General features: G+C 47.1%; 140 protein-coding genes and 6 pseudogenes across 146 annotated transcripts, besides 6 other annotated features; 76 read left to right on the forward strand and 70 right to left on the reverse strand.

Moving 5' to 3' along the window:
- Positions 1-1,283: 1,283 nt before the first annotated feature.
- Positions 1,284-2,594, reverse strand: NCS57_00467600 (uncharacterized protein; the record flags this gene model as incomplete). The annotated part of the gene is made up of 6 exons (XM_053054630.1): positions 1,284-1,603; positions 1,653-1,823; positions 1,868-1,959; positions 2,013-2,215; positions 2,265-2,510; positions 2,559-2,594. 6 exons carry the CDS (start codon positions 2,592-2,594, stop codon positions 1,284-1,286), a joined length of 1,068 nt encoding a protein of 355 aa, XP_052916790.1.
- A 2,611-nt stretch (positions 2,595-5,205) lies between these two features.
- NCS57_00467700 (uncharacterized protein) lies at positions 5,206-6,365 on the forward strand (the record flags this gene model as incomplete). The annotated part of the gene is made up of 7 exons (XM_053054631.1): positions 5,206-5,308; positions 5,357-5,450; positions 5,500-5,637; positions 5,687-5,845; positions 5,896-5,998; positions 6,045-6,208; positions 6,260-6,365. The coding sequence occupies 7 exons, from the start codon at positions 5,206-5,208 to the stop codon at positions 6,363-6,365; spliced, it is 867 nt and encodes a 288-aa protein (XP_052916791.1).
- An 87-nt stretch (positions 6,366-6,452) lies between these two features.
- Positions 6,453-7,809, reverse strand: NCS57_00467800 (Epimerase domain-containing protein; the record flags this gene model as incomplete). Its single annotated transcript, XM_053054632.1, has 4 exons — positions 6,453-7,236; positions 7,290-7,434; positions 7,488-7,727; positions 7,779-7,809. 4 exons carry the CDS (start codon positions 7,807-7,809, stop codon positions 6,453-6,455), a joined length of 1,200 nt encoding a protein of 399 aa, XP_052916792.1.
- A 512-nt stretch (positions 7,810-8,321) lies between these two features.
- On the forward strand, positions 8,322-9,166 carry NCS57_00467900 (NAD(P)-bd-dom domain-containing protein; the record flags this gene model as incomplete). The annotated part of the gene is made up of 2 exons (XM_053054633.1): positions 8,322-8,606; positions 8,666-9,166. The coding sequence occupies 2 exons, from the start codon at positions 8,322-8,324 to the stop codon at positions 9,164-9,166; spliced, it is 786 nt and encodes a 261-aa protein (XP_052916793.1).
- Positions 9,167-9,285: 119 nt separating this feature from the next.
- NCS57_00468000 (D-ser-dehydrat domain-containing protein) lies at positions 9,286-10,721 on the reverse strand (the record flags this gene model as incomplete). The annotated part of the gene is made up of 2 exons (XM_053054634.1): positions 9,286-10,482; positions 10,530-10,721. The coding sequence occupies 2 exons, from the start codon at positions 10,719-10,721 to the stop codon at positions 9,286-9,288; spliced, it is 1,389 nt and encodes a 462-aa protein (XP_052916794.1).
- Positions 10,722-11,854: 1,133 nt separating this feature from the next.
- NCS57_00468100 (uncharacterized protein) lies at positions 11,855-12,289 on the forward strand (the record flags this gene model as incomplete). Its single annotated transcript, XM_053054635.1, has 2 exons — positions 11,855-11,857; positions 11,918-12,289. The coding sequence occupies 2 exons, from the start codon at positions 11,855-11,857 to the stop codon at positions 12,287-12,289; spliced, it is 375 nt and encodes a 124-aa protein (XP_052916795.1).
- Positions 12,290-12,646: 357 nt separating this feature from the next.
- NCS57_00468200 (Zn(2)-C6 fungal-type domain-containing protein) lies at positions 12,647-14,972 on the reverse strand (the record flags this gene model as incomplete). Its single annotated transcript, XM_053054636.1, has 2 exons — positions 12,647-14,812; positions 14,862-14,972. 2 exons carry the CDS (start codon positions 14,970-14,972, stop codon positions 12,647-12,649), a joined length of 2,277 nt encoding a protein of 758 aa, XP_052916796.1.
- A 710-nt stretch (positions 14,973-15,682) lies between these two features.
- On the reverse strand, positions 15,683-17,562 carry NCS57_00468300 (uncharacterized protein; the record flags this gene model as incomplete). Its single annotated transcript, XM_053054637.1, has 4 exons — positions 15,683-16,691; positions 16,750-16,922; positions 16,984-17,094; positions 17,146-17,562. 4 exons carry the CDS (start codon positions 17,560-17,562, stop codon positions 15,683-15,685), a joined length of 1,710 nt encoding a protein of 569 aa, XP_052916797.1.
- Positions 17,563-18,230: 668 nt separating this feature from the next.
- NCS57_00468400 (uncharacterized protein) lies at positions 18,231-19,772 on the reverse strand (the record flags this gene model as incomplete). Its single annotated transcript, XM_053054638.1, has 11 exons — positions 18,231-18,261; positions 18,313-18,732; positions 18,782-18,919; positions 18,968-19,005; positions 19,055-19,077; positions 19,128-19,250; positions 19,305-19,323; positions 19,374-19,396; positions 19,449-19,536; positions 19,592-19,633; positions 19,701-19,772. 11 exons carry the CDS (start codon positions 19,770-19,772, stop codon positions 18,231-18,233), a joined length of 1,017 nt encoding a protein of 338 aa, XP_052916798.1.
- Positions 19,773-20,441: 669 nt separating this feature from the next.
- Positions 20,442-22,929, reverse strand: NCS57_00468500 (Zn(2)-C6 fungal-type domain-containing protein; the record flags this gene model as incomplete). Its single annotated transcript, XM_053054639.1, has 3 exons — positions 22,652-22,929; positions 20,755-22,581; positions 20,442-20,706 (listed from the first exon to the last, which is right to left on the reverse strand). The coding sequence occupies exons 1-3, from the start codon at positions 22,843-22,845 to the stop codon at positions 20,442-20,444; spliced, it is 2,286 nt and encodes a 761-aa protein (XP_052916799.1). The 5' UTR covers positions 22,846-22,929.
- Positions 22,930-23,650: 721 nt separating this feature from the next.
- NCS57_00468600 (Glycerol kinase) lies at positions 23,651-25,304 on the reverse strand (the record flags this gene model as incomplete). Its single annotated transcript, XM_053054640.1, has 3 exons — positions 23,651-23,890; positions 23,947-25,105; positions 25,156-25,304. 3 exons carry the CDS (start codon positions 25,302-25,304, stop codon positions 23,651-23,653), a joined length of 1,548 nt encoding a protein of 515 aa, XP_052916800.1.
- A 1,131-nt stretch (positions 25,305-26,435) lies between these two features.
- NCS57_00468700 (uncharacterized protein) lies at positions 26,436-27,566 on the forward strand (the record flags this gene model as incomplete). The annotated part of the gene is made up of 3 exons (XM_053054641.1): positions 26,436-26,743; positions 26,798-27,338; positions 27,390-27,566. 3 exons carry the CDS (start codon positions 26,436-26,438, stop codon positions 27,564-27,566), a joined length of 1,026 nt encoding a protein of 341 aa, XP_052916801.1.
- Positions 27,567-29,069: 1,503 nt separating this feature from the next.
- On the forward strand, positions 29,070-31,160 carry NCS57_00468800 (Glycerol-3-phosphate dehydrogenase; the record flags this gene model as incomplete). Its single annotated transcript, XM_053054642.1, has 2 exons — positions 29,070-30,297; positions 30,349-31,160. The coding sequence occupies 2 exons, from the start codon at positions 29,070-29,072 to the stop codon at positions 31,158-31,160; spliced, it is 2,040 nt and encodes a 679-aa protein (XP_052916802.1).
- Positions 31,161-31,472: 312 nt separating this feature from the next.
- On the reverse strand, positions 31,473-33,725 carry NCS57_00468900 (uncharacterized protein; the record flags this gene model as incomplete). Its single annotated transcript, XM_053054643.1, has 1 exon — positions 31,473-33,725. The coding sequence occupies one exon, from the start codon at positions 33,723-33,725 to the stop codon at positions 31,473-31,475; it is 2,253 nt and encodes a 750-aa protein (XP_052916803.1).
- Positions 33,726-44,539: 10,814 nt separating this feature from the next.
- Positions 44,540-45,911, reverse strand: NCS57_00469000 (uncharacterized protein; the record flags this gene model as incomplete). The annotated part of the gene is made up of 3 exons (XM_053054644.1): positions 44,540-44,580; positions 44,960-45,102; positions 45,163-45,911. 3 exons carry the CDS (start codon positions 45,909-45,911, stop codon positions 44,540-44,542), a joined length of 933 nt encoding a protein of 310 aa, XP_052916804.1.
- Positions 45,912-46,325: 414 nt separating this feature from the next.
- NCS57_00469100 (HET domain-containing protein) lies at positions 46,326-48,507 on the forward strand (the record flags this gene model as incomplete). Its single annotated transcript, XM_053054645.1, has 2 exons — positions 46,326-46,791; positions 46,850-48,507. The coding sequence occupies 2 exons, from the start codon at positions 46,326-46,328 to the stop codon at positions 48,505-48,507; spliced, it is 2,124 nt and encodes a 707-aa protein (XP_052916805.1).
- A 990-nt stretch (positions 48,508-49,497) lies between these two features.
- NCS57_00469200 (uncharacterized protein) lies at positions 49,498-51,948 on the forward strand (the record flags this gene model as incomplete). The annotated part of the gene is made up of 2 exons (XM_053054646.1): positions 49,498-50,730; positions 50,782-51,948. 2 exons carry the CDS (start codon positions 49,498-49,500, stop codon positions 51,946-51,948), a joined length of 2,400 nt encoding a protein of 799 aa, XP_052916806.1.
- A 641-nt stretch (positions 51,949-52,589) lies between these two features.
- On the forward strand, positions 52,590-53,623 carry NCS57_00469300 (Aldo-ket-red domain-containing protein; the record flags this gene model as incomplete). Its single annotated transcript, XM_053054647.1, has 2 exons — positions 52,590-53,108; positions 53,162-53,623. 2 exons carry the CDS (start codon positions 52,590-52,592, stop codon positions 53,621-53,623), a joined length of 981 nt encoding a protein of 326 aa, XP_052916807.1.
- Positions 53,624-54,396: 773 nt separating this feature from the next.
- On the reverse strand, positions 54,397-56,277 carry NCS57_00469400 (MFS domain-containing protein; the record flags this gene model as incomplete). The annotated part of the gene is made up of 5 exons (XM_053054648.1): positions 54,397-54,587; positions 54,640-54,734; positions 54,798-55,191; positions 55,254-56,090; positions 56,163-56,277. The coding sequence occupies 5 exons, from the start codon at positions 56,275-56,277 to the stop codon at positions 54,397-54,399; spliced, it is 1,632 nt and encodes a 543-aa protein (XP_052916808.1).
- Positions 56,278-56,999: 722 nt separating this feature from the next.
- NCS57_00469500 (uncharacterized protein) lies at positions 57,000-57,923 on the forward strand (the record flags this gene model as incomplete). The annotated part of the gene is made up of 3 exons (XM_053054649.1): positions 57,000-57,630; positions 57,695-57,783; positions 57,840-57,923. 3 exons carry the CDS (start codon positions 57,000-57,002, stop codon positions 57,921-57,923), a joined length of 804 nt encoding a protein of 267 aa, XP_052916809.1.
- A 645-nt stretch (positions 57,924-58,568) lies between these two features.
- NCS57_00469600 (uncharacterized protein) lies at positions 58,569-59,614 on the reverse strand (the record flags this gene model as incomplete). Its single annotated transcript, XM_053054650.1, has 5 exons — positions 58,569-58,576; positions 58,645-58,945; positions 59,010-59,120; positions 59,176-59,486; positions 59,545-59,614. The coding sequence occupies 5 exons, from the start codon at positions 59,612-59,614 to the stop codon at positions 58,569-58,571; spliced, it is 801 nt and encodes a 266-aa protein (XP_052916810.1).
- Positions 59,615-60,150: 536 nt separating this feature from the next.
- On the forward strand, positions 60,151-61,032 carry NCS57_00469700 (uncharacterized protein; the record flags this gene model as incomplete). The annotated part of the gene is made up of 2 exons (XM_053054651.1): positions 60,151-60,503; positions 60,570-61,032. 2 exons carry the CDS (start codon positions 60,151-60,153, stop codon positions 61,030-61,032), a joined length of 816 nt encoding a protein of 271 aa, XP_052916811.1.
- A 1,313-nt stretch (positions 61,033-62,345) lies between these two features.
- NCS57_00469800 (uncharacterized protein) lies at positions 62,346-63,718 on the forward strand (the record flags this gene model as incomplete). Its single annotated transcript, XM_053054652.1, has 3 exons — positions 62,346-62,753; positions 62,847-62,900; positions 62,951-63,718. The coding sequence occupies 3 exons, from the start codon at positions 62,346-62,348 to the stop codon at positions 63,716-63,718; spliced, it is 1,230 nt and encodes a 409-aa protein (XP_052916812.1).
- Positions 63,719-64,140: 422 nt separating this feature from the next.
- Positions 64,141-65,086, reverse strand: NCS57_00469900 (Fructose-bisphosphate aldolase; the record flags this gene model as incomplete). The annotated part of the gene is made up of 2 exons (XM_053054653.1): positions 64,141-64,423; positions 64,485-65,086. The coding sequence occupies 2 exons, from the start codon at positions 65,084-65,086 to the stop codon at positions 64,141-64,143; spliced, it is 885 nt and encodes a 294-aa protein (XP_052916813.1).
- A 471-nt stretch (positions 65,087-65,557) lies between these two features.
- Positions 65,558-66,259, forward strand: NCS57_00470000 (SGL domain-containing protein; the record flags this gene model as incomplete). The annotated part of the gene is made up of 1 exon (XM_053054654.1): positions 65,558-66,259. The coding sequence occupies one exon, from the start codon at positions 65,558-65,560 to the stop codon at positions 66,257-66,259; it is 702 nt and encodes a 233-aa protein (XP_052916814.1).
- A 4,640-nt stretch (positions 66,260-70,899) lies between these two features.
- On the forward strand, positions 70,900-72,273 carry NCS57_00470100 (DUF2235 domain-containing protein; the record flags this gene model as incomplete). Its single annotated transcript, XM_053054655.1, has 1 exon — positions 70,900-72,273. One exon carries the CDS (start codon positions 70,900-70,902, stop codon positions 72,271-72,273), a length of 1,374 nt encoding a protein of 457 aa, XP_052916815.1.
- A 1,208-nt stretch (positions 72,274-73,481) lies between these two features.
- Positions 73,482-74,567, forward strand: NCS57_00470200 (uncharacterized protein; the record flags this gene model as incomplete). The annotated part of the gene is made up of 2 exons (XM_053054656.1): positions 73,482-73,815; positions 73,900-74,567. The coding sequence occupies 2 exons, from the start codon at positions 73,482-73,484 to the stop codon at positions 74,565-74,567; spliced, it is 1,002 nt and encodes a 333-aa protein (XP_052916816.1).
- Positions 74,568-75,286: 719 nt separating this feature from the next.
- Positions 75,287-77,807, reverse strand: NCS57_00470300 (Fungal-trans domain-containing protein; the record flags this gene model as incomplete). The annotated part of the gene is made up of 8 exons (XM_053054657.1): positions 77,473-77,807; positions 76,927-77,418; positions 76,787-76,866; positions 76,674-76,722; positions 76,447-76,624; positions 75,899-76,374; positions 75,607-75,837; positions 75,287-75,558 (listed from the first exon to the last, which is right to left on the reverse strand). Exons 1-8 carry the CDS (start codon positions 77,627-77,629, stop codon positions 75,287-75,289), a joined length of 1,935 nt encoding a protein of 644 aa, XP_052916817.1. The 5' UTR covers positions 77,630-77,807.
- A 54,971-nt stretch (positions 77,808-132,778) lies between these two features.
- On the reverse strand, positions 132,779-133,886 carry NCS57_00470400 (uncharacterized protein; the record flags this gene model as incomplete). Its single annotated transcript, XM_053054658.1, has 2 exons — positions 132,779-133,720; positions 133,770-133,886. 2 exons carry the CDS (start codon positions 133,884-133,886, stop codon positions 132,779-132,781), a joined length of 1,059 nt encoding a protein of 352 aa, XP_052916818.1.
- Positions 133,887-135,798: 1,912 nt separating this feature from the next.
- On the reverse strand, positions 135,799-136,802 carry NCS57_00470500 (Class II Aldolase and Adducin N-terminal domain protein; the record flags this gene model as incomplete). Its single annotated transcript, XM_053054659.1, has 3 exons — positions 135,799-135,879; positions 135,942-136,458; positions 136,510-136,802. The coding sequence occupies 3 exons, from the start codon at positions 136,800-136,802 to the stop codon at positions 135,799-135,801; spliced, it is 891 nt and encodes a 296-aa protein (XP_052916819.1).
- A 799-nt stretch (positions 136,803-137,601) lies between these two features.
- On the forward strand, positions 137,602-139,562 carry NCS57_00470600 (AA-permease domain-containing protein; the record flags this gene model as incomplete). The annotated part of the gene is made up of 6 exons (XM_053054660.1): positions 137,602-138,043; positions 138,099-138,372; positions 138,434-138,745; positions 138,806-138,864; positions 138,918-139,051; positions 139,107-139,562. The coding sequence occupies 6 exons, from the start codon at positions 137,602-137,604 to the stop codon at positions 139,560-139,562; spliced, it is 1,677 nt and encodes a 558-aa protein (XP_052916820.1).
- Positions 139,563-141,858: 2,296 nt separating this feature from the next.
- NCS57_00470700 (PKS-ER domain-containing protein) lies at positions 141,859-143,155 on the forward strand (the record flags this gene model as incomplete). The annotated part of the gene is made up of 5 exons (XM_053054661.1): positions 141,859-141,930; positions 141,984-142,113; positions 142,170-142,316; positions 142,372-142,579; positions 142,639-143,155. The coding sequence occupies 5 exons, from the start codon at positions 141,859-141,861 to the stop codon at positions 143,153-143,155; spliced, it is 1,074 nt and encodes a 357-aa protein (XP_052916821.1).
- A 1,291-nt stretch (positions 143,156-144,446) lies between these two features.
- NCS57_00470800 (Galactoside O-acetyltransferase) lies at positions 144,447-145,166 on the reverse strand (the record flags this gene model as incomplete). Its single annotated transcript, XM_053054662.1, has 2 exons — positions 144,447-144,759; positions 144,817-145,166. The coding sequence occupies 2 exons, from the start codon at positions 145,164-145,166 to the stop codon at positions 144,447-144,449; spliced, it is 663 nt and encodes a 220-aa protein (XP_052916822.1).
- Positions 145,167-145,604: 438 nt separating this feature from the next.
- On the forward strand, positions 145,605-146,636 carry NCS57_00470900 (Abhydrolase-3 domain-containing protein; the record flags this gene model as incomplete). Its single annotated transcript, XM_053054663.1, has 1 exon — positions 145,605-146,636. The coding sequence occupies one exon, from the start codon at positions 145,605-145,607 to the stop codon at positions 146,634-146,636; it is 1,032 nt and encodes a 343-aa protein (XP_052916823.1).
- Positions 146,637-147,088: 452 nt separating this feature from the next.
- Positions 147,089-147,694, reverse strand: NCS57_00471000 (uncharacterized protein; the record flags this gene model as incomplete). The annotated part of the gene is made up of 1 exon (XM_053054664.1): positions 147,089-147,694. One exon carries the CDS (start codon positions 147,692-147,694, stop codon positions 147,089-147,091), a length of 606 nt encoding a protein of 201 aa, XP_052916824.1.
- Positions 147,695-148,007: 313 nt separating this feature from the next.
- NCS57_00471100 lies at positions 148,008-149,987 on the forward strand (annotated as a pseudogene). The gene is made up of 7 exons: positions 148,008-148,249; positions 148,314-148,473; positions 148,522-148,744; positions 148,795-149,086; positions 149,142-149,326; positions 149,385-149,443; positions 149,502-149,987.
- Positions 148,008-149,987: a sequence feature.
- Positions 149,988-150,602: 615 nt separating this feature from the next.
- NCS57_00471200 (Amine oxidase) lies at positions 150,603-152,317 on the reverse strand (the record flags this gene model as incomplete). The annotated part of the gene is made up of 5 exons (XM_053054665.1): positions 150,603-150,848; positions 150,901-151,754; positions 151,812-151,958; positions 152,010-152,078; positions 152,131-152,317. 5 exons carry the CDS (start codon positions 152,315-152,317, stop codon positions 150,603-150,605), a joined length of 1,503 nt encoding a protein of 500 aa, XP_052916825.1.
- A 1,100-nt stretch (positions 152,318-153,417) lies between these two features.
- Positions 153,418-155,517, reverse strand: NCS57_00471300 (Amine oxidase; the record flags this gene model as incomplete). The annotated part of the gene is made up of 3 exons (XM_053054666.1): positions 153,418-154,253; positions 154,312-155,069; positions 155,123-155,517. The coding sequence occupies 3 exons, from the start codon at positions 155,515-155,517 to the stop codon at positions 153,418-153,420; spliced, it is 1,989 nt and encodes a 662-aa protein (XP_052916826.1).
- Positions 155,518-156,847: 1,330 nt separating this feature from the next.
- On the forward strand, positions 156,848-157,816 carry NCS57_00471400 (uncharacterized protein; the record flags this gene model as incomplete). The annotated part of the gene is made up of 4 exons (XM_053054667.1): positions 156,848-156,900; positions 156,980-157,219; positions 157,281-157,579; positions 157,632-157,816. 4 exons carry the CDS (start codon positions 156,848-156,850, stop codon positions 157,814-157,816), a joined length of 777 nt encoding a protein of 258 aa, XP_052916827.1.
- A 322-nt stretch (positions 157,817-158,138) lies between these two features.
- Positions 158,139-160,446, forward strand: NCS57_00471500 (uncharacterized protein; the record flags this gene model as incomplete). Its single annotated transcript, XM_053054668.1, has 6 exons — positions 158,139-158,154; positions 158,318-159,088; positions 159,150-159,457; positions 159,504-159,640; positions 159,699-160,338; positions 160,399-160,446. 6 exons carry the CDS (start codon positions 158,139-158,141, stop codon positions 160,444-160,446), a joined length of 1,920 nt encoding a protein of 639 aa, XP_052916828.1.
- A 603-nt stretch (positions 160,447-161,049) lies between these two features.
- Positions 161,050-161,672, reverse strand: NCS57_00471600 (Rhodanese domain-containing protein; the record flags this gene model as incomplete). The annotated part of the gene is made up of 3 exons (XM_053054669.1): positions 161,050-161,282; positions 161,336-161,450; positions 161,511-161,672. 3 exons carry the CDS (start codon positions 161,670-161,672, stop codon positions 161,050-161,052), a joined length of 510 nt encoding a protein of 169 aa, XP_052916829.1.
- Positions 161,673-162,776: 1,104 nt separating this feature from the next.
- On the reverse strand, positions 162,777-164,479 carry NCS57_00471700 (uncharacterized protein; the record flags this gene model as incomplete). The annotated part of the gene is made up of 2 exons (XM_053054670.1): positions 162,777-164,240; positions 164,297-164,479. The coding sequence occupies 2 exons, from the start codon at positions 164,477-164,479 to the stop codon at positions 162,777-162,779; spliced, it is 1,647 nt and encodes a 548-aa protein (XP_052916830.1).
- A 537-nt stretch (positions 164,480-165,016) lies between these two features.
- NCS57_00471800 (MFS domain-containing protein) lies at positions 165,017-166,724 on the forward strand (the record flags this gene model as incomplete). Its single annotated transcript, XM_053054671.1, has 5 exons — positions 165,017-165,055; positions 165,114-165,199; positions 165,255-165,455; positions 165,514-166,036; positions 166,086-166,724. 5 exons carry the CDS (start codon positions 165,017-165,019, stop codon positions 166,722-166,724), a joined length of 1,488 nt encoding a protein of 495 aa, XP_052916831.1.
- Positions 166,725-167,545: 821 nt separating this feature from the next.
- NCS57_00471900 lies at positions 167,546-168,489 on the forward strand (annotated as a pseudogene). Its single transcript has 3 exons — positions 167,546-167,731; positions 167,809-168,072; positions 168,133-168,489.
- Positions 167,546-168,489: a sequence feature.
- A 224-nt stretch (positions 168,490-168,713) lies between these two features.
- On the reverse strand, positions 168,714-170,715 carry NCS57_00472000 (Homeobox and c2h2 transcription; the record flags this gene model as incomplete). The annotated part of the gene is made up of 2 exons (XM_053054672.1): positions 168,714-168,721; positions 168,780-170,715. The coding sequence occupies 2 exons, from the start codon at positions 170,713-170,715 to the stop codon at positions 168,714-168,716; spliced, it is 1,944 nt and encodes a 647-aa protein (XP_052916832.1).
- A 1,731-nt stretch (positions 170,716-172,446) lies between these two features.
- Positions 172,447-173,333, reverse strand: NCS57_00472100 (Copper-fist domain-containing protein; the record flags this gene model as incomplete). The annotated part of the gene is made up of 3 exons (XM_053054673.1): positions 172,447-173,000; positions 173,054-173,200; positions 173,258-173,333. The coding sequence occupies 3 exons, from the start codon at positions 173,331-173,333 to the stop codon at positions 172,447-172,449; spliced, it is 777 nt and encodes a 258-aa protein (XP_052916833.1).
- A 973-nt stretch (positions 173,334-174,306) lies between these two features.
- NCS57_00472200 (Zn(2)-C6 fungal-type domain-containing protein) lies at positions 174,307-175,487 on the forward strand (the record flags this gene model as incomplete). The annotated part of the gene is made up of 3 exons (XM_053054674.1): positions 174,307-174,618; positions 174,671-174,789; positions 174,839-175,487. 3 exons carry the CDS (start codon positions 174,307-174,309, stop codon positions 175,485-175,487), a joined length of 1,080 nt encoding a protein of 359 aa, XP_052916834.1.
- A 125-nt stretch (positions 175,488-175,612) lies between these two features.
- Positions 175,613-176,806, reverse strand: NCS57_00472300 (A-deaminase domain-containing protein; the record flags this gene model as incomplete). Its single annotated transcript, XM_053054675.1, has 2 exons — positions 175,613-176,254; positions 176,306-176,806. 2 exons carry the CDS (start codon positions 176,804-176,806, stop codon positions 175,613-175,615), a joined length of 1,143 nt encoding a protein of 380 aa, XP_052916835.1.
- Positions 176,807-177,459: 653 nt separating this feature from the next.
- On the reverse strand, positions 177,460-179,611 carry NCS57_00472400 (HET domain-containing protein; the record flags this gene model as incomplete). Its single annotated transcript, XM_053054676.1, has 2 exons — positions 177,460-179,225; positions 179,281-179,611. The coding sequence occupies 2 exons, from the start codon at positions 179,609-179,611 to the stop codon at positions 177,460-177,462; spliced, it is 2,097 nt and encodes a 698-aa protein (XP_052916836.1).
- A 392-nt stretch (positions 179,612-180,003) lies between these two features.
- Positions 180,004-181,264, reverse strand: NCS57_00472500 (BZIP domain-containing protein; the record flags this gene model as incomplete). The annotated part of the gene is made up of 2 exons (XM_053054677.1): positions 180,004-181,061; positions 181,117-181,264. The coding sequence occupies 2 exons, from the start codon at positions 181,262-181,264 to the stop codon at positions 180,004-180,006; spliced, it is 1,206 nt and encodes a 401-aa protein (XP_052916837.1).
- A 443-nt stretch (positions 181,265-181,707) lies between these two features.
- On the forward strand, positions 181,708-182,703 carry NCS57_00472600 (NmrA domain-containing protein; the record flags this gene model as incomplete). The annotated part of the gene is made up of 1 exon (XM_053054678.1): positions 181,708-182,703. One exon carries the CDS (start codon positions 181,708-181,710, stop codon positions 182,701-182,703), a length of 996 nt encoding a protein of 331 aa, XP_052916838.1.
- Positions 182,704-183,016: 313 nt separating this feature from the next.
- On the reverse strand, positions 183,017-187,964 carry NCS57_00472700 (uncharacterized protein; the record flags this gene model as incomplete). Its single annotated transcript, XM_053054679.1, has 11 exons — positions 183,017-183,434; positions 183,493-183,763; positions 183,814-184,000; positions 184,051-184,433; positions 184,483-185,053; positions 185,100-185,448; positions 185,500-186,095; positions 186,145-186,632; positions 186,681-186,777; positions 186,825-187,276; positions 187,325-187,964. 11 exons carry the CDS (start codon positions 187,962-187,964, stop codon positions 183,017-183,019), a joined length of 4,452 nt encoding a protein of 1,483 aa, XP_052916839.1.
- Positions 187,965-190,000: 2,036 nt separating this feature from the next.
- NCS57_00472800 (uncharacterized protein) lies at positions 190,001-190,972 on the forward strand (the record flags this gene model as incomplete). The annotated part of the gene is made up of 1 exon (XM_053054680.1): positions 190,001-190,972. The coding sequence occupies one exon, from the start codon at positions 190,001-190,003 to the stop codon at positions 190,970-190,972; it is 972 nt and encodes a 323-aa protein (XP_052916840.1).
- Positions 190,973-191,701: 729 nt separating this feature from the next.
- NCS57_00472900 (NAD(P)-binding protein) lies at positions 191,702-192,844 on the forward strand (the record flags this gene model as incomplete). The annotated part of the gene is made up of 1 exon (XM_053054681.1): positions 191,702-192,844. The coding sequence occupies one exon, from the start codon at positions 191,702-191,704 to the stop codon at positions 192,842-192,844; it is 1,143 nt and encodes a 380-aa protein (XP_052916841.1).
- A 2,308-nt stretch (positions 192,845-195,152) lies between these two features.
- On the forward strand, positions 195,153-197,794 carry NCS57_00473000 (Beta-glucosidase; the record flags this gene model as incomplete). Its single annotated transcript, XM_053054682.1, has 3 exons — positions 195,153-195,209; positions 195,271-195,342; positions 195,401-197,794. The coding sequence occupies 3 exons, from the start codon at positions 195,153-195,155 to the stop codon at positions 197,792-197,794; spliced, it is 2,523 nt and encodes an 840-aa protein (XP_052916842.1).
- Positions 197,795-198,388: 594 nt separating this feature from the next.
- NCS57_00473100 (Lactose permease) lies at positions 198,389-200,235 on the reverse strand (the record flags this gene model as incomplete). The annotated part of the gene is made up of 5 exons (XM_053054683.1): positions 198,389-199,298; positions 199,349-199,494; positions 199,625-199,932; positions 200,003-200,108; positions 200,173-200,235. 5 exons carry the CDS (start codon positions 200,233-200,235, stop codon positions 198,389-198,391), a joined length of 1,533 nt encoding a protein of 510 aa, XP_052916843.1.
- A 5,166-nt stretch (positions 200,236-205,401) lies between these two features.
- Positions 205,402-207,187, reverse strand: NCS57_00473200 (FAD-binding-3 domain-containing protein; the record flags this gene model as incomplete). The annotated part of the gene is made up of 2 exons (XM_053054684.1): positions 205,402-206,882; positions 206,956-207,187. 2 exons carry the CDS (start codon positions 207,185-207,187, stop codon positions 205,402-205,404), a joined length of 1,713 nt encoding a protein of 570 aa, XP_052916844.1.
- A 5,482-nt stretch (positions 207,188-212,669) lies between these two features.
- On the reverse strand, positions 212,670-213,634 carry NCS57_00473300 (FAA-hydrolase domain-containing protein; the record flags this gene model as incomplete). Its single annotated transcript, XM_053054685.1, has 2 exons — positions 212,670-213,286; positions 213,349-213,634. The coding sequence occupies 2 exons, from the start codon at positions 213,632-213,634 to the stop codon at positions 212,670-212,672; spliced, it is 903 nt and encodes a 300-aa protein (XP_052916845.1).
- Positions 213,635-214,073: 439 nt separating this feature from the next.
- NCS57_00473400 (Trihydroxytoluene oxygenase) lies at positions 214,074-215,136 on the forward strand (the record flags this gene model as incomplete). Its single annotated transcript, XM_053054686.1, has 3 exons — positions 214,074-214,865; positions 214,920-214,976; positions 215,026-215,136. 3 exons carry the CDS (start codon positions 214,074-214,076, stop codon positions 215,134-215,136), a joined length of 960 nt encoding a protein of 319 aa, XP_052916846.1.
- A 1,092-nt stretch (positions 215,137-216,228) lies between these two features.
- Positions 216,229-217,186, forward strand: NCS57_00473500 (uncharacterized protein; the record flags this gene model as incomplete). The annotated part of the gene is made up of 2 exons (XM_053054687.1): positions 216,229-216,516; positions 216,605-217,186. The coding sequence occupies exons 1-2, from the start codon at positions 216,256-216,258 to the stop codon at positions 217,184-217,186; spliced, it is 843 nt and encodes a 280-aa protein (XP_052916847.1). The 5' UTR covers positions 216,229-216,255.
- Positions 217,187-220,241: 3,055 nt separating this feature from the next.
- On the forward strand, positions 220,242-220,817 carry NCS57_00473600 (uncharacterized protein; the record flags this gene model as incomplete). Its single annotated transcript, XM_053054688.1, has 2 exons — positions 220,242-220,317; positions 220,468-220,817. The coding sequence occupies 2 exons, from the start codon at positions 220,242-220,244 to the stop codon at positions 220,815-220,817; spliced, it is 426 nt and encodes a 141-aa protein (XP_052916848.1).
- Positions 220,818-227,502: 6,685 nt separating this feature from the next.
- NCS57_00473700 (Fumarylacetoacetase) lies at positions 227,503-228,834 on the forward strand (the record flags this gene model as incomplete). Its single annotated transcript, XM_053054689.1, has 2 exons — positions 227,503-228,436; positions 228,488-228,834. 2 exons carry the CDS (start codon positions 227,503-227,505, stop codon positions 228,832-228,834), a joined length of 1,281 nt encoding a protein of 426 aa, XP_052916849.1.
- Positions 228,835-228,940: 106 nt separating this feature from the next.
- Positions 228,941-229,612, reverse strand: NCS57_00473800 (uncharacterized protein; the record flags this gene model as incomplete). The annotated part of the gene is made up of 1 exon (XM_053054690.1): positions 228,941-229,612. The coding sequence occupies one exon, from the start codon at positions 229,610-229,612 to the stop codon at positions 228,941-228,943; it is 672 nt and encodes a 223-aa protein (XP_052916850.1).
- Positions 229,613-230,668: 1,056 nt separating this feature from the next.
- On the forward strand, positions 230,669-231,956 carry NCS57_00473900 (uncharacterized protein; the record flags this gene model as incomplete). Its single annotated transcript, XM_053054691.1, has 2 exons — positions 230,669-230,817; positions 230,867-231,956. The coding sequence occupies 2 exons, from the start codon at positions 230,669-230,671 to the stop codon at positions 231,954-231,956; spliced, it is 1,239 nt and encodes a 412-aa protein (XP_052916851.1).
- An 892-nt stretch (positions 231,957-232,848) lies between these two features.
- On the reverse strand, positions 232,849-234,271 carry NCS57_00474000 (uncharacterized protein; the record flags this gene model as incomplete). The annotated part of the gene is made up of 8 exons (XM_053054692.1): positions 232,849-233,082; positions 233,134-233,488; positions 233,547-233,603; positions 233,655-233,809; positions 233,858-233,902; positions 233,984-234,062; positions 234,115-234,152; positions 234,200-234,271. The coding sequence occupies 8 exons, from the start codon at positions 234,269-234,271 to the stop codon at positions 232,849-232,851; spliced, it is 1,035 nt and encodes a 344-aa protein (XP_052916852.1).
- A 2,156-nt stretch (positions 234,272-236,427) lies between these two features.
- Positions 236,428-237,980, forward strand: NCS57_00474100 (uncharacterized protein; the record flags this gene model as incomplete). Its single annotated transcript, XM_053054693.1, has 5 exons — positions 236,428-236,524; positions 236,571-236,914; positions 236,965-237,039; positions 237,096-237,701; positions 237,756-237,980. 5 exons carry the CDS (start codon positions 236,428-236,430, stop codon positions 237,978-237,980), a joined length of 1,347 nt encoding a protein of 448 aa, XP_052916853.1.
- A 4,630-nt stretch (positions 237,981-242,610) lies between these two features.
- NCS57_00474200 (uncharacterized protein) lies at positions 242,611-243,444 on the reverse strand (the record flags this gene model as incomplete). The annotated part of the gene is made up of 1 exon (XM_053054694.1): positions 242,611-243,444. One exon carries the CDS (start codon positions 243,442-243,444, stop codon positions 242,611-242,613), a length of 834 nt encoding a protein of 277 aa, XP_052916854.1.
- A 495-nt stretch (positions 243,445-243,939) lies between these two features.
- On the forward strand, positions 243,940-244,464 carry NCS57_00474300 (2EXR domain-containing protein; the record flags this gene model as incomplete). The annotated part of the gene is made up of 1 exon (XM_053054695.1): positions 243,940-244,464. The coding sequence occupies one exon, from the start codon at positions 243,940-243,942 to the stop codon at positions 244,462-244,464; it is 525 nt and encodes a 174-aa protein (XP_052916855.1).
- A 403-nt stretch (positions 244,465-244,867) lies between these two features.
- Positions 244,868-246,064, reverse strand: NCS57_00474400 (Epimerase domain-containing protein; the record flags this gene model as incomplete). Its single annotated transcript, XM_053054696.1, has 4 exons — positions 244,868-245,166; positions 245,258-245,347; positions 245,405-245,761; positions 245,812-246,064. The coding sequence occupies 4 exons, from the start codon at positions 246,062-246,064 to the stop codon at positions 244,868-244,870; spliced, it is 999 nt and encodes a 332-aa protein (XP_052916856.1).
- Positions 246,065-248,082: 2,018 nt separating this feature from the next.
- Positions 248,083-248,814, reverse strand: NCS57_00474500 (Pyr-redox-2 domain-containing protein; the record flags this gene model as incomplete). The annotated part of the gene is made up of 1 exon (XM_053054697.1): positions 248,083-248,814. The coding sequence occupies one exon, from the start codon at positions 248,812-248,814 to the stop codon at positions 248,083-248,085; it is 732 nt and encodes a 243-aa protein (XP_052916857.1).
- An 8,544-nt stretch (positions 248,815-257,358) lies between these two features.
- Positions 257,359-257,769, forward strand: NCS57_00474600 (uncharacterized protein; the record flags this gene model as incomplete). The annotated part of the gene is made up of 1 exon (XM_053054698.1): positions 257,359-257,769. The coding sequence occupies one exon, from the start codon at positions 257,359-257,361 to the stop codon at positions 257,767-257,769; it is 411 nt and encodes a 136-aa protein (XP_052916858.1).
- Positions 257,770-258,657: 888 nt separating this feature from the next.
- On the forward strand, positions 258,658-261,107 carry NCS57_00474700 (uncharacterized protein; the record flags this gene model as incomplete). Its single annotated transcript, XM_053054699.1, has 3 exons — positions 258,658-258,666; positions 258,720-259,994; positions 260,037-261,107. The coding sequence occupies 3 exons, from the start codon at positions 258,658-258,660 to the stop codon at positions 261,105-261,107; spliced, it is 2,355 nt and encodes a 784-aa protein (XP_052916859.1).
- A 2,608-nt stretch (positions 261,108-263,715) lies between these two features.
- On the forward strand, positions 263,716-264,822 carry NCS57_00474800 (PKS-ER domain-containing protein; the record flags this gene model as incomplete). The annotated part of the gene is made up of 2 exons (XM_053054700.1): positions 263,716-263,883; positions 263,932-264,822. The coding sequence occupies 2 exons, from the start codon at positions 263,716-263,718 to the stop codon at positions 264,820-264,822; spliced, it is 1,059 nt and encodes a 352-aa protein (XP_052916860.1).
- Positions 264,823-265,473: 651 nt separating this feature from the next.
- On the forward strand, positions 265,474-268,528 carry NCS57_00474900 (uncharacterized protein; the record flags this gene model as incomplete). Its single annotated transcript, XM_053054701.1, has 2 exons — positions 265,474-265,980; positions 266,033-268,528. 2 exons carry the CDS (start codon positions 265,474-265,476, stop codon positions 268,526-268,528), a joined length of 3,003 nt encoding a protein of 1,000 aa, XP_052916861.1.
- Positions 268,529-268,762: 234 nt separating this feature from the next.
- On the reverse strand, positions 268,763-269,758 carry NCS57_00475000 (uncharacterized protein; the record flags this gene model as incomplete). The annotated part of the gene is made up of 1 exon (XM_053054702.1): positions 268,763-269,758. The coding sequence occupies one exon, from the start codon at positions 269,756-269,758 to the stop codon at positions 268,763-268,765; it is 996 nt and encodes a 331-aa protein (XP_052916862.1).
- A 445-nt stretch (positions 269,759-270,203) lies between these two features.
- NCS57_00475100 (uncharacterized protein) lies at positions 270,204-271,418 on the reverse strand (the record flags this gene model as incomplete). The annotated part of the gene is made up of 1 exon (XM_053054703.1): positions 270,204-271,418. One exon carries the CDS (start codon positions 271,416-271,418, stop codon positions 270,204-270,206), a length of 1,215 nt encoding a protein of 404 aa, XP_052916863.1.
- Positions 271,419-274,513: 3,095 nt separating this feature from the next.
- On the forward strand, positions 274,514-276,625 carry NCS57_00475200 (MFS domain-containing protein; the record flags this gene model as incomplete). Its single annotated transcript, XM_053054704.1, has 4 exons — positions 274,514-274,671; positions 274,762-274,892; positions 274,945-275,736; positions 275,790-276,625. The coding sequence occupies 4 exons, from the start codon at positions 274,514-274,516 to the stop codon at positions 276,623-276,625; spliced, it is 1,917 nt and encodes a 638-aa protein (XP_052916864.1).
- An 883-nt stretch (positions 276,626-277,508) lies between these two features.
- NCS57_00475300 (FAS1 domain-containing protein) lies at positions 277,509-278,239 on the reverse strand (the record flags this gene model as incomplete). Its single annotated transcript, XM_053054705.1, has 3 exons — positions 277,509-277,634; positions 277,685-277,995; positions 278,044-278,239. The coding sequence occupies 3 exons, from the start codon at positions 278,237-278,239 to the stop codon at positions 277,509-277,511; spliced, it is 633 nt and encodes a 210-aa protein (XP_052916865.1).
- Positions 278,240-278,551: 312 nt separating this feature from the next.
- On the forward strand, positions 278,552-279,943 carry NCS57_00475400 (Alpha-galactosidase; the record flags this gene model as incomplete). Its single annotated transcript, XM_053054706.1, has 4 exons — positions 278,552-278,627; positions 278,686-278,932; positions 278,995-279,416; positions 279,465-279,943. The coding sequence occupies 4 exons, from the start codon at positions 278,552-278,554 to the stop codon at positions 279,941-279,943; spliced, it is 1,224 nt and encodes a 407-aa protein (XP_052916866.1).
- A 372-nt stretch (positions 279,944-280,315) lies between these two features.
- On the reverse strand, positions 280,316-282,805 carry NCS57_00475500 (Zn(2)-C6 fungal-type domain-containing protein; the record flags this gene model as incomplete). The annotated part of the gene is made up of 4 exons (XM_053054707.1): positions 280,316-281,204; positions 281,259-282,417; positions 282,473-282,553; positions 282,613-282,805. 4 exons carry the CDS (start codon positions 282,803-282,805, stop codon positions 280,316-280,318), a joined length of 2,322 nt encoding a protein of 773 aa, XP_052916867.1.
- Positions 282,806-283,338: 533 nt separating this feature from the next.
- Positions 283,339-284,912, reverse strand: NCS57_00475600 (uncharacterized protein; the record flags this gene model as incomplete). The annotated part of the gene is made up of 3 exons (XM_053054708.1): positions 283,339-283,563; positions 283,672-283,931; positions 283,982-284,912. The coding sequence occupies 3 exons, from the start codon at positions 284,910-284,912 to the stop codon at positions 283,339-283,341; spliced, it is 1,416 nt and encodes a 471-aa protein (XP_052916868.1).
- A 296-nt stretch (positions 284,913-285,208) lies between these two features.
- Positions 285,209-286,126, reverse strand: NCS57_00475700 (uncharacterized protein; the record flags this gene model as incomplete). The annotated part of the gene is made up of 1 exon (XM_053054709.1): positions 285,209-286,126. One exon carries the CDS (start codon positions 286,124-286,126, stop codon positions 285,209-285,211), a length of 918 nt encoding a protein of 305 aa, XP_052916869.1.
- A 381-nt stretch (positions 286,127-286,507) lies between these two features.
- NCS57_00475800 (Carboxylic ester hydrolase) lies at positions 286,508-288,358 on the forward strand (the record flags this gene model as incomplete). Its single annotated transcript, XM_053054710.1, has 4 exons — positions 286,508-286,817; positions 286,876-286,959; positions 287,011-287,379; positions 287,430-288,358. 4 exons carry the CDS (start codon positions 286,508-286,510, stop codon positions 288,356-288,358), a joined length of 1,692 nt encoding a protein of 563 aa, XP_052916870.1.
- Positions 288,359-289,140: 782 nt separating this feature from the next.
- On the forward strand, positions 289,141-291,072 carry NCS57_00475900 (GH43-C2 domain-containing protein; the record flags this gene model as incomplete). The annotated part of the gene is made up of 6 exons (XM_053054711.1): positions 289,141-289,309; positions 289,359-289,445; positions 289,513-289,920; positions 289,971-290,192; positions 290,243-290,715; positions 290,764-291,072. The coding sequence occupies 6 exons, from the start codon at positions 289,141-289,143 to the stop codon at positions 291,070-291,072; spliced, it is 1,668 nt and encodes a 555-aa protein (XP_052916871.1).
- A 773-nt stretch (positions 291,073-291,845) lies between these two features.
- Positions 291,846-293,537, forward strand: NCS57_00476000 (uncharacterized protein; the record flags this gene model as incomplete). The annotated part of the gene is made up of 5 exons (XM_053054712.1): positions 291,846-291,905; positions 291,956-292,117; positions 292,173-292,375; positions 292,431-292,695; positions 292,749-293,537. 5 exons carry the CDS (start codon positions 291,846-291,848, stop codon positions 293,535-293,537), a joined length of 1,479 nt encoding a protein of 492 aa, XP_052916872.1.
- A 682-nt stretch (positions 293,538-294,219) lies between these two features.
- NCS57_00476100 (MFS domain-containing protein) lies at positions 294,220-296,089 on the forward strand (the record flags this gene model as incomplete). The annotated part of the gene is made up of 7 exons (XM_053054713.1): positions 294,220-294,309; positions 294,368-294,561; positions 294,610-294,831; positions 294,883-294,961; positions 295,022-295,506; positions 295,561-295,780; positions 295,829-296,089. 7 exons carry the CDS (start codon positions 294,220-294,222, stop codon positions 296,087-296,089), a joined length of 1,551 nt encoding a protein of 516 aa, XP_052916873.1.
- Positions 296,090-297,227: 1,138 nt separating this feature from the next.
- NCS57_00476200 (Alginate-lyase domain-containing protein) lies at positions 297,228-298,712 on the forward strand (the record flags this gene model as incomplete). The annotated part of the gene is made up of 4 exons (XM_053054714.1): positions 297,228-297,236; positions 297,301-297,373; positions 297,448-298,058; positions 298,110-298,712. The coding sequence occupies 4 exons, from the start codon at positions 297,228-297,230 to the stop codon at positions 298,710-298,712; spliced, it is 1,296 nt and encodes a 431-aa protein (XP_052916874.1).
- A 1,314-nt stretch (positions 298,713-300,026) lies between these two features.
- On the forward strand, positions 300,027-301,262 carry NCS57_00476300 (uncharacterized protein; the record flags this gene model as incomplete). Its single annotated transcript, XM_053054715.1, has 2 exons — positions 300,027-300,578; positions 300,630-301,262. 2 exons carry the CDS (start codon positions 300,027-300,029, stop codon positions 301,260-301,262), a joined length of 1,185 nt encoding a protein of 394 aa, XP_052916875.1.
- A 983-nt stretch (positions 301,263-302,245) lies between these two features.
- NCS57_00476400 (Deuterolysin) lies at positions 302,246-303,569 on the reverse strand (the record flags this gene model as incomplete). Its single annotated transcript, XM_053054716.1, has 2 exons — positions 302,246-303,219; positions 303,281-303,569. The coding sequence occupies 2 exons, from the start codon at positions 303,567-303,569 to the stop codon at positions 302,246-302,248; spliced, it is 1,263 nt and encodes a 420-aa protein (XP_052916876.1).
- Positions 303,570-307,288: 3,719 nt separating this feature from the next.
- Positions 307,289-309,049, reverse strand: NCS57_00476500 (uncharacterized protein; the record flags this gene model as incomplete). Its single annotated transcript, XM_053054717.1, has 1 exon — positions 307,289-309,049. One exon carries the CDS (start codon positions 309,047-309,049, stop codon positions 307,289-307,291), a length of 1,761 nt encoding a protein of 586 aa, XP_052916877.1.
- Positions 309,050-313,614: 4,565 nt separating this feature from the next.
- NCS57_00476600 (uncharacterized protein) lies at positions 313,615-314,326 on the reverse strand (the record flags this gene model as incomplete). Its single annotated transcript, XM_053054718.1, has 3 exons — positions 313,615-313,713; positions 313,772-314,088; positions 314,143-314,326. The coding sequence occupies 3 exons, from the start codon at positions 314,324-314,326 to the stop codon at positions 313,615-313,617; spliced, it is 600 nt and encodes a 199-aa protein (XP_052916878.1).
- Positions 314,327-315,460: 1,134 nt separating this feature from the next.
- NCS57_00476700 (Potassium/sodium efflux P-type ATPase, fungal-type) lies at positions 315,461-318,602 on the reverse strand (the record flags this gene model as incomplete). Its single annotated transcript, XM_053054719.1, has 3 exons — positions 315,461-316,216; positions 316,273-318,142; positions 318,190-318,602. The coding sequence occupies 3 exons, from the start codon at positions 318,600-318,602 to the stop codon at positions 315,461-315,463; spliced, it is 3,039 nt and encodes a 1,012-aa protein (XP_052916879.1).
- A 6,997-nt stretch (positions 318,603-325,599) lies between these two features.
- NCS57_00476800 (uncharacterized protein) lies at positions 325,600-327,629 on the reverse strand (the record flags this gene model as incomplete). The annotated part of the gene is made up of 4 exons (XM_053054720.1): positions 325,600-326,270; positions 326,332-327,327; positions 327,397-327,450; positions 327,518-327,629. The coding sequence occupies 4 exons, from the start codon at positions 327,627-327,629 to the stop codon at positions 325,600-325,602; spliced, it is 1,833 nt and encodes a 610-aa protein (XP_052916880.1).
- Positions 327,630-328,145: 516 nt separating this feature from the next.
- NCS57_00476900 (Stress-response A/B barrel domain-containing protein) lies at positions 328,146-328,657 on the forward strand (the record flags this gene model as incomplete). Its single annotated transcript, XM_053054721.1, has 3 exons — positions 328,146-328,164; positions 328,223-328,451; positions 328,516-328,657. The coding sequence occupies 3 exons, from the start codon at positions 328,146-328,148 to the stop codon at positions 328,655-328,657; spliced, it is 390 nt and encodes a 129-aa protein (XP_052916881.1).
- Positions 328,658-329,007: 350 nt separating this feature from the next.
- Positions 329,008-330,274, forward strand: NCS57_00477000 (ATP-grasp domain-containing protein; the record flags this gene model as incomplete). The annotated part of the gene is made up of 2 exons (XM_053054722.1): positions 329,008-330,045; positions 330,101-330,274. 2 exons carry the CDS (start codon positions 329,008-329,010, stop codon positions 330,272-330,274), a joined length of 1,212 nt encoding a protein of 403 aa, XP_052916882.1.
- Positions 330,275-330,866: 592 nt separating this feature from the next.
- NCS57_00477100 (MFS domain-containing protein) lies at positions 330,867-332,523 on the forward strand (the record flags this gene model as incomplete). The annotated part of the gene is made up of 3 exons (XM_053054723.1): positions 330,867-331,076; positions 331,149-331,422; positions 331,484-332,523. 3 exons carry the CDS (start codon positions 330,867-330,869, stop codon positions 332,521-332,523), a joined length of 1,524 nt encoding a protein of 507 aa, XP_052916883.1.
- A 3,119-nt stretch (positions 332,524-335,642) lies between these two features.
- Positions 335,643-336,788, forward strand: NCS57_00477200 (uncharacterized protein; the record flags this gene model as incomplete). Its single annotated transcript, XM_053054724.1, has 2 exons — positions 335,643-335,783; positions 335,850-336,788. The coding sequence occupies 2 exons, from the start codon at positions 335,643-335,645 to the stop codon at positions 336,786-336,788; spliced, it is 1,080 nt and encodes a 359-aa protein (XP_052916884.1).
- Positions 336,789-343,527: 6,739 nt separating this feature from the next.
- On the forward strand, positions 343,528-343,893 carry NCS57_00477300 (uncharacterized protein; the record flags this gene model as incomplete). The annotated part of the gene is made up of 1 exon (XM_053054725.1): positions 343,528-343,893. The coding sequence occupies one exon, from the start codon at positions 343,528-343,530 to the stop codon at positions 343,891-343,893; it is 366 nt and encodes a 121-aa protein (XP_052916885.1).
- A 4,106-nt stretch (positions 343,894-347,999) lies between these two features.
- Positions 348,000-349,104, forward strand: NCS57_00477400 (uncharacterized protein; the record flags this gene model as incomplete). The annotated part of the gene is made up of 3 exons (XM_053054726.1): positions 348,000-348,079; positions 348,144-348,445; positions 348,509-349,104. The coding sequence occupies 3 exons, from the start codon at positions 348,000-348,002 to the stop codon at positions 349,102-349,104; spliced, it is 978 nt and encodes a 325-aa protein (XP_052916886.1).
- Positions 349,105-353,531: 4,427 nt separating this feature from the next.
- Positions 353,532-354,515, forward strand: NCS57_00477500 (uncharacterized protein; the record flags this gene model as incomplete). The annotated part of the gene is made up of 3 exons (XM_053054727.1): positions 353,532-353,884; positions 353,958-354,322; positions 354,505-354,515. 3 exons carry the CDS (start codon positions 353,532-353,534, stop codon positions 354,513-354,515), a joined length of 729 nt encoding a protein of 242 aa, XP_052916887.1.
- Positions 354,516-354,665: 150 nt separating this feature from the next.
- NCS57_00477600 (uncharacterized protein) lies at positions 354,666-358,900 on the reverse strand (the record flags this gene model as incomplete). Its single annotated transcript, XM_053054728.1, has 6 exons — positions 354,666-356,101; positions 356,159-356,642; positions 356,691-357,124; positions 357,194-357,856; positions 357,914-358,678; positions 358,732-358,900. 6 exons carry the CDS (start codon positions 358,898-358,900, stop codon positions 354,666-354,668), a joined length of 3,951 nt encoding a protein of 1,316 aa, XP_052916888.1.
- A 509-nt stretch (positions 358,901-359,409) lies between these two features.
- NCS57_00477700 (Zn(2)-C6 fungal-type domain-containing protein) lies at positions 359,410-361,265 on the forward strand (the record flags this gene model as incomplete). Its single annotated transcript, XM_053054729.1, has 2 exons — positions 359,410-359,533; positions 359,593-361,265. Exons 1-2 carry the CDS (start codon positions 359,467-359,469, stop codon positions 361,263-361,265), a joined length of 1,740 nt encoding a protein of 579 aa, XP_052916889.1. The 5' UTR covers positions 359,410-359,466.
- A 96-nt stretch (positions 361,266-361,361) lies between these two features.
- NCS57_00477800 (DAO domain-containing protein) lies at positions 361,362-362,726 on the reverse strand (the record flags this gene model as incomplete). Its single annotated transcript, XM_053054730.1, has 1 exon — positions 361,362-362,726. The coding sequence occupies one exon, from the start codon at positions 362,724-362,726 to the stop codon at positions 361,362-361,364; it is 1,365 nt and encodes a 454-aa protein (XP_052916890.1).
- Positions 362,727-363,467: 741 nt separating this feature from the next.
- On the forward strand, positions 363,468-365,299 carry NCS57_00477900 (uncharacterized protein; the record flags this gene model as incomplete). The annotated part of the gene is made up of 6 exons (XM_053054731.1): positions 363,468-363,677; positions 363,733-363,758; positions 363,817-363,922; positions 363,979-364,132; positions 364,195-364,392; positions 364,452-365,299. 6 exons carry the CDS (start codon positions 363,468-363,470, stop codon positions 365,297-365,299), a joined length of 1,542 nt encoding a protein of 513 aa, XP_052916891.1.
- Positions 365,300-366,117: 818 nt separating this feature from the next.
- NCS57_00478000 (Aldo-ket-red domain-containing protein) lies at positions 366,118-367,146 on the forward strand (the record flags this gene model as incomplete). The annotated part of the gene is made up of 2 exons (XM_053054732.1): positions 366,118-366,672; positions 366,721-367,146. The coding sequence occupies 2 exons, from the start codon at positions 366,118-366,120 to the stop codon at positions 367,144-367,146; spliced, it is 981 nt and encodes a 326-aa protein (XP_052916892.1).
- A 280-nt stretch (positions 367,147-367,426) lies between these two features.
- NCS57_00478100 (AB hydrolase-1 domain-containing protein) lies at positions 367,427-368,440 on the reverse strand (the record flags this gene model as incomplete). Its single annotated transcript, XM_053054733.1, has 2 exons — positions 367,427-368,327; positions 368,382-368,440. 2 exons carry the CDS (start codon positions 368,438-368,440, stop codon positions 367,427-367,429), a joined length of 960 nt encoding a protein of 319 aa, XP_052916893.1.
- A 2,229-nt stretch (positions 368,441-370,669) lies between these two features.
- NCS57_00478200 (Zn(2)-C6 fungal-type domain-containing protein) lies at positions 370,670-372,858 on the reverse strand (the record flags this gene model as incomplete). The annotated part of the gene is made up of 5 exons (XM_053054734.1): positions 370,670-371,443; positions 371,499-372,391; positions 372,595-372,654; positions 372,713-372,796; positions 372,846-372,858. 5 exons carry the CDS (start codon positions 372,856-372,858, stop codon positions 370,670-370,672), a joined length of 1,824 nt encoding a protein of 607 aa, XP_052916894.1.
- Positions 372,859-373,743: 885 nt separating this feature from the next.
- Positions 373,744-375,521, reverse strand: NCS57_00478300 (MFS domain-containing protein; the record flags this gene model as incomplete). The annotated part of the gene is made up of 4 exons (XM_053054735.1): positions 373,744-373,857; positions 373,908-374,881; positions 374,928-375,423; positions 375,477-375,521. 4 exons carry the CDS (start codon positions 375,519-375,521, stop codon positions 373,744-373,746), a joined length of 1,629 nt encoding a protein of 542 aa, XP_052916895.1.
- A 947-nt stretch (positions 375,522-376,468) lies between these two features.
- NCS57_00478400 (uncharacterized protein) lies at positions 376,469-379,297 on the forward strand (the record flags this gene model as incomplete). Its single annotated transcript, XM_053054736.1, has 7 exons — positions 376,469-376,602; positions 376,660-377,029; positions 377,084-377,345; positions 377,405-377,708; positions 377,762-378,192; positions 378,243-378,478; positions 378,536-379,297. 7 exons carry the CDS (start codon positions 376,469-376,471, stop codon positions 379,295-379,297), a joined length of 2,499 nt encoding a protein of 832 aa, XP_052916896.1.
- A 601-nt stretch (positions 379,298-379,898) lies between these two features.
- Positions 379,899-381,111, reverse strand: NCS57_00478500 (Mannan endo-1,4-beta-mannosidase; the record flags this gene model as incomplete). Its single annotated transcript, XM_053054737.1, has 3 exons — positions 379,899-380,110; positions 380,167-380,256; positions 380,307-381,111. The coding sequence occupies 3 exons, from the start codon at positions 381,109-381,111 to the stop codon at positions 379,899-379,901; spliced, it is 1,107 nt and encodes a 368-aa protein (XP_052916897.1).
- Positions 381,112-382,316: 1,205 nt separating this feature from the next.
- NCS57_00478600 (uncharacterized protein) lies at positions 382,317-383,025 on the forward strand (the record flags this gene model as incomplete). Its single annotated transcript, XM_053054738.1, has 3 exons — positions 382,317-382,506; positions 382,609-382,741; positions 382,797-383,025. 3 exons carry the CDS (start codon positions 382,317-382,319, stop codon positions 383,023-383,025), a joined length of 552 nt encoding a protein of 183 aa, XP_052916898.1.
- Positions 383,026-385,468: 2,443 nt separating this feature from the next.
- NCS57_00478700 (uncharacterized protein) lies at positions 385,469-386,384 on the forward strand (the record flags this gene model as incomplete). The annotated part of the gene is made up of 4 exons (XM_053054739.1): positions 385,469-385,519; positions 385,578-385,962; positions 386,026-386,191; positions 386,375-386,384. 4 exons carry the CDS (start codon positions 385,469-385,471, stop codon positions 386,382-386,384), a joined length of 612 nt encoding a protein of 203 aa, XP_052916899.1.
- A 2,352-nt stretch (positions 386,385-388,736) lies between these two features.
- Positions 388,737-390,038, reverse strand: NCS57_00478800 (uncharacterized protein; the record flags this gene model as incomplete). Its single annotated transcript, XM_053054740.1, has 4 exons — positions 388,737-389,098; positions 389,152-389,216; positions 389,276-389,799; positions 389,859-390,038. The coding sequence occupies 4 exons, from the start codon at positions 390,036-390,038 to the stop codon at positions 388,737-388,739; spliced, it is 1,131 nt and encodes a 376-aa protein (XP_052916900.1).
- Positions 390,039-390,465: 427 nt separating this feature from the next.
- Positions 390,466-391,302, forward strand: NCS57_00478900 (AB hydrolase-1 domain-containing protein; the record flags this gene model as incomplete). Its single annotated transcript, XM_053054741.1, has 2 exons — positions 390,466-390,879; positions 390,949-391,302. 2 exons carry the CDS (start codon positions 390,466-390,468, stop codon positions 391,300-391,302), a joined length of 768 nt encoding a protein of 255 aa, XP_052916901.1.
- A 1,148-nt stretch (positions 391,303-392,450) lies between these two features.
- Positions 392,451-394,512, reverse strand: NCS57_00479000 (uncharacterized protein; the record flags this gene model as incomplete). The annotated part of the gene is made up of 6 exons (XM_053054742.1): positions 392,451-392,775; positions 392,830-393,159; positions 393,215-393,918; positions 393,966-394,061; positions 394,113-394,278; positions 394,325-394,512. The coding sequence occupies 6 exons, from the start codon at positions 394,510-394,512 to the stop codon at positions 392,451-392,453; spliced, it is 1,809 nt and encodes a 602-aa protein (XP_052916902.1).
- An 877-nt stretch (positions 394,513-395,389) lies between these two features.
- NCS57_00479100 (uncharacterized protein) lies at positions 395,390-399,308 on the forward strand (the record flags this gene model as incomplete). The annotated part of the gene is made up of 3 exons (XM_053054743.1): positions 395,390-395,605; positions 395,653-398,891; positions 398,939-399,308. The coding sequence occupies 3 exons, from the start codon at positions 395,390-395,392 to the stop codon at positions 399,306-399,308; spliced, it is 3,825 nt and encodes a 1,274-aa protein (XP_052916903.1).
- Positions 399,309-399,465: 157 nt separating this feature from the next.
- On the reverse strand, positions 399,466-400,863 carry NCS57_00479200 (uncharacterized protein; the record flags this gene model as incomplete). The annotated part of the gene is made up of 1 exon (XM_053054744.1): positions 399,466-400,863. The coding sequence occupies one exon, from the start codon at positions 400,861-400,863 to the stop codon at positions 399,466-399,468; it is 1,398 nt and encodes a 465-aa protein (XP_052916904.1).
- A 917-nt stretch (positions 400,864-401,780) lies between these two features.
- NCS57_00479300 (Fungal-trans domain-containing protein) lies at positions 401,781-403,646 on the forward strand (the record flags this gene model as incomplete). Its single annotated transcript, XM_053054745.1, has 7 exons — positions 401,781-401,963; positions 402,043-402,241; positions 402,304-402,645; positions 402,699-402,759; positions 402,804-402,900; positions 402,948-403,557; positions 403,609-403,646. Exons 1-7 carry the CDS (start codon positions 401,796-401,798, stop codon positions 403,644-403,646), a joined length of 1,515 nt encoding a protein of 504 aa, XP_052916905.1. The 5' UTR covers positions 401,781-401,795.
- An 11-nt stretch (positions 403,647-403,657) lies between these two features.
- On the reverse strand, positions 403,658-404,806 carry NCS57_00479400 (uncharacterized protein; the record flags this gene model as incomplete). Its single annotated transcript, XM_053054746.1, has 4 exons — positions 403,658-403,946; positions 404,003-404,325; positions 404,387-404,669; positions 404,724-404,806. 4 exons carry the CDS (start codon positions 404,804-404,806, stop codon positions 403,658-403,660), a joined length of 978 nt encoding a protein of 325 aa, XP_052916906.1.
- Positions 404,807-405,228: 422 nt separating this feature from the next.
- NCS57_00479500 (uncharacterized protein) lies at positions 405,229-406,443 on the reverse strand (the record flags this gene model as incomplete). Its single annotated transcript, XM_053054747.1, has 2 exons — positions 405,229-405,327; positions 405,385-406,443. The coding sequence occupies 2 exons, from the start codon at positions 406,441-406,443 to the stop codon at positions 405,229-405,231; spliced, it is 1,158 nt and encodes a 385-aa protein (XP_052916907.1).
- A 713-nt stretch (positions 406,444-407,156) lies between these two features.
- Positions 407,157-409,305, reverse strand: NCS57_00479600 (annotated as a pseudogene). The gene is made up of 2 exons: positions 408,930-409,305; positions 407,157-408,880 (listed from the first exon to the last, which is right to left on the reverse strand).
- Positions 407,157-409,305: a sequence feature.
- A 925-nt stretch (positions 409,306-410,230) lies between these two features.
- On the reverse strand, positions 410,231-411,132 carry NCS57_00479700 (uncharacterized protein; the record flags this gene model as incomplete). The annotated part of the gene is made up of 2 exons (XM_053054748.1): positions 410,231-410,811; positions 410,865-411,132. The coding sequence occupies 2 exons, from the start codon at positions 411,130-411,132 to the stop codon at positions 410,231-410,233; spliced, it is 849 nt and encodes a 282-aa protein (XP_052916908.1).
- A 929-nt stretch (positions 411,133-412,061) lies between these two features.
- On the forward strand, positions 412,062-413,623 carry NCS57_00479800 (uncharacterized protein; the record flags this gene model as incomplete). Its single annotated transcript, XM_053054749.1, has 4 exons — positions 412,062-412,430; positions 412,482-412,697; positions 412,759-412,882; positions 412,932-413,623. The coding sequence occupies 4 exons, from the start codon at positions 412,062-412,064 to the stop codon at positions 413,621-413,623; spliced, it is 1,401 nt and encodes a 466-aa protein (XP_052916909.1).
- A 7,119-nt stretch (positions 413,624-420,742) lies between these two features.
- NCS57_00479900 (uncharacterized protein) lies at positions 420,743-421,293 on the forward strand (the record flags this gene model as incomplete). Its single annotated transcript, XM_053054750.1, has 4 exons — positions 420,743-420,965; positions 421,018-421,100; positions 421,158-421,202; positions 421,255-421,293. The coding sequence occupies 4 exons, from the start codon at positions 420,743-420,745 to the stop codon at positions 421,291-421,293; spliced, it is 390 nt and encodes a 129-aa protein (XP_052916910.1).
- A 582-nt stretch (positions 421,294-421,875) lies between these two features.
- On the forward strand, positions 421,876-422,958 carry NCS57_00480000 (Abhydrolase-3 domain-containing protein; the record flags this gene model as incomplete). Its single annotated transcript, XM_053054751.1, has 2 exons — positions 421,876-422,034; positions 422,086-422,958. The coding sequence occupies 2 exons, from the start codon at positions 421,876-421,878 to the stop codon at positions 422,956-422,958; spliced, it is 1,032 nt and encodes a 343-aa protein (XP_052916911.1).
- Positions 422,959-423,536: 578 nt separating this feature from the next.
- NCS57_00480100 (HET domain-containing protein) lies at positions 423,537-425,753 on the forward strand (the record flags this gene model as incomplete). Its single annotated transcript, XM_053054752.1, has 3 exons — positions 423,537-423,851; positions 423,901-425,564; positions 425,645-425,753. 3 exons carry the CDS (start codon positions 423,537-423,539, stop codon positions 425,751-425,753), a joined length of 2,088 nt encoding a protein of 695 aa, XP_052916912.1.
- Positions 425,754-428,338: 2,585 nt separating this feature from the next.
- On the forward strand, positions 428,339-429,969 carry NCS57_00480200 (Aa-trans domain-containing protein; the record flags this gene model as incomplete). The annotated part of the gene is made up of 5 exons (XM_053054753.1): positions 428,339-428,491; positions 428,544-428,805; positions 428,864-429,055; positions 429,112-429,503; positions 429,553-429,969. The coding sequence occupies 5 exons, from the start codon at positions 428,339-428,341 to the stop codon at positions 429,967-429,969; spliced, it is 1,416 nt and encodes a 471-aa protein (XP_052916913.1).
- A 390-nt stretch (positions 429,970-430,359) lies between these two features.
- On the reverse strand, positions 430,360-432,363 carry NCS57_00480300 (FAD-binding PCMH-type domain-containing protein; the record flags this gene model as incomplete). The annotated part of the gene is made up of 5 exons (XM_053054754.1): positions 430,360-430,527; positions 430,585-430,712; positions 430,781-431,417; positions 431,476-431,900; positions 431,958-432,363. 5 exons carry the CDS (start codon positions 432,361-432,363, stop codon positions 430,360-430,362), a joined length of 1,764 nt encoding a protein of 587 aa, XP_052916914.1.
- A 631-nt stretch (positions 432,364-432,994) lies between these two features.
- Positions 432,995-435,068, forward strand: NCS57_00480400 (MFS domain-containing protein; the record flags this gene model as incomplete). Its single annotated transcript, XM_053054755.1, has 6 exons — positions 432,995-433,277; positions 433,337-433,498; positions 433,560-433,815; positions 433,874-433,884; positions 433,933-434,200; positions 434,249-435,068. The coding sequence occupies 6 exons, from the start codon at positions 432,995-432,997 to the stop codon at positions 435,066-435,068; spliced, it is 1,800 nt and encodes a 599-aa protein (XP_052916915.1).
- A 427-nt stretch (positions 435,069-435,495) lies between these two features.
- On the reverse strand, positions 435,496-445,138 carry NCS57_00480500 (Carrier domain-containing protein; the record flags this gene model as incomplete). The annotated part of the gene is made up of 9 exons (XM_053054756.1): positions 435,496-435,598; positions 435,657-436,372; positions 436,432-436,662; positions 436,734-438,329; positions 438,382-443,700; positions 443,760-443,989; positions 444,042-444,337; positions 444,394-444,660; positions 444,741-445,138. 9 exons carry the CDS (start codon positions 445,136-445,138, stop codon positions 435,496-435,498), a joined length of 9,156 nt encoding a protein of 3,051 aa, XP_052916916.1.
- Positions 445,139-446,451: 1,313 nt separating this feature from the next.
- On the forward strand, positions 446,452-447,539 carry NCS57_00480600 (annotated as a pseudogene). The gene is made up of 3 exons: positions 446,452-446,958; positions 447,024-447,198; positions 447,256-447,539.
- Positions 446,452-447,539: a sequence feature.
- A 419-nt stretch (positions 447,540-447,958) lies between these two features.
- NCS57_00480700 (GFO-IDH-MocA domain-containing protein) lies at positions 447,959-449,098 on the reverse strand (the record flags this gene model as incomplete). Its single annotated transcript, XM_053054757.1, has 1 exon — positions 447,959-449,098. The coding sequence occupies one exon, from the start codon at positions 449,096-449,098 to the stop codon at positions 447,959-447,961; it is 1,140 nt and encodes a 379-aa protein (XP_052916917.1).
- An 848-nt stretch (positions 449,099-449,946) lies between these two features.
- Positions 449,947-451,261, forward strand: NCS57_00480800 (GFO-IDH-MocA domain-containing protein; the record flags this gene model as incomplete). The annotated part of the gene is made up of 4 exons (XM_053054758.1): positions 449,947-450,024; positions 450,082-450,496; positions 450,548-450,737; positions 450,814-451,261. 4 exons carry the CDS (start codon positions 449,947-449,949, stop codon positions 451,259-451,261), a joined length of 1,131 nt encoding a protein of 376 aa, XP_052916918.1.
- A 121-nt stretch (positions 451,262-451,382) lies between these two features.
- On the reverse strand, positions 451,383-452,476 carry NCS57_00480900 (NAD(P)-bd-dom domain-containing protein; the record flags this gene model as incomplete). The annotated part of the gene is made up of 4 exons (XM_053054759.1): positions 451,383-451,633; positions 451,693-452,036; positions 452,086-452,315; positions 452,372-452,476. 4 exons carry the CDS (start codon positions 452,474-452,476, stop codon positions 451,383-451,385), a joined length of 930 nt encoding a protein of 309 aa, XP_052916919.1.
- A 637-nt stretch (positions 452,477-453,113) lies between these two features.
- Positions 453,114-454,255, forward strand: NCS57_00481000 (annotated as a pseudogene). Its single transcript has 3 exons — positions 453,114-453,551; positions 453,600-453,838; positions 453,886-454,255.
- Positions 453,114-454,255: a sequence feature.
- A 537-nt stretch (positions 454,256-454,792) lies between these two features.
- On the forward strand, positions 454,793-455,872 carry NCS57_00481100 (PKS-ER domain-containing protein; the record flags this gene model as incomplete). Its single annotated transcript, XM_053054760.1, has 1 exon — positions 454,793-455,872. One exon carries the CDS (start codon positions 454,793-454,795, stop codon positions 455,870-455,872), a length of 1,080 nt encoding a protein of 359 aa, XP_052916920.1.
- A 3,086-nt stretch (positions 455,873-458,958) lies between these two features.
- Positions 458,959-460,980, forward strand: NCS57_00481200 (Peptidase A1 domain-containing protein; the record flags this gene model as incomplete). Its single annotated transcript, XM_053054761.1, has 6 exons — positions 458,959-458,968; positions 459,035-459,086; positions 459,140-459,529; positions 459,581-459,720; positions 459,768-460,278; positions 460,332-460,980. The coding sequence occupies 6 exons, from the start codon at positions 458,959-458,961 to the stop codon at positions 460,978-460,980; spliced, it is 1,752 nt and encodes a 583-aa protein (XP_052916921.1).
- A 508-nt stretch (positions 460,981-461,488) lies between these two features.
- On the reverse strand, positions 461,489-464,952 carry NCS57_00481300 (Bifunctional cytochrome P450/NADPH--P450 reductase; the record flags this gene model as incomplete). The annotated part of the gene is made up of 6 exons (XM_053054762.1): positions 461,489-462,155; positions 462,207-462,403; positions 462,458-464,521; positions 464,574-464,609; positions 464,662-464,780; positions 464,838-464,952. The coding sequence occupies 6 exons, from the start codon at positions 464,950-464,952 to the stop codon at positions 461,489-461,491; spliced, it is 3,198 nt and encodes a 1,065-aa protein (XP_052916922.1).
- A 485-nt stretch (positions 464,953-465,437) lies between these two features.
- Positions 465,438-467,857, reverse strand: NCS57_00481400 (Zn(2)-C6 fungal-type domain-containing protein; the record flags this gene model as incomplete). Its single annotated transcript, XM_053054763.1, has 7 exons — positions 465,438-465,813; positions 465,862-466,044; positions 466,092-466,666; positions 466,729-466,809; positions 466,858-467,162; positions 467,212-467,648; positions 467,697-467,857. 7 exons carry the CDS (start codon positions 467,855-467,857, stop codon positions 465,438-465,440), a joined length of 2,118 nt encoding a protein of 705 aa, XP_052916923.1.
- A 764-nt stretch (positions 467,858-468,621) lies between these two features.
- On the forward strand, positions 468,622-469,608 carry NCS57_00481500 (uncharacterized protein; the record flags this gene model as incomplete). The annotated part of the gene is made up of 2 exons (XM_053054764.1): positions 468,622-468,947; positions 468,996-469,608. The coding sequence occupies 2 exons, from the start codon at positions 468,622-468,624 to the stop codon at positions 469,606-469,608; spliced, it is 939 nt and encodes a 312-aa protein (XP_052916924.1).
- A 71-nt stretch (positions 469,609-469,679) lies between these two features.
- On the reverse strand, positions 469,680-470,108 carry NCS57_00481600 (Cupin-3 domain-containing protein; the record flags this gene model as incomplete). The annotated part of the gene is made up of 2 exons (XM_053054765.1): positions 469,680-469,932; positions 469,996-470,108. 2 exons carry the CDS (start codon positions 470,106-470,108, stop codon positions 469,680-469,682), a joined length of 366 nt encoding a protein of 121 aa, XP_052916925.1.
- Positions 470,109-470,893: 785 nt separating this feature from the next.
- On the reverse strand, positions 470,894-472,741 carry NCS57_00481700 (annotated as a pseudogene). Its single transcript has 5 exons — positions 472,188-472,741; positions 471,400-472,131; positions 471,184-471,351; positions 471,079-471,116; positions 470,894-471,024 (listed from the first exon to the last, which is right to left on the reverse strand).
- Positions 470,894-472,741: a sequence feature.
- Positions 472,742-473,269: 528 nt separating this feature from the next.
- NCS57_00481800 (uncharacterized protein) lies at positions 473,270-474,937 on the forward strand (the record flags this gene model as incomplete). Its single annotated transcript, XM_053054766.1, has 3 exons — positions 473,270-473,598; positions 473,654-474,750; positions 474,801-474,937. 3 exons carry the CDS (start codon positions 473,270-473,272, stop codon positions 474,935-474,937), a joined length of 1,563 nt encoding a protein of 520 aa, XP_052916926.1.
- A 540-nt stretch (positions 474,938-475,477) lies between these two features.
- NCS57_00481900 (Carboxylic ester hydrolase) lies at positions 475,478-477,314 on the reverse strand (the record flags this gene model as incomplete). Its single annotated transcript, XM_053054767.1, has 3 exons — positions 475,478-476,520; positions 476,578-477,053; positions 477,124-477,314. 3 exons carry the CDS (start codon positions 477,312-477,314, stop codon positions 475,478-475,480), a joined length of 1,710 nt encoding a protein of 569 aa, XP_052916927.1.
- A 565-nt stretch (positions 477,315-477,879) lies between these two features.
- On the forward strand, positions 477,880-479,500 carry NCS57_00482000 (Zn(2)-C6 fungal-type domain-containing protein; the record flags this gene model as incomplete). Its single annotated transcript, XM_053054768.1, has 2 exons — positions 477,880-477,912; positions 477,971-479,500. 2 exons carry the CDS (start codon positions 477,880-477,882, stop codon positions 479,498-479,500), a joined length of 1,563 nt encoding a protein of 520 aa, XP_052916928.1.
- Positions 479,501-480,285: 785 nt separating this feature from the next.
- On the reverse strand, positions 480,286-481,840 carry NCS57_00482100 (FAD-binding PCMH-type domain-containing protein; the record flags this gene model as incomplete). The annotated part of the gene is made up of 3 exons (XM_053054769.1): positions 480,286-480,597; positions 480,661-481,439; positions 481,510-481,840. 3 exons carry the CDS (start codon positions 481,838-481,840, stop codon positions 480,286-480,288), a joined length of 1,422 nt encoding a protein of 473 aa, XP_052916929.1.
- Between the last annotated feature and the right edge of the window lie 24,786 nt (positions 481,841-506,626).

The raw sequence follows: 506,626 nt of genomic DNA on the forward strand, positions 1-506,626 counted from the left end.
AGATACGATATGAATTTTTACAGATTATCAGCCTTTGAGCGTAACTAGTTGCAGATACCAGAGCACAGCGGCATCGCGAAGGTCACCTTTTATTTCCATTATACTCGACTGTGGCCTCGATCAACACTTGAAGAGAGTCGTTAGCGGCGATACGGGCGATACAGTCAACAGCAATACGCAACTAAGTGACCTCGAGGCCCTGTGTGGTCTTAGGGAGGGACGCATCTTCCACTTTGGAGGTGAACTCGAAATGAAACTCGACGTGACCGACTTGAGCCCAACAGAAGCAGCGAGGAGAATATGCGACCATGTTTATAAAGTTGCCCCGAACGACCTTGCTGAACCAGGGGCACAAGCTCAATCGAGTCGTCAGATATGAAGCTGGAATGCCAAGCCATTGAAACATGAACCCGGTATGAAGTACCGACGTGATTCTGCGACACCAGGGGGTTTGACACGTGCTTGCCCCATCAAGACCCAGTCAGTCGGGACATTCGCATCTGGTGTTGGCTGTTCTACGACGTCATTCCTCTTGGGACATAGCATGAGATTTCCATGTCATTTTCAAGGCAGATGGAATAGTCAATTATAGAGCAGAGCCCAGATTCCGAATCCGGAGTTGGGTCGGTTCTGCAATAGATAGCACCAATGACGACCTCATAACTCTTGCTGGCAATATTGACTCACGTTCGGAGATGCCGTTTCTTCCATTCATCATTAACACCGGACATAGAATCCTTTTCGCCTGCCAAGGCTGAAGGCTGGCTGATCCAGGATGCCGCGGGAACCTTATATCCACTCAACGGCTTACACGGCTTTCCCTCCATTCCACAACGCGGAGTCGTGCGCGCCAATTGCCCTTTGCGAGTTAGCCCAAGCGCCGTTCGGCTCAGGGCAGCTTTGAGGATTTCGACGCCCCATCTGATTTGTCGGTATACGGGGAGAGGCGTGGACGTGTCTCGCTTATAGCGGCAGTCTTTGTGCGACGGGGATCGGAGGCGAGCTCGGATGCGAAATACGAAAGTGAGATGCGGTAAACGAAGCTCTCTATTATGGCTTGGGTTAGCTTGTGTTGCCCTTGCATTGGTCTTTTGGCACTCGTGGGCGCCGAGTGGCGGCGTCCGATTAGTGATCACGACATGAAGGCCTTCAACGATTTTGTAACCAACGCACTCAATGTCACAACGAGATGGATGAGGGAATGATTGAATGTTGAAATCTAGCTCAGCCGTCGTGCTTTGGCTGGAAATATGTATTATTATGTTTCTAAGTAATTGTTGCTGTCACCGTGGTGGTAAATGCATCTGTATCAACTCGACATCACTCGCGTTATCCCTCTTTCCCTCATCCCAGATCTCCTCCGTGTACGTAAGAGAAGGATCGCGCAGGCTCGGGCCTGCTGACATTGGCGCATCTTCAAAATGTCCCATAGGTCGGGGCTCGTGCATCTTGACGCCGATCTCCGACTGTCTTCCTGCTGTTGATTTGGTTTGTGTGTTTTCGGTCGGATATCCTGAACTTCCTCGAGAGCCAAAGTATGGTCGGAGAGAGGGGAGGCAAGCGATGACGAGACCGACGTTGACGTCGAGAGAGCTCCAAAGGACTGCAAAGGATTAGAATCGGCGCGGGCGGGCTACGCTGTGAGAACGTACTAATGGTGCTGAGCGAGATGGAGTAATCTTCGCCCGCCTGCTGGATCGCAATGAAGCGCACCAGGCACACAGCAATGTTGATGGTTCCGAGAAGAAACGTAAAGTAGATACCTAGTCTGAGTGCCCTCTTGACGTTTAATGCAGGGACAATCAGCCACGGCAGAATGAAGACTGGGATATTAGCGGGCGTAGTCATTCAGGATCAGAATACTCACCGAGAAGATCCCCCAGGAAGTGCAATCCCCAGCCGACCTGGAAGAGAATGGCATAAGACGAGCCCGGGCACGATTTTTGCACGCTAAGTTCCCTATTACGAACAATCAGACATGTCGCTCGTTCCAAGACGCAGGGCCAACTCACCAGTTCCGTTCCAGAGGCAGACATATGGTGAATATTAAGGTGATGGTGACGATGTAGGCGATGACCACAAAGACAATCGTCACCCATAAAAATATCCTTCTCTTGACCATGAACTCGGGAAATACCTGCAGGTAAACGGCGAGAAGGGCGGCCTTGCAGAGGTAGAATGTGGTGTAGAAGGGAAAATTGACGGCAAAAAACAACTGGAGTCGTCAGTCGTGATTCTTGCTGCCCCTCTCCAGATGCTCTCACTTGTAGTACTAGCTGTAGGTCCTCCACGCCACCCTTGTATCCCTCCAGCGATGTATGCACGTCCGGGTCGAGGGCGCCCTTACTCGCAAAGACGGGCCCGAATGCTGCGGTGATGATTGCAAAAACCCACGCCGTGCACATGATGATATCGCTATTCAGCATTCGGCGGTTCTGGATTTTGAGTCGTAGGTATATTCGGGCGGCGATGACGGCCGTGGCGACCACGATGAGGGTCCATTGTGAAGCCTGGAGCGAAGGTTAAGAGAGTCGAGATGAGCTGTGGGTTGAACGCACAAGGATGGCCGCTGGTCCTGGATTTCCAAACGGCATTGTCCACGATGGATCCGAGAATTCGGGCTCCCAAACCCCCAGAGAGGCTGAAAATCTAGGGCGGGGGTTCGCTCAATCGCGAAAGTCGCATCACAGGAGCATCAAAGAGTCTCACTGCACCACGTGCAGGTTCTCAAGCAACCCTTTTAAACCCCTTCGGACTTGCAAGAATGCTGACACCAAGGTCGCGACCCTCTTGTGGCTGTTTACAGTTTCTGGCACGAGATGATATCAGACATGCGAGCCTTGCGCATCTCGGCGCATGCCAGTCGAGGCACGCTAGGTTGAGCCACCAAGCCAGAACCATCCAAACAAGAACCTGGAAGCGGACGAGGCGTGTTCCCATGGGGAACCTGTACTGCTAATCAGGCCCAAGTTCCGGGAGGGGCGACAGTATCTGTACTCGCCACCGTTTCGACGTTTCCAGCTTTCGCTTCGATGGTGGGAGCATCAGGCGGCTTGGCAAAGCTTTGTGTGACGAGTCAATATTTTGGGCGTATATGGGGGAATCGGTCGCGTAATGAGCAGAAATTAGGTTTTAAATTGTTTATTGATCTATTGATCTTTTCTTGTTCTGGGTGGGACAGAACCTTGTCACCTATCTATCTTACATCTTCCTTAAAGGCTCCAGACGGCTCACATCTGGCTCGAGACACCCACATGCAGTGCCCCAAACATGTGGTCAACTCAAGCCACGTGGTGTTCAAGACAAAAGTCGCAAAAGATGCACGATCGGTTTCGGACGATGTTGATGCAAGAGCAAGCGCACTGGCATCGGGGGTTAGCCATCTCGCGAATGGGGAAAGCGAGGGTGGTGGGAGCAGAGGTAGGGGAGGATGGAACCGAGTTGTCGGGGGTGGAGGGGGCCGAAAAGGCGGGGGAGGTGGTATTGATAGTGATGGGAGTAGGCTGGCACATCTTGGTGGTGTAAGTGAAAAGTGAGAGACTGTACAGTTTTAGTGTGATGGTTGTGAGTGAGTGTGATGATGTACTGCTGTGAAGACGCTGTGATGAGTGATGATGGAGGCTCCATCGCTGTAACTGACAAGAGCTTTATACTTGCTGAGAATGGATAGACGGCTCCTACTCACTGTCTAGTTCTCACAGCTTGTTGTGATTGACCATTTTGTCATTAGTATTCTTGTTCACTCCTAAACAATGGGAGACAAAGAGCTAAGAGGACTGGCCCGAGCAAAATTCTTTAAGACAGGGTGTATGGATACCTGCTGAAAGGCCTGAACAAAGCTGAGATAACACGCAGGCCGCACTCCTGAAAGAAACAAAGAGTAGGGGCCTAAGTGTCAACTATGTGTCCTGTAGAAGAGCTAGAACATCTTGTTTATGCTACGAGCAAGAGAAAAAAAAAGGAACAATGCCTTTGGAATTTGGCAATTATTAGAAAGAGCCCCGCAACTATACCGTTTACAGGAGCATGATGCACTTTGTAGGTACTCTCGCAACTCCATACTCGTCGCCTGCAACCTCTTCACCACTAAGACGACCTATCCTCCCTATCACTTGCCCTGCTAATTCAAGTGAGTAGCTAAAGGAGATTCTTCCATTGCATTAACTTGTCTTTACTTACCATCGCCTATTACAAGATTGTCATGATGTTAAAAAATGAAGACATCCTGATCAGGACTCGTCAAGTACAAATCCCATGGCATGCAAAATACCCCTGCACATTTGCCGGCGAAGTGATAGAAGATGAAAATTTATATGTTCATCGAAATCAGTCACACCTCAAGTTTTAACCAATTCTATTTCACCCTCCCCTGAGTGGCGCTCACGGAACGAACAACGGATGAGACACGAGTCAAGAGACCTTAGCTCCCGTACCGTTGGCGTGAAGCCACCCGGGTACCTAGCATTTTGATCGCCAGGGGATGTACAAGTGAGGGGAGGATTCTGGATGGAAAGAAAAGACTTGCAAACCGTCTTCAGAATGAAACTGGCTGATGAGAAGGAGTCAATTGTACACGACTGCCCTCGTAGCTGTCCTAAAAGTCAGACTGGTCTATCATAACTGGTATTTACAACGAGAAGAAAATGACCTATAGGCTAATAAGATCATATAAGCTAGAATTATTGACCTCGGTGAACAACTGCCATGTTTTGAGGAATCAACAAGAGGTGTTGCTGTTGCAGCTCGGTTGTTATGGGGAAGCATCTCGCAAGCAGCACCCAAGATGAGATGACCAACTAAGAATAAACCAGTGAACCAATCGCGCAAAAGCAAAACAAATTCTCTAGTTACACCCAAGACAATGGACAATTCCGATTTCCTCTTCTGGTCCATTCGGCAATTCCACCATTCTCATGTGGAGTCTGGCGGCATCTCGGAGGCGGGGTCGATCGGACACTTCCCCGCGTGAGATCTCTGAAAGGGAAATTTCTCCCGGCGGCGAGATGTTGCCTCTTTGAGAAGAGCGACTCCACTTGAGCTTTTGGAGGTTGGATTGGGCAAGGAACTCCGGGTGATCGCCGAGTCGTGGGCTTGGGTGAGATATAAAGGCGTTGACTTGAGAAGTTGTAACTTGGTTTCTTCAACCTGGTTTCCTCTTCAGTTGATTTTGCTCTCTTCTTTGTGTGTTTGTTGTCAGCGGCCAAAATGGTGGTTATCAAGCGGTTTAGAACTGTCTGGGGCATTGACTCCGGAGAGAACTTCGAGAAGTGGATCCCCTGGTTCACGGACTTGAAGAAGCAGGGCTACTGTGTGTTTCTAAAGATCTATCGAGGCTGCAAAAACTAATGTGATCTAGCTGGTGTCGAGGTCGACATTACTGGCCGAGATGCCGATAACCTACGACTCCTCCGAAAGCTCTTGGACGATGCTGACTTTGAGGCGACGGTGCTGTAAGTTGACTTGATGAACTAAGCCAAGAGCCGAACTCACATATTCAAGGATGCACACTGCCTGGGCAGGCTATGTCGGCGCTCGACCTACAGGTCTCACTCCTGATATTCATCTCGACGTCTACCGCAAAACTCTCGAGCTGGCTAAAATTCTGCGCCCGGTCAAGATCAACGCCCAGTCTGGAGGGTGAGCGAACCCACGGGATATAGTCCATGTGTTTTACTGACTGTGATAGCGACTACTGGACTGTGGATGAGTCCGTCTACTTTTACCAAAAGACTCTTGAGATCGACCAGGAGCTTGGCCTCACTGGCCTAGTCTCCCACGAGACACACCGCAACCGAGCTCTTTTCACTCCTTATGCCACTAAGCAAATCTTGCTCAAGGTTCCCGAGTAAGTTTGGTCTACCTTGTCCGTTTGATCATTGTTGACGTTTGTTTCAGGCTCCGCATCACGGCGGACATTTCCCACTGGGTTGTGGTCTGCGAGCGACTTCTGGATCTTGGTGAGGAGGACAAGGAGATTCTCGATCTCCTGGTTCCTCGGGTAAGTCAATTGTTCGTTTCCATACCGGAGTCTTACCATCGATTAGGTGCACCACATTCATGCCCGCATCGGCACGACTCAATCCTCGCAATGCCCCGAGCCTGAGGACCCCATCTTCAAGCCCGAGCGCGAATTCTTTGAGAAGCTCTGGCTGCGCATCGTCAAGGCGCGGAGCCAAGATGCTTTCATCACCTTTGTGCCTGAGTATGGGTAAGTTGTAAAACTCTGGTAGACCCTTATGGTTGCTGATTTCATACACAGTCCGTTCCCTTACCACCCATATGGAAGTATTAGGACCCACGGCCAGGTTGCTGATAGCGAGGGTGCACGACTACAAAAGTTGTTTGAGGACAGTCTCAAGGCGTAAAGTAGAAAAGATAGAATGAGAGAGGTACCAATTTCTAATTGTTTCTCTAAGGATTAACACCATAACCGGTTTCCAAGGTTATGCTGGTTACATCTTTGGGATGACTTTTTCCTTCTGAAGGGTATCAAAGATAGACTCCAGATTCTCCCAACTGTCAAGATACCCAGTCCACCCCAGCTTTCGAGATTTGGTCATGTTCAAGACGACGTTGTAGTCTCGACCCCAAGCGAATCCAGCAAAAGCCCACGACGCCTTGTTCAGAGCCGAGGGATCTAGTCCTTCTCGGTCCGCCATCTTCTTCCAAGCATTCTGCACTTGTTCAGTCTGAGACCACTTGACGAGATCAATGCGTTGGCGGATGTAGCTCTGAGGCACACGATCCTGTAGGCCCATTTCCTTGGCAAGGACCGACGCTGGTGGTTCTGGCTGCAGCGGCCTCTCTGACGCGAGGGGGGCATCTCGGAGGAACTGGTCAGCAGGAACTTTGAGGCCGAAATATTTTGCGACGCGAGGCCACAGGTTCATCCACGACTCCACGTCGCCATTCACGACGTTAAAGGCCTCGTTAGCTGCCCGAGGCTCCAGAGCCGCCCAACGGGAAAACCGCGCGTGTAGGCCAGCGTCAGTGAAGACGGTTGCGTTGGTGTAGAACTCTTCAGACCCAGGGAACACAAGCTCGTCCCCGAGTTCCTTGGACACGGCGGCGTAGATGGCAATTGCGCTGCCAAAGTTCATGAAATTGCCCTTGGCGAACCCAAAAACTTCGTTGGAATAAGTGACGTTCCACTCTATGCTGTGCTTTTCACAGAATTCGTGCAGAATACGCTGTTGGCGGTAGTAGAAGTTGGGAGGAAAGGGAGGTTCAGGAAGCCTAGTGACGGGTGTCAATATGGCTTCAGTAACTTTGGTTTGGTTCATACGTACCATGGATCAGTCTCTTGCATGGGAATCTTAACCCGGCCGAGATGAACGCCATAGTTCTTGGCTCCAGTAACGAGGACGAAACGCTTGATGGATGATGCACGCCCGGTAATCTCGAGAGCCTTGCAAAAGGCATTGAGCATGTCGCCTATAGGACTTCAGACACAAATAACCACTTGATCCAAGTATTGGGAATATTACCATTCACGCGGGTGCTATCTTCCTCCGAATCTTGCTGCAAATAGGCAGCAAAGAAGATATAGTCTGCGTCAACGTCCTTGAAGTCATCTGACATGGTCTCGGCTGCGGCCGTCAAGTCAAGGTGGACGTGCTTGACCCTAGGGCCAAAGTCCTCCTTCTTGGAGCGAGACATGGCGTAGATGGTGCTCCATTCTTCGGGTCTGCTGCAGAGTTCCTTGACAATCTCTCGGCCAAGGATGCCTACGTAAAGGAGCGTTAGCTGATGTTTTGAGGCAGAGAGGTGCAACTTACCCGTGGCACCGGTGACAATAGCTGAAGGCATGGTGACGGCATGAATGATGTTGAATGCTGGTTGAAAGAAGATCTCTATGCGTTGGAAGTTGATTTTAACATTGTCTCGACGTCATTGAGACACAAGAGGCTGACAAATGGGAGGCTCCGGTTTGCGGCGTGATACACGCCCTACAGACTTGGTACGCCATACGAACCATGTGGCAACGTGCCTTAAGCCCTGATCTGACATCATTAATGTCTCATAACTGGATGCTTATCTTTGCTTGACTGGATCTTGATTTGCTGTTTCCTCTGCATAGAGGGGCAGGTGGCTCTATCCTCACATAGTCTCGGCCCTTTGGAGGGTCTTGTTTGATGATTGCGACCCATAACTCGGACCGTGAGGTTAAAATAATACGACTAGTGACATGTTCTTTATAATGCCTAGGTGTCCGAATTATTCAGCCGGCCCAACTTCGAGCCGCATCCAGAGACAACAGCCCTTTATCACCCTAGGAACGTCCCAAAAAAGCTTTCCTAGGTACACTATCTCACTCGAAAATGGGTAAACACGCTCTTGTACTTGGTGGCTACGGGAAAGTGGCCCAGATTCTGACGCAGGTGCTGCTAAGAGACTCATGGACTGTTACGAGTGTTATCCGGACAAAGGATCAAGTCCCTCAGATCGAGAGCTTGGCACCTGCAGGAGAGAACAACTTGAACGTCCTTGTTCACAGCATCGAGGATGTCCAAGACGTCTCTCAGGCTAAAGGACTCCTCTCCAAAGTGAAGCCTGTCGTTGTGGTCTGGAGCGCCGGTGCCGGTGGGAAGGGTGCACCTGAACGAGTAAGTAGCAGCCAACACAACGAGTAGACCCAAGGAATTACTGATGTGGAATAACCAAGACATTTGCTATTGATCGAGATGCCGCCATCAACTTCATCAAGGCCGCTGTCGAAACGCCCACTATCAACAAGTTCATCCTCATCTCCTATCTGGCCTGCCGTCAAAGGCCCCCTCACTGGTGGAACGACTCATCATGGAAATACGCTCAAGAGATGCAAGGCGGATATCTCAAGAACTACTGCAAGGCAAAATTGGCTGCAGATGAGATTTTGCTCCAAGAAGCATCCAAGCGAGCCGACTTTGTAGGGATAAGTCTCCGACCTGGCATGTTGTCGGATGAACCAACAGGGCATGTTGAATTGGGGAAGACCAACGGATCGGAGGGCCACGTGAGTCGTGCATCAGTGGCAGAAACCATCGTTTCGCTGCTGAATCACGAAGAGGTGCAAACGTGCTGGTTGGATATGCTTGACGGTGATCAAGATGTTGAGACTGCTGTTGACAGCGTTGTGAAGAACCGAGACAACGCGGCCGAGGGTGAGGACGTTTACTTGGTGTAGAACTGTCATCTAAATGACTTCAAGGGATATTTTAGACGACAAAGAGACATATTATGTGCTTTGATATGTAACGTGGTTGATATTGTATTGCTCGGCACTACGCTTGGCCGCGTACTGGTCTACCATCCACTCGCTCTAACCCACACGTCAACAATCTTAGTCGGGTTCTCCTCATCAGACGAATCAACTACAAGATACCATCCATACAGAGCCCCGGTGATACAGGCGTGGTTCGGGAAAATGACAACTCTCTGGCCAACTTCCAAAGGAAGAGGAGGTAGATCAGCGGTATCTTCATCTTTGCCGTGCTCCCAGGCCACTATGGCGTGTTCCTGACTCACTCGGTCAATGACCAATCGCCTCTCTGAGGTTGCTTGGGACTTAAGGTGGGCTTTTTTGATGACTCCCCAGCCCGGATACGAAGGGCAAGGTTCCCTGCCTAAGCCGAGGATACCGACAGCAACCAGTGCTTCTGGCTGAGATCGCTCGTTGTCGTTGTAGACGCTGCAGACCTCAGCAACGACTGAGATTGCAATCTCATCCTCGAATGACCCTAGGGCCCTCCTTGAGTTCGTTGAGGTTTGCTGAAGATCAAGGATGGAGTACACTCCTGCATGGAGTTCAAGGGTGGTCTGAAGTCCGCCTGGTCTTCCGGCCGAGACCGTTTGAATCGCCTTGCGTAGAGACTGGGCAGCATCTGACAAATCTCCTTCGGCGTTGGTCAAGTTTTCGATGGCTGTAACTTGCGGAGAAGCCCCGACACTGATTGTGATCTCTTTATCCTTGGGGAACAAATGGGACTGGGCGTGTACGGCTTCAAGACAGCCTTGTATCTCACCCTCCAGATTAGACATAGCTTGGTCAGGGCTAGAGTCTTTGTAGCTCAGGCTACTATGCGAGTACAGTCCAATCAACTCAGCTTCCCCCTGTGCCTCAAGCTGCGCCAGAGCTTCTATCAAGCCATTCTTGTTCAAGGATGTTGGAGGTAGTCCCGCACGGTGGTAACCAGTGTCGACCTTCAAGTAAACGCGAGCGGGGAATTTCGTCTGTTGGGAAAAGCTCTTGACTGAGTCGAGTTGGGAGGGATGGTCGATCATAACCGAGATGCTTCCTTTCCCCAACTCGGAGCCAAGGGCAGCGAGTCGAGGAATTTGAGATGGTGGAAGTGGGATGCCGTAGAGGATGTCGACATGTCGGCCTGCGTCTTGATACTCCTTGAAGAGTGGGAGAAGGTGATCGATCTCCGCTAGAGTCGATACGACGAGTTTTATGTCGCCACTGCCTTGCCCAACTTGAAGCCGCGTGCCCTCGACTGTCTGGCAGGAGTCAGTTGATGATGGTCGAAGGTGCACTTTTAACTGACTTTGTGTGTCTTGACATGGGCACGGAATCTGACACCCAAAGCATCCACAGCCTCTAGCATGGATTGGCAATGTCTTCGAACTCGTGACACGTCTAAGATGACGGCCGGCTTGGGAACATCGTGGATGTCTTTTCCGACATAGAACTGGCGTAGTTCGTCGTGCGGGGGCGCGAGTCTTTGTGGAAGAGCCATTTTTGTAACTTGTACGGCGTTGCTGAGCGGTACTGTGATTGACCGAGTCGAGAGTGATCTTGAACTTGACTGAATTTCGAGAAAATGATGTATTTAACCAATTTCTACAAGTCTTGCCCGAGCGGTCCTGGTCATCGTCCCATAACTCACCAATGTTGGTGGAGATGACGCTATCCCCAATATGGTGCGCGATAGCGACACACGCCAGGACTCTCCGTTAACAATGACGGTAATGGGAAGCGATAGGTAACGCTCTTTTTTTTTGTTGCTCTTTTACGCGTGAATGTACATGATGATTCAAATATGAGTGGCTGTTGTTCGCCTGCCCATCGGCCAACCAGTGTCCTAGCATCCGTTGTATCTCTCATGCTCGAATGCCACCCTCTGCGGTTCGTCCTTCCTGTGGACTGTGTCTAGATACTTTTTGAAATCACTGGGAGGTTTGATGACGGCCTTAAAATCGTCGTCATTCACGAGAATATTGCCATCGCCGTCCTGCTCTGCGTCATACACGACGAGAAAGTCGGCGGTTTGGGAGGCTTGATGACATTACCACCAGAGGAATAAAGGGGAATAGCTGAGAAGAAATGCTGTTTCGCTTGTCGGCAAAAGGTCTGTTAGAACTGTTGCCGCTTGCCATCCTTGAAATCGGAGGAGTAGAGTTGAAATTTGAGGGTATCGACAAAGATGACCAACACTTGAGAGAAGATACTGCCACTTACCATTAAGAAGATGAGGGGCTCGCGCCGGAAGCTGGCTGACTTGATCAAGGGTCGCCTTCTGAGGCCTCAGGCTCAAGATTGGATCGATGATCAGCGTCATTATACGGTGGACCTATGTGAATGTCCTACAAAAGCCGCATGAGGCTGTTGCAAGCTGCCGTTGCAAGCTGTTACAAGCGGCTGTTGCTAGCTGTTAGAAGCTGTCGTCGTAGGCTGCCATGCGAGGCTGTTGCAAGCTGTCACTATGAGCAGTTGGAAGCTATATAAGCTACTATTGTGTCTTGCCATTTTCCAAGTCTTGAATTTCAATTAACATTTGCAGTCTTTATAAGAGATCCGCCTAGGCACCACCGTACGACGAAAACCAACCAAGAAAGCGACAATCAACAATTTCAACCTTCTCTATTGAAGATGGTAAGATCTCTTTCCATTATTTATCTTCTACGTGTCACGCGGCTAATGGTATATGCATAGTCAAACGCTATGGAGACACTGGAGCGCTTCTTCGACAGCCAAAGAATAAAGGTAATCCCCGAAGGCTTCCACAACGAATCGATCCCTGATCAAATGCTTGAGCGTGTTGAAGACTGGCTCGAGTGCGATGCTAAAGAATCCGCATTCATATGGCTTCAAGGGCCTCCGAAGTTGGCAGAGGATCATCAAAACAGCACGTCTCTCCTTGCAGCCACGCTCACCGAGTTGGGCTGGGAGTACACGTTAACACATGAAGGGTCAATGCCTCTAGTATCGTACTTTTGCAGTATCACCAGCCAAGGCCCGCGCGAGGGTAATCCTTCAAAGGAGGCCGAAGGGGTTGTGTCACTTGTCTATGCATTGCTGTATTAGTTCCTTGCTGCAATTCATTCCTTTCGCTCAACAGATGCGTCAAGGCAATCGCTACTGAGTGCGCTGGAGCACCGCATCTCGGGCTTGGACGGGACTGTACGGATGTGGAGCGAGGCGCTTTCCGCTTTCGATGAGGCGGTTCGACTTGTGACCCTGGATACGGTGTTTGTCATTGATGGGCTTCACTGGCTTGACGGACGAGATACGGATGATCTACTCTCCGATTTAATGAGACTTTGGCGGAAGACTAGCTTCAGGGTTTTGTTCACGACCAGCGGGAGATCTGGTGCTTTGTTGGAGCATATGAACCCCGAGAATTGTATTGAGATGGACGAGGAGTGATGAACCTCTTCGATATTAGACCGGAATGCTATAGGAAACCATGTTTTCGGTATCCTTCTCCTTCCCATACACCATGACAGAAGTGAGCGTCTGGCTATGGTATGAGTGAAACTTGCCCTCGCCACCTCCATCATCAACAGTCTGAAAAACAGCAAAGATGTCTCGGCCCCTGACTCGCTCATGATTGACCGCACGTAGGACTTGAAGTATCTGCAGAACAGGAAAGCTGCCTTCTTCCAGGTGACTGCTTCTTTGTCGCTCTTCTAACCAGTTTTGGATCCAGAGGCTTATGGCTGGATTTGAGGTGTGCATGGCGCAAACTAGCAGGAGGCCGGAGAAGCCGATTGCGAACGTGTTGAGGCGGATGCATTCTTCCCAGTCAATTCCAGCGGCGATCTGAAGCAGTATAAGAGCCCATCTGTCTGCTTCTTGTGCCGAGGTGGTAGATTTCTGATCCTTTAATAAATCTGCGCTCTGAATGATTCGTGCTGTAATGTAATAGGCGTAGTTCATCGCTGAATCATGAGATTGGAAGTATAAAGGTTCGACAGTCAATCTGCTATCCTCTAAGGTGGCTGGACACGCCGAGTGAAAGGATGTGATGGGTAACTGAGACAACGGCAGTTTCGTGTGCCAATCGTTCAGCTTTCTGGTTTGGGCCTTCATGAGTAGAGTATAAGGATATAAACATGCGTCGCCCTCTCGGCTTGCAGAGGAGGCTGTAGGCGTTTGTGAACCCGGCTGGCTATCCTCGTTGGTGGGGGGTGGATCGCGGAACAAGTCCCAGTAACCGACAACCGCGGAGGAGTATATGCGAAGAGACTCGCATAGCATGACCAATACTGAAGCCTTTGTGTCCCCGACAAGGTCCAAGATGAGTTCGACGTTATGGGAAATCGACACTGGGTCCTGCTTTCGTTGGAATTCCACCGTGCTGAAGTGCATCCGTCGCCACCAATTGTTCATCTGAGCTCGCACCCAAGCAGCCATGAGTCCATAACCGACAAAGCCCTGCTGCACCAAGGTACTTTCTTGAGCCTCGATGAGCTTTGTCGCACCACTTGAGTGAACGGAAAAGTCTCGGAAGTTGCCCATCGATGATTCCCAATAGCAGAAGAGAATCAGAGTCGCAAGGGTAGTAGTCGCCTGGGACGCGTTGCTGTCCTTGACCCAGTCGGATATACCCTTGATGGCGGAGTAGTAATACTTTTGGCTCCTTGTCTTGTGACTAGAGTCAGGCTTAAAGGATAACCCCAGGAGGCTGGGAAGGGTCGAGGAGCTTCTTTGAGGAAGCATTCGACTTAGGCGCCCTGCTGATAGGGCCATCATGGTGTCAGTGACCACGACAGGGAGGTCTCCGAGGATGGGAAAGTCTTTGAAAATGGGATGGAGAGCAGGGAGGCATTGATGAAGCCAGAAATCCATGTATACTACTTGGTTGTCGCTGAGTAAAAACGGGCTTGGGCTTTTGAGTATTTGGTAAGGCTGGATCGTGTTGGATGTGGTCAAGTTGGTGCCCAGGATCATGAGGTCTGTAATGGGGGAGTTTGTAGTAGGTAAATCCGATAAATCCGGCAAATCCATTACTTCTGAGACGTGGCAGTCTGGTGTAGCTTCATTCCGCAATCCACGTTCAACGAGTGGCGGCGTGTCGGCAAGCCTTGGGGTCTGGGCCGAAGTCTCCTCGCCTCCTGAGGTGCCAAGCGGAGCCCCTAGATGTGTATCCGAGCCAAATTGCGACGAATGCGCGTCATCAGCCAACGGCTTCAATGAAGCATAATCGACGTCACCAGCCCAAAGCGCGAACCCATCACCTAGAGCAGTGTTGGTAAACTCGAAGCCGGCAGCTCCCATATCCGAGAAGGGACTTATTGGGAGCGATATCATTGATTCCGAAAGCGGGGTTGAGGAAGTCGTCGCCTCGGGCGCCCGTGGGCTTGGCCTCGAAGATATCGTCAAGTTGACGGGAGATGATTCATGAGACAAGGGAGTCTGCGCGGTGACTGCCTCTGGTGAACATTCCTCCTGCTGAGCATAACGGGCTCCATTCCTGCGAGTCCCCCGTTGAGGATTTGGCGATGCATCAAAGGAAACATTTTTAAAATTGAAGCCCGCCTTGTACCTTTCACAGCGCTTTCCAAGTCTTTCACATGTGCTGCAAGCAGGCTTCTTTTCATCACACTATCAAAAGTCAATCCAGTTGCTCCTCATCGCTGACTGTTGAATGTACCTTTTTTCTTCGCTCACGGCATGTAATGCAGCCAGTTCGGGTTCGGACAATATTTGTCTTCTTTTCCCGCCGCGGGGCGGGTTTGTACATATCCGCATTCAAGGTAGGCATCATGAAAGATTGTTCAAGTGTTCTTCGTGTGGGTTGATAGAGGAGACTTGACAAGGACTCGGAGGTGAACTCCAGAACCGGCTGATAATCATCATGACTAATGGCTGTGTCTAGTTCCGATTGGTCCAAGGCTGTCAAAATCACTCAACACATGGTCTTTATCTCGCAGCATGTCACATTGATTGCTGATTAGCCATAGCATTATTCAACACCTCGCGTTGCTACATCTTAGCTGGAGGATACAAGAACAGAGGGTTATTTCGCGGATATCGTTCTTTGTCTGTTAAATATTGTGAATGCTGTTCTTTGATTATGAAGAGTTTCTGGTCTTTTGGGATCTCGTCCCGCCTTGCTCTCCCCATTTCTTCAACACCTGACTCGAATATGGGTCTGCAGAATCGCCTTTGCCTGTTTTAGTGTACGAGAGCGACGCCCGAGATCGGCAGAACCAATACAGTGGACAATGGCTTCACTAGATAAGCTTACGTTTAAAACTTTTCCTTTATAAACTCGTTAGCCAATACTTGGTGACGGATTTCGCGAGAACTTGTAAGCATGATTTGTCTTGCGTGTGGATAAATGAACACTGGGAGGGGCGTTGTTGTACCCTAGAGCACAATGAAATCGTGATATAAGTAAATCTCGTGAACAAAGCATCGCTAGGAAAGCATATGAAAATTAATGAAAACAGGCGCGCTCTATAAGTCTGATCATCTCGACACCTCCTCCATATATAAATCGTACACGCCATCCCCCACATACTGATCCTTAAAGATCCATAATGACTTGGCTGGGCCCAATGGGACAGTCTCAAACGACTGGCCGTTGATCATCTGAGGCCCTTGTTCTGTCACCATGGATTGTAAAACTCGTGCTTCAGCGAGAGGGTTCTCTTCTGGGACAACCACCTTTTCTGCCACCCAAGTCGCCAGCACCGCCAGCAGCAGCTGGAGACCGGCTGTCAGCCAGATGATGAGATGAATGATTCCCCAGTGCGATACACCTAGCTTCTGCCCGATGGTTGGTGCTCGGCCTTGGACGACAATGTCTGAGTTTGACTCGATGACGGTGCTGAGGACACCGATTGTGAAGCGAGAAAGGAGAAGCCCCATGGCTTCAGTTGAGCCGTTTACGGGGGTTCCAAAGGTGGCTGCCGATGGGTATGTCATGTACTGGAAGCTTCCATTGTTGGCATAGCCCTGCAGTGCGATTGCCGACGTCGCCAGCTGTGCAAGATTGCTCCCAAGTCTATGCTCTGGCCTAGTGGCATTAGCCACGGATCCTAGCCTTGCAGTGCAGTTATAAAACCATGGCTCCGTCGATGATGCTTCGAACGCTGAGATAATGCTGCAGCCCTCCCCGCAAGACTCGTCAGTAGATGTCATGTAGGTCGTTTGATCCGGTCCGTCCTGGTGCGGGATGGTGATATTGACTTCTCGTGAGTCAATCTTTACTCGTATGCTCGAGTCTGTGCCGTTGCCTCCTTGAAGAACCGGGTAGCTAGAGCACTGCGCGGTGGCATTGATATTGCGGTTCGTTGTTACTGTGACAGGAATCGCACGTGGGTCTCCCAATGTCTGCGTGTTTGTCTCGCGGAAAACATAGGAACAGTAGTTGATGGTGCAGAAGAGGGAGTAATCATCAGCAAACCAGAGCGTGCCGGGAATGGGCATATCCTCGGGATCGGCCCAGTTGAGGGCCAGGGAGACGGTGCCGTAACTAGTAGACAGTCAGATAATCTGCTCGGGAATAGCCTTGGTTTTGCAGTAGAACAAACCTGTTGGCAGTGTATTGCTGTGCCCTGATAGAATTGGACTGCTTGATGACTTTGTTTGTCTCGATTGTAGATAGATTGGGGATGGAGACGTTGCCAGGAACGAGCAGGGCGCGGTCTTCAGTCTTTTCTACAGAGTAGCACAGTCCGAGCGATGCATAGCCAATTTGAGAGCCCTGAAGCCTCCGTCGTCAGTACTGATGAGTATTCAGGATGTAAGATGAGAGATAGACATACAAGAAACAAAATGACCCAAGCTGCGACGCTGAGGTGGATGGACGTTCGACTGGACTTGATGGCCAGCATCAAGACCTGAGTCATACTAGTAGCGTGCAGAATTGCCTTGACCTGAGCAAAAGGGTTAGTAGATACTCTTCTGCTGCAAGTACTGATTCTCACCTTTCCTGCCGAGCGAGGTCTACGGCTAAGAATCCACCATCTCAGATCGGACACGGCGTTTGTCAACTGACTCATAGTCGTCAAACCCAACGCGATTAAAAATCCGGTAATTAATGCATTGAAATATCGCTTCTGCTTGTTGGAAATGACTTCATAATTGGAATAGCCGATCAAAATGACGTAAATGATGACAATAAAAGCCACCGTGATGAGCCATTTCCCAAGCACCCCCAGCCAGAGCTTTGGTCGTGATCGCCGCCGCGCCGGGAGGCCTCTAAACCGAGGTGTTGTCTTTTCCATTAATTCGTGCTGGTGAGGCGGGCTTGGCGTTTGGTTGCTCGGTCGACTCCCTCGCCAAGGCGTTGATGGATCGTGCGAGGGTGCGTTAGCAGGAAGAGGCCGATAACTGCCTTCCATGGTGTGGATTGACGCGAAGCGAAGTTGGAAATACTTGAAGATGGCAAAGAATTGGGCTGTTGGAGGGTTTTATCTCTGTCTGACAGTTGGCATTTTCGGCCAAGTCGCACAGCCAGGCTGGGCCTGTACTCATGTCGGCCCGTGCAAGAATGACTTTCCAAGCCTCCCTAGACACATCGAATTAAGGTATTGGCTCCCTTGCCATCTCTCGTATTTTCGCCAAGACGGCCTGGATCGCGTCGCGTCGTGATTGGCCGCGCCGTAAAGACAAGACGGATGAAACCCCGGCTTGGCCGATGAATATGGGTCTAGGCAAACTCTGTTTTTATTGACGACAGTGAGACAGTTTCTTATTTGTGGCCCTATGAGTTCAGTTGACTCACCCCGGTTATGGAGAATTCGTTGCCAAGATATGACGTGCAATTGCTGTGTCGGCTTGTCCGGTGTGATGTCGCAATGGTTTCAATTCCATCGGCCAACTGGCAAAGGCCAACAACATCTAACTTTATCTCTGGGAACCCCATGATATTGCGTATTGAGTAGAGCAGTGATTATCTTTGACGCTATCCACTAGACAGTCCGATGACCGGAAACAGACTATCATGTCTATCATTTATTCGACTTGATATACGATTATGACAATCTACTCGCCGTCATACCCAGACCTACTATTCCGGCTTCTGCCCAGTAACCACAAAACTACATCACCAGTCAGCTTCACCATCGACCAGGGGTCAAGTTGAAACTCACACTTCCCAATAAGCATGAACCCTCGGATTCCGCATCTCGGCCCTCACCTCAGAAAGGAAAAGCAAAATTTCATCCTGGCTCATACCAAGCCCATGCGCCAACAGGATCGTGCTGATGGCTTCAAGATTTCTCTCAATGTTGGCCAGAGTCCAAAGTCCAATCTCCTTGTACTTTGGATCCTTGGGCCAGGTGTTAATAGGCCACTTGAACGTCTTTCGCGTCACGTTGACAAAGCCCTGTTCTTTGAGGCGCTTTTCGTGGTTTACGCCTTCGTCAAAGGGACGCCCGAGGTTTGCGGCGCCCTTGGAGGTTAGTTCGTCCCATCTGTTCAAGGGTGAAGTGGGCTTGAGTGTTCCGTCGTCTGATTTAGCGGGGAAAGTAGGGTCAATGACTTCAAGCCAGCCTCCTGGTTCCAAGTTTCTGGGCTTGGTCAGAACGAAGCGTGCAAGTGGGGGTTTTGTGACCTTACTCAAAGCATTTGCGTGTAAACTTGTCCCAGTCGGCCAAACTGCCGACCATGAGGCGTACAAAGATGTAGTCAAACTTTTGACTCCAAGTCCAATCCTTCTCGGCATCGTCAATCTCAAAAGTGCAGTTGGGGGGGACACTGGAATATCATTAGACAATTTTCAGGCCGGTTGGGGTTGATACTCACAAGGTTGGCTGGATAGCGGCAATATCGATGCCAAAGACCTGTTTAATTGAGTCATCTACATCGAGTCTAGGCCGTCATGAATCTTACCTGAGCATGAGGATGGTCGTCGGCTTCGAAAATCAGGTCAGCCTCTACCTCAACGGGGTCTGTCTCGACATACCGAACTCGACCGCCCAAACTCCTGTGCCCGTACCGACATCAAGGACTCGCTTGGCTGTCTCAGCATTGGGAGCGAAATACCTCTTGCCACCAAATGTTAAAAGAAGTTGGTGGTTTTGAAGACCTGCCAAATTGTCATGAGTCTTCAATTCATGTGTAGAGTTTCACACTCGGTTACCTAGTCGTTCTGATTCATGCTGCAACACTGTCAGCGATGTTCTTTCATTGAATGAATGAGAGGCTGTACCTCATCGCTAGGGAGATAGTATTCTGCAAACATTAGTTAGCTGGAGATTAATCAAGCGATTCGGTCCCGACTTGCTCTCATCTCGGTGATATCCACGACCATTGATCATGTGGTATTCGCGAATGCTTGAGCGCAACGACGCAGTGGACAGTTCATCATCAGTCTAGCGGAGGCGAGTCAATCGGCATTCCTTGATAGATTAGGGCTGCAGTACTAACAACCACAATTGCCGAGCCGCCGTCAGACGGGGCTTCAGCTTCCTGAATCACGTCAGTTCCATCATCCACCATCAACCGTCTGACTGGACCGTTCCGTCGTCCCACGCACCAGAGGCGCCACCTGCTCTTCAGCGGTGTCGGCAGCCTGCGCTGGAGGAGAATGCTCAGGATCATTCGTCATCTTGCCTAGTACGCTGTTCAGTGGGTGTTCGTGAGTGTACAGAGAGTCAAGATCGCGACAAAGATTACGGGCGGGGTCATCGGTCTTTTGACAGGTGTTGTTGTCTGTTGGTTCGACCCTGGCATTTATCCGCCCGTGGTCTGATATGCAAGGTAACATTCTCTGCATGTCCGCCCGCTTGCCACACCGTAGATAAGTGTTTTTGGCGGTAAACTTTTATCGGTTCTGCGTGAGCTTTGGGGGTGCCGGAACCTCTGGCCTGAAGATGTCTGGCTTAATTCACTAACCGGACTACGTCTCTCAAAAACAAGTTCTTCAGCTCTGTCATCGGCCGTATTGCTTACAAGGTCGAGAAGAAGACCTCGGTTGAAGAGCGCATCCAAACCGAGCAGGGTTGTGTCGGCGTACATGCCGGGAATGGGGTTCTGATGAGAGGGAGATTCAGGCCGTGGAGGCAAATAGGAACAACCAGAGGGCAATCGATACGGAAGTGGTGAGGAACCCTATAAAGAATACGATCATGCTTTCTCGAACGTGCAGTCATCTTGTATTACTCTTGGTAGAACCCCAATCGTATACCTATAACACCTGGCTGAGATTTAATGATACAAGCACATAAAACTGGACAAGTGATTGTCAAAGAATTCTATATGGCTCAGGTGTTCCAGATTAGTTGAAAAGCGACCCCCCATAAGCTAACCAATCTGCCTCTGGATCAGGTATGCCGTTTCTCGTCGAGTCTCCTTGAATATTATTCATGGTCTGGGGTCGAATGACCAGGTTCGCCGTGCTCTGATTGGAAACTCTGGGATAATTGAAAAAGTCAAAGACATCAATGTTGTCGAGCTCGCTGAGAGATGTGACTTGGGTTGATGTCGGCTCTAGGCTCGAGTGTCGAGCTGTAGATGTGAGTGTCACCAGGTCATACGCGCTCCTGAAGCCATGTTAGTTCCGTTGTTAGGGGAGATTTCTAAGGACGTACCGTCTCATGGCGGCGAAGCTCATGTCACCCTGTCTTCCCCGTTGGACAAGTCGGCTCAGAATTTTGGAGTAGTTGCTTGCGACGTCCCAGTGTTGGCCGACATTGCGAAGCGTATCAATAAAGAAGTCAATCAGAGGATCAACTGGGCATCCAACCGCAGCGGCATGAACCAGCAGCAATCGACCAGCCACCCAGAGCGAAAATGCAAAAGGAGGCCCTAGAAGATTCAAGCCATCTGCTTCAGAGACGTCACGGGTAATGTCTCCAAGGCTTTGTACAGCAGACAAGCACCTCTGCATTGCGTAGTGAGAGGGTACGAATATGTGAGACCTGACGGTCGGATACGCCGCCGAAGAATGAAGCCGTACTGCAGAAGTAACGTATGCGCTATGCAACATGAACCAGTTGGCCACACGACTTGCAGGATCAGAGTGACACAGAGCAGATATCTTGCTGTATTCACTCGGTAAGCTCTGCAGCCAGCCATCCAGTGATCGGTCAAGCGTCTGGTAGGTGTTTCGCCATTCAGCCATGTCCTTTGTAGAAGACACATCAATTGGCGTCTTGAGAAACTCGTGAATCTTGCTAAGGATGATGAGAATCTCGCAATGGTAGGTAAAGCTGCCGAGGTTTTCGGGTTTGTTGACGAGGTATTCTCTCTGCTGATCGTCACTTGGGTGAAAAGCCCTCGTCTCTACCGGCACGTTCTTGGAGAACAAGTCGTATGAACAAGGGAGGAAACGTGTGACTTTCTTGCTGTCGAGCATAAAGTCAAACGTCGGCGTGGCTATTGTTGCATAACGGTCCAGGAGGTATATCATCCAGTAAAGCCGTCGCCGCCCCTCGTCTTCAATCCAGGACTCGGGCTTTCCAGCTGCAACTCTTCTCATGGAGCCGGTATGCGGAGTTTCTGACGCCTCGGCCGACAGGAAGACGGTGCTTTCTTCACATATGCCGAGTTGTCTCACGCTTTGTGATAGTAATGACAAGAGATTCCAACCACGGGGGCCGTTTGATGTTCCCAGTTCGTCCAGGGTTATTATGACGAGAGCTCTTAGAGCAGGTACACTGATATGTTCCATGGCGTATATCTGCACCGTGTGCTTAGCCACGGCATGGTAGTATGTCCGCATCTCGGATGACATCCTTGGATCTTTGAGAAACCTCAGCGTCGTTGCCACGATTGCATAGAGTAAAATCCTGTCGGCTTCCTCCATCAATGTCGGCCCGAAGAAGCTAGCAAACGTCGTTTTTCGATCAAGGATGGGACACCACGTGTTGCAGTGCTTGAAGTAGAGGTCCACGAGGGTGTAGACGACGTCGTGAGGTGGGAGATCAATGATGAAGGAGTGAAGGGAAGGGTCTTTTCGAAATCCAGAGGCATTTGGAGAACTGATCGGTTGGGTAGGGCCCTCCAAACTGGTCATCACCAGTGGCTGCTGAGGTTGGATGCCAGGTTGCCATGTTGTACTGGACAAACTCGGTGACCTGGCCTGCGAGATTGAAGAGGTTCTCGGGAGACTTGTAGGCGTAAGTCGACTACCATCTTGACTCTCGCCTTGGAGATTATTCGTGGTGGAAGACGCGAGGCTCGGTGAAGCCGCCGTGTGATCCTGCACAATGTGCTCCTCAACACGACGTCCCAGGGCCTGCAGTAACGCGTCGATGCGATTGACTTTGGCCTCGAGCTCAAGACTGAAGCCATTGCGAGCCGCCCCCGGCTTCTGTCTCTCAAGGTAGACGCAGGCGCGGTTGTGTCGGGCGCACCACGAACATGCCGGCTCAGCACGGTCGCATTTTACCTTGCGGGATTTGCACATCTCACACCTTGAACACACAAACTATTCAGATTTTTTCGTATTTTTTATCGGGTATTGTATGTCGGAAAAAAACCTACGATATCTTTTGGTGTCTCTCCCTCCTCCGCTTCCTCGTCGGGCCATTGGAGCTGGTGAGCCTGGAATCCTCGCCACTGGATCCCTCGTCATTGCTCATGGTCGAGTTGAGGTCCTCGGCCTCAATTGCCGCTGTCGAGGGCTCGCTCGTGGGGATTGTGCCGATCCCTCTCCCGAGGGTCTGGGACCTCCACATTCCCTCAGAGTTCGATTGAGTTGCGTGGAGTAGAATCTGGGGAAGAGCGATAAGCAGTAGAATAAACCATGCGCATGGATTGCTTTGGTGGAACAGGAGATCTTCGTTGACAGGAAACGTGGAGAATTGGATCCAGAGATAATATTGAGGAGAACGAACGGTTGGCGAACAATAAGGCCGAGGCTCGGTCCACCAACACCGGCGGTAAGCCGTCAATCTTTGACCAAGTTTGCCCCAGTTAGAGAGGTCCAGACCCCCCCGGTGAAACGTGGAGATTTGACACTGTCGCCATTGTCTTCTACTGCCGAGCTGAGGGGGCCACACCAAGGGTGCTACCCCCTCCCTGTCGGCGCGGACCAGGGAGCCTGTAGCAAATGACAGCCCAGAAGGTCTAGGGGCCTTCTTCTTCTGGAATCCGGCTGACGTACGTCGATGCTTGGTAGGTTACATAAAGTTCCGGTGGAGATGAGACGCTGAGCACCCGCAGCTCATGTCCTGATTCATGCTACGGCTTCGCCGGGAGGAAGATGCTTCGTTTCTCTTGTCCCCTCACCCTGGCGCCATTGAAGGATGTGACCGGCCCCAGGACGCTTTGCCTCTATTGGCATGTGGCAGACGGCAATGGCTTAGGCGATCATCACTAGTGTTAATAGTAGGTAATTCAACGGGCTTGTTTTAGCAGCCCTTGGCTTTGGCCCAGGCAGCAGTATTTCACTTGATACATATGCTACAGACACAAAAAAAAAAAAAAAAAAACGCAAGGAAAAAGAAAGCACAGACAAGAACGCTACAGACACCGCCTCGTTTAGCTCGCCCACCCCTTGGCCATCTGGACCGCCTTCTCCCACGTCTCGAAACGAGCTGCCGCTTCTTCATTAGTGATCTGGGGCTCAAAGATGGTCCGGCCCTCCGTGTTGACATTCTTGAGGTCATCAAAGTCCTTCCAGATTCCCACTGCGAAACCGGCTGCGATGGCGGCGCCAAGAGCCGTTGTTTCCCGCATGGCTGGTCGATTGACAGGGATACCAATAAGATCAGACTGCGTCTGTAAACCTTGTTAGCGTCTTCATCTCCCCCTTGTTCAGCTGGTGCTGTACGTACCTGCATGATAAGATCCGAGTTGCACATGCCACCATCCACGGCCAGCTCCGTCAGGGCGTGGCCGCTGTCCTTCTCCATCGAATCCAGGATGGCCTTCGTCTGGAAGCACGTGGCCTCAAGCGTGGCGCGAGCGATGTGGCCTCGCTGGGTGTACGCTGTGATGCCAAAGATGGTACCTCGGGCATCGTCAATCCAGTACGGCGCAAACAGGCCGCTAAAGGCCGTTACGAAAGTGCACCCACCGTTGTCCTCGACAGTCTCGGCCAGGGCGCTCAGCTTGGACGACGACTGGATGAAGCCAAAGTTGTCGACGAGGAACTTGACGCTCGAGCCCGCCACGGCGATACTGCCCTCGAGCGCGTACATGGTGTTGCCCTCGCCAAAGTCAAAGGCGACGGTGCTCAGAAGTCCGTGGGTAGACATGACGGGCTTGGACCCCACGTTGTAGAGCAGAAAGCAGCCAGTCCCGTATGTGTTCTTGGCGAGGCCGGGGGTGAAACCCTTTTGGCCGACGAGGGCAGCAGATTGGTCACCTAGGCACCCGGTGATCTTGGTGCCCTTCAAGCATGTGCCAGCCAGGGATCCGTAAGCCTTGGTGTCTGAGGACCGCACGATCCTTGGCAGGGTAATCTTTGCGGGGTCAAGACGGAACCAGTCAATGATTTCCTCGTCGTACTTGAGCGTCTCGAGGTTCATGAACATGGTGCGTGACGCATTCGAAGGATCCGACACGTAAATGTCACGCTCCGTGCCGCCGTTCAACTTGTACGTCAGCCAAGTGTCGACGGTACCGAAAGCGAGCACGCCGCGCTCATACGCATCCTTGACATCAGGAACATTCTCGAGCAGCCATAGCAGCTTGCTGACAGAGGGGTATGTGGAGAGAGGAAGACCGCATCTCGAGGGCAATTCACTGGCCCCGAGACGACGCTTCAGTCTTCGGACCAGCTCTTGAGATCGAGTATCGGTCCAGACGATGGCATTGTGCAGCGCCTTGCCCGTCGTTCTATCCCAGACAATGGTTGTCTCTCTCTGGTTTGTGATGCCCACGGCCTTGATCTGGTCGCGTGAGTTGCCTCGAGCCTCAAAGGACTCGACAGCTCCATCAATGCACTTTTCCACAGAGCTTACTAGCTCTTCTGGGTCATGCTCATGCCATCTAAGTTTGAATATTAGCCTCTGGGTCAAACAATATGCGAATCGCCTTACCCAGGATGAGGATAGATCTGCTTGAACTCGAGCTGATGCGTCGCCACAACTTCGCCACTAGTGTCGAAGATGAGGAAGCGTGAGCTGGTTGTGCCTTGATCGATGGCTCCAATGAAGGAGCCATTGGAGTTTCCATTGATGAGAGGCATGACGCTTTGAGTGAAGAGGTATCAGTAGTAAAGGATTGGGAAACAAAAGGTGGGACGAGCTTGTAATGTGATGATTAAACCGAGATAAGATGCGATAGGACGTGTCATCAGACTGCAATGGACCAGGCACTTAAGTATTCCTGTCTCGGCTTGAGCTTGGAGGTTCTAACGCGACACCATCACAAGCCATCCCCTCCTCCACGGGGAAGAAACCCCTCCTAGACCTAACCCCAGGTGACTACCCCAAGGATCAATTTGCGGGGTTTTACTTTTTGGTCGAGAAAAGAGCACGAGATCAAGATTTCGGCCGAGGATCACCGCGGTTGATTGGGGTTGCATCTTGACACGGACCAACAACACGTCTCATAATCCCTACACCTGAGAGATGGAGGTCAGAAACTCGGGTTTTGCGAACCCGAATTACATGGCCCATGACACGAGCATCGGAGGACGCCATCGGGGTTTAAGCAGCGAAGGATCAGCGTGGAGAAATTTCTTGACACCTCGGGACCTTGTGCATATCCCCACAAAGTGGGAACCCGTTCTAGAAGCTTGAATGTGACAAGGGTCTTGGCGAACGCTTATCTGCATATTCATAGTCTGCTATACTGTCTAATCAAAGTCCCTCGGACCTCCGGAGGGGCTGAGGCTCGTCGGGGAACCTGCGGAGGCGGGGGATGGGGGTCTCGAATCTCCATCTTGGAGGGTGGTGATACCTCTCGGTGTGGGCTACCGAGCTCGCATCTAGAGGTTACCCTCACCTGACTGGCAAACACCGAAGGGCCCGTCCACAAGCCATGGTTCGATTGTGTCGGGAGGGATTGGAAGTGCTACCCCTTCGGAGCTGGACTTTCCCGTTCTCTAACTAGGAGTGTACCAACAGACTTGTAAGCCACCCTCACCATAGGAAGGTGAGGGGACCGGGAGTGCGCCTCGGGAAGGGAAGCGGTGTTCGCTCGCACCGGAGCCGAACGATGGCTCAGTCGGAGAGGATACACTCGACCGTTTTGTAACCTAATCGGCTTGGTGGCTAAGAGTCTTGCTGGTCCTTGCTGAGCATAAATTGTAACCACATCCCCATGAGGTGATGACGGCATTCACACGCATCCTATCTCCAACAAGATCTTTGCAATGACCGCCTCCTTCAATCACGACTCTATCTCAGAGTCATCCATCAACAGCCCAAGCTCTCCCGCCAAAGTCGAGATGGTTCAGACCAAAGCGCTCAAGGAACTGCCCAGCGATTCGACGCTGCAGCCTCATGTTGGTGAGCGGGAGGAGGTGTTGCTTTGGAGCAGGGTCAGGGAGACCTGCCAGGATGCCTTTTCGGAATTCTTTGGCACCTTTATCATGATTCTGTTTGGCGACGGCGTTGTTGCTCAGGTTGTTCTGAGCAGAGGAACCAAGGGTGACTATCAGAGCATCTCTTGGGGTTGGGGGTAAGTCTTGAATCGCGATAGTCGACCTGTGCTTTGATTAACTTGCTCGACTAGATTGGGCGTCATGCTTGGAGTATACGTCGGTGGTAAATCAGGAGGCCATCTGAACCCCGCCGTGACTTGGGCGAACTGTCTCTTCAGAGGCCATCCCTGGCGCAAGCTCCCCATCTATGCCATTGCTCAAACCCTCGGAGCCATGGCTGCCGCTGCCGTCGTCTACGGCAACTACAAGTCAGCCATCAACGCGTACGAGGGCGGCCCAGGCATCCGAACCGTCACAGGCGAGAACGCGACGGCGGGCATCTTTTGCACGTATCCCGCTGCCTTCATGACGCGTACCGGCATGGTATTCTCCGAGTTCATCGCCAGCACGATCCTGCAGTTTGTCATCTTTGCATTGGCAGACAGCACCAACATTGGTGCTGGGCCGTTGATGCCTCTTGCCTTGTTCTTCTTGATCTTTGGTATCGGTGCTTGCTGGGGTTGGGAGACTGGCTATGCCATCAACTTGGCTCGTGACTTTGGACCGCGGTTGGTTTCGTACATGCTCGGATACGGAACTGAAGTTTGGTCTGCGGGAGGATACTATTTCTGGGTGAGTCAAGCTTTGATTGATTATGGCGCACTCAACTGACCTTGATTATAGATTCCAATGGTGATACCGTTCCTTGGTACATCTTTTGGTGGTTTCCTCTATGATACCTTCATGTACACTGGCCCTAGCCCAATGAACACTCCCTACATGGGATTCAAGCGGCTCGTAACTCCTCGTCGATCAGTCTGGTCAAACACCTATGACCGCGCTCTGGATTCGCAGGTGTAGGATTCTCTCGTTGGGCATGTTTGAGGACTCGGGCGCTTTCGAGGTGGGGCGGGGTGTTCGAGAGTCTTTGAAAAGTCAAGTTTGATGGGTGAAAGGGAAACAACAGGAAACGAAACAGAAGATGGGAAAGACAGAACCCAGATGGCGGCAATGAGAAACATATTTGGAGAACATTATAGTTAGTTACGTAGTGCGTCAATTGATAGCGTTGATCGTCTGAAGAACGTTTGCCTCAACCCCACGGTGCCCACCTCGCGATTCTCCACTGGAGTTTGTGATCAGCGCTGGTGGAACTTGGAAGTGTCAGCATTCTGAGACATTGCGAGATCGTTGTGGATATCCTTTGGAGTTGATGGCAATGTTCAACTCAATCGATGAACACTTAGTGATGAGGAAATCTTTGGTGGGATTGTTTCGAGTGCATAGCAGTTGGCCAACTCGCTGGTTATCAATGGTTTTTATCAGAACGTTTGGCTCCAGTATTTCTCCTCCACTGTATCTTGGGCATCAATAATTTAGCCTCGATATCAAGTGATATTCAAACCACATCATCCTAATTACAATGCTTAAAGCCTATCAAGCGAGAAAGTCTGCTGAGATTTGACTTGGATAACGCGATTCATCAATGCTCCAACTCCAGGGTGAGTTGACGCCGAGCCGTGATACAACGTAGCAGGATATTTGACCCACACCAGCCAAACGGAGTGGATACGTAAGAAGCTGCATGGTTTTGCGGCTCCCTTCCAGAAAGCGTACCTAGTCCGAATGGTACCAACCTGCATGCGCCTCTTACCTGAAGAACGCATCGAGCCAAGCCAACAGCATTTTCCTGTACCTCGGTGAATATCAGCACGTGGCCACCACGGAAGCCAAGTTTGCCGCCGGAGGAGGCGGGCGCAAGACGGATCCTTCGGTCGTGCTCGGTGAATTATGGTCGGTACCAAACCCCGACATGCATCTGCCAGGGGTCATGACACTAATCCCTGTATAGCTTAGCATCTCGGTGTTGAAATACCGACATGCATATGGCGGATGAGGCTGAGCGTTGGTCATGACACGGCAAGAATTGGCTCACTTGCATGTTGGAGGTTTTACGGGACGACCTCACTTGTCAGATGCGAGTTTCTGGCGGGGCAGGGGTTTCATTTCGACGGGGACTTGAGGGAGAAAATAGTCACGAGGAGAAATGTTGGAGCGTGATTTGGCGTGGCCGACATGTCCTCTCCGGTTCTTTGCCGAAGAAAGCGTCAGGTATGATATCAGAGGTGCTCGAGTGGCCCATTTTCACCCGGCAAATGATGGAATCTTTTTTTCCAATGCGACGATCATACTCAAGTTATCGTCTGTTATAAACATACTTTTCTCTTTGCTCTAAGTTGATCGACTTGACACCATACTCAAGACCTACCCTGCCACCCCAATTCCTATCGACGCGCTCAAAGCTGTCCAAGAGCCCTTGAGGAGCTCAGAACACCCCCTCGTCAAGAGCACAAGCCAACCACCATGCAGCAGCGACTTCGAACAGTCAAGCGGCCGCTGCTAGTCGCCTGCGCTGCTGCAACAGCTACCGTAGCAGCCGGCAGCATCGTCTACGCGACTCGAAACAAGACACATTCAATCGACAAGCCCATTGCTCCTCTCCAGCGCGATTCCGCCGGCCGTATCGTGCCACCTACCTTCCAAGCTCCAAAGAGCCGCGCCGAACAGCTTGCCGACCTACGCCGCAGCAGCGAACCGGACAAGAGTGCTCAATATGATCTACTCATCATCGGCGGCGGCGCAACCGGAACAGGCATCGCCCTTGATGCCGTCACACGCGGATTGAAAGTCGCACTCGTTGAGCGCGACGACTTCTCCTCGGGGACAAGCTCCAAGAGCACAAAGCTCGTGCATGGCGGTGTTCGCTATCTCGAAAAGGCAGTCTGGAACCTCGACTACGGTCAGCTCCAGCTCGTCATGGAAGCCTTGAGAGAGCGCAAGACATTTCTCAACATTGCGCCGCATCTATCAAGTTCGCTGCCAATCTTGTTGCCGTTGCAACGTTGGTGGGAGGCGCCCTACTTTTGGGCTGGTACCAAGGCTTATGACCTTCTCGCTGGCTCGCAAGGCCTTGAGAGTTCTTATTACTTGAGTAAGAGCAAAGCGCTTGCCGCGTTTCCGTTATTGCGACGAGATAATATGGTTGGCGCTCTGGTGTACTATGATGGCCAACACAACGATTCAAGAATGAACGTCGCTCTGGCAATGACGGCTTCTCAATATGGAGCCACCATTCTCAATCATGTCGAGGTCACGGGTCTTGAGAAAGACGTCAATGGTCAAATATGCGGTGCCAAGGTACGAGATGTCCTTGACGGATCGCAAGCCTTCACAGTCCATGCCAAGGGCGTCATCAATGCGACTGGTCCCTTCACCGACGCGATTGAACAAATGGATGAGCCCTCTCGAGAGCCCATCGTCGCTCCCTCATCTGGCGTCCACATCATGCTGCCAAAGAGGCTATGCCCCAATGGAATGGGAATGCTTGACGCAGCCACCTCAGACGGCCGTGTCATCTTTGTTCTTCCTTGGCAAGGCTTCACTCTGGCTGGAACGACGGACAACCCTTGCAACGTTGAGAAGGCTCCTGTCGCGCAGCAAGACGATGTGGATTTCATTCTCAATGAGGTTAGCAAGCTCTTGTCGCCAGAATCGGTGCTCTCCAGGGATGACGTACTGGCAGCTTGGTCAGGTTAGTGAACAATTTGTCTTCAACGTTTGAGCATCTACTTACACCACATAGGAATTCGTCCTCTAGTCCGCGACCCACGAGCCAAAAACACCGAATCTCTTGTCAGAAGCCATCTCATCACCGTCTCTCCCTCAGGTCTTCTCACCTGCGCAGGTGGGAAATGGACTACCTACCGACAAATGGCTGAAGACACGGTTGATGAAGCCATCAAGACTTTCAACCTCCAACCGCGTGCCATACCTCTTCCTGATATCAGCGGTGCCGGACTACCAGGGTTCACGACTAGCGGTGTCTGCTGCACACGCAAAGTACCCCTAGTAGGCGCACATGGCTACTGGTCTTCGCTTGCCTCGCGACTGATGGAGGTGTTCCCCATCGAGGCTGATATTGCCTACCACCTTGCCACCAACTACGGCGACCGAGCCTGGGCACTACTCGCCATTTCACCACGTCTAAACACTCGACTTTTGCCAAATCTCCCCTTCATCGAGGCCGAGATCACTCATGGCGTGCGCTCCGAGGCCGCTTGCACAGCCGCGGACGTCATCGCCCGCCGGACCCGTCTGTCGTTCCTTGATGCTTCAAAAGCGCTGCAGGTTCTGCCAAGGGTCATCGACATCATGGCTGCAGAGCTTCACTGGACCGCAGCCAGAAAGGAGCAAGAATTGACAGACACTATTAGATTTCTTGATTCGATGGGTCTGAAACAGGACAAGATTGCATCCGCCCAAGACGAGAAACTGCGCATCAAGGCTAGCGGTTCTGTACCTGTGCCTCAGCGGCCAACCATGGCTGGGGGCATTGAGGTGGATGTGAATGGACTTGGTGCTGGGCAGGCGCTGAGAGATACTCGGGTTATCTAGCATTGACAGCCTGAACGAAAAATGGCGGACAGAGAGGATAGAGTATAGATTGCTCGAGGGACCTGGGATTACAGATAAATTGCTACTATAAGAGGCGTGTCTTGGGGGCTGGATAGGGCGTATAGAATTGTTTATTCATGAAATGTTTTAATTTATTGCTATACCAAAACTTAAAGATGTCTGATGGCCAGTCACGTAGGACCCCTTTTATAACTCCCAGACATTCTCAAGGACTGACTTTATCTATTAAATAACTAACATCTTATGCCGATGGGCCTTTAGGTACTGCTTCCATTTAAGTCATCCATCTAATTACTGCAAAGATTTATACTGTCCCGTCACCTTGAAAGGCACTGTCAAGGTATCCCAGTCGGCCGCCACCTCCGGCCGGCCAAAGGGCACAAGGACGGCAAATCGCAATACATAATCGCCACGGGCAATCTTGGTGCCGTTGGCAAGCTTGCCAAACCACCAGTACTCGCGCTTATCGTATCCGGGCATGGCCGCTGCTCGACCAGTGTTTATCAAGGGATAATCCGTCGTCTCGTCTGGGTTCCAGCCCTGGTCATCAAACCACTTGGGAACCTGTCCCGCCCCAACCCACCATGTGCCCGAGCCCACGTACTTGTTCTTTCCCGGGACGAGGGGCCACTTCCACGCACGCTCCGTCCATCCCTTTTCGAAGATGTCGTAGCGGAGCTGACGCGTGCCCCAGCCGATGCCGGCCCAGATGACGGGGAAATCCTGGGCGGTGAGGTTGAAGGAGAAGGAGGGAGTAGAACCATTGACGCCCTGCTGAACGGGTGGATCGAGAGATTGCATACGCGGCTCGGAAAGGAACATGTTCTTGAACGCTCCCTTCAGATCAGCGCCGACGCCGACGAAGGGGACGGCAAGACGGTCGCCGTTGGAGCCCGAGACGATGATGTTGCCGCCGTATAGGGGCATGCTTGGTTTATACCAGTCGGACTTGTCGGGGTTCTGGAAGGAGACGGTGACCTCCTTGCTCTTGCCGGGCTGCAGGGTGAACTTTTTGGGAAGTGTCACATTGATGGAGTAGTCGTTCCACTGCAGGTAGCTGTACTCCTTGACAATGGTGTCGTACTCTCCGTTGCCCAGGGTGCTGACGCCCTGCGAGTCCTCCTTGGTAAGAGAGTACTCGACAGGCTTTTTGCTGTTGTTGATGACGGTGATCTTGTGGCGGCCAGAGAAAAAGCGAGTGTCGTTAAGGGCCATGGGCTCATACATCAGGTCAGTTGTTGACGCGAAGAGGCTTGTGGCGTTGATCAGGCCGCCTCCGATCTGGGCAACTGAAGCGGTCGGCTCGCTCCAGCTCCACTGATTCACCTTGCGGACATTGGACACAAGGCGATTATGCATCACCTTGGCAAACTTGGCGCCGTTCTGCGTGCCTCGGCCGCCGAATTGGCCAATGTAGAGAGCCGCGACTCCGGCGAGATAGGGTGTCGCCATCGAGGTGCCGCTGTACACAGCCCAACCGTGGTTGAAGACGGTGCTGTAGATAGATGCCCCTGGGGCGCCAACGTCGGGCTTCAGCTGCAGGTCGAAGAGGGGTCCCCACGAGGTGCTATAGTCGGGGACGGCCAGGTTTTCATCGCGGTTCGAGTATGTGTCAATGTTGGAAACAGCAAGGACGCCCTTGGCACCAGAGGGGGACAAGGCGCGAAAAGGCCCGCCGTCGCCCCCGTTGCCCACAGACACGGTGATGACCACGCCCTTGTTGGCAAGACGTGTCGCGACCTCTTCCCAGGCACCGTCGGACCAACCACCACCGAGGCCGATGCTGGCTGTGATAATGTCGACGCCAGCCTCGTATGCTGCGAGGAAGGCGTCAATGTTGATGGCCTCATCGGTGCCGTCCCGGGCATAAGTCTTGTATGCGTAGATGGTAGCCTCGGGGGCGACGCCGGACCAGTTCTTGCCCTTGCCGGCCACGATGCCGGCCACGTGCGTGCCATGGTCTTGCAGACCCATCGGGTCGTCGTCGGGTTCTCTAGGTCCCTTGGGCCAGTTCCCATCACCGGCAAAGTCGTAGCCACCGGCGACCTTGAACCCGGGACCGAAGCCGCCTCCCAGGTCGGGGTGGGTGTAGTCGACGCCAGTGTCGACGACGGCAATCTTGACGCCCTTGCCCTTGATGCCCTTCTGGTGAAGAGCCCACACGCCTGTCGCGTTGTGGACGTCGTACTCATTCGGGTTGAGATCAGATCCAGGCGGGAGGTCGGTCGAGTTATCAGTCGCCTGTCTGGCAACAACCCTCATGGGCTCGTAGAAGCGGTTGGGCCAGACATTGGCGACCTCGGGGAGGGCCAGGAGTTCCTCGGCCGTGTGCTTTTTGGCCTCGATGTTGGCGCCGTAGAAGATGTCGCTGTGGAAGTCTCGGACAACTCTGATGCTAGTATCGCGGGAGAAGATGTTGTCTCGCTTGGTGATACCGTTCTTGTACTCGACGATATAGCTGTTGGATGGCTTGACGAAGTCGAGCTCGGCACCTAAGGCGAGCCCAGCGGCCACCAATAGGTGAAGGGTGGCGTGCAATAGCATCGTTGGCTAGGAACTAAACGGGATGTCGTCTATTCCTTCTAGAAGCACTAGAAACACAGCGGCCGCCATCGCCATTTTAAATAGCATGTCTCGGCTCCATAATAACGAGCATTGCCGTAATAAAAGGAAGGTTTGCAATACGAGATTGGCATGTGGGGGGGTTTGCCCCTTTCCCGTATTGCCAGTCCTAAGATACCCATGCGCCCTATGTGAAACGCGCGTTACTAAACTGACAAACCGGTACTTAAATAAAGATCACCGTCTGCCATGACATCATGTCAACCAGGTGACTTTGTGGGCCTTAAATCTCCGATTGAGAGGCTGGTTTTACGTTCGGTTGGCCCCTCAGGAGTCGTACGTCATCTACCTAGTTCACTGCTTTGACAGGGGTCTTCTATAATCCCACATTTTACGTCAGTCTTGGGGAACCTTGTTATAAACTTAGAAAGCTTAACCTATTATTAGCTTCCCTAGAAGTTCTAGTTAAGGGGGGATTCAAGAGTTTTGTGACGGAGTAAGCACTCTACTAACCCTAACCCAACGCCGCGACTAGCAATTCGTGCGGCCCATAGTTCGCCCACTGTTTTGTTTGGGCATGTGGCTCTGCCATATCCGTTAAAATCAATAGTTTCTAAAGGCACTAGTTCATTTCACGTTATATAGAGCTACCTATGTTATGGTAAGTGCATTGCAGGCCATTGTGAGAAGGGCAAATAAAACTGGCAATGTGTCACTCCGCTGATAAAATTGCATAATGGTCGACATGCCTCGAAGTTTCATGCGATATGGTATAGCTCAAGGCGGGTGTCCAGTTCAGCCGGGCACACCGAGACGCCAGTACTGCCGATCGAGCATATAATTGACCCTCTTATTATAGTAGAGCCTGATTTCGCCCGAGGTGAAGGCGTGAGACTGATAGCGCCTATTAATTGGTCTTGGAATCAGCCCCGTTTGCCAGAAATGCCTCGATCTCAAAATTGGCCCCGTGATGGATGCATACGCTTCAGTGGCCGACAAGTTGCTAGAGCACGGCGCTGGTAGGGTCGACCTTGACCATGTGGACAAGAAGGGCCGCACACCGCTCGAACTGGCATTGGAGGCTGGAAGTGAATTGATCAAGGGCCTGCTGCTAGCGGCTGAGGCAAGGTTATCTGCAGGCTCGACAAAGGAGACGAATCACGATCGGGAGCTGCTGCTTCCCGGTACCGATTCCACGGATATCCCCCCGACAAGAGAGATTACAACAGCAGCAGCCACTCCATTCTCAACCGTGCAGTATGTTCAAGGTGGTACATCGTGTTGGGCATCAAGCTGAGTGTTCAAGGGGAGGAGGATTGCCAAGGTGTGGACAACGAGGAGGAACTTTGTGCGCAATGCGATGCTCTCGACATTGACCGTCTGTTTTCGCGGTGCCCATTGGGCATCTCCAAGGGAATTTTAGTATCCAAAGTAGGCAATATGGACAAGAGGCCGAGGTCGTGTCCCATGTGCCGGCTGATGGCAGCTGTTAAGCCCGTCCTCGACGACGATTTGGATGCAGCCGACTGCGAGCTACGGGCCTTCTCGAGCAACCGCAAGTGGCTGGAGATCGACCAGCAGACCGACCTCTCGCCTAACTGGGTCGACACGGTGTTTCTTGGTGTCGTGCCTCCCGGGATCCAATGACGAGTACCGCGAAAATTCCCTCACGGTGAATCGGCTGCGGACTGACGCCATCGACTACTGCAAGATTCGTAGCTGGATCGACCGCTGCGAGGTATATCACGGCCGGCCATGCAACACACCCACCTCCCGGCAAATCCCCCACTAATGCCTCATTGACTGCAAGTCACCCGAGCTGGTCATCGTGGCCCCATTAGAGACCGTCTCATTCGTCGCCTTGAGCTGTGTCGGGGGAGGGGGGGGTGCAAGGATGGACCTGATAAGACCGACTACGCCCTCATTCGGGATGCCATTACCGTTACTCTTCGGCTCGGGTATAGGTACCTTTGGGTTGACCGATACTGCACACTCAAATCGGACCCTAAAGCCTTCTCTAGCCAACTGCAGGCCATGAACACCGTGTGTGAAAAAGCACAGGTGGCCATCGTCGCCGCCGCCTGCGATGACACAACCTCCGGACTGCCCGGGGTCAGCGACCGTCCGATGATCCGTCAACCTGCTTTCGTGTCAAGGGCCATGTGCTGACGGCTATCCCGCCCGATCCATGCTACGACGTGCGCAAGTCGACCTGGCGGACGCGGGGGTGGACGTTCCAGGAGGGCATCCTGTCACGAAGGCGACTGGTCTTTACAAAGAAAGAGGTCCTCTACGAGTGCCAGGGCATGGTCATCCGCGAGGACGTCGAGGTTCCTCTCCGTTTCCACAAGGTAGTCGCCTCGTCGCCGTCAAGCCGACTATTGAAGCACCAGGAGCGGGGGTTTCCCCGCAAAGGCATCAAGACATCTCGCATGAAATATGAGGGTATTTGGCCTCTGATTGCTGAATATACGACTCGTCAACTCGCATACGACTCAGATATCTTCAGCGCTATGCTCGGCATTTTCGACGGGCTTTCCGAGCGAGAGCCGCCCATCCATCACATGTGTGGTGTCCCGGTTCTGGTCGAGAACGACAGTTTGCTGGAAGGGTTCACGAGAGGCCTTTGTTGGGCGCTGTTGGAACCTGGAACTTGTCGCTAAGAGTTTCCGAGCTGGTCCTGGACGGGCTGGCGCGGGTTGGTTGACGGGTTTTCCTCGTCGACTACGGCCCTTAAGGAGGGATATTCGATCAAGGTGGATATTATCAACCCACTAGCAGACACATCAGCCCAGATGTTGTCCTGGACAGAGTTTGAAAGACTGGATCCATCTGGAAGAGCGAACCTGCTTCAGTCATGCCATCTCCAAATCACAGGTGCTGCCATTGAGGTTGACCTCTGGCAAGGAGAGAAGAACTTGGACTCTGTGAGGAGCCTCGACGAACACAAAACTGGCTGGCACGCCATGATATAATGGAAATGATGCGATCCACGGCACTCTGTACCTATGCAAAGACCCTGCGGGCGATGCCGAGTTCGCTCGAAGACTGATTGAAGAGCGCTGGCTTGCTATTGTATTAGGGAATTCGGGTGCTTACACTGACTAGAGACCTATGCTGATTCTGGTTGAGAAAATACAGAGTTGCTGGGAAAGGATTGGTTTAATTGAAGCGCGTGGTTGCTACTCAATGGATTTGAAAAGTTTAAAGGAACAGACATTTATCTTAAATTAATAGATATAAAATATAATTTGGAACAATATACTAAGGAAATCATTAATAACAGCTCATTTGGTATGAGAAACTGTCACAAATTTGCCTGTGTATTTTGAAAAGCCGCCAGTCTCCCTGGTCATGAGTGCTCAGAGCAAGACGCCCAACATCGCAACACACAGGCATTCCGGGCGAATGGTTTAGTGGTATAATACTCCCTTAGCAAGTTTCTTCCGAAAGATCCTCGCATCTGGGAGTGGTCCAGGGTTCGATTCCCTGTTCGTCCATTAGAGGTGGTTTGAATCCACCATTGTCCACTCTTTTTGCCACTTGCTACCTTTTTTGCGCTACCAGAGGGGCCAAGAGGCTAGTGCCCTCAAGTAATTAGTTCAAGCACCTCAAGGAAAGCAAGCCTTTATGTGTGACTACGAAGCTAGAGGCGGGCTATCGCCTATCAAGACATAATGGCTTGGAACTGTGCAAGGGGAACCGATCCGGACCAATCTTCTCCCCTAACGACGGTATAGCTTCATCTACGAAACATTTCATTTGTCAAGAACTACCAATAAGAAGACTGCTAGCCCGTTTGCAACGGTGTATTGAGAAATGGGTGTCCAGCAAGGGTCCTAGGCTATTGGAGGAGATTTTGGGTGTGACAGACGGAGAAGTTCGCTGAGGACCCAGAAAAGGCCGACACACTGCCTGAGGAGACATGGACAAGTAATGATCAACCGAAAGCGGAGCGTCTATCCGGGCTTTGGGCTTCACGAACTTAGTTAGTGCCTTGGTTCGTGACAGAATTAGGCTTGGGCAGAAGGCCTTGGGTTTCATTAGCCATTCTGCCAGTCTCCGCCAGTGCTGTGGTTTAGGGCAGGCCCACCATCCTCGCAGACAACTCAAGTTGCTATTGCACCGAGAAGCCTAGCCATCTAGCCGCGTTGTCTATCCGTCGGTGGACTTGCGAGGGAATAAGGGTTATGAGTGTCGCTTTATGCTTCACTGGAATGCGGGCATAGATGTACAGCTTAGAGGTTGGGCTAGACCAAAAAAGTTCACTGTGTGTCCATGCTACCAGTGTTTTTTTCGGTATAGTTGAAGCCCGGCCCTTGATGGAATAACTGAGCCAAAAGATAGCTACCAGTGCTCGGGAGGGAGGGTCAAGAGCACTCTATCACTTGGAGTCATATTTGTTGATAAAGTAGTGCGCATGCCAGACACTGAACGGCATTGGGTGGCACCATGTTTACCCATGTTGACTTTTCCATAACAGCCGCAATGCATAAACCGCTCCAGATTCCTTTCTATCTCTGCTTCCTGCAACGATCTACTTCTTTTCATTCCAACGCACTAAATACGCTCAGCCTAACTCAGCAGCTTTAACGAACCATAGTCAACACCCGTAAGAGCCCTCCGGTCCTTTGACCTCAACAAGGATGTTTGGTATGACTGGAAGATCACCCTGAGTCAAGGGAATGTGTTAACTTACGAATTGACGGATGTCCTACTGTGGCGGGATGAGTTTTTATTCTGTCCATTGCGATGAGAAGCTGTAAAGCGGCAAAAGTCAGAAGAATGGGACCTCACGTTTAACGGGGCAGCGATTGGGCGCGCAGCATTCGGAGAGGGACCTGGTGACGCCTGTCTATAACGGGTTCGCTCCAAGCATGTCGTAGGTGTGCGAAATCCGGAACTGCCACGATATACTCGAGACTCCCTGATGATATGCCTGGTGGTGTGACCGGAGAATTATCTGCCGGCACCGAGGCCTCTAAATCATGACGCCGCTGCCTGAAGGCATACGCAGCCCGGTACGCAAACCAAAGGCCCACCATAGCAACTAGGAAACTCGGAGCGCCGAAAATAATGGCTATGATGACCTCTGGTGAGAAAAATGCCATCTTTTTCTAGTTCATGAGAGAGATACTTGGTTCCGTAGCAACGCTCGTAAACCAAGGCGAAGTGTGATGTTTCAAGGCGACGCAAAGTTGCTGATGACCAAGTTGCGAATTGCTGAGGAGGTTCGGATCGTATCTGCGTGTGGGTTCAGGAAGGGGAAATAGTTTTGTGCTGGCAAGATGGCATGACTTGGTCCACAATTGGCGTGCTATAGAAATTCAAGTGAAGGAAACTTTGCAGAAGCTGAAGAAATTTGTGAGTTTGATAGACAAATTGTTGTTTTTAACTAAACCGTCATCATCATAGCCAAAGACCTTGCTGCTTCTTTAATAGCTGTTGGTCATTTCTATCTGCCATGGCAGCTGACGGGGCCAATTCACTTGGACTGTACTGGACATTTGAGCTGATTTGACGTTGTCCCTAAGCAATGAGGCCATGTAATGTGTCCCGTGAAGGGGCCGATTTTCACTGGGATGAGTCGTGGCTAGCTCGGCCCCCGAAAAGGGGGCAATTTTCCTTGAGCAGTGAAATTCGGGATTACAAATTGACCCTCTGATCTTGGTGAAAAGCTCCCAGCGCAACAGGCTGGGTAGAGAAAAATGGCCCCGTCTCACGCCCCAACGTGCTTCAAGATGACATGAACCGTCGAGAAAATCAACCCCGCGAGTTGCACCGCCTCGTTTGTTCCCAACCACTCGCCAGGGCGCACTTTTTTGCGGTTGGCTAGAATAATCAGCCCCGCGCCCAGGCGGAATCAAAACATCCCTGTTTGGTACCACGCCAAGTTGGTATCAGTTTTGTACTTTCCCCATCTTTCAGGTCGGGCTTCTGCGCTTCTGGGGGGCACCGCAGATTCTTCAACTACTTAGTCACAGCGTCAGTTCACAATAGGCCCGACATCAGCGACGTTTCCCCATGCCAGCGGACAAGCCAGCAGCGAAGACGTCGAGGCATGACATCTTATGGCGTTACACAGTGTGGGGTTGCCAGTTCTCTACCCCTCAGCCCAGTTCTCTCTCCAGACCACCAGGGTGTCAAACCTCATTCATCTTCTGATAAGACCATAGAGCAGGAGACCGAACCATCCCCACCTAAAACTATTGGGGTTTCCAAGAAAGCGAAACGGGAAAAGAAGCGCGAGAAAGGAAGACTGAAGAGGGCTTCAAAGCGTGCTGCAAAGGAGATTGGTCAGGACAACACCGACGTGTCTAAGAAGATGCGCCACCGTCCAAGCCCAGCACAGAGGAGCGCGTCGACGTTGATGCGACTGAAACACTTATCCTGTCTGTTTCCCAAACCCTCGCTGCGCTCCGCTCTATCTCTGGATCGTGCAACAACAGAAGCCATGCTAAAAGCAGTAGAGAAAACCTGGGGTAGCAAGACGAACCTTTCGTTCAACACAAGAACTGGATCGCTTTGTGTCTCTCAAAGACAGTGAGCTACGCTACCTCAAGACTACTTTACACCGCGTCTCCGTGCTGCAACAATTACCGTCCAAGAGCTATGACCCAAGGGCCCGCGAAGCATTCATCTCCTCCTTAGGACCTCTTTTTCGGGCTTGGGAACTTGGGAAGCTTATGAGGGCATGGAGCTTGAGAAGCATGAACTCTTTGAGGAGGCTGTTGAATTCTATACCGATATTATCACTCCCCGTCTCGAGGCTCAATTGGCTCAGTTACGCCAGAGATTAGGCTTGGCGTGCATCCTGAAAGAAAGACTAGATAAAGCGGAAGCTAAGTTGGCTGACTGGGAGGGGATAGAGCATCGCTTGCTAGCTTTGGTGGAAGATCGAACGTACATTCTGCCGACCTGACCACCTTGGGGCCATCTGGGCAAGAAGATGGAGGAAATTCGGAGGACTCTGGATAAATCAGAAAGTCCGTCGGACCTGCGAAAGGAGCGGGAGCATATCATGGTCGAGTATAAGCGGTCTTTGGAGTGGGAGTAAAACAAGCAAACGAGACTGGATACGGGTCGCTTCACATATAAAGAATCACGACAAACGGAACTGGTAGCATATTGATAGTGTTCTTACGAGGTAGCGAGCAAGGAACATTCCTTGGGAATATGTTCTACTGGAGTCAGCTGCATTCAATACTTGCGTCTTCTGCTCAGAGACGAGGCATCAGCGTATTGAAATGAAAGTATTTGTATTGATTAAAAGGTCAAGGCTTAGAACGCATTGTGTGTGTGAGAGAAATCTCAGTCCAAGTGGATCGGATTAATAAAGTTTCCGTCGGTTACGACATTAAATGGGGTAATCTTATTGTACGGATTTTTCTTACGAGATATATTCCTTCGCTTCCTGCTTTGACTTACTATCTATATCTTTATCGTCTCCCTTCTCTTTCTTCATCAAAATGGCCACTTTCATACAAAGAGCCCCGATCTCCCAAGTGGGAAGATCGCACAACCCGTTGGCTCATGTGGGTTTGGTGACGGTGCTGTTCGGCTAATCCCTGTGTTGCTCCCAATTAGAATAGGCTTTGACTTTCACCTATCCTAATTGGGAGCAGCACAGTCGGATAAGCCGAACAGCACCGTCGCCAAATCCACATGAGCGGGCCGTAATTTCGATAAAGGCATTCTTAGCCCTCCCAAAGGAAATACCCCTCGGCCTTTATCGACAGCGCAACCCCCCGTTGCCCATTCCAGGGCCAAACCAGCATGGGCATCGTCACAGAAATAGCACTCAGCGTCCTTGCTAAGATAACTTAGGGAGTTTCTGACCCCCCTTAGCTTCTGACCTCCCTTAGCTTCTGACTCCCCTTAGCTTCTGACCCTCCAAGCGTTCTGGAGAAATGCAAGGTCTACCGATCAGTTAACTAAACATGGAAGTTTTGACAGCCAAACAGTAGACTTTGCCTTTCTCCAGAGCACTTGGAGGGGTCAGAAGCCAAGGGGGGTCAGAAGCTAAGGGGGGTCAGAAACCCCCTAAGTTATCTTAGCTTTTTAACATGACCCATGAATCCTTCACTACCACACATGAAATTAGTCCTTGTTCATACGTCGCAGCCGGTTAGTAGTAAGGAGACAAACAATGCTCCTCACATCGCCCATACCGGACGACGAAGTGGGAGCGGTCTCATCCGTATTCCTCTCCCTCGTGGTTGACCTCCTGTCGTGGTTGCTTTCGAGGGCGTCCTGCCTTCCGTAATTCTGTTTTGTGATGCGCTTCAAATAGTTCGATACTGGCCAGAGCCAGTCCACATTGGCAAGCATATGAGCTTCCAGGTAGAGACTTGCAGGTGCGTCGGCGATGATGAGCCACAAACTTGTCCCATCGTGCGAAGGTCTTGTGGCAGACGCACTTGTAGCTCGAGGGTGGCTGGTTGCGTTCGATATGTCGGCACTCTTTTTCATGGCGCTTCAGGCTACCCGCGTCGGAATAATACTTGCTGCAGCCAGTCGCCAAACAACGATGGCGCTTGCAAAGCTTAGTGTGGGATCTGAAGCGGTCTGCGCTGAACTGCTTGCCACAAATCACACACCCTTGGTGCTGCGGTGGGGCCAAATGGAAGTTGAGCTCGAAAGACGGCGCACTGGATACAGAATTTGGCGTGTCGGTAGGAAGAAGTGGAGGACAGGAAGAAATTGTCGAGGAGGGAGAGCGAGAAGACTGAGATTCCATACAAGGACCAAGGCTATTTGGAGGCGCAGGAGTCAATTCAGAACCCGAAGTTCCCAAGGGCACCTCCTCAGACAAGGGAATGCCCGAGGAGATTGGGGGACTGAGTCTTGATATCCACTCCAGATCGTCTTCGTTCCAAAAGCGAATTTCAGCGCAGCGAATGTCGGAACTTGATGGCCATGTCAGAGAGTCAAGTGCGCTGATGTGCGAAGACTGATTTATTCGATGTCCATCGTCTTGTCCAGAGATGGCGAGAGCGCGGAAGCCTGTTCCGCACTGCTCGACAAGCTACTGGACTTTCAATAATGGGCGGTAGCCCTCCGAGTAGTTACGAGGGAAGACCTAACAACAGGGGATAATTAGGGATAATCGTCAAGAGAAAAGATAAAGCAGCACTTACTATTCTTCGATATTTCGCTGGAGCGACTCCAGCATGAGAGATCCGTGGAATCGGGACAGTGTCGTACAGGGGGTTAAAGCTACCTAGCCTTGGGGCATGAAAACGGTACTTGAAAGGGCCTTGTTCTTGTGAAATGAGCCCCCCTAAAGCGGGGTCGCTCTAAGCAACACATAGGTAGAGGAAAGGCCGAAAGGGAGAGAGCGAAAGACTGAGGGGTATTTATGATCGTTCAGGCTTCGGGGACAATTACAACTCCCGACTAAGCGGGGCCAATTTCTGAGACCTATAACTGTGAATCAGGCTGTAAGCTACAGACTTGATTTTCCAGCCAGGCTCTGAACGAAGGGGCAAATTTCTTGCGCCACGTCATAAAGGCGATGTTAAACTTCGCTCAAAATCTTTCAGCTGGCTAATGAAAACAACTCTGCACCACAGTAGGAGACTTGGCTGGATAATCCAGACACGTTTCAACCCAGTTTTTGTGCCTGTGGCCTACTGGCAACTAAAGCACGCACGGGGCCAATTTTGAGATCCAGGCGATTCGGGTCAACGGGGCAAATTTCTAAGGCCAATCAATGAGCACTGTCAGCCTTAGGCATTCACTTTTGGCCAAATCAGGCTCTGGCTGGGCGAGGGGGCCAATTTTGTGCTATGCTGATGTCTCAGGATGCACGTCTGGGCTGACCACCTGACTTAAGCGATGCCATATCGCACGAAACTTTGAGACCTATCGAAAATTAGACAATTTTAGCAGCTAAATGACGATCTGGGCTTCGCTTCTGTTCTTGGCGGCCCGCGATCGCTGCGTCAGGCTCCGATCTCAATGTCAACCTCGTCCGCCTTCTTCAAAATGCCCATAACGCGCCTGCTATCTATACCTCTACATAACGTATTCTACGTAGGCAAGTTAGTCGCGAGACTATTACAGGAATGGGTTATGGTCGAGAACATGCCAACCTCTGGGCAGAGCCTCATCCCAAGACAAGGCAGCGGGCGAACCCTAGACCGCACGGGTTGGTGGGGCGGGGTTGGATCACTTCGAGAAGGGCTTCTAGGGATGGTAATAATACGTTAAACTTTTCAAGTTCACTCGCCTTTGATACCTATACCGTATCCTTTTAACAAATTGAGACAGGGATAAGACATAGTTTGCCCCTGCTCCTCATTCCCCCCAATTACCCGTCATAATAATATCTCTAGTCAAAAGGACTGGCGTATAACTATTGCATTGGGTTTGTGTAAGCTCTGTCTGGCTTAGTTGAGTGCCTATGGCATTCCATTTGGCTATTTTCCACGCTACCCATCGACCAGGTCTCGTCCGATATAGCTGATTCCTCATCTTCTGTGGAACACAAAAAAACTACCATGCCAATAGGAAAAGTGCATAATACCTGTGATAATGTACCGAGACAGTTTGGGCCACATACGCTGCGACGCATTTTCCCTCAGCAAGGCAGGGGATGAGGAGTTTGCCTATGTTAGTGGTTTTTTTTTCTTTGCATTTTTTATCATTACTTGTTCAAAAGAATACACAACGGCATTGTAGCCCCAAACCGTCAAGCACTGTAACCTACAAATCAGTATCTGTTGGGGATGCCCCTTGCCGTCCCCTTCCATAATATCGCTCTTCGGACATCGGCCCAGAACGCCTGAATCTTAGAGCACGATAGCTTGGGCGTGATTGTTGAAGAAGATCACTGAGCCATGGCCAAAAGACATCCTCTGCCCACTCTCTCAGAAGATGCAGGCAGGCAATTATTTGGTAAACCCCCTGCATGCTTGACGTGGATCCCATCTTGATCTGGTGCCAGATAGTCGTATTTTTCCTCTCGTGCGTGGTCACCACAAGGTTCCAGTCGTCGTCTTCAACAAGGATTGCCGGGAGAAATTCAGGCAGGCAGGGCTTTGGTTCTCCTTCCCAAGCATCGACGGTGCAATCCTTGATCAACTTTCGTAAGCACGCCCACCGTGCAGACTCCCACGCCCCGAGGTTCAATATATCACCCCCAGTGTTAATGCTTAGAGCTATTGGGAAATGTGTAAGGGGTTCAAAATTCGTGTGGTTAATTCTGGTACCCCCAGGGCTTTCATAAAGCCGATCAATCTCATTCCTTTCCTTCGCGTAGAGTTTGCTGTCGAGGTGTAGGTAGATGCAGAAGTCGGCCATTCCTTTGTCGCCAAAACCTGCATTGAACTTGTCAGAAATAGATGCCATGGAACTATACAACATAGGACAGTTAGATGTGTGACAAGGTCATTGAGGCATGGGAGGTTCTCACATCTGAAGAGAATTCGACATGGTGAGGTAGCCATCCGGTCGCTCAAAGGCTAAGGCAAGGACTCGGCTGTTGACTCCCATGTCCATGTTGGCCCTCCAGCCATCAGAATCCTCGATGTGGGTATATTGGATATTTTTGGAAACGATCTTCCGGACTTCTTCTGGGGCGACAATCTCTCCAAGAGCCTGTCGTTCTTTAGAGTAGTATTTGTTACTCTTGGACCCTTGTCTGGCCCACTCCATCCCTTCGTCTTTGAGCTTGTTGAAGCGGCGTCGAGCCGAAGTCGGTAAAATGCCTACCCCGTTGCTGAATTGTCGGATTTGCTTGAGCAGGCTTTTTAGGGATGGTGGTATTGGATCGAGCTTGTCGAATTCGCGCTTCTTTACCCTAAACAACTGATCATCCGCGCTACCTATCCAGGAGTCGTCCGATAAGTCCGATTCGTCATCCTCTCTCGGCAGGGCAGGGGAAGGAGAGCTTGACTCTATTGGTGCTGTCTGCTCGCGGTCGTTGCTGTGAGATCCAGTCTGGGGCTCTTCATGAGTGTCGGGTAGGTGGTGAGTGGGTCTTTCTATTCCGGACGCAACGGGAGTGCCATCATCAGTCCTCGCGGTGGGTGATTCGGGTGTCGATGGCTGAAGTCGACGCCGCTTAGGAGGTGGGCTAGAATCTGCCACCACAGGGTCCGGGTGGTTGTCACGATCTGATAGCACCGTGTCGAGCCAGCTAGTAGCTAGATGGCCTGACATTGGGATAGTAGCATCCGGGCTTGAACTGATTCATGGAGCCCCTGATGCTAGACTGGCGCTTGGGGAAGAGTAGATTGTTCTCCACAAAGCGGGGTGGAATCAAATCTCGCTTAAGGCACCGGCTCACGTGATTGACGTTCACGTTTACGGGAGTCGGGATGAATACATACCGAGTCCAGGGAGCCTATTAAAGGTATCTTTTGCTTTCGTTATCTAGATTCTATTTATTAAAATCTTTAATATTGTAACTAATGCCTCCCTGCTAGGTCTACATAGTAATAAAAAATAGGTACCCTCTGACATAAAAATACAAATGGAATGACAAAGACAGAATTTATATGCATGCCACTCCATTAGGCATAATGCATGGCTGACAAGGCGGATTTAGTCCCAACCCAACCAACGATAAAAGCCATGCAGATCCCAACTGCGGTTTGGATTTACACTTGCCTCCCTCTACAGCCTATTGAGTTTACAATGGCAATTTGCACCATCTGCAGCAACGTGGTCGTGGCGTTATATCCCAAACCTGACGGACTAGAGCCCCAGCAGAGCACTAAGGCGACTTATCCATCGTACGATGCAGCTGCAGTACAGAGTTGCTGGATCTGCTCCAAGTTCGCCGACTGGCTGAAGGATGACGATGACGAAGCTTGGCAAGCGTGGTTTCAAGGCCCTCTGACGAATGTATTCCAGGTCGAAACAGGCGCTTTGATTGGAGATGGATCCTCTGATCCTAGTTCTGTTGACATGGAAGAGGATCTCCCCGCTGACAGTATCGGCCGGCGCAAACTTCGCATCAGTAGCATGTTCCTATGGCGCTGCCTTGATGACGAAGAAGTTGGATGTGAAATCCAGCTAAACTTCCTCAGAGATACAGGTAAAACTCCTGGCGTAATAGACGTCGATAATGAGAACGATAGCTAAGCAATGCGCAGATTTTCAGGGCCCGGATATGTATGTCAACCAGAGGAGCACACCCGGCGTGGATATCGGAAGGGTCCGTGAATGGATCAAGGGATGCGAGAAAGACCATAAAAATTGCGTCTTATCCCATCAAATCTGGTACCCAACCAGACTGTTGGATTTGGGGAAGCCAGGAGCCACCATGAGACTCATCATCGCCAAAGAGACCTCACCTACCGGACCGTACATGACACTGAGTCACAGATGGGGGAAACATGTCTATGAGCAGCTCACTTCTCAGTCGGAAGGCCGCTTTAAGGCGTCTATCGACATTTCGACACTGCCACGAGTTTTCCAAGATGCAATCGACATGACCCGCAAACTCAATGTTCGATACTTGTGGATCGATTCGCTGTGCATCAAGCAAGATAAAGAGTGTGGAGACTGGAAGGTTGAGGCCTTGCAGATGGGCAATGTGTATGCTCACTCATACCTAAACTTGTCAGCGTCATATGCAACCGAAGGCAATGACCCCCCGCTCTTCGCCCCCGGGCCGTTGGACAACACTTATCCATGCCAGCTGGCAGTGGAATGTGATGGGCCGTTGAAGAAGGACTATGTGCTAGACGGAGACCTCTGGGCGGATGAGGCTCTTGAGGCGCCATTGATGGGCAGAGGCTGGGTCTTCCAAGAACGGTTTCTTGCCCCGAGAGTTTTACACTTTGGTAAACGGCAGCTGGCCTGGGAGTGCAATGGACTGGACGCGCTGGAGATGTTTCCTCACGGCTTGCCCAAGGGCTTGGGAACGTTTTCGAAGCAGCAAGTGCACCTAGCCGTAACTCTCCCAAAGGAAAGTACTAGACAGGCTGATTTCTGTCGAGTTTGGCACGACCTGGTCTCAAAGTACTCGGCTTGTTCTCTCACCTTCCCATCGGACAAGTTGGTGGCTTTTGCAGGCGTCGCCAAGATGATAGAAGCCAACCGGAGAGACGAGTACATTGCTGGTGCATGGCAGAGCACCTTCTTGGTCGACTTGGCTTGGTTTCTTACCGAGTATAGAGAAGGTTTGACTCCAGTCAGTGAGACAGCAAGCCGCGCCCCCAGCTGGTCATGGCTCTCCCTGGATGGGGAGATATGCTTCTATCCCAAGATTCCTGGGGCTGACAAACTTACTACATTTGCCAGCGTTCTGGACACACCAGCTTCCGATAGCGTGGGAAGCTCGGCGTTGGTTGCCCACGGAGCCATTCGTTTGGAAGGGCTGCTGCTTCAAGTTGAAGACGTAATCTATGGGGAGTCGGAAAATGTGGTCAGGAAGTTCACTGTGTGCGGGCACGAGTTTGAACAAGGACCTAGCCCAGAATCTACGCGCCTGGACCCGGACGGACCCAAGTCTGACATTGAACGCCTTATCGGGAATGAGAATTTGTGGTTTGTTCCCTTGTACGCGAGCCAAGTCGCCATAGTCGCCATCCTGGTTTCTGCAGTTGGTACAGCGGGCGATTATCGTCGTGTCAGTGCAGCTCAGATCCAGTGCCTCAAGATCCCGCACAAGAGTGAAGGACCCCATTTGGATGGTTGGACGCCACTTAGTGGGAGCTCTGCTGTTGTTCATAAGGTTGCTGCGACACTGTATCATGGCATAGAGAAGGAATTGGAAGACGACGAAGATGTATTTGATCTGATCTGAATACCACAGTTTGGCGCGCGGTTTTTCTTTATTTTTTAGTTGATGCTTATTCCATTTAACGAGCTGTCGATAAAAGACCCAATTCACCTGATCGATGACTCGGGTGCAGAATGCGATCACATTGTCGAAATGAAGGGTTTTCTGGTTCAAATGCACGCAAGCCTAGGGTTTAAGACTACAGACGTCGAGATATCTGCCTTGCAAAATTTATCAACCCTTTCCAGGTTCAGGCACACACTTGACTGCTGGACGACGCGTATGTAGCATCCCTGAAACGTGATAAATTAACCTAGGGTCAGCCATGTAAACGGCCCTTTATGCTACGCGACTCCAAACATAGAACCCTGATTGCTGGAAATACCGTGCACGAGCCCAGGGAAAAGTTTTATCCTCTCCACTCTGTAGATGCACAGATAAACTGGTTTCAGATATACAATTCCTCCATCGTGCCATGAGGCCCAAGCTGGTTTGGCCTTGTGCCTGTAACGAGGTCCACCAACCTCGGCACCAATAATGGCTCCGCGATAAAGGCTTACGCCCATTCCTCCTTGTCGCGAGGATATTACCATGGGGCATTGGGCACGGAGAATATCGTGCTAAGTTTCTCCGGAGAGTTTGTGGATATAATGTTCCACCGTCGCTGAAACAAGGAGTCGGGATATGGTCGATTTCGAGTCAACGCCATTGGGTCCTTGTTTCGTGTTCAGGATGAGGTCCCGAAGATTCGGGATTGAAGTGCCGTTGGCCAAGAATAGGGAATTGCTTCTAGAATTTATATAACACGGGGCATGCTGCTCTTCCGTTGCATTAGGTAGTTTGCTTGCTCACTTCATTCTGGCCTGGCTTGCCCTTCATTCTTTTTTAGCACTGGTTGCTTGTATTCCACGTTCTTTTCTCGCTGGTAGAGATTCATTCACCAGCACTTACGTTCCTTATTGGTCACTCTTTTTTCTTCAAGCTTACCCAGACACTCTCTCGCCGTCCGACACGATGCAGTTCAAGTCTCTCCTTTCATCAGCGGCTCTGCTGCTTGCTGGATTCGCCCAGGCCCAGTCAACCGCCTACACCGACGCCAACTCTGGCATCACGTTCCAGTCATGGACCGACCCTAAGAGCAACGCCACCTTTGGTATTGCCCTCCCTGAGAACCCCACCACCGACTTCATCGGCATGTTCTCTGCCCCCATCACCAAAGGCTATGCTTCCATGTCTCTGGGTTCGTCCATGGCCAAGAAGATCCTCATCGTAGCTTGGCCCAACGGTGACGCCGTTGTCTCGTCGCTGCGAAAGGCATCTGGATACTCCAACCCCGACGTCCTTGACGATAGCTCTGTTGTCCTCTCGCCCATCGAGAAGGGAACCACTGTGGGCGCATCTTCCTTCACCTTCACCTTTTTGTGCAAGGGCTGCATCAAGGACGACGGATCTTCTTTCAAGGCAAGCGATTCCCCTGGTATTTTGGGATTTGCTGTGAGCGACACTGCCCTCTCCAGCCCCGAGTCCGCCGACGGTGCGCTCAACTATCACGGCGCCGGCTTTGGTGGTTTCTCTCTGGACCTCGCCGCTGCCAAGTCATCAAAGTTCAGCTCCTGGGCCGAACTTGCTTCTGATGGCACATCCAACACCGGCCCCAGCACCGGTGGTGGCTCCGCTGGCAACGTCACCACCATCGTCTCCAACGCAACCTACGACTACATCGTGGCAGGTGCCGGTGCTGCCGGCTTGATCGTTGCCGAGCGATTGGCAGAGAGCAAGAAGTCCGTCCTTCTCCTCGAGCGTGGCAAGGCCTCTTTCTACTCTTCCGGTGGCCGCGCCGTCATGGACTGGAATGACACCGTGACCCAGTACGATGTTCCTGGAATGGGTTACTACCTCACCACTGCCGCTGATACCAGCGCCTACTGCACAGACACTGCAAGCATGGCTGGCTGCATCCTTGGAGGCTCGACTTCTATCAACGCCATGATGTTTGTTAGGCCCCAGCCCGTCGACTTCGATGACAAGTGGCCCACAGGCTGGAAGTGGGAAGATGTCCAGGCTTCAGCTGAGAAGCTGTACGAGCGCACACCCGGTACTACATCCCCAACCAAGGACGGCAAGTTGGTGGACCAAGGAACTTGGAATGTGCTGAGCAAGTGGCTCTCTGGGAACAACTTTGTTGAGGTCGACGGCATCGAGCAGTCGGACAAGAAGCGGTCCGTCTTTACTCACCCGCCTATCATGGTAAGTAACCAATGACCCTGTATGCGCAAGAGCAAACACTAACATAACTAGGTCAATAATGGTCTGCGTGCTGGCCCTGTTCGCGACTACCTTCCCCTCGCTCAGGCTCTTCCCAACTTCAAGCTTCAGCTCAACACCAAGGTTCTCCGCGTTATCCGAGAGGGAAGCACCGTCACCGGTGTCGAAGTCGAGACTGGGCCTACCACCCGCCAGATCATCAACCTCAAGGCCAACGGTGCCGTGATCCTCGCCTCCGGTGCCCTTTCTACGCCTCGAGTCCTCATCAACAGTGGAATCGGCCCCTCGGATCAGATCGCGACCGTCTCCAACGGCACCACCCGCATCACCCTGCCCGCCAAGAATGACTGGATCAACCTCCCCGTTGGAAAGCACCTCATGGACCACCCTATCTTCACCGCCACGTTCAAGACCAAGCAGTCCCTCGCGGCTCTGCCCAGCACTGAGTTCACCGACCCTAGCCAGACCAACATTGACCTCTACGCTCAGGGATCCGGTCTGATGGCACAATCTGGTCAGCGCCTCATCTTCTGGTCCTCCGTCAAGAGCGAGGCTGACGGAATCGAGCGATATGTTCAGGGAACTTGCAACTCTCCTTCCAACGACACTATCAAGATGAAGATTTACCTTACTCACGGTGCCACTTCGACTGGATCCTTGGGTATGACCAGTGCCGGAGCTACCAAGCTAATCTCTGAGCCGTATCTGAAGACCGAGGGTGACAAGGAAGCCATCATCACCTTCCTCAACCAGCTCATCTCTTACGCCCAGAAGCCCAACAGCACCCTGACCATCGCCTCAAACACGACTGCCGAGTCCATCATCTCCGACTACACCACTGGCTCCCACTTTGTAGGAACCGCTAAGATGGGCACCGAGAACGACGGCTCCAGTGTTGTGGATGTCGACACCAAGGTTTGGGGCACCGACAACCTCTTTGTTGTCGACGCCAGTATTCACCCTGATCTGCCGACGGGTAACACCCAGGCCATGGTCATGGTGGTCGCTGAACACGCTGCGGACAAGATCATCAACCGAGGCGGAACAGTCGTCACACCTACCGTTCCCACAAACGGCACTGGTTCATCTGGCACCGTTGGCGGAACTGCTTCGTCTGTCACAACTCCTTCCGCTGCGACCAAGACGTCTGGCTGCGGAGGTCGTAGACGTCGACGATCACTCCGACACCGTCACTGGTAGGAAAAGGGCATGGTTAGTCAGTCAGGCTGAAGGTCCTCTACCGGCGACATGAATTTCGTGAAGTAAATATTAGAATTCACTGTATCAATGGACCCGAGACCAGTTGGTTGAATAGGGATTGTAAATATGTGTTAAATTTAAGTCAATAAATAACAGCATTGAGAACCAATGACTTCACGCACAGTAAGCCATACCACTGATATACGTGAACCAGAGTCAAAGTCCTCTGCATCAAGTTACCCCAACCCAGGCGCCAAGACCTTACCCACTAAACACAACTTATCCCTCGTCACGAGGGACACAGGCCAATCCTCGATCTCAACTCGACACAGCGAGCTAGTCTACCCCACAGACAGTCTGTTCGCGTGATCGTGTCGAGGGAGTATGAGCTTGCCAGGTCAGTCGGCCACTAGCATATCTCCCCCCGCGGTATGAGTTGAGCCCATAAGAGACTCCCTCTTGCTAGGTTGGAAATCAGGAGACGACGCATCTATTGCGACACCACTGGCACCGGGAATAATCAGCTAGGTACCACCATGCATTCTACCACGTCTCTGCTACGGCGCTTCACGGCTGCCCCCCTGCGACAGGCGACCTGGACTGGCCTTGCTTGCCCACACCATCAGCAAACGAGAAGTATCATGACTCAACAGACACGATTCAAGCTCAACACAGGCGCCTCAATTCCCGCTATTGGCTTCGGAACGTTTCAGGACCCAGATGCTCAAGAGGACGCCGTGTCGCGAGCTCTCGAGGCGGGCCTGCGCCTCATCGACACTGCACGCGTGTACGATGTGGAAAAGCAGGTTGGAAGAGGCATCAAGAAGAGCGGGGTTTCGCGAGAGGACATCTTCCTTGGTACCAAGCTGTGGTGCAACGACTTCCACCCGGATGATGTCGAAAGGGCTCTGGATGCGTCACTGGCGGATCTCGACACTCCATATGTGGACCTGCTCATGATGCACTACCCCTGTACTTTTGCTAGGGGCGAGGAGCGGTTCCCAAGAGACGGCAATGGTAAAATGATCCACGGCGAAACCACGTTTGTGGACACTTGGAAGGCTATGGAGAAGCTTGTCAAGACAGGCAAGACGAGGGCCATCGGCGTCTCCAACTTCAGCAAAGCAGAGCTCGAGACACTCATCGGAGAGTGCTCAGTGGTATGTTCTGCAGTGACCTAATGGATAGACCCTTGGCTAACATGGATGCGCAGGTCCCGGCCGTTCACCAAATGGAGGTTCATCCCTACCTGCAACAGAAGAGTTTCAACCAGTGGCTTCGCTCGCAGGGTATTCATGTCGTGCAGTTCAGCCCTCTGGGGAACATGAATGGCTTTTATCGTGCGACAGGCTGGAGCAAGGAAGTCTCTCACATGAAAAGGGTCATCGACCAGCCTCTTCTCCAAGACCTTGGGCGCAAGTACGGCAAGAGCGCGGTCCAAATCGTGTTGGCGTGGGGTGTTAACAATGGCCGTTCCGTCATTCCGAAGAGCACCATCGACTGGCAGATCAAGGAAAATGTCGAGGCCGACTTCAAGCTCGACGCCGAGGATATCAAGGCGATTGAGGAGTTGGATATCAAGGCGCGGTTCAACGATCCTAGTCTCGACTACCAGTGGAGACTGTACGCCGACCTCGAGGGTATTGAGGGGACAAAGGACGGGCGAACTCATTGATTTGGTAATGGAAGCGGTGAAGGCCAAGTATGACGGGACACTCGATCAATAGCAAGGGCCTGCTGGGGGAACTTGAGCAGCCCTGAAGTGTTGCTAGCTAAATACATTTCCCGTCAAGTACTACCTGCGTATTGGAGAGTGACCTTGTCTTGAAGTCAAGTCGTGGCAGTGCTCTAAGAGAACGGATGAAAGCAACCTGTCATGCAGCATAAAAGGTTTTATTGCATCGGTGCCTGTTAGAATGTATCTTCTGCCTTTGCCGATGGCATGGTGGTTTATTGTGTTCCTCACAACTCAAGAGTGGGAAGTCAGTCATCTTAGCCATCAATACTTGCTAAGTTCTATTGTCTGGTAGGAAAGCTAAGAACGACTAGGCAGGTAGCTTCCGATATATTGCAGAGTAAACCGGAATTGAAAAGCGTCAAGACAACTGCGTTAACATATGATGACAAGAGCTTGCATGGTAAACATTTTTCCCCGACATCAAGAGCGGAACCATCAAGGCGCGCATTTTTAACTAGGGCTGAGGAAACCGACCTTTAGATGCTGAGAGTTATTACAGCTAATAGATCTACTCTAACACTTGGGCAGTAGTAACACAGAATACCGAACATCGATTCATAAGAGAGATGGAGAAAAGATTCAGTCATATTTACCAACGAAAAAGCGTACTACTGAAAGTAAGCATCAAGTCACTCCGTCTCGTCCTTCTCCCTTGACATCAGTTGGCCATTCCTAGCTGCATGTCCGACCTGGCCACTCTCATGAATCCCTCACACACTCTCCACAAACTCGGCAGGGGTTTCGCTGTTCTTGTCTTTGACCCCTTCACCAGCTGCATCTCTTTCCTCCTTGAGCCTCGCAAAGATCTTCTCGGCGTCCCATGCCCAAGGAGTTGGAGCTGCAAACAGGAGATCCATCTCTTCCAGTGTGCGCTGGTTGGACTCGGGATAAAGGGCATAGACTATTGTTCATTAGCATATGGAAGCCCCTGCGTTTCAATGATTGGTACATACCGATGGGGATACTGAGGACATTGACAACAGCAAAGATGTACATCATCTTTTCGTTGATGGCGCTCACAATGTACGGGAGCAAGAGAGTAAGCGTCCTGAGGAGTTGTGAGCCACAGAGCACAGATACGAGGTAAGCAAACGCATGCTGAAGTACTCACCCGTTTCCAATACTCCATCCAACAACACCCCACGAGTTCCCCTTTGCTCTGATATGGATAGGGAAGATCTCGGCTGGGTAGAGCCAAGGAACCGTAAGCCAGGTAGCGCCAAAGATGAAGGTATACAGATAGACCATGGACGCAGCGGCAGCGCCCCATTGGTTCGCAGTGTCGATATTGCCGTCTGCCCTCGCGTTGAGGCCGCCACGGGATAGCCCACCGACGAGGAACATGGCGATTCCTTGTCCAACTGAGCCCCAGTAGAGAGTCCATCGGCGCCCGATGCGATCAATGGTGTACACGCAGATCAAGGTGGCGAACATGTAGAAGATGTTATTGAGGCCTGCAACCCACTGCGTCTTGCTGGGGCCAAAGCCAGCAATGTGGAAAATCGCTAAGGAGGCAATGTCAGCATCCAGAACGGTTAGGCAAGCAGGGTGTTCGTCAACAACTTACTAGGTCCGTACATGGTTACACCGGCAATACCAGTCCAGCACTGTATGATTTGGAGCCAAATGACCAGCTGCACCCGGCGACCAGTATGAAGTTTTCCAGACTTCCAACCGAAGAGCATATGGATATAGGAAGTGGATTCGGAGCTCCTCTCAAGCTCAATAGCTCTCCGAATATCGTTACATTCGGTCTCGGCAAGGCCGGCATCTTCACCCTCCGTGCCCCGAAGGCGTCCTAGGATATACAGTGCCTCCTCGTTGCGGCCGGCTTTAACTAGCCATCGAGGGGACTCGGGGAAGGCCCAGCATCCTGCAAGGAGGCATAGCAGTGGGAGGATCTGGAATGCGATTGGGAAGCGCCAACGGATCTCAGATTCGCCATTGTCGATGAAGCTCACACCGTAGGCAAGCCAATAAGCCACGACGACACCAAAGATGTTGAGTGTGAACTCCATAGCGATAAAGGTTCCTCTGCTAGTGTAGTCGGAGAGTTCCGAGGCCCAGGCTGGGACGATGCCGTTCAAGATACCAGTCCCGATGCCATTGACAAACCGAGAACCGAGCATCCATGATGGGTTCATGGCGGACGATTGAAGAGCAGCGCCGAAGATGGCCCAAGCTGCACCAAGGCCGATGGTTCCGATTCGGCCGTACCGGTCACCAAAGGAACCACCAGCGAGACAACCGACGAGTGTTCCAAGATAGAATATCGCCATGATGCCTCCCTGAAGGAGAGTTTTGGTTATGACAGGGCTCCCATCTTCAGCGAGATGACCTAGGCCCATGCGACGGATATAGTCGGTGCTCTGGTTCACACCTCCCATGAGTCCCTGATCATAGCCTGTGCGATTCAAGCGTGGTTACTAAATGTTGCTGTGCATCTGGCAGATATAGATGGACGTTCTGAACATACCGAAGAAGAAGATGGACATGCCAGCCAGGGCGTTGACAGCCACCAGAAGCGATCGCTTCTGCAAGTGGGCTGCAACCATCCACGACCGAGTCTGGTCGACTGTGAGGAATGCCATTGGGGTGTATCTTTGCAAGAATTGCGATGGTTTGAAGCATTGATGTTGGCGAATATGAATGAACTTTGAGGGAGAGGAAGTTGGATCGCAGACATATATAGGGCTCGTGAGACCATGAACGACACCCCATGCCACTCCTCGAGGCTAGGATTCTGAGGATACGGGGGAATTGACGCGATGTTTCCTGTGATCCGGGGTCCCCGGATTGATGTCACGCTATAGGTATCCAAAGCTGGGGTCTGGGACTTGGATTCGGAGGGCATTTCCGAGTGACCACCTAGTGTCTCCAGACACAAGAGCACGGTTCATGCCGGCTCACCATCAGATCTCTGGTCTTGTCCGTGCATTGGGCAGTCATTCCCTCGAGACGAGCAGCATGAACTAATCGAGGAGAGCCAAGGCTAGCTTACAACAGAATGTGGAGAGGCTAGCGTTACTCGCCAAGACCATTCCCTCTTGCCGACGCCGACGGACAAGGACCACCACATGATGTTGAATTCACTCTACAGTGCAGGCTCAGGTGGCATGAGATGGAAAGTCTCAACAGCCTCAGGCAGGCTTGTTGCGATGGAACATTGTCGACTGCCCATGCTTTATCAAGAGCTCGGCATAAATAAATCCAAGGGGCATTGGTTTGGAGGGCGTCGATAGTTGAGCCACTACCATCTTAACCATTATACAACCCTGACGAGGCATCGAAATCTTTCCCAACAATCATCACCATGCCTCTCAATCTACCGGAGAACCTGGACGCCCCAGTCCTCTCCCAGTTCTCCCTGGCCGGTAAGATCGCCATCGTCACAGGTGGCTCCCGGGGTATCGGTCTTCAGGTCGTCACCGCGCTCGCCGAAGCTGGGGCAGATGTTGCCTTCATCTACCACAGCAGCACGAATGCCCATGAAGTGGCTTCCGAGATTAGCGCAAAGACTGGCCAGAGGGTCCAAGCCTACCAGTCTGACGTGACAGACCGAGCAAGGATAGCAGACACGATCCAGGAGATTGCCAGCTCTTTTGGAGGAGGCAGGCTTGACATCATGGTCGCCAACGCAGGTGTCTGCCAGAACGTCAAGTCACTCGAGTACACGGAGGAAACCTGGGACTACATTAACAAGGTCAACTACGACGGTGTCATGTGGACGGCCATCCCGGCGGGCAAGATCTTCAAGCAGCAGGGCAAAGGCAACCTCATCATCACGGTGTCTGTGAGCGCAGGCCTGGTCAATGTCCCCCAGACCCAGGCCGCCTACAATGCATCCAAGGCAGGGGCTTTGCTGCTCGCCAAGTCGCTAGCTGTCGAGTGGGCTGACTTTGCCCGGGTTAACTGTGTCTCGCCAGGATACGTGCACACGGAGAGTAAGGAGCCGAACTTTATGGAACCTAGTTAAAGTCTTTAGTTAATGTTGCTGACATCGGCCAGTGATTACGACCCAGCCAGAGGAGTTGATGGAGAAATGGCTAAGCATGATTCCAGGCGGCCGCACTTGTCTGCCCCAGGAGCTGAAAGGCGTAAGATTACTCTCCTAACCTCCAATTTTGGTGATGCTAACATGGAGGCGATGTAGCTGTACACGTTCTTGGCCAGTGATGCTTCGACATACATGACAGGTTCGAATGTGATAATTGACGGAGGCTTTACGTTACCATAGATGATTTTTCCTCGTGGGTGAATAGATAGCCAGCACCTAAGATGAGAAATAGACTGGATACGCATCCATCTGTATCACCATGTTTAACCATGCTTTCCTTGTCCTCGACCATTTCGTGACAAGCCAGTGTGGCTGCTGAATTTTGCGAAGGACACTCCCTCAGTCAACCAAACATAAAACCCACAATGCCAAGAAACAAACGTGTAAAGACTTGACTTCAGTCATGGCGTTCGGTAGTATTGTTCCTGTGGCAGCACGAGAGAGATGACAGTTACAGACAGACAAAGAGTTGTGGTAGATGCCTTTAGTTGCAAGTGGGCAAGTGGGCAGGGAGAAGTTTACGGGCTATTCCCGAGTTATCCCATAGAGGACTAGGCCTCAACTATGGCAAAGAATACGATTGCGGTTTACAGCCATAGCTGATTTTGGACCCCTTTTCGCGGGTTTTATGTGCATGAACGTGTTTTTACCCATTCACGCAAATGGACAGACAACGAAGGAAGTCTACGAGGAGCCAACTTGGTTGATTGAATGATATTGGATTGCACAGCCAAGAGAAGACACATTTTCATTTGCCTAGACATCTATCAAGTTTCTTCCGCTGCGATACCTACCAAATGACACATGTTTTTGGTCATTTCTTGATTAGCAAACTAAGAAATTGTTAGCTGCTGATGGTCAAGTATTCCTGGATTATCTGGTCATTCGACTAGGCACTTACTTCCAATAACACCGTTGACGGGAATGTCAATCGATGTAGTATAGCTCGCGGCATCACTCAGCAGGTACACGTATGCGCCGCCGAGCTCCTGGATCTGTGCCAGCCGCGGCATGCCACCATAGTACTTGAGCTGCTGCTCCCAGTCAGGTTGCTGCGGTACCCAGTAGGTCATGGCCGTTTCAACGAGACCAGGAGACACCGAGTTGACACGGATGCCATATTTAGCCCACTCCATCGCGAGCGTGTGGGTCATGTTTCGAACACCGGCCTTGGTCGCACCGTACGGAGCCGAAGGCACGCGCTGAAGATTAGACCACGGTCAGCAACTGTGCTAGGGCTGTCTGCAAAAAGAGGATGAAGCTGACCTTGTTGGGGCGGTAGGAAGCCATCGAGGCCGTGAAAACAACGGCACCCTTAATACCGAGCTTGATGTAAGCTCGAGCGGCGGCTCGAGCGCAGTAAAAAGCACCAAAGAGCTGATGTCATCAGTGGGCATCACACCTAATGGAGGAAGCGGATTGGTATACGCACGTTGATATTGAAAAGGGCGTGGATTTCCTCCTCGGTGAAATCCAACGCAGCCTTGTGGTTTGTACGACCCGCATTGACAACCATGCCGTGCAAAGCACCGCTTTCTTCAACGATGCGATCAACGGCAGCAGTGACGGTGGACTCCTTTGTGACGTCGGCCTGAATGGCCTTTAGCTTCCCCGGCCATCTCTTTTGGGCGGCCGCAAACTCCTCGCCGGGTTCGGCGTAGTCGATCGAGTAGACGAGAGCGGCGTCGTTGTCAAGACAGGACTCTGCTACGCCGAGGCCGATGCCGCGGTTCGCACCCGTGACTGTGACATGTTTCTGTTAGCGAATGTTGGGGAGGCTGCTTTCGTGAGATAGGCGTACCCGCGATGATCTTGCCGGTCAAGGCGACCTTGGTTTGGTGCTGTTGGGCAGCTGTCGTGGCTGGGGTCATGGTAACTGTTTGCTCGGCCGATGGACTCATTATTGCTGCTGCTGCTATAATATTAGGTAGCTAGGGTGAAATGGAGCAAGGGGATTCACGTTCGGTCGTGTAGATATATATCGACTCTCCATAATTAGGTGCAGGCCAATACATAGGATCGGGAGATGCATTCCGCGGCTCCAGGGTGCAATACTGCGGGCCTCAAGACGACCATGTTGGCCATTCCTGCTTTAGAGGTGTGCTTTGAGCTACTGCGGCTAAGGCATGATCGGCGAAGAAGTTGTCCTGGACTCATGAACGTCGGAGCACTATGGGCTTTGCCCTCGTCTCGAGGGGAGATGCGCCATTATGTCTCCACGCCTCCACGTCCCCACATCTCCACGGGTGAACCATCCTTGTGCTGCCCGCACGATTCATGACTACCAGGTACAAGGCAATACGAAAAGCTTCTTCTAGTCACCAATCGATGGGTGGCATCTATCCTCCCCTCAACCATCTCTTGTCGTCAGGCATCCGTCCTTTGCGCAACACGCTATTTGACAAACATGAGTTCAGTCGTTCGATTACTCACCGGCAAAACGGCTGCAATTACAGGCGGTACTACAGGAATCGGACGAGCCATCACCCTCGAGTACCTCCGCCAAGGCGCAAATGTCGCCGTCAACCATCTAGGTCTCTCCAAGGACGAACCGCTTCGTCGAAGCCTTGTCGACGAGGCCAAGCGTCTGAGCAGAGAGGCACCTGAGGGAGCACCAACTGGAGAGCTGCTGGAGATTGCTGGAGATGTGACAGATCCAGAGACGGGGAAGGCTCTGGTAGCAGAGGCAGTCAAGAAATGGGGAGCTTTGGACGTGTTTGTTGCGAATGCAGGCATTTTCAAGGCCAACGCGTTTCTCGAGTAAGTTCTGCCAATACCTTTGTCAACAGCATAGTCGATGCTCATCATCCGTGTCTCATGTCACAGTATCGAAAAGGAGACGTTTGACAATTCTATGCGAGTCAACGTCAACGGAGCTTTTTACACGTGCCAGGCCGCAGCTCGACAGATGGTCAAGCAGGGTAACGGGGGCTCCATCATTGGCATCTCGTCCATCAGCGCACTGGTCGGCGGCGGGCTCCAAGTGCACTACACACCGACCAAGGCTGCTCTCCTTTCCATGACCCAATCAATGGCGATTGCCCTTGCCAAGGACAAGATCAGAGTCAATGCCCTCCTTCCTGGCACGATCCATACCCAGCTGGCTGATGCCGACATGGCCAACGAAGAGAAGCGCAAGTACTTGGAGCACCGCATTCCGTGGGGCCGGGTCGGGAAGCCTGAGGATCTGGCTGGACCAGCTGTGTTCCTCGCTTGTGAGAAGATGAGTGGTTTTGTTACGGGGGCTCAGTTACTGGTGGATGGTGGAATGTTTGTACATCTTCAATAACGGGAGTGGAACACAGGTGAGACCTACGAGAATGAGGGAGTGTCACGAGGATGGTAATAGACATTGAAGGGACCATAAAGAGGAATCGGCGTCCGATATTCAATTTAATAGCCCCTTGTTAAAAAGTAAATGTTCTTGTCTGAGTTGCTAACAGCTGAAACTGGCCATCTACCTCACCATGTAAGAGGCGTCATAGAGATGCTTATCTTTATTTGAAAAGGACTATCTATACTATTTATCACGTTATACGCGTAATTTATCGTGAAGAACATGATTTACCTTAGGACGCCGTCTAGGATAGTTATGGATCCTGGAGTTATAAGCCTCGTGCTGCAGACAAGGTAGCGTAGGGTAGGTAGCCCGGGGACCATGACTTGAGTGTTTACCTCCGTGGGGAACTACGAACCAAGCGGTGGTCTAGTCCGATTTCGCTCTAGGCAGTTTTGGTACGTGCGGAGAAGCTCCAGTAACTTATTAATAGAACCAGGGCCAATGACTCGGCCCTCAAGGCTCTTCATCGCTTCATCCTCAGACTTCCCCATCGACATTGGCAAACGGCATCCAAGCACAAGCGCAGGCATCAGTAAGGTCATTGGTTCAACTGCGCCTTACCAACTCTCCCTTTATGCATGGAGGACAACCAGGAACCTCGTCGCTTCACCCGGGGCCGGCTGTCACGTGGGAAAGGCTTACGCAGGACTACGGGCTGGTAAGATGAGTCGTCTTCAGGGCCTGACGTACAGGAGCTATCGCTAATAAGGATTTGCAGCTTGACCTGCCGTCGGCGACATATCAAGTGCGACGAGGTCAAGCCGCGTTGTGGGCCATGCGACCGCATCAGTGCCGTCTGTTCCTATTCAGGTCCTAAGAAAGCTGCACGGAGGACTACGAGACACTCCTTGGAGCTTAGCGATCAAGATGAGACTTCAATCTCTCGGCCAGCCCTGGTCGAAGACACTACGCAGACCGAGGGTGGCCAAGCCAATCAAGACAGCCCCAGCGCCACCCAAGCATCGTCTCCCCCCTCTGGTGACAACCAGGAAGGGCTTCAACCTTCCGATGGGGCTCAAGAGGAAGAGCAAGCACCAGAGACTGAGTCAGTACCACGCGAGGCGGCAGAGCATGGACTTGATGACTGCCAGGGCTATTCTGTTCTAGAGGACGTTCTTGAGCTTAGTGCAAGAGACGGCGGACTCTCCACTACTACCCAAGGGGAGGCAACCGGTTGGCAGATGGGGTGCGAAGCCATGGTATCATCCGGAACAAGTCTCGGCACTCAGAATTGTTACACCTTCCCACACGCGCACCCAGAAATGCTGTCGCCAACTCAGGCTGCCTTCCAAACGGCCGCTCTAGCATACCATAGCACCCCAGACTCGGGAGTCAACCCTGGGAATGGATCACTCACGCTTAGATGGCTCGATCTACTCATTGGTGACGCGACTCTCAACTACGGGCCGCTTCCAGAGCTTGAAATTGGTCAAGACGTATTCGGCAACGCTGTCACCCAGACGCCAACCAGCCTCGACGAAGCAGCTACGCCGGCAAACAATGATGGCGGCTCCGGTATTACAACACAGAGTACTTACCTGCAGGAGCGGCTTCCCGACAGAAGGGGTCCCTCTGGGGATAAACAGCTCTGGCAGGCCTCGGAGGCGATAGCCTTGCAGCCGCAGGAGCATATCCTGTTTCGACACTTTACAGAACATATCAGCCGGTGGGTACGTGTCACCTGGCCTGACAGGCCATGCCATTGTTTTGCTTCAAGACGTGAACCTGCGATGCCGTTTTGCTGACTCCTCCCTCTGTTTTAGATGGACCTTTTTGAGCCGCAGAGACCGTTTGGAACTCTGGTCCCTCACCTCGCTGTACGTTTCGCTCCCGATGATTACTCTTTCAAGGCCTAACAAGCACAAAGCTCCACAACATTGGGCTGATGAACGCCGTCTTGGCCTTGTCGGCTCGTCATCTGCGCATCGTCAACAGCGATTCCCCATGCCACGCCGCAGGATACCGGCCAGACCCCAACGACACCATCCGCTACTACTGGAAAACACTCCATTACAGCCAAAAAGCCATGAAGTATGAGACCTACCAGACCAGCCTGGAACTCTTGGCGAGTGCCATCATTATCTCGTCGTACGAGATGCTGGACGGCGCGAGCACGGACTGGGAGAAGCATCTCAAGGGCGTCTTTTGGATTCAGCGCTCGCAGGTCATACACGGTGACTCTGGCGGCTTGCGGCAGGCTGTTTGGTGGGCGTGGTTGTGCCAGGATGTGTGGGCGGCGTTTCGAGAGAAAAGGAAGCCATTCACCTTCTGGCAGCCCACTCGCTCCCTCGCGGAGCTGGATCCGAATCACCTGGCTGCTAGAGCCGTCTACAACTTTGCTCACATTGTCGGCTTCTGTGCTGAAGAGAGTGAACCGGGCAATGCCACTCTCAACACTCAAAAAGCAGCCCTTCTCCTGCAGCGACTGGAGACCTGGAAGTCTTATCTAACCGTAGAGTTCAACCCCCTTCCAGGCCCAGATTCCGAGTATGACAAGGACTTTCCACTTCTTTGGATCCAGCCCGCCGCATTCGGTAAGCACATCATCGCCTTCTGCCAGTCTCGGGGTAGGCAAATCGTCTGGCTGACCAGCACCTGGCAGGGGTTGCCATGCAACTATACTACTGTTCTCTAATACTACTGCACCTGCATCAGCCGTGCTACGGGGGCTTCAAAGAGTATCTGGAGAGGCAGAAAACTTTGAAGAAATGGGCGAGGATGGTGTGCGGCATCGCAATGACCTGCACCGACTACGCGGCCAGCGTCATGTCCTCGCAGTGTGTATTTATAGGTAACCTGGCAACTCTGGCGTCGTTTACAGCTTTCATGTGACTGATAATCTTGAATGAGTAGCGGGAATGGTGATCGAAGACGACGCCCAACGAGCCGCGGTTCTCGAATACCTCGATACATGTAACAAGCGCGCAGGCTGGCCGGGATACTCACTAGGCCGTGAGCTGAGCGACATATGGCGAGCGGACTAGACACCTCGATCGACTGCAATTTTGCCAGTTGACGTTGATGCGGGTCTAAGGCAAGTTGTCTTCTTCTACTCGTCTATGAAGAGGGCGCTTTACTCGCTGAGCCAACAATCTCCATCCACTCAATCGTCTGGTTCATCACCTTCTCCACACCTTCCTCCATGAGAACAGTATGCGGTTTCACCCTTGCATTCTCGGCTCTGAGGTGAGCGTAGTAGTCGTCGAGGACGGCCCTGTTGACATTGATCTTGGTTGCCCCAGCTCTGATGCATTGGCGCATTAAGTCGGGCGGAAAGCCGTTGGTGCCATGGAGAGCAACATGTGCCCTCTTGTTGAGCTGTGCTTTGATTGAATAGAACCTAAAAACCAGTGAGTTCCTTGTCCGGCTCTCGCTCGGCTGTCTTTCTTTGCGCCACTGACCTCTCAAAGTCCAGCTGAGGCCCTTGCGGCCCATACTCGCCATGCACGTTACCAAACGCAGGAGCCAGAACATCTACACCCGTTGCAATGAATTGTTCAACCTCTTCTGGAGTCGTCTTGCTGGCCTCAAGCCCTGCCGTGTCGGTAACGCCGTCTTCACCACCCTCGATCCTGCCAGGCTCGGCCTCGGTCGCAATCTGCCTGTCGTTGCAATACAACACCCACTTGGCCGTCTTTCTCAGATTCTCCTCCTTGTCGTAATGAGACATGTCGACCATGATGCTGTCGAACGGCAACGTATCTGCCGCAAGCTTGATGACGGCCTCATCTTGCGCGTGGTCAAGATGGACAGACACGGGCACACTAGCTCGTCTGGCAGCGTCCGCAGCTGTCCGTATCAAGAGTCCATCTGAAAACCGGATGGCCCATGGAAAGAACTGGAGGATGAGGGGGGATCGAGCCTTTTCGGCTGCTCGGACGAGACCAAGGATTTGCTCGATGTTGTAGGCGATGGCGGCAATGACACCGTAGTGACCTTCCTCAGCAGCCTTTAGGATCTGGAGGTGGCGGTTTGATGCCTTCCAGTCCTTTGTTTGGCTCATATTGGAAATATTGGAGCTATATGGGGGATGAGAGTAGCTTGATACAGGACTGTGGCACGCTGTGGAAGAGGTAGCCAAAGAGTTTTCTGGCAATCTTGCATTTACAAGGGTCTTTAGGCATTTTATAGGAGATTCATGAACAAAACTACTATTTTTAGCCGAAACCCCCTCGCTTGCCTCGAGGAATACAATTTCTGGGCAATTTTCGACCGAGACGGGCTCTGTTTTTTGCTCGTCTCGAGGGCAGAGTGCGGGCTCCAGCCACCGTTGGTGGGCCCAAACAGGTCAAGGGGATCTTTGTCAGGAGGAATTGTGTATGGTAGAGTTGAGATTTATTTTTGTACTACTTGGGACAGACCCCTGCCTTTGTCATACGTTGAGTTGCTGCTGATTCTCCATCTCTCATCGCTTCCCCCAAGCCAGATTCACATTCAAGCTCACCCTGGGATGCTCGCCATCGCTCCCATCATAATGACAAACACAAGCGACCCTGCCAACACCTGGCGCATCTTCCAAGATGAATTCAGGGACATACTGGGACCAGAGCCTTCAATCCAAATGCTCCTTCAAATCAACGAGTTCCCCTTTGCCCATGAGGCTGGCGTCTTCCTGCCCGATACGAATGAACTCTTTGTCACGAGCAACCAGTTCAAGGGTCATGCCGGCGAGAAGACAGTCCAGGTCTCCAAGATTTCCCTAGACACTGACGGCGGCCCGGTCAACTTGGAAAAGATTAAGTGCGACCTCATTCACATGGCAAACGGCGGTGTCAATTATGAAGATGGGATTCTCATATGCGCCCAAGGCTCTGCGACACATCCCAGTGGCCTCTTCAAGATGCAGACCACTTACCCCTATGAAGCAGAGCCTGTCATCACAAGTTACATGGGGAGGCCTTTCAATGCTGTCAATGACGTTGTCGTACATCGTGACGGAAGTATCTGGTTTACAGACCCGCCATACGGCCATGACCAGGGCTATAGACCTATGCCCAGCCTCCCCAATGTTGTATATCGCTATGATCCTGCTACTGAGAATATCAGGGCTGTAGCTGATGGGCTAGGAAGACCTAATGGCATATGCTTCTCGCCTGACTATTCAACCATATACATCACTGATACGGACCAGGTGCGTGGCCAGTCGGTCGATTATGCTAGGGCAGCTTCCATGTGAGTCTCACCTGAGCAATCATATGGCATTTTTGCTTGCCTGTGATACCTTTTCTCCATGTATTGACTGCCGATAGATATGCATTTGACGTAATTCAGCGACACGGGCAACCGTTCCTGGCCAACAGGCGCTTATTCGCTCTCGCCGACACAGGGATCCCGGACGGTATCAAGTGCGACACACTGGGAAATGTGTACAGCGGTTGTGGCGATGGTATCAACGTATGGTCGCCTGGAGGTGCCCTTCTGGGCAAGATCATTATTCCAGGGGGCGTGGCTAACTTCTGCTTCGGATCCGAGGGTCAACTCTTTGCACTGAATGAACACCGGCTGTGGCGGGTACAGCTCGATAGATGTGTGAGAGGAGCTTTGCTGCATGGTTGAACAGATCTAGAAACTGGTGTTGAGATATGATTAATACTTGGTTAACAGCTATCTGATGTCCAAGCCTCCAACATTGATACGAACTGACTTGATGTTGTGTTATTTGGTGTAGTTGAAGCCCGACCCTTGGTGAGATAACTAAGCCAAAAGACTGTAGGAACTGCGTTGTTCACAAATACGCATTTATTGGCCCTTAGCACCGATCGAAATAGACAATACCGCAGCCGTGAAGGCTAGAACCGAGATAGACCCGAGAGAGTATACCACGCTGAGGATAGCTCCTAAAGCAAAGAAGAACTTAGGGAAAATAATAAGAATATAATTTACTACGCTAAAGTCATAGACTATAAAGAAAAATCCTATATCATAATAGAAATAAAATAAGTAATATATTGTGACGAGAGGGTGATTCCCAAGGGATAAACCGGTCATGCTGGGTTTATATTAGCAGAGGACCAAGTTACATACTCTAAGGCAGAGGGTACAAGTCACGTTTAGTAAGATACTCAAAGGTATCAAGTATAACCAAGTCATATTAATAGCTAAGGTAGCTAGTACATAAGAAAGCGCAATGAGTATATCCTATATACTAAGTGGCTCACTAAGGTCTAGGTGAGCGATTCACGATCGCTCACTATCCTCATAGTAAGTGGTAACTTATGTATCGGCTCACGGCTGTGGGAGTGAGCGATTTAATCACATATTCGGATTAGTCGCATATTGTGGGGCGCTAATCGGCATATGACCCTGGATTTGTCCAGGTCGTGACAACTAGATATAACTTATACACCTATTACTTAGACTATGCCTAGTACTTCCTACTAATATAAACCTAGTATGACTAGTTTATCCCTTGGGAATAATATAATTGTTACAGCTTTTTCCTTAGTTAAGCGCCCCCCATGCTTAGTCTTCCAGTCATAACGGAGTTGCGGAAGACCAAGTCACGGGAATAGGCCGGACTATAGGCCCCCTTAAGTAACCGAAAATGCTAAATCTAACCAGATTCAGCTAGATATCTAGTCAACAGGGCACATAACCTACAGAAGCTTAAGCGCAAAGAAAAATACCAAAGCTATAGCAGATAGTGTTACAATAAAGAGAACTATAACAGAGGCGTAAAAATTAGTAAAAGATCCGATACCATTATAGAGAAGCTCCTATAAATAATCTTTACTTACTTAGCGGATCGATGACCGTTTGGGCAATAAGGTGCGAAAGGTCTCTAATAGGAACCCTTCTTAATGTGTCGATCATCGTGTGGTAAATCGTATTGACAAAGGTACTGGCGATTTCCTGAGAAATGGTTCTTGCGAAGTCGAGGATCTTCTTCTTAATATTCCGTGGGACTTGGATAGGCAGCCCAGCCAACCTTCGACAGATTCCGGTAGCGGCACTAGCGGTTCTAGTCATGACATGGGCTGTAAGGCCGGCGCTTTCCTGTATGGCCGTCGCTGGGAGGTTAGTAACCATTCGGATGGTGTCGGCGGCCCCACCACCACCGTTTCTCACAACCGCGGCGGCAGAACCAACGGGTTGCTCTATGAACTGTCTGGGGAGTCCAACAATTTGTCCAATTTCAGCGCTGACGGCACCAATTACCGTCATACTGCCGGCTGCAAAACCAGTAGTTTCCTGTATGGCCGTCGCGGGCAGCTCCCCGGTTCCTCGAATGACCTCGGCGGTCATGCGACCGCCGTCTCTGACAACGTTGGCGGAGAATCTGGCGACTTCATCAAAGACCCCAGTGGTAAGGTTGACAACGTCTTGGAAAGCCTGCAGAGGGTTCATTCCGATAAAGTTGGTGGGCATGCAATGAATATGACTTGTCGAAAAATCGTTGACCGGCGAAGATTTTCTTCGGGTCCCTCACTAGAAGAAAGAGAAGCCGGGTCAAGGGCTGTTTGTGTTGCATTCACTCCAAACTTAGAGATATGAAAGATTTCCACCAATACTCAGGATGGGGATATTCTCCTCGGGCGCTGATATACGGTAGTCGTTCCCGTCGTCTGACAAATGCTTTGCGATGGTTTGTCAAACTGAATGCGAAGGAATTGATGAGAGAGCAGCTCTTGATTTCTAGCTATTCTGACTAGAAAAGGAATGACTTTATATACGTAACATGACAGCTAGGAAATTGAAGGGACGGAAAGGAAACGTGCCCTTTGAAGCAGGCAGCGGCCTAACAGGAAGGTTCGACTTCCTCAGCTGCCTCGACTGCCTGGAAGGGTTTGTTGAGTGGCTCCTCGTGTCATGGCTTTGTCTGGTCTTTATGCTTTCATGGATTTGCAACCTAAATGCTGGTGCGCTGGGTGGGTGATGAGAGTTCCATTATCAATCATAACAGAGTTCTAGTTTGAAGCCAAGATCAACGTTGCACCCACGCCTGCGTTGTGTGTCATTGATGGCACGGGGGGCAAAATACCACAAGCTAATCGAACTGCTAGACCAACTCCCATCATTTCTCTGGCTGGTTCTCCACCCTAGCGGGAATGTATGTCTGCTGGACGATGCCGTCTACGGGTCAGGGTAGATTTGTTGAGATGCGGGTGATGTTCAATGAAGCAGAGTCCATGACTAGTATGAGACGTTTTTGTGGCTTATAACAGGCATTCTTTGCGAACGTATGTACACTGATGCAACCGAGGAGTTGTATATCTTGGTCTGACGGTAAGACAATAGCCTCACGGTTGCATGCGTGTTCAAGGACTGGAACATACGGCATAAGTGGGACTTCCCACCCCTAGGCCATCACATGTCAGCACATCCACTTGTAACGCAGTACACCCCATCAATTGACGAGCCGCAATCTGCGGCTAGAACCTTGAAAGTCTGAACAGCAGTTCGAACTCGATGTTCAAAGGCAATCCAATTGAACCTGCAGCCACCAAGGCTATCATTACAGACGTTGACGTGACGGCCAGACTAAAAATTAAGAAGACTTGTTGTGATGGGTGATTTAGAACCAAGACAAGGCATGTCAGCCCACCTCACGTTTACTGTGCCACCACCAGCTGGCGTAAGCCATGTGTCGCACTGAGCGTGCTAAAAGGATCAAGGGTCAGATAAATGATAATGAGTAGCAGCAGTGTGTTGATTGATTGATGTCTAAAGTGTGAGGTACTCCCACGAGACATAGTGCATAATGGACGGGAAGTAATGGCTACATTTCAAGCGCCCAGGCGGCATTCTCCTAACTTGTGTGATAATTGCCAACGAAGCCGGGTCGGCCGTAGATGTTGATTCCCGGTTCCTTCGGCTCAGAAAGCAATGTGTCTATTTTCATGGCAACGTCACCTTCACCTGGACTCCTTCGATCAGCTGATTTGGTTTGATATCTTGAAGCTTCACTACCCTACCATTAGTTATGTTCAGCTCTCCCAGCCGTGGCGTAGATTCACATGCTTCAGAATAACTTGCGATAATGCCACCAATCACCTTTTCTATTTGCTGACTTGGGTCTAAATGAAAGACACGTCATTATGAATTAATCTGACAGCCTCTAATACCTTCTCCAGCGCTCCATAGTTTGGCTTCGGTATTACCACCTCGAGACACGTTATTTGGTCGTCATGAAATCGATCTGATCAGTCCCATGAGTTTCAATAACCTTGATTCCAGTTCACGATCCATCCTATTCCTTGTTTACAAGGGCAAAGACTAATCAAGGTTCAATACTAATTAAGATTTCAGGCCGCCAGCTGCCTTGCCGATGTACCATGTAAGCGCCAGAGGGCATGGATCCGTGCGCAGGCAATTGTCATGCCCCAAAAGGCCCGGGCGTAAACTCCATCCACCCATCCAATTTCAAATGCAACTACGGAGGACCGTTTCGTAGCCCTTCAGCTCGTCCAGCAAAAAAAAGAGACAGCCATATCAAAAACTTCGTCCTACGCCAAGAAAACGCCACATCAGGTCATCCCTGTTGATCACAAGGGCACAAACAGTGCTGTACAGCACCGCTAATTTGCTTTCGATGCTCGCAGCTACAGTAGAGAGCACATCCACTACGAGCTCTCGATAGGTACTACTTAATCGGTGCTTCTAGCGGGAGCTACTCTAGAGCCTAGCCCAAAGTAAGTATCTTTTAGTCAGGCTGATACTGATGCTCGTCGATATGTCTGAACTAACAGAATTTTTAATATATTCCTCAGTATAAGAAGCGCGGACTTTCTCCCTTATCTATTTAGTCTAGCTTCGTGTTTCTTACACTGGCATTTTCTTTCTACTACATCTTATCTTTACAAGACCTGGATCGGAATGGCAACGACAAGAAGAGTTATCGTCCTGTGCGACGGTACCTGGTGCGGTCGAGAAACGAACACCAAGAGCAACATCAATTTCCTTGCGCAAATGGTTGGAATCAATTTGGCCGCGAATCCTGCTGTCTATAACTCACCAACTCACGACGTTCGTGCTAGATATTTCGACGGGGTCGGTTTGGGTGGTGATTTCATGAACTATCTCTGGAACGGCGCTTTTGCGACCCAGGCGGAAAAGGAGTGTACCGAGGTTTACGACTTCATCGTACAGAACTTCACTTGGAATGAGGATGTGCGCACGGAGGTGTGGATGTTCGGGATTAGTAGGGGTGCCTACATCGTCAGGTCGGTCGGCGGCATGATCAATACCTGCGGAATCATCCGAAACAGGGGAAACGCGGTGTTGATCAAGCAGGTCTATGGCATCTATCGGAGCCCGCATGCCGTTCATCACCCTTCGTCACCCGAGATGGACCAGTTCAGAACAAATGCCAGCTTTGCGGTGCGGTCGCCAATCAAATTCATGGGCATATTTGACACTGTTGGAAGTCGCGGCGTGCCGAGGCTAAACTATCACACCGGGTCCGGATTCGAGTGGCCCGAGTTCTATGACAACTTGGTATCGACCGCTGTGAAGAAGGTCTACCATGCCTTGGCAATGCATGACCGTTTTTGGGCATTTCAACCATGCCTAGCGTCGAGGAACCCGAGCCATGCCGACAATCCAGATCTTGCTGACCTCGAGATACACCAAACATGGTTCCCGGGCTGTCATTACGACCTTGCTAGACAGGAATTCCAGTTCCTCCGAGAAGGAGGCACGATGCTGGAAAGTGCCTTGTTCCCTATACTCAACATATTCAGTAACACGGTCTACCCCAACGAGAAGCTCGCAGATCTGGTCCTGTTGTGGATGCTTGAAGGCATACAAGCAGAAGGAGGGGGAGCTATTGTCAGTCAGGACACGGCAGGCAACCCTTCCAGCATCGCGGCAGAAATAAACAGCATCCAGCAGCTCATCACGACGAACAGCAAGGGCACTGGCGACGTATACTCCAATATCCTCAGCTACCTTCCTGGGGGGAGGCTCTTCTCCGCTCCGCTAGCCTGGTGGAAGAATCTTAACAAAACCGCATACGCTATCCTGTTTCAACCAGTGGACAGATCGATACCCGATCCGGGTATCGGTAATGGGAATGTCTCTCATGTGTGGAATGAGGTCTATCACTATATGAACGCCGATAATAACATTGGAGAGAATATCATTGAGGAAATTGCTGATGTCCGACCGCCGCGATATCCGTCGCAGACTTACCAGAAATATCTCACGTACATGGCGGCGGTTGGACGGCCACCGGTTGGACCACCCTAGAAAACGGCGACTGTACAGAGCTGCCGATCTTTGGCAGATGCCCTCATTCAGCAAAGTAAAATGTATGACGAGAGTATGGGGAGTCGCAAGTCAAACGCGCGTGGCGGACGCGCTTTGGAGGGGTTCCTGTCTGGATATGCACTTGAGTATTCCGGCTAGTAGTTTCCGCTTTCGTGATATTTAGTTTTTTCCGAATATTGCCTTGATGTCATCGATTTGCCGCATACATGGACAGTCTCATGGTGATAGTATCGGGCCACCCTTACCACTCCTTGGGTAGTCGCCTCGCGTAGCAATTCACCTTCCTAATCAAGTTCCAAGTATTGCCATGAGTCTTAATAACGAGCGGTGCATGTGAGTCTCTCTCTGAATGGGCTTTCTAATATGGTGTTTGCCTGCAGAAGATGTTCGCATTAAGTGTGAGTTTGAGAAAAATCGGATTGAGAGAGAATTGTGGACCGAATATGGCCAAATCGACAGATATCAAATATAGCCAGGGAAATGTGTTTCCAGATCCCGGCTACCCCGTCCCGAAAGTTAATGTAATATCTTTGGTTAGTATTCTTGAGGGTGGTGGGCGGGTAAAGCGTACCCCGCGTTCCGGATCTGGTGAACTTGGGGAAACAGGGGCAATGTCTCGGGATCTACCCAACCGCGTTTCCGAGACCTATCCGCTATCCCCGATAGCTATCTTGCGTCGGCCCGAGGCCTCAGCATTTGCCAGGACCAGAACAAGCCTTCCTTTATCCCCGATGGGGCATTGTCATTCGCTGGTTTCCTCGGATTCGACGGAAGCCACATCGTGTGGGTATGATTTGACGAAATCGCATTCATCTACTTCTTGAAACGTATAATATTCGGCGCTTCTGCATAGCCAAAGCCCATCGTTCAATCACAACTTACACTTGCCCGAATTACGAACTCACTTCCAAAATTATGGGTGCCTTGATCAATTCTCAACTTTTGGATCAGCATACTCCGGCCTCCTTGCTGGGCTATGGCCTAGTGGCGCTCGTTTCATCCACAGTGAATAATTTTACACAGACATTTACCTGAAAATGAACTAATCCATACTTGCACAGATCATAGGGCAAATCGTCTTTTTCCTGACCTCGAAGATTCGCCATATCCCGGGACCATTCTGGGCTAAAATCTCTTCTCTTTGGCTCGTGTCGCAATGCCGCCAAACTCGTCGGTCGGTAGCCGTCATGGAGCAACATGATAAGTACGGCAGTTTTGTCAGGATTGCTCCTAATCATGTTTCTATCAATGACCCCTCTGCTGTTACTCAGATTTATGGTCATAAGACTGGCTTTACGAAGAGCGACTTCTATGACGCCTTCGTACAAGTGAGGCCGGTTCTTTTCAATGCTCGCGATGGCGCAACGCACACGAGAAAGAAGAAATACATGAACCCAGCCTTTTCCGCGAGAGCACTAACCGAATTTGAGCCTCACATGAACGTTGAACTGCTAGCCTGGAAGCGCCAGCTACTTAGGTTCCACAAAGAGGTAGAGGGACGTGTTGACTTTGTGGTGTGGAGTAAGGAAACCTTTCATTTGTTTTTAATCGCCTTGCGCCCTGGTTTGTTCTCTCATTCATGAACCCGCTAATAGCATATATTAGCAAATTATCTTGCCTTTGATGTTATCGGAAGTTTTTCTTTTGGCAGGCCGTTCGGCTTCATCGAGAAGGGTAACGACCCGTACAATCTAATTCGGACTATCGATATGCGTGGAGAAGTCCTCAACGCCCTTGGTTCTTTAACTCCCTGGCTAAGGCCATTCATGAAATATTACTTTCTGGATCCATTCTGGCCTTCTGGATTGAAGGCTACCGCTAATCTGGAAAAGATTGGTCGCGAGGCATTCCTCCTGCGTAAGGAAAGTGCGGATGATCGTCGTGATCTTCTCAGCTATCTCTTCGCAGCAGCAGATGCAAAGAACAAAGATCCAATAGACGAAAACGAGATCATTGCGGAATCCATCAGCTTCATCGTTGGAGGTAGCGACACCACCAGCAGCACCATGACCAACTTCATTGACATGGTCTCCCGCGATCCTACAATACAGTCGCGACTTCAGCAGGAACTCGACGAGGGATTTCCAGGTGAACAGGCTGATGACTGGGTTCCTGAAGAGGGTCAAGTTGCCAAACTTCCGTATCTGGTTGCAGTTTTGCGAGAAGTAATGCGACTCCGACCTACGAGTGCAACTGGCCTAGAACGAATAACTCCTGCGGGAGGGAAAATGGTGGCAGGAAAGTTTATCCCCGAAGAGGTGAGGGCAGATTGACTTCCAAATCATAACCTTGGAACGTGTGCTAATCATCTGGTATCTTGGTAGACAGTCATCAGCGTGCCAACTTGCGGGGTGATGATGAATCCACAGATATTCAAATGTCCCACAGAGTTCATGCCTGAAAGGTGGCTTGACGGAGACTCTAGCAACCTTATCGACCATTTCTTTCCATTCTCTACCGGACCTCGAGCCTGCATCGGAAGAAAGTATGTGCTCTACGGCTCCAGCCATGTTGCAATCGTGGGCTAATGACAGTAGTTTCGCATGGATGGAGATTTTGAAAGCCATGGCATTGCTATTCAAGCTCTTTGACGTTGAAAGACTCAACGACAAGTCAACTATGATAAGGGAAGGCTTCTTCAATAAAGCTGCTGAGTGTGAAGTGAAATTACGAAAACGTCAATAAGCGAGGTGCCCAGTTCTCAGAATAGCAGCCCCACAGACAGTTATATACCTTGAAAGCTAAATAGGCACGCAGTTGGATATATATAGCCCTTAGAAACCAGAGAGAAGTGACAAATGGTAATGACCAACGGTGATAACTCCAATGAGCCTGGACTGTTGTGGATTGAGCTTAGCGGGGAGCACCACAGTCATTGATGATCGAGTCGCAATTCGCTAACTACAACGTACGCGAACTATTGACTTGGATATCTAAGTCTTATTATGAACATGTACAGCGCAATGCACCTTGAGGCCAGCATCCATAGCCTTCACATTGTCATCAAACTGACAAGACCAGGATCAACACCAATGATGTCCCCCAGTTCTTCAAGATTCCCTGCCGCCCACCATTGAGACAAGTTCTCGAGAGGATCAAACATGTGGGTTGGTGCTGGTGCCAGTGGCTCTTGTGGGTTGGATGGTATTCCAACAGCCACACCTTCACCCGAGCCGAGGGAGGTTGATGGTTCTAAAGGATTTGGTGAGCTTCTGGCGCAGAGCGTGGACAAGATAGAAGGCCCATTCTTAGGGTCGTATTTTCCTATACAATTCTCAGCAACAACATGGCATACTGCAGTTTTTGACTGACCTAGTATTAGACAGATTCTGACAAGTTTTGCTAGAATCGCCAGCACCCGCCTAGCTGGTTTTGCATCCTTGCCGATTCGCTCAGTGGCTTCAATAGCCCGTGTTAATCTGGTCGTCAACTCGGAAACAAGCTTTGGATCTGCTTGAGGGTCTGTCGCCCTGGATGAGGCGCTGTTGCGCGTGTCCAGTAATAGAAGAATGCGGCTGAAGATAACAAGTGCCGCATTGAAAGCTAGTGAACTTGTTCAATATCACCACCGCTAGGGATGAATCCAACATGCAGAGACACTCACTGAAATATACTGAGTACCACCAAGCGCCCAGAAGATCCATCGACTCAGTCACGCGGTGGATAATGTCAATAATTTGCACCGCTGAGTCCTGGCAGATGATGACGCTCAAGTTCCATGTCTGCTCGGTAAAGGTCTTCTCTCTATTTCTTTCCCAAGATGGAGTCCTTTTACTCCAGGGCAGATGACTTAGCACCGGGCGGTGGAGTAGAATCCTTACGTTGAGATATCGCAGCTGAGTCACAACACTGAGACGGGCGAATACTGGATGGTAATGTGGCTGGGACCATTCGCTCAACCCAAAGTTTTCCCAAGGTCGTAGCCGTAGCTTCTCGGGTAGGCTCATTTTCCAGCTGCTCAGATCCTCTTCGATGAGAAATATGTCCTGCATCCGAACTGCAGTGTTTTCTGCAATTTCTTCATCCAGATTCTGTCCATACAGTTTAGTAACAACCGTGCCCATAATCTCGTAGAGCTTTCTGCCATGCAATTATGTCAATACAAAGAGGCTTTCCAGCTGCAACTGCTGATAACTCTGAAGGTGCACTTACAATGTGGCGATGAAGAAACAGGTCGTGTTGGTTTGTCCAGACTCGCTGTACTCACCAACCTGGTTTGCCGTGTGTGAAGGACCATCTAGACTGGCATCAAGTGGAAGTTCAAGATTCATGTGTTCGTTTTGAATAATAGGTGGCCGTCCTAACGTCATACTGAGGGCTCTAAGGTTTTCTAATAAGTCTAGGCGGGACTAGATTGGAGAGGAAACCTGGAGACGTACCTATCCACCACGAAGCAGCCAAACCACAGTCGCTTCCGAATCTCTCTCTCTAACCCTTGCGATTGGTTCAGTCTTGAAGGTGAGTGTAGGCCTAGTCTGAGTCCGGCTTGTACGGCCAGACCATGTAGAGTGCATGCCTCTTCGGGACGCTGAGTACCCTGGCAGTACAGGCTCAGAAGGAGCAGAGATTGTACTGAGGTGTAAGTCAGCATCTATGATCGCCATACGGGAGAAAGGAGGCCTTTCTACTTACTTTCTTCCAAGTCATTTGACTGTCGAGCCCCACTCGACCGCAGGGCGAGTGCACGGTTGAAAAAAACGTCAGCTTCCGTAGCACATTTTGTGATTGCCTGCTCTGGTTTTGCACTGATATAAGTAGCAAAGGCAAAGATTGCATTGAAGAGACATAACAAAGAATGACGAAGACCAGAGAATTGCTTGTCTTTGGAAGCATAGTATGATGCTAGGACTTGCTTCTCGCTAACAAAAGGAAACATAGTTCCGGTGTCTGAGAAATAGAGTTTTATCAAACAGACGGCTCGAGACTCGACGGGAAGCACCTGAGGACTTATGGAGGCGGGGCTGTCGGGAGTTGACGGCGCAGTACTAGCAATGGGTGATTGCAGGCGTGCGATAGACTCTTCGGGTATTGATTGATTCAGACGATGTGAAGGTCCAACAGTCCTTAGAGCGGCCGATGTTGCCCGTGAGACAATACGCAGGAACGAGATATTTGACGAAGGGCCTCCGGAAACGGGCAATGAGCTCCGAGAACATGATGGTGGGCAATCTAACTCACCAAAAAATCGCGTATCCGTATCACCGCTATGCATGGCTGCCAAGCCGTCAACAGTATCCACCTCCGTATCCTCAGCTTGAGCTTCATTTGTAGGTCCTAGAAAGACTTCTTGGGATGTGTCGGGCGCTTCCCAGGCTGTGCATGGGCGTCGATGCATTGGCCTACCTTGAGCCGTCTCTTGATTCTGCACTAATTGCCGGAGTGTCCATTCAATCGCTCTCAGACGTTCACCATAGTCATTCTGTACTCTTTTCACAGCAGTCAATAAACATTCGATCATTCATGATACGGGCGGGGATAACTGACTTCTTCTGGCTCTCTTTTTGAAGGGGTTCCTCATACACACATTGAAGGCCTCCGTCAGCACAAAAGGCACAAGATGGTCGGGCGCCATCACACTATAATAGTTAGATCATCATATATCTGTTTTTTTTTTCTTGCAGGATTTTACTCGTGTCTTTCTATGCCGGCATGAAGTGCATGCGACCGCAATACGACGTCGCTTGAAGGCTGACTGTTCACCTCCTGCGGACCCAGTCGTCGATGGGGCAGGCAGAGATTGAGCCGCGGAATTGGTGGCGACCGTGCTATTGGGGGATGCGAGTGGCATGAGGGAACAAATAGTATAGCTGGAGACGAACTTAACTCAGGTTTGAGAGTTTAAGAGAATCTAAATAAATGGGAACTTGGGCATTATGTTGCTTGCAGCTGAACGGTCACATGACAAGTCAACTTCCGGGGTAGCATCGGTAGGCCCGCCCGACATACCCGATGCTTGATGGCGCTAATGGAAATCGGGTTTGGCATTAATTTACCCCGCTTTGTCTGAGAAATCTAGTAGGCCTGCTGGATGCGATACGATCGGCTCTAACAATGACCCTCCCGATATCGATTGGTTCTGGTTTTGAGTGAGCGGCAAACACTAGAAGCCAAGGGGATCACTAGTTGTTCCTGAAAGCGACCGCTTCGATTAGACTTCTTTCACCCCTTAAGACACTACAAGGCCCCTAGCCACTCAACAATCATAGTACCAAGACCCACACCATCTTCTTGCGCTACCCAGTGTCTAGTTGCCAAAATTTTCGTAGATGCCCGGGCGAGAAGGCTCGACGTTATGCCGGCTGCTTCTTGAGGAACTGCAGGATCAAACTTCCCAAGAATGGTCAAAAATGGTGTCTGGATAATAGCCACGGGATCCAACTCCTTTTCATCCTCGAACTTCTCTAGGAAGGCTTTGTACCAGTTCATCGGAGCCTCCCAGCCGCCGCGCCAGTACGTATGCAAATAGTTCTCGTTCGCAGCATCGTCCCAAATCTGTGGCTTCCTCAGCCAGTCCAGGGGCACTTGGCCGGTCAACAACCTCGGCTTGAGTTCTCGCATTGGGATGGCAGTCTCGGCCGCACCGCGGACGACGGCATTCTAAAAAACCGGCAATTTCTCCCTCATGAGGCTTGGCGTCCCGTCAGCGGTGAAGAATTTCCAGTAGGAGAAATTAGGGTGCTGCTGGATGAACTCGTCCATCGTGATTCCTTTCTGCAAAGGAGGGATGTAGGTCCCAGTGATGCTGATGCATGCCGACACTCTTGCTTGATGGTGCAACATGACACGAGAGGCCAGCTGGCTGCCCCAATCATGGCCGATTACAATGAACTGGGCCACAACATTAATATCTGGGCTCAGTCTTGCCACTGTAGGTTTTGTACCTTCTCGTTATCTGCCACTCCGGCATGGGATAGGATCTCCATCATGTCTTGGGCCATGGCCTTCAGCCGATACATGCTGTGGTTTACAGGTTTCGACGATTCACCGAACCCAAGTAGGTCAGGTATGATGCATCGAATATCGCGGGAGAGTAAGACAGGAACGATGTAACGCCAGCCGTACGAATAGTCCCCATGGCCATGTAGAAGAAGAGCAATTTTCTTTGCGGGAACGGAAGTTGGCCCTGCGTGGTAATATTTGTAGACGAGATGGCTTGTCGTCACGCAGGTCCGCTGGGTGCCATTATCGTAGTCGTATGTCTCCATCGAGTCGGCTCGTATTTCTCGTTGCTTAAAGTAACCGTAAAATATAGAGTAGAGGTTTCCCTACACAAAGGCAAGGCTGAATGGTCGGGTATGGAGGTGAATCCGGACGATAAATATTGGTTTCTCCCAAACTCAAGGCAGCTTGACCCGTGCGGTCCTTTCCTCCACGGGCGGGACACTCTGGTCCTTCGTTTACCCCACGGGACGCTCCCGTGGAGTGAGTGGTCCTCAAGCCTCTCAATCCTCACAGAAAGATGGCCACGCCGCCATCCCCCGATCAAGGCCGGCTAGTGCCAGATCCAAGATAAAGGCACCAAGGTCTCCCAAGCAAGAATGAATCCAAGCTAGGGCACAAATACTGAGCTCGCGCGATTAAAGATAGAATTGTTGAAGTAGGGGAGTAGTCACGTGCAGCTTTGGGTTTGAAGATTGGATGTGGATGCTGTCTGTCGGATACGTAGTACGTGCCTTGTCTTTCATGTCAGGGTGGATGTAGTAGATGAATGTTGGATATGAGATTTGTCCGTATTGACCAGTCAAACAAACGTTCAATTCCATGATAAGGTCGATATATTGACGATGAGGCTGGTGATTTTATTGCTCTTGTTGAAGTTGTGTTGTGATGTTGATGTGCCTGAGCTTGGTTTGTAACCCGGCGATGTCCTTGTGTACGAGTTGTATTGTCTGATTTTGTCGCATTGGGCTTGGGTTCGTTCCTCGTCTAGGTGAGCCCCTAGCGCCTTGATGATTCGGGAGACGAACATTACTTCGTTTGCTGCCTGAGAGAGGGCAAAGGAGCTCTGCCTCCGTGGCGGAAGTCGTGTCGGTCGTTTGTTTGTTAGCCCTCCATCTGAACGTTCCCCAAACAATCCTATGACGTAGGCTTGTGAGCAGTATGGTATGGCAGTGGAGCGCTAGCTCCCTTGGATTGGTCTGGCTTTTGGGTACGGGATATACTTATTTGGCTTTCCCGGTGCTTGCAGGAATTACGTTTAGCTACGCCATCGACTCCTGTACCTCGGAAGAAATGGCAAGGCAGCGGTGTTAAAAAGCGTTGTACCCGCCTCGATCTCGTTTGGATTTGCGCATTATATGCCTAATTAGACGATCCGAGTCGGGCCTGGGACTGTTTACTCGGTGCTGGCAGCCATTGTTTGGGCGCTTCTGTTGTTTGGAATTCCCATGTTCTACTTTGGGCCCAAGTTAAGAGACCTAACGAATCGCTACATCTGAACGCATCTATCTAGATGGACGAAACCGTCGCGGAAAGCGCACTCTAGCATCCCTAGACGCGACATTAAACGATTCTGGGCCCTGATTTCTATTTATGTTGTCCAACTCAGTTGATGAGGCATGGTGTATTACTTGTAGCATGTTGGAAAAGCGTATCAGACGGACAGGGCATTGCAAGGAGCCTTCATGGAACTATCTCACCATAAACCAAGCATGAACGCCATACCCGTCATGGATTCTCTCAAGCTTGCATTGCTGTGAGAGATACGTGGTAAAGAGCGCCAGTGCAGGAGACGTGGCGATAGGTACAGGTAGTAGTAGAAATTGATCGCTGGCCTCTGTCCCGGAGCAGGCCAGCTCTGGCCCATTTTAAGCTCTCCAGGACCCTTCTTGGGCCCAAGCTCGGCCCTAGTGCTGAGTAGATCGAGATCGTACCTAACGCTGCAATTGGCTCGCTGTTTGGTAAGACAATTCGCTGGTGACGTTTGGTTTTGTGCCTTGAGGAACGAGGAACGAGGTGACGAAAGGGGCCTACGAAGCAGAGTCCGTTATCACAAGCTAGTTCTATACGTTCTAGGTTTAGCCCATATAAGGTATTTCCTTATACCTATTCCTATTTCTTAGATTAATTAGTATTATTCTTATTTCCCTAAATTTATCTTTTATTAGATTTCTTTATATAATATTTAAAATATTAAGTATTAATCTTAATAGCTAATATACTTAATAACTAAGTATCTTAAATAAATAAGTATCTTAAAAATCTCTTAACTTTTATTATTATTACCTAACTAACTACTTAATATAGTATAAAATAATTATAAAGCTAAAACACTTTTTATTTTTTAATTCTTTTAAAAAAAGCTAAGATTAAGTCTTTAATATACTATAAGTATATATATTTTACTAAAGAAATAAAATATACTAATTATATAGCTAAACTTCTAATATATTTTTCTTTTTAATATCCTTTTAAAAAAAGATATTATATACTTTTTTTTAAACTTAATATTATAAAAAATAATAAAAGTAATTAATTAACTAATCGTAATAATAATTATACTAAGGAAAAAAGCCTAAAGGTCTCTTTTCTTATTATAATTAATTAAAATAATAATAATAATAATAATTAAAGGCTATAGCATTTAACCCTGTTTATATATAAGAAATTACCTAATAGCCTAAAATAGCTTAATATTTATTTCTCTTAACTTATAGCTCTATAAAATAATAAGCTTTAATAGCTAGATTAGGGTAAAATTATAGATTAAAGATAGGTCTCTAATATATATAAGACTTTAATTTACTAAGTCTTAAATAATAGCTTAACTATAGAGCTTTTAGGAGGTCCCTATATATATAATATTAATCCGGGGTTATCCTAATTAATTAATAGCTTTAATAGCCGCCTTATATCTTTATAATTACCTCCCCTCTAGATATCTTAATCCTTAAGATCTTTAAGTAAATAAAAAAGCTTTAAAATATTTCCTTTAAGTTCTTTAATTTATAAATAAAGCCATAATAAAAAGATTTTAATATATTACCTTTATTATTTAAAATTAATTTTTATTTTTCCTTTATTATATTATAAATAATTAAAAATATTTTATTAATTCTTTAATATTATTAGCTTTATTAAGGTCTTATTTTTATTTTAGCTTATTAATATTTATTACTTAATATATAATATTTTAATCTTTTTTATTATAATAATAATTTATTTTTTTATTATAGTTTTTTTATATATTTTATTTCTTTTTTATAATATTTATTTTTAATACTATTATTTATATCTTTAGGCTTTATTATATTTAGAGATATAATATTATAAGTTTTTTTTAGCTAATTTATTAATTGTATATTATTAACCTCTAGCTTAGATTTTTAATAAGCTCTTTAATATTACTTAGTAATATTAGAATTTTTATATTATTTTCTAAGAGTATTACTTAAATAATATTAATTCTTTAATAAATATTAGCTTAATAACCTTTTATATTAATATTTAGTATGATATTATTATTTTTAATAATTATAATATTACTTAAAATACTATTAAGGATTAATATATTAACCTAGCTAAGAATATTAATAATTAAATAATAACTAGCTATTAGCTTACTAAGCTTATTTTTATTTATAAGCTTTAATTTATTTATATCCTTATAAGTATAAGTTTCTTTTTCTTTTATTTTATATTTCTTATTAATTTAATATATAAGCCTAAGTCTATATTAATAAGATTAAGATTTATAATATTATTAATATTACTTAGCTTATTTATACTTATAATAATATTAAGCTTTATTTCTTTTATTATATATTAATTTACTTTTAGTTTCCTAAGATTATATCTATTTTTAATAAAAAAAAACTTATTTTTTTTAATATAATTTATCTTAGCTATTTATTATATATATCCTTATTATTATATTTACTAATATTTTTATTATTATTTATATTATACTATATATTAGTATTTTTTTTATTCCTTATAATATAAAATACCTTATTAATAATAATAATAATAATAATAATAATAATAATAATAATAATAATAATAATAATAATAATAATAATAATAATAATAATAATAATAATAATAATAATAATAATAATAATAATAATAATAATATAAGCTCTAATAGTAATTTATTTTTTATTTTTTTTATTCTTAAGAAAGCTTATATTATTTAGGCTATTACTTAACGTAAGGCTAAGGCTGAGAGTAAGGAGCTAATAAACCCTTAGCCTTTTAATACTAATAGCTTTAATATTAGGCTTTTTAATTTATAAGTAATTATTCTTAGTTACAATTTATTTTTTATAGTTTTTAGCTTATATTTAATAATAGCTTAATAATAATTATTTTCTTATAATTTTATTAAGTTATAAGTTTTATTATTTATTTTTCTTATTTAAGTTTTTATTATAATTAATATTTTTATTTTTTATAAATATCTTATTAAGATATTAATTATGTATTATTTTATTTCTTACAATTCTTTTTTATAACCTTATAATATTTCTTAATTATTATTTTTGTTTTTTTTAAGTAATAATTAAGTTTTTATATTTTATATTTTATTAGCTAATCTTTTTATTTATTAAAATAAAATAATATTTTATTAATATCTTTATAATTTATTATTTTTTTTATTTCTTATTTATTAAACTTAGCTTTAAGCTCTAATAAGATTTTTAATATTATAATATTATTTAGCTAATTATTTTATAACTTGAAAAGTAATATATAAAATATATTTTATAAATCTTAATAAGTTTCTAATTATTTTATTATATAGGCTTATTTATTATACCTTATAAAAATTTTAATCTTAATAAATCTTAGGGCTAATTTAGGGTATTTAAACCTCTAATTTTTTATAAATATTTTAATATATTATCCCTAATAATATATTTATAGCATATATTTAATATTATAATATTTAAATTAAAATTTTATATATAATATTAATAGTCTCTTATTAGCTTATATATTTAGCTAAATATCTCTAAATACTTAATAATACCTTAGATATTTATTTTTACCTCTAAGGGAGTATATTTAATATACCTTAGGTAATATATATATAACATCTTATTAAGAGAGACCTTAATTATTAAGTATTAGCTATTATTATATATAAAGGTAGCTCCTAAGAGTTATATTCTATAATTAATAAGCTTATTTTTTATATATATCCTTAGGTATTTCTCTAAGGTCTAATATATTTATTTTATTTATTTATTTATTTATAAATAATAAATAATTAATAAAATATTATTTTCTTTTATTAAGCTTATTTAGAATTTATTAATAATAAGCTTATTTTTATTACTTATAATACCTTTAGGTATATTAAAACAGCTTTTTTTATATTTATATAATACTATTATTAGGCCTATAGCTTTAAGCTTTTTTATTATTAAAATAAATAATATATATTTTATTATAAAATATATAATAATTAATATAATATTATACCTCTTATTATTATTATATATATTTTTTAATAAGCTAATTATAAAATTAAAACGAATTTCTTAAAATAAATATAGTAAAAATAAAAATAATTAAAGTTTATTATATAATTTATATTATAATATATAAATACCTTAATATATTAAATAGCTCTTAATACATTTATAAATATTATTTATTATACTTAGTTATAAAATTTATTTTATTAAATTTAAGGTTTTTTTAAATACTTATATATATTACCCTTAGATTATTATAATATTAATAAAATACCTTTAATCTTAAGGCTTTTTATTTTAAAATAATTAATTAATATATATATTATAATAATTTAAATCTATTAATAATATAGCCCTTATATTTATTACTATTTTTATATATTATATTTTTTAGCTTTTTATATTATTAATCTTAGTTTTATAATTTCTTAATTAATATTTTAAGCTTTTTAAAAAATATTAAAAAAAATATTATTTTATTTTCTATAAGCTATTTTATAATAAGGCATAAGATATATTACTTTAAAATAATAAGTATAGCTATAAGTAATTTCTTAGAGACTTAATTAAAGATTTTTACCTTTTAAGTAATTTATTATATAATAATCTTTTCTTACTTAGCCTTTTAGCACCTAGTAATAATTATAAATATAATATAATAAGTATTATTCTTTAGTATGTATTTATTATAAGGGATAAGGCTCCTTAATATAGCTCTAATAATATATATATATATAGCTATAATTAAGGTTTTACTGAGTTGGGGAAAATGAGTGCTAAGCCGTTTTGGGCCGTTGGGCAATTTCTTATACATAGAAAAAGGTCAGAGGCCGCGGCCTCTGATTATTATTATCTTCTTTATCGGTCATAATAAGAAAGGGGAGCTTCAGGCTTTCTTCCACGGCGTAATCATCATTGCTATTAATTAATTATTTGCCCTTCCTATTTTCTATGTTATTAAGATCACGAGACAGTGTGTGAGATCCCTCTTTTGAAAAGGGTTACGAAAGGGATACGAGAAGATCTAGCTATGTGGTGTGGTGTATTTTATTTCTTTAATAAATTACTCTTAAGGTTAATAATAATATATTAAAGCTTTAATTATAATATATTTATAAAGGCTAGCTTTTTAATTAATATAAGAAATATATCCTTATATAATATTTCTCTCTTTATATAATCTAGCCGCCTTAATAAGATATTAATAAAGTTATTCTTTTTAAATTAATATTAAATATTAAAATTAAAATAAAAAAGTTATAAATTTATCTTATTAGCTTATTTCTTAATTTCTATAATAATACTTTTATATTATTTATAAAAGCTTAATAATTAATATAATTTAAGAATTTTTTTAAAAGGCCTTATAAATAATAATCTTAATATTTAAGGTTATTAATTATAGCTAATAATTTTTATTACCTTATTACCTAGTATTATTTTATACCTAAAGCTAAAGATCTTAATAAGCTTAAATTAATAAGATTTATCTATATAATTCTTTATAGCTTTAATAATTTATTAAAGCTAGCTCTATTTATAATAAATAGCTTATATATTAATTAATTAAAGAAATTAAAATCTAATCTCTTTATACAATAAATCTCCCCTCTAATATTAATTTTTTAATTATAATTCTTAATTACTTAAGGAGTTTAAAATTATATTTATTATTCTTATAAAAAGAGATTTAATTATAATTAATAATAATTATAATTAATTAATAATATATTAATAAAATTATAATAATTACTTTTTATAAAAGCCTTTAAATAAATAATTAAAATAATATAGCTAATACTTATTAATATACCTTTTTATATAATTAAAATAATTTTAATAAAAAGGTTTATAAGATTTATAAAAATATAAAAAATACTTATAATAAATTATAAGTAATATATTTTATAAGTAAGTATAATAAATAAGTAAATATAATAAAAATCCTAACTTTCTTATTAGAGATTATAAAAAAAATATTATAAATTATTTAATTAATTAAAACTACTTATTATATTCTTCCCTAGATATCTTAATTACTACTTAATAAGTCCTTATATTATAGCTAGGTTTATTATATATATTATAGCGCTAAATACTTAGTCTAATTAACCTTTCTTAATTATTACTCCTCGACGATTTAGCTATTACCTATGCATTAATATCTATCTAATTAATTACTTATTTACCTTTTTCTATTATTATTATCCCTCTTTGCTATAATTTAGTTCTTTTTGCCCTTTAGCGCTAACTTAATATTTTATTTACCTTTTAAAGATCTTTAACCTTAGTAATTAATAAGGCAACCTTATATATAATAGCCTTTATTCCTTTTATAAGGGATTATAGAGCTTTAAGGATTAACTCTAGAGAGCTATTTTAATGCCTTTTAATCTATCTTTTAAGGTATTTAGACTAAGATTTAGCCTTAAGTATAGTCTTTAGGGTCCTTAAGATCTAAGGGGTTAAGGGTTTAGCCCCTTCCTTAGTAGGCATTAGAGTCTATAGCTATATATTAAGCTTTAAGATTATAGTTTCTAGGTTAAGAAAAATAAGGCTAGCTCCTTTAAAAGCCCCTTTAATATTTCTTTTAGTTATAATAGCTTTATATATTATATAAAAAATTAAAAAGAACTTAGTTTTTAAAATATAAGTTATAGAGTATTTAATTAATTATTTTATTTTTTAATTATAAGCTTACTTTAATATATTAAAGTATTTAATATTAAGATATTAAAATAAATAAAATAAATAAAGTAATATATAAAGCTAGATAATTTTTTTTTTCTTATAATATCTCTTAAATTTAATAAATTAATAGCTTTTATAGTTATTAAGGATTAAGAAATAATAAGAATTAATTAATTAATTAATTATATATTAATTAAAGTGCTTAAGCTACTTAAGACTAATCTTATTATTAGTCTAGCTATTTTAGGTTATCGCAATAGCCTAATCGCCCGGGAGGTTACTTTCTTAGTACTAATTAGCGAGGTAATATTAGCCCGCACTAATAATAAATAATTAGATCGCCTAGTCTTCCGCATTAATTACTTAAATAATTATAATCTATTCCCGGTTTTTAGGCTATATTAATTTTAGCTTTAAATACCTTTTTAAGCCTATAATAACTATTTTACTTATAATTATACCTATAAAGAAGCTAATCTTATTAAAGTTATAAATATTATCTAATTAAATACTATATTTCGCGATTATATTTACTATAAGCTAAAACTAATTACGGATAATAGTTAGATCTTCGCACTTAGCTCTCTAATAATTATATTTCTAAAAACAACGCGTCTTAAGCTCTTAGTATTACTTAACGAAGTTTAAAGCCTAATATGTGCCAATAGGTAGCATATCGCAGTCAGTAAGTAATTAATTAGCTATTTCCTTTATACCACGAAGCCAAGGGGGAAATCCTCGCGAATCTAAGTCGAGAATAAAATAAATAAGGATTTATTCCTCTAGATTAGATAGCTAATATGATTTCTAGATAGTATTATATCGAGATTAAATACCTTACTATCGGCGATATAAGGTTTAATAATAAACTTTATAAATAATAATAGCCTATTAGAGACTTAATTTTAAGTTATTTTAAATAGCTTAAAGTACTAGAAGTATTCTAGTCTTATTATTAGGGCTTAATATATTAGGTAATTATAAATTAATTAATTAAATAGAGAGGATATAAGGTAAGGGATTTTTATTATACTTACTTATTTATTGCACTTGCGCATAAAATATATTAATAATATTAAATAAAGGCCTTAAGAATATTAATATAATAAAAGATTTAGTTTTCTTAAAAGAAAGCTTTTTTTATTAAAGGCTTTTAAAAAAAAAGCTATAAGAAAAAGAATATTTTATTAATAAAGATATTAAATTTCTTAAGGACTTAAAAAATAATACTTAATATAAGGTATAAGTTATAATATTTAGAATAATTATAAAGACTTTTTATATTACTAAATAAGAAAATTAAAAGAGTCTTATAACTAGCTAAGATCTAGCTATATAGCTATAGGTATAATCTTAGGAAATAAGAGTTATAAATATTAAAAGTTTTAAAGGGATTATTTCTTAGTATTAGTATTAGAATTTTATAAACCTATATAGAATTAGCGCTAAGGCTTAATATTAGACTTAGAGGTAAATAGAGGTTTATAGGATTAATTAATTAAATTTATCTAATTAAATATATAATATATATACCTTAGCTTATATAAATATATAAATAATAATAATTTTAATAATAATTTTAATAATAACTTAATTAAATAATAAAATTAAAAATTTTTTAATATTTTAAGCTTATTAAGATTAATTAAATCTTAGTTTTTAAAATATTATAAAGATTTATAAAATTAATTATAATATATTTTATAATTAATATATAAATATTTAAGCCTAAATAGATTTTATCTTAAAATAATATTAATTATTTAAGTTAAAAAAATAAATTTTTTATAATCTTATTTTTAACTTAGCTTTATAAGAATTTCTTTTTAAGCTTTATAATATTAAAAAAATAATTAATTAATTAATTATTAATTATAATATATTATTTTTTAATATAATATATATATATAATAAGTAATAGAATTAAGTAAGTAATATATTTTTTTTTACCCTAAGATTAAAAATTCTAATAAAAATACTATAAATTATTTAATTAATTAAAACTATTTATTATATTTTTCCTTAAATATTTTAATTATTATTTAATAAGTCTTTATATTATAACTAAGCTTATTATAAATAATATAATATTAAATACCTAATTATATTAACTTTTTTTAATTATTTTATCTTAATAATTTAGCTAACGTACATGTATAGCGAGCCGGACAGCAAGCGAACCGGACAAAAAATCCCTCAACCTACATTATCTCTATTTGATCAATTGATTCTTAACCACCCAGCATGTCACAGTCTAATAAAGAGGCTAGAATCCTTCTTGCACTTCAAGCCCATCAAAATACACCAAAACTAAGTCTTAGAGGTGCCGCAAAGCTCTACCAAGTCAAGCATTCAACACTATTTGACCGATATAATGGCATCCAAGCCCGAGTCAATACTATTCCTAATTCACGCCGACTATCTGATCTAGAGGAACAGATCCTTATTCACTTTATTCTCGACCTAGATTCGCGAGGATTTCCCCCCCGGCTTCGTGGTGTGAAGGAAATGGCTGATCAATTACTTGCCGACCGCGACGCGCCACCAGTTGGCGCGCGCTGGGCTTCAAACTTCGTCAGGCGACACCCAGACCTCAAGACGCGTTTTTTTTTCGGAAGTACGACTACCAGAGAGCCAAGTGCGAAGATCCAGCTATTATCCGTAATTGGTTTACGCTTGTGGCGAATACAATCGCGAAGTACGGCATCCGATCAGATGATTTCTACAACGTTGATGAGACTGGCTTTATGATGGGCATAATTCAGAGCGGAATGGTCGTCACAGGCACAGATAGGCGTGGAAAGCCAAAATCAGTGCAGCCCGGAAACCGGGAATGGATTACGGTCATTCAGGCGATCAATGCGGATGGCCAAGCGATCTCGCCGTTCATCATCGGTGCGGGCCAATATCACCTCGCCAACTGGTACCGGGATAGTAACCTCCCGGGCGATTGGGCTATTGCAACGACCCAAAATGGCTGGACCGATAACGAGACCGGTCTCGAGTGGCTCAAGCACTTTGACCGGTGCACAGCCAAGCGATCAAATAGTCGCTATCGTCTTCTAATCCTTGATGGCCACGAAAGTCACCACTCAATCGAATTCGAGAGATATTGTGAGGAGAAGAAGATCATCAGGCTTTGTATGCCACCTCATTCATCTCATATACTGCAGCCCCTTGACGTCGGGTGCTTTAGCGTGCTTAAGAACGCTTACGGCCAAAGAAATAGAGCATCTGATCAGATGCTCTATAACTCACGTTTCAAAGACTGAGTTCTTTCCGGCCTTCTACGCCGCATTTCAGGCCACCATGACGGAAAAGAATATTAAGTCAGCCTTCAGAGGGGCCGGGCTTGTTCCTCTTGACCCGGAAAGTGTGGTCTCGAAACTTGATGTGCAGCTACGGACTCCAACACCGGCTGAGGAGGTGGCTAAACCGTCGACCCCTTGGGTTTCAAAGACCCCAAAGACCGTGCTTGAGGCTCAATCTCAGTCAGATTACCTCGAGAGACGAGTTATAAGGCACAAAAGTAGCTCCCCAGAGTCAATTCTAGAAGCTATACGGTCTTCTTCTAAGGGAACAAAGATAGTTATGCATAAGGTTGCCTTACTTGAGGCTAGGGTTAAAGAACTTGAACAGGCAAATGAGATACTAAGCCGGCGCCGGAGGGCAAAAAAGGACCCGACTACAGAAAAGAGGGGTAATGACAGTAGAGGAAGGAAGGCAAGCAATTGATCAGATGGATATAGATGCGCAGGTAGTGGCAGAATCGTCGAGAAGTGGTAATCAAGGGAGGTCAGCGCGACCGGGGGTTCGGCATTGTGGTGTCTGCGGCAAGCCCGGTCATAATGCAAGAACATGTCAGGTAGTGATTGAGACATCTGGGGAAGAGTATAGCGAGTAATTTCAATTGATTAAATGGTTTGTTGTGTTTTTATAGTGATTTCTATCTTAAAGGTTAAAAAAAAGTGTCCGGTTCGCTTGCTGTCCGGCTCGCTATACATGTACGTTATTACCTATATATTAATATCTATTTAATTAATTACTTATCTTTTTTCCTTTACTATTATAACCCCTTTTTTTTATAATTAGGTTCTTTTTGCCCTTTAGCGCTAACTTAATATTTTATTTACCTCTCGAAGGTCTTTAACCTTAGCCCTTAATAATATAATCTTATATATATTTCCTTTTATTACCTTTATAAGAGACTTTATAGCTTTTATAATTAACTCTAAGGAGCTATTATAATACTTTTTAATTTATCTTTCGAGGTATTTAGGCTAAGATCTAGCCTTAAGTATAATCTTTAGGGTCCTTAAGACCTAAGGGATAAAAGGTTTAACCCCCTCCTTAATAGGTATTAGAGTCTATAGGTATATATTAAGCTTTAAGACTATAGCTTTTAGGTTAAGGGGAATAAAATTAGTTTTTTTAAAAGCCCTCTTAATATTTCTTTTTATTATAATAGCTTTATATATAATATAAAAGGCTAAAAAAAACTTAATCTTTAAAATATATATAATAAAATATTTAATTAGATATTTTATTTTTTAATTATAAGTTTATTTTAATATATTAAAGTATTTAATATTAAGAGGCTAAAATAAATAAGAAAAATAAAGTAATATATAAAGCTAAATAATTTTTTTTTTATAATATCTCTTAAATTTAATAAATTAATAGCTTTTATAATTATTAAGGATTAAGAAATAATAAGAATTAATTAATTAATTAATTATATATTAATTAAAGTATTTAAATTACTTAAGACTAGTCTTATTATTAATCTAGCTATTTTAAGTTATTATAATAACTTAATTACCTAAGAGGTTATTTTTTTAATATTAATTAATAAAGTAATATTAGCTTATATTAATAATAAATAATTAGATTACCTAGCCTTTTATATTAATTACTTAAATAATTATAATTTATTTTTAGTTTTTAAGTTATATTAATTTTAGCTTTAAATACCTTTTTAAGCTTATAATAATTATTTTGCTTATAATTATATCTATAAAGAAACTAATCTTATTAAAGTTATAAATATTATTTAATTAGATATTAGATTTTGTAATTATATTTATTATAAGCTAAAACTAATTATAAATAATAATTAGATCTTTATATTTAGCTCTTTAATAATTATATTTCTAAAAAAAATATATTTTAAGCTCTTAGTATTACTTAATAAAATTTAAAGCCTAATATATATTAATAAATAATATATTATAATTAATAAGTAATTAATTAGTTATTTTTTTTATATTATATAGCTATAGGGGAAATCCTTATAAGTCTAGGTTAAGAATAAAGTAAATAAGTATCTCTTCCTCTAGATTTAATAGCTTATATAAATTTATAGTAATATTGTATTAAGATTAAAGATTATTTTATCACTAATATAGCCTTAGCTTAAAGACTTAGTAAGTCTTTATAGCCTTTTAGATACTTAGATATAGATTATTTTAAAGGGCCTAAAAGGTAAGAAGGGTTTTAGCCTTAATATTTAATTATAATATATTTTATAATTAGGAATTAATTAATTAAATAAAAAGTTAGATATAAGAGGGAAAAGTATATTACTTACTTAACTATATCGCTCGCTATATATATATATTATATTAAGCTTTTAATTTTATTAAATAATACTTAAAGCTTAAGATATATTTTTTTTTTAAAATATAATTACTAAATAACTAAATATAAAAATATAATTATTTTTTATAATTAATTTAAGTTTATAATAAATATAATTATAAAATATAATATTTAATTAAATAATATTTATAATTTTAATAAAATTAGGTTTTTTATAAATATAATTATAAATAAAATAATTATTATAAGCTTATAAAGAAATTTAAAGCTTAAGTTAATATAGCCTAAATATTAAAAATAAATTATAATTATTTAAGTAATTAATATAAAAAGCTAAGTAATGTAATTATTTATTATTAATATAAAATAATATTAATATATATATATAATAAATATATTAAATAAATAAATATATTAAAAATCTTAGCCTTTTTAATAAAAATCCTAATAAAAATACTATAAATTATTTAATTAATTAAAATTATTTATTATATTTTTTCTTAAATATCTTAATTATTATTAAATAAGTCTTTATATTATAATTAAACTAATTATAAATATTATAATATTAAACCCTTAGTTATATTAACCTTTTTTAATTATTATATCTTAATAATTTAGCTATTACTTATATATTAATATTTATTTAATTAATTATTTATTTTTTTTTTATTATTATTACTTCTCTTTTTTATAATTTAATCCTTTTTACCCTTTAGCGCTAGCTTAATATCTTATTTATTTCTTAAAGGTCTTTAACCTTAGCCCTTAATAATATAATCTTATATATATTTTCCTTTATTACCTTTATAAAAGATTTTATAGCTTTTATAATTAACTCTAGGGAGCTATTATAATACCTTTTAATTTATTTCTTAATATATTTAAATTAAAATCTAGCCTTAAGTATAATCTTTAAGGTTTTTAAGACCTAAGGGGTAAAGGGTTTAATCCCCTCCTTAATAAGTATTAAAGTCTATAGCTATATATTAAGCTTTAAGATTATAGCTTCTAGGTTAAAAAGAATAAAGCTAGTTTTTTTAAAAGCCCCTTTAATATTTCTTTTTATTATAATCTTATATATAATATTAAAGATTAAAAAAAACTTAGTTTATAAAATATAAATTATAAAATATTTAATTAAATATTTTATTTCTTAATTATAAGCTTATTTTAATATATTAAAATACCTAATATTAAGAAATTAAAATAAATAAAAAAATAAAATAATATATAAAGTTAAATAATTTTATTTTTTTATAATATTTCTTAAATTTAATAAATTAATAATTTTTATAATTATTAAAAATTAAAAAGTAATAATAATTATTTAATTATTTAATTATATATTAATTAAAATATTTAAGTTATTTAAAATTAATCTTATTATTAATTTAGCTATTTTAAGTTATTATAATTATTTAATTACTTAAGAGGTTATTATCTTAGTATTAATTAATAAAATACTATTAGCTTATATTAATAATAAATAATTAAATTACTTAGCTTTTTATATTAATTACTTAGATTATTATAATTTATTCTTAGTTTCTAAGCTATATTAATTTTAATTTTAAATACCTTTTTAAACCTATAATAATTATTTTATTTGTAATTATATTTATAAAAAAGCTAATCTTATTAAAGTTATATAAATTATTTAATTAAATATTGAATTTTATAATTATATTTATTATAAATATAAATTAATTATAAATAATAACTAGATTTTTATATTTAGCTTTTTAATAATTATATTTCTAAAAAAAATATATTTTAAGCTCTAAGTATTATTTAATAAAATTAAAAGCCTAATATATATTAATAAGTAATAACATATATAATAAGTAAGTAAAATAAATAAGTAAGTAAGATAAAAATCCCTTAACTTATATTATTTCTATTTAATTAATTAATTTATTATTAAAAAAGATATCTAGCTTAAATACTAAGACTAAAATCCTTTTTACTCTTTAAGCCCTTTAAAATAACCGAAAACTAAGCCTCTAGCGCGCTATAGAGATATATAATATTTATTATATAAAGCTCTAGCGCTAATAATAAGGCATCTAGTCTTAATATAATATTATCCCTAAATTATATAAACTATTAGATCTAAAAAAATAAATTCTTATTTATTTTATTCTTAATTTAGATTCGCAAGGATTCCCCCCCTAGCTTTATAATATAAAAGAAATAGCTAATTAATTACTTATTAATCGCGATATATTACTAATTAATATTTATTAGGCTTTAAACTTTATTAAGTAATACCTAGCCCTTAAGATATATTTTTTTTATAAATATAATTATTAAAAAGTAAAATATAAAGACTTAATAATTATTTATAATTAGCTTTAGCTTATAATAAATATAATTATAAAATATAATATCTAATTAGATAATATCTATAACTTTAATAAGATTAGTTTTCTTATAGGTATAATTATAAGTAAAATAGTTATTATAAGCTTAGAAAGGTATTTAAACCTAAAATTAATATAGCCTAGGAATTAAGAATAAATTATAATTATTTAAGTAATTAATATAAAAGACTAAGTAATTTAGCTATTTATTATTAATATAGGCTAATATTACCTTATTAATTAATACTAAAATAATAACCTCTTAGGTAATTAGGCTATTATAATAACCTAAAATAATTAAATTAATAATAAGATTAATCTAAAGTAATTAAAATACTTTAATTAATATATAATTAAATAATTAAATAATTATTATTATTTTTTAATTCTTAATAGCTATAAAAATTATTATTTTATTAAATTTAAATAATATTATAAAAAAAAATATTATTTAGCTTTATATATTATTTTATTTCTTTTATTTATTTTAGCCTCTTAATATTAAATACTTTAAGTTATTTAAAAAAGCTTATAATTAAGAAATAAAATATTTAATTAGATATTTTATTACTTATATTTTAAAAATTAAGTTTTTTTTAGCCTTTTATATTATATATAAGGCTATTATAATAAAAAGAAATATTAAGGGGGTTTTTAAAAGAGCTAGCCTTATTCCTCTTAACCTAGAAATTATAGTCTTAAAGCTTAATATATAGCTATAGATACTAATATTAATTAAGGAGGTAATTAAATTATTAACCTCTTAGGCTTTAAAGACCCTAAAGATTATATTTAAGGCCTAATCTTAATTTAAATACTTTAAAAGATAAATTAAAAGGTATTAAAATAGCTCTCTAGAGTTAATTCTTAAAATATTAAAGTCTTTTATAAAGGAAATAAAGGTAATTATATATAAAATAGCTCTCATAAGGGTAAAGGTCTAAGACCTTTAATAAATAAATAAGATATTAAGCTAATATTAAAGAGTAAAAAAGATTAAATTATAAAAAAGAGAGGTAATAATAATAAAAGAAAAAAAATAAATAATTAATTAAATAAATATAGATATATAGGTAATAGCTAAATTATTAAGGAGTAATAATTAAGGGAGGTTAATTAAATTAAGTATTTAGTGATATAATATTTATAATAAGCCTAGGCATAATATAATAACTTATTAAATAATAATTAAGATATCTAAGGAAGAATATAATAAGTAATTTTATTTAATTAAATAATCTATAGTATTTTTATAATAGTTTTTAATCTTAGGGGTAAAAAAAAGTATTTTACTTGCTTATTTATCTTATTTGCTTATTATATATATTATATTATAATTAATAAGTAACGTACTTGATAAGCAAGCGCCGCAGTCATGTAAGCGCCGCACTTTTCTACCTTACACCTAACTTTTCATTTGATCAATCGATTCTCAACAACCTAATATGCCAGCTATTACTATTGAAGCTAGAACCCTTCTTGCCCTTCAGGCCCTTCAAAATAACCCAAAACTAAGCATCCGACGCGCCGCAAGCACCTATATAGTCGATGAGCGACGACTACGTCGCCGCCAGCAAGGCATCCAGTCTCGACGCGATACCATCCAGAAATCACGTCGGCTATCTGATCTAGAGGAACAGATCCTTATTCACTTTATTCTCGATCTAGATTCGCGAGGATTTCCCCCCACGGCTACGTGGTGTGAAAGAAATGGCTGATCAATTGCTTGCCGACCGCGACGCGCCACCAGTTGGCACGCGTTGGGCTCATAACTTCGTGAAGCGGCACCCAGACCTTAAGACGCGTTTCTTTCGTAAATACGATTACCAGAGAGCCAAGTGCGAAGATCCAACCATTATCCGCGATTGGTTTCGGCTTGTGGCGAATACAATCGCGAAGTACGGCATCCGATCAGATGATATCTATAACTTTGATGAGACTGGCTTTCTTATGGGCATGATTGCAAGCGGAATGGTTGTCACAGGTGCAGAAAGGCGTTCAAAGCCAAAATCAGTGCAGCCTGGAAACCGGGAATGGATTACGGTCATTCAAGCGATTAATGCGGAAGGCTGGGCGATCCAGCCGTTTATCATCGGTGCGGGCCAATATCACCTCGCCAACTGGTACCGAGAAAGCAACCTCCCGGGCGATTGGGCTATTGCGACGACCCAAAATGGCTGGACCGATAATGAGACCGGTCTAGAGTGGCTAAAACACTTTAACCGATGCACAGCCAAACGATCAAATAGTCGCTATCGTCTTCTGATCCTTGATGGCCACGAAAGTCACCACTCTATCGAATTCGAGAGATATTGTGAGGAGAATAAGATCATCCGGCTTTGTATGCCACCTCATTCCTCTCATCTACTCCAGCCCCTTGACGTCGGGTGCTTTAGCGTGCTAAAAGCAAGCTTATGGTCGAGAAATAGAGCGATTGATCAGATGCTCTATAACCCACGTTTCAAAGACCGAGTTCTTTCCGGCCTTCCACGCAGCACACGAGGCCACTATGACGGAAACAAATATCAGGGGGGGCTTTTTAAAGGAGCTGGCCTTATTCCTCTTGACCCAGAAACTGTGGTCTCAAAGCTTGATGTTCAGCTGCGGACGCCAACGCCGGTTGAGGAGGCAGCTGAACCATCGACCCCTTGGGCTTCAAAGACCCCAAAGACTGTGCTTGAGGCCCAATCTCAGTCTGAATACCTTGAAAGACGGATTAGAAGGCATCAAAGTAGCTCTCCAGAGTCAATTCTTGAAGCATTAAAGTCTCTTGCGAAGGGAACAAAGGCAGTTATGCATGAGATGGCTCTCATGAGGGCAGAGGTCCAAGACCTTCGACAGGCAAATGAGATACTAAGCCGGCGCCGGAGGGCAAAAAAGGACTAGACTGCAGAAAAGAGGAGTAATGACGGTAGAGGAAGGAAGGCAAGCAATTGATCAAATGGATATAGATGCGCAGGTGGTGGCGGAATCGTCGAGGAGTGGTGGTCAAGGAAGGTCAGCGCGACCAGGTATTCGGCGTTGTGGTGTCTGCGGTAAGCCCGGCCATAATGCAAGGACCTGTCAGGTAGTGATTGAGACGTCTGGGGAAGAGTATAGTGAGTAGTTTTAATTGATTACATGGTTTATGGTGTTTTTATCGCGATAACTATAGAGGGGGTTAAAAAAAGTGCGGCGCTTACATGACTGCGGCGCTTGCTTATCAAGTACGTTAAGTAAGTATTATAGATAAGTAAGTATTATAAAAATCCCTTATCTTATATCTTCTTTATTTAATTAATTAATTCTTAATTACTAAGTATATTAAGGCCTAATACTAAGGCTAGAATCCTTCTAGCTTTTTAAACCCTCTAAAATAACTTAAAACTAAGTATCTAATGCGCTATAATAATATATATAGTTTATTATTATACCTTATATCGCCGGCAATAAGGTATCTAGTCTCGACGCGATATTATCCCTAATTTATATAAGCTATTTAATCTAAAAAAAGATATCTTTATTTACTTTATTCTTAACCTAGATTCGCGAGGATTCCCCTTATAGTTATATAATATAAAAGAAATAGCTAATTAATTACTTATTAATTATAATATATTATTAATTAGTATATATTAGGCTTATAATTTTATTAAGTAGTATTTAAACCTTAAGATATATTTCTTTTATAAATATAATTATTAAAGAGCTAAATATAAAGACCTAATTATTATTTATAATTAGTTTTAGCTTATAGTAAATATAATCGCGAAGTATAATATTTAATTAAATAATATTTATAACTTTAATAAGATTAGCTTTCTTATAGATATAATTATAAATAAAATAATTATTATAAGTATAAAAAGGTATTTAAAGCTAAAATTAATATAGCTTAAAAACTAAGAATAAACTATAATTATTTAAGTAATTAATATAAAAGGCTAAGTAATTTAGCTATTTATTATTAATGCGGGCTAATATTACCTCGCTAATTAATATTAAAAAAATAACCTCTTAGGCGATTAAGATATTATAATAACTTAAAATAATTAGATTAATAATAAGATTAATCTTAAATAGCTTAAATACTTTAATTAATATATAGCTAATTAATTAATTAATTCTTATTATTTCTTAATCCTTAATAGCTATAAAAGTTATTATTTTATTAAATTTAAGAGATATTATATAAAAAAAAAAATTATCTAGCTTTATATATTACCTTATTTATCTTATTTATTTTAACCCCTTAATATTAAATACTTTAATATATTAAAGTAAGCTTATAATTAAAAAATAAAATAATTAATTAAATACTTTATAATTTATATTTTAAAGATTAAGTTCTTTTTAGCTTTTTATATTATATATAAAGCTATTATAATAAAAAGAAATATTAAGGGGGCTTTTAAAAGAGCTAATTTTATTCCTCTTAACCTAGAAATTATAATCTTAAAGCTTAATATTTAATTATAGATATTAATATTAATTAAGGAAGTAACTAAATTATTAACCCCTTAGGCTTTAAAGACCTTAAAGATTATATTTAAGGCCTAATCTTAATCTAAATACCTTAAAAGATAAATTAAAAGGTATTAAAATAGCTCTCTAGAGTTAATTCTTAAAGTATTAAAGTCTCTTATAAAAGAAATAAAGGCAATTATATATAAGATAGCTCTTATAAGGGCAAAGATTTAAGACCTTTAATAGGTAAATAAGATACTAAGCCAGCGCTAGAGGGTAAAAAGGACTAAATTATAGAAAAGAGGGGTAATAATAATAGAGGAAAGAAGGTAAGTAATTAATTAAATAGATATAAATATATAAATAATAGCCGAATTATTAAGGAATAGTAATTAAGGGAGGTTAATTAGACTAGGTATTTAGCGCTATAGTATTTATAATAAGCCTAGGTATAATATAAGGACTTATTAAATAATAATTAAGATATCTAAGAAAGAGTATAATAAGTAGTTTTAATTAATTAAATAATTTATAATATTTTTATTATAATATTTTTAAAAAGAGTTAAGATTTTTATAATACTTATTTATTTATAATACTTACTTATTATATATATTATATATTAAAAAAGATTTTAATTTTAAAACTTATAATAAAAATAATATTAATAAGAAATAATATAAAAATATTTAATCTTATCTTAAAAAAAAATATAAATTTATAAATAAGATTATATAAGAATATATTATATATATTTAAATAAAAGACCTTAAAAATATTTATTTAAAAAAGTTATTATTATTAAAATATAATTTTTTAACTTAATTTTATATTACTTAAAATAAAAATTAAAGTATTTTAATTTTTATTTTAGTAATCTTAAGAATAAAGACTTTATATTTAAAGCTAAAAGTCTTAATAAGCTTAAATTAATAAGGTTTGTTTATATAATTATTAATAGCTTTAATAATAAACTAAAGCTAGCTCTATTTATAATAAATAGCTTATATCTTAATTAATTAAAGAGGTTAAAATCTAATCCCTTTATATAATAGCTCTTTTTTTTAATATTAATCTTTTAATTATAATTATTATATACTTAAAGAATTTAAAATTACTTTTATTATCCTTATAAAAACAGATTTAATTATAATTAATAATAACTATAATTAATTAATAATATATTAATAAAATTATAAGAATTACTTTTTATAAAATCCTATAAATAAATAATTAAAGTAATATAATTAATATTTATTAATATATTCTTTAATATAATTAAGATAACCTTAGTGATAAGGTTTATAAGCTTTATAAAGATATAAAAAATACTTATAATAAGCTATAAATAATAATATTAAATAAAGGCCTTAAGAATATTAATATAAATATATAATATAGCGATTTATTATTAATTAAATATATTATCTTATATTATCTTTTTTGTACTTAGCCTCTTTTTACTTAATTATAATTTTAATAAAAGGTTTAATTTTCTTAAAATAAAGCCTTTTTTATTAAAGGCTCTTAAAAAGAAACTATAAGAAAAGAAATATTTTATTAATAAAGATATTAAAGTTCTTAAGGACTTAAAAAATAATACTTAATATAAGATATAAGTTATAATACTTATAATAATTATAAAGACCTTTTATATTATTAAATAAAAAAATTAAAACAGTCTTATAACTAGCTAAGATCTAGCTATATAGCTATAGGAGTAGTTTTATTAGGAAATAAGAGTTATTAATATTATAGGTTTTAGAGGAATTAGTTCTTAGAGTTAGTATTAGAGTTTAAACCTATAAAAAGTTAATACTAGGGCTTAGCACTAGACTTAGAGGTAGATAGAGGTCTATAAGTTTAATTAATTAAACCTATCTAATTAAATATATAATATATATATCTTAGCTTATATAAATATATAAATAATAATAATTTTAATAATAATTTTAATAATAATTTTAATAATAACTCTCTTATATAATAATATATTTAAGAAATTTAATATTTTATTAATAAAAATTATATTTAAATAATTTTTTATAAAATTATATTTTAATAAGTTATTATAAAACCTCTTATAAATAATAAATATATCTTTTTTAAGTCTAAGAATATATAAAGATATTATTTATATATAAGATATAATATATATTAAATAACTTAATAAGTAATTAATAAATATATATTTAAAAAATACTTAATATATTTATTAATTTAAATAATATAATAATATACTTAAAGTAATTATATCTTATATAAAAAATACTTTTTTAATAATCTTTTATATTAATCTTAATTTTATAATAAATATTATAAATATTAATCCTAGATATATAATTAGCTCTATAGAGATTATTTGATAAGTTATTAATAAATAAAAAGATATAATAATTCTTAATTATTACTTTATTTAATCCTCTTAATTTATATAATACTTTTGACCTTTATTTTTCTTAGGGATAAAAAATATTAAGGCTTTAGCCTTATTTATAAAATATTATATATATTTATTTTTTAAGTTTTTTATAATATATTCCTAAAGGGCTTAATATTATACCTTATTTATAAGATATAGTAAATTATATAAAAGCTTTTTACTTTTAATTAAGTTAATCTTATATATAGCCTCTATAAGTATTAATATATTTTTTATTATTTATTTATTAAAAAACCAGTTTAATTTTTTTAATTATCTCTTTTAATATAAGAAATATTATAATATAATATATATATATATATATATTTATTTTTAATAATCTCTTAGGTAAAAGATACTAAATTAATAATAATAATTATAATATAATATTACTTATTAATAATATAATTAATTATTATATTTTTATATTTTATTAATAATTATAATAAGATATTATTATATAAATTATCTTTAAATTTTAATTTAATTAATATTTATTATATTTTTTATAATTTATTATATAAATTAATAAAAAAAAAGATAATTAATAGGTATTTCTTAGGTATATCTTTTTTCCTCTAAAGGACTTAAGCCTAAGGGCTATATAATCTCTTATTAGCTTAAGGCTAAGTTTTTATATAAGTTTTATATTAATAATATTAATCTTTATACTAATATTTATAAGAACTTTAATTTCTTTTTAATTATACCTTAGAGTATTAATATAAAAGTTATAATCATTTTTCTAATTAATATTTATTTTAATATAAATAGAAATAAAAGTTTAAGTATAACCTTTGTTTTTTTTAGTTTTTTAATAAATTAAGCTCTTAGGCTTTAATCTTATTAATCTTTATTAATAAATTATATTTATTTTTAAGAAAGGCTTAATTTATAAAGGGATTATAATTATTTATATATATCTTAGTATAATATACTTAGGTCTTATAGCCTAGATAGCTATACTTAGTATATTTTAATAATAGCTTATTTTTTACTTTTCCTTAATATACTATTAATATAAGTATACTTAAATTACTTATATTATAATAGCTTTATTTTAATATATAATATAAGGGATATTTATTAAAAGAATTTCTTTTAAAGCTTTCTTTATAACTTAAATTACTAAGGGAATAATACCTTTTATTTAGCTATTTAATATTATCTTAGAGTTATTTTCTATTAAAATAATTATTTTAATTAATAATTTAAATCTAAAAATATTTAGTTTTTTATATAATATAATAAGCCTTTTATAAAAAATATTTTTATTTTTTAAGCTTTTTTTTTATTATATAAGTTATAAAAAAAATAATAAGCTATAATTTTAGTATTTATTTATTTTTTTAATAAGCTTTTATAAAATATATACTATTAGGCAAAGTATTATATTAATGCCTTATTAGGGTTTAGCTTATAATTATAAGTTAATTTATTATTTATCTTTCTTAGAGCTTTAAGTTAATATATTATTTTTATATAAATACCTTAAATCTTTTTATATAAATTCTTTTATTAAGGTAATAATATAATTATATTAATTAGTTTATAATAAATAAATAAGCTTATTTATTATTTATTTAATTTATTATTTTAATATTATTTTTATATAAAATTAATTATTTATATTAATTACCTTAAGCTAATTATTAATATTAATAATAATAATCTCTTTAATTAATAGCTTATAATTATATCTAAGTAGCCTATTATAATCTTTTAGCTAATTAATAGCTAATTAACTTATAAGGTATTTTAAGATTTTTAATATAAGGTTTTTTTATTTTTTTTTATTTATTTATTTTTTTTATTTCTTATACTTATAGCTCGTTTTTAACTTATTTAATAAGATTAAAGTTAAAAAGATAAGATTATTAAGATTAATTTTTATTTCTTTATTAATAAGATATCTCTCTTAATATAAGACCTTATTAATTATAATAATTTTAATATTTATAGCTATTTTATATTAAAAAGGTTTATAATATTTACCTTATTTATTAAAGATAAGCTACTATAGGGTTAGCCTATAAGTAATAATAAATTATAATATCTTATGGTTTCTTAGATTAGCTCTTTAAAGTCTTTTAAGTTAAGAAGGTTTAATAAGATATTTCTTAGGTTATTTTTTATAATAACCTATAGAGTAGATAGCTATCCTAGAGAGTAATATAATTCTCTTAACCCTTTTATCTTAATTTTATACTAATTATTTATTAAGAAGAAATTAAAGAATTATAAAATAATAGGCCTTAATAACTAAATTAAGATAAAATAATAAATTAAAAATAAGTCTTTAATATATATATAAGACTTTAATTTATTAAGCCTTTAATAATAGCTTAGCTATAGAGCTTTTAAGAGGTCTCTAGATATATAATATTAATTTAGGATTATCCTAATTAGTTAGTAGCTTTAATAGCTGCCTTATATCCTTATAAGCTCTTTATAAGGCTTTTATATTTATTTTTATACTTTTTAAAAAGCCTTAGTAAATTTATTTCTTAATTTTATATATTATTTTTATTATATTTTATTTAATACTATACTTATTATATAAATATTATAAATTAATTAATTAAATATCTTTATATTTTTATTATATTTTTATTTTTTATATTAGCTTTTTTTGAATATTATACTAAATATTTATAATTAAATAATAATAGCTAAAAGCTTATTTTATTATAAAAGTCTTATTATTATATTAAAAAAGTATATAATATATTTATTAATTATTATATATTATATAAGTTAAGTATATTATTAGGCCCCTGTGGCTTATAGCCCTATAGGGCCTAATTATGCTATGATTTATTAACTAAGATAAGCGTAGTAGACCTTTTGGCTTATTTAGCCTAGAGGTATAGGCTATTAGGGCCTATATTCTCTTTTGCGTAATATATATATTATATTAACTTAAACTTTTTTCTTAAATTACTTAATATAATTTTTATTTTTATTTTAATAACTTTATATTTTAATATTATTTCTTTATTAATCTTATAATCTAAGTAAATAAAATATTAAATATTATAAATATAATTTATTTAAGAAATAAAATATACTAATTATATAACTAGAACTTCTAATATGCTTTTCTTTAATAACTTTTTAAAAAAAGGATCTTATATATTATCCCGTGATCTTAATATTATAGAAAATAATAATAGTAAATAATTAATTAATAGTAATAATAATTATACTAAGGAAAAAAGCCTAAAGCTCCTCTTTCTTATTATAACTAATAAAGAAAATAATAATAGTTAAAGGCTATTTCCTTTAATCTTTTTCTATATATAAAAAATTACTTAATAGCCTAAAATAGCTTAGTACTTATTTCCCTTAACTTAATAAGGTCTTTTATAATAATATTAAAAAACTTATTTTTATTTTAGCTTTATTTATAATTAATAATTATTTAATTAAAAAACTTAATAATATATTTAATAAGTAAGTAAACTAATTAAATAAGTAAATTACCTTTTTTTACTTTTTTAAATAGAAATTATAATAAAAATACTATAAATTATTTAATTAATTAAAATTACTTATTATAGGCCTTTATAGATTTTTATTAATTAAAGAAGTAATTATCCTTAATACTTAGTAATTATAATAATTACTATACTAATTACTTTAATTACTTATATAATTACTATAATTAAGGTTAATAAATAAAGTAATTATAATTAATCTTAAAAATATATAAAATATCTTTATTATATTTTCTTATATAATAGCTACCTTAGCTATTAATATAACTTAATTATACTTAATAACCTTAAGTATATTATTAAATATAATTTATATATTACCTTAAAGTATATTACTTAATTTTTTATTAATATAAACTTAATATAATATATATATATAATAAATATATTAGATAAGTGAGTATATTAAAAATCTCTTAATTTTTATCTTCCTTATTTAATTAATTAATTCCTAATTATTTAATATATTATTTAGTAATTATAAGGCTAGATTACTTCTTATACTTTAAGCTCTTTAAAATAACCTAAGTTTAAAGCTCTAATTAATTATAAGGGTTTACTAAGTTAATTATTATACCTTATATTACCGCTAAAATAATATTTAATCTTAATATAATCTTATCCTTAATTTATATAAACTATTAGATCTAAAGAAAGAGATTCTTATTTATTTTATTTTTAACTTAGATTTATAAAGATTCCCCCCCTTATTTTATAATATTAAAAAAATAATTAATTAATTAACGTACTTGATAAGCAAGCGCCGCAGTCATGTAAGCGCCGCACTTTTTTTAACCCCCTCTATAGTTATCGCGATAAAAACACCATAAACCATGTAATCAATTAAAACTACTCACTATACTCTTCCCCAGACGTCTCAATCACTACCTGACAGGTCCTTGCATTATGGCCGGGCTTACCGCAGACACCACAACGCCGAATACCTGGTCGCGCTGACCTTCCTTGACCACCACTCCTCGACGATTCCGCCACCACCTGCGCATCTATATCCATTTGATCAATTGCTTGCCTTCCTTCCTCTACCGTCATTACTCCTCTTTTCTGCAGTCTAGTCCTTTTTTGCCCTCCGGCGCCGGCTTAGTATCTCATTTGCCTGTCGAAGGTCTTGGACCTCTGCCCTCATGAGAGCCATCTCATGCATAACTGCCTTTGTTCCCTTCTGCAAGAGACTTTAATGCTTCAAGAATTGACTCTGGAGAGCTACTTTGATGCCTTCTAATCCGTCTTTCAAGGTATTCAGACTGAGATTGGGCCTCAAGCACAGTCTTTGGGGTCTTTGAAGCCCAAGGGGTCGATGGTTCAGCTGCCTCCTCAACCGGCGTTGGCGTCCGCAGCTGAACATCAAGCTTTGAGACCACAGTTTCTGGGTCAAGAGGAATAAGGCCAGCTCCTTTAAAAGCCCCCCCCTGATATTTGTTTCCGTCATAGTGGCCTCGTGTGCTGCGTGGAAGGCCGGAAAGAACTCGGTCTTTGAAACGTGGGTTATAGAGCATCTGATCAATCGCTCTATTTCTCGACCATAAGCTTGCTTTAGCACGCTAAAGCACCCGACGTCAAGGGGCTGGAGTAGATGAGAGGAATGAGGTGGCATACAAAGCCGGATGATCTTATTCTCCTCACAATATCTCTCGAATTCGATAGAGTGGTGACTTTCGTGGCCATCAAGGATCAGAAGACGATAGCGACTATTTGATCGTTTGGCTGTGCATCGGTTAAAGTGTTTTAGCCACTCTAGACCGGTCTCATTATCGGTCCAGCCATTTTGGGTCGTCGCAATAGCCCAATCGCCCGGGAGGTTGCTTTCTCGGTACCAGTTGGCGAGGTGATATTGGCCCGCACCGATGATAAACGGCTGGATCGCCCAGCCTTCCGCATTAATCGCTTGAATGACCGTAATCCATTCCCGGTTTCCAGGCTGCACTGATTTTGGCTTTGAACGCCTTTCTGCACCTGTGACAACCATTCCGCTTGCAATCATGCCCATAAGAAAGCCAGTCTCATCAAAGTTATAGATATCATCTGATCGGATGCCGTACTTCGCGATTGTATTCGCCACAAGCCGAAACCAATCGCGGATAATGGTTGGATCTTCGCACTTGGCTCTCTGGTAATCGTATTTACGAAAGAAACGCGTCTTAAGGTCTGGGTGCCGCTTCACGAAGTTATGAGCCCAACGCGTGCCAACTGGTGGCGCGTCGCGGTCGGCAAGCAATTGATCAGCCATTTCTTTCACACCACGTAGCCGTGGGGGAAATCCTCGCGAATCTAGATCGAGAATAAAGTGAATAAGGATCTGTTCCTCTAGATCAGATAGCCGACGTGATTTCTGGATGGTATCGCGTCGAGACTGGATGCCTTGCTGGCGGCGACGTAGTCGTCGCTCATCGACTATATAGGTGCTTGCGGCGCGTCGGATGCTTAGTTTTGGGTTATTTTGAAGGGCCTGAAGGGCAAGAAGGGTTCTAGCTTCAATAGTAATAGCTGGCATATTAGGTTGTTGAGAATCGATTGATCAAATGAAAAGTTAGGTGTAAGGTAGAAAAGTGCGGCGCTTACATGACTGCGGCGCTTGCTTATCAAGTACGTTATTATATATATTATTTTATTTATTTATAAGTAACTAAGAGTTATTATTTATATTATAAGTATATTCTTTTATAATATAATATAAGTTTTATATTAAGATAACATACTTAATAAGCGAGTAAACCATCCAAGCAAGTAAACCACTTTTCCCTCTTATACCTAACTTTCACTTAATTAATTGATTTATTAACCACCAAGCATATCAGACCCAAATTATGAAGCTAGAATGCTTCTTGCACTTTAAGCTATTCAAAATAACCCTAAATTAAGCCTCCGACGCGCTGCGGATATATATAAGGTCAATCGCATAACCTTACGTCGCCGGCAGCAAGGCATCCAATCTCGACGCGATGCCATCCCAAATTCGCGCCGACTATCTGATCTAGAGGAATAGATCATAGTTCAATTCATTATCGACCTAGATTCGCGAGGATTTCCCCCTCAATTGCGTATAGTTAAAGAAATGGCCAATCGATTGCTCGCTGACCGCGACGCGTTACCCGTCGATAAGCGCTAGGCTCATAACTTCGTCAGGCGATAAGAAAAGCTAAAGACGCATTTTTTTCGTAAATATAACTACTAGAGGGCCAAGTGCAAAGATCTAACCATTATTCACGATTAGTTTTGGCTTGTGGCGAACGTGATCGCGAAATATGGCATCCGATCAGATAATATCTATAACTTTGATGAGACTAGCTTCCTTATGGGCATGATTATAAGCGGAATGGTTATCATAGGTTTAGAAAGACGTGGATGATTAAAATTAGTATAGCCTAGAAACCGGGAATAGATCACGGTGATTCAGGCGAGCAATGCAGAAGGCTGGGCGGTTTAGCCGTTTATTATAGGCGCGGGTTAATATTACCTCGCTAATTAGTACCGAGGTAATAACCTCCCGGGCGATTAGGCAATTATAACCTCTCAAAATGGCTAGACCGATAACGAGATAGGCTTTGAGTGGCTAAAGCACTTTGATCGGTATATAGCCAAGCGATTAATTAATCGCTATCGTCTCCTAATCCTTAATAGGCATAAAAGTCACTACTCCGTCGACTTTGAGAGATATTGTGAGGAGAACTAGATCATTATGCTCTGTATGCCGCCTTATTCGTCTTATCTATTTTAGCCTCTTGACGTTAGGTACTTTAGCCTACTAAAGAAGGCGTATGGTCGAGAAATAGAGCATCTGATCAGATGCTTTATTACCCACGTTTCAAAGACTGAGTTCTTCCCGGCCTTTTATGCCGCTTACTAAGCTACCATGACGGAATACAATATTAGGTCATCTTTCAGAGGGGCCGGGCTCATCCCTCTTGACCCAGAAAGTGTGGTCTTAAAGCTTGATATATAGTTATGGACCCCAACGCCGGTTGAGGAGGAGGCCGGGCCCTTAACCCCTTGGGCTTCAAAGACCCCAAAGATAATACTCGAGGCCGGTTCTCAGTCTGAATACCTCGAGCGACGAATCAGAAGACATCAAAGTAGCTCCCCAGAGTTAATTCTAGGTGCTCTTAAGTCTCTAACCAAGGGAACATTAAGTATATTATATGAGAATGCCTTATTGAAGGCTAAGGTATAGGATCTTTGATAGGCGAATGAGATATTAAGCCGGCGCCGGAGGGCAAAAAGAAGCCGGCTACAGAAAAGAGGGGTAATGACAGTAGAGGAAGGAAGGCAAGCAATTGATCAGATGGATATTAATGCGTAGGTAGCTGCGGAATCGTCGAGAAGTGGTGGTCGAGGAAGGTCGGTTGGACTGGGCGTTTGGCGCTATGGAATATGCGGTAAGCCCGGATATAATGCAAGAATGTGTCAGGTAGTGATTAAGACCTCTGGAGAAGAGTATAGCGAGTAGTTTTAATTGATTAATTGATCTGTTGTATTTTTATTATAGTTTAGAGTTATAAGGGCTAGGAAAAGTGGTTTACTCGCTTAGATGGTTTACTCGCTTATTAAGTATATTAGCTCTTATTAAGTATTTCTTTTTATCTTATTATAGCTTATTATATTATAATAATAATTTAGTATTTTAAGCTAATAGTTCTTTACTTAATAATATAAAATTATATTATAATAATATTAAGTCTTTTATATTATTTCTTTATCTTATATTAAAAGGTTTTTATATTAGGCTAATATTATTAAGTTAAAAAATAATTATTTTATTATTTACTTATAATATATATATTATAGTAATAGTCCTTATATAATACCTAAGAGATTTTTTATATTAGAAGTATATAAATATTATTTAAAAGTTATTTTTTATATTATATTAAGGTTTAAGTTATTTTTAATTTATAATTAATTCCTTATAATATACTTATATATAAATATTTCTTATATTATTTATATATTCTTATTTCTTAATTAATTAAATATATTAAGTTATTTTTTTTAGTTAATTATATTTATTAATCCCTTTATAAGCTAATCTCTTATAATTATTTTCTTAAAGTATTATATATTATTTATATTATTATTTATAGATTTATATAGTATTTTATTCTTATTATATTTATACTTTTATAAAGTATTAGTTATTATTAATAGGTTTATAATATTTATTTAGCTAAGTAATAGTAATAATTTATTACTTATTAATAGGCTTTTCTTTCTTATTATTTAGCTTTAATAAGAGGTTTTAAATACCTAGGTTAATAAGATATAATTAATAAACCTTAAGGGGCTTAATTAGTTTATATAATTATTTTCTTATAATATTATTAATTATATAATTATGTTTTACTTAGCCTTTTATTAAATAGGTAATTTAATAAGGTATAATAACTTTTCTTAATTAAAATCTTATTTTATTATATCCTTAATATAATATTTTAAGGGTCTTTATAAGATAAATAGCTATCTAGGGGTTATTATCTTAGTTAATTAAATTTAAGTATTTTTTATTTTCTAAGAGGATTTATTATAGCTTTAGCTAGTAATATATTTTCTTAATATTTTATTATTTTTTTTTATATTTATTAGCCTTATAGCTTTTCTTATAATAATAATAATACTTAATATCTTTTTATTTCTTTTAAGTAGCCCTAAGCTCTATAAGCCCTAGGGTAGTCTTATATAAGATATTTCTCTTTTATTTTTATTTCTTTAACTAATTAGTATTATTTTTATTTTCTTAGATTTATCCCTTATTAGACTTTTTTATATATTATTTAAATTATTAATTATTAATCTTAATAGCTATACTAATATTATCTTAGAGGTTAGTTAGTCTATTTCTTTTTATAAAATTTATTTTTAATTTTATTTTTAAGTCTTTTATAGAATATAATTTAAATAGTATTTAATTTCTAATTAAGAAATAAAATAATTTATATAAACTTAGCTATATAGGTTAAAGTATTTTTAGTTTATTATAAGTTCTTAAGTTTTTATATAACTTATTATTCTTTATTAATAGTTTTAAAATTTCTTTATATACCTTCTTTAAATTATTTATATTTATTAAATAAGAATTAGGTTTTTTTTAAATATATATATTATAAGGTATATATATAATTTAGGCTTAAAGTAAATAAGTATACTTCTTAAAAGGTATTAATTAATAAATAAAACTTTATTTTTAATACTAGCTATTCTATTTAAGAAATACTATTAATATACTCTAAGAGATATTAAAAAAGACTTAACTTAATAAGCTTATTTACTAAATAGCTTTAAATCTTTTAATTTAAGGATTTTATTAATATCTTATTAAGTAATATTAATATTATAATAACTTATTATAAGGTTATTAATATCTTAGATTTATTACCTAGCTAAGTTATTTTATTACTCTTAGAGCTATATAAGCTAAGTTATAGTAAAATTTCTTAGGAACTATATAATAAGAAAGGCTAAGGAATTCTTAGGAAATTCCCCTAAGATTCCCTTAGGGAAATTTAAGAAAATTCCTAGGGAATTTCTTATAAGAACCCTTAGATCTTTTAAGTAAAATAATTATTAAATTTTAATCTTATTTTTTTTCTTTTTAGAAATCTATAATTTATTAAGGACTTAGAATTTCAAAGAGGTGCCTTAGAGAATTAAAATTAAAAGCCTTTATTATTTTTCCCTTATAAATAATAATAATTAATAATTTTATTACTTATTAATAAAGACCTTATTATTTATAAATTAAGTAATAATAAATTAAATAAATTAAATAAAAATTTTATTTTTATAAATAAATTAATTTAAAAATATTTATAAGAGCTTAATATATTAATAAATTAATTAATTCTAAATATAATTCTAAGTAAAGCTTAAAAGGGAGCTTAAGAAATATAAATAACTCTTAATTAACTTAGAATTTACTTCCCTAGGATATTACTTATCCTCTAAGCTCGACTCCTTAGAAATAAATTATTAATATATATTATAAGAAATTAATAATTCCCTTATAAATAAATTAATATAACTAATATTAATACCTAATAGTCTAATTTTTATTTATTTTAATTAACTTATTAAAATCTATTTATTAGCTTAAGCTCTAAGATTAATAATTTATTTTAAAGAAGCTAGTTATTATAGATATTTAATAATCTTCTTATTTCTCTTAAAAGGCCTATCCTAGCCTATATAATTAAATATATCCCTAGCTACTAGGCCTAGAATTAAATAAATATTATTAAAATCTATTAAAATTAATATTATAACCTAAATATTAATAACCTTTATTTTAATAAGTAATTCTAATTAAGGCCCCCCTAGTAGAGATATAAGAATATTAATAGCTTAACTAAGCTAATAAAATATAGCCTTATATTAGGCCTTAGTAATAAATATAAGTAATTTAATAAAAAATAAAATACCTTTAGTTTAATATAATAAATATATATTTATAAATAACCTAGAGAATTATAAATATATAAAATTTATATTACTTAAATAGCTTTAAAAAGAATATAAGTTAATCTTAAATAATAAGGCTAATATTTTATAATAACCTACCCTAGCTCTATATATAATTAAACCTAATTAACTTAAGGACTTTTTTTTTATAATTTAAGAATTATAATACCCTTAGGTTTAACTTTATATAAAAGATATAAGAAAGTTTTAATTAATAAGTAAATATAATTAAACCTATAATAAATTTATAATCTAAGGTATTTATATTATATTTTAAAATATAAAGTAATTTATTAATATATTAGATTATTATTACTTATAGAACTTAGAATATATAAAAGCCTTAATATTAAATATCTTAACCCTTTTATAAAAAGCTACCTTAATATAATATATTAATAATATTAATAATACTAAAAGATATAAGCTCTAAGATATATAAAGCTTCTTAAAATAAAAAAAGCTCTTATAAAAATAATTTAGACCTTAACTTAAAGCTATTTTTTATATATTCTTAAATAAATATGTTATTATTAAAAATATCTAAAATAAGAGAGATTTTTAAAGCTAAGTAACCTCTTTAAAGAAGATAAATAATAAAGCTAAGTACTTAGAAAAATAATTAATAATCTAAGTATATATCTTACTTAATAATTACCTTAAAGAAAGCTTTTCTTAGCCCTAAGTAATAAACTCTTTTAATAATTAAATTAAGAATTATAAATAAAAGATCCCTAATATATATATTTATATAATAATAAGAGATTAAAATAAGTAAAGAAATAGGCTTAATTAGAAACCCTAGGAATTAACTTAAACCTCTTAATTTCTTAATATAATAATTATTAATAAAAATCTTAGCTAAGGCTAAGAAATAAAATTATACCTAAGGTTTAATACCTCTTAGTTCTCTAGATAATTAGCTAGGCTTATTTAATATTAATTTTATAATAAAATTACTTAAATTACCTTAATAAATCTAAGTAATAATTAATATAATTTATCTTAGGTATTAATCTTAGTAATATAAGCTTTTATTATTATTAAGGCTAATTAAGAAAATATTAAAAAAAAGAATTTTTTTATTAAAAAATAATAAACCTTTTTATATATTATAATAAAAAGAAAAAAAAGAATTAATTTATTTAATTACCTTAATCTAAGATAAGTCTAATTAAAATAATATAAATAAACCTAAGAAATAAATAAATTACTAAATTATAAAAGCTTATTTTATTATTAATATCTTAGAAATTATTAATTTTATTTTTATTAAATAAAAAATAAATTTATTTATAGAAATTTATTTAAAGTTTTTATTATACTTATAATAAAATATATTTTAAAATATATTATATTTAGACTTAGCTAATTTATTATATATTTATTTACTTAGATAAAAATAATAAATAATTTAAATAAAATAATATAAAGAGAAATTTATATTAATATTAATATTAATTAATTAATTATTACCTAGGAATTATTATTATTTTTATTAAATATATAGCTAAATCTTATTAAGATTATTACCTTATATAATATAAAAAGCTTATAAATAATAAGATAAATAGATTTTATAATATATTTCCTTAAAATTAAAAATAAAAAGAGTATTATAAGAAATATACTTAATAAGTAAACTAATTAAATAAATAAACAAATTATAAATCTTAAACTACTTTAATAAAAATTATAATAAAAATACTATAAATTATTTAATTAATTAAAATTACTTATTATATTTTTCCCTAGATATCTTAATTACTACTTAATATATTCTTATATTATAACTAGGCTTATTATAAATATTATAATACTAAATACCTAGTTATATTAACCTCCCTTAATTACTACTCTATAATAATTTAATTACTACCTATATATTAATATTTATTTAATTAATTATTTACCTTCCTTTCTCTATTATTATTATCCCTCTTTTCTATAGCTAGGTCCTTTTTACTCTTTAGCGCTAACTTAATATCTTATTTATCTATTAAAGGTCTTAGACCTTTGCCTAAATAAGAGCTATCTTATATATAATTATTTTTATTCTCTTTATAAGAGATTTTAATATTTTAAGAATTAACTCTAGAGAGTTACTTTAATACTTTTTAATCTATTTTTTAAGGTATTTAAATTAAGATTAGGCCTTAAGTATAATCTTTAGGGTTCTTAATACCTAAGAGGTTAATTACTTAAAAGCCTCCTTAATTAGTATTAATATCTATAGCTATATATTAAGCTTTAAGATTATATTTTTTAAATTAAGAGAAATAAGCTTAGCCCTTTTAAATAATATCTTAATATTCTTTTTTATTATAATAATTTAAAATATAATATAAAAGGCTAAAAAGAATTTAGTCTTTAAAATATATATATTAAAGCTTCTAATTAAAGACTTTATTTCTTAATTATAAGCCCTCTTAAGTATATTAAAGTATATAATATTAAAAAGCTAAAATAAATAAGATAAATAAAATAATATATAAAGTTAGATAATTTTTTTCTTTTTATAATATTTCTTAAACTTAATAAAATAATAACTTTTATAATTATTAAGAATTAAAAAATAATAAGAATTAATTAATTAATTAATTATATATTAATTAAAGTATTTAAGTTACTTAAAATTAGTCTTATTATTAATTTAGCTATTTTAAGTTATTATTATAGCCTAATTACCTAGGAGGTTATTTTCTTAGTATTAATTAGCGAGGTAATATTAGCTTATATTAATAATAAATAGCTAAATTACTTAGCCTTTTATATTAATTACTTAAATAATTATAATCTATTCCTAGTTTCTAGATTATATTAATTTTAACTTTAAATACCTTTTTATACCTATAATAACTATTCTATATATAATTATATCTATAAGAAAGCTAGTCTTATTAAAATTATAGATATTATTTAATTAGATATTATATTTTATAATTATATTTATTATAAGCTAAAACTAATTATAAATAATAATTAAGTTTTTATATTTAGCTTTTTAGTAATTATATTTATAAAAGAAATATATCTTAAGGTCTAAATATTACTTAATAAAATTATAAGCCTAATATATATTAATTAATAATATATCGCGATTAATAAGTAATTAATTAATTATTTCTTTTATATTATATAGCTATAAGGGGAATCCTCGCGAATCTAAGTTAAGAATAAAATAAATAAGGATATCTTCTTTTAGATTAAATAATTTATATAAATTAAGGATAATATCGCGTTAAGACTAAATGCCTTATTATTAGCGATATAAGGTATAATAATAAACTATATATATTATTATAGCGTATTAAATACTTAGTTTTAAGTTATTTTAGAGGGTTTAAAGAGTTAGAAGGATTCTAGCCTTAGTATTAGGCCCTAATATATTTAGTAATTAAAAATTAATTAATTAAATAAAAAAGATATAAGGTAAGGGATTTTTATAATACTTACTTATCTATAATACTCGCTTATTATATATATTATATAATAAGTATATTAAATAAGTAAGTATATTAAAAATCCCTTAACCTCTATTTTCCTTATTTAATTAATTAATTCCTAATTATTTAATATATTATCTAGTAATTATAAGGCTAAATTACTTTTTATATTTTAAGCCCTTTAAAATAACCTAAATTTAAAGCTTTAATTAATTATAAGGGTTTATTAAATTAGCTATTATACCTTATATCACTATTAAAATAATATTTAATCTTAATATAATCTTATCTCTAATTTATATAAACTATTAGATCTAAAAAAAGAAATCCTTATTTATTTTATTTTTAATTTAGATTTATAAGGATTTCCCTTTTAGCTTTATAATATTAAAAAAATAGCTAATTAATTACTTATTAATTATAATATATTATTTATTAATATATATTAAGCTTTTAATTTTATTAAGTAATACTTAGAACTTAAAATATATTTTTTTTAAAAATATAATTACTAAAGAGCTAAGTATAAAGATTTAATTATTATTTATAATTAATTTATATTTATAATAAATATAATTATAAAATATAATATTTAATTAAATAATCTATATAATTTTAATAAGACTAGCTTTCTTATAAGTATAATTATAAATAAAATAATTATTATAAGTTTAAAGAGATATTTAAAGCTAAAATTAATATAACTTAAAAATTAAAAATAAATTATAATAATCTAAGTAATAAATATAAAAAGCTAAGTAATCTAATTATTTATTATTAATATAAGTTAATATTACTTTATTAATTAATACTAAAATAATAACCTCTTAAGTAATTAAGCTATTATAATAATCTAAAATAATTAAATTAATAATAAAATTAATTTTAAGTAGCTTAAATACTTTAATTAATATATAATTAAGTAATTAAATAATTATTATTACTTTTTAATCCTTAATATTATAGCTAATATATTTTACCGGCATATAATTAAAGACCCTACCTACTATACTAACTAATTACTAAAGGATTAATTTAGATTATACTAAGCTATTATAATTTATTTATAATCCTCTATAGGATTATAACTAGATTATAGCTAATACTCTATAAGCTATTATAATCTAATTAGATTAGCCTAATATATAAAATATACTTATTATACTTTTATATATATTAGCTACCTTAGCTATTAATATAACTTAGTTATACTTAATACCTTAAGTATATTACTAAATATAACTTATACCCCTCTATTTAAGATAATACTAATAACCCTCTACTAATATAAACCTAATATAACTAGTTTATCTCTTAGGAATAATATAATTATTATATATTAATAGCTCTTATTTAGTAGATTACTTATATTACCTTAAATAATATTAAATATAATAATTACTTAGGCTACTCCCGCTAATAACTACTAATAGGTTCCACTTACTAACTACCTAGTAGTACTTATTGCCCCTATCTCTATTAACCTAGATAAGGAAATAAATAATATAGATAGCTCTAATAATAAGGATATTAAATAATTTTAGGCTTAAATTACCGCTATAAGCGCTAAGATAAATAATATACATAACCTTATTAAAAGAATAAATAAAAATTAATATATTTAGAATATAAAATACCTTAATAATATCTAAATTATTAGTAATATAATAGCTATAGCTATAAATAAAAGAGATATAAGAAAAATCCTAAAATTAAACCCTTTAAAACCTTTTAATAAAACCGCCTATAAGCTACTTATATTCTTTGTTTACCTAAGGGTATTTATAATATATTACTTAATATAATTTACCCTAGCTATTAATAAAGTCTAATATACTATAGGGAGACTTCAGGGCTATATTATAATATAATTTAAACCTATTATAAGGGAATACCTTATAATTCTAGCTAGCTAGTATTTACCCTATACTTATTACTTCTACTTAGACTATAAAGCCTTTAAGGCGATATTTTAATAAGCCTTTAAAATAATTAATAAAAAGATATAAGCTAAAAGAGAAATTAAGGCCCTCTAATAGGTTTAATTTACCTCAGGGTATAAAACTAAGTACTTTTAGCTCGCCTTAAAGCTTAATTAGAATTAGGAACCCCTAATATCTCTTTTTTTTAATAGACTTAAGAAGGAAATATAAGCTAAGCTTTATAAAGAAAAATAATTAGATACCTTTATTAATTATATTAATAAGGTAATTAAAATTAATAATTAATAATTCTCCTAGAAGAAGCTATAAAACCCTAAGTTTAGTAATAAAAATAATAACCCTTATTTTAATATTAACTAAAATAAGAAGAGATAAAATAATACCTTATATAATATTAACCTAGGACCTATAGAGCTTAGAGTAACTTAATAAAGACCTAAGGATATTAAATATTACTATTATTATAAAAAGGGCTATAAGGCTAATAAATATAAGAAGAAATAATAAGATATCTAAGAAGGGCGCTATAAACCCTATAAGTAATAAATACTCTTAGAAAATAAGAAATAAATAAGAATTATCTAGGTAGATAATAAGCTATAAATAGCTATCTATACTATTAAAATACTTAAAATAATATAAAAAGGATATAATAAGATAGGCTTATAACTAAGGGAGATTATTATGTCTTATTAATCCGCCTACCTAATAAAGAAATAAGCTAAAAGAAACTATATAATTAGTAATACTATAGGCTAATAACTTTATAAACTAATATTACCCCTAAAAGCTAAATAATTATATCTTATAGACCTAATAGCCTAGAAGCTATTATTAAAACCCTAAAAGAGAGAAAGGGAATAAAGTATCTTATTATAATAATAAACTATTATAATAATTAGAAAGCTTAAGTAAAAAGAAATAGAAATATTATTAGAATAAAAATAATAACCCCTCTTAATAATAATAAAATAAGTAGACTTTAAAAAAGCTATTATAAAAGGTTGTAATTATAAGAAATAAATTATAAGATATAATATAATACCCCCCTATATACCCTTTATTATATATAAAAGGGATTATTAATAAGATAACCCCGCGCGATATAATTATAATCTATACTTATAATATTAATCTAAGGTATTATAAAAATATAATAAAATATATAAATAATAAGGAAAGGAATATTATATACTATAATATATAAATTAAATCTCTAAAAGGGATACTAGAGATCTAACTTAAACTAACTTTAAATATAATATAATAAGACTATAGAGGGAGCTTTAATAAACCTAGAAGGAATAATAATAAGAAAGAAAAAAAATTAATAAAAAACTATAAGAAGAAGAGCCCTACCTATAGCTCTATAATAAAAATAATAACTAATATTAGAGTAATAAATAAGAATAATATATCTATATAGCATGAGAATATATAGATATAGTATATATATAAGAGATCTATCTTTAAGCCTATTACTAAGAATTAGCTAAGAACCTATAATATAAGAAAGTATTATTTAATCCCTAAGATAATATATAAATATACCTAATATATAAGAAATATCCTAGTATTTTATAGATATCTTATTAATATTACTAATATAAAAAATATAAAAAAAAGAAATAAAAATAAGATTACTTCCCTATTACCTTACTAAGCTAACTAAATAATAACCCTTATATATAATATAAAATAAAAGAATACTAAGTATTTTACTAGTATAACTCTATTAGAGTAATATATGCGTAATACTATAAGGATCTATACTAAGCTATCTAAAAATATAAATAAATAACCTATAGGATTAAAGACTAGTAAAAAAAAGGTTAGCTAGGAAGAATAAGGAGAACTAAGTAATACCTAATATAAAGAAAATAAAGAAATAAAAGAAAGCTATTAATAATAATAAGATAGCTTAAGAAATAACTATAATTATAAAATATATATAAATAATAAATATAAATTTAATTACCTTAGCTATATTATAAAAAAGCTATAAAACTAATTACCTTATTTAGTATAAGGCGATAAATAAATAAATATAGGGAGATATTACCCTAAAAGGCCCTCTACTCTATAAATAAAATATATAAGTAATAATACCTAGAACTAAAAGTATAAGTTAAAGGAAAATAATTAAATACTTTAGTAAATAATAAAGCTAAGTAAAATTACTTTAACTTAATAATAATAAATAGACTTAAGCTACTATAGAGGCATAAGTAAATACCTTATTTAATTATTAACCTAAAAGGAACCCCTTTTAATTATAATAATAAAATTATTAATTATAAAATTAATTACCTTAAGGTTTTTATTAAAAGAAAAAACTAAGAGATATTATTTAATATTATATCTAATAAATATTATAATCTTATACTTAGGTACTTATAGTTATAATACTATAACCTATAGTTTAACTAGAGAACTAGCTAGGTATTCTTTTTTAATAATAAGGTATTCTTTATAATAAATAATAACTTAGGATATAATATAAGATCTTATATTTTTATTAAAGATATTAAAGAAATTAGAAAGAGGTAAATATAAGATATCTCGCTACCTAAAGGGGTATAATATAAATATTATAATAAATAGAAATAATAAATATAATAAATAATTATATATATTATAAAATAATTCTATAAGTTAGAAAAAAACTTAAAATAGACTAAATAAATACTAAGAGAAAAATAGCTTAAAAATATTTTATTATAATATTATACCTATAAGAAACTCTTTATAGAGGAATTTAAAATAAGTCTACTTAAATATATATATTATAACTTAGAAATTAAGTTTATTAATAAGAAATACCCTAGCTTTAATAAACTTTATTTACTTAATAAGATATAATTATTAGTATTAAAGGAATATATTAAAGATATATTATAGAAAGGATATATTAGGAAAAATAAGTTATTTATTAAATACCTTATTATATTTATCTTAAAAAAAAATAATAAGCTCTAATTTTATATTAACTTTAAAATACTTAATATTATTATAGTTAAGGATTAAATATTATTACCCCTTATTAATAAACTAAAGGATTAATTATTTAAGATAAAGTATTTTATAGCTCTTAACCTTAAAAGAGCCTATAACCTTATCTAAATTAAAGAAAGATATAAATAAAAAACTACTTTTTATACTAAGTATAAACTATTTAAGTATCTTATTATGCCTTTTAGATTTATTAATATACCTATTATATTTTAATAAATAATTAATAATATATTATAAGAATACCTAGATATATTTATTATATATTACCTAGATAATATCTTTATCTTCTCTAAAATAAAAGAAAAATATATAGAATATATCTATAAGGTATTATAAATATTATAAGACGCTAAGTTACTAATAGAACCTAAGAAAAATAAATTTTATGCCTTAGAAATAGAATTTCTTAGATATATTATTTTATATAATAAGATATATATAGACCTTAAGAAGGTCTTAGTAATTAAAAACTAAAAGGAACTAATAAATATTAAGGAAATATAAGCTTTTCTTAGCTTTATTAAGTATTACTATAGATTCCTTTAATAATTTAGAAAAATTATTATATTATTAATTAACCTTATAAAAAAGAATAAAATATTTATATTTAGGGATAAGGCTAGAAGAGCTTTTAATATAATTAAAGAACTTATCTTAAATAAACTAGTACTTAAGATATTTAACCTATCTTAATAAATTAAACTTAAAATAAATACCTTAGACTTTATACTAAGCGCCTAGATTAAATAATAAAATAATAAAGGACTTTTATACCTTATTGCGTTTTATTCCTATAAGTTATATAGAGTAAAACTTAATTATTTTATTTATAATAAAGAATTCCTAGTAATAAGAAATATTTTTAAGGAATTTTAATATTATCTTTTAAGAAATAAATACTAGATTAAGGTATATATAAACTATAAGAATATTACCTATTTATAAAAACCTAAGAACTTAGTAGATAATAATTATAATATATTAAATACCTTTTAGAATTTAATTATATTATTATCTATATTAAAGAAATAAAGAATAATAAGGTAGATATTTTTCACTAATAACCTAACCTAGATATTAAAAAGATTAAAGTAAAAAAATAACTCTTATAATTTATATAAAAAAAATACCTTAAATAATAAATAATTACTTATATTAAGTAATAAATATTATTATATTACCTAATAGATAAATAGAAAAATAAAATTATTATTAATATTACTCTTAGTAAACTTAGGAAACTTATAATTAGATAAATAGACTAAGTAGGGAGCTAATAAGATATAATTATATATTAGAAATATATCTTTATATTATAAAAATATATAAAAGAATTTATTAAATATTATTATTAGATTATAAAATATAATAAGAAATTTAATAATAGAGATTTCTAGGAAATAATATATTAATAATTTATATAAGAAGACCTTATAGTAAGACTAGATAACTACTTTAACTATAAAATATATTATAATTATATATAGCTAGGAGATAAGTACTTACTAAAGCTATATAAATATAACCAAATTATAGGGATATCTTATATTACTATAAGAAGCGCTTATATTATAGAATAAAATAATCTATTCCTTAAGTAAATCTAGGAATATAATATATAACTCCTAAATAATAGAAAAATAACTAAATAATAAGTCTTAGATAAATTATAATATAACCTAATACGCAAAATATATAGCTATTAATTATATAGATATTAAGGAATTAATAAAACCCTAGAATAAATTAAAATAATATTTATATTCCTAAAAATAAAAAAGGTTATTTTAATAATTATTAATTAATATAATCTCTATATAAAAACTAAGGCATAATGCTATAAACCCTATAGGAAACTATAATTACTCCTAGTTATAGAATAACTATAGGATTTACTTATTATAGATTTTATTACTAAATTACCCTTATTAAAAGAACTAGCTACTAAGAACTCTTATAATAATATTCTTATTATTATAGATAAACTTATAAAATTTTTTTATTTTATACCCTATAGAGAAGTAATAACTATAGAAGAATTTATATACTTTTTTTACTTTTATATTACTAAGATATATAATATATTATTTAAAATTATTATAAATTAAGGATTATTATTTATTTTAAAATTTTAATAAAGCCATATAAGATATTTAGAAATTAATTATAAACTCTTTATTATATATTATAAGAAGATAGATAAATAAACTAAATATATAAACTAAATAGTAGAATAATATCTCTAATATTATATTAATTATAAATAAACTAATTAGGTTAAGAAACTATTAGCTACTTAACTAGCTTATAATATAGCTATAAATAAAAGTATAAAAATTATATTAGCTTATATTAACTTTAGATTTATACTAGATATATATTAATAAATATAAGATATTATTATTAATCCTAAAGCTATTCTTATTAGTAATTAACTAAAAAACCTATATAAAGAAATATAAATAAAACTTAAGTTTATTAAAAATAAAATAATAAATTATATTAATAAAAAAAGGATTAAGGGACTAACCTTTTTAGAGAGAGATATAATTTACCTTATAATAAAAAATATTAAAATAAAATAATAAAATAAAAAACTTAATTATAAATATGTTAAATTATATAAAATTAAATAAAAAATCTTAAAATATAATTATAAATTAGACTTATTACTTAAGGTTAAGCTTTATTTAATCTTTTATATTTTATTACTTAAATTAATATAAAATACTATCTAATTAAAACTAATAATAAATTAGAAGCTAAAGTAAATAGATTAGAAGAATATATTATAAAAGCTATTTTTAATATAAATAAAATTAATAATAAAATAATATATTTTATTAAATAGAAAAATTACTTAGACTTTAAAAATATATAAGAACCCCTAGAATACCTTATTAATATATAATACCTCCTAAAGGACTTTTACTAATAATATTAATAAGAGAAGAAAGCTCTAGGCTAATAGTATTCTAATTAATAATATCTATTATGCCTATAAACTACGCTATAAGTATAGCCTCTAATTCCGCTTTTTTAGCTACCTTTAACTTATTTAATAAATAAAAATTATAAAAAACTATTTTTATACCCTTAGTATATAATTAATACTTTTAATAATATAAGTAAGTTAAATAAATAAGAACTTTATTTATTTTTACTTAAGCCTCTTAAGCCTCTTATTAGAAATAAAAGAAATCCTTCTTAGTATGCTCTTTTTTATTATTAAAATAATCTAACTCTTAGATAATTTAAGTTACTAAAAGACTAAATAAGTAAGAAAACCCTAAGGAAATAATAAAAGGAAATATATATAAGTACTAGATATATCTCTTAATATATTATATAAATACCTATAATAGGTATACTTATTATAATAATTAGATTTCTTAGGCAGGGCTATATAGCAAAGACCTTATAAATAATAAAATAAATATAATATAATTTTAAAGCCTAAATAATTAATAGTATTACTTAGTTTAATAATAGCTAGATATTTCTTAAAAAGAAGATAACTAGATATAATTAATAAAAGGATAATTATAGGTTTAAGTTTAAATATATTAATAATAGATCTAGGGTTATAGGTATAGCCTTAGGGATAAGACTAATAAAGGGGAGATATTATATTATAGCTAATATATTTTATTAGTATATAATTAAAGACCTTACTTATTATACTAATTAATTACTAAAAGATTAATTTATATTATATTAAGCTATTATAATTTATTTATAATTCTCTATAAGATTATAATTAGATTATAGCTAATACTTTATAAGCTATTATAATCTAATTAAATTAGCCTAATACATAAAATATATTTATTATACTTTTATATATATTAGCTATCTTAGCTATTAATATAACTTAGTTATACTTAATACTTTAAGTATATTACTAAATATAACTTATACCCTCTTATTTAAGATAATACTAATAACTCTTTATTAATATAAACCTAATATAACTAGTTTATCTCTTAGGAATAATATAATTATTATACTTAATAGCTATAAAAATTATTAATTTATTAAATTTAAGAGATATTATAAAAAAAAAAAATTATTTAATTTTATATATTAATATACTTAATAAATAAATAAGCTAAATAAATAAATAAGTTATTTTTTTTTATCTTTTTAAATAAAAATTATAATAAAAATATTATAAATTATTTAATTAATTAAAATTATTTATTATATTTTTCCTTAAATATCTTAATTATTATTTAATAAGTCCTTATATTATAACTAGACTTATTATAAATACTATAATATTAAATATTTAATTATATTAACCTCCCTTAATTATTACTCTATAATAATTTAGCTATTACTTATATATTAATATCTATTTAATTAATTACTTATCTTCCTTTCTTCATTATTATAACCCCTCTTTTCTATAATTTAATCCTTTTTGCCCTCTAGTGCTAACTTAATATCTTATTTATCTCTCGAAGATTTTTAACCTTAGTTATTAATAAGGTAACCTTATATATAATAGCCTTTATTTCTTTTATAAGGGATTATAAAGCTTTAAGAATTAATTCTAAAGAGTTATTTTAATACTTTTTAATTTATTTTTTAAGGTATTTAAATTAAGATTTAACCTTAAGTATAATCTTTAGGGTCTTTAAGACCTAAGGGGTTAAAAATTTAATTCCCCCCTCGGTAGGCATTAGAGTCTATAATTATATATTAAGCTTTAAGATTATATTTTTTAGGTTAAAGGGAATAAAGCTAGTTTTTTTAAAAGCTTTTTTAATATTTCTTTTTATTATAATAGCCTTATATATTATATAAAAGGCTAGAAAAAACTTAGTCTTTAAAATATAGGTTATAAAATATTTAATTAATTATTTTATTTTTTAATTATAAGTTTATTTTAATATATTAAAATATTTAATATTAAGAGGTTAAAATAAATGAGAGAAATTAAGTAATATATAAAATTAAATAATTTTTTTTTTTTATAATATTTCTTAAATTTAATAAATTAATAATTTTTATAGCTATTAAGGATTAAGAAATAATAAGAATTAATTAATTAATTAATTATATATTAATTAAAATATTTAAATTATTTAAAACTAATTTTATTATTAATTTAATTATTTTAAGTTATTATAATAGCTTAATTACTTAAGAGGTTATTTTCTTAATATTAATTAGCGAAATAATATTAGTCTATATTAATAATAAATAACTAAATTACTTAGCCTTTTATATTAATTGCTTAAATAATTATAATTTATTTTTAGTTTCTAAGTTATATTAATTTTAGCTTTAAATACCTTTCTAAACTTATAATAATTATTTTACTTATAATTATACCTATAAGAAAGCTAATCTTATTAAAGTTATAGATATTATTTAATTAGATATTATACTTTGTGATTATATTTATTATAAGCTAAAATTAATTATAGATAATAATTAGATCTTTATATTTAGCTCTTTAGTAATTATACTTCTAAAAAAAATATATCTTAAGCTTTTAATATTACTTAATAAAATTTAAAGCTTAATATATATTAATTAATAATATATTATAATTAATAAGTAATTAATTAGTTATTTTTTTTATATTATAAAGCTATAAGAGAAATCCTTAAGAATCTAGGTTAATATATATCATAAGTAAGTAAAACACATAAGCGAGTAAAACAAAAATCCCTCAACCTACACCTTCTCTATTTGATCAATTAATTCTCAACCACCCAGCATATCACAGTCAAATTATGAGGCTAGAATGCTTCTTGCCCTTTAGGCCCTTCAAAATGACCCAACCTTAAAGCTCCGACGCGCTGCAACAATCTATATAGTCAACCCAACAACGCTCTGGCGTCAGCAAAAAGGCATCCAATCTCAACGCGATATTACCCCAAAATCACATCGACTATCTAACCTAGAGGAATAGATCCTTAAACACTTTATTCTTGACCTAGATTCGCGAGGATTTCCCCCTCGGCTACGTAGTATAAAAGCAATGGCTAATCAATTGCTTGCCGACCGCGACGTACCACTAGTCGGCATAAACTAGGCCTTAAACTTCGTTAGGCGACACCTAGACCTTAAGACGCGTTTTTTTTATAAATATGACTACCAGAGAGCCAAATGCGAAGATCTAACTATTATCTGTAATTAGTTTATATTTATGGCGAATATAATCGCGAAGTATGGCATTTGATCAGAAGATATCTATAACTTTGATGAGACTAGCTTCCTTATGGGCATGATTATAAGCGGAATAGTCGTCACGGGCTCAAAAAGGCGTTTAAAGCCAAAATCAATGCAGCCTAGAAATCGGGAATAGATTATAATAATCTAAGCGATCAATGCGGAAGGCTAGTCAATCCCGCCGTTTATTATCAGTGCGGGCCAATATCACCTCGCCAACTAGTACTAAGAAAGCAACTTCCCGGGCGATTAGGCTATTGCAACGACCCAAAATGGCTAGACTAATAATAAGACCGGTCTCGAGTGGCTCAAGCACTTTAACCGGCACACAACCAATCGATTAATTAGTTCTTATTGTCTCTTGATCCTTGATGGCCACGAAAGTCACCACTCCATCGAATTCGAGAGATATTACGAGGAGAATAAGATTATCCGGCTTTATATGCCACCTCATTCATCTCATCTACTCTAGCCCCTTAACGTTAGGTGCTTTAGTATATTAAAGAAGGCATATAGTCGAGAAATAGAGCATCTAATCAGATGCTCTATAACACACGTTTCAAAGACCAAGTTCTTTCTAGCCTTCTACGCAGTATATGAGGCCACTATGACGAAAAAAAATATTAAGGCATTATTCAAAGGGGCCGGGCTTGTTCCTCTTGATTTAGAAAGTGTAGTCTTGAAGCTTAATATGTAGCTATGGACGCTAATGCCGGTTGAGGAGGCATCTGATTAATTAACCTCTTGGGCATTAAGGACCCCGAAGACTATGCTTGAGGCCTAATCTTAGTTTAAATACCTTAAGAGACAAATTAAAAGGCACTAAAGCAGCTCTCTAGAGTTAATTCTTAAAGCATTAAAGTCTCTTGCAAAGGGAATAAAGGCGGTTATGCATAAGATGGCTCTTGTTTAGGCAGAGGTTTAAGACCTTTGATAGGCAAATGAGATATTAAGCCGGCGCTAGAGAGCAAAAAGGACCCGGCTATAAAAAAGAGGGGTAATAACGGTAGAGGAAGGAAGGCAAGCAATTGATCAAATAGATGCTGATGCGTGGGTAATGGCCGAATCGTCGCGGAGTGGTGGTTAAGGGAGGTCAGCGCGATCGGGTGTTCGACGTTATAGTATCTGCGGTAAGCCCGGCCATAATGCAAGGACCTATTAAGTAGTAATTAAGACGTCTAGGGAAGAGTATAGTGAGTAGTTTTAATTAATTAAATGGTTTATGGTATTTTTATTATGATTTTTATAAAAGAGGTTAGGATTTTTGTTTTACTTACTTGTGTGTTTTATTTACTTGTGATATATGTTATATCTTAATTAACTAAAGATATTAAAATCCCTTTTATATAATAATTTTTCCTTTTAATATTAACTTTTTAATTACTTTTATAATTTTTAATTATTTAAAGAAATTAAAATTACTTTTATTATTTTTATAAATAAGGATTTAATTATAACTAATAATAACTATAACTAATTAATTAATTAATAATATATTAATAATTATAATAGCTTTTTATAGAGACTTTTAACTAAGTAATTTAAATAATATAGCTATTACTTATTAATATATCTTTTAATATAATTAAAATAACCTTAATAAAGAAATTTATAAATTTTATAAAAATATAAAAAATATTTATAATAAATTATAAAAAATAATATTAAATAAATATTTTTAAATATTATATTAAATAAAAATATTAATAATTTAAAATATAATAAATTTTTAATTTTTAATTATAATATTTTTTTTAATTATTTTTTATTTAATAATAATATTCATAAAAGAATTAATCTTATTAAAAAAAAAGGTTTTTTTATTAAAAACTTTTAAAAAAAATTAAAAAATAATATAAATTCTTATTAATAAAAAATATTAATTTTTTAAAGACTTAAAATATAATTAATATATAATATAATATACTTAATAAGTAAGTAAGCTAAATAAATAAATAAATTATTTTTTTTTATTTCTTTAAATAAAAATTATAATAAAAATATTATAAATTATTTAATTAATTAAAACTATTTATTATATTTTTCCCTAGATATCTTAATTATTACCTAATAGGTCCTTATATTATAGCTAGGCTTATTATAAATATTATAATACTAAATACTTAATTATATTAATCTCTCTTAATTATTACTTCGCGATAATTTAATTATTACTTATATATTAATATTTATTTAATTAATTACTTATCTTCTTTCCTTTATTATTATAACCCCTCTTTTCTATAATCTAATCCTTTTTGCCCTTTAGTATTAGCTTAGTATTTTATTTATCTCTCGAAGATCTTTAATCTTAGCTATTAATAAGATAACCTTATATATAATAGCCTTTATTTTTTTTATAAGGGATTATAAAGCTTTAAGGATTAACTTTAGAGAGCTATTTTAATACTTTTTAATTTATCTTTTAAGGTATTTAGACTAAGATCTAGCCTTAAGTATAATCTTTAGGGTCCTTAAGACCTAAGGGGTTAAAGGTTTAGTTCCCCCTTTAGTAAATATTAAAGTCTATAATAATATATTAAGCTTTAAGATTATATTTTTTAAGTTAAAGGGAATAAGGCTAGCTTATTTAAAAGCCCTCTTAATATTTCTTTTTATTATAATAGCTTTATATATTATATAAAAAGCTAGAAAAAACTTAATTTTTAAAATATAAATTATAGAGTATTTAATTAATTATTTTATTTCTTAATTATAAGCTTATTTTAATATATTAAAGTATTTAATATTAAGAGGCTAAAATAAATAAAAAAAATAAAATAATATATAAAATTAAATAATTTTTTTTTTTATAATATTTTTTAAATTTAATAAATTAATAATTTTTATAATTATTAAGAATTAAGAAATAATAAGAATTAATTAATTAATTAATTATATATTAATTAAAATATTTAAATTACTTAAGATTAATCTTATTATTAATCTAGCTATTTTAAATTATTATAATAACTTAATTACTTAAGAGGTTATTTTTTTAATATTAATTAATAAGGTAATATTAGCCTATATTAATAATAAATAATTAAATCACTTAGCTTTTTATATTAATTACTTAAATAATTATAATTTATTCTTAGTTTTTAGGTTATATTAATTTTAATTTTAAATACCTTTTTAAACCTATAATAATTATTTTATTTATAATTATACCTATAAGAAAACTAGTCTTATTAAAATTATAAATATTATTTAATTAGATATTATATTTTATAATTATATTTACTATAAGCTAAAATTAATTATAAATAATAATTAAATCTTTATATTTAGCTCTTTAGTAATTATACTTCTAAAAAAAATATATCTTAAGCTTTTAATATTACTTAATAAAATTTAAAGCTTAATATATATTAATTAATAATATATTATAATTAATAAGTAATTAATTAGTTATTTTTTTTATATTATAAAGCTATAAGAGAAATCCTTAAGAATCTAAGTTAAGAATAAAGTAAATAAGGATCTATTCCTTTAGATTAGATAGCTTATATAATTTCTAAATAGTATCGCATCGAGACTAAATGCCCTTTTGCCGGTGACCTAAAGTATAATAATTAACTATATATATCTCTATAGCGCGTCAAATATATAGGTTTAGGTTATTTTAAAGGGCTTAAAGGGCAAGGAGTATTCTAGCTTTATAATTAGACTATAATATACTAGGTGGTTAAGAATTAATTAATTAAATAGAGATAATATAGGTTAAGGGATTTTTAGCTTACTTACTTATCTAGCTTACTTACTTATTAAGTATATTAGCTTATAACCTTTATTATAAATATTAATACTTTTTATTATATTAAATAAAAAAAATTAAAAAAATCTTATTATAATTAATTAAGATCTAATTATATAGCTATAAATATAATTATATTAAGAAATAAGAGTTATTAATATTATAGGTTTTAAAGTAATTAATTTTTAAAATTAATATTAGAATTTTATAAATTTAAAAAGAATTAATATTAAGGCTTAATATTAGACTTAAAGATAAAGAAAAGTCTATAAGTTTAATTAATTAAATTTATTTAATTAAATATATAAATTTTTATTTATCTCTAAGGCTAATATTAAGCCTTAATATTAAATTTTTTTTTAAATTTATAAAGTTTTAATATTAATTCTAAGAATTAATCTCTTTAAAACCTATATTATTAATAATTCTTATTTCTTAATATAATTATAATTATAATTATATAGCTAAATCCTAGCTAATTATAATAAAAACTTTTTAATTTTTTAATTAATATTATAAAAAATATTAATATTAATACTAAAAATTATTAATTATATTTTATATTAATTATTTTATAAGCTCTTAAAAAAGAATTTTCTTTATTAATACCATTTCTTTTTTAATTTTATTTAATAAAATTAATCTTTATATTAATAATATAATTAAATAAAAAAAAACTAAAAACTAAATAAAATTATAGTTATAAATTATAAGTTTAATTTATTTTAAATAATTAAAGTTATTACTTAATATAATATTAGTATTAATATATAATTAATACTTAGCTAATAGCTATTTAATATCTATACTTATAGTATTAATATAAATTAGCTTAATATTATACTATTTAGTATAGTTAAAGCTTAGTACTTAATATAATATCTAAGCTAAAAGGCTATAGGGACTATCTTATTTATAAATATGCATTTATTTACCCTTTACTATAATAAAAGATTTATTACCTCGTCCTAGCCGCTGGCTTTCATAGGCAGAGGAAGGTATCTAATTAAATGCATATACTTATTAATAAAGAGAGAAGAGTTGTTTCTACCCAGGAGTTTATGTCCATGCATATGGGATTCGGGGGGATCGTGGCACGATCTAGATACATGATGCTGCTGGACCTGTGGCTTTTGTGCTGACAGAACATTTTCGCCACTTAGACTACGGTGACCTGACGTTTCCGTGAAGTCCTCACACACTGATCGCATAACTAGTAGACCGTAACGAGCTCAACCACTCCGAAGCCCTTCTTCTGCCCAAAGAACTTCCCAGACGCTGTGATGAAGCCTTCGTAAGCCGAGTCAACCAGGTCTTCCGGACCATACATCTCCTGGTCTGGCCGAACAGACTTGACAACGACGTAGTCACCATTCTCAAATTCCAGTCCCCACGAGAGAGGGTAAACCAGTCCTGAGTTGGGGGACGTCCAGGTGTTCTTCATGCCAGGAATCAAGTCATAGGCGAGGACAAGCTGCGAGTCACCCTGACGAACAGTTGCGAATTGATAAGTGGTGTCGTCAGGAGGGCCCATCTTGAATGCCCAAATACTGGCCTTGATATCTGATCCAGGAAAATGTAATTGAAACCAAGTCCAGTTCCGAGGGGCTCCATAGGAGATCTGGCGGTCGTACCAGGTGAAGGAGTTCTTGGGGTCAATGTCGACGTCTGTCCCGTTGAGCGTGAGGCTTCCGGTCGTCTTCCCAGCAGGAAGTCCCCACTCAGTCGCGTTGGTAGGGCCGGGACCGAAAGCAATGGTGCCTGCTCCACCGTTGAGAACAAGCTTCGATGTAGCCTGCCAGCTGATGTTGAAGGCAAAGGAAGTGTTGGTGTCGGCGTATGCGTACATCTTGGAGACGCTATCATCCGAGGTGGACACAAATCCGTGAGTTCCAAAGTCGGCATTGATGGGCCCGCCCGAATTAATCGTTCTGTCGCTCTTAGCCGAGCAGTAGACAAGATCAACCCAGTAGTCGAGGGTGTCCAGGTCCAGAACCGAGGATCGACAGACGTTCTTGGGGGCCGTCAAGATATGGTCTATAGCAAGGTACTGTTTTCCACGGGTGCTGGTGATGAAGGAGCTCATCCACCAAGAGGATCCTCCTTCATAGTCGTATTGAGATTTGGTAATGTTGATAAGAGCGGGAACATGAGCCTCTGATGCGTCAGCTTGAGATCGTTTAACATGGGGAGGATACTCTTACGTTCTGGTAAGTGACCTCGTTCTCTGGCTTGAAGCTGTACTTCTTGCGAGTGGCGGCTCCCAACGCTGCAGTAGCGAGTTGGAGCAATGCTCCAAGTGTTGCCAACTTGGCAACCATAGTTGGGCTGTTTGGAAGTTCTAAAAACGGTGATCTAGGCTGGATGAGTGATAATGAGAATGGCCCTGAAAAGGTGTGGCTGGTGATTTAGAATTTCTTTTCTTTTTGTGTCTAAGATGGCAACTTTTATACATTTCCGAAGGCAATAACAGTCGATTGACCCGGGCTAACTGAGAAGTTCCGATGCAGGGGTTCCAGAGGGTCTGAACTACTGGGGCGGATCACGATCAGGCCACGGGGCACTGGAGGAGTCCGCCGCCGCGTCGTCGCAACCGGAAATGAGGATCCATGCCTTGAAACATGTATATACTACCAAGACTGATCGGTATATCAAGATGAACAGTGTTCTGAAGTGGGTTCTTGCTCCAACTAAGCTTAAACCTAGAGTGGTATGAGCAATGAAGGGCACTCGAGATGGTGACGATGAAAGCCCGCTGATGTAAGTCGACGGCCCCTTTCACGAAGAAGAATACCTTTGGAGGTAAGAGCCGTCCCAAGCTAGCTCAAAAACTCCACGCTTGACACTTTGCCATTGGCCAAGTCTGTCGTCGGCCTGGCAAGAGAAGCGGACCAAGCAGCCATGGGATGCCCTTGGTTCGGAACACAGACTGTGTAGTTTCGAATCATGCTGAACGCTTCGCCCGGGATCACTAAGTTGATTATAGGGCCGTCAACGTTGGGCAAGCTGGGATCAACGTTGGGGAAGTGGGTGGGCATTAGCTTGTCAAGGTCCTAATGCTGAGAGTAACCCCGATGTTGAGTGGCACAGCATACGAAGGCCTTTGGTGATTCTGATATCATCTAACCTTTCTTTTGAGTCCAGTTGTTGTTGTCGCTATTGTTGTGGTCCGAGCTGCACGGCGTGTGACCGGCTGGTGGGGAGAGAAATTCTGTTCATGATGCACTTCTCGGGAATCAATCGATGTGGGGATAGGGCATTGGAGGTTCATGAAACGCCAGACATCATCGATCACTGTAGTTTAATCTGCAGGGTAACGAAGAGGCCTCAGGGAACAAGGGGGTAGTTTGAGCTCACGTGAGAGAACCGGAGCAGATGCCCAGCCAGGCCATGTCCCGGCCCGTGAACCATCTCCGTCGCCTTTATAAGCGGGACGGGCTTCTAGTGTACTCCGAATCGCCGAATCACATCAGCCTGCTCACTATTCAAAGGCATTGCCAGAAGGCAATCTCGGCCAGATCAATGTGGTATGAAGCAGGCTCATCGTTTATGGGAAACGCGCCTAAATAGTGGCCAGACGGAAATAGGGTCACAAGGCTCTAGATATGGTAGTAGAACGCGTAATCGGGACCACAATTCCTAACATGCGAGACGTATAGTCGTAAAAACCACAAACGGATGTGACCAGCGGCGCGTCAAGAGCCTCGTCACAGCAGGATGCCCTGATACCGAATGGCCCGGTTACACTGTAAAGCCCTTGTCATGGACATCGGTGCAACTTTGTTCTTTACTATAATGGCTAATGGAATATCGGGACGAAAACTTTTTATCTCAAATAGTGCAAGTCAAGCTCGGCAGGGCCGTAGTCAATATAACATGTTACCGTTAGGGATGGCTGATGGCTGATCGTGGAAGTGTCATGACGTTCACCAGGAGCGAGCACGATGGCGTTAGCGATAGATATAAGATGAAATTTGACATTGGTTATACCTGAGCAGCTGATCAGATCCCAGCGGCCCTGAAGAAGAACCGGATAATGCAACTTGGAATATGTGTGGGCTTTACATTGTATCTCTGGAGGCAGCAAAAGCATGACTCTCAAGCCCAGCTGACCCTGTCAACTAAATCTTGATACCCTTGCCAATGGACTCAAGTTTCACAACATATATACTCTAGCTCAACTTGGAATTGACCTTGACATTTACTACTATATAAGACAGATAGGAATACATGTCAAGAGCTAATAGTAAATTGCCCATTTGACAGGCTAACCTCAAAGTTGAGATCAGGCTGAAACTCGACATATAGTGTGTCCTGGAAAGATTAGGTTGCCGTTTTTCACTAAAGGAGAATTGAAGAGATAACTTGCTACTTACCGGCTCTTGGTAGATCTTAGCGGTGTATTCAGCTTCTTCTTTGCTAATCACCTTCTTAGGAAGGCCGGTGCTTTCCACCATGATCTGCACCTCGCACGATCGCTCCAACAGTGTGAACAAGTAAGCTGCCTCATCGACAGTTTGTCCCGTAGTGAGAATGCCGTGGTTTTGCAGAATCACAACTCGGTTCTTCTCACCCAAAGCCTTGGCAATTCTTTGTCCCTCTTCGTCTTCTAGAACGATGCCTCCAAAGTTTTCGTAAACAGCCTGAATGCCGAGGAAAGCGCACGTGTCTTGGCTGATGATGTCGAGAGGACGCGCGAATGTGGACCATGCTTTTCCAGCTGGTGAATGTGTGTGACAAGCAGCGTTGATGTCGGGACGAGCCTTGTGAATAGCTCCATGAATCTGGAACCCCGCTTTGTTAACTGCGACTCGGTTTCCGCCGATGACGTTGCCGTCTTCATCAATATGGACCATGTCGCTTGCTTTAAGCATGGCAAAGTGCACACCGAAACTGGGAAATCATCAGAATCGTTTTCCCGTGCGTTGGCCAAGATCCAATTACGGGTTAATCCAGAAGGTATTTGGTTGCACAGGGTCGCGAACACTAATGTGTCCGGCTGTTCCCTCGGTGAAACCTTTCCGTGCAAATACTCTGAATGCAGCAGCCATATGTTCTAGTTGCCACTGTCGCTTTTTGTAGAGGTCGTCAAATTTGGGGATGCTTGGGAACGAGTATGCACCAGTTGTGTACACCTGCGTGTGCTCTTCTTCCTTCTTCGGAACAGACTTCTGGTTGACAAGGATGGATCCAGCACCCTCAAGAGTCAGGGCTTGGACAGTAGTTGTGGAGGTCATGATGAGGTACTGAGCGTCTTTGCGAAGATCTCTGTGTCAATGTTCAGGATTAGGGGGCAACTTGCTCCACGGTGAGCATTGATACCCTTAATATATATGCCAGGGATTCAATCTTTTGTTCTCACACACGATAATGCAGCCAACTTCGAAAACGGAAAACGTGAGATAGCGAGTGATGCTCAAGTGGACCATGGATCCCCGCGCTGATCTGTTATCGTGCCTACATCTTTGCGCCCGCCGGGGAGCCAACTTGTCATCCCCGGCTCGTTTAACCCAACACAGTAAAACAATAACACGGTATTATGCAGGGTATGGACTTGATTACTTGGAAAAGAAAAGATTTCCAGGGACTGGAAGAGCGGCTGTGATTGCTTTAACCCGCCTGCTAGGGTCCTGTAATCTGTACAGTACATACAACGTGATTTCCTTGCCATGACGTAGATAGTGGTTATCCAGTTATCTGACACCGTTTAGACCTAACACATTCGGACTGGACTGCAATCCACCCTTGCTAGTCTCTCTTCTGCAATGCCCGATTAGCCTTCCCACAGTCAAGGGCTCTAGCGATAGATTCGAGCTTGCATATGGCCAATAAGTGAGCTTCATCAGGGGTGCTTCGACCCACCGTCGAGCCCGGATATGTTGATCCGATGGGGGATATGACGAGTCATGAGATTTGGGGATCACCTTTGTCTAGGGTCTACGTGGAGATAAATATGTAGTCGATTTCATTGAGATACGATTCAGTAACGACCTCAAATTCCCAGCCTTCCTCTCACCGAAATACTGTTAACCAAAGATGGACTACACAGCTAAGCAAGATGATTCCAACAAACTTGCTACTGAGGGAATCAACGACGCGAGCTCCATTCACAGGGCCTCAATCTACATTGCCAACGTGGAGACCAAGCGTGGTCTCTCTCCACGACATGTGCAATTGATGGCTATTGCAGGTAGTATCGGCACTGCCCTCTTTGTTGGTATTGGCGGTGCACTCTCCAAAGCCGGTCCACTCTCGCTTGTTCTTGGATATCTCTTTTGGAGCATGTTTTTCATCTTGCCATGCACCCTCAGTGTTGCAGAGATGTGTGCATATCTCCCTGTCCGAGGGAGTATTTTCGAGCTTGCCAGCCGCTTTGTCGACCCAGCTCTTGGTTTTTCTATGGGCTGGACATACTTCTATGGTGGTATTATGCTGGTTTGTGTCGAATATAGTGCTGTCGCGACGGTGATGCAGTATTGTACGTGAAGCTCCCTGATGAAGCCAGTGTTTTCCTCTTAACATTTGAATGACAGGGAATACTACTATCAACCCAGGGGTATGGGTCGCCATGGCCTTGGTCGTCTGCTTCCTGTTGAACATGGCTGCTGTCAAGTGGTATGGCGAGTCTGAATTCATCATGGCGTCGACAAAAGTGATTTTGATCATCGGCCTCATGCTTCTCACTCTGATTACCATGTGCGGTGGAAACCCCCGAGGCGATGCGTATGGTTTTCGATACTGGGGTGGTGGAAATGCCATGCACACATATTACACCGATGGAGCAACTGGCCGCTTTCTTGGCTTTTGGTAAGTTATCCTGGCACAAACGAGCAAGGTGTGAATGTACATGCTGACGAATACAATGCAGGTCTGTGGTTATTTATGCTGCATTCACCATTGGCGGCCCCGACCTGATCTGCTTCACGGCCGGCGAGATCCAGAACCCCCGGCACACGATCCCGCGAGTGGCTCGACTGATATTCTATCGCCTCGCCTTCTTTTACGTTGTTGGAGTCCTTGCAGTTGGTATCATTTGCTCAAGTCGTGATGAACGGTTGATGAGCGCTATTGAGAATGGTGATTCAGGGGCGGCAGCTTCGCCCTGGGTCATTGGCATTGAGAATTTGGGCATCCAGGGCTTGCCACATGTGATCAATGCCGTTATCTTACTGTCTGGCTGGTAAGTATGCCCAACATGAGTCACAGAGTCGTACGTGAAGCAGCTAATTGTGCCTCAAAGGTCCTGCGGGAATGCTTACCTGTACTCGACTTCTCGCTCCCTGTACGGACTTGCTCGCGGTGCGTCTCCTTCAAACACTGAACACGCAAAACCTCGTCTAACAAGTTTTTAGATGGACTTGCCCCAAAGTTCCTTATGAAGTGCACCAGGTCGGGCGTACCCATCTACTGCGTCCTAGTTGTCACTTTACTTTCCTGCCTCTCCTTCCTCGTCGTTTCTAACTCGTCCGTCCAAGTTTTCTACTGGGTAAGTCATTTGTTCCAAATGTCGCTGTGGTCTTCATACTGATAATGGCGTTTAGTTCGTCGATCTCACTACTGGCGGATTTGTCTACGTCTATACTTGCATGCTCTTGACATTCATCGGGTGGCATCGCGCGTTGAAGGCCCAACCAACCGTTGTTCCAGAGTCATCTCTACCATTCTTGTCGCCATTCAGGCCGTATGGCGCCTACTTTGCCTTTGGTCTGGGATGCATCTTTCTCATCTTTATCGGTTGGGATACCTTCTCGCCCTTTGATGTTGAAGGCTGGATTACCTACTATTTTGCCACTGCGTTCGGCCCCTTCATGTTTGTCGTTGGGAAGATTCTTAAACGATCACGATTCGTCAAACCTTCGGAAGCTGACCTGATTACGGGAAAAGCTGAAGTTGATGAGGAAACTCGAGTCTGGGAAGATCCTGCGGCGTTGGAGAATCAGAGACTGCGTCTACAAGAGATGAACTGGGCTAGACGGTTTTGGGAGAAGCTTTGGTAGATAGTTGTTGTTGTAGCACGGAAGTCGGTCCATCCGGGTGCAAGGACAAAGAGACCTAGCCCTCGTGACCCTACAACAATATGAGTGGGCGTTCTCTCTATAGGTAGGATGGGCTTTGCGACCCTTGCATTCTAGTACATAGCCCCTCGCCCCCCGGACTAGCTAGGCTGAATAAGACAAGTCACCGCATCTATCACCTTTCCTCTCGGTCATTCATAGTTCGATAGTCATGTTGTCCGACAGAAGAGGCTAGTCCCGTAATGGCACGTGGTTAGAAAAGAGGGGAAATCTGGCCATCTCACAATCATCATCAGGTCATCAAGAACGCCTTTTAATCAATTGACTAGCCTGTGATCAGGATCCTGATGTCGGGATATGGGGCGAGGGTTAACGATCAGCGCTTTCATAATGAGCCTCCAAGTCGAGAGAAGTCTGAGTAACACGGGGTCCTAGGAAGATTGACTCTCGTGGCTAGGGCTTGGAGGGTTTCAGCAGGCCACTTACTTACAGAGACTGTTGTTCCCCACAGTGTCATGTTGATCTTTGGTGATATTAAGGTTGGCTCTGAGCTTGTTATGGAGACTCGATCCTCATTTCAGGGTCAAGTGATTACTATTACATCCTACGCGGGGAGAGACAGGGATTGGTAGCACTATTCCGATGGTGCGGGCAACAGCTGTTAAGACAGCGGGGGATACTGTCCATCAAGGGGAAACATGGGCTAAGGAGACCTTTTCTGGACTAGACTTACTTCTCCTCCCTACCTTGTAGACCATTCCACGTCTTTCCAAGCCAACAATGGCCTTGGTAGTATACCATAACGCAGGGAGCGTGGTCAGGTAGGAGATTTTGAGTTGAGACTTTAGGCCAAGGCTGTTTAAATGATGATTTTAAGATTGCCATAAAACAACTCAGACTCGTAGAGATAACCGCACGCATAAATAACAACGGCTTTGACACGCAAGTCCTGGTAACTCGAGCTACGTCCCATGTCTAACACCTCAACGAAGTGAACGGATGGTATTCTCATCCCAATTAGGAAAAGCAATCCGCCCCTGCTTGACCAATAATATGCCCGGTATTACAGGTATCTTCATTCCGAATCGGGTAAGCCTAGTGTCATTCTTCACCCATCCCTTATCTAGATTAGAATGCTTGTCCATGTGATCAACTGGGTATCCTCGGTTTTCAATTGCCTTGATAGGTATGGCCCGGTGGGCTTATCGCAATGATAGCATGGAAACCTTGAATCCTGCATGGAATCTGGACGGTGAATACGATATCCGCCGCTGTGTTAGCATTGGGATATAATGCTATGATGTATGATAATGTGTTGTTTATTATAGTTGAAGCCCGGCCCTTGATGGGTTAACTGAGCCACAGGATCGTTTCTGGAAAAGTCATCCCGTGAACCCGTCTGGCGGTCTCCCAACGAGATTCCAATTGCAGGAGAACCCGCCGATGCGTGGGAAAAGGCCCAAAAGTACATGACGTGGCTGTTCCAAGCAGACCTTCCCAAGCTGTACTTCTGGGTCACACCAGGTGGCACAATCATGGAGGATAAGGCGAAAGAATACATACAGCAATTGCAGAACACAAAGAGCGTTCACCTTGGGCCAGGAATTCATTTTGTTCAAGAAGATCACCCTCATGCTAAACAGACGATCAAAGCTAATCCTTTGTCTTTCCTGGCACATGCCTTTGCTTACCTACCAGACTAGGTTATCGAGTGCCACCAGCCTAGACAAAGGGGCGGTCAAAGGGCTGATCTTGCTTATAAGAAACTTCTAGTGTTGAGTTATCTACCATATGTGGCTTATATGTAGTAACGTATGCTGGATACGCTGCAGGATTAAGGGCAAACTAGTAGTTTTAGCACCCAGCTTACAGCTTTAGATACTGTAGGGTATGTTGTTGCCAATGAGACGACTCAGTTGAATGTGACCTTGGCTCTTTATTTGCCATGTTTTCTCAAACTTGGCCCTGACTATCTCTCTGTCACCCTCTCACTGACTGTTTCATGGGACCGAGTCAAGAATTGGGGTATTCTCTGTTTATGGGAATTGCTTCCGTTGTCCGCTTCCTTCACATGCACCAATTTAGCATGAAGCTATTCCCAGAAAGGACAATATTCAAGATTCTCCACTGCCAAGACAGCCACCCAAAGAATAAACCACACAGGACTATATGCTGCACGCTGGGTCACCTATTTAATAGGGAAGCACATTAAGTGAAACAACCCTGATAGAGCAGTCAACCACACCTATTGTGGCTCGTTTCCATACACCAAGCAATCATGTACCCAGACTCTTTCGAAGGTTTCGGCATTCCCTCAGCTGAGGAGTGGAACAACCCCAAGCGAATTACAGTACACCCTGGCCACCTTTGTTTAGCTGGCGAATAGAGATTAACCTGTCTCAGTTCAAACCCAAGCCTCTGGGGGACTATGACATCGACGTCAAGATTGTTGCATGCGGAGTTTGCGGCTCTGACCTTCACACAGCTACTGGCGGCTGGGGAAACAAGAACTGGCCGATTGTCCCCGGGCATGGTATTCCGGCCCTCTCCCAATCGCCCCTGAAGCCACTGGTGCTAATATCCTGCTAGAAATTATCGGTCATGTTGTCGGGACTGGGAGTAAAGTCACCAGTGTCAATGTTGGCCAGCGTGTCGGCGTAGGGGCCCAAATTGATTCTTGCCGGGACTGCGATGCCTGCAAAAGCGAGAATGAAAACTATTGTCCCGAGTGGAAGGGCAAGTCATTCCCTATCTCACATTGATACTCTTCATGTTCATGTCTTGACTTCAGACACTTATGGATCGGTGTACGCCGACGGCACCCTCGCCCAGGGAGGATACTCTTCTCATATCCGTGCTCACGAGCACTACGTTTATCCGATCCCAGAGAAACTGCAGACTGAACTTGCCGCCCCCATGCTTTGCGCTGGTTTGACGGCTTATTCACCTTTGGTTCGCAACGGTGTTGGGCCCGGCAAGACAGTCGGTGTGATTGGCATGTGAGTGACAATTAGGATGAACCCTTTTCTCGAAAAGTCCAGAGCTCATCATATTCTAGCGGAGGCATCGGCCACTTTGGCATCCTCTTTTCCAAGGCCCTCGGAGCAAAGACGATAGCTATTTCTCGCTCAAGGGCCAAGGAAGCTGACGCACGACAGCTAGGCGCTGATGATTTCCTAGCTACAAAGGAACAAGACTGGAACAAGCTATATGTCAGAAAGCTCGACTTCATTCTGAGCACGGCCTCTTCCGCCGAAGGCTTTGAGCTAGGTGACTACCTCTCGCTCCTCAAGATTCACGGCAAGTTCGTCGCCGTTGGTCTGCCTGAGGGAACGGGCTGGCAGGTTGCTCCTCAGAGTCTGATCTGGAACGGATGTTTGATAGGAAGTAGCCATCTGGGCAACCGACGAGAGGTGCTTGAGATGCTGCAGCTGGCTGCGGACAAGGACATCAAGAGTTGGGTTGAGAAAATTTCAGTTAGTGAGAAGGGTGTCGGTGAGGCGCTGGACAGGCTTCACAATGGGGATGTTCGGTATAGATTCACCCTGGTTGACTACGAGAAGCAGTTTTCTTAGATATCTGTCTGTAAATAAACGCCGAATCCAGAGCTTCTTGTTCATCCTCAAGGCTTTTGAAGAGGTCAGGCCTAAGCTACTCAGTTGTGAATTACACTGTATAAATGAAACCCCAGTGAGTGCAGGTCTCCTGTTGACATGAAATCGGCATGGCATGACCTGCGCCATGATCAAGAAATATGTCAATCATGGTACGCCGCAACCTTCCGTTGACCGTGACCAAAACCACCGTTGGAGAGACTTGAAAAAGGCCACCTGTGCATATTTTGACCCATGTCGTGACACAACACCATATAAGCAATGGCACAGTGCTGAGCCATATGCTCGAATGGCATGAGGCTATTCGAGTTGGCGGGGAACCCTGTCAAGATCCCACAATGACAGCACCCCAAGAGTCGTGCATGCAAACCCCGCGGTTTAAGCCATTCAGAATGAGAGATTTGCGGAGGTTTCCCTCTATCAACTGCTACAGTGGGTTCGTTTTCCTTGTCAGGAAGCTCAACCCGCACATGGCATTACTGTAACGGGCAACCCCTTGAACGTCCAGTCCTTATGTTTGCGATATAGATATGGGGCGATGAAGGACTAATGAGGATTTCAGTCCTTCTCCTTGGATCATGTGGCAGAAGCTGCGACAATAGGAACACTCGCCATATCCTCCAAACCTCGACAGCTGCTCGACTCCGTCGCATTAATAAGACACCATGTCTGAAGGAATAAATGGTTCAAGTCAGTATCCGACGTTTTTTATGCTTCCTCTGTTTACTAAGAAGATATTCTAGACTTGAAAGATGCCAAATATCTGTCAGGCTCAAGCAATGCATCTCTTTCGCGTCAAGATACTGAACCCAATGTTGGCAAGCAGTCTGGTGCGAGTAGATTCTCCGGGCTCGGCCGGTCGATCCTGTCTTCGTTTTTCGCCATAGCAAGCGCAAGAGCGTCAAAGGTCGTGTAATATGGTTCGAAGGAGTAGCTGCTTATACTAAGATCTTGTTGCCTATAAATTTGGCTCTTGTGGTTTTCTAATTCTCTCTTAAGTCGCCAGACTTCGCACGATAGCAGTCGGTCACGAACCTAATTTTTGAAAAGAGCCTATGCAAATAATGACACCGGAGGAAGACAAGGTGACTTCAAAGCCCTGACAGTCCATCCGCAGGCCATTGGCAAAGGGCCAACCAGCACTGTGTTGCAGGGGGCATCCATTAACATTGCAAGCAAAGACAGGTAGCAGGCACAGTTACACCTGTAGCCGTCTATTTTTTTTTATCATGCACTATTCTAATGATGTCTTCTATTCATCCAAGGGCTCGACCTTCTTGATAACCTTGGCTGGAACTCCCACCGCGACTGAATAGTCAGGAATATCCTTGGACACAACAGCTCCAGCGCCGATAGTGCATCCCTTGCCAATTGTTACACCGGGCAGGACTGTGACATTGGCTCCAAGCCAGCAGTCGTTGCCGATCGTGATGGGCTCGGCGTATTCGATGTTGTCCCGTCGGGATTGGAGACTCGTTTCGTGTGTGGCCGTGATCAAGCTGACGCCGTTACCGAAGAAGACTCGGTCGCCGATCGTGACGTGAGCGCAGTCGAGGATAACGGTGCTAGACGCCTCATATTAGCACGTGTCCTCTTTCAGCAGAGTGTGTCAGTTGACTTACTTGAAGTTGGCGTAAAATCTGTCGCCAACGGTAATGTTGCATCCATAATCCACCTGCAGACTGGGCTCGACGTAGACATCGGCACCAGCCTTGCCAAAAATCTCTCTGATCATGGCGACCCTCGTCTCAGTGACCTGAGCAGCCGTAGCGCTATCGTCTGGCACGTAGGTGTTGAACTTCTGTGCAAGCCTTCGGGCGTGGTTTCTGGCCTCGAGAAGCTCAGGCGCCTCGCAGCTGTAGAGCATGCTCGAGACCATCTTTTCGTAGTCATCGCACCATGGGATGTGGGAGAGGGTCTTGGAAAAGGCGATGGCCTCTTGGTTCTTCTCGGTGCGGACAGGGGGGACCATGTTGGCGGCGGGAATAGAGAAGGAGGAAGGATAGGTGGGAAGATTTCAGATGAAGATTTCTCTCCGTAGATGATTGATGTCCAGATTGTGATCTGTACTGCGCTATGTAGGGGGATCTGGAGGGGTACTCTACCTCCCTGGGCATGTAAGCAAGGCACCTATCAGAAGGGAGGATCTTGGCGACGTGGATTGAAACGGCAGTTCCCCTCATTCCAATGGCGCTAGTATAGCGGTTGGTTCAACTTCCTATCACGGTTAGAGTGACTCGGTAGACTGCCAAACTCGACATCGTCATCGTTTTGGCGTTTGAAAGAGACAGGGGGTTGGACATGGAGCCCATCCAGACGAGATGGATAAGTAACCAGTTGTTGGTATCGTGAAGTGTAAAAGAGACTTCACATTACATCATCATCCATTAATTGCAGTACAAACACCAACATGGACCAGAATACTCCAGACGAGAGAGATCCGACACTACAGGCCGCCATTGATCTGCGACCGTTCCCGGGCTTTCCGTTTGAGCCAGAGAACCGAGGGGATAGGCGACGACATTTGGACGGTGTGAGCCACCTCCTCCCAGCGCCTAGACCGATACCAGAGGTGGTCGAAGGCGAGCTCATCGTCGAGGCTCGAGATGGCTACCCGATCAAGACCAAGTTCTACAGGCCTGCATCCGGTGGCGAGGAGAAGAGGCCACTAGTGATACTATTCCACGAGGGCGGATGGGTCATGGGTGACTCGACGGATGAAGACTCTAACGCCAGAGTCTTTGCCAGCGATCTCGGCTGTGTCGTTCTAAATCCTGAGTACAGACTGGCGCCAGAGTTTCCATTTCCTACCGGCGTTTTGGACTGCTGGGACGTGCTGAAATGGGCCACCCAGGCTCCTCTTGGCGCGGAGCCGAGCTTGGGATTCATTATCGGTGGCTCATCCGCAGGGGCCAACATCACTGCCGTTCTGGCCCACCTCGCCATCAAGGAGAACCTCCAGCCCCCTATCACTGGTCAATGGCTCTGCGTACCTTATCTTCTGCCCCCTGAACTGGTCCCTGAGCGGTATCGAGACTCCTACCAGAGCATGTGGACCAACCGTGTCGACCCCGTACTTCCTCCACTGCTTGATGGACCAAGTGATAAGACAACCGGTTTCATCTCCACGATGATCAAGGCGGATGCTTATTCGCCACTGTTCTCCCCTTTTGCCAAAGAGTGGTATCCCGGCCCTGACGGTACACGCAGACCCCCCAAGACCTTCTTCCAAGTTGCCGGGCTTGATCCTCTGCGGGACCATGCACTTGTGTACCAAAAGGTGTTGGAGGAAGAGTGGCATGTCCCCACCCGACTGGATCTTTATGAGAGGCATGGCCACATGTTTTGGGCCAACTGGCCGCAGATTGAGAGGAGCAAGGACTACTGGAGGGATATGGTTGATGGGATGAGATGGCTGCTGGATGACGAGAGTGCATCTTGATCAAGGTGTCTTTTAGGAGAAAGCTAGAATAGAGTTGAGTGTAGCAGATCAGGTAACACAATAATTGACTCAGAAACTGGATCAAGTATACCACCCAAGTGAAGATCTATGCCGATATTCAGCGCCCAGAACCTACAACCGAAGTCGGCATTACTCACATCTCGCCGTTTGCGAAAGTTCGTACCCTTGCCGAACCAAAAGCACGTAACAGAGCCTGTCGGGAGGGCTGTCTGTGAATGTCAAGCCTAGGTTGCGAAGCAAGATCCCTTGGACAAGGGGTGAATTACCTGGTCGGGCAGTTATCCCATGACACGAATGCAGATCATCGATTAAACGAGGGCCAAGTTGCCAGAGTTCGGATATCTTGCATGTATTCCAGTATCTTGGCACGCTTCTCCAAGGGAATACATGGGCTAGTCATTCAATAACTCCTCCTCTACCTCACTATCCGTCTACTCTAACAGGACTGCCTCGGCCTGCAACTCAAGGTGCATGCCTGGCACAGCGAGTTCAGCCACTCCAACAGTTACCCAAGTTGGACGATGCCCCGGCACTCTGCTCCTCCAAACCTCCATCATAGTCTCCTCCACCTTCATGTCGATGAGAAATGCCGTGAACTTGTGAACAGCAGCCAGACCTTGCAAGATGCCTGCGGATTCCAATGCTGCCTCCACGCAGTCGAAGCAGGCGTTGACTTCATCACGCAGAGACGAAGTAACAAGCTGACAGGTCTTGAGGTCGAATCCTGGCTGGCCCGCGGTTGTGACAAGGGATCCGGACAACGGGATCTTGGCGGCGTGAGAGCAACCGGAAGAGTGGAAGAGGTCTCCAAGCGGACCGGGCGTTTGGGAAAAGCTAACAGGCGGCATTTTTTCAAACTGTGGCAAGGGTTCGAAGCCAAATGAGATAACAGGTTGTGGTTGGATCTTGGTGTTGTGCGTGACGTTGGTCTGCAGCCCGTTGGAAGCAAACATGCCCTCAAGATATAGCCCGTAGTGAACCATGTAGATAAGGCTAGACCTGTTAGCCTTGGGCAAGTCCTGGGTGACCTTCTGCATCGGGTGGCCCGGCCAGATCGGCCATGATACCCAGAATGCGGGGAGAGATAGGCTAACGAGCCGCCACCGGCATCCATCACAAGATCGTGGGGTAAATGACACCCGGACGAACTTGACTCAACCATGATCCTGGTCCTTGCAAGGTTGAACGAGGACAGGAGTGGAAAGCCCGCAGATAAGCCTCTATCAAGTTTCTGCTTGGCTACGTAGGTACGCGACGCACGCCGAGCGTAGCCCGACCTACGAGAATAAAGGAAGGGCAGCATCACCTCCTCGAGCCAGGTTTTGTCTTGCAACGAGTCACGCTTTGCAGCCATCATCAATAGACGATCTTGTTTTTACAAAGACCAACGCAATGGAGACCATGGATTCCGACAGAACCGATACCAAGCACAGGGAGCTGAAGAGGACCAGCAGCAACAACCAGGGGGAGACCATCCTGATCCCCGACCACCATGGAGATGACCTGGACAATGCCATTCTACGAGCCCAGGGCCATGAGGCCGCTCTGCCTCGATCCTTCTCCTGGGGAGGAGCCATTGGCTTGGGATACAGGTGCGATAGGATGAACTTAGATCCGCTCTGATGTCTCTATGGCTAACAATTGTGTCATTTCCAGTATCACCAACTCCTGGATGTCTTATACTAGCTGCTTTGGGGTTACCCTCGCAGCTGGAGGTCCTCAAGCTGTTGTCTTTGCCGTCATTGTGGCAGGTTTCATCCAGTGGACCGTCACCCTGGGATTGTCTGAGCTCGCTTCGGCCTTTCCCTCGTCCGGAGTAGGTTTTCCATTCCGTCTCATTCTTATCAGTACTAACAGAAAGCAGGGACAATATCACTTCACCTACATCCTCGCACCCGAGAAGCATAGAAACTTCGCTGCCTTTGCTGTTGGCACGCTCAACGTCGTTGGATGGTGGATCGTGACTTGCTCCGGTATTTCCCTGGGCACAGTTTCCACCATGGGTCTCGTGTCGTGGTGGAATCCCAGCTTCCAAGCGACCCAGTGGCAGACTTATCTGCTCTTCAACCTCAAGATCATCATTACAAGTTAGTAGTTCCAATGACTCTTTGAATCCTCTTGCTGACGCGAGTCCTAGTGATTCCCATCTTCATCGTCCCCAACAGGCACATGGGCAAGATGACGCAGTTCGCCCTGCATCTATCCATTGTTGGCTGCATCATCGTCTTTGTGTCCATCCTCGCCATGTGCGACTTCTTCCAGCCCGGACACACCATTACTGAGACAGGTGGCAACAGAACTGGCTGGCCTTCTGGAATTGCCTGGATTTTGGGGATTGGCAACGCCCTGTATGCCTATGGTGGAACAGACGCAGTCATCCACATTGCTGAAGAAGTCACACACCCTGGAAAGCGTCTTCCTCAAGTCATGTAAGTTCTCAACCCCTCATTGGCAAGATCTCTTGAGTTAATCGAGACAACAAAGGAACGTGACAATGCTTATCGGCATCGTCACCACGGTACCGCTGGCGATTGCCTATATGTTTACCATCAAGGATATGGATGCCGTTCTCAACTCGCCACTTCCGAGCATGGAGCTGTACTACCAGGCCACTGGGAGCAAGGTCATGGCTACCTTTCTTCAGGCCTGGACCATTGCTGTCTACTATTGTGAGCCTACCCAACTTCTTGGACCGGGTGCTGGATAATCTAACATTTTCATCTGCAGCTGCCCTGCCCAGTCAGTGGATCACATGTGGCAGAATGACTTGGGCATTCGCTCGTGATGTGAGTTGCTTATTCTACATGTTAGACTTGCCTGGATCTCTTGCTAACACTCGTTTAGAAGGGCCTGCCTTACCACGAGTACTGGACTGAAATCAATGAACGCTTCCAGCTGCCTCTCAGGGCGACCATTCTTTCAGCCTCCTTCTGCACCATCTACGGACTGCTATACATTGCCTCCACAGCAGCCTTCAACTCGATCATCACGACGGCTGTTCTCGCCCTCAACATCACCTACTGCGTGCCCCAGGGAATCTGCGCCACCTACGGCAGGTCGCGTCTTCCCAAGCGATACCTGAATCTCGGAAAATGGGGCTACATCCCCAACTTCTTTGCCCCTCTGTGGGTGACCATCATTGGCACTTTCTTCTGCTTTCCAGGATCATTACCCGTCGAGGCTGGCTCAATGAACTACACTTCGGTTGTGTTGTTTATCCTTTTGCTTCTGATTTTGGGTCTTTGGTGGGTTCAGAGGCGTACTTTTGAAGGTCCGAATATTGACTGGGATACACTCAATGCTCTTAATACTTTGGAGGATGAAGAGTAAACTTGAGAGAGTGGCCTGGAGGCTTTGGGAAGCTGGGTCTTCGTCACATGGGCCACTATGTAAAGTAGGAGGCATCAAGGAGGAATATGAAAGAATGAACTCTTGACCTTACGATGTTGAACGTGATGGCGTCGCTTAAGGATGCCATGAGCCGCAATAGTAAAAGGCACAGTTAGAGTAACAACCGTGTCGGTCTTTTGATGGTCAACTTATACTTACTACAAAGGCTTTTAGCCATCCACTCCAGGAGATAGAAATTATATTTACAAACTTGTAGTCTCAGGCTTTTTTTATCACAACCCTCAAGCAAGATCCCCAAACTAACAGCTTCGGCCCGACCTCTGGATAATAACTTCGTCTCTCTCCTCTGTCTAGAAAGTATCATATTTTAAGCAACAAGGACGAATAACAGCATTCCGACGTCGATAATAGCATTATCAAGAGATGCCAATTCGAAAGTAGGTTGTGGGAACAACAAACTCGGTTTGAAAGGGTGGTGAGAAGCTAGCTCCTAACTCGCTGATCGACATGAATGTCACAGAAATAAATGTCTCTTTTCTCTTATAAAAAAAATCCCCGTCTCCTCTCCGACTCTGTTATCCCTTCACATAGTCTTTAGAGCTGGCTGAGCGTTCTGGCCGAGATTGGACCAAGGCTAGAAAGCACGGCCTTGGCGTTCAAGTGACCCTGCTCAATGGCACCGTCGATAAAGGCCCTCCATCCGTGAGCCCAGTCTGCAGAGGCGAATCGGACGTTTCCGTGAGGGCTCTGAAGCTCATTCTGGAAACGGCTCATGTAGCCAGGAGCCCACCAGGCCGGTCCTCCCTGAGAGTAAGGGTCGGTGTTCCAATTGTGGAAGATCTGTAATTAAGTCAGCGGGCAAGGTACCTGGTAACCCAATGCGCCAACATACCATCTTCTCAATCTTCATGGGATGGAGCTTCTGGAAAGCCTCGACGGTTTGCTCCGGGCACTTCTCAGCAACATACCCCGTAGCACGCTCATCAGCCCCAAACGCAACGATGTGCGCATTTCCGTTGTTCAGAACGCCATCCCCGTACCCGTACATGAGAATATTGGGGAATGACATGCCGTTCCATGAGGCGAGGCCAGATCCCTTGACCTCGGCGTGGATCTTGTTCATGAAGTTGACGTGACCAATGTTGACTGCCTCCTGTCGAAGGGGTGACAGAGGGGGCTCGAATCTGATGTGACGGAGCACGTTGAGGGGAATGGTCGAGATGACCTGAGATGCCCGGAATCGCTCGCCACTTGGCGTAGTAACCTCTACCTGCTGGCCCCAGTCTGAGATGGATGCAACCTTGGTAGAGAAGGCGTAGTCAAGGCCGTCATTGACTGCCTCGTCAAACATGCGCTTGGCCAGGACCGACTGACCCTCTCGCAGCTTGTACAAAAGCCAGACATCCTCAAAGTTGTCCGAAGAATGCGCAGCCAAAGCATGCGAGCGAATCATATCCCAAAGACTCGAGTTATCGAGGTTACCGCCCGAGATGTGTAGGATCAGAGACAGAAGGAGGGCCGACTCTTCCTCGGTCAGTTGGTCTTTGATCTGCTCGAAGCGCTCTCTGCACGACATTGCGTCGACGCGCTCAACATCCTCTCTCTTGACCATGACGTTTCCCAGCTGCTGATGAGGCAGGGGGCAGATCTTGCGGCATCCAGCACCGTCTACGTCGACGAAGAGGTCCCATGCCTTGGCCTGGAGCATTCCGGCCTCTTCGTGGGCAAGCTTGCGGGCATCATCACCTACAACGCTGGTTAGTGCCAAATATTCAGGGGCGGTCGTTTATTGGGAAGACTTACCGGTGAGGTTCATGGTGTAGTAGTTGTTCTCATACATGCCTTGTCTGGTGGTGACAAGGTCGCGGTCCATATCGTAGCGCTGCATCTCCCTGAAGAGATTGGGCTGGAAATGAGACACCCATGTGCCTCCCATCTCATACGTGTAACCTAGTGATTGAAGTGAGCTTACGAGTGGTGCAGACATTGTAGTCTTCATACCATCTTTCTCAATACTGTAGGTGCGTCCTCCAATGCGATCACGGGCCTCAATCAGAAGAACTTTTCTCTCTGTGCATCGTGTCAGTCACTACCTATTCAATACAAGTTGAGAAACACTTACTGACCAGAGCCAAGTCTCTTGCTGCAGTTAAACCAGCAAAGCCAGCGCCAATGACGATGCAGTCGTAGACCCCACGGCTGTTGCGCATCGATGTGGGAGGTTGAATGACGCCTTTGCAAGGCAGCGAGCCCTGGACAACGCCAGATTCGGCGGTCCAAACGTAACCCTCAGAAGTGTTTGGGATCATTTTCAATTTAGAAAAAGTGTGATAATGACTTAACAAGTTGCTGTATCTGTTTAGGTCGTATCTCTGCTAGCTCTGGTCCCTCCAGAGGATCACTGTCGTCCATCAGCTGCATCTTTTAGTCTCGAATCGCCTCCTCTTGAACTTCCATCCCAGGGGGGCGAACCAGGGTGGGTCCTGAAGATATTTCCTGAATAGGCAGTCCACCCAGTTCCCAGAATCTTACGACAAATGACCATCCCAGAGAGAATCGTCGCATTAGGGAAATCCACTAATGTCCCCGCCGATAAGAAACGGTAGCAAGAAATGGTGGCTTTTGGCTTTGGTAGGAGGCTGGGTCAGGTCTCTAGGGATACGAGACCGCTTCTGTCCCTTCAGCCCGGAGGAGATTGGCAGGACGATGTTGTTACCGATGACTCCGGGGTTTACTGACTTCCCGGGAGCGGGGGAGTGGATGATTGCTTCGTCTTGATGGTTCAGTTGTCTTCAATTCTGGTTGTTCATGGGTTTAGCAATAATCCTATCCCTGTCCCTTGTCCGCTATCTTTTGTGCCTTGTGAAGAGCCATCTCATTCTTGATATGCTTCCCAAACCAACGCAATGGTCGAATCAAATCAGAAGCCGGTAAAGACACTCGATACCACTACCCCTCCAGTGCCGTGATAAAGATAAACGTGGCCATCTAGCCGATGATAATTGCTGGACCTTGGTTGATCATGCTCTCCCAGTCAACGTTGTGGCTAGAGTGGCCTCTTCTCCAGAGTCAAGCTGTGTTGGCATGTAGAACGTGGTATACCCTTATGTCTACATCTCGAAGAGACCGGGTAACACATAGGATGAGATCTTCTATCATTTCACACTCTCCCCATCGTGCAGACCGTCGTGATCATAGCCAATTCACAACGGCAATAGCACCAAGAGGTGCAATTGGGCACAACATGCCATTCGTAAAGCGAATGAGTCATTATTCGAACGGCGGTAATTTAATCTAAGCAACAGTTTATTCAATTTTCATGGCTACAATACAGTTTCGATCCACATCTGCTCTTTGACCTTTGTCTACTCTTCTTTACATGCGACGCCAAAACACCATCCATCTAGGCTCACAGCCGGCTAGACGTCGCAGGACCATCACAGCAGCTAGGCACAAGAACCGACTTGTTAACCTTCTGGTTGGACCTAGGCACGTCGTTGCTAGGGTTCATGGTAAAGAAGCTCGTCGGTCGCAGCTCAACCTTAATCATCTCCATGGGCATGACGGGGAAATCTTCAGGTCGAGGGTTGTGCGTGAGACCGAAGGAGTGCCAGAGCACGACGTCCGTGTCCTTGACGTTCTCGTCGCGCTTGGCCCACACTGCAAGGCCAGAGTCGGCGGCGCTCTGGTTGGTGAACTCGCCTGCGGCGTAGAGCTCGCCGTCTTGGTATTTTGTCACCCAGATGGGCTTACTACCGAAGAGGGCTCGCTTTGCGCCTGGGGCGTGGGGACGCATGAGCATCATCTGAGAGGGATGGGCGTGGAGCTTGTAGCCCGCTGGCTTTCCCGAGATGGGGTTGATGGAGGAGGGGTTGATCATCTTGTAGACTCTCGACTTGTTGACGTCCAGATCGTAGCCTCCGGGCCTCTCAATCTCGGTGACCTTGGCGTAGTAGCCGACGCCGTAAGGGTCCAGCACGGGATCCTCGGGTGTGCGCTCGGAATCTTCGTAGGCGATGGTATTGGAGAAGCCGTCGATGGCTGGGTCGATTCGGAGGTTGAAGAGATGCTGGTGGTATGCGGCACCGACGCCGTCGGCTACGCGGGTCATCCAGGGCAGCTTGACGCCGTCGTTGACGGGCATCGTCGAGACGATACCAGTTGCACGGACTTCGCAGTGGATGTTAGCGGCTTGGTCGAGGGTCCACATAAGGATGTACTCGTAGTTGGACACGGTAGCGGTACCTGTTGAGTGAAACGTTAGCACTTTGTACAATTCATGGGAATTCGGAGCTCAACTTACACTGAATCACCAGGCGTCGATCACGAACGACAGAGGATGTGGCATTACGGTAGTTGGTGTGCTTCCAGCCAATGCCGTTATCAATTTCGTGCATGCAGATGACATTCTTCATCTTGACCGTCTCTCCCTTGGCATTGACGCGGAAACCATCAAAGTAACGGATAACACCCAAGCAGTCACAACCCAGGGTCAGACAGTTGGAAGTCATTCCCAGACCAATGTCACCCAGATCAAACGCCTGCTTGCGGATGTAAGGCTGTCGAGGGTCGGCATAGGGAACAGTCATCTCGCTCAGGGAGAGACGGTACAGGACGTTTCGGCCATCGTAGGTGACGTTGTGCAGGAGAGGACCCTCACGAACGTTCCAGCCGAGACGGAATCGCCACTTCTGCCACTCAACAAGGTGACCGTCGACGCTGAAAGAAGGACCCTCAGGCTGCTGAACCTGAAGGGGCTTCAGGTCTTGTCGCAGACCACCCTGCTCCAGAAGAGCGGTGCTGTACTCGACAGCCTTTCGAGGGATCCATGCTTGTGTATCGACGCGCTCGTCGTCGTGGTTCAGGGGGAGTCGGTCGATGCGGACAAGTTCCTTTGTGTTGGAGTCGAAGACGGGGGAGAATGGCAGTGGAATCGAGTAGTGGTTGGCCTCGGGGTCGTCGGATAGGGCGGCGTACATGTAGCATTGGATGAGACGGCGGTCGCTCTTGATGCTGGCGTCGTCGGTGCCGTATCCCCAGGGGTCGTTCAACACGCGTGCACTATACCAGGTTAGTCACGTGCAGGTGTCAGTTGAGAGATAAGGGATGTTTACTTCGGAGGAAGCTTGAGCTTTTCAATCTCGGCCAAGACAACGGGGTGAACATTGCACACCTCCTCAATCTCAATCTGCTCATCGGCATCGGCAGGACCCTGGATACCCTCAAGAATTTGGTCAACCTCGACCGTGTTGGTAGTAATGTTGACAACTCCACGGTGGAACTTGTGATCATCAAGGGTGTGAAAGTAGACGTAAGCCTTCCTGTTGGGAGGAGTAGGCAAAAGATCGCCCAACCTCTCAGCCTCAAGGTAGGGGATGAGGTCTTGCTTCCGGGGCTCATCGAGAGTGATGACCTTGAATCGGAGCTTGCTCCTCTGACAGTGGTTCAGAATCTTGACGACCTGCGCGATCTCGTCGGCGTGCAGGGGGTCGAGAGGGTGTCGGGCCATTGTTGACTCGTGGGGTTGTAAAGAGACGTTGCAATTGTGTTTCTTGCAGGCAGTAAGATTTTTCTTGCTACTGTTGCTCTTTATTTAAGATGTTGACTGATGATGAGATATGGAAGCAATTGAACTTCTCGGACCTCTCATGATATGTATTCTGCGGGTCCCAGCACATCCAGCTCAGTGTTCGCAGCTCGCCGGTCCACGCTAATACCACATTCAGCAGTTGAAGCAGTTGACCTTTCCGATGCTCCAATCATTGCTGTCCATCAATTCTGCGAGGGAGTCCATCGCGGGGAAGGGAGATCCAGCCCCTCATGGCCTACATCTTATCAGGAACTAGAGGCTCGAGCATGTGGCAAATCATGACAAGTGGAGGATGCGAAATGGGCGAGGCTGGGTTTGCTTCTTGAGTAAAATGCAATCTTTTGGCCGTGAGAGGAAAATCGGCCAGCTAGTCTCCCCCGCTTCGCCTCGCTTGTCACAGCTTGACACTTGAAGTGGCATGTTTGTATTGGTGCCTGGCCGAGCTGCTTCTTGAGATACCAAGGTTTGTGAATGGCCTTCTTTGTTTTGAAGATAACGCCAGTGTGTTTATTCTGGGCGCGTATGTGGCTTATCTCAAGTTTGCTGGCTATGGACGACTCTGGGAGTAAGCGAATAAGTTTTGCTTCTCCGTGGTCACTTCATGCTCGTCCCATGTTCAATTCTTAATGCCCAGATGAAGCAATTGAATGACCAAGAGTAAAAACACAGCTATATCTCATATAATGCGCTTCAATTAAGCCATCAAAAAGTACCTGAGCACCAGAGGAACTGGATGTCATGGATGTCCTGACAAGGTCATCATTCCTTCAACTGTGGTTGCAGCAAGCTACCCTAGAGCAAAGTAGGACTCACCCCGTGTCATGGGACCGACTCTATCGCCACCACATCAGGGTGTCGTCGTACAGGCCACCAGCGGCACGCTTGTGTTTCTGGAGCGTCATTGATAGAGATAAAAGTTATGTCATGACTCTTCTCCAAAACTAAGTAACCAAACCTCAAGGTCGTAGCCGAGATGCCGCCCTCCCTCTAAGTGGGACTAGACGTTCTTCTGTAGGCTTTGCCCAAAAAGGCAGTTCAACCAGCCAATCGCGTACTCTAACTAGCATCCCTGTTCAATCCACGATGGGGAATTGGAGATGCGGCTCAGATACAGAGCATCATTCATTATTAAACAAACGATGGATGCTGACTCTTATCATGCTTGATAACTTAGCTTGAGCATCGGTCAAGATCCTACCCACCAATATCCACTATACTCCAAGGCTGCAAGCAAGATACTGCCGACAAGATGAGCAATCTACCACTGCAAGGGAAGGCCGCCATTGTGACTGGATCTTCGAGGTATGTGTGCTGCTCTAACACCACCATTTTCAATACCGAGAAATAGAAATACTGATGAGCGACTCGTTTCCAATTGCAGAGGCATCGGTGCTGGTATCGCATTAGATCTCGCCCGAAAAGGAGCCAACGTCTTGGTCCATTACACAAGTCCTAACAGCGTCGACGCGGCCGAAGCCATCACCACACAAATCCGAGACTTGGGGAGGAAGTCGGCCGTCTGCAAGGCGGACCTTACAGATCTGGACCAACATCAGGGCATTATCGATGCCGCGGTTAAGAATGTTAGCGAGAGTGGAAAGATTGAGATCTTGGTTCACAAGTACGCTTGCTATTGCCCGTCAATGCCATCCTGCGTTCGCAACGATACTGACGCGTAGTAGCGCCGCTGTTGGACGAGACGCCCTCTTGAAGGACACGACGGTCGACTTCTACAATGATCACATCAACTGCAATATCCGAGGACTTTTCTTCCTGACCCAGAAAGTCCTCCCTCATCTAGCCCACGGCGGTCGCATCGTCATCGTCTCTTCGGTCGCAGCTCGACTTGGTGTCGAAACACAGGGTATCTACTCTGCTACCAAGGCAGCCGGAGAGGCCTTGGCGCGCGTCTGGGCTAAGGAGCTTGGACACGAGCACGGCATCACTGTCAACTGTGTCAATCCAGGCCCCGTCGCGACAGGTACGTCTCCCTTGGGGGTTTGTCTTGCTTGCGCGAACGCTAACTCTTTCAGATCAATGGCGTGCGAGTACGGACGAATTTATTGAGGCTATGCAGCCGATTATCCAGTCGACACCCGCGGCTCCAAGAGTTGGAGAGGTGGAGGATATTGCGCCCCTGGTTTCGTTTTTGTGTACTGAAGAGGCACGCTGGGTGACTGGATCTGTCTTGTCTGCGAATGGAGGGCTATATAATTAAGAGACCCAAGACTAAAACTGAATTAAATACATTTCCTCAACTCGTCTTATCCATTGTGATGTCCATTGTGATGTGAAAATGTCACAGCGGGCGTTCTTCAACGGGGCCCGTATCTTTAGCATTCGTTAGCGAGTCACGCACCAAAAAATGACATGGCAGCCACTATCTCGGTATCGCCACGCTAATCTCTAGCGTTAACTGTACCCCGCATCAGATTTTCGTACATATTGCACCCCAGACCAGGCCAAATCGGCCCCAGGCCCTTCGCTTCGAAGCAACCACGCGAAGGCGTACGTAGTCATTCCACAACAACAACACAACCATGCCCGGAGTTGCCGGTAAGTAACTCATCTTGCTCGATATACCTTGCGAATGGAAATTGATAAAGTCTTCATCAAAGGCCCTGCCTGTGCCACTTGTCGGAGAAAATGCAGGAAATGCGACCGCCAGAAGCCGGCTTGTGCCCAATGCACAAACAAAGTGAATACCTTCTGATCACAGCAACTCACTGCCTACTAACCGTCGTAACCAAGGGCGACAACTGCGAGGGATACCCCCTCAAGTTCTGTGGAGTTGCTAGCCGCGGGAAATTGTCTGGCAAGCCTCACCCCTTTGCCGACACCTCTCCCAGGCCCACCAAGAAGAGACGCGTTCGGGCTCAATCCAACGCTGGAAGCACAGAGGCTGTTGCTCCGGCCTCGACTCCCAGGGACATTAGGCCATCTCCCCCGGATACAACCACAGTCACAGCCGTCTCCCCTCCTACCGGACCTACCCTCGCCATTTCCCCTGTAGGAGCCATCGGGGATCCCAACCACCTGGACCAGGATGCGACGATAACAGTCCCCGGAGGGGCAATTCTCCCCGAATCCCCCGAATTTGATTGGTCTAGTCGCGAGGCCTTCATGGAGATGGCTTCGATTCTCAGAGGGAGTGCGTTAGAGGACCAGATTACCGGTGTCAGCCCGGCAACGAGCACACTCTCCCGCGACGATGAACTCCTACTACCACTAGATGCTATCTGCGGTACTACGGAAGCAGAGGGTCAGCGGATTCTGGTTGGAATGAACAAGTTTTCCTTGTCCAACAGTGGGAATGTACAGGAGGATGCAGTCGCTGCTTCACTGGCTGCTTCCTTTTCTAGGATTCCTTGGGCTTCCAGGATAGCAGCCGTCAAGTTTGATGCCCTGCCGAGTCTATCTTCCCCGTTAGATAAGACGCCTTTTCCTACAAATCTGGACCAAGATCGGGTGCAATTTCTACTACAATACTGTAAGGAGACGACCAAGGGGAATAGGAGAAAGAGGACTTTTCAATACTAACATCTGAGCAGTTGACGAAACCGTATGCCCAAAACTCGTCATCGACGGAGCAGCAGCCTGGTCCAACCCTTTCCAGCAATACCTCCTCCCAATGTCCCTCCAGTTCTCGGGCGTCCTATACGCCGTTCTGGGTCTCTCACTAGGCCATCTGTCCATCAACCACTACGACAATCCCTTCAACGAGCAGGAATCACTGCAGTACCGCTTTAGGGCGATCAGGCAGGTGATTGACTGGCTGGAAGGGTTGCAAGGCACCTCTACTGATCCCTGTCTCGTAGAAGCTGGGCTTGCCATAATACTAATCTTGTTGATACACGATGTGAGAATTATTCACTCTCTGTTGTACAAAACTCACATTTATGCAGGTCTGTGAAACTGGTGTTTCGGCAGGGGGCATTCATTTGAATGGGGTCACAAGCATCTGTCAACGATACTCGAAACTTCTTGAGAGGTCGATTCGCGATAGGCCATGCATGAAATTCTTATTTGGCGCTCTGTCATGGTAAGTCGAGGGAAGTTTAGGTGTGAGGGGGAAACATCATCGCTCACTACCTGTCTAGGTTACACATGCTTCGCTGTGTCCCAAGGAGATATGAAGAATTACTCACCGACGGGGTTCAGGAACACGTCTTCCAGGAGATGTGCCCTAGGCTTTTTGAGTGCTTCTCAGGATGTCCGCTGGAACTCTTTCTGGCTTTCTCTCGTCTACTTAAACTCTCCAAAGATGAATCTTCAGCAACCTCAGAGACCTCCCCCGACATGGAATCCATCCGGTCTATTCAACAATATCTCACCACTTGGCGGAGAGATGCGAGCAGTGATGCAGCCCCTGAAGATGGCTCAGACCACCTCGCCAACGCCTTCCGGCACGGCTTCCTCCTCCACTCGCTGAGTTTCTCAGACAAGGATATGACCGCTGACAACCCCGAGATCCAAAGACACATCCAAGAGATCCTCAACGCGGTTTCAAAAGTCCCGACCGGCTTCAAAGGCTCATCAAGACTGCTCTGGCCACTGTTCATGGCTGGTACAGAGAGCTTGATGGCGTATCAGCAAGATTACGTGCTTCTTCGAGTCAAGTCCATCTTGAACGATACAGGGTTTCGAAATCTGGCATCTACAACTATCTTGGAGCATATTTGGAAAGAGCGTAGGAAAGGGGCGGGGAGCGGCAGGGACACGAAACTATGGACGGACTACGTCAGTACACCTGGGTTTTCTGGCGACAAGTTTCATGAATCGTACTGACATGTTGAATAGCTATCAAAGAGAGACATCATGGAAACCCACGATTATCTGATCTTTTAACTACTCCATCATTGTCAAGGGATGCAGATATTTGATAGGGGTCGGATGACATGACGAGGGAGTGTTCACATCGACTCACTTCCACATCGGGGCTTATCTTGCACTCATTGTCATGTGCATTTTCACACGTAGCTAGTCTACGCTTCATGATAAAATTCCCAGACCATCTGAAAGTCAGTAGCTCATGTGATCTTACCTCCCTATTCAAGAGAAAAACCTTCGGGGTATTTCTTCTGAGGTGCTTCCAAGCTGTCAAAGTCCATGCAGCCATGAACGAATGCATCACCGACAAACTGTGCAACGCCGTTGCCCTCGTCAGAAAAACGAAGAATGAAAAGCGGTGCTGCGCCGTGAAAACAGCAAACAGTGTCCCCTGGTTTCAAACTTGGTGGGTCACGTCCTAGCCGTCCATCGCGAGTGCTGAAAAAAGAACGGCTCCGGAACCTGTGGTTTTTCATGTCATCGACGTTATACCATAGCTTGAACCGTTCAAACTGGATCCTCAGCATATTACTAGACATAACATTCACTAGTGACTGCTCAGTACAACGCCCTAATCTATCTACCAATAAAAACCATTATGGCCCAGTTTTTTTAAGCCTCCTATTTCAACTGGCAGGTGTGCTTGGAGGCATCATCCTTCTTCCAGGCCGTTGGATCGAACTCATCAATATGCTGTGTGTATTCGTCCCCAGCAAGCGCCCATCCCAGAATACCTTCAAAAAGCGCGACGCTCTTGATCCCTAACTCGTTCCTTTCAGCCAAGAAATCGCCAAACCATGCCGCTGCTCGGTATCCGCGTCCTCGCGAGGTCACTGTGCAGGATGCAGGATCAGCTCCGGGTTCAAGCAATGGCCCAAGAGGCAATGATGTAGGGTGTGCCACATACCACAGTACCAGATAACAGTTTGGATATCTGCCGCCTTGACCAGGTTATAAATAGTGGGTAGAGCAGGGTATAAGCTCTCAATAGGGAGGTTGAGGGATCCCCGAAGGAAGCCTCCCTACCATCCCGATTAGATACATTGTTAAGCCTGGCCTTGTTTCTCTCAATGAAAACTTACTGTGTGATCGTCCCTCCTCAAGTCGACGACGAGGTAATCATTACCCGCTTCTTTTCCTTGCTTGATCCATTCAAGTAGTTCCGCTCTCGATATAACTGGCGGGGTGAGGGTCGAGGGCTTAGGGTATGCGTCATACCAGGGAACATTCGTGGGATGCGCCATTGTCAATAACAGTAGAACGAAATATCAGATCTTATCGTTGAAACGTTGATTTACCGAGATGGAAAGTAGGTGAGAAATGTAGGGGTTGTTAATTTATATTGTTTGTATTTATTTGCAATCCCTAATATTTGCAACAAGAGCAGGCCATCCACCGTCATCTTGGAACAGAATCTCGTGATTTGATTACGACGCAAAGATCAAACGAACCGGAAGTCGGCCCTTTTGCCGAGTCCCGGAGACAGTAAACATCGAGACCTTAGGCTCGCATTATTCACGGTGCTTCCGGGATGCCACGTCTTGTAGGGCGTTGAATGACACTTGTCAGGGTGGAGATGTCTTCCAGCCCCTCTGGCGCTAGCTGTGACGTAGCCCATGGAGGGCGTTGAATGACACTTCCCAGTGTGTGTCTCAGCCCCTCTGGGCGCTAGCTGCGACTTATCCATAATGTGGCATGTAGGGGGCTGATAGACACTTCCGAGGGCGGAAGGAGCCCTGGTACACATGAGAGAATTAGTTGCTACCAGGATGTTGGTGGCTGTATTGGGGCTAGGCTCCTCGGTTGCCGTCAGAACGGGAACCGACGTCGTCAGATCAGTAGTAACGTCACGAGCAGGTTTCGTTCTGAGATGACAAATTCGACATGCTGTTTTGCGTTGCTGGGACATGTGGAATACAGAACGACAGAAAGCGGAAGGCGTTGAGGACGATAAGACACAACATGAGGAACTACTGCCGATCTTGAGGCATTGGTCGCCAGCCTAGAGGAGAAACAACAAGGCTCTCGGACCTGGTAGAACAGTGCCATAGCTTTGCAACTCAAGCAGACATCACCAATAGGGCATGCATTTGGTAACAGCACTGCTTTTTCGATGGAGATTTTGCTGATACCGCAAGAACGCCTGGTGTTGGCCGTTCCATGGTGCTGCGGCTCTTACCCGGATTCACGTAGGGGCGATTGCGTAGAAGTTGACTTGTGATATTTACAATAATACCACTTTTTGCTCTTTAAGCGCTGAATTAATCACATCTTGGTCTAGAGTAGAAATGCTAAACAATGATCATCAAGAAAAGCTGGATAGTAAAGGAAGCATTGCCCTCCTATCCCTATTCTGCCCCGGTTTTCTTTGCCTTGTCGGCCGCCTCAACTGCGACTCGAAAGTCCTCAAGCAGCGTGTCCGTATCTTCGAGCCCAACCGAGATCCTGATCTGCGTTGGTTTCAAGCCAAACTGGGCCGCCCAATCCAGTCTCTTTTGATAAGCACACATCGTGTAGGCAAATGCCAAGGTGAAAGGCGCACCCAGGTGCACGCTCTTGTGGATGTTGAGGTTGTCATAAAACACCCTGGTCGTGTCAAGGTTGTCCAACTCAACACTGAAAACACAGCCATATCCAGGGGTGAAATCGGGTGTTTCAGGGCGCATGAAACGTTTATAATTGGCTCCGGAAGGGTTGACTGAAGGGTAATAGACTTGGCGAACGGCGCTGTTTGGGTCCTGGGATTGAGAATATAGATACTCGACAACGGCACTAGCGTTGCTATTCAGCTTTGCCGTGCGAGCCAAGTAATCGCGACTATTTCGCTCAATGGCCTCTGCATCGTCGATGTAAAACTCTGGCACGTAATGCGCATCGAATATTGGCTTGAGCTCATGGTATTTGGGAGAGGCAGGATTGAGAATAGCAGTTCCTCCGATAGCGTCGGCGTAGCCATTGAAAGATTTCGTGATAGACGTTACCAGAATATCCGCCATCGAGATCACGTCAATGTTGGCCCAGCTCCCAATCGTGTCGTCAATGCCCAAGACGACATCGTACTCAGTCGCTAACTTACGGAGTCGAGCAATGTCTGGAGATGTGAGCAACGGATTGGCCGGGAACTCTACCCAGAGAGCTTGCACCTTTCGGCCCTTGGACCGGCTGTCTTGAAGATAGGCCTCCAGTTCAAGAATGTCCTCATCCGAGCCCAGTCCGAAAAACTTGCTTTCAGGGCCAAATTGTTCCAGTGTTGTGAGAGTGTCCATAAAGGCCATCCCAAAGAGAACAGATGCGCCTTGGTAGCTGTCAAGCATGTACGAGTGGGGCTTGTAGATGGAAGCCATGCCTGATTGATACAAGTAGACATCGTCGACGGTCGCCGTTGGTGGTGTATCGGGGTACAATGGCGCCCGCTTCAGGAAGGACAGGATTCTTTGTCGCAGAGTCTCGTGCGCTGGGCTTTCAAACTTGGCTCTGTCTGTTTCGGTGTCGAGAATAGAAACTTCTTTAAGCTGATTTAAACAAGCCAGGTTGGCTTCGGCAAATCGAGAGCTGACACCGACACCAACGGTGCTCCAGAACCCGGCAACAACTGGATACTTTTCTGACGGAAATATGACGGCTGTAAAAGGATCCTTTGCGACGAAAGCACGAATTGTGAGTTCTTCAGTTGTAAGCGGCTGTTTGTCGATGCCATTATCGCGCTTGCTCGATGTAGCGTACTCGACGCATTGTTTGGCCGACTGGAGCGAAGAGAACAGAAGGCACGCCTTGTCGGCAGAGCCAATATAGTCCAGCACAGCCGCAGAAAGCTAATCGAACTGCATTAGCCAAGTTTCTTGGGGGTTGCTAGCGTTGTTTGGCTTACCTGAGCGATATCACGATGCGGCCTTGTGCGAGGGTAGGTATTCTTGAACTTGGCAACGATAGACGCCGAATCAGCCCCGAATCTCTCGGCGTTTTCCCACCCGGGCCCCATATGAACAGTGACAGCATGGCGAGGGGCTGGTGGAACTGCCTGGCCAAACTCGGTCGTGATTCTGGCGGACATGATGGCTAGATTTGGTTGCGTAGAGAGGTTGCCCACTATCCTAGGCTAACAAGCTTAGTCAGAGGCCAGACCTGACAAAGAAATCAAGCATGAAGTAAAGAGGATCAGAGATGAGGTGATCAACGACAATGTTTGCAGGAAAGATCAAGCTTTTAAAGAGTTTTTTCCCTTTTGCTAGCATCGGGTGCCCTCAATGTAATTGTGGGGCTCAAGTGCCATTTAACGCCCTAAATAACTGAAGGGCGTTGGATAGCATTGGCGGATGACAGCTTGACAAGGTAAATACTTATTGTACCAGCGCTTTATTCAAAGAAGACAATGGAATTTTCTAGCCTTGGGCGCTCTTTAAATTAGGACATTCCTACTTTATAACCTTCGTCAACTGCGATGGATTTGCCGAGCAACGATAAGGCCTCAACGGCGCCCGACATGTCGTCGCGACCTCTCACTTCCCATAATATTTTTGCCTCACCAGGGTTGCAAGATGAGGGAGCTCAGCAAAAGACCTATCCGTCCGGCCTCAAGTTTGCAGCAATCATGGTAGCCATCTGTCTTTCCTTCACACTTGTGGGCCTAGTAAGTCGAGAGAAAATCGACCCGTCTCAGGAGCACCCTGACATACAAAATCATCCAGGACAGCAACATCATCGCAACAGCGGTTCCAGCGATGACTCGCCATTTCGGTACTATCAATGATATTGCCTGGTATACTTCCGTCTAGTAAGAAACCATACATTCAGACTCGATTCGTCGTCGCTAAACTAGGTATGAGCAGCCGACTTATGTCAGGCTCGTTTCAACCCATGTTCGGAAAGCTCTATACCTTGTTTCCAGCAAAGATCTTGATCCTAGCAAGCCTCGCCACCTTCATCGCGGGGACTTTGCTGTGTGCCCTTGCCCCAAGTTCGCCAGTTTTCATTCTTGGGCGAGCCATAACCGGCTTCGCTACCGCCGCCGTCATCTCAGGAGCCTTTGCGTTAGTCCCGCCCGTATCTGTATCTATGAAGACTAGGTCTACTAACTCGAAGACAAAGCATGGTCATTCACATCACGCCGCTACGGAAGCGATCGACGTATGCCGGAATAGGCGCCGCAACTGAGGCTGCGGCGTCCCTCACGGCTCCTCTCTTGGGCGGTCTTCTGACTGACCGGTTGAGTTGGCGATGGTGTTTCTTCATTGAACTACCCCTGATCGCCGGTGCATGCATCATTGTTCTCTTCTTCCTCGACTTGACCAAGGGAAAGCATGTGGATGGTCAGACCTTCACGTCAGTTTTGCGCGAGCTGGACGTGTTGGGCACGGCCATCTTCGTGCCGGCTATCGCATCCTTACTCCTGGCCCTGCAATGGGGAGGAAATAAGTACGAATGGTCTAGCTGGCGTGTCATATTATTATTGTGCATTTTCGCCGCCTTACTTGGCGTCTTCGTCTGGCACCAAAGTCGTCTTGGTGAACGAGCGACTGTTCCGTCTCGGGTCTTGCGACAACGAAACGTTCTCTTTGGCTTCGTGTTCAGCTGCTGCAACAACGGCTCGTTAAGCGTCATTGAATACTATGTATGTGTTGCTATCAAGGGCGCACTCGACGAGACTAACCTGTTCTTAGATGCCCAGCTACTTTCAGACCGTGAAAGGACTCTCAGCATCTATGTCGGGTGTAATGGTTCTTCCTTCGGCGGCTGGCCTGGTGGCCTCGGTTCCTCTTGCAGGGTATTTGACTACCTTGATCGGATATTACAGCCCGTTCATGCTTTTAAACAGTCTCATCACCCCCCCTGCGACTGGCCTGCTTAGCACTTTGAATGCTGGATCAAAGCTGTGGGGCTTGATCTTTTACCAAGCTTTGCTTGGATTTGGCGCAGGCATCGGCTTCCAAGGCCCTCAAGTCGCCGTTCAGGCAGTTTTCTCAGACTCCGACTCGCAGATTGGCATTGCTACTATCCAGGTTGCCCAGGCTATTGGCCCAGCCATAGCTGTTGCAGGAGCGCAGACTATCTTTACCTCCAAATTAGGCTCTTACCTAGCTCGGTTTGCTTCAGAGCTAGATCTAGCTGATCTAGCTAACCAGGGTCTTACTATCCCCGACGGTTTGAGCCCTTGGGAGCACGAACAAGTGGTCTCAAGTTACAGCCATGCGCTTAACGACACATTTTATCTCCCCGTTGCTCTTGCTTGTTTAACCGTCATCGGCGCGCTCGGCGTGGAATGGCGATCTGTAAAGGGAGACAAAGGCCAAAAAACATAAAGCGTGGTATGGAGTTTGCAAAACTCTTTGAGCAGAGTCGAGAGCAAACAGCGGGATATGTAGCTTCAAGTGTGTAGTCCAAACCAGCATAGCTGTTAGCTCAACGATTTCATCATAGTGAATGCCAATCCAACGCCACGCGAAGGAGAAATTGATGGAATTGAATTGATCGCCAGCCTGCTTGCACCCCTTTGGATCATTGCCCAGGGCTGCGCAGGACGGATTGGTTCGCAAATGGAGCAAAAGTTGATCGCGTGCCTTCTGAATCAAAGCTTTCGTTGGATGATCGTGTGGGGGCAAATTTTCCGCATCAAAGTTCTCAGAGACGGTTAACTCGAATTAAGCGTGATTACGTAGGAAGCCGTGTTAGGGCGCCGAATGGCACATGCGCGTGGCAGGGCTTTAGGGCGTTGGATGACACTTTGGTGGCTTAATCCCATCCTTTTGACTGGGCCTTGTTGGAGTCTACCTGGCACTACTTGTGCCCCCCCCACCCCCTTGGTAGGGCGGTACGTGGCATGTCATTAGGAGCCATAAGCTGTAGGAGCTTTAAGGGACTGGACATAAAGACACTGCTTCGGAATGCACGAGAATCACGCATGTTTGGGGGTGAAGGATGAGGCAGAGACGCTTGACCTTACTACCAAAGTTGCCGTTACGCCTAAGACTTAAGACGCAAGGACTTAAGCTATCCTTGTCCGGAACAACCAAACGCCACGAGGTCACAATGGCAGCTCCGGCACCAGACCCGCCAGGGCGCCTGATCTCGCATTTTAACAACAGGTTCGGAGGTTTAAGACTCTGACTCTCTGGTCCCCAGGCTTACAAACAAATACGGCAGGGACAGCAAGCAACAATCATCGGGGTGGACTGAGCTCTGGGATACCGACCAGTCCGACCTTTGGGATCGTGGCAAGCCCTCCCCCGCACTCATCGAATTCATAGAATCTAAGCCCCAGGTTCTCTCCAACATAAGCAACAAGTACCGCCCTAAAGCCCTCGTTCCCGTACGTATATAGATTGAAGATTGTTTGATATCTAGCCTTTGGTAAACTTGATGTACTGATAGCACCCGTGTCTGTAGGGTTGCGGCAAAGGTTACGACGTTGTAGCCTTGGCCCTACATGGATTCGACACCTATGGGCTTGAAGTCTCCGAGAAGGGAGCCGTAACGGCGCGGCGATACGCAGCATCTGAATTGGCCGAGCCATCCGAGTACAACTACCACGACCTGGACACATGGCCAGTGGGTGATGCCGGAGACGTTACCATCATTGTAGGAGACTTCTTCCAGAAGGGCTGGGAGCCTCATGGATTCAAAGGGTTCGATCTCATATATGACTATACGGTGCGTATCGATGCCGACTTCAAGCGAGCGACAGAAGCCAGATAGCTGACTCTCTGGCAGTTCCTGTGTGCGCTACATCCCTCCTTGCGACAAGCATGGGCTCGTCGGATGCACGAGCTCGTGTCCCCGGGAGGGGTTCTGATCTGCTTGGAGTTTCCCCTCTACAAGGAGTTGACTCTACTGGGACCTCCATGGGGCTTGAAGGGCGTCTATTGGAACCTATTGGCGGTGGGGGGAGATGGTATCATTAATGAGCCAGGCGAGGAGGAAGCCAATACGGAGGGCCCGTTTCAAAGAGTCCTCTACTTTAAGCCACCCATATCATATGAGAATGGCAAGGGGACGGATATGATCAGCGTTTGGTCCGCCTTGCCGTGGCGGTTTCCTGATAGCATGGATGGGCGAGGACAAGGATAAAGCTTGATACGTTTCACGCAAAACTTGGCAATTCAATGAAAAAATTCAGAGATAAAAGCACTTGTCTAGGGGATGAGTGAGCGTTCCAGTCTAGAGCAGACAAATCATTGTCATGGTTTCCAGGTTCGTGTGGCGCTCGATGATCTACGTTAGTGCCCGTTAGGAACCTTCGATAATTGCCACCTCTCTCATCTTTTGCGAATCGAGTTGGCCAACGTCTCTGCCTAAGTACCTTCTAAATGTTAGAGTACAAAGAATGGGTCGTCTTCAGATATGAAAACATGGCTTACTAGTTCGCCCAGTTTCGCTCGAGTTCTTTCTGAAACTCTCGCCATATGGCTCGAGATCAAACAGGGCATTTTCCAGGTCAAAACCTAGATCATCATATAGACAGGTGTTTGCGCTGTCTACATCTGCTGTCTCAAAGCCGGAGCCGGTACATCCTCCGATGTCGCACGCGGACTGAGGAAGCAAGTTGGCCATCTGGCTGAACTCGGCGAGGCATTCAGGGGTTTGCCATGACCAGGGCACCGAGGAGAGGAAACCCATCTCACCGCTGGGTGCACCCCCGAACAGGTCCAGCGGGATACTACTCGAATCTGACACAGCCGCTTGCCTCATTCGTTCGGGCGTAAAGGGGGTGACGCTGCATTGTGTGACCGAAAGACGCTGGGAATTGAGTCCCGTCGGATCCACCAGATCCGACGGGCATGCGTCCAGGAGCGGGCCAGCATTCATGACTGAGTCATCTGCGAGGCCGTAACCCATCTTGAACATTCGGAGCCAGTCCGGGTTGTCTGCAGGTGTCTGGTTCCATGGATCGTCATCATCGAAGAGGATGAGCCGGGACTGTCTTCGCAAGCATTCGTCTGAAACGTCCCCTTGACTAGCACGCTGTGAGGTGACAAACTCGCCCAGTCTAGCTGTCAGCAGTTCGAACGAGGTTGGAGGACATCGCCGGTACGGTGTCGGGACAGGTGCTGTCTGGGCAATCTTGGTGGCGCTGAACGGCTCGAGATCTCGAGACTGCTGGCCAATCAGATAGGGTGGTATTGCATTCTCGACGAGCAAGGCTACTGCGGGATCTAACCCTCGGCAGCCGTTCCAGTCCTTCATCAAAGCCCCCGAGCGAAAATGGTCTGCTAGGTGATCATTGCGATCCGCCCAGAGTTGAAACGTGTCACCGCAGAAGCCGCAGCGGGCGTTTACCTTTGTGATTTTTGTCTTCCAAGCATCCATGGTTGATGTTGGCACTTTGTCGCCTCGATGCGCGCCGCGGAGATGCTGACGTAGATGATCTTTACGATAGAAGGTTCGGGCACGCAAGGGCTTGGAAACGCATTGCTGGATATGGTGCGACTCGAGATGTGACTCAGAAGGGTCCGTCTGGCCGCACAGGGCACATTGTATGACCCCGTTGGACTCATCAGAGAGTCGTGGACCGAAAGGAAGGCAGGTCCATCTCTCCAGCACCAGATGAAGGGTCCCCTCGTGCCGAGTCCAGTCGTATCTTGACTTGAACGTGTCGGTGCAGAAGGTGCATTGATATATCCGGTCGACATCCTGGGTTTGTTGGCATGTTTTGGTCCCTTGTCTGACCTGTCGTTTCTGGCGTCGACGGGGCGGGCGATGACGGGGGCCCTGGACTGAACCCCGACTCTCTGAGCTGGCGATAGATCCGGCGCTGTGACTGAAGCTCGACGACGCGCTGGAGCTAGCAGACTGGTTGTGAGAGGAGGTAAAGTCAAGCGAGTTGCTACCCTCACTCCATCCACTCAGGCCCCTCGGTCCAGGCCCGAAGTCGTCCGATAACCAACTATCAGCTACTGCCTCGGTGATGGCACTCCAAGATCCAGGCTCGTCCTCAGGGGGGGAGTGCCGCCACCGATCCATTGGTGACAGAGTCTCCCAGGCTCCAGGCAAAGATGTAGTCGAGCTTATCGGGAGGGACTGTGAGGACAATGTCGCATGACTTGCTCGCGCAGAGACCCCCGGCTTGTCGCCCCTCCGTCGACGAGCGTTGATGAACCAGTATGATACTTGGCGGGCACTTAAGCCTGTGCGATGGGCCAAGTCTTCCTTTTCTCCGTCCGTTGGATAGGGATGCGAAGTATGCGACGCAAACCACTCCTTTAGAATCTTTGTAGAACTCTTTTTATGGCGAACGATTTTCGGTCGCGAACTTCCCGCCGATGCCTCATCCACTGAAGCAGCCTGCGATGACATCGTAACTGTCGCGTTTTCCGATGGCGTATTCCTTTTGGCGTCTTGTCGGGCCCGTACGTATTCAATCGCCACGGACTAGACTCTGCCTGTGGTCGTTGCCGCCGTGGCTAGTTGAAGCCGGAGTCGGAAAGTCGCGGAGTACGTGCGCTATTGTCGTCTATAGATGTAGTTTTGAGTCTTGTGCTGGTTAAAATGAAATCGTTAGGGAGGAGGTAGTTGTGAAGTACAGGGATGATTTAACCATATCTCTGTTTTAGCCAGACGGAACGATCATGCCCGCGGAGTTTCGTTTTTCCTGGCCCCGGCCATCCGAAGAAAGTTGGGTGCAGGGCAATCGAGCCAGGCCCACGAGGACAGCGCTCCTAGGCGGAATAAATTCGTCAGTGGCAAGATCAATCGACAATCAGAATTGATGGACCCGATACGATTAATTCGACCAGGGTGATAGTGTTCAATACGATGTGGAGCCCGAAAGATGATCCTTCTCTTGATCTCTAATGCCTCCGGCCCCCTCTGTTCTCAAGAGGGGATTTATGTCATGTCACCGGGTACTCATACGTGTACGACCGGTCGTACAAATAAGATCTGTTATGTCAGCTAGTACGCAGAGCCAATCAGAGGTTAACTTGAAATTAGCCACATAGCCACACATAGCCACACTCAGCCATAGCTACCTAGCCACCATACTCTGGAAGCTATTGCAAGCCTTTGTAAGCTGCCTTTGCAAGCTGTTGCAGGCTATTATAAGCTTCCTCTATAAGCCGGTTGCCTTCTTCAGCGCAATTAGGGCTATGAGCTTATATATTAGATCTTATTTGCATAGCCGGCTGTGTATATAACGCTCGCCCACACCTTGGCGGGCTTATATAACAGATTGTATTTATACGGCCGGCCGTATGATATATCACGTGATCTTATTTGTACGGCCGGTCGTACATGTATGAGAACCCCGTGTCACCTCCCCTCTGACTAAGGTCAGGATATCGATCTATCAGAGGTTTCGTAATACAGGATCACAATCCAACAAGAATTATATCCTACTCGGATGTACGGAGTCTCTCAGTGCAACATGCCGCCTTTCCTTTTCCCACGAGAGGATATCTGGCTTCCTCCTCGTTTCGAGTACATCCCTCAGATACTCATAGATAAATACAGTACCCATGCTCGTACCCGAAGTCACACAAACTTAGGTGGCACCCGCAGGCTTTACCAAGCAATCGCACAAATGCCGCAAACAGAACTCCGCATGCAAACCCTGCAGGAGGCGTTCAGAGATGCGGAGAGATTAACGCGGTGGACGCACAAATCGCTCGGAAGTCCGCGGACCGCGCCGGCGTCGGGACAATAGTTGATGGAGTAAATGTCGGCAAATTTGATGGGGCCCAGAATCCGGATGCATTTTCGGCGACATTAAATAGAATGACGACAGAGAAAGGAGAGTGGTGAGTTACCCCTGGATCGTAGGCAAGAAGCTGGATTTGGGCCGAGGCCCTGGAGTGAAGGAAAGGAGTGGATTTTCACCAGCCAGCACTGGGTGGTTTCCTCATTAAAGATTTTCTACTTGCAAAACACAGAGAGCAGCCTGATAATAAGCCCGTCCGTCGAAGCCGCCGAGGACTCGCTTCCCCCTGCATAGGCACTGGACTTCCCTGGTAGGGCAGCTGTATCAGACCCATCCCCCATCTCCCATTTGCCTCGACTCAGGGTAAGATGCGAGCTCATAGGTTTTAGTCAAGACTGACGCGGTGATTGCTCATGGTTGTCAAAATTGAACAACGTCAAATCCAACAGGGCCGGATCAAATGTGGGAATAGGATCGGCATTGTTGGGCTGTTCGGTTTGTGGCAGATCACTCAAGAAATCAGCCAGGTAAGAAGAGTCCATTGGCAACAATGGATCATTCAAGGCCGACATGGAGAATTGCGTCTGTTCGTCTGGTACTGGCCCCAGAACTGAATCCAATGCCCCGAGCCAATCTGGTGTTTCAGGTATCACGAGATGGGGACCATTGTCTGGTGGCGTTGGCCACGTGTCAGGGACAGTTTCGGAAGGTTGGTTACTCAGGTCAACATGGGTTAGTGCGGGATATGTGCCGTCGCTGTCGGGAATATCATGAGGTATTGCCATGCTGGCCGTTGAGTCTGATAGAGTAGGGCTGAGGGCGATCCCGGGACTTCTCTGATTGGAGATGGCTGAAGGTGAGGATGTAGATGACCCGCAGTGCTTCTTCTGACCAGTCTTGTAGGCGCAGGTGCAGTCGCCGCCCTCACAGCAGAGGCATCGCTCTAGAAGTACGCGATCAGCCGGGGTCTTGGGTGAATGAAACACGGATACATACCTTGGCCGAACTGCTTGAGTGTGGCCTGACGAGAAGTCGAGCCGCATTTGCAATTGGTATGAACTGATCTTGAGGTTCGAAGAGTGCGACAGTGATTGCACTGCGATACCGGGCGGCCCTTTTTTCCGACTCTTTGAAGCGGGCGATCTGCACGCGTCAGTATCAGCCATACACGTCTTGAAGAGCCATTGATGATGTACTCACCCGTATGCTGGCACTGGGCGACACGGTGGCCGCGAATACAGCTCTCGCAGGCGTACTTTTCCCCGTTTGTGATCATGATGATGTTTGATAATGAGTGAAGTCTGAGCTGAGCTGAGATCTTCCCAAAGAAATAATGTGGGTCGGGGCCAGATTAATAATGAAAGCCAAAACGCCACACAAAGCAAGCGCCCTGTACTTTTGCCGCTATTGATAGAATAGTCGCTGATAATTTGTGTCACTTGCTTATTGCCAAGGGCCTAGAATATCGATTCGAACGGCTTTCTCCTTGAAAGGACAGATCATCAAAGCATGGGCCCAGCCATGCCACCAACTTGACAGCCCCGGCTAGCATCTTGAGTACCTAGCAGGTGTTGAATATCTTGTATAGATCAGAAGCGACCATGTCGGCGTTACAGTTGATCTCAAGGGCAGAGGCTCATGTAGTGTCTTGAGAGAGCTGCACCGTGATGACCTCATACTTGAACCCGAATCTAGTCTAGCTTTACTAACAATACAAACAGTCATGTGATCCCCCAGACCTAAGCTGACCCCACCAATTCAAGGGTCTGACTCAAACATCATCTACACGAGCTGAAATAACTTGCATATATCCTCTTGTCCTCAGAAACTTCCACTACCTGCGGCTGACAAAATGAGTCAGGTTGGACATCACGCCACCGCTTGCAAAGGATGCCGCCGGCGAGGCCGCAAATGTGATCGAACACTGCCGGCCTGTCTGAGCTGTCAGCGCCGAGGAGTCGAGTGCGAGGGATACATCACAAGATGGCCTGGCGTTGCGGCGAGAGGGAAGCTTGCGGGAAAGTCTATTCCAGTTTGCGACAGCTCGGTAGAGACTTCAAAGCCCAGACCTAAACGAGCCAAGCGGGGGAATGTTCCTGTGTCAACCGGATCGAGGCACATCATCGAGAGCGAGCTTAGACACAACTCTAACGACTTGCATCTCAATGCTATGACATCGGTTGGAGATGATGAGTTGGAAAGTCTAATTAAACATTGCAAGACACCCTCCCGCTTAACCATCGAATGTCATGACTAACCTTGGCGCTTACACAGACATCCAGGACCTCAGCAGCATCTTTTATCTGGGAACTGGGCCCAGCGACAATCCAATGTTCCGTTATGTGCTTCCACTTATAGACACTGTGCCTCCTATTCGCTATGCCATCGCCGCATCGGCATCCTGTCACCTTGCGGCTCGAACCTCAGATAAAGACCTCGAGAAGAAGAGCCTATATCTGCGTGTCCATGCTACGCATCTATTGAGAGAGATGCTCCGAGATCCATGCCCGGCAACAGATCAAAGCATCCTGGCTAGCATGTTGATGTTGGCACAGCTTGACGTAAGCTACACGCGCGTCCTAGTGTCATTGTTGATGGCTCACCAAGATCTAGATGTGTTCTGGAGACTGCCTCGAGTTTGAAACGCACCTTAAAGCGGCGGTCGGCCTTATCCGGGGCCAGAACTATGACCACGCAGCAAATAGGCACTACTTTGAACAGCGGCTTGCATGGTAAGTAGGCCAACCTTGCCGCAGCAATTCTCCTCTAACAAGGCATTAGGCTCGACATGATGGCATCTACAACTTCTGCTGGACTGCCGAACTTGTCCGCCACAGAACTCAAGGCGGCTCTCGGACGCTGCTCGAATCATGGACGGAGGCAATGGAGCTATGATGTTTTCCCGTGCCCAATCGATCTGTTTGAGATACTCGGAGACATTACTATGCTTTCCAAAACCCAACTGGACGTGACGAGTCCAAGCCAGGAGGCTGTGGAGGAGGCTCATTGTATAAAATGCCGTCTGGCGGCGTGGGAATGGCTTGGAGAAACTTCTGGCCCACGGAAGCACATGGTTGAAGTTTGGTGTCTCGGCATCATGGCGTACCTCGGACGACTATTCCCGTCTACAAACTCCTCGGGTGCAGCAGATCTGACAAGTCAGGTTCTGTATCATGCGCGGCTCATCCCACCAGCTTCGTCCTGGAGCTACTCCTTACTGTGGCCCATCTTCCAGATCGGAGTAACTTTGGGCAATGAAGCACTGGATGAGAGAGCGTGGGTAGAGAAGCGTCTCAACATTGCCCTAGAGGCCACTGGATGTCGGCATTTCAGTAACGCGCTCGAGACGCTGCGTTTTGTCTGGGATAATGATGTGCAATATGACCCTCTGACTGCTAGCATGAACGGACGCAGCATAATGTTGGCATAGTTTGCCCAATAGAGGTAACAATACACCGAAGCACGCACACTCGTCTGGACTTTGCATACTACTCGCATGTCTGTCGCGTTTTTAGATTGTAATCTATCTTGAAAAAATGCCATAAAGAAATGCATTTAGCCCAGGTATCTAGTTACTACAGCCTCCAGCTCATTCCTGATCTCCCTCTTGCACGTCTCGGTCGCCCAGCACATGTCAATAGCATGTCTCGTCAAGGTTACCATGTCGCGATTATCAAAGCCGCACATACTCTTGGCCAGTAGCATATCGTGCAGGATCCAGCAATCTTCCATGTAAGCCGGATCGTCGCTTGCAATCGCGATCGGGATCCCCGCGTCATAAAGGGCGCGTATTCTCGGAAAGATCTCGTCGACTGGCTCATGGCGGAGATATCCCCATGGAGTAATCGTCATGCCGATGCCCTTCTCCTTGATGAGATTCACGAGAGCCTCGTCTTGAACAGCATTCAGGCCATGATCTATGCGCTCCGCGCCTGAACCCCCCACATCTGCCGCAACTTGGCGGATATGCTCGTGAGTATCCTTTTGACCAACATCGCAGTGTGCTGTGAGGTGGAAGCCGGCCTCTTTGGCCAGAGTAAAGACCTCTGAGAACAAAGAAGGGGGACGGTTGTCTTCGTTCGAGTCAAGACCAATGCCAATAACCATGTCTCGGTAGGGAAGAACAGCCTCAAAGTGCTCCATGGCACACTCTGGCGATAAATCGCGCAGGAAACACATGATCCATTTGGACTTGATCTGCTCTCGGGGTCAGCATATGTGCAAAATCATGGCCTGCCGCTCACTTACGCGCAGGCGCTTTTCCGCCTCCTCCTGAGCCGCTCGGAATCCCCCCATCATGGTGTCCCAGGATACGCCACGGCGAGTGTGACCCTGTGGATCAAAGAAAGGCTCGCAGTACCGAACATTCATCGAGGCAGCATGCTCAAAGTAGTTCATGGCCAAGTCGTAAAAGTCCTGCTCGGTGACAAGCACTTCAAACCCGCCATAGTAGGCCTCGAAGAAGGTAAAGGTCTCTTCAGCATTGTCGATGGAGTGGCCTTCCCGGGCTGGAATGATGTTGTACGACGCCTTCAGCTGCTCCAGGCTCGTGTACACGGTACCAGTCCGCTCGAGCTTTAGGGTCTGGTTGTTTCTCTGGGCAAGCTTCCATCTAAGTTCAGGGGTCAAGGTGCCTTCAATATGGACGTGCAGTTCGACCTTTGGAAGGTCGAGCACGAACTGATCGTTTGCATCCAGTAGTTCCTGCCGCAAGGCTAGGCGTTCTTCGAGGGGCATAGCGTGCTCCATTGTAACGTTAAGCAGGCGAGGGAGGGCGTTGCAGTTGGGTAAAGGAGGTTGTTTTTGCTGATTATAAAGAATAGAATACTTTGTTTGCCAGTAATTTAGAAAGAAGAGGGGACTATGAGGGCGATTCGATGAGTTCTTATACCTGAGTACAACACAGTCATACTGGATTACTTCATGTTAGTGAATGTCAGGCCCAATGCTGGGGTCCACGATGCTAGTACTAAATAGGCCGCAGTTTCAGTCACCTGCATAGGCTAAAGCTGTCATCCTGCCCCTATAAGCCCTGTTCTACGCGCTAGTCCCAACTTCGTCGCAGTTTCCGTCAAGCTGGTGCACAACTCCTCTCTGCTGTACAATCAGTTTCTTCTTTTGGTCTACGTTATCACCCTATTATTGGTTTTCGTGTCGACGTGGCACGATTGAGTCATACAATCACGGGTTTCATCCGCGCCTCTTATGAGGAAATCAGTGACCAAAAGTGGATGCAATAGCTTGGCCCTTGCAGCAGAGCTCCTCTGTTAGTCACGGCTTGCCCGTTTTCTCACTAACATCACAAGGCTATACTAACGAAAGATCATCTATTCTTAACCTTATTCGCTATATCGACAGGATCTCCCGGCAAGTGGCTGATTTCTGATCAGTGTCAATCCGATTCAGTTCAACACAATACTGCCGTCCTGGCAATCGTCTAGCCATTCAAATGCACTCTTAAGAACTCGCCCTCGGCCAACCCGACGGCACGGTTCTTTCTTCTCCGGGGCATTCAACTCAGGCCGTGTGAAGTTTCCAGACACGGCCAAGAAATCAACACACATCGGCTCCACCTCATCGTCCTGTCTCAAGTACCTGAGCAGAGGAAGCGCAAATATGTCCTCAGACTCAAGGTCGTCATCCAGAGCTACCCATCCAATAACCTGATCATCTTTGGATGACAGAAGCGTGTTCGTGTCGGGATGCATGCCCAACTCTGACCATCCAAAGTGCGTGTCAGGGGCCCATCTTTCACGTTCCGTATAGTGAGGAATGTCACCTATCCGAGCCCCAACTCTGATGCTCTGGAAAGGCCCGGAGATTTGCAGTTCTTGGGCTTCTTCATTTGCTTTTGGTGCGCCAAACATGACTTTTGCCAGGAGTTCTGGATAGACGAGGTACTCATCATGAGGCCACTTCACCGCCCCCTTCAGATTCATCCAGCTCCAAGATGGGAATGGGATATCATTGAGCCCCCCGCGGCTGATGGCTGGAACCCATAGCAGCTGGGAATGGAGGTGCTCACAATGTCCAAAATCAACAATGCCGTGATAGAATATGTACCCGAAGCGCGTAGCCAGCCGCTCTTCAAACCCCATCAACGCATTGTGCTTGTCTGAGTTATACGTCAGCTTGGTCACACTGTACTGCTGTACTGTGTTCTGCCACGTCTTCCTCAGATTGTACTCGGCATCGTAAGACACGCCACCGTACGATTTCGTACCGTCCATGGTGTACTCGCCACGAGGGCGCCGGCACTCAGGGATCCCTGTCTGCTCCGTCTCCCAGTATCGGTTGCACCGCCAGCCTAGGTCGTACTCGGTGAAGAAGATGCATCTGCGGGAGAGTTCTCGTTCCTGAAATACCCAGCCGCGGGAGTGCCATGCCTTGAATTGGAGTCTGAGAGGGAAGGGATCGGCGGTATCAGATGCTTCCTGCATGATGACTTCGCACAGTTCATCCACTTCTTGTTGTGATGAACTCTGACTCGTTCCCATGATGCTCTCTGCAAGTCCATCATTATTCGTCCCAGCAGTCTTGACTTGAAACTTGGCAGTCCTGGCAACCGCTGGCCCACTGACGAACAAGCCCGAATCGACCATCTGAGACCCGTCTGAGCCTTTTGCATCCACCGCAGCTATAGTGCAAAAGGACTCCTCGAATATCACTCCCATGAGCCCTATCTGTGTCATGAGCTCAGTGGGATCGTCCTGGACGATGCAGATGGAATCGATCCAGAGAAATCGCTCGCCCAATTGCCTTGTAAGCCATATCGCATCTCGAAACGTCTTCGGCAAATTCGCCAATGGGAGTTCCACCTGCCAGGTATCGACAGTATCCTTGGTCATCCTTGGCGGAATGACCTTTCCCCAGCAGTGACTAAGAGTCATGTAACGTCCAGTTTCCTTGCCGTGTGTCGTATAGACGCGTGGCTTCTTCTCCTCGCTTCTACCATCGCCAGCGAAACCAACATCGATAACCCTGAACGGGAGAGTCGTGGAGGAAGAGCCATCGTTGTATTTATTCCCTGAGTATGTACCTCGCCCGCACTCATCGTGATGTAGCTGACACTCTTGGAGCCATTCACGAAGCAGACGCATGTTTCGCGGAGAGTTGGCATCTTGCAGGTCCCTGTGCGTGATGATTCGGTTTTTAAAGACGCTTGATTCTACCAATAATTAGCCTTGGTCCTGAAGAATCCACAGACAAAAAGACAATCGTACCTTCTGACACGGAGATCCGATGCAGCCCTCCGTAATGCTGAGAGTCGAGTTTGAACATTCCCCAGCGTGCCCCAGGTTCTGATTGTTGCAACCTCCACATGAGTGGCCCACGATGATCTACCTTGCAAGCCTTTGTTTTATCACCCCTCAAAGCCGTCAAGTTGTCATATTTGACACAGGTCTGGGACTTGTAGGCGTTGCTGACGATTTCGCAAAGTCGGCAGTGTTCCTTGGACTGAAGGACCTGGTTGTAGTCTAGAGGATGCTGGAAGCCATCTATTAGCATCGACAGGGTGATGTTACTACATGCTGAACAAAGTTCCGACGCCATGGCTTAGGATCCAAGTGGTGCTGCACCGAACAGCTTTCATTAGCTCTGTTTCATCGCCTGGCAACTATCTTTGCGGGGTATGAGAGGGTAAGCACTGCCGCTTTCAGCAGAATCTCGGTCTGATTTGTGGAATAAAGATCCGCCGGCTTCTCCAGTTCCTGTTATCCATAACAGTCTTCTTTCAAACAGCGTCCCTCACCACTTTGTCCAGGCCAATTTTTAAGGACGGTTTTAGGCAATCCACAGTTTCCCCCAGCAGAAGCATCACCTGTTAGAATAACTGACTTACAACTAGAACACCTGGGTTGTCAAGTATAATGAGACATATTTTGTCTTTATCTTGCACTATTGTCGTGGTGATAACTGCTGATCCGGCACCAAAACCGAATCCTTCAAGCGCCTCCATTTCCAACCTGCAACTTGTCTTGCGAGAGTATCAAATCTCTAATCAACTGCCACCCAATACTCTGCTTATAAAACTCGCTCTCTTCATCCCCGATAATCATAGTCCACTTTTTCAAAAACCACGGTGCAGCCTCCCAGCTCTTCATATCCCAAGGCTGATACGTGGCATTGGAACGCCTCTCTGTTCCAGACTGACTACGTCGCCAAATAGTCAAACCTCCTCTTCCATAAATATCAAACTTTAGCTCCCAGCTGTTGAAGGTGTCAGGCATGGCAGCTGACAACAAGATAGCCCTTTCACGGAGGAACGGGAGCGGGATGAGATCTAAACTGGCGTGGTGTGGAATGAGGACTTGTGCGAGTGTTGGTCGAAGATGGATAGGAATGCTGGTGTTTTTGAAAGATGCAGTAGAGGCGGCCCCCTGTTGCAAAAGTGCTGTTGGGTCGGTTGTTGAAGCGAGGCTGGGTTGGTAAAAGGGTGAGATGCAATGATCGCCACAGTTGGCAATAAATGGCAGGTCGAAGCCCATGGAGAGGGCGTTTTGAAATGCAGCGTTGAATATCGCTACTGGTTCGAACTGAAGCATGTTGAGGTACACATCTGGTAATATTGATTCGACATGATGGCTGTTTATGGAGGAGTGCGAGGTCCTAGATCTGTCTGATCGATGACGAGTCGGAACCAACTGTAAGTTGTCGTCATGAACATCGGATGCGTTTATGCTCCCAACTATCTCCACGTCTTCTACAATCAGCGCATCGGATGATGGGGGGATGCCGTTGCCTGTCTCATCGGCAGCCGCTTGAGGTGGTTGGATTAGTGAGACAGGACCATGACATGCACTGGTATTGCTGCGTGGAGTGCCCTGTGTTGATAGGATCTGGGCTTTTAATGGCTCTTGAACACGGCTTGGCGTATCATGAGAGCATTTGATGGGCTTGGAAGTGATGTCACATCGCTTCAGCAGCGGTCGCGGTCGTCGTGTTTGATAGCGGCGTGACTCTGCCTCTTTGAGCTGTTTACGATGCTCTTTTTGTCGCTTGCCTATGGGATTAGATATTAGGATAGAATCCATGAATTTCTGACAGGGGTAGCTCACGATACGCCCTTTGAGCGACTCGGTTCTGCTCTCGTCGCGCCTCGGTCAAGACCCGGCGCTTGGATGGCGGTTCGGCCCCGGCAGTTCGCCCGACCGACTCTGCTGGCTTATCACTTGTAGCCCAATCAATGCTGTCTTTGCCTTCCATATCGAGCTGCTTGTCATCAAAGTCTCAACGTCGCTAGGGGATGGCACAAGGGGATAAAGGTCAAGGTCATTGGGGACGAGGATCGTCTCCACACCATCTCTAAAGTCCGAAGTCCGTCTCGTATCGCCACCTGGCTTACTACTTTTTAGCCAATCAGAAGTGGATAAATGGGTAAGCCGCCAAGACACACGGAATCACGCTGCGTCACTGGCGATGGCTTACTACCACTAAGTCCAGTCGATTCTGAGCATCGCGACATGGAATATGAAGGAATTAGTAAATGGCCTAGAAAGATGGAAAAATGAGGTTCAAGGCCGATACGAGATAAAGCATAAATATTCCCCAAGACTCTACCCTTGGTATCTAATTCTCCAGCAACACATCAACTAACACACCTCTACAACCACCTTCTCACAACATCGCACACTTTTCACGTGATCATCATGTCTACCTCAAAGACCATCGCCGTTGTGGGAGCCACTGGAAACCAAGGCTCCTCAGTCGCAAAGACCTTCCTCAACCTCCCCGGCTGGAATGTCCGTTGTCTTACCCGTCGACTCACCTCTGAGAAAGCTCAAGCCCTCAAAGCTCTCGGCGCTGAGGTAGTTGAGGCGGATCTCGACAACCTCGATTCTCTGATCACCGCCTTCAAGGGTGTTCATGCCATCTTTGTCAACACAGATTTCTGGGCACCCTACCAAGCTGCCCTCACCGCAGGACACGACCAGTCCACTAGCAGCGCTATGGGGTTTAAGACGGAATTGCAACACGTCAAGAACGCCGCTATTGCCGCCACCAAGACTCCTACCCTTGAGAAATTCATCTACTCGGCTCTGGGTCCCATGAAGGTCGCGTCTGGCGGCAAGTACCCTCACTGTTACCACTGGGACAGCAAGGCTGAGGCTGTCAACTACATCGAGAAAGAGGTGCCTGAACTCGCCGACAAGGCATCCTACATCTACCTTGGGGCTTACAGCTCCAACCTCTTGCTCTTCCCCAAGCGCAATACCGAGACTGGGGAGTACACTGTGGTTCTGCCCGGCCCAAAGACAACAAGGTTCCCCATCATCGACCCTCTAAACTCCACTGGCTCTTTCGTCCGTGCTCTTATCGAAGACGAGCCTGCTGGAACCAAGCTCCTCGCTTATGACAGCAACATGACCATCAGCGAGGCCATGGATGCATGGAGCGCCGTCACTGGCAAGAAGGCAGATTTTCAGCAGGTCACATTGAAGGAGATGCAGGAGTTGACTGGTCTGCCTCTCGAGGTTCTCGAAGGGCCTGCTTTCCTTGGAGAGTACGAGTTCTGTGCCGGACTTGAAGGAGTCATTACTCCAGAGCAGCTGAAGAACCCGGTCAAGACACCCACATATCGGGAGTTCCTGGCCTCCAAGGACATTGAGTATCTGACTGGGTTTGACTATAGCCCAAATTGGTAAAGGCTGTCCATAGGCGAGCTGCGTACACAGGATCGTCAAAAGGTCGAGGTATCAAGATGGATCTTGGTGAGGACGAGGTTAAAGAAACGCGAGTCTATTGTCTTGATAGTATAAAAAGAAGAGATGAGATCTAACCAGACCCTCTATAACACGAAGGAAATATGGACGACAGTCTATGTAAAATTGTAACCGAACCCAAAGTCTATAAGCCAATTAATATGCAATATGATCAATCTTGATCTGGGCCATTAGTGCATGATTGAATGTAAACCACCTCTCCTCTCCCCCTCTTTTCTCCCCTCTTCAGCTTCTCCTACTTTCGCTTGACTCCGGCGCCCTTGGGCACTCGGAAGTACCAGTAAAGACCGAGAGTAGCACCAATGTTGAAGGCGATGTAGACCCACAGGAGGCCAAATTGCCACCACCTGTCGCTGTAGTCAATCTCGAAATTCTTCAGAAATTGCTCCGTCGAAGCGAGGCTGCAGTATTGGCAGGTGTCTGAAGACAGGGGGTTGAGAAGATATCCTCCTGCCTCCTGGACGAAGGGACCCATAAAGCTTTCACAAGTCATGTTGGCAGGGGCCGCCATGTGAAGAACCTCGTTGTCGGCACATTCAACGTTAGAGCCGTATACAGCGGTCGACATGATGCCGCTGACAAGGTATGTGCCAGGAGATGTGCGGTACATGAATGTCCAGAACTTGGGGATGTCGCGATAAGGGACACCGACGCTGTATGAACGTTAGCAACCGTCGATACAAGAAAAATAGGGGACAGGGAAAAGCTTACCCGCAGAAAGAAATGCAAAGCATCCACATAAGCGAGGCGAGAACACCGGCCTCCTCGGCAGTCTCAATCCACACAATGGCGAAGTGAGAGAAGGTGCTCGTGAAGAGCATGAACATGAGGAGGAAGAGGAAGACGAGGAATCCACGAGTGCTGACATCGTCGGACGTGGTGTTTTGCACAAAGCCCACGGGATAGTACCAGCAAAAGTACATGATGACAGCCATGAGGCTGTTCCATGCGACCTCAACGAGGATGTTGGCCAGGATGTAGGCTACAAGAGTCAGCTTGATGTTTTTGAGTTGAAGATGGAGAATGACTCACTGTTCCATCGGTAAATCTTGGAGGGTCTCTCGCGGACTTCGTAGAGGGCGCGCTGGGGAATAAACATGGGCATGATCTGCTCGTTGATGTTGCCAAATATGATGAGGTACATGAAGATGGCGTAGAGTTGGTTTTGGAGACCTTGGATACTGTTGTTGGCGTTGAAACTGAAGCCGAGATACAGTGACTATTTCAACTGTTAGTGATGAAGCAGCTGGCTGGTTGCAAACAACTCACAGCGAGAACAATCAGGATAGTCTTGGACCAGATGTAGGTAGGAGACCGCCAGAAGTGCTTCCAAGTACGGATAAGAACCTCCCGGAACTGCGTCATGAAGGAAGCCACAAATTCATGGTGCTGAGATGCATCACCGTCAGCGAATGCAGAGGAACCTTCAGGCTGGGTAGATGCCAGAGAGTTCAGTCTTGCAAGCTCCTTCTTGACGTCCTTGAACTCGGGGGAGTTTCTCCAGACCTGGTGCCAGTCGATAACGTCCTCGTCATCGTGAGTAGGCTTGATGATTTGAAGCATGTACTCGGCGGGGTTGGCATCAGGAGGGCAGGTAGGGGCACCGTTTCGTTCAAAGTACTCGAGGAGGGTCTTGGATTCGTTTCCGAGGTCTGAAGTTGTTAGTGGAAGTGTGGTAAACTGGTTTGATAGTAGACTTACCTCCAAAGTAGACAGTCCTTCCTCCAGGGGCGAGCAAAAGCAGCCTGTCAAATCGCTGGAACAGCATAGCCGAAGGTTGATGGATAGTGCAGAGAACAGCCTGACCGCTAGCGGTCAACTTTTCAATCAGATCACAAATAGCCCATGAAGTCTGAGAGTCGAGACCCGAAGTAGGTTCATCGAGGAAGACGAGCAGTTGAGGACGAGCAGCCAGTTCGACACCGATAGTAAGACGCTTCCTTTGCTCGACGTTGAGACCCTCACCAGGCGTTCCAATAACAGCGTCGGAGAATTCCTGCATGTCGAGCATTTCAATGACCTGTTCGACGTACTTGATCTTCTCTTCACGGGAGATCTCTGCGGATTGACGAAGGAGGGCGCTGAACTCGAGAGCTTCACGGACTGTCATGGTGTTCAAGTGGACATCCTGTTGCTGAACGTAGCCGACGCGGTGCTGGAATGAAGAGTCGGTTGGCTTTCCGTCGATGCGAGTGTCTCCGCTGACGACACCCATGGTGACACGAGTAGCGAGGACATCAAGGAGAGTCGTTTTTCCGGCACCAGAAACACCCTGAAATTGTTAGTTCAGCATTCTCAATATCAAAGAACTCGCATACCATCAATGCTGTGGACATGCCGGGCTTGACCCAGCCATCAACATGATCCAAAAGACGTCGCTCATTACCCTTGATCTGAATATCATAGCAAAGATCCTCCCAGTGAAACACGGATGCACCAGCAGCGAGACCGCTGGATCCATTGTTGGCAATCTTTTCAGCCACGACAGGTCGTTCAGTCTTTTGAGCTTCAGAGTCACCCTTGCTGCTCTCCTTAAGGGAAGGAGGCATCTTGCCCTTGCGGAAGACGAGGACTTCACCCTTGCTCTGAGGGGGCTTGGCGTATTCGGCCGAGATGATGTAGGTGAGGAAGAAGGCAACGAGGAAACCACACAGGATACCAACATTTCTATGACGATATCAGTAATGTTCAGTGTAGTGTGAGTGGTTTCAAACTTACCGCCACTTGTGAGCGTTGCTGTAGTCAAATGACATGTTGATGTACCTGTCGCCGCTGACAACGTTCGATCCAGGCTCAGCGCCCACAACAGCGCAAATCCTCGACTCGGGAGGGAGATCATCGTAGCTGCCGCCGCGGGGAACCATTTGGGCGCAAGGGAACTCTCTGTTGTGGAACTCATTCGCCATAAGGGCCTCGAACGCATAGGCCAGGGGGTTGATGTAGTTCATCCAGCGAGACCACCCAAGCATGTAGTCAGTGGGGATAGTGAAGCCGGTGTAGATCATCAAGCCGAGACTAAGAATAGCGGATGGAACCATGGCTTGGTGAGAGGTGCGAGTCAGGCAGGCAAGCGTGCGGTAGAGGCTTGACATGACCAAGGTGGTGAGGTATGAGGTAAGGCAGAAGAAGAAGAAGTTGCCTGCCTCTCTTCGCAGATGGGCCATAAAGTACACAGTGATATTGAAGACAAACATGTTGGCCGTCTTATAAGGAAGGTCGATGAGGTAGCTGGCAATGGCTTGGGTGGACTGGTGATAGAAGGCGTAGCGGTTGTGCTTTTCAACCACGGGACGCTCTACATAGACAGTCAGGACCTGTTATTCAGTCAGTATCAGCCATGCTATTAATCACCTAGTTTCTTACCTCGAGCTGACTAGCAAAGGCGTTGAACAGCAGCGAGAAGAAGATGCTTCCTCCTCTGTAGTAGAATGTCGACGAATCATTCTTGAGGTTGTAAAACATACTTCCCAAAACCAGCGCCATGATCAAGTTGAACAAGAGCGAAGCAATCGTGAATCCAGGATCAGCAAGCAACCTGCGCCAGCTGCGCCAGAGCGTGAGTCTGACCTGGTGCGCATACGAGATGGTGTAGGGAGACTTGGCACGCTGGCCCTTGAACTGCTCTGCGCGACGAGAGGTTTGATATTCAGCCAGACGCTCCTCGTGAGGATGGTTCTCCTCGTATTCAGAGAGTTCGCGGAGGAGCTGCTTGCGAGGTTCACTGGCTTGCCATCGTTCGGCGAATTCATCGGGGGTTCGGGGGGCTGTGCGTTCATAGCCGGGCTTCACTCGACGCTCTTGAGGGCTAGTCATTGAGGTGAGGAAGTCGGGAGTGGTTTGTCGATCAGGGCCTATCTTGTCAGTTTTTTGGAAAGCAAAAACTTTGTAGGTCAACTTACACTCGAAGCCGAGGCCTTCAAAGTATTGCTTTGCTTCGGTGATCTTGCCAAAGAAGATCTGCCGTCCCTCGTATAGAACAGTAACACGATCGAACAACTACCAAATGTTAGTTCTCCTCTGATAGTTCCTGATTGTAGACTTACATCGTAAGCTGACTGAGGTGCCTGGTAGATAGCAACAGCACCAGCAACTCCCACAAGATCAGCCTGCAGCCGCAAAGTCTTGCAAAAGTTGATAGCGTTCCCACTATCCAATCCGCGCGTAGTGTTATCCCAGCACTGCAACTTGGCACCTGTGAGAGCAGCCTCGGCAATGCTAACACGCTTCCTCTCACCACCACTAACACCTCGAACAAAGTCATCGCCAACTCGTGTGTCGACAGTGTGGCTGATGCCAAAGATGGCCATCATGACGTCGCGCATCATTGTATCCGCCTGTGCGCGGGTCACGCCGCCGGGGACGTGACGGCGGGAGTGGGCACTTGCGGCGAAGGAGAGGGTCTCGCCGACTGTGAGGTGGGCGAGGTGGGTGTCGACTTCTGCGTTGTAGAGGACATCGCCGCGGAACGAGGTTCGCATGTGGCTTTCTTCGATACCTTGCAAATTGTTAGAAAGATTCTATACATGAACCAATTGATGCTTACCTCGGAAGTTCATGTACGACTGGGGGTCAACGTCAAGACCAGCTGTTTCACCCGCAATGGTCTTGAGAAGAGTAGAACAACCAGAGCCAGGAGGTCCAAGCACAAGAAGCAACTCGCCCTCCTCCACAACACCCTCAAAGTTGCGAAGAATATCGACACGTCTCTTCTTTCGAGGACTCAAGAGATCAACCAAAGACTTGACAACATCCAATGGATAATCGATAACACTCTTCTGATGTTCAGCACCGGTACCCCATCCAAAGACATTGAGGTCTCGAAAGGCGACACCGAGACTGCGAGGAGGTGCAGAGCCAGCCTCGGACTCGTCGAGCTTGACAAAGGCCTTGACCCATGCTCGTGCATCAAAGTTGGGCGAACCGGGATCAAGTCGGGTGCCGGGCTGAGGACAGAAAGCATGAAGTTCGGCGCCGACTGTGGTAGAAGCTCTGGTGAGTTGTCGTGCAAGAGCCTCAATCTCGTGGTTCATAACCCTCGAAGGACCTTCATCCGAATGGGAGCTGCTGACCGCAGTGTCGTCCTTGATGCTGGCGGCGGTTGATGTCGATGTGCCATCCTCGTGGTGGTCGGCTCTTTCACCCGGGGTCAGACCTCCGGGTGTCTTTTCGTCTTCAGGGGCCATGTTGAAGGCGCCAAGGATCGATCAATGGTCGAGACTGTGTTCTAGATGATACGATGTCCAGAGGCTTGTTGAGTTCAAAATCAGATCAGATCAGGGAGCACAGGTCTTAAGTATAAGAACCATCAACAAGCCTCTGCTGCAAACCTGTATCCCTCAAGATCTGCAAGGTCAAGTCCGGCAAAAAAAATAAGGTTGACAAGAACGAACCGGGGCTCCGGACCCGAGAAGAGTTCCTGTGCGGACAAGCGAAATCGTATAAAGGGAACGGGGCCCGCGGGTGAATCAGCACGCGCCGCAAGTCCGCAGAGACAAGTCCTTTGCAGTAGCTTGCGAGTCACTTTCTTGGCTCTCGAAGCTGAGTCGCCCCGAACCGACGGAGTCGGGGGTATGATTAAATGTGTGTGGGCCGGGTCCCCACAAGGAGCCCGCGGAGGCCCGAGCCCGGGGGTCCACGGGGGCCTCTTTCGCACTCGTTTTCATTGAGGGGTTCATTTTGGGGCAAGTCAAAGGCAGGCTGCGACAGGTTCGCTTAAGAAAGGGGATGCATTTCACTGGCATTGATTGGCGAGGTCGGGTTTGACCGTCGAGACTGCCTGCTTCACTGCCGTCGTCACCTGGCATCACTCCGCAATGAGTTCTACGAAGCTCAGTGACGTATTCGCATAATGAGGGATCTGAAGTGTTACTGAATGACGTAGAGCATGGTCAAATGGTCTGGTTTCATCGACATTCAAGATTCTTTGCTTGTTGTTGTGCCATTGCCGGGGACCGACCAGTCACGCCACTCTCCCGTCAGCGGGAACCTGACATCAGGTCGCCTATCATATACCTTGCAGTCGATGAAGGATCTCGTGCTCTCTATGCCTCAATTTTTTCGAAATATGCACGCGGCGCGGCATCAACCCCAACGTGGCTGTTGCTGATGTTGCTCGACGCTTGCGAGCTTTCTTGCCCACCGCATCACCATCATATCACCTCACCCCCCAGAGTCACGGGCATGGTTTTCAAGAGCTCATGGTGCTATATAGCTCTTGATCAGCGTGACTAAGGTCTCTTTGGCTTCGCGCAGCCGGGTTCAACGCCACCATGCAGATCAAATGGGACAACACGTGGCGTGGTTCACAACTGCAACCTCTTAACAACAGCCCTTGGTCCCTTATGAAGCCAACTCATCCACTGCTAGCGAAAGTGCGTGTCTTATGCCGCTTAATTAATGGACGATTGGTTTTTGTCGGATTCTGAGTCGGTGAAAGATTGTGAAACATGATTGGAGGTACAGGGTAGGTGAGTGATTTAACCTGTGAGGAATGCTTTGACTCGAGACATCAGTAGAAGGACTCAAGGATTGGTCAAAGATCTGTCCAAGGTACAGTTGAATATGCCCGCGTGATGTATTTACACAAGATGAGTTATTAAAGGGTACACGGGGTGGTTTGACTAACATCAGAGCTTGATGTGTCAAAGGGCAGATGTGAATGCAACGTAGACAAGTGGTTCGTGGCAATTACCTAACCCATGACATCCACCTCATATCAAAGCTTAATACGTCTCCAGCCAGTCAAATAGAGACGTTGTAACATCTCAGTCAGCCTTATCAGCTTTTCTTGCATGTGTCGCACCGATGTCCATCTCCAGATTCTGCATTTGTCTCTGCTATCAGCCATCTGATCTATATTGTCCTTTTTAAGAGTGACCATTTAATAGTGCAGCTTCTCAACGAACCATTACACATTGAATAAGTCTCAACTACCGTGAATCTCACCTCCATATCACCTGCACTTCACTTTTGGCGGACATCCTCTTTCACGTGGAGATATTCTCTGTCGGAGTTTGCATTTCCGGAAATTGTCCAATAGGAACGGCGAATGACGATCCACTACAACCGAGGCATCTCCACCTTGGCCGAGACGTCATCAAAACCAGGGTCTCCCTGTGATAAGGAGCCGAGGAATGTCACCTGCGATCTCAACTTTATCTTCAACATTACAACGTTTCTCTCCATCATCCCATCTCATCACATCACATCACATCACATCATGGCTCCGACTCTTGCTGAACAAGTTGCTGTAGAGCAGCTGGAAAAGGGAGAATATGTCTCCAAGACGCTGCCCATCAGAATGGGCAACTCCATGCCCATCGCTTACGGAGGATGCACTGCAGGTGTTGCCGTGAGCGCCGCCTGCGCAACTGCACCTCCAACCATGGCGTTGTATTCTGTGCTGGGACATTTTCTCGGCCCCGCTTCAACCGATAGAAAGTTGCATTGCAGCGTTACACACACCAGAGACACCAGGTCTTTCGCTACACGACGCGTTCAGGTCAAGCAACAGCAACCAGATGGCAAGTTTCGCGTCTGCCTGGAACTCATCGCCGACTTCCACGTGATAGAGCCATCGACTCTCACCTATACGGAACCACCAAACCCCAATTGGCCCAAGCCCGGGAGCGACAAGTGCGAAAACATGGCTGAACACATCAACAAGTTAATCGCCGACGGAACTGTTGAAAAGGAACAAGCCGACGCGTTCCTAGAGTCATTTTCAGCTTTCGACACCTTTTTCGATGCCCAATACTGTCTTGAAGGTGTAGCCGGTCAAAACATGGGCGGAGCCATCAAGGACAAGGTCACAACTCAAGATGATCGTCACGTCACCGACAAGACATCGGCAGAATGGCAACGCGCCAGAGACCCCCTCGCAACACATGCCGACAACATGGCCGCACTCTCCTTCCTCATGGACGGTGGGCTATCATTCCTCCCGCTGAGCCATAACCACCTCTGGTTCGACGACGTGACGGTCTGTTCTAGTCTGGACTTTGCTCTGCGCATTTTTGTCCCCGACCTCAAGTTGAACGATTGGCATCTTAAGGAGCGGAGGACTTATAGAGCTGGAAATGGGAGGACCTTTGCTGAGGGAAAACTTTGGGATGAGCATGGAAACTTGGTGGCGTCTGAGAGCCAGCAGTCTATTCTACGGCTCCAGAAGGGAGTTGAGCCAAAGCTCTGAGGGCTTTGCATTGTTTATCAGGGACTATAAGGATAGAAAAGCGATGGTATAGCCTGGTGGGACTCAGGCTGTAATTTGGTTAGAGTCATCCCTGGAAAGGGAAATGCTCAAAGCGGTTTAGATATGAATAGATATGAATCACTTTCGTGATATCTAAATGTTAGATTAAATTATACCATCAGCCGACAGAAACCTTCGGGGGTTCAAGTTAATCATATCCGTTTCTGTGAGGGATACTTCAGGCTGCACCTAGCTTTGCCCTGAAAGCGACAGGATATAACAGATATGCTCATACTGACGGAACTCTCTTTGTTATCAACAACAGTGGGGCGGCACGGAGCGGGGGTTTCTGCTGGCTTATGGGATAGCTTAAGCGTACACATCACCCAACCCCAGTGGCCCGTTCAGTTAGGGGCCATCCCCTCGCATCCGACAACAATGCTAACTAGACCATGGAAAACGCCAAGTGGCAGGCTAATCCCCGCGGCCCATGTCGGCAAGTCATGGGCCGATGGGAGGTGGCGGCTAACGGCTCGTGGAAGCGGAGTAATAAAGTTCAGATCGGATGAGGTGGTTTCAAACATCGACTTGTCTTTGCCGTCCGCTAGAGCATAAAAAGAGACATCATTTGAACTCCTCTATGGCTCGTCAGCATCAGCACAATACCCCGGATTTTCACAGTTACTTGGGACTCAATACCATTAACCCCTGTACATATTTGCTTTAAACATGCCACCCAAAGTTGCATTCATCACCGGTGCCAACGGCATCACTGGGTCCGCCCTCATCCGGCATTTGGCAGAAAAGACCGGCCCCGACGAATGGTCCGAGATCATTGCGACATCCCTGTCACCTCTCCAATGCACCGTCAAGGATGATCGCATCACCTTTATTCCTCTGGATTTCACCAAGGATGCCAATTCCTTGATCCCAGAGATGAGGCCAGTCTGCGCAAAAGTCACCCACGCATATTTCTCCTCCTACGTTCACGAGGACGACTTCCAAAACCTTAACAAGGCCAATAAAGCCCTGTTTGAAAACTTTCTTGATTCCCTCCTCGAGGTGGCCCCTAACCTCGAGAGCTGCGTTCTGCAGACCGGGGGGAAGCACTACAACGTCCATCTCGGTCCTGTTCCTTCTCCTGCCCGGGAGGAGGAGCCCCGGCGGGAGACTTCTATCGGAAACTTCTACTTCCATCAGGAGGATCACCTCATCCAGAGGCAAAAGGGCCAGAAGTGGCTTTGGAACGTTATCAGGCCGGAGGCCATCATCGGTTACACCGTCAAGCCCAACGGCATGAATGAAGCCCTTACCATAGCCCTGTACATGATGGTTTGCAGGGAGCTCGGCGTCGAGGCAAAGATGCCCACCAACCAAATATACTATGAGGGATACGACGACATCTCGGACTTCCGCCTGATTGCCGATCTCACCATCTGGGCGTCGACGCATCCCCACGCGGGGAACCAGGCCTTCAACGTCACCAACGGCGACTACTTCTCGTGGAAGCACATGTGGCCCCGCCTGGCCGCCTACTTCGGAGCCAGGGCCAGCAGCGATCAAGCATTCTCAAAGCCGCGGCCCGAGTACGGCCAAAGTCAACTCGACACCAGCTTTGAAGAATGGTCAAAGGACAAGCAGGAAGTCTGGGAGCGCATCTGCGACAAGGCTGGATGCCCGGCGGCGAAACCTACCTGGAAGGCCGGGACGTGGGGGTTCCAGGACTGGGTGTTTCAGCGAGGTTGGAATGCGACACTTAGCATCAACAAGGCCAGGGCTTTTGGGTGGAATGGTCACATTGATTCCTATCAGTCTTTTGTTGACGCCTTCGAGAGGTTTGCTGAGCTTGGTCAGCTACCCAAGTTGACTTGACAAGGATAGATAGGTAGCGAACAATGGAATACTGATTGATCAGGCCTCGATGCAAAGCACATGTCTCCCGCTGGGTGCATGACATACTATTGCTCTTGTTCAGACTTTGGTTGGTTGGTTGGCACCGTGTCTTCTCGGATATAGCCATCTTTGTGAGTGAGACAATGGAGCCAAGGTGGAAATATATGAATCGCCCAAGGTTGAGGCCTCCAGCAAGAGAACCTCCTATAGTATCTTGCATTTAATTAACCCTAAGTAGAATGCTGACGTACCTTCCAATAGCTGTCCAAATCTGACTGTATGGGGTCTGTTTCCTTCCCATGCCCTTAATCGAAGCTGTCGGACTTCCAACTTTCAATGCCACACAGAAAACGAGTAGGTCTCTTTCATGCTAGCATCATTTTGTGTAGCTTTTGGAATATCTTGCAATACTCTGATGTCACGAGCCAAGTTAAAAAATAGCATTGAAAGTAGATGAAGTCATAGAATAGACTGGGGAAAGCAGTATATCTCCCTCTACACACTCCATCATGAGATGTAAGCCCAGCAAACAAAGAGTCTTGTTCCTACCAAGGAGGTAAAGATTGACACAACCACTAACCTGGCACGCTGGCCAATTCTACCTAAGTGTAACAGTGTGGAGCAGATTGGTACTGTTGAAAAACTTCGCGATCATGCCCGAAAATCACCTTGGCCTTTGTGATCTTCTGGAGAAAGTGCACCATCTGGTTTGACTGAGACCACGCATGATGGTCTCGTGTCAACCAGCCCTGAGTCCCCAGCGAGTCATAATTCTCCTGAACAATGTACTGATCAGATGTGAAGATCCATGTCCCGCTCTTCTTCAAGTTGATCTGGATAATGCAGAGTCCTGGGGTATGCCCTGGACAGTGGTGGATGAATATACCCTGTGCAAAGCCAAGGCTGCTTCCATGGAACGGCTTCCAATTCAAGTCGAATTGGAGGTACGAGGGTAAGTAGAGACCTGGAGGATGGCCGGAATTTAGCCCTCGGAACGAAAAAATTCTGTATAGGTAGGTCGGGTTTAGGACTCACCGAGGTCTGTCTTGGTCGCAACACTGTAAAAGGCATGCTTCAGCTCCAGCTCATGGGCGTAGATCGGGACATCAGTTCCCCTGAAGTGCTCAAGACCTCCAGCATGATCCAGGTGCAAATGACCAATGATGACGGCTTTGACATCCTTGATGTCGTTTCCTGTCTTCCTGATGGCCACGTCCAGCTCCATATCCTCGGTGTAGCCCTCCCGAGCAAAAAGGTCCACCAGCATAGGGCCCCAGATCTCGGGGTAGTCTTTCCCAGCTCCCGTCTCGAAGAGGATCAACCCCTCTTCCGGGTGGTAGATGAGCACTGAAATCATCACCATGCATCGTCGGGCATGTTCGGGGTTGGGGTTGCTCGAGCTAGAAGTATTTGCCTATGTCGTTGAGAGGAGTGCATTAGGATCATTTTCCAGGTTCACCGAGAAGAGGTAAAGGGCACGGGCTGACATGAGGAAGAAAGAAGCCTTCATCTGCAACGAGATTTCCAAGGTGTAGCAGCCAGATCTTGGTGCCCTGCCCGGTTTCCATGTCAGTTTGAAGATACACATATTTTCTCGAGGAATACTGACCTCGGGCGCTGATTCGAGGTTAGGGACCAACATTGTACGCAGGTGAGTTCAGGAAATTAATGGGTGGTCAGGTTTTCGTCAAAGGCTCCCGACAAACTGTGCCCTCACCCAGCCTGAGAAAGACCCAACTTTTGCTTTTATATCACCATGCAGAGTCTTCAAAGTAGCATGTGAGAACCGTGCGGGGAAATAAGGTTTCGGATCCCAGTTCTACCTTGTTTACTACCACGTGGACAGAAATAGGCACTTTTCGGCAAGGCTCTTCGCGTGGTGGTCGGATATGGTGGTCACCTTTACCGGACCAGACCACGGTTACTAAGGGCCAGGCTCCTCCTGTCGAACACACAACACAAAACAGTGAGTCCGTAGAAAATAGCGACAAGTTGTTTAACATAAAGGTAGGTGGCCTGGTGACTAGTCTACTTCTTTATGCCCCCAGGTAACGCGAGAGTTCTCGCTCGGGCCCTCGCAAAGCACCATGCTTGAGTCGGATAAAGTGGTTGCGTCTGCAGATCCCACCGATGCGCGTTGCCGTTGAAAGGTAGGCGGGGTACAAACACACCTAATAAATTCTGAGCCTCGAGTTACTGTAGCTACTTCGTTTCGGATACATCGTACTGCAACCTTCTTACCGTGCTCTCTCCCATCAACTGCAGTACCTACCTTTCGAGCAAGGCCATGGAATCCACTGTCGATATCGAAGCCATTCTCACATCTTTGACGCTGGAGGAAAAGGTGAGTGTCAATCAGAGAGGAGTCTTCTTGTCTGTGTCCGGTATAACGAACCAATCTGCAGGTCACGCTTCTTTCTGGGAGGGCGCTCTTTGAATCTGCGCCAATTCCTGACAAGGGTGTGCCTTTCATCAAGGTCGGTGTCCCCTTTCCTCCCTAACAACGTGATGCATACTGACGCACTTTGTCCATAGTTCACAGATGGCCCTAATGGTACACGAGGTCCCGCCGCGGACGGCAACACAGCCGCCGCATGCTTCCCTGCAGCGTGCAGCATCGCCGCGACCTTCGATCTGGGTATAGCCAGAAGAGTCGGTCACGCGCTCGGCCAGGAAGCTGTGGGCAAGGGGGCTCGATGTCTGCTCGCCCCCACGGTCTGCATCCATCGTCATCCCCTGGGAGGACGCAACTTTGAGAGTTTTAGCGAGGATCCATTTCTGTCTGGGAAGCTCGCCTCGCAGACGATACAGGGAGTGCAAAACCATGGAATCGCGGCTACGATAAAACACTTTGTCGCCAACGAGCAGGAGACAGAGCGCTTTACCGTCAACGAAGCTATTACGGAGCGAGCCCTACGAGAGATCTACCTGCGGCCATTCGAGATTGCAATTAAGGAGGCCTCTCCTTGGGCCGTCATGACGGCTTATAATTGCATCAACGGTGTACATTGCGACGCAAACAAGTGGTTGCTGGAAGACGTGCTGCGAGGCCAATGGAAGTGGAAGGGCCTCGTCATGAGCGACTGGGGCGGCACCAATACCGTCGCCGAAGGGCTCAAGGCTGGCCTCGGCCTTGAAATGCCAGGACCGCCGCAGGTGCGGAAGCTTGACGCCGTGATGGAGGCGCTGAAGCAGGGCGAGTTAACAAAGAGCCATATCGACGATCGATCAAGGACAGTCCTTCAGTTCCTTGCACGAGTCGGTGCTTTCAACGACACCGAAGTGACAGCATCCAACGTCATCCCAGTTGCAGTTGATAGGCCCGAGCATAGGGCTTTGATCCGGGATGCTGGAGCACGCGGCATTGTGCTTCTCAAGAATAGCAACCATGTCTTGCCGATCAACAAGGAGAACACCAAGGGCAAAAAGATTGCCTTGATTGGGTACGCTAAAGTCGGCCTCGCTCACGGCGGCGGCAGCGCAGCTGTCAACGCCCATTATAAAATCACGCCCTGGGATGCCCTCCATACAGCCCTCGGGGAACATGTCGAATTCGCGTTTGCAATGGGGGCCCATAGGGAGCGCCTCTTGGCTCCCATCACCAAAGACGCTGGCTACGGAGAGATCATTGGTCTTGACGGTCAACCTGGCTTTACTCGTCAGCTATCCGAGTTTCGTGGGCCCTTGGTCTCGACCATCCACGGGTTCCCAGCATCTGTCTACTCTCCGCTCGGCTCTCAGGAGTCGCTATGGAAAGATCTGGACCTCATCGGGTACTTTACTCCTAAAGAGACAGGCACGCACTACCTCGCCTGCTCAGGCGTTGGCCCGACCCAGGTGTTCATTGATGACCGTCTCGTCCTTGATCAACCCATGAACTATTCTGACCCAATGGGGGCCTTCTTTGGCGTTGCCAACGAATCGGAAATCAGGGTTCACCTCGAGGCTAACAAAAAGTATCGCCTGTGCATCCATAGCAGCCCGCCAGTCGATGTCGGCCTCGAGATCCTCGAGGGCCGGACGGGAGTGAGAATGGGCTTTTCCCTCGAGTCGGAACACGACGCCGACTTGGTGACGGAAGCAGCTCAGGTAGCAGCCGAGGCTGACATTGCTATTGTCTTCACTGGCCACGACCCTCAGTGGGAGTCTGAGGGCCGAGATCAAGAGGGCTTCCATCTTCCGCGGAACCAGGATGCCATGGTGGCAGCCGTTGCAGCAGCGAATCACAGAACCATTGTCGTCAACTCAACTGGGGTCCCGGTTGCGATGCCCTGGGTTGACAAGGTCGCAGCTGTGCTGCAGGCGTGGTTCCCTGGACAAGAGTGTGGCAATGCCATCGCCGATGTTCTCACTGGAGCTGTGAACCCAGAAGGACGTCTTCCGGTTAGCTTTCCGAGAAAGATTCAAGATGCACCGGCCCATGGCAACTTTCCTGGTACCTATGTAAATGGCCGCCTGGAGGTCGACTACGCCGAGGGCGTGTTTGTGGGATATCGGCACTATGACCGTGTTGGTCATGACAAGTTGAACTTTGCCTTTGGTCATGGTCTTTCGTATACTGACTTTGCCTATGGGAACCTCAAAGTGTCTCAAGAAGCAGATAACGCCTTCGCGGTCGCGGTTGATGTCTCAAATTCTGGGTCTCTGGAGGGGGCGACGGTTGCGCAAATCTACGTTGGAAAGAAGAATAGGAATGCCGACCAACACCCTGTCAAGGCTCTTGTGGCCTTCCAGAAGGTTTTTCTGAAGCCTGGCGAGGAGCAAACTCTGCAGCTCTCCGTTGCTATGCGGGACTTGGCTTACTATGACGAGGCGCTGGGGCGGTGGGTGGTACAGGCAGGAGAATACGACTTTTTGCTGGCATCGTCGGCTTCAGATATCCTGGAGGTTGTTCCCGTCACTGTCGAGGGCTCTAGTTACTCGCCATAGGCTGCTTGGGATCCGTAGTTGGATTAAGGTCTTTGATGAAAGCACGCAGCGAAACGTAGGCGTCTATAGGAATAGATCCCAATCTCGAGGCTACCGTATTTGTGCCTCACGATTCAACCCTTCAAGGTGATTAGACTACGTTTGACTCAGAACTGCCGAGTTATCTTTACATAGACTGTGTTGTAAACTTGGTGACGTTTCCAAAAGATGGCATAAGAGCTAGTTACCTTCTTCACCAGAATCTTCTTGCATTCGAGTTGAGGAGTCAGGAAGGAAGACAGGACGGTAGTGGCTCGGCGAGTCTTGTGATCCCAGGTCCACAGACACGCAAGTGTTAGTTTCTCAGACGCCGGATTGAAGCAGTAAATGGTGGGTGAGGAACACTTTTCTATACAGCAGTGACATCTATAGAGACCAAATCCTATCCAATATAGCCTTTAGTGCATGGTAGTTACGATACTTGAACTTGATTCCACCATACGCGAAACGTGGCTGTGGAGCAAGGAAACCTCCCCGCGAGAAGTGTGCCAAGGATGGGTATCCTAACAATAGCCTTTCCTTGATGCGGAATCACGATACCAATAGGTCATCCCGTTAAGAACGCTCAAGCTCCTTGTGCTGGACATGCCCGGTAGGAGTGGCTCTACCATCCACTTTGAGCTTGTCCTCCTTCTCAATGTCCCTATCGGTGGACGATTCACCCTCAAAAACCTCTCGGATCTCCTCCAAGGTACGGCCCTTTGTCTCTGGAAAGAGGAACCAGATGATGGCAAAGAGTAGACCAAGGATGCAACAGAAGACAATGTAATACTTCCAGGCGATAGCCTTCATCGCGATAGGGTTGACCTGATTTCCCACGATAAGGCCCGTAGACGCAGTGATATAAGTGAGAGACAGTCCGCGACTGCGAAGCGTAAAGGGGAAGATCTCGACGGGGTAGGCCTGTAACAAGGGTGTCCACGCAATATCATAGAAGAAGTAAAAGATGAAGATGAAGGCAACCACAGCGCGGCCAGCTGCTTCGTCACGGCTGCTAACAAAGTACGAGGTAAGGCCGGTCCAGACGATATAGCTGGCTAGCATGCCTGCGGTTGAGACCAAAAAGAGGAAACGTCGGCCGAGGCGGTCAACCATGAGAGCGCCTAGAAAGGTTGCGATGATCCAGTTAAAGACCTGAAGCAGACCGTTGATGAGAGTCTGGTCCTTTGCTTCCGTGATGCCGATAGTGTTGAGGACAAGGGTAAGGTAGTACGATGTCACGGCGACGCCGCACCATTGGGAGAACCAGCCAACGATGACGGCGATAAGAGTGCGCCTCCTATTAGCTTGTCCTCGAACAAGATCGAGCCAGGAACTTTGGGACATTTCTTGACTTTCTTCGCTGAGCGCTTGCTGGACCTCGTCCATTTCAAAAGCCACCAGGGGGGAGTTGACGTCTCCCCCGGCGTGATAGGTGGCAAAAATCTGCCGAGCTTCTTCTTTCCGACCACGAGATGCGAGCCATCTGATCCCGCGTTAGCTAACAGATGATGTCTCAAGAACCATGCAATGTACCTTGGGGATTCAGGGACGAAGAACAGTCCTGCGAGTTGAATTGCCGGTATGGCTCCCTGGAGTAGGGAGGGGATGCGCCAGCTCCAAGTCGAACTAATCTTGAAGGTCCCAAAGGTAGACCAAGCAGCGAAGATGGCACCGAAATACTAGTCATGGCCAACATGGTTAGCATGATATGAACCTAGCCATCTGTGGATGTGAGGCGGCGAGGGAGGCACTTGCATAGAATGTGTTGTACATGGCCGTGATCTTTCCTCGGTGAGTGGGATATGCAACCTCTGTGATGAGAATAGGGCTCGCCTGGCTGATAAACGAGGTCGAACACCCCAGCAGGGCTCGCGCCGTAACAAAGGTGCCCAGGTTCTGAGACAGCCCTTGCATGATGGCAAAGCCAATGCATGTCACCACGCCGATGAGGAGAGGAAGCTTGCGACCCCAGCGATCAGAGATATACGTGACGGCCACCATGCCGACCACCTTGCCCAGCGGGTACACAGAGTTCATGAGGCCAAGGATCGCTCCCTCTGGCTGATCGAAAAAGGTTCGCCACTGAGGGAGGGTTTGGAGGCCGTTCATCATGGATCCTAGAAATATAGAAACCTGTGTTAGAACGAGCCAAGGCCGTATGTACCCCACTGAGTAGCTGTCACATACCATCGTAGCCCAGGGTGGTCGAAGAGAGAAGAGGCACCATGAGGCAGCAGTTGAGCTTCAAGAGGTATCCAATCCGGTACCAGGGCCTTGGGTCATCCGGAAGGACCTACAATGCAATGTCAGAGAAGGAGCCGTGGAAAAGAGTTTGCTATCCCCATCGGGCTACGTACCGCAGCGAGGGCTGGGCCAACAGACGATTCATTATGCTTCTTTCCGCGGTTCAAAACCCCCATGTTGCGTGATACACTGTGAGAAAGAGGTGTTGTGGTGAAAGGAAAGCTACCAAGGGAAGGATCGACAACTGACTATTTATTCTATTCCAGCAAGCCCCATGGGGAAATCCCCAGGTTTGGCAAGATGAACGATAGCGTCTAGCGGGCGGATGATAAAGCCATAAACCACATTATCCGACATGCCAAGACATGGTCTCCCGCTAAAATGAACAACGAGAACTCCGACTCCCTCTTCCTCGGCATGTTGATATAATAATATGTTGCTCCTTTACTCTTTATTTTAAATGACATCAAAGAATATCTTTGCTAACTGCTATTATTTCTACAATAAAAATGAATAATTTAGCCAACATAATAATAAAACTATAATAAACACTAAAACTACTAACACCTAGACTCCAAAATGCACATACGGAACCCAATGCGATAGATGTGTCTCCTCATCGTCATCGCATGAAAAAATGTCTCTGGGCACTTTACCATCATCCGAATGTTTGTTGCCTCCACCCTGAGCGCCTTCTGGCACCTCCATGGACTCTCCATTGCTGTAGGATGCCCCTTTACTTGCGGTATTGGTTCGCACAGTGGACAAGCGGCGTCGAAGTTCTCTAGCAGCTTTGTGTAATCCCAGACATACCGATTCATCTGTCATCCCTCCATCTCTTATCTGTTCATAAGTGATCCTAGCCACATCCACGCACAATCTGTCGTTGACCTCCCACAAGGTACCAATGACGTGGCGAAATCCTGCTAATTGGAAGGCATTGATTAAGTGTATGCTTTCATCCAAGAACCGCTCGTTCTGAACTCGACCCGTCCCACAGGCTGACAGGTAGGCGAGGAATGGCGAAGTTTTGCGGAGATTCTGCTCAAGAAGGTTGGCCACCATGAGCTTCCCGTCTTCCAAGATCAAGTTGCTTTCCGAAGGATCATGACTATCGGTGTGTCCATGTCCCGCGAAATGGAATATCTCGCACCGTAGCATCTGCGACATGACGTCGTTGACACGCCGACCTGGTTCGACAGTGTTGATTGCCATAGATTTGAAAAGGCCCCGCAACGCGTCCAGCTCTCTCGATGCAAAAGGCAAGGGAGAACACTCGGGAGTGTGGTCCATCGCCACCACAAGTGCCTCTGTAGAGGAGGATGTGACAACAGGGCTCTGACGGCCGCGGATGATAGCTTTCACGGATGAGCTATAAGACGACATAACCCTATCAAGCACTGCCTTGGACGAACCTCCGCCATGGCGCCCGGCTGCATGAATAGGAAATCTGGTCAGAGGACCCGTGAGGATCCACCAAACATGGGGCCAATTGTCGTCAGATGGAGTCTTTGTCATCCCTAAAGCGTTCAGAATCGGCTCAGCAGTCCCATCCCATAGCCACGCTAGGGCATGTGAACTTCCTAGATCACCACTCTTCGCCTTAAACTGCATTGTACGGTAGTCCAAATGCAACAGGGCTACGGAACTGATTCGTTCCCGTTCAATAAGGATCGCGTCGCAGCGATATCGGCTTGCGTTGACTACAATAATGGGACCGCATTCCGCTGCATTCCGCATCGCTGCTTCGCTCGGGGAGAGTAAGAACCCCTCGAAACCTGGTTCTTTTCGAATAGTGATGAGAAGCCTGTTGAGCTCTTTGTCGGCCTGATAGCGGTTGTCCGGTCGAGTGATTGGAGAACACTCCAGTTCATTGTCGCATTTGGGTGTAGTTGGCTTTCCGATTTCATCTTGCAGGCGGATGAAGTCTGCCGCGAGCACAGGATGCTTCTGTCGTAAGTCCGCAACATCAGCTCGCATCTCCTCAATAGATGCGGCAAGCACACCACGACCTTGCTCGAGGAAGTCAAGCGCGCGCAACGGCCCTTTGCCTGCTTGCATAGCCACTGCGGCTGCGTCGGAGGCGAAGCCAGCAATTTGACCAAGCACCCACTGCTTATCCGAATTTTGGAGTGATTGTGGAGACAACAGTGGTATGAGATTGATCGCAACTCTTGCCTTCTCATACGCTCGGTGCCAAGCAGACTTGATGGCTAAATAATGTACACATAGTATACCGGCACGAACACGACTGAGCACTGGCGACGAAACTTGGGCCAATGCCTGATCGAAGCAGGTAATAGACTCCTCGAGATACTCTTCGGCTCGCGTTCTGGAATAACGAGTACCGAGCAGAAATCCTAAATTAGTCAAACGCCCTGCTCGATCTGGATAGCCCTTTGGGGTCGCATCCACAGCTTGTCTCGCATGACAGATGGCTTCGTCAAGCTCTGCCATGACATCTGTTTTCAAGAAGCTGTCGCCAAGCCAAGAGCCAAGATTGTTCAGCCATCCCGCTTGACTCGGGTGTTGGGCAGTGTCGTCGACAGCCTGTCGTCCAATTCGGATAGCTTCTTCAAGATCGCTCATCTGATTTGTTCTGGAAAACCTGTGACTCAGACGTATTCCAAGGTTATTCAGACATGCCGGCCGATCTGGGTGGTCCTCAGGAAGTGCTTCAATAACTTCTCGCTCAATCTGAATGGCCTTTTCGAGGTCACTCAAGACTCCTGTCCTGGAATATCTGCGTCCAAGTGAATCTCCGAGGTTATCTAGCCTTCTTGCTCGATCAGGATGCTGTGACGGAGTCGTGCCAACTGCCTGTTGTCCCAGTCTGATAGATTCCTCAAGATCGCCAAGAAACTGCGTTCTCAAATATCTGTGTTTAAGATGAACAGCAAGGTTGTTCAAGCATGCGGATCGTCGAAAATGGTTTGGCGGAGTCGCTTCCAAAGCTTGTCGATTGTATCGAATGGCTTTTTCCAAGTCGTCCATTATTCCTGTGTGTAAAAACTTGTTTCCGAGAAGTATTCCTAGATTACCCATGCGCCCTGATCGTTCTGGGTGGTCTAGTGGGGTTGCGTTCACAGCTTGTCGCCCATGACAGATGGCTTCTTCAAGGATGTTCATTGCACCTGTTCTCGAGTGTCGAAGACCGAGGCGAAGGCTTAGATTGTTGAGAAAAGCTGCTCGATCTGGGTTGTCTTCCGTAGTCGCACTCAATGCTTGCCGCCCCATTCCAATGGAATCCTCAAGGTCTGCTTCCTCTCCAGTCCTGGAATACCTATCACTGAGTAGGCTCCCTAGAGTATTTAACCGCCCTGCATAGTCGGGGTGATCGGGTACAGTCGCGTTGACCGCTCGTCGTCCCATTTCAATGGCTTTTTTCAGGTCGTCCATTGTCCCCGTGCTCGAAAATCTCTCGCCCAATAGAATTCCAAGATCGTTTAACCACGCTGCTCGGTCGGGATGGTCTTCTGGGGTTACTTCCACCGCTTGTTCCGCATGTTCGATGGCTTCCCTGAGATATCCCGCATCGTTTGTTCTTGAATATGCATCTCCAAGTCTATTTGCAAGATTGTTCAAGTATGCTGGTCGTCGTGGATGATTTACTGGCGTATTTTTGACGGCGTTTCGTCCGAGTAGAATCGACTCCTCCAAATCTTCTGCTGCCCCGTTTCTAGAATACCGATAGCCAAGGCGAGCTCCGAGGTTGTTTAACCATTGTGCTAGATCCGGGTGTCCTTGGGGAGCATCATCGATGACCTGCCGCCCAAGCTGGATGGACTCTTCAAGATCATCGATTTGACCTGTTCTGCGAAATCTGTGGCTCAGGCGTATTCCAAGGTTGTTCAAGCACGCTCGTCGGTCAGAATGGCCCGCTCGACATGCTGCAACAGCTTCTCGTCCTGTTTTTATCGCTTCCTCGAGATCAGTAATAGTTCCTGTCATCGAATATCGATTACCCAGTCGAGACGCGAGGTTACACAATAGCGCTGCTCGCAGTGTGCGATCCCCATGATTTGCGTCTATACCTTGCCGTATGGTTTGAATAGCTTCATCTAGATCATTTCGCTCTCCCGTCTTTCCATACTTGTCGCCGAGCATTACTCCAAGGTTGTTTAAATATGTACATCGTCGTGGATGGTCTGATGGGGTTACATCGATGATATGCCGTTCAATCTTGATAGCTTCTTCTAGGTCCTCCGTGTTGCCTTTTCGCGAATGCCTGTAAATAAGGCGGAGTGCAAGATTGTTTTGTAGCTGTGTTGAATTTGGATGTTCCTGTGGAGTTGTTTGTATCACTTCTCGTCCGATGGTGATGGATCTCTCGAGATCATCTATTGCACCTGCCTGCAGGTACCTGTCGATCAACTTATTTCCATTTAAATTCAAAATTTCTGACCTATCCAAATCGCACTGCAGAACTATACCAATAGATTGCTCTGCGGCCTGGATAGGTATTCCTTGGTCTTCCATCGTTGTGCTCGTGAAGATCTGTCTTTCAACACGAAAAAAAAAGGGTCTGTCTCACAGCTGTATTCAGTATAAATCATGCAATGAGTGTGTGCCAACAGTTATTGCTTACCAAGAGATAGCGGTGCCCAGTTTTCTTTTCTTTTGAGCTGTGATTTGCTCGCTGAGTCGTTGAAAACCAGTACAAGTTGTCTGAGTTAATCGAAGTTGACCATGCCCCACGATAGCGACTGCACCATTGAGGCTCACATCTCCTATTAATACTCTAGTATGGGGCGAAAGTTAGCTGCTCTACCCCGCTGAATCATGCATCTCAGAGCTTGTAATTTCGAATTGGAATTTCCAACAATCACGTTTCTGCTTCTGATTGATCCATCCGCGCCACTAATCCAGCTGATCACCACCCTGCTTACACTCCGCCTCACTTTTAGTCACGTTAACCGGGCAAATCAGCCGCATTAACTTGCTTCGCCGTGCATGTCGATCCCTCGCCCGGCCAAGCGGAGCGACGGCGCCGCGTCAACATACCTATCCGTGGGAACAGACGGAAAATAAATCATACAGCAAAGTCACTACGGGCAGCATCGCAACCATTTCCTAGCGCATACCTCGATTTGACCCTGGTTTCCATTTATGTCCTTTGATACCCACGTCGGCTCCATGCTTCCTTAACAAAGCCGGGATATCCATTTTCAAGAGAGATGTGCAAAGGCGTCCGACCATGGCGCTCCCGTCGGTTGGAGTCTGCCCCATTCTCTAGAAGCAATTCAAAAAACCTTGAAAATAATAACATATTTATTAACTATGCAATAGCTTTAATGCTATTTTGTCCCCAGTATCTCTCTCAGAACTGCCTTCAGCTTCGTCTATGGATCGCTCATTAATCTACGGGACCTCCAGGCTACAAAGTGGTCCGGCCGAACCAGTACAGCGCCATCCTCATCCACGCCCCTGACTCGCACCCAATGACGGTAGCAATCCATGTAGTCGCAGTGGAAACCAATTGAGTATCCAGTGACTTTCACGCCAGTCTCTACGCTAATTTTCTTGGCTGCCTTGATCCAATCTTCCCCCCCGATGCCCGTGAAAAGAGTAAAGGCGCCGTCACCGCTCAAGTCCAGCGTCGATATCCGGGGCGACATTGCGTCTGCTGCCAGCCAGACATGAGGCAAGTGGTATCCGGGATACGTGGAGACGAACACTTGCCTGATGGCATTCAGATGGCCAAAGTTAGGAGGCTCGTCATCTGGCTCTGCCAAGACTGCGGTTGACTCCTTGTAGACTTGGTTCATCTGTATACCCAGCGCCTGAACCTCATCCTCGGTCGCCTCCATGGCGTCACGGAGTTGTCGTCGTAACCCCGCGCCTTCGGGGTTGGCAGAGGCTAGCACCTTTGTCGCCTTGTCTCGACTTTCGGGGTCGAGGCCCAGGACGTCCCAGAGTCGTCGATGAGCTTCCATTCCGTCGTTGGCCCGGCGGACGATGCCGTCGCCGACAGGCTTCCTCTCTACCGTCAAGGTCTCGAGCAAAGAGGGCGCGGCAAGACCCTTTAGAACGTATGCCAGCTTCCAGGAGAGGTTGAAGGCGTCGGAAATGCACGTGTTGCTGCCGAGACCGTTGATGGGTGGGTGACGGTGCGTAGCGTCGCCGATGCAAAAGACACGTCCTTGGTGCCACCTCTCGGCGACCTGGTCATTGATGGACCACGAGAAGTAAGACAGGATCTGAATGTCGACGCTAGAGTCCCCAATCATCTCATGCAGACGGGCCTTGAGAGACTCGTGGGTCGGCTGGAACGAGGTCGGGTCCTTGGTGGCAGGGTGCATGGAAACCACAAACTCGTTCCATGGCCTAACCATGCGGAAGTTCCCCACGGCGGACCACTCGGGTGCTTGAGTGTTCAGGACCCAATTCAAGCTTCCAGGTCTGTGTGCCAAGTACTTGGTGAGATCAGCTCGGATGTGGACGTTGAAGGCCGTGTTGACTTGGCGTCCGTGGATGGGAATTCCTAGTTGTGTGAGAACAGCGCTCCTGGCCCCATCGGCGCCCACGAGGAATCTCGATGTAACAGCGTATTCCTCTTTGCTGCCTCGATCGCGGAGAACGGTAGCAACTCCGCCCTCGATCTCCTGAAGCTTGACAAATTCGGTGTGGAATCTGAAGTCGGCCCCGAGTCGCTTAGCCTCTTCGACAATGACAGGCTCAAGAACCGTCTGGGGGATGTCAGACATGACGCATGGGCTTGCGGCAATGTAGTCACCACGCTGTTCTGGCTTATTCCCCCAGGCCCAGAGGCGACCGTACTCCTCGCCAGTCAGAGTGTTGAGCCACGAAGTGTGTTGCATATCTGTTTTATTTATTGTTCAGCAAATGACCGCAACAGTGAAGGCATGGAAGTGGTAATAGAGCATCTTGCTTACCATCAGCGGGCGTTGCTAGATCTCGAAACTTTGGCTCGAGGCCAGCATCTCTCAGCACCTCCATTGCTCTTTGGTTGAAGATGTGTGCCCGGGGGGTGTTGGCCGTGCTCTTGTGCTTGGAGACCACCATCGATTTGATCCCCATTCGCGCGAGCAGGAGGGCGGTCGTGGCCCCCGAAGGGCCAGTACCAATGATCAAAACGGGGACTTCCATATTGAAGCGTTGATTCATTTGAGCGTCTTTGGAGATGTGCAATTAGGGCGAGAGCTGGTGATGGATGACTCGGAGTTACACCCTACTCAGCAGCGACCGGTCAACTATTTCAATTCCGTAGGCCTCATCGACGGACGACGCGATAGAATCTGGAAAAGTGGTAAATGGGCTTATTCATGCCTTCAAAAATCCCGTGAGTGTCTCCAATTCCGCGAGACAACATACGTGCCGAGGATCATCTCCATGGTCGGCAATCCCCGTGGCCTACCACATTATCCGACAACATGACCTTCGGAGCGGCTGGCATTGGACAATGGCCCTCCCCCAGGGCCAACCCCGTCATTCCCGGCGAATTCCCCCCGGGTCCACTGAAGGATCCTGGGTACGGGGAAGAAAAGAAGAATGAGGTGCCTCGGCGGGCGCTTCAAGATAAATTCCCATCACTGCTGCCTCTCTACAGACTTGATCACGCCCAGGTGCCTCCAATCTGACTCTGTCGCCCTTTTTGATCCAGATATACCACAAGTCACTCTATTTTCACCATGCCAATTCTCCAACAGCTTCCTGGCTTGAACCTGGCTGAGTGGAGTGCTATCCTGTTAAGCCTCTATGTGGTTTATAGCAAGGTACTCCAAGCCCACCATGTGTCCATACATTCATTAAAGCTGACATCTCCCTTTCTTCCCAGCTAATCTATCCCTTCTTTCTCTCTCCTGTATGCCACATCCCCGGCCCTTGGTACGCGCGAATCTCGCGGCTCCCACTACTATGGGCAACTCTAAAACGAGCTCGAACCGCATACGCCACGAGATTGCTTGACAAGTACGGTCCCGTCGTTGTCATAGCCCCAGACCAGGTTCATACAACCGACGATTCCGCCATGAAGATTATCTACAACCGGTCTTCCAACAAGACGAGCTTCTACAAGTCTATGGGAAGCTGGAAAGGCGTCACCTCGACGCTTGGCTTTGTCGACTATCGCGCTGCTGCTCCTTCGCGCAACAACCTCTTGCAGTGCTTTCAGAATCGCAACCTCTCGGTCCTAGTCGAGAACCTGGAGTCTCACGTTGACGAGTTCATCCAGCTGTTGAAGACAAGCACAAAAGAGGACAGCACAGTAGACGGCGTCGTTGTGTTTCGGCTCCTTGCCCTGGACATTGTCACTGATGTCCTGTGGGGGGAAACAGATACTCTGCTGTCAAGCAGAAACGCCCAAAACGAGGAGACACCTGTTTTTCTACGCCGATTCCACGCATTCAGCACGTGGAACGCTCTCAAGAGTTTCATCCCTGCCCTCGACGTGCTGGTCCAGACATGCGGGAGCAGAAGCTGGAAACAGCTCCGAAACGACTGCAATGACATGGACGTCACGGCTCGCGAGGCGCTTCAGCGGTGGAAGAGCGGCGGCGCTGACAAGGACCGAGAGAAGGATGTCTTGTCGATGCTCCAGTCCATGAACTCTGCAAATGCACCGGCGGTTCCCACTGAGGATATTCCCGCATACATGGTCGAGATGCTCGCCGCAGGGTCGTCCACCACTTCCCACACTGCGGCCTTTGCCTGCTGGCTTCTTACGCGTCATCCCGATGCTCAAGATCGCCTGCGCAGGGAGCTGTTTGAGCAGTACCCTGATCCTGACAACATTAACATCCGTGAGATGATGGACCTACCGTACCTAGACGGCGTCATCCGCGAGACCATGCGTCTGTACCCCATGATTCCAGGACCTCTAGAGAGATACTTGGGAGAGGAAGTTGTTGTGGGCGGAAAAAGAATTCCTAAGGGTGTCGTTGCATCGACGGCTGCGTACAACCAAGGCAGGCTGGAGGAAGTCTTTCCAGAACCTAACAGCTGGACCCCCGAGCGTTGGATCGACGCCGACGAGCGGATGAGGCTTAACTGGACACCGTTCGGATACGGCTGCCGATCCTGCCCAGGGTCCAACCTTGCCATGACAGAGCTCAAGTACATGATTGGCAAGATCTTCCGGTTCTTCCGAGCCGTGACGCCTCCCGGACACGAGCTGGATGCTCTGGAGCTTGCAGATGTGTTTGCTGCTGGATCAAAAACGGGTCACGTTTGGCTCAAGTTCCTAGAGGCTAAGGAGACGATCTAAAAGAAGAGTGGGGAAAGTGGCCTATGGTCCATGGTGAATAGGAGGAAGAGAGGTTGCTGGACGTGTCTTTAGTAGTAGCAGATATATTTTACTGCCATAGGCGATAACATTTGTCGCATGAGAATTTATCCACCAACTCAAGTCCACACCTCTTGACATGTTTACCTAGGTGGTGGAGATGTATAACAAGAAAATCGTCAATCACAAATGTGTGAATAATACCAGGTACCAACAGGTGCAGCGAAGCTACCCAACCATGGCTGTATCCAACGAACCTGCATCAGGGAACTCATTCCTCGCCATAGCTTTTATCGGCTCAACAAAAGACGACCACCCCGCAGGATCAATCCGACCATACTGGTCAATGAAGGGCCGCAAAAGTCGCGACTCACCGCATCCCTCATGGGCAACCGGCAAGGGGAACGAATCGTCAAACCCAAGAAGAGAGAGCCACTCGCCCTCTGCCTTGTCCCTCCTGCATCCTGCAAATGCCCAGAGCAGCGCCGCCCCGTGATGCAGGCCGATAAAGGCCAGGATGTTGACCTTGGGCCGGCTACTCGCAGCTCGGCATGACTCCTTGTCTAGTAGCGACCAGACTGAACCGACGCGGCTCATGGCGAGCTCCGCCTGCGGCGAGTGTGCCCACTGAATGATCTTTTGGATCATGGCATCGTCTACCGGACGCCCGTTCATGATATGGTACTGAACCTGGTGGACTTCTTCGAGAGGCGCCAGTAACCTCATGTATCCTATATGGTATAGGATGAGACTGCTGAGGATGAAGCTGCGGTCCTGCTCAGTCCGAGAGAATGTCTTGACTACGGGAAGAGCCCGTTCCCATTTCCCAAGGGCATGTAGTAGCCTTTTACGGTCGGCCAAGAGGTCGTCCATACGCCTAGAGAGGGCATCGAGGGACTCGGTCTCCGAGGTCATCGATTCTAGACTTTTCCGGCAAAAGGGAGGCTCGTCCTGCTGACAGAAAACCTGGCATAGATCCTCACTGCCTGGCCTACCTGTGAGACGCTCCAGCAGTTCCCTGTCGTGTGAAAAGCGCCACAGCGGCCACTGGAGCCCAAATAGCAGCAGCTCGTGAGCGAGAGGCTCCAGCGGCGGGAGGATTTCACCTCTGTCCATCATGATATGGTACATGTCAGAAGCAGGTAGTGGATTGTTGGGCGTGCTGTAGTGGTCGATCAGGTCCAGAGCCTGACGAGCCTCCAGCTTCTCCCCAGCCCAGACAGAATGGCAGGTTGGGAACTCGAGCTCGATCTCTTCCAAGGTCACCAGGGGCTTCGTGCTGAGGACGACACTGGTGAAGGTGTCGCCCCTGAAGATGCCAAAGGCGAGGCGCCTCCGGGACTCGATGCTGAGCCACAGGGCGAGACGCTCGGCGTCGGGATACACGGACCTCGAGCGCCGGAATAGGGCAATGCCGTTCCGGTAGAATGGCGCCGAGAATAGACTCATCTTGCGGGCCTGGGCGACAAGTAGCACCCCAAGATGCTGAGCAAAGGAGAAGGCCCTGGACTGGTTGAAGTAGAGGGCTGCGACTTGGGTGAGAAGGCGGGCTTGCGCAAGCCAGATGTGATCGCTTCCGTCGTCTTCAAGTTCCAGCTCCAGGGGAGCGCAGAGGCAGCTACACAGGGCTGTGTGCATCATAGAGCCGTACTCCTTTGCAGGACCACCGTCGTACATTGCTCCGATGCTCGAAAGAACCAGGTAGAGGTACGGGTGCAGTTCTCTGGGCTCTAGATTCTGGCGGCTGAGTAGCGGCCACAGGGGGTGGAAGTGATCTAGGTAGAGCTGCAGAAAGCTGTCCATGACGGTGGACGCTGAAGGATCGATTTGGAATGCCTGGGCAATCTTGCAAGAGACAGAGTCCCAGAAGAGCCCGCGGTCCAACGTAGAAAGACCCCTCGCTTCAAGACCCACGGACCGAACTACTTCGTCGACAGCTCGATGCTTGTGAATTACCAGGTCAAGCGAGGCACCAGCATCCGTGACTGACGTTGTCCCTCCGGCCCGTCCACCTGTGGCAGAAGTTGATGTGTGTCTGAAATCTTGACTTGTAGGTGAAAGTGTTGGGGCTATCTCGAACGGTCTGCATTGGCCAGCCTGACTGGCAGGTTGACAACCTTGACCCTCTAGGACGTCCCGATACAAATCAAGAGGGAGCCCAATGTCGGCCGATATAATCGAGTTCATTGCTAGATTCGTATCGTCGGCCAAGAAGGCGTTCTCATGTAGCCAAGCCCACGGCATCAAGTCGAGCATAGAGTTGTCGAGGTCGTTGGCATGGCTCTCTTGAATATTCGAGCTACACTTGGAGGGCGGCTCCTCCATCCCGGGGCTGGCGTCCACCGTCATCGAAACTCGGCCTTGGCCGGCATCTCCATGGGACCATGTGGTAGATGAGTTGCTCTCGACAGTTTCCAGCGTCGCGCCATCGGCCGACCCAGGGGATTCTGACGGGGAGGATCGCCTCTCGCGGTTGAGCACGCGACTCATGCGTTGCGTCGACGTGTCGAATTTGCAGGGCTTACCGGCAAGCCGACAAGCCGCGCAGGGCTGGTGCCCATCGCAGCGCTTCTTGGAGTCACGGCAGCGGTCGCATGCAGTATGACATCGCTTCCGGATGCGCTTCTTCGAGTTGGGCCCGCCTCTCAGCGTCGCCCTGTCGGTGTGTAGCTTCATATGGCGAGTTAGGAGATCGTGACGGAAGAAGCCAACTTCACACACTGGACAGACATCTGTGCACTGATCCGAGTGGTTCTTTGCATGTCGGGCCAAGGCCGTGGCGCTGGAGAAACGTTTGTCACATTGTGCATCGTTGCAGATGAAGGAGGGCTCCTCAGCGGGCAACTCGTCAGTTGCTTTTCCAGCAGCGTCTGTCGTTTCTGGGCTTTCCATTGTAAGATCGAGGCGTTTATACAGGCTACCTCCCTTAATACAGTGATTGAGGCAATTCAGGTTGTGCCGGGCCTGCCGCGTTGTGGAAGTGATGGGTGGTGAAGAGGGTGGCAAGGAAGGGGATCGTTAGTTGGCAAAGGAGGAGCCTTTTGTTTCCAAGCACTGCACTATGGCACTCGACCCCCGCATCGTTAGCGTCATTACCCCAGAAACAATCATTGGCTCAGTAGAAAACCCCGCAAAAGCCATCTCGTCAAGTTCCCCAACCCCTCTACCATACCCCAGTTTCTCCAGCCGGCCGGATCGAGTGGTACAAGGTTCAAGGCTTCAAGGCTCTCCGGCAGTTGGAGAGAAACTGGTTTCAGAGAGATTCATCACCGAGGCAAGGTATGGTAACTGGATGAGGCCCCTTAATGGCTTAGTTTGGCTTGGCATCTACTAACGAAAGAGTTGCCTACTTGGTCGAGGCTGTAGTTATTCCTTCTCAAACACGATACGGTTCGTCAACCTTCCAATCTTTTCAATCTCAACCTCGACAACATCACCGCTCTTCAGGAACACAGGCGGCTTCATGAACAAACCCACGCCACCGGGTGTCCCCGTCATCACCAGCGTTCCCCGCTGAAGCGTCTGTCCCTGACTACAAAAGGCTACAAGTTTCCGCACGCCAAAGCACAAGTCCGACGTGTGGCCATGCTGGCGGACTTGCCCGTTGACAATCGTCTTCAAGTCTAGATTCCCCGCATCCCCAAGAAGCCGGGAAGATACCAGACCGGGGCCAACCGGGGCGTACTTGTCAAAGGATTTGCTAAAGCTCCATTGTGGAACGGGCCCAGCCTTGCCAGGTTCCCGCTGCCAGTCGCGAGCTGAAACATCATTTCCTACGGTGTATGCCGCGACGTATTCGAGGGCATCCTCCTCGCGGACGTTCTTTGCGTCCTTGCCAATGACAAAGACCAGCTCGCCTTCGTAGTCGCACTGGCCCTGGGCGATGACGGGGATGGGAATATCCTCGTTATAATCTGCTACCGAAGGGCTGGGCTTTGTAAAGATCGTGGGGCATGTGGGCAGTGGGCGTCCGGTTTCGAGAACTGGCGAGAAGCGGGAAAGTTAGCAACAGGGAATCTGTGGTGAGACAGGGTAACGGCCGTACTGTGTGTCTTGTAGTTCAGACCGATGCATCGAATGATGGGGACATCCTGTGCCGTGACTGGTCCCAGCAGCTTTCCGACGGTCTCAGTCTGCCCGGTGGGCTTTGCGTCTAGAAAGTTTGGACCCTCGAGGACTTTGACCTGCAGCTGGCCTTGTTCAGAGAGCTTGGCCATGTCGCTTTGTTCATCCTTCAAGATGGGTTCGCCCCAGCGAACTTGGTTCGAGCCGCCTTGCGGGAGGTAGCGGATCAATCGATCCCAGGCTGGGTGAATAGTCGAGGTGGGCATGTTGAAGAAGGCGGGCGTAGTCGGAATCTTGGGGATGCAGCGAGTCTTGTAGCTGAGGCTTGAAATAACCAAAGGCCCGGCGGCATCTTGACATTACTTATTTGTTGTCCTTTGGGGCTCATGTCTTGTGGATGACGCGAGTTCAAGTCAGAGCAGATCCAAAATTATTGGAGATCGTCCGGGGTTGCTCCCCTCGGTACCACTTTATCCGCATCCAAAACCACCTTACCCGACACCCTTACTGACAACCACCCCCGGGGCCGGAGCCTCTCTAGCTCGGTCTCGGCTGCTTGGATGCCTCGATTGGAAACTTATCACCAAAGATTATCAATCAGCTGGAATCTGCAGTGGTTATATATAAGATCGATTGACATGCCAAAACACGGGCCAGACATCTCCAATTGACCACTTCTATAACTTTTACGTCACTTGTATCAAGATGCCTATCCCAGAACATGACAGCCGAATCCGTCTCTTGGCGACGGCCTATGTAGACTATTCCCATGCTGATCTCGACGCAGCAAAGACTTTTCTCCAAGACTTTGGCATGACAATTGTCGAGGATCGCGGCGATCGAGTTTACTTTGCCGGCTACGGGACCGAGCCATACATCTACGTTGCCCGCAAGGCCGAAAAGAGTGCATTCGGCGGTGCCGCATACGAGGTCGAGTCACGAAGGGAGCTTGAAAGAGCCACTGAGATCCCCTCCGCTTCCCCGATCTCCAAGCTCGATGGTCCCGGCGGAGGCGAGATAGTCACCCTCACGGACCCCATGGGACACAAGGTCCACCTTGTTGCTGGCCAAGTCAAGAAGGAGGCGGTCCCTGTGAATCTCGAGAAACTAACCGTCAACTACGAAGACGATAAGCCACGCAAAGGCAGGTTCCAGAGATTTGAACCCGGCCCGGCGCCTGTGCACCGATGGGGCCACTACGGGGTCACATACACTCCGGGGAAATACCAGGAGACCTTCAACTGGTACACCAAGTACCTTGCCCTGGCCGTTTCGGATGTGGTGTACAAGGACGACCAGCCAATCACTTGCTTCTTCCATATCGACCGGGGCCTAGAGTTCACCGATCACCATGCCTTCTTCTTCAAGCCAGCCAAGCCTGGACAGGAGCTGAACGTGGCCCACGCTGCATTTGAGGTCCACGACTTTGATATACAGCAGCTTGGGCACCAGCACCTGAAGGGGAAGGGCTACCAGCTCTGCTGGGGAGTTGGCAGAGTGAGTTGAATGCCACGCTATCGCTGTTGACACGAAGGAGCTGACTTGCTGTAGCACGTCCTAGGAAGCCAAATCTTTGACTACTGGTTCGACCCTAGCAAATTCGTTCTTGTAGGTACCTTTGAAGGTTACCAAAGGGATCGTTTCTAACCCTTAACAGGAACACTACGCCGACGGTGACCTTGTCAACTCGGAGACAAAGATTGCCAAAGTGCCTGCAGGCCCTGATGCCTTGTCTGTGTGGGGTCCGCCTGTTCCACAAGTGTTTTGATATGGAATTGTACTTGGAAGAGGAAGATAGGATGTAATAAGCAAACCTCTGAGCTAGTTGGTTTACCTACTGTTTGGTTTTAAATATTTATATGTTAGTAAAGCATCTACCTGGTAGCAAACCTAGATGTTATTGTTCTCTTAGAGTTGTCTCTAAATAGGGAGATGCTCAGAATGGTTTAACTGTAATATCTACGCCTTAGCTTCAATCGTGGCTTTTTTCACTTTATTTTTAGAAAATGCAGCAACTTGAGACCTCTCACTTATTCTTGTTTATCATCTTTGTATCCAGCAATATCCACCAAGATTGTTGCGAGATGGATCGACGGGGCTACCCCGGCCTTTGACTCTGTAGGGCAGACCAAGGACCCTTGTGGAGACGCGACGATCATTTTTGGCAACTTTTGCGACAGGCCCCAACAGCAATGAGATGAGGAGCATGTTCTTTTTGAGGTTGGATACTACTGATTAATTTCTTTGCTATACTCTTATTATCTTTCGCTGAAACCTGGCCGCCCAATAAACAAGTAGCAGCTACAAGTGCGGTGGATGTACACACATCTTGAGCCGATGAGACGAAGAATTCTTCACTTTCGGGTAACGAACATTGAGTAATTTGCCCATCGCAGCCTCTTATCGTTATCAATTTATCCCGGTTCAACTCGCACAACCCCAACTTTATTTGAAACTAATCTTGGACCAACCGACCTCTAAGGTGCCAGGGTCATTCGGAGCTGAAACTGCGCCTTGCCTTTCACAGCCATTCGACAAGGTTCTTATGCACGTCGACAGCCTGCTCATTCAAATCAGGGCCCTGGAATTAAGAAAATGCGCCTGGTAGGATGATCCTCCAGGCAGTTTACCTCCTTGACCTTGATAACGGTCGATCCCGTGATTACGCCAAGGGTCCCAAGCATCCAATACACATTCAGACATGGTAGTCTGACTCCACAGCCTCAAGGGATCATGCCATGAGCTGAAGATCCTTTGACCAACACGGCGGCTGTGCAGGTAGAGAGGCCAACCCTAATACTCTGAAACGCGCCCGGTTCCATCCTCCCGATTCCTTCTTCTTTCCAAAGCTTCATTTTCCCTCATCACCATCATCCCTAGTAAAACGATGCGCTTCTCTTCAATATTTCTCGCCCTCGTCACGGCGGCTTCACAATGTTTGGCGACAAGCTGCGATTTTGATGGCGGCTTTTCCGTTCGTCGGTCGGATGGGTGCGGAGACGACACGGTGAGCTGTAAAGCTGGCGCCAGCTCGAGATGTTGTCCTCAGGGCTCCTGGTGTTTTTACACAGCACCTGACAGAGGGGGCAATGCCTATTGTTGCCCGGAGAACAGCGATTGTCTAAAAGACATTTTGAATTATCCTCAGGTAGGCATCTGCTCATTCTCACTCCTGGAGAACGTCTCTGTGATAAGACACCAAGGTCCGGATCTCCCGTACTTACCTTGTAATTTAGTGCGCGTATGGCAATCGAACTATCTGGGTTGGAGAGGGTCGCGAGGTGAAGCAATCATTCTGTTGTGACTCTGGCTACCAAGGAGTAATTCGAGCAGATGGCGTTGGCGCCGCTTGCTCCCAAGGCTCGTCAATGAGCAAGGGCGAGACTAGAGCGAGTCGGTTCGAGCCTGATGCGACCTGCGTCGACACTTCGACCACGATTGCGAGTACGAATAGCGCCGACACAACGACGAGCGAAGCGGCGCAGACAACCTCGGCCGAGTCTGAAGCAGATACAGATACAGACGATGACTCTTCCATCAGTGGAGGGGCCATTGCCGGGATTGTAATAGGCAGCGTCGCAGGCGTCGCACTGATCGCTGCAGCCGCATTCTGGCTCTTCAGACGAAGGGCAAAGGGCCAGAACAAGGAACAAAAAGCACCATACTCAAATGTCGAATATGGCGAGGACAATGTCAACCGTTATGCTGCTGGAGGGTACCCCCCGACAGAGTTGGATACCCCCCAGAGCCCACCGCAAGAGCTGGCTGGGAAGGAGATCCGGCGTGAGGAGCTTCCTGAAGGTCCGCGGCAGACATGACGTGCTGATTTATGAAGCTGGGCGATGGATTGACTATAGATTGCACCTCGGGATTTGGATAATTTTTAAAAATACCCATACAAGAAAACAATAGCTAATGCTAAGGCCAAGAACATCCTTTTGAAGTCGGATGTCTGTTAAATGCTCGACCTCTACAAGGTGTTTACTTCTGGAGATGCCCAGGGGACAAGCTCCGCCAACAATGCTGACGGCTCCAGGAATACTCCTACTTGTCGAGAGGGATAAGAGCCTACCAAGACTTGGCCAAGAAACATGTTAAATCGGACCCAAATAACTAAGGAATACGGTGCCACACGCCCACTGTCTCTCACAGCTTGCTGGAGATATTAGAATAGGAGTATGTGAGAACTCGGACTTGCTCTTCTTTAGCTCTCCAGCTAAACCAGATATCAGAGGTTATGAGTAGGAAGGTATATGGACAACGCTTGTTGACGATGGGAACTAAGGGCGTGCCTTCAGGAGTAGACAGCTCGAAGTTAACTCACGATCGTGTAAACACACGTGTCTACGTCACCAGCGCTAGACTGGCCCGCCCTGTAAGGCAAACCTTTAGACGCTTTAAGCCTGGAGGCGGTATTGGAAGATGGGAGGTTTCCACCGAATATCAGAAGTGACGATGGCTTCAAGAAGATTGGAACCAGCCAGTGAAACAGGATGTCTTTTGCATAGCGGTGACATCTCTCAAGTCCGTTATCGAATCAGTAGCGCAGGAAACGTAACAATAGAGGAACGCCACTGTTCATTGCGACATATTGGCTGGGCCCGCGGAGGAGATTGGCGGTCTGAGGACTCGAAACCAGCACAAGATGAATAACCGCGGCTTCTTCTGCAAAGTGTGGACTGAGCATAGAAGATCATCTGGTCATGAGTGAAGTTCAGACACTCTCAGTATTCAACCCACTGTTAATCCCTTCCTCGACCTTGACTCTCTAACTTACAGCATGGAACGCCACCAATCAAGTGGGGTAGCAAAAGACTCCGAGAATCCGAAGTGTCAACCAACCCGCCGGTCGGAAGGACGCCTTCGGGTTGGGTCAAGAGTCCGGATCAGGGATGAATCGCGGAGTAGATAATCGGGGCACCCTTGGGGGCGGTTCCCCTTGGACAAGAACTGATCAGGGATGCCAATGTTAGCAACCATCCGCCAAGAGAGTGAAGAAGAAGCAAGGGAATGAATCTCAAAATTTCAGGCGATGTCGGCTGTATAGGTCCTCAAAAACGCAATATGTGCAGTAATCTTCAGATCGGCAAAATAATGTTGTGCATCATGATGGCGAGTGATTGGTGGTTCTGGTGAAAGGGGAAATCTTACCTGGCTGAAAGGATGCCTCAGCAGAGAACTGGAGAGGCGAGCGCTGACAACCGAGTCATGTCTGGAGAATAAAATTTTAATGACAGAGAAGAGTTCTTGGTATTTAATACAGGAGACTTTGTAACCAAGATGCCCTCAACGGACGGTCTCCTATTCTGCTCCGTGGACACTACGACTCACCGCAACGACATTCCCGCCGTGTAATTGAGCAAGAATGAGAAATGATGGATACTCTTTTGCTCATTATGAGTCACTCTGAGGGATATTGATACCATCTGCGGCTGGTATCATAATGTTACCTTGATCCTTGAGACGGATGGTTTCGGCTCCAACCTCCACACAACCTGGTTGTGACATGTCGGTGTCGATGCCCCACGTGTCATGTCGGGTTATTCTCCGTAGCGTGGTCTCTCGGGTGGCGCTTTCAAGCTCCATGTCTTGTTCAGAGCTCGTTCTTGACCACCGTTTCTCTGACAGGGCGGGTTACAAGTCATTGACGGGAAGATGGGCTTACAATTTTCGGCTCCAGTGAGAACAAGCTCATTGAAGTGATTGTGTTTTACGAAAATAATGTTGGCTATTCATAGGGTCTCAGAGATGAGATAGGTGTGTCTCTAGCGAGTTTACCCCGAGGAACCGTAGCCTCGGTGGCATTACAAAACCCGCCGTCCCCAAACAATGACCGGCGGAAGAGCTAACTAATGGGGCAGCCATTACATGACTGCCACTCATAGTCTTTCGATAAATTGTCTTGCTTTAATGCAGTGTGCGGCAAGGGACCAACGTATATCCCACAGCTGGGGTTTGGCCTTGATACAGGGTTTTGCAGGAATGTGGGTTTGCTTCTAGAGAATGCCGGCTTGATGCCATGTCAGACGGCGCATGATTCTGGGAATAATTCAATGCGCTCTTGCCAAGTTGTTGTTACAGTTGCAGCAACGGGGGGCGTATGCCATCTTCACCCTCAATACGACTTTCAACAGCAACGCCCGAGACCCGAGAATATCTGCCAATAGCCAGATCTAAGAGTGGACCATAAGTGTGACCTAGCGAACAAGTACCCAGTGGGGAAGTTTCCGGGGTAGTAGTCACTCTGTGAGTGAGTGAGCGAGTATACAAGCTGAATCAGAATGACTCATAACGCTAGTTTCCATTCTGGGCGTGTGTCAACGTTATCAGATTCCTAAACACCGATAATCGCCAGCCACTTTACTAAATGCTCCCGTTCATATTTCACTCTATGAGACTAAAACCCAATATCAGACATCAAAGGCTCGTTGGGCGTATCGACCTGGTTGAGTGTTCTTGAAAGGCGATGGTGTGGACAGTGGCTGGATGTCCCCATCGCTCGGAATAGCATCTTTTACTCCTTTTTGTTTTAGTAGGGTATACCATTCCTCTCTCCATTTTCTATACACAGATACAATCAATTTCACAGCATGAAGTGCCGGATATTCGAGGCATCGTGGGCGTTCAGGGAGCCCAATAGGCCAATACCTGTCTCAACAGCGCTCCAGGATTTGTGCATGTTTTCTACTTGTAGGAGTACCTTTGTGAGAATATTCCGTCGGATTCGGCCACCATGGGCTGCTCTCAACGGTTTTGCAATAGAGCCATCTTTACTGCCAAAGTCGATCTGACGCGTGGGGCACGCGTCTTTGGAGCCTGTCAGCCTCCACCTGACGCGACGTGACCATTCCATCTCTTATCATCCAACCAAACATGAAGCCGTCGCTCGATGATCTACCCGCCGAAGTCTTGGTAGAAATCTTTGGCCAATTTTGCCTCCACTGTCGCGGTGAGTTCCGAGAACCCATCGGACTCGGCGTCTCGTTTCAACATGAGAACCCGCGTCCCAAGCAGGACGGTTACGAGAGCTCTTGATACACATTGGATCGAGATGCGCTATTTTCTCTCAGCATCTCGTGCAGGAAACTGCATCCTTTAGCGCAGACCGTTTTGTATCACGAGTTTGTGCTCGGATACGGCGACTCGGTCTGCTCGAGAGTGTATGACTTTGACGGCCGGCTCGCGTCATTTATGCACACCGTTGGACGGCGAAGAGGCCTCGCGGCCAAGGTTCGCAAGGTTGCTATTCAGGCTTCAGCGGATGAGCGGAAACGATGGGGTCGGCATTACGATGAACTCCTCCGAATCTTTTTGACTCCCGAGCTCAGGGATCCCAGAAAGGCTCACCTGGAGATTATGGGACCCCCTTATGACTTTAGGGCCGTCGACGCCGAGCTCATCAACATGCTCATTACTCTCCTCCCAAACGTGGATCACTTAAGTCTCTAGCAAGAGCATTGGTCTCGAGTGCGCTTTTATCCGTCAGCGTTTCAGGCTCTGGGAATTACTAGTCTGCCCAAGTTGAAAACACTTGAGACAGAAATCAATCCCCATCCTATCTTGGCCTTGGCGACTGGCTTAGAGACGCTCAATGCGCGCAAGGTTCTAGCCTCCCCGACCCAAGACGTCGACCTACCCTATCTTAGAACTCTTCACCTCGATTTTCGGGACACTACCTTCCCTTGTAATCACACTTTCTTGGCATGCAAGTGTTAAGAAAGTAGCCTTATCTACACCTTAATCCTTAAAAATCGCACACCAAACGTCCTAACCTGCGCGTTGCGTAGCCGCACGCGGCGGCGATGGCATCGTCTACGACGAACCCGCCCGCTGCTCCGGATCCCTTTGACCTAGGTATCCACACCCCCGCTAACCTAAACCGAGGAGCCCGTGCAGCTCTCTTGCAGAATAGCCCCGTGATCGTGAACGGCCCAATTGGTGTCTCACCCGATCCCGGGCGCATGGCTTAAACGCCGTCCTCGCTACTTAATGCTACCACCACCACCACCACTACCGCTGCTGTAGCTACGGAAGGAGCTCGCCCTGACCACCCCTTATCACCTCCTAGAGAACAACCGGTCTCTATTGTCGAATTAGCTAATAGGCTCGCACATGAACGCGTGGAGGAGTATAACGCCAAACTAACGGTCTTCTAGGCCTTCTACGCCAAGTTCGAAGAAGCTACGCAGCAATTTACCACTGGACCGGAACGACAATTCGCCCAACAGTTCGCCAATAGCTTTCTGGACTCCTGGAGCCGCGAGCTCTCCGGTGCTGGACCAACCCCTAAGCCCACGTACAGCAGCGTCGCTGCCTCACCTCCTGCGGCTGATCCCGGCCATCTACTCCCCCAACGCCAACGGCAATAACCACATCGACAACAATTCGATGCCCCGCGTCGCTAGGAGCAACCGACGACCATCGCCCCACCCCGAGAGGACCTCCGGGTCTTTATCCGCCTAGAAGCTAGAGCCCCGGCTCGGGCCCAGAACTGCTACGCGATCCGGACCCACATCTGCGGAAAACTCGGCGCCATCTCAAACAAGATCCGGCAGGTATTTCCCGTTAGATCGGGATGGGCCGTCCTGATTGCCGACCCTGAGACCCGCGACTACCTTGTGGAGAAGCAGGCCGAATGGGCGGCGGACCTAGGGGCTACGACTATAGAGACTAATAAAATATGGTTTACCTATGTGATCTCAGACCTTCCCCGAAGACTAATTGACTTTTATGGCAATGAGGTTGATGTTGATAGCATTGTTAATGATGAGATAGAAATCTAGATAGGGCTTAAGCCCGTGGACGTGCGCCCCGCGCGATAGACCTTAGAAGACCCTTTGACTAAGACCTTACTTGTGTCTTTCCTGAAGCCTACTAAGAAATACTGGTCCGTCCTCGGTAGCCACCCGGCCAGACCTCTCGATAAAACCGACCGCCCTAGGCAGTGCGAAATATGCTGGGATTACCATTCCTTCCGGATATGCCGTAGACGGCCTCACTGTCAACGGTGCGGCAAGACGGGCCACGCCCTGGCTGACTGCGCTGCAGCAGAGCAATGCGCCAACTGCTTAGGCCCCCACCGGGCCGGCTTCCACAAGTGCCTAGCTCGGCCGAGGAAGGTGCACGGCGTCTTTCGTCGACTAACTAAGGAACAAAGAGAACATGTCCGGGCAATAGGCGCTGAGACTTACCGTCAGCGCAATCCTGAACCGCGACTAGAATCACTGCACCGCACCCCCGAACTGCAACGCAACATCAATACATCGCAAGAATAGCCAGACACCCATATATCTAGCCCAGCCGTATCTAGAGCGCCCTTATGCATCATGGTGGCTATAATATCCGAAGCAGAGGAAGAACCAGAGTATCCTAGACCTGGCTCACCAAGGAAGCGCCGCATAGTTCTTATTACCCGCCCTTATGACTAGGAATAGATACTTGCAGACACTAAAGAATAATTGATACCTACTTAGGATCTTCCAGGCTAACGTCGGTAAGATCCCTCCGGCCCACGACTACGCCTTGGCACTAGCCGATTCTGAACGATATGACATCGTCCTCCTACAAGAACCATAGACGGCCTCCACAAGCCTGCAATGCATCACTAAAACACACCCGGCGTACGACATATTTGCACCAGTCGACACATGGAATAGTAACGATACTCGGCCTCGAGTCATGACCTATGTCCGACGAGACCTAAGGCTTCTAGCGGACTAGACCCGACCTATTTAGTCCCGAGATATTCTATGGCTTAGGGTCAACGATATGACCATAGTGAACTTCTACCGCTAAAACGATGAGAAGGACGCGCTGAATGACCTGCTGTAATGGCCTGTACCGGAGCGTTGCCTCGTCGCTGGCGATTTTAACGCTAGATACCATACCTGGCAGACCGGATAGGCTACCAATCGAGGACAAGATATCGCCTCTTGGGCCTCGGAGAATGACCTAAATCTACTAAATACCCCGGGCATCCTAATAAACCCACACGGAAATACTATCGACCTCGCCTTTGCTAATATACCACTAGCTGAAGCCGCGATTGAGGACTATCTCGCGACTAGCTCTGATTACTTTATACTTAAGCTTACCCTCCCCGATATAAAACCGGTCCCGATGTAACTAGGCCGGATACGCGTGATAATAGATGACGAGCTTAAACGGTTTGCCGAAATCGTAGAGCTCGGAGCCGCATAAATCCCTCTCGCAGACTCGTCCCCAGTAGAGCTTGACGAGCTCGCCTCGAAGCTCGTGAACCTCCTAATATCGGCGGCGAGAGCGGCCGGCCGACCTTCGCGGAAGGGGGCGCATAGTGCTCCCTGGTGGACCGAAGAATGCGCCAGCGCCGCAGCTGGGTTCCGCGTAATAAGAAGACTCTACCCCCTCGGGTTTAACTAAGAAGTCTAATTCGCTAAACGAGACCTCCACTGTGTCGTGCGCCGAGCGAAGAGACTCTACTGGCGGAACCTCATCGATAGCTTCTCGGATAGTAGCTCTGTCTTCAAAGTAGTGCGATGGCTAAAGTCCCTAGGGGCCTTCTAACCGCCACCGCTGCAAGTCGGCGATGTCGTCTATGAAACCCAGATGGATAAGGCAAACGCGCTCCGACAAGCCACCCTAGAACGCCGAACCGCAGAAGATGACATCTAGGACCCTTGGATCGAGGTGTACCCCCCCAGATCGATACTATTCCCACCGGAAATCTCCCTTGATGAGGCGCAGTATGCGACCCTCCACATAGGAAATACCTCCCTAGGATCAGATAACATCACGGTTAAACTTCTCGAGGCCGCGTGGCATATCATCGGGACGCACGTCCGCCGCCTATTTTAGGCATGCCTCACTATAGGCTACCATCCAGAACCATTTAGGGAGGCAGAAGTGGTCATGATTGCGAAACCGGGACGAAGGGACCTCACGAAGCCGCGGGCGTGGCGGCCCATCTCACTGCTCTCCTGCCTCGGCAAAGGGCTAGAACGACTCATTGCACGCCGGCTAGTATGGGCAGCCACCCACTGCCAGGTCCTCCACCCGCAACAGGCCGGGGCACTTCCGAAGAGGTCTGCAACGGACCTAGTGACAGCCTTGATCCACGATATCGAAGAGGCATTCGCACGCAACAAGGTGGCCACATTGGTCACGATGGATATCCAAGGCGCGTTTGACACCGTCATGCGCAACAGGCTGGTCCGTCGCCTACGCGAGCAAGGCTGGCCCGATCATCTGGCCAGATGGGCTAGATCCTTTATGGGTGGCCGATCTGCCCGTGTCAGATACCAAGACACCGTCACCGCTTCCTCTCCTCTATAGTGTGGCCTCCCTTAAGGGTCGCCGGTATCGCCGATCCTATTTCTACTCTACACGGAGCCCATCTACCGTCTAGGCAACCCCCAAGGCCGCTTCGGCTACGCAGACGACACAGCCATCCTGTTCACAGGTGATACGGTAGACGAGACCGCCGCTGCGGCGTCTGAGTCTATCGAAGAAATGATCCGCTGGGGAATAGTAAATGGTATCTCTTTCGACCCCGAAAAGACCGAAGTCATGCACTTCTCTCGCAGTAAACTTAGGCTCTCGCCGGCGATATACCACGGCGATGTCGTGAAATAGCCCGAATCGGCCCTGCGCTGGCTGGGCATCTGGCTTGATAGTAGACTGTCATTCCGAGTTCACGTTGAAAAGTGGGCGGCGAAAGCAAAGGCGGTGGCCTACCACTTGCGGGGACTCGCCAATATGAAACACGGTCCGCTGCCGAGCGCCGTGCGAAGCGCCGTTAGAGCATGCGTCGAGCCGGTGCTGCTCCACGGCGCCGAGGCGTGGTACCCGGGCATAACCCGGCCGCGGTGGAACCAACCATCCAAAAACGTACTATCGAGTAACCAGCATCTCATCTAGAGAATGACCGAGGCTATGAACCAATCTATGAGAGCTATCCTACCCGTCTGGAAGACAATACTCATCGCCGCCCTCCACCGGGAAAGCGGAATACCACCGGTCGCCTAGCTTCTTGAAGCATGGCGGCTCTGCTTCTCTGCACGACTCAAGTCGCTCGATGAGGCTCACCCCCTGGCGAGCCGGACACGCCCACCCCGCCAATCTACTTACCACGACCTTATTAAACGAAAATACCAAGCACCGCCAGGGAGTAGCTTTAGGACACGGCTTCAACGCACCGATGAGCTCCTCGCACCCTGCGCACGACCAAAGCTCATCTAGCAACGCTTTGGCGATGAGTAAACGATACCACTGTAGACAGTATCGAAAGAGAAGACGGCTGAGGCCTTCCTTCACTGGGTCTAGGCACTCAATCTACTCGCCCTGGTTGTATACTTAGATGGCTCCCTGTCTTCGGACGGGGCCGCTAGCTATGGCTTTACCGTCCACCAGAACGGTCTCCTGATCTCTGATGGATCCGGTCGCCTCGGGCCGGCCGAGGTCTTCGATGCCGAAGCAGCAGGAGCATTAGAGGGCTTAAAGGCCGCCCTAAATCTACAAGAATCATCAGCCCAAGGCATCTTTATCTGCCTAGATAACCTCGCTGCTGCTATATGCCTGCGGGGCATACCATTAGACTCCTCCTAGGAAGTCTTTCTCGAGTTCTAGTCCCTAGTAGCATCCCATGGGGCCACTTAAGTGCGCTGGGTACCCGGTCACACTAAAATCCCCGGTAATGAATAAGCCGATAAACTAGTAAAAGCAGTATCCTCGCTGCCCGAGCCTGAGGGCGCGCGACCCACGCTGGCCTACCTGCGAAGAATCGCGAGGTAGAAACCAAAAGAAGCATTCAGAACCTAGTGGCCCTCCGCCTCCCCTGAGCAGTATAAGAGATTGAATCTCAAGGCGACAATAGCCTGCCCGCCGGAGCTCTCGCTCCCGCGTACAGTCTTACACCACTTACTCGCTGCAAGGTCCCTTCACGGGGATTTTGCCGCATATCACGAGAGGTTCAATCATACTAAAGCACGAGTACTCTACTCATGCAATCGACGCAAAACACCTAACCATATCTTCTACTGCAGAAAAGTACCGCCACGGAAGCGAGCGAGGCTCGCTCCATCGCCGAATACGGTAGTAAATCTGGCATTAGGAAAAGACTTTGATAAGTTCGTTAAGCTGGCCAAGATAAGCGCCTTCTTTAATAGGATCTGCCCTCGCTACTAGATAGGGGCCGACCTGAGATGCAGTGGCGTCTGCCCCCTCCTTTATTCTCCTTTCTCTTCTTTTATTACCTCTTTCTATTACATAGGCTTGGCCAGATAGGGAGCCGCAACGCTCTCCGTCGGGCTACGGCCATCCTTAACCACAACCCTCCACTATGACTATCCTAGTCATGAGCTACCCCGCGGCTACTATTTACTAGCCGTGCCTAGACCGCCCGATGACGGGTAACAGGCTCGATATAATGCGCCATTTATGCCGATGATATGCTGGATAGGGGACACTATATGGTTAGATCATAGGTAGACTCCCGTAGCTCAGCACGTCCTATGCTCCCTTAGGAGACTTCTGGGGCCTCACGGCCCCCCGGACGAAAAATATACATACATACATACATACATTTTCGGGACACTTACTACACTCCTCCTCCCAACCCTGCCTTTTTCGGCCTCGACGACTTTTGCTCGATACAACGTCTTCTTGTTTCTACAGCGGCTATATTCTACTCACCACCCGGGAATGTTTCCACATCTTGTACAACTTCATCTTGGAGCTTGGGACAAGCTGGACGAAGCTGTCGATCGTGTGATGGACGCGGCTGGGATTGCATTGACGGTTGAATTCTTGCCGAGAAGTGCCAAGAGGCCGAGCAAATACACCAGGGCAGCATCATTGCCTGACACGTCGTGTCATCGCGGTGTTCCCGCTTGGCTAAATGCTTACTTTGAACGAAACCGATTCCGCCCAAATTTCCGATGAGGCTCCGGTTCCGCCTGCAGAAGCGGCATTGGTCGGCCGGGGCGAGCTTAGCCGAGGCGGCTCCATTCCGCCCGGCCCCGCATCTGGCTTCGGTCTCGCGTCATCGGCTTGCGGCGGCTTGATGATATAATACAAGTTCAATTGACGTCGTCTTCTTTGATGCAATAATCATTTGTGAGACTCTCTTTGTATTCTCATTCACCACGCCGTTACAATGTCGTGGCTATCGATTCCTTCGGGCTCTCACTTCTCAATCGCCAACATCCCCTTTGGCGTCATCTCCACCTCTTCAAACGCATCCCCAAGACCAGCCATTGCGATCGGTGATCATGTTCTAGATCTTGATGCTTTTGCCCGCGGGGGAGGCTTTGAGGGAAGCTCAGACATTCAGAAGCACGTCGACGTCTTCTCGCAACCTGCCCTCAATGCCTTTGCCGCCCTAGGTCGCCCGTTTCATCGCGCTGTTCGCAGCTACCTCCAGGAAGTCTTTGCCAAGGATAGCAAGCATGCGGCAGTGTTGAAGGACAACCAGAAGCTTCAAGATGCATCTCTCTTGAAGCGATCAGATGTGACGAACCATTTGCCGCTCACGATTGGTGACTACACCGACTTCTATGCTGGCAAGAACCACGCCTACAATGTCGGCGTTCTCTTCCGTGGACCTGCCAACGCCCTTCAGCCTAACTATACGCATCTCCCCGTCGCTTATCACGGAAGAGCCAGCAGCGTGGTTCCATCCGGTACACCAATTCGACGACCATGGGGTCAAATCCTTCGAGCCGGTAACAAGACCCCCGATCTCGCCCCTTGCGAGAGGCTCGATCTTGAGCTGGAGATGGGCATGTTCATCTGCCGCGAGAACACACTCGGAAGCCCTGTTCCTGTCGATGAGGCTGAAGAGCACATCTTTGGTTACGTGCTCATGAATGACTGGAGTGCACGAGACATTCAGGCCTGGGAGTATGTGCCGCTTGGCCCCTTTACCGCCAAGAACCTGGGTACGAGCATCAGTCCTTGGGTTGTGTTGGCCGATGCTCTTGAGGGAGCCAAGGGACCTGGCATCAAGAACGACAACGAGCTTCTGCCTTACCTGAAGCAAAAGGTGCAGGACAATGTGCTGGGCATTGATCTTGAGGTGGATCTTATTAGTAAGTGACGAAACAGGCGATGATGCGAGCGACTACTAATACTTCACTTAGCTGCCGCCGGAAACAAGACGACAATCAGCCGAACCAACTCCAAGAACCTCCTCTGGTCATGGCCACAGATGATCGCCCACCACACCATCACCGGCTGCAACCTCCGACCAGGTGACTTGTTCGGCTCAGGCACAATCTCTGGTACCGAGTCTGGCACTGAAGGAAGCATCCTGGAACAGACCCAGGGCGGCAAGGTTCCTATTCAACTCAGCGGTGGCGAAGAACGCAAGTTCTTGCAAGATGGTGATACCTTGGTCATTCGAGGTTCCTTTGGAAGTGGTGATTCCGTGGTAGGATTCGGCGAGGTTTCTGGCACTGTTCAGCCTCCACTGCCTTTGTTCAAGTAACAGTGGGCGAGTTTACTTTAGAAAATGAAGGTCGATGATGATATGATACAATCAAAAATTCATTCTTATCCAGACTCTGCTGTTCTTTGCTCTCTACTAGCACTATCTACCCTCTCAAATTCTCCGGTGTATCTGGTTGGTTTTGCCAATGCGCCTTGACGACAGCAGGATGATCCTTCAAATTCTCCACAATCTTGCTGATCGTAGGGAAAGCCTTCAAGTCAACACCAAACCTCTGAGCGTTCCAAATAGCTGGGATGAGGCAAGCATCCGCCAGAGTAACCTCGTCCCCAAAAGAATACTTGCCCGCTGTTCCCGCTGCCACGTTCTCGTAAGCTGCCATCCCCTGCGTCATAAGCTGGAGGTTCCAGTCCTCGGCACTGCCTCCAAGTTCCCTGACTCGACGCATGATACGGAGGTTTGTAGGTGGTTGAATGTCTACACAGACGATGTCGACGAGTGTGCGCACCATGGCTCGAGCCTCAGGGTCAGAAGTTGGCGGAAGCATTGGGACGTGAGGATGCTTCTCCTCTAGATACTCTAGAGCAGCCACCGACTGGCCAACCTTGAATGGAGTGCCTTTTGACGCCTTGTTGATGAGAACGGGCACCGAGGCGGAGGGGTTGAGAGCTTTGTGCTCATCTGACAGCTGTTCGTTTTTGAGGAGATTGACGTAGACCATGTCATATTTGATCGACTTGATATTCAGGGCGATTCGAAGACGTGCAGAACAGGAAGACCTGAAGTAAGAGTAAAGGGTATAATCAAAGTCGGACATGATGAATGCTTGATCTTGTCGCTGTCTGAAATCCAATTGCTTTAATGAGAACAGATCTTACACTAACCTTTCTCCTCATTGTCCTGACAGCCACGCCCTTCTTATGTCATCACAACGTCCATCATTATCCGTGAGCCATGTTCCTTGATATCCGCTGCTAGCCTCCGACTGCCGAAGCCGGCACATGTTTTCTCCAAGTGTAGCACACACCGCGGGAACGTTCCGACGGGATGCGGGGGCGGGCCACGGACCTGCAGACGCGGGGAAGCTGAACGACGTGCGGAATGGTTGGTTTTATACCGATTCCTCCCTTGGCAGGAGAGGATTCCGAAAGGGGCACGTTGACTCAGTTCTTACGGTCTAGACTTGGGGTGGGTATGCCAAGACAGCCCGAAATGCTACCTAGGCACGGCTGCACCCGGACACATTATTGATGGGAGGCGGAGAGAAGGGATACATAGATACTATCGGTCTGTGGGAGGGAAAGGCTTGGTGGAGAAATATTCAAATTGAGAAAAGCTTAGGAATTTGGAATAAACAAGCAAAACCCGTCATGGCGAATGAAGTGCTTGGTATGAACCGGAGCTTGCTCCATGGCCCATACCGTGTCTCGGACACCTCCCACCGCCCACGGCAACACAGCAGCCCTGCCACATATTAGCTGTCACTTCTTGGCCTCGTCCTTGGCTATTCACAAAAAGCTTAGCGTGGTGGCTCTGATAAGGCCATCGCCTCTCAAGGCGGGACTCGGAGAATAGCACCCAACCATTCCCTCGTATATCCCCAGAAACGACAGAGTTGGAGCTAATAATGAACCTTGATCAAGAATTCAATTCTTTCGTCAATTCCAACATGAACATGTCATGGTCCCAATCAGGGACATTGTGGCTCAATCCTGCCAAGCTGACATTCCAGTACCACTTTTAACTCACACAGTTACGTCATGGAAGACGACCCTTTCTCCCTCCCTACGTCACCTTCTCACTGTTTACTCTTGCAATCTTCTCTCCTTCATATGCATCATTCAGCACGACAACTTCACTCTACACACTCACAATGGCAGAAGTCGCAGCTGGAGCTATCGTCGCCGAGCAAATCATCTCGACGGGTGTCGAGGCTGGGGCTGCAGCTGTTGTTGCGCGACCATCGCAGCCATTGACGGTCGTTTTGACCCAGATTGCTACGACTCCAGCAGAGGATGAGTCGTAGGTCTCACTCTCGGCATACGTACAAGACCAAGCTGACAGGTTGCAGACTGGCATTGGCTCGATCCCATCACACAGTCACCGTCATCAACAACAGAGCCTACATCTTTGGCGGTAACAAAGAAGACGGCCAGCTGTGCTCCAACGAAGTTCACGCTGTATCTCTTCCAGGCGAGCAACAGGGCAACGGAGAGTATGCATGCTACCCAGCCGTGGGTGAAGAGGATGCTTGTCCAGCCCCCCGAGTAAACCATGCTGCCTGTGCTCGTGGTGACGCTCTCATCATCCATGGAGGACAGGAAGGTGATGGCCAGGCACCCAACGAAGGATCTTGCTTGTGGCTATGGGACGCCAATACGGTCAAGTGGGAAAAGATTGAGGCCGTGGGAAAAGCGCCAGAATCGAGATCGAAGCATCAGATCTTCTATGATCAGGCGCGGGATCTCCTTGTCCTCCACGGCGGCCTCGAGGATGGTGAGCCGACCAAGGATACTTGGGTATTCGACTTTACAACACGCCTGTGGAACGAGCTGCCAGCTGCTCCCGCCGTGTCTCTCGCGGCGCAGTATGTGGATAGCACGCTCTACTCCATCAGCGGTGATTCAGACGTGCATGGCTCCATTCACTACATCAAGCCAGGCACATCTGAGGATCAAACCGAGGCGCCAGAATGGTCCACCATTGACTTCCCCACTAACCCATTGGCTCCTGGACCTCGACCTCGTGTGGGGGGTGCAATGTCTCATGTCACAACGGGCTACGGACGACACTACCTCCTCTGCCTATTCGGAAGCCGAAAAGACGTCGATATATCTTCAGATGAAACCTTTACAGAAGACCACCCCTTCTACTCCGACATGTGGTCCCTGCAACTCCCCTCGGGTGGCTTCACCGGGTCCCGTGTCAAAGACGTCATCCGCGACGCCATCCCAGGTGTGGAGTCTGGGGAATTCAGTTGGCACGAGCTTGAGATTGCACCCACCGAGTTGACACAAACGACCGGAAAGGTGCACCCTGGACCTCGGGGTTTCTTTGGGGCTGATACTTGTTTGGATGGAAAGGGCGTCATTATGTGGGGAGGTGTCAATGCCAAGGGGGAGACTGAGGCGGATGGTTGGCTGTTGAAGATCGGCTCCTAGTAGGTGTCGGGAGGGTTGTACTAGGTATTGGGCGCATACCTGAAAGCATAGGTCTTGCAAGGAGTTGCTGAGAATATATCTTATTGGGCAAGCATTTTTCCACTACGCAGGATGGGTACGACTGAAATCGATAGGTTGTTTGCCTGAAGGAACAACGTGATCTTCACATAAATCGACGCACAGATGGATTCCTGACGTGTTGATGACGTACTTCGATTTCCCCAAACAAAATCGAGGACAACATAGACTCCTTCGCCATCTTCCTATTTCTCTCTTAAAAAGAGAATTGCATGACTCTCTTCATACTGTATCAACAATCAATATGATGCAACGTACCATTTTAACCTCGAGGCCGCTAATCGCTGTTCGCTCAAGACTCTTTCACGCCACTACCGTACGAGCAGCCTCACAACCAGCGCTTTCAGAAACAATACCAACGGGATCAAGAACCACCGAAACAGTCAAGTCATCCATCACAACTACTCAGAATTCTCCATCCGAGTTGAAGGTGCCTAAAAAGACAAGTGCGCAACTGGACCAGGAGCTTAGGGAGAAACTGGAGATGCTGTCTGGTGGAGGTGGCAGTGCCGGGGTCGAGTATGAGAATGGGAAAGCCGAGGGGTTAAAGAGGGGAGTCAAGTCGAACATGTTTCGAGTGATTTGAGGGCATTTTACTTGTTGATGATGGTTGGATGAGCGTCAAGTTCTGATAAAGCTGACGATGCACTGCTGGAATTTGAAATCTATGTAATTGTTGATCGTTGCTTCATAAAAGCTCCTCACAAATCATTAGTGATTCAGCGCTCAACTCCAGAATGTAACAACTTTAAACTTCATACACAGTACCTTCCCTGGGTCCTGTCGCATTGGCCGTTACTTGTTGCACTCGCCATCACTCAGGCTTTCTACCCCAGATAAAGTACACGGGGAGATAAAGGTGAATGGATGGGCTCGTGATATCCTTCTTGACCTTGGCCATAAAGACCTGGATTTCATCATCTTGCCAGCCGAGAACGCGCGAGAAGACGGCTGGAGTGTATGAGGTGATGACTTGAGACTCTTGAGCGGCTTGATACTTGCCAATCTCCTTGAGTTTGGGGTCCTTTGGCCATTGTCCTATAGGGCACTTTGAGAAGGTCAGCGTACTCGTTTAGACAGATTGCATCAGGGCACATACCTTGTAGACTTGTTGTTGAACATCTTCAAAACCTGCGTCTTCCATCGCCTTCTTCCACCCAATCGCGCAATCGAGGGGCTTTCCAAACTTGGCCGTGCCGTCGACCATGTGCTTCATCCACACAACGGCATTCTCGGCCTTATCCTTGGTACCATCGTCAGACTTGAAGTCTGTATACACGGCTTGCATTTCCAAATAACCGCCGGGCTTCAGGTGCTTAAAGGCTTCGCCAAAGAAGTGCTTGTCGCTGCTTACACAGCCTCCTAGTTCTCGAGCGTGGATGTAGTCGAATGGTTGTTTGTAGAGCCAGGGTGATTCAAAGTCGTCGACTTCAAAGACACAGTTGGGTGGGGTCCTAGGTATAAAATGATAAGAGGGGGTATTCTCGCATCACAAGGTTGAGTCGTTCGTACCATGTAGGTTGGATAGGGCTCAGATCGGTGCCTAGGACTTGAGCCGAGGGGAACTCGCTGGTGGAAACCATGAGAAATAGTACCAGATATTTCAATGCGAGGTCTTACTCTGCAAACTCCATGGCCCAGATACCAGTTCCGGTACCAAGGTCAAGTACCCGCTGAGGTTCCTTGATAGGGGCGAGGTAAAGCTTTCCACCAAGAAGAAGACGATAAATGTGATGGCCTAGATCCATGCGGTCTTGTTCATCGTCATCGTTGGGCTAAGACTACGTGAGACGAGTAGTCACAGGCCATGTGATAATACTTACCACAAGATAGGCACCCTCACGGAATGCGTGATAACGGCGTCCATTCTAGAGTGGTGTTGGTGAGACGTGACACATGTGATCGACACCACTAACCTCATATCTAGAGGGGAACCATTAGTGGGGCACCGAGGTAAGAGAGACTTCGATCACATACTTGTAGTTGCGAATACTAGAGTTGATGGACGTATAGTAGCTGGAAGAGTCTCTGAAGGGGGCATGTCAGACCAGGACTAATCTAGAGTGGTCAGGAGACTCACGAGCCACCGAAGCTTGAATCGGCGATGGAGGCAGTGTCCTGTGGGTGTCAGCACAGAATCTGCAGCAGTCGCACGTGCCGCCTACATCGGCCTGCAGAGGGTTCTCATCCAGGGTCTCTTGCAACTGTCGAGTGTCCTCCTGAGTGGGTTCCGCCATGTTTGTAGATCAGATCCCTTTCGATCGAAACAAAGTCAAACCAACAGAGATGCAGAGAAGAGGAAAAGGGCGGGCCGTTGCCGGAGCCACGCTCTTTTTGTGGTCTCTTTTTATTCCTTTGTTTTCCCCACCCCCCACCATCCATCAGGCCACGGGCAATTCCAGAGCGCAAGCCACTGCTCAGTCGAATCTTGTGTCTAGACTCTCTTCCCTCCACTTAAAACAAGGCTGACAGAGTCGACAAGCCAATAAGAGACACAGACTCCCGAGGGCTTGGTTTAGCCTGAGGGTCGAGCATCCGGTCGGGGAGCGTTCCGGAAACAGGGGAGACAAAGCGCAGGAGAGGCACATGCGCGGGGGCCTCGGGGGTTGCTTACGGTTCTGGAAGTTGGTCGGAAGTGTCGGAGTTGAAGAATTGGTGTTGGACGTTGCATTTGATACAAAGCATTCGTCTCAGTAGTTGTTCTCTCTGAGAGACAAACTCAAGCCGGCGCTACGTCTTGTTCCTGAGACGGGATCATCCCGCTTTGTGGGGGATTTCCCGGAGAATATCGTTTAGGTCGATCACTAATCCAATTGCAAGTTTAGCTAGCCCACTAGGGCTGGAGAGGGAAAAAAAAAACGTTCTATTAAACGCTCAAACCTCCTAATTAAAACCATTGGATTTACCCTCAGACTCTAACGGGACCTTCCGTTAATGGAGGGCTCCCTCCCAATTCCCCTTCCCCCATTCTTTGTTCTTCTCCCCTTCCCTTTTCCCGGCATTTGCGGAAGGAGCATCAGCCACATCCGGGCTAGATCCCACCTTCCCAACATTGCCCCATGTCTCTCTCTGTGATTGGATAGAGTCTAACCGAGACACCGGATAACACTGGGGCGCCTGCCTTTGATTGGGCCTCGTGATGAACCCCTCTTTTCGGGAATTGTTGAAGTCCCGCAGCCGTTCCTGGGTGAAGGTTCAGGGTAGCAACCACCACGTTTATCACATGCTGCTCTCTGCAACGCACTGGACAACTATCTAATGATTGAAAAGACAGAGATTGAGTAAATAGATTTAATCCAGAGGTGGCTCTGTTTTCTTATCGAGACGATTCACTTGTACTTAACTCTCTCCATTCTGTCAATTTGTGCGTTTGGTCACCCCCCTCTCGTTGAGGCAATGATGGTTTCACATGTGAAAAAGCACCACAATGCTCTACTCTACTTCACGTGAAGCAAGAAACATGATTCAGCCTCTATCGTAAATGTTCTTTTTATACATTAATTATTCTTCCAGACCTCTGTCTATCACAAGTTAAGTTCACGGCAATCACACCGTTATCCCATAGTTTGCATAGTGCCTTGCACAACGTCAAGGTCCCACGATCGGTGCACAAATAGAACAATGTCGTTTTGACTTTTATTTTGATTGAAATCTTACAACTGAGGTCTCCTGGACCCAATGTGGTTAATCAATGAAACGCATGCGCTACCTTGTATGACCTGTGACAGACAGTTGGGTTTGGCTCAGCAATAGGCAGTGCTTAAATGCTACGAGAAAGGCTTCAAAATTGACCATGAAGAGATTTTCAGTACCTGTTGATTAGTATGGAACTGGGTCGGCGTTGGACACTAGAAGAGACCACCATGGACTATCGCCATTTACAGGGAGAATGACGCGATGCCCTGGTCTGACGACGATCACTGCCTCTGGGTAGCTCGGGATGAGAATGAAACCGCAGCGAACTTTGTTGAACAGAAGAAGCGCTATCTTTGAAATTAAAACTAGATTCTGGGTGGCAATTTACACAGCGGAATTATCTGGACTGTGTATTATTGCTCAGACAGAAACCCCTTTCCCTGAGCGATGCATTTGGCTAATGATACACCACATTCAGCTGTATGCATAGGTACCTAGACACACCTTGACAATTCTTTACCCTATCTACTTCTATTTATAAAATGTGTTATGTAGATAAAATCAGCACATATGACTCTAACAGAGGCCGTTACAAAAGTCTGAGGGTGCATGTATACTTCGCACCAGTCTGGGCCCAAGGTTTCGGCGTGACTCACCACTAGATCGGCGTGCCAGTCGATGATAATACTCTTGTCCCCTCTCGCAAGTTAATGGCAAACACCATCACTTTGTGCATCGCTGGAAATTGTTAGACAACATGTCGGAGAAAAAGATTCTCGTTCTTGGCAGCGGCATGGTTGCAAAGCCATGTGTCGACTACCTCCTTCGAGACAAAAAGAACAGTCTCACAGTCGGTTAGTATACCCCTAGGCACCCCAATTGCTCTCTGACCTCTTTCAGCTTGTCGTACCCTCTCAACCGCGGAAAATCTGGCTGAGGGGCGCCCCCGTGCCAAGGCGATCGCCCTCGACGTCAAGTCGACCGACCTCGACCGTCACATCGCCGAACACGACGTCGTAATCTCGCTCGTTCCGTTTATATACCATGTCGATGCCATAAGGTCGGCAATCAAAGCCAAGAAACACGTAGTGACTACGAGCTACGTGTCCCCTGCTATGCGTGAGCTTGACGACGCCGCAAAGGAGGCTGGCATCACAGTCTTGAACGAGGTTGGCGTTGACCCTGGCGTCGATCACTTGTACGCTATCAAGACCATTGGAGAGGTTCATGACAAAGGAGGAAAGGTGGGTTTTCCAGTGCTCGCTTGTATTCTACAGGACTTACCCCGTGGCAGGTCAAGGAGTTCTACTCTTTCTGCGGCGGAATCCCCGCCCCTGAAGCGGCCAATGACAACCCTCTCCGATTCAAGGTATGCAATGTAGACTTTGCTATACCTTGTCGAACAAGTCTGACCACACTTGATAGTTCTCCTGGTCTCCTCGTGGAGCCTTGCTATCCCAGTATAACTCGGCAACCTTCCTCCGCGATGGAGAGGTGATTGAGATCTCCAACCAGGACCTGATGGGCTCGGCCAAGCCGTATCATGTCTTGGATGGATACTCGTTTGTCGCCTATCCAAACAGAAACTCGGTTCCCTTTCGTGAAGCCTACGGTATACCAGAGGCTCACACCGTCATCAGAGGGTCCCTTCGATACGAAGGTAACCCTGCCATGGTCAAGGCCCTTATTGATCTCGGATGGATCAGCTCGGAAGACAAGCCGTGGTTGAAGGAGGGGATGACATGGGCACAGATTCAGCAAAAGGCAACCGGGGCTTCCTCGGCTGAAGAGAGTCATCTCATCGCCAAGGTCGACGAGCTTTGTAATTTCTCTTCCGCAGAGGAGCGAGACAGGATTCTGACTGGCCTTCGCTGGATGGGCCTGTTCTCTGATGAGGCTCCAACTGTGCATGGCAACCTTCTTGATACTCTTTCGGCACAGCTGGAGAAGCTGTGCAGCTTTAAGCGCGGCGAGCGTGACTTGGTGATGCTCCAACACAAATTTGTCGTTGAATGGAAGGATGGTACCCAGGTAACACAGCACCCCTCTCAGAATATCTTGGCTTGTTATTAATGATCAAAACAGAACACCATCACATCCACTCTTGAGCTCTTTGGTGATCCCAATGGAGACTCAGCCATGTCCAAGTCGGTTGGAGTCACGTGTGGGATTGCTACGCAACTCCTTCTTGACGGACATGCTCCTCTAAACAAGCCTGGTATCTTGGCACCGTATTCTCGTGAGATTTGTGACTTGATTCGGGTCAAAGTCGAGGAAGAGGGTATAAAGTTGGTGGAACGGATGGTTTAGTAGCAACCCAACAATGGCCTCTGGTGTTGTTATTGCGCTGCTAAATGCTCATCGAGGCACCCGACCGCCAAGCGATAGCCAAAATAGCAAAGCTATGCATGAAGTGTTGGCACTCTGCCTTATCGCTTGTTTGTCTACTCATAATTAGTTGATGCACCACCCATTCTCAGCCGCGGCTGAAACTCCCTGCCACGTAGAAACATCCTCTCCCTCAATCAATCCTCGTTCCAAACAGAAATATCAACATGGACCCAGTGAGCATCGTCGGCCTCGTCGGCGCCTCATGGCAATAGCGGCCTGAGTAGCAGACCTGTTAAACACTATCCCCCGCCTCGTCACCACGTACCGCGAGACACAACGCTCCGTCCGGCGACTGGGACCCCAGCTGGAGCTGTTCCAAGGCACAGTCATGGAGCTTGGAGAGTGGCTGCAACGTTCAATCTTCTGGCTCAGTTAACCCTTCGAGGGCCGGGCTTCAACTATCATAAAGAACACATTTTCAACACATCATAGCATCATATCCCAAAGCTAACACAGTGGGGCTGCAACGTTCACCTCGCGTCTCGGATAGGGTCAAGGATGCGTTAAATACGTCCCTCATCTCGTGCAAGGATGTCATCGAGTACATGGAAGCTCACGTCAAAAGGGTCATTTCGTCAGAGGATGGTAGCAGCCCTGGCTTCTCAGGTCGGGCCAGACATGTGTGGGATGAGATGCGCGTGAATCAATTGGAGCAGAGAGTCCTAAACCAGATGCACATGATGGACATTTACACCCGCATGCTTCACCTGTGAGTGTCTTCCGCCACACTTTACAGATACCATTTGTATCGGTACTAGCCATGCCGCCTGGGCAATAGAAATACTGCCGCCGATCAAGACTCTATCTTGGATAGCAAATCTGCCGTTACGGCCTTGGAGCGAGTCAACGAGGATGCGAAAACCGTCCGCTCTGCCTGAGGAGAGGACACGATTACCCTTGCCCCGTCCCAAAAAGCCAAGCCTACAACGAGAAAACAAGCCAAGCGGCGGTCTATGATGGCCAGGCTGAAATCCTTCACCCTCACCCCCGGTTCACTTCGCCAATTGGCCAATGAGCTGGTAGCTGCGTGCAGGAATCGCAACACAGTCAAGATCCACGAGTTGATAGTCCAGGGCGCTTCACCGAATGAACCCGCCGAGGACAGTACCACGCCGCTCATCGCCGCCGCCCGGCTGGTTAGTTCACGGTCACCGAGACAATGCTCTGGTATGGAGCCCAGGCCAACACCGTGGTGAAACTCAGGAACGCTAGCAACCTAGACCCCTAGGGGGTCATAACTCCTCTCTTTGCCGCAATAGACGCGGGAAATGCCACGGTAGTCAAGCTCCTGATATAGCATGGTACCGTAGTGGTATGCAAACCTCCCGCGTTTAGGCCGCCCCTGTTCCGGGCTATCGAGTCGGACAACGCAGACATTGTCGCTGCGCTGCTGGAAGCCGGCGCTGACATAGAGATCCATACCTTTGGAGGAGAGACCTCAAGACCCCCGAACGCCCCCGGGTTCATGCACTGTCTCGGCACACCACTCTTCTTCGCCCTGCACAGGGGCAATGTTGCCGTGGTCCGGACACTTCTCGACTGCGGTGGCGACGTCAACCAGATGCACACAAGACCGTTACAAGAACATGAAAATCTCAAGTTAACGCCACTTTGCTCTGTACTTTTCTGCTGGTACAACTGCTTCTTGATCGAGGGGCTGACGTGGATCAGCGTTGTGGGTTGAAAGACACGTAGGGGTTGTCACTGATTTCCCATCTCAACTCTGTGCTCATCAGGGATTACTGCCTTCCAGAAAATTGGGATGCTGTGACTCTAGCTAAATGGAGGAAAAATGACTCGGATGAACTTGTAGGGATGCTCAAGCGTTGATACGGTAGCGATCTGATTTATTGCTGCGAATAGACCAATGTAATAGAGGCGGACTGCGATCGGGCCTATTCGTTGATAGAGCAACATGTCTACGCGCCATCATCACCCGATTGTGCCTGGAGCCTTCAGTCCTCACGTCTATATATTGTGTTTTTGAGATAGTTGAAACCCGGCCCTTGATAGGATTACTGAGCTAGAAGACCGTCACCCCTTGTGAGTGATGTCGGCCCCTGTCACGTGTGCGTGCTTATCACTTCACCCATTATCTATCAAAGCCTAACGCGTTCATGCCCAATGTTCAGGGGTCGGATTTAAGATGCTTCTCACGCTCGTATTTGATCACATGAGTCCACAAAGATTCTACTACTGCGCGAGAAAATGGCCATGATATGATTGCCTTACTCAAGTACAAGTAAATATATTAACACTAGGACTCTAGGATGGTTTTCTCCCCTTGTCTTCCTCTCTAGACTCAAATATCACCATTTCTAGACACTGGGACACTACTAGCGGCATGGCTGAGAGTGACAGTGTCTTCTCCGCTACACCGCCTGCGAGTGGTGAGTCTATCCAAGGGATCCTAAGCTGGCTACAGATCTGCGAGAACAAACACATATGCGTGGCGGAAATGAAGACACGACAGAGCCCAACCTGGCTTATCGACATCAAGTACAAATATATCGTGCGTGGAGCTGACCAGCGCTACATTGCTCTCAGCTATACATGGCAAGTGCCTTTGCCGCTTTCTCAAGCAGTATCAAAGTATTTACTTCAGCTAGGCCGTGAAACGCTATCGATGTTACAGCAGCCAGGAAGCCTCTCGAGGTGTGACGTTGCACATCAGCTGCCCAAGGCTATCCAAGACGCCATCGAGCTTATCCCTTTGATCGGGGGAAGATACCTCTAGGTAGATAGACTATCCATCGTCCAAGGAAAGCCGTCTACAAAGTCTGAGGTGATACAGATAGACAAAACCTATTTAGGCGCTTATATGACTCTTGTTGCAGCGGCGAGTCATGGTCTCTACGGCAGACAAGAAATCACGGCATGCTTGCTTTCCGGAGATTTGGCAGAAACCTACCTTTGGAATTTGGCTATCTGAACTCGTTATTGAAGATAATACTAACGAGGTCATGGCGCACTATCAAGCGTTCTCCGAATCGAGATAGGCTACACGAGCTTGGACCTACCAAGAACATATCCTTAGCAAATAAATTCTCTTCTTCTTAGATAATAGGGTATTCTAGGAGCGCCAAGCCTCAGTTTGGGGCATTTTTAGGCTGCTACCTCGCAGACACTCACCATAGCGAGATAAGAGGCGACATTGGAACACGGCTCATAACTGCCACTCGTCCGGACTTCAGTCTCTACGTCAACTTAGTGTGCCCTTATATGGAAGGGACCTTACCTACTCTGGAGATGGCCTCTCAGCCTGCTCTAGAATATTAAACCGTTTGGCCCGATCCTTTCCTGGAGGCTTCATCCATGGACTGCGGAAGTTAGCCATTGACCGCGCACTTTTATGGCAGCCCCTAAGGAGATGCTATAGGAGAAAGGGATTGGCGACTAGCACAGACTTTCCTTTCGCCTCGTGGTCTTAGTGTGGATAGCAATGTTACCTAGACCCTCGAGCTTCTCATCTAGTATTTCAGCCTTTCAGGACTCTGCGCCCCAGTCTATCGATCCAAGTTGGAAAACGCAAACATCTGTTGACTGAAGCATTCGAACACGCAGTGGGAGAAGCAATCCCGTGTCTGAAGCCTTTGACATCGACGACGTATTACCACAACTGGTATGCAGGGCAGAGCGAGCGTGTTTCTACATAGCGGACACTCTGCGGATCCCAGAACCCTCATTTACCGAAAATTTGGCTGGTGGTGGCTGGATACAAGCCTTCGGGGATCTAGTTTTAATAAACATGCCTTTGTCCGAGATGATGCCTGTAGTAGTCCTTCAAGACAAAGACGGCAATTTTTCAGGCTTGCTCAAGACAGTAGACGACATCAAGTACAAATAAGGCAATAAGATAGAACTTATTGCTATCTCTAAGGGTCCTGCCAACTATACCGATGTCCAGAAATGCCCCGAGGAGAGAGTATTTCGAAAAAGCCAAGAGGGATCTGGATACGTCAGTGTATTTTGATGTGAATGGGCTGTGGACTGATACTCAGGGCCTGTCCTTTAACTCCAGCCTCTATTACATCACGCGCGAAGGTGGCTATGAAACCCAAAACATACGGCTGGGAAAATACTTGGGGAGGCGGGGGGGGGGGCGAGATATGCCAGTTCTACAATGTCGTTTAAGCCGAGAAGAAGGAAGATGTTTACTATCGGGCGGCGTGCGGACGGATTGCGGAGAAAACATGGATTGCTAATCGACCTGAAGAGATAGATGTAGTTTTAGGTTAGTATTCCAAACGGTACTTTGGCACCTAGTTTTGTAGGGGTTTAATATATGAGATGTTTGTCAGGTAAGGCTCTGCCATTATTGCGGTGGTATGTACTGTATTTAGTGAACCAGGCTACGGGCAGAAAGTCTGTGTATTCCCAAACCGGCACAGTAAATTCTTGATGTTCGACTGGCGAGGCAGAGACCAAATTCAAGGGCTTTAATTGACTAAGAGAGCTACGATCAGGAAATACACCAGGCAGTGCCACAGTCACCGCCCCATACCATAACCACCGAGACGATGAAATTGAACCAATGATCTGGTTTTATCTAAATATTTAGATATGGCCATCGGAATAGCGCGCGGTATCTCATGCCTCCTGAGGAGGAAGAATGGGCACTGACGACGGTGCCGTCCACCTCTGTCGAGCCACTGACAACCTCACTTTTCACCTTCGTCGTAGCATCAGCTTCAGGCGATGTGTTTTCATTTACCTCGCTCGTAGCTTCCCAGTCAGGTGCAAGCACATTGATGAGGTCCTTGCTGCCGCACATTTTGGTCTTGTCCCCGCTGCACGGCGTATTGCAGTCGGTCTCGTTGCGTGTCCGCTCGCCAGCGACGAAGCTGCTGCACCAACATTCATTGCCCTCTTTGACACCCGCGAACTCGAATTGGGCGCGGTAGCAAGTATCTTCGCATTTTGGGATTGTCAAAGCCGCGTCGCCACCCTCCTTGCTGAAGCGCTTCTCCAGCACTGGCCAGGTAGTATCGTTATCCACATAACAGCCCAGGGGAGTCCAAGCAGCAGGAGAGGGTCCTAGGGTGGTAGTCAACGGGGTGGGCGTGATAGTAATTGTCGGTTCGGTTGTTGTCGGCTTCGTTGATGCAGTGGCCAGCCTCTCTTTGGTTACTATACAGTAAGACTGGTACCTCCACGGCTTGCAGTCGAGGCCAACAGAAGGGTTCCATGCAGTAAACTCCTCGGGAGTGATTCCAAAGTATTTTCTGACATATTCACATGTCTCGCCGTCTGCGTTGTCGTACCACTCCACGCAAGAGTCGATTGTTTCAGGATCCCACTGAAGATTTGGGGTTGCACTACCGGCACACAATCGAGAACCGATGATGAGAGCCAGAAGTGAAAGTGGAAATGAGGTCCTCATGTTGAATTTGCTCGCGGTTCTGCTCATATGACTCAGGCTGAGGGTGAAGAGAAAAAAATCAAGAGGGAAGACGGTGCGTTTAAGCTAGGACCTAGAAATATTCACAGCCCCTTTTATTCCGCTTATCGGTCCACTCATCCAACAGGCTGTCTGTGTTGGTTTTGAAGTGGGCATCTGACCAACTTGTTATAGGCAGGTGCTCAACCAACTGCATGAAACAGATTAATCCTCCAGGTCCCTGCGCCGCAGACAAGGTACCGCGGTTGACACATGACTCACTCGAGACCCCGGCCTGACCCTCAACGTATAAGCCGCCTGCGACCAACACCTCGGTACTCTTGACCACTCTGTCTAAATTTTCCGTCCCTGAAACGACAAAAATTCAACCAACAACGACCGTTTGGAAATTCTTTGTCATAAGGTCTATTCTCTCAGATGACCACTTTCCACCCATTTATCCTCCTTCTTCTTGAAATCCGCACTATCATCTGGTAGATGACTGTTAAGCCTCGCGAAGTCGAATTCCGCATTAAGACCCCCGCCTGGACATTTCGCACACTCTACGTGACTTCTACAACGCCCATCCCGGCGGTGATGCAAGCTTGCCACGAGTCCCGCAATCTCGGCCTGTACGAGCGCGGCCTCACGGTTAGGGATGAGCCGCGGTATATCTGGGTTAACTTTGATATCGATCTGATATCTATTGGGAAAGCCTGGTTTCACAAGCTCGGTGGCTACCGCCGCATCGTTCGCCGTCTCAAGTTTCAGGCAGAAGACTCGTCGGACTTTTTTCATTCTATATCTCCCGAATGGAAGGAGTTTACTAATCTCAACGAGGTGTATGTCGTTTGCGAAGATGGTGTCCTTTCATGGCAAGACGCGTGGGAATACTTGACCTGGCCCTGTCCAAGAGATCATGTCAGGTTTATTGACATGAAGTCGGGGGAAATGGTGGATGGATACACCTTGGACAAGAGGATGGATGAGATTCTTGCCCGGAGTGAAGAGGACGAGGCATAATGCTTCAGCAGCATAAGTTCCTGCACTTGGAGAGTCACGCCTTCGTGTGGTCCATGCAAACTATCAATCGCGGCTTCCATCGCTGCAAGTCGACGTCATCCTTGGAGAACTCTCTGACGCCGGGCCACCACCCCGATAGCCGGGAAGCGTATACTAGGGCTCTTTCCCGCCGCGGTATCATTCCTCGGACTAAAAAGCGTTTAAAATACTTGCTATACAGGATTATCTAATATACAGAGAATGACTGTAATCTTAATTTACTTAATCGTATTGTTAGTTTAGGTTCCAGCTCTATATTTAATAGCTATAGCACTGGGAGGAACCTCGATTTAAACCGTTCAATGCAGAGAAGCCGGTCGATCTGATTGCACCAATGTTAATCCTGTAGTACTCTGTTATAAGATCACACCAAGTCCTCCGTATTCATCTTCACACTTTCCTCAAGAGTAGTCCAGCCCTTGCAGCCCATCTCCTTTAGGTATCTCTCAGCCCTCGGAGCCAGTACAATCTCGCTCCGGTCCAACACGGCCTCGGAAATCTCGGGAAAGAACGTCTTGTTAGGGTAAAGATCTTTCATGACTGCTTGAATCATGTGCCAAGTATACGGCCCAGCATAAGCAAAGATTCGTTCGTCACGTATGTCGGGGTGAAGCAGGGCCGCTAGATGAAGGCGCGCAGTGTCTTTGACATCGACGTAGAAGACTACAGCAGAAGATAGTTAGCAAAAAAGAAAAAGAAAATGGCGATGAAGTCTACTTTCATTGATGAGCCGCATTCACCACGTCGTGGTTACCCCTGAATAAAGCCTCGATGAGGCCAGAAGTTGAAGGATGGCCCTGGTTGTCGAGGTCGAGGCTCTGGCCCATGTTCATGCTTGGAAGGACTGCATTGAGGTGCTTTTAGTTAGCTTACGAAACTGAAACCACCCTTCAAGGCTGACCTGTGTTGAGAACAAAGCAAGGCTTGTTCTCGTGATACCACTTCCACATCTCCTTCTCGGCCTGCGCTTTGCTCGCCGCGTAGACTGCAAACCCCCTGTCTGGAAGATACGGCGGCTCAGCCCAAGCCTCCACTATCGCCTCTTCGTTCCATGTGTCGCTCGAAATCTTCGGCCAATTCCCAGGCTTCGGACTCGTTGCCGCTGCGCAAGATGATGTAAACACAAATCTATCAATCTCCCCATTTTTTGCCGCTGAACGGAGGAGATTCAAGCCCATGGCAACAATGGGCGGGATAACCTCATTCGGGTCAGAACCAAACGTCATGTCGGACGCGGCATGGGCGACGCCCGAAACTCCTGCTAAACATCAGTAACTGGATATAACGCAAACCGTCTCTTGGAAGAACCCTTCAGAACAGAATCAAAGGCATCGGCCTTTCCCATGTCGGGAACAGCACAGAGTTCAAACCTGTCTGGACCATACTTTCTCTCAAAAAGCGAAGTGATCCAAAAAGTTTTGGCAGCATCTCTTGTAGTGCCTCGGACGTTATAGCCTGCGTGAAGGAGCTGATCTGCGATGTGGCTTCCAACAAATCCGCTTACACCTGTCACAAGGACAGTGACTCCGGTAGGAAGGTCTGGCTCATGGAGGAAGGTCATCAGGGGCTGCTATTCAAGGCTTTGGTGTTTGTTGGAGTTAACCTGGTGATTGTGACATCAAATTCTTACACGAGAACCGCGTCTATTTATACTCTATGAAAAATGCCCCTGGGTGGGTCAGGGCAGCGTGAATAGCCCCTGTCAGAGAATCTTGCTCTCGAAGTGGCCAATGACGACCCCCTCTCGCAGACAAATATCTACAGCAACAGTTATTAAAAACTGGGCATGCGCCTTAGTACGCAGGCTGATTACAAATCGTCTATTCATCTTGACTAGGGCCAATGCTATACCAGGAGGAGTTGAAGCACTCGGAGATGGCTGGCACCAAGCACCCCGAATAATTTCCCTCACCCCCAAATGGGCCACCCCTCTAGGTATTACCAGCCAGTTATGAGTCACGCCGGGCTGACAGCTGGGATCTATTTAGATGCGGGTCGACCGGGAGAAAGAATTGAAATCACGCAAAAGATCCATCTGAAGGCAGTCCTTAAGATGGTTGAGTCAACCCCCTTGACCCAAATCCTCGAAAAGTCCGACAATACCAAGCAGTACATGGTTTCTTTGCCGGGTACATATCCTCTCCGGCCTCTTGAGCCGAATGCCATCCGCATCCGCAGCATCATTCTCTCGCTCACGACCAACAACTTCACTCACGCACGCCTCGGCTACATCCTTGGCTTATGGGATGTTTGGCCCACTCCCCCCTCACTGCCATCACCGTATAATGACACCCAGAAGTATGGGCGAATCTCACCGTGGGGCTATGCCGAGGTGATCGAGAGCACGTCTCTTCATTTTCCTGCCGGGACAAGATTGTGGGGATCTATGCCCTTTGGCACACATCCAGGAGATCTAGAAGTCACAACTGGGCATGCGTCGGAGCATTGTCTTGAGGTCAGCGAGAGGAGGCGACATTTGTTGTCGATATATAATCGCTACCTGGCCTATCTTCAGGACACAGATCTGCCAACGGGCAAACATAGTCTTGGATGGGACGCACTGATGCGAGTGCTCTTTGAGTCATCGTACATGCTGAGCCGCTGTGGTTTTTCATGGGCAGAAATGCCTGTTTACCCTCTTGGCACGAAGATGCGATGGAATAACGATGACGTAGACATCGCTGACACAGTTGCAGTTTTCCTTGCGCTTTTTAGAAAAGCAGGCCTTAGATTTCCTCACCCATTGCGGCATGGACGGCCAGTAAGCAAGCAGCCTAGGAAGGCTATCGCTGTTGGGTCAGCTAAATCTAGGGCATTCAGCGAGATAGCCGGCCTGTTTGATGAAGTCTTGCTGTACGATGACTTTACCAAGTCCGATTTATCTGGCCCGCTGAGCATCGACAAAGGAACCAAAGTCCTGCTGAGCAATTTCGGGGCCAGAAGTGAAGCAGATGAAAAGTGGGCGTCGGTTTTGAAGCCGCTGAGTGCCCGTCTCCAGGTCCTACTCATTAGTTCGCATCCAAAGGTGAAAGGTCGGGGGAAGTTAGCTACCCATGCTAAAGACCCGGCGAGTGGGATTGTTCAAATGAATATGACAGGGCTGAGGGGAGGCGCAATAGTCACCGAAGGTAAGGCAAGACATTTTAATCTATTCGATGCCGAATGGACGAGCTTCAAACCGGAGGGAGCAGTCCCGGGGCTGAAGCTGACTTGGGGGAAAGGGATGGACTAGGTCAGAAAGGGCTGGGGCGATTTATGCAGCGGACTTTGTGGCTCAGACATCGGTTTTGTTTATCAAGTATGGCAAGGTGTACAGTCGTTAACGGCAACACTACTAGCATCCATCTGTGGTGGATCTATTCCCCAGGTGCAGTCTTCACACACCCCGTTATTGTACCGAGCCCCAGCGATAAAAACACACACCGGTTCCTTCATTCTGTGTGACATCCCCTGACGAGCAGAGCGAGGAAGCCCTGGAAGGGCATAACTACTTCCGTTAAGAAATCTTCCCGCGTCGAGTTGAGAGAACAAGAGAGGCTCCGTTCTTCTAGACCCTGAAACCGCTCCTTCGTTGCCTCATCAATGCTCCGCCGTCCTCATACCCTTCCAACTACTCAGTGTCCATCCCAAGACTCCCAGAAACTGTTTGAAAAGGCCATCTGAGTCAGAACAAGCGGGATCCGCAGCCTTGATTGCTTCCTTTGCATCTTGCGGCGGATAAATCAGCTCCTGATTGACATACTTCTTGGGCTGCTTTGCGACGTGGCCTGTGATCTTAACCTCCCCATCCCAGCCATTTGCAATCATGGCGCCCCAGGATCCAAGGTCGATACAGCAGTCATACTCTGGCTGGGAGTACGCTATCATTGGTTCGCCGAGGAGGGCTGCTGCTGCATTATGGCCTGAGAAGCGGCCGAGGATGTTGGCGTGCTGACAGGACATCAAGGCGGCGTGGCCTTTTGTATCGGCGATGGCGTGAGCGGCGTCGCCAGTGGCAAAGAAGTGCTTACAGGTCGGAATGCGGAGATATTGGTCAACGTGAAGTCGGGAGAGGTGGTCCTTGGTTCCGCGGATTTGCTGTGTGAGGGGTGTTGCTCGCATATCGGCAGTCCAGACGATTGGCCTTGTTTCGATGCGCTCACCAGAGGCAAGGGTCACACCGCAGTCATCAATGGCAGTAACTGCAGACCCCAGCTTGACTTCAATCCGGAGGTGTTTCAGGACCCCCGTGATGGTGGGGCGAGGACCTGCTCCCAGCTCTGGCCCAAGATCCTGCGCGCTTTCAACAAGGACAATGCGGACGGTATCCATGTTATAAAGCAATCTCGTAAACTTTGCTGCAAGCTCAATACCAGTAAAACCGCCACCACATATAACTATAGTATCGCGAGCTTTGCTCTGCGGGAGAGATTTTAGGCTATTGAGATGAAACTTGAGTTTGCCCACAGAAGCCAAAGAGTCGATATTAAATGCATACTATTCAAGGCCAGTGACGCTCTTTGGTCGTATGATAGCACTTCTAGCTACTAGAATGAGCTAGCTAGTTAAATTCAATATTAGACTCATCACCTAAAACGGATCAAACACATACCGTCTATGACTTCGTATTAATAGCCTCGGCGGTGCCCTAGAGAAAGCTAATACTAGCAGACTTAAAGAGCGGTCCGAGGGGATAATTTATCCTTGAGGCGTTGGCTTGCTAGAGGCGTGGACGCATTACTAGCGATGGTTCCAGGGCAATGACGAGGATCTCAATGTTTTACTCCGTGTTATAGAGGTTTATGAGACGCTTTGCTGAGAGGGCGCTCGATACCCCGGCGAAACCGGCGCCGATGATAACGATTCTGCGTGACATCTTATTTTCCATGATCTGGAGTGATAGAGAATTATTTTAGGATTATTTTAGGCCTGAGATAAAGTTGATAGAAATATGTGAGATTTGATACATGTTATTGTGAACTGCTCGTATGTGCGGCTTGGCTGTGATTGCTTTATCTCCAGGCTCTTTACATCAGGAACTGTCTCTCACCCGGCATTCTATTATACGTATCCCCGAATCCGCATTCACTGTCCGCGACTGCCATCTCGAGTACCCGAACCCACAAAAACGACTACACGAATACCCGAGTTGCCCGCCTTGGCTCAAATCAAAACTGAAATTGACTCTATTTTCATGGCTACCATCAGCACTAGCCGGAATCATGAACAAATCCTTGATGATACTTTCGTCGATCGGGCTTATGGACGATGGAATGGTACGTTTGCGCGTTAAACTATTTTCCAAAGTAGGTAATCCATCCCTAAGCTTGTGCTGCAAAGCGAACAGCTAGCCTAGCATGGCTTGGCATGCATACGACAAACAAGAAGTTTCTCCTGCGGAACCATTTCGTCCAGATCGGGGATGCGGTATGACGGTCTTTTGGCCGACCTAGCTGCCGGTCCCATTCCTCTTCCCGAATGTCACCTCATATCCCCATTCCATGACGCTTCCGTCGTTTCACGGGCTGTCTCTTGGCAGGGGCACCCGTTGGGTCTGGGCTTTACAAACTCCTTCGTAAGAGTCATTATTATCACTACCTCCATAAATAGCTCACTGACGTCGTTCTTTGGACTCCCATTACGTGCAAGTTTACTGGTACACCTTTCTTCCTTGGAGTGTCGCACCTATATCTTCAAGCTCGAGGCGAACTGGGCCGTCTACCCAATTTTAACTGTGGAGTGCCAGTCCGCGGTCAATCAGGCCTAGGCATTCATTATAACTGCAACAAGAGACTCTTCCCATTCCTGTATTGTAGTTATAATAGTCATTTTAACCCCCGGTACCTCGCATTACTAATTAAGCCATGACCTACTTCACAAATCCCGTTCCGTTGTCCCTCGGAACGATCATTTCCGTCAAAGTACAACCCGATCCTGTCCTTGCATGCTGCCTCGGGTAACTTCTCGTGCTCAATGTCTTAATGATCGAGGCGTAGGTTGGAGATGATTTAACTGTTTAGTAGCGTTGAAATGATTGGACTTCAAAGGGGGCCGCTTACTCCGCTTAAAAGTACGGTAATTCCGTTGCTAAAAGTCCCTGTCTTGGACAAGGCTCGGAGGAGCAGGAGGCCCACAAAGCTAACTGCAGAGCTAAGCTTGAAAGCCCCTGGCTCTAAGCTCATGGCCCCAAGTCGAGTCCGGCAGTTTATGGAAGAACAAACAACAGCGGAGAGCGGCACGTCTCTGAATGAGCCATGTATTGGCCCCTATTTCCGTGTCGTTCCCTGTTTCGCTACAGATTTGTTTCATACAATATCTACCTGATCCGCATCCTCTGCAATGGAGAACAAAGCAATGGCTTTCCAGCAGGGGTCCACATGGACCCACTACACTCCACGAGGCTTGACTCGGCCATGCGGGAGTGCACATCGATGCTCGTAACCTCACGTTTAGTTGGCAGGGTTTTCAAAAATTCAAATCCTTCTTGCTGTTATATATAACAAAGAAGTGGGCTGAGTCACTGACCACGAAAGCATCCATACATTGGCCGTTTGAGAGTGCATGTGTTAGTATTCTTTTGACTTCTGACGCTGGGGAATACTTGGAAGCACCTACATGCGCGGCTGGCAATTGTAAAGCTAACAGCGTGGCGAAAATGGGTCAGGGGAGCGCTGTCTTGTCTCCAATCGCCCGCCCTGTAGCAAACCTAGTTCTAGTTTCTCCGTTTGGTAAGCAGAGACCGCTTCTTCGATGGTTGGGGTTATTGATAACAGCCTGTGTTTATGGCTTGGATTGTCTCCAAGTAATCTCGCACCCCATCCATCCGAAATTGCCGCTGCTGCAAGACCTTGCCCTTGCGGAGATCTTATCACGAATGTTCTCCTGGGCATCACCGTCATCCTGCAACTATTCTCATTGAGGTCACTGCGGCAATAACTTACCAGCCGAGCCTTCGTTGGAGCTTTTGCCTTTCTTTATTAAAGTTCGAATTCAACAAATCACGACTCACTCGACGGGTAAAACTAAAATAGCAGTGTCATATTCGGCTTTCGCCCATGGCCTCTCGTTTGACGTCATAGGGCTCGTTTGGGATGCCGGCATTTCTGTACTCCAGGATTGACGATGCGAACGCATCAACCATCCCCAGCTAGTGCTTCAAGTGTGCTCCAGGAAGTCGACATGCCCAAATACGAATTTCTCGTCTCAAATGGCGTACCGATGCCGACTAACAAGGCCATCCGGAGCCATGCCATAAAGACAGCCCTGCAGTTATGTTCGAACAGGGTGGCTGGAAAAGATTTGCCGGATGGCGCAGCAGACTCAGCACGAACAGCACAACGAAAAAAGGAGCTAAAAGGCTAATTCAAGATCAATAAAGAGTCGCGGTTCCAAACCTAAGAAAACACCTCAAACGATGATACGGCACGACAGTAGCAGCATGTCTATACCGGCAAATGCGAACCAGAGATGTTTTTGCAGCAACTACACAACGGGAGTCGAACGGTTCTCAGCTAATATTCTCGACCCTTTTAGAACGATCCCAATATCACCGAATCCGACAATCGACACGCTTCTCAAGCATTGTATGCATTACTCATTTCTGCTACCCGTTGCTCTAGCTCACCGGCTCTAGCCGTGGTGTTTTTTGACTACCTGACTACAATAGTTCCCAGCAACAAGACGTGGCTGAATCTTGCGATAAACGACCCGATACTTATGCGTGTGACCCCCTGCATGACTGCAGCTTTCGTGGCTATGACAACACCGTTATTTAGTCCAGATCTGCGAAAGGAAGGATTGAAACTGAAGGGTGATATCATCGAGGACGTTAACTTGATCCTTCAAAATGGCTAAATGCCGGAGAATGTACTTGCTGCTATTGCACATCTAGGATAGATTACAGTGAGTATTCGAGCACCTTGAGGTCTGAGGCCTCCCGGGCGGTTCTGTATCCAATCATTGACATTAGTGTTCCAGAATTTAGAGGGTTCCTCTCAGGAAGCGGATGTTCACATGCGGGGACTGTAAACGCTTCTTACTCTCAGAGGAGGGATTAAGTCTATTAATACTTATCAGGTTAGCCGATTCACAAACTAGTAAGCGCGAAGAATTCAGAAGTCACATAACTTGAAAAGAGGCTTAATCTCAAACGCTCCAGGGTGGACATTAAATTAGCTACCACTCGACAGCGAAGGCCTCTTTACCCTCTCCACTACGACTCGGATAGCGTCAAGCTTCACCGGTATATCATAGAGGCCTGCAAATATCCAAGTCTATCTCCTTTTACAAAGCCTCGGGCCAGCACACGAAACCGTTATGATCGTCATACAACTAGTTCGACAACGAGTGATAACGGTAAAATGTGGCATGGATCCAACACTGCGAGATGTTTGTGCGCTGTCGCTTTCCGCAGCCTTCCTCGCCCTCGCGCACCTTGATGACATTCCAGCTACTGTGGAAGGACAATGTATCCACACCATACTTTTAGCTGTATATATCTTTTTATGTACGACCATGACATCAATACGTCCATTATGAAATGATACGAGGCAACGATCCGCATCAGGAAAAGCGGCGTGCGGCTACCCATCATTGCCATGGCCGCCTACACACTGAAGGGGGATATGGACCTCCGTCCAGAGAAGGGGGTGGACGACTACATCGTCAAGCCGATGAAGAGGTGGCTTCTAATGAAGAAGCTGCTGAAGTGGCTTCTAAACCGTGAGATACGGTTGCAACCACCAGGAGTTCCCATGAGACCACTCGCCGGCTGAACGCAGTTCCTTTGCATTCTCAGCCGGCGACATGTGCAGGGTTCTTGGCGATCTAGACTACGGCGGAGTTTAAAGCTAAGCTTGTCGCTCACATGTGCGCTATGACCTGCCCATTCTACTCGGATGGTGCATATGTCCAGATTTCTGTTAGATATCCTGTTTTCTTCGATGACAGCTCAGGAAGACATGTACGGAGTAAACGACCCAGAAATAGCTGGCCAAACAGAGCCTCGTCTCCACAGCCCACAAGCTCCAGGCTTAGCTTGCTCCCTATAATAAAAGCCAACCGTTCAGCTATTGACACTGGTCCTCCAAGTCTGGCCTCTAGCTTTTTGCTTACCACCCGCTTCAGATAGGTGCCCATAATAATGACGACACAGTATGATAAGAGCCGTGAGAAATGCGACTTGCCTTAGTTACTTACCCATCCGGGCCGTCGGCGGGGCTCGTCGGAAGCTCGTGGACCCGAGTAAGCCTGGATAGATGAGAAAGTCAATTATGCTCTTCGGCAATGGCCTCTGTGACTGCATGTTCCCAATCTTGTCATCTACCGAGTGTACTTGTAGGTCAGCACTTGAAAGATTCAGCGTGGCCCATCTCTCCCCGCCGTTTCATGCTTGTACTCCGTTGGATATCTATTGCCGCCTGAACCTGAAACCAACCACACTTGCTGGTGAATGTGGGGACATAACCGAGAAGTCTTCATATAGCTTCGCTATACATAGCGACATCCTCCATAATGGCATTATAAGAGACGCACCCACGAGTATCACTAGCGAGATTTAGCTATGCTTCTTATTATAATTTAAGTTTAAGCTCTTATTATATTCAAAGCTAATATATATTAGCTAAAGTTTAATAATTTACTAAGATATTATATTTAAATTTTAATTAACTAAATTCTTATTATAATTCTTTTAATAATTAATAACGTACATGATAAGCATGCGACGCATCCAAGTATGCGACGCACTTTTCCCTCCTACACCTAACTTTTCAATTGATCAATTGATTTTTCCACCACTAAATATGTCAGACCTAAATACTGAGGCTAAAACCCTTCTTGCCCTTCAAGCCCTTCAAAATGACCCAAAACTAAGCGTCCGACGCGCTGCAAAGATCTATAAGGTCTCCGAGCCAAGGCTGCGTCGTCGCAGACAGGGAATCCAATCGCGATGCGATTGGATTCCAAAATCACGCCGACTATCTGATCTAGAGGAACAGATCATAGTTCAGTTCATTCTCGACCTAGATTCGCGAGGATTCCCCCCCCGACTGCGTGCTGTTGAAGAAATGGCTAACCGACTGCTCGCCGACCGCGACGCGTCACCCGTCGGTAAGCGCTGGGCTTATAACTTCGTTAGGCGACACGAAGAGGTTAAGACGCGTTTTTTTCGTAAATACGACTACCAGAGAGCCAAATGCGAAGATCCAACCATTATTCGCGATTGGTTTAGGCTCGTGGAGAGCATAATCGCGAAATATGGTATCGACCTCGCTGATATCTACAACTTTGATGAGACTGGCTTTATGATGGGTCTAATTACAAGCGGAATGGTCGTCACAGGCACAGATAGGCGTGGAAAGCCAAAATCAGTGCAGCCTAGAAACCGGGAATGGATTACAGTGATCCAAGCGATTAATGCGGAAGGCTGGGCGATCCCGCCGTTCATCATCGGTGCGGGCCAATATCACCTCGCCAACTGGTACCGAGAAAGTAACCTCCCGGGCGATTAGGCTATTGCGACGACCCAAAATGGCTGGACTAATAATGAGATCGGTCTCGAGTGGCTAAAAACACTTTGACCGGTGTACAAGCAATCGATCAATTGGTTCCTATCGTCTTCTGATCCTAGATGGCCACGAAAGTCACCACTCCGTCGACTTTGAGAGATATTGCGAGGAAAATAAGATCATCACGCTTTGTATGCCACCTCATTCGTCTCATCTACTTCAGCCTCTTGATATCGGGTACTTTAACCTGCTCAAGCAGGCTTACGGTCGAGAAATAGAGCATCTGATCAGATGCTCTATAACCCACGTTTCAAAGACTGAGTTCTTTCCGGCCTTCTACGCCGCATATCAGGCCACTATGACGGAAAGAAATATCAAGGCGGCTTTTAGAGGAGCCGGGCTTGTTCCTCTTGACCCGGAAAGTGTGGTCTCGAAGCTTGATGTGCAGCTACGGACTCCAACGCCTGCCGAGGAGGTAGCTAGCCCTTCGACCCCCTTGGGCGTCAAAGACTCCAAAGACCGTCCTTGAGGCCTAATCTTAGTCTGAATACCTCGATAGACGAATCAGAAGGCATCAAAGTAGCTCCCCAGAGTCAATTTTAGGAGCTCTTAAGTCGCTTGCTAAGGGGACTAAGGCAATGATGCATGAGAATGCCTTATTGAGGTCTGAGAATAAAGACCTTCGAGAGGCAAATGAGATACTAAGCCGGCGCCGGAGGGCAAAAAGGACTAGACTATAGAAAAGAGGGGTAATGACAGTAGAGGAGGGAAGGCAAGCAATTGATCAGATGGATGTTAATGCGTAGGTAGTGGCGGAATCATCGAGAAGTGGTGGTCAAGGAAGGTCGGCGCGACCGGGGGTTCGGCATTGTGGTGTCTGCGGCAAGCCCGGTCATAATGCAAGGACCTATCAGGTAGTGATTGAGACATCTGGGGAAGAGTATAGTGAGTAGTTTTAATTGATCAATTGATTTGTTGTGTTTTTATCTTAGTTTATAGTAGTAAGGTTTAAGAAAAGTGCGTCGCATACTTGGATGCGTCGCATGCTTATCATGTACGTTATAAGTAAATTTATATAATTAAATTTATATAATTATATATTTTAATATTTTAACTTATAATAAGCTTTAATATATTAAATTTAGAAAATAAAAATATTTTTAAAAAATATAAGTTTTTATAATTAATATTATTATTAAAATTATATAATTAATTAATTATAATTTTTAATATTATATTAAGAGATAATAATTTTTTTAAAAAAAAGTAAAGTGCTTAAATATTGCATAAAAAGTTAAATATATTAACAATATATTTTATATTATAATTTAAGCGTAGCCTTTAATAGGCTTACTGTGTTGAATTGGCAATAGGCTGCGATAAGAGTAGTACCACTAACTAAAGTGGCGCGCCATGCTTTTTGGCCTAGTGGTGAGTTTCTGACATACTGAGCCACGAGGTCGAGTTCAAGCCCCATCGGCCCAGGCCATCGGGAATGGTGTCGCGGCGGCTACACGTAGCGCGCCCACTAGGGCTGGGCCCGTCTGTGACGGAATCATCGCGACGGTGGCGCTGACGTTGAAGCGGGGAAACACCCGAAACTCTCTATGTGTGTCTGATAGGCTTCAGACAGTGCAAGTGTCCAGCATTATCTAGGAGGCATCAACATCATATTCGAACACTGCCCGCAAGTCCCTTTTGATGCCTCGCTCCCGAGACTCAGCTTCTGCCTTCAGGCTACAGACGGAAGGGCCAGATGCCGAAGCCTCTTTGCCACGACCATGTCACCTCAACGACATGCACCAACCAAGGAGAGCGCGTGCTACTGAAAGGTGTCACTGATGATATCAAGATAGCTTAATTCCACAGCACAGATGTTCGGCAAATCAACTCGCTGGCTTCCTTGTAGATCCGCCCAGGCCGTTTGGGTTTACCTCGTATCGATGAGAAGTGGCGGTAGAATGGAGGTTAAGATATTTAACCGTAGCTATTTTTACATGACTTTTCCGGCGATGGATGGAATTAGGGCATAGCATGTTTGAGGAGGTGAGGTTGTGTCAAATACTAACTTAATTTTCTAAAAATGGGCTTCTGAGGCAGAGTGTGATTCTAAAGATAGATGCAGAACTCAAGCTCAACTCACGGTGGAGGGAGAATGGCACTCTCAATGAGGGCCAGCTGAGACGTATATATTAGAAACATTCTCTCTCTATCTCATCCTTCCCTATTCTCCATGTCGAACCCTCTCTGACTGAGATACCGGCACCTTCCCTTTCGCACTCTTCATCTTGGCCGTTATATAAGAAACTCCTACTTCTCTTCTACATAACCAAGTTGACCCTATTAAAAAATCCACCCCTCAGTCATCATGCTTCTCAACCACTTTCTCCTAGGCGCACTTCTTGCCCTGAACTCAGTCGCTGCACTTCCCAATCCGGACGCTGACATTCACGACGTCGAGGCCAGGGATGACAAGCACGGAGGCCACCAATTCCGTTGCCCTAAGGATGCCTACCGGACTGGTATCAGGAAGAGGCCGTGCGTCTGCAAGGACCCAAAGGAGAAGTATGATAGGGATTCCAATAAATGCGTCTGCAAAGAGGGTTTTAAACGGAAGGGCTATGAGTGTGTCTGCGAAGACAGGAAGAAGGAGTTCAGGGACGGCAAATGCAGATGCAGGGACGGCATGTGGGAGGACAGATGGGGCAATTGCAGGTGCCCTAAGCATAAACATTGGGACGACAATGAGCAGAAGTGCAAGCGTGGCCACGATGACTGATTATGGCTGAAGGTGATGATGGATTATATGGGTGATGGTTGCTTTTCATGTTACTCTCTGCGCGAGCCTAACTTGAGGCGTCGCGGTTACGATCCTTAAACTGTTTTCCTCTTTCTTTTATTATCTATAGTTGACCCAAATTGGCTAAAATGCAAAGGATTTATTTTTCTATGTTGTTGTTGTTGTTAACCGTAGCAGATTTTTTTTGGCATATGTTGTTTTCTAGATCTGGTGCATGTCAACTTGAGACTGGCATCTTTAACCACATAGTAAGCATTTATCTACCTTGCAAACCACAAGACAAAGCAAACCTGAGCCACACAGTGTGCAGATACTCATCGACTCGTAACCCGCTCAAGAGTGGTACTCGCAAGAAGTCGATAAAGGCACATTGCCGGCGCATCTGTCAAGCTCGAGCTCGGCGCCAGTGCTGAACTTGTGAGTGCAGGTGCCTGACTGGCGAGCATGAAGCTCATTAAGTGCCTCGTCGTCTCTCTTCATGTTGGCAGGGCGGTGAGGGTTGTAGTTAGCCTCGATGCGTCCGATGCGCCACTAGGCAGACAGAGCACGAGCGATCTGGGGAATGACAGCCTTGAGATAATCATGTCAGTATTTTGCGCGGATCTAGATTGTAGGTTTGCATAAAATTACAACAGGCAATCCTTCCGAAGTTTTGAAAGTAAATATAATAGTAATGTATCTTAAGCCATATTAGAAGCCTACATGTCAGACAATCAAGCAGCAGCCAGTATATCTCCTCAGCCGGCAAGGCGGTCCGGCCTATACTTCGCCCCAGTGTTATTAAGATAACTAGATTATGCGATAAGAATAATCTCACCTGTTAAAACACTATGCTATGAGTACTTACTACAGAGGCAAGGTTTAGTCATGATAAAAGTATCCCTTAGATAAACAAATATAATTGGCTTAAATCCCCCGAAGTGACCTAGTCGGAGCTCCTTGCCGACGTTGTGGTAGCTCCCTTCCCCGGCGACAACGGCCTGCAATCTCCATCGGAGTCAAACTCGGATAGCCCCAGAGTCCGCGGGCCGGAAGCCTCTGCGGACCAGCAACCCGCAGCTGCGCTGGGCGTCGCCCAATCTCCATCGGAGCCAAACCCGGACAGTCCTAGAGTCTCCCGGCTGGAAACCTCTGCTGATCAACAGCCTGTGGCGCTGTTGTACGGAACCTGGCTCGACTTCCTCAATCTTCAGACAGCCCCATTGTGCACCGAGAACACGGAGAGGGATCAAGGCCGTTCTTGCGCTCCTGTCGAAGAGTGCCAGAATAGCCCGGTTGTAGCAGGGCCGTCGCGCCCGAACAAGCGAAGTCTGGACGGCTCCCTCTCGACGCAACCACTCACAGCACCTCCTCTTGAATTCAACTTTCCTTGGGATGCTTCTTGCAATGCTCTGGAAGCAGAGCACGACCCAGAGTCTCATGGTCAGACCCATCCTCGGGTCTCCTCCTCCCCGTTCCCCAAGAGGGCACGTCACGCAGGCTCGAGACATGCCTCACCGCCAAGATACGATAGCTCGTCCCTGTCGGAGGATAGCGCAGAAACCTTGATGATGAGGGCATCGAACAGGCACACGGTCACAGAATGCCTGCTCAAGATTTACTGTGACGTGCTGGAAAACAACCTCGCCTGCTGGCTCACCGACCAAACATGCCCGTACACCACGAGCATGCCGCAGACGGTAAACCTAGGCCTAGCTGCAACCCCGACGGCACCAGTGCTCAATGGCTTTGGCCCCGCCCAGTTCTACCACCGCGTGGTTCGGCTGGACAGCGTGGCAGAAGAGAATGAGATCCTGTCCTTCACAGCATCTGAAAGTCGGGCTGCGTCGAGAGCGCTCGAGCTGGCCATCATCGCTCTCTCATTGCAATGGTCTAGCTGCCGCAATGTACAAGGTTACCGTCTATGGAGACAATCAGGCGGTGCTGCCAACCCCGAGGCGGAATTGCACGACATGGACGGCGCTGACTTCGAAAGCTACCTGCAGTCGGCTGTGTGGGATCAAGCGAGAGAAGCGCCCCAGCGTGTCTCGGAGGTCGAGTCATGCCGCGTGATATACGCAGAGGTTCTCTTCAGCCTCGCCCAGAAGCCAGCCACGACGGTCTCGTCCACCTCGTCTGCCAGGTCTGGTTCGCCAACAGAACCCTCCATGGGCAGGGCTCGGTGTGGCCGAGTCTTCAGGATACTGTGCCAGGGCGGTGCTCCCGTCTTCCTGGAGCGCGCAGCGCGCAAGATCGATGTCATCTAGTTCAAGTTCGACGCCGCTCGGGAGGAGCAGCTTCGGGCAAAGCCAAAGTCCTGGGCGCGACGTGACAGCAAGCGTGCCGCTCCCACCGTCACGGTCGGCCCGGAAGAACGCGCTACCATCGGATTCCTATACTGGCTGGCCGTCATGTCCGACACGGTTTCGTCGTCGACGCACGAGAGGCCCCTTACCCTCGCCGCCGAGGAGGGGGCATCCAGCTGTCCGGAGGCAGAACCCCAGAAGTCCTTGGACGGGGCAGGAAAAGTCGTTGAACAGCGTAGCCTGCGTTGGCAGCTTGAATTCTTCAAGCCAGACAGGCCGTCGCATCTTCACTGGCCAGCCTCCAACCTGGCCACCCTCGAGAGCATCAGCCGATCCGTTCTGATCAAGGTCTTCATCTTAAGGAAAGTAGCGCAGCTCCAGAACGCTCTGTGCAGACGTTGCCACGCCCAGATCGACGACATCGTCCAAAGCGCCATTGCCACGTACCGCTGGTGGAACGTCACTCACGGGGCCCTATTCCGCAAGTTGGCCCAGGTGTACTCGGGGCTTCCCTCCCACATCAAGGCCTCGTTCATCTGCGTGGTCATTCCCTGGAACCTCGGGGTCATGATGATGGCCGACCTCATCGACTTTGCCGACGAGCGCGGGCTCGGACAGGAAGCCGCGAGGCAGGCCCGGTTCGAGTCCAAGCTCACGGCCCGGATGGTCAGGTCCAGCTCACTGGAACTCGCCGACCTCGCCAGGGTGGCCTGCCCGATCGATGAGGAGTGCGGCAGCCCGATCCAGCTGCCGGGCTATCACCTGGCCGTCAGCACCAGCGCGATCCTGACGGAGCCGTGGACCGCGCTGCTCGTCAGGGCGTTTGCCAGAGCGTCGAGCCACCACCTCGACATCATGGACGACTCCAGGTGCAACGAGTGGGAGGCGCTTGGCCACGATGCCAGAGAGTTGAGGGAGCCGGAGAGGCGCGCCGAGGAGTGCATCAGGGCGCTGTGGTTCCTCGGTCAAAGGTCCTCTATGGCGCAAGATATAGCAAACCTGCTACTTGCGAGACTAACCCGCGACAGCTGAGGATTCATGTCGCAGTCGATGGTAGAGCGCGAGTTTGGTCACCGCAACAAACGCACATCAGTTCAAGCTGCTTTTCTCTCACCCAGTGCCTGCTGGGAGCACTTGTTTTTCTCAGATGAGGCTCAATGTCCAAGAACACCGACTGGCCAGTTCCTTGTGGCGCACACGATCTAGGAGTCACAGCGATGCTAGACGTAGCATGCTACTTGGCCATATACTGCGGCCTTTATGGTAGACTGCACTCAGGCCTTGGCCTGGCTGGGTCGCCCGCCGGTGCTTGCGGGTTCTGCGAGCGCCGGTTTAGTGGGTGATCTTAGTTATCGGCCGAATTCAGAACTACTACAAGATCACCATGGCTCAGCTGGCGAAATGGAACCCCGCTGTCAGTGCCAAGTGTACGGCTTTGTGGGCTGAATACTATGTGTGTATGTCGGCTTGATTCGCATCCCGGTTGTGCCCGTGTTCCCGCAGTTCGGGGAGAGCAAGGGTGGTGGCTTTGTCTGAAAGATTCATACTTGGTAATAAATCAAAACGACGTTCAGGTCATGAGCTTCCGCATTTATTCTAATAATATGTCTATCCTTGAGTTGGTTGTCACTGACCACCATTGGTCGTGATCGTAGCCCTCAAATAAGAGATTTTAGATTCAGAGCCGTAGAAATGCTCAATATTCTAAGTGCATTGTGGATTTGGATCCCGTGAAATATCCGAGAAGTCATGGATGTAGGCATGGTCTCAGTGCTTCTGGGAGCCTAGAGTTATGGCTGATACTTTTAACGAAACCTCATAAGAGGCACTCTTGTTGTTTCATATGCTTACCATGGGTGACTTTCAATAATCGCATTCATCGATCATCCTCTGTGACAGACAGGTTGTTGATAAATTCCACTCCTGTTACCTAGTGCTTACTTGGCTGCGGGTGCGGACGTAGTGGAGTCAGATGTGGAAAGTCTAACCAAAGAAGGAAACTAATTCCGCTGGCGCTGACAAACATTGGCCAAAACATCACCTCTTCTACCCTATCACTATGACGACCTTGTTCTTCAATCTGTCTAGACGCAAAGAGTAACATGCCAAGACATCTCAATGCATCCCAAAACGCGCAAGGCCTGTGAGTCGTGCAAGTCTGCCAAGCGAAAATGTACCAAGCAGCTTCCTCAATGCCGCCGCTGCGAGCTCCGAGGGTTGGCCTGCTCCTATGAAGCTCATCCGCGAATGGTTGTTTACGGCGCCAATGACAACGTTGGTGGTTTGATTAGATTACCACAACACCACGAGGAGCAAGTTGTCCCATCTTTCCTGCAGCCTTCTCAACCAGAGATCATCGCAGTTGATCCACAGCTGGGACTAGAGCTGCCCACAGCAACCATTTCCCCATCCCCATCTCTGGATGACCTGAGATCGGCTTGGTTCCTGACCCCAGACTCCTGGGAAGTTAGTTCCGTTGATACTTCTCGTCTTGTGCCAATATCAGTTAACGAAGTACACATTTGCTTCGACAAGACCAAAGACTGGCTGAAGGAATGGATCGAGACTGGCAGCAACCCCTTCATCCATCCCGAACTGAACAAAAAGAGCGTCCCGAGCTGCATACAGGATGCTTTCATGGCTCTTTCAACATATTTTAACAAGACGGACAAGACCAGCGATATGGTCTATCGATTTATAGAAGACAAGGCAAACAAGCTTGCTGTCTCACATGATTGTCCACAGGCCAGTATTGTTGACGAGATTGGCCGCGTACAATCACTCTTCATCTACACTTTTATTCGCCTTTTTGATGGAAATATCCGCCAACGGCACTATGCAGAGCAGCACCTACCTATCTTACACCGCTGGGCCAAGCAGATGCTATCTCATGCCTCGTGTGCTACCAGCGACGACAGGCTACTCCTTCACAATGCCCTCACAGTCTACACGCCGGAACTCACCTCAAATCCTCCCGTTCCCTGTCAAGCGTCTCCAGAGCAGCTTCTATGGCATGCATGGATTCTCTCAGAATCAGTCCGAAGGACATGGTGCGTCTCCATGATGATTCAGTCGGGCTATGAGCTGTTGAAAACAGGCAGTGGGCCGTGTTTTGGAGGGGTACGCATCACGACGAGGAGGGGTGTCTGGGATGCCAAGACAGCGGCGGCGTGGACTAGTATATGTGCGGAACGGAGTGTAGGATTTTTACACAGGAACGAGACGGAGATGCTGTTGGAAGAGAGGACTATGGATGAAGTTGATGCGTTTCCGCTTGTTTTGATGGGGCTGGATTTTGGGCCCGACAGGATGGAGCGGTGGCGGAACAGCGGTACACATTGAGTGTTTCAAAAATAATGCCCATGACTAGAATTAAACTCCGAAAGGATATATGTCATCGACTTTCTTGGGCCCTGTCCATCATTGTTGTTGGTAATACTGAGATTCCGCAACCCGCAAAGGTTTCCGCCAGGACCCGCCTAGCTTCCGCCGCTTATATGATCTTACCCAGCATCATCAAGGTATATAAACCCTCAAGACGTACTTCGAGTTGGAATTCCTCATCTCAGAACGAAATCATCCATCTGTTCATCATTCTATACCACCCTCACCAAAAACCTCATCCTCAATTACACCCAAAATGGCTAGACAGTGGATCTTGAACAGCCAAGAAGGCTTCGAAACCTCCCTCGAGTACCAAGAGAATGTTCCCGTGCCCTCCCAAGCAGAACTTGGTCCCAACGAGGTCTTGGTCAAGTTATATGCTGCCAGTCTCAACTACCGAGAGCTTGTCATCGCTGGTCCCATGGTAAGTCATGCATGTCCTCAGATATCACACAGCCCTAACTCAAAGCAGGGTGTCAACGGCCCCATCACTCCTCCCGTGGTGCCGGGTTGCGATGGCGCTGGCACTGTCGAGGCAGTCGGGTCCTCAGTCAAGGGCTTCAAGCCTGGAGACAGGGTCGTGACCAATTTCGATCCTTCGATTCCCGACGATGCCTTCTCCACGGTCGCTCAAGTCCCAATGATGCTTGGACAAGGTACTGATGGAACGCTGCGATCTATTGGCGTGTTCCCTGAAGGCGCTCTTGTCCATGCTCCCACGTCTCTGGACTGGCTGCAAGCCGCAACTCTTACAGTCACATACACGACTGCATGGAACTCGCTCTTTGGCCTGAAGGGTAGAGAGGCTGGACCGGGCACCTGGGTCTTGGTCCAGGGCACAGGCGGCGTCAGCATCGCGGCTCTCCAGCTTGCGACAGCCGTAGGTGCAACTGTCGTGGCGACAACTTCATCCGATGAGAAGGCTACCAGGCTCAAGGAGCTTGGCGCCAAGCACGTTGTCAACTATCGCACCAACCCCGACGGCTGGGGCAAAGAGGCGCGAGCTCTGACACCCGAAGGACGGGGCTTCGATATTGTTGTCGAGATTGGCGGCAACGAAACGCTTTCTCATTCTCTCCAGGCCGTCCGCACTGATGGTATCGTCATGATCATTGGCGGTGTCGGAGCAGCAGACGCCGAGACGGTTCCCATGTTTGCAGCCCTCCTCCACACTTGCATCGCTCGAGGTATCCTTGGAGGCAGCCGCAATCAGTTCAAGGATCTTGTTCGTTTCATCGACGAGAAGAAGATTAAGCCTGTTATTGACGACGTGGTTTTTGAGCTGGCAGAGGTCAAGAATGCTTATCGACGATTGAAGGAGAAAAAGCACTTTGCCAAGGTTGTGATTCGCGTTGATCACTGATGGATGAGAGCTGCGCTTGATACTTTCTATAGCACTCCTTGTGCCAATTGACAATATGGCATTTGTGCTTTGTCTCCAGGTTGTGGGCGAACCAACGTGAAATGAAAGCGGGTGATCCGGTTGAGACTCTGAAACTCGCCATCTTGGCAAAGGCATGGCGTACTTGGACCATCCAAATCTGGTTGTCGGTCCACTTTAATAAGGATGATCGCCGAAGCTATAAATAACCCTGTAGAATTCCCGTTCAACTCTCCTCTGTAGATCCCCCAGATATTCAGCTCGGGAGCAATTTTTACGAGTTTTCAAATCAAGATGAGTGATTAACAGAAGATGGTGCCTCCTTAGCCATCAATAGTTATCCCTTTAACTGCCACACTAAGCAGCTGCCGTAGCAAATCACACCTTCCGTTTGAGTCCGGACTCCGGAGCAAACGGTCCAGACCGATCTCGATCGCATCCCATGGGGCCACATTAGCGGGACCAGGCACGTGAGTGGCGCCTCAACCTCCAACTTCCAAGTTTGACCAAAGCCTCTCCTTAACCATCTCCACGCATGTTTCTGACTGTCTATCCACCATCGATGCTCGATTCGGTCTTGATGCGTTTGTGACCCCTGTCGCGTTATCTTCCCCGTGCTGCAGACCCTTGGTCATGGCCTCCACTGGCGGGAAGCCGCTGTCTTTCCTCCCAAAGGCCGACGCGGTCCTGTTGTCGTCCGAGCGCAATCCCCCGCCGCCTCGTCCCGAGGTCGTTGGACCGATCTATGACCCGGAACAGATCGATAGGCCGGTTGAGTCTTGGTCCCAGGACTTGGAGTCATGCTTCTACCCTCCAAAGCCGGACCCTTATGCACCCTCATCAGTCCCGGATAAGCCCTGCCCCTCGCCCCGGTATTTGCGCGCTCATCTAGCCAAGAATGAGAGGCTCAGATTGTCTATGCTATGGTACTACACCCGGGACATTATCAATGAGCCTGAACTTCTCGCCGGCCTTCAAGAGAAGGCATGTCTTGCACAGGAATCCACAGGCTGGGAGTACGCCGTCATCGGCGTCCTCGATGTCAACGTCTATATCCGCTTAGCTACAGTCGGACTTGAGCTCGCTATCCTGCCACGGGGTGAAACCCTCTGCGCTCACACGGTCACACAGCCTCCTGGTGTATGGTATTTCTCTCTATTCCCTTGCCGCAAGTTGCTGAACTACTTTCTAGAATGTTTTCCTTCTACCAAACATGATGGAGGATTGGCGCTTTCAGGAATCACCATACGTTGAACAAGGAGGACTCACGGCCTATGCAGGCGTTCCACTCCGAATGCAGCACGAATCTGGCGAATGTGTTGGACTAGGGTCACTTTGCGTGGCATCAGCAACCAGCCAGGAGCCTTTATCGAAACCTCAGCAACAAACACTCGCTCGTCTGGCCGACTGGATCGTCGCCGATATTGTGCTATGCGCCAGAGCAAAGCGCCAGCGGGAACGTCACCGGATGGCTGAACTCATCGCCGAGGTTGAGCGTGACGACGACGATGCAGTGTCCGAGGAGCCAGTGCTTAAAATCATGAGAGCCGCCTACCCGGATGCGACAATCAGCCTTCAGTCTGCCAGGGCTGGTCACATTGAAACCGAAGGAGGACGCCCCATCCTGTCATCCAACCTCGAAAACGGTCTTTGGGAGGACACGAACTACATCGACGAATTCATTGCCGGCTCGAACCAACACGACACCCCCTCCGACAAAGTGGTCCGGTTCGTTGCCTCCCACTGCGAGAGCACCTTGGGCCCATCACTACTAGTTGTTGCCACCAAAGATTTTCGACACATATTCGACGATGTCGATTCCTGGTTTGTTCGGACCTGCGCGGGAATGCTCTCCCAGAGGTGGCAGAAACGCTTGCTAGCAGAAGTGATGTCAGCGAAGGAGACATTCCTGCGAGGCATCTCTCACCAACTCCGAACCCCGATTCATGGTATTCTCGGTGCTGCAGAGCTCTTAGCCGAGGACTTGAAGTTGTGGGGCTCGCAAGGAAACGACGCCAAACCGAACTTTGCGGAATTGGTGAAGCCTATTGCCGGCCTTGGGAAATCGTCACTCTATCTCGAAACTATCTCGGCGGCGGGGCGAGACTTAATGTCGACTGTCAATAGCATGATTACTCTTAACAGATGGACCGATATCGCCATGACTGATCGGCAGTATGCGGTGCACCATGTCGAGGACCTCGAGATGGAGCTAGCGAAGGGAGTATCTGATATGATTTCAGGCGACACACGATACAAACCCTCAATATTCTTCACCTACGATCTGCCTGCAGGTCGCGAGAGCCTTCGGGTTGACCTCAACCTCCTTCGAGACAGCCTACTGCCAATCGTCATCAATGCCATTCAGAACACGAGAACAGGTATTGTGGCAGTAACAGCATCGATGGGACAGGATGGCAAGGAATTCGTCGTTGATGTTGAGGACACTGGTTGTGGCATTCACCTCAAGGACCAAAAGCGCATATTTGATCTTTATGAGAAGGTTGGCGAGCACTCAACAGGTGCTGGACTGGGCCTTCCTCTCGCTGTCAAGTTTGCAACCTTACTGCGTGGGTCTGTCGAGTTGGTATCATCAGAGGTCGGCCATGGTTCGCATTTCAGAGCAACCTTTGGAGATGTCGATTGCGTCTCTTCGCCTGCCTCGTCGAAACCACTGCGTTCGAAACCGAAACAAATCCCACCCAAGTTTCACAGGATGGCATCTGGCTCAGAAGACGGGCCTTTGTCCGCACATTTTGAGAAATGTCTGATACGGAACGGCTTTACCGCCTCGGAGACCACAGACGACTGTCTTCTTATCCTTGATCTCATACCTGACTTAGAGGAACGTCGGAAGTGCTTCTCACAAATCTCAAGAGAACAGCCCGTCATTTGCCTCATCCCAGGGTCAGAAGAGAAAGAGACTTTGGAGCCTACATCAAACAACATCATCTACGTTAGCGGCCCCTTCCTGACCTCAACGATCAACCTGGCGCTTGAAGAGATCGATAGAATCATGACAGAGATGAGCACTTCACGGGACAATCCTTCGCGCCCAAGTGGACCGGCGCCGCTACAGACGAATGATGAAGGCTCCAGCTCAGACGAAGGGTATGGGTCGATGCCTGTTTCGCCCCCTTCAAACACAGCTGCAGACGGGATCGACTCCGATATTGGCACCATAGCGCCATCCATTGACGAGACAAGCGCATCAGGCCATTTAGAATCAAGGCCACCTATCTCGATCACGAAAGCCCCCACAAGCCCTGCTAAACCCAGAGCCTTACTTGTTGACGACAACGTTGTTAATCTTCGAATTATGGAGATGTATTGCAAGAAACGAGGAATACCTTACTGCTCTGCAACTGACGGCCAGCAAGCTATTGACATTTTCTCAAAACAGCAATCATTATCCTCTGCCGGCAGAGGAGATGCTTTCCAACTCATCCTTATGGACTTACAAATGCCAGTGTGTGATGGAATTGAAGCTACTCGACGCATACGACTTTTAGAGAAGCAAGCGAATTGCGAAGCAAGTGTTTTGTTTATAGTGACGGGTCAGGACAGCCTGTCGGACAGAGAGGCTGCGAGCAGTGTTGGTGCGGATGAGTATCTCGTCAAACCTGTTAGCATCAAGCTTTTGGACCGGGGATTGAAACGATATTTCCCTGCTTTTGAGGCTGGTTAAGAGCGTGCGAAAAAGAATATACGAATTATATGTTTGGAGTTAGGATACGTAATGATCGATAAATTGTCTTGGATCTGACTCCTTCTCTGGTACTTGTGAAATTTGCCGAAAGCCTGCACAGCCTGCGCAAGGCGAACGGGGGGGGGGGCGAGAAGGCAGTAGGAGTAGTATTGAAGAAGAAAAAGGTCCAGAAGCAAGAAGAAAACATCATGACAATAAGCAAGAATTCATTGGTTACAGGTATGGCCCAAGAACTTCCTGCGTGTGGTCCCAAACCCTTTTCTGTGCCTTCTCCCGGAGTGCAGACACAACCTTTGCATTGGGAGTGCAGTCGCACTTGTAGTTGACGATAAACAACCCATTCTCCTGCTTCTCCTGCGAATTCACACCCTGCTTACCATTCCACGGCACTCCACGACCCCCAAAGGCAGCACTGGTACTCTGGAACAAATGCCTCTGTGCAGACTCTTCGTCGCTGAATGAGAATAGAGAGATGAGAGGCTCGAGGATAAGCCAGACGAACCAGGACATGAAAGTGCCCTGATCAACGCCCCTGTTCACGTTTCCCGTGTTGACCCATCCAGGCCAAGAGTGGATGAAGGTCACATTGGGGTTTTCGGCAGCTAGTTTGTCCAGAGTCGTTGTGTTCATCGTGAGGACCTGAAGCTGGACCTTTCTGGGGCCAAAATTCTCAGGCTTCTTGAGGTCAATGTCATCGAGTTCCAGGGAGGTTGTTTCTAGCCCGCCTCCCAGGACGCCGACCACTCTTGGGGCTTCGGCTTCGCGGAGGAGAGGAAGAAAATGGAGGATGAAGAGCATTCGCGAGTAGTATGCCAAACTCTGGACGATTTCCAGGCCCTCGGAGGTCTCCTCGCGAGTGCCAAATGGTGCATAGCCCGGGGTAAGGAACAACAAGTCAATGCGTGACTCTTTGCTCTTGATAACGTCGCACAACCTCTTTGTTTCCGCAAGCAGCGAGACATCGCCCTCAGTCCAAATGACTTCAGCCTTGGGGTTGACGACGCGTAGTTCCTCGATGAAAGCGCGCGACCGCTCTTCAGAGCTCTTGCGTCCAATCAGGTAGATTCTGACGCTGGAACCGGTTGCGACGAGGGCTTTCACTGTGAGCTTGCCGATGCCTGACGTGCCGCCGACAAAGACGGCAACGCTTGGGGCTGTGACATCGTTGATGAGAGAGTTGGAGGCTTTGATTTCAGTGTAGGAAACCATTTTGAGAGGTGAGGAGTTGTGTCCGACGTATCCGAGGGAGTTGCAAAAGGGGACAGGTTGAGGGGAGCTGAGAACATGGGTCGTCGAGTAATTTGGCTGAAGGATTCTAGGCGCCAGCCCCCTTTCGCGTTCGGGGTTAGCCAATCACATGGCGTTTTTGTTGGTGCATCGTGTCAAGGTAAACATTTCCAAGACGGCGCAGAATAGGGAAAATGATGTAACTAACCCTAAAACTCACAGATAAATTCAATTGAAATAGAGGGTCATGTAAGGGGGAAAATTGACACATACCGGCCTCTGCGTAGATCACGATTTCTGATGTGTTGATGCGGCCACAGTTTGAACGAAACGTTTCTTATAATCACCACCCCGTCTATTGGCTATCTCTTTTCTAATTGTCTACTCTATTACACTCAGAAAACTCCTCCGATATGAAGTCTCACTCCTAAAACTCGGCGTCAATTTGAATGGTATAACTCTTCTCCGTCTGCTTGACCACCGTAACCTCGACTCCCCAGCCAGGAACCTTGTACGAGCTTACTCCACCGGGAGCCAGGGACAGCGTTCCATCATTCTTGTCATAAACACTATCAGTACCACAACCGCCTGATCCGGGGGTCACATCCAGAACGCGGACAGGACCATAGCCTGACTTGACCGAGGTGTCGACCGTGTAGAGCAGGACACCTGGGGCGCAGACGCCTGAGTCAAGACCCTCGGGGATGCGGGCCTCGGCGACAAGTGCTGAGGTTTGGTTGACGGCGACGACAACGGCCTTGATTTCATTGTCGGAAGTTTTGAGCTCTAGCGGTGTAAGAGTGTGCTCAGTAGTTCCTCGCTCCGAAACACAGTCGATGGACTCGTCGTTGAGCCAACCCAGGCGCCACTTGTCCCAGGCGAAGAAGTCAGGGCCAACACCAGAGACGTCACCCATGGCACTCCAGCCACCGACGTAGTAACCCAGGCCGAGATCTTCGAACGGGTAGAAGTCGGCCAAGCACATGGTGTGGCCCGTCTCATGAGCCAACGCAATCCAGCTTTTCGGACCCCATGTTGTAAATGCGTCAGTCGCAACGGTGACGGTCTTCCTGGCGACGTAATCACCCTGTCTGGTGTTGGCTCGTGTAACAAAGGTGATGGATCGAGAGATTCCTCTGCCACCGGCGCTGTTAACGGGAACAACATAGAGGACGTCCGACTCGGGGGGTGGAGGGCGAGTGCCTTTGGCGGTATAGGCGTCGAGGGCATCCTGGATGTAGTCCTGGTGTTCTGCCCATGTGAGACCTCGCTCCCAGCCATAAGATGCAGCAGATGTAGGCATGCGGTAGAATTTCGACAGATCAGCCGTGACATTGAAAGACAGGGCCCCTTGAGAGGCCTGCTTGTACCATTCGGTGGTTTGGGGAACCACTGCATCGTAGAGCGATTGGGGGGTTTCGCCTTGAGCGGGTTCGGCATCTGAAAAGTCGACAAACATCATGAAGCCGTTGAGAGTTCCGGTGCTTGGGGCACAGTCGCCATTGTAGTTGAAGCCGACACTCAGATCCACGTTGTCAACGGCAGCCAGCTTGCAGGCGGTTTTCGATTTGGGGGGTTCAGGTTTGCAGGCGGCAGCGCTGGCTACAGCAGGCCAGAGAATGGAAAGAAAAAGAGCCTTCATGATGAGCAAGTTTGGCTGGGAAGAGGATGAGAGATGGTGAGTGAAGGGAGAACAGTTCTAGAGCTTGTACACTGGGGCATCCTTTATATCCTCCTCATTCTGCAGCCCACCAGGCTCATCGTGCACCGCCAACTGGGCGTTTTACCAGCATCACCAATTAATCGAGATTCACCAACTGCAAAGCATCAATTGAATCGCCTGCGCGTTTCAGCTCGGGCAACCACTGTCAGCGGGCGTCAGCGGACTTCGGGGTCCATGTCAGCGGGCCGGTCGCCTTCCCCGTATCGGGCTTTAATTTCACCAGCCACTCGGCGTCCTTGAGGGCTATGCCATGCTTCCTTGATTGGTTGGTATGGGGCTCAGTATAGGGTCTGCATGCATTGTTGTGGAGTCGCGATGTCGTTTAGGCTTGTCGGCTACCATTTGTCGTTTCTGATTGGCATTTGACAATGCCTATTTTCGCAATCTCCGAGTGGTTCATGGGCTTCACCCAACTCAGAGCAGTGTTTAGTGAAGCCGGTGTGCAACTTCGAAACTGAGTAAACGGCAAATACGGGGAAATCCGATCACAAAGATGCCACCAAGGCTGCTACTTCGCCTGCATTCTCTTGTGCAGAGGTTTTTGGAGAGTGGGACAGTTGCTAGCCCGCTATTATCTCGTGAGACTGCGTTTTATAGTCTCTTACTGGGAGAATCCCTTCCATGATTTTAGTCTGATAGAGTTGATATGCACCGTTGTGCTAAAGCAAGCCCTCAACGAGAATGAGTGTTTGTGGATGTTTAGCTTGCCTACCCTATAACGTCATACACGTCAAAGCGGGCTGCCACCTCTCATTGTTGCTTTAATAACATGCCTAACAAGGAGTTAAAATTCCCGAGAATAGTGACATCTACTTATCTGAATATTTCATGAAGAAAGGCAGATTCATAAGCCCTCAAACCGGCCATTAGTTCATTGTGCTTTGTGCCCCGTTGCGTGATGCCTGGAAAGCTCTGATGTTCGATATGGTACGAGTGATTATGACTAACAGGAATGTGAAAAGGGAGGGGCATTGTTTATAGGCCAAGACTAAAATTAAAGCGTGTAGGTTGGAGGAAGCAAGTGTAAACTGGTGATTCAGGGTGATTGATAAGAACCCGCAGCCCAGTACGGGCTCTTTACCGTCATCAAGCCGCTATCGGTTCGTGCTTTATCGGCCTCACGGCATATTCCCACCATTCGGTTCCGTCGTCATCAACTTTAGCGAGGCGGCCAATTTCATCAAACTTTTTGTTCAAAGCGACGGTGTCTACACATCGACGATGGAGACAAAAGTCACAGCTTTTCTCTGCCATTGGTTGTGGTAAAGGTTTGTATCCTACTAGACGGCAGTCGAGTTCAAAGATTGTCTGAGCTTTGTATTTGCATATCCAATGGGTATGGTCCTTTCGTGTTTTCTTGGCTATAATGATGATGGATTCTTGAGTTGTGTAGAATCACCTCAGGGCTAGAATGGTTTGACAGATTGTGTCTCTTTGTCTTGGCGCTAATATAAAAGATGGCTGCGGCATAGTTTTTATATTACTCTCAGGACTATGAATCAAAGCTCATCTTTAAATCTTAGTGACTGTGACATGGCAAGTATCCATTTGCATCTCGAACTCCGTCGAATCACTAAAGTCAAGTGGGTGTTGTGACAGACGCTGCTCGGTAACTCATCCGTACTGAGACCGTGACCAGCAGGTTCTGAAGCTATCAAATCAAAGATCAATATGGCGCTGGTAAGTTTAATATTCAGTCACTACTTGACGCCGATGTTTCTGCTCGCCAAAGCACAGCCCTTTTTGGCGCGTTGTAGTTGTTACCTAGCGTCATCTTTCCGCTCTCGGAGACGAGATATGTACTACCACTATGTCAACACCCGTGACTGCAAGGAAGATACAAGTACAACTCGAGAAATCAACAAGGGGAATGTGATATTAAACGGGCAGAGCATAAGCCCTACCCCATGAGGAACAACCGCAAACTGGTTGATGTGGAGTATGTTGAGCAGCTAGCTGACACGGGCTTCAAGAAATGAGTTATTTGGCTACCAGACGCCAAGTCGGAGTGACTGACGCGCTGCACAATCGGAGCTGTGCTCCTTGCCTCCGAGCTCAGCTTAAAGATTGGTGATCTTTTCTTCAACAAGGCCGTTCCCCGCTCTGATCAAGACACTTTAGCTAACTGTGGAACATGGACCCCCACAATTCACGGTAGGCAACGATGTGGTGTGTGACCCTCCTCGCGTTTCCTACGAATCACCAACAAGCAATGACTTGTGTGCAAGTTGCAAATTGATATCCTCATTCCTGTTTTGTGACCGTGCAGAATCCTTCGTCTGTGCCGAGAAAAGGCCAAGGAAGCAGGATGGTTGTGATTGATAAGATGCATCTCAGCTCCAAGACTTTTGGCGCGGATCCTTTTCGACGCTATCCAATCAGACCCGCACAGGGAGAAAAGATGATTCGGTGGCTTGAATAAGCATAAAATAGAGCTCATCTGACCTCCATAATTGTGAAGGCTGGCTGAAAAGCGGGATGGGATATGCTCTTATGCCGTACTTTGGTCTCGGCCCGAGTAGGGGTTTTGCGTGGCAGTTATCCTTTATCATACACTTTGGTGTCCGAGATCGGGAGAAGAGCTGTGAAGGTGTTGAAATTTAGCAATGCCAATGTTGGTGGCCTAAGAGTGGCGTCCATATCTGCAATGTGATTACTTGGAACCAACAGCAGCTGAATGTCTAGCTTGTTGGTTGTTGTCTTCCCAAACCCACTCTTACACGTATGCAACGGGTAATTGCTTACCTGGGGGCTTTCAGTGTGACAGAACAACGTCTTTAACAGACATGTTGCCCCCTGACGTAAGGCTGTACTCCCTAGCCACCGATCCTTCTTCCCCTCCACTTATCAATCTCGTCGATCCCTTTGCCAGATCCTTCTGTTTCTCATACCTTTACCTGCATACTCAATTACGAGGGGGCAGATGCTGCTTTCTGACACATATACCTAAGGACTCTTCCCGACTTGTTCCCCCTACAGGAGTCAACATGGGATCCATTCGTCGTGAGACCACAATGGATGACGACGAGAAACACAAAAATCACGCTGATGAGCGCCCACCGACCAATGACGACGGAACATCATCGAATGAGGATGCTCTTGATGGTGTCAAGGGTATCGAAGCCATCTCCAAGACTTGGACAAAGACCTCATTGGCCGTCGCCTATGGAAGGTATGTGTAGCGCGCCTAATTGACATCCCCTGGAGTTGAATTCTAGGGGGACTTAAGCTAGTCATGGGGTATCTGACTTGATGTCTGCAGTTTGCTGCTCATGGCTTTCATCACATCATTGGAGGGTCAAGTCACGGGCTCTGTCCTCATCTTCGTGACCAGTTCATTCCAAAGTCACTCACTGGTCTCGACCATCGGCGTGGTTCAAGCTGTCATTCTTGGTATGCATTTGTCTGTTAGCGATATACTTTTATGGCTAATGAAAGGGCATAGCTGTGGTCAAGCCGCCAATGGCCAAGATTGCTGACGTCTTTGGCCGAATGGAAGCCTTCTGTGTTTCCATCGCCCTTTATACTCTGGGTTATATACAAATGGCGGCGTCAGACAATGTGGAGACGTTTGCCTCGGCTCAAATCTTTTATGCGGCGGGGAGTACCGGTCTGTTGATCTTGCAGCAGGTCTTTATCGCGGATACTACCGACTTGACATGGCGTGCCCTCTTCTCAACTCTTCCTGACCTGCCATTTCTCGTCACGACATGGATCGGTGAGCGCATTGGTACTGGTATCAGGAATAGCTCTGGCAGTTGGAGATGGGCCTACGGCATGTGGGCCATCCTCCTTCCAGTGTCGTTTCTACCTCTCCTCATCTCCCTCTTCCTCAACGGCCGCCGAGCCAAGAAGCTGGGCCTTGCTCCCGAGTCCCGCACCACGATGAAAGGAAGTCCTGGACAGATTCTCTTGAATCTATGGAGAGACATGGATATCGGTGGGATTCTCCTCCTGGCAGCTGGATTCTCCTTGATCCTCGTCCCGTGCACCATCGCCGCCAAAGTGTCCAATGGCTGGAGCAACAAGAGCATCATCGCCATGGTAGCATTGGGTGCTGTTTTTGTCGTCATCTATCCGTTCTGGGAGATGAGCACTCGCCTGGGCAAGAAATATGGTGTTCAGGGGACGTTTGGGAAGATTCTCGCCAATATGGCGCCTTACCCTTTGACGCCTCTGCATTTGCTCAAATCTCGGACCTTCAGCGCTGGCTGTGTGCTGATTACCTTTTATTTCAGTAAGCCCCTTCTCATCTTCACGAAGGATGTTTCATAGTTGACGGCTTGCCAGTGGCATTCTATCTCTCAGTTCAACCATATTTCTACTCGTACCTACTTGTCGTCTGGGACCTCGACACACAGTCAGCTACCTACATTGTCCAGATTTTCAGCTTTTCGGGCACTGTGTCGTCTCTCATTGTCTCATTCCTCATCAAATTTACAAATCGATACAAGTGGTTTGTGGTCGCAGGATCCTGCCTGTACATCCTGGGCATGGGACTCATGATGAAGTACCGCACCCAAGACGCCTCCCTGTCCGCTATCATTGGGACTCAGATCTGTATCGGTTTTGGCGGGGGTATGCTCAACGTGCCAGCTCAACTCGGTGTACAGGCCAGCGCTGGACATCAAAACCTTGGATCCGCCACGGCCATCTTCCTCACCCTTATCAGTATTGGTTCCGCTATTGGCTCTGCCATCAGTGGCGCTGTCTGGGGTCGCAATATTCCTGCCAAGCTAACTGCCTATCTTCCCGAAGAGGCGAAGCAAAACGCGACGATGATATTTGACGACATCAACGTGGCCTTGTCATATCCCATGAATGGCCCCGAACGCATGGCCATCAACCGCGGCTACCAGGAGACTATGAGCACTCTACTCACCATTGCGGTGTGCGTTTGTGTCCCGGTTCTCATTTGTGGCTTTTTAATGAGTGATTACCACCTCGATGAGATGGAACAAGGCGTCACCGGAAGAGTCATTGGTGGAGAGATCGGCGAAGACAGGATGAAGGCCCAGGGGAGCAAAAAGGGAAGCCCGTATAACCCAGCGAATTGGTTCAAGCGCCGCGAAAACAGACAGGTGGAACAGACAGGAAGTTCATCTGCGGTGGATACGAGAACCTAGTATATGGTTTGGATGTGATGATTATGGGTTAGCATTGGGATATGATGATATGATGTGTTGACAATGGGTTCTTTATTATTGTTGAAGCCCGGCCCTAGATGGGTTAACTGAGCCAGAAGATCGAAACCTTAGACTTTCACCAAAGTGATCAATAGCCCATTCGCCAGATTCGGCATCCGAAGGTTTCCCCGGTGGTGATGATCAAGAACTATAGATGAAACATTCCCTTTAGCCGTAATGAAAGGAACCATGCAACCTGCGTCATACCCGCCCCGGCTATTCTACACATTGCCGGAACTGGTACTTCGTTACTACCCCGAAGACCGAGGGGTCACGTAACACACCTACGGAGGGTCGATACTCTCACGGACCTTGGAAATGATATCTCCATTGAGGGGCTACTCACGTTGTCGCCAGACCACGGCTTTGTCCTTCGGCAGCGAGGAATTATGGCGCTCTAGTGTCGAGAACTAATCTCGTGCCACGCCGCTTCTAATGAGGTTGACAACAAAGACACAGAAGCTACACCAGATTGGTTCTCAATCCAGGTCTATATTGGTAGCTGCCCTTCCAATGGCCCCTTTGGAAGCTGTCATCCGGGACAATAAGGCAGAAGCTATTCAACCGGCCACATGCTTACATGCATACAGTAACAGAGACTATCACGTCACTTAATCGCCACGTCCATGAAGAAACATCATTCTCTAGAATGGCCATTTCAATCAAAGAATGAATCAAGAAATCAAAACAAATCAGAGCGTAGTGCCATTGACTATTCAGCAGCAACATTGAAGGATGCTTCCTCTGCTTGGACACTCAAGCGCCCCTCTTTGGACCAACGACTCAGCATATCGGGCTCCAGGACATGAATACGCCTCTTCATTCAACAGTAAGGCAGCAGTGGATTTGAACAACTGCCAGGGATAAACCCTTGCTTTACCTGCGGCAAATCTGACTCAAAAATCTGAGCGGATGGATCCAGAATACGGTCGATGATGTGAACGATGCCCTGGAGAGAATCAGCGGCATGTTTAAGAAGTCTCGCAGAGGGAAACTTACATTGGTGACGGGGAGGTTTCCTTCTGTGACTGTGGCAACACTGTTGAGGACGAGATCCTCATTGACCGTCTTTGCACTGACATATAGGTACGTGCTGGTTTGAAGTCGGATAGTGTTCGAGTTAAAGTCGGACGTCTTGAGCTTCGCGTTTGGGACGTAATGATGTTGGATCAAGTTTCCGAGCCACCATTTTCCCTTGGCCGTCTTGGCAAAAGTCTCGAAGTACTCTCCGGTGTTGTTGAAGGCCTTATTTGATGGCGCAAAAAAGGTGTATTGCCATGTTGCCGAGGTGTTGAGGGCTTGCACAAATCCTGCGCAGGTTAGCCGGGGTGGTGATTTACAGCTGTTTCAGGACAAACCTCCTAGCTGATCGAGTGTTGACGATAGAATGGATAGGTCCTCTCGCGATTGGATGAAATCCAAAAGAGTATCCGATGCTGGGACGACGTAGGTATCTTCAGGAACTGGAGCGAAGGTGAGGGGCTGGCGATCGATGACCTCACAAAGAGACGTCGATGCCGCCAGGGCTGAGAGGAAGACGGAGTAGAATCTCATTGTTTCAATCCAAAGGTAAAAGGCGACGCTGCAGACACTCACATCTACGCTGGAATTGGCGGGAGCAGAGGAGCATCACATGGACTTCAAATATCCGGCTTCTTCGTGGGCTTGGCATTCAGGGCCAAAGACCGGTCCGACTCCGATGCGAGGTTCGGGACATTACCCAGGATTACCCCGAACCCCGAACTCGAGTCTTATGATGTAACCATCTTTCTTCCCGGATCATGTTATAAGAAAGTCTTTCATTATTCCAATCATTGAGTGTAACTACTTCGTGGGCATATCTGTCCAATTGACTCTGTACCGATCATGAAGCTCAACATTGTCCCTTTGGCACTCCTGTCGGGCGTCTCCGCTCAAGGATTGGCCACCAAGCCACAGATGGGTAAGTCCCCAAACACCGCCCCCCCCTCATATTCACGCCTAGCTAAATTTTCTGCCAGGTTGGAATTCGTGGAACAGCTTCAAGGCCATCATCAATGAAAGCATCATTGAATCCACTGCCAACACCATTGTCAAATCTGGGTTGGCTTCCTTGGGCTACAATTACGTTCTCATGGATGCTGGATGGCAAACTCTTGAGCGAGACAAGGAAGGCCGCCAGCAGGTCAATCTGACCAGGTTTCCTGGTGGCATCAAACCCGTTTCCGATTACATCCACAAGTTGGGTCTGAAGGTTGGCATCTACAGGTGAGAACCGGTTGAAACCGCAACTACCAATGCGATCAACACGCCATCTAACCTCTAAATAGTGACGCCGGGATCTACGGTTGCGACTTTGCACCTGGAAGCTACGGCTACGAGGAGCTTGACGCCTCTCAGTACGCCGAATGGGGAATCGATTACCTCAAGTACGACAATTGTGGAGGCTTTCAAGCCAACACGCTGTCAGTCCAGGAAAGGTTCCTTCGCATGTCACACGCGTTGAAGGACACGGGCCGTGACATCTTCTACTCCTTATGCGAGTGGGGTCACCAGTTCCCATGGTTCTGGGCCGATCAGCTCAGTGACTCTTATCGCATGTCTGGTGACATCCACAGCGAGTACAAGAAAGATAACAGCAATGGCTGCGCAACAGCCTACTGCCTGAATACGGGCTATGCAGGCGTTAGCGTCTTGACGATGATCCGTAAGATGCGTGAGATCTCCAGGTTTCAGAAACCAGGATCCTGGGGTAAGTTCGAGTTTTGCTCTTCTCGGACCAACTGCTGACCATTGATAGCGGACATGGACATGCTCGAAGTTGGTGTTGGAAACATGACAAGGCACCAGGAAGAGACACACTTTTCGTTCTGGGCGGCCCTGAAATCTCCTCTCATTATTGGTGCCGACGTCAATAACATTCGGGAATCGTCACTTGAGGTCCTGAAGAACAAGGAGATCATCGCCTTGAATCAAGATAAACTGGGCGTTGCTGTCAACTACATTCCGAGTCTATCACGAGAAGGCAAGTATCAAGTGTGGGCTGGACCTTTGAAATCGGGCAAGTCTCGACATGTTATCCTGGTGCAGAACTATGGCGCAGATCCACTGGATATCTCGTTGCCGGTTAAGCAAGTGCCGGGTTTGAATGAAGGGCATCGTCAGCTAGTCATTCGTGACGTGTGGGCGAAGAAGAGCCTTGGGAAACTGGGCGCTGCTATAGCATTGAAGGGCATCGAGGTGGATCAGGTCAAGGTTTTGGTGCTGTCTGAAAAGTAGACGGACGGGTGCCGAACCGCTGTGAGATCTCAGACAAGCGACATGTCAGTAGGTGTGGGTATAGTTAGGTAGTCAATGAATCTTCAAGACAAATATCATGGGCTGCATGGTTGCTCGAAGTAGGCATCAAGGCTCTTGGGGATATAAAGAGTTGGGTATTTGTAGACGCCTGCTAATAGTTCTTGAGTCCCAAGAATAAAGGTCACGGGGCTTTTCCTTTGAGTGTGAAGGTAGATTCATCCCCAGCTACAATCAACTGCACATAGCAACGTGATGACAGAACAAGAATAGTAGACCCAACCAGGCCATCCACCTAAAGACCCAAAACATGACATGAAGATACAAAACAATCCTACTTTTATGAAGCTCCTATCATTGAGGCATGAAACCTCTCAGTGACGTCACCCTGTCGCTGGGTATAATGGTCTGATCCAGAAATGGATATGGACAGGGGTCGGCCATGAGGGAAGGATCTGTGAAGCAGTCCGCCACAGAAATGGTATCTTGTGTGGAAGAATCCATGACTTGCTGTATCCCATGACTTGGTTGGGTCAGGAATGCATCCTGTAGCGACCCGGGCAAAGGCGGGAACGCCAAAGAAACACTGTCCGGAGAGCTTTTTGACGCGGGCTTGAATGCCATGGCGGTGGCATTGGCGTCGAGACCAAGTTGAAAAGCCGTGGCGTGAGAATAGGCCAAGCTGCTTGGTGAGTTGTCCTCTTGTTCACAGTTTGGATATTTCTTGTCGGAAAAGGCTTCTTCACGAATACTTCCAGCGCCGTGATAGCCATCCTGACGTGCTTGTAGGAGACGCGATTTGAATTTGGAAGCCAAGTTGGAGCTGGTGCTCGCATGTCTGCCATTCCATCGTTTAGAGATCTCACCGAGGCTTTGCAGGATAGAATCAAACACGGGAGATATTGGCTTCTCTTGAAAGACGGCATGTGTAAGCAATGCCCGGCCGCATACGAACAGGCAGAATGCAAATTGTGGATTTGCCAGGACGGGTGAAGTTGGGAGAAATCTCGTAGTGATACGAGATACTTCTTCTGTCGCGGCCAGACAGGTCTCCGCACTCGAAGCAGATGGGAGCTTGGCTGGTATGGATTTCCACTCTGAGGAAGGATAGGCCAGACCTTGGTGAAGGAGAACCACAGCAGTGTTGTGGGTGATATGGGCCAATACCAAGTTAGGGTCAAGGTTGCCATCGTCATTGACTAGACAGGCCTCCCTCCATGTTTCAGGGAGGAGGGCTTTCCATCTAGATTCTCTCTTAGAAAATGTAGTAGGAGCAAGATGTGTGGTTTTCACTTACTGCATGAGGCGCAGGTCCAGCTGCTTAAATCTGATGAGCCATTTTTGAATATCACGAGAATTACCAAAGTCAACCTCGTGCTGGAGGAAGAAGAAGATCACCAGCCTGAGGTTCTCGGTGGCTTCTATGCAATATGCAAACCCGCCCAGAGAGTTCTGCTCTTCCTCCCTCTCCATGTGAAGCTCAGGAAGCGCTTCTGGATGTTGCATCTGGTCCAGAGTGCCGAAGAATGGGGTCGGTATTTGAAGCTGCTCGCTTTCTTCCCAGATAGCTCCTTCACATGGTAGTCTGCGGTGAAAGTCGGCGCTGGTGAGGCAAGGGTTCCATCCAGTGCTTATACTGCAGAATCTATCCATCAGGAAGACATTCCAAAAGACACGTCGCCTCTCTTCAGCTTCTTGCCAGCCATTGCAAGGAGGAAGGAATGTCATTCTGTTCATCAGACTTCTCCCTGCTGAAGCACTCTCAGCGACGTCGCTCTCCTCTTTGCTCAAGCGCAACTGCTCCACGGTCCTTGCCATGCTTCCAACCATGGACCATGTTGATGGACCGTGTCCACTGCCGATCGTATCAAAGGCGCAGATGATGAGTGCCTGAACGTTTCGGACAGAGAATGTCTCCATGCTCTTCAGGATGACGGCCTGCCTGCATCTGGTTGCATACCAGGTCCGCAACGATGGATTCTCGTTAAGTAGGGGATCGTCTGAAAACCTGATGCAGAGAGATACAATGGCTTGGAGAATAGTCGTCATGCCGGCTCGTTGCTCAGGCGATGCAAGAGCAGCCCTGAAATTCCGAACATGCAACATGGGAATCCAAGGATGCACAGTTTCAAAGTAGATTTCCACCAGCGAGTCTACAAGCTCATCCGGTGGCATAGGGGTGTTGGAAAGACAGGGATCCGTGTTTTCGATACCTGATAATGCAGGAGCTTTGGTCGTGGCTGAGGTCGATATGCTGTTGCCCTGGTATTGAACTTGATCTCCTGACGCCAGGAAAGACAGCCTTTGCTTGAATGCTGACGACTGCTCCTGCAGTGAACCCATCGGCGGCGAGGGTAGTGATTCGCTGAGCTGGGGTTGGGCACTACCGCCGGAGATGGCATTCAACATCTGCTGCCACATGATGCCTTGTCCAACAAACATGTTTTCGAGGGCGGCTGAAATGACATGTCAGGGAGCTGCTAAGTGCACTCGAGATTGGGCATGACATACTGAGCCTCTGGCTGAGGCTTTCCACAGCACCAGTCCGTAGTCCGGGTTTCATCTTGCCCCCGTCGTAGACACAGTGGGCGCCTAAACACAAGTTAGTCTTCCTCGAAACAATTGCCAAGCTCAAGCTAAGAGAGAAGTACCAATCTTGGAACAATTGGAACAGGGCTGATCTCTGGAGCATTTGGTCTTCCTCCTCCTGCAAGAACTGCACGAAGGGCCCTCTTCTTCCCTGGTACTAACGCGCGCCATCTTCCGTGGTCGTTCGTTTCCTGAGGCATTTTCATCGTCACCTCGCACATGCTCATCAACGATTGAGCCGTTTGGGCTTGCCATGTTGTCTGCGTATGTATCCGCGGCTTTTGGGCATATCGCAAAGGGGTAGAGGAGGGGAGAGGGAGAGGTCGAGATCAAGGTCCGAGGCCAAGATGATGAAATGTCTCTCGTGAGGTCCCCCGGCATGTGGGGGATCGTGCCACAACCCCATGGGTCCCCGCAGTGGCGCTCTTTGGTGACATTCACTATTCCGCAAGCGTCCAAGTGAGCTGGGGTAGTTCGGAGCGCATGGGCATGGCGTCAGGGGTTTGCGGATTCCCGGAGGAATGTTCGGGCTCATCTCCGACGGTTAATGTGTGCATGCTGGATACCTGGCACTAGATGTGGCTAAATCGTTGATCATGGATGACTCCCTTCATGCGAGTGGTGCGGATTTGGGGGCTAGATTACCCCTCAATTACGGCACGGCAGCTGGTCACAAGCTCTGACGGCACTTCACAGACGTGCACACAACGGGACCAGGGGTTGAAACAAGAACCCCACGGGGTCATGCTGGTTTCATTGCCAAGGCTAGGGCGGCTACATAGCTACTCTTACACCTTTACGTCCACAAGCTCGGCAACCGTGACAGTGACAGGTCCCAGAAGCCCGCTTTCAAACAAGGGGCTCGACTCGTCGTAGTGCTTCCAAGAAGTGAAAGTCACCCTCTCTCCAGGCTTACGGGTGCCGTCGTTTCCAAACTCATCCCCATTGTTGTACCCTCTGCCCTCCAAACCCTTGGCAAACCAGTCCGGCCATTCCTCGATGGCAAAATTCTGCTGAGTCCAGTTGTACTTGTTCTCTACCGGTAACTTCTCGTCTCCAATAAGCCTGTTTGGTCAACGGTTTGTGACCTCCACCTCGAGACCTTGATCTTTCCCATTCACCTTGACTGAGGCAATATTTTCAACTCGGCCCAAGTTCAGTAGTACACATGTCTTTGCACCCTTGCTCGTCTTGGTACCGTGATCTTTGGGCAGTTGGAACTTCGTCTTGTAGGTCGCTGTTCCGGAGAAATGGGCGACGTCGAAATCCTCGTGGTCCTTCAGAGATTTGAGCTGAGGCAATTCAATTGTGAGCGAGCCGCGCTTCTTGGGCAGGCGATCAGCAGGAAACGAAACCTCCCAGCTGCCATTGAGGGAGACAACTGGAAGAGAAGGCACCTCAACGCTGGTCTTCGTACCGCCAGCAGAAAACGTGTATTTCCACCGCGGCGGAAAAGGGCTTTGTCTGACCCTCTCAACTCTATCGGCGAAGGAGAGTTGGGCTGTGGCAGTCCCTGCTCGAACAATGCTTTGATTTCAGCCGCCTTCAAAGGCTCAGCGTGAACTTCAAGCCCAGCGAGGTCACCGTCGAACCGCTTTGGCATGCGTGCTGGCGCATCTGGCTGTCCCAGACCTGGATGCACAATGTTGCTTGACTTTGTGCCCTTGCTTATCATTTCGCCATTGACATATAGCGAAAGCGTGTCATTTTCATACACAATAGCGAAATGAGTCCATCCCGAGACGGCAAAGTTGTTGGCGGTCTCATTGAGACCAATGACAGTCTTGGGGCTAGAAGTTGTCGCCTCCCCGATCTGAATACCGTTGGTTCCCAGAGAGAGTGACATTGATGCATGTCCATCCCCATATGATGACGTGGGGTAAATGATGTAGTTTGAAGTGCCAAACTGTGCAACCTCCGGCTTTGCCCATAGTGTAACAGCAAATGAAGACGAAATGTTTTGGTGAGGCGTTGCCACGAAAGACTCGAAAGGTGTCGCCGCCAAGAGCTGGTGCTCGTCTTTGGACACTGAATGAAGACTCTTTCTCGCCTTCCGTCGCATGACAACGACGATAGACTCTGGTGGGTTAAAGTTATAGGCCAGATTCGTGCGAGGGCCTGATCGGCTACTGATGACAAAACCAACAGTTTCGCCAGTAGTGGGATTCAAGATCTTTGGATATCCTTGTCCTCTGAGGCTGAGTAAGACATCAACCTGCTCCCTAAGGCCGTTGTTGGCGAAGAAAACATCTTCTGAACCATCGGTTCTCTGGGTGTAGTAGATCGCAGAGTCATTGCGAGAAGAGGTGAACTCCAGATTTGGTGCGAGATCAACGGCTTTCAAGGCTTCGGCAGCGGTCATGTTTGTGAAAACGTTTCCACTGCCAGCGAGGCCCTAGAGCGATTTGGCGAGTTTAGATATCTCTTGGTTGGTGTCGTCGAGACCAGCTCCGCGGGGCTGTTGTAAGGCACAGTAGCTTGTGATGGCTCCTCGCTGATGAAGCAAGCGACTTCATCGATAGAAGGAAGATCAGCAGTTCTGAGTGAGGCAGCCGTCACGGTTCCGAGGGCCCCGTGAGACTTCACAGCCCAATCGGGTAGCCTGGGCGAAGAAGAGACATCGATCCCAGTAATCCACGTTGGGCCGGAGGGAACCAGTCAAAGATATTTGGCCTTGACCTGGTTGAAAGTAATGACAGCTGGGGCATCCATCTGCCTCAAGGCTGGAGCAAACACGGTAACTAAGACAGATATCCAGTCGACAGAATTGTTGGAGACAGAAACTGACCACTGCGGAGGATAGTCGCGGGCACCATCGAAAGTGTTGAGAGGCAGTTCTGGTATAAGATAAATCGCAATAGCTTGAGCGGTGAAGGATTCTTTGAAAGCGATGTCGAGTTTTGCAGATTTCGATTCCAGCCTCAGTGGGTTTATTCTGTCAATTGTTGATGTGATGTTGGTCTTGACGGCGGTCTCGTTGATGCGAACTTCTTGCACGGCGTCTCGAAACACTAGGTTTCCCTCTCCTTGACCGGTTAGATAAGCCAAGGTGAAAAGGTCTTGGTACACGCCCAACTTGCTGAAAGGTTTGGGTAGGGTGGTGTCACTGGAGGAGTTGGCAGTGATTCGGCTCTCCGTCCAGACCAATTCCTTCATTGTCTCGTTGACGGGCAAGGCATGACTGCCAACACCAGAGTATCCCGGAGAATTGTGCATTGCCGCCTGCATGCCACGTTTTCCAAGACCCTTGACAGCGTGAACAACCAAGTCGAGCCATTCAGGGCTGCCATAAGTCACAGGCCCTTCTGGTAGCCCGGCTTGAACGTCTTTGATGAGGGCACCGCCGTAACCAGCCTCTGCCATGGCCGCAAGGTCTTTGTCGAGGCCATCATCGTTGATGTTGCCGTTCATCCAGTGCCAGTAGACATGGGGTCCGAGGTGAGGTTTGGGTGAAGCAAAGTTCTTAGCGAGAGTTTTGGACTCAAAGAGGATCTGGGCGTTTCCACGAGCAGAAAGGGCGACAAAGGAAACGAACAAGAGAATGACGGTAGAATGACCTAACGCGAGAGGATACATGTTGGTGGTAAATGAGAGGCATTGTAGAAATCGCGTTGTCCATCTTAGCAATAAACAGAGGCCACAAGATGAATGTAATTATATCCGTCTCTTCTGTCATGCCGCAACCCGGCCCATAGCCGGAGATGCGGTACCATCGTCTCCGCATTGAAAACCTGGGGCCCCGCAAACTCCGTCACCCTCTGGTCTTGCAGAGACCAAGCAAGGAATTTAGTGCCGGACTAACTGTCGGGCTTCGTGGCCGGCCATCTGCCCCGCCTCGGGCCATCATGATAAGAAGGAGGTGTCGAGCCAAGACGCAAGCAATGTAGGTATTTGGATACTTCTCTAGAACATCGTTTCAACTCAGTATTGCCAAGAAACATGGCCAGTTACTCCAACATGACTTGGTTGGGTTGGGTCCTTGTGGCTATTCTTTACGCATCTTCACCAGCCTCAGGTTTGCCCACCTGCGATGGACGCCCTCCAATTGCCACGACGAAGAATGGGACGCTCAGAGGCTTGTATCTCCCCGAGTTCCATGAAGACCTCTTTCTGGGCGTTCCCTTCGCGCAGCCTCCTCTCGGCGACCTGCGCTTAAGGCATCCCGTCTCACTGAACGAATCGTGGCATGGCGTGCGAAACGCTACCAAGCGAAGCCTTACTTGTCCCGGTTATGCCGGGTTTGATAAAGGCTTGGACTTGGGAGAAGGTGAGCTGATACAGCATACGAACGTCATCAGGGTTTGGCTGACAAATTATCGATGGAGATTGCCTGACGGTCGATATCGTACGACCAGCTGGTGTGCGCGCAGATGATGAGCTTCCCGTATATGTGTGGATTTACGGCGGAGGTATGAGCCCCCCAGCATCGGCAGAGTATGTGATCTGACGTGGCGGCATAGGTTTCACGGCTGGAGGCAGTGCTGATCCTCGCTACAACACCTCGTACCTTGTCAATGCTTCAGTGAGCATCGGCAAGCCTATTATCGCCGTCTCGATCAACTACCGTGTCGGCGGGTGGGGCTTTCTCGCCTCCAAGGAGATGGAGAAGGACGAAGCGTTGAACATTGGCCTCTTCGATCAGCGCCTTGCTCTCAGGTGGATTCAGGAAAACATTCAGGGTTTTGGTGGCGATCCTCGCAAGGTCACCATTGCTGGAGAGTCTGCTGGAGCTTTCAGCGTGGGTTATCATCTTGTCGGATTTGAAGGCGACAACGAGAACTTGTTCAGAGCTGCCATCCTGCAAAGTGGTTCGGCCCTGGGTCCTTCAAGTGAGCATATTCCTAACATTTCTAATGCATTTGTGCTGACCCAATCATAGTTCAACGTGTAACAGGCAACTATCAGGACATTTACAACAATGTCACAAAAACTGTTGGCTGCTCCAAGCACAAGGATACCCTCCATTGTCTTCGTCATGTCAAGTACGAGACTCTCTTCAAGGCGTTTGCTCCCTTCGTCGTCACACCCGTCCTAGATGGCAAATTCCTCACTCAGCTCCCTTCGGCGTCCTTCAAGAAGAATCAAGTTGCCAAGGCCGCAATCTTGATTGGCTCCAACACCGACGAGGGAACCGCCACCTTCTTTGGTCCGCGAGGAACTTTGAACACTGATAAGGACGTCGCCAAATATCTGTCCACCATGGGATCTGGGCTTGATACCAAGACTGTCCGCCACCTCATGCAGCTTTATCCAGATGATCCAGCTCAGGGATGTCCTTTCAATACGGGCGAGGAGCGCTTCGAACAGAACGGGAAGCAGTACAAACGTGGGGCTGCCATTGTGGGGGACTACGTCATCCATGCTGGACGACGTACAACAGCCGAATACTTCACCTCTTTATCTCGACGCCATCGGCAGCCCGTCTACACATATCGCTTTGATCAGGCACCGTGGGATGATAAGGAAGAGCTTGTTGCCACGGAAGCTCCCGTTTCCAGCACACACTACGCGGAAATCTGCTTCGTTTTCAACCAGGAGCCAAGTGCGAGTAAGAAAAATTCCAACTGGATTGGTCCGCATCCCGAGTACTACCAGCTTTCAAAGCTCATGTCTCGAAGCTTCATATCCTTCGTCCATGATCTTGATCCAAATCACCATGGAGTCAAAGGAGCCCCTAGATGGCCAGAGTATGGACAGGGCCAAAAGAACTTTGTCTTCAAGATCAACAACTCCTGGGTTGAAAGAGATGATTGGAGAAAGCCTCAACTTGAGTATTGGGGGAAGATTTGGACCAAGTTGGAGACCTGACGTTTCTAGGTCACGGGGATGATTGAGCGGACGTTGACGGAATGTTGTGGGGTAGAGAGATGATCTGATAGGCCAAAGAAAGATGAAGGCTCAGACGTGAATCTGATTGGATAGAAATGCCCCACAAGCGAACTTTGTGACGTAGCTGGCGTTTCTAAACTTGGCCCACTCTCAACAGCCAATTCCATCTTGTGAGAACACCAAATAAACAGTACCTAAGTTACACCACCCTATGGAAGCTTAAGACTATGAAATGGATTCTGAATAATCGAAATCTATTGCATTCAAGTAACAAGCAGGCTGAAGCCACAGTTATTAACTAAAGCTATTACTTATCGCTGATGTTGCTACTTATCCTATAAAAAGGGGAATACAACGGGTCAGCTACCCTACATCATTAACATTTCTCTTTTCCATTTTCAAGCAAGAGGGCATTTGACGCATTGGTAAAGGCAACAATAAGCATCCTACCCCAATTGAAATTGTGATTCTTTCTCAATGGTTGGGGCGAATACTGGTGATTGAGGCGAAATTTCCCGGAACGTTGTACGGTGTCTTCCCCGTCATTTTTCGTTCGGGGTTGTGCCGAGAACTGTTGCGACCTCCGCCACTATACTCATTTAGCCTGCAAGAACGAAGCGAGGTCTGAAGATCCGGGGTTGACGCGGGGTATTCAATGGAATTGACGGCTCAGTTACTGCGTAGTAGGTTCGGGTTTATTTACCTGTGCAAGGCCGATGTTCGTGTCCAGTACCGTACCTTTTGCGCACATGTCATTCGCAATGTCTCGCCTACTCTGGAGCTGGTGTCTATTCACCTCAGTGGCTCATGCCATCTGGAACCCCATAATTTCAGGATGGAATCCAGATCCAGCTATCCTTCGAGTTGGAGACGATTACTACATTGCCACTTCCTCTTTCGAATACTGGCCTGGCATTCCAATTTATCACAGTAAGTACCCGCATCCCGTCTGGTTTTGATGTCATCTGATGTTTTCTAGGCAAGGATCTTTCCAACTGGAAACTGAAGTCCCATGCTCTCACAAGACCTGAGCAGCTGCAGCTCTATGGAACGCCCACCGGAGCAGGTAAGCACTCATTTCGCTCATCCCGTTTCTCGACACGTTGACAATCGACATCTGACATTCTGAACAGGAGCCTGGGCACCTAGCCTGGCCTATTTCGACGGAAAATTCTGGCTGGCGGCCATGACGCGATGGACTTATGACCCCGTTGCGCGCGTCTGGCCCCGAGTCTGGTTCATGTCCTCAAACGATCTCAAAACTTGGTCAGACCCTGTCTGGGCTGAGCCATGGGGCATTGACCCAGAGCTCTTCCGTGATCCCGTATCCAACAAGACATACCTGAACCTGATGGCTCCAAACAATAACAAGGATCGACTTTGGGGCCTCTCTCAGTGTGAGGTTTCTTTGTCATCGGGCAATTGTGTCGGGCCATATGTCAGTCTTTGGAACGGAACGTTGCCGCACAACAACACGGCCAGACCTGAAGGACCTAAGATGTACCACAAAGATGGCTGGTACTATCTGCTCATTGCGGAGGGTAAGTTTTGTTGCCCAAGTCATCGGATCAGTTTCGTTAACATTCCTCAGGCGGCACAGATCAGCAGCACCGATCAACTATCGCAAGGAGCAAGTCCCCGTCTGGTCCCTTCGTTAGCGGCCCACACAACCCTCTCCTGTTCAATGGGAAATGGGGCTTTACCAATCTGACTGTTCAGTCAACCGGCCATGCTACCCTTGTCGAGAGTGCGGACGGAGACTGGTACGCTTCATTCCTGGCTCGTCGTAATATCAACGGCACATCTCCCCTCGGTATGCCTCCTCATAGATTAATGTGTGTTGGCAAAGCTAACAATACTCAGGACGCGAAACGTTCCTTACCAACGTTGATTGGAAGGATGGTTGGCCCGTTTTCAACAAGGGCAACCCAATCCTCTTGAGTGAGCAAGTTGAGCCAAAAGTTGGCCACCGTCGGGTTCCTCCCAAATGGGTCGATGACTTCTCGACGAAGGAGCTCGACCCGTCATGGTATCAGCTTCGAACACCCTACACCAAGAATTACGACCTCAAGAAAGGCCGACTGGTTCTGAAGCCCAATGTCTTTGGCCTCAGCGATCGAGATACTCCGGCGGCTTTACTGCGCAAGCAAAAGTCCCTCAACATGACGTGGTCAGCCGAGCTGTCCAGTTTTCGCGGAAACCTGGGTCCCAGAAACCGAATCGGAATCTCTTCCTATCTCTCAGAGTTTCAGCACCAGGACATTGGTATCCGGGGATGCGTGAACCAGACGGGAATGTGCATCTACACAGAACTGAACAAGAATGGAACGCAGGAAGTAAGTTGTCAGAAGCCACTGCCGTAGGACTACGGCTAACACAGACAGTATTGGCAAACACCCCTCAATCAAACAAAGGGATTAAACAAGGGCTTCCAGTTACACATCAGAGCTGAACCGCTTAAATATCACCTCGGCTACAGCGTTGAAGGTGACAAGCCGACCTATGTCACCACAATCGCATCTTCTTGGCAGGCGTTTCCACCACCAGGCTGGTTCGTGTTTAGCGGCGCGTCTTTTGCCCTTTTTGCTACTGGAGAAGGCGAGCCTTGGCCATATGACGCACCGGAAGTAGGCTTTGAGAAGGTCCGGGAGACCTACTACGAGGAGGATATCCCGGACTTTGATCGATGGTAGTGACGGCTGGTCAACAACATGGAACGTGCGCTTCAGGCCTGTTGGCATTCAAGACACTTGGGCGCCGGTTGTGAACCTGCTCATATGCATGCAAATGCTTGAGATAGTGAATATTTATGTCACATCTGCATCATTACAGTATCACGGGCTATGATTATTTGTGCGCTCCTAGTATTTAAGATGGTACTCTTCCAATTGGTTGTTGTTGTTGTTGTTGTCATGATGTCTGCGCGATGAACTCGCTGTGATGCCCAATTGCGAGATGTCGGTCACGTGCAACAATCCAAAGCGTGATTGGTTTAGTGGTAAAATTCTCCGTTGCCATTCGAGTAACGTCGGGGAGCCCTGGGTTCGATTCCCAGATCACGCATTGCTGAATAGCCTCTTCCGTGGTCTTTATGATCGGGAATTGGTGTTCCTTTTGGTTTTTGCATTTTTTGGAGTGGGAGAGAAGCAAATCTAACACCATCGTTGTCATCAAATGATCTGCTGTCTAAATGCGGAAGGTGGAGCCTCACCCTCTCACTGGCGCATCCACTCATCGGGAGGATCCCCGGGACCTTTTCCGGGCCCGATATGAAAGCAAATGTATTGAACAAATTCCTTCAAATCAATATTTCTCATAGGCTTGCAATAAGCCGCATTTCGATTATATCTTGGGTTTACTGTTTGTTTCTTTTTTCCGGTATCTTTACCGGTTTACGCCATATACATTCTCTTGTTGCTCTTGGTGCCTCTCTTCTCCTCTCTCCCCATCGCCTGTTCTGTTAGATATGACGCTCCAATCTGTGGGCACAGCCACCCATCAGCTGGCAAAGAAGCGTAAAGTTTCGGTCAGTCGTTGCAGCCTTCTTGGGGTCTAATAACTAATGCCATTCATCAGCAGTTTGAAGACTCAATTATCAACGGCTTGAAAGAAAGAAACGGCGAGAGTACGCAGGCGAACGGTGGCTTGTCATTAACCACGTTTAAACACCTTGAACTTCTCTACTCCCCTTCCGTTGGAGCAAAGATTTGGGGTATCGCTGAACGAGACCTCGACTCGGTATGGCGCATTAGCCTATGGCACAGGCCTCCTCATCCACTGACAAACGAGGTAGTCCGAGCCACCTACATGGTATCCAGAGTATACCAAGCCAGGAAGCACCGGATACGTCTATAGGGATCTTTCATTCTGGACATCGGGGTTCTTTCCCGGTTCCCTTCACCTCCTCCTGGAACGTACACGGAAATTTCGGAGCGAGTTGGACTTGCTCAGTCGCAACTCTGAAAAGGAAGCTTCTCCTCATGTTCTCCAGCTCGAGTACGAATAAGGCCCTCCCTGAAACCATGATAAAGCTGCTAACAGTGATTTACAGACATGCTTGCAAATGGTGGACTGAGAACCTCCACCAAAATGCCTCCCTCCTCGGCACGCATGATCTCGGGTTCATGATCTTCCCCTGGGCTCGTGTGCAATGGGATCTTCACCGTGATCAAAGGGCATTTGACACGATGATGAGGGCGGCAAATACGCTGGCTGATCGCTTCAGCGAGACCACTGGTTGCATGAGGTCTTGGGATACGTGCCAAACAAAGTGCTACTCGTTTACAGATACCAGCAAAGACTTTCTGGTAATCATCGTGAGTAGAGCCTACCTCTTGCTGGCTCCATATCTGACATGACACCCACCCAGGACAACATGATGAATCTTGAGCTCCTCTTCTGGGCTGCGTCACAGACTCCCTCCCGAGCAGAGTCAACTCGCCTTTTCGACATTGCGGTCGCCCACGCACGCACCTCGCAAAAGTATCACGTCCGCGCCGACTCGTCCACCTGTCACGTCGTCAACTTCGATCCTTCGACCGGAACCCTCAAAGAGCGCCTTACGAACCAGGGTTATAGCCATACATCGTGCTGGTCTCGCGGTCAGGCGTGGGCTATCGCAGGATTTGCTGAAGCGTACAAATGGAGTGGCGAGGCTTCGTTCCTTGACACCGCCAAGCGCTGTGCCGACTACTTTCTAAGGAGGTTGCCTGACACGCAGATTCCTCCTTGGGACTTTGACGCTGCCGAAACGTCTGGCAGCGCGCAGCAACCTCCTGATACGAGTGCGGCGCTTGTGGCCGCGTATGGAATGTTGGTCATTCATCAAATGCTTCTCAGCCGTAGCGAGAAGTCTTCCTATCTTGAACATGCACTACGAATCGTGGACGCTGTTTGTTCTAGACACTTGAACCCTTCGGCACACGGGAAGGAAAAGAACCGTTCCATCGACACTGTCGAAAACGGCTCTGGTGTCTCCGTGTCGCATGTGGAGTGGGATATTGACGAGGGGGACACGATTGTCAACGGAGCGACGATTAACAATTTCAAGTTCGCTCCGCGCCGATGGGCCGATCATGGACTGGTTTATGCTGATTACTTTTTTCTTCTTGTTGGAAACAAGCTTCTAGAGATGAATGTTCTTAGGCAGATGTTGTAGACGATAAACATGTTTGATCTTTTGCTCTCTATCTACTCTAGTTCTAGAAATATCATGTGGTTTACAGTGATCTAAAGATTTACTTTTGTTCCCGATGCAACTATTGCCGACCGCTATGGAGCGTAGCGTGAATTTACCAGGATTGTAGTTGTTAGCTCCTCTGTTAATGGCTTGGTTTGAGGTTTCAATGCAGAGAATGCGGGGATCCCTGACATTCCATGTCGCGTGAGTTTCTGCTGGTGGTTTACCAACAGCCCTTCCCCGGACATTGGCGCGGTTGATCTTTGATGGTGACATGACGCGACTTTCGACTCTCGCTTGATGCTTCGGACAAAGTTTCGGCCCAGCGCCGATGGCATCAAACAACCTAGAACCAGCTATCGATCGGCCTGGGTGTTTCGACACCTGACCTGACAAAGGGCGCTAGATGTGACTAGGAAGCGGGGCCGGTCCAGAACGAGTTCGAGTCTTCGGAGTAACCCCGATAATTCCCCCGGACTCCAGAGTGCAACCCCCGCGAGATTCGTTGTGTTGGATCATGACACTCCAATGGCGGGAGAAGAACATCCAAAGCTGCAACAATATCAAGGCCGCGCTCGCACTGGTTTGACTGAAGATTATCCCCCTCAAGACACTCACGACTGTACTTGCAATCACGCTGATCAGCAATACGGGACTCAACATGACGAAAGACGCTCAGGTGCAGCACACTGACTCCATCACCTCTGCTAGAGCAGTGGGTGTGGAAGGCAACAATGTTGCAGATATCGAGGTATGGCACAATTAGATCTTAGTTCTCACTAGGGCATTATTCTAACCGCAGAGTTTAGACCGCCAACTACGCAGGTGCTCCTGTTGAGATTGACGACGCGACCAACAAGGAACTCTTCTGGACTGTAAACAGGCGCATCTTGGCCTGTATGCTCGGAACCTATTTCTGCCAGTCTCTTGATAAGGGTACTCTCGGTTTCTCTTCTGTCATGAACATCCAAGAAGATGCGAATCTTCATGGACAGCAGTTCTCGTGAGTCCACACCTTACCACAACTAGCGAGCAAAGCTGACACCAACAGATGGCTCGGCACAATCCTTTATATGGGCGTCCTCGTCGGCGAATACCCCACCAACCTCCTCCTCCAGAAGCTCCCCGTTGCGAAATACCTGGCTGTCAATGTCTTTTGCTGGGGATGCGTCATTGCTTGCTCTGCGGCTGCCAAGAACTTTGCCTCGCTCATGGTGGTTCGGTTTCTTCTGGGTGTTTTCGAGTCTTGTGTGCAGCCTTCCTTCATCATCATGTAAGTTTTCATGGCAACATGGTTCTCTGGCTTGTCTAACATGGCTCTTAGGACGAGCATGTGGTACACGAAGCGGGAACAGTCTATCCTCACATCTCTCTGGTACTGCATGACTGGCGTTCAGCTAATGGTACGAAACATCCTGCAACAGTGGTTCATTGTGCAGCAAGCTAACAGTTCAACTTGCTAGGTCGGCGGTATCATTGCGTGGGGAGTTTCTCACTATAAGAACGGTGTCATCTACTCGTGGCAGCTGCTCTTCCTCGTCCTCGGCCTGGCCACCTGTGTCTGGGGCGTCTTCATCGGCTGGTGGCTTCCCGACTCCCCCATGAAGGCCAAGTGTTTCAACGAGGACCAGAAGCGTCTAATGGTCGAGCGTGTTCGAGCCAACGAAACCGGTATCCAGAACAAGTCATACAAGCGCTACCAAGTCGTTGAAGCCGTGACGGACCCAGTTGTCTGGTGCTATGTCATGCTTCAGCTCACTTCGACTCTGATCATCGGTGGTTTGGGTGTTTTCTCAAACCTCATTATCTCTTCGTTTGGCTTCACCTACCTCCAGACTCAGCTGCTCAACATTGCTCAAGGTGCGGTTACCATCATTGTCATGGTTGGAAGTGCTACTTTAGCAACGGCTACGAGGCAAACTGCTTGGGTGATGCACGCATGGACTGTGTAAGTGACTTACACCCGAGTTTCCCTTAAATCCGCGACTGACATTTCTCTCAGCCCTGCTATCATCGGAACGGCAATCATCTACAGCATCCCACCAAACCACTCCAACCGTGTGGGCTTGCTCATTGCCTTCTACTGCACCCAGTTTTATCTTGCTGAAGGCAATCTGATCTTTTCCTTGATTTCTCGCAACATTGCCGGCCAAACTAAGAAGTCGACTACTCTGGCCATTACCTTTGTTGCTTGGGCTGCTGGCAACATGACCGCCCCTCAGGTATGCCTGACCCTTCTTAGTTCTTAGGCCACAGCTAACTCGCTCAAGATCTTCCAAAAGTCCGACGCGCCTCGTTACAAGCATGGTTTCACCGCCCACTTCTGCCTTTACGGTCTCTTCAACATTTTCCTCGTCATTCTTCGCCTGTTGTTGACTCGCCGAAACATCTCGAAGAAGAAGGCGGCCGCTGAAGTGTCTCACGCGGACGCTGGCAGTGAAAAGGGATCTCAAGAGGATCAGGTCCAGCACCGCAATGCGTTTGCTGATATGACGGACAAGGAGAACCCCGACTTCCGATATGACACTTAATCTGGTGTCTGGATTCCTGTTGACGGAGGATGTCCAAAGGATGGATGCTGGGCTGGGTGTGAGTTGATGGGAGGATTAGCGATAGGGCTGCTTAACTTCTGGGGTTGGGAAGTCTATTTTGGAATATACTCTATATTTTCCATTCTGTGAACATCAAGGCAATCTTGAATAGGCCTCGTAGTCATTATGTTAGCAAGGTCCCATAGTCGCTCTAACTGACTTATAATAGGGAGTCCAACTACTCGTTTCGCAAATGTTTCACGTGAATTGAGATGAATGCCTATTTCATTAGGGTGAACAGACACCGTACAATAGGTCTCGTGATCTGGAGCCTATGCAGAGGCAGGTGGTCAATTCTAGATGGTATAAGCCTGGCTCCGGTGTCATTGAGTGCCAGAGAGGGCTCAGTCTCACTTGTTGCACATGAATGTTGTGGGAAGCGAAATGTTTCAAGAACTCAATCAAGTGCTGTAATTGGATAGATAACATTCGCTTCAAATATTTATGTAAACTAAAGATAACCCAGCGACCATGGTGAAGCTGAAGTAAACATCTTAGCAGCGCTTGTAACCTCACTTTCAGCTATAACAATGCCTACGCTGAACTAATTGATTTGACAACTGGTTTCTAATTGATGCTTGGAAAAAGAAACCAACAGTAGGCTCTCGCCGAGGCTCTTTTGTTAACGTGACTGGCTAAGTATGACCAATGTTGCCTTCTATCTTTGGCGAGCAGTCGCATCTTGTCGGATCCAGGACTATCCTCCGACAAGTATCGGGTAACACGTAATTACCGGCCGTTCGTAGGAGACCCTTGACTCTCACCGTTGTTCGATGCTACGGTATATCTCCCGGGCTCTGTCCGATTCTGTTAATTTCGGGCTATCGGAGTCCGGCAGGTGGTTGCCGGAGTAGGCGTGCGGGGAAGGCATGGGACTGTGGCATGGTCCCTGGACTTGTTGATGTCGGAAGACGGCCGGAATATATCCCGCCGACGATCCCAGTAGTTAGAACGTGCGTCATTCTATTTCTTGGACCTTAAAGTGTGTGCTGTTCCTGCAGCTTTAGATCCCCAGATCATTACTGCAGGTCCAAGTCGTTGCCTTTGCAAGAGGCCCCGGCTAGTACAACACTCCATCATGACAAAGGTATGCCGTCCCTACGTTGGCTGCAACTAGTTGATTTGCTTTACGTTTCTTACAACCGCTTTAGCTAATCATCGCAATCCTATGTTTGTTCGCCATTGCCGCTGAGGCATTGACGTCCAACGTCCCCGCACTCAACGGTACGTCAAATGCTGTTCCATGGCCGAACGGCAGACCATCTCGTTCAACATGGCTAACATGATCTTTTAAATAGGCCCTGTCATCTCTCCTCAGAATTTGCCAGGCGCCAAGAAACGACCTGGCGAGTTTGTCCATCCTGGCCTTTGGCACACTCACGACGATCTCGAGCGTATCCGTAACAATGTCAAGAGCGAAAAGGAACCATGGAAGACAGCGTACAAAGCTTTCAGCACCGACAAATACTCCCTGAGCACCTATGCCATGCAGGGTCCGAAACCAGTCATCTGCCGCGGACCTTGCAGCAACTATACATCTTTTACAGCAGATACTCGGGCCGCCTGGCAGAACGCCTTGATGTGGTACATCACCAAGGACCAAGCCCATTGGGATCGAGCCACCACTATTCTCGATGCCTGGGGAACCAATCTCACCAACATTGTCGGCTTGGATACTTCGTTGTTGGTTGGTCTTGAAGGAAGCATGCTCGCCAACGCGGCAGAGATCATGCGATGGGAAGGCAACTGGACCGAGGCCGGTGCGAAATGGCAGGGCGGTGCCGGTTTCTCTAACCAGCTCTACTGGTTGTTTGCGCGGCAATCCATCATAATTGGTCAGGCAAACTATGGTATGGTGAGCATAAAAGCTCTTCTGGATTTCGCCGTCTACTTGGACGATGTCAGCATGGTGAGTACCTCTGTCGAAAGCATTCGTTCGCAAATCACTCACGTCGACTAGTACAACTACGCTCTCAACGCATATCTGAATGACCCTTGCGCGGGCATCTATGGCAACGTTGATCCATCCACAGGCCAGTCAGCAGAAGCCGGCCGTGATCAAAGCCACGCCCAGTCTGGTGTAGCATGGGCTGCATATGCAGCCCGCACAATCCAGTCTCAGGGTCATGATGTCTGGAGCGAGGGCGGCGACTTGTTGCTCAAGGGATCTGAGTACTTGGCCAAATACAGCCTCGGAAACAACGTGCCATACAACAGGAACTTCTATCGGTGTGAGGCGATCTTGGTTAATGGACCCTGGTCAGATATCAGTGAAAAGAACCGCGGCGTGGGGCTTGTCGACGGTAAACTCACAGGATCAGTATGGGACATCATCTACTACGCCTACAAGGTTGCTCGTGGTCGGAACGCTCCTTGGACAACCAAGGCTAAGCAAGCTTATGACAAGGACGGAGGGCAGTTGTACACGTCGTCGGCTGATCATCCCGGCTGGGGTGATCTGATCTGGAGCTACGAGAAGGGGGAGTCTACTAAGTCGAAGAAGAGGACAATCTGGGGAGGGGGCAAGATTGGTCCCAATGGCGATGGTAATGTGAACATCTAGAGAGTAGCTTGCTCGTCTCTTCGTGTGTGTCACATGGTTGAGAAGAATAGTCTTAATCACTACCCTGTGTGGCCAAACATGGCTCCCGAGATCTTTGTTCACTTGCTGTGACTTAGCCGTCGCCACTGTGTTAGCATTGGGATATGATGCTATGATGTGTTGACAATATGTTCTTCATTATAGTTAAAGCCCAGCCCTTGATGGGCTAACTAAGCCAGAAGATCGTTCCGATATAGAGAAGCAGTGTTTTTATCCAAAGTGCCCAGAAAAGAGAGAAGTCATGTAGAATCCGGCTTCAGCGGCGCGCCTTGTGCCATGGGTAAACCCGCACTTTGATAGAACTCGGGGTGGTTGATGAATAGACCAGGATCTAGTTTATATCTGGATAGGCCGTACTCTATCTGGAGGTGTCTCGCAACGGCCAAGGCAACGCTCGGCGACGTGAAAATATCTAAGATCTCAGGTACTGGCAGAGACGCTGGTTCTTGACTCAGATCCTCGTCAGCTTCAACCATAGCCTGCACTAGGTCCACGACTCTGATGTACACTTGCAAAGGCGGGGAGTCGGCAATCAGCTCGCTTGGCGGTGTTTCGGCGGCGTACGGTCTCCTGGCTCAGTTAGCAAGTCAGGGGCCGGGCTTCGGCTATGATGGAGGACACATTGTCAACATATGATAGCATCATATCCCAATGCTAACATAGTGGCTTCTTTTTTCAACTACCTGAAATAGAAGAGAGTTCTTTGAACATGCAGCCGCAACACGATAATTAGCTACCTTGGAGGAAAATCCATAGATGGATGGCTTTAGCCGTCTTGGCGGGTCGTCATTCCGGGGTACGTGTAATTGATGGTGATCCACTTGTATCTAAGTGCACCTCAACCACGCTATGTTTCGAAACTTCTCTTATTTTGAAACGTCAATACGAGAGACGTAATTTTAGTTCCCTCCTAAACCGCCACAGTATGCACCCCTGACAAGCAATATGACAGCCAGCCATATCCCGGTAACGGCAAGACCGCTGCATCCACTCAAGCTATCCCTGTTCAACGTCATGTTTCGTCGACATGGTATGCACCTCATTTCTCAGGTGGATCTAGACCGAGTCACTGCCGAAGCTTCTTTGCGGGGCGAGACGTGCACTTCTCTGTAGTCCTTGCGCATAACTGAGGTTTGCAGACCCATATTTCAGCCGACCTCGCCCAACCTCCGCCCTTATTATTCCTCAGCTTTTTCGTCATCCTGCATCATCTAAGGCCGTTCCTCCCTCTCTTTCTCCTATCCCTCTCCTAACCTTGATTCGCTGCAATCAACTATGGCGTCCAACTCCGACTATTGCCTGTGCACAATCTGCGGCATGAATCTGGACCCCCCTGATTGGCAAAGTCTGGTCATTTGCCTGTCTGGCCCGCATTGGCCTGACCATCAACCTAAGTCCTTAGACCTGTCCGGCGATGCGGTTCGTCGTTTCCATGCTCATGTAGACGCATATCCCGGGCGGCTAGAGCTTGTCCCAGATAGTCGACGAGTGATACCGCAGTTCGAATACGAACTCGAAAACTCTGACATGTTGGCAGAGCTTGCTCCCTGCAAGATATTCATTGGGATACACCCTGCCTGTGAAGACTTGGCCAATCGCGTCATGAGAACCTCGTTTACTTCTCGAGTCCGTTCGATCGGAGACCTTTGGATGACCCTGGAACGCCGCTGTGCTCGACATGAATGGGGACCATGGCATAATCCTTCATTCAACTTCCTCCCTTACATACCAAAATCCCAGCCTGGTGAACCATTGTCGTTTGGGGCCGATCGTTACTATGTTCCCTTTTCCTGCATAGTCAACTTTGGAGATGAATGGGAAGGATGGGTAACGTAAACCTCTTTCTAAGCGCGTGCCAGTAACTAACTGGTCTGACAGTGGGACCATGACCCAATCAACATTCCCGACTTGACGACCCAGCTCCTCTCGAACCTGGAGCCAATCAGTCGGGCCAGCAGTCCTTTTCCGCCTAGTAAGCTAGTACAAGACTTCAAGGGCCGTCTCAGGGCATTGCCACCAGAGATTAAGAATGAGCTTATTCCCTGGTTCCAGAAGGGTACTATTTCTCTCGACTGCAACTACATAATGCCTCAGTCTCTGTGGAAGCAGGTATTCTTTCAAACCCCGTTTCTTTGGGATCTCGATACAGAACTAGTACTCGACAAGATTTGCTCGGAACCGTCGGAAATAGAGGAGTGGAACTGGGAAAAGCTTACTCGGCAGATTTTGAGTCCTGCACAGCCTTCAACCCGTGAATATGAAGGGGACAAGAACGGCTATGTGTGGAGCCACGAGACGATTGGGCTGCATGTTCCCCCTGGTTTTACCAATCGCCGACGAATCTGGCAGATTCTTGAGGAAATGTGGCCAAATGATGTAGATGCACTGAAAGAGTTCGAGGTGTGGACAGGTGATGAGGCAGACTACGAAACAGATGACGAAGAGTTCGACCGGGATATATGGTGGGACGATGAGTGGATAGAATTGAATTTGTGGCCAGATCTGGATTGAGGCCGTGGCAAGCAGTTGAGGAAGTTGACAGAGCCAACAGCTCGTTCGATCCAATGGTTGGCTTGACCAGAAACCCGAATATTAGTACCCTCATGTGCCAGAATGTTCTCTCATGCTTGCTCTTTGGCTGGCCGTTAATTAATCGGATGCCTCATTTTGACGTCAACCTTGTCCATTGGCGCTGCCTAGTGATTTGAGGAGGAGTTACGGGTCCGCGGTAAGACTGGTCTGGCTTCCCAGTACAATACCAACACAACCGGCAACTTGAGTCAGAGCCGAGCGGTCAAGTAAAGTCATGCAACCTAATATACCCCCTGCTTTATTAATAATGCGGCATTTTCCTCAAGCAGGATTTCTACAGTGCACAGTCTTGAAAGTGGGACAGCCTGGTTTCAGTAATGTCCAACAACCAATACGTCTGGGTCGGTGTCTTCACCAGCGCATCCTCATTCGTCAGCCCGGTCCACATCGAAAAGACACGGTCTTCTGGTTCAGTTATCCCATCAAGGGCCGGGCTGATCATCGCTGAACACAATCTCGACTCCAGCCACATCAAAGCTTCCAGCGTTTCCATTGGAAAAAAACATCGCATCCTTCTCTCCGATTCATCCTACCGGAGCCCTTCGCTTATTTCTCACGGGATCGATCCTCTGATGCCTGTCTAACCAACTATCATCTATACAATAGCGGAATGCAACACATGTAGCAGAAAATAATCTTCAAATTCAACGAAAACTAATAACTCTACTAAAAACAGTAGCAAAAAACAAAACGGCTTCAGACTTTGCGAGGCCGGTCGTGGCTCCTTCGAGCGTTCCGTAGGTGCCCAATGACCAACCCCGATCAAGTATCCAACCGCCAGATTAATCCAGGCCCCCCTTGTGACTAGACGCAGGAAGCCTTAGATATCTACCATGTCGGATGAAGCTGTCCAAGACCATCAATTCAATACACTCTTCCAACTCCCACATCATGATATCACATCAATCAACCCACAGGCCAGCCTCACGATCCTTTCTCAAAACCTTATCCGTCTTGGTTCGGAGGTGGTCCAGTCCTCGCCTGGCGGGGCTGATAGCCTCACAGTTGAGGCTGACATGGGAAGCAAACAGATCGTAGTTGTCGGCATTCGTCACGGAGAGTTCGGGGCTAAGGGCCAGAATCTTGGCAAGGCCATGTTCGGTATCAAGCGTGGCGTTTACCCCCATCGTGTCCCTCAAATTCAACTGAATCATCTCATGGATCACGGCGCCTGCACGAGAAGGGTGCCAGCCCCAGGCCTCGGATGAGTCGTAACCGTGGCACTTTTCAGGCATCACGGGGAGGGTGAAGAAGTTGTCGCAGTACCCAACTTGACGCGTGGGCTCCTGGATGTAGGCTGTGACGATCTTCTTCCTGGATAGGCACTCGGAGTAGTACTCGGGGCAGATCTTGTCAACCTTGCGGAAATCATGCTTGCACTTGTCCTTCGCCTCAGCAAATACTTCGGCAACCCTTGAGCGGGTCTTCTCGTCAGAGGCACCAAAGGCCTCCTCCAATCTCCATGAATCACCGAATCGGGCCTCCTCTTCGGCTTCATCGGCGAGCTGGAAGCACTGAGAGAGGGACTCCCTGAGCTTCTCGATTCTCTCTCCCTTGCAATTCTGGCGCTGGACTCTTGGCATGCGGTTGAGGTACTTCATACGGGTCTGCTCAGCGACACGTCGATCCACGGTGAACCTGAGCGAGTTGGAGCTGTATGGAATGTACCCGATGATGTTGGTCGAGCCCAGGTCTGCGATGGGCAGGCTACCTTGCATTAGGACAGTGTAATCCTCGCCCTGTGAGAGATCGTAGTGCTCGGCTAGATTGAACTTGATCTTGACCGACTGGCCCGTCTTGATGGTGACGAACTGGCGCTTGTCAAGTTTGTCAAAGTTCAACAAAGGAGTAACACCCAGGAAACGAACAGGGTTGCCTAAGGAATTGAGGGTTAGCATAAGGGTCATGATAAGAATCTTATACAAGTCTTAGCTTACCCTTGTAGAAGACATCAGCGACCTTGAGAGCAACATCATCATCATGAAGGAAGCTGCCAAACTTCAAAACCTTGACCGTCTCATCGTTGTGGTTAAAGACCTCGGCCTCGAACTTGCTATCAATCTTCTCATCCCGTTTGATTACGACCTCCAGGGGAATGGGGTAAACCGTCTTCATGTCAGGGAGGGCGATCTCGAGGCCAATGTCACTGTAGGGTGCTGCAACTGCCATGCCTAGGAAGGCAAGCATGGCCAGAATCGCCATGATAGGGAAGGTCTGGGTTATCATGATGATGGGTGGGAATGAGTTTTGAATAGTTGAAGAGGAACTTCGAAGGAGATAGGGGGTAGGCAAGGCTTAGAGAATGATCAGGAAGAACAAGTCCAGTTGTCAGGGATGCAACTCGCCTTTTTATACCCAGAACCCATTCGAGGCCTCCTATCAAGAGAGTCACAACTCCCCATCAGTCTTGAAAAATTTTCATGTCAAGATTTCTATTGATAAGAGCTGGATGAATAACTTCACAACGGACGGAGGTGTTCGGTCTCATGTTTCACTTTACTGTCTCTGTTGGCAAGATTTGGGTAGATACTTCAAGGAAAGGAACCACCGTCACTTAAGGAACTTCTTGGTGGTGCTTCAGGACGGCCCGCGATTCTACGCGGGATACGCTCTGTGGACATTGGATGTACTTGGTGGATGTGAATGGCTTCAAAAATTGGGCTGGAGAGGATTCCCACGGCCTGCGATGTCAAGAGAATAACGAATGCAGTTGCTTTGCTCATTTCTACAGCCAAGATTTTTGGCTTCATTCTAGGGGGGTAAAGGATAAACTGGTACACCAGAGCTGCCCCTGGGTGGCTTTCACGACGATGGTCCAAATCATTGTGGACCATTACAATATCCCGTTGCAAGCCGTCGCAAGTACCAAGCGATTACAAGTACACACAATTTCAAGTACCAGGCGGGTGTAGCCTTGTAGATTACCCTTGTAAGTTAAGTGTTGGTGTGATTTTGACATTGTTGGGGTATTTAATTCTTTTCGGATTCTTGCTGTTCACTCCTTTTAACCTTCTGCAGCCTGCTCCTAAGGTCACCACCGCCGAGAACCCTTAGGATTTACTTCCCGACGATTCCACCCATGGCACACTCTACCTGCACTTGGAAGTAACGATCAACAAAGCGTCAATTAGAGGATGGCAGGTCAAGACCCAAAGTTCACGGTGGGAGCTTGGAACATGGGGCCTTTGCTGGGCCCCTATCCTTACCCAAGGGGTTGTGAAAGCTTGAACCTCCCATGTTGCACAGCCTCGCACCAAGGAAGAAAACAAGGTGCGTAAGGTCCCATGGTGTCGAGCCAAGCAGAGGCACAGCGGTGATGGCACTTGATGAGGTGCCTGAACCTACCGGCGACAGCCTTCGGCAACCCGACCTGAGATGGAGCTTTGTCGATGGTATGAGATTGAGCGTTCATTATGTTCTACTTTCAGCTACTCATGCTGCTATGTCGCCCCTCAGTTTTTCTCCGGTATCCTTATTGCTCTCCCTGCAAGCAGGGCGCCAATCCCACCCTATTTCAAGTAGCCCTCCGTGTCTATCGCCATTGTCGAACAATCCCTTTCTCTCTATTCTGTCACCATATGATCTCATCACGGCAACAACAGATTGGCGGATAAGTCTTCTGCGGGCGTCGGTAATGTTCGCTGGCACAAACAATGCCCCTTTTGGTGTAGGTACCACTTTCACCCGATTCAAGTTTCGATCGAACCAAAACTTTTCATCTTTTCTAGGGCGTTCTTCATTCTCTGAGGCTCCTGGTTTCTTGGCCAACTCCTCAAACACTACCACCTTCTGTGTGCGTCTGTAGATTGCAACTTTATCGGCGCGAGTAGTGTTGTCGTTGACAAATGTCTTCCCTTTAGCTGTGTGAAGTATGCATCTCTACTCAAATCTCGGATGAACCTAAGGCCCTTTAGCATTTCCAGAGATACCGGGCCTCCTTATTTCATCTAGCTCCTTGGATGCCTTCTCAAGCTCTGCTGCTTCCCGTATCACGTCTGGACAGAGTGCCTGTAGATCTGACTGACGTGCTTGTGCAAGCAATATTCCAGATGAAGGTCATCAGAACCTGGAGGGTGCGGCCACTGCCTGAAACGTTTAATCGGCTTCGTAGGGACATTCAGCTCCTGTGGATGTGACTCGGGTGACTCGGAGCCCCCAGGTTTCCCATTCATTGCGTTAAAGTCTGTTGCCCTTTGTGTTTCCTCCAGGACGGTTGTTTCGCCGGCTGTAATTTTGTCGTCGGCCCAGGTTCGCTTCTCGGCCGTGAATCCTGGCTGAGCCCCGGGAGGCGGCAAGGCTATTACTGGAAGTACTAGTTGCGCCTGAGCAAGGCATCCGAGAAGCCCACAGATGGCGAGGGCTGACAGTAGTCGAAACCCTGATGGAAGAATCATGATAGTTAATAGTTTGGTCTCGGCAATGCGAAGGTCCAATATCAAATTGTCGTGCAGCAATATGACCCTTAATGCCTCGGTACCTGTTGAAAGGTATCTTTCAGTTTTGCCGTTGGCATAGTGATTTATTGTGTTCAACACAAATCAAGCTTGCTACTGCGGTGCCGCGGCTACTTGTACCTCATCGAGAGCAGCCCACTGTAGGCACTGTGCTGGGAGTTAAGACGTGTCAAGTTTATTCGGGCCTATGCCTTGATCTCCGTTGCATGATTGACCGAAACCTTCCACCGCCAGATGAGCCCCCAGAGCCATTGTGTTCAAAGATGATGTGTACGAGCCAAAGTTTGGTAATTTGCCGAGATGTTACATTCAAGCTCCTATCTAACCGAATCTCGCCGTAACCCTCCTCCACATCCCAAACCTTTCTACCTTCACGACCAAAACCTTCTTCCTTCCTCTTGAGTCACCCCTATGACTCAACAACTTTAATCCCCTCCTCGTTGACTTGTGCTAGAAAGAAGCTCCGGCAACGTGTCCTCCACGACCTATCCTCAATAGCCAGCTTTCCCCTTTCATTCATATCCTTCCACCGGTTCCTTCCACCGGTTTTAACTCCATAACTAGCTATAATAGGCTATTAACCTAGCCTATATTATTTTTTATAGCCTTAATAAAAAGTAATTATTAAGCTCTAGAGCTATAAGCTTTTTATGCTTTTATAGCTCTAATAGCTAATAGTATTATATAAAATGCCTTAATACCTAAGGTACTTTTATACTCTTTATTACTATAAGGAATACCTCGCTGCCTAAGATAATCAGCTTAATATATTACTTATTTATAAGCTAGGCCTATTACTTATAGAGCCTAATTATTATATTAATATTATATATTAAGAAATATCTTATATTATCTTTAATATTATTCTTTTTAAGATTAAAATAGCTAAGGAGAAAGAGAGAAAAAGGGTATTAATTCTTATACTTAGCGGTAATAAGAATTAGAGCTATAGCTATAGCTATAGTATTAGAATCCTTAGTATTATATAATTTCTTAATTATAGTTCTTAGTATTATATTAATAGATATTATATTAAGAGATTATAGTCTTAAGAGAAGATAAAAAAAAATAATTTTCTTATTTCTTATATAGAGGTTAGAGTATTTAAATACACTATAAGAGGCTTAACCTCTTATAATAATATAACTAGGTATTACTCTTTAACTATAGGTAATAGAAGGTTGACAAAAAAAGGCTATTATAGTAGTATCGGGATTATAATGCTATAATATATTAAAAATATATTCTTTATTATAGTGAAAGCCTGGCCCTCGATGGGTTAACTGAGCCTGAAGATCGTCATGGCTCTCGAGTTAACACGAACGTTGAGACTGAGTAGGAGAAAAAAAAGTTTGTCTGCGATAAAGAGTGCTATTGAAACTCGGCGTGAAATGGTCATCATGCCTAGTGGTGTGGATAATTGAAATATGGGTAGTGTAATATTCAGTAAACCCAAGAGTTTCGATTGCATCAGGTCTGGTAGCACCAACATCACTCAATGCTCCAATCTCCGTAAAAGTCGGGATGAATGTAAAGTTGGCCCAGCTGGTCTTCCCTCCAGTTTGTCCCGTCAACTCTCTGTCCCCCAATTGTCCAGTTCCGTATCGCAATGCCCAGAGTTAGATTTCCCTGGCCAGGTGTAAAGTTGTCGACTCCCTCCCCAGCATCCATTCCTACCACGCTGCGCCCAAGCCTCACAACAGTGTCGTTGTGCATTTTCTCGAACCGCACGTTCTGAATCTCCAGATCAAAATTTTGCAACGGCGCTATCGTCATGAGGGCTGCGCAGATCCCCTCGCAGACAAGATCGTTGATGCGCAGCGACATCTTCCGTGAAGGGTCGATCTCCTTGGGGTCCGCATAGATTGGCGACGCACCTAGAATGGACGACGGGACATACGCGTTGGGCTGGATCCATCTGTTATGGATGATGCGGACTTTGTTTACGGATACCCCGCCGACGTTTCGTGGCTTCCATCCCATCTGGATGACCGCGTTGTTGCGGGCTTTCCAGATAGTCAGTCTGTCGAGCTGAGCCCCAGAATGGTAAAGCTTGATGGCATCATCGTTGACGTGCCAAAAAACATCACGGACAGTTCCGTTATACATTTGTGTGCCATCGGTTTGGAAGTAGAAGGCTCCGACCTGCTTGTAGTCCCGAATGTGGGCGCTGGCCTTGTTGTCCTCCTCGTGAGGTGTATGATACATTGGGTGGAGGTCCATGGTGTTGAAGGGAGGCGAATTCAGCGTCGGTCCGACGCAGTGCCATGTCTGGTTGTCCATGACAGATTGGTGCCAGAACATGCGCAGACTGTATCGGTCGTCTTTGACTGCAGTGTAGTTCTGGATGGTGTTGGCCATGTACGCGTAATGCTCCCCGGACACCACACCGTTCCCAATGGTATAGAAGTCCGCGTGACGAGTAGTGAATTCAAAAGCGGCCTTGACATATGAACCAGGCTCGAAGTATACATAATGCGTGTTTGGGTGAAGCTTGATGTGATCCTTGCCGAGGATTCCGTCCTTCTCCATCCAGTAGACCCCGGCCTCGAAGTATAACGTGGGCTTTGAGCCAAGGCTCCGCTGTGTTATGCTACCAGGCTTCATTACCTGTGTGTCTGGTGATATCTTGGACGGGATGAGGTGGTCTGGTATCATGGGACTGGCGAAAATAAGGAGTGCGTTCCTGGGTTCCTCGCTGACGATAATGCCACCCTCAGACACGTACTCAGTCCCGTCCGATCGGTAGGTATAAAGGTCATTCTGAAATTCGATTGAAAACCGGGCGCCGGAATCTTGGTATGGGATTCGTATGTCGATTGTATCAATGCCAGAACTGGTAACAGCCAAGTCCAGATCTACCGGCCGGACGACCACATTTGATGCCGGACCGAGCGAGGACCCATCCGTAGACACAATTCGAACATCGACATCCCGGCTGTACTGGAACTGGGACCATGCCATGTTGACCCCTGCATCGACCTCAACAGTTATCCCATCGCCATCGGTGAGATTATACTCTCGGCCGGGCTGAGCAGGGTCAAACATCTTTCCATTGCCGTTACGTGGGATCGACTCATAAACAAAGGAGCGTTGAAACCTATCCTCTCCTGCTGGAGAAACAAACACATTATATCTGCGTGAGCGCCTGACCTCATCTGGCGCTGTGGCGTTGTCGGTGTCGACAGAAGACTTGTCATGCCACCACGTCGTCAAACCGGGAGCGCTTGACCTGGCGGCGGCCATTTGCATCCTGGCAAGGAGCAAGCTAGTAACGGAGAAAAGAGATAGATGCATGGGAGAACGATACCGTAGATGGATTGATCTAATCCGGGACGATTTTCAAGTTATTGGGACGGTTATGAGCCTTATTATACGTATTTCACGATATGGCAGTGATGTCATTGTCTGCCTGGGGTCCCCACGGGGAATGAAAACTGTCTCCACCCGGCCAATTACCCAGTTTGGAAAATCACCGGATTCACATTGATGAATCGGTCATTTGCTCTGGTTGGGATAGTCTGGGGAGCGGTGAGGGCTTGGCAGTCGGTAATGATCGGCATTATACGGATAGAAGCAGCCTGCAAATGGCTATGATTTGGCACAGACACAGGTCTCTGACACAGACTACTAACAGGTCAGAGGCTTGCCATCGACCTCCTCCTCACACTCCCCAGTTTCATCCCCGCAAGGACCCAGCATGTTCACTCCTGCTCTCTGCATAAGCAATACAGCGGCTCTTTCTGCCAAAGGACCAAGATAGCGAGACTCCTCGTTCCTACAATTTGACAGAAGGCATATAAACGAGGGGAGAAGATTTGGGATAGAGTTCATGTCCCCGACAAGGCAATCAGGTTCCAAGTTGGGAACCAGGTCGCACAGAAAGCCGGCGATAACAGAAATCTTCTGCTCCTATTATCCAATAATTATACCCTCCCCACTATCAGTGAGGGTATTAGCATATTTTATTTTCTAGCCAAAAGACGTCATTACCACCAAGCAAATCTTAAAGCTCACCTATGCTAATAATCGTACCGCAAAGGAGCACATTGCTTGTCCCCTCCCTTTTTCCGGCGGTGTCTTAGAGGCTTCGCCATGAGAAAGAAAATAGTATCTATTGCCAAGTACTACATCCACAGCTTCAGGTTGATATGGATTGATTTGGACTGCACGTATTCTTTAAGCCGCTCTAACCCGCCCTCCCTACCAAAGCCACTCTGCTTCCAACCGCCCCAAGAAAAGAGACGTACTAAGATGCTATTAGGTTGAACTCGGGAAGTGATGGATGTTATATTTCTTGCCCCGTTATTAATGAAGAGACGCGTTTCGATGGTCATGTTGGCCGGTTTTGGGGCGGGTGTATAGATACTACCAAGTTGTGTTCACGTTCAGTTGGAGTCGAAATGTTGGAGAATGTAGAGACAATAACAGTGAAGGAAACAAGACTGGTATATATATACTGCACAGCCGGATTTGGCAGCCATTACGAAGTAATCACTACATGCTCAGATATTCACGATAATAACTACCGAGGATTGCGGACTCACCTCATCAACTCCTATTGGTGTCTCGGGCCCCGATGTAGCTTAAATCCGAATATATTCAAGGTAGACCGGAGATAAGTAAGTTTTTTGGTGGACGAACAGTGGCACAGGTTGCGGAATCTGTGCTTGAGCGATCATCAAAGGTAGCCGCAGGGACCCTACATGATGCTGCAGACTCAGCACTCGGGCAAATCGATATAACCGAGCCAAGACCAGTGGATGACGTTTTTTCCCTAGTATGGCAGTGATTACCCGGGGGCTGAAGCTTGGACACGACCGCATGAACTTGGCGCCTCTTGTAGGGCGGGGAGTCGGTCATTCAATGGGTTCAAGAAGGAAGTGCTTTGTGATCCAGGGGCTTTCGTCTCTGGCCGTATTACATAGGCTAGATTCCACTCAGGGCAGCCGCTCTATCTGCCGCTCTTAGCTAATAATGAACTTGGTCTGATGTTGCCAAAACAAGACGAAACCCTCCAATGAGTCTCGTTCATAGATTAAGGCTGAAAGTGCGTTCTCGTATCAAATATGAATGGCTCGGTCGAACTGGGATTTTGAGATGCTTCAGGGTTTCCAGGTATTGGGCTTGCTGAGAAATGTAGTAGATACGCTTGCGGTGTGAAGTCGGAACTCTGTTCGTCCACGAGAAAGGGGCAGAACTCCGGATCACACATTCGCCAGCCGAGATGTTGTTGACCTCCCGTGAAAAACGAGACGCTAATCTTGTAGCTGTTGCTTTGGCCTGCTAAATCTGACTTATGGTCCCCAGTGGAACTACTATCATCTTGTGATTATGCCAGACCTGAAAGCACGTCAACAATGTAAAGGGTCACACCACTGGTCAAAAGGCTCCAGGTGCCTACATATTGTTTCCAGCCGCAAGCCAAGGTAGACGCAGCACCGAAGCTAGCAATCTGTAGATCTCTTACAGGTGAGGCCATGTTTGAGCTGCTAGAGTGCTCCAATTGAGGTCAAAATGTATCAGCTCCTCGCCGGCTTGAAATGGCAAGCCTCAAGAATTACATTACATGTTCTGGTTCAGCGTATCCAAATTTTCATTCGCCATCTCCACCTTTCTGTATAGGATTCTCTTCTCTTGTGGTCCGCCATCTGTTGGGAACGTCAACAAGTTCATCACATCCCTAGACGACCCAGGCCCCCACTTCGTTAGGAAGTGAGGCGTAGCCTCCTAATTTTCCTTTATATACGGCTCTCCCCAAGGTCCCTCCTTGAGTAAACTTTCTTTCCTCTTTACTTACCCTTTCTGTATTTGATCCAAGGGGTAACGATTAGGCCGAGGTCGGCGACTAAGCGAGACATAATTGATTCAGCGTTTACTCGTCACTTTATAATAACCCATGCCACTTACTCCGGCCATGCTAGGCTGTACTGCCGAGACCTAACCTATCAATTCTACCCCGCAGAGTAGTCTTGTGCGAGTCTCATACTACGTTCAATCCTGGGGATCATGATAACGGCAAATCGCGGCTCCGACGTCCTGGATAGCAGGGTAGCCAACCCCTGTTGCGGGTGCAGCTCCAACAGCTCCAACAGTTTCCGTTCTATCCCGGGACTTGCCGTCTCTAATTTTCAGGCCTTGGCTTCTTAGCTGAAATACCACCCAAAATTATATAAATCATTGTTCTAACACAAGACATGATCAATCGTTTCTTCCACACCACAAGCGCTTGTCTTATCTAGTCTGGAACATCTGTCACAAGATTTAAATATAATTCTATAGATCTTAGCTAGGTATATAAGATCTAGTACTTAAGAAAATAAGCTAGGTATCTTATTATATATTATAATTTTAAAGCATTCCTATGAGGACTAACGAAGCAGTTATAGTATTGATCAAGCCGTGGGACAATCCTGGTGCTCTTTAAGCATCTTGACAAGAGAGGAGTGGCCAAGCTCTATAGCCCGTAATAGCGACGTCCGTGGCCCATAGGCAGACGGCATAGCAAAAGTTGTGGCAGTGCCATCCGGTTTTATAGACCGCATAAGAAAAGACGAAACGTCGCCATCCCAATCCGCATCGCCTACCACGGGGAGAGTGGCGAAATTGCAGTCCAGATCGAACCCTAGAACAAGGCAGCTGCCTAGAAAATAGGCGCCAGGGCGGTTGTAGCAATACCTCAGCACGGCGTGTTCCCCCGGTTCAGCCACCCAAGAGCAACGCTTTCTGTCTACACTGCCCCATCAGACTTGACGAATGTAGTCGACGGGGCGGAGGCCGATGGGGTGAAGGCCTAATAAAAGGGGGTTCCTTTCGAAAAAGCATCGTGCGGTAGGTTATACTCGTAGTTTAGCTCCAAGCCTTTATCGAGGAGCGTATCGAGGAGCGTCTCGAGGCCCAATCCGTCGTATCCAAAATCGAAGCTCTCGCGTCGTCTTGCAAACACGTGACTTCTGGATTGACGGCTCCTTCGGATGTGCTGGATGAGGTTGTGTTCCGTACGGAATTGCCATCCACCTCCCGGAAAGGTAGGCGCCCGATCCGGGGGCTTTCGGTTGTTGAATTTAACCTCGTACTATCTAAAGCCCCGAAAGCAGAGTTGAAGCTAGACTTTCTGAAGGTTCTGAGCATGGAGGTGCCTCGCATCACTAGCGGCTTGCTATTAGCCGAAGGAAAGAAGGCATTGGTGGCGGAAACTCCAGACTTCGATCCCTTCGCGCTGCGTTTACCACAGCGTTACACGCCGCATAATGTAGGAGTCACCATTTTGAGCTGATCACAGAACTCTACGATGTCCCTGGTGGGTATTTCAACTTGAGCGAAGTGGGATCTCCGTAGCCTGTTGAGAATCCTAACGAAGTGCCTATTTATCGTCATCACAGCCTTGAGGAACGCTACGGCAGATCCAATCGACCTTCCATTTCGCAACAAAACGAAGAGTTGGGAATTCCTCCATCTCTTCCACTAGGAAGACTAGACAAACCGGTGAAAGACCGGCTAAGGTGACATACCATATACATCGAGTTTCTCAAATACTCACAGAGTTGTGAAACGTCACGTATCCTCCTCCTTTCAAATCTGGGAACATTGGCAAGGCTAGGTCTGGAATCCTTGACATTTTATATCGGGGCTCCTGTTGTGCTCGGGACTTTGTGCGCGAATTTTAATGGCAAGCTAATTATAAGTAGCATTTAATATACTTAGCAAGTTATTCTTTTATTTATGCTTTGTACAGCTATCCCACTACTCATAGTTAACCGCCAAGATATCCCTTCAAATTGCAGAAAAGCTGCCACGACAGCTCGCGACCTCTGCAATCACTGGATCTGAACAAAGATGTTATGAGTCTTTCCGAGGCTCTCAAGCGCCGCAATAGCTGCCGCAAACTTGGGATCATCACGAGCCGCTTTCGCCTCCTAGAAGCACATGTCAGTCAGCAGGGGCAACCTAAATATCTTGGTAGGAGACATTTACCTCGAGAGTGTTCCATCCAGTCACACCTAGACCAGCCTTCTGTCCATCACCGGCGCTGACACCACCTGCCGCCTCGATTCCTGCAGCCTTGGCAAGGTTCTCAAAAGCATCCCTGGCCTGCGCGTGCTTGCTCGTGTCGGCGATCTCAAGGACTGAGAACTGAGTGACAGGCTTCGGAGAACCACCAGCCGGGGGTTCCGAGACCTCAAATCGAGCTACGAACGGCTCTGGACCCCCACGAGCCTGGAATTTCGCCTTCCGCTCCTTGGCCCACGACGAATTCTCAAACGCATCAGCGTCCTCAGCGGACTTGAAGACTAGGAGTGTATTAGCACCAGTCCCGACAAGTGAGGTTAATTTCTCAAACCTACCAATGCCCTGGAAAAACTTGAAATCAGTCGGAGGCACGCCGTCCTCAATCAGAATTGGCCCAGCCAACACATCGAGCACGCCTGGCTGAGCCTTCAGCTCGGCCTTCCGGGAGGGCCAGTCCGCAAGGACATCTGCCTTGTGCTCAGCAGGGATGGTCGGGATAACAATCGCAAGGAAAGGCATGGTTGATGCTTCTGAGGTGATTTGAAAGTTCTTAAGGGATGAGTTTGTTTAGAGTAGGTACGTAAAATAGGAGTATATAATCTATGATGAATTGAGTGTTGTGGACAGTGGTTCAATGAAGACATCTCGAGTAGTATTTATACCTTTGGAGAGCAATTGACGACCTCTGTCACGGCGTTCGGGAACATATTAGAAGCCGAACCTGTATCCATAGGAGCCGCAAGCTATGACGAACAATGCTGCGCCTCGTACTTAGAGGCAGGGGCCCCCCGTCATTGCAGTATCGGTGTTACATAAATGTCAGAAATCAAGAGCTTAAATGAACTTACCATTAGTACCAACAAGAACCGCTCAGTCAGCGGGATATTAGCGAGGCCGAAGGGTCCGCATAAATCTTCTCTGGCTGGCTTACTTGGAGCATTTTCGGGTTGTGTAGAAGCGCGATAAAGGTGGCAATATAGTCGCGACCTGTTGCAAAGTAGGACTATCCTTGTGGATCGCCTCAATCTGTGTGTATTGCTTGTTGTTGCTTCTGAGATCATTCCCTCTTTCCCTTTTCGGACTGCGACGAGGCATTCCTAATTGGGCCTAGTCTATCCCACGAGCCGGAGATCATCCGGCCGGACATTGAAGGCACGTGACCACCCTCAGAGCTATTGTACAAGGTCCAACCCGACATATACATTGAGCGCGGTCAATTGGCAGAAAGATTTCATTTCCTTAGCACCTGACTAATTCTGTAACAGCACCCAGTCCCTGAAACACCTACCCGCACCCACCCTCAATTAGAGCACTCGACAGCGCCTAGTCCCTGAGGCCCCGTGCCAGGCAATACTGAACTAAAGCCATGCAATCCAGAGGCCCTAGAGGCACCTGAACACAATCAATCGTCCAAGGCCAAGCGCCCCCCTCTGAAACGCACCCAACTATCCCAGGAGAAATTGGTTCGGTAGGTGGTATGCAATTTCAATTTACCCTATAACTCATGTACGAGAGAGCCTGGAAGATTTGAGAGACCCAGAGGAAAACGACAATACCATAGAGACATTCTAAGAAGTCCATAAACAGGGGAGAGAGAAAAAATGCACATAAATGAGTGTCCACTTTCTGTCCCTTCATGGCCCCGGTTCTCGTCTAGACGATGCCATGTCCGTCAGAGTACCTCAAACCACCCAATCCGAATCGTCTCTTGCAAGCCTTCCAGGCTTCGATGATAGCAACATAGAGAACAACACTGCCAAAAACGACACCCCATTCCCATGTCAGACCGAGATGCTTGAAGACTTCGGTGTTAAGCCCAGGGATATACACAAGAGGGAAAGTCATAGCGAATCCTGCGATGACTGACCAAAATAGCAACTTGTTGTGATACACCGTCTTGAAAACAGAAAATGGGCCGGGCCACCGGTCATCCATGTCGAAGAGACTTCGGTGGAAGTGTTTTACTTCCCAGGACTTGACCAAGAGAAGGAAACTGAAGGTGGCAAAGGTAGTCGCCCTCGATCGGAACACCAGGCCACAGTCCCCTCCGGCAGTCTCATTGCAGCCATGGGGAAGGTTGTGGAAACCCTGGTCAGAGGTGTAGGCGACAACCATAAAGGACATCAAGCAGGTGAATCCCATTCCAGTTCCGTAGACAAGTTGGTCTCGAATCAAGTCTGGCGTGAAAATACCGATGCGCAGATCTCGTGGAGGGCGCTGGAGAATATCCGGCTGTGCTTCTTCAAGACCAAGACCGAGAGCCAGTGGGGAAGACGTTACAAGGTTGGCCCAGAGAATTTCAAGAGGAGATAGTGGAAAGATAGATTGCCCAGATGTATCCTTGAAAGCCAAGCCAACTAGGAGGAGAATGATTTGTGCAAGGTTAGATGTCAGAAGATGAAGAAGAAACTAATTCGCGCTTAGCACGTTCTGTAATAAAATGCAGTGGGGAAAAGTGAGCATACCTTTTGGATGTTATCAGAGAGACGTCGGCCTTCCCGGATAGCAGTGATGATAGAGGCGAAGTTGTCATCAGTAAGAACCATATCAGAAGCTTCCTTAGCTACATCACTGCCTCGGCCGCCCATCGCAATACCAACATCGGCCTGCTTTAGTGCAGGCGAGTCATTCACGCCATCGCCGGTCATGATGCAGAACGCGCCTCGACGGTGCAGGGCCTCAATCATACGGACCTTGGTGAAGGGGCTGCACCGGGCGAGGACGATCGGCAGGCTCTCCATGGCGTCGACTTCCTCATCCGAGAGGTTGGCGAAATCTGAGGCCGCCATGACGAGGCCGGGGCGCAATGGAACATTACTGGGCAAGAGACAAATTTCAACAGCTATCGAGGTGGCCGTCTTGATGTGGTCACCGGTCACCATATGCACCTTGATTCCGGCGCCGTGACAGGCCGCAATAGCACCGGCAGTCTCTCGGCGGGGCGGGTCGTATAAGCCAGCAAGGCCAAGGAAATGAAGGTCCTTTTCAACCTTAGAACGATCTTCGACATCTTCAGAGTTATCATCCATAGACTTAGTTGCAACACATATGACTCGCAAACCATGATCAGCCAATTCCTCTGCCTTGGTGACAATCTGCTGTTTGAAATCCTCACTCTCCTTCAACAAAGGCAGCAGCATCTCCACGGCGCCTTTGGCGTAGACATTGCGTGACCCGTAGACGACGCTCATACGCTTGGTCGACGAGTCAAACGGGTGCTCGACAGTTAGCTCATCCGAAGCGTCCCGGTTCCAGCCGTAGCGCAGAGCGAACACTTTGAGCGCAATCTCAGTGGGCTCGCCGATAGCTTTCCACTCGGCGCTGCTGGCTGTGGTAATGCTGCTTGAGTCCATTCTTATCTCGTGCTTCTCGTCGGTGACGGTAGCATTGTTGCAAAGTGCCAAGGCGGACAGAAAGGTGTCGAAGCAGCTGCCATGGAGTGGTCCAGACCAAGACACTGATCCGCTCGCTGGGTCGTGGGGGTCACCAACACCCACAACGGAGCCCTCCAAGCTTTCACGGAGCCACACTTTACGGGTAATCATGCAACCCTGGGTGAGGGTACCGGTCTTATCTGAGCAGATGTTCGTGGCGCCGCCCACTGCTTCGAGAGAAGGCATCTGCCGAATAATAACGTTGCCTCGAACCATCTCTTTGGTCGCGACCGCGATAGTAAGAGTGAGAACTGCGAGGAGGGACTCCGGGATAACGGCAACACCGACGCAGATGCCGTAGAGCAGGACCTCGTCATCAATCTTCCAGAGACTAGCTGAGAAGACAATAATAGCAAGGATGATCGCAAACGCGAAGAGAAGCAAAGCGAACTTGCTCAGAGTGACCTGCAAAGGTGTTCCCTTCAAGCCGATGATTCTGCGAATAGTGTCCCAAGCTTTGATGAAAACTTGAGTGACACTAGAAGTGCCGGCATCCTGCTTCTTGCGGAGAAGCTGGGCGATCTGACCGAATTCTGTCCTCATGCCGGTAGCGATGGTGATACCTAAACCTCGGCCGCGGGTGACAGCGCTGCCGGAGTAGGCCAGGTTGATCCGGTCGCCAATGGGTATCTCGGCATCAGTGAAGACATTCTCGGATCTTTTACTCACTGCGAGTGATTCTCCAGTGAGAATCGCTTCGTCCATGGCGAGATTAACGCTTTGAACCAAACGGAGATCCGCGGGAACAATGTCTCCCGTTGCAAGGACAACAAGATCGCCGACGACGAGCGTTTCCGCCTTAACGACATCGCTTGCGCCACTGCGAATAACTTTGCATTCAGGCGTAGATAGAGCATAAAGCGATTGGATTGTCTGTTCCGCGCGGTAGTCTTGGACCAAACTAGAAGGATCAGTTCTGATGATTATGGGACACTGTGGAAAACCTACCCGACAACAACGTTGAGGACGATGACAGCCACGACAACGCCTCCCTCGATGTAGTCTTGAATAGCAAAAGACAAGACAGCAACAGCGACTAGCACGGCAGTCAAGGCGTTGGCAACCTGGGCGAGGAAAATCTCGTAGATGGTTGGGCCCCTAGCGGCCATGAGAGAATTCGGGCCATCATGGGTCAACCGTGAGGCAGCATCTTCGCAGCTGAGCCCATGGTCGATATGCGTAGTGAGGATCTCAGCGACTTGCTGGCCAGATAGTGTGTGAGAATATTGAAGCTTCTCTACGGCGCCATTTGATGGTTCCGCTATAGGAGGTGGATCGTCTTGACCTGCAATGACCGACGAGTCCAAGGAGGCGCTGGCGTGGTTTGCACCATTCGGATTTGAGGTTCGGATCTCTCCCATCGAATGGTTACAGAGGTCAACGACAGGGGCGTCAAGGGAAGGCGTTGCAGATGAATGGGAGTGTGATCCAGAATCCAGACAATGTCGACTGGCTTGGAAGCAATCGATCGAGCACTAGGTAAGAATGATGAAAGTGGAAACCCTGTGTTATTAGGCAGATAAGTTCTAACCAAGAACAAGGGGTTCGAAAAGACGCGGGATGGAAGGTCGGTTCCTGTGCAGGAAGCCAGCTCTTTATGGCGATGACTTCGGGTGAATTGGGTACTGGGGAAGCCCGGAAGAAACCACAAGAAACACGATCGTTTGCACTGCCTCAAACCCCCACCTCCGATCCCCTCACTTACATCCATCACGAGACTGTTGCAAGTACGTTCGAGCAAATGCTGTCGTCATGCACAGTCGGGTGGCATCTTGGCAGCCAGCTTTGGATTCGACGTGGGTCATTGCTGTGCAACTTCAGAGAATGCGGAGTAATGATTGGCGATGCCAAGCAGTATGATATCTTCCAATAACATTGATTTTCGTCCTTGGCATCGCTGTGGAGATTCCAACACAGTGTCTGTTATTATTTGCCTCACATGTTTAATCTTTGTCCAGGGTCGCGTCCAGGCTTTTCCTCCACACCACCGCTTGCCTCTAGGCCATACCCTCAAGGCTTCGGTATCGATCAACAATTTCCGCAGTCTCTTGACCACACTGTGTCTTGGACAATGGTAATATCATGGCGTCGAATACTCATCCCATACACACTTGATAACATCGCAAACCTCAACGTAGATTCACGGACTGCCTCTTGGGCAGCCGCATGCACCTCTATCAAGGACGCGTGGCAGATGGAAACGAGTGGGCAACAAGCACGTATGCCCAGGCTTCCTTTAAAGGTACTCCGTTGTCTTTCAAGCCTCCTTCCCCTCTCGGCGAGCATTTCCAGACGTCCATCCCTCCATCATGGCCACCATGTGACCTCAAAAACGAGCCACAACGTTTAAGCTTATTTTAGAGCCGCAGATCATCCCACTCGCCAAGCCAAGTTTCGACTGAGACGAACCTAAGGCTACAAGCATCGGAAGAGGAGCGAGAGATTACGTTGTAAATAACATTAATACTGAGGTCCAATAGAAGCCGCAATCTTTTTCAAGCGCTTTTCTCGCTGCGGCGCTGCCCTTCCTCCTGCCTCTTCTTCTCAAGGCAGTGGACGCACTGCGACTTGTCTGCTGTTATTGTAGCCGTGATCGGGTCCACCCAACTATATATCTAGAGGGGGGTAGAATGGCATCTCGTTGCTGATATCCTGAATCTGGAAACACTCCTTGAAGGCGACTTGTGGGAAGCGGGCAAAGAACTTGTCATGCTTGGGTTTCATGGACTGCTTAAGGGAAAGGATCTCATCTTTTCGGTGCCCGGGCTGTAGCAGGGTCCATGGCTGGCGGCAAGTTCCCTGCTCGCACGACTTGGTAACTAGCAAAATCGCATTCAGGCGATCCATCAGCCGAGAAGAAGCCCTGCTGGGGTTGATTGCGAGATTGTTCAACTCGTAAGGATCCTCAGCCGTGTTGTACAGCTCCATCTCGCCGGTATACTAGCGCAAGTAGAGCCAAGCCTCATCCTCCCCGACGATGCGGAGGGTCTTGTAGCTGTTGCTCTGGAGCGGGACGCCGAGTTCAGCAGCGTTAGGCGCCTCGATGATGCAGAGACCCCAGAACTCCACGTTCAGCGTCTCCTTGGCATTGCCGCCGCCGCTTTCCCTGCCTGTCGACGACTTTGGATTGTGCCAGTGGTGCAAGAGGCTCTGGCTGTCGAGAAACTCTGGCCACTTGTCCTAGGGAACTCCCGCGATGTCGAGGAAAGTCAGGGCGAGGTCAAGATGAGCGCCAGGAATCTTGGAGGTGACACTAGCTGGGACACCCGGTTCCCGGACTACCAGGGGGGGGTTGGTATCCTCGGCGTAGAAGAGAGCTTTGCCGGCTGGAATTTGATGATTGCTAATATGGTACCCGTTGTCTGTCGTGAAGATGAATTAGGTGTCCTTTATGACTCCCTTGTCTTCAAGAAGAGCGATGATATCCTGCATCATCTCATTAATGCCCTGCAAGGCGCGAATGCGCTGGCGGAAAGTGTGATCTGCGTAGGCTTGGACTAAGTCGTTTATTAAAGGTACGGTTGAGAGCCAGCTTCCCTTATTCATCTGGTACTCGTCCGTGGGGTTCTAGTTCCTCCCTCGCGGGGCAGTGACATCCTTGAAGTCCTTGCTATGGCGGGATAGTGGAATAAATTGTTTCTTGTTGTTTTCCACGTGAGGCGCCGAAGGGGCTAGAACGAGGAGGAAGGGTTTGTCTTGAGATGTGAGGTATTCAACACGATCGAGGCTGTAATGTATGACTATTCTCTTCCATGAACTCGTGAGGGTATCTGATGAAAACGTACGCCTTGGCTCGGATCACGTCTGACTGATAGTAACCCTCGTAGTATATGGGCCGAGTCCCGAAGACTGGTCTCAGCACCCCTTAGATCCTGCTCAATTGCTAACTGTTGCAGTTCTTTTCGCATGTAGAGAATAAGTAGCCATAAAGGGAAGACGAGGTGTAATCACACCCTTAGCAACAACATATTACGGCTAAATGGGAACGAAGAGCGTGGATCTGTCGTTACTGATTCTTGTACTTGAGTTTCCCCCTTGTCTTCTAGCGGCATCGCCTCATTGCGGGTCTTTTCATCGGTGATCTCATTGGCTGCCTCGTAAAAAAGGATTAAATTGCCGATTGTGGAAAGCTCGGAGGTTCACTCTTTGGTTGAATATGATGCTTGGCTTTGTCAAGATGTGTCACCGGCGTGGCTACGCTGCTTGTACCTTCCCCGAATGGGCTCGTTCTTCGACCTCTTTGACATTCAGGATTCAAGTGTTCGGAGGAGGCCGACGTAAGTATCACCAAGAGAAAGTGTTTACTTAACTGCAAGATGGCTAATTTCCCGCTATACGAGAGAAAGGCTTGGCTGAATCGCGGCCTCTTCACAAAAGCTCCAAGCGTTTGACTCTCACAGAATGAAACACTACGAAACTCTCACATACTATAAAAGAGGGCAGGTTGAGTAAAACTTGCAGGAACTTCTGATCACATGTGTGAATTGTCTCCTTCGGCCTGTGACTCACTTCGGGGACCATCAAGGTCCTCGGTACAAACTGCACAGGCTAGCCCCCGGCTTCACGACAGGACATGGTCTGTCAAGGAAATATAAATATCTCACCGGCTAGCTTCTGTAAAATTCCAGTGTACATCCTTCCAACGCATTGCATACCGTCTTTACACGCCAATAACCCTTTACGTGTTGTCCACCAGCAACGCCAAAACACCATATTCCGCCTTTTCTGAGATGGAACCCTGGCCCCTATCATACGGTTGGCAGAAAAAGCCCCTGAGGAGGTCACAGTATGCCCCCTTGCGCGCCACAATCATAACTGCCTCTCCACTCAAGATCGTAGAGGCGATCAAAGAATCCCTCCAAGAGGCCGACATCTTTCCTTTCTCGATTAATGGGGATCAACAAGACAGCTACTTTTACGGCGGTGTTGTCATTTTACCGCCCAAGCGCGTGGAAATGGTTGTTAATCTCACGTTTATGTCAAGCGGCGAAGATGCCTTTGACTCCTTGCATCACTATTCGACAACGATTCGAGATGTGGTAAAGGCAACCGATACAAATGGTCGGATCCAGTGGACAGAGTTGCCTTACATGACCTCTGACAATTGATCTATTGGGGGTTTGTGAAACAGGGTGTGGAAACTGTTTTAGTGTTGCTGGGGAAGAGATACATCAAGCGACTCTTTATGTTAGACACGTTCAAATCAATAACAGGCATTAAGAGGGAGCTGTTGATCAAATGGATTTTAGGAAATGCTTTCGCGTTTAAATCAATGAACCATCGCAGTACGTGCCTCCTTCGATGTCTACTGGTTTCAGGTACGCACATAAGATGCTAGGGTAACCGCTCCACGAATAAAGCTTTAACACTTACATCCGACATTGGTCCCATCCTTCGCCGCTAGCTCGTGATTGAGCAAGGCTCAGTGGGTACGGTGGATTAGGGAGTTTATGGCATTGGGGTTAGGGTTAGGGCTTTGAAAGGGGCATGGATTGTCTGTGATGTCTAGATATGGACCTTGACCATATACGCGCCACATATGAAGCTAACGTCTTTGGCCCCCATGTCCATGACCCAGGCCTTTGCTCCTCTCCTCATTGAGGCCCCCAGCTTGATCCTAAATATCTCCAGCACTTCGTCCGTCGCGCCCTATCTGTTCGGCGCCATCTACTCTTCTACCAAGGGCGCCATCAACACGTATTCGCGCGCCCTTCGCCTGGAGTTTAATCCTTTCAATGTGCGTGTCATGGTCGCCGTCACTGGCACGGTCAAGTCCCACATTGCAAATAATTAACTAAGGACTTATATTATAAATTATTATTTATATTACTAATATAACGTACATGTATAGCGAGCCGGACAGCAAGCGAACCGGACAAAAAATCCCTCAACCTACATTATCTCTATTTGATCAATTGATTCTTAACCACCCAGCATGTCACAGTCTAATAAAGAGGCTAGAATCCTTCTTGCACTTCAAGCCCATCAAAATACACCAAAACTAAGTCTTAGAGGTGCCGCAAAGCTCTACCAAGTCAAGCATTCAACACTATTTGACCGATATAATGGCATCCAAGCCCGAGTCAATACTATTCCTAATTCACGCCGACTATCTCATCTAGAGGAACAGATCCTTATTCACTTTATTCTCGACCTAGATTCGCGAGGATTTCCCCCCCGGCTTCGTGGTGTGAAGGAAATGGCTGATCAATTACTTGCCGACCGCGACGCGCCACCAGTTGGCGCGCGCTGGGCTTCAAACTTCGTCAGGCGACACCCAGACCTCAAGACGCGTTTTTTTCGGAAGTACGACTACCAGAGAGCCAAGTGCGAAGATCCAGCTATTATCCGTAATTGGTTTACGCTTGTGGCGAATACAATCGCGAAGTACGGCATCCGATCAGATGATTTCTACAACGTTGATGAGACTGGCTTTATGATGGGCATAATTCAGAGCGGAATGGTCGTCACAGGCACAGATAGGCGTGGAAAGCCAAAATCAGTGCAGCCCGGAAACCGGGAATGGATTACGGTCATTCAGGCGATCAATGCGGATGGCCAAGCGATCTCGCCGTTCATCATCGGTGCGGGCCAATATCACCTCGCCAACTGGTACCGGGATAGTAACCTCCCGGGCGATTGGGCTATTGCAACGACCCAAAATGGCTGGACCGATAACGAGACCGGTCTCGAGTGGCTCAAGCACTTTGACCGGTGCACAGCCAAGCGATCAAATAGTCGCTATCGTCTTCTAATCCTTGATGGCCACGAAAGTCACCACTCAATCGAATTCGAGAGATATTGTGAGGAGAAGAAGATCATCAGGCTTTGTATGCCACCTCATTCATCTCATATACTGCAGCCCCTTGACGTCGGGTGCTTTAGCGTGCTTAAGAACGCTTACGGCCAAGAAATAGAGCATCTGATCAGATGCTCTATAACTCACGTTTCAAAGACTGAGTTCTTTCCGGCCTTCTACGCCGCATTTCAGGCCACCATGACGGAAAAGAATATTAAGTCAGCCTTCAGAGGGGCCGGGCTTGTTCCTCTTGACCCGGAAAGTGTGGTCTCGAAACTTGATGTGCAGCTACGGACTCCAACACCGGCTGAGGAGGTGGCTAAACCGTCGACCCCTTGGGTTTCAAAGACCCCAAAGACCGTGCTTGAGGCTCAATCTCAGTCAGATTACCTCGAGAGACGAGTTATAAGGCACAAAAGTAGCTCCCCAGAGTCAATTCTAGAAGCTATACGGTCTTCTTCTAAGGGAACAAAGATAGTTATGCATAAGGTTGCCTTACTTGAGGCTAGGGTTAAAGAACTTGAACAGGCAAATGAGATACTAAGCCGGCGCCGGAGGGCAAAAAAGGACCCGACTACAGAAAAGAGGGGTAATGACAGTAGAGGAAGGAAGGCAAGCAATTGATCAGATGGATATAGATGCGCAGGTAGTGGCAGAATCGTCGAGAAGTGGTAATCAAGGGAGGTCAGCGCGACCGGGGGTTCGGCATTGTGGTGTCTGCGGCAAGCCCGGTCATAATGCAAGAACATGTCAGGTAGTGATTGAGACATCTGGGGAAGAGTATAGCGAGTAATTTCAATTGATTAAATGGTTTGTTGTGTTTTTATAGTGATTTCTATCTTAAAGGTTAAAAAAAAGTGTCCGGTTCGCTTGCTGTCCGGCTCGCTATACATGTACGTTACTTAAGATAGCTTAATTAAGTTATAACATAACTAATATTTAACTAAATAAAATAAATATATTATATAATTAGATATACTTATTGAAGAAATAAGTAAAATATAATATATCTTATAAAGTATATTATATTTTAAGACTTTATATAATAAAATAACCCTATAAAGCCTAATTCTTATATATTATAAATTACCTAAGGTAAAAATTATTTTCTAAGCCTAAACTAATTAAATAATTTAATTATTATTATCACTTAGTTTAATTATAATACGGTTTAATATTTCTTTAATAAACCCTAGGTAAATTATTATAATTAAGTAATATATATAAATTAATAATTGTTTAATAAATAAGACTCTTAATTATTAAAAAGTTAGGTTAAGCTAGAAATTATATATATTCTTTTTTACCCCTTTTCCTAATTGCCTTAGGGGCTGCCTATAAAGGTGGCTTAAGGTCTAGGGCTTCGCCGAGGTTTTAATGACTTTTTGCCGGTTCTAACTAATCCTGTATACATGGCCTTATCCAATAATACCCTCCACCCACCAAGTCCTTTCTGACAAACCTTGTGCCTAGTTCGCGGCCACGCCGGGCGGCGTTGCTCCGAGAGATATTTGGCCATGCAGGAAGAACGCAGACAAGAAATGATAAATTGGCCAACACTACACACGATAATTTTGTCGAATCCCTTGTAGGACGCCAGAGATGATTGCCACGATACCCATCGCACCAGGATCAGCAATGCCAGCAGTTGTGCCCTGATCATCTGCTGCACCGACATAGGTGCTCCGGCCGAATCTGCTCTCCAGCTCGCGCGTAGTCTCGCAACCTTGCTCGGCTGCCGCTAGCCCTCCTTCTATCACCTCCAACGCCGTCCTTCCTTTGTCGCTTGCCTTGTCCGAGAACACCCGCACAAAAGGACTCAGTGCATCCATCATGGTTCTATCGCCCTCTCTGGCTGCGGTGACTTGCTCAAGACTTCTGAGAGCCTGGCGCAGGGCAACAGAAAGGGAGGCGATGCTCAAATCATTTTCCCCTACTGTGGTGACTATGCCTGACGCCAATCCGGTCATGAAGACGGAGTATAAGGCGCCTGATGTGCCACCCATGCTCAGAGATATAAGCTCAGCGATCTTGAGTATGCCATGTGAGAGACTGCCTGTATCAATCTGCTTCTGCTGCAAGGCTTGAATCAAGGAATTTGAGCCTTCTACTAGCGTTGTACCGCAGTCGCCGTCGCCCAAGATTGTGTCGTTGCGGGTGATTTCCGGCTCTGCAGCCACAACAGACTTGTGTATCGCCTCGAGGATATCCTGAAAAATCTTGGGATTACCTACAAACATTTGTCAGTGAAATGAGGCAATGGCCATGCTGGGTATTGGAGAGGCTCCTACATTTGACATGCGGAATGTCTTGTCCAAGTTCCGTCCCGGAGAGGCTCTTCTCAGAAGTACGAGCAGCAACAGGTATCTGTCCAGCCCATGCCGATTTTCCGAGGTTGCAAGGCCATCCCACTGCGTCACTTGGAGCATCGAGCCAGTCCAGAATTTGAGTGGACAGCTTGTCGGATTTGGGCAAGGCAAGCAACGTGATACTGAATCCAGGGCAGTCTAGGGCGGAGAGAAAAGTACCAGAGTAGACTCGCACAGGTCTTATTCCGTAGCCAGTTTCCAGATGTGATATGACCTGCCTTGCGATAGCGAGTAGCTCGAAGAAGGACAGGCCACCAAGGTTGTTGATCTGAAGCACGACACTGTGGTCCTCTGCCCGAGGTGTGCCCGTCAGGTAATTGCGGTCTGGGTCGTCGTCCAACAAGTTGCTGAGCATACTCTTGATAAGAGTATCTAGGTTGGGCCGCGGCTTAATACGTCTGCTGCCAGGCTCGTTGTGGATACCAATACCAATCTCTACCTCATCATCTGCTAACCGCGACTCATTGGCTTGCCCTGGGACATGGCATCCGTCAAGGCCAACTCCAATAGTGCCCATGTGGGACATGACTGACTCTGCGGCCGCCACAATGCTGTCCAAGTCGAGGCCAGCAATTGATGCAGCGCCTGCAATTTTGTGAACCAGAATAGTTCCAGCAAGACCACGCCTACCGACGAGGGCGGAGCGAGTGCGACCAATGGAGACATCATCCGCCACAACGACCAAGCGGACTGGTACACCGCTGGCGAGGCGAAAGCGTTCGGCAGCTAGTGTGAAATTGAGCTTGTCGCCGGTGTAGTTCTTTACAATAATCAGAATTCCCTTGGGAGATTGGATTCTTCCAAGTCCTGCCTCGATCTGTGCTGCATTAGGCGAAGCGAAAACAGCTCCACATACGGCGGCATCCAGCATGCCATGTCCGACGAAACCGGCATGGGCAGGTTCATGACCGGAACCTCCTAAGTTGTGGATATCAGCTCAATGATACTCGTAGATCTTTGCCGCAGCCTAGCTGCCAGGAGACATACCTCCGCTTATAACGGCTACTCGCTGGGCTCGATCCGCAGCATCCCGATACACAACTATATAAACATGTCAGAATCTGATAGCACTAGTGTATATAAGCGTTTGACTTTGGCTTTGGTATACCTTTGTACTTCTCATCGAGATAGAGTGAAGGGTTCAAGCTTAGGAGACCCTTGATAGCGCTGGAGAGACCCGATTGTCCATCCGACACAAAGTTGCGAGCCGCTTGAGTCATGGTCGATATGACTTACAACTAGCGCGACACTTGGTCTACCAGTAACAAAGTGGCTAATGATGAGGGTATAAGAGGGAATTGAGAATTGTTTCTTAGCCGGCAAGTCATCAACATGGCGAAGCCGTTCATATATATGGCGGACCATGCAACACCCAATTGCGCGGAGGAGAGGGACTCATACTGTTTTGCAACATTCAATTGACACTGCCGCACACAAGTTATGCACTAGCACATATTGCCCAAGTCTCGACCGGAGACGGAAGCACTTGCCGAGGTAGGCAGGTCGAGATGCAAATGGTTCACAACCGGCGAACTCCCGAGAGGCAAGCGGATAATGGCCGGGGTGAGAGGCGGTCGCCGGGTTTTGTCCGATAAGCACTAAAAGCAGGACAATGTCGCAATTGCTCATTTTGTGATTTCTTCAAACCAGTCACAAATATATTCGCCAGTCACTGTTCATCTCACAGCCTGCCAACAACATCGGGGGCCGTCTGATCACGCACCAAAGCTTTCGCCATGACTATTATCCATATGGGTACAGAATCTCAAGAGCCTTTCATGATTGGAATACGCACTAATAGACCACGTATCAGTCTTCTTCAAATTCCGGGCTGACGTGACCCAAGAACACAAAGAAACCTTCGTGAGAGAACTCAAGAAGCTCAAGAGCCTATCCTGTGTCAAAGATAACCGTTTGATCGTCGGAGGCCCGTCTGTAACAGACCCAATTGAGCGAAGCAAAGGATTTGAGTTTGCTCTTTTGAGCTATCACGAAAACCGAGCAGCTCTGGACGAGTACCAGGCCAGCAAAGAGCACGCATGGTAAGATGAATCCATTCCAAGATCTTGATTGATTTATCCCGGAGAGGCTAACGTTGCTGTGCAGGGTTACGCAGACATACATGTTCCCTTACAAGGAAGATTTATGCCGCTTCGACTTTGAAGTTGCGCCCGAAGACGAATACCTATGCACTTTCGAGGCTCTGACACGGTTGAACGGTCTAAACACACCCACAGAGGAGGCGTAAAAAGACGGGAATGCGATATAGACGAATCAGAGAATAATTACAATGCCATCTTCGTAATAGTGGTAATGGGCATCCTGCTGCACATGTCTGTCACCTTTGGCCTGCAGAGTTCATCCAAATTGGGCAGGCGTTACATAAGCCTTGTTGTGGGCACGGCTTTTTGCCGACTGGTGCTCCGTCACTCCCTGATCAGGGAACTTCGGCGGGTGGCGGATGGATCCGTCGACCGGCTTTTTCCCGTGTTGTGAAGCGCTTTCTCCGACCAGTTAGATAATAAATCCCAGACCAAACCTACTTTGTGCTCTACACACCAAATCTGTCCCGACCTGCGTCCAGCTGATCATTTCGCGATGCAAGCCCTTGTTGTGCCTCGGCACGCTACGTGCTGCGCGTTTCGTCTACACCACCTTCGTCGCGTGGTCTCGTCGGCCACTCCGCATGCCGGTATCCGATACTCATCCTCCAATGCCCCTACACGAGTCGCCGTTCTCTATCAGGCCTTGGATCCCCCAATCATCAACGGCGTTCGGAAGCCCAAGAAGCCTGGTGGTTACCAAGATTCAGGTGCCGACATTGCCTACAATCTTGGCCAATGCAACAATGTTGAGGTCATCACACCAACTACGAACCCAAACCCCAAAGAGAATGGCGATTGGTGCTTTCCTGATACCGAGCATGGTATCTTGGATGCCATCGACAAGGGGGCAAACTACCTTTGGTCCAACACAATTGTTTTTTCCTCTCACCCGCTCCAGACGTCGGCTCGCCTGAATGCTCACGAGAATTCCGTACGCGTCATTGGCCAGGGTCCTCACGTGGTCGACAAGTACGATGACAAGCAATTTGTCAATGATTATCTTCGCGCCGCTGGTGGCTTCACCATGCCGCGCGCCTTCACCGTATCCTCGGCCTCCAACATGTCCGAATCGGCCGACAATGTCTCATACCCCGTTGTGGTTAAGCCGATCCGTGGCCGTGGTAGCTACGGCGTGAAGGTCTGCCATGACAAGAGTGAACTCTTGGCACATTCTAGGGAACTCTCCAAAAACTCGATGGCGTTCATGGTGGAAGAGTTTCTTCAAGGCGAGGAAGCAACCGTCACTGTCATGCCCCCTACGCAAGAGGGCAAGGGCTATTGGTCGCTCCCCGTCGTCACGCGTTTTAATCATCAAGACGGTATTGCACCTTATAACGGCGTGGTGGCAGTTACGGCCAACTCGAGAGTAGTTGAGAACGGAGAAACCGACCCTCTATACAACAAGCTGGCCAGGGAATGCGAGCGTGCAGCAAGCATCCTTGGCGTGACTGCACCGATTCGTATTGATGTACGAAGGTTCAAGGATACTTCGGACTCACCCTTTGCTCTGTTTGACGTCAACATGAAGCCGGTAAGATCCAACAGTTCACTTCATCTATAACATATCTGACCAGACGTGATAATAGAACATGACTGGACCCGGCCGACCTGGCCGTGGGGATCAGGCAAGCTTGACCCTATTGGCGGCAAATGGTCTTGGGTGGGACTACAAAGAGCTTCTGCGGCGCATCTTGGGCACTTCAAGCTCTTTGAAGGTCTTGAGGTTGTTGAGACCCGTGACAGGATCCAAGGAACTCTAGCTTGGCGAAGAAACCTCAGTAAATAATTCAGACATCTAAAGCATACAAGTTTCAAACTACGTTGTGCGGATTGGGGGTTGTACCCGCTGTGGGTTCGGGTGGTACGTCCTGAGGACGGTGCCTGCGGGTCGATTGTCTTGGGCCATCAACCACTCAACCTGACTGCACAAGTCGTGCTATGTCTCACATAGCATACCTAGTAAATGATATAGACCCACAGTCTAGAACGCGGCACTAAAGTCGAGGTTCTCCTTTCCTTTCCTCTCCTTGCTCGGCTTTCGTACGGGACAAGGTTTCGTGGTTTCGGCCATGTCCAGCCTCGGCTTTTGCCCGTGGTTTAGTTAGGAAGGGCAAATCAAAGACGAGCGCCCCGTGGGGAATAGAATACTAGTGCAGAAAGTAACTTGGTAAATCCGGGGCATGGGGTAATTTGGGGACAAGCGGTCTGCACGGCGGGCTGGGACTACTCGCAGCGTTTTGGCACCGGGGTTAGTGAATAAAAAGGCTATTAGATCCAGTGAACCATGAAGCAACCCAAACTTCATCTTTCACCACCTCCTTTTCTCTCTACCCTACGATCGTTGCATCCAGTATGGCATCTGACAAAGTCGCCGAAGGCCAAGGCGACGGCACCGTTGAAATGGTCGAGCTCAAGGGACAGCTGAACCAGAACCGTCTTGCGCCTGCCCAGGCCATGTCCGAGGAAGAGTTCCTGGATGCTGAAAAGAAACTCAAGCGCAAGCTGGATATTCGCCTCCTGGCCTGTGTTTGGCTCATTTTTGTACTCAACTACTTAGATCGGGTAAGTCGACGGGTCCCGGATCATCATTGGATAGCACTTTTCTTGGCTGACTTTTGAATGTCTTGGCGATAGAACAACATTGCTGCTGCCAAAGTCGCTGGCTTGGCAGACTCCCTCAACCTCACCGCTGCTCAATATGCCACCGCCGTGGCAATTCTCTTTGTCGGATACGTTCTGATGCAAATACCATCCAACATGTTCCTCGCACAGCTGCGTCCATCCCTGTACCTGCCAGCGTGCATGGCGCTCTGGGGCCTTCTGTCAACTCTGACAGGCATCATCCACAATGCAGCTGGCTTGTACGCCATTCGGTTCTTCCTGGGCTTTGTCGAAGCAGCCTTTTATCGTGAGTTACGGGAATCTTTTGGGAAATTATGGGCTGGAATCATCTAACTAATAGCTTGTAGCCGGTGCACTATTCCTCATCTCCTCCTGGTACAAGCGATCGGAAATGGGGCTTCGAAGCGCTATTCTGTTCTCTGCTACTCAGCTAGGCAGTGCTTTTAGTGGTCTCATCGGTGGAGGCATCAAGAGTGGGCTTGAAGGCGCACGAGGATTGGAATCGTGGAGATGGCTGTTCCTCATTGAGGGTTCAATCACCATCTTCGTCGCCATCTTCTCATCCCTCTCGCTGCCTGACTGGCCTTCGACAACGCGGTGGCTCACCCCAACCGAACGCGCCGTTGCTGAATGGAGACTGATCCAAGACGCGGGACAGGTGGACGAAGATGACGAGAACTGGACCTATGGCTTCAAGTTGGCCTTTAAGGACTGGCGACTGTACATCTTTGCCTTGATGTTCTTCTGCCTGCAAGTTGCCGCTGCAACCTCCAACTTCTTCCCGTCCGTGGTTCAGACTTTGGGCTACAGCAAGACAGCGTCTTTGCTGTTGACGGCGCCCCCATACTTCCTGGGGCTTATCTTCTCCATTGCGAACAACTGGTCGGCCGATCGACTCCAGAACTCGTCCTTCCACGTCATGTGGCCTCTGGCCCTCGCAATCGTCGGTTTTGTCGTGGGCGCTGCTGCTCTGCAAACCGGACCACGATACTTCGCCATGATGTTGATGGTCGGTGGTGGTCATGGAGCCAATGCTGTTGTGCTGGCCTGGACGCAAAAGACGATGCTCCGACCTAGGATCAAGCGTGCTGCTGCCGTAGCCTTTGTCAACGCCTTTGGCAACATTTCACAAGTCTGGACTTCATACCTCTGGCCAGACTCTGACAAGCCTCGATACGTGCTGGCCATGTCGGTCAACTCTGGCTTTGCTCTTGGGACAATACTTCTTGCTCTTGTCATGCACATCGTTTTGCAGCGCGCCAACAAGAAACTGGACTCGGGCGCCGAGGTGTCTGAAGTTATGAAGGGAGAGTCTCACGCTCAAGTGGCGGGCATGACGGAGGAGGAGCAGCATGACAGCCGAGCAGCATTCCGCTTTGTCACTTGATCACTGGACACGAAGCCCCAACTTACACTTCTATCGAGCCCGTAAAGACTCGCAGAGCTGATCCCACGTCGCGTCAATTACCCAGTCTAGTGCTTAATAAATCCTTTGCCGGTGTCAGATATGTGAATCACTAAAGTTTCATCAAGCTGTGACTGGGTGCTTCCAGAATGTCCATGAGTTATTGACCTCGTCGAACTCCCCAGTTACATGAGAGCCAAGAACGCGAGTAATCAATTACATGTTCCCCGATGGTTGATAATCTCCAAACTCCCGCCCTTGGACTATCCAGTCCAAGTCAAACCAAGTAGTCATATCCCCAAGCTCACTATAAAAGGACCCAAACTCGATATTGTTGTACATGCTCGGGAACTCATTGGTAGAAATGAGATCTCCCACATTTGTCTCGTCTACGCCGCCACTGACAGCGCCAGCTTGCCACTGAGATTGGTGCATAGAGATTAGAGAATGGCCAACTTCCATTTCCGTCATGTGGTCTTGGCCTCTGTTCCTCCAGACATCCAGTGTTGTCTGCACTAGCCGCTCGAACTTCTCTAGTGCATCAGCAGCGACGCTCCATGTTTTGCCAAGATAACTCAAAACTGTGGAACAGGCATTGGCATTGCTTGTAAATGTGTCAATGCCTACTTCTTGTAACAGACTTGGGTTGATCCAAAGACAGTACATAAAAGTGATGCCGCTGACGAAGACGCTGTGCGCCGTGAGCCAGCTGTTGTTCAGTTTGCAGAATCGCTGTAGCTCAGCACAGATGAGTACAGTCTTGACTGCGCTGTTGTAGCATACGCGCCAGGAGTCAATGGTTGGCTGCGTAATCGCGGGCGATGGCCTGTAAAGAAGCATGAGGCATTGGTGATATTTTATTTCGAGGCTTCGCATCCCGTGATCCGAAGAGTTGCGACGGGATTGCCACTTCAACTGGCTTATGAGTTCGTCGTGAAGGGCATCGCAGGACTTGTGTACGGCAACTTGCCATGCGGGCGTTTCCGTAGGCCAGGGGAAGCGATCGGGCATGTTGACGACTCGGTATAGTGTTAGTTTGATCTCGGCAAGAATGCGGTCGAGTCTGAACGAGTAGTGTGATACCAGGTATGCCGGCACTTGGAGCCTGGTTCGCTTAGAACTCTGGACACCAGGCTGAGAGGGTTCGGTCTGGCTAGGTGTAACTGGGACCGACTGTTCACCTCCAGGATATTCCACGTCGATAGCCTCATCCCGCAGAGTCAGCGGCCGCCCAAGGACTACTGCCAACTGCCTCTCCAGGGATTATGCTGACCAAAAGATGCCACTTCGGAGTGCCTTTCTGGTCTCGATTTGATGTTGATGTTGTTCAGCCATGGTAGCGTTTGTCTCAATCCACTTCCTCTGAAACCCCAAATCCAAGCAGCTTGCAATAATGTTGGAGGTCAAGAACCAGGCGTTCGGGCCATCCACAAAATTGAAGCTACAGAGGGTCAACAGCAGCATGATTTGAAGGCCCTCACTACTGTCGTGCAGAGCGAGGCTATCGAGACGTGACATGGCAGTCGCAAAGTAGCGCTCCGAAGAGAAGTCGGTAGAAAGGCGTGCCTCCAGGGTGCGAGATCCCAAAGCAATAATTAGAAATATTTGGACTGAGGATATTGGTGACAGGCTTGCCTCGATCTCAGACAGTCGAGGCATGTGATGGGTGAAGGCTGACGCTGCTTGAGGATGCCTGGTGAAGAGACTCTGTAACCACCCGTGCGTGACATCCTCGTCAAGAAACGGATAGAGGGGCTGGTAGGTTTCGAAATAGGCATCGACAAAGTGTTGAAGGTCCACTTCAGATGTCCAGTCTGGAGGAAATGGCTTCGCCCTCTCGGCATTGATACCTTGTGTGGCAGCGTTACTGGGTGTTGCCCAACAAGTTGCAAGACCTTGGGACTGGGGAATGGCGGAGAAGATGAGCCTTGCAAAAGGCACCCCTGATGATGGTCCAAGATACTTGGACTCTTTGGAGTTGGCGAGCGATAAGAGCCCGACTTCATGAGCAAGAGGTTCGTTCGGCTTGATTTGGGTTGATATCGCCGGACTAGTTTCGGTCTGGGAATCAGGCGTGAAACCACAGACATTGTGGACGAGATGGCCTAGGGTATGCGGCGATTGGTCTGTGATTTGATGTGGCACTATCTCATCCTGTGGTTGTGGCTGTGGCTGTGGCTGTGGCTGTGGCTGTAATGGGGCTGGTGATGGTTGTGCAGCTTGTCCTTGAGGTTGCTGCTGGGCCAGATCGGAAATGGGAGCCACGACCTCGATGGGCTGTGATACTCTCGGCGCATGATCCATCCTTTCCGGAGCGACCTCGCGCAATTCATCTTCTAACCAGCGGAGACGAGCCTCAACCTGGCTCAGGTGACTGTTGCCGGATCAGTCGGCATCGAACTCTCGCCTCCATCGTTATTGACGTCTCAGCTTACCTCAGAGTGCCGGCGTTCGGAACCAGACCAGGGCGAACACAGGTATGGCCCACACGAGCACAGTGACCACACGCAGGTTGTTGGTCGTCACAGCGGATCTTCTGGGTGCGACACCGCAAGCACGCAGTCCCCTTCTTCCGACCGGGGACCGGTCCCGATGCCGACGCTCTTGGGGCCGACTGCGGGGTTGGAGAGTTCCGGTTGTTCGACGAGTGTTGGCCTGGGCCCATTTCCTGTTCTTCCATTGCTCAGGCGGCCAATGCGCCGGCCAAAAGGCGATCCTATGAAGATGACATCGACTGGGGACCGGAGACGGAACTGAACGCAAGGCATGGGGAAAAGCCGATATATGAAGTCGCCGTTGGGCGCTAAGCTGGGATGCCGTGATGGTCCCCCCACAACACGAGCTATTCTACAAACGTTTAGTCTGGAGCATCATAAGCCTTTAAGGCGGGGAATTCGTGTGGAGTAACCTGGTTCAGTCGGCATAAGCCCGAGCCAGGACGCCACTTTTCTGAAGCTTTAGAAAACGACGTTGGGTCGCCATGACGACTGGAAAGCTCCCAGACATTATAGCATTGTGCTTTTATCGTGATCTCAGCTTTTGGTGCGCTACAAATCGTGTCCTCGAGCTTTTCCCATCATTCACAGCCCAGACGCATCACTATGGCATCGCAGACCCGATACTATGCCTCGCCCACCGACGCGGCTGTCTTTGCCAAGTCTCTCCTCACCAAGTCTGGCTTGCCCGAAGATGATGCCGAGCTGATGGCCAAATGCCTTGTTCAGGCTGACACCCGCGGAGTGGTAGGTTCATGTGGTCACTTCAACAATCAGTCACTGCCGTTGCTAATAAGGATCTTGCGTCCACAGGACACACACGGTCTTGCACGACTACAGCAATACATTGAACGAGTGACGAGTGGACTAGTCAAGGCCAAACCTGATATCAAGATCACCGAGAAAACACCCGTTGCCGCCCACGTCGACGGCGACAATGGCTTCGGATTTATTGTCGCATGCAAGGCCATGGACGACGCTATCCGTCGTGCCCAGACTTACGGCATTGGCATCGTTACCGCCGAGCACTCGAATCACTTTGGCATGGCGGCGACGTACGTTAATCAGGCTCTAGATGCTGGCATGATCTCTCTGGTCTTCACCAACTCGGCCAAGCAGATGCCGCCTTTCGGTGGAAAGGAGACTCTGCTCGGTATCTCTCCTTTTGCTGCTGGTGCCCCCAGTCAAAACGAAGTCCCCTACATCTTGGACATGGCCCCTTCCGTGGTGGCCAAGGGAAAGATTCGCCGTGCTGCTCGACGAGGTGAAAAGATCCCCCTGGGTTGGGCCTATGACAAAGACGGCAAGCCCACCGAGGACGCCGAGGCCGCTCTGAATGGATCCATGGCCCCCATTGGTGGTCCCAAAGGGTCTGGTATTGCTATTCTCATGGACATCATGTCTGGAGTTCTCTCTGGTGCCGAGTTTGGCGGAACTGTTGGCGACCAGTATAAGGAGGCTCGGCCGCAGAACGTCGGACACTGCTTCATTGCCATCAAGCCTGACGTGTTCATGTCGGCTGATCAATTCCGCGCCCGTATGGATACCTTGGTGCAGCGAGTGCACGGCGTAACCCCTGCCGAGGGCTTCAAGGAGGTCTTGTTCCCTGGTGAGCCAGAATATCGTCTGGCTGTGGAGCGAACAAAGCAGGGCCTCCCATTCGCGGACGCGGAGAAGAAGATGTTTGATGATCTTGCAAGCAAGTACGAAGTGTCACAACTGAAGCTTTCTGAGACCCCTTTAGATAATTAGGTAGTATGTGAGTAAATAAATAAGGACTGAAAAGTTAAAATAATACTAAAGGCGATAAATAATAACTATTTCTTTAATTAAATATAAAGAATATAACTAGTAATATTAGTAATTAATATTATATATCTAAGTATTATAACTTAATTATAATCTTATTATATATTTAAAAGTTTCTTATATTTTTTCTTTTTATATTAATTAATTAAAAATAATTTCACTTCTTAAGATTTTATTTTATATTATAAGAGTTATTTATATATTATAATATATTCTTAATAATTATATTATATTTATATTTATATATATAATTTATTATATCTTAAATAAATATTAAGTTTTTTTAATTATTTATAATACTTTTATTACCTTAAAGATTATATAAATTTAGTACTAAAATATAATATATTTTATTATATAATCTAAGAAGACCTTTTATTAATATTAAATTTAATATAATTAGTTTATAGTAGAATTCCTTAGAAACTACTTAATGAGAAGGGCTAGGGAATTCCCTCACTAAGAGACCTACTTTTCCTAAAGGAATTCCCTATAAGAACCCTTAGATCTCTTTAGTAAAAGAATTATTAAATTCTAACCTTATTTTTCTTCCTTTTAGCAATCCATAACCTATTAAGGACCTAGAATTTCTAAGAGGCGCCTTAGAAGATTAAAATTAAAAGCCTTTATTACTTTTCCCTTATATAGTTTATTTCTTAAAAAAAAACTCTAGATATTATATTAAATATTAATATATATAATAAGTAAGTATTATAAATAAGCGAGTATTATAAAAATCCTAACCCTCCTTAGGAATATTATAATAAAAATACTATAAATTATCTAATTAATTAAAACTACTTATTATACTCTTCCCTAGATATCTTAATTATTACCTAATAGGTCCTTATATTATGCCTAGGCTTACCGCAAATACTATAGCGCCGAATACCCGGTCTAATTAACCTCCCTCGATTATTACTCCTTGATGATTTAGCCGCTACCTATATATCTATATCTATTTAATTAATTACTTACCTTCCTTTCTCTATTATTATTACCCCTCTTTTCTATAGTCTAGTCTTTTTTGCCCTCTAGCGCTAGCTTAGTATCTTATTTACCTATTAAAGGTCTTAGACCTTTGCCCTTATGAGAGCTATCTTATATATAATTACCTTTATTCCCTTTATAAGAGATTTTAATGCTTTAAGAATTAACTCTGGAGAGCTACTTTAATACCTTTTAATTTATCTTTTAAGGTATTTAGACTAAGATTAGGCCTTAAGTATAATCTTTAGGGTCTTTAAAGCCTAAGGGGTTAATAATTTAGCTACCTCCTTAACTAATATTAGCGTCTATAGCTAAATATTAAGCTTTAAGACTATAGTTTCTAGGTTAAGAGGAATAAAGTTAGCTCTTTTAAAAGCCCCCTTAATATTTCTTTTTATTATAATAGCTTTATATATAATATAAAAGGCTAGAAAGAACTTAGTCTTTAAAATATAGGTTATAAAGCGTCTAATTAATCGCTTTATTTCTTAACTATAAGCTTACTTTAGTATACTAAAGTATCTAATATTAAGGGGCTAGAGTAAATAAGATAAATAAGGTAATATATAAAGCTAGATAATCTTCTTTTCCTTATAATATCTCTTAAATTTAATAAAATAATAACTTTTATAGCTATTAAGGATTAAAAGATAATAAGAACTAATTAATTAATTAGCTATATATTAATTAAAGTACTTAAGCTACTCAAGACTAGTCTTATTATTAATCTAGCTATTTTAGGTTATTATAATAGCCTAATTACTCGGGAGGTTATTTTCTCGGTACTAATTAGCGAGGTAATATTAGCCCGCACTAATAATAAATAGCTAGATCGCCTAGCCTTTTATATTAATTACTTAAATAACTATAATCTATTCCTAGTTTCTAGGCTATATTAATTTTAGCTTTAAATACCTTTTTATACCTATAATAACTATTTCGCTTATAATTATGCCTATAAGAAAGCTAGTCTTATTAAAGTTATAGATATTATTTAATTAGATATTATACTTCGCGATTATATTCGCTATAAGCTAAAACTAATCGCGGATAATAGCTAGGTCTTTATATTTAGCTCTTTAGTAATTATATTTATAAAAGAAATATATCTTAAGGTTTAGGTACTGCTTAATAAAGTTATAAGCCTAATATATATTAACTAGTAGTGCGTCGCGGTTAATAAGTAATTAATTAGCTATTTCTTTTATATTATATAGCTATAGGGGGAATCCTCGCGAATCTAAGTTAAGAATAAAATAAATAAGGATATCTTCTTTTAGATTAGATAGCTTATATAAATTAGGGATAGTATTACATCAAGATTAAATGCCTTACTGCCATGTCGGAGGGTGACATGGCAGATGTCCCAGGATAGGCCTTGGTTGACTCCACATTACGACCTCTGATGGTCTGAAAGTAGATTGCTCGTCCATCATAGGCGTGGCTTGTCGGGGTTGTTTCGGTAGTCTCCTCCTGCTGAGAGTGATGAGACTGGGAGGCGGGCGGTTGCATATCCGGGCTTGGCTGTGCCATCTCTCCCAATGTGGCTGTCACCTCATGGGGTTCCAATGTGTCGTCGATCATCCGCCTAGAGGAGTCATCTGCTACAACATCTATCTCAGACCGGGGAGGTGAGGGCACGGAAGATCGACTGGTGGGTGATTGTCTAGGGCTCTGTGGCTGCAGGAAACTGCGTGCTCGTTTCCGCTTCCGCAGGCGAGGCCTAGATATACACTCTGTCAGAGAACCCAGATATCGATGAGATGTCACTCACCTGCAGTCGGTGTTATACAAGGAGCAATTTGTGCATGATGCCTTCCCCGATGCCAGATCGCAGCGGATCTAGTGTTAGGTCAGTCTTTTGCTAGAGTCAACGTGGGGTAAAAGATGCTGCCTTTTTCTGATAGCACACGGTACAAGCTTGAGCTACCCCCATCCTTCGATTCCCCGAAGCCGAGGTAACATTGTTTGGTGTAGGCATCTTTGAGATTCTCAAAGCTTGGCTCGGGTCATTGATGTGAACAAGGAGATGACAAGCAGCGGAGAAAGGGCTCAAGTAATTTGCGGGGTACGGACCATTCTAGGCTAGCGTGAAAATTAGTGTTCATGATGACCATGTGTCTAGGTTAGCGAAAGTGCTCCAGCCGGAAAATACCTGGGATAATTCTTCAGAAAAATAACTTGTGGTGCAGACTTGGTATCTTATCCTCTATGGACGCATTTGAGAAGCAATTGCGATTTTAGGTAATTAAGGACGCTTTCTATAAAACAACATAGAGGCGGAGCCGTCCTGGTACCGCTATCTTTCCTCAGAGTCCCCCCTCCAGTACGTCGAATTGAGCGCTTATCCATTCAGCCTGCTCAACATAGCCCACTCCTCGAAAATCCTTCTCATAGTCTCCCATCAATCTTTGTAGCTCAGGATAACGATACCCGTTAGGAGTTGACGCCCAGACACTCTTCAGATAGGTTGGGACAAACCCAGCTCCAAAAGGTCGTATTCGAAGGCATTGTCTCCCTATGACTATTGCCTGGTCACAGAACTCGTACGATTCTGCAACCAAGGCTGCATCTTTGTCGAATCTGCGGAGACAGCGGTTGATCCTTGGCCCAAGAGAGAGCAGTAGTCCATAGCCAAACCGGTAGCCAAACCGGCTGGAAACGCGGAGCATCTTGTCCATATCTGTCTCCGAAGTCCACTGCTCAATGATGCGGCGAACCTTAAGTTTGTCTTGTTGAATGAGACTATAGATGTCTTTAAGATGAGCTAGATGTTGCTCTGGCTCACGGAGGTATAGAGATGCGGTAGCATGAACTCCTACTTCGCTACTCGGCAGGTCCTCTTCTCGGCGTACATGCGGGTTAAGGTGATTGCATGCACGTAGAGCTTCCCAGAACCAGGGGCCCAGTTTGACCCTGGGATTAACCATGCTCTCCCATGTCTGAGGTTCCACCGGTCAGTCTGTCCCTTGCCGAGACTCGTTTATGAGAATTGCTTACGATGATTTGGCAGAGTCCATTTATAAACTCTGGCCTAATATCTGTCAGTTTCTTAGCAACCACCGCAACCTGGAGTAGGTATGCCAGTATTTCGCGGTGTGTTGACGTCTCTTGCCGGGTTAGGTTAATCCATTGCTACCAGCCAGATGTTTGGTTAGCCATGTACCACTGATTTGTCTCCCTTCTACCCACCTGGCAGAGAGAGATATTGATGACGGTAAAGATCTTTTGGATGATGGACTGATTGGCATCATTTAAAGATGTTCTCAAGCCTTTCATTGCAGCCCCATACCGAGTGAGAGCTTCCACTCGAGGCTGATCACACTGAGTCGCACGATATGAAGCAATGAGTGCAGAGATGGATGTGTCCAGCGCCGCATTGGTGCCCAGAAGGTGAAGGAGCTCGATACAATACGGGCCACCAAAGTGCCGCAAGTTGTATCTGACATCTTGAATCCCGAGAAGAGAAGCGAGGTGTGAGGCGGTTCTCGTGGTTTCATTACTGGGACTTGCTCTGGGAGTGGCCGTGAAATGCTGCACGCGGTGGTCGAAACGCTGGTGTACAAAGATCCAACGCTGAGTCCCACTTCCCGCGCAAGAAAGCTTGAGGCGAGTGCATCTGCCGCAGGCCGGTTTCGCTTGATCGCACTTGGACACAAATTAGACCATGGGCAAGGCAGTGTTTCTCATATCTCTCACTTGTTTTTTGATCTTTCGACAATTATTGCAGCCTCGGCTGTACGGGACTCCGGCCATGGCGGAAGGGTTGGTGGGTGAGTTGCAATCTGTTCCTTGGCTGAGATGGTGGCATTTTCTTATTTGAAGCATCAACGAGCCATGCGGCCATGTCTGACGCATGCTGACATGCAGTGAACAACTTTCAGCGCTAAAGGGCGGCAGTTCGATGCGATGCTCTCATAGGTCAGAACCAGAGGATCAGCTCAGTCGTGGCTCACATTTGAGCATATTATTGGCTGAAGCTTGGTTTAATGGATTGGAATCCCAGCTCACTGAAGTATGAGCGCAGAATAATGCCTATTTTAGCAGCTAAGAGTATCTGCTTAGCAACAACTATGCGCCGGGAGATATTATCTAGATAAATAAGATAATTGTTAATGTTTATCGCCCTGTTAACTACTGTGGCATAATATGGCTTAGCCTTATTCGTGGCTGTTATTTAATTATATATATATGTATATATATTTTTCGTCTGGGGGGGCCATGATGTGACGATCATGTGATGCCCAAGGGATAAACCGGTCGTGGTGGGTTTATATTGGCAGCGGGGGTGCTGGCGTTGTGTCGAACAGGGTATATGTCGGAAAGTAGGGTCAAGCCAGAATTGTGTATATTCTCTTCTGCCCCCGTTCCTAATTGCCTCAGGGGCTGCCTACAAAGGCAGATCAAGGTCCGGGGCTTCGCCGAGGTTTCGACGACCTTTTGCCGGTTCTGACTAATCCTGTGTACATGGCCTTATCCAACATGATGCACCACCGATGGCGTCAGGGCGGGCGCCTGGAGATCGCCCCTACTAGCAATTGGTACCATCAGGTTATGGACAACACCAGCCAATGTAGACATTCACAAATAGCCACAAGTTCGGTCTTCCCGTGCCATGCCAAAACCTTCTGCGCCTGGGGTAGAGCGTCCGTGAAAACGTTGCGGTTGGGTAGACTGCGCGAAGAAACGTTGCAGCTAACAATTTCTTGAACAAGAGCCAATCATGAAGTAGTGTCGATTCCGGGTGAGCGCCACTCGGTAAGTGCCATTTCCTGCCACACGCTACTGTCGGCAGCACTGATTCCCGATGATCCAAATCTTCCTAGCTCATCAGTATCATGGCTGTAAGAGCTATAGCTTCGAGAGCATCGACCTCATCAATTATTCGGCACATTATTGCCAGGAGACAGACGCACATCGTATTCATGACGTCAGATTAGTCTATGTTACTCCCAATTTGACTGTAACATGCTGAATCGGAGCAACTCTTGATGAGGGAGCGTGTAAAAAAGGCGTGCGTTCGCCAGCGGTGCAGTGAAAATTACGAATATCCAAGCGAAACACTTTGAGTTATAGCCTGGGACAATGTTGTTTCTAAAACTCATGCTTCTATGAATGAACTTTCCAGAACTTATAACGGATATTTAACGCGAGTGTATTCTCTCACCCGTGTTCAGTTCCTATGTATACAAATGGATATTGAACAGGGTGATTTTGGCACAACCCAACAAGTGGCCTCAACATAACGCCACAATACCAAGATCCTCAACCTGTATATGACATCAAAGGCTACTGGCCATCTTCTAATAGACCGGCGATTCGACCGGCGAGAGCCGGTAGTGGTGGTCTTAGGAAACTTTCCATTCCATCCCTCTTATAGCTTTTTATAGCTCTTATTGAGATGATTTAGCATCTCGTGTGTTCTGAAGGGTGTCATATTCGGTCCTTTAGCTCAGGGCAGGTACGGTTAACACCGATTGGTCGTATCGCAGAACTTCAATATTCGTCGTTATGAAGGTCTTTTATGATTTCGATATTGCCTTTCTCGACTATAAATGTAAGTCAATTCCCAGTACCAAATGGATCAACTCAACAGCTCACAATCACATAAACACAGCAATCAAACACATCTTTTTCTCTACTTCCAGGCCATATCATCGTCCCTGCGACAGTAATTACATAACTCTTCATCATGCTCTTCAACAACGCCATTGTCGCCTTCGCTCTCAGCGTCGCTGTCAACGCCCTTCCCCAGACATACCCCAATAAGTGTGGCGACCAAGTCTGCCCTGCCGATAAAGCCAAATGCTGCCAGGTTATTGTCAACGGAGTTGCTGAAATTGGATGCTTCGAGGAATGCCCTGCTCCACCCTCAGCCCAAGAAAAACTTCGACGCCGCGAGCAACCCACGGCCACTACTGCAGCTTCTCCGTCCATTGCCACCTTTGGTCCCAAGTGCGGAGACTCTTTCTTCTGCCCTGTCGGCCAGGTCTGCTGCCCTAATGCGCTCTACCACTGTGTCGATCCTGACAAGGTCAGCCAACAGTGCCCTCAGTAATTAGCAGATGAACAAAAATCTGCAAACTTACTGAGCCAATAATACGACAGTCTATTCTGACATTGGAAAGATATGGCAACACAACGACGGTTTAGGTTATATTTCAGTGTTTTTCTTTTCTATTTAGTTATATGTGTAGAGGTGCTCTGTGAAAGACAAGAGATGGAAAGGACTGCTATGACTATAAATTAGACATGTTGCTTCCGCCAGCCTACTCTTCCATTCTAAATTGTCAGCTGCCCCGTATTCGTCGGCTGCCCGCTGTCATTGTTGCAATAAGTCCCCATACCCACCTTTTTACCGTTGACCCTATGTATTATTCACAGGCGATTTGACTTAAATCGTCCATACACAGTGGGTTGCGCGGCCTGTGTTTTAGAGTTATCTCGGTTGGAGTTGGCGCCAGGTTGCTTGCTGACTGACACAAAATTTCCGAATCTTAGGGTTGAGGATAGAACAATAATAGTAGTAATAGGATTAGACAAGCCGTCGGTTGTTGGCAGCATGTATACATAGCGCCCTACTGTACCAAGAGTTAGACCTATTATGACTCTACAAATAGGCCTATACCCTTAGCCTGGAAATCATATTCATTTCCATATTGACCATGTTGAGCAATACGCGAAACAGATCCAACCCTGATGGACAAGAAAAATACCGAACCTTACACTATATTAAGGGTTACAATAAATTAGGCAACTTCCGCCCGTGCGTTGACTACTCAACACATACTGCCTACAATAGGACTCCATAATGATGTCCAGTTACTGTTAGGCGGTACAGGTCGTAAGATAGGCAAATAAACCGTTAAGAGCCAGCTGAAGGGGAGAGTGAGGAGCATCCACGCAGGATAGAGAAGCTTTTGAAAGTGCCACAGCGACAGCACGGCAGGCAAGACGATGCCGACAACCACGAACCGGCGAGTGAAGACGCGACGGGGAAACATGTCGAGCACCATGAAATGACGCCAAGAATTCGCTTCAGGGGAGAACGGCGGGCCTTAGATCTTTAACTGCGGCACTCCTTTAAGCGCGACTCAGTCGGCATGCTAAGTTGGAGAAGGGGGAAGACTGATGTTCAATTATTCATCGGGTGAGGTTTCTTGGAGATGTGTACCATGATCTAAGCCACGCTGGGCCAGGCGCATTTCCTCCAGTTTGGCCATGACGCGGCCTGTCCCTCCTGCCCCCTGCATCATGAACTGTGGATTTGGTTTGGACTTGTCTCAATCGCCGTCGTCATCTCAGCGGGTCTGGTGCTCGAGTAGGTGCCACCATTGGCCAGAGGCGGCGTCGTAGCGTCTCCCAGTGCTGGTCGAAACGAGATTCTAGATCCCGGTGGCGTTGCTGTCACAATGAGCGTGCGCCTAATTATAGATTAGGGCAGGTTCCCACGCTTCGTGCAATGCCATTGTGCCAGGCGGTACATGGACTTACATTCGCGGATTTGCTATGGCCAATCACATCTCATGGCTGACAGCGACCTGCGATGTGATGACGACGGCTTGCTATCCCGGCCTATGACCAATCCAATTAACTCATAAACGTGCGCACTCAGGAAACAAATTCAGCTCCAGAAGCATCATTTCTTTCTCGGTTTATAAATCTGTCTGGGATGATAACCATCTGGCAATACCTCCGACGGCTGGCCACTAGCCTCGTCAACTAAGACGCACCATATGATGAAGAGCGTCTAGAATGGGAACCTAGATTTTCTGGAGGATGGTCGAGGAAATACTTAAAGTCCGCACGACTTGGAAGGGCAGCAGTATATCTGCTCCTGATAGACTTGGTGATCTTTGGGCTACTGCTTCATACTCTCCATCCTCTTATTACCCTACTACGCCAGAACGAAGTGCTATTTAGGCCTCAAGACACCCTGACTCGCCATGGTACACCGAAAATTCTTGATCGCCCAGATCGACGTAAGGTACCGCGAATTTTACACCAAACATGTGCCAACGAGACGATTTTGGACGCATGGGTTCACTCGTAATGAAGTTGTATCAATGCTTACTCTGATTTTGAGGACAAGGTATTTCACTTGAAGGCCATTCACCGAAAACAGCTCCTCAGATATGCCAGGTTCTGACATGCTGTTTGTTCTAGCTCTAGACTGACGAGCGGGCTCACGACTTTCTCTCCTCCGAATACCCCTGGTTCCTGGACATCTGGGATAATTACGCATTCCCTATCCAGCGTGCAGAGTCTATTCGATACTTTGTTCTCTATCATTATGGCGGAATATATCTCGATATGGATACCTTTTATAACGAGGCCTTCCCGATACACCAAATCGAGTCTGACACAGCGGCACACACTGCCGTATTTAAAGCAACCCTACCCACCGGCGTAACCAACGATTTTATGATATCATCTGCGAGGCATCCGGCATTTGCAGAAGCGATCTCTCAACTACCCGGCTTTCACAGGATAACTCCGCTCTGGGCTCGCCTACAACCCTACTGCGCTATTATGATATCTTCTGGACCGCTCTTCCTAAGTCTAGTGGTGGAGGATCACTTGCTTATGCAGCCTTTATTACCCTCACCAACAGTAAAGGTCATTAGTTCATCTCAATTAACTATATATAACCGACCTTGAATCTCCCACTTGGCATCGAGAAGATTCTCAAGCATTCATATGGCTGGGAGATAAACCGTAGGCTTGGTTTAGCTTGGGGATAGTAGGGTTTGTCGCTTACATATATGTCCTTAACCGGGTGCTACTAGTGGTCTAGAGAGCTTTTCTTGGCATAGTCCCTTCTACCACTTACTTAACAAAAGTAGCTAAGCTATTATAGAAGGAGCAATTACAGTGAAGGCCCAACAGACCTTAGATCTTTGAAGTAGATAATCGGACGTACTCTTCCTAACATTATGCTCGCTGGGGCGGGAAGACTCTAATTCAATATATTAAGCATCTTATGGCTAGGCTTTACATCACCCCACAAGCTCTTACAATGCCCCCTGTCTCGAAGCGTAGAAAATATCTTCTCTGCCCCATTCTTCGCAAGCCTCGCAAGTTCTAAGTCTCCGGACAGGTGTGTTGTCAGAAGATATCGATGCCGCTAGGGTAACAGCTAGTAAGAAGTACTTATGTCAGAGTAATATTCAGTCCTAGATATATGTATTTCTTAACGTACACCGACAGGAATCGGGCTCCACAAGCCTGTCCGCGCTCCGGGAAGTCGGCTTGGGCATGGTTCCTTAGCGTAGTTGAAATAACATACTGGCTGAAGGCCCGGGGGTTCTAGCCCATTCACGATCTTCAGGCTCAGTTAACCCATCGAGGGCCGGGCTTCAACTATAATAAAGAACACGTTTTTAACACATCATAGCATCATAATCCCGATGCTAACACAGTGGCCTTTTTTTAACCTTCTGCTACCTGCAGTCAAAGAGTCATACCTAGTCATATCGTTATGAGAGGTTAAGCCTGTTATGGGGTATTTAATTGTAAGCTCTAACCTCCGTATGAGAAATAAGAGAATTGTCCCTTTCTACCTTCTCTTAAGACTGTAGTCTCTTAATATAATGTCTGCCAACATAATGCCAAGAACTATAATCGAGAAATCATACGACGCCGAGGATCCTGACGCTGCAGCCGCGGCCGCAGCTCTGGTCCCCATTGCCGCCGAGTATAGGGACCGGCACCCTCTTCCTCTCCTTCTCCCCGGCCATTTCGACCTCGAAAGGAGCAATATCAAAGACAACACGAGATATCTCTCGATATATGACATCGATATGACAATCAGGCTCTATGAGCGACGGGCCCAGCTCAATGCTAGCCCATTCACATGTGAGCATATGATGCAATAGCGTGTCAGTGTGTTAGCCACAACGGCGACATGTCGCGGCTTAACTGGTCCAAAGCTAGCTTGTACCGATTTACCGCGTCGTGGCACCATAAAGTTTTATTATTTACCTTCGTACAGAAGTGGCGTCCAGCCTGCCCCTCATAATCAGGGCCTCTACCGCACCAGGTATATTCTTTGACGTCGCTCAAAACTATTGCATTGACGCAGAGAATACAAGCGCCAACTGTTCATAGACGGAAAAAATGATGCAGGGCCGGGCTAAACGGCACCAAGGTGCCCTGCTTGCCATGTTTACCCTGCTGATTTTGGGACTGGTAGTACACATCTGGGAGTTTTATTTCTCACCAGCAAACAACTTGTCTTTCCAGTAAGTCGGTTGCACTCATTCAGCTCACCTGTTTTCGGCCCGTTCTGACAAATGGCTTTGCTAGCACATCCTTCTCACCCCCGCTCCCAGCGAGGCTCGCCGAACATACACCGCAGCTGATGCATGATCTATGGACGCCTTTTATCCACGATATCAATACTACACACTTCTTGACAAAAGAAGGATATCATTACAACATTCCTCATGGCACACATCATTGGCAAGAGCCCTCAGGCAAGAAGCTGCTCATCTTGGATGTCGATACGCGGCTAGACACAGGCCCTGGCGCCATGATGAACGAATCGTCCTTGAACTCCAATGAAATGACAGGGAGAACTGCTGGAATGATGAATCACTACCTCTATGGTATCTTCTGCCTATTTTCCGTCCCTAACAAAGTATCCAGCTAACTTTTCTCGTCTGATTCAGCTATGATTCACGGGTACAACTACCGATTTATCCGAGCTCCTCCCTACCCTAATCGCCATGGGACCTGGGTCAAGGTCCCAATGATCAAAGAAGCGCTCAAGACTCACGAAATCGTTGTTTTTCTCGACGCCGATGCCATCTTTATGTATCCGGAGATGCCCTTCGAGTGGCTGATGAGTCTATGGAACGTGACGGATAATACTCTGGTCGCTATGGCCAGTGACCCGAACTCCCCAAGAAACCGCGACGCCAACGGCCGAGTGATGCATAACACGGGCTTCATCATCGCTCAGCAGAGTAACCGAACACAAGAACTCTTCCACAACTGGGAACAATGTCCCACGGATAAAAAATACAAAGGATGTAAGCGCTGGGCGAAGGATTGGGCACATGAGCAAGCCGCTTTCTCGAATTATATCCGGTATGATTATAATTCAACAGAGGAGGTTATCATGATACCATGCATGGACGGAAATGGCGCCCCCTACATTGGCGATAAGACATGTGGTGGAGTCTTTGTCCGTCATCACTGGTTTCACAAGGACTATCCTGCCAAAGACTTGCTTCGACTCATGCAGGATGCGTTCGTGAGTTAGCTGCACGCTGGGTTTCACCATGACAAGCAAGATAATTTCATAGATGCGGGTCATTTCACCTACCCGCTCAGACATTTAAATGTATAAGTATGTAAGAATATATGGAAAATATATGGTATCTAGTAATCATGGGCCAATAATATATGGACCAATAGCCTCTATGAATTAATATGAATAATTGACCAGCGCTCTCAATGTCGTGATATATGATGTGGAGGCTTTAAAATTTCGGCAAAACACATGGACCAAATCGTCACCCACGAGGCTACCTCTTAGATTAACAACGGTACTTGAATTTGCTGTAAAAACATGAGTGGATTGGAAATATCTTCGCTTGTTAGTGCATTCAAGAGTCTACAAGAGGCCGAGCCATGTTTTTCATGAATCATGGCTCTTGATACTGGTCGTCTCTACGACATTGTAAGGCGCCATCAACGTAGATACAATGACCCCGATGAGTTGGAAACTCAGTCTTCTGTGGGCCCGGGATTTCTTGGCCTTGCCTTCAAATGGGGTGTCGAAACGGGTTAGCGGTACGCGCGGCTCGGATCCCCCCCTTGATCCTCCACGATGCTCAACCGTTTAGTACCCGTATTCGATCACACTTTGACTAGTCCCTTGGGCCAACTGAGGCGGAGTCAAGGGTCCAGACTGAAAAAGGGGTCCTCGCTAGAATTGAGATGGGGGATTCTCAGTAAAAGAATCGAGTTCTTCTATTCATCTATTTTGACTTCTTCAAGGCAGCCTTCCCGCTGCGTGTCCGATATGGCTGGGAGGCGTTGGGCGGCAGTGTCTTCAGCTCATAGTTCAGATTCCATTTTCTCCGGCTTCGTCCGCTTCGCTTGACGTAATGTCGTTTTCCCATTTGTGTTTCTCGGCCCTAGTCATTCTAATGAATCTGGAAGCACCGTAGAGTTGAGTTATGATCCAAAGTGAGAAAATTAGGGGCGTGACAGTTCGCCATATAAGTCTCCAGCGAGCCCAAGATCGATTGAGCAGATAAATTGTGACGGCTATCTCGACGATAGCCGCGACAACAACCCAAAGAAAACAGCCGTGGGCTATGAAAGTCAATAGACGATGATCTTGGCGCCTGACACGCCATATTATCATCGAAACAAAGACAGGCAACTCTGCCATAACATCAAAAGAACCTGTATCAAGCCGGCTGTCAGTCGGATTCTTCAATGCCGCCCAAGTTACGGAAATGAGATGGTGACATACCCCAAACCATGCACATGTAAAATTCCAATGTCGCATCGCGATGTTCGTGCATGTTGGCAAAGAGAGCCAAAGCCGTTTGTGTGATGATGAGCAGCCCAAGGTGGTGTGCAATGCTAATCGGGCTGGCGAACTTGGTACGAAAATAGAGCTCGACGAGATAATACGCACTGTAGATCTCGGCAAGTACTAGCAAAATATCTCCCACCGTGACCGTAATCCCTCGACCAAGTGGTAAGGAGAACCTGCCCCCCCCCCCCCCCCCCCCCCCCCCCCCAACGAGGGAGTAAATAACGCGATAAACTCCGACGGAGAAGAGCGCGATCATGTTTATTGTGCCGACGTGGAAGTAAAGGAGCGGCGGCGCCTTTCATTCTCGCTGTTTTCCAGGGCTTGGTAGACGCAGCCGTATAGCTTCTTCAGCACCCATCGTTCTAGGTGGTTCGAAATCAGCGCCATGAGAATGGTTCCAGATGCGAGCATCACAGATCCGTAGGGCAGTAGGTCTGAAAGAACATGGTTTTCAATAGTCGCGATTTTAGGTTCGACCTTAGTCGAGGTGTTATGCGAGGGGTGCGTCATGCTAAGGATCGTAAAGCCCACACCGTTTGTTATCGCGACATAGTTAAGCAATGAATAACTTGAGATGGTTTGTTGTAAAAACTGACTAGGAGGTTTAATATACTGACTGATGTTCGCGGTGATATGAAACCTCAGAAGACAGCGGAGTGAGGCCGAATTGAGGGAATATTGAAACAGGTGGCCACGTAATAACCGCCAGGAGGAAATGGGGAGTACCATCTCCTGAGCTATCCGAGCCCTCCAAGCCGTACCTCGCCCCATTGTTACAATTATGTGACGACGTCTGACCCTACCTGACGCGACCGCGCCAAAACCGCGACGCGGACGCGACTAACCGTTCCTTTTTAAACCACTATAACTTTTTAACGCGATGTCAGAAAAATCCCGTCTTGGAGATATTATATGCCCTAATCGTTAGAAAGGCTAGGAATTCCTTTTAGAAGCCAGAGCTACAATGGTGGCTACGATATATGAAGGGAGGTCCGCGAGGTATGTGGCGGATCAGTTGTATACTGACCATAAGGCCGTCACCCGCATCGTCAAACGGTTTAATGAATCTTCCATATTACATCCTAGGCCAAGAAGTGGCCGGCCGCAGAAGCTCTTGGTCTACTTTTGGTTCACTGCCGTCTGTGTGATAATGGTAATTGTGTGAGTTCGATGTATTCAAGATGAAGCTTGCGTAAAAAATACCTATAGTGGCTGATACTAGAGATAGGACACCTTTCTTCTTGCTGGCTTCCGTCATACTGCCGAAGACTCTCGATGCCTACGAGACCTCGCGCTTTGCGTTCGCCGACTGGTTCGAGGAGAATGGAAACTTAATATATAATGTTTCAGTATGGCTCGGGGAATTAGCACCTCTCGTCTTTCCCGTAATGTGTCATTCTCATAATGATTATTGGCGACTTCACCCTCTCTTTTCAGCGCTTGCTGTGGGTTGCGCGAGTATAGAAGCAGATGTATGGCTCAGCCGAGATGGAAAGGACCTCTGAGTTGGTCATGATCGATAATCCCTTTCCTCAAGCAGAACACTCCGCTCCCTTTATCTCAACCCCCTGTTACAAATTTTGGACTCGATGAATCCGTCAGCGTTACAGGAGGGCTCGAACTGCACAGCCCAAGCCCGTGGTGTCTTTGCGACCAGCCGAATACAATATTGATACTGTTCGTCGACGTGAAGGATGACCCGGTGAGCACTTGGCCTTTGGTTCTCGAGCAGCTAGGACCTCTACGTGACAGGAAATATTTGGCTCGACACGAGAAAACGCACACTGTGACCACAAACCAGTCTTTCTGGCCTGGACCTATAACTATTGTGGGAACGCGAAATATCCCCAAGCGGCGCGACATCAACATTGGCCCAGACCCAGAAAAATGGCAGCAGGACCACGATGTCTTTCTTGATGCGCCTCTGAATTTGCTCACCGAAACCGGATTCAGTCCTAGCGACGAGTTTTCCTATCACAATAAATCAGAAAACGAGTTCCCCACCGCCTCAGCGTCCTTCAAAACGGCCATTGGAAGTGTTCGGGTGGGTTTTAGCAAATAGCAGCTTAGAACTCTGCGAGACCAGATCCAAATCGCCAGACAACGAAACCTGAAGTTAAGATATTGGGGCTTGCCTTGTTGGCCCATATCATATAGAGACTACGTGTAGAGTATACTCACTCGAGAGGGTATCGATCTATTGAACGCGGACAACGTGGTTAGCGCAGCGATGAAGCATTGGGACTCAGATTACATGAGGGAAGCTGTCTGGATATGTATAATGACATCATATTTATTTGTTTGCTCCCTCGGTCTGATCTGGTGTATGAGATGATTTATAGACCGACAAGTATCTATTAGATAGGCGGAAACATACAGGTAACTCATTTGGTACGATCAGAATGAAGCCTCACGCATTTTTGAGTGCTGCTGAACCTGCACTGACCACCAAATATCCTCGTCAACTCCCTTGTACAGCCATGGCGGTCTCACTTACACCAGAGGTCATCGACGGAACAAAAGTAACTTCAGCAGCGCTGAGGAGCCGGTTGTGTATCATCACTTATTCTTGTGTATGTAGTTATCAATCGCGACCATAGAGTACTTTATCCACTAACCAGGCGTACGACCTCTACGGTGCTAGCCATGCGACACTTTAGCTACATCAAAATCATTTCTTGCTGTTGATTATTGCGACACGCTCGATAATATACCGCAGCATGAAGCCCGATGCCATAAAACACCGTAACCTCGAGCATCAAGCTCATCTTCTCGTACCCCATTAGAGATCTTCATTCTTTCTACGTCACCAGTCGTGCGGTACACGCAAGGCCATGATGTGTTGGTTCACTAGACTTGAAACCGTCGTTTCCACGCCCCTCTAATCGTTCATTTCAGCCATAGGTTATGCTGTTAGACTCGTTGGTCCTCGGCCGGACCTAACTAACCTACCTAATCTTAACAGCCCCGCTCTGTTACCACACGCTCCATGCGGGCAGGGGTTTGAGTCGGGGAGTCCCTGGCGCCTCCACCCTGGACAGGGCTTGTTGGGTGCAGGAGGGTAGAAAAGTGAGAGCCAAGCCCACTTCTGGTGCCTTGTTGGATCAGGACCCCACGAGCGATCGCCCCCCATCATGTCTTCCAACACAGACATCGCAGACACCAGTCTGTCTTCGTCTGAGACGTCGATGGCCACAGACACGGCCACGGCCACGCAGCTTCTCGCCCTCACCACGCCGTTCAGGCAACCACACTCATGCGATTCACATTGGGAACGCACAAGCATACTCTCGACCGAGAGCGACACATCTACGGTGCCGGTTCTTTTGTCGAAAGCTCTACCATCATGCTACCCATCTGGCTGGGAGGATGTCTTGCCTGAGAGTCGCTGGCACTTCAACCCGGCCGTATGCCCCAGCGGCTGGACCTACTACAACATAGGTGAAGATCGAGCCGTGGGGGTTTCCACAGCCTTCTGCTGCAACAGGTCCGTCGCGACTCATCCGTGACACGTTCTTTGTTGGGGAAAGCGAATATGCTAACCTCGATATCTACCTTAGTGGCTATACTCGCCTAAACGATGACGACTGGGAGCTCGTTGCCTTTGCGGACATCAGCACGCACCATTGTGGACGCTGGGTGGAGAACACCGATGAACAATTCACCACGAGCGATGCGAAGGCAGCGTCCAGCGTGAGCACGATCCGAACTCTCATGTTACACGAGGCCTGGAGCATATCCTGGGACGCATCCGATACATCGACGCTAACACCGAAGCTACCTTCCTTGACCAACAACATGGAGGTTCCAACGTGGACGCCTGGTGAGGATATTCCCAAGGGTAGATATGATGAAAGCCCGGTTGATGACGGACCACTGTCGGATAGTACAGGCCGGTTTCTAGTTATTGGCCTGCCTATTATTGGTGTGTTTTTTGTATTGTTAGGTGCTTGGATTTGTGTGGTGCATTATAAAAGGCAGAAGAGAGCTGCTAGAAATTAACTAGTTGTTAAGTATACTACCAGATATAACTTATGCCTGGCTTGCTTAGACAATGCCTAGCACTGTTTACTAATATAAACCTGGTATGACTGGTTTATGCCTTAGAAAACACATAATCGTCACACTTGCCAGCTGTTATTAAAGGCCGTTGCAAGCTTGATGTGAACGTCGGGCATTATAATCAGATTTGCTGGTCTTTGACAACAGGCTGCTATTGACAACCTCCCCAGAATTATACTACTATTTCTTTATATAATTTCTATAAGTTAAAATCCATCAGCCGCCCAGTTAGCATGCTCGTTAACCCTAACAACCTTGCTATATCCATTGACTCCATTCGATGCTTTCTCCCCAGTCACCTTATCACTAACAGGACCATAACCACCTCCCGAAGGACTCTCAATCACCAACTGATCGCCAGCCTTCATCCTTACCATGTTCCTCTGTCCAAGGTTCACCGCCCTAAACGATCCATCCTCGAGCTTGCGGTTCCAGATATTCGATCCGAACGCGCCCGGGTTACCGCCGCGGAGACCATAAGGCCTCGTTGTCCTCCGCTCAGTGATGACACTGAAGCTAAGCGGCGCCAGAGCCTCGTAAACTCTCCGGGTTCCATCTCCGCCGTTGAACGCGCCCTTGCCGCCGCTTCCCTTTCGGATGCTAAACTCCCTCATGAGGACCGGGTACCGCTTCTCGACGAGCTCTGCGTCAGTTATGCGCGTGTTGGTCATGTGAGTGTGCACGGCACTCGCGCCGTGCCAGGTCGGTCCAGCACCTGCACCGCCGCAGATAGTCTCGCCAAAGGCATACCGGAAGCCTTTGGTGCGGCCAGCCTCGTCGAGGGACTCGCCGCCGAAGAAGCCGACGCAATTCATGCATCCCTGAGAGGCAGCGGCGGCTTCGAACGCGTGAAGAATCGTGTCGCAGATGCGCTGCGAAGTATGCGTGTTGCCGGCGCATACAGCCGCAGCTCCCGAAGGATTTAAGAAGCAGCCCTCTGGAATGATGATATCGATAGGTGTTAGGCATCCCTGGTTCAGCGGGATATCAGCCCCAATCATAGTTCGAAGGCAGAAAATAACGCCAGAGTATGTGAGGGCCCTAGGCGCGTTCATATTTCCGTGGAGCTCGGGAGTGGTGCCGGTAAAATCAAAGGTGGCGCTTCCATCCTCTCGGATCTGAACTTGGAGGCAGATCCGGGAACTGTTGTCCATGTAACCGACGGCACTGAGCTTGCCTCCGGGGTACTGCGTGCGGACCTTCTTGAGGAATCCCCGGATGGCAATCTCGGCGTTGGACTGGATGGCGTCCATGTAGAACTGCACCGTCTTCTGGCCGTACTGGTCCATCAGCCTGTTGAGGAGTTTGGCGCCCTTGTTGTTGGCAGCGGCAAAGGACTGGAGGTCAGTGATGTTATCACTCAAACGTTGCGTGCTGTTGCATCCAGGTCTGGTTCCTGGCTCGGCAAAGATCTTGGCGATGCCCTCATGGTCGAACTGGCCGCCACGGATCATGGTGAATGTGTGGATTGCAACACCCTCCTGCCACAGCTCGGTGGAGTTGGGCGGCATGGACGTCCCCTCAGAGCCGCCGATGTCAGTGTGGTGGCCACGAGAGGCAAGGAAGAAGAGGATCTCTTTGCCAGCCTGGTCGAACACCGGAGTGACGACGGTCAAGTCGGGCAGATGTGTTCCTCCGCTCACTGCAAACTGTTAGCCACTGCTCTAAGATTCTGAACAAAGAGGGTTCATTCTCTTACCAGGATGGTTCGTTACAAAGACATCACCAGGCTGCATCTTGTCACCGACCTGCTCGATCTGACCCTTTACCGCATAGCTCATGCTACCCAGGAAGACAGGGACGTGGGGTGCGTTAGCAACCAAGTCCCCGGTAGGGCCAAAGATGGCACAAGCAAAATCTAGTCTCTCCTTGATATTGAGAGACACAGATGTCTTCTGCAGCGAGCGACCCATCTGCTCCGCAATGCTCATGAATCGATGACCAAACACGGAGAGCTGAACTGGGTCGACGGTCAGGGCATCGGCCTTTGAGGGGTTCTGGGCCTCCACATCGATGATGATGTGGCTCGAGAGAACTCGGGCTTTGCACTTGGGGGCTACCACAACAGTCGCCGTGTCATCGATTATCACAGCGGGTCCCGAGACCAGTTTGCCGGGGGACAAATCCTTGAGCAGCAGAACGCTGGCCTGGTGGAAGCCGCCGTGCTTGAAATACATGGGTCGCTGAGAAGTGTTAGATCGTGTCTCTACAGGGAGGAGCGATACCCTTACCGTCTCGGCCGCGAGCTTGTCTGCGTTGATGGGAGTGAAGCTCTCGCCTTTGAGCTCTTGCTCAAGGGCCTCGTTATCCTTGGTGCTCTCGGTACTGACACCAATAGCCCGGACTCGGATGTCATCGACGAGCACCTCTCTGTCAGCCGGGAGAACAAAGGAGAATTCCCTCAGATGCTCGGCAATAAACTCCCTTTTCCAGTCTCCATCAGCGGGCTCCAGGATCATCAGGGTGGTGTCGCTGCCACGGTAACGGAGGTTGAGATAGACGTCGTGCCTGATCGCTGCCTGGTCAACTCCTTGCTGAATGAGGGCGTCTGTGCCAAACTTTCGCAGATGCTCGTGGCGGGCGCTGATCTTGGGCAGGCTTTCGGCTGTGAGGACCTCGTTGCATGGCTCCTGGGCTTCTTGGACGACCTCGGCAAGGGCCATGCCTAGGCGATGTTAGATATCTCAGAAACATCTCCGTGGCATCTTGAATAATAAAAGAAAAGGAAACCCACCGTATGCCGACAGAAGACTAGAATACTTGTGCATCACAACCTTGGAAATACCGAGGTTTTCTGCGATCTCACAGGCATGCTGACCTCCCGCTCCACCAAACACAGCGAGATTATGCGAGTCGATCTCGAAGCCTCGTGCTTCCGTCAGAGATCGGATTGGTCTGCACATGGTCTCGTTGGCGACCTCGATGAAGCCAACGGCGACCTCTTCAGGTGTCACATCTCGACCAGTGTCCTTTCGAATGTCATTGGCCAGCTGCTCAAACTTCTGCCGCACGATATCCACGTCGAGGCCCTGGTTCTCATCGGGCCCAAAGATCTTGGGGAAGTACTCCGGCAGCAGGCGCCCCAGGAGTAGGTTGGCGTCGGTGATGGTGAGGGGGCCTCCCTTTCGGTACGCTGCTGGGCCGGGATGGGCACCAGCGCTCTCAGGCCCGACCCTAAAGAGGCCGTTCTCCCAGAAGAGGATGCTGCCGCCGCCGGCTGCGACTGTGTTTATGTCCAGCTGGGGACTTTGGATAGTGACTCCGGCAGTAGTAGTTTCGAAGACGTGATCAAAGGTGCCTCCGAAGCGGCTGACGTCGGTAGAGGTTCCTCCCATGTCGAAGCCAACGACAGGTGTTTCGCCGTCGTAGGATGTACGAGCAAAGCCGACAAGACCACCTACCATAATAAATGAGCCTCAATGGTCTGCGATGTCAGGGGCATGGGGCAACTTACCTGCAGGTCCGCTGAGGATGCCCTTCATACCACTAAATGACTTGTAGTTGACCAGACCACCGTCGCTCTGCATGAACTCGCAGCGCAGTCCTTCAAGATTACCATCTTCAAAGCCAGCTGCGAAACCGGCAATGTACTTGTTGGTCTCCGGTGTGAGGTAGGCATCCGCAGAGGCCGTGCCAGCACGAGACACCATCTTAACCATGTTGGCGCCAACAGCAGACGACAGGGAGACGTGCTCAAAGCCCATCTCCTTTGCCAAGGCCTCGATTCTCCGTTCATGGTCGGGGAAGAGGAAGGAATGGGCCAGACACACCGCAACGGTGGTGTAGCCTTGATCCCGGAGGTTTTTGAGCGATGCCTTTGTCGTGTCCTCGTTGAGGCTCTCCAGGACCCGTATCAGCTCGCCGCCAACGCCCTCGACAACCTCGCCCTGGATGACTTTGCGGACACCGTTGACGCGGTCAGCCTCCTCGTCGTAGTGCTCAAGAGTGACACGCTCGTCGATCTCGACTACGGTGTCGTACAGCACGGCAGCCTTGCGGATGTCGAGGGCAAAGATGTTGGGACGTTGCTGGGAGCCAATCTCCAGGACGTCTCTGTGGCCCTTTGTCACCAAGAAGGCGTGTCGACTTCCTTTACGCTCCAAAAGAGCATTTGTAGCAACCGTGGTGCCCATGCGGATTGCGCGGATGGGCTTCTTGGGAAGAGGCTCTGACTTGGGGATGTCTCGTCCAAGATAGTGGCAGAGCACTCTTCGAACGCCTGAGGGCGCGTTAGTGGGACCGGCAAGGCACAGCTGAACGCTGCTAACTGACCTTCTGTGGGAGCATCCTTGTAGTGATCCGGGTCTATAGAGAGAAGCTTGAAGACAAAGTCAGGCTTGCCCTCGACAGACGCCCAGACGTCGGTAAAGGTGCCGCCTCGGTCAATAGCGATCAGGATAGAGTCCTCAACTGACTCTGTGCTTGTGCTGGCATGAGGCATGATGAAGATTGGCTGGCTATCTGCCTAAACGAAGGAGATGGATGGAGAGGCCGGGATAAGGATGGGATGATGAAGATCGAGATGATAGTCCATTGACTGGGAACAAGCCAGGTTTTAAACACAGATAAAGAAACAGAATCTCATCGGAATATTCACAGATAGATATCCAGTCTGCATCATAGTTCGAAACGACCTTCTCTCTTTCAATAACTCCCACAGAGTCCATCCACCCTAGACCTCTGACTCGTGAGACGGGGTGCCGCCCCACTATTTCCCCGCGATGCCATCACTCCGAAGCTCCGGCTCATATCTAGGCCGGGGCCAAGGGCTGGATAGCGCCTTGTGAATGGCTCGAGCTGATAAGCAAAAGGCGGGTCAGGTCGTTTCGACCTTCTCCCTTCTATCTCTTGTGCCCCCCCGTTATCCGACACATGACCGAGCTGCCACTTAACGTCCTCATTCCATCACTCCACCTTTGAACCCCCCCCGATCTGCGCAATCTCGGCCGCAAAACATCATCACTCGAGCCCTCTCCCACCCTAGCTGTTTCTCGCTCGCCTCTTGTGATGCCCCGCCGGAGACAGAACGAGCCCACGGAGAAGCGTGGGAGGAATGCCTGCTGGAAGTGCAAGGGTAGGCAATCATCCCCCCCAGTCCCCCCAGTCGACCTAGGCTGACCCAGCGTGTCCTAGAGCGCCGCATCAAGTGCACCCTAGAGAGACCCGTCTGCAGCAACTGTGCTCGGTGGAAGCACGCGTGCCAGTACGGAGTAAAGCTGCTGTGGAGAGAAGAGGCCCTTGCCAGGGGCATCTGCTTTGGACGACAAGGTACCTCCCTTTCCCTCCCCCAGACGTGGAACCCGCCCGGTGCTCACTGTGGTCCCGCAGGTGTCTATGGCCAGTCATCTAAGGTTCCGCTTTCTAGTCAACCTCTTGTTTCAAGGAGCTTTATCGGAGACGTCTACTTTCTGCACACAACCACGACTGACTTCGAGGAGCCTCGGTGTAGGTCTCGAGCGAGTGCCGATGTCGGTAGGGTCGAAGGGTCACAGCACCTGGACCCTCTGAGTGCAGACCAGGCCGAGGGCGAAGATGAAGTTGCAAGAGTAAGAGAAGACGATGTTGTCTACGCCGCATTCAACAGTAATCATCATCCTGGGTTTGGCAGCCAGCTATCTTTATTCCCATCTGCCGAGACCTCTGCCGACCTGCGCCTCTTCGACTTTTTCGTCAGCTACATGTGTCCCGGCCTCAGCAACTCGACGAAAGAGAACCCATACTGGGAGTTTGTAGTGCCCCTGTCCTTCACGTCGGAGCCTCTTTTCCACGCCCTCCTCAGCTGGGCCGCCACCGAGGCCGCCTTCACCAATCCTACCGCCAAAGATGCCTACAGCGTGGCCTCAGTCAAGAACAAAGGCCGGGCCCTGAAAGGCCTGAGGATGGAGATTGAGGCCGCACAGGGCGACTGGTCGACTGCATCGGGCCATTCAGCCTCGATCCTCACCACGATAATCATACTCTCATGCAACGACATTGCGATCCTGTGCTCGACTGTCTGGATGACGCATCTGAGAGCTGCCCGAGTCCTGTGCAGCATGGTCTGGCCACGCTATCCTAGTGTGTGCGAGCCAGACAAGTTCCGCCAGTTCTGCATCATGTGGTTCGTTTCCCACGACATCATGAGCCGCACGGCTTGGATTCAGGAGACCCTGTTCGACCCGGGCGAGTGGTTTGCCAGCGACGACGAAGCCGAGATCGATCCGATGATTGCCTGCTCTCGGGGTCTGATACAGCAAGTCTCGGCCATTGGGACCTTGATAATGGATATACGGCACTCTGGGAAGAGGAAGAAAAGACCGCGTGCAGCAGACGACGGCCAAGAAGATGTGACAGACCTCTCCATCAAGCCACGGCGCGATTCCATTGAAGATAGCCTCAAGGACCTGCATCAGCGGATCTCAACAGGGAGCGACTCCAGCGAATCCAACGACGTGCTGCTTCAAGTAGCCGAGGGCAAGAGACTATGCTCCCTCATCTACCTGTACGCGTGCATCGACAACGCCACGCCCACGTCACCCGCCATTCAAGCCCTGACGCGACGGGTGATGGATCTCCTGGCCGATCTTCCACCCAAACCGTCGCTAACCTTTATCCTCTTCGTCGTGGGCACCCTGGGGGTGTCTAACGAAGATGATCGGCGGCTTGTGCTGGACAAGTTTGACAGCCTGATCAAGGCGAGGTGGCTTGCGTTTGTTGTGAGGGCGAGGGATGTGGTTATGGATGTGTGGCTTGATAGAGATCTGGGCAAGGCTGGGAGCTGGGAGGATCTGGTCGAGACAAAGAGTAAACTACTAAGCCTGGCATAGGATGGAAAAAGAATTGAAGCCAACTTTAATCCTTGCCGTTATGTCAATCTACCAAATTTTCCTATAGATGTCCCTTTGTTACTTCAATGGACCGCATCACAGCTTCGACTTGAGCTTATGGCCTCCAAGTTGCTCCGTCCTGCACTCCCCTTCGCCAGCCCAAGCCGGCACATCGTTTACATCCTGCAAGTCTCCAAACCTCCAGCTGATGTCGTCGGCCTTTCCCTCAGGACTCCCCTTCCACCTCCACCTCCCCAGCTTCTGCTCCCCCTGCTCCAAGACCTCCCTCGCCCAGCGCCCAGCAATGGGCAGCATCTTGAACGCATGGCCACTATCACCAGAAAACACCATCAGCGACCTGTCCTCAGTATCTGGGACATAGTCGATGATAAAGTTGGAGTCTGTCGTGTCGCCGCACCAGCAGATGAACTTTCGTATCAGAGGCGATGAGGAGAACTGGGGTATCGTCGCAGCGATCAGCGCGGCTATATTGTCCTCGTCCTCCTTAGGGATCTGCCCACCAGGGACGTAGGTGGCCGTGCTTTCATCTCGACGGCTGGTGGCGGGGAGACTTGCACGGCCGTGGTCCGAGACTTCGAAGTTGGTGAGGCCTGCTCTGTGGGCGCAGAGTTTCAGCAGCCCCGTCTCGGCATCTGGCTCGAAGAAGAAGCCGAGGTCGCGACAGTTGACGACGGGGATGCCAGCTAAACCCCTCGCCTGCTCGGGCGTGAGCTGAATATGAGCGACAGCCCATGCCTTGGCGGTGATCTGGGGCGTGATGGAGGGTATGAGACGGCCGACGTGGGCGCCCAGGGACACGATTGTGTGGGCGGCGAGGTGCTCACGGCCAGACTTTGTCTTGACGCCTTTGCACCGCTTCCCGTGAAAGAGCAAGGACACTGCGTTTCCATCTTGCTCTCCGAGGACGAAGCGCACGCCGCGTTCCTTGCAGGTCGCGTAGATCTTGGCCATAGCCCTTCCAGCGCAAGCGTATCCCCCGTGCTTGTTGAAGTAGCCGTGCCATCCCTCCATGGGTCCTGTCAATTGGGGTACAATAGATCGCACATCGTGCCCCGACTTGATTTGTTTCAGCGTGCCGGAAGGGTATTCCATGCGGCCTTTCAGCGTCAGAAGAGCCTTGTTGACCGAGTTTTCTGACTTGCTCGGCCCGGTGGGTGAATTGACGACGACGAGCCCTCGCTCGGCGTAGAACGGGGCAAAGAATGGTGTTTTCCAGGCTGCGATAGCCTCTAGGGCAAGACTAGTGTAGAAGTCGTCTTCATACTCGGCGCGGATAGTCTTGTTGAGATCACACCCAGCCGAGTACGGCGAGGGTATATCGTTACCCCTGTCGAGGACAGTGATGTTGCGGTAGCCATTGAGGGAGAGGTCAAGGGCGGTAGATAGACCAAAGGTGCCGGCCCCGACAATCAGGATAGATGCGTCTTTGAGTTCGGCCATGATTGGGAAACAGATTTATCAACCCTGTTGGCTGGGGGGGTTAGGGGGAAGATAACGTGAGAGGGACGCTAGCAGATATATTGCAAGATATTGTCGCAATACCTGTGATGACTTGGCAGTTGAGCGATATCGGCTACCCTTTTAGATATGAGCTGATATTGAACTGACTTGCTGGCTGCAATCATTGTCCGCCTGATCAAATCTTTGACAGCCTCCATAATCTTGCTGCTGTTATCTTGGCGTGTGGAGTTTTTGAGAGATTGTTACCGCTACCTTGTCCCCACTACCAACCGAAATCAGCCAATAATGGCGATTACCAGCTTCCCCGCATCCAGGCTTGGCACGGCGCGATGGAGGGAAGGTCGAAACGACCTTGCATGTCGTTGGAGATCCTGGAATTGGCTTATCAGGGGAGGTCACGACTCGAGTCCCTGGGGAACCCTGATCGGATAGTCCAGCAGCTGGAAGCTATCTCGTCTTACCCCGGAATGTCATGACTTCCCCTCACTGTGCTCCTCTGGTTCCGCACATGGATCCTTGACCCGAGGCGTTATCATGGGTTGCCCTTAGGCGCGTGCTAGTTATTCCCGATAATAACGTTGCCTTTCTTAGCCTCACGCCAAAAGCATAAGAACCCTCCTGATACCCACCAAAACTTGCAACCTCCTGCAGCAAAACGTCCAGGTTCAATATCCATCTCTCCCATAGCCATCATCACTACCTCTCACCACACCTGCAACCATGGGCGCTCCAGAGTCGGACGACAAGAAACACGCCATCTCGGAGGCTCCGTCCATTCAACAGGCCGGGATGGTTGAGGCTCAGAAGCTCGACAATCGCAAGGCTGACAAGGCGGCCGTCTACCTTAACAGCACTGAGCACTATGAGCCTCTCACTCCTGCCGAGGAGAAGAAGGTCATGCGCAAGATTGACTGGATCCTGCTACCAATGGTATGGAAAGCTCTGACCTAGAGAAGAATGAATACTAACGGTTATGGCTCCTTAGCTCTTCCTCGTGGCCACTCTAGGAGCGTAAGAAGCGCCTTCGCTAGTGAAATAGGGTGCAATCATCTAACCCTGCTCTCCATAGTATTGACAAAGTTGCTCTCGGTACGGCTGCGCTCTACGGGCTCCGTGAGGACAACAACCTCATCGGTCAGCAATACAGCTGGCTCGGCTCTATTCTTCCTCTGGGTGTTGGTAACCCTCTCCTCCAGAGAGAGAAGAAACCTAGCTGACAAGATCTACGCAGGCACTTGCCGGCATGTTCCCCTCGACCTGGCTCATCCACCGCCTCCCGAGCGCCAAGTATCTCTCCGCCTGCTCCATGGGCTGGTCCGCGTGCGCACTGCTTATGGTAGCATGCCACAACTTTGCAGGGCTCGCCGCTCTCCGGTTCTTGATGGGTAAGTCATCAAGGGAGCGCCTTTTGGGAGGCTTTTGTCTGATGAGAATGGCAACAAAACAGGCGCCTTCGAAGCCATTATCGTCCCCGGCATCTCCCTGATGCTTGCTGGCTTCTACCTCAAGGAGGAGCAGCCCCCTAGAAACGCCCTTGTGTTTGCTGCTGCCAGTTCTGTCATCAACGGCTTCCTCTCCTGGGCTGTTGGTCACATTCCTGAGAGTGCACCGCTCGCCATCTGGCAATATCTGTTTATACTGACCGGTAAGTCATAGCTGGGCTACTCCCAAAAAGGTATAACACACTCATCAACCTTGGTTTAGGCTCCGTCTCCATGACTTGGTCAATCATCGCATTTATCTGGCTCCCCGGAACCCCGATGGACGCCTTCTTCCTCAACGATCGGGAGAAGCACCACGTCGTGAACCGTCTGGCTGCCAACAAGACTGGTATTTCCAACAACGTCTGGAAATGGCCCCAGGTCAAAGAGGCAGTCATCGACCCCAAGACCTGGCTCCTCTTCTTCTTCAACATCGCCATCAACATCCCCAACGGCGGCCTCGTCACCTTCGGCGGGCTGATCATCCAGGGCCTTGGCTACTCTGGCGTTGACGCATCGCTCCTCACCATGCCGACCGGTGTTATGTCCACCATCGCCTCCTTTACCTTCTCGCTCTTGTCCGCCAAATGGAAGAACCGTCGCTGCCTGGTCACAATTCTGGCCTGTCTCGTCCCTATCGTGGGCACCGCCGTCGTCTTCGCCCTCCCCCGAAGCAACCTTGCAGGGCAGATGGTTGGTTTGTACCTCCTGTACACCTACTTTGGTCCTTATGTCGTCGGCATCGGCCTGGCCCAGGCTAATACCGCCGGCCACACCAAGAAGTCGGTCGTATTCGCCATCCTCTACATCGGGTACGCCGTCGGCAACCTGATCGGCCCCCAGACGTTCCGCGCCAACCAGGCTCCGGAATATGTGGGCGGTACTATCTCCATGATCGTCTGCTACGGCGTCTGCATGGCCATCATGGCCGCATACTGGGCCATTGCCGCGTGGCAGAACAAGAAGAATGCTGAAAACCTGGCTGCTTCTGGTGACCGGGACGAGGATGTCATGGAGTCATTCTTGGATGAGACCGATTTCGAGCAGAAGACGTTCATTTACACTACCTAGTTAGAGAAGTAGAAAGGGGTGTCTGGGCCTGAGGATTGCTGTGCGGGCGTTGGTTGATCTAAACACAGCAACTATTGCCTTGCCCAGACAAGGGAGCGAAGGTTGTGATAAGTTGATAGTAATATGAAGGAGCATGCACATTGCCAGGAACAGTGGTCTTTGCACATGGGGGGCCTTTTTATACTTGCCCTAAAAGTCTTCCAGTGGCGTTGCTTCTCTTGATACTCCCTCCACACTGACATCGATCAGCTCCTCTTGCCATCCTAGATCTCAAAAGCATAACTATTTAAACAATACTTACGACTTGATATAGTGCAATGACGGGGTCTGAGGGTATCTCAAGCGAAGAGAGGGCTTGCAACGCTCCTCCACGGTATCAAAACATAAACCAAGTATGATTGGGTCTTGTAAGTAGATATTAAAATGCATGCCGCTGCTCTTTAGTCGTTCCATTCTCGTATTTATTTGAGTACCTCTTGATGGCGCATTATCTATCTTACTCACACTGCCAATACAGACGACCAGCCTGGAAACCAGAGTTCCCTTGATCCACATCCAAAGATGCTGGGGCGGGGCTCAGACTACACTCTTCTTAGTCAGGTCTAGATACTCTCAGGGGCCAGCATCCACCATGCATTAGCCAGAGCTAGTGGAAGCCCCAGCAGATAAAAATGATGCACCTCGCCTGGACCTTCTCCCTTCGAGATCCCAAGTGGGCCCACCGAACACCACCTCATACATAAACACGGAGAGCCCCTAACTGTACGGCAATATTTCTCCCATCCGTTCCAACTTGCTCTGTTGCAGACTTTCCCGCCATGACATACCTAGAGAACACGACGCAAGTGCACCAAGCGACCATTTCTCTACATCGACTAACAGCAAACAGGAAGAAATATGTCCTCAACACGGGGGACTCGATGCCCGCCCTGGGCCTTGGTACATGGCAGTCCAAGCCAGGCGAGGTAGAGCTCGCCGTGCAATGGGCCCTCGAGTGCGGCTACCGTCATATCGACACGGCATTTGCGTACGGCAATGAGAAGGAAGTAGGCGCAGGCATCAGGGCATCTGGGGTCCCTCGAGAGCAGATCTGGCTCACCACGAAGCTGGACAATGATTGCCACCACCGTGTTACTGAGGCAATCAACACGAGCCTTGAAAACTTGGGCACTGACTATGTTGATCTGTATCTGATGCACTGGCCGGTTGCTCTCGATCCCAACAACCATGGCCAGGTCCTCAAAGACTGGGATTTCGTGGATACCTGGCGCGACATGCAGAAGCTCGTCGGTACCGGCAAGGTTCGCAACATTGGTGTCAGCAACTTTGGTATAAGGAACCTGGACAAGCTACTGTCAGCGGAGAGCTGCAAGGTGATCTACATAGACGCTTATACTGAGAACAGACTCTAACGTTTGCAGATAACCCCGGCCGTAAATCAAGTCGAACTCCATCCTTTCAACCCTTCCTCCAGGCTCGTCAAGTACAACGAGTCCAAGGGGATTCACACAACAGCATACTCCCCGCTCGGCAGCACAAACTCGCCAATATATTCCAACGAGACCGTCATCTCAATCGCAAAGTCACACGGCCGCACTGCGCAGCAGATCTTGTTGATGTGGGGTTTGCAGAGGGGGACAAGTCTGCTGCCCAAGTCGGTCACCAAGGAGCGCATCGAGGCCAACTTCGGGGGGCTCAGAGGCTGGCAGCTTACGGATAGAGAGATGGCCAGCCTCTCGGGTATTCCTGATCGCTTCAAGGTTGCTGACGATTCGTGGCTGCCTATGCGAGTCTTCTTTGGAGATGACGAGGAGGTTGATGCTGCCAGGCCTGTGTCGATGCTGTAAAGGGCTTTTTATGTATGCCTTCATAGCTTATAGCTTTTTCTTTTTTTTAGAGATATTGTTAAGTTAAATAGAGATAAGTTAGAAGTTACGCAATAAGACAATATACATATAAGCACGGATGGTAGCAAGCCTCATAGTATGGCGGTAATAGAATTAAATTAAAGTAGATGTTACACAAATGCGTTCTAGTTTATAACACCCGAATGGGAATTAACCCTTGCTGCAGACAAAGTAGAATTCTACCTGGCCCTCTAAACTTCCGCCAACATAGTTATCACTCTTAGCCGTCGAGGAACTGTTGAAGGGCCTGGGCGTACTGCTTGGGAAACTGGAACAAGTGTCCGTGGCCAGAGTCAGGGTAGACGTGCAGAGTGGCGTTGAACAACTCCTGTTGCAGGATGAAGCTGTTGATGGTGGGCGCCATGATGTCGTTCTTGCCGTTGGTGACCAGAACAGGGACCTTAATATCCTTGAGCTTGCCGAAGTTTCTGGGATCGGCGGTGAAGTCAGAGATCGCCTTCAGCTGTGCCGTTACGCCGGGCTCCAAGACAGATCCACTGAGCTCCTCCCCCTTGACGCGGCGATCGATCCTTCGCTTGAACCAGTCCCGTCCAGCGGCAAGGCTGGTTTCGGTGGTTTCGAAAAATAGTTTCAACATGGCCTTTTCTGTGGGCTCACCCTCCTCAGACGCAATTGTGAAAACCTCGGGTGGCCCAGCGGTCACGTTAGGGCCGATTCCAGGCTGTGTGCCGGAGAAAACTGCCTTCTCCACGAGGTCGGGGTATGTCCAGGAGACGTATTGAGCCACGCCGCCTCCGAGAGAGAACCCGAACGCGACAACTTTGTCAAGGTCTAAAGCATTGACGAGGGCCACGGCGTTGTTACCCATCTGCTCCACGGAGCTTGGAACCTCGCCTTCGCTGTGGCCGACGCCGATATCATCGAAGAGGATCACCTCTCGGTACTGGGCGATGTAGTTGAACAGCAGAGGATCGGTAACATCCATGGCGGCCCGCAGATGGTTGAAGTATAGGACAGGGTTGCCACCACGCTTGCCGAATCGTCTATAGGCGAGCTTGGTACCGTTCAGACTGACGAATTCGGTCCGAGCATTCTGTGCCAACGACGCCGGCGGGTCAACGAGTGAAGTCAAGGAAGTCAAGTGCTTGTCATATTGCGCGCTGGGGTAACTTGTCAGCAAATTGAAATCGACGCTGCACAGGTGCAAGCCCTACTTCAGCTTTGCCATGGCGGAAGCCACAAGGGCTGAGAGAACAGCGGCGTGAAATCTCATGTTGGTTAGTCTTGTAAAGAGTAAGATGTACAATGTTAAAGTCGATTGTTGTTGAGAGTGATGAAGCATATCATACCAGGCGTCCAAGGCGTGTTTAAATAGACGTGTTCGGCCGAACCAGCCGTTGCCTGACAGGATTCGGATACTATACAGCACCACCGGTATGATTTCATGAATAGTTACGGGGCAATCGGCCCCACGATGCCCACCGCCGTTGTCTTCTACAGAGTCAAACACCTGTCCTGTAGCAATGCTATGATTGGAGGGTTATTTCTTAACATGGCAGCTGGCTCGGGGAGCGCCAAAAGCCGTTCTCGAGTCGGTACATCCGGAGCCGGAGTCGGGTTCTTCTAGAATGCCCGACTAGCTAACTATTCTAAGGAAAGCCGTTTAGAGTTTTAGACAAGCATACTCAGTATGGGCATCGTGCACGTTCTGACAGGGGTCAGATGGCCACACATCGGCTCCGAACGTATGAGATTGACAGACTGATTAGTGATCCTGTTAACTTCTCGCCGACATTAAGTCATGTCGGTCCGCACGCACTTCTACTATTAATTATATTATTACAGCAGTGGGTGTTTGCTAATTGCCGCGTTGCGGAGTTGCGGAGCCCTTTCATCGATCATTAATACAAAATCCATCATCCAAGATGATTAATCGAATCGACCCTCGTCTGAGACATAGCCTCGTGTGTGAATCCGAACTGCTGCTGGCATTGGTTGACTTTGAAGTGGAGGCTTCACTCGAAAGGAGAAAGTCTGTCCAGACTGAGGCCCCATCGCCATCTTGGGAGGGGGTAAAGCCGGGGCCGGGTCGGGAGCTCTTTGGCCTTCAGGATTGGTCGTTTTTGTAATGGGCTTCCCTTCAGCATCCACAGTTGCGACAGTGATGGGAGCCTGCATCGGATTACTTGAGGCCTCGAGCATCTTGTTGTAGAAGTCGATGTCCATGGTCAGCGACGTGATCCTCTCGTTCATGACTTCGAGGGCGTTTGTAGGATCCGAGCCGCGAGCCTGCGAGGCCGCCATCTGGGCATCGAGAAGGGCATCGTTGGCAGTCGCAACGTTGGCCTGGTTCTGCAGACACTTTGCTTGCATGTCTTTGAGAGAGCTCCACTGCTCGGGGCTCAATTTCGGCTCAGAGATCTTCTCAAGAGCTGCGTTCAACTCCGTCATATTGGTGTCGGTGAGTCCCTTGATGGCAGCAGTCTTGTTTTGGGCATTCTTGGATACTACATCAAAGTACATCTGAATGTAGCTGATGGCGTTGTCTCCGTAACCTTTGGCCATGTTCACTTGGGCAGTTCGAAGGGCGTTGCTTGCATCTGTTGCGGCCTTCTCCAACGCTTTGATGTCCTGGCGCCCGTTAACAAGCGCGTCGCGGCGCATGATGAGAATCGTCCGCTCCTTGGTAGCGTTCTGAAGCTGCGTGCGTGTGTAGTCGACATTGGAGAGCAGGTTTTCGGGACGGAGGTTGGTGCTGAGGTACTTGGCCCAGTTGTTTGGTGTGGACGAGACGGGGTAGATGTCCTCGGTGCCATCGATGCTGCGAGTAACCGAAGCCCTGAGACTCTCCTTGGCTCTATGCAAGCTTTCGCTGGCGGTCTCAATATCGAGGTACGAGATGTACTTCCTCACACGATGATCTGAGATGAGATATGTTAGTACCTGGTGCAGCCACATGTCTCTAGTTGGCGAACTTACGCTGTCCCCGGACAAGTAGCACAGACCAAAGTCCCTCCAGCTTGGCATCAATGACGGGTGCATACGTGATAAGGAGTCCTGGAATGGGTGTTAACTCCAAGTTATCGCACAAACCTTCAATTGATGAGGCTAGGACTTACTGTCATATGCATTCCATCTGTTCTGGGTAGCATTGTCATCCGGCCTGGAGTCGTTCTTGAACTTCGTCTCAACGTTGGCGAGTGCAAGTGAGGGATGAAGAAATTGACCTTCTAGCAGTTGCTCGGTTTTATCACAAGTGTATTTCCAGGGCATGCCACGTCGTCGAGAGATCATTGGTAGTACTGAAGATATCGACCTCCACCCGCCCTGTGATCCTCAGATTCTGTCTCCGCCTCTGTACCACAGTAGCGAAAGTAAGGAGCTCCAAAGGGTCTGTCTTGTCATTCACGTCTTCCAGAGAGGCCATCAGTCACAGGAGACTGGGTCAGCACCGCAAAACGACATAACCTAGAGCCCTACCCTTGTTGGGACTACTGATATGCTACTGCCCTGACCCTATATCCCATTGCCACTCCTGATCCAGCATATCTACCATATGGTCCAACTCGAGCCCTTCCGCCCAAGCATAAAAGTCATCCTCCATAAATTCTGGTAACTTGCCTGTCTCTGTAGCAGAAGCGTCTTCATTCTGGCCTGAAAGCTGACAGCTCGCCTCATATATCCGCCTGACCACATCCCGCGAACAACGCGCTGTGAGCGACCAATCTTCCATTGCCTCGAGGACTTCCAAAGTTTTTTCGATCTGGGCCTGCCAATCAGCGACAGATGGACTCTGCGGCTGCCACAAGATACTGAGTAGAGGTATCATTGCTGCCTGATAAAGCAACCAGACCGCATTCCATCCTGACATCTGATGCTTCGTCCAGCCACTCGCCACATCATCAATAGTCTGTCTCGCAAGTTCCTGGCAAGTTGATATCGCAGCAAGATCATCTTCACTTATTGGCGCATCTTTGTCGCTGCTGGCTACAGCGAGGAGGATTGGGCGGCAAAGGAGCATCCGAAGGTTCAAGTATCTCCACTTGATGACGCACCGAGCAAGATGTAGGGGCTCAGCGCAACTCTCCCGGTTACGAAGAATAGAGGGAAGCTTGTCATACCAGCCGACTAATAAGCCGTCCAGGTGTTGCAGGCTTTCCGCGGTCTGCTGAGAGGTGGCTGCCAGCATATCATGAATCTGAGTTGCAATCTTGCAAAACTGAATGTTTTCTAGTAGAGGCATGATTCCTGCGTGCTGAGCAGAGTCTCGCTCCTCCTAGTAAAAACATGGGTTAGAAGCTGGGGACTTGCATTTGGACTTAGAACCTCACCTGATCGATGCTTATCTGAGGGGGCTGGATGTCGATCGAGGGATCACAACGCCCGAAAGATGGACGGCCCATTGTTGTGGTGGTCCAGGTATCAAGACAGAACAAGGACCACCAGGTGCGTCGCCGCATCTCAACAAGCGCAGTATTTATGTTGTCGCTAGCCATCGGCTCTCTATGGAGGCCAAGTGCGCTCGCCATCCTGATCGTGGCGCCCAGTATAGCATTCGCCATGTTTGGACGATTCACGTAATGGAGATAATAGCCTCCGAGCAGAGCCAACGCTTGAATCGTCTCAATGTGGCTACTCCCAAATGCGCCCATGCTAAGGTGCTTCATAGCTTTCTCATAGAACTTAAAGTGGTCTAGGTCACTTGACTTTGTCGCCATGATAGCACCCATGGCGAAAACCATGTTGAGGAGTGAAAGCCAAGGTACATCGCATCTCTGGCCGCCGAGGTAGTCGGCTCGGAAGGCAACTTCGTCGAGCATAGGCGTAAAGACGTGGAGACCTTTGAAATAGTTATCAATGAGTAGCTGGCCTTTCCACGTCCAGGGGATTGGGGCCGTCTCCTCAAGATGACCTGTCTGAGGGAGAGGGAGCTCCAAGGTCCTCTTGGAACCACTCCGTTGGAGAGATGCAAGTGAAGTTCTTAATTGCGGTTGTATCTTAACCATAACCGCGAAAGCTGCTTTGATAGACGATATTCCGAGATATGACGCCTGTCTGTCCAGTGTGAGGGACAGGCCGTTGACATCGTCAGCTTCCGCTGGTAAGGGGTCTCGTTCTCGTCGTTCTTCGTCCCACTCCGCATCTCCCGCTGGGATTTGTTGGACGTCGAGCAGCTGAATTTTCGACATGCTGAGCGCTGGCGATGGGAGGGTTTCTATAGGCTCTGTTGATTGCGATGATGGCTGGTCCAAGAGTTGGCAGAGCTCCTGACGCGAGAGCGGAAGGAGTGATGACACGTCGTGTCCTGGGAAGAGACGACTCAGGATAGAGCGGCAGTCTTGTAAATTCTGGGAAAGCTCCTCGAGAACTCTTGCAGGGGAGTTACTAATGGGTTGCCATTCCGAGGGCTACGTTCGAATAACTAACCTCTTTGAGGGGACGATCCGCTGTCGATGGTGGTCATAGACGCAGCGAGATTGAGAGCGCCTTGACTGGCATCGATCACACGGTTGTTTTCCATCGCAGCGTATTTTGCGCCGCTTACATTCGACGCAGGCATGGAGTCCTTTGGCAGGCTTGTGACCGGCGCTGCGTTGGAGTGGTGAATCCTCATTCTGAGAGCTCTGGACTGTGTCGATCAGCATGGGCCTAGCGTGCGGTTTTGTTGTTAGACATACAAGAATAAAACATTCTGTTGGAGGCTGTCCGTGTTTAGCTTGATGAGACTTTGGCGCTGGGACAATCCAGGGTTGTTCATCGGCCTCAAAGTGTGCGATGAGTGGAGTTGAGGCAGATGAAATATGGGGATAACGAAGGCAAGAAAGAATGGCGAGGTTAAGAATGCCCCAGGTCGGTAGTAAAAGAGGAGACGGCGAATAAGAATGACCGGAGTGGGCCAAGGGCAAGACCTGGGGTACATATGCATCCATGCCTGTCCGAGGAAAGCCGGGAAAAAGGAGTCAAGATCGGCATTCGGGGGGGCGGGGGGAAGGCCGTGGAGTGGCCAGACCACAAGAACCGCCACGCGAGACGAGCCTTTGACCTAACAGAAGATCGTAGTCACCTGACTGGGATGCATGGAGGCGGAAAGGGCTGCACGAGGAGCAAATAACAACAGCACTTCTCGAGAACCAACATGGACGTGTCTGAAACCTGGCCGCGCGTATCCACCCCGCATCCTGTCAATCAGCTGATCTCCCGCACTTCAAAACTCATGGACGAATGCTATGCCAGTTTAGGAAGCTCGAATGTTAGTGGAACCTCGGCCCCGTGTCTTTTCAGGGTTAGCAATCTAGACAGCACACGATCGTGGCATCAAGTCCCGAGCATTTGCGCACGTGGGAGCGGTGTTATGTAAGCCTGCAGATGTCCCGAGGACAATTAAAAATGTTGCCAAAGGGAAACAGACATTGTAAATGACTCTACACCGTAACTTGCGGTGTATTTAGAGAGTACAGGAGTTCATAATTGTTGCACAATCTACTCATATCCGACGACTACTGACAATAAGAAACCCTGGCTCAATGAGTGGGGTGTTATGAATGGGGCTCGATCACGCGGCGCGGCTCCGATGCTCTACACCTTCTCCAAGTTGACCACACCACCGTCCTTGTGAACAGCAAGCACCTTCTTCTGGGTTGACGCCTTGACCGGGTTTTGAGCCGCAAAAATCTCGTCAAGTTCCTCCAGCTGTCACAGCATTAGCAAGGGTTTCATTCGGTGAACGCGTTGAAACTTACAGTATGGCCCTTGGTCTCGGGTAGGTAGATGTAGATCAGCACCACTTGAACGAGATCCCAGATGGTAAAGATGATATACGTCTTCCACGCAATCTTGTCCATCGCCACCGGCCATGCAAACTGGTTCAGCAGTCCAGCAGCATTAACCGCCAAATTGGAAAACGCCATGCCCTTGGCTCGCATCTCGAATGAGAGAACCTCGACGGGATAAAGCGCCTGCAGAGGGGTGATTCCGAACGAGAAAACCGCGCCGAAGATAAACACCAAAGCCAAAGCCGCCTTGGAAGCTGCTTGATTGGTGTAGGTCGGGTCGCCTTTGGAATCATCTCCAACATATGACTTGGCAAACTCGGACGACGCAATCGTCATGCCCAGCCAGACCACAGTGCAAGCAGCGAACGAGAAGATCAGTAGGGGTCGGCGGCCGAGTCTGTCAACCAGGCAGGCACCGAGAATAGCAAACGCAAATTGCTGGCAGTAGTTGATCAAGGTGATGTTTGCCTGCTCGATCGTGCCCGTGTACCCAGCCGTGTCGAGGACAGCACCCAGAAAGTAGGACAAGACGGCGTTTCCAGCCCACTGGCTGAAGATGGATACTGCCATGTTGCAGCACAGGCGGTACACCGCAGCGCGGTCTCTGAAGAGAACACGATAGTCCCACCAGCGCTTGTCGGCGCCGTCCATGTTCAGTGCCTCTTCGTACTCGGACAGCTGCAACTTCACCCAAGGGGAGTCTGGGTTTCCATTGCCGTGATAATGTGTGAGGACGGACTTGGCGGCGTCCAGCTTGTTGTGGACATACAGCCAACGGGGCGACTCGGGCAAGAACAGACTGGTTATCATGATGAGGCCTGAGCAAAGAGCCTGGAGCCAGGTGATGAGTCTCCAGGAGTAATCGCCTCCAGTATTGAGGCCAGCACGGGCAGAGCCGGCGGCAACAATGGCTCCAGAGAACCAGAGAGTGTTGTACATGGCTTACTGGGTTAGCGTTTGGTCTTTTTATCGCAGGATACAACGTACCTCCAACACGTCCACGGTATGCCGGATGATTCAGCTCTACAACATACATGGGCCCAGCAGATGCTGCAATTGACACCCCAAAACCAAGGAGGAATCGTCCACCCATGAACCCACCGGCATTATGCGAAAGGCCCTGAATCACGGTGCCAACGATGATGAGGGCTGCACCAGAAAACATACCCCAGCGTCGGCCAAACCCATCGATGACGGGTCCGACGAAGGGCAGCGCAACCACGCCACCAATCTGGTACATGGAAGACACGATGCCCGCCCAGATACCGCTGTTGTCGACACCATGTTTTTCCCGAAACCAGGGGTTTTGAAGGAGATTATTAATCAACGAGCCATCGTAGCCGTTCATCGTGCTGCAGAGGAAGCCGACGAGGGAAAAGAGGTAGATGAAGAGTTGGCCTCTGGACCAGGCGTAAGGGGGGTCTTGGATCATGGCTTTCTGGAAAGCTTCGTGGCCGCCAACGACCTTGGTTTCGATTTCTCCCTGAATCAGTTCAATTAGAAGCATTCGAGGTGGATTGAATGTCTGATTATTACCTCGTCGCCTTCATGGTGGATGTGGGGTTCAATCTTGTCTTCCATCGCGGTTGTTCAACTACGGTGGCCTCCAGCGATAAAGATGACGACCCACGGGGGTTTTGAAGAAGAAATCAAAGTTTCTGGTGATAACAGATGAGAATATGATCGACGAGGATGTAGGAAGCCAAGATTTAGTGTGGCCCCGTTCACATTTTATGCTTGGTTCGGATCGCTCCATCATGCCCGCTCAGGCGCCCAAAAACTAACTAACCTAGGTAGTTAGCGGGAAACTTGTCCAGCTGCGTTACGGTGGTGCGGACAATGGATTCCGCACCTCAATTATGGCCCATCCGAACTGCTGTGTTACAGTGCAAGGTGTAGGGGATTTCCCGCTAACTGAAACGTACCTATACCTCTCACATCACTTGGCTTGCCAGGGATCATTAGGTCCAGTAAGGTAAGTCTTGCTACAAGAAGGTCATCAAGTGACAACTTCTCGACTCATATCTCCTTCAATCATCTCACACAGAAGGGCCGTCTTAACCCATAAGATCACAGGTGACCAAGGAACCCACCTTTTGACAAAGCAGACCCTTCCAGAGTGCGCACTTCACCGGCAAATCCAACGGGCTTCAATATGCCGCATGCGGAACCGGGGAGCCTCATCGTAAGATGGTCTAGTCCCGATTTGGACACGGAAGATGACGTTCCGCGGATACCCCTGTCCTCATGGATTTATACCCGTACCCAAAATGGAGACGGAAACCGACGTTCCAGACGGGTGATGCTAGTGGGTCTAGAGAACAGTGGTTTGAGAGCTGCCCTTGAATGCGTGTAGGTAGTTAGCCGAGTACGTGGGATTACTCCATCTTGTACAGAATAAAAAGGGTATTCCGCGCATCACTTAACGTTGGACAATTTCTTCATGGTACCTATATGTCTGCTACCGCCATAGCGCCATCCTTGCACAATTCATCTTGTTTCATTGCCACACCCCTCCTCTTCTCAGGATGCTTGCTGCTGCTAAAAGAACCTACCTGGAATCAGGGTGGTCCTTCAAAAGTGGCCGAGATGGAGATGAGGAGTGGAAGCCTGTCGCTCGAGTGCCAACAGTGGTCCATATTGACTTGATGGACAATGGCATGTAAGTGTTTTGGCGATGCCTTGGAAACCGATTTCATCTTGCTCATTAAAATCATAGCATCTCTGACCCCTTTCTCAATATGAACGAAATCGATGCTGAGTGGGTTGGGGAAACGTCTTGGAGCTACCGCACCACCTTTGCCTCTCCCGCTAAAGAGGGTTCGTCAGTTTACCTACTCTTTGACGGACTTGACACTTTTGCCAAAGTCAAGCTTAACGAATCCGTTATCCTTGAGAGCTGCAACATGTTTGTTAGTCATCGGGTTGATGTTACAAACCTGCTTAAGAAGGACAACTCCTTGACCATTGACTTTGATAGCGCATTGCTGCGCGGTCGCGAGATCAAGGAGAAGATGTCGGATCACCAGTTTGTACTGTTCAACGGAGAGGCTGGGCGGCTAGCAGTTCGGAAAGCCCAATATCACTGGGTAAGTCTTAGTGCTCCGAGCCGCACTGGAAATCTGATCACTAATGTGAAATAGGGTTGGGATTGGGGTCCCAAGCTCATGACCGCTGGGCCTTGGAGACCAGTCAGACTCGAGGTGTCTTATGCACACATCGATGATGTGTTTGTAAAGTACGAATTGTCTGATGATCTCAAGACTGTGGAAGGCAGCGTTGACATCGAGGTGGACGGCGGATTTGACCAAGCATGCCTGTCTATTCGTTTCGAAGACAATGTCGTGTTTTCCAGTGAGGCATCATCTCCATCGACAGGCCGTGCTAGCATTCCATTTAATATCAGTAAGTCCTTCACTTTATCTATTCATCATCTACACATTGAATAACCTTTTCGTTTTTAGAAGACCCAAAGCCCTGGTATCCGGCCAGCTATGGTAACCAGCACATGTACGAAGTCACGGTGGACATCATCAAGGGCGGTCAAGTCCTCGACAGCTGGACCAAGAAGACGGGATTCCGACGCAGTGAGCTCATCCAGAGGGACGATTCTCACGGTCAGTCGTTCTTTTTTCGAGTCAATGGCATCGACATCTTTTGTGGCGGATCATGTTGGATTCCAGCGGACAGCCTCCTGCCGAAAATCACACCAGACAGGTATCGGAAGTGGTTGCAGCTGATGATAGATGGAAATCAGATTATGACACGGTAAGTCTCTCATAGTCTCCTATTGAAGACGTGAAATAACCAGGCCGTGTTAGAGTTTGGGGGGGAGGCATCTACGAGGAAGATGCATTCTACGATGCCTGCGACGAACTTGGCATCCTAGTCTGGCAGGACTTTATGTTTGCGTGTGGCAACTATCCAGTCTGGCCGGAGTTTATTGACTCGATTCGTCATGAGGCCAAGCAGAACGTGCGGCGTCTTCGGCACCATCCCTCTGTGGTTATCTATGCTGGTAACAATGAAGATTACCAAGTTCAAGAGGCGAGCGACCTTGACTACGATTGGGAGGACAAAGACCCGCAATCTTGGTTAAAGACGAACTACCCTGCTCGATACTACTACGAACATCTCTTGCCCGAGGCGGTGGCTGAGGAGAGTCAGGGTGTTGTTTACTGGCCTGCATCGCCCTTTTCCAGTGGAAAGCCTACGAATGACAAGACGGTCGGTGATATTCATCAATGGAATGGCAAGTTTCCCCCAACGAAACGTCGGTGAATGTTGGCTAACCGACAGCAGTTTGGCACGGAACACAGGAAAAATACCAGACTTTCCACAATCTGGGCGGCAGGTTCAACAGTGAATTCGGCATGGAGGCCTTTCCCGTTCTGTCAACCATCCAACACTTCATCACTGACACCGCCGAGTATTTCCAACAGTCCCAGACCATGGATTTTCACAACAAAGCTGACGGACATGAGCGGCGCCTCGCAACATACCTAGTCGAAAACTTTCGTCCCCGAGAAGATTTAGAAGTATGATACACAGGATTGTACCCGACTTTGTGTTGCTGTGGCTAATAACTGTTCTAGTCTTACGTCTACTTGACTCAGCTCTGCCAGAGTGAGGCGCTGACCTACGCATACCGCGGCTGGCGACGCCAATGGGGTGATGATCGCCGCTGCGGAGGCGTTCTCGTCTGGCAGCTGAACGATTGCTGGCCTGGTATTTCATGGGCGATTGTGGACTACTTCCTCCGAAAGAAGCCTGCCTTTTACGCCATTGCCCGCGCCCTCGAACCTCTCGCAGTTGCAGTCGAACGGGATCATCACGACTGGAGCGTCTGCCACGCGAGACCGGCAAAGAAATCCCCTTTCAGTGTCTGGACCGTCAACAGTCAGCGTGAGGTCAAAGGAGACGTCGAAGTTCGTTTCATTTCAGTCAAAACGGGCAACGACATCAAAGACAAGATCCTACGGAAGGACGTAGCCATCGCCGGCAATGGTACTACTGAGGTCTTGTCTGGGGAGGTCGACAATTGCAAAGAAGAACCCCACGTGATTGCTGTACGACTTCTTGTCGATGGAGTGTGTGTCTCTAGGAGTGTTGATTGGCCGCAGCCGATGAAGTACCTGGACCTTTCGGAAAGGAATGTCAAGGTTGATGTTTCTGATGGACAGTACGTCATTACTGCGCAGAGGCCTACCAAGGGAGTTGTGCTGGAAGAAGTGGATGGAGTCACGCTGAGCGACAATTGCGTCGATATTGTACCTGGTGATGAAGTTCGGATTGCAATTAGTGGTTCGGGATCAGTGGCACCGTCGCCCAAGTTCAAGTACCTCGGTCAACCTTAGATTAGACATAGAACTACAGGATGATGTAGCTGGAGTCCTGTTATTAGCAAGTACACCAATGAGATAGATTTTGAGGGTTGACCTATACGGTTATGCACTGCCTAGAAACCCGCCGACACATACGTAAGATCAGCGTCTACATTGTATTGCTGTAGAATCGTGATGAATATATTAGTATACCATTATGTAAACCTTTCATAAACTGCTCCTCTTTTACCTTTGCAACATGAGTTTTGTCTGCGCTGAACACCGGTTGCTACGGATTAAAAGAGACGAATAGTGATCAAAAAAAGGGCAACAGCATCACAAAGGACTACTACCAAACATATGCGGAAAGCATGATGCTTCAAGACAGGCAAGTGGTGGCTTTCAGGAGGTATGAGAATACGAAATGGCTTGGTTGTCCATCCTTGACGTGGATCACCAGATTCGGGATAAGACGGGATAAAACCGAGTAAGCTATTGCAACTTCTTTTATGTACCATAGAGAGGGAAAACCGGCGGACGAATCAAAACCCTCCTGTCAAAATGTCGAAGAAACTGCACCACTTATCCACGCGCCATGTTCCGCTTGGCGGAGCAACGCCTGGGACGTTGCGTCTCAGGTTGACCCCTGGATGGCAGCAACATGATCTTTAACCAAACAATCCCAGTCACTGTCGCCGTAGAAAATGGTAAAATCGTCGTCATGTGTCTTGCCAATGGAAAGGGTCTCTCCCCACTGCCAAAATGTGTCGCCTCCCATGCCCTCGGTTTCTCTGGAAGTTTTCTGCCACGGACTTTGACGGGCACAGTGCTCGCCGACAGCGCCATCTAAGATTAGAAATAGAAGGTTAGCGTGACCTGTCTAGAGCGAGAAGATAACTTACACTCCTCCAACAAGCATGGCTTTCCTGCTTGCGCACATGCCTTGGCATGGGCGGTGACCCATTCGCTGCCCCATTCGTATGACTCGCTCCCTATAACGCAGTTAGTCGAGTAGACTTAGTATACTCCAAGGGAAACTCACAGTGACTTGGATAAAGATGAATGGTGCCAAAGTCCAGCGTCTCAATGGTCAAAAACTTGGCAAAATCCGTGCCCTCGACCTTCTGATAGGGGTAAGAACTGCCACCATCCACGCCAAATCCTTCATCTCCAAGAGTAACCATGTGATCAGGGTCGAGGCTCTTGACGTACTTGGACGTCGTGGTAGCCCACTGATAGATGACATCGACATCACACCCAGGGCAACGTGGCTCATTAGCAAGTTCCCACGCAAAGATTGCATCAGAGTCTCGATATCGCTGAACAACGGCGCTGACATATTTCCGGTACTGGGACTGCGCAGCGTCGTTGGTATACCAGTCGCTTTCGCTTGCGCCACCGAATGCCGATAGGTACGCACGCATTCCACCAAAGTCAGTCCAGTAGTTGACGAATGGGATGATGAGCTTGATTCCTCGCTCTTCAGCGCCATTGACGAGATAGTCAAGAATTTGCAAGCCATTCTCCCCAACATTGATGGTAGATCCGTTTGCCGAAAGGTGTTGGAACCAAACTTTGTCGCTGCCCGGAATCGAGGTTACGTCATTGAAGCCCCAAACACGGAGGATGCGAAGGCCAGAGGTGGCGATGTTATCCAGTGTCTGGTCGATATCGGCGCGGTTAGTCAAGAACGAGCACCAGTAGCAGTTGGTGCCTGCAAAGTAGCCCGTCTCGCCATCAATGGTGAACTTGGTGCCAGATGCAGATGCAGGGCCTGCCTGAACTGATGTCGTCCATAGGGACGCGGCTGCAAAGAAAGTGAACAGTTGTGCGATCTCGAATCGCATCGTGAAAGTGAGTGGAATGGTTGAATAAAAGAATGTTGTAGAATGTAAATAAAAGAGTGTTTTAGTAGGAATGTAGAAGCGTGTCAGTGTTTGGGGTTCCAAAGCGGAGTATGCCCTCTTATCCTTCGCCATGAACTCAAAAGTGAGGGAATGGTAACAATCTGTTGTTTTGCTGGCATATTCTCTTGCTCACTTGCGATGTAATTTTGTTCCGTCACTTTCAAGTACACGGCGACCGACCATCCGTTGCATGGAATCAGGAATTTGGTTTTCTTGGCAGGTTTCGAGTTAATCACTTGGACGTCACGGGGCTATGCTTGCATTTCTTATGGATGCCTAGCACTAGATTCGATCCCCAGTGACGCGTTATTTTCAGGCGTCGTCAGCCTGTGAAAGATCCTCCCATCCTTACGCTGGCGGTGAATTCAATGTCGTTGCGATGCTATCATCCAACCCCTGCCAGCACCTCGGTTCCTCTCCGGCGGGTCGTCGCCACCGTCAGCAACTTGCATTGAGCTATGTATCAGGTAGCCATCACCACCCTCGCTAGCGGATCTTGCTCTGCCGGAGAATTGTTCCGAGCTGGGATTCGGTGAAACTAATTCAGGGCGACTGACGCAACCAACCTCGTGTCGGCGAACGGGTGAATCGCTCCGGCCAGATCCTTGCAACTCCTCAATATAAGCTTTACCCAGGCTAGGATCTTCCCAGGCACCCGTTAATCTTTCCGTATTCTCGTTCGTAAGAAAATGGAGTAAGTGGGCCGTTGACCCATTTTAGCACCATTGGCTTCCGCCAGAACGGATCCGGCTGCCTCGGGCTGTCGCAACACACCCCTTTTGTTCCATCGACACAGATCATATCCACGTTGAAACAAGGAGATCTTCCGTGACTTGAACAATTATTTCCGCTACTCACACGTCTCCTGGCTAGGTTGAGAGGCCACAGACGGAATGTCGCTCGATCGAGTTCGGAACATGCCCACCCGTTCGCCATTTGAGTATAGTGGTCAAACTGACGTCCTTGCCATATCCCTGTCTGGTGACCATCAAGAAACGTGTCAAGTCATTATAAAAAGCACTACATGCAATAATCAAAGTCTTCCACTCTTACTCATTCCAGCTATCGATACAAAGAGCTTTAATCACCTCTACGCGATCCTCGCATTCATTTCTCAAACACGACCATCTTCAACCAGATTCGCCATGCATTTCACTGCCATTACTATCCTTTCCCTCGCTGCTGCTGCCTTTGCAGCTCCCGGGGATCGTGGCCATTACACCGTCTCTGGCCTGGGTGCTCGCAAGCAAGCTATCTTGAACGCCGGTGGAAACACTCTGGATATCGCCATTGCTATGCTCGAGGACGAGCACATGCAAACCAACTACAAGTACGGTGAGTGAGTGCAGTCAAACTGTATTTCATAATGACACGGGCATGAGCGACTTCCTCTTGGAACCTCAATCGTCATTTGAGCATTGCTAATGACATTGTTAGGTGATGGCAAGACCGGTGATGCCGCCAATTTTGGCCTCTTCAAGGTTAACTGGGGTATGCTCCGCGTCTGCGCCTCTCGCGCTGGGTTCGTGGGTCAGAGCGAAAGCCAGTGGAACAACGGTGCTAAGTTGAAGTAAGTAGCAGTTCGCACACTGACGCCTGGGTTTGACCATCTGACAAACTCGTAGCTCCGATATCTATGCCGACGTGGCCAGCCGATGGGACTGCCAGAATCATTATGGTTATAACATGTGGTTTGCTGGCCACCGTAACGGTGCTACCGGCTTGAGCAATCCCAACACCGAAGATATCAAGTTCTATCGCGAGTCTGTTGAGTGGATTCAGAGCCAAATCGACTCTGACGCCAAGTACAAGTCTGACGACACCCGCTTCTGGGTTGATGTCACTCCCATCTGAACAGACAGCATGCAAACTTCTCGGTTCTCCTGGATCTCATTGGCTTTTCAACTAGGCGGGCCAAGTTGAACAAGTCTAAGAGGGTTGGCAAAGGAGACCGTGGCGGAATGGACCACAAAGTCAATTTCTTGAGGCTCCAGGGCTTTCTCTCTTTTTTTGTACACAGTTTCGTATTTCCTTAGGTATATATATGATGTGATCGATCCAAGTCATGGCAAAAGCCTTAGTTGCACACTATCAACCCTTTCTGTCCCACTTGACCTTCACTACTTCAGCGTCTGGAGTGTTTTATCCAGCTTGAAGATTGACCTTGTAACGTCAAAGATCTGAAATATCACCTCTGCGCTGGCCATCATTTCCCCGCCCTTTAAAATCATTAGCATTCCCCGAAAACGAGAAACTTACAGTGGCAAAGGTGGGTGTCGAGATACCCGGCACCCATCCTTTTGATTGAGATGAAAATCCTCCTATGTACCCCAATTGGGGTCAGTCAATATTCAAGGGCAGTAGTCTGCTGAGTGATAGGCCGAGATACCATTTACTAAGAGTGCCTCATACCGTCTGTTTTTCTACCTGTTGGAAACCTCTAATGGGCTCACTATAGAGTTCACTACTTGGGAGACAACAAGAGCTCTATACTTATGTTGCGCCCTCGATTTATTTAGGACATCAACTTCTTGATGTCCCTTGCTATTTATCACGAAAGGTGTTATACAGTCAAATGCTACACCTTTGTTAAGGATAGCTCCGTTCTAAGAGGATACTCTATTATCTCACGTCGGGCTTCAAGTTTACGTCGTCTACCCAGTCATCTGTGCACGCCCCTACCCATCTCCATAGCATCGTGCACGAGGTGTCCGGGCCCTCTTCCTCCGCTCTGACTGTTACCACTCACAGTACGGTGCTAGGGTGTATGACCATCCGCCACGAGGCTCGCGCGGCCGTTGGGTTGTAATTTGGCAAAGCGGATGTTTGTACCTGGCGTGGCCACGCTACCAGCATACTCTCCGCTGTCGATTCATGCTGGCCTGTCGGGGTAGGGCGCGGACAATGCCGTTGGGGGGGTTGATCCAGAGATAATCGGCCTTACCATCGCTAACAGAGTGATTGCTCTCGAAGGGGACAGAAGGATCTCGTTCCTCGAGGCACATGAACTGTTTGGTGGCCAGAGTTTGGGTAAGGAGGGCGGAAGTCGGCACTCGGCCTGCAGATCAGGGCCTGTTCCTTGAGAGGGCCTAGACCTGCCTGGTTCCCCGTGGTTGGTTCCAGATGAAAGACCAAGCATGGGGAATCGGGCCGATCCGCAGGCCCCATGGCGGGTGCTTGTGCTTTCTCGACGCTCTGCACTCATGAGCGAAATACTTGCCTCTTTTTAGAGTGCTCTGTAAAGTCTTATATCAATATTTACTTTTATGACTATGCTTAAAGCATTGCGCCCAATGGGTGTTCTATCATGATTTCTGATTGGAAATATCTATCAAAGAGGACGGTTTAAAATAGAAAATTTAAAATATGGACCTTGCATTGTATATCTACTTAGTGATATTGAGCAAAGACTAGAATATTAGCCTAAGCTTCTAAAATCTTAATGTAGAATTCTAGAACATATAGAGAACGACAAGGGGCTCGGAGAAGTAGGAAGCCACCTTCCTCTTCGGTACATCGCTGCAACGTCTCAGTTGTTTCGCTCAGGCAGTTGTTTCGCACAGGTAGCCCAATGCAGATAGATTCGCTGCACTTCGATAAACGTTTCTGGACCTACCTATCTACCATGGTTAGACGGCGTGTGGGGTGATAGCTTCCATTTTCTCCAGGTCAAATCCTCCTTTGTCCTGTATTCCCTTTTGTATGTCTCTGCGCGGGCCCATGTTTGTCCTCTCTTCCTCAGCTTCACCGGAGTTGCGCTGGGGTTCTTATTTCTCATTGCTGATTCTTCCCAGACAGTCAGCATTATGCTTCTGGAGTTGATGTTGGATGAGCAGGAGGCGTATTTCGATAACGTGAATCCCCCACGAGGTGTCTCTGCAGCCAACATCCGTCTAGAACCAACATCCGCCTAGAACCAACATCCTTCTGCAGCCAAAATCCTTCTGCAACCAACATTCGACTTTGAGGTTACTTTCAAGCACAAGTCCCTCAACCATGCCATCATCAGGTGTCCGAATCCAATCGCGCACCCGTCTTCCCTATGCCGAGGCGCCTCTACCTATCAGTCGTCGTGATGGGCCCACATGAACGTTTGAGGGATGCGGGTTATCAAACTATTTAAGAGTCGAACGGCCCAGGCTAAACTTGCTCTTGCTCCTTTTGTTCTACACCAGCCTTCTGTCTACCTCTGTACACACCTAGGTTGCTATTCTTCTCTTGGTATCGCTCTTCATCCGTTCCAGACAAGCCGAACACCTTCACCATTCTTGAGTCAACAGGTGACCCTTTCCTCAAGATGCGTTGTGCTACTCTCGCTGGTCTCTCCCTCTTGGGTGGTGTGGCCCATGTACGTGACCCTTCTCTCTATAGAGCCAGATGGACTCATACTGATTTTCATCAACTAGGTTGCCTCTGCCGACACCATTGACGGGATGGAAATTGTCCCAGTTAAGTGGGAGCTTGAGCTCAAGCCCGGTGGCGAGGTTGTGCACCTGACCGGTACCGTGGAGGAAGTCTACCCTCAGCTTCTCGATCTTAACCCAACCTATGATCAAGATTGGGCCGGACATGACAATGAAACTGAAGAGAAGGGATTTGTTAACCCAGAAAAGAGGGAGAGTGACAACCCCGCCAGCGTCCTTTGGAAACGCTCCACATTCCTGAGCTCCAACATCAAGTGCAACGTCAACACTTGGGCCAACTGCTACTACATCGACAAGGGAATAGAGTATCTGAGGAAGGTAAAGGGAAAGCCCGTTAATGATCCTGGAAAGTGTGGCCGTGTTAGCTGTAAGTGTCTCTCCCTTTCTATCTCGTATCAACCGCAAAGTCTCTAGTGGCTAATCGAAATAGGCTCGTATAACTCGGGTATTTTTTGGTGCAACACATCTTCTGGGAAGAAGACTCTAAACTCCTTTGGCTCAGTTGCTGATGGCGCTCAGGCCGTCTCTGACAAGTGCTATGACCCTGATGGCAATTTCTGTTGGGTTCGCGGAAGAGCTACCCACACTACTAACTGGTATGTTTTGGTTACGGGCCAGACGTGTTGATTGACCCGTTTCACTTTGGGGCATTCCAAGAGGACACTGGGATCGGTGGCTGAGATGGGGCAGTCAATTGCAACTGAGATCAGAATTCCCCGTCTTGTATCGTTTGCTTAGGTAGTTAAGTCAAGTATGTGCCTTTGCTAACAGTAACCAAGTCAAGCATGACTAGTCCAGTATATTTCTTGATTTCAACCACGTTTTGTGCTGATTTGACTTGAGCGAATCTTCTACGTTTCCCTCATTAGAAAAGTGTCATCGGCAGGACGTCATGCCGTTTTTCTTCAAGCTAGTATGGTAACTTGCGTTATCAATTTACACAGAGTCAAGCAATGTGCTCGCGGGCAGCGAGCATCAAAATATTCCATGATAGGAAGGGCGTTTGGCTTAGCTTGCCAAGTCATAGACTGCCTTGATTGATGGATTTAGGAATTGAACATGCCCTGCATTCAACGCTCTCCCTGTCTGCGCCAGCGGTAGCCAGATTTGCCAGCATGGCTAGATTTACTCTTTTCATACCATGCCGACTAGTGCAATGTGTCGCTGTGTATTTAGCTTCGCGCAATAGGCTTGCCGATCAACTTATAAATAATATGACTCCAGCCACGAGCACCGGGATACCATCCGGATGGAGAACCTAGCCGCGCGAAGCCAGTGATAGATTTCTGTGGCTACAGGCGGTAGGAAACGCCTCGTCTCATCGAGCTCCACGTCGCTGAGTCCGTCTTTGATCTCGCCAGGAACAGACGCTGCTACATCTGTGATAATGCCTAGGCCAAGGAGCTATCGATATGGAAAACCAAGACATGCAGCGAACTAGTACCATTATTCCCTGGCAATCTTCGATCAAAGCTTGTTAATTGTCACGGGAATAAGAGCCAAGACAAGCTATCAATTCAGCCGCATGGCAGGCGGGCAATGGCAAAAGTGTGGCTGGCTGAGAAGCCCGGTTTATAGGTACATTGGTTGATGCCTGGTGTGGATTTCATGCTTCTCTAACCTCAATGGAAAGTTCTGTGCATGTTTAGCATTCGTCTATTATTACCACTTTCGTAGATCTCAGCTAATATAAGCCAGCGCCACACAAGGATCTATGGATCTAGACCTGTATATGTCTTACCAATATTTGACAGGTTTCATGAACCGAAGTTAATAGCCAAGTTTAGCACTTTCCTACTTAATACCGCAATATAAATTCGACCATTTCTCTATTATAGAACCTCCCCAACTCACTGCCAAACTCCCTCTTTCTTTATATCTGGTCCTTACTAGAGTCATTACCATGAGCAACGACAACCAGCCCCAGCCAGATTGGAGCAAGGTGCCTCTCAGCGATCAGTTTACGTGGACTGACGCTACAAGCAAGAACGGCCGGCCTTTCAAGATTGGCACCCCAAAAGACACAACCACGTCAACTGCCAATGCGACTCCAGCCGACAACTTCTTAGCTGCGTCCGATAAGACGCCCTTCGATATCCAAGTCAACTGGCCAGGTCAACCTCCTCCTCCGGGCTTTAACCATTTCAAGAAGCCCACAACACAGGAGACTGCGACAACCAGCATCACCTCTTGGAGCCTGAACACAGGGCCGCTGACTTACAACGAGCTCTCCTTCACCTGCACTAAGTCGTACCATTTCTATTTCTACGATAAGACTGGTGATAGCTACGGGAACAATGTTTTCTGGCCCAGAGACGGCACAATTCATTCCATTTGGTACTTCTCCAGTGACCCTACCATCGTGAGGGTGACCGGTAGTTAAAAGCTGGATACCAAAGGGGCTTTGTATTCGACTGAGGTTTTTCCCCTTCGAGGCAGTTTTCCCTCACCCTTCTTCAACTCCCATTCGTAATCACGCACGAAAGGATAATAGGCATATGGCGCGCTGTGTTACGTTGTGTTATCATCCAATGTATATAAGTAAGCTAGCTAGACCAATCTACTACTGTTAGACCCCGCAAATAGGTAGACACATCAAGCCCAGTGGAAACCTAAAGGCTTTTCTGGTTCGACCCAGAGCACTACGGAATCCCTGGCAGGGCCATGTCGGCTTTCAGCAAGCCAGAAGAAGAGGTGTTTTGACTCATTTATCGATCCATAGTATCAGACGGTGGGCGAGGGCACGCTCCAATGGTGCTTACTGAAATCAAAGTATCCGACTCGACCATTGTCAGCACAGATAGTCTGAGAAGCAGATTTAGTTCTGAATATGCCCTTGGACGAGTGCAACGCGTGCCAAAGCCCCGATTGCTGCTGTGAGTAGCGGCATCCTAGACAGAGGGTTAGACCTCTGAATGAAGGAGGGCAGATTGTTGAAACCGACAAGGTAAATCGACGATCACGGTCGCAGCAGGGGGTTCTGGAAGTACTCAACACAGGTAGTTATAGATGTTGAGCTCGAAGTAATACTAATTCTTCTTTCTCACATTTTACTCTGTTAAATAAAAGAAAAAAGAGTGTGGGGTGTGTTCTAAACAGGCAACAAATACCATTCGTAATAATTGACGCCGGTATGGTCTTCTATCGAGCAATCTTATCCCCTTTGTGCAGTGGGATTTCATCTCCCGAGCTTGCATCACTCTGCCCAACATGCTGACTCGTTGCTTCTGACCTAGCCATTTCCTCATGGCTATTGTTCGGCTCATACTCGTTCCCAAGCCGTTGAAAGTGCCTCTGTCCGGACTTTGCGCCTCCAGTTCCGCCTATTGTGATGAGCTCTGTGGCCACTGCGCTTCGGCCACTATGTGCTCCCTTGCTATTAGTGAAGCTGCCGAACTGTTTAGAGATCTTCACCATGAGCGGCCGCAAGGTTGGAAGGCAGACAGCGATAGTTCCGCAAGCTACCTCGACGACACACCAGGCACAGGCTGTGGCGAGTGTCCCTGTTGAAGGTCAGGAATATTCTCGTCAAATTGCTACTATGGTAGGCGCTTACACGTAGTATCGACTGGGTCGAACTGCATAATGGTGGTGAATCTGTAGATGCTGGCAAACAAAACACTAGTTGAAGGACCTATCGTTACAATTGCCCGAAAGGAGGAGGAATAGGAACAACTCACAAGCTGCCAAGGAGAAACATGACGCATAGAGATAGCCTCTGAGCCAGGTTGGCGTGCAACTTCCAGATCTGCCTCATTGGCATGCACAAGATGGCAACATCCGTGCCGATATTTGGGATTGCATTACCGATAAAGGAGGCTTTGAGATTGATACATGATCCATCAATCCACGGCATCCACGCCTTCTTGATCGGCGTACACTGGAATATGGAGACGGCGACGATGGCGATCCACCAGCCAACGACGATGGTGGCTATCACAGATGCACACACCCTGAAGCCGCGGGATAAAAAGATGCGCAAGTACATTTGCAACAGAGCGAGCTTCACAAGCATCACTGCTGTGACATAGATGCACTCAAACGCCAAAAGGAGCTTGAAGAAGACAACCTGGTCTGCGGTGGGCACAGCGTCGGCATGTCTACCAAGCCCATGACTGATCACTGCAATCGTCAGGTCACTGTCGATGAAAGAAGACTGCAGCTTACTAGTATAATTCACCGCACCAGAGATAAAAACAGCCACCTAGAGTTCAAAGTTCAGATCCTCTTCTGTATGCTGGGGGGTCTTGGGTAGGTATGTACCAACGCGGCGACTGTCATCCAGTCGTCGGCTCCGTAACCAGCCCTGATATGACGCGCCCAGAAACGCAAAGCGACAAACACCACCGAAAGGACTAGCACAACCGTTGTCGTAATATTGAGCTCCCTGCTTCTGTCGGCCTGCAAGTCAACGCGGGCCTGGACCTTTGCCGATGCGGCCATGGCTCCAGAATTGAGAAGGTGGTGGGTGGCTCTGGTAAACAATGGCTCCGACAATGCAAATATGGCAAAGGTAGTCTTGAAAGAGGTGAATGCGGCTAGACTTACTGTAAAAAGGCTGGTAAGGAGAACCGAGACTCCAATGTCGGTTGTCGGGTGTTGGTTGTTGGTGTTGGTTCTTAGTGCCAACTAGGTAGCAGTCGACCCCTTTCCGTCGTATGTTTGGCATGCTGCCCCCGTAGTGGTTGCAACGTCAATTATTTGCCGGACCCGTGTTGGTAGTGCCTGAAACTAGCCCATGAACACGTTTAGCGGTCAATGCAACAGTACTTATGTTGGTGCTATCCCCCTCGGGTTTGCTTTTCATTGAACAACACATCCGAAGCTCATTTACTCATTTCACTATCAGAACACCACCTATTACAGAACCATGTCTTCTGTCAAGCCTACCATCGTCTTTGCCCCTGGCGCCTGGCATACTGCAGACTGCTTCGACGTTGTCCGGGAAGCACTCCACGCCCGCGACTGGACTACCGAGGCCGTTGAATACCCTTCCGTCGGCGCTGAACCACCCACCAAAGGCCTAGCTGACGACGCGAACGCTGTGCGTGCTAGTATTGAGCGTCTCGCCGATGAGGGGAAGAAAGTTGTCCTCGTTGTGCACTCATACGGCGGCCTGGTTGGCGCAAACGCAGTTGAAGGGTTGGGCTATAAACAGCGCCTGCGAGAGGGCAAGACGGGTGGGGTGATACTCTTCGTGTATCTGGCGGCTTTTGTGACGCCGCTTGGAAAAAGCATCAAGGAAATGCTTGGAGGCCAGTTTCTACCATGGATGAGGCCTGAGGTAAGTCCCCTGTGGAATCGATGAAGGTTACATTGGTGATGGAACTGCTGCTGATTCGTCTGTGCACAGGGAGATTACGTTTACGCCGATACACCCGAAACGATCTTCTATCACGACGTGGAACCAGAGGCTCAAAAGAAGGCCCTTGACGCCCTGAAACACCAGTCCGGCCGTGTCTTCACTGACACCGTCACATATGAGCCCTGGCGTGACATCGATTGCTTCTACTTCTTCTGCGACGGAGATCAGGCACTGGCACTGCCAATACAGCAACACATGGCTTCGCTGCTGGGGCCTGATGCAGCAAGCTTCCATTCCCAGGGCTCTCATTCCCCGTTCCTCTCGCAGCCCCAAGAAGTGGTTGAGGGACTCGAGTATGCGGCAAAGGTTGGGCTGGAGAAGACAGCGATGCCTCAAGTCTGATACGAGGGCAGATTGCAATGAGAGAAGGATTGGCTGGAGTGGTCAAGATATGCATCTTTTAAATACGCTTTATGGACTTTCAATCTACCATCATACTGTAGCTTTGTTCCTGGTGAATAATGGATAATGCCCGATTGGTGTGACTTGACCATGTAACGTTAGTACTCCACGTACGCGTCACTAAGAATCCTCACTTCTCCTCCTGATCGCAGGCCCCAGAGTCAGGGCACCACCGGTGCGGACGGCTTCAGCAGGTGTGTCGGGGCGGTTGAGTGTCGATGCAGGCGTAGGCGGTGAAGGCAAAGTCGGAAGAGGGGTTTTGTTCGGCAACCGGGTTGTTAGTTAGTCAATTGACCATCACTCATCCGACAGGAATATTCGAAGACGATCATACCGAGGCATCTCTAGTTTCATTAGTTCACGAATAAAGTTTCCAAGGATTCGATAGGAGTCCAATCCCATGTCGATATCCACGGGCGGGTCCAGTCTCAACTGTCCCCCTCATTTCCAGACCCCAACTTCAAGTCGAACGAACACCCCTGGCTCACTGACGTCACCTTTTGGACTCTGAGACGTGCTCCTGACAGTCGCTTTGTCACGTGACTATAACGCCTCTTTGCTCGTGTCACATGACAGCCCCTTATGTTGCGAATGCCACCGTGCTTCCGCGAGCTAGGAAAGAGACGGGCACAGCTTGAGCTTCTGTATCTGGTTTTTAAGGCTATTAGACAGAGTTTACCAAGCATGTGCATAGTCCACCCATCACTAAGTCAAGTAAGTGTACAAATTGCGGATGTTTTAGTGTGGTTGCAAAAAAGCGTGACGCTTGACTTGATCCGAATCACGAGATGTGCTCAAATATTTATGTGTAGCGTAACTGAACTTTCTCTTCACCAAGAAGAACTTATGGTCCAAATGCATTAGGGTCTCTGAGTTTCTAAAAAGCCCAGATATTTAACATTTACACTTTCGCAGCGAAACAATCAGAAAGGTTTTTAGGAGTAAGGCATTGTTTCAGCAAATATTCTACGGCCGTACGTCCTACCCTGGACCTGAACACTCACCCCGCTGATAAAATTACGTAATTAACTCCCCTTGTTTTTTTTTTACCTCGGCTTAAACGACTCTGAGCTATTTATAGATTTGGCCTAATTTTCCCTCTGCTGCTCAATCTTGGCAAGAGCGCGATTGATACCCTTTTCATCCTTCTCATCTTCTTTGTCAAGCTTCATATTCTTCATAAAGAACATAATAACCAAGTTAGGCACACAGAAGCATGTAGAAACGATGGCGAGGATCATCTGCGATTCGCTATAGCCACGATTAATTGCTGCACGGGCTGGCGTGCCAGGGAGGTAACCCTTGGCGGTCACGATATCCTGGAAGATGAGGGTGGAGTTGCTTCGGTTCTCTTCGGGGAGATAGGACGCGAGTTTCGTAGGGAGAGTGTTGCGCCAGATGGCCCCAGAGATACTGCCACGAGTCGGTCATTTGCTTAGAGAGAGGACGAGAGACCTGGGATCTTACCTAGTACCAAGGGCACCTCCAACGCTGGTCGCAGCTTGGAAGAGGCCTGTGACGACGGCGACTTCCTGACGAGAAACCACAGCTTGGACCGAAACTTGACCAGCGGTTTGGAAGAATGCGCGACCAACACCAGAGAGAACCTTGGAAGCAATGAAGGATGCCTCGTTCGCACGGCCACCATTGGGCATGTTGACGAGATAGATCATGATTCCTTGACCGAGAATCACCATTGGAGGGCCAGCAAGAACCCAGTACTGGGCATTCTTGGTGTACTTCATGCCAACGGCGACAAACAAGCCTGAGATCTGGAAGGCGACTCGCAGGGAGTTGCTGATGACTCGTTAGCAATCTTGTCGAGAGATGCGAAGTAGTAACTGTGACTTACTCGATGCGTGTGGCATGGCCAGGGGAGAACTGGCCCGCAACTTGGAGATAACTGGGGAAGAAGATGGTGAAGAGCGAGTACCCTAAAAAGTCAAACATCTGGATGGCACATCCAGCAATGACAGTCTTATTGGCCATGCGCCAGGGGATGTAAGGCTTCTGAGCATACTTGAGGTCCCAAACCAGAAATGCCGCAAAGCAGATGACGCCGATAACAAGCATGGCGATGAACGAACCTTCCTTCCAGCGTTGAGGATTGAACGAGCCAGTCAAAGACACGGGGATCAAGATCAACGAAAGACCAGCAATGAGAAGGATCAAACCCAGGAAGTCAATCTCGGTCCAGATGAGGTGAAACACTTTCTTCCACATCGGACTATCCGGAGAGCACCCAGCGACAGCCGAGAAAGTCTTGACCTGCAGCCCGTGCTTCTTGGCGCGCTTCTGAAGGACCGCGATGGTGGCGATGAGTGGCACGGCGACAATGGGAGTGACGATGGCCCATGTACCATAGCCCCAGCGCCAAGTCGCATTGAGAAAGCCTTCACCCATGATGGTACCCAGGTAGAGCGCCGGGATGGTGGTGATGGACTCGGGAAGCGTTGACCAGAAGGCACGGTCGACGAGGTTCGTGGCATCGGCGAGGAAGACTTGCTGGACCAGGGTGAAGCCAGTGGCACCAATTGCGTCAAAGAGACCTGCAGTCTTTGACGGGTTAGACAGAGGAACAGAAAGAGAAAGAAATGCCTTACAAAGTAGTTGCCGATGTTCTTGCTTGTCGCATAGAGGATGAAGCTCAGAGTTTGGAATAGGATGGAAAAGGTGAACATTTCAGCTCTGCCAAAGACCTAATTTTGCCATTAACCTTGTCTTTTATAAAAAGTCTCTCCATAACTCACGTCACTCAACTTGGCAATGACGGGATAGGCAACGATGCGAGTAATGTTCATGACAACGCGAGCGGAGCTCATCGCTGAATGTGATCTGAACTCGCTGGTCACATAGGGCTCAAGTACCAGTCCAGAGTAGTCAGAGAAGGTGATGACGAGAGTTGTAAGGAACAGACTGACTTTTGTTAGCTGGCATCACTTCAGATGAAGGGAAAACGTACCTTGAGAAAGCGATGGCCAAGGATGTACGTGACCATGCCTTCTTCAGAATCATGGCCTTTTGCACACCAGCCTGGATGCTAGACGACTCGCTATGCACAGAGGCAGCATCATCATTCCGCACCTCCTGCGCCTCGAGATTCTTGTCATCAACACGCTCTGGCTCTGACCGAATAGCGTTGTCAACCATGGTGAAGGAAGTAATGCAAGTAGGGGTAAGAGTGTCGAAGTAAAGCTTCTGCATACTGCATGAACACTCCAAGATGCACGGCAGCAGACCCATTATTTAACCTGCAAAATAGACTCAGTCACAAGCCCCTGCCATGGTTCATCCCACGTTGATCCCCGCTCATGGCGTAAGGCAGCACGGATCGAGACCGAAAGGTAATCGGATAGTCCAGATCCCCTCGTCCCGGAAATATGGTTAAAGATACGCTCAGCCCGCTGCGTTATTAAAGGTGTGGGCTGATGCATGGGGTGCTCAGAGTCTGGGCGTGGGATCCAGAGAGAAAATGCTACGGTCATACGACAAGCCAAGGCGTCTAGTCAAACAGCCACCAACACGAAAAATACGGTGGGATCTAATCAGATGTCGAGTTATCTAATCTGATCAGGATCAAATTGCCAAATCCGATCCACCGGCCTCCCTCCTATTGGGCAGCCAAGCCCAGATTGAGCTGATTTCCCCCATCCCAACATCTGGAGCTTCAGAGCCCGATGCGGTACTCCGTATCCGCAATGTAGTAGCCATCAGGTCATGGGCTGAGCTAAATGGTTGCCAAGTCGCTAATGAGTCAAGAATGATCTCCAGCGGTGATTTTCTGCAGCAAATGTCCCAATGCTGCAGCGGTTGTCTCCGAGCCTCGGCGTCTGCTGATGCTTCAAAGTTGAAGATTCCCGCGTGTTATTCTTCCTCTAATCCTCACATGACGTTCTCTTGAGATACTCCTCTCGTCGTTTTGTGAAGAGTGCCCCTGGGTGTGAGCTTCGATAGCTGTCGCCACGACTTAAGACAATCTGCCGCTGGCCCAACCTGGTGTAGACGTTTCACCTCCGGCACCGGCATCATGGACAGCAACAAGACAGCTCAGGCGACCGACGAGCCGATATCATCAATTGAAGATGCATCTTTGGAGGAGAAGCTGAAAACCCAAATAGAGACTCCAAACATCACCGTCGGGTTCAAGGACCTATTCCGCTACGCAACTCTGAAAGACCTCCTGATTCTGACCTTCTGCACCATTGCTGCAATTGCTGCCGGCGCAATTCTACCATGCTTCCCAGTAAGACCCGAAGCCCATTCATATCAACTATCCGGCTAACTCTCTAGCTTCTCTTCGGCGATATGGCCGGACTCTTCCAGTCAATTTCTCTCCAAGAAATGCCCCGGTCCGAATTCGACAGAATCCTAACGCAAAAGTCCCTGACCCTCGTCTACCTCGGCGTCGGTGCCTACGTCGCCACATACATCTCGACCGTCGGCTTCATGGGCGTGGGCGAGCGTCTCACGCGCACGATCCGGCAACGGTATTTCCGCGCTCTGCTCCGACAGAACATGGCCTTCTTCGACAACGTCGGGCCCGGGATACTGTCGTCGAGGATCTCGCTCGACTGTCAGAATATCCAAGAGGGTATCTCAGAGAAGGTGGCGTTTGTAATCACGGCGCTCGCTACGCTTGTTAGCGCGTACGTAATTGGGTTCATCAAGTATTGGAAGCTCACCCTTGTTGCGTCCTCGATCCTTGTTGGCATCATCGTTACCAGCACAGCGTGCACGCGGTTCATCATCAAGTACCAGGGAAAGTCAATGGCGAACTACTCCATCGCAGGCGGTCTCGCCGAAGAAGTCATCAGCTCCATTCGAACCGTCAAAGCCCTTGGCGTACGAGACGTGTTTGCCTTAAAATTCGAGTCGCATCTCATCTCTGTTGAGACCTGGGGGCGAAAGGCTCAGATCTGCGTCGCAGTGCTGATTGCCATCGTCACAACCATGACGTTCATGAGCCATGCCCTGACATTTTGGACCGGATCAATATTTATCGGCAGGGGAGAAGCGAGTATCTCTGATGTCATAACCGTCGCCTTTGCCATTCTTATCGGGTCGCACGTCCTTGGTGGCATCGCTCCTCATATTCCCGCATTTGCTGGAGCCGTTGCGGCAGCTTCCAAGGTGTATTCCGTCATCGACCGAGAATCACCTCTCGATCCAACTTCAGAGGAGGGCGTCAAGTTCGACCAGATCTCAGGATCCATCGACTTTGTCAACGTGAAGCACATCTACCCTGCCAGACCTCAGCAAGTCATCATGGACGGCGTGAATCTGCATATCCCAGCCGGAAAAACCACAGCCATTGTTGGGCCATCAGGTTCTGGCAAGAGTACCGTCATCAGCCTCATCGAGAGGTTCTACTCCCCCATTAGTGGACAAGTTGTCTGCGACGGCAAAGACATTTCTACACTCAATCTGAGATGGTTTCGACAGAAGTTGGCCCTCGTGGCTCAAGAGCCCGTTCTCTTTGCAGCCTCTATCTTTGACAACATCGCAATGGGCGCCCTCGACATTCCAGACCAGGTCGAAGAAAAGGTCCAGTCTCTCGAGTTCCGAGTTCACGAAGCCGCCAAGCAAGCCAACGCTCACAACTTCATCACAAATCTCCCCAAGGGCTACGACACCAAGCTTGGCGAGGGCGGGTCTCAGCTCTCGGGCGGCCAGAAGCAGAGGATCGCAATCGCCCGCGCTTTGATCCGCAACCCGGCAGTGCTTCTCCTCGATGAGGCTACGTCTGCACTAGACTCGGAGTCTGAGCAGACTGTTAAAGAAGCAATCCAGTCGGCTTCCGTTGGGAGAACAACAATCGTCGTTTCGCACAGGCTTTCGACTATCACGTATGCCGACAACATCATTGTCTTGTCAGAGGGCAGAGTAGTGGAGCAGGGAACGAATAGTGAACTTCAAAGTCTAAATGGTGTTTATTCGAAGCTCTTTAAGGCGCAGCAACTGGAGGAGCATCCATCCAGTCATGGAGTCAACAGCACAGCTCCTGAGTCTGCGCAAGATCAGCCGCTGTCACACCAAATGGACAAGGCCAGACACAATACAGAGATCATTCCCTTAGATCAAGAGGACCAAAAAGCTGAAGATGCGAAAACGTCACTCTGGTCCCTGGTGTCCCTCACCGCATCCTTCAACCGCCCCGAAGCTAAACTCCTCGCCATCGGCCTAACATTCTCTATCCTCGCCGGCTGCGGTGGTCCGACCCTGGCCTTTCTCCTCGCCAAAGCCATCAACGAGCTTTCCAAACCTGACACTATGGTTTCATCTATGAGAGAAGGCGCCAACTTCTGGTGTCTGATGATGTTCGTCGTTGGCCTCATTCACGTCTTCAACCTCACCATCCAAGGCGTGTCCTTTGCCATCTGCTCCGAGCGTCTCATATATCGAGCTCGAAGCAGTCTCTTCCGCTCCATCATAGAAAAAGACGTTTCTTTCTTCGATCGAGATGAGAATAAGACTGGTGCTCTGACGTCGCTCCTTGGTTTTGAGGCAAAGAGTCTCTCTGGTGTGAGCGGCTCAACGCTTGGGACTATCTTCATGAGCTGCACTACGCTCATCGCATCCATGGCTATTGCGTTAGTCATTGGCTGGAAGGTCGCCCTCGTATGCATTTCCACTATACCAGTCCTGCTGGGCTGCGGCTTCTATCGCGTTTGGATGATCGCCAAGTTCGCCCAGCGATCCCATGAAGCACACAAACAGTCCTCTGCGTATGCCAGCGAAGCCGTGATGTCGGCGCGCACCATCGCTGCCCTCGCTACAGAGAAGCAATTTGTTTATCATTACGAGCAACACCTTAAAGTACAGGAGCGAAAGAGTTTGGTTTCTATTCTCAAGTCTTCCGTGCCGTATGCGGCGTCGCAGTCGTTTGCGTTCTTCTGCGTTGCCCTGGCGTTCTGGTATGGCGGACAACGCATCGCGGATGGGGAATACTCCATATTCCAGTTCTTTGCATGCTTTGCTGAGATTATCTTTGGATCTCAAGCTGCTGGTCTGGTCTTTTCCTTCGCGACTGATATTGGAAAGGCAAAGAAGGCTGCAAGGACCTTTCACACGATGCTGCAAAAGACGCCAACTATCGACGGTTCCGAAGGCGATAATAGCACTCATCTCCCCGAGAAGTGCCAAGGGAGGATCGAGTTTGACGACATCCGTTTTACATACCCAAATCGCCCTGGACATCCGATCCTCAATGGCCTGAGTTTCGCCGTTCAGCCAGGTGAACACATCGCCCTTGTCGGGAGCAGCGGATGCGGCAAAAGTACATGCTTCGCATTACTAGAGCGTCTGTACGACCCCAATTCAGGAACTCTCAAGATCGATGGTCAAGACATTAGAGAACTTGATGTGGCTGAGTACCGGAGAGCGTTGGCCTACGTTAGTCAAGAACCTACCATATACTCTGGGACGATTCGGGACAACATCACTCTCGGTTGTGGCCCTGATGAGACCAACGAGAACATCATACAGGCATGCAAGAATGCTAACATCTACGACTTCATCTCCTCTCTTCCGTAAGTGATGTACCCTACTTCAAAAGGCTCCATGCTAACAATCCCAGCGACGGCTTCGCAACCACAGTCGGTAACCGCGGCGTGATGCTGTCCGGTGGCCAGAAACAACGTATCGCAATCGCTCGGGCCCTCATCCGCAACCCCCGAGTCCTCCTTCTAGATGAAGCGACCTCTGCCCTTGACTCCGCATCAGAGAAGCTGGTACAGGATGCACTGGAGAAGGCCTCACGAGGCCGGACGACCATCTCAGTTGCCCATCGTCTCAGTTTCGTCCGCAACGCAGATAAGATTTACGTCATCGAGAAAGGCCAAGCGGTGGAGTCAGGCACACATAGCGAGTTAATGAGGATGGGAGCGAGGTATTATAGTCTTGTCCGAGCCCAGGCGCTCGAGGTTGGATCTGGTGAAACCAACTGATGGCACAGAAGTTTGGAAGAAATACGCATTCATTAAAGATATCCTTGAATATATACCCCTAAGAAGTAATATTCTTAACATGCTGAGATTATGCACAAACACTACTTTTCTCGTCCATCTTCTCAAAACATTTAGCAGCAATAACAGGCCATCTCTTCTAGTTCCAGTTCAACCGTTTCCTGCCCGAACTCTCAGGGCGCTGAACAACTTCAACTTCGACTCCAACCCTGCCACATACATCCAATAAGCGTGACTCCAACTCAGTATTGGCGAGCCACTCCACCAACGTCTGCCTCATCATCGTCACCCACTCGAAGCTTTGGAGCCGTGGCGTCTCTGTTTTCACATTGTCCATCCAATGAGTAAAAGCCTCTAGCTGCTGTTGAACTCTCCAATCATGCTCTTTGCAAAAGTCGTCGGTGAGAGCAACGTGCTCGACGGTTGCCGGCAAGCTTTCGCCGAGATGCGCCGGCGGAACAGAGGCGGCAAGGCCAGCCATGAATGCCAATGGGATTTCAAGCGTCTTTAATTTCTTAAAGGATACCATGCCCTGTAAGCTTCCTGTTAAACGCACTGAACAGCGGTAGGAGCTTAGATAATTGCATGAGCCTAGGACTTTTAGTTCGATGAGCGTTTTCTGGACGTGTTGGAGGGCAGCCATTATCTCGTCTAGGTTGATCCAGTGGCCGATAGTGGAATGAGTATATGGCCAACCGCGCCAGTCCCACCGAAGGGTCTGAAGGTTTTTCGTCTCAGACAGGATCGTGCCGAGGTGTTTGGCATGGATGAAGGCGATATTCAGTGTCGTAAGCGTCCCAAGGGCCGGCTTGTGCTCCGGCCACCTCCAATACGGCGTGTTATCGATACAGGCTGAGACGCGGTGCACTTCTGGCAGGTAGAAGAAGGGCGTAAGCAAGTTGGCGCCCTTGGGTCTGCCACCTGGAATTGAACTGATCCGACGCAGATGAGCAACATCCCGAAGCTGCTGGAAATGGGGAAGTTTGGGCTTGTGTGGACGAGGAAAGACTGAAAGAGCAGCTCTGAACATCCTGCTTGATAGTTTGCTGCGAACGGCAAATCTGGGTTCGAGCTTCAGATAACTGAGGTTTGGTAGCATGGCCAGCAAGCACGCAGTGTATGCATCCACCTTGAGGGTGCTTCTAGAGGAGCGCAACCCCTTGATCCAGTCGTTGGTATACCGCCGTGGCAATTCCCTGGACTTGACAAAAGCCACCAAGTCGTCCACGCCGCCATCATCAAATCGGGGTCTGGCTGGTGTAGCAGGGAACCAATAGTGCCCTGGTATGTCGGAGCCTTTCAAGATAACGGATTGGACACATTCGCCCAGGGCCGGCTTTTCGAGTAGGGTGCGGAGGAGGACATCGACGGGAGGTACTTTAGCGGCCCATTCCCACTCAATCCTGGAATACAACCAAGGCTGAGCAGCCGTGTAGCATGATTTATCAACGAGGCATAATGCGTAGATGTCTTTTGGGGCAAGCCATTGCAGGATAGAGTCAACGATCTCTCGGGGATGATCCACGAACAAGGTCATGGTGCAGGCTGTGTAGATGTTGGAGAGGAAAAGGGAGTAACCAAACATGGGCCATGATTGTCCTTTATGCCTTCGAGATTCGCTGCATGCAGGCTGAGTCAGACGGCGAGGTGGAGAAGTGAAAGCACCAATGCGACCGTGCAGGAGTGAAGGGCGTGAAGGGCGTGGGAAAGCATACCACCAACAGGGAGAATTCAATGTCATCTTCTTGTTGAGGCTGATGAGTGCGGTGAGTCACAAGTGTCTCCGATCTAGGTGGGATACAGAGAGGCCCCCAGGTTTTATCAATCTAGAATAAGATTCATTATTTGCCGTATTTAAACATGAGGCAAGATCTCAATGTGAGCAATAAAACTATTTCGAGAACCATATAACTATACGCGATTCTTGATACCATGGCCATCGCTGCGTTCTTCATCATGCCCAACCATCTTGCAGCCTCACACAGCACTGTTTTTCTCAAAGGTTTGGTACGATCCAGCCAAATAGAGTGCCCAAGTCCTTGATTTTGTCTTGCTATCTAGTATACTGCCGAGCCTTCATGGAAAATCGTTCCTTTTGATATGGGTTCGCCCCCATAGGGCTTGGGCTTCTTTCTTCGCGGGCCTACCATCTCGTCTTATCAACACTTGTTAAGATTTTCTTTCCTCCACGTGATAGTCTTGACTTGGTTTCATTTTTCAAACTCAACTCTCTTCAGGTATTCTATGGGCAGCCAATCTTTCACCCTCAGGGAGAACCTCGTCTCCTTTGAATAAATGGCGCACGTGATGCTCTCATCAAGCCGGCTTGCACGAATACTGGCCAATAAACCAATCAACGCCTCTCATCATTAGCCCATGTCACGTGCGCTAATCAGACCTCAACGAAGCCAAGCCGGCTGGCCCACATTCTGCACCTTCGCCAATCTGAGGACGATCTTCAACATCGCCATGGATGGGCTTGTAGACCAGTCAAGCAGACTGGCCTGCGCAAGTTGTAGGAGCCAGAAGAGGAAATGCACACGTGAACTTCCTTCGTGCCATCTTTGCCGAAAAAACGGCCGGCCATGTGTGTATCCCGGGAACCAGGCCACAGGAGGCGGACATCAACATCGCGTGGTAAGCTGCTTAACTCGGCCTTCTCGATACTAGATATTTCTTCAGGCTGACTTGACTGACTTGGATATCTCTATTGAAGTCGACTCCCTCACAAAACACCTTCCCAGCTCTCTTCTTCCTGGACTCATTTACCTTCAAGCAACGGGGATCCACAATCTCAAGTCCTCCAGCATCTGCCCTTCCTCAGGAGTTTCTGCAGATGATAGGCAAAACCCCGGAACAACTGGCCTATGTTGTCGACTCATTTTTTGCGATGATTCATCCTGTCTTTCCCATTGGTGAGATCAGTGACAAATACCATTGCCTATGGCCGCAAGATCTGACCTCCACATCTTGGCAGTCTCCAAAAGGACCTTGTACCAACAGATATCCTCTGAAGGGCATCACTCTCCTGACATCATACTACTCCTTCAATGCATGGAGATCTTGCTACCCAATAGGGATGAAGCTGTCATCGATCATCGAGCGCAATATCGCAAAGCAAAACAATGCCTACATCTCGTAGAAGACCAAGGCATCATTTCAATGCGTGTTCTCCAGGCAGCTTTGCTATTATCCTTATATGAAGCAGGCCACGCCATATTCCCGGCTGCATTTCTATCGATTGGTCATTGCGCTCGAATAGGCCACGCCATTGGAATTCACGACCGGCGCGGTGTTTCACAGATGTTTCCATCAACAAGTGATTGCTGGCCCACCTTTCCTCAGCTGAAGTTAGTCATTAATTTTCCCCAGTGTCTTGGACTGCAACCGAGGAGATACGCCGCACGTGGTGGGGTGTAATAATTTTAGACCGGTAAGTCAGTTGATTGCCAGGTGCGGACGAGACTAAACCCCCAGATTTATCAATATTGGCCTTCCAGATAGGCCATTCGCCTCTATCGACGCATGCCCTGAAGACCTTCTACCCATGGATGAAATATTATGGGATCTTGGTGTGAGTCCACTTGAGCTATCGAGTTCTAGACCCTAACGGCTAACTAGGAGCAAACGGTCGTTCCGTCGCTGGCTGTTTCTAGCAGCACCGACTTGCCTGCACCCCCGCTCGCCAGAACATGTCAAGCAGCACATTTGCTTTCCAGAGTCCTATCCCATATTGGCACAAGCCAAAGCACAAGAAGCCCAGAACAGTATTACTCTGAGGCGCTTCAGCTTCATGGAATCCTCTCCTCTTTCAAGCTGGCACTAGACCAAGAAGTGAAGAGAGAGGAGCCTCATGCGTTCCTTGTCTATTCACCTGCTCAGGGGCTTTGCTTCAGTGCTATTATTGCGTTATGTGACAACCACACCTGCGCTGACTTGGATGACCTGTCGGGTGTTGGCACCCCAGAGCAGCTGAAGATGCAAGAGACAGCCCTCAATACCTTGCATGAGATTGGAGCATCAGTCTGGCAATTTGCTTCGCATTTGGTTAATCTCCTTGAGCCACAAGGGAGTCAAATCACCATCAGTCCCTTCGCGGCCCAATGTCTCTATGCCGCTGCCACTCAATACCAGTGGTATATTGAGGAGACTGGAAAAGTTGACCTGAAGGCGGCAGTCGACTTACTGAAGCATGCATTGGGATTGATTGGACGGTCTTGGAAAGTTGGAGGTACGTCAAAGTCCATTAGTTATTCTATTACTACTACTGACACCGATCTAGAGAAATATTGCAAGATTCTTGAGGGGGAGAGGGTGTAAAGATGCCCACTTCATTGAAGTTCTAGAAGTCCCTTGCTGCCCAGTTCGTTCTTAGTCCAGTCCCACAGTTGCTTAGCCAGTTCAGTGTTCTGGGCGAGCGGACTTGGCGTTCCAATCTTTGCATACGGGACAATGTAAGCCCCAGAGTCTTTGGATCCGAATTGCGGGCTCGCCACTGCAAAGAGAGAAGACCAAGCACCCTTCTCCTGATCATCCAAGATGCCCAGACAGCGCATGACCGGAGTGATGGCGCGCAGGACGGAGCCAGGTGCGGCACCAGTCGCTTGTTTGTTGAGGTTTCTGGTCAAGTCAGAAATATTCGTGGAATTGTGTCATTGACGAAGGGTTTGTCTTACGTGTCGATATGACCAGGGTGAACTGCTGCTGTGCAGATGCTGCCCTGGCCAGCACCGTCTCCTTTCTGGGTAGGACCATAAATAGCATGCAGTTGCTTGGCGTGGAGAATATTGGCAAGCTTGCTTTGACCATACCGGGTCATGGCTGATTCCTTTTCAAGCGAGGGATTTCTGAAATCGATGCCACCCTTTGGAGGGAATCTCACATGTCCATCAGAAGTGACATTGACGATTCGCACAATATCTTTGGGAGAGTTGGCGGCGGTAGACTGGAGGAGAGGCAGAAGATGGAAGGTGAGGAGCCAGTGAGAGAGGTAGTTGGTCTTGATTGAGAGTCGGGGTATTAGCATGAGCGAAGCATAATATTAGAAAGTTTGAACAAACCTGGAATTGGATCTCATACCCATCTTCGGTCAGAGCAAAGGGCACACCCATAATACCAGCGTTGTTGATAACGCCATGAAGCGATGACTCGTCGTTGGAAAGCTTCTTTGCGGCAGAGATCACACTCTTGAAGCTGGATAGGTCGAGAGGAAGGAAGAGGATTTGTGCTGAAGGAAGTTGCGCTTTAATCTCTGCGATGGTGGCTGTAGCCTTGGCTTCACTACGAGCACCCATGTATACCTTGGCACCACGAGAGGCGAGAGCAACAACTGTAGACTTGCCGCTGGGCAATGTTAGACCATGTAATCTAGGAGAGGCTCCAGATGTATCAACTCACATTCCCGCGTTACCACCAGTGACGAGGTAGACTCGACCGGTCAGATCGGGCAACGAATCGGGGGAGAAGGTGGTTGAGGGCATGTTGGAACAGACGTAGAGATTCAAGTAGAATAAAAGACTCGGTGTAGGTTTCTGCGATGCTGATTATGATGATAGAATCGAAAAGGGAGGAGAAGGAGATGAGAGGCCATATTTATGCACCAAGTTGGTCAGCCTTGATCAACTCCTCACACACTATCACCGCCTCCTTCCGCGTCCAAGGCGCGGCCCGAAGTGGGGCCGTCCGCATCCCCACCGCCGCAGTCCGCGTGAGATCCGCTAGCGTCCGCTAGCGCCGGCATTCAAGATGACATGGCCAAGAAAATGGAGAAGGCGCAACATTTTAGGTATTAAGATATATGATAGGTCTAGTTTATGCATAAGCGCAGCTTACCGCTGCTTCTATCAATAGGAACTCTAATCATTAGATTTGCCAGCCCCTTCTATCTTGATCCATTGAAATCTTAAGCCTTGGTGGTGCGCCGCTCCCACTCATACAAAGCCATCATGAAGGGACCAACACCGCGGGTGTCATCGGGAACGATAGGGACCTCAGTGTAGTACTGCAAATGGCATGTTAGCTGAAATTTCTTCAATGTACAATTGGGAAAGATACATACCTTGAAAGAGGCATCGCTGTTCAACGAGCCGACCTCGACGGTACCCTCCCACGTAATTGTGCCGTTGGCATGCTCCGTGACAAAGTCGTTGACCAGATGGTTGTAGGCTCTAGCAGCGGGCTTCGCAAAAGTCCTCTCATCCAAGTATCCGCGTCGAAGGCCAGCAAGCAATCCGTAGGTGAACATGGCAGAGGCAGAGCTCTCAAGGTAGTTACCCTCAACACCGGCGTACTGCTTGTTCATGACCAGCCACCAACCGTGGCTCTCGGGGTCTTGAGCCTTGACAAGGGCCGTCGCAAGCTTCTTGTAGTAGGTGCGAAGGCGCTTGTAGCCGGGGTGAGACTTGGGGAAGACGTCGAGGACCTCGATGAGTGACCAGATGTACCAACCGACAGCTCTGCTCCAGACGATGGGAGAAGCTCCAGTCTCGGGGTCAGCCCAGACAGCCGTCTTGCTCTCGTCAAAGCCATGAACGGGCAGGCCAGTCTCCTTCTCAATGGTGACCTCCTGAATCTTGTCCCACTGCAAAACAATGTCGTTCCAGGCGGTAGTATTCTTGGCATCAAAAAGGGAGGTCCAAACAGCGTAGAAAGAATCCGCCATGAAAATGCCGTCGAGCCACATCTGGTCCGGGTAGGTAGGAGACCGGTGCCAGAAGCCTCCAGTGGGGGTACGAGGATGCTGGTTGAGTCTGTCGCGGATAAAGTCGGCTCCGGTTCGGTACTTTTGCTCACCAGTCTTCTGGTACCAGTAAAGAAGGTTCAGCGCAATGCGGTAGTTGTCGAGCGAGTACTTGGTCATGTCATAGTTGACAATAGACCCGTTTGGTGCGATGACGAGATCATCAATCTGGGAGCGGTACCATTCCAGCAGCGTCTCATTCTTGGTCAACTCGATGGCCGCCTCGTAGCCCTCATAGACCACACCTCGACCATACCAGTATGCTCTCTGGGTTTCATGGTTGTTGCGGATCCAAGAATCAGCCATGCGGGCGAGCAGCGTGTCAGCTGCAACCACATTGGCGGCGGCCAGAGTAGCACAGAGGGTCTGGAACTTCATTGTTTCGGATAGGAACGATCGATAGATGAAGATCTAAAGGAGGTGGCTTCGAGATTGGCTGAATGGGCGGCTACAGAGGACTTTATCATCTAGCTCAAACAATTTTACCCTGTGCGCGACTCCACCGTCTGTCCCTGAGTTCAGACAATTCTTCCGTGGCCAGACCATGAAGATCCTGCCTATCCAGCCATCAAATTTGGCAGTTGGGATTGTTGGCTTACACTTGCGTGATTTTCAGGGGAGACATAACCAACTGTTGTTTCATGTTGATCAATTCCCGCCCTCTGTTACACTCGGATGTACCAAGGGCTGTGCCCGTTTTCCCACCACTCACGAGACAGCCGTGGCTCCGCTAGACAGGGTAGCCTTATAAATATGCATGAACCGTAGTCCAATTGTTTCCCGATGTGGGAGAAACAAGGGACGTGCCCGTAGCCCCGTGTTATTAAACGTTGAAACTACGAAACTCTGTCCGGAGTATGCCTCCTTTCTAGCTCCGGAAAAGCCGGTAACGCGTATGTCTTGTGGATCATTGTGCCTTGTTTACCTATTGGTGCGCGTGATCTCTCGTCACCAATTGCGGCACAGGTTGAGAGGCATATGTGGCATCATTTAAGAGATACCAAGAGAGAAGACTCGGAAATACGTTAATACGATCAATGACAATCTGAGAGGCCTGTTTCATCACATAAAGTAAGAAATTCCCAGCAACATCAAGCATCTGCCTTCTCCTGATGCATCGCATGCACTTTGCCTTCCTCACTGAGAACCGAGACCCTCCGTCTTGGCGCAATTATTGCGGCCGCAGTATCCCAGTACAGATACGTAGACTCAGACACATCCCCGTCATTCTCTTCATCAGATCCTACTTTGATGATGTGCCAATTCGCTCGCTCGAAGCGCTCACGACATTGAGAGTTCATGCCAGCAAACCGAATCTCAAGGCCTTCTCCAGCATACGTTTTCAGGGCTGCGACCATGTTCCGCAAGTGGGTAACGGCAGTCGTGTCAATCATGTTGACACGAGTAAAGTCAAGAATGACGACTCTGATCTCTGGGAGCGATGAAACGCCATCAATGCCGGCTTGTTTGCGCAGACGCGCCACTCTCTTCTCCCCCACCACAGACCAGTTCCGCTCCGTTTCAAGACCATGACTTCCATTGTATACTGGCGCATGAAAGGTCTGGATGTCGTCCAAAATCTTGGATGTGTTGCGAAAGGCGTTGGGGAAGAAGAGGGACTCGTTGAACGTGAATACCCTCATGTCCTCGGGAATGTGGAGTGAATCAGAATGCGCACCGTCCAATCTCTGAGAGTTGCCGGCTCTAGACTCAACGTCGCTACCCGTTGAAGACAGCCGTGTGAACACCTGGCGCAATAACACGTAGACGATATTAAACCCAACAGCGCATCCGATGCCGACCTCACTTGAGACAAAGAGGGTTACCCAAAGTGCAAGCATTGAGGAGATAAAGTCCGCTAGCGAAGTCTTCCAGTATCTGTAAAATGTCGATGGGGGAGAAATAAGTCCCCATACAGCAGTGATGATGATGGCAGCCAACGTCGCTTTGGGGATCCAATAAAGAGTGCCCACAAGTTCATAGACACAGACAAGCACGACAGCCATGGTCACGACGCCGGATAGTGGTGATTTGACATTGCATGACGAGTTGACCGCCGTCCGGGACATGGCACCACCAACACCCATGGCATGGAAGAAGCTATTGAAGAAGTTGGTGACTCCGAGATAGCAAAGCTCTTGGCTCTGGTCCGACGCATAGTGGTTCTTGACGGCAAAAGCTCGAGCAATAGCGAGATGCTCAACTGCGGAGCCGATAAAAACGGCAATGCTGCGGCCGGCAATCTCGGGAATGAGATCTTTTCTTGGCATTCTTGGCGCTTGCTGACCTTTGGACTGAACCTTGACAACATCGAAGAGATAGTCTTCTCGGTTCTTGTTGACGGCATAGCTCACTCCGGTGAAAAGAACAAGTGCGAGGAAAGCCCTGGTGATGGACAAGAGCCAGATGACCCGGTTCTTTTTGCCCCATCTCTTCCCAGACTTGTCCAGTATTGTCAGGAACAGTATCCCCGTAAATCCAATGAGACATGCCCATCCATTTGCGTTGGGTAGCTCATTAAAGATATCGTGGATTTGTCGAGCAGCGCCATCACCAACGTTGTCTTCTCCCAGGAGAGAGTCCATCTGATTGAGGATGATGGTGATGGCAATGGCGGTGATGAAGCCGCTGAGCACAGGGAGGGAGATAAACTCCAACAGGAACCCAAGCTTGAGGAATCCCAGTACCATTCCGTAAATGCCCATCATGAATGCGGTTGCGGACGCGATCTCGGATGGGGTCCATCGGTCTTGAAGAGCGTGCACATTTTCAGAGGTGAGCAAGCCGATGAGCGAGGTTGGTCCGGTTGATACATCTACCAAGCGTCAACTTGAGAATTTCTTGAGCGAGATGAAGCAACTGACCTTTCGTAGACCCCATAAAGGCGTAAATTACCGCAGGCAGCCAGCTGGACATCAACCCGTACTCGACAGGGATGTCTGCAATCTTGGCATAGGACAAGCCTTGCGGAATCAGCATGAGACCCAGCGTAAGACCCGCTATCAGGTCGCTAACGAGCCATCGCGGGTTATATCTCGGTAACCAGCCGATGATGGGGAGCTTGTCGGCCAGATACTGAACAGTCCCAGAGGGCAGGGATCTAGCCCCAGAAGCGCCAAGCCGGGCGGCTCGGTTCCAAGTAACATCGGTTTTAAGATCCGATTTCACGGTATCAAAGAGCTTCATTGCGAGATAATTCAAAATGTTGGTAGAACAAGGGAGATAGAAGTTGATGAGAAGACTAAGGTCTCTCGTTACAGAGATCAGAACGATATTATTATATGAGACGCCCTACACTGCTCCTGTAACAGTGTCTGTCCTAAAACACCACCACACACTCTTTCATTATCTTCTTTCCAAAGATAGATCCTACGCAATGTCATCTGACGGTAGTGATAGACTCAAGGCCATCCATAACGGGCAAACCTCAGGTTGCAACATCTTGTCGCGACCATTAGCCGCACACCACCATAACCGAGTCACTGTGCGCTTCATTGGATAGCGGCATGCTGCATCGATGTGATTCCTGCAATCGGCCATATTTTTCTACCGAGTGAAACCCTCACCTTGAGATGCGTGGTAGCAATGCCGAAGGCCGAGAGAACAGCTCGATATGCCCGTCAATTAACTAGAGTCGCGATAGATCTGATCTATAGGCTGTGATGCATCTACCATGTGTGCAAAGGTCCCGGTGATCACGACCACCTGAGCAACCACGACGCCGATCGCGCTCAGACTCTATCTATCCAAGACTACAAGAATCAATTAACCGGCATATAAAGGGTTGTAATGAGAACGCCACGACAGGCTCCTGCAAACGGGAAGATACTTCCGCCGACCGACCTTCCTAGAAAGGATCTAAAAGCGGCCGCATTACCAAGTTTGCATTGGGTTGCGTTGCATGCAGAGGCTTAGATCGTGGTGCAGTAGCAATGTTTCAGCTTACGGATGCCAATCTTGGAATAGTACGCATCCGGAACTCGAGTCGATTGATATCACTTCTCCGCTACATGCAGCCGGTGCGGAGAGATGTCACAATGATATTACAGTAAATATGAGTAATCTTGTATAATATTCGGCATATTGTTCGGGTGGCAAAGGCACGCTCCCGCGTCTAATGCACTCGGGTTACCAAGAGGGGTCCTCCGCTTCCAACAGACCCTCATCACAACCCCTGTTCGGCAGGCCATGCTGCCCAACCACACATGATGACCAGTTTGAGGGCCACTGCAAGCCACAAAGCTCCTGCAGTCCCAAGTTCGCTCTTTTGGACCAGTCCGCCGATAATGGCACCAATGAGAAGAAGAGATGGTGCTGCAACCCGACGGTTCCTCTCTGCGTTGACAAAGACGCTTTCAAACAGTGCAGCATCAGAGAACAAGTCACAGTAGATACTTGTCAGTACAACGCTAGTAAGAGCGTTGTACTTCAATGCCCTACTCGCGACAGCCTGTCCACAGCTCTGGAAGGCAACCAGCGCGATGGGAGTGATGACGTACCAGGGGACATCATCAGGGCCAGCACCCTTGGGTCCCCAAGTAACGATGGCTGCAGCCCCTGCCACAAACAGTGTCTGTATGGCGAAAGAAAGACACAAGACCCATTTCCGAGTTGGTGAAGGTGAGAACATGCGATGAAGGCGGCTAAAGAAGAATGACCCAATGCAGAAGGCCAGGATAGAGGAGCCTGACTTTTTCCATCGGTTTGTCCCAGCTGTAGGGCCTAGACCCAGATAGACCGTGTTCCCTGTACTCTGTAAGTTACCATTCAGAGATTCATCAATAAGTGATCAATCTCACCTGTTTGCATGGAAACAAATGCCCCCCAAGTCGAGATGGAGGCGCTATCAAGGATACCCGTGATAATGTAGCATCCGAGAAGCATGACATCGGCCCAGTCTCGACGAGCATCGACAACGAGTTTTTTGCGCAACCAAGACTCAGACTTGGGCTTTCGTCCCAGCAGAGCTTGCGACTCGTCGTTTCCATTCAGGATACCATTGCCAGGCCTGGACTCTCCAGTACCGGCAACGGTTCCATATGACGCCGGATTTTGTGGCTGAGCCATTATTGTTGAATAATTGCGAGATTTCAATTTCGTAATGAGGGTAATAAATGTCTCCGTATCTGGCGGCGGGACCTGTGAAGTGTTGAAATTGATTAATACGATGCCGTTGATGACGGGCGGAGAAGTCCAGACGCGTCAGATTAAGTACACGGAGACTTGTTGTTCCAAACGAATCGCATACCAAATACGTATTAGCTTATTGGAGCCCCGGATTACGTTTAGATGGGCAAGATCGGCTCGGAAATAATCCTCCAACTACAGTACCAAGGCGCCAACAGAGGGGCGGGCGCATGCCTTGCTTTGTTAGTGCCAAGAGCTAAAGCACGTCTTATTAGGCTTAATTGAGCTTCACTCTAGCACCTCTTTCCGGAGGAAACCTAATTCACTGAGAGATGGGTTGGGCATTCAGTTCACTTGCTGTCCTGCTCTACGTTGCGACCTTGGATTTCAAATGAAAGACCCGTGACAGGGCATCCCGGCAATAGATCTGAGACCGAAGAGTTTGCCGTTTTCGATGATCACTCGATCTCCTGCATATCCCCTTCCGAATATCCGTGAAGCCAAGAACTGTGACCCCTTCAGCTTGCAACCCCACGCAACCTCCATGTCTTTCGCGTCAGCATTACGCCATGTGCCGACCATCCGATTCCCCGCACTCGCCTCGGCAGTCATCACATCTTTGCTGGCACCCAAGGCGGCATCGTTGCCCCGTTGATGATGTGTTTCGGGAATCCCCCGGGCATCGCTTTCTCGGCGTTTCCAAGCATGCCCCAAAGAAACCTAGCATGAGCAATTCAATTCTTGTTGATAAGAGTGAAAAAGGTGCTTCAATTATCCGGTGGTGTTCACTACGACATCACACCTCCTTGACACACATACCATCCTCATTGTGACTATTCCACACTACTCTTGTTTCCAATTTTGTGAAAATGCGCTACTCTCCGCTTTTGAGCACCTCGCTCCTATTGAGCCTCTGCGCTGCAGTCCCAGTGCAGGACAGCCCTCGTGAGCGGCTCCTCAGGGGTCTCAAGCTGCCATCTAGCTATAATGGCGTAGCTGGCGGAAAGAGGCTTCCTTTCACGCCGGGATACAAAGATCCATACGACAATGCCGTTGACTCTGTGGGAGAGAAGCTTGATCCTCTCCCTTGGCGAAACGGTGATGGTGCTTCTGTTCTGGGACCGTGGAACAAAGAGCGCTCCCGTCAAAACCCAGATCTTGTCAGGCCTCCTAGCACTGACCATGGAAATCTCGACAATATGCGCTGGAGCTTTGCTGACTCGCACATTCGCATTGAAGTATGTTGCGCGGAATGACAGTCTATGAACTCGAGAACTAACTTGCAACAGGAAGGTGGTTGGACCCGCCAAACAACTGTCCGGGAGCTCGGAACAAGTGTTGAGCTTGCTGGCGTGAACATGAGACTTGATCATGGTGTTATTCGCGAGCTTCACTGGCACAAGGAGGCCGAATGGGCTTATGTGCTCGACGGTGAAGTCCGCGTCACGGCTCTTGATTATGAAGGTGGCAATTTTATCGACGACTTGAAAAAGGGAGATCTCTGGGTACGTGAGACGGCATCCCTTGATAAAATGGTTTCAATCGACATTCTGACCGTGGTTATAGTATTTCCCCAGTGGTATTCCTCACTCTCTCCAGGGTCTGAGCCCCAACGGTACCGAGTTCCTCTTGATCTTTGACGACGGGAGCTTCTCCGAGGAATCCACTTTTGTCCTCACTGACTGGCTTGGTATGTGAAATAGCCTGCTGCATTGAAACGGCTAATCTGACAATTGCAGCACACACCCCCAAGTCCGTCATTGCCAAGAACTTCAACCTGGCTCCCGAGGTTTTTGCCCACATTCCCGAGAAGGAAAAGTACATCTTCCAGGGACGCAAGCCCGGCTCAATCAGCGACGAAGCTCCCAAGGGTAAGGAGGTCAAGAAGTCCAAGTACAACTTTACCCACCGAATGCTTGATCAAAAGCCCTTGATCACTAGCGGCGGCCAAGTTCGCATCACCGACTCTAAGAACTTCCCCATCTCCAAGACAGTCGCTGCAGCTCACGCCCTCATTGAGCCCGGTGCTATTCGAGAGATGCACTGGCACCCATCTGCTGACGAGTGGTCGTTTTTCCTCAAGGGTCGCGCCAGAGTGACCATCTTTGCATCTGAGGGCACTGCCAGAACCTTTGACTACGGTCCCGGAGATGTCGGCATCGTGCCCCGCAACATGGGTCACTTTGTCGAGAACATTGGCGACGAGCCTGTTGAGATGCTGGAGATCTTTCGGGCCGACGAGTTCAGGGATATCTCCTTGTTCAAGTGGCTTGGCGAGACTCCGCAGAAGCAAGTCGCTGATACCCTGTTCGCGGAGGATCCGGAGAACGCAAAGAAGTTTTTGGCGAGGATCAAGAATGCTGACAACAACGTCATCACCAAGCCTGACTTTGTTCGCTCCAACAAAGGGGCAATTGGAAAGGACCTATGATGGCAATAAATAAGAGGACGCTGAGTCTCAACAGTGTCGCATCGTGGCCTGCGGGCAAGGCAATGTAACCATCAGTTCTTTACAAAGGTAGCGCAGGTAACGAAAGGAGAATTTCTCAGAAACCCAAAATGAAGGCAGGCGCACATTAGTGTGGTCCTTTGAAACCATTGTACCATTCTATTTTCAGTCGCACTATGTTAGATTCTTGATATTAACCAGAGTCCAACTTGCTATGTACAATAATATCCTGCCATACACTCATTGCACTCATCCCCCAACCCAGCGTTGACCCAATGCACCTCGTCACGACGTTGAAACTGGGCCCCATGTCCAATCAGTGTTCCCTGCCAGTTTTCAGTAGGCACCTCGTTGAAGACTTGCTCCGTAGGCACATCGTCCGTCTTGCCCTGGTCGGCAAAGGGAGGGTAAAATGGTTGAAAGAGTAATGCATCCGCCTGATTTGACTTTTCTGCATTTGATGGGAACCCATGCATCAATTCTTCCGAGCCATCCCTGCTGTCGCTGCTGTCAATGGCTTCTTGGTGACAAGGAGAAGAATCCGATGATAACAGCTTCCCCACAGACTTCTTTGCCTCATTGGCGATGTACTCTTGTATCAGAGCACAATCGCAGCTTGAATGTTGCAACAGCTGTTCCTTGATGTGAAAGATTTCTTCTTTCAAAAGGCTACAGTAGGAGACAAGCCGGCGGTTGTCGTCCTCCAAACTTTGCTCGCGGGACAACAAGTCAGCTTCCCTTTGGCACTGGCGACGACGACATCTGACTGCAGCCTCCTTGTTTTGTTGACGGACACTTATCTCTGCAGCTCCCGAGTATCGTTTCCGATTATTGCCCTTCCCCTTCCCTTGCTGCTGGCTTTGGCTCTTCTTCCCAGCTTTTGGCGGTCGTCCTCTGCTTTTACGTTTAACGGGCTCTGTTGCTTCCGTCACTGCAATCGAGTTCTCCTCAATCATCCCTGGCTGTGGACCATCAACTTCACTGGGGAGCTGCGGGCTCATGCCTTGATCAGCTTCTTCCTGTTGAGGGTGTTGAAGCTCCGTTGGCACATGTTGATGTGGCTCTCGGGGGGCGACAAGATCCTCCTGTGTTTGTGCTGAGAGCCAGGTAGCCGGATGTTGAGGGAGCTGAGTGCGGATTGAGTCTGATGATAGGTCCCCACACCAAACATGGCCGAATGGCAGGGCTTCAACCCAATCATCTGTGAAATAAACAAAGGTATCCATAAGAGAGTCACCCTGTTGCCAGTTAGATAACAACGCAATTCCTGTTAGCGATGGATCAATCTCACCCCGGGGGTCTTTAGCGGTAGGAGCAGATTGGTGCGGGAAGTCAGGGATACAAGTTTCAGATGTTGAGAAGGGGTGATCCGTAAATCAAATGGTCAAAATGGTGCAAGATAACAGCTGGGATATTTCGAACCCCGAGGTCGTGATTAGTTGGGTGTTTTTATAAGCTTGTATCTGGAAGCCAGATTTCAGGGAGGGTCAAACTATATGGTCTCGATCTTATGGCGTTACATGTTTAAACATCAAGCTCCTTAACCGCCGGGAGATTCCTTGTGTTTGCCAAGATTTTCATGAACGATGACCGGATGTGGGCTTAGGTCTGTTCTGGGGCTTGATCAGCCCATGGCTGAAGTCTCCGGCATGTAGGTGCAAATCAGGAAGCTCATCGTGCATTGATCCGGTTCCCCAAAATATCCGTGGCTTCATGCTTGAGTGGCCTAGACCCAGATCTGCACCACTCGAGTGACACACACTCCTAGCCAGGGCCAGGTCTATTGAACTGACCCCTGCCAGCCGCAGCGTTCGGCATGTCACCCAACGAGTCAGCCAGGTAAGGCCCTCGGGAAAGAAACCACGGAGAAGCCGAGCGGTTGTGGAAAAGAGACGGCACTCTGGATGGGGGACCGATACAGGGGTAATGTCAATTGTGGCACTTTGACGATATTGGAACTTGTTTTGGCAAATAATCATCAGGTGGTTAGCATTCAGGATCAGAACCAAGTTGTCTGGGACCAGAGAGATCTGTACCAGAACTCTGTGTAAAGAATGATATTGACCCATGCCGCCTTTGCCGCTGCCCTGAATACAGTCACCTGATGGAAAAGGTGATTCTTTAAGACCACTGCAGTGTGGAAAAACTCAGAGTATCACATGAGTGACTCACCTCATGAAAAAAAGATAGCAGCGAAGTGTGGCCATGCTACAACTGGCATCAAGGAACTACAGCGATGCGGATAGTCTCTGACTGTTGGGGCTTGACATGACTAGCTTCTTCAGACTCTCTTTCTGCAGTTCAAGGAAAGAGAGGAAAGAAGGCAAGCTCAAAGCAGGAAATCCCGACAAATTTCGGGTTGCGGAGACGGAGAGCTTACGGATACCCCAGTCGCAGCACCCCGGTGCCAGGGTGAGGTATACATGTATGGACGCAACTAGCGTGAGATCCACGTCCAAGTGCCGGTAACTTATCATGGGGTGGATGCTAGGGTCCCGAAGAGGAGGGCACGTGTCTTGGCTGGTCCGTCTCAGACGCATTTCGAGACAACTTCGAGAGGGGTTAATGTTGGTCGCAGTGGGAGCTTGAAAAGGTACGCCAGTGAACACTGCACTTCACCTTCATCTAACACCATCAACGAATGTAACGTAATACATGTTGCTTCTCGTTGCTAATACGAGTTCAAGAGTCGGCTGGTTTTTGGAGGAAAGCCGTATCAAATCGAAATCCAGACAGGTCACGGCATGACAACGCTCTTGAGTAAGACGAAATTAGGAGAATTTGATTTGCTAACATCACAGCGACCATCTGATGTGGGCGAATAGGTGGCTTCGCTCTGTATTGCTGATTGGTCGGGTTGGCGGCATGACGAGGTCTAGAATCTGATCGATGCGGCTGACAACCCGACGATGCAATTGGGGTCGTTGGCAACCAGCCAATCACGCCATGGTTACATTTCCCATAAACACGTAGCCATAACTAAAAAGGGATGAGAGCAAGTGTCCTTCACAGCGACCCTGAGCATGGCTGGTGCTAATTTCAACTTGATCCTGATACATCTATACTGCCCCTCATGCCCTGCTTCATGAATCGAACCATGTGGCAGTTGGTGGCGTTCGGGATGAAATATGCATATGGTTCCTGTTCTCTGGACACGGATTTTTCGGCATCCAATGCCCTCACATCAGGTGATTTCCACGGATAACTTGTCCCAAACCGTATGACGTACGCCGAGATTAAGATGTGGACAACGCGGTTGCCGCCGACACCTGAATCCTTGCACCCTAGGGACGAACGTTGAAGGAAGAGAGGAGGGGAGGGGAAATAATCCAGCAGGTCCCAGCCACAATGAATTGGCCTTTTAAGTTGTTGAGTAATCATTTAATACCGGCAGTTGCCTTTGAAAGGATGTCGGGCAACAGTTATCGGCGTACTGTACGAAATTTAGTACGGAGCCCTGTCACGCCTGCACAAGAGCTTGTTTCGTGGATGTGGGCATCTTTGAAAGACGACAGGCCCAGTTTCTGGGCTGAAAACGTTTCACCAAAGATCTAAGAAGCATGCATTGCGAGTAGCTAATGGAAGAAAAAAATGGAGAAGGCCCGACACTACTGTCTTGGCAGAACATGCGAATGGGGATCTGAAAGCCGGCACTGAGATCTCATCCGTGATGGTCAAAGGCATGTCTCTTTGACGGGTGCTACGGTGCGAGGGGTTGAATTCCGGGGACCTGGGGCTTTCGGGCACCATGTGCCGGGGTTCTGAGGGACCCCTCACATGATTGGACACGAGACGAAGCGCAGGTTGATAGGGGTAGGGGAGCGCCGAAGATGAGGACGGCCCACGTGGCGCATGTGTCAGTCGTCAAACGACCAGCGGCATTAGCCTTGATTTGTCGTTGAGGAAGGGGTACAGTAACGGCTGTTCAGCTTCGTTGCACATCATCAAGCTGTACCTGGTGGCTGGGACAGACAACGTCAGCATACATGAACCATGGCGTGATCGAGACCGATCTCTACGTAGCTAGCGGCTGCTAGCCCAAGTCACAGGAGGGTTTTCAATCCAATATTTGTGAATTGCTTCTTCCTGCCTGTCAAGTATTCCTAGTCAAGAAAAATCCTCCGGGGGCTCAGATGTGAGGCCATCCCATGGACAAATGAGTCGATCGATCGGGTAAGATCGAATAGTTCAGGTGCCCACTCAGCAGGTGAGGATTTGTCTAGAATCAGCCTCATTCACTGAGAACACCCTGACCTTATCGTCGGTGATCATTGTCGGTTGTCCATCGGTTGTCTGTGGGTTGACGTGTTTGATGTTGTCATGTTCCGTTTCTCAACCACTCAATTCGCAGATTACCTTTTTACCTTTATAATCCTGGCCATTCCACAAGGTTTGATACGTCCAAGCTTATTCCTATCTCATCTATATCAAGGCACCCCATGGATTCACCACTTGTGCCAACCAACACGATTCTTCCAGGCAATCGAAACAATTTTTGGGTCTTCTGGGAACAAGATCAATTTCAAGTAAGTCATGTCCCTAATTTTCATGCAGACAATTTCTTGTCCAATGTTCCCCATCCGCAGAAGCCCAGAGCTCTGCCTTTGGACCACTCCTCCCTGTTCAAGGTACTGACACTGACTGTTAGGCATCCTTTGATATACCGGTAATGTCGCCGTGGGAACAAGGTAACTATCTCTAATTCCACCCTCAGCCGCCAAACAACCGTTGATCCGAGATGTCTACATAGCCACCCCATCACTCACTGATTGGGAGACGGATCACTCACCAAGGTCTAAGAATCTCCCCCAAGATACCTTCTTGCCACTCGAACGTCCTCAAACCTTGAACGACAATGCCCTTTCAACCCATCACCCGAAAGCCGATACTTCTCTTGATGGTATCACCTGTACTGCCAGGCTAGAGAATTCTCGTTCAAGCGTCAGCACGTCCGTCCCCGAAGATGATGAAGCGTTTACATCTTCATCGCAACATGAAGAAAGACATTCCGGCCATTCCGACATCAAACTTCGGTCAGCTTCACGCAAACCGAAGAAGTCTATTCATCATAAACGGCCCAGTCACAAGGAGGGCATGCGCGCCCGAGAATGTCACAATCTCGTCGAGAAGCAGTATCGCAACCGACTCAAGGCACAGTTCGAGGCCTTGCTCGCTGTCCTTCCGGTGTCACAGCCGCTTGACTGTACTAGGCCGATCACTGGAAACGCCCAACGGGGCCAATACTTCAGCAGAGGCCAAGTTCTGGATGCCGCGAGGGAACGAATCCTGACGTTGGAAGAGGAAATTGAACAAGGTACAGCAGTTCGAGACTGGCTACTGAGTGATCTTGAATGCTTGCGTCGGGCACATCAAGAGGCAGGGCTTGAGGGCTGGCCCGTTGAATGAGTACTCGGGGCAAATCGCTCGTTATCCTGACTCCAATGGCCCTGTGACGATGCACGCTTCCAAAGACTAATGGTGACGAGATGTCGTTATTCTTTGCTTGTATTGCATTAATGTATCCTCCTATTTACCTATGTAGTTTATCTCCACCTTTGTGGTCCAACATGTTATCTACCCATGGTATTGGAGTTTGGTGCAACTCTATCATCACCCGTAGGCGCATGTCGATCCCGTTGTGTGACAACGCAGGGAGTTATAGACGAGTTTTCACGATGAGCAAGGATACGTGCTACCAGCCCTTTTTCTCATTTCTTTTTCTCCCTTCACTGCTATGTCATCCTATTGCAGTCCATGTCGAGATGGCATGTCGGAAGCAGAAAATGTAACCTGGTGTGTCTTCTACAGCATAATTGCTTTCCCTGCCACCGAACCCTGACAAGTGCCGACATTCCCTCACTCGTTCAAGGTTCGCTCTCCAAGTGCCCCCGAAGCTACTTAAAGCATACAGGGAAGGACTGCAGATCTGCTGATTCGGCAGTCCAGAATAGCATGCTTGTCATGTACGGCCCGACCCGGGTACTGACTAGCCTCTAACCGGGCTCATCTCGTTCAGATTTGTTGGTCAGACGGGCCTTGAATGCATAGGGTTTATGCGTACTGTTCCACTCGTTTCCGTGGGAAATGGGAGAATCGTAAATACGCAACCTCCACAACGTGCGACCTGCTTCATGGAGAAGGTCCTCTAAGCTACATCTAGGGCTCTGACTGAATGAAGTTCTCAGCTCCTCACCTCTCAGACTCTGCAGGTCTTATCTTTGGCATCTGCCAAGCGATGGTCCGGTGACCTTGGCTTCATGGTAACTCTCACTTCCAAACATGTTACCTTTGATGACGATCCCAGCGCTGCCTTGAGCACTGTTGACGTCATTGTGGCACCCTTAGACTAGCCACATTTTTACACAGCCACTGCAACCACAGGAGGTGCGGGCGGCGACGGTCAGACTTAGAAGAATCAAGCCTCATTATACGCACGCAAAACCACGTACTTTTCAGCACTCATCCACCTTCCCAATGGCAGGTGGCAAAGAATGGAGACACAAGTCAATCATTTATTAAACTGAATTGAATTACCGAGCAAGTTGCCAGTAAACACTTCTTTGGCCTACAAAGGTGATGCATTTGTTATTTTACTAACCAACGTAAGCTACAAGTATCAAATATGAACATGATTTTGAGTTGGCGTTGGCCTAACATATTTCAGTGCTTCAAAATGGCATACAAACTGAAGATAAACCCATCCGGTTTTGAAGCTACACTCGGTAGGCTATTCATGATTGCGGATTTTCTGTCGTTTGTCAACTGGGATATCGAACTGAAGGGTAGGTAAAAGGTGGGATAACCTCAGTGTCAAGTGGGATGCCGACGCTAACCGCAGCGAGCTAACCTGGCGTTCTACTGATAAGGAGTACCCTAGTCAGCGTGAAAAATGGCCTAGATCTGTGTACTTATTAACTGAAGCAGTTGGCTGAGCTCTCGTTGCCGATCTGCTTGAGCTTACTGACTGGTGATTGGCTCAACTTGAGCCCCATTTTATCCACACAAGCTGAAGCCCATTGACCCTCGGAAGTCGTAATTTTATCTTCGGTTTGTCACCACCTTCAGCCCCATTCCCCGATCCATCCCAGCAACACCCGCGCCATGTTTGTAGCATCAAGACTCAGATTGGTCGCTCGACCATTGTCACGCGTCGCCATGCGTCCTCTTCATGTGACGGCTCGACGGCTCGCCTCCGCGGACCCCCCAAACCTGTCCGAGATGATGATGAACGACCCCAAGATTAGGGAGACGTTTGAGAAGCTTAGCCGACACCCCCCTGCTATCATTGCCATGCAAAAGGTTGGCGACATCATCAAGAGCAAAGGTAATGAGACCTCTCCAGCTTCTGATGACCTTCTTATTTATTTCTGGCGCAGGATTTGAGCCTGGCAAGCCCCCAAGCAAGATGGAGGTGATGAAGCTCTTGATGGACAAAGAGTTCCGAGATGCAGCACAGACAGTGAGCTACTTCGATACTCGAGACGTCATATGATCGCAGACTGACGAGAGTGTGCAGTTGACAACTGAGATGCAGAACGCAGGCATCGAAATTAACCCCGATGTAGTCTTACCCTTCCGCCTCACTTCACAACTATTGTGCTAACTCTGAATAGGCCTTGATGGCGATGGTAGGAGGAGATAAGAGCAAGTAAGGGTCAGCTTCGACACACGCCTTCGGTTAACCAGTGAGGCTCGCCTTGCGAAGCCCGTTAATTGTTTCGAACGAAGTGGATGACAAGATGTAAGCAGCGAAGGCCGCACTATTGTATGTACCTAAGGAAACTGAGATATTATGCTTCAGAGATAGGGAAATACTGCCGGATCAGTGTCTATTTGTACACCGTTGACAACCTCTGAACTGTCATGACGTGATAAGTCACGCTGAGACCCTTGTTTTTTTTTTTTTTTTTTTGACGAGAAGCAACGCAACTCTTTAGCAAGCACCATTCACTTGGTAGAGAGCCTTTGAGGATTCATTCTATGTACCTCAATAACCAGACATGACTATGTTGACTGCCATATCTCTGAGACCATCGGCCGCTTTTATGATCCGCTCCCGGAAATCCGGAGCCGGTTTCCGAACCCCGAATCTCGGCCGACTGGGCCTCTTTCCCCGCACATCACGATTCGGAATCTGTTTCATCACTCCTCATCACTGCTATAAAGAGGACAAAAACTCTGCGTCAATGTGTACAGTAGCCGGCTTAGCTACGTCTTTATAAATCCTTGTCAATATGAATAGCTTCCCCCTTGCAGGCTTTCTGGGCTACACGGCAAAAACGTTTAGCTACAAGACCACTTCGGATGGCGACATTTCTGTTGATGTCGTCTACCCGGAGGAGACGGATGGTTCTCCTAGTACTGTTCTCATCCATTATCACGGCGGATTCCTAGTGAGTTAACTGGTTCCTCATGCATGACATGCTGCTAACTTACTGAAACAGATTTTTGGTGACAGATACAGTTTCTTGCCGTACTGGCTGGTTCACGCCTGTACCTCTCGCAAATGGATCTTTGTGACGCCCGAATATCGTCTAATTCCGGAGACGACGGCACACAGCGCTGTTGAGGATGCCGCAGATGCTTACGAGTGGGTTCGGTCCTCACTTCCAGGTCTCCTGGGTCGCTCAATCGGCTCGGTCCTGGTATCGGGCTCGAGTGCCGGAGGTTACTTGGCACTCACGACGGGAACCTTGGCCAAACAGAAGCCCGAAGCTTTGTTGCCCATCTATGGGATGCTTGATCCTGCCGGGTCTCGCTATACGACACCTGGCTCTAGCATCTTTGGTCAACCCGTCTTCGACACAAAGCCCGTCCTTCAGCAGTTCCCCAAGAAGAAGGAAAACGAAGAGAGAAAGTCCATCTCTGCTTGCCCTCAAACTGAAGATTCAGCAAATGATCCCAGGTTCTCTCTAGCGGCGGCACTCCATATCGAAGCCCTGTTCCCCGATTACATAACCGGCGTCGACGGCCTGAGCCGTGCACTTGCCGAGGAGGGCATCAAGGCAATCCCCGAGAAAGACAAGAAGCTCTTCCCACTGTCGTTTGGGAACTTGGTTGATCTTCCCCGTACCTTTCTGCTCCACGGCGTCAATGATTCAGCTGTACCCATCGAGAACAGCGTGACCGCAGCTGAGAAGCTTCGGGCGGCGACATCGAGCGAAATCATCACCGAGTTCCCCGAGGATGCGGAACATGGGTTTGATTGTAGGATCGGTAATGTCAACGTGGAAGGAAAGGAAGGGGATAAAGTCCTCGCAGTGGAGAGCCTGAGGAGGGCTATTCAGTTCCTGGAATCGTCGGTTATCAAACCATAGCAGCTGGGATGAGTGCGCCGTGGTCGATCGTCGCGTTGATCGATAATTCACTACTCTTATTAGTGAATACTGCGAGAGTTTTTAGATATGAGATATGTCTCGTCTGAAGTCTTTTAGAAGTCGCCAGCTTATAAAAATCTGCATAGTCCTCACGAGATAAAGGTCTGACAGGAATTGCATAATAGCCTTTGAGACCACCAGGCTCCAGTCCCGACCAGTGTAACCACTCGCAATTTGTGGCTTGACAGAACTGCTTTCACTGGCTGTGACTGCATGCCGGGTTGAGGTCAGACCAATAAAGACCCCAGTAACTATAAAGGATTGCCTGCTTGCCCAGGCCAGGCTCCAAGGCAGAGCGGAGACAGATGTCCTGCCATCATTTGTGGATGCTGCTCAGCCCCCTCCTCTTCTCTGCAGCACACTGATATCTACCTATCTTGACATCGTTATTTGCGCATAAATCCACGGCCAACCTTCCTTCCACATCCTCCACTTCAATTTCGCGTGCTTGAAGTCAGCATCCTACAACCTTTCCGACCTCCCTGCCGAGGATTACACCCAGCGAGAAAACCACCACAATGACATCCACATGGCTGGCCCCGCCATCGTTCTACTCAAAACGGCTGGCGCCCAATGAGATACGGCTTATGGCCCTGCTACCAGGAAGATGGAAAGATCCAATATCTTGCCAGATTGGCATAGACTCGCTGCTGAAAAAGGAGCGGCGAAACGATTACAAGGCCCTGTCGTACGCATGGGGTCTGAGGAGCCGCTCAGACCCACCACATATCCGAGTGCAGGACACAATGCTTCCCATAACAGTCAATCTTGAGTGCGCCCTGAGACACCTTCGATTACCAGATGAGCCCTTAATCCTGTGGGTTGACGCAATAGTAAGTGGGCTCCTCTCGCTACGGAAATGGCATTCTAACTCGAGATGAGTGTATCAACCAAGCCGATGTTTTTGAGAGGACTACTCAAGTCTCGCGCATGGCAGACATCTACAGCGAGGCCACTGAGGTCATCGTCTTCCTTGGTGGCGGCCCGGGCCGTCAGATGAAGGGTTCCGAGAAGCACAAGGACCCTGGACCATGTATCGTTTTCACAAATACATATTTGGACGACAGCTTAACGAAACGGGCTCTCTTGAATTGGACCACGCCAGGCCGCCGGAAACCGATCACTCCCTTTGACCTTTTCTGCCTCCTAAGGGTCTTGTCGCAACCTCGCAAAACATCTGACCCGTTCGAGCCCTTGAGAGAAGTTCCAGACGTCTATCTCACAGTTATGTTCGAGGGTTTGCGACAAATGCTCACAGCCCGCTGGTGGGACCGTATTTGGGTTGTGCAAGAGGCGGTGATTGCCAAGAAGATTACACTGAGATATGGGGGTGTTTCTGCTCCATGGGAGATGCTTGCTGATGCTGCTTCGACACACTTCCAGCGAGCTGAAGCTCACTATGCTAGCCCAGTTCCGAGGAATGATGTCAAAGTCTTGAATCTCCTCTCACGAGTACAAGACATTGACAGCTTCCGCCGAGCGTGGGGAGAAAACGAGAAGCCCAAAATCTTGTCACTTTTGAGGGAATTCAGCAACCGCAAAGCTTCCGACGAGCGAGACAAGGTGTATGCCTTGCTCGGCCTATGCGACCAAGATACCGGCATCAGGCCAGATTACTCGTCCGAGGTCCGAGAAACGTACATGCTGGCCACTATTGACATTATCCTACACAATCGGTCCCTCTCAGTGCTCACGGGAGACCTTGGCCGGAAAGAGAGGCGAGACCTGCCGTCATGGGTTCCAGATTGGAGTGCCACATTTGACGAACATGATCGAAAACGGGTTCGACTTTTCAACCACTACAATGCCTGCGGAGATGCAAGCTGCAGCATATTGGAACATGACAAAATTGGAGGGCATATTGAAGACGAGATCACCTCTTTAGCCATGAGCCTAGAGCTGACGCCCGCTCCGATATCTCGTCCACCGGATTCTCTTTCGGAAATCCTCATGCAGTACAAATCCGCCCATCCGGAAGCCAGAAGTGCCTGCGACAGGTTGATTGCATGCTGCAGGTCAGACGGCCAACCAGATATCGAACCCTGGATTGACTACAGCATCGTTGAATTCGAGCCCCTCAAGTGGGAAGGTTGCTTGAAAGTGAGCGGCTGTTGCATTGGCACTGTAGAGAAGACAATGCCACCCCTTTACTCATCTTCCGACATGGACGCAGTTTCAGACGCAATCACTGCCTGGCACAAACACGCAGAGTTGTCACAGCCTCTTGATTTTAGACGGAATGACTTTGTGTCTACAATCTTGTCAGGTGTCAAAAAGACTCCAAACGGATTCGAAAGACTTGGGGCAGACGACGAACTGGCAATAAGCTACTGGTACCGATGCAAGATTGAGAAAGAGGACCTGGACTGGCCAGACCCGAACCTAGCACCGCCTACACCTGAAACTTTGGATGGTTTCACTGAAGTCATGCGCTTGTCCGTTACCAATCGGACCTTCTTCATCATACGAGGCGGCGGGATGGGCCTGGGTCCAGCTTCCATTGCCAAAGGTGATGAGATACATGCACTTCCTGGTGGCAAGCTGCCGTTCGTTCTCCGGAGTGTGAAACCTCCAGAAGACCTTGATCCTTGGCCCCATGCTTTGGAGCCCACGACATACAATTTAGTTGGCGACTGCTTCCTCCACGGCGCGATGGACTATCAGCTGGGCTCCCTTCAACGCGCGGGTCTTCCAGCGAAGTTCTTTCATCAGGTGGCGGACATACTACAAAATAAATGGGAGAGCTGTGGCCGAAAGTTGGGGGAAATACTCGGCTTGCAAGCAAAAGAATGGCCTGGAGAGTTAGAATGGCCTGAAATATCCCAATGGGATGAGGAACATCAACGAGATCTCCGACACCACTTGAACGGGATCTACGGGATCTACGAAAGACAGAAGCTGCCTAAGGGCGAGGAGAGACCCAGAGGGAGGGGAGTACTTAGGAGCGAATATGAATTTATCAGCAAGAGGATGAATGGGCTATCCCTTGATTGGGCGAAGTTGACGAGAGTAGGGTTGGAGATTGAGAAGAGATTTATATATTTAGTCTAGAATAATAGAGGAATCTTTCGTTCTGCGAAATCGTAGCATCTTGGTGCTAGTTAGCAGTCAAGGCCTCTTATGCCAGAGTATTCATGAGCATTGAGCTAGCTTTACGTAGTCGGCATGTGGCCACTGTGGTAGCATTGGGACATGATGCTGTGATGTGTTGATAATGTGTTCTTTGTTATAATTGAAGCCTGGCCCTCGGTGTGATAACTGAGCCAGAAGACCGCACCTAATGACCTTGTTGTTTTGTTATGCAGAATGAATACCGCCGAGTCCGCCTCCGAAAACGATGCCGAAGCACCGTCCAGATAACAATGTCATCGCCAAATACGTCCGGCTTTCACTGATAACGGCATGTCAAGATCTGACCCTTGCGGAGATTTTTGTTCTTAGGATCATGGCTTTCGTACCAGGCGTGTCCCTCTTAAGACCAGGTATTACGTATTGGTTCACCTCGGGGAGTTGCAAGTCAATAGGGTTACTGACGGCGAACTATCATGTCAGATGACAAGAAGCACCAGATAGATGGGCGCATTAGTTATGCAACTGAGTTCAATACCGCTACCCTACCATTTACCAGTGTTGACAGGCCCCGAATGCAACCCTGGATATCCTTATCAACGACATACTCAACAAGCTCATGGTTCTTGGCCCACACTAACCGCCAAACATTATGCCCCACAGTATTGGAACCGATATCGAGGCGATCCTGGGGCTGTTGGCAGACCGCTAAGCTAAAAGCTACACCTAGGTATGTAGAGGCGACTTAGTAGTCCTTGAGCGAGTGGACCGAGCACGAGCATGAGTGTGGCAAGGGTTCGCTCGCTAGAGGTCGCCTGTTTGCCCACTCCACATCATCAAGGATCTAGAGGGCAAGTCGAGTCGGTGAAGACAGTTGCCCGTTATGGTGGGAGTGTGGTTGAGTAGAACCCGAGGTGTCAAGAGGTGAATGCCAAGGGATGGAAAGTCTTGAATTTCGCCCAGAAAGCCAAGTAGAGTCCATTGTTGAATAAAATGCCCGAATGTAACTTACTCACCCCAACACGTAACCTGTTTTAGTCTGTACGCTCTCACCTGCCTGTCTTTCTCTACCCCAACCCCGACTGAGTAAACGGGGAGTTGACGGCGAATTTACCAACCAAAAGCAGCCTCGTGCGGGGAGAGATACGAGACCAGATATCTCGGATCATTTCTCGGCGCAAGGTAGTGAGCATCAAATCCCTGGGGCAGTTGGAAAGATGCGCAAATCGTGGTTTTGTACTCGGCCAGAATTGTTCAAGATCTCCTACGCCGATAAGCCCAATGATACAGAACATGTGCATGTCTTCTGAACGTCTAATTCGGCGAGGTTGTTAATAGGCAGAGAAACAAGGGATCAGGACTCACTGCCGAGAGTGCCGAGAGGACTCATTATTGCTGGACAAAAGTAGGAACTTTGGCCTCGGTCCATAATTAGAACATGCGGCTTTTGCTTGTGTGAGCTTGTTCGATAAGTAGATAACCTTTCACTACCTACCCAGGGGGAACCTAGGGAGAACCCAGGGGTAGGATTGGGTTGGGTTGGATTCAAGTATCGAGACTAGACGGGATTGGGCAAGGAGGTAGAAGCCCCACCTATTCGGTTGCTCCTTCCGTTTTGCATTCGCTCTCGATTTCCGTCTTGACTCGCAATTGATTAGCATGGATCCAAGACGCCGGGGCTATGCCTCCTAGTCCATCAAGGGTGGCTGGACTGGGGATGCTAGGAAACTCAAGGTTTGCTTGCTATTATCTGCATCCCGATTGAATCGGGGCAGCCGGAGTACCCTTCCCCAGGCCTCGCGTCGAGTCTCTCCGCATCAATAAGCCCAGACTCCGACGTGTCGAACCAACTCGGATAAGATCTGGATTGGCTTGAGGAGTCTAGCTGAGTTATCAAGCAGAGGTCGGACCCGCTAGAGCAGCTAAAACTTGGGGAACCCTGTCGTGGGCCTGATCTAAACCCAGTGAGGCGAGGCTTATCAGGATGCACCATTCGTCCTTCTTGTCATTGACGCCAAACCACGCCCAAGCCGTTTTATCGCCCCTGATGAATTCTGCGGTGTGCCCGAACATCACCTTTTTGGCCACTATCAGGACTGTAGGCAGACGTCATCCCTGGTCGCTGCCAGATAAAGGTATATAAAGGACCTGACGTTCGTCTTGCAGTGCCCCCTCGCCTCCTCTAAGCCCTCCTTCCCTCATCTCCCGAACTACAAGATTATCAACAAGACCTGTCTGGTCGACCTTAATCATGGATTCATCCAAGATGGAAAAAAGCCAATACGATCTCGAGGCTCCCACGCCTCTGGCGGCCACGGTCTCGCAAGTTGGAGAGGTCACCAAAGAGCAGCAGGTCGATGCTGTTTTCGGCGCAGTCACAGACAATGGACCAAATTACCGTGCGGTAGGTTACATCGATCAAATCTTTCCTGCGCATAGTGACTGATGTTGAGCAGCTGGGATGGATCGGAACCGTCGCTCTTATGCTCAAGACCCAGATCGGCCTCGGCGTTCTCTCGCTTCCCCACGCTTTTCACACGCTAGGGATGATCCCCGGAGCCATTCTCCTCTGCGCCGTGGCGGGTATCGCTATCTGGACTAGCTACATTGTCGGCGTCTTTAAGCTTAACCATCGCGACGTCTATAGCATCGACGATGCTGGGTATTTGATGTTCGGAAGGATCGGACGCGAGCTCTTTGCCATCGCATTCTGCCTATGTAAGTGGTTCTGGCAGGCAACTTCCCTACGTACGAACCAGGCTCTGACTCTTCCTAGACTGGATTTTTGTGGCAGGATCAGGAATGCTCGGTATCTCGATCGGACTCAACGCTATATCAGTCCATGGAACTTGCACCGCTGTGTTTGTTGCCGTGGCTGCCATTTCCGGCTTCCTCCTCGCGAGTATCCGGACCCTCGGCCGTATTAGCTGGTTGGCCTGGGTTGGATTGGCCTTTATTCTTTGTTCAGGTAAGCCCAATATCCTGGCTGAGACATCCCGCCACGGCCACCTAACGTACATCCAGTCTTCGTCGTCACAATCAGTGTCGGTATTCAGGATCGTCCCGCTGAGGCGCCTCAGACAGGCCCCTGGGAATCAGACTGGCAGCTCATCGGCCATCCCACCTTTTCCCAGGGAGTTGCAGCCGTATCGACACTCATCTTCGCATGCTCGGCCACATCTGCATACTTCGCTATCGTGTGCGAGATGCGGGATCCTCGCGACTTCTCTCGATCCGTTATCACCGCCCAGGTCATCTCCACTATTGTCTACCTGATCGTTGCCGTTGTTGTGTACTACTTCTGCGGCTCTGCTGTTGCCTCCCCAGCGCTCGGATCCGCTGGGCCGTTGATCAAGAAAATCGCGTATGGCTTGGCCTTGCCTGGCCTTCTTGTGACAACTACGATTTGTCTTCATGTAAGCCATGTCCCCCCACCTGTTCTTCAATCCAACTGACGTTATCGAGCTGCCGGCCAAGTACTTCCTTGTTCGTATCTTGAGAGGATCGGAGCACCTGACTGCCAACTCACTCGTCCACTGGTGCACTTGGCTTGGCTGCACTGGCGGTTCCACCCTCATTGCTTATGTGATTGCGAGCGGCATTCCCGTGTTTGGAGACCTCGTCTCTCTGATCGGAGCTCTCTTGGGATTCTGCCTCGCATATCAGCCAACCGGTTGCATGTGGCTGTACGACAACTGGGGCCGACAAAACCGAGATTGGAAGTGGAAGGGCATGGTTGCGTGGTGCGTCTTCATCATTGCTCTGGGTAGCTTCATGACCGTGTCGGGAACGTACGGATCGATTGTCAACATCATTGACTCGCTCAAGAAGTCGGGCGGTACAAGGCCCTGGACCTGCGCCGATAACAGCAACTCGGTGTAGATGATGAGCTCTGCCACCCATAGCTTACCTACCGCGTGCAGAGTGGTAAACCTTACCCTTCAACACTGTAACTTCCAAGATGACTCGATGGTATCAATCATACTACATTCCATGAAGAACAAGCAAATACCAAGTGAAGAACGTATATTGGACATTGAAGAACGAACCTTTCCTGCTTATGGGGAACGACAGGCATCAAGAGTGAACACTGATCGTTATATGCGTGCACTGAAGGCAGACATCGGTTCCCTCTAATTCCCTAGATTGCGATTCTTTAAACGGGATGACGCTTTTTCTAAACAAGGCAATCTATGTCATGTAAAGCCTCGTTCTTTATGACGGTCTCCATCACGCTTCCTAGGTCAATCTAGTCGTAACCAACAAATCTTACTAAACCCTGCAAAGGCGACCGTCGCTCTTCTCCTCCCAGCCTTCGCTTCCTACGCAGGGTGTGCACCATAGGACATCCCTCGGATCGACCTTGCGCTTAATCTTGAGGAGGCGCTCGTAATTTTCGCCCCAGAAGGTATGCTGCCAGTCCTCTTCGAATGGGAATCCCTAAGCAGCATTGTCAGCAAAATCCCTCGCGCTGTGATACGGCTCAAGTAGACTCACCTCATTCATATACGAACCACCGCCAGGAGTTAGTTCACGGAGTGCCTGGAATCTGTCGTTTAGAATCTTTCTGGTCCTTCCTTCGGCTGTTTCATCGAAAGGAGGGTATCCCCATCCCAGCCAGTGGACTGGCAATAGTCAGCGTTTTGTCTTAAGGCTTGAATTTGACTGAAAGCCGTGTTAGTGGTTGACTCACTAGCATGAATGTAGGCTTTTCGCCATGCCGGATGGACGGCATTTCCTCCTCCACGGGGCTTTGCCTTGTTGACTCCCTTTCCAGCTACCATGTACGTTCCCAGCCAACCATCATTGATGAGGATTGGTTTGAGCGCATCAGCCAGCGCATCCAGATCCTTGGTCAGTGTATCCTTGTCTAGCAGCCGTGAGATGAGATACACAGAGCCGCCAGCTTGACCATCATCAAAATTCTCGCTGTACCAATCTGCGAATGAGTCGTATGGTTGAGTGAGAACAAGAAGAGTGACCTGTCCAGGCCAACGCTTCTGGATAGTCTCGTTCAGAGGTTTAAAGATCTTGTTGATCTTTGCTGTATCCTGGGTATCAAGTATGATGGTTTTACCCATCAGACCGGCGACTCTCTCAGGAAGACCAGGGATTGGTACGGGTGGTGGCGAGTCCACAGTGGCCATCAGATAGCCGGACAGGCCGGAGTCAGAGAGGTAAGGGATTTGAGAAGTAGCCCAGGTGACGAGATCTAAAGCAAACGGTGCTTGAGGGAGAGTAAAAGCCATAAAGGAGACCATGGTGAGCTTCTTGGAAGGGTGCGTCATGACAGTGACAGAGGTAAGAACTCCAAAGGTAGATCCTCCTCCCTGATGAGTGTCAGCTGATGTGCAGCGAAGACTAGTACCCGAGATGTGCATAACTTACACCACGTATCGCCCAGAACAAGTCTGAGTGCTGGTCTTCATTCACCGTGATGATTTCACCGTTAGGTGTAACAACCTCCATCTCCAGGACATTATCTGCTGCCAGGCCGTAGTGAGGGGCTAGGATCGAATGCCCACCTCCCGTCACGTAGCCACCCAGCCCCACGGTCTTGGCTCCGCCGCCTACAACAGTGCGACCATTTTCGGCAGCAACATTGTAAAGATCAAGCATCGCTGTTCCAGCTCCGGCAGTGATGGCATCACCGCGTATGGTCTTGCCTGATCCAGAGAGCTTGAACTGACCTTTGTGGTACTGGATCTTGTTGAGGTGGTGTGTCCAGATGGAGAGAGCACCTGACCCAACTGAGCGCCCAAGATAGTCATGTCCGCTGCTCCTTACAACAAGGCGGACGTTTCGCTTCCGGGCTATGAGATGTGCGTCAACTGAGATGTTCGTGCTTTGCTGGCTCATGCGTCATTTACCAAAGTCCACAGCAGCCTTGACATGCTTCGCCGTAGCCGCTTCGGCCACATAAGACGGATAGCCTGCACCAGTGCAAGGAAAGTCTTCAAAGGGGAGACAAGTGTAATTCGCCCAGAGATCCCACATGACAGAGACTGGATCTTGTGCATGGAACTCAAAGGTCCTCCAATCTTGTTGAACGTTGGGACATTGATCTTTGTTGTAGTTTGGCTGCCCGTCGTGGCAAACACCTCCAGGAGGGTTTGGCCTGATGAGCCTACCATCAATGGTCTTGTTAAGCCGAGACCACTCATTGTTTGACGGCCATGCTGAAGTGCCAGGGAACGCCTTGCAGTTCTTGGAGAGGGGTGTTGCCAATGATAAAGTTGGCGCGCAAAGCGCGAGGAGTAGGTTGAAAGAGATCATGCTTGCGTGCCTAGAGATCCTTCACCACTATGTTTGGAAGGGTTACATATTAATAATTTAGTGTCATTGTTCAGATATCTATGCTAGACGCTGATTTTGGAACCTATTCTCCGCCAAGATTTGATCCAAGCGAGATAATTGTGAAAGAAACGGAAAGAGAGCTAAACAGCGCTCTGAATTTAGCCGATGCACATCAGCAGAGCCGTCTGGGCCGACGGCACCGTTCCCGAAGGATTCTTGCAGTGCAGAAAGGGGCAGATTGCAGCTTACCAGTCTTACATACGTGCCGCAGCGTTACAGGCCGTAAGCGCTGCAAGGGTCGTTGGCAACCGAAGGTCCCGAAGGCCCAGACCGTCACAACTTCCGTCCATTTCTATGGGCTGGCTTCAATGTCGTCGTAATGACACTTCATTGGCTGTAGAAGCCCCTGTTTTCTCATATGGGATGGGCAGAGGTCGTACGTATTGACATTCTTTTGTGCAACATAGGCCACTTGAGTACTTGTCTATCTCAATATCGCCGCGACACATAGAGCCCGACTGGATTCTCACAAGAATTTCACTTTATATCCGCCCAAAAGCCTAACTCTTAGACAGTCATCTGCGGCCTTCAAAACTGCAATCGAAGCAGCATGGAGTCAGATCAACGAGGCAGCTTAGACATCACTACGCAAACTGACCCAAATGTGAATAACAGCAAAGTGGCTGAAAACAAGTACAACAACGATGGGCCTCATTCCAAAGAGAAGGTTGAGACCTCTCCTGGAGACTCTGAAAGCAATACAGCCGTCCCGCCGCTACAGACCGATGATGAGACCCCAACTCATCAGTACGCGACACCACGAGAGCTCAGTCTACTGTCAACAGTGTTCACTATTGCCACCTTCATGATAGCAATAGATGGAAGTATCCTTGGTAAGGAAACTTGAGTCGTATACATTTTCCACAAAGATCTAATCACTAACTAACTATAGCGACTGCCATCCCGAAGATCACTAGTGATTTCCGTCGACTCGATGATGTGCCTTGGTATGGAAGCGCCTATCTCCTAACAGAAATGGCATTCCAGCCCACCTTCGGTCGTTTGTATACCCTGTTTGATGCTAGGATTCTCTATCTGGTATCCATCATAATATGTAAGTTGCTTCGGTCCCCCTGAATTTCTTGGCGATTACGTCTAACATGCATTTTGTTAAGTCGAAGCTGGCACAATTCTTTGCGCCGCTGCACCAAATTCGGCATCATTGATCACCGGAAGAGTGATATCTGGAGCTGGAGCTGCTGGGCTTCTCTGCGGAAGTCTGGCAGTGTATGGACGGTCAGTTCCCCTGCGGGCTAGGCCGTTCGGGATGGCCCTCGTCACGAGCATGTATGGCATCGCGGGAGTGCTAGGCCCGACCCTTGGAGGGCTGATCACAGATACGCCTCGGTTGACTTGGCGGTTCTGCTTTTGGTACGTCACTCCTTGAGAACTGCTAATCATATGACTATAAGGATCTGACAGGTGATAGGATAAACCTGCGTAGGTGATCAGTTCCAATTGTCGGAAACCTGCTTATCATGTTTGTAGCCGCCGGAGCCGTGACCTTTGTGATCGCATTCATGATTTTGAAAGCAAAGACACCTGTCCATGGGAAGCTCTCACTGCGTGAGAAACTGAAGCGACTTGACCTGCTCGGTAGCTTCCTGCTCATAGCAGGGCTGGTGTCACTTTTCTTCGCACTGCAATGGGGCGGGACTAGATACCCATGGTCCGATCCGAGGGTCTACGCATGCATAGTGGTCTTTGGAATACTCGCGTCGGCATTTGGAGTGCTACAGGCAACCAAGAAAGAAGAGTAAGATCGTGCCGAGCATTGAGTCACCACGTCTAACAGAATTAATAGGGCTACTATCCCCACGCGTATCCTTTCGCAACGCACTGTGGCAATCAGCTGCGTCTTCAACATGCTCATGTCCATGGCGCACAATACGCACATGTATTACTTGGCGTTCTACTTCCAAGCTGTACTGGGGACCAATGCTGTGACTTCAGGCGTGCGCTGTCTCGCATACGGAATCCCGTGCAGCATCGCAATCATCATCACGGGCGCATGCATCAGCTCCAAAGGCCACTACGTCCCCTTCATGTGGCTGGGGTCAAGCATATTCATCGCTGGGTGTGTGTTGCTACGCGAACTGGACAGAGGTTCTTCGACAGGAGAATGGCTTGGCTTCCAGATCCTCAGCGGAGCGGGAATCGGGCTTGCGGAACAGGTCCCATTCATCGCGGTGCAGGTGGTCCTCCCCGACGATGACATGCCAACCGCCTGTGCCCTGGTCGTCTTCTTTCGTTTATTCGGCGGCGCAGTGGGGCTCAGCATCGCTTCTAACCTCTTCTCCGGGGAGCTCTTCCGGCGACTGGCGAGAGCGCCGGCAGGGATCGATGCCAAAACCATACGGGATGCGGGCGCAGCGGATCTGGCTAAAGCGGTACCGGCGGCTGCGTTGCCGTTAGTCCAGAGGGCTTTCAGTTATGCCGTCTCCAGGGCCTTTGTTCTGCCTATCGTTGTGGCGAGCATGTCGTTGGTTCTGAGCTTCGGGATGCAGAGACGATGGATTCCGGACGACCGAGTGCAGCCGGCTCAAGGAGATGAATCTGCTGTGACTATTGAGACGGCTGGAGCTACGGATTTGGATCAGAGGCAAAATGAAAAGACCGTTTAGATAGAGTATGGAGCCTTGAATTGAAGAATTAGCTAATACATCCACTCTCCTATTGCCGTCAATTACAGTAATCTTTTTCCCGTGGAGATGGAGAGTGCGCTGGGTACAAGAGTGAAGAGCGCAATGGTTCACGAAATCGCCGTGTTAAGAACCAGGCAAATAAAGAGGTCATATCCTAGACGAGTTGATATGGCCTGGATGTCAGTATTGCGGTCATCTGTAGGTAGAAATGCCCCAAGCCGGCAGACTAATTGCAATACATCATTGAACATAATATACCTAAGGAAGCATTGCCTTCTATTGGATTATCATCAACATGACCGAGGAGCCTCAATAGGAAAGACGATTAGGAAAAGACATAACCTCCACTTCAAGACTGAAAAGAAATGCCAAGAAAAGCCAAACAGAATCCTGGAGAACGCCCCTCTTATGCCGCATCTATCAACCTCTTCATCACCAACGAAGCGCGCTGCAAACAGTCTGCCCAGGCAACCACCTCCTTATTTCCAGTGATGACGGAAAAATGCGACCTGAGAAGGAAGAATATTAGCTTCGCCAAAATACATGATTAGAAAGTAGTTTGCTTACCCTGCGTCAGTGACATAATATGTCATCCAAAATCTCTCGGGATTCTGCATGATGAAGCAAGACTCAGGAGAGAGACCATCTGTATTCGAGAACATTTGGTTCGGCTCCACAGTCTGCTCGTAGAACGGGTTTTTGAAGAGATCGGGGAGTTCTTCACCCTCCTCCACACAGAGCTCGAGAGCTCTGAGCGTTCGCTGGTAGCAGCGGCCGGCGAACGCATCCTTAATGGTCTGGTTCCTGTCGTTGGCGGCCTCGAGCATTAGCCCGAACCGTTCGCGCGCCGGTAGACTTTCATCGTCTGCGATGGTGCAGAAGTGTGCTGTAGTGGGCGTGTTGACTTGAACGATGTCTGGTCGACCCTTGTGGTAGTGGGACATAGATATTGCCTCCCAGGATTGGGCGTTGTAGCCGTAGTAGTAGTAGTTGGCGAGAAGGCACATGAGATCGAAGATGCCCTTGATGGGAAGATGATGATCAAGGAGAATGTCTTTTCCGAACTCGGAGAGGACAATGTCCCTGTACCCAAACTTGGCAATCTCATCCTCAAATCGTTGCCGGACGTGGAGGATGCGCTCCTCCAAGTCAGGGGTTGTCTTGAGCGTGAACTCGTTGGGCACCTCGACAACCCCATTCGTGTGTCCGTTGACCTGTCGAGGTGGCTCGTAGGTGTTTATACCTTGGACGATGGCAGTCTGCATCGCAAATAGAGTCATCGCCTATCTCAGGTTAGCTTTCTGGGGTCTGAATGGGGTAGTTCAAAAGGAGAAAAACTGACATCGATACAAGTGTGCTCGACGTATGTGCCAGAAGTTGCGTTCTTGCACACCACAAGGGCGATGGACTTGTCAACCCACCGGTTGAAGCCCTTGAGCATCATCATGTCTCTGATTCGCTCTTCCGCATCTGCAGGTTCTGTGTCGTCGAGACAGACCAGGAAAGCAGAGGCTTCAACCATGTCAATGGTTTCTTTGTTGGCTGGCTCTAGGTCCATCAAAGCTTGTCGGTTCTGTTGTGCGGCAATCAGTTAGCAAAGGTGCACTAGTCAAAATCATAGATAACCGGCCCAGTCCAACTCACCTCGGCCCAGGACGTGCGATCGTCAGCGCTGAGAATACTCGTCCAGTTCTCGTCAGTGTCTGGTCGGTCCAAAATGGCACTGAAAATCTTGATGAGTGCCTCGGCAGACACATTCTTCTCTCCATCCTTGAGCATGACTTTGAAGATGTGGCCGCGGTGAAGCACTGCCATGTAGTCATTGCCAGGGAACTTTGCCATGCGATCGAGAGGCACACCAGGAAGGCGAGCAGTGTTGAAGATGTACTGCCAAAGATCGGTACAGTTGGCTGTAAACATGTAGGCCATTGGCTCCCATCGATCTGCCTCGAGATCTTGCTTGCATTGGAAGGCAATGCTGGCGATCAAAGCCGCCCGTTCCGCTTGAGTGTGGCCCATTTCTCCGAGAGGGTGGAACGCCATGAAGTTGTTGAATGGCGCAAGCGGCATGCGTCTCTGCAGGTACATGCTCTGCAGGAAGTACTTCTCCTGCCAATTCTCAATCTCTGGGTCATGGGCCTCCTCGTAGAGGCGATGGTACAGCTTTCGGCCTGTACTTCCGGGCTTCCTGAACTCTGCCACATCCCTCTCCAGACTCTCAAATTCCTCAGGTGAGAAGAACATTCTGGATCTGTCAAGGTATTCGTCGAACATGACATCGAAGTCGAAGAGAGGCATCTTGTTGAGGGTCTTGGACGCTCGACAGCAGTGGAAGTTGTGATTTGCAGCAGCAGACGCACTCTCAATCGCGGGCTCCAAGACCTTCTGGGCAGCAACGGGATCTTCCTTCTCAACGAGAGGCGCCTCGGCGTTCTGGGAAACAAGCTTGGACCTGAGGATTATGGTCTTGGCAAGGCTGGCGATGTTGGGGGCATCCAGAACTTCGGATGTTTGCAGTGTCGCCTCGAAAGTCCGCACGAGGTAGTTCTTCAACTCAATAGCGACAAGAGAATCGAGACCAAAGCTCTCCATCGAAATATCTGGGCTGATGTCCTCGACAGGGCAAGCGGTGAACATGGCGAATCGCTGGCAGATGCCGCCAACGACGACGCTCTGGACCTCCTCAGGCGTAGTCGCTTGTTGGATCAACTTGCCAATGTCAGTCGCGGCCTCCTTCTTCGCTTCTCCCTCTTGCTCTAGTCGAGGAACCTGACTGAATATGGGGTTCGCAAGAGCAGCCTCGTCGTGGACTGCCTCCATCGACTTTCGGTCGAACCCAAGGATCAACTGATGCAGGTCATCTTGGGTTGCCTCCGGGCTCATTGCGTATCTCATGACTGCGAACACTTCGTCGAAAGACATGAGAACCGAACCCCGCCGCATGGCCTCTTGTTGTACAGCGGGGAGAGACGTGATGGCAAGCGAGCCGTCGACAGCACCCAGGTTAAGGGCTATGTATCTGCACTGTGACGACTTCTTGCTCTGAGCGAAGGCATCCTGATAGGCGTTGCCAACTGCATAGTTGGACTGCCCAGACTTTCCGAGAATCGCTGTGATGGAGGAAAGCATGATAAAGAAGTCAGAAGCCCCAAAGGCGTCATCGAGGTTGCGAGTTCCCTGCACCTTGGGTTTGATGGCAGTGATGTAGTCATCGTGAGACATGATCTCGAAGGGGTGGTCCTAGATATGAATTAGCTATGAGCAGGAGAGTAGAGATTATCGGGAAGCTTACTCTCAATGCCATTGCTGCGTGGACGACTCCTCTCACTGGGGGAAGGCTGGCGGAACACTCGGCAGCGGCCAAGCGGACAGACTCTTCATCAGTGATATCGCAGCCAATGACGTGAAGCTCTGATCCCAAGGCGCGTAGTTCTTCCTGGAAAGCCAGTTGGTCTTCCTCCTGGAGCTTACGCCGAGAGAGCGTCACCACATGTCCCGCGCCATGAGAAGCCAGGAACTTGGCAATTCTTCGGCCAAGGTCTCCTAGACCACCAGAGACGACATAAGTGCCATTCGGATCCAGGTGAAGGGGTTTAGGACGCGCCAAGGTCAACTTGACCTGTGTCTGATCATCAGAGATGAGAACAACCTTGCCAGTATGCTTCCTAGACTGGATCAGACGGAAAGCGTCCTCGATGTCTGTCATGGGCATGGTTGTTATGGGAGCAACAGGCCTCAAAGTTCCGTCCTCAAACATGGACAAGACTTTTTCGAGAGTCTCTCTCATCTTGGTTGGCTTGAGGCGAGCAAGAACTGTCAGGTCCACCGCGGCAAAAGTAACGCTACTGTCGAAGGGAACCATGCTGATCTCATTCTTCCGATAGATATCAGACTTTCCAATCTCGACAAAGGTTCCCAAGGGTGCGAGAACGGCGAACGAGTCATGAAGTGATTCGCCCGACAAAGAGTTCAAGACGCAGTCAACGCCCTTGTTCTGGGTAAGTCTCAGGATGCCCTGCTTGAACGTCCGGAGTCGAGATGAGAAGATGTGACTGGGTGGGAGGTTGAACGTGTCGATAAGCAATTGCCGCTTTGCACTGCTACCAACAGTGCAGAAAATCTCGGCTCCAATGTTCTGGGCGAGCTGGATGGCTGCTTGACCAACACCACCAGAAGCGGCATGAATCAAGATGGTCTGTCCACGCTCAAGACGAGCAACTTCGACGAGACAGTGGTAGGCGGTGCAGAAGATGACAGGGATGGAAGCACCAACTGAGTAGGACATTGTCTCTGGAAGGTGACTGCTGAAGTTGCCATTGATCCGTGGGTGACTTGAGAAGGGCTCGGCGAAGATACCGCAAACTCGATCTCCGACCTTGAACTTGTTCTCGACTTCAGAGCCTACCTTTCGAACAATGCCGGTACACTCGCCCGCCATAGTGACGCCAGGCACCATCTGACCCATGGCGATGAAGACATCCTTGAAGTTGACGCCATAGGCTCTGGCCTCAAGCTCCAGCTCGAACGGTCCAAGAGGCTTCAAAGGGGTTTCATCATCCACGAACCGAAGGCTGCTCAGGAGACCAGGCGTCTCAACCTCCAACTTGAGTGGTCGCTCCGCTTGTTGGAAAGGTCCCGTCGCCATGCTTTGCGCATAGATGGCCCTCTTGACCCAGTCATCGAACTTAGCATCAGCGTGGACTCTGGGAATGAGAAGCTGGCCGTCGCTGAAAGCGTACTCATCCTCATCAGATCGTGCCGAGCCAATCGGAGTAGCAAAAGACCTTGTAACAATATGCTGGAGCTGAGAAACCAGCGTATCTGGGCTGGACATGATGTCGGCCTGTACATCAAGCGTGACAAATCGCATTCCTGCGTTCTCTCGTCGAACAACTCTAGAGAGACCGGTGATCATGCCCTTGGCCGGATTGTGCACATCAGCACCGCTTCCTTGACAGCTAACCCACAGCACGTTCTTTGCTTTGGTGACGAGTGCCACAACTTGAGAAAACTCGTCTGCGGTTGGTGAGGCCAGGATGGCATCCGCTGCGTCATCAAGGGCGATGTAAATGCACTCAGCGCTCACTGGTTCAGATGACAAGTTGCCGAGAGAGCAAGGGAATCCCATGTTTGTCAACTTGACTACTAGTAAGACAGCGAGAGAGGTGAACTCGTCATGCGACTGAGACTGGCAGATAACATGGACAGAAGGGAAATCTTGCCGCAAAGCAGACTGTTCATCGATAGCTGTGGCGACAATCAGATGAGATTGTGCGATAGAGCTATCAGGTGAGACTCCCTGGAAGCCGTGCTTTTCCAGACGAGCAGCCCACTCGCCCTCTGACGAGGGAGCAGAAACGCCAAGAACCAGTCGTCCGCGAGAGTTCAAGAGCTTTCGCGAGTTGGCCAGACTCTCATCAATGGAGATTGTTCCGTGAAACCTGCCTGAAACGATGATGAGGTCGTACTCTCCTTGTTGAAAGCCTTGCTGAGTAGGATCCTTGGAGATATCCAAAGTCTTGACATCAACACGATCGCTCCAACTCTGGAACGATGTTTTGACCTGCTCCAAAGCCTCGCTGTGGGCATCGGTGTAGCAGTATCGGTCTAGCAAAAGACCTTCAGGACGGTCAAGTGCTTGGATCAACGGCAGTGCCAGGCTGCCCTCAGTTCCGGCTCCCACTTCCAAGATCTTCATATGCGGCTGCTTGAAGGCCAGGAGCTGAACATAGTCGGCCAACTGGGAATCGGCCAACTTCTGAGGCGGAAGAAGATCGACATCCGGTTTCCACTCGATGGCATAGCTCATCTTGCGATTGAACGGGAGGGTAGTCTCGTCAACTGGAGCTTCACCAATGCCTCGAAGAGAGCCCCCACCGATGTTGATGACGGGCACCAGGGGCTCGCCCTCAGCTGTCTCTTCAAACACCATAATCTGGATGCGAGCAAACCGGAAGCCCGTCTCGATGATCGTGGTGGAAGCAACCCATTTGGTGCCGGGGTTACTGCTGAGTCGGCAGTCGATGGTCATTTCATCGATGGTAGTAGGCATGACGGGCCCATTACCGATGCTTCTCCTGTAGAGGGGAATTCCCAACTGGAAGACAGAGTCTAGTGGGGCTGGATGAATCACATGAGGCTGCTGATGCTTCCGAGGCATCACACTCGCCACATCAGGGATGCTGATCTCAGCGATTCCACCGCGAGGGCCGATCTTTGCAGACTGGATGCCTTGGAAGGTAGGGCCATAAACGTTTCCATTCTCGGTGAAGTTCTTGTAAAGGTCCTCCCCGCTGAACGTCGTGTCACATGCATCAATGATGTCTTGGAGATGCTTGAGGCGACTCGAGACCGTCATGCTCTCCTCACGGGGGCCCTCAACCTCGTCCTCCTTGGAGACCCACTCAAGCATAATGGATCCGGAACAATGTTCATGCCAGACGTCCTCTGGAGACAGAGCCATGATGCGGAACGTCTCCCATGTACGATCAGTCAGGTGTTTGGCTGGCCTTAGCGTGAGGAGAACTTCGACATCAGATGTCAGGCCATCTGAGCGTCGCTCCGGGATCATGATCGACTTGGAAAACGAGACATTCTTCAGATGCACCTGGGAGATGACACCCTGTACCTTCCTATCGACACTAATCTGACGCGCTGCTTCGATAGCCATAGAGAGGTACGCTGCAGCAGGGTAGATAGCAAAGCCATCAACAACGTGATCTTTCAGCCAAGGAAGGCTGTCGACGCCAAGGAAGTTGCGCCAAGTAGGCTCCTGGGTGGTAGTTCCAGGGACCCGGAGACCAAGAAGATCATGAGGTGGGTGCGCGCGGAAGCGATGCTGCTTGCTGAGGTTTGACTCGTAGATGTAGTTCGTGGAGTGGTCCCAGGAGTAGGGTGCAAGATCGTCGATCAAGCCGGGAGCTTTGGATCCATCCTGTGCAAGTGTTGCTTCCAAAGAGACTGGATATCCAGACTCGAACAGTTTGCCTGCCGTTTCCAGAAGGCTGATGACAGCATCGCGGCCTCGCACCAAGGTGGGAAGGTAGTTGGACTTGAAGCTAGGCAGGTTGAGGCCCTTGATGGTTTGTCTGACAGGACCAGCCAAGGCGCCGTGTGGGCCAACCTCAGTAAAAAGGGTGAATGGTGATGGCTCAACTCCAATAGTCTCTGTGCGACAGAGGAGGTCTAGAGCGTTGCCGAAACGGACTGGGGATACGAGGTTGTCAACCCAGTACTGGGCACCAAAGTCATCTGTCTTTTGGGAAATAAGCACAGAAGAGTAGAACTTGACGTCAGGGTTTGGAGTGCGAGCCTTGATGTGCGAGATGGACTCAAGATACTCAGCCGCGACCTTCTTCATGTGATGAGAGTGGTAAGCCGTGTCCACTTTGAGCTTGCGGTTAAAGATGGACTCTTCATCAAGAATCTGCTTCAGCTCGTCGATAGCGGTCTCATCACCCGAAATTGTGGTGCTGACGGGAGAGTTGACACATGCAACACAGATCAGTCCCGTCCGGGTCTGGTCGATGTACTTCTGCACATCGTGTTCACCCAAGCCGACAGCCATCATGGCACCCTTACTTGAGATGACACGAGCACAGGCCTTGGACATGAAGCCACGCCTGTACGAGATCTCCAGCGCTGTCTCATGGTCCAGAGCCCCAGCAGCGTATCCAGCAGCAATCTCGCCGCTGCTGTGGCCAAGAACAGCATTGGGGAAGACGCCGAAGCTCTTGAGAAGGTCCACCAATGCAATTTGTATCGCCGTGGTAGATGGCTGGGAGATCTCGGCCTGGCCAACTCGCGAGCTTTTCTCGTCCCTGGACAGTTCGTCGGTCAGACTCCATTCTGCTCCGAGCTGTTTCAAGATCTCGTCGGATCGCAGCATTGACGCTCTGAAGACCGGCTGGTGCATGGTGAGCTCGCGGCCCATAGCATGCCACTGTGCTCCCTGGCCAGTAAAGAGGAACACAGAGCGGAACGTGGCCATGGCCTTGGTGATGCGGGGCTTCTGGCCAAGCAGATCGATGAGTTCTTCGTGACTGGAAGCTGCCACACTGAAGCGGAACTGCATCTCTGATCGTCGAGCGGAGAGTGTATAGGCAAGGTCGGGGAAGTAGGAAGCATCCTCATGGGCAGAGGCCCATTTTTGTAGGTTAGACACCATGGCCTGCAAAGATGCTTCGGATCGAGCTGACAAGACAAAGAGCTGAGAGCCGTGTGCAGCAGTCTGTTTCCCGTTGACTCCATTGGTTTCGTTTGTTACAGAACCGTCAGAGGTCTGGACTTGCGCAGACTGGGTGTCTTTGGCATGTCCATTGGTACCATTTGGCTCCTTCACGTGCTCATTGGTGCCATTGGTGCCATTGGCTTCCTTTGCATGGCCGTTGACACCGTTTGTTCCATTGGAATGGCCGTTGGTGCCGTTCGTTTGTTCCGAGTGTCCATTGGTACCATTCGAAGCCTTCAAGACTGGTATGTCTTCCGCCTTCTCATAGGTAGATGGGGCCTCCAAGATGACATGAGCGTTGGTTCCACCGTAACCGAAGGAATTAACAGACACCCGCCGAGGACCAGTCGACGAAGGAAGAGGCACCATCTCAGTTGCAATCTGGCGATAATAATTAGTGGCAGTTCAATAAAAGTACTTCGTTCTCGCATGATCCATACCTTGATCTTACGTTCCTCAAGGTGGAGGGTTGGCTTCGGCTCAATAAAGTCAACGTTGGGTGGGATTGCTCCGTGCTTCAAGATGAGAACTGCCTTGAGCAAGCCTGCGACACCGCTTGAAGCTTCAAGATGGCCGATGTTTGACTTGATAGAGCCAACGTAAAGGCCATCTTCACGTTCGCCATTGGGGCAGAAAACTTCCGCGATGGATGAGATCTCTGCGCTGTCGCCTGTCAAGTTGTTAGTGGCTGACTCTCCTCGTTCACGAGGGTGACATCATACCTGCTTTGGTTCCGGTTCCATGTGCCTCAACATATGCAGTATCTGCTGGGTCAAGGCCGGCATTCTTGTACACCTGACGCATAAGATTCGCTTGGGAGATGGGGTTGGGGAGTGTGAGCCCTGCTGTCTTGCCGTCTTGGTTCAGGCCAGAGTTCCTGATGATGGCGTGTACCTTGTCCCCATCTCTGACAGCATCGTCAAGGCGCTTGAGGATGAAACTGACGACACCCTCGCCTCTCGCGTATCCGGCACCGCGGCTATCAAAGACGTAACATTTGCCATCTGGGTTGGTCATACTGAGTCGAAGTCATTAGCCCATATGCATAAAGATAACGGAAGCAAGTCGACATACCCGACACTACTCATGGGGATGATCTGATCAGGGGTGAGGACCAATTGTGTACCAGCCACAATAGCCATCTTAGACTCCCTCGCTCGAAGCCCATGACATGCTTGGTGTAGAGCCACCATACTTCCTGAACACCCAGTGTCCACTGTGCTGGATGGACCCTTGAGATCAAAGACATAGGATATCCTGTTGGACAGGATGGCAATTCCGGTGCCGATCATGTGGGCCTTTGGGGTTCTTGCTGTGTCCTTGTAACCCATACGCTCAAAGCTGTGGGTAACCATGTTAGCCTGACCATTACTGAGTGAGAGGGAAAACTGGTTGGTAGCATCGCGGCAAATTGCACTTACTCGGTAGCATAAGCTCCGACATGAACAGAGGTGTCGGAGCCCTTGATTCCCGCAAGTGTCTGGCCGGCATTCTCAAGTGCCTCGTATGTCGTCTCCATCAAGATGCGTTGTTGGGGGTCGAGGCAATGAGCTTCATGTGGATGGATATTGAAGAAGCGTGCATCAAATGCAGTAATGTCCTGATTTAGGAAGTAGAGTCCCTTGAAGTTGACGGCTTCTTTGGCCTCTGGGTCAGGGTGATAGAAGGAATCTTTGTTCCATCTGTCTTCGGGAATCTCACGCCAGCCTGTCCGCCCCTCGGACAGCATGTCCCAGAGTTTGTCCGGGTTGTCCGAACCACCGGGTAGACGGCATGCCATGCCAATGATGGCAATTGGGCTGGGGCTCAACTCGGACATGTTTGCAACCAACAACTGCCCAAAAGAGATCTGGAGAAAGGGGATCTAACAAATAAAGACGGCAAAGGGCAAGAATTGGACGCTCCTTGGTTCGTTTGAGCTACAGATAATTCTACGGTGGAAATTGTGCACGGGGAGACTGCTATTAATACAAGGCCCTGACTACTTATCTCTAGATTCAGCCATCAGCAGCATGCATCCGTCGTGAACTCACTGTCTGCGATGAACTCGAACCAGACTCCGCAGACTGAGAGAACTGTAAGCGCGCCATTTCGAACAAGGACCAAACCCTCCTCGCCGATAGCTAAGCCCTCTTGCGTAAAGACAAGCCTCGATGACCACACGTCAGCCTTCGGAATCGAGAGTTGACGGGACACGGGCGAAGGAGCCGTGACCCTAGACCTCAACCATGCCTCGCGAGGCAGATGTGAAGATAAGGGGTAAGATTGATTGTGAGGCCAGTCGTGATCTCTCGCGGCCCGGACCGCAAAACATCTCCACGTTAGGATCTGGTTGATAAGCAGTAGTCAGACATCACTTGCATGTCGTGAAGGAACTTGTGAATCCTGTGAGGTGATAGGTAGCACTGGCGCCATAGATTGATCCCGAGCCTTCCGAACCATGTCATAAACCGTAGGACTTTGTAAATGCCCTCAATGACAACAACTATGGTTCCAATAATACGTAAGATGTGTTGCATCTGCATAATATCGACAAAATGAGCCGCGTGCGTCTATCTTGGTTAGACTTGGACACGGAAGCGCTTCTGCCGGGCGGCACAGGGTAGTACTGCAGCCAAGAAGCGGCAAGCCCTACAAGCTTCACGGGACGACGATCCGTGGCTAATCTTAGCTCAAGGGTCTTGATCCCTGCTCTTGGCTGACCCCCATGGGGAAACGATGCAATCTCTGGGCAGAGTGGGGGATGCTCACGGAGTAATTTAGCCAAATATCCCTGGGGCCACCAATAGCGACGGTTAAAACACACACTCTTCGAATTTCTCTCTTGTCTCAAATGCTTGTCGGGCCGGCAGAAATCCTCTCGGATTGAACGGCCGGAACATAGGGGAGCCAAGCCGAAGGAGGAGCTGGGCCGCTCACTCTGACTCGGCTGCGACCAACAATGCTTAACGGAGCAACCAACAAACAAACTATTCAACTCCTTTAGCAAATTTTCCAGCTCCCAACGTTGTTTCTCTCTTCAAACATTTTGTCTCTGGCTTGTGAATGGCTTTAAATACGAGCAATCAGGAGATCATTCATTTCCATACCAACTAACTCCTCCACGCCGACCAGAACCGCGCATCTTCAGAGACTCCGGCCAAAATGTCGGCCCCCGAAGGCTACATCGAAGGGTTTGTCTGCACCCTGGACACCTGCTCCGTCAAAGATTGGGGCTATGTCCGGTACCGGCCGACCGTGGCCGGAAATGCCGTCTTCCTGGCTGTCATGGCCATCCTCGCCATCGCTCAGGTGTACCTGGGCATTCGGCACAAGACGAGGATCTTCATGATCACCATGTGCCTCGGCTTGGTGACTGAGACGGTCGGTTACATCTCCCGGGTGCTCTTGAATGGGAATCCCTTTAGCAGAGATTACTTCTTGTGGTACCTCATCACTCTGACTATCGGTCCTGTCTTTATCGCCGCTGCCATCTACCTGACTCTTGGACGCCTCGTTGTCATCCACGGGGAGGCCATCAGTCGGATTAAGCCTCGAACCTACACGACCTTCTTCTTGGGATGCGACATCGTCAGTCTTGTTGTCCAGGCCGTCGGCGGAGGCATTGCTGCTTCTACGCCTGTAACGAACCAACACATGGTACGATGCACAGGGATGGGTGTTATCGCTATGGAAAGGGCATACTGACAATCTGATACTGCTAGATCGACGTGGGAACAAACATCCTCGTTGCTGGCCTCTCCATCCAAGTTGCTTGCCTGTTTGCATTCTCTGCCTGCAGTCTCGAGTTCTTCTGGCGCGTCAGAAAGCACCCAGAGCTTCACAACCCCGAGTTTACCGACCTTGTGCACAGCAAGAGATTTAAGCTGTTCCTCTTTGGTATTTATCCTCGATCAAACCTGGCCTTTTCTCCCAGAAAGCTAATGACCAGTACAGCGCTCTTCGGTGCGACCGCATGCTTGTTCATCCGAACCGTCTTCCGATCCGTTGAGTTGAGCGAAGGCTTCGCGGGGAAGCTGGCAAACCAAGAGATCGAGTTCATGATCCTCGATGGGGTTATGGTTATACTTGCATCCATCTTCTTGACCATCTGGCACCCCGGATATGGGTTTGGCAAGCGGTGGAACGAGGCAGGATTCCGGTTCCGTACCTCCAAGGCCAGGATCGATCAGGAGGAAACTCCGCAGACGGTTTCTTCTGGTGGCAGCGAGAAGTATTGAATGTAGGAACTCGGATAACTATCAATTTCCTGTGGGATGGGAAGAAAGGAAAAGGTGGTGGGTTAGTTCGATTGACAGAGGTAAGGACTTGAACGGACGGACAAAGGAGGTGTGCGAGAAGCAACCATCTATTCACCATTTCTCTTCATAGCTGATTTAGCTTTCTATAGCGTCAAAATTCATCGTTTTTCAGGACGACAGTACCATGGTGCGATCAACATGAGGAGTTATTAAATGCTCTAACAGTCCCTGTCACAGCGAGCTGGCCGGCAAGTGCCCTTCCAGTCCTTTCTCATCTGAAAATATTCCTTACTCTCTTCCCAATTTTAGAGGTAACCAATTTTTTTGAGAACGTGAGATTTGGCGTAAAATTTGCTCACATCTCGATCATTCAATTCTTTCATCTACCTCAGACTCTCTTACTTCAGCTGAACATGAACGGGCTTCCCTTCCGCGGCCGACTTGTAAATGGCTGACACTACAGAAAAGTTGAACTCGAGCCTGCTCCTGGAAAGAGCCACGCTCTCGCGGCCCTCGATCAAGTCAACAAAGGACAACAAGGGACGGTGGTTTGCGTCTTCCCATCCAAAAGCAGGGAACTTCTCCTCCCTAGCATCGACCTTGCCATCGACATCCACATAGTGTACGAGCTTGAAGCCCTCCTTCTCCTGATCGACTTCGTCCTTGTAGTCAAAGGTCGGAACCCATTCCCAAGTCAATCCTCCAGTTGTGCCGTCGACGTTTAGAGCAACTTGAGGGTCGCCATGAAAACCGCTTGCCCGCTCCCACCCAAATGGGATGACAGAACCGTCCTTGAGTGTCAACGTTAAAGATGCGCCAGCGTGGGTTTCCACGGATATGGCGGTCTCGGGTGGATCGGCACCAGTCTTTGGCGTGGCTAACCAGGCATGATTGACCGTGGCAGCAATAGGACGGAGGACGTCGAAGAACATGGTGAGATCGTAGACACCCCAGTCGAAGATGGTTCCTCCACCAGATTTCTCCCTTTGTAGAAACCATCTGCTCGATGGCTGGTACTCGATACCAGCACGAGCGCGTGGTTGGCGGTTGACGAAGCAGGCATGATACACAGAGCCAATTCCACCAGTCTCGATCAACTGACGGGCGCGGTCCAAGGCCCCGTTTCCGAGATATCGAAAGCTGCATTCTCCAAAAATCCGACCGGAGCTATCACTCGCAGCTAGCATCTCGGCCATCTCAGCCTCCGAAGTTGCCAGAGGCTTCTCGCAGAGGACATGGCGGTTGGATTTGAAGGCAAGAAGTGTCGCGGCGTGGTGCAGCCATGGAGGCACAGCTATCACGACAATGTCGCGGTGCTGCCCTGGAGAACTGGCGAGCATGGCCTCGGCATCCTCAAAGACCGTGGCTTTGGGAAACTTGGCGAGCAATGCTTCTCGAGCATCTTTCGAGGGATCGGCAGCAAACAGTTGGACATCATGCCCAAGGCTTTCTGCTGCGACGCCATGTCGCCATGCGATAGAACCAGCACCATAAAGGTAGATTCGCCATGGCGAACCGGCTCCATTGGTTTCAGTCATGTTGGGAAAGAGTATGCACAAGCTCGATAGAAGGATTTGCAAGATTGTTTGGGAAGATTCGACCTTCAGCCAGTCATGTTGCGTTGGACCCGGGGATAATGGCGAGCAACAGCAGCGTAGATGTAATGCAGGCGAACCTAATCTTTCCAGCTGATGTCAAGAGCATCAGTAATGCTCACACCTTTCCATTTACCCATCGCAATCCATCCCGACTCTCCGAGCGCTATGCTATGATGATAACGGATGATGACTTGCCGTCTTTTCGAGCTTCGTAGGAGTTGAATGCTTGCCCCTGATTCAGCAGTCTAGACCATACGATACAAGGACCCTAATTGTTGATTCCGGGGTAGACATTGCGGGCCGGGTAACCGTATGTCTCATGCATATGCACATCTGTACGCACATCTCTATCTCCGATGATAAAGCCGCTAACGCGCGTACAATGGCGGGATCTCGCGTCTATCCGTCCCGCAGTGAGCAGGCGTCTACATTGGTATCTTACTGCATAAGACGGCCCGCTGCACCGATCGTTTAGCGCGGCGTTGCATCGGTTCTAGCTTACGAAGGTCTTACAGACAGGAAGGATTTTTTATTGTGTGAGATTTAAGGGATGGGGGCGAAGTCCCAGACTCCAGACCAGCAAGGGGTCAACTACGGCAAATTCTACGGGTATCTGAGTTCCCGAACGTGGAAGATACACCGTGGTGATAGGGGGAGGTATTTATTGCATGCCAGGAACTGAATGATAAGGTAGTTTTACCTGTGTTAGCAGTTATCAAAGACGTAAGAGCAAGCTGCAAAAGTTCATCCGCATCGTATACTCTGCCTGACTACCTTATTCACTCAACATGGGTGAAGTACCAGAAGTTCATGGATCTCGAAAGGTCCTCAACGTTGGAATTATCGGCTTGGGAGAGATTGCCCAGGTATCCCAGAGCCCACTTTACCTGTTCTCTACAAACGATGCTGATCTCTCGCCATAGGTATCTCACATCCATGTGTTGAACAATCTCTCCAGCTGCTACCGCATCACCTACATCTGCGATGTGTCTCAACAAGCTCTAGATCATTGCAGCAAGAAGGTTGCGGGAGGAACACCCAAAACTACGACCAGTCCAGAGGAGCTCATCACTTCTCCCGATACTGATGTCGTTGTCATCTGCAACGTCAATGCTTTCCATCCTGAACAAGCAATCCTAGCCCTAAAGCACAACAAGTATGCTTTTGTGGAGAAGCCTCTCGCGCTGAACTATCGCGACCTGGATTCCATCATTGCTGCAGAGAAGACCTCTGAGGCTAAGGTCTTTGTGGGATACCAGAGAAGATATGCGGAGGTTTTCCTGGATGCTTTGAAAGAAATCGAGAGCATGGACAAGATAGAGTATATCCGGGTCAGAGGTGAGTGTCATCAATCAGTGAGCCAATACATAAGCAACTGACATTGGACAGATATTATTGGGCAAAATAGTTCTTTCGTCGACCAGTCTGGTATATTTCCGAAGAAGTATACCGATTTCTCAAAGGATGCGGTTGCAGACATGCACTCAGTTGAGGAAGAGATGGTCAAGACGGCACTTATTGACGAATGTGGAGTTGAAGCAACCCCTGAGTCGATGACCTTGTTTAGGCTGTTCACAGGGTAGGTCACGTTGTTACCCAGCCCTTGGCGCATCCTACCTAGTATACACCACTAACATTTGGTCCTCACTTCATAGACTTGGCGTTCACGATTTCTCTGCTTTGCGTGAGATGGTTGGCATGCCCTCACGAGTTGTCGGCGCATCCCTTGGGTTGCCAATTTGGAACGTCCTGTTCCAGTACGAGGGCTTTCCAGTCATGTATGAATCAGGAATTATCGACGTGCCCAGGTTCGATGCCCACATTGAGATCTATTCTCGACGAAAGATTGTGCGCGTCGATTACGATACCCCGTATGTGAAGGGGCTTCCTGTCACTATGACCATCAGGGAGAGGGTCGACAGTGCCAAGGGCGATGGCTACCAGGAGCGCACGGTGAGAAAGACCTACGAGGATCCTTTCACGCTCGAGTTTCTGGACTTTTATCATTGTGCGACGAACAAGGCGTCCCCAAAGACTTCGGCTGTGGATGCTCGGGAAGACATGGACCTGATCAAGATGATCATGCAGGCTGCCTATCCCTGACAGGCTTGGCTGACAGATTGTGAATGGCACGTCACTAGACTGCGGATACATGGAATGACATTCATCTCGGTCCTAGTCCCGAAGCGAACACGACTTAATGTTGAGTATATAAACCCAGTGTTCAGTTCTTCCATCCAATCTCCAACATCTCCTTAGCCGACACAGGCTTGATCTCAGGAAAGATGTCATTGAGGCTGCGTTCCGGCTTAAAGTCGAATTGCCCCTCTTCAAAAAGTATTCCAAAAGTGGCAAGCATCCCTTGCAGTGCTTCTTTTGGAAAGTGTTCATACGCATAGCGGTGGCCAGGAAGCTCAGTGATCTTGCCCGACTTGAGTAATTCCAAGGAGTCATGAGTCTTTTTGAACTCAGTTCCTGTGTTGCACAGTGTCAGCACCTCTGAGCCAGGTACTTGTCGTAGGAACTAAACTTACCCCGAACCTCCTCAGCAAGCTGAAGAAACTCGTTCAATGAAAGCTTGGTACCAATAACGTACGACTCCTTCTCCCACTTATCCAACGTCAACAATGCCGCCGTGAATTTGGCGACGTCATGACTATACGTGAACACGACGGGGGTGTTTCCGAACCCTGGAATGGCGGCCTCCTTGGAAGCCGCGTCAATGAACAGAGTCATAGGGCTGAGGTAAGACTTGACCTTGGGCATGCCCCAGTAATCGAGGAAGAAGCCATTGCATACAATGGTCCACTCAAGGTTGGTCCCTTCTAGCTCAGACATGGCTGACAACTTGGCCTGAGCGGCAGGGAACCAGGCTTGACTACCAATAGTTAGACACTGCCATAGTAGTAAGAAGAAGCTAGACATACTCGGGACGGTACTTGACTCCAAAGACACTGGGGATGAATCGACGCGTGACGCTCGATGCTTTAGCAGCATGGATGAGAGCCTTTTCCGCGTCTGGGGGAGCAAGGCCGCCTAGGGCTGAAATGACTGTATCAACCTTGTTTTCTTCCAAAATCGAGACGAGGCCGTCGACACTTCCGTAGTCTGTGGCAATGACACGGACGCCCAGGAGCGCTTCCAGCTCAGCATTGGGCTAGCAAGATCAGCAACCATCCTTCAGTGCCTCTGTTAACGGATCATTGGACTTGCCTTGCGTCCGAGGACGATGACGCCGAATTTTCCTTGTTCCACGAGAGCCTCAACAATGGCCCTACCAATGCTTCCGGTGCCACCAGCCACGAGAACGGTCGCCATTTTGGTGGTGGTTGGATTTGGGACTTGGACCACGTTCAAGATGAAAGGTTTAGGCAGAGGGAAGATGCAATTGCAAAGAATTCGATTTCAAAAATACTCACAGAGGGCTCCTACAAGACCATGACCTCTTTATGAACAATCATGACGAGTTCTCCCACTCGGTATCGTTCTTTGACCTCCTCACAACATTGAAATCTGGTGTAGGGTGACTAACTCCATCCCGGAGTTAGCCGAAATAAGCAAAGCCGAAATCCCACATCCCACATCGCTTGACCCCCCTGTCAAAGCCAAGATCCCACATAGCGTGCTTTTCCCAGCCAGGGATGGCTTGTTAAGTTGAATCCCACATCCCACATCGTGAGTTCTCCTTTCCCAACTCAGCTCAACTTGTCAACTTGGTCAGTTCACTCGGACTTCCCAAGTCCCCGTCTTCCGATGTCTGCTGATCCTTCTCGATTCTACTGCAATCATGCCGGATGCGCCCGTTCGTACAAAAAAAGGGAGCACCTCTTACGTCATGAACGGGACCACTTGAATTTACGTCAGTTTGTGTGCGCAGCATGCTCGTCTTCATTCAACCGAAGGTATATCTGTATTACAATCTTTTATAAACATTCAAAGACTCAACTTGTCTAGTGATTTGCTCAAACGTCACCAAGCCACTAGTCATCCGTCTGAGGAGGCTGCTCAGCAGACAGAGGAGGAACCAGCATCGAAAGAGGACGTGGGAGTCCAATCGAAAGAGGCTCCAGCTGCTTCTGAACCAAATAACTCCTCGTTTATCAGATTGGACTTTTTGCTCAACAAAGGGCTGTCTGGATTGAACCTTTCCTCGAATCCAACAACCCAGTTACTCCAAGCATCCTCTCGGACTGAGCTTGAAGCGTCGTACTTCCTTCACTTTCACCCACACTGGCCACTCTTGCATAAAAAGACTTTCCTACAGTCAGAGAATCCTCCGGAACTGACCTCGGCGGTTTTGACAGCTGGCTTGTGGGTGCTCGGCACTCCAGAAACGAGAGATAAGGCCCGGTTTTACCATGATGCCTTGTTGAAGGTGCTTGATGCACAACTCGTGAGTATTACAAACCCAATTGACCATGGCACTCTGACCAGCTTTTAGTTCAAGTTCAATAATGAAACCTTCAAAGACTCGCCTGGTCCTCGTGCCGGATTTCTCGCCCCGTTCCAGGTACTTCTCATTGCTTTGATTCTTTCGACATATCGTGGAGCAGAGACGTTCCCCTCGGCCATAATCAACAGCAAGCATGTGTGGCAGCTATTCGATACCATGGGCGTCTATGATCAGAATGCGATCAACGATCAAAACTCGAGTCTGATAATCCGCGAGTGCTACCAGAGGTAAGCTGCCAGGCCCTATTGAGTAAAGCGCGTGCTAACAAACCGAGGCTTGCGCTGCTACACTTCAAGGTTCACATTCACCTCAACTCTCTTCTCATGCGTCACTTTCCACAATTCAAACCGCTCGAATTCTTGACCCCGAGCATGCTCAAAGTCGAGGTACCCTCTCCAAACTCATATTGGGATGATGATGAGGCAACATTTCCCCAACGGGTGCAAACAGCAGGAACACTCGCTAGTCTAGTCCTTCAACGCACCGATTTCACGCGCGCATCGGATCTTGTAGCTTGGGACTTTTGTTTAGGGATGGTCATTGGGTGTTATTTGGTGAGACCGGCGGATGATGGACATCGTGAGCTGATAAAGCGGTTGGATCCCTTTTTATTTGCACATTTAAAGCACCCTCAAGTGTTATAGATGAAAGAACGGATGATTATTTTAGTGTTAGTAGTTTGTAAGACAGACAAACCTTTACACTACTTATGCGATCGAAGATTAATCACGAAATCTTAAGTCCTCAATATTCCATGTTGGGGAATGTCTGATCTGATCCCTGACCGGGACTTCACGTGCGGAGATAAGATCCTTAAAGACCGAGAGCTGCGACTACGCAAAGTTTCAGACGCCTCACTTATAGCGCCGTAGATTAGATTCGTACGAGTTAAGCTTTCCTCGGCAACTTGTGGATGTCGTCAACGCATGGCATTCGGGCCCACAACCCCTATTGCTGACCAAGCTGATCTAGCATCTGCACCAAGAGAAGTTGGTATTATCCCGAGCATTACTAGTGATCAAGTTCTTGGAGGAAGAAGTTTCCCCGTCGGTGCGATGCCATTCTTCCTCTCTCCGATCTGGGTCTGATATAAAACGATGTCCGTATCCTAACCACTTCAACTAACCATCCGATATCCTTGCTCAGCACCTAGAAACTCAAACATCGCCAAATCGCCCACAATGGCAGACCAACCATCCAACTCAATCTACCTCACTGCCGATGGCGAACTAACTGTTACATCTGTCACGGAGAAGTACACCCCTGAAGACTCGGAATGTTTGATTAGAGTCAAGTACTCGGGCATCAACCCCTGCGACCTCAACTTCTACCACATCGGTCTCAACTCTTTCATCACCGGCTTCGAACTATCCGGCACCGTTGAGCAGACAGGTCCAACCTCTCCTTTCCTTGTGGGAGATGTTGTCTGTGGCATCCCTCCCCTCATGGTCCCGATGCTTTCCTCGTTGGGAACACATCAAGACTTTGCCATAGCCAAGTCTGAGCTCCTCTACAAGGTACCGGATGGCCTGTCACTGAAGGATGCTGGTGTCATCTGCATGGCAGCCCATACAGCAGCTGATGCCCTGTTCAACGTTCTGGGCCTTGGCTTCGCTGCAGCAGATGTCACCGGTCTTGATCCAACCGGAAAGGGCATTTTGATCTGGGGAGGGGCTAGCAGCGTGGGTAACATGGCCATCCAGATGGCCAAGGCCGCTGGCTTCGAGTTCATTTTTGTGACAGCCTCGGCTAAAAACCACGCCACCCTTAAGCGCCTTGGAGCCACACACTGCTTCGACTATAAGAGCTCAACAATCGTTGAGGACATTTGGAACTCGCAAAAGATCCTCGGGGTGAAGCTGAGCATGGCCTTTGACACCGTTGGAAAGGGCGCCGTGGAACACGCCTCCACCGCTGGAGAGAGCACCCCTTCGCTGGCCAAGAGGTCCTTGTCCCCGGATCGGTCGGATACTCGTCTTGTTTGCACCCTCCCAGTTGCGGCGGATTTGGAATACGGGTTTTGCACCTCGTACCGTCCCAGTGGTAGTCATAATGCCATGGGAGCACCCCAAGATCCAGAGGCGCCTAAGCGCGTCCGTGGGGTCATGGAGTATTTCTTGGCAACGGCGGATAGAGCTGTCAAGCTCCCGGTTGTTACAGCTGTCACTGGGGCTGAGGCTGGCATTGAGGCGATCAAACGGGTCGCCCGTGGGGATGCAAGCCAGGAGAAGCTGGTTCTTGAACACCCTCTTCAAGGTTAGGTGATGCGCACATAGTTAGTATTAGTACAATTAGGAGGTGCTAGATTATGTGGAACTAAGCTATGAGTCTTGGCTTAATTTACCACCCTATCTATACTCGTAACAAGATCTTAGCTCGACAACCTCGAGCGATCGACAAGGTTGGAGATGACAATTAAATCCCCGAATCTATCTAAGCCCAAAGCACTAGCAGGAGAGAGACTCCCAAGCCAAGAAAACTGCCTGTGATCCTGTTTGCAGATGAGGAACCCACGACAGCGAGCGTTGGCTTAGCAACTCCAGATCCCTCAGAACTAGGTGGTGCTACTTCGACCGCTCCTGTGACGGTGATCTCAGGACCACCCAAAGTCAAGGTTGTTCCATTATAGACAGCGACAGTAGCAGGAGCGTACGTAGTTTTGTCGTCTGTGACTCCAGCGGCTGGAACAGCGTAGGTAGAGGTCTTGCCGGCCTCGACGTCAACGATCTCAAGGCCAGCTGTTCCAAGGCGGACAATCTGCTCGCCAGTCATGGTAGAGACGATACGTCCAGAATACTCGGTGGGATCAATTTCGGAGTAGCCATCCTTGGGAACGGAGTCTTTCTGGCCGTCGCTGGAGGAACTGCCCTCGTCGGACCCTGGCGCGGCCGGGGATGAGTCGGCGTCTTCCGAGTCATCCTGGCCAGCATCGGCATTAGGATCCTTGGAGGGGGCGCTTCCCGAACCAGCCTTGGTGTCCTCTTCCTCAGAGCCGGGTTGTGAGCCATCCTGGCCGGCATCAGCACTGGAACCCTCAGAGGGAGTGCTTGCTGACGCAGGCTTGGCGTTCTCTGCCTCAGAGGATGGGTTATCCTGGTCGGCAGCGGTGCCAGAATTTTCGGAGGGAGTGCTTCCCGGAGCAGCGTTGGTGCTCTCTCCTTGAGGGCCACGTTGTGCGTCATCCTCGCCGGCCTCGCCATCAGAATCCTTGGAGGGGGTGCTTGGTGAAGCAGCTTTGGTGTTCTCTTCCTGATGACCGGGCTGTGGGCCATCCTGGCCGGCATCGACATCAGAATTCTTGGAAGGGGTGCTTGGCGAAGCAACCTTGGTATTCTCTGCCTCAGAGCCGGCCCCCTTCGTCGTCTTGCCCCCCTGCTCATCTCCATCGCTACCTGCAGTCTCCTTCTGGCCCTCTGCCTCGGTCTTGCCAGGTGCTGGCTTTTCCTCTTCCTCCTCTGAGGCATCCTTGGTAGGTTCTGGGTTAGAGGGTTTCGCTTTGGTCGGTCCTGGTTCAGGGGCAGCGGTAGCCTTGGTCGATGCGGCTGTTGTCTTCGGCTTGGCGGGGTCCGCCGTTGTTGCTGTAACCGGGATCAAGTTGTCAAGAGGCTTCACGGCATATGGAGGGTCAAAAAGTCCGAACTTGTTGTTTTTGATACCGCAGTGCTTCCAGTAAGGATATCCCCACCGCTTTGCATCAATTGGGACAGCCAGGAAGGGGTTGCAACGAGTATCATCATCCTTTACAGGGGCTATTTGGGTGGCCAGATGCGACCTGTTGTAGTTGCCGTCGCAGTCTATTCCCAAGTCACTGAGATACAGTTGTCGGGTAGATCTTCGTGTGGTCGTGTCTTCGGAGTTGCTGTATGGCACAAGGGTTGAAACCTGATCAAGATCAAAGCCGAAGATTGCTCGGCTGGTTGAGGGCCCGAGGGGGCCACATTCATTCCAGCCGTACAGGGTGTTGACGATCATGTAAACAGACGGCGAATAGCTATCGATATTAGCCGGCGGTTTTAGTGATGCCTAGGTCAACTGAGACTTACAACGTGTAGTCGGTTTCGGTGTCGACGAATGTAGATGGGTAAGAGTGGTTGCCAGTGGTGGGCCAGTAGATTAGATCGACAGTACCAGCATACCTAATCACAGGTTAGCAGACCTTACAACTTGTTTGGCGTGTCTACCAACATGCTGCAGTAAGGAGAGTTCCAGAGAGTCTCGCCATTGGTAGTGTTGATGTATGAACAGGTGTTCACTGTAATGCCGTTCTCGTCGACGGAAGGGGCTGAAGTGATGGTAGCGGATTCACTTTGTGTTGTAATGATACTGGTTGTCGAGTTCGAGGGTGTGATGGCAATAGCTGGAGCAGTTAGACAACCATCATTCCGGCTCGACGCGAGATTTCCATACCATGAACATGCTGAGCCCCGATGGCTAGTAGCCCCATCAGCGTCCACATCTTTTGAGTCGAACCAAGGTTGCAGGGAAATGCAAATCGAACAAAATCAACAACTTGAGGTAGAGTGAAAGTAAAGAGCGACGATGATTTTAGGAACCCCAACAACTAAGCGCAGTTTATGGTCCACAGAGGGCAGTGCTCTAGTAAAGAGAACGGATGAGGATACCCTTCTCGTCCACCAGCCCGGTTATTCACTGCTGCCTATCGGCCAAGCCGCCGAGTGGTAACGGTGGATACTGCGGCTGAAAATGAGGGCCATCAGTAACAGCCCCCACCAGGCTCAGACCGCCACGCAGCCTGATCTTGCTCCCCTGAAGCGCCGGAAATTCACATCAAGCTAAGCCCTACGCCCGGTCAACGTAAGTTGACAGGCGTAGGGTTCCTTGGGAACCAGAGATGTGAAACTGCTGTCAACCAGGGGCCTGGCTGAGCTATTGCAAACACAACAATCAACCAGTTTGTAGACAACAACATCATTAACTCAGACCCATGCTGCGTACCCGCCTCACGCCATTGGGTTTTAATGCCTCGTATATTGATAACTGTGCCTTTTTTGTCGTGGTTGTTGGATTCATGCCAATATTGCAGATAACAATAAGAAAAAAGATAAAGTGTACCCGCCTCGGTTAAGGGGTCAAGACAGCCACACCGGCTTCTAGTGCTGATTCTGGATAGTAAAAGCGGTCATGTGGACGCGAAGGATCACGTTCGGCGCACCTGCTGCGGCGCGGGTTTAATTATTCCATGCCAAGCCTATGCAGGCTGGCAGACTACCTTCTTACCCCTGGGCTGGTGCATCCCGACAGCCGAGCCTGATTTTCTGTCTCAGACCCAGTATCTCGCGATGCCGTTAGGAGGGAAATCTTTAGATTTTACTCTTCTTTAGCATCAATGGAGGCAAGTATGTCATTCCGGCGCCATCACTTGGCAGCTGCCGTAGCAAATTTACTATTGGCCTCATTGCCAGTTTGTCAAGCCAGCAGCCCTTCAGCAATCGTTATCCCCCCGAGTCAGTATTTGTAAGTTTCTTGTGTGCGAGCTGGAAGGAAGTCTTTGTTTAACGCGTACCCAGCGAGGGGAATGATGGCCCTTGGAGTAGCTTCAACGTGCGAGTCGGTACAACACATCAAGATGCCCGAGTTCTCGTGTCCACAGCCGCACCGGCGACGCTGGTGATTCTTTCGGAATATGGCTGCTCAGAAAGAATCTTTGACGATGTCCCTACGAATTGTGCTGTTTCACGAGGCAATTTATTCAACCCAAACGAGTCCTCGACCTGGCACAATCTTGGCATCTTTGGAATCAATGACGGAGAAGTCGGTCTAGGGGCAAATCTGGGATATCAACAACCGGCGCAATTTGGCTTGGATGTCCTTGGTGTCGGCCTTGTGGATGGAAGTGGAGGTGCTACCTTGAAGACTCAAACCGTTGGTGGTATTGCTACAGCATCTCCATTCTATTTGTGAGCTGTGACTACCTATGATGCACTCCCTGATAGCTGACTTTAATCTAGGGGCATCTTTGGCATCAACAACCAGCCGTTGAACTTCACATCACTTGGCAACTTTTCTTCACCTTCATTCCTTACCACTCTGAAAGACCAGAAGCGCATCCCATCTCTCAGCTGGAGCTACACCGCAGGCGCGATCTATCGTGAGTGGCTTGATCTGCTACATGTGCTGATTGTTAACATGCTCCAGGTCTGAAAAAGGTTTATGGTCAATTGATCTTCTCCGGCTACGATACCTCTCGTTTCACCGAAAATGCCATTACCTTCACCATGGCAGACGATATCACCCGTGATCTTGTGGTAGCACTTCAAGCCATTATATACAGTGGCGCTGATCAGGCCTCTCTGCTACCTTCACCCATCAACATCTACATTGACTCGACTGATCCCAATATCTGGCTACCAGAGTCAGCTGTCAAAGCCTTTGAATCCGCATTCGACCTCACCCTCGATGAAGACAGCAACCTATACCTAATTAATGACACGCACCACAATTCGCTTCTCAAGTCGGACGCCGAGGTCTCCTTCCGCTTGTCAGATGTTCTCGATGGTGGTGACACCGTCACAATCACGCTGCCCTACCAGGCATTCGCGCTCCGAGCAGAATATCCGTTAGTTGAGAAGAGTAGCTATTACTTCCCTCTCAAGCTGGCCGCCAACGAGTCACAGTACACGCTTGGACGGACCTTTCTGCAAGAAGCGTAAGCCGTCCCGGGAAATTGCTGTTATGGGACTGATACTGACAGTAGTATAGCTATCTAACGGCCGACTACGAACGACACGTGTTTAATGTCTCACAGTGCACCTGGGATGGGGGAGCAGAGGAAACTCTCGTCACCATTCTTCCCAAGGGCTCTCAGTCCGGTTCGAATTCTGATGGCGGAAAAGATTCAGATCCGTCAGATGAAGACCCGCCAGATGACTCTTCCGACAACAAGGCACAGAATTCATTGAGTACTGGTGCAATCATTGGCATTGTTATTGGAGTCGTCGCTGTCATCGCTGCCGCCGGAGCCTTCTTCATAATCCGGAGACGTCGACAGTCCGCAAAGCAAGCGCCAAATGGGCCAGCGCGGAATGAGGAGACTGATACAGGCGCAGACTCTCCTGGGTTCGGCAAGAGCGAGTTGCATGCGGATGCTATCAAACCCCATACGGAACTGATGGGTGACGTTCATCACTTCCATGAACTACATTCTGAATCGAAAGAGGCGGTAGGCCAGACGGGAAGGGGTTCTCCATTGTATGAGTTAGTGGGGAGCGATGTGCCAAAAGTTCCGGCAGAGTATAGCAATCAGCCATCTCCGGCTCTATCAGTGGCCGATGGTGTGGAAGGAGAAGCCCGTTCAACCAGTCCTTTAACGGAAACCAGCTCGAAGACGGGTGAGGTTCCCAAGGCATAAACCAGTCATGCTGAGTTTATATTGGCAGAGGGGATGCTGGCGTTCTTCTTGAACGGGGTATAAGTCACGTCTAGTAATAACTCAAGCGTATTAAGTGCAACTAAGTTTTAAAAGTGCGAGTGTATCCTTTACATATTGGATTCCCTTGTGAGGGAATTACGGTTGCCCAGGAGCGTGGTGATCCCGGCTTAGCGAGTGCAGGTGTGCTGATCATCCCCACATGGAATCAGTCTAGGACACCCAAGGAAGATGGCGCACTTCATCCACCAATCCGTCGAACACATATTTAGTTTTCCAACGTAGTATTTCAACAGCTACTTCCTAAGACTGTTCCAATGTACTATGTGCCCTTACCATGCCGTTGGCTTCTTGTCATCATTGCAGATAATACTAATGATTACGAGACACACGAGAATCTCTCGAACATGGAGCCCTTGTTCCACCTGGCGCCCTCTGAATCGTCTATTTACCCGCAAGGACAAGTCTATGTATATCTTTTCCCATGCACCTAATCAAAGACGTCCATTACATATCGCACATTCCTTTGCTCATCAAACCACTTCTTCGCCTCCTCAACGCTCATTTCGCCCCCAGATCTCTTCTCCATCTCAGACCTCACCTTAATCATAACCTCTCTTACTGAATCAGCCATAGCCCTGGAACCACACACATACACGGTAGCACCCTTCTCCCAGAGTTCAATAAACTCTTCCTTGTCCTGCCAGATGCGGTGGTGGACATATTTGCACCCGTCTCCGTGTCGACTGTACGCTCGTCGCACATCTACTGCACCGAGCTTCTGCCAGTCGTCGAACTCGTCACGGTAAAGATCATCTTGATCAGGAGCGCGGCACCCAAAGAAGAGCAGACTTGGCGCAAGCTTGCGACCTGATTCGATCATGATGGCTCGTTGCTGGATGAAACCCCTGAACGGTGCAAGTCCTGATCCAGCCGCAATGCAGATTATCGGGGTCTGTTCTGGGTTTGACGGCAAGCTGAAAGCAGCAGGCGATGACCGGATGGCAACTTGTAGGGTGTCGCCATCAGCCAGAGAGTCGAGATAAGAAGTTGCAACACCGTTATATGTGCCTTGGCCTGATAAAGCTGGCCCCTTGAGCACGGAGAAGGTGATTGTCGCGCGAGACTGGTTCCACAGTGGAGATGAGGAGATCGAGCTAGAAAGGAAGTCAGCAAGCGATGGAGCGACATGAGAATGAAGCACTTACTATTGACGGATCCGGATGGATGGCAGCATCTGCAAAAAGTCTCCGATAGGTAGATCAACTGAGGGATACCGTTCCAGGATTTCTAGAACCGACACACGCTTGTTCCCGACCTCCTCAACGTATCTTTCCTCGGACAGGGAGGTTAGAGCAGCTTTGGTCGCTTCATCAGGTGCAGCTTCGGCAATGGCAAGAAGGTTCTTTCATAGTCAGTTGGAATTCTGTCACACGTGTCTTGTCCTGCATTGACTCACCCTCTTTGTGGCCGGCTGCGAAAGCTCAACGTAGGAGCTCAACACATCCAGGGCTGACACAGACGTGTCCGTGGGGAGTACTGTCGGCGTACTGCTCGAAATCTCAAGATGAGCATCCATTGGAAGCTTGAACCTCCTCAATGCCCGACGAACAACTTCCTGTGGATTAATGGGCAGAACGGCAAGGTAGTCTCCCGCCGTGTACTGCGTGCCTTCGGGTAATTGCACCTCAATGTGCTTCTTCTTGGACTTAACATCGGTGCTGCTCGTGAGGGTCTTGGTTTCGACAACCGTGGCCTCCTTGACATCTTGGCGGAGGGTAAGAGTCCTAAAGTTAGAGCTCTTGACGCTCAATCCCTTTTCTGCAGAACTCTTCTTAGACTCGGCGTTGTAACGTGCCTCAAGAGCAGGCCACATGATGTTATCCTCCCATGCCTCAAAGTCACTGAAGACCATGTTCTCAGATGCATCAGTAAGGCCAATGTCGACAAGCCGAGTAGCACCAAGCTGCTCAAGAGTACGGTCCACAAGCTTGGGAATGCGGTGGAAGGTCTGCACCCAATCCTTGTGACCACAGCCAAAGACGGCATATGAGACATCCTTGAGTGGCTTGGACTCTTGGTCAGCCTTCTCAACCCACGCAACGAAATGTCCAGCATTATCAGGAGGCTGGCCCTCGTATGATGCGGTGATGATGACAACAGGTTGGTCCGAAGGCAGATTTCCATTCGCCGTGTCAAGACAGTCAATTTTGGTGACGTGGAACCCGTGCTCTGCGGCGTCGGTTGCGACTCTCTGCGCCAAAGACTCGCATGTTCCACTATTAGATCCATACAAGACCGTCATAGGGACACCGTCTTTAGCATCAGAAGAGTTGCCATTCACCCCATTTGCCTCTTTCGTTTCGGAGACAGGCAAACCAGCCAGACGGCGTTCAAGAGTCGTCGGTGTAAGGTTATCTCTTAGGATCGCCCGCATGTGCATGTCCTTGGGCTTAATAGTCAACGTCTGCTTGAAGCCAAGCTCGTAGCTAGGATCAAGAACAAAGTTGAAGTTCTGTAAGAGCATAACCATGACGAGCAGAGCTTCCTGCCAGGCAAATGGCCTTCCGATGCAGGCTCGCATGCCATTGCCAAAGGGCTTCCACGAGTTTGGGAATTCCTTGTTCAGCCTGGCAAAGTTTTCGTCAAACATGCGTTCTGGTTTGAACTCGTTTGCATCGTCGCCGAACACCTTGGGGTCGAGTTGTGATTTGGCGAGGAGGTTCAGAATCGTCTCTCCAGCCTTGACAGGATACTTGCCTCCAAGCAGAGTGTCTTCAAAAGCCTCAACAGTGAAGAGAGGAATCGTGGCGTTGATACGAAGTGTTTCTCTGAGAACACCGTTCAGATAAGGGAGCTTGGAGAGGTGTCCAACTTGGATAGGCCCTTTGCCGACCACTTGATCCACCTCTTTCTGAGCAAGCTGGTAGGCATCGGGATGTGTGAGAAGCTGATAGAAAGCGAAAGAAAGCAGCCCGGAAGTGGTTTCGTGTCCTGCAATCAGGAAGGTGATCAAGTTGTCCATGATACTCTCGTCGGTCATCTTCTTGCCGGTTTTCGTGTCCACGCCCTCAAGCATTGCTGTCAAAAGGTCCTTCCGCGTGCTTCCACCTGCTTTTCGAGCGTCGAGAACCTCCTTGGCGGTACTTCTCATGGTTTCGATATCCTGTTGGTACTTCCGGTCGCGCTCGCGGTAGACGATTCCGGGTAGAGGCAGCCGTCGAGGCTTTTCTCCAGCCTCTGTGAGGAAATCGCCCATCGCCTCGATAAACGGGTGCAGGACTGGAGAGTAGTAGCTGTTGAATCTGTAGCCCATGGAACACAAGGCCAGAGTGTCCAGAGTTAGGCGAGTAAAGTCATCCGTCACCATGATGGGAGAATCAGGTCCGTATCGCGCCCACTTGAGAGCCAGTTGGGAGGCAATGTCGTGCATTTCGTCAAACATGCGCTGGATCGACAATGGGCCAAACGCTGGCATCAACACTCTGTGAGCGATGCCCCAGTTCTCCTCCCCGAGTTTCGCCTGCGTTCATGTTAAAATGTGCTATGTCACTGTCACCGGATCAGGTACTTGCAGTAAATAGTCCATCGTGAACTCCTTCTCTAATTTCCTATATAAATATCAGTCTCAGTCCAAGGTCGCTGCGAACAAATCAGACTCACAGTAAGTGCCGAATTGACACACTTCTTGAACCGCTTCTCGTTGCACGTCTCGTTGACCAGAGCTTGTGTAGAGACGATGACGACAGTTCGGCCAGGGAATTTCAAACGGTAGATCTCGCCTTAAGATTAATCGTTAGCTGATTTTGGTTGCCTCTCATTAGCAAGGGCAAACTCACCATGCTGCTCAGCAAGCGACACCATAGATCCCAATGGGAACTCAGGGTCAATTGATTTGATGTTCCCCAACAGAGGCAAGCCCGCAGGCGTTGGAATCTCGACTGTCTCGGCCATGATGTTGACTGTAGGTTGAAATGGAAAAGTGTTCGTTGTGACGCAATCTTTTTATTTTATCTGACACGGAACCCCTGAGTCAAAGTTTTCTAGGTACCTCGGCTCATGGCGAATGCATTGGCCAGTGCCATTCCAATGTCGCAATCTTCAAGCTCAACAAGAAGAGCCTCATCATTTTTATCGGCGGCATAGCCATTGGAAGTAATATCTCCGGTTTCGTATTGACGTGTCGGTCTAAATTGTTGGGCTAGTGCTCCGATGGGTTCCACTTAGTCCCGGAGTACCGAGGCTCAAGGGCGATCATCGGAGTTTTCTAGCATCATGACAGAAGACATAAAGTCCGGACCCTGTCGAGATAACATTCTCTTAAAAACCCCTTATATTATTTCTGGGTTCTCCTTCCGATATAGGGAGTTGCCTCCGAGCTAACAGCAGTATCATGATCATGATAACATCAGGATCATGACAAACACCGAACCCCGAGCCTAGGAAGAAGCTCCCGAAAAGTCATCTGGTATGAAAGTCGCAAATGGCGTCCAAAACGCCGAAAAGATCCCCGTCGACGCAAAATCATAACCCTCAGAATCATCAAGCCATTGCGTAGTCTCAATTCCCTGCGTCTCTGGCACAGCTGTCGGCTCTCGTGAGGCAGCCTCGGCTTTTTGCCGAGTCTTCTCGACCATGCTCCTCGCGCGGTCGAATAGTTTGTAGGCCGCATCAGCCGAGATATAAGACTTTCGCATCCCATCTAGAGCAAGCATACAGAGTGCCAAGTTATGCCTTGCCAATTGGCTCGATGATCGCCTTGATGACGTCAGTTCAAGTAGGTGGACCTGCATCGGCGGGCCGAGAGCAAGGATTCTGGTAAGCCGTTAATGGGATAGTACCACGAGATTTCGGAGCACGTACGCAACACTCTGGGTGTATTTTATCAGATCCTCCGCCATCATCGAGTTGACAGCACTGGTTGCGTCAGAAGCCGCCGCCCGAACCTTGTTATTCGCCAACGTCTGCCAAGAGTCGACATGATCTTCAAGAACCCCATGGGGCGTTTCGCGGAGGAACGGCCGGTAAAGAGCAATAATTGCCGCCCTAGAGCGAGTTAGTTTATGCCTTATCCATCACCCCATAAGACTCACTGAACATGGAGTCGAAATTGGTATAAATGGGACTCTAGAACTGAATTTTGGTCGTATTTTCCGTCCGGGAACCAGTTGGCTCGGATCTCATTCTCGTCTCTCTCAATGTCGTTTCTTGACGGCTTTGCCCCCTTGATGGCATAGTTGGTCGACAATATTCTTCCTAAAACACGTGTCACTCTGATCAGGCCTAGCCACATGCCAAGCAAAGTGCCAAGTTGCTCGGGTAAGTAGTACTGGTACTCCGGCGGACACACAGGGCTAGTGTCATATGGCCCAGGCATCGGAGTCGAGCAGTGATCCAGAGAGATGCGCATTGGTCGGCCTTGGCCCAGCGAGAGCCAAACTTCACGGTAATAGATGCACCACCAAAGACGGCGCCATGATGGTTGAATGCCTTCATGTGCTGGGGATGTAAGCATGTGCAGGCCGATGGTATGAGACAGACTAATAGCGATGCCGTTCCAATGCCAAGGTCCCATGCGATCTTCGGCATTGGCGTAAAAATGTCCCATAAGGAACACGGACTGAATCAATGTAAGTTTGTTCTTCTCGTAGTCTGCATCATACAACGCCTATAAGATTATCAGTAGAGCCGGGTGAAATATGACTGGGATAGTGTGAAGCTCAAACTCACCTTGGCTCGCTGATATGCCGTGCGCTTAAACCCAAGCTGGGAGTCATAGAAGCTTTCCGCAAACAACTTGTCATCGATGAACTATGTGAGCCGTTAAAACTGCCCATAATCGATACCCGGAAAACGTACGCTCGCGGCAGACACAAACATGCTCCACAGAAGCAACAAGCTGAGATGGCCTTTGCTGTACTTGTTGAAAAAGTCCTCGGGGTCTAGGACTGGCTCAAAGGGGTGGTTGTAGTGGAAGTAAGCTCTCACGAGAGCTTCTCGTAGCTCACGAGGAGGCAGAGAAAAGCATCCTTTGAACCGAAGATACTCTATCTCCTCTGGTCGAAGGGATTCCATTGACGGCATAGCTACGAAAGCATGGTTGCTATTTGTTGACCGCTGAGGGTTGCAAATGTCTATGACAAAAGCGGGACCTCTTTTATCACCTATATCATGTCAGGACTACTAGTTGTCAAGGTCCATGAATGGGTGTACCTGGGTAGAACGGCACTCGGTCGACATGACTCTCACCCTCCTCGAGAGTCTCGGCCCATGCTGAGGTGTCATTGGCGATCGCAGATGAAGTTGGGGTGTCGAAGCTTTCGATGTGCTCTGGTTGATGAACTTCTGCGGATGGAGCTGGCGGAGCTTCGTAACCAGCGGTCTCGTGTCCAACGGGAATGGTTTCCCGACTGGCCACATCAGGAGAGTGATTTTGAGCCCGAGGCAACTGGTTTGGGGACGTATGACCATCAAGCTCTCCAGGCCTCTCCCATTGGGGTTGCTCATAGTCCGTTGCTACAACGACGGTACCATGTTGTGGGCTCTCGGTTTGCGACGTATGGACTTCTGGGGTTGGTTGTCCGTGCTGAGAGGGACCTGGACTATCTTGCGCCTCCGATCCAGGCACTTCAGGCAACAGGTCCGTATTTCTATATCCAATCAGAAACCCGACCATCTCAGATGATAGGCATACTTACCGTCTCCGCTTGCGGCTCTGTATCTCGCAGAGGACATTGTCCACGGCGCAATTGGCGCACGGTGGACCAGACAAGGTGACGGTACACCTAACCTTGCGAGCGTTGCAGGCCTTGCATGCTACGTGGGCCCGCCTATGCGGTCTGTCATTGCTTAGTGGCATCGTGTTTATCGCCTTTCGTGTGGTCGTTGTGCGAGAATGAGGATAGAGCCAGTTAGGAGGAGAGGGCCGAGGTAGTTATCTTTGTAAGCGGGACCTAGACTTTAACCGTTAGGCGGGGCGTTAGGTAAGTATGCGAATTGCGCAAATGCTCTCTCTACGACTACATATATCACTGGCAATATTTATCCCCTATCTCTATGCACTCATAGAGTGGACCGACAAATTAAGCATCTCCGCCTTCCAAAGATCGCTAAAAAAAATAAAGAAAAAAGAAAAAACACAAAAAAAAAAAAAAAAAAAAAAGGCAAACCAGCCTTGGAGCATCCACTACTGCAGTACTGAGCATGTGATGGGAGTTTGTATTCGGGCGGTTTTGAGCACAAAGATCATGCAGCCTTGGAGCAAAGTCAAAAGAGCGCGGTATCCTGAAACTCCGCATCAAGGACCTTGTTAAGATTGAAGTCCGCTCCGCAGCCGTCACTCAGATTCGAGTGTCTTGTCTCAAGGGTCAGGTATAGGGTGTCTCGAATCACCTCGGCCATATGTGGGTCCCAACCAATCCCAACCGCCTATCACCGATCAACGGTGCAAGACCTCGACATTCTGGTCGTGATGTCTTCTTTCTTTACCTCGATACATCGGAGGCCTCGGCAACCCTCGATTCTACCCCGCGTCTCACGTGGAGTTCTCAATCATAGTATAAGTATATCTTCTGTTGAGTGTCTGACTTGATTCGAACTATCACTCCAACAAATAGTATCAAGATGGCCCCGCCTACTCCCCCTGATTCATACTCTTCTCTCTCCTTTAAAGACATCTCTGTCTCTCATGTGCCTGCGGACTCACCCACAGCTACCAAGGTCCTCATTGTGGCCTTGAATCGACCCACCAAGTACAATGCTGTGACCGAAAACCTTCTCAATGAGCTGGAGGCAGTCTACAACCTGATCAACAGCGACGAAAGAGTTCGCGCAGTTGTTCTTACCGGCACTGGTAAAGCATTCTGTGCCGGGGCTGATTTGGAGGTCGGCTTCTCCGGATTGCTCGCTCACAAGAAGAGCCCAGAAGCTTTCAACAAATTCCGAGATCAGTATGTTTACCCTTATTCCTGACAACTTTCACATTACTGACTACTCAGGGGCGGCCGAGTTGCTCTTCTCATTGCAAGATGCATCAAGCCAACCATTGTTGCGATCAATGGCCCCGCAGCTGGAGTTGGTCTCACCATTACCCTCCCTGCGACCATCCGTGTTGCCTGGTCAGAAGCCAAGGTTGGTTTGCCGTTCTCACGCCGAGGCTTAACCCTCGAGTCGTGCAGCGCTTTTTTCCTCCCACGACTTGTCGGTCTGTCTAATGCAATGCATTTGACTACTACGGGCTCGACGTATCTTGCCTCTGATCCGCTGGTGAGCGGCTTGTTCTCCAAGTTGCTTCCCACGCCGCAGGAGACTGTCTCCTACGCGATCAAACTCGCAACCGATATTTCAGAGAATACGTCACTGGCCAGCACCAAGTTGATGCGCGACATGATGCTTTACTGCCCGCCCACGCCGGAGGAGACACATGTCTTGGATTCCAAGATTTTCCTTCATTCGGTGGGCACTAAGGACAACGTGGAGGGTATTAAGAGTTTCATGCAAAAGAGGAAGCCCGAGTTTAGCGGAACAATTAACCCCAACGAGTTCCCCTCCTGGCCGTGGTGGGATGTTGCGGAGAAGAATGAGAAGAAGGAGAAGAACGCGAAGCTCTGAGTGTGATATCTATTGGCGTCTGAGAGAGACGTAAGAATGTATCCAAGAAGCAGTCCATATTCTCTGTTGCTCTACTTCCGTGCCCTCTGAACCGTGTAGAAGGCTAGCCCTTCCTGCGAGGTGCTAAAAGTCACCATGCTACCAGCCGGGAAAAAGTAGACGTCTCCCTTCTTCGCCACTGACTTATTCCCAGCACCATCCACCATCTCAAACACGCCGTCAAGTACGACAAGAGTTTCGTTGTATGGATATTTCCCAGTCAGAGATTCGCCTGCAGTCATTCGGAAGAAGCCGCAGGACAGGGGATCTGCAGAGGAAGCCTGCCTAAAACAACTCATTAGCCTAGGTTAAATCTTCGGTTTAAGTTTGTGGTTCTGGTGAACATACGTTCCGTATATATCGCCCAAGAAGGCGTTTTTTGTGCCTCCAACTTGGGGGCACTGGAAGGAGTCTTGGGCATTTGGGAAATGCACTATCGGAGTAAGGAATGAACCAGACATTGTAAAAAGACGAAACGGGCTGAATCAGGGCAAATGTGTCTTATCAGTCGCGCGGTGCATAGAGTGTTACTATGCAGTGAGTCTTGAAGCTCATGGGAGATGAAATATTTATTATCCGTTCGTTTTCATTTCTACGACGAATTCGGCAAAAACTTGCGAGCCGCCCTTACGGTCAGCTACTTTTCTCCTATGGGCTAAGTTTCCCGGGTCAGATATCACAGCTCTTTACTGCAAACGGTAAAAATGGTAATCATGCCATCACCTCTATGAAGTGGGAAATTCACTCCCTTTCATCGCCCGTCCTATTATCATAGTACGAAGGCCAACGGCTATGAAATTGAGGTGATTAAAGAATCCATACGAACTTGCTCCAAGAGACATGGGCCTCTTTTGACATCTCCTTCATAGCAGAAGCCATTCTTCTTATCAGTTGCAGCTTTGGGCTCTCTTGCCATATTTATCTTCGAGTGCAAATTATAGCTGAGTACCTACGTATCATAGCCATGATACATGCCAACGGGACAAGACGCAATCGGTTGCCCTTTGAATCCCTACAATACCCCAACGAAAGATCGAAGATTTAAGGGTAGACATGGCTCAAAACAAGAGTGTTATGTTAAAAGGCCCGATATGTTGCAATCATTGCTAAGAGGGACTCCAATTCTCATAAGTCCATAGAAGGCATGAGGCACAGGAGCAGAGACTACAAGTTTCAATAATATAACGGTACTAATCTCCTTGCAGTTTATTGAAGTGACCCAAGCAGCACTAATGAATACATGGAATTAAGCTGGGACACCTTCAATCTCATCGTGACGACCCAGTGGAGGTTCAAATGCCTTCTTACCCCTGAAGAACCAGTCCACTGCCGCGACAAGAAACACGACGCCATACACCACAGAAACATAGTTCATATCTAAAAGGATCATTAGCATCATACATCAAGATGGGCAATGCTTTTCAAACTGACTGTCTGCCTCGACTGGTTGATAAGCTGGGAATGAATACCTACGCCGGTCTTCATGTCAGCACATTGAGATCACAAGGGCGATGATGGGCAGTAATCAGTACTTACATGACAAATGTGAAGAGCGCCCAGCAGAGAAGGACGACATTCGAGACTAGTCCGAAGCGACCCAACCAGAATGGTCCATGCGCTATGTTTTCACGGCCTCGGATGAGAAGAAATGTGATGGGAATCGAGTATGATAGATAGGGGAGTACAATGCATCCTGAAAGAACGCTTCTAATTGTTAGCGTCGAGTAAATAGTTGATATAGGAACACTATACCTGTTGAAAGCCGTAGTGGAGGCGAGATACAGGCAGCCCAAGATGGACGCCAAGAGACAACTTGTTGCATGGGCATTCAATGGCACGTCTAGACGGGGATGAATTCGTGCAAGAAAGTTCGAGTAAGGGAGGCCGCCATCTCTAGCGAAGCTCCAGCAAAGTCTTGATGACCATGTATGGCAGGCTACCAAACAACCCGAGCCAGTGCAGATGATGAGGGCTTCAAGGGCAATGGCGCCGCCTTTGTGTCTCAGTGCCTGATGGAAGAGTTCCAGCATGGGTACCCCAGTTACGGTTGTCGACACCAACTCGAAGTTAGTCAGGCTGAAGAGCATGGAGATGACGAAGCCAAAGGACGTGATGAAGCCGATGGTTACGGTCCCCATGATGGCGATCGGGACCATTTTTTCAGGGCTATGCACTTCCTCGGCCAAATGAATGGCCGTGTCGAGGCAGGAAAATCCCCAATTGACATTGATGAGGCCAACTATGACGGCAATGCCGTTCTGAGTCCATCCAGTATTATTGATGAACGTGGCAAAGACGAACTTTGGGTCCTGGTGTGTTTCTGCCGAAGCCGGGACAGCTATCAGAATCACAGCAAACGAAATGAGGGTTATGTATAGTGAAATCGAGGCGATCGTTGGGAGGAGTTTTCCAACACAGTTAAAGAGGAAGATGAAGGCGTTGGCCAGTTGATAACACACGACAACATGCCACGTCTTGATCTCGCTGGCGAGGGGTGTCAGGACTTTCTACTTGGTTAAGACATAGGATAGGTGACTTACAAGTCGGGATGAGACAATTGGTAGCAACCAACTGCTGCCGAAGAGATGGAAAGGGCCACGCTCGCCGAGGCGCAGATGGAACCCGCCCAGGCTAACCAACCGGTGATGCAGGACGCCGCACGAGCATAACGCCTGGGCGCAAGTTCCGCAGCCCAGAAGATCTGCCCAGCTGCGTTGGGCATGGCACTGGCCAACTCAGATAGAGAGACAGCAACGCCCACAGAAACAAGTGCGAGTAGAATGGTGCCGTACACAAGCAGACATGGGCCTCCAGAGTTGACACCAGTGATGAGCGCCGCAGAAACTCCCCACCAGGAGTTTGTAAGAGAAAAGCCAACACCGAGGACAGACCACACTGAGAAATTGCGCTTCATGTCCTGGGAGTAGCCCATCTCGGCCAGGCGCTCGGCGTCGCTGTCAGCGCTGCCCGTCCTGACCTTTTCGACATCTGGGTGGTTCTTCATGATTTCGAGTAATGTGAATGCGTCAGATGGGTACTCAGTGACGTTGAGATGAAAGAGAAATTGGTAGCAGAAAGGGACATTTTGTGTGAAATCTGGGGAAGGATATGTCCGACTCGAGAACCCTGGGTTATCGGCGGAGCCCCTGTCCCGATGATAGGGAAATCTGGGGAGCCCCGCATCTGGACCACAAGGAGATTAGCTAGGCTATCTTGGGCGATACTTGAAAAGGGAAAATATTGCGGCTCTTATCACATGCAGCTGATAGATGCCTTGCTCGTCATCATGGGACTTATGATCCCGTGTGAAGGCAATTAATTAGGGTGTACGCCAAGATAGGAAAAAACGCTGATCAGAGAACCTCAAAAAGCTTCCTAGTAAAGACGGGGACTTATCCTCCTGATTACGCTGGCAGTCGATCGCCTAGCCGAGCTTAGTTTCAAACGGGGATAGGAGCCTAGTCGACATTTTTGTCCGTTTTGGGTTTACTTTTGAGCCTCTCGCTTCTCAGCCCATCTCGCATCCAAATTACATTAACATCCAATGTGCTGGTATGTCAAAGCTCGGCTCGGACCATTACAAGCCACTTGCACACTGAGACGGGCTCACTCGCTTATCAACATGACCCTCAACATCCCACTCGTCGCTGCTGTGGCCGCACTGGTACTCGGCCTTTACAAGTTTGTCCTATACCCCTTGTTTTTCTCGCCATTGTCAAAGATCCCGGCTGCCCACTGGAGTAGCCATGTCTGCCCTCTCTGGATATACTACATTCGCTACAAGAATGTTGAGAATCAAACCATCCACGAACTTCACAAGACCAAGGGCCCTATCCTCCGCACGGCGCCGAACCAGCTCGCTATAAACTGTTACGAGGGTGGATTGAAGACCATATATACAGGCGGTTTCCACAAGACCGACTTTTACCATAACCGATTCATCAACTATGGGTACATACCCCCTGGTGCTTAGATGACATGCAGTCTGATCGCTAATGCTAACTAGAGTTGATCCCATGTTTGCCATGTCTGGCAAACCTCATTCGGACCGCAAGCGCATGCTCTCCCACGTTTATTCCAAGTCCTACATCCTGGCAAGCCCTACAGTTCGAGAAACAACCAGGGCCGTCTTGTTCGATCGTCTGATGCCTATCATCAAATCTTCTGCCGATTCGGACAAGCCCCTCGAAGTCTTGGAAATACTCGCGGCATATTCGATGGACGCCTTCATGACATACCAATTTGGGCTGTCACTGGGCAGCAACTTCTTGCAGAATGCCGAAGAGAGGAAATGGTACCTCGACACCTTTTACATCAGGCGGCCTTATCTCTTCTGGACTACTGAGCTCCCCAAGTTCACCTCTCGTTTACGGAAGATTGGAATCAAGCTCGTTCCAGATTGGGTTGAACGATCAACCACTGATCTCGAGGACTGGCAGATGCGTATCTGCGACAAGGCCGAGAAGCTTCTCGCTGCTGATATGCGTATTGCGGCTGAGGACAATCCAGTCGTGTACGCGTGGGAGAGAAGCGCCTTTAAGAAGCAGGATGGCAAGACTCAAGCTCTCAACGGGCAAGCTTATCCTCGTCGACTTGAGATCGCGAGTGATATGTACGACCATAACGCAGCTGCCCACGAAACGAGCGGTGATACCCTTACGTATGTTTTCTACGAGCTTTCCCGTCGACCGGAACTTCAGGATCGACTTCGTCAAGAACTTCTCAACCTCTCGCCTCCGCTCAAATACCCCAGCGCTCCAGACGAACTGCCTGATCCAAAGTCGGTTGACCAACTGAGTCTGCTCGACGCTATTCTCCAGGAGACCTTGCGTCTCTGGGTTGCTGTGCCAGGTGGCCAGCCGCGTGTTACTCCCTCTCCGTCATGCACACTCGCCGGCTACGCAAACATTCCACCTGGAGTCCGAGTCCAGTCCCACGGTTTCACGATTCATCGCAACCCTGAAGTGTTCCCCGAGCCTGACGAATGGATTCCCGATCGCTGGCTTAACCAGACACCTGAGAGGTTGTCCGAGATGAGGAGATGGTTCTGGGCATGGGGTAGTGGAGGTGCCATGTGTATAGGGAGCAACATTGCCACACATTGTAAGTTGTGATTCCCGCCGAGTTATGGCAATGGACTGACACTATTGAAGCAATGAAGCACTGTATTGCTGGTGTTTATACCAACTACAAGACGACGATTGTGAGCGCACCCGATATGGAGCTAGCCGAGGGTTTTACTGCTGGTCCAAGAGGGGGCAAGCTGGAACTGAGTTTCCAGCCTGTTTAGATATTTGGGCTCGACTGATAGCAATGGCCATGGTGATGCATGTCCCGTCAACATCTTGACTCCAGCATGCTTCGCTCTAGCGGCCTCAAGGCGAAGTATTATGCTGATGCCGTTTATAACAATAGTTTGGTTACCTTTCATAGAACCCATATCATTAAATTCCATTTCACGCATTTTAGCCACTCGAGATATGTTTAGCAAGAAGTGATAAGAAAGCGAGAGTCTGCGAAACTTCCGCCCTATCTCAGCTTCATTGCGAGCAGAGGTCAACCTTGGGGTCAACTCGGGGCCCTAAAAACACTGAGCAAGGTTATTACTATTTAGATTCTCATCTAGATTTGTATGGTTCGTTTCTACCTCATAATCGATTCCTTCCTGAAACTCGGCTACAAGAAGGAGTAAGTGGTGACATTGGTGACACTGGTAGACTTCACTTTAATACTGAGGCTTTTCACACTGACTCCTCTTCCGTTCTCACAGTCAAAGAGAGTTTGTGTATAGATCCATTTCTATCTAGGCGTAGGTGAGTCTACCATGTTCCTAATTCCAGGCCGCCTTACTCTTCCTCTTGATACCATATTCATCAAATTCCCCAACAACCATTGCCTTGGGTTCTCGCTTGCTATCTGTGATCTCCTCCCACCTCATGCATAGCTCCTCCGAGACCTTGTGGAAGTCATCCAACAGGCCCTCTCGCTCAATCTCCTCCCATATGCGATAGCCACGGGCCGCATCTTGCCCCGCCGTCTTCAACACACATTGATCCTCCTGGAAGATCATGAACCGGCCATTCCTGTCGAATCTCTCCCAAGGCTCCTGTCCGTTTGCAAACTTCAGCCACATACTTGACATATTGGCCGAGATTTCGCGATGTGAAGGTGGAAGGTGCTCTCGGAGCAATGACCAGACATATACATTGTCCAGGGAGTGGTGTGCCAGTCCAGACCAGTCATTGTCGAAAGGAGACGGCACATCAAAATGGTAGGCGTAAACAGCTGAGAACGAGCGGATGAGGGTCCAGTTCACAGCCGTGTATAGACCGTCGGTCGTAAACTTTTCAACTTTCCAAAAGCTGTCATCGCGATCATCAGCCGGGTTGATGTTATAGAGTGATATGAGCTTCTCAGCTTTGGATTCCGAGCCGAGGAAGGATTTGATCCTGTCAACCAAGGTCGGTGCATCCATAGACCGAAAGCTCTTGTTCCAAATGACACACTCATTGGCAACGTCGCCAATCATGATCCTAGTGCACCATGATGGTGGCTTAAAGTTTGCGTAGTCGCTGTACTTTGGCATCGACTGTCCAATAAGATATCCATCGTCGCAAGGGCTGAAGGTGATGACTGGTATCACGCATACCGGCACCATAGCAGCGGTCAGTTTGTCCTCATCGACGTCAATAAGGCGCTGAAGACGTTCCCGTGCCGGCAGATCCATTGGAATCTCAAGAGCAGACAGGAGTTTTTCGTATATGCCTTGGTATTCCTCCACAGAAAGGACTCCGCACAAAGGGAGGAGTCCCGACTGGATTATGGTGGACGAGAATAAGGGTTCATCTCGAAGCAGATGGACATTAGCAGAGACTGATTGGTACAAGTCAGCTTGCCAATCAAGGAAAATTTCAGCCAAGAACTACTTACCGCCCCCGGCACTCTGGCCGAACAGCGTAACTCGGTTTGGATCCCCGCCAAAGGCAGCAATGTGCCGTTGAACCCAACGAAGAGCTTGCACTTGGTCCCAAAGTCCATAATTTCCAACGCCTTCCTCCCCGAATTCGAGGTTATACTCGCGAATCTCCTTACTGGCCAAGAAGCCAAAGACTCCAAGACGAAAGTTGACAGAGATGATGATGGTCGGTTTGTTGATTTGGCTGGATATGTCGGCCAAGGCGCGACCATCATAGATCGCTGCTCCACCAGCGGCATACACGAATGCACCGCCGTGCATAAAGACCATGACAGGATACAGAGGTTGACTCGCAAAAGCCAAGGGCTTGTTGGGGACGGAAATATTAAGACTCAGGCAGTCTGTCGAGCTGGTGCTGGGGTTGTCGACCCAAGGCCTCTCAGGGCTTGGGATAGGGTAGAAATCTCGAGGTGGCTGACAAGGAAAAGGTCTGTTGCAGAACTTTGTTAAACAACTTCTCAATCATACAACAGAGTCTATCAACTCGGAACTCTTCATACCCTAGCTTGGTGCCGTCCCATCTCTTCTCAGGCCAAGGGCCTTCTATCGGCTGTGAGCGCCGAAAACGTCCGGGGATGGTCGCATAAGGGACACCCATGTACTGGCACACTTTGCCATCAAAGCACAAGCCAGAGAGATTGCCCAGACCAGGGACCTGGAGTTCAATGGGGCTCCACTCCTTTGGATTCATCTTGGACGAGATTCAGGCCGTGAATAGGGAAGAAACGGGGGTAACTAGAAATGCAATTATGACGTCATTCAGCGAAAGAGTAGACGTTGGTTAACGCAGAACAAGTCCACGATCAGAATCCATCGATCAGCTTTAGTTATACCTGCACATCGACTCGTTGCTTACCAAGTTACCGAAAGGAAGATTGTCGTGAAATACGCAAGACCGTGATGTTTTGCCTAATCCGGCAATCGATACGGCGCCCCAAGCTAGCCAGATAACTAAACTCTTGCAGGGATGGCCATATCTCCCATTGTCCAATCATGATTCTGATGATATCTACCCTGGTATCTGGCGGACATGCCCCCAAGTTACCCCGCAAAGAGTGGTGGCCCAGCCGGCTCAATCCCCGGGTCGTCTCCGCCTTCATCTTGCCTCATCGTCAAGTTCCCAACTTCAACCATGCTCATACGTCCTGAACGAGGATACTCGCGCAGAATGGAAAGTTCCAGCACGCCATCCGCCACAACATCTACGAGAGGAAGGGGATCGGGCAAATCTCGCACCTCTAAAGGATATTCACACAATGGGTGCTCAAGATGCAAAGGGCAACGGGCAAGTCCTCTCTGGCTTGGCACACTGAACTAAGTATGCTTGACTAACTCGATCCTCTGCAGACAAGATGTGACGAGCAGAAGCCCTCGTGCGGTCGTTGCACCCGTGCCGGCGTCAAGTGCACTGGCTATGGCCCACAGTTTCGGTGGTCAACCAAGTATGAGGTCTTCCGGCAGGACGCGCCGAAGAAGCCGAAACGACGTGAAACACCCAAGCGTCAAGACCAAGAGACCTCTGGCCCCAAGAGTGCATCCGAGAACAACCGGTCTCTCGTCCCATCACCGCGGTTGGACTTGCAAGAGCAGAATCCGACTCTCAGCCAAACGGATGAGAGACAAGATGGGCTTTGCGAGCCTCTCTTTGAGAGCATCTTACTGGACCTTCCAGGAGTCACTGACCTTCCTGACTTCTTCGATGAAAACCCACCGTCGGATAGTCTGGGCACGGCCTTCTTTCTTCAGGGCTTTGGTCAGAGCTCACTGGATCTTGGTCAAGGAGAAGCATTGATCAAGGACGTTCCAGATGTCACCAATGATCAGTGCATCTTTTATCCCGCCACTGCACTTCCTCCATCACCTTCATTCCCAATATCTCCAACCTCACCTCAGCCTCACAAAGCTGCTATTGAAGAAAGCACGCAAAACCCGCCGCTTGGCACATCCGTTGTGTCCTACTCCAAAGCCAGTGGACACAACATGGGCACTGTCTCTCCCGCAAGGCCGCTCAATGATCCAGCCTCGATTCTTGTTGAGTTCTACTTCAAAGAGACTGCACAGCTCTTCTCTTGTTACGATAGCTCGATGAATCCTTTCAGAACAACAGTATCTCGCCTATGGAACTCTTCCCCATTACTATACAAAACCCTCTCGTCCATGGCTGCAGCGAGTCTTGTGAATGACTTTCCGCAGCTTACCGCCCTTGGGAAGCAGCTCAGGAAAGAAGCCATAGAGATGCTGGATAAAGGGTCCGGGCCGGATCAGGACTTGCTGCTCGCGATGCTCATGCTCGGTGGTTCAGCAAGCTGGCACAACCCTCGTGATCTTGGACTACCCTTCTTTAACCGGGCTCGAAGGAAGCTGGCATCAATGTCAACGGTAGTGTCCGAGCGACATGACGTTGACTATCACTTCTTCCACCAGTCGATGACTTATTGGGAGATGCTGCTCTCGTACGTAGCAGAGAATGACGAACTTGATGCCTCGATAGATGAGCTCACTTTCTCACAAGGCTGCACGACGCTGCACTTTGTGCCTCATCCATGGACTGGGTTCGCACGAGATACTCAACACGCGGTGCAAAAGGTCGGCAGACTTATCCGGAAACAAAGAAAGATGGCCTTTTCGCATCGATTTACGTCCCTTTCCCACATCAAGCAACTCGAGAAGGACTTGGCCGCGGCTAGTGAGCTTGAGCAGTATCTTTGCAGCCTGTCGCATCCTGTGGAAACCACAGTCCTCGACACCGAGGACAGGAACACTCCAGTGTGGCATTTGCTGACTCTGGCTGAAGCCTACCGGTCGACTGGATTGATCCAGTTGTACCATACTTTCCTGATCTCCTTGATCACCGACTGGTACGAGAGGGTTTGTTGAATCCGGATCTCAACGACGACCATGGGCCTGACTCTACTTCCCCTTCCTGCCAACTGCGCAAAGATTGGCTTACTTCATACGCTGTGCAAGCTCTGAATCTCATGAAGTCGATCCCTCTAGAGTCAGGAACAAGAGACTTCCAACCTTTCATCCTTGTATCCTTGTCAAGCGAGCTCCGGATGTCACCACCGCCTGTGGACACTCATGATAGCGGACCGGGGGCTTGCATTGCCGATCAGATGGCAGGCTTCACTTCGAAAACCATTGAGGTTTCGAGGATGCGTCATTTCATCAAGAGTCGGCTCAATTCGTTTCTCCACACGCTCCCTCCAAGACCGATCCATGTGTGCCTCGATATTGTTAATGAGACATGGAGGCTTATGGATGAGAGGGCTCGCCTTGTCTCTGTAACAGGGAGTAAAAGTGGCACTTTCGAGAGTTGTGAAGATGTCTACTGGATGGATGTTATGATTCAGAACAGGTGGGAGACTACAATGGCGTAGAATTTCTGGGCTATTAGCCGACGGCTGTACATGATGCGCGGAACAAGCTCTAATTTGGCTATTCATCTACAGAATGGAATGAGTGTGGATATTTATATGTACATGTATTGCCATACCTCTAGGTGTGTTCTGTGGTCAATGTACAGATCATTACCAGAGGGGTGGGGTCATGAAACAGAAGAGAAAGGTTAGAGAGAAGAAGCAGTCATGAGTGACATGTTGCTGAGTGATCGAGAACATGTCCCTCCGACTATCTATCGGCTGAGCCGGCACAAGACTCTCTTATGCACGGGGCTTGACGTTCTGAGTAGTGGAGAAGAGGTCATCGGGATCAACCGCGGCCTTGATCTTCTCGAGTCTGAGAAGGTTGGATCCCCAATACTTTTCCTGAGCCTTGCCGCCCAGGCGCAAATTGGGAACACCCGCGTAATGCAGGTAATTGGCTGGCTTGTTGTTCTGGAGCGCAAGAATTGCATCATCGATGAACTTCTTGGTCTTCTCGCCTGTTTCCTGTGCCGTGGTGGCGTAGGCCGACACGAAGTAACGGAGGTCGCGGTGGGGAAAAGGGGTAGCACCCGTGGCCACATCGTTGACCTCACCGCCGTATCAATCAAAGAGGTATGACCAATGGTTGGCTCCAGAGTCGGTGGTCTGCACAAATTCGACAAACTTCTCGACGGCGGAGTCCGATGGCACATTTCTACCGCTAACAGCGAGATCCTTTGCGTAGGAGTAAGCCTGGCCTGGAACGCTGGTAGCACCCCGGAAGAGGCCGCTCATGTAGTTGATCCAAGAGATACCGCCGCGGACGGTCTTTTCAGCGCCCGATGGGAAGTGTTTGCCCAAGCTGAGGGCATCAAAGTCCTTATTAGGGCCCAGAAAGACACCGCTGACGTAAAAGCTGTTCTTGGCAAGATTGCCGGATCCGCCCAGCTTTCGAGACGTGCTCTCATCCGACGCCAGCTTGTTAAATGCCTTCATAGCGCGAGTGAGGAGGGCCTTGTCGGTGGTCGAATAGTTATAGCTGAAAGTGGTGAGCTCCTTGACCATGGGCTTCGTCTGAAACTTGAACTCGGTTGCGATGCCGAAACTGGCGCCAGCACCGGTCATGGCCCAGAATAGGTCTGGGTTACTGTGCTTGGTGGCGCGAGTGACGGTGCCGTTGGCAAGAACAACCTCAACCTCTTGCATGACATCGATGGAAAGGCCATTCTCGCGAGAGGTATAGCCGATGCCGCCGACCGCGATGAGACCGCCGACGCCAACAGTCGGAGAAGACCCATGGGGCATGAAGCGTCCAGCATTGTTGAGGCCTTCGACGAGGTCTTTGAGCAAGTTGCCAGGCCCGACGGTTGCGATGCCCGTAGTTTTGTCTACACCGAGGTGATTGAAGTGCTTCAAGTCGACAACGACAGCATCGTCGGCGCCTCCCAAGCCTAGGAGAAGAAAGTTATTTGTTAACAACAACCAATCCTCGGATGTCTTTGTCATATACAATACACTTACACTTGTTGATAAAGTCTCTGCCACCGCTTCGGGGCTGGACCTTGCGCTTGTGCTTCACAGCACAAGCTAGCGCCTCAGAGATCTCATCTTTTGTCTTGGGATACAGGACCGCAAACGGCTTGTACTGCAGGTTGAGGTTGCGATGGTTGACATCTTTTGAGATGAAATCCGGCTCGTCTTGGAACTGCGCCCTCGCCGCGTCTCCCCCGACGGCACTGGAGAGATAAGACCGGAGGTCTTGACGAGCGAGAGGGGCGAGCAGAGTTGCGCTACCCCCTGTGGTCGCTGCAGCCAGGAGGATAAGCTCGATAAGGCTTGAAGATGGGAGCATTGTTGGAGCAAAACCAGATGCAGATGAGTAGATTGTGTTGAAAGTCTGATGATGAGGAATGCAATAGGAAACTTGGTGCTATTTCCTACTTTATATACTCATTTTCTCCAAGACGCTAAGGTCGACGCGGACGAAATCGAGTGTCTTTATTCTTCCCGTGAAGCCCGACGGGCCGAGACGCCTCACCTAATGAGTTCTATTCTCTAAAAGCCGTGATACTTCAATACTTTAGGACCTCACAGTGGATTTCTATACCCTTGCTTGTGTTCGCTTATTGGTTCTTTGGAGACTTTAACGATTTGGCGAGTGTATAAAAACTAACCTTCAGGTCCCAATGTGTGTTGCTGTTGTTTAGTCTCGCTTGAGCCAAGACTAGGATGATACCAGATTCTTCCGCAGCTCGCCTGATCGGATTCCGTAATAATGTCCGAGCTGCCGTCTAGTTGCCGTGTATCCATTCCTGGCATTTCACATCATGGCCTAGGGCTCGCCGCTGCTATTGGTGAAGACTTGTATCGTCTGTTACCCTGGACGACCTTGACACGCAGATAAAGAAATAAATAAGACGCGAGAGTATTAAGAGGGCTACTTAACTTGTTATAAGTATAGTAAATTAATTAATAAAAATAATATAAAATAATATAATAATTTAAAAGACTTTTTATTATATTTTATTATATTTTATAAATTATATTTAAGAGAGAATTATTAAATTAAACCTTATATAATAGCTCAGAAGGTAATTATATATATAAATAGCGAGCTAGGTAATCTTTAGTGCTATAATAATCTAAGTCTAATTAAAAAGGCTATATTATAGCTTAAATAAAGTATTACTAAAAATAATAATAAATAATATATATAAATTAAGATAATTTATATAAATAATCTTAATTTATAATAATTAAGAAATTTATATATTAATTAATAATTAATAATTAAAGTGTTTAAATTAAAAATTATTTATTAATTATTTCTTAAGTAATTATTTAAATTTTTTATTTTTTTATTATAATTTAATTTTATATTACTTAAAATAAGAATTAAAGTAATATATATATATAGCTTATATAATAAATAAGTATATATAATAAAAATCCCTTAACTTATATTATCTTTATTTAATTAATTAATTCTTAATTACCTAGTATATTATAGTTTAATAATAAGGCTAAAATCCTTCTTACCCTATAGGCCTTTTAAAATAACCTAAAACTAAAACTATAACGCGTTATAGAGATATATAATATTAGTTATATAAAGCTATAGTGCTAATAGTAAGGTATTTAATCCTAACTTAATTAGATCCCTAAATTATATAAGCTCTTAGACTTAGAGGAAGAGATTTTTATTTATTTTATTTTTAATCTAAATTTATAAGGATTCCCTTCTTAGTTTTATAATATAAAAAAAATAACTAATTAATTATTTATTAATTGTAATATATTACTAATTAATATATATTAAGTTTTAAATTTTATTAAATAATATTTAAAGCTTAAGATATATTTTTTTTATAAATATAATTATTAAAGAGCTAAATATAAAGATTTAGCTATTATTTATAATTAATTTAAGCTTATAATAAATATAATTATAAAATATAATATTTAATTAAATAATATTTATAATTTTAATAAAATTAATTTTTTTATAGATATAATTATAAATAAAATAATTATTATAAGCTTAGAAAGGTATTTAAAGCTAAAATTAATTTAATTTAAAAATTAAAAATAAATTATAATTATTTAAGTAATTAATATAAAAAGCTAAGTAATTTAATTATTTATTATTAATATAAGCTAATATTATCTTATTAATTAATATTAAGAAAATAATCTTTTAAGTAATTAAGCTATTATAATAACTTAAAATAATTAAATTAATAATAAAATAAATTTTAAGTAATTTAAATATTTTAATTAATATATAATTAATTAATTAATTAATTTTTATTATTTTTTAATTTTTAATAATTATAAAAATTATTAATTTATTAAATTTAAAAAATATTATTAAAAAGAAATTATTAAAAAAATATTATTAAAAAGAAATTATTAAAAAAATATTATTAAAAAGAAATTATTAAAAAAAAATTATTAAAAAAAATTATTAAGCTTTATATATTATTTTATTTATTTTATTTATTTTAATCTCTTAATATTAGATATTTTAATATATTAAAATAAGCTTATAATTAAGAAATAAAATAATTAATTAAATATTTTATAATTTATATTTTAAAGATTAAATTTTTTTTAGGTTTTTATATTATATATAAGATTATTATAATAAAAAGAAATATTAAAAGGGCTTTTAAAAAAGCTAGTTTTATTTCCCTTAACCTAGAAATTATAATCTTAAAGCTTAATATATAGCTATAAACTTTAATATTTACTAAGGAAAAAGCTAAGCCTTTAACCTCTTAAGTCTTAAAGACCCTAAGGATTATACTTAAGGCTAGATTTTAATCTAAGTACCTTAAAAAATAAATTAAAAGGTATTAAAATAGCTCCCTAGAGTTAATTCTTAAAGCCCTAAGGTCTCTTAAGGAAAAAATAAAGGTAATTATATATTAAGTTATTTTATTAATTATTAAGAATAAAGACCTTTAAGAGGTAAATAAGATATTTAATTAATATTAAAAAATAAAAAAGACCTAGCTATAAAAAAAAGGAGTTATAATAATAAAAAAAAAATAATTAATTAAATAAATATTAATATATAAGTAATAATTAAATTATTAAGAAATAATAATTAAAAGAAATTAATATAATTAAGAATTTAATATTATAATATTTATAATAAGCTTAATTATAATATAAAAATATATTAAATAATAATTAAGATATCTAAGAAAAAATATAATAAGTAATTTTAATTAATTAAATAATTTATAATATTTTTATTATAATTCTAATCTTAAAGGTTAGGATTTTTATTATATATACTTATTTATTATATAAGTTATATATATATATTATTTTAATTTATATCTTAGTAATTTTAATAATAAAAGCTTTATACTTAAAATAAAAAGTCTTAATAAGCTTAAATTAATAAGATTTATTTATATAATTATTAATAACTTTAATAATATATTAAAGCTAGCTTTATTTATAATAAATAGCTTATATCTTAATTAATTAAGAAATTTAAAATCTTTTTTATATAATAACTTTTTCTTTTAATATAACTTTTTAATTATAATTCTTAATTATTAAAAAAGATTAAAATTATTTTTATTATTTTTATAAAAAGAGGTTTAATTATAACTAATAATAATTATAATTAATTAATAAATAATATATTAAAGAGATTATAATAGCTATTTTTATAAAAACTTTTAATTAAAAATTAAAAAATTATAATTAATACTAATTAATATATCTTTTAATATAACTAAGATAATTTTATTAAGAAGGTTTATAACTTTTAAAAAAATCTAAAAAGTATTTATAATAAGCTATAAGAAATAATATTAAATAAAAATATTTAAAATATTAATATAAATATAATATTTAATAATTAAAGCCTAATTAAACTTATAATCTTTAATTATATTATTCTTTTCTATTTATTTAGCTTTTTTTTTATTATATTATAATATTAATAAAATAATTAATTTTAACGTATATGCATAGCTTGCGTGACAAACAAGTATACGTAACAGAATGTATTTTTACCTTAAAGAATAAAATCTAAGAATTTCTTAAAAATTAAAATATAGCTTAAAATAGTTATAATTTTAATATTATATATATTATATAATAACCTATCTTATATAATCTTAAAAAAAAATCTTAATAAATTCTTTATAAGGTAGTATAAAAAAAAATAAATTCATACTATATACTTAGCTATATCCTTATAAAGGGATTTTTTTTAAAAATATAAAAAAATTATTTTTAAATTCTTTAGAAACTTAGGTTTATAAAACTATTCTTTTTAGGCTTATAGCTATTTTTCTTATGCTAGCTAAGTAGTATAGGGTAAGTTGTTTTTTGCGGTACAGTGCGCTGTCACGCATGCTTGTTTGTCACGCAAGCTATGCATATATGTTAATAAAAAAAGCTATTTTTATTAAAGGCTTTTAAAAAAAATCTAAAGAAATAATAAGATCTTATTAATAAATATTTAAATTCTTCTTTAATTTATAGAATAATTAATATAAGGCAGAGGTTATAATACTTATAATAAATATAATAACCTTTTATTATATTAAATAAAAAATTAAAGAAATCTTATAGCTAGCTAGAATCTAGCTATATAAATATATATATAATATTAGAAAATAAGAGTTATTAATATTATAGGTTTTAGAGAGATTAGTTTATAGAGTTAATATTAGAGTTTAAATCTAAAAAAAATTAATATTAGGGCTTAGTATTAGACTTAAAAATAAATAGAGATTTATAAGTTTAATTACTTAAACTTATTTAATTAAATATATAATATATATATCTTAGCTTATATAAATATATAAATAATAATAATTTTAATAATAATTTTAATAATAAAAATAATAAGTATAAAGCTTTAAAGAAATCTAAAAATTATTAATGTATTTTCTTAGCTTTTTAAAAGTTTATATTTCTTATTTTATTAATTATATTATATTATTTTATAATTTATTTATTAATAACTTAATAAGTAGTTAAATAGCTTTTATAAGACTTTATTAAATACCTTTTATATAATTTTTAAGTATTTATTTTTTTTAATTTATTAATATTAAAAATAATTCTTTAAATAAAGATTTTAATTAATTTATAAATATATTATTAATTAAATAATATTAATAAATTAATAACTTATTAATTATCTTAAGAACTTAATCCTAAATTTTTATAATTCTTTTTTTAAGATTTTTATCCTTAAATAAGTAGTAACGTACATGATAAGCGAGTGGGACAGACAAGCGAGCGGGACAGCTAGACTATGCACTAAAACTAGGATTTTTAAATAATTCTAGAAAATTCAAATCAAGCTAAGGAAAGCTAAAAATTAGAAGTTAGCTTAGTTATATGATATATTATTAACCCTGGTTTTTATAGATTATTAGAAAAATACCCTATAGGTAGTTTAGAAAAAGTATATTCGCACTATATAAATAGCTATTTCTCTATAAAGGAGATTTTTTAAAAATCTATAAAAATTAGATATACTTTATTTATAAGTTAAATAGCTAGAAATACTCTTTATAAGTTTCTAGCTATTTTATTAAAGTTTTTATTAAAGTTTAAAAATCCTAGTTTTAGTGCACAGTCTAGCTGTCCCGCTCGCTTGTCTGTCCCACTCGCTTATTATATATGTTATTTATATAAGGTTAATAAAAACTTATAAGTTTAAAATTTAATTATTAAGAAATTTATAATCTTATTAGCTTTTTAATTATTATTTCTATTAGCTCTTAAGAAAAGATTTTTTTCTTAAAAGATATTATTAAAGTCTTATATTAATAAGGTTTTTTTTTATAATTATAAATTAAATTAATAAAATTTTTTTTTATATTTTATATATCTAGCTTTATAAGAGGATTTACTAAAAGGCTAGGCTTATTTTTAATAATAGAATTAATATATACTTTTAGGTCTTAGTTTTTTTTTTTATCTTAAAAGTGTTAAATTAAGTAATTTAATTATTATTATAAGCTAATTTTATATTTGTATTTATTATTATTACTCTATAAACTAAGAAAGCGCTACTAAAGCCGCTAAATTAGGTAGAAAGTATTACTATTTTAGGAGGCATAAGCAATGCATAGAGTCTAGCGATAAGAGGTCGCGGGGCAGGTATTATATACTTATACTAGTCCCTGCGCCTAGATCCCCCGCATATGCTAATAGATAGGCCCTATTTTAGTCCCCCCCTCTATTAGCGAGCGTATATCTAATTTTAATACCCTATATACCTTTTATATTTCTTATTACTTAGGATAAATTTATTATTTATTACTTAGGGTTAGCCTATGCGAACTATTATAGCTTACTTTAATTATAAATAATAATAATAATCCGCTCTAGATAACCTTAGTCTTTTATTTATTTACCTTATTCTTTAACCCTTATATTCTTTTTCTCTTATAGCTATTATTAATTACTAGCTTACCTATATCTTTTATCCTCGCTAAATACCTATTAGCTCTATAGCTATTATTGCGATTATTATAAGAGGTAATATCTATAAGAATTATATATTTTTTCTTAAATACTTTTATACCTAATAAATATAAAACTAAGCCGCGAGGTAATAACTTATATTTTTTATTAAAAAATATATTATTTACTAGGCGTAGCTAAGTAATATATATTTTATTAAGCCTAAATATTCTAATTAAATAGAGATTAATATTAGTAATATCTTTAATAAATAGAAGTAATATATAAAGCTATCTATCTCTCTAACTCCCTTTATAAGCTCTTTATTTATTAACTTTATTTTATATAGGTATTATATTAAAATAAAGGTTAATAATTAAAAAGTAATAATTAAGAACCTTAATCGCGGAATAATATAAGACTTTTTATTTTATATTTATAAAAGCTCTAAGATTATATTATAAAGCAGTGGCTATAAGTATATTTATTAATTCTAATAGCTATATATTATAATAAATAGCTAATATATAGATTAAAATAATACTAAGGAGGTATATAAGGTATATTAAGAAGTCCTAATTAATATATTAGTCTTACTTAATTAAAATATAATAATATTATTATAAAATACTTATCTCTTATTTTAGCTATTATATACTAAATATAAATAATAAGCTAGTACTTAATATTAATAACTTAAATATTATCTTAATATTTAATATTATATATAATATAAGTATCTTCCTCGGCGAATAATATTATATTAGTTTAGCTAGCTATTATTAGCTCTTATACTATATAGGCATATAGCTAGCCGAGCTTATAGATAGCAAGCGGCGGAAGCCAAAGGATAGTTCTATCTAAGAGCTCTTTAGCTAGAATACTATCTAGTTATCTTCCTCTAGTAATAGTAAAGAATAAGATACTTTAGCGGACTAATATTTTAAGCTACTCTATAGCCTTTTCTCTTAGGAGAATATAAGATATAGGTATCTTAAGGCCCTTTACTATAAGGATATTATAATAATAATTATTTAATACCTAGTTACTAGATAATATATATTAGCTATAGCTATTAAGTTTATTTATTATAAAGGCGCTAATAATAGGCCTAAGCTATATATTTATTATCTTTTTTATCCTAAATAATAATTATTCTTAGTATTTAGCTTATTAATAATTCTTATAATATTATTTTTTATTTTACCCCTACCTAAAAGCTTCTTTTTTATATAGTTTTTATAATCCTCGCCCTTGCCTTATATAATAAGGCCTTTAATACCTTAAGTTTAATAGATGCGGCTATTATATTAAAGGTAAAGCTACTATGCTTTAAGTATTATACCCCCTTGCGGTAGAAGAAAGAGATATTATTAACTCTAGTTTTTTATTAGTATTATAATATAGAGCTCTTTAGTGAGGCTATGCTATATTTTAAGCTTAGAGATAATATTAGCTAATAGAGCCTTAACTTAGGATATAAGAAGAAATAGATACCTTAGTTTACTAAGAGAGGCGCTAGGAATATAGCTAATAGTATATATCTATATATCCCTATATTAAAGTAAATATAGGTTTTATCTTATTATTACTTTATTACTCTAATATTATATTAATTATACTTATTTATAAGGGACGCGCTTAACTTAGTCTATGATTAAATAATATACTAAGACCCTTAGTTTATAACTTTCTAAAGTGCCTACCTAAATAAGAATACTAACTTTAATCTCTAGAATGCCTTTTTAAAAGAGAAGAAAGAGAGCTAGCTATTCTAGTTATTTGCCTATATTAGCCTTATATATGATCTTTAAGCCATGGCGGATATAGTGCCTAATGAAGTCTAGGTAAACTTAGCGCCTAACCTAGAGATTATTAAGCTTAAAGAGTAATATATATAGCTTAAGTAGGGTAAATACCATATTAAAGGCTATAAATATAAGAAATAAATCTAGAAGCTTATTAATAAAATTTATATAAAGTAGATATAGTATATTAAGTAAGTTATTAAAGAATATTATAAGGACTACTTTTATTATTATCCTACCTAAGATATTAAATAATAGGTATAAGGGAAGGAAGAGGAGGAATATAAGGAGCTTATTATTAATATTATTATATTAGAATGCGAGAAGCTAATAAAGATCCTCTATTATTAGCCTAATAACTTAACCGAAGACTAGATTGCCTAATAAAGGATTAAGTCTATTAATCTCATAGTAGCTCTCTATAGCAAAAGAGAGATAATTAGGCGCTCTTATACTTAATAGACTGCTAAAGCCTACCTATTTATAAAGACTAAGCCTCTCGAAATAAAATAAGAAATATTGCCTAGCCCTAATTAATTCCCTCTGCTCCTATATGCTATATAATACCCTGATTATATTAGTAATAAGCGACTCTCTCGCAAAGAGTATACCTTTATATATTACCACCTGACTATTATAAATAACTATTTCGATAACTAATATCTAATTAGATATAAGTAAGCTAAGTAGAGTAGTAAGAAGATATAGTATAAGTATCCTAAGTATTAAGATATTAAATTTTAATATATTAATTACTTCCGGCGTTATATTTAGGAAGTCTATAGTATTACGCTGCGGATATCAGAGCAAGTGAGGCAGAGGCAATAGCGTAAGGTAAGCCGCCGCTAGATAGTTAGGAAACAGTGCAAGCTAGTATAATAGAATAGATATAGACTGGTCGTTAATAAATAATATAAGAATACTTACTAGGTGTTATTTAATATCTAGCTATACTTTAAACCCGCTTCTATCTTATTATTATCTTATCGTCCTGTGGCGGAGTATTAGCATTTCTAAGCCTAGTTACCGGAATAGCACTAGGCAACGAAGGACTAGGCATCTAGATGCTCCCTAGGCAGACTCTGCGCATAGCAATGATATACTTAGTTCTAGGCTTCTTATGGATAATTTAGTTGCTCGGGACTAATATATATGGATCTTAGTAATATATCTCATCTCAAGCCGGATTTTTCTCGACATCCTCGAGCAGACCTAGTCGAATATTTCCTAGGCCAGGTTTTATCGATAGTTTCGAGTAGACCTAGTCGGCGACATTCCCTAGGCCAGGTTTTGTCGATGGTTTCGATTTATCGCTTTTTTAATGCCCAATTTAGGTCCCTGAGTCGGGTAGGGCCTAATGAGGTTATTAACCTAAGGCTCTAGCTCCCACATAGGACCACTAAGTCCAGTTTTAGGTCACTTTCTATTTTTAAAAGATATATTCTATTATCTGCTGGCATCAGTACTAGACATCACGTAATGCCAGCTAGTTATCGCCTGGCAGACGGAATAAACCCACAGGATAATAGATAATAGGGCCTAGCAATAGCTTTATCACCCAGGAAGCAAACCTTATCTATCATCCTCTGGTTACTTATAGCCTAGGGTAAGGCTAACCCCAGAGGTCTCCATGCAAGCTACAAGTAGCCTATATGCCTTGAGGAACGAAAGGTTCTTTCTTCCGCGCCCTCCTTACTTAAGCTCGGGCCGCTTAGTGCTCCGTGCGAGCTACGCCACTGTTCCTTCACTACAGTTTCTGCGCTACTTTTTGAGCCACCGTGCGCCACGGCAATGCCTTGAGGAACGAAGAGATGAAAGCTCTTATGCCCCACCCTGTTCTATAAGTAAGACTCCTCCCTCCCCACTCCTCCTCCTCCTCCTCCTCCTCCTCCCGCACTAACCAGTCACGTTATCTCGTGTGGTCTTAGCAATAGCTGACCGTATCTATCGTTAGATACGTCCTATCGTTAGATGCGTCCTTAGGCAGTAGCGTCCCCTTATAAAAGGGAGTACTTATCCTCCCGCTAGATCCCTCTTTACTTAGCTTCTACTTCCTTCTTACTTAGTGCTAATTACGCTTTTACCTAAAGCTATTTAGCTATAGCTCTATAAGATTATCTATTATTCCCCCTCGCTCTATATAGTAAATAACCTAGAGTTTTATAATTATTCTTATAAGCCTTTAATTACTTATTTTATTAAAGATATAATATCTAATATAATTCCCCTATAATTAGATATTAATTAAAATATAGCTAATAAAGAAAAAAACTTTATTAATAATTTTTTTTTAATAAGCCTAATTTCTTTAATATATTATTCTTTATAGAATTAATAATTAATTAATATTTTAATTAATTAGTTATAAGAAATAAATATTTAGAATCTAATAAGGGTCTTAAAGATTTAATAAGCTAAGATATAGCTCTTTTATAAGTTAAATACCTTATTTATTTTTCTTACTTTAATAAGCTCTAAGGGTAGGTAGTATTATAAGGAAATAAGGACTATTTTATATATTACTTTTTATTAATAAATAAAATATTAAAAGAGATAACTAAGTATTCTAAAATACTATAAGACTTAAGCTAACTGCCCTAGATATCTTACTATCTATAGAATTAGAAGTATTACTAATTATATTTAATTATAGGTAATTATTATATAGGGTATAAATAAGCTAAGAAAAATAATATATTATATTTTATAATAAGAGTAAAAAATAATAGAGGCAATTAGGTAGGTTAATAGCCTTTTCTTTATATAAGGAAGAAGCTACTATATAGCTCTCGCCTTAAGAAAGGTAATAGTCTCTTCTTTACTTAGTAGTTCTTTACTTAAGGTTAATATGATCCCTAATAAGAATAGTTTTATTCCTAAGGGTAAAAGTTCCTAAATTACTAACTATAGCTATATAAGACTTATTATTATATACGAGTAGAATTATAACTTAAGTAGTTCCCTTCTAGATACTAGTTTAATCTCGATAGATATAGGTTTTAGCATAGTTAATATCCCTAATTAGTAAGCTATCAATCCTCTAATATAGACCGGCAATAGGGCTAGCACTAGTATTTTAATCTAAATAAAGTATCTTAAATATCTCCGAGATACTAGGGTTAACCTAATAGAGCTCTTTAATAATGCCTCTTATATAGCTTATAATAATTTAGGTATACTAGCCCGTGCATACCCTAATATAGTTAACCTCTAGTGCTATAGTAATATTAATATTTCTCTATCTATCCCTATAGCCTGTCTTTTAGATCTAAAGAGTATACTAATATACCTATAGTAATACTATACTTAAGCTAGCAGAGCTTAAGAAAGTTTAGTTCGAGAGTGATGAGATATACTTCTAATATAAAATATATAAAATAATAATTAATAAAGTAGATAATTGCAAATATTATCTTTAAACCACTAGGTGCAAGGCAGTATAGGCTCGTCTAGATAAAGCTATATAGAGGAGAATTATATATATGTCTTAAAATTAAGATATAGTAGAAGGTTAGGGTAGTTATAGGCTAAGGGCGAGTTAGGAAGTTATTAAAATAATTTTAGCTAGCTCTAGGGATAAGGGGTATAAAGAATCTTAGTAGATTATAAGAGTAATAATCTAAGGTAAATAAGAGGTAAATTAAAATTAGTAAACTAATATTATATATAAAATAGATATTTTAGTATTTCTTTATTATAGCTATTAGGAGGTATTATTATTTAGTTATAGCTAACTTAATAAGCTATGGGATAGCTAGAGCAGGCGCTTAGGTTCTTATAGCTATAGCTAGTAGCAGAGGTAATATTTTTGGCTTAGAATCTATAGCTATATTATTCTATCTTATCTTAAGTAATTACTAATTATAAAGAGTAGCCTAATGCTTATTACTTAAGGACCTAGATTAAAGTTTTATGCTTAAAAATAAATAAATAAGATTATAAACTAAGGGTTAAATAAACGCGGGGTATAAGCCGAATGCATTAAGGCAAGCTTCTTAGGCTCATTCCGAAAAGGCATTAATGGACCCCGTAGGGGACCGGTCTCCTATTCTTTTCTTTCTTTCTCCTGTCTCCTGTGCCTTGAGGAATGAAAGGTTCTTTCTTTCTCGCCCTGCTTATCTCCTGTCTCCTATGCCTTGAGGAACGAAAAGTTCTTTCTTCCTCGCCCTGCTTATCGGGCATGGATCACTCTATGATCCGTGTAAGTCGGCTTTACCACAATCTCTGCGCCATAATCACCTTCGCGCCATAGAAAAATCTAGGGCCCCAGCTGGATATGTATACAGGGTAATCAAGTCAGCAAGAACCTATTACTTAATACGTCTACTAGAACCTAGTTATATGACATATAAAGAAAGAAAGAAAGAAAGAAAGAAAGAAAGAAAGAAAGAAAGAAAGAAAGAAAGAAAGAAAGAAAGAAAGAAAGAAAGAAAGAAAGAAAGAAAGAAAGAAAGAAAAAACCCTAACGATAAGGTCAAGAGCTATGATTTTCATGCCGACACCAAATCATTATAGTCTTATAGGAGTTAATCCTTCGTATATTATTCCCGCTCTTTTCACTCAGGGCATATAACAAATCCACCGCTTAGTTCATAATTATGAATATGCTAGCTTTTATTCTTCTTATATCTTATTTCCTACCGGTCGCTTCCTATTTTAACCTCCACGGCGTTAAATAAAAATACATAGTCTCCCTTCCCTCTACGGTTATACTACTAAACCATTCTCTTCTTCGCAACCGGGTCTCCTATGATTCTTAAGAATTTTTAGAATAATCAATAGATACAAATACCGTAGCTTTATGACCTAGCGAACTCAACGAGCTCCTATCTCATTTCGTAAAAAGAAGAGTACATAGTGCCCTCGGGTAGCAACTTTATAAATTACCCTTCCCATTCGGTTAGTGGTGCGAATATATCTTATCTCATTAGCTCGGACTCTATGAAGTCTCCGTTTCTATATTAGTCTAGTGCTTAGCTCTACTCCGCAAAGCCCTTTGCGGTGGGTGACACATCGAATACTAACCTACCCCTAGGATTAAATCCCTCTCATGGCCCGCCAGTTCCTATTAGAGCCGCGGGTCGATAGGCATATATTTACCGTCCCTGATTTTTTTTCCTATACCATTCATGCCCCTAGTCGAAGAAGGATCTTTTGCGCGCTTAGGTAGCGAGTTATCTGGACTACTGCTAAAAGGGTTTCATCGTTTTACTAGGTCGGCTTTTGCTTTCTGTGGAGAGGACTCCTTCCTCATCACAGTAGCGCCCTCGAGCGTCGCCTTCGATATAAAGCTAAACTCATCTACGAGCACAACTAGGATATCTTATCCAGGTTAAAGCTCCTCCTATAACAGTGCCGGGTTCAGGACACCAACGATACTACCTCTTCCATACATCCACTTCCCAGATGCGAATCCGCCCTCAGGCAAGCCCTTCATCCAATCGACCCGGCTTTTCCAGGGCTATTGATCGTATGGCATATATACTAGAATGTGAAATATCTAACCGCCTTTAAATATCGGGTCCTTATCACGCGGTGGTACGAGATAGGTACTACATTAGATAAAGCCACAGCATTTTAGCTAATTATTACTTAACGATCTAGCCTTAAAACGGAGCGCCGTGGTATCGACAGGTCCATAGAAGGTAGCGCGCGGTGCTATGGTCGGGAGGCAGTCATTGGCAAGCCTAAGAGGCCTTATCGAGATGCTAAAAAAGATATATCAGTTAGTATTCTGCCCTCTGATTTATGGGCCTATGTCTTTGCTACATTAGTGCTTTCAAACAGGGCATCGACATACGCTTAAACACATATCTATCCACGAACCTAGGCCAACTTAGCATATAAGTCTTCCCATCCTCCAACAATAGACTCGTCACCGTCCTCGACTCTGCGGCGGAAATATAGCTAATACGGATGGAGCTAGATATCGAAGAAGAACCATTAGTTTTCCCACTCATCTGCTTAGGGGAAGGGGTACACGTGCATAGAGAGTGGCACGTCGATTCCATCGATCTCATCGAGCACCTCTCCGTACTCCCCTTCTTCTCCGTCAAAGAAGCTCGCCTTAACGAATTGCAGACGCACCGCACCGATCAGATTATGCCCTCGGATAAGCTACCGGTCGGTGGATAAAGCTATCTCTAAGCCTTCGAGGCTGGAGAAGAATTGCACTCCCAGGGGGCTTAGAGCTAGCTGCCCTGGCACCGCTCCCGACAAACGAGCCCTTGATTGCCCGTTACTAGAACCTAGACCTTAAGGCATCAGGGATTGAATCTTGCATGGCACGCACTAATGCTTTGATGAGAAGGTAGTCTATTAGAATCATCTCTAGAACAAGCCTAAAAAGCTTACCTTAATGCGTCTAGCTTATACCCCGCGTTTATTTAACCCCTATTTCATAACCTTATCTATTTATTTTTAAGTATAAAACTTTAATCTAAGTCCTTAAGTAATAACTATTAGGCCGCTCTTTATAATTAGTAATTACTTAAGATAAGATAAAATAATATAGCTATAGATTCTAAGTAAAAATATTACCTCTATTATTAACTATTACTATAAGAACCTAAGTGCCTACTTTAGCTATCTCATAGCTTATTAAGTTAGCTATAATAAAATAATAATACCTCCTAATAGCTATAATAAGGAAATGCTAAAACGTCTATTCTATAATATCTATTTATTAATTTTAGTTTACCTCTTGCTCCCCTCGGACTACTACTCCCGTAATCTACTAAGATTTTTTATACCTCTCGTCCCTAGACCTAGTTAAACTTATTTTAATAACTTCCTAACTTATCCCTAGCCTATAACCACCCTAACCTTCTACTATATCTTAATTCTAAGATATATTTACGATCCTCTACTATATAGCTTTATCTAGATACCCCTATGCTGCTTTATAATTCTTAATAACTTAATAAATATAATATTTAAAATTATCCTATCTTATAAAAGTTTTCTTATATATTTTATATTAGAAATTATCTTACTTAAACTAAAAGTTACTTAATTCTACTAGCTTAAGAATAGTATTATTATAAGTATATTAATATATTTCTTATATCTTAGAGATATAATATAAATATAGACTAAGAAATTTTAATATTATTATAATACTTAGGGCTAACTATATTAAGGTATATATTAACTAGCGCACCTTCGCTATAGGTAAATCTAATTATATTTAAATTATTATAGGCTATAAAAAAAGTATTATTAAAAGGCTCTCTTAGGCTATACCTAATATCCTAGAGATATTTAGGATTCTTTAATAAAATTAAATAGCTAGTATTATCCTAATTAGCGGCTAATATTATAATATTAATAATTTACTAACTAGGGATATTAACTATATTAAAACATATATCTATTAAGATAGGACTAGCCTCTAAAAAGAAACTACTTAAATTATATTTTCCCTTATATATACTACTAGGTCTTATATAGCTATAATTAGTGATTTAGGAACCTTTGCTATTAGGAATACACCTATTCTTATTAGGGATTATATTATCCTTAAGCGAAAAGCCGCTAAGCAAGGAGGAGACTATCGCCTTTCTTAAGGCGAGAGCTATATAATAGACGATTCCTCATATAAAGAAAAAGCCACTAACCTACCTGACTACCCCTATCATTTTTTACTTTTATTATAAAATATAATACGCTATCCTTCTTAGCTTATTTATACCCTATATAATAGTCGCCTACGACTAGACGCGATTAGTAATACTTCTAATTCCATAGACGGCAAGGTATCTAGGGCAATTATATGACGAGAGGGTATTTCCCAAGGGATAAACCAGTCGTGCTGGGTTTATATTAGCAGAGGATTAAGTAGCATACTCTGAGACAGAGGGTATAAGTCACCTCTAGTAATATGCTCAAAGGTGTTAAGTATAACTAAGTTATATTAATAGCTAAGGTAGCTAGTATATAAGAAAGTGCTAGTAGGCGTATTCTATATACTAGGCAGGTCGCCGAGGTCTAAGTAAGCGAGTTGGGATCACTCACTATGCTCATAGTTTGTTGGAGAAACAGAACACACCACACCACACAGCCAGATCTTCGCGTTTCCCTTTCGTGACCTTTTCAAAAGAGGGATCTCACGCACTGTCTCGTGATCTCAATAACATAGAAAATAGTAAGGGCAAATGATCAATTGATAGCAATGATGATTACGCCGAGGAAGAAAGCCTAAAGCTCCCCTTTCTCGTCATGACCGATGAAGAAGATGATGATGATCAGAGGCCGCGGCCTCTGACCTTTTTCTACGTACAAGAAATTGCCCAACGGCCCAAAACGGCTTAGCACTCATTTTCCCCAACTCACAGCTCCCCACGAGGCTTTGACACCTGTCCTCACGGTCCCAAAAGCCTCGTCAAACTTATCCCCCCCTACTTCACGTGTTGTTCCCATTGCGCCTCACCCAGCGCCGCGCCCGCCACATGACCATTCCAGATCAATTGATCAAGTGTCCCTGCTCTTCTGCCGTTTCTTCATCCTCTCGTCTCGGCTCTCTTTTGACACCGCAGCAGGTGTCCAAGGCTGGGCGGCAGTGGCCAGAATCTCGTCCCACTGCGAGGGTCTCACCATCCCGCCAGGAGGTGAGTAGCGTAATTGCCGGTCAGCAATCGTTGCGTAGGCCGGCCACGCACCATGCCGAGCCAACTCTTTTCCCCTGGGTTGACTGACATGATCTTTGTCCCCGCCCCAATCGCCTTCCGCTTTGATGCAGCTTCCTCATCGGTCTCGTAGTCTGAGCAAATGAAATCTTCGGCTCCGCGGACGTAAGGTCCTTCTTCGACAACAAAGGGACGCCCGTCTCTAGTTTGGCCCCATCCGTAGTCAATTATCATTTGATCAGACGGACCTGGTGGCTTCTGTCCCGTAGTCGTGTCTTCCACACCCTCAGATGAGGAGGGGCTCCCGGTCTGCTGGTACTCGGAGCCACTGTTCGACGAAGGTCGTGGCCGCTTCGGAGTCCCCAGGGATAGATTACTGAGGGGCTTGCTTGGGGTCCAAGGCTGATCCTTCTGATCAGGAGGTGCAGGAGTCGAGGATTTGTCGGCTTGCTTCTGAACCCTGGGTCTTGGGCCGACCGACTTCTTCATCGGCTTCTTCGTCTTTGGGTCGGGCTCATCGTCGTCAGTCGGGACGACTACCCCCTCTTGGTAGATAGGGAAATTGTCCGTGATCTCCACGCCTCGGTCGGTATACCATTTGATCAGTTGCGCAGGGAGGTCAGGAAATGCGACTCCGGAGTTGAGGACTGCAAATGGCCCTGGCCCTTGGGGAATTTCCACCGTATTGCCTAGACCGGCCCGGGGAATTGAGATCAGTCGGTGGGATTGCCAGTTGCTAATGTGGCTGATATCCCCTCACATCTGCCGGCACATATCCTCCCCAGTCGGTGTAAAGCTGGTCTCGGGACACCGTCTGAGCGAACTCGACCGGACTGTAATTGATCACATCCGCGTAGAGGGATTGCCGCTTTACAAAGACCTTGCTGCGGGTGCTCTTGCGCCAGAAGTAACCGTCCTTGATCCCCCAGCTCGTCAAAGATCATAGTCTGGTAGATGCCCTGAATCCCATCCAAGTTGTCATTGTATAGGATGTCTCTGGGCTTTCCCCCCTTAGTCCACGAGTCCGGTAGCCAGTCACGGACCAATAGATCAAATGGTTGCGAGGGTACTACCTCGTTCCCGTCAATGTTCAAGGCTGTGGGGGGGACAAATCGTGGCCAACTCGCTTGAAGTCACTCCCACGAGCCCTCTAAGGGTTTGAAAGAGGCAGAACGTGCTGAGGAGACCGCATTCCCATCCCCCTCTCTGTGGAGTCAAGGGAATAGAATGGAAGTTGAAGTGGTATGGTTGACCGGCGCTTGCAAGGTATTCTCGCCAGGCGATGGAGGCGAGCTTTGCACGGAGCTTCTGATCAGTTGATACAGTATCGAAGTGATAGAAGTCGCCCCTGACCCTGTCCCATATGAATGTGGTGAAGTGCTTGTTGTACCTGAACCTGAAAAAATCCCACAAAGAATCTTTTCCCTCTGCAGGCTTCACGCCACCTCCGAATCCCTCCAAAACCCATGTCATGGTTTGTTGGCACTCTCTCGTAGTCATCGGGGAGGAATGGCGAAGGCTCCTCCCAGTCGGAGTTGTATTCTGGCTTCTTCGCTTGGATGTCGATTTCGTATCGTGCAACTGTAACGACCTTTTCGAGGCCATTCCCAAGCATTCGCAGTACCGCTGAGATCGAGTCATTCAGGAGCATCTCTCCGTCCTTCTCCAGGTCCTGGTGTAAGCGCCACAGAGCTAGCGCATATTCCCCCCATGACACATTGTAGGTGGGATTGTTGAAGTAGTTCCTCTGGAGCTCATCCTTTCCGAGCTTTGATTTGATCAATTGGCGATCGTCTGTTGTACTGGGGTATTCGAAGGTGGCAGAGTCCCAGTGGTCCCATTCCTGTCGTGGCTGAAAGAAGGGCGGCTGCTCAGATTCATACAACTTCTCGATCGTATCAGGGCTGGTCTCATTCTTCTCGAGGAAGCTTCCTGCTCCTCCAAAGTGATTGACCCGAGCCACTAGGTAGGCCATCTTCCCTTTCTTCATGAACCGCGAGTGGTCAACGGGGGCGAAGAAGACGGTTGGTTGCGTGAGTGGAGGCATCTTGAAGGTTCAAAGTGTACTCGAGGGTGTAGAGTTGTCGCTGTGGGAAGGTCTTTTCGTTGATTCGTGTGTGGTATGCGCAGTGTGTGGTTCTCGTGTAGTTGCGCTTCGTATGATCAAATGGAAAGGCGGTCGATCGGTCTTTTTAAGCTCATCGGTTCCGGGGTGCGAAGGGCTAATCCCAAGGTCGGTCACTGGTCTGCGCTGATCTCGCTGTTGTTGGATAAAGAATGTTGTTTCGTCAAGGGAGTAGATGCGTGCTCTTGAACAGGCAGAAAGGAGGCTTTGTGTTCTGATCAAATGGTCGGCGCGGGTGATTGTGAACAAGGAGCGGGATGTGTCTTTGTGTCTCGAGGAAAGTGAATGAAGGGTCGGTTTGTGTGCGAGGTGTGAAAGAAGGCTGGTGTGTTGTTCTCCTCTTGTGAGGCTGTCCAGCTCTTTTGTTGTGTGCAGAGGGCGACTGTGAATCACAGCCTTCCGCTCAGAGGTCACCTGAACACGCCGCTCCTCTTCCTTCACACATTTTGACCTTACACGCATATAACTCTTGTGTGCTCCTCATTTTCTCATTCTCCTCTCTTTCAACTTCACCACTCTTGCCTGCGCTTTTGATCAATCGATTCACCATGTCTGCGCAGACTCCTCACGAGATCCTCGCCAACAAGCGACGGAACGTCCTTCCCAACATTCGGACTCTCGCTCGGCCTCAGCTCTCTCACACTGACTTCCAGAGGGGCACCTCCTCTCAGTGGAGTGACCGTGGCGGTTTCAAGGTGACTCCTGCAGAGGCCCAGACGGCCAACCTCCCCAGGGCTAGTTCCCGTATCCTCTCTGCTCTCGATAGCCTTTCTGACCAAATGATCAAACAGGTCCACGAGTGCCTCAAGGTCTGGATCTGTTCTCGCTTCGCCCTTGACCGAGATGGCTTCCCTCTGTATGTCGAGCTCGCTTTTGACGACACGGGCCGTGAGAACCCAAAGGCCATCGCGAAACGTTTCTTTGAGCGCTGCGGCGCTCCCGATGCTGTCATGAGAGAGCTCATTTCGCTGATACCGAATCGTTCCCTCCAGACCATCTACATCCCTGCCGACTTTGCCCATCCCCGTGGATGGTTCTTCAAGCAATTGATCACTCGCCCAGAGCACCGGAAAGCTCTTGGGATCGCCCTCCTCGGGTTCCGCAACCCCATCTTCTGTCGACACTGCTGCCAGTCCTACTTGACCAACATCAGCTGGAACAAGGAGCATATCCTTTACCCCTTCTCATCTTGCGTCTCGATCAAGGGTTTCATGGGCGGGAAGTGTGCCAACTGCGTTTGGCACCAGAAGCCTTGCGAGTGGGAGTTTCTGCCTGGGTACCAGCCAAAATCCGCCACTGAGGGTCCTTTGGACTGGCCTCTGCAGGGGAAGGATACTCCAAAGGATTCGTCCGATGAGGTTGGAATTGATCAATTGAATCGGGTGTCTTGTCCTCGCATTTCCTGCCTGTACCCTTCCGAGGATGGGAATCAAGAGCAGGACCGTCAGCTTCTCCAGGGGATGCGCCAACTGGCTCTTGATGAGAAGGCTGACCCTTCTGGGTTCTGGAAGGGGTTGGATTTTGGGTCCTAGGAGCTTTCCCGCTGAGGGATGAATTTTGAGCGTGGTAAGGAGTTGTCGTTTTTGCTTGACCAATGGTAGGGTCTGGCTTTGTGTCCATAGTTGCTTTCAATTGATCATTTGCCTCCATCTGTTCCCAATCTCCCTGTCGAGTCCTTTGTCTAGTTTTGGTTGTCTTCTGCGGGCTTTGTGTCGAGCTTATTTCTCAATGAACAATAAATTCGAGTGTTGCGTCTGAATTGTCGTGGACTGTGTCGCGGTTGTCTCTTGCAGTGTCCCGCCTGTCCTGGACAGCGTCCTCTGTGTCTTGGGCGGTGTCTCTGGTGTCTGATCAAATGATCTGTGTGTCTCTCGTAAAATGAATGCCCGGATTTGTTGAACATTCCGGTGGTTGTGTTGTGGTACTAAAACTTTCTCCTCCGTCTCGTCCTCCCCCACTAGAAACCTAAGGATCCTCACAGGTTTCTAGTGCCACCCCTCTTTCCTCTTCGTTTCATTTCAGAGGCTTTCATACTGAGCAGCTTGCTCAGCAGTGAGGCCTGGAAGTTGCACTTCTATGCGTACTGGAGTGTTTCTCCTCGGGTATGGCATCTCACTTTTTTCGCCAAGATCCTCCTCCCCACTATCTTCCTCCTCACTTCCATCATCGCTTGCTTGATCAACCATTTGATCATTCGCTGCTTTCTTGCTTCTCGTTACCCGCATGTTCTCTTTGTCTCCGCTTCCCTCTGAACTTTCTTTCTCCTCTTTGAGCTTCTTGAGGACTTCCTCTTCATCTGACTCCCCTTCCCACCAGCCATTTTCGTCCTTCACGAATTTCTTCAGGTGATCCCCATGGATAGATTTTGTGATCTCGTAGCCATCAAGTGTCTCGAGCTTGTAGTGATTCGCCCCGTCGTAATGTTTAAAGATACGAAATGGGCCATACCACTTGCGTGCCATCTTCATTTTTGTCGACATATCATTTGATCGGGGAACGTCGAATCTCAATACCAAATCCCCAACCTTCAGAGGGGTCTTTCTCAACCTGTGGACGTTCTTCTCGTTCTGCTTCTTCGCAACTTTCGCCCTGAATGCACCAATCTTTTGCCGCGCTGCTTCTACGTCTTCACCTTTTCTTTCAAGGATTCTGACCCTCGCAAGGATGAGGTCGTCTGCCGTAGACACTTCATCCCAATTGATCAATCGCCAAGTGGGAAGATCAACCTCCAGGGGGTACGCTGGCTCCCATCCGTGGATGAGATAGAAAGGAGAGTGTCCGTGTGGTGCTTTCGCAGCTGTTCTGTCGGCGAAAAGCGCTCTCTCTAGGTTGTCGTACCATCTTGGCTTCCCTTTTCTTTCCATCTTCCTTAAAGCCATCGAAATGGAGTAGTGCCCTCTCTCATTGATGCCATTGGCTTTGGGGTTATACGGAGACGTGACGATCTGCCGTATTCCCAATTCCTCGAGCAAGGGTGGAAATTCCTTCTTGAATTCGGGCCCACCATCCAATACTGCCACAGAAATCATGCCAAATCGGTAGACAAGGTTGGCCGCAAAGCGCCTCAGTGCTTTGGCCGTGATCTTCTTCAGAGGGATCGCTTCCACCCATCCTGTCATATCGCATCTTGCCTCCGCGAGGTACTTAAACCCTTGGTCTAGTGGCATATACTGGCAGTCGAAATGAACCTTGATCATGGGATCAAATGGTTTAGTGTGCTGGACGGCCTCTAATGGCCTCCAAGGAGCGTGGGCTTGACAGGTGGGGCAGCACCGTACTGCTTCGGAGACCTGGTTCCACATGCCATTCCAGAAATATCTCCTCTTCGCAAGGTTGTAGGTCACTTCCCTGCCCTTGTGACCGCTGTCGAAGTGATACGATTTGATCAACTTCTTCTGCATCTCCGGGTCATCTACCACCAGCAGAGGTGAATCGTAGTCCCGTTTTGCTCGCTTCCAAAGTCGTCGTCCTTGAACGAAGAAAGAAAGAGCCTTTCTTTTGAACCATTGTAGTTGTGAACGAGTCAGTCCCTCAGGCTTCTCAAAGGTGCACAGGTATTTGGCTATATCCCTATGCTCTTGAGAGTAGACGCCATCTAGGACGTCAGGTTCCCCGTTGACGTGAACTGTGTTGAGGTGGAGGTCAACGAAGTCTTCAATATCTCCTTCAACTTGCGCGTCCAGTTGATCAGATGGTCCCGCATGCTTTCGTGACAATCCGTCAGCCACGCGGTTCTTCTTTCCGGGTACGTGTCTGACTGTAAAATCAAAGAGAAGAAGGTAACTGATCCATCTCAAGACGAGGGAACCGGGCACGTCGTCTGCTTTGCCGTTGATTTGGTGGACCAATACTTGCGAATCAGTCTCAAGGACAAAGGGAATGCCGTAGATCATGCCCCTAAGGCGGCGGAAGGCATAGAGGACCGCCCTGCACTCTCTCTTTGTCGCGTCGTACTTAGTTTCGGCTGGGTTCCATAATCCGGATTCGAATCGAATTGGTTTCCGCTTTCCATCGATCACCTGCATTAAAACGCATCCCCAGCCTAAAAGGCTTGCGTCGACCATGAGGATCACCTCCCCCAGCTTCCTCGGAGTAGTTGAGAGTAATAAGGATCGGCGGTGCCGTGATCCTCTTCTTCAATGTCTCCATGGCCTCTTTTTTGGTCTGCTCCCCAGACAAACTCGGCGTCTTTCTTCAGCAGGTCCGTCAAAGCCTTCGCAATCCATGCGAACCATTTGATCCATTGGCGATAGTATCCCACAATGCCAAGGAAGGACCTTACCTCCCCTATGTCGAAGCAGTCTTCCCACTCCAAGATTTTCACAACCTTCCTCTCTTCTGGCTTCCTCCCGTAGGTCCCACAGAGGTAGCCAGTAACCACTGCCGTTTTTCTGCAAAACTGAGACTTCTGGCCTGCAACCGTGCAGCCTGATAGCTCAATGTTCACTAGCACTTTATCGAGGTTGATCAAGTGCTCCAGAACAAAGCGGCGTATTCCTGGGGCTGCCTCCTCCCCACCGTAGTCCGTTGTAGGTCCCCTGACGCAGATATCGTCTAGGAAGGACCGACAGACGTCAGGGATCAGGTCTCTTAAGATTCGGAGGATGTTTCGGGTAAACTGGGCGACTGAGTTTGTGGCTCCTTGCGGCAGCGTGCACATTCTTAGTAGTCCAATTGGCGTCATGAAACTGGTCAGGTCTCTGCTGACCTCCGCTAGTTCCATCTGATCATATCCTGAAAAGAAATCCAGGAGTGACAGCATCCTGCACATGGCAAAGTCTGCAGAGAACTCATCGCAGCCTGGAGGGATAAGGCTGTCCCGTATTGTGTGTTTGTTCATCAATGTAGCCGAATTGATCAATCGAAACTGACCGTCCTTTTTCTGAACAAGGAAGAATGGGTTCCTATAGGGGCCATGACCTTCTTCGAGGATTCCTCTCTCCATCCGGGTTCTCAGGAGTTTGATAACTTCCTTCTCGCACCCTTTGGGGATAGGTATGCCTTTTGCTTGCCAGGCCTTATGCTCAACCACCCTGATGACCTGCGGCGGTGCGACGAGTGGGTCAAGTTTTCCGCACTCTGAAAATTCCCATGCAAGTGCCGCTTCTCTGTTGTACATGATCTCGAGGAATACATCCAATTCTTCGCGCGTGAGGGTGCCATCCACTTGATCAATTAGTCCTTGGAGTCGCTCTTTGTAGATCCGGGCTCCTCGTTTGATGTCTGAGAATTTTGGCGTGATCCAATCTCGGTATTTCGAATCCTCTTGCAACTTCTCCTTTGCCTCCTCCCACTTTTTGGCTTTCCATTCTGGGTCACCTTCTGGGGTAGATCCATCTGACGGGACGTCATCTCTCGGGTGGATCTTGACGCCTTTCTTTTTGTAGAGAGTGTTGACCAAGATTTCTTCCAACTTGCTCCGGTCAGGCGGGTCTTTTCCTTTCCGTATTTCATACTTCTTTCTTGCCCATTTTCTGATCAAATGGTTTGCATCCTCAAGGGCCACATGATATTGCCTGATCGTCTCTGCTTTGACAATACCGATCACCTCCTCCCCCGACTCCCGACTCAACCACCGTAGTGACGTCGGGACGTCGTCCGGTTCCAAACCACTCTCCCAGTCAACCTCAGGTTTGGATAGAAGGTTGACGTTTATTTTAGCGGCACGCTGTTGTCCACGCCGTAAGTTGGGGCCTCCCACTTGATGGACCCTGCAGCCGGGGTGACGACACGGGTGTTGCCTAGTTGGCATCGGAGGAGCATAGAACCGTCTCTTGTCGAATGATCAAATGATACTCTCGCCGAGCGGACGAATGGCATGCCGAGGATGAAGGGGATTGAGATTCCCTTTGAGGGCGCCACGTACATCCTCTGCTGGATCCATACATTGCCGAGGTACAGTCGAACAGTAGTCTGGCCTAGCATGGTGATTTGGTCCTGGGAGAAAGACGTGGTTGAGGCACGGGCTGGAGCAACTTTGAGGCCGCAGGCTTTTGCAAGCTCCTGCGAAATGATGTTCCCTTCGGAGCCTGTGTCCACCATGGCTTCGATGACCTTGCCTTCCGGATTATCGAGTCTCACAAGAATGCGAGGTAGTTCCTGGGACTGGGCGACTCTCTTGC

This window comes from Fusarium keratoplasticum, chromosome 3, assembly GCF_025433545.1.
Source record: "Fusarium keratoplasticum isolate Fu6.1 chromosome 3, whole genome shotgun sequence".
Lineage (NCBI taxonomy): Eukaryota > Fungi > Ascomycota > Sordariomycetes > Hypocreales > Nectriaceae > Fusarium > Fusarium keratoplasticum.